The 453,502-nt window shown below is 41.0% G+C and overlaps 5 protein-coding genes and 1 non-coding gene across 16 annotated transcripts; 4 read left to right on the top strand and 2 right to left on the bottom strand.

Annotated features, from left to right (window-relative positions):
* Positions 1–6,882: 6,882 nt before the first annotated feature.
* On the bottom strand, positions 6,883–263,294 carry RGL1 (ral guanine nucleotide dissociation stimulator like 1). Of its 3 annotated transcripts, XM_019427176.2 has the most exons (19): positions 262,901–263,294; positions 168,063–168,226; positions 131,901–132,011; positions 93,311–93,519; positions 71,102–71,179; positions 53,913–54,097; positions 50,602–50,726; positions 48,981–49,196; positions 45,123–45,226; positions 41,598–41,682; positions 36,400–36,489; positions 33,938–34,024; positions 32,332–32,364; positions 29,965–30,086; positions 27,399–27,488; positions 20,928–21,114; positions 16,908–17,162; positions 12,589–12,703; positions 6,883–9,409 (listed from the first exon to the last, which is right to left on the bottom strand). In XM_019427176.2, exons 2-19 carry the CDS (start codon positions 168,192–168,194, stop codon positions 9,222–9,224), a joined length of 2,412 nt encoding a protein of 803 aa, XP_019282721.1. In that variant the 5' UTR covers positions 168,195–168,226; positions 262,901–263,294; the 3' UTR covers positions 6,883–9,221. The 3 variants fall into 3 exon arrangements, with proteins under 3 accessions (XP_019282721.1, XP_053765156.1, XP_019282715.1); XM_053909181.1 differs by lacking the exon at positions 131,901–132,011; XM_019427170.2 differs by lacking the exons at positions 168,063–168,226; positions 262,901–263,294 and adding an exon at positions 133,006–133,211.
* On the top strand, positions 245,944–252,712 carry APOBEC4 (apolipoprotein B mRNA editing enzyme catalytic polypeptide like 4). The gene is made up of 2 exons (XM_019427226.2): positions 245,944–246,184; positions 250,394–252,712. Exon 2 carries the CDS (start codon positions 250,424–250,426, stop codon positions 251,528–251,530), a length of 1,107 nt encoding a protein of 368 aa, XP_019282771.2. The 5' UTR covers positions 245,944–246,184; positions 250,394–250,423; the 3' UTR covers positions 251,531–252,712.
* LOC128778966 (U6 spliceosomal RNA) lies at positions 246,792–246,897 on the top strand. Its single transcript, XR_008424819.1, has one exon. It is a non-coding gene; the product is annotated as a U6 spliceosomal RNA (small nuclear RNA).
* Positions 263,295–263,555: 261 nt separating the features above from the next.
* ARPC5 (actin related protein 2/3 complex subunit 5) lies at positions 263,556–272,521 on the top strand. The gene is made up of 4 exons (XM_053909183.1): positions 263,556–263,902; positions 266,222–266,293; positions 268,332–268,508; positions 271,135–272,521. Exons 1-4 carry the CDS (start codon positions 263,759–263,761, stop codon positions 271,195–271,197), a joined length of 456 nt encoding a protein of 151 aa, XP_053765158.1. The 5' UTR covers positions 263,556–263,758; the 3' UTR covers positions 271,198–272,521.
* Positions 272,522–303,723: 31,202 nt separating this feature from the next.
* NCF2 (neutrophil cytosolic factor 2) lies at positions 303,724–336,831 on the top strand. Its single transcript, XM_019427380.2, has 15 exons — positions 303,724–304,109; positions 306,078–306,160; positions 313,715–313,823; positions 318,412–318,546; positions 319,433–319,540; positions 321,300–321,359; positions 322,763–322,806; positions 324,303–324,444; positions 324,667–324,735; positions 325,721–325,796; positions 327,685–327,710; positions 328,102–328,253; positions 328,364–328,475; positions 332,967–333,144; positions 336,315–336,831. The coding sequence occupies exons 1-15, from the start codon at positions 303,936–303,938 to the stop codon at positions 336,425–336,427; spliced, it is 1,581 nt and encodes a 526-aa protein (XP_019282925.1). The 5' UTR covers positions 303,724–303,935; the 3' UTR covers positions 336,428–336,831.
* A 1,873-nt stretch (positions 336,832–338,704) lies between these two features.
* SMG7 (SMG7 nonsense mediated mRNA decay factor) lies at positions 338,705–428,493 on the bottom strand. Of its 9 annotated transcripts, none has more exons than XM_019427337.2 (24): positions 428,121–428,493; positions 391,907–392,043; positions 376,630–376,661; positions 373,722–373,839; positions 371,841–371,973; positions 363,914–364,085; positions 362,638–362,709; positions 361,682–361,832; positions 361,164–361,299; positions 356,748–356,910; positions 355,900–356,056; positions 354,748–354,818; positions 353,609–353,669; positions 350,822–350,941; positions 349,553–349,979; positions 347,596–347,740; positions 346,732–347,111; positions 345,676–346,047; positions 344,760–344,909; positions 342,755–342,835; positions 341,870–342,029; positions 341,024–341,194; positions 340,762–340,907; positions 338,705–340,131 (listed from the first exon to the last, which is right to left on the bottom strand). In XM_019427337.2, exons 2-24 carry the CDS (start codon positions 392,008–392,010, stop codon positions 340,018–340,020), a joined length of 3,636 nt encoding a protein of 1,211 aa, XP_019282882.1. In that variant the 5' UTR covers positions 392,011–392,043; positions 428,121–428,493; the 3' UTR covers positions 338,705–340,017. The 9 variants fall into 9 exon arrangements, with proteins under 9 accessions (XP_019282882.1, XP_019282890.1, XP_053765153.1 ...); XM_019427345.2 differs by having other exon boundaries at positions 349,691–349,979; positions 428,121–428,490; XM_053909178.1 differs by having other exon boundaries at positions 338,705–340,179; positions 349,691–349,979; positions 428,121–428,228.
* Between the last annotated feature and the right edge of the window lie 25,009 nt (positions 428,494–453,502).

Here is a 453,502-nt window from a genome sequence, read left to right as displayed (position 1 = left end):
CTCGCCCCCATGGCAAACGTGGTCACTGACCTTCCTGTCCAGTGGGAGTTGTTTTAGACTCCTGGGTAGAGGTGGGTAAGCAGAAAATTTTTCTAGGCTCCAGAAAGACAGGCGTCCCCAGTGGGAGAGTGGTAAGGGAGGGTCCATCTTATATTTTTGTTCTATAGGTCAGTCTAAGCATTCATTGAAGATACTGGCTGGTTTAAGGCCAAAGAACTTTATCCCAGGGCAAGAAAGAAGAAAGAAAGAAAGAAAGAAAGAAAGAAAGAAAGGGAAAGGAAAGGAAGAAAAGAAAGAAAGAGAAAGAGAATCCATGCTGGTATCTCTGACCCCTTGAATTTCAGATCAAGCTTCCCCCAAACCAGGTATGAGCACTGCCTTGTTTCAGGCCCTGTGCTGGGAATCTCAGAGGACGAGGAAGGATCCCTACTGCTGGGAGGTCCGCAGTCCAGTGGAGCAGCCAGGGAAGCAGGAAGGCTTTATTTCAGTGACAGGAAAGAAATGGGCTGTAGGACCTCAGCCCAGTTCTGCCAAGGAAGGCTGTTGGGGCAGTTTTGCTGGGAAGATGGCTGGGGAGGTGACAGTCGTGTTGGCTTTGGGGGCCTGAATGGGCATTTGTACAGGGAGGAAGGTTGGGTGTGGTACATGGTTTCTAGGCACTGGTTTCAAAGCTTTCTAGGCTCTGGGAAGGTGTGCAACTGGGAAGAAGTCTGCTGGGGAGTGATGGGGGATGGGGATGTATTGGGGTTGGTGACGGGAGACGAGATTGAGACCTGATCACGATGGCAAGGTAAATCAGCTGCCCTCCCTCCCCAGTTATCATATGTCGTGAATGCAGAGGCCATTGTTTCTGGGGGAATTCTAGGTGTGGTTACTGACAGCAATGCAAAAGTTTGCAGTAAAACGTTGGTGTCTAAAGAGAAGTTCCCATTCGGTTACAAACTTGTGGGTCTTTTCCCTTTTGGTGAAATAAAGTGTAAAGTAAATGTGAGTCTTCCCAAGAGACGTCTACAATGTGCTTTTGAGACGTTCTCTCCAAGCAAACAGAGTGGGAGAGAGATAATCCAGAAGTTACATCCATTGGTGACAAGAAATCCATTCACTGAGGAGATAAATAACGACAAAGTGAGAATTAAAATGAGGCTGGTCATTCGATAAGAAGGTACCACGTCACAGTGACATAGGAAATGAAAAATAATAAGCCTGGGAAATAATCATTATGCCCATGTTTTATGTTCTGTGGTGAGGTTTATTATTTCAGAGAGAACGTTCCTCCCACAGGACATTCTGATTAAACGTGGCCGGGGGGGAGGGCCAGGCGGAGAGGGTTTGGCAGGTGAGCAGGCTGATGGCAGCCTTGAGTCAACCAGTGGCAAGGAGACAAGGATGAAGAGTCGGACTGGACTGGTGGCCACTGCATCCTTTTGGCCTGGTTGGAAAAGAGAGAAAATGATGGTGGTTTTAGCGCATTGCGTTATAGTAGATTACAAGAAAATGGTGCCTCCTCTTATCACGAGCATAGGACAAGAGGATGTGGCTTGAATCACAGCGTGAAGAGTTTAGGTTGAACATGCAGGAAGAATCTGACAGAATTATTAAACACCAAGTGGGATTCCAACGCAAGGCGCTCCATATTAAAATGTGCTGCTGGGCAGGAGAACGGTTTCCTTCTGCTGTGTGAATTTACCCAATCTAAAATGGCCTGTGTTTTTGCTTCCACCCATAGATGTATTAATACTTGGAGTGATCTTTGCTCAGGCCACTTAGGTGACACCAGCTGAGCTGCCCCAGCCCAAAGCCATCCTCCCACCTGCCCTCAAAAAGGGTGGAAAGAATGAAGAATCGCCTTTGAGTATCGGTTTGTCTTTATTTTTAATTTGCTGGGTTTATTTTTATGTCCCTCCCTGTAGTTTCCTCAGCATGAATGCCTCTGGAATGGGCGTTTTAATAAAATCTCACGTCCCAGGGCATGTAGAGCGCCAGGTTCGCAGCCCCCGTGAGTTCAGAGGGGGCTCCTCCGGTGTTTCTCCTTCCAGGGGAGGCTGGACAGACATCTGAGCTCTTGCTCATGGGCTAACTTGACTTTCAGAACATAGTGGACAGTGCTCTCTCACTCTCTCTCTCTCTCTCTGGTCCTCAGAAGAGCTTAGAAAATAATGACAAGGTGTCCTCTCCCAAAACAGAATTGGTGGTTTAGAGATTCCCCCAACCCCCCCATCCCCGCCATCCCCCGCCCCCAACTTCTGGAATTGAGATGTCTAAATGCTGATGGTGTGGCTGCTTTGAAAACCTCCCACACTGACTGAGAAGACTTGAAGGAGATATTATTGTTCAGACTGGGCCCAGGGAGGACACCACGCGGGGAGTGTGAGGGGACAGGGGATTTGACTGGAGAGAAGAGGTGTGGCTTCCAGGGCACAGCACACACAGCCCAGGCAAGGAAGTGCAAGGACAGAGGGATAAGAGACAAATGCAGGCCCTGCAGCAGGGAAAGTGGGGCTGGGGAACCTGCCAGAAAAAGAAGGGAGGGACCCAGAGGGGAAAACCCTACAGGGGAGGCTGAGAGCCAGGGTGGCAGTACCTGGGCTGAGTGACCCCCATGTTGCCTGGCGGCAGGGCCTGCTGAGGAACAGGTGGGATGCTGGCCTCCCCCCGCCCCAGTGCCCGTGGGACAGCAGCACCTCCACTAGTGTATCAAAATGGCCCCTGACCAGGGCCGGAGGCACAGAGAGCCCCTTGCCCAGAGTGAGCACAGAGGAGGGAGGATTGAGGAGCAGGGAGCAGGCCTTTTGGTGAGAAAACTGTCCGCTGACCTCAGAGGGAATGCAGTCAGGGCCCTCATGGGAATCTCCACCGGCTCCGTGTGGTGGCCACGGTGTTCGCTGGGAGGGACCCTCCAGTGAGTCAGGGTCACTTCACAGCGGCTGGGTGCGCCCACAGAAGCCTGCCGGCTGATCAGCCTGCGGCCGGCCTGGGGGCTGGGGTGATGGCTGCAGGATCCACCCGCCTCCGTGAACTCCTGGGCTGTGGCCATGGGGCCCTGGCAGCCCTCCAGCCTGAGTCAGCCTGTCCCCAGGGCAGGCCAGCGAGGTTTTCCCAGGGTGCCCTTGTGAGGGGGGGGGGGGGGTGGGAAGCATGGAGGGCTTCTGGGAAGAGGTGACTCCCTCAGGCCAGAAGCTTCCCACCAATACCGCAGCTAACTCAGAGTCTGTGACTCAGTGAAGAGTGCTTTCTCTGTGCGTGCGGGGTGATTTAATACTGCGTGAACCTCAAGATTAGGACCTATTACCAACCCCTGCTTTCACATGGGGCAACAGCTAAATTACGTGACTTGCCTAAGAAAGGTAGTGAGTGGCCTGGGACCCACTCTTTCCAGCTCCATGCAAAGTTCCTGATGGAAGTCTGTCTCTTTCTTTTCTTGCTCATATCTAATGTTTCCGTCTCTCTCTCTCTCTCTCTTACACACACACACAGAGCCCAATATACACTGAAGCTTGCAGCACTAACCCATGTTTACTTCCCAGCTTTGAAATCTCATATATCATTAGCTGATCAAACCGATTCCTTGATGACATTTTGCTGGAGGCTTGTGGGGCAGATATGGTATAAACGAGGATCACAAATATGTCTCGTGGCGAGCTAACAACGGTCTCATTTAGAATGCTTCTCCCATTTTGAAAACGATGCCTTGATTTCTTTTTAATGGCCGTAGCAATCCACAAAGTTTAAATCATTCATTTTTTAAAAAATTTTGATTTACTAGTGCCCTTTGTGCAAGAAATTGGGACTGTAGCACAAACTGTTACGTTGGGATTAAATAATGGCGGGAATAAAAATGATTGCTTCAGAGAAGCCTAAAATAAAGTACTTGGGTCCTGTTAACTGGCTTACTAGAGGCTACGCCCGGTTCTAGCGCTCTTGGACGGCATCCAAGCCCTGGTCACATCCACTCCTCACCCAGTTGGTGCTTTTTGCAGGAGACCCTTCCCTTGCACCCACCCCAACCCCCAGTTGAGGGGGATGGCGAGCTCATGGATCAGAAATGGATTCAAATCCTGGCTGGGATCTAACTCACAAAGTAATCCCGATCCTTTTGGCCTTGCTTCCTCATCTGTGAGATGGAATAATGCCCAGGAAGGTAGGTAGCAGTGTTCTGACCAGCAGCAGGACGTTCCCTGGAGACTTTAAGGAAACAACCAGACACCCACTTAACCAAGAGAGCTCATGTGAATTCTCTTCATCAGAAGGCTGGGGATGGAGCTAACAGACCCCAGGCATTGCCTTCAGCTCTGTAAGGCTGTGGAATATGTCAGGAGAGCCTCCTGGATCCAGGGCCCAGCCCAGTGTGACACACACATAGTGGGGCTCTGACAACTCAAAGCTTTGCCCCTATCTTTGGGCCACTGACTTGACTGCCCTGGGCCTCAGCCCCTGTATCTGTAATCGGAGGGGACTGACTACATCTGTAAGATGCCTTTCAACTCTTAAGGAAATGTTAAATACACTGCATTCCTCAGTGTGTTGGATAAGTGAATTGTTTCCACAGTCTTCTGGGTAGGGATGCTGAGCAATCACACCAAATACTTGTTTGCAAAATCTGAGTCTAAAATAATTGAATTTGCCTGGCTTCTGTTTCATCTCACGGTTTGTGTGTAAACACTTCACATTTCCTGGATTTTTCTTTTACCTGGACCTACAACTACATCTGTAAAGTAGCTCCTGGCTTAGTCGAAGCGGGGACCACAACAAGAAGCATATAAATTGGTGGCCACTGCATGCTAAAAGCTAAATATTAATTTTGTTCAGTCCAGTTCTAGACAAAATTAAATTACCCTCTGGTATTTTCTCCTTTGAGCACCTCTCTTTCATCAAGCCTTCCTTTGCTCTGTCCAGGCCCATCTCAAGTCCTCACCACCATGTGTTCCAGACACAGACTTGTTTGTTGACTGTGGAAAGAAGAACGAATCCGTGCACCCTGCTAAGAACACACAACTCCTTTGTGGCAGAGATGGTTCATGCCCACCAAGCCCGCCAGGTGTTCTCCCACATTTCCCCCTCCCTCTGCATTCAGATCAGGGCCACCGGCTGACCAACGGACTGTGAATGGACGCAGCACGGTCACCTCGGTCGGGTCAGTTAGGAACAGTGTGAGTTCTCTTCACCGTCACTGTGACTTGAGGTGGCAGGGCTGGCAAGATGGAAGCTGGGTCCTGGAGCCACTGTTAGGGGAAAGCCCCTAAGGAGAGCTGCCTGATTCGCATTATACCATGACGTAATGGAAAATAAAACTGCCTTAAGCTACTGAGATTTCGTGGTTTGTTACTTCAGCCTCGCCGAATCGAGCCCAACACATCCCTTCCAGAGGTATTTCCTGCTAAGAGAGGTTCTAGGGGAAATGACAATGCAAAACCCGAGGGAAAGGACTTCTCACAGTGGACCTAGGGATACTTGTCGTAATCAGTGCCACTGCAGCAGCATCCGTAGAAAAAGAGGATCAGCCTCAGCGAACCTTCTTGATACCACTGGTATTGGGGCATGAAGCGACACCGTATGCCTCCTTATGGTCTTGTGCTGCATGATGAATTTGGAAAGTCTCCGAAGAAGGGAGTTTTAAGACACTATTCCTTCAGGCAGAAAGTAACCAAGCCCAGCTTCTAGACAGAGGTAGAACGAGGGAACCAGTTTTCTAGAATGATCTTGAAAAAACAGTGACCTAGTGCCAGAGACAGAAATCCCTTTTCTTCTTCCTGTCCCACCTCATATTATCAGTTATTAAAACTGGGGCGCCTGGGTGGCTCAGTCAGTTAAGTAAGTGTCCAACTTCAGCTTGGGTGATGATCTCGCGGTTCGTGAGTTCGAGCCCCGCGTCGGGCTCTGTGCTGGCGGCTCGGAACCTGAACCCTGCTTCAGACTCTGTGTTTCCCTCTGTCTCTGCCCCGCCCACACTCTGTCTCAGTCTCAAAAATGAACATTAAAGAAAATTAAAGATAAATAAAGTAAAACACCTGGTTGGCTCTCTCCAAAATCCCACAAGCACCAGAAAATTTGATAATTTGGATCTATTTGAGAATCCAGCGGAAACTTTTTGGAAACAGGATGAAATGACCATAATGTGCATCTGTCGAGTGAAGCTGGCCTGGTTCTGATGGCCTTGTGGGAAAACCTTCCTTCCTCCCTCCATAGAGACCCTCCTGGGCTTCCAGAGCACTGTGGATGGGGTTTTAAGAATTATTCAGCTGGGAGCAACTGCGGCCTAGGGAAGACACTCAGAAAGGAGGCAAAGTACTACCTTGGATCCTAACTCTAAGTTGAGGTGGGTTTTTTTTGTTTTTTGTTTTAAATTTTTTTTTTTAACGTTTATTTATTTTTGAGACAGAGAGAGAGAGAACATGAATGGGGGAGGGGCAGAGAATGGACGCAGCACGGTCACCTCGGTCGGGTCAGTTAGGAACAGTGTGAGTTCCTGTCCAGAGAGTTCTGTCCAGAGAGACACAGAATCCGAAACAGGCTCCAGGCTCCGAGCTGTCAGCACAGAGCCCGACGCAGGGCTCGAACTCACGGACCGCGAGATCATGACCTGAGCCGAAGTCGGACGCTTAACCGACTGAGCCACCCAGGTGCCCTGAGGTGTTTTTTTTTTAAAGTGTCCCCCACCACATGACTCTTAAGAGTCGCAATCTGGCAAGGCATCATATCTGAGTGCAGCTTCCTGAGGATGTCACTCCCTCCCCCAAACGCTCGTGACACTCACCAGTGGAGAGGATCCCCTCCTACCTCTGCCACCGGCTTCCCCTCGGCTCCCTCCAACCGAGCCAGAGGGGGCTTCCAACAAGCCTACGGATACATCTAGGACCCAGAACCCACCTGATGAACCAAATACAGTCCCTTTGGGTCTGGCAGCACATGCCAGCCAAGTCCCAAACCAGTTTATTAGTTTAACCAAAAGGTAAACAGATGATGGAGCTGTAGAAAGACAAGCATGCGAGCAGCTGAAAGCATCACCCGGCTATCCACCGGGAAACAAATTTAAGACATTTCAAGTGGCATTAAATAAATGAGGCTATGTTTTATCTACTTGGAGTTTCCATCGTCTTTAAAAAAGGAAAAAATATATATATATATTTTTTTACATTGCAGTATATAAATCTAGACTCTACATATACAGTACAATACATAGGGCGAGCACACGGCACAACACGTATGTCTTCATAGCCGCACCCTAAACTAGGCCAACAGTTCTGTATTTTGTGACCTTCGAACCCAGAAATTCAGGCTGAGGCTACATGTTCTCCAGTCTCCATGATGTCTAGCACCCCGGCCGTCTCTCCTCCAAGCACAGAAGCGCAAATCGGGACGAGCCTTGCAAACAGAACAAAGTGCTTTTCGACTGGTTGAAACCGAGGCGCTCTTTATCATGCACAGTCTGCTCTCCTCGAAAGACCTAAGGGAAATTTGAGGCCTTCCCGGCTCATTCTTTGGTCCACTGCCACGAATCTCTAAACTTTCCCTGGTGTTTCTTGCAGATTTCATATGGCTATTTACATAACATAAATCTCACATAACCTTTGGGAGCTGTCTTTACAGGATTAGGACAAAGGAAAAGAAAAAGCTCCATTTTACAATCTATGCTTTATATCTGGGTTTGTTCTTTTTATTTTTAGAATAAAAACTGGAATTTTGAGAATTTTTTCTTAAAAAGGACATTCTGAAAGTGCTTCTTACACATGTTGATATCGCACATATGGCTTTTTGGTTCAAACCCCCAGCACAGCTCAGATTTGGAAGGGAGAGGATGATGGTGTTACTAGAGACAAAAATGTCACTTAACAGTAACACTGTGATAGCAAGTGTGGGGACCTGAAAAAAAAAATGTTATTGATTCCATCTGGAAGAATGTACCTCATTAAGAAATGATTCAGATCATATACGTAGCCCCATTTCTTTCCCCATGACTAGGCACAGTAATGCTATAAAAGTTAGTCAGTAAAACAGGACACTGCTATCAGCAGGGAACATCTTCTGAGGGGCTATTAACAGAGCAGTCGCTGTTCTGAAATCTTTCACAGGCTCAAAATGATCAAATATAGTCAATCGCAGTAGGAATTTCTACACCTGAGGAATAGATTGCACGTAATATAGAGGTACTACAATCCAGATGGCAAAAGACTCCAGACATATAGTGTTACATGCAAAAGAAGGCAATCAGAAATGGCAATGAAGAAGTGGCATTCCGAGACAGGTAAGAGTCCAAACGAGTCCCCATCCTTTTGTGCTTTCTTTTCTGGCTGGTAAGTTACCAAAGAGCATGGCTACTTGTACAGTAATGATTGTGATATGTTCTTGAGCAGGGGGAACGGACACACAAGGCAGTTGCCAGAAACCAAAATGGTCTTGCGTTGGCTCCAGAGGTGTCACGGGGGCTGGACCAGTGGGTCCGATGGGCCTCCGATGCTCCTCTCGCCCTCCCTGGGGTCGCAGAAAGCGGCAGATGCGGGCAGAGGTCAAAAGCCACTGGCTCATCCAAACCCTTTCCAAAGTGGCCTTTCATTCAGCCGTGGCAGTTCCAGCCTCTGCAGATCTCTTCTGGTGGCACTTGATGGAGAAAGTCATTCTCTCCCTTATAGAAACAGTTTGGACTTCTTATAATACTGGCACAAAGGACACTCTGTATTCCTAGGATTGATTCCATTTACATGGAAGGTATGACACTAGGTTTTCAGTTCTTTCTATTTCCCTGTAAAAAGTGACCTCAACTTCCCAGGCCATTGTGCAAATTCATTTTTCCATAGTCCAGAATATCCCTAAGTCCCATATATATATGTATATATATATATATATATATATATATATATATATATATACACACACATATATATATATATATACATATATATATATACACATATATGTGTATATATATATACACACACATACATACCAAATATGTGTACATATATATTTATTTATAAAAGTGGATAATTTTGCATTTCAGTCTCAAATAGGTCAAAGAGAATCAGTGAAACATTCATCCTTTTCATGTCAAACTCATCTCCGATTTCCCCCACGATGCCTGTCATAGTGCCTTCCACACCAGAGGTACTCAATAAATAGCTGTGGACTTCGCCAATGATCCTCTAACACTGGATGGTCGCTGCAATCACCACGGCCTGTTCTCAGCCCCGCTCCGCCTTTGGCGAGCAAGGGGCCATTGGTCCCTCGCTTCAGAGGGTGATTTTGCTGTGCCTATTGCTCCAGCAGCCCCGTTTAGCTGTCCTGGGCAATGTCAAGCTGGTCCGGCTACGCAATTTCACTTGTTCTTCCATGGAGTTCTTTTTGCGTAAAATGAAGTCAAAGTTCACTTGGCTGTTCATGGCATAAAAGACATTGGCTGAGTCTGGGATCACTAGTTCTAAAGGAGAGAAGGAGAGAGAAGGCAGTCAGCTGGTGTAGGTCAGCCCAAGCACTGACAGTGGCGGGGGGTGGATTTTGTCTGGCCACAAAGCAAGGACCATTGGTCCTTTGTCCTTGGAATGTGAACTGAACCAAACAATGACAACCACCCCCAAAATCAGTTCCAACCACTCCTCAATCCCAATTTCAAATTGAACTAAATGTTCAAATGCAGAATATTTTAGCTAGAAAAAAGTGCAGTAGAAAACAAAGGCGAAGAGACGTTAAATGACACTCCCAGGATCACAGCTGGTCAACAGCAGAACTGGGCTAGAACCCAGGTATCCTTCCTCCCATCGTCCATTTTACTACTCCAGCATGCAACTTTTCTGAGACTGAGAGAATCCAATGACACAGGGGAGAAAAAAAAAAAAATCTACAGCATTTTCCAGAACCTTCTACTTGGAATATTGAAATATTTTTTGAAGTAATCCCAAATCAAACCAGTTGAATACTAAACAGCATCTATATAAGATAGAGTACATCTGTAAACATTTAAACTGTTGTCTACTTCAATGATTCCCAAACAGACAGCTGCAATTTCTGAACAGGGACTATTCCAAGTATCATATGAAATTATCAAGCAAAGTTACTTTAATTTGTTTATATTTTTATTTTTTTATTTAAACAAATTTTTTTAATGTTTATTTTTGAGAGACAGAGAGACAAAGACAGAGTGTGAGCCAGGGAGGGGCAGAGAGAGAGGGAGACACAGGATCCGAAGCAGGCTCCAGGCTCTGAGCTGTCAGCACAGAGCCCGATGCGGGGCTCGAACTCACCAACCACGAGATCATGACCTGACCCAAAGTCAGATGCTTCACCGACTGAGCAACCCAGGCGACCCAAATTCATTTATATTTTTAGAAGAAGATATATACTATTTAGCACTCAGGGGTAATGGGTATGGGAATAAAAGAGGTAAAATGGGCAATAGTATTGGGGAGGCCATCACCAGAGGCATCTGATTGCAGAATGGATGCAGTCAAGCTTATGTTAACTTCAAACACCGAAATTTTATAGTGAGACCTATGCGATCAGGTTCTCAGTGACTCTAGTACATTTTGTACAAATGTCCCCATATTCCTGGGTCAGTAATAATTCACCTCACAACTACGGATCACTTAGCATACCTCCAAAAGTACTTTGGGGCACATATTTCTTGTCACCCTGATAACCGTCCTGTGACGTATGAAGAATTAGTAGGGTACTGCCTCCTTTTCACCAATTAAGAACCAAGGCCCGAGGAGGTCAAGCAGCCCCCCGAAGACCACACAAGTGGTGGACAAAACTGGGCCCAGGATTCCTGGTTCTTCAAACCAACTGGTCTCACCTTAGCCTTGGTTCGTGGGCAACATGGTAAAACTCAAGAGATCACCTTGTAGGCTTAGAATTTTAACTGTAACCACATTAAAAGATATAATTGACAAGGGTTTGCCCCACAACTTAGGGGTCCGCTGGATGACTGAGAAAACTCCCAAGAGGTAATTGAAAAAGAATTTTCTCAGAGGCTATATACTTCATCTCTAGGAAAAAGTACTACTCTAATTTCAGCCACTCTTCTCGGGGCCCAAGATACAGCCTAGAGGATTTGCTGGTCAAATGGAGTGTGAACAGCTGCTCCCTTCTCATATTCCCAACTTTTAAAATTCTTCTTTATGCTATACTTGGGGAACAAGTGTGAATTGGGGGCACCTCGGTGGCTCAGTCAGTTGAGCATCCGACTTTGGCTCAGGTCACGATGCCATGGTTTCTGAAATCGAGCCGCGCATCAGGATCTGTGCTGACAGCTGGGAGCCTGGAGCCGTCTTGGGATTCTGTCTCCCTCTCTCTCTGCCCCTCCCCCATTCATGCTCGCTCGCTCTCTCTCTCTCTCTCTGTCTCACAAATAAATAAACATTAAAAAAAATGTGTGAATTGGTTAGTGTTGGGTCTGCCAGTAGATAGGGTTAATTTCAGTCAATAACCACACTTGGAAAGAGACTTCTTATGACTGAGTTTCTCTGATGTGACAGAGTACAGACAACTTACCTACCAGCTTATTGTCTCCTCTCAACAAATACAACCCCAATTCAAACTGGCAAATAGATACATTCAGGGTAAGTATTTGCCCCCAGTTTTCCTAAAAGGAATTTCTGCCAACAATGGGTTCCTAGACATACTGAAGTATTTCACAGATCACCAGTTCTTTGCCTCAGTAAGTGTGAGATAAAGAGCCTTCAGATTCTGGAGTTAGAAGCTTTTGCTACTTGAACATCAGTCATGAATAAAGGTAAACTGAAAGAGGGGCACCTGGGTGGCTCAGTTCCAACACCCGCTCAGGTCACAACCACGCGGTTCATGAGTTCGAGCTCCACATCTGGCTCTGTGCTGACCGCTCAGAGCCTGGCGCCTGCTTCAGATTCTGTGTCTCCCTCTCTCTCTGCCCATCCCCCACTTGTGCTCTCTCTCTCTCTCTCTCTCTCTCTCTCTAAAAAAGCATCAAAAATCTTTTAATAAAAAAAGATTAAAAGATAAACTGAAAGATAAACCTATAAGCCTCCCATGCATGATTAACTGAAATGAGAAATTATTCCAAGGACCGCTACATTACAGGTTCATATACAACTTGAACACACATTATTGGGTAAAGGAGGTGCGTGACCATATCAAAGACCCAATAGGCCCCACCGCCCCTCACCTTCTGACACAGGGAGAGACCTCTTCCAAGAAGAATGCTTGATAAAAAGTTTATAGAGCATGCAGCGGCACCTGGGTGGCTCAGTTGTTAACGTTTCAGCTCAGGTCATAATCTCATGGTTTGTGAGTTCAAGCCTCGTGTCAGGCTCCGACTAACAGCATGGAGTCTCATGGGAATTCTCTCTCCTCCTCTCTGCCCCTCCCCCCTTCTCTCTCTCAAAATAAATAAGTAAACTTAAAAAAAAAAGTTTATAGAGAATGGGCATGAGAATGCACAGCAAAACTGTGGGCAAAACAGGGTTGTTGCGGGGGCGGCTTGAGATGCTTCAGTCTACAAGTGAGGTGACGTCAGGGTTCCCCACACAATTAAAAACCCCTATTTGATTCCATTAAAAAACCCCACCATATTCATTCTCTGACTTCTACACGGGTAACCTGCCACGAGAAGCGACGTGTGCCCACCTTTGTCCTCCGAGATGACCTGTACCAGCTCGTACTCCTCCGCTGGGTCCGAGTCCAGGTTGTGCTTCAGCATCGCCCTCTGGATCACGGCGGGGGTCTTATCCTGGCTCGTCAACTGAAAAGACAATGGATGGGTTTCTAAGTATTCGGCTTCACGAGAGCCCTCTTGACCCTCTTATTCTTGCTGCCTTGTGTCTTCCTGGGGGTAATGGCCCAGTGGAATGAGAACAGGACCAGGAGCCAGAAGCCCTGGGTTCTAGTTCCGGCCCCACCCTTAGTAGCCAAATGATGATGGGCCACTTACTCTCGCCATCACCTACTCCCTCAGTCAAGTGTCTTCCCTTAGTAAAACAGAACATGTTCCTTGCCTATCTCGTCCACGCTGGTTGAGGTTCCAGTGGGGGGCAGGGTGGAATAGGAGGGTACTGTGCAAAACGCATAGCATTTTTGGTTCTGGGCTAAAATCATCCTTACCTGTTGAGCTACTGCTATGGCACCAGGTTACAACCTGGAGGTTACAAATGACCGCAGTTCTGCACAAGGATCATTTCAAAAAGCACAAGAGACTCCATGACCCAGCAATTTCACATGATCTCACATGATCTCCCAGATCACGCCATGATCTCAGCAATCTAGGTATTGACCAGGAGAAATGAAAACCTATGTCTACAAAAGGACTTCTACACAAGTGTTCATAGCAGATTCACACCCGTAATAGCCCCCAGCTGGAATCAACCTGAACCGCCCTTGACAGGAGAGAACAGGGGAATGGACAGAGAGATTATAGTATATTTCTGCTAGAACACAACTTAGCAGTTATAAACTAAGAACTGACACATGCAACAATGTGGATGAATCTCAAAAGCATCATGTTGCGCAAAAAAAACCCAAACAAACAAAAAGCAAAAAAAAAAAAAAAACTAGACACAAAAGATTACGTGGTACAGGAGACAATTCTTTGAAAAACAGGCAAAACTAATCTATGGCTTTAGAAAATTAACAATAACGAACCTTAACCTTCACTAGGGTTAAGAAGGGGAACTGATTGGAAGGGACACAAGGGAATTTTGGTGGGGGGATGAAAAATGTTCTTTATCTAGATTTGGGGTGATGGTTATACAGATACAGGTAACTATTAAAACCCAAAGAACTGAACACTTAAGATCTGTGTATGTAATTGCACGTAAATTAGACTTCAATAAAAATCAGCTCCTAGGTGTTCAAAAATAATAAATCTACCATTTTTTAAGCCCAAGTAAAGCTTCTCCTCACCCCCAATTCTGACTTTCTCCCCTTTATCTCTGCACTTCAGCCAACTATTGGCAGGGTACTTGGCGCAAGAGGAAAAGAGGTCTGACTTTTGTAACATCCCTTGAGTGATTTCTTTACATCAGAAAGAATGCACACACACACACACACACACACACACACACACACACCACACAAATTATTGTTACTTAAAAATAAAAGCTGTTCTCACCAGGAGGTAAGAGGAGAGACAGCCAGTCAATCAATCAACCAATCAATTTAAAAAAATAAAAGAAGAAGAAGACAACTGATTTCCTCCAGGAAACTGTCTCTGAGAACTTGGAGATGGCAGGGCCTAGATGTCTCCCTCTGGTCCCGAAACAGCAGCTGGAACTTGTGATTCAATAAACAACATGCATTATAATGGGGTGCTTGTAAGCGACAAAGACCCTGTTCATTTGTCTATTACCAAAACATCCGGCATACTCCTTTACAAGGGAGAAATAGATGCACACAAAATTCTAAAAGCGGAAATATGTGTTTTGATAGCCTAAAAAAAATACTCCCACAGTTGGATAGAACTGGACCAGAAGCATGAAGTTAAAGAGAAAGGATCCCACTTTAACTGGGGGGTTGGGGTGGGGGGGAAAGTGGTGGATGTGGGGCTAAGGTGATTAACATTGGGTTAAGTTGTCAACTTTAAACCTACCTAAGGAGAGAGCCAGGCTATCCTTATTTTCTTGACCTTAAACTTCCCCAAGTGTGTCCACATGAGGATGGGATACGGCCAAGAGCTTTCCATGAGTGTTTATTACTCTGTCCCATCCAATGTACTGAGTGGAGTGAAGGGTCACAATCAGTATCAACAGCTCAGTCATGCAGCCTTTGGTTGACATACTGAACCAGCCCTGTCCAGTAGATCTACATAATCTAGCAGACATATTAAAACAAGTGTTTCAAAAGGGAAATTAATTTTAATAACATACTTTATTTAATCCCTCACATCCAAAGTATGATTTCAGTATATAATCCATACAAAAATTACTAATGAGAAATTCTTTCTTTCTTTTGTACTAAATCTTCAAAATCTGGTATATATTTTACACTCACAGTACATCTCCATTTGGACTATTCCCATTTTAAATGCTCAATCACCACATGTGGCTTGTGTACTAAATGGCACAGTATTGAATGACACTAGCGTGTCACCTTCATGTACCTTAAATAGAGAGTGCAAAGAATTCCCTGTGCCTCTTCCCTGAGGTTAGCTTCCAGTACCACAGGTTTGTTTGGACTATTTTTGAAAGAAAAGACTCCTGCAGCATGTAATCTTTTGTGTCTGGTTTCTTTAATGCAATGTGGCATTTTAGAGATCCATCCACGTGGTTGCATGTGTGTCGCTTCTTAGCTTTTACTTCAGAGTCACTGCAGAGTTTCGAGGGGGGACTTCTCTGTCAGCACGTATAAGAGAAGCCATGTGAAGAAGCCACACTGAAAATACGATACTAACACTGATGGCATGGCTTCTCGGTGGTTCTTTCACCATTCTCTCTCCCACTTGAGTTCTGTCTCCTCCTGCCCTCACTCCCTGTGTGACCCTGTCCACCCCGTGGGCTGGACGACTCCCAGAACCAGCCTGGCACCAGCCCAGGTTTCTGCCCATCTTCTAGACAACGTCAGCTGGATGTCCTACTGACCCCTCCAGTGTAAGCATTCCCCAAACCCTCCTCCTCCTCCAGTAGCTTGCATCTCACTTGGTAGGACCACCAACCACCAAGCTGCCTGGACAGCCTTTAGTTTTCCCTCTTCCTCATCCCCTCCAATGGTAACCCAAAGCTGATGACTAAACTAATGGATTCTATAATTCTACCTCGTAAAGTTCTTTCAAAAATCCACATGGTCTCCAGCCACATGACTGTCGTTCAAGCCCTCATCATCTTCTACATGGAATATGACAGCAGCTTCCTAACTCACTTCCTCACCTCCCACTACCCCCCACCAGAGCACTGTCTCCACAATGTCAGCTACTTTTCCAGTGAACAAATCTGATTGCTACTTAAAAGCCTTCAATGAGATGCTACTGCCTGTAGGACACAAACTCCCTCATGAGGGCTGGAGGCCCTTTACGACCTGGTCTGACCTCTATTAGAGAATGTGGTAGATGTTGAATACTGCTTTATGATCTCCCTTTTGATCATAAGGTCCTCAAAGACAGAAACACCTCACTCGTCTCCCCATCCACAAAGCCTGGCCCCGTGACAAGCACACATCCAACGTTCAAGAAATCTTTTGTTGATTCTATGACTGCTTTAGGAAAGTTTTTCCTTGGAATGTTAGAAGACAGCATACAGATCATGTTCAGAGCTGAGCTCATGAGCACTCCGTGTGCCCTCCAAGAAGGCAGGTGATAAAGATGGGAGATGGGACCCACTGCAAATGACAGCCTGCTCTTCAGTGCATGAAGTGGCCTATAAACGAAGAAGTCACTTCCGGGAAATACACACCCAAGGTCATTACCAGGAGACACCTGTATGTATTCCAAAAGCCTGCCATTAATTCAAGACAGTTTTGAGAGTGTGTCAGAAACACAATTTTTACAAGAGGCTCAAAAAGGTCCGTCTCATTTAATTTACAGAGTTCCTTGTGGACTCAAACTGTATTTTCAGCTTGATCATTCACTTTACTAAGTTTGATTCCACATGACTAAAGGAGAAAGATTTGCCACCACGGAGCACACGGCTGAGAATGCATGGGAATTCATTATAAATCCAGACATGTGGTTCCACGGGAAGACTTCCTAGAAGGCATGCAGGAGTGGCATCTTCCCTGGGATACAGTCATTCAGTTGTCCAAATTGAGAGTTTTGAAAAAAGTGACACTGACCGGGATAAGTTTTAGCAATTTTTAAGATGTGAAAACTCTATTTTATGGCCACTGCTGGTATGTACATTTTTATATAAATATATTACTGGTGCATACGCAGGGAGATTTTGGTACATACTCATTTTGGGCAGATGCCTACATGATGCTAATATTGTACACACTTAGGGGTGTCGGTCCGAGGGCCTTACCATGATGCTCTTGTACATGTTGCCATTGTTGTCCTCTATACTGATGCGGATTATGCAGGTGTCTTCGTTCTGTTGGTTGTAAATGGGAGGCAGCACTGTCGAGGTAATGGATGTCACAGAGACGGAGCGCTTGTGGATTTTGGGGTTGTTGTTGCAGGATGGAGGGGAGGAGAGGGGGTTTATTAAGGACGACATCCCTGAGGAAGTTGTGTCCATGGAATGGATAGAGGAACATGATGAGGAAGACTCAGAGAGCTGGAAGAGTAAACACACCCCAGAAGAACACAGATTAGAACCTTGGCCAATGGCGCGCTTCACAATCTTCAAAGCAGAGGTAGATGCTGAGATGAATAAACTTCAATTACTTCCTCCACAACAGCTCACAGCACACACACACACATCTTGTCACTGGGGTAAGTATCCTGTTGGCAGATGCCTATCAGTGACTCAGTACTTGCCCCCTACATCCAGGTGAGGACGGATGCAAGGCAGTTCTCAAAATTCCCGTTTGCAGCTGCTTTTAAGGAAGTGACCAGCAGATGGCAGCAAATACCAGAAACTAGAGGCAACATGGCCTCCAGCAGGAAGTCAGAAGCTTAACAAGGGCTGGAGGAAAGCCTTACTTACCAACAGCTTATCCAGTCCCATTGCCCTGAGTGGGAATGCTGCTTAACACACCCACCACGATCTGTTTTCTATCACAGATTTTGTAGCAGGAGAGAAAGGTCTATACTTGTCGAAGTTTCTAAGATAAGGACCACAGATTCTATAGCTCTGCGTGGAACATTAGGCCCCTGGAGATCACCGGGCCCCAATCACTTTCTGCTGTGAAGAACCTTAATCCAGAGAGAAAAGTACTGGCAGCACCATCATGACATACTCCCCAGTTACCTGACTCCCAAGACCAGGTTCACACGGCAAGCACATAGCCAAGGCCCAGTCTAAAGCTGATGAAAACGTGGTAAATGAACATAGTATAGCACTACCTCGGTGATGTTTAGCACTGTGATGTGATGAGTTTGCATATATCTTATCTCACGTGGCTCTCCCAACTATCTTGTGAACAAAATGCAGAGCATTATAAAGATAAGGGAAAAAAGATTCAGAGAGGGAACACAGCCTATGAGAAGCTCCATTACTTTCTACTTTTCTACTTTCTACTTTTAAGGAATGAGATGCTTTTCCAATTAACTACAGTTACCATAAACTATGCAAGACTAATTACCAAAGAAACAGGATGCCCAAATTCACTAGGTTGTGTTAAAAAACAAAAAAAAAAACCTAAATTGAATCATTTTAACTATCAATTCTTATTGTGGAAAATTACAAATAATTTCTCAGAATGAGTTAAGCTGAATTGTTATATATATTATATAACAAATATTTCAGAAGTCATTTAAAAAATAAGTAACCTACTTATATCTTTTATACCTGTCTACTTTTCCAAGGAAAAAGCATACAGAAACTTAGCATTCTGATTATCTAGCTTCCAAGTAAAATGGGGTTTATCCCAGTTTATTTCCTAAGGACTTCGTCTTCCTATAGCGTAACTTTACATTAAATTCTACTATATGATTAGTTTAATTAGAGCCAGCAAGCTGATTTGACAACTCGGATATGTAGAAGTCTAACTGTGGCTCTATAATATGGTTTAGTAACATTTTTTGTCTATTTTCCCAAGTGAATCAACTTTGTGACTCAGTGTGAGGGCGAACTGATGGTGCATAATTTCAACAGCATCACTTTGCTTGAAGGTGCACCACACACAGTAGCCAAGAGGGTCCACTGTCCAGTTACTGGTTCAATTTTTTCACCTCCCTTTTCCTCTGTATAAATCCCCTTTCCTTCTGTTAGACTTTCCATAATTTTAATGACACTTAGGATTAAGATAAAGCTTTGAAGACGCCTGAGTTGCAGAAGCTCTAAACGGACCACCTGATGACGCCCCTAAGGTCTTGCTGAGAATTTGCTCTGAGGAGCAAGTGTGAAAATAAATGTTTAAAAACCATGATTGGGGGATGAAGTGACAGGAATGCTAAGTACACTTCACTGAACAGAGCAATCTCATAGAGCGCCACTGTGGAAGGCACGCGGGACACCTGAGGCTCAGGATCTAGAGTAGGGAGAGGCTGTGGAGGTCATCCAGGACCCGCTGTGCAGGGAGCGGGGGCACCAAGGCCTTTCCAGGTGACATTCAAGGATACTACAGCCCAGCGTGTGCGTGCATCCAAGTCAATGATTCAGCTTTAAACCGACAGAAATTCGTGCCTCTGAGGACGGTTCACCTGAAGAATAAAAATTCCTGACTTGTGCAAGAAATTAAAGCACCCGTGTGATAAGAGAGGAGTCAAGGGGTGTGCAAATGATACACACTTGGGCTGGCTACCGTGTAGTTTTAAGAGGGATGATCTGGACCTTCGCACATGTCCAGTGCACCAACAGGCATAAAGGTGATTCCACCCCCTTCCTGAACAGCGTGTGATATACCTCTATTGTCATTTGTATGATGTCCACCATCAGGAAATGGGGCCACAAAGAATTAGAACGTGTCTAAAGGTGAAGAATGATACCTCACTCCAGATTTTGACAACTTCAAAGCTGTATCTCAAGCCATGGAGAATGATTACATCTCCGGTTTCAAAAATATGCATGGGAAAATGGAGAACAGACTCAAAGGTGTTTCCAGAGCTTTTCCTTCAATATCCAGAGGATGTGCCTCTGGATTTCAACATAGAAAGGTAAGATCCAGCTGGGGCAGCACCTGAGACATCTCAGCCTGATGAGTCCTGAGTATGATGTCCGTCCTAGATCGGCTACACTGTGACAAGGTCACTTGAGGGTTCCTCTATTGCTGTTGTTGTTGACAACACAATGTGAAACTGCACACTGATCCTCTTATAGAATGGCAGAAAAAAAACAAAATGGGGGGATTCTTACCAACACTCTACCTCACTTGCTTACGCTTAAGCTAAGGGGCTAACAGTCACTTACACAGCAAGTCTGGCTGGCCAAAAATCTCCCCCAAATGGTGCAAATGCTAGCCACATCACAGTTGATGTTTCTGATTCAAACTTCTTCACCAACAGATTAAAGCAGGTGTGTAGAGAAGATTACGACAAATCTTGTTCTTATCGTTGTTGTTGCTATTTTTATTTCTTTATGAAGCCATGGAAAATGGAAACTCTATGGGAATTCTTTTATCACCTCTCAAAGTATACAATGGTAGATTGTATACTTGCTACCAATTCCTTACGCCCCTCTGAATCCATGTCCTTTGCCCTGTGACTCCACAGTTCCTCCCATTAGAAGGAGTCCCCTGCCTCACTTATTTATGTGAGATTTGGCCACATGATTTGCTTTGGGCAATAAAATGTTGGTATTATGACCAAAGTAAAGGCTTGATACATACCTATGGGGCTGGACTTGCTCTCTTGCTCATTTGTCTTAGCTTACTAACAATATGCCCCGGATAGCCTCATTATGCCAAGAAGAATGAGAGGAGCAGACCTGGACCAAACCCATGACCTAGGGCCAAGCCCAATGCACATCAACCAACCAGCAGATACATGACAGAGAATAAATGGCTGTTGTTTTAAGTACTGAGTTTTGGAGCGGTTTGCTATGTAACATTATTGCGGTAAAAGCATGGCAAAGACAAAGTATGACACCAAGAGACAAGGCTGACACATCTCTGTCTCTTGACTTTGCGCTCCTTCTAAGAAAATCCTCTGAGTCCTAAATAAAGTATACCTCATGTTACAGGCCACAGTCCTTCAGTCACCTTTGGATCCAAGACAATATTTCAAAGGCCAGATGAATACACCAATATGCTCACTATTTTTGGACCAGTTTCTATGAGAAATGGGTCCCTAGATTGAACTCTACTTTGACAGCTCCTATAAACATGAATTTCAAACTACTGTACAGTGATACACTTGAAAACAGACATTCTCGTGTGGCAACCACTAAACTACGTCAGGTGTCTACATTAGGACTTATGGGAAAGGAATGAGGGAATACCTTTTTTTGAGGCTCATCCGGTGTGTCCATGGGGGTGATAGAGCCCTCCTCGGCCTCTGAGTGGTTTGACTCGCAGGACGACACGCTGACAGAGTCCATGCTTTCACCAGAGCTCCCACTGGCAGTGGACTTGGGCTGCTCTTTGGTGGGAGTGCTACTGGTAATCATGTCCGACCCCAGAAAGAGTCTGCAGAACACATAAGGCCAGGCAGTTGTTTACAAATATGGAATCCATGATTTAGCAATAGTTTGTGCTAATTAACCCCTTAATTGTTTTGCCAATCTTGCATGCCCTGGCATGACTGGAAAACATTTCCTATAAAGTGTCTAATAGATCACAGTAAACATCTCATCTGAATAGGTCATTTCCAACCTCAAAGAACACACAGATTGCTTAGCTGAATGAGAGGCCATATTAATCTGAGGTCTTTCACTTTTCCAAAGAAGACATCCAGATGGCCAACAGACACATGAAAAGATGCCTGATGTCACTCCTCATCAGAGAGATACAAATCAAAACCACACCGAGATACCACCTCACGCCAGTCAGAGTGGCTAAAATGAACAAATCAGGAGACTGTAGATGCTGGCGAGGATGTGGAGAAACAGGAACCCTCGTGCACTGTTGGTGGGAATGCAAACTGGTGCAGCTGCTCTGGAAAACAGTGAGGAAGTTCCTCAAAAAATTAAAAATAGGTCTACCCTATGACCCAGCAATAGCACTGCTAGGAATTTACCCAAGGAATACAAGAGTGCTGATGCATAGGGGCACTTGTACCACAATGTTTACAGCAGTACTTTCAACAATAGCCAAATTATGGAAAGAGCCTAAATGTCCATCAACTGATGAATGAATAAAAACTCTTTTTAAAGTTGAGCTTGCAATACAGTAAGGAAAATCCCTACAGGCCAGAAATGAATAGGGAACTGAAAACCAGAAGTATGTGAGCTAACTCTGCAGCTGCTCTGGGTGGGGAGCGGGAGGTACCAATCTGGGGGAGCTAGGGACATGGGTTTTAACACATATACAGACCCAAAGATGAGGGCCTCTGTTTATATAAGGTGGGGAGATGAAATTGAAATCCCTTATAGAGCCAAGACCCTCAAAGAGCTATACCCTTAGTAAAAAGATGGGCTAGAAAAATGTCTTCCTACTGGCACGGGAAGACAACAAGGAAGCTTATCGTCTTGGCCTGAGCTTGGGTGAAAGAAAAATGTCTCCCCTAAAATCATGTGTTATCTTGGCCAGCACCTCACTCAACTTTGCTACCTATGCTATACTTTGCTACTTATACTTCTGTGCAAACCAGAATTAAAAAACATTTCTGGAAGAATACATCTTCAACCCAGGATGTAGAGGATTTTCTGTTAAAGATGAGCTCATAATACAACATTACAAAAACATACAAGGAAATATCCCACCCAAAGGGAGTCAACAAACATTAGACTCTTGAGAGCTTCAGATACAAGAACTGACAGAAAGAAACTAATAATTTATTCATTCATTTGACAAATGTTTGAGTGTCTACCACAGACCAGGCTATAAAATATGTTTAAAATATTACAGACAGAAGAAAAAAGGTTGAAAACAGGAGAGAAGAACAGGACATCCTGACAAAAGAACAGGAAGGCAATTTGAAAAAAAATTCGCTTCTAGACTAAAAAATTCAGTGATTTAAAATAAAAACTCGGTGGAAGGATTAAATAACTGTTTAAGAGAAGCACTGAAAACAAGATGACAGATCTGAAGAAAATGTTAAGAAATCAGCATCAAAATCTAAAGACATGGAAAATAAGAAAGGTTAAAAGATGGAGACTGGAATAAGAAATGTTGACGTGTGTAAGAAGAATTCCAAGAGAAGACAATGAAGAGAATGGAAGAGTGACTTTATCTGAAGAGATGGTAGGTGAGAAGATTCCAGAACTAATGAACTGCATGAATCTTTAGATCCAGGAACTACATCTTGAATAGAATAAATAAGACTCAATCCTCACTTAAACTTTCTAATGGTATATCAAAGACAAAAGAAGTTCTTAAAAGCAATGGCGGCGGGGGGGGGGGGGGGGAGGGGGGAGGGGGGGAGGGGGGGAGGGGGGAGGGGATGGGCATAATACAAAGGAATGGTAAACAGATAGCAGACATCTCAAAAGCAAACAGCAGAAGTGAGAAGACCTGGAATACTGTCTTCAAAGTGCTGAGTGAAAATAACGGTCGCCCTTGAATTCCATACCCAGCTAACAGAATTCTGAGAGTGAGCACAAAATAAAGACTTTCTCAGACAAAGACGGAGAGGGTTCACATTAACAGACAACATGAAAAAGAGTAAAAGGAGGGAAGGGTAAGACGCAAGAAGGAAAGGCATGTAAAGAAACTAGCAAATGCAGCCAAGCCCAACAAGCACTGACTGGACAAAATAACAAGAGTAGAACCACTGAGCCTGATTTTTCATTAAATATTTCAGGAATTATAAGCTCAAATTCCAAGACCTGAAGCATGTCTTTGTTCTGTCTCATCTCTGACCCACCACCTCTTGCCCCATTTTCCATGTCACTTCCTTTCTTGGACCTCCAAGCCTTACTGGGGCTCCAGGGGAAAGCACTAAACTCTGACCACAATTTTCAGGGGAAAAAGCAATGCCACTGTCGTACACCCCTGTGATTACGAGGTAGACCTTTGAAGGCTGTGGACTAGTGGTCCGCAGCCCGTCATCTGAGACTCTAGCTTTGAACGACACTGTTCAAAGACTAAAGGTTCTTCCATTTGCACAATTCCATGAGGTCATTTCTGCTTTACAAAGGGTAATTCTAGCTCAATACTAGGCATCTCTGACCTTCAGAGCAAGCACACCTTCCCTTATGGCTTCAAAATTCTTTCCAACCTCTTTGGAAAATGGATCATTAAATGTGGGGAGAGCAAAGAGTACATTTTCCACATTTTAAAAAATGCTAAGATCATAAAATATTTTGGAAATCGATGGCACAGAATCACCCTTATACGTACAAGAAATACGAAGGGTGACCATGTGGCCTGTTTTATTCATGATAAATGTTCAAACTCAGATACCGAAGGTTTTAACTCAAGCATCTTGGCAAGATTTCACCAAGGAGAGAATGTACTCCGTGTCTACCACACTTCATGCACGGCACTGCACCCTCACAGTCCTCTTACATGAAACTTTAGATTTTCATGAAACTATCTCTGCAGAGTTTCTGCATGTGTCAGACTTGATGCAAAGAGAGGACCCAGGGGTGCTAGAGCACCCGGCACAGTAAATATGGATAGCTGGGTTGGAGAGAAGTAGTGGGAAGCAGTTATATCAAAATGCATCTACAGTGGCTACTGCCTGAGGACAGGGAAGGAAAAGCAAGGGGGTAAAGGCATTAGCACTTAGGGCTACCTGGGGTGCCTGGGTGGCTCAGTCAGTTAAGTGTCTGACATCAGCTCAGGTCATGATCTCACGGTTCATGAGTTTAAGCCCTGCATCGGGCTCTCTGCTGTCTACATGGAGCCTGCTTCAGATCCTCTGTCCCCCTCTCTCTATGCCTCTCCTCTGTTCATTATCTCTCTGTGTGTCTCAACATAAATGAATAAACTTCCAAAACAGAAAATAAAAAAAGGACTAGATGTACCTGTGCAGACCTCTGACTGCCATAGCAGGTCCAGAAATTTCCAATTATTTCTCATGCAGAAGACCATCAAGATGCCTGGCACCCCTGGCCTCACCTCCTGAGGAGTCTGATTCCCTGTGTAGGTGTCCATCTTACCAACTGACAAGGCTTGGTCAGGTCCTCGGGTTACCTCACGAGAGAGTTCATTCTCCTCCAGGATTGCAGCCATGAAAAGATAGCAAGACGCTATGGAAACTCTACAGGGGACAACCCACGAGCTCAGAAATCTAGTGTTCAGGAGGGCCAGGGGAGGCATCTGGACAGAGGTTTGGCAAGATATCAAGACTACCTTCAAAATGCTTTCAATAAAATCACATGTCCCAGTGTAATCTTCAGATGTCACCTGATATCAGGTGGAAGCCTGAGCAGCTTCATTAGTGGGACATCATGCCATCCACACCAGTAAGCACCTGCACATGTTTATTGGAAACATGACAATACCCAAGTTCGTGTGCCATCCTTGCCTCCATGTCTCACTGGGGATCACCGAGGTAGGTGGATAGACAGTGCTGGGAAGTAGCAAAAACCCACAGAAACAGTCAGAATCCTGACCCCCCAAAAAAAAAAAAAAAAAAAGACTAAAAAAGACAGTAACAGAAAGTTGTTTCATGAAAAAATAACGGTGGCTCTCCAGGTACCCTTTGAGAGTGAGGCAGTGTTTGAGAAGCGTTACAACCCCACCAGTCGTGCACCAACCCACTGAGATGAACATTACTATTCTGGTTTCACAAATGATGACACAGAAGTTCACACAACAGATAAGAGGTGGAAAGTTGGGATGTGTCAGGTCAGCATGGCTCCCAGGCCACCCTGCCACCAAAAAAAAAAAAAAAAAAAAAAAAAAACCCCAAAAAACTGTCCAATATGCCCTAGTCGTTGTTCTTGCTCGTCCCTGGCAATGCAGAGTGTGACACCCAGGGGATCAGACACAGGTATAGGTCTTCCAAGGCAAGAGCAAATTTATTAATCAAATGACAATCCTTGTTTCCTGGCACTGACCTCTTTGGCTTTCGTTTGATTCGTTAGCCTGACGTCTCTTGGAGTCTAACGTCTGAGAGATCAACTTGGTGACACAGACTAGATCCTCTATGGCTCTTCTGTAAAAATGGCTACCATCAAAGCACGGGGGCTAATTAAGCTAACAGTTTCTCATTCTTTCCTCCCACCCTCCGCACCCTTTCCCTCTGCCTTGTCCTCCTTCCCTCATCTTCTTCCTCCTCCACTTTTTACCTCCTGCCCCATCTTTCCTTCCTCTCTTCCTTCACGAAGTATTTTTCCCATGGGCAGTATAGTAAAAAGGTATCTTGGCTCTATGGCCAAATCTTGAGTTTGAATCCAGATCTTCCAATAACTAACACACTATTTACCCCGTCTGTGCCTTACTTTCCTGGTTTATAATGTTGGCATAACAATAGGACCTAGCACTTAGGTTATTTTGTGGGTTGGATGAAAAATACGTGTATTGTCCTTAAAACAGTGTTGGCCCATGGCTCAGTTTATTCATTCAATAAATATTTATTAATTATCTACTATGTGCCAGGCACCATTCTAGGTTCCGGGGAGACAGCAAGGAACAGAAACCAGACATACGTGCCTGCCTTCGTGGACTCTGCATTGGAGATAATCAACAGACACATACAGCAAACAGTATGTCACATGGAGGTAAAGGCAGTGGAGAAATTCAAAGCAGGTGAAGGTGACAGAGTGTGCCACGGGAGGTAAGGCAGATGGGGCATGGTATTAAGTAAGGTGGTTGGCAGAAGGCTGAGAAGGTGATGTTTCAGCAAGCATCTGAAAGGAGTGAGTGAGTGAGTCATTTGGCTATTTGGGGAGCAGTGTTCTGAGCAGAAGAAACGGCACGCCTAGCGTGTTCAGGGAGGTGTGGGTGGCTGGAAAGCAGAGGAGAGTGAGCAGAAAAAGATGAGGACAGACAGTTAAGGGACAGGCAGGGCTGGGATGACACGGCAGTCCCTGAAGGGTCGTGAGGGACACTGTAAGGACGCCTGACTTTCCTCAAAGGGAGACAGGAGTTATGAACTTGGCTATGGAGTGCCTCCTGCATGCGTGGCACTGAGCTGGGCAAATAGCCACGAGTGTGATGGACAAAGGTCCCGCTCTCCAGCGGCTTACGTTCCGCCACAGGAAGCAGCCAGTGTGACCGAGAGTGACGGGGGAAGGCGGCGGCATCAGAGAGGGCTGTCTCTCAGGAGCGAACGCTGTTGCCCGTATCTGAAGGGACCAGCCACAGAGAACGAGCATGCCAGGCCACGGGAACATCTGGTGCAAAGGCCCTGAAGCAAGAACGAGCCTGGTGTGGTTGGCAGATGGCTAGAAGCTGGGCATGGCTGGGTCTCAGCGAACAAGGGGGCAGGTCGGATGAGAGGAAGGTAGTCAAGAAGGTTGGGGGAAGATCACGAGAGTCTTCCTAAGCCACGATAAGGAGTCTGGGTGCTATCTTACAATAAAAGCATCAGAGGTTTTTAAGCAAGGAAGCGGTATAATCTGGTGTGTGTTTTATGCGAATACCAGACTATTTGGTGGAGAATGGACTGTTGAGGCAAGGCTGGGGCCAGAAGCCAGTAAGGATGTTGTGGGAGTGGTCCAGGTAAGAGATGATGGTCGCCCATACCAGAGAGAACAGTGGAGAAGAAGGAATCGATTCAGAACAGGTACTGGGTTCACGACAGAAAGATTAACAGGTGAGTGAACTGCTCTTCACTTCCGCCCTGGCTCAGGGCTGCGGTACTGAACATCCTGTCCCTTCTCTGATGAGACCCTCTGGGACCCGCGGGTGACACTCACAGGCTGAGCCTCTTCACCATGCTCTTCCGAGGCTTGGGAGAGGTGGCACTGGCGTCAGCAGCCGCTTCGATCTCGCAGGACAGGGCGTAGCTGGGGAAGAAGAAGGGAGCTTGTGAGGTCAGAGCCTGAGAACTGACGAAGCGGCGGAAGTGCACACGGTCTGCCCGTTTTGTTTTAGAGGAAGTCTCTGACCGTTCAAGGTAAAGATACACACCATGTTGTTCCCCCACCAATCTCAGAGGGTGTGGACTTCATGGCCAAGTTTTAAAAATTTATATGTGTGCTTCCTCCCCTCACCCCCACCCTGGCCTATGGACCGAGGCTGTTTAGTGCCGCATGCCTCGGAGAGGGACTGTGTGCTCTGGCAGCATTGAAGGCTGACTCCACTGCTTCCTGATCATTCTCATCCCGCTACTAAGCCAGGGGGAGAATTACTTCTTGTCTGGTACCCTCCCCTCATCACTTCGTGTGTGTGTGTGTGTGTGCACGTGCTCAACTTTTTGTCTATGAGAAATGAAAGAAGAGACTTTTGTAAACTATTTAATCTTTAACGAACAGAGGCAGTTATATTATTGGTAAAGATGTGTTAAATATGATTTTTAAGTGCTGAAACAGCCTAAATTAAAAACGCTCCAAATTTGGACATCTATATGCCAGGCAGATGTACGTAACTTCCATAAGCACAAGAGGAATTTATATATGACTTGAAATGTCTTTTATGAAAGCTTGTAGCTCTAAATAGTTGTACTTGGTTCTGGCTGGGTGAGGAAGGGTCAGTGTGGTAAATAGTAGCTCAGTAAGTCGTTAATTATGTGTACTTTTTTTAAACCTAAGGATGCATCCAGGTATTTGCTCATATGCAGGTATTCGTCGATAAAGGAATTTTGCAAATATTAGCTTAAGCTCTAGAGGTGGTTATAAATCTGACAGAAAAAAATAGGATATGTTTAGCAAGATTCTTCTAATCACTAAAAAGTCAATTATTACAATTAACAAAAAGTTAATTGTTAGAGCTGATATTGTGGGCCTAGACTTTCCGATCCAGACCACTAGCCATGATATGTACGTCCCCTATGTGAGAAGGACGTACACATAGAGAGAAAATTAATTCATACAAACTGATCATCAGAGCAGAAATGTAGAGAGAGGCAATAACTGCTTTATTTTCTACATGGCAAAGAAAAAAAATCTTCACCAACCAATGAGCACTGAATCATAGGTTTTAATGTAACAGGGATCACAAAGGACCTCAGAAATAATCGATCTTCCAAATGAGGGAACTGAGGCACACAGAGGTTATGTGATTTGCCCAACCATTATACAACCACCTGATGAGTCTAGGTTGGAGAGTCAAGAAGACTGGAGTTTAAGTCCAAACTCCATCACTGACTAGTTGAGTTATTCTCTGAATCTCAATGTCCTCTTTGGCCAAATACTTATTTTGCTGTCAGTTTTGCTCTCCCTGATGGTAAACTTTCAAGGATATCCCCCAGTCTACAGCAGGGGTCAGCAAATATTTTCTGTAAAAGACCAGATAGTAAGTGTTTTAGGCTTTGCGGGCTATACGGTCTCTCTCCCACCTAATTAGCTGCCTTTAAAGCATGAAAGCAACCATAAATAAGATGTCAATGAATGGGCTGTATTCCAATAAAACTTTATTTACGAATACTAAAACTTAGATGTCAAATAACTGTCCATGTTACAGTCTTCCCTTTTTTTTGAACTATTTAAAAATGTAAAAACATGTGGTGTGCCAAATATGGCCTGTAGATTCCAATCTGCTAGACTACAGGGTAAAGACTAACACCCTTGCTGGGCCAACAGTCAAAGCACTGGAGTTAATGTCCTTTTCCATGCATATCAACCAAGACTTTGAAAACTGTCCCTTGTGTCCCAGCCAACAGAATTCTCACTGTTCTTCCAAATGCCAACCATGTCAGGCCACCAAGCCTTTGCTCATGTTCTTCCCTCTGTACGGAATTTTCTTTCCCACTTCTCCTGGTGAAATCTTACCTTTTCCTTCACAGCCTAGCCCAAATATTTACACCTTTTCGATCATCTTCCCTACCTTCCCTCATCCTGAAGAAATGTTCCTGCCTCCAGATCCCGTAGCAGTTTAGTTACCCACCATATTTCAATTTTTCATGAATCTGTCTCTCCTTCCCAGTTGAAAGCTCCCTGGAAAGCCGGTACCAATGAACAAAAATGACAAACATGGTGACGGTGGTGGTGGTGACCTTCACTTTAACAATGCTTTTCCAAATATGATTTCACTTAATCCTCACAAGCATTTTATAGATGAGTATGCTGAAGATCAGGCAGAAAAAGTGACTTGTTCAAGGTTACAAAGATAAATAAATGGTGGAGCCAAGAATGTGAAAGCACATCTTCTGACACATCAGTTCAGCTTTTCCTGCTATACCATTACCCTTCGGAGACGGAGGATCTAGAATCTGGTAGCTGGTCAATAAATAGTTGCTGAATAAAGGGGCAAGTGAGGAACTGGATGTAGTATTCCTCTCGCCGACGCCTTAGCTCTATCCTGACAGGCAATACATGTACCTACCTTTCCTCCTCTGTTAGAAGCTGCTGTCTCTGGAACCACTGGATGAACTTTTGGTCTGGGGTCATACAATAGCTGTTGCAGGCAGACTGTAAGAGTTTTATTTGGGCAATCACTTCGAATTCCTACAGCAGACGGAACACCAAAAAGAAAGTAAATAAAAAGGCCAACCAAATAGTGTATACATCTTTCCAACACGAAAACACACCACATTAGGATAAACAATGGAGAAAAACATCGAGGAGAACTCTCAAGTACTGCCTTTCTTAGAAATAAAAGAATTGTGAATTTTAGGGGCGCCTGGGTGGCTCAGCTGGTTGAGCATCTGACTTTATTCAGCTCAGTTCATGACCTCACAGTTTGTGGATTCAAGCCCCGCAACGGGCTCTGTACTGACAGCTCAGAGCCTGGAGCCTGCTTCAGGTTCTGTGTCTCCCTCTCTCTCTCTCTGCCCCTCCACCATTCACACTCTTGTCTATCTCTCTAAAAAATAAACATAAAAAAATTAAAAAAGAATTGTTAATTTTAACTCTAAATCCCTGAAGTCTTTGTATGTTTATTTGTCAATCCTCCCTTCTCCTTGAAAAAGCAATTTATATGAATAAAACAAGCTAGCAGAGCAACCCAAACTAGTTATTACCTAAACCCACAGTGGCTTCCTTTTTCTCTTTTATGTTTTCATTCTAGGGATAGAAAAGTTATTTTTTAAAGTTGTGTACTTGCAAAGTACATTTCAAATTTCCATGACTATGTCCTAAAAGATAAAGGCAAAAATGAACTTTATGTCAGGAGGCTCCTAGGTTTCCCTTCCCCATCTTCTTCAACCCTTACCCCTCAGTAAATAAGTTTGGGTAGAGCTGAAAAGCTAAACAGTCTAGGGCCTCATAAACTCAAATGTTTGGATTTCCTGAATCCTTGGGTTTTTACTACTCCAGTAAATCCTTTAACTAAATCTTTTAAAGCTCAGAAGAGAAGCAAGTATATAATTATGTCCAGTATTATTTATACTTCTTCCGATGTTTCAATAAAGATTTTTTTTTAAGTCAACAAAGGGTATAAGCTTTAGCTTTAATACTCAAATTTTCCAAAGGTTTAACATGCTAGTCTTAAAAGGAAAGAGAGTACCATCCAGGGTTATTCCCAAGTTCAAGGACAAAGATGGGTAACTCTGGAGGGCAATAAGTAAATTTGTTTTATCATTCCAGGACATGACAGAAGAAATTCAACAATGAGCAGATTCTGTGGGCATCAACTTCCCATCCAATGACTTCAGCTCTTGGTCTCCATATCCTTAAGGAATATTTATCATCATGCTCTACTCTGCCAGGGACAGGAGACTTAAAGTTGCCTATGTTAGCGTATCTTGTTACCAGTGAGCTCAGCCTGGTTGGCTCCTGAAGTTTTGATTTTAACTCGATGTTATTTCCTCCTGGAAGTTTCTCTGGCTCCACAAGTTAGGGATAGATGCCCCTCCTACATATTCCTGTGATACCCGCTACTTCTCACAAGCCCTTACCTGCTGTATTATAACTTCCTTACTGTCTACCTTCCTCCTGGATTGTGAACTTTATGAGGGCAGGGGGCTCCGGGTTTTCTCTGCTGCAATCCCCAAACCTATCAGAGTGGTCCACTCATGTTAAGTAAAGTATGCCAGCAATATTTGTGGAATGAATGAATGAATGAATGAATGAGTAAAGAACAAGGAGTGCTGGGCGGGGGTGGGGGCGGTGAAGGCATTATTTTGCTCATTCTCCTTTGAATCATTTACATATCTCTTCAAACACACTATTTTAACTCTAAAACCATAGTAAATTTTCAAAGCTCTGTTCTATCTTTTTCAGAGCAGTGCAAAACTATCCACTATTCTATCCACAGAAACATTCAAGTTGACGTTGAACACCCCCTTCTCGTGTTGACAAGAAAGGAAAAGAATAACCATCCGCATGTAACAGTGAAGATCCTCTCCTTTCCTCCCTCAGACCAAGAGTTCATCATCTTTATTAACTCTTCTATGTCATTTACTCTTATGAAGGCCCTTCTCCTTCACAGGGTGAACCTGTTGTTGCCCAAGCTAATTAGAAACAATGAGATGGGCGGGGCAGGGGGTGGTAAGGAAAGAAATGTGGGTTCTGGAGCAGCAGGACAGGGCTTGTGTCCTGGGTCCACTACCAGGAGACCCTTGGTCAAGTTGAGGAAGATAAAACCTACTTCACAGCACTCTGGGGGAGTAATACATAGGAAGGCACAAGTCACAATGGTATATGATAAATGCTTGATAGATGCTAATTGAAAACTTAAGTCTCCTCTTCTTTTTTTTTTTTATGCCCAGACGAAGTAAAATGGAAAACTACAGCCAAGACCTCTACTTACCCTTCTCCTTTTCTCAAAGTTTATCAGCCCACCCTGAAAGAAATTAAATTAAAAAAATAGTGACAAACCAAGCTACTTTGAAACACAGCCCTACATTGTCCCATGTCTCATTAAAATATATCACAGGGATAATAAAGTCACAATTATTAACGACACTACAATTTTAGCTCCTATGTAGGAAGAGAAGCAGCATTTGCTTCAAGAAAAACATTCTTTTAATTATAATAGGACAGGATAGGCAGACAGCCTTCTTATAAAATGTCTGATACTGGGATGCCTGAGTGGCTGAGCTTCTGACTCTTGATTTAGGATCAGGTCATGATCCCAGGGTCATGGGATCAAGCCCCACATCCAGTTAAATGCTGAGCGTGGAGCCTGCTTAAAATTTTCTCTCTCTCTCTGCCCCTCTCCCCTGCCCACACATGTACTCTCTCTCTCTCAATATATATATATATATATATATATATATATATATATATATATATATATATATACACACACACACACACATGTAATATAAATTAAAAAGAGAAAGTCTGAAATGAGCTAAAGTAGTAATGATAAGGAAGTTACAATTCAGAATCCAAATATATTTGTAGAGCCAGTAAGGGCAAAAGCTTGAGTACATGTTCCATTACGCTTTATTTCTTGACCCAAAGCAACAAAAACAGACGGTCATTGACTCATACTGGAAACCAAATTGTCAATGGTTTATCAAAAGGGAAGTCCTTTCTACACAGCCTCACAAAAAACTTAAGTTTCAATTCTTCATCCTGCGGCTCCTGTTCTCAGTAGGCTGAATTTAACTTCGAGATCACTGGTCACTCCCCCAAAATTCCCCAATGCGAATGAGTGTTTCCTGAGATAAGCCGAGGCAGAGGACGGGAAGAGATAGAGCTCAGGAAATGCAAAATGAATGCACATGCCCACAACAGCACAAGGAACTCAGAAGTAGGTTTGTGCAAAACAACTGCCCCGCCTGCTAATTCTGATGGAGTGAAAGCAGGCTCATCTCATGAGATAACCAGGGAGGGGAGGTAAACAGATACACGAGCAATCCTTAAATCTCATTTCAAATGTCAAATTTCTTCTCCACTTAGTATTTTATTACAGCTACTAACAAGTGGCTTAAATTTCACTTCTCTTCCCACTGAAAGAGAGAGAGAGAGAGAGAGAGAGAGAGAGCGAGCATGCATGCACGCATGCAGGAGACAGTACCAGAGCGCCTCGGGGCATCTGACTGCCTCCCTACCCCACCAAGTGGAATATAAAGACAGATCACCCTTCAGGCCCATGTGCCAAAGTCCTACTCAACATAAGGTCTTTCTCACACCCGCTCCTTCATGAGGCCTTGCTGTCACCCCCGCGTGTGGAACTGACGGTGGCCTGCTTTCTTCTCTCACTGCATTTCTGTTGGAAATCTTACTACTTCCACAGTCACTGCCCGCTTTGATGTAGAGCTCGCACTGAACTGTGGGCCACTTACTCTTCTTTGTATTCTTCGTGGTACTGAACACAGTGCCAGATACATAATAGGCCCTCAACAGACACCAATTAAGTGAATTTCTCTCTTGGGTATCCGAGTCACCAGGTGCACACGACTCACCTCAATGTAGTCCTGAAGAGCAGTGTCAAGCATGGTGAGGTCAGTCAGGAAGGTGCCCAGGTAGGGCACAGTTCCCTGCATCACACCCTGAAGAACAAGCACACCAAAATGGTCTTTGTCGTGACTGAAAAGTTGAAGGGTTTCAACAGCCTCCGTGCGGAAGTGAATGAGCCTATTGTTGGCCAAATGGGCCAAGTGACCGTTCATAGATGAAAGCAGCAGTCTCTGAATGGCCAGGTGGGCTTTGACAACATCTGGAGAAAAGTTAAAGTCCATTCAAGACCTGACTTGGGGCCATTAGGGCTAACCTCCGTGAATGAAGTTTTTAAAACTTCTAAAAAAGACAGGCATTCTATCACCCAATCTCTAACTTTCAAAGTTATGAAAACAAACCTTACAGCCAGGAGATCATACAAGTACGTTCGAGGGTGTTCACGGAAGGATTCATATTGTGTGCACGCTGTTCAAGGGATGCCTTTTCTCTTTAAGAGTGTGTGGATACTCCTGGTGGTTTGGAATGGCCTCACCATCGGTAGGAGTGGAACGCCATACACTGAAGGAGACTGGATGCCACAAGACGGTGGAGTGTCACTATTAAAATGATCTCTTGGGCTAGACTTTGTGGCTCACTTCCAAAGTACAGAGGTGGCACAGGGAAAAATAATAACTTCAAAGTGGAAAATCTGGCAAAATACTACTTTAACCAAGTGACTAAGGCGAACATCACCGACGACACCACACGTCACACACTCCTTGATAGGATGTGATGAGAATGGCACTTTACTTCTGTGATAGTCCTCGCCCAAACCCATAACCTCAGCATATTCACTAGAAAACAGCACAGACACACTCTTACCGTGGGCCATCCTAAGGATAACAAGACAGTATTCCCTAAGACTGTCAAGGTCACGAGAAACTATCACAGAGCAGAGCAGACTGGGGAGACAGGACCGCTAAACGCGGTGTGGTTCCCTGGCCAGGCTCCCGGAGCAGAAAGAGCATACCAATGCAAAAGTGGTGAAGCCCGAACAGAGTCTGGATTTTAGTTCACAGTAGCATGCAGGTGTTAGTGCCTTAGTGTCGACAGATGTGCCACAGCGAGAGAGGGTGTTAACAATCGGGGAAACGGAGTGAGGGCTTCACAGAAACTCTATGCATTCTCTGGAACTTTTCTGTAAACTCCATAATAAAAAGTTCACTTAAAAAAAAATTGTCCCTTGGAAATGAAGGTAGAATCACTGTGACAGCAGGTGTACACAGTATTGATGTCACCAAATTTCCTTTGATATCATGTCAATTCTCCCTAAAGCCACTGAGGCACTAACCATTCTGGAGAGAAAATAAAAAGGGGCTTGCATGGACGCCTTCTCCTCACATCATTCAGGCACATATGGAAGTTCTGAAAGAAAACAATGTCTCAGCCAGGGCAAGACCAGGCTGCTCCATGTGAGGCTGGCTAGGAGATCATACAAGTATGTTCGAGAGTGTTCACAGAAGGATAAAACTCTAAGTAGGAGTTCTTGGCCAGAACTTCCGGCAGAGGTTCACCTTGAGGACTCATTCTCAGAGGCAGTTTTGTCCTTCCCTGTTATGAGCACAAGGTCTCAGCCTGAACTAAAATAATTTTTTTAATAGCTATTTTTAACTTATCTTTGGACAACCAAAAAAAAGTCTGAAACGCTGTGAAATGTTTTACCGGCTTTATGTTACAGAAGAGTCCTATCATTCAAACTCAACGTTTCTGATTTATGTCCAACCTTCCGAAGAGGAGAAAGGTTGTCAGTCTTTCATCTCCTCTCTCTGGTTTTCCCCCTTCCATGCTAAAAGAAGAGTTTTTAAAATAAGGCTAAAGATGGTAACTATCTCTCAGTCTTAAGGAGGAAGGTATGGTACTCCTTTCAGTACTGAAAAACTAGGGGAAAAAAAGGTCTGGTTAGTCCTTGGGATTAGTATGGAAAGTGGAAAATGGAGAGGGTTTCGAACAAACGAAAAGATCTGCCAGTGTGTGGACCAAGTCCTCCTGGGAGCAGACACTTTCCTCAGCACCCACGTCCTGGGTCACCGTGTGTCCAAAGTTGACTAGAGCAGGCATTCCTGTTGGGGAACTGAAGCCCAGGAGGTCTCAAGGCCAAGGTAGCAGCAGCTTCCAAGGGCAGAAGTGGATGGAGGAAGCCAGCAAGAGGGAAGGGAGCCTACCCGCGGCAGACTCTGCCTTACCTCTAGAAGAACAAACGCTCCAGAGAACGCTCAGATTTGTGACTCTCAGTGTTTATTTGCCACTGGGTCACATGGGAGCGGGAGTGACAATGTCTCTGCTACAGACCTCCCAGGGTTGCTGAGAGGTTGGAGACCATTCTTGAAAGCAGGGGCATCCTGTAGACGGGGTGCCAGGAAGGAGCCCCACCGCCCACATAGGGCTGCCTTCTGATGGACCCTCGGGGAAGACCGGGGGCCATACGTACCATGTCCTTCTGGAGCTGAAGCCTCCTCTGAGTCCGCTTCTGGTTTTCTTTCACACTGCTGTCCAGGTTTGCAAATTTTGAGGTTCCTTCCTACGACACAGAAGCACACACAGAGGAGAGTGATGGAGAAGGCCACTAGGAAGAAACACAGGGGCCTCTAGCTTCCGGTACAGAACCTCTGCACAGCCACCCAGTGCCACACAAAATGAAGAGGCCTCCAGCAGGCTCTGGGCTGAATTTATAGAAATGTTTGGCTGGCTTGTTGCAAGTGGTCTAATTGCAGTAAGGTCTGCTGGCCTCCGATTATCCTGTGTTCCCCCTGCTTTGTAAGAAGAACCCTGATTTCGGGGATAACATCAATGGTCAATAGAAGGCAGGCAATTCCCAAACGGGAGACAATTTTTACATATCCTGAATTTCACTCAGAGTAATCACATGTCCTGGAAATGAAGATCGCTTCCTCAGTACATTTTGTGATTTCTTGATCTGGGCCTGAAATACATGTGCCAGCATTCTGTGAAAGAAAAGGGATGATTTCTGTGGTATTTCTTAGCTAAAGGAAACTTTTGTACCGGAAGTTTTCTGAGGAAGTCCAGTATCATGGTGCGGCACTAACCTATGAAAGCCAGACCTTCACACATTTTTCCCCCCATTTTTCTCGGCCAATCCATCCTCGCAAGTTGCTCCTCAGGTTTGGAACTCTTACAAGTCAATCCTTCCTCCTGGCACCTGAGGACGGACAGCTACCCTTTCTCTCCTCCTGTCTGTTGTTACAACAAACTCTTCCACAATAGTGACTAAACTCCAGTTTGCTGACTGAACACAGTGTTTTGGTTTTGTGGTTTCAAGGTCTTGTTAAGTTCTCATTTTCCAGGAACTGTATGAATGGGGGGCAAATTTCACAATTCAGTTGGGTATAAGCTCTACAGTAGCTTTTCCTCGGTCAGTCTTCCTGGGGTTTATAATATCACCACAGCATGTGACCTTTCCCTGCCACATGCTGCAAAAGCATCTTTTGCAGTGACTTGGCCTCTCCGATGTCAGCGAGGCACCAATGGCCTCTATCATTCACCTGCCTTAACCTGGGTCCAGAACCTGCAGTGACTCATGATCTATTGCAATTCTCCCTATGACAAATAATAATGAGGAGCGGTATCATTTAACGAACTCCTACTTAAGAGTTTTATCCTGGGGAATGAATGAAAGCGGCCTAAAATGTGCCATTTCCCATGCTAGGTGGTGATGAGTGAGCCCTCCTGTCTTCTGAAGAATTTGCTTGGAGTGAGAAATCATTTCTGTCTGACTTGAAGGTAAGTGTCCCTTTCCTGTGTGAGTCCCTCTGGTTCCCTTCCAGTTTGTCAATTGTGTGCAGAAATTATTGAAGATATATCTAAAACTCTTAAGAAGGATTTCTGACAGGTTAAAAGGCTCCTGAGAGCCACAGAATAGCAGAGAGAAGGGAAGAGCGCTCAGGACAGGCTTGCTCATTTCATGACCTCGCGTTTCTCGACAGTGAGATTCCACTCCCGGCTGGGTAACTCAAGAGACCGACTGGTGCCAGCTCTCCCAGATGAGGCGCCAATTGAACACCTACACTTGCACCTCAAACGGTGTCAGTTTTCTCCTTCTTTGCCCCAAATCCTTCGCTCCGCAGCTCTTACACCACCAATCCCTTGAAACTCCCTGGAACTTTTCACAGGTTTGCTGATGGCCTCACTCTGGCTCCTTAGGCTCCTCTGCCGGCCATGCTCAGGCTCTTAGTGCCTCTTCGTTCTGCCAAAGTCACCTTCTTGTTTTGCACTACATTCATGTCTTTGGAAATGTTACCCTTAATGACTGCCCATGTTGGGATGAATTCCAGATCTCTCTTTCTTTCTCCATCAACCTCCTTCTTCCTTCTTACATTCCCTCCCTCTCTGTTTGGTATCTGTCCTCCTCCACCTCTCTCTCTTTCCCCTTCCCCTCCCTCTCCAGTGAAAATTTCTCACCTGAGTCCCACCTTCTCTCTACCTCTATCTTTGACAGAGATCGGCTGCCCTCAGCCATCCTGTTCCCGGGCCTCAGAGGGGTCTCTTCTACCAGGCTGTTCCACAGGCACTGGATTCTTCTCAATCAGTATTGCTTACGTGGTAGCCCAGAAATTAATGGTAACTACCTGAAAGGGCCTTCCCAGTCCTAACAGCCGCTGCTCCAACCCTGACTTCAGTATGTTTTGGAACTTCACTACATATCCATCTCTACCACAGCCAAATTCCTAGGCCTTTCTCGTGGTTGTTTATATCAGTTCAACCAGGGAGAGTTCTCACCAAGATTCCCAAGATCCAGGATGATTTGGTGGCATTCTGCTTTCCTACTGCTTTAAAATTCACGGACTCTACAATTTATCTGCTCAGAGTTATCAAAGTTCCATAAATCATAAGGTGGTAACAGGTTTAAGGTAATTTTTGAGGGGTGCCTGGGTGACTCAGTCAATTAAGCATCCGACTCTTGATTTCGGCTCAGGTCATGATCTCACGGTTCATGAGTTCAAACCCCGCATAGAGCCACACATCGGGCTCTGTGCTGACAGTGCAGAGCCTGCTTGGGATTCTCTCTCCCCCCCCCCCCCTGCCGCCTCTTCCCTATTCACACTCTCTCTCTTAAAATAAATAAATAAACTTTAAAAAAAAGATAACCTTTGAGAAAAATAAAAACACTTTTTCCAACAATTACAATGAAAACCTTAGCTTTTTGCTAATTATTATGATACCTCAGCCATAACAGCACAGAGGTGGACCATGACGTCCACCCAGAAGCAGAAGAGAAGACAGGTCTTTAAGACTAAGATTACCCAACTGTAAATCATATTAGAAACAGAGGCCAGCAGTTTTTCTCAGTGGTTCTTTTGAGAACCCAAGTACCTTGATTTCATTTTTTTTAACAACTGTGCTGAGAATTAACACTCAGAATTATAGACTTCATATGAAGAATGATCAACAAAGGTGACTGGAAAAGGACCTACATACACATATGGCCTGGCCAGAACATTACACTATCGTTAATGATAATGCACAGACCACATGAATTCATAGCCAAGTTTTTCATTTCCTTGGGATCTGAGCCATGTATAAGAAATTTAACTAAGAGCACTAGGGTAAAGTTCTACATTTAAGAAAGTTTACAGGACCTTTAATGTCTACACATAGCTTTGCTTCTAAGGTTTCAGCCAGAAGACTGCCACTAGGCAATCAGCTGCACGGCGTTCAATTTATCTACATTGGAAGGATGACTCAGAGCTATTGGGATTTGAATATGTGGCTCCAGTTAGTCTAGCTGTGTATTACTGACAGGGAGACCACTAAGCCTTCTCCTTCCAGCCAGATGAGTTTCCATCTAAAGTCTGCAAATCCAGGGGGATGTGAAGCAGGGAGTAACACGATCTCAGCAAGCACTGTTTAGTGTGCAGTTAATCAGGTAGGCCAAATCCAGAGTCAGCATCAGCAGAAACTGCCTTGCTCATATCACCTACTCCAAGAAGGGCTAAGAGTGGGCGGGTTCTTAAAGTCATGTGACTCATAAGGCCCACCAATTCATGCAGGTGAATGTAGTTTCTGAACACTTGCGGCGTGCCAGTCGCTGTGTTAGGCATTAGGGATGTAACAGTGAAAAAACAAACCCAGTCCCTGCCTGCAAGAGGCTTTCAGACTGGCAGGGAGACAGTCTGAGTACCCAGCAGAGTCCACAGTGAGACCTGAAGGAGGAGTAGCACTTAGAAGGACAACAGTCTAACAGACGCCCTTATAGGAATGACTAATGTTAACAGTCATCAACTGGATGCCTCTTCTCAGCAACCCCACCTCCGCTAGACTTGCATCCCTACTCCACGTGTCTGCTCTAAGCTTGCACGTGTAGCACGTACTTCATTCGCGTTCATTTGTTAGGCATACTTTGGCTTCATATTGTGCACAGAGCATGCCAAATACTAAAAACACATTTGCATAGTGCTTTCAAATATTTTCTCTTAGTGAATCTTCAAAAACAATTCTATGATGTCAGTGGACTAAATACTCTTATTGTCTCCAATTTACAGAAAAAGAGACCAAGGACAAGGATCATATCCTCTAATCGCCCAGTTCACAGCTTCCCCCTATGGTAATGCATGTTATACGATTTTATAATTGTCTACTTCTCTGCCTCCACCACGAGACTGTAATCTCTTTAAGATCAGAGACTGCCTTCAATGTGATGCCTAGTATATAATGAATGTTCAGTTAACAGTTGTTCAATGACTAATTTATCTTCTCTGTGAAGTTTTCTCTGATCTACCCTATCCCCTACTCCTAAGTGGTAGGAATTTACAATTTTATGGCTAAGTGATAAAAACACAGGTTTTAGAGTCTCACTAGGCAGGGTTCACATTCTAGCTCCACCACCTACCAGGTGTGTGATTTAAGAGGTATTATTTACCTCTCTGAGTCTTGGCTATCTGCAAAACAAGGATGATACAATCTACTGTAGATTTTTATCCACAGTAAATTTCTAGAAAGGCTGTGAAGATAGGATCTGGCCTATGTTCCCTTCTGATGATCCTTCACAACCTGTTATTTGTACCTTTACCTGACTGTTCTTGTTTAGTGCCAACATCCACCACCCAGAGGATGAATTCTTGAAAACAGGGTCTGTGTTGGTCACCTTCATATTCCTAGAGGCTGCTCCAATGTTTTATGAATATTGGACACTCAACAAATGTCTGGAGAAATAAAATAAACCAAGCTACACTTTTATCTGCCTGTAGTTCAGAAGTCAGCACTCACTTGGCGTTCAATAAATACTGCTGACAGACTGTGCAATTTAGTCCAGATAAAGGATGTGGAATTGCAGGCTTGGTCTCTGTCATTCTAGAAGATGTTTTGCTGAGAAGGGATACTCCAGGGCCTCTCACCCACCTATCTGCAGAGCAGCTCGAATAGATACACACTGGAGGACAAGTTTCACAATCTGGTTGTGTAACCGGGAAGCCAAGGACTGGACTTTCAGTTTTCTCAGCCCCAAGCTCCTTAGATTGGGCACCAAAAAAACCCACAAAATTTCTGCCTTCTAGTCCCTTCAGGCTTTCTCCTGGGACTGTAGGAATGTAAGGAGCCCTCAAGCCACTCCCGCCTTGAAGGGATTCCAGAGCTGGAGACAATGTGACCCAGCACTTCCACCTAGAGACCCACCTTCATTAGGAGTTCCCGGCTGGTCAAATGGTTATTATGGTCAGAGAAGATATCTGAAAGCTCTTCAAACATCAGCATCCGGTCCCTGTGAGAGGGGTTAAGAAAATATTCACAAATAAAGAGTCAGTGAAAGTCCCACACCTTGGGCCCTGCTGCTCTCAGTTACCTATGGCTCCAGAGGGATCACACTGATCTCAGGATCAGTGAGGGATGTGAGCGCAGATGAAGCCAATGGCTTTGTTCATGCAGGGTGTTTTTTTTTTTTTTTTAAGGTAGACATGGTCACCTATGTGAAGAAACGGATTTTTCTAACCATGTACATTATAATCATAAAAAAAGATCGTTAAATTGGGGTATCAAGTTGTTCCACTGGGACATGTTCTTAAAAAAAAAAGTCTCGGGCACCTGGGTGGCTCAGTCAGTTAAGTATCTGGCTCTTGATTTCAGCTCAGGTCATGATTTCAAGGTTGGTGAGCTCGAGCCCCGCACTGTACTCTGTGCTGACAGCACCGAGCCTGCTTGGGATTCTCTGCCTCCAATTCTCTCTCCTTTCAAAATAAATAAATAAACTTAAAAAACAATTTTTTAAAAAAATTTTGTCTCAGAATACACACAGAGCCCCGCAGGACCTGAGAAATCATGTTGGCCAAGGTCAGGGACTTGTCCACGTTGCCATTGCTAAGTGTTGAGACTAAATTTCCCGAATCACAGCCTGGTGCTCTCATCTCAGAGTCATAACAGATGGAAGCAGAACAGGCTGTGGTCAGGGGAGTGGGTTCAAATCCCCGCTCTGCCACTCACTCCCCAAGTGATTGTGGGCAATTCGCTTAACTTGCTTAGGCTTCCACTTTCTTACCTATACACTGAAAATTCTAGGAATCCCTCTGAAAGACTGCTGTGAAGTCAGCAGGATCACATATGCAAAGTGTCTACTCTGCCTCTGCCAGTCTACTACATGTCCACGGGCCTCATGCTTTACTCTGCACCCCTCCAGGGTTAGTAAGTGGAGGGCTCTGAAGGCAAAGAATTAACGGGGCAATATCACTCTATATGTAGCATTTCATTATCATGAGAAAGCCACCATTAACTTATTTGTTTTACAATGAGTGTAATATCACTGTTATAATAAAGAAAACCAGTAAAGCTATTTACATTTTGGAAAAAATAATTAAGAACTTAATTACATGTGGGCCTACATAAACAGAAATAAACAGACATCTTTTCTGTCCACTGAAAGTTATTAGCATAAAGGATTATAGGGAAAGTGATAACCAAATAAGGTATCTTAACCCTGTCCCTTGAATTTAGCAATGAAAAACATGGAAAGCTGGTATGAAAGTGTCTTCTCTAGAAACTGTGACACTACTGTAGCATCCCCACTAAAACATGAACCAACCAAGAAACAAACCAGACACCCACCCAACCAAGCCAGAATGTGGCTTTGAGGTTTGTTTTGTGGTGAAATAGTTTACAAGGCCAACTGAAAGAATGAACCTTCTCATATGGTAACCAAGAGATTAAGCTCCAGCTCCACTAACTTTTTTACTTGTGTTTTAGCCTCAAATTTGCTGTGCAGGAACTTTTGGCTAAGTGACTTTCCACAGCGTGCTATTTATCAACTACCAAAGAAAGATAGGATCACCTTTCACTGCAATCACAGAAGACTGCAACCAGGCACAGGTGGTATTTTAGCACCTGACTGTCCCTCTGGTTTTGTGTTTGACACCACAGTAAGGGAACGGTGATGAGGGCAAGGAGAGGGCTCTGGGGCTATTGAACATGAGGACTCTGCATGCATCTGATTTTCCCATTGTATTTTACGAACGCCTGTCATCTAATGACTTTATAATGCCCATATCTTTCATAAGATTTATATGCAAAGGAAAACCAATTAACTAATCTTTCACCTACAGAGTCAGCTTGACTAATCAAAGTAATGAAGAAGAGAAAGAGCCAAGAAATAAGTGGTAATCAAAAACATTGCATTGGACTTTGAAAAGCCTATCTGCCAGGTTTTCTTCTGGTAGATAACAGTATTATAAACAGAGAAGGAGCTCTGGAGTCTCCAAGTGGCTGTGGCTTCTACGGCTCTGAACCAGGCATTACAACCACCCACTTCAATTTTTTCTGCTGGCTCATCAAAGATTTATTTCATAAGTAATTTGACTTCCCCCAAGTAGACTCTCCTCTGACTGAGAATATGAGCCCACTGGTAAGCACTCATTTTTCAGCAAAAATTTATGAAATTCTGGTTTACCTATCTGGGTTTCTTGCAAGTTTGGATAGTGTCAGTCCCTTAGGGCTTAATCAGCTCTGAGTGAACTCATGAAACCGAGTACCTAGACTTTCCACTCTTAAGCACCAAACCCACCAATTCCACAGGGGCAGGCCTGCCTGGGAAGCCAGCTGGCCCCTCTCTTGGCTGCAACCGACCATACTACATACAGTATAGACTGTAAACAGTTTACACATTCTTTCCTGATATGCCTTCCTTCTTGATTAGTTCAAACCTAGGTAGACCTGTTGAATGTAATTGGCCTCGTTTGTAGCCATGACATATTCCCCAGCTTCTAAAGCTGTGTGGATAGGGAACCGGAGCTGCCTCCTCCTTCACCTTTCCCTCCTTTGCAAAAAGTTCTCTGGTCTCCAGGGGAAGCTCTGGAAATAGGGGAATGAAGATGGCGAAACAATAAGGACATTATATCGTTCATTGTCCCAAAGGTTACACCAAGAAATATGAAGAAAAACAATATAAAACGTGGCCAGTTAATAATGTTAGTCAGGTCCCTAGGCAGGAACATTTAGGGATTTTTAATATCACTAAGATAGCGTTTAACTCGGGGCGCCTGGGTGGCTCAGTCGGTTAAGCGTCCGACTTCGGCTCAGGTCATGATCTCGCGGTCCGTGAGTTCGAGCCCCGCGTCAGGCTCTGTGCTGACAGCTCAGAGCCTGGAGCCTGTTTCAGATTCTGTGTATCCCTCTCTCTCTGACCCTCCCCTGTTCATGCTGTCTCTCCCTGTCTCAAAAATAAACAAACGTTAAAAAAAATTAAAAACAAAAAACAAAAAAGATAGCGTTTAACATGCTGAAACAGAAGTTAAGCAATTAGATTCTTGCTAAACAGCAAGAGCTAGCGTCCTATCTACACACATGCTCCCTCACATCTTGGAACAGCTTAGGGCTTTGGAGCATGGCTGAGAAATAACCAGAAGGAATGGCCGCACTGCTGTAACTTCATCACTCCACACCCTTCCCCCTCAGACTCTAGATGACAAGCACATCCTTCAAATCATCCCAAAGCCAATACTCTTGATGTTGGTGCACTTCGCAGATGAGTCTGACTTCTCTGCCTAAAAACTCATTAATGTTTATGTGTCAAGTGCACCCTGCCTGGGACACACAGAGGCTTTCAAATACGTTTCTCTAGTTACAGAATATGGGCTTTGAAGGCAAGGACCCATACCATTTACACAGTGACTAAGTCACCCCAGCCAAAGAAAGCAGAGTGGACACTTGGGAACTTACTTTGGGACGACGGCCCAGGTCTTTTTTAACCTATAGATGGAATTGGACTGCAGTGCCGAAATGATGGCCCTCAAGGAAGAAAAATTCTTCAGGATTCTACATTCCTGTATGGAGGGTGATTAAAACATAAAAGGCATTTTAAATATCAATAATACTGCGAGTTGGTGGTTTCCTGTTTTAGAGGTATCACAGCTGCTATGAATTCTTACCACTAAATAGGCAGCTGTATAAATACTCAACATCAAAAAGCAGCTCCTTACTCCCACCCCAGTCACCGAAACACTTTATAGGTTTTGGCACTGTATGCTTGTTTTTCTCCCTTTAATATATTTTTTGCGTTGTTGTTATAGTTTTATGGTTTCCAGCTTTCCTCGTAAAAACACGAACGGAGGTGAGTCTGCAAGGCTATGCTAGGGAAAGCAAACTTTCTTCTGCTGAAAGCACACAGATGCCCTAAAAACACACATGAAAGGTCACTATATCCTTTAGACCCACAGTGTGAGCCGGGCAGCGGCCACCGGGAGGTCAGATGGTATCGAACATCTCATGACCAACCCTTGCCCAGAGAGGTGTATATAACTTGGCAATAAACATTCACCACAAGTTGAACTTTGGCTTTCATGCTCTTAGCCAAAAGGGAATATTTTTATACACACGCATTTCGTTTCAAATTGGCCTGTGCCACAGTCATAAACATTCAGAAACACCTTGGTACTTCGCTGTTTCCAAAATAAGCCAGAGCTTTTAAAATGAAATCCATTTTGGCAGCATTTTAGAACAAAATCAAGGAGGACAGGAAATAGTCTGGATGTCATTTTCTGGGTAAAGAGAAAGGCTCTCTGATCCTGAAACTTAAGCTACCGCACGGAGTGGATAGCCTCGGCAGCCAGTGACCCTGGAGTCAAAGTCCTGCAGCATGAATGGCGGGGACAGCAAAACAGTGAGGGAGGGAGAGAGTCCCATTCTTGGCACCATGGGGAGAGTGGATTATGTCTTATGTCAAAGGAGATGTTTCATATGCAGGCATTTGGGAGTGTAGTCTATCCACTGTTTACAATTGAGTACACCGTGTGGGCACGGGGTTGGCTTTGTGCAGAACATCTGAAGCAAGAAATTCCAAAATGGTTGGGCAGAACTGCACATTGCTTAGAAGGTCAATTCATGAAGTAATGCTAATCCCGAATAGGAAGGAAAACAGCATTCTCTAACTTAGCTTGTCAAAATCCGGCTACTTAAAACTATGCCCAACAAACAAACCTCCAAACATTATTTCCTTAGAGTATAGGCCAAAGTATTTTACAAAAGTCATGCCCACTCTTTTTAAATGTCTCAATGCCTTCCCCTTATTTGAAAAGAAAGAAAGAGAAAGAGAAAGAAAGAAAGAGAGAGAGAGAGAGAGAGAGAGAGAGAGCACACTCTGAATTACAGTCAGTCTGGAAACCCAAACCCATGAGAGCATGGTTCAACAAAGGTTCAGAATCCAAAAGTCATGCTCCAAAAATCAAGAAACTTGCAATAAATAAAGGAACTCAGGCACAGATATTTCATGCAAATTGTAATAAACATATGGAACACATTATTCAGAAAGAGGCTTAAGCTAAGGGTTTTAAAGGAGTACAAAAGACATTTGGCCCCGTTTCTAGAAAGGGAGGTATCTTCCAGGAGACGTGGTGCAAAAGTAAAAAGAAAACACAGCAGCAAGGCCAGCCCAAGAAAATATAATCGCATCAGGTCACAAATATTTTCTGTGTGTAAAATTATTATCGTTTTTTCAAATATCCTCTCGATAGAAACTGAGTATGATTAATGCAAGAAAAGTAAAATAAATCTTGGCAGGAAACCACCTATGAGTTTCATTATTTTATTAAATTACTCCACACAATTTCAAGGGACACAACGTGCTCAATATTAGGAAACTACACCACCAAGAACAAAGACCCCTGGCTTTTAAATATGTGCTATGGGATTTGGAATATACCTCAAATTGTTCAACTTGCATTTCTTATTAACACATATGTGCACAATTTATATTTAATTTGGACCAAAAGTCATTGTTTGAGCCACACTGTCATACACACAGATGCTATATTCTTGCTATAGACTTTCTAAGTAGTTGAATGGATTAAAAGATATGGCATTTATGGCCAAAACAAAAATATTTTCTTCTCATTCTGAGAAGGCAGAAATTCCATGCTTTATTCCACTCTATCAGAAATTCTTTTTATAGCTCTTGAGAAATTAGCTCAATTCAGAATAGGAGAAATCTAAGTTGTAAGACACTGTTCTCTTACTTTTTTCATATACTAAAAAGTCTGTGGTAATCGAGCACCTAAAAATTCAAAATAAGGCAAATCCTCTAGCACAATTATGGCCCTGCTCTTTGATCAAAGACAACAAAGAGAATGTAAAATACAAAGAGAGAGAGAGAGAGAGTGTGTGGGTGTGAAAATGTAAGCATTATGCCCTAAACAGGAGAGCTTAATGAAAAAAGTATATTAGGATAGAAAGCAAAATGGGTTTTGGTCGAGGGTTGACTCACATAACCCAGAACATGGACTAATAAGATATTTACATAATAATTATTTTTCAAAGTTGTTGTTAATTACATAGCTTTTGCTGATGTAATTTCTTCTGTCTAGGAAAAAAAAATCTAACTCAATCTTCAAATACCAAAAATTCTATCTAGTATTAAAGCTAAGTCCAAAAGTCATCCTATCCATGAAGCCCTCCTCAATCCCCCCAGAAGTGGTTTCTCCCTCCTCCACCACTGCAGCTTATCTCGGAGGGCCCCGCTCCTCTTCTGCCTCAGCTGAGATCATCCCAGTATATCTCAGAGTATCTTGGCTTCCTTGTGTGACTACAGGCTCCTGTAAGATTACATTAATTGTGCCTATCCTCACAATGTCCCCAAATTACATAATCTTGTAGCTTATGTGCATTTAGGAGCGCATGAGATGTCTGGTGACCAACTGACTGAATACTGTTCACGTTTCCACAGTCGTGAAGATACTGATCAGCGAAGGTCATGCAGTATGTAAGCAGCTGACCCAGAGCCCAGACTGACACTCAGCAGAATGTAATTCAGACCTAGGAATAAACTCTGCCCTTCTACCTTCAGATAGAAGGTCTTCAGAAAAGCCCCAGATGAATGTGAAATCTGGGCACCTCAGTCCTTCAGGAAAGAGATTCAGGATTCTGAGAAGGTACTGGCTCTTCAAGTCTGCAGAAGACATAATGTTTCCGGGTGCTGGAAGGGTGCCTAGGTAGGTCATCATTCTGCGGTGAAGAGTAGTCAGTTTGGCACTTAGACCACCAGGTTGTATTTACTGAACACGGGGCAGAACTGACACTCAGTTGGTGACTATAAGGGGAAAAGCAGGCATATGTCACCCTAGAGATGCAGCAGTGTGCAGGCCCATGAGCTGAAAGAAGTGAGCAAGGGACCGATTTTCTATAAAGAGGAAAAGTAGGAGCACCTGGGTGGCTTAGTGGGTTAAGTGTCCGGCTTCGGCTCAGGTCATGATCTCACGGTTCGTGGGTTCGAGCCCCGCATAGGAGCCTGCTTCAGATTCTGCGTCTCCTCTCTCTCTGCCCCTCCCCCTCCCCGCACGCTGCCTCTCAAAAATAAATAAATATTTTAAAAATTTTAAAAAAATAAAGAGGAAAAATAAGCTCCTATTTAAGAAAGACCATTTTTTCTTACTTTGGAAGAAGAATAACAGCAACAAAAACCCGGGGGGTCCTCACATATGTTGTTTGATTGCCTTTCAGCCAAATGGATAGACCCATTTAAACGGAGAGAAGGAATCGTCTCCAGTATCTACTAAATACAAAGAATATTTTTAAAAAGATAATTACATGAGCAATGTTAATCCACTTCTCGATGACTTTGGCTCTCTGTTGAGTTTTCAGTTCTCTGCCCCCCAGGATGGTGCTGACAACACATTTGGTGAGGGTGTTAAACTGAGAGATGGTGGCACGGATGGTAGGAGCCAAATGTTTGTTTTCCTTCTTATCCCTCTGAGACCAAATGCAGCCCAGGCAGTGGTGAGGCACTACTTTCTTGAATAGTTGCTAGAACAGAAGAGAAGCTGAGTTTAAGGACAACACAGACATTTCATATGGGAAAGCACATAGTCTGGGTCATCTGTGAATTGGTATTTTGTAAATGGACAAATAACCCTTTTCTACTTGACTTGCCTCGTGGTGTCTATTTCAATGGACAAAAGTAAATAATTAATATGTTAACTGGTCAGAAAAGCCCACATGTTCTTTCTCAATCTGCTCGACTGAACAAACAGAACACAACGGCCAAAAGAAAATTCAAGGGACCGACAACATTTTGACTTTCCTATCTTGAAGGATAGGTAAAAATCTATACTACTAATCAAAAAAAAGTGGTCGAGGTGGTTTTGAGCTCAAAATCATATACACGGTACGTTCTAGGCGCTCACGATCGTGAATTGTGTATAATGCATAGGGATGCCCAGTGACCACCTGACAAGTGATCCAAAGTACAGTGCATGCGATGCTGTCATCAATGTCACTATTTCACATGATGTTTTAAATAAAGAAAGTAAGCATATAGAAGGAAAAACTATCCAACGTCACACAGTAAAATAAAGACAGAGGAACATAAAGCCTGGTTTCCAGGCCTTTGCCTAAAAGTCATAACCAATGAAGTTTCCGGTCTTTCTTTTACGCTATCAACCGTGGAACAAAAACAAAGCCAAATTAGTCAACTAAACGGGATTCTCACCTGTAGGGCAATTCAAGGCAAGACACGTAAGGGTTTATATAAAAGAGAGAACACAGGGATTTACTTTACGTAGACTATCTGATTTGCTTCTGATACTTTATTTGCATGCTCACTAGATGGAAACTCTGTCACTTTATTTGCTGCTTTCTTCAAAGTAGTAAGTGTACAAGAGTTTAAACCGTCACGATAATTTATAATAGTCTATTTACCAGCTGACACTGAGCTAGGACATGTGACTGATGAGATCAAATATGTACGGCTAACAAACTTCGGGAAAGTACAGGAGACACACATGGAAATGAACTGCCAGATACAGTCACATTTGGATTCAGTGAACTTATTTTATCCTAATTTATACTTTGACCGCTTCACAATCCTCCAAATAAACAGTTCAGATCTTGAAATATTTATGAGTCTAGAGGGAGAGAATACCCACGGAACAGGACAGATTTTGTTTCCTGAGAGTTAGAATTCTTACTTCCATGTATCGAGTGCCAAGTAAAAAGCACCTTCACCCGGCTTTGCAAGAAGAGCTTAAGCCTGAATTATTCAGATGATTGATTCAAGTCCCATCTTCACTCCGCATTTACAGGCAGAGCCTCTCCTGGGGATTCGAAAAGACTTAAATCACATTACCCCACTGCCCTCCCCAGCCCACCAGTACTGTCACTCCCCACATTTTAAGTAGCAGCACATCGGAAGCACAAAGAGAAGACCTACGGCGTCCATGTAGGTCAGCTGCTCTGCCACAAGGTCTTCTGGGAAGCACGTGAATTCTGCAGGCCCTCCACCTTCCGGTTCCTCTTCCTCGTCCAGGCTGAAGAAGATGGTGTTGGGAAACCCATCTGTTCACAGATGGAAAAAAAAAGTCAGTCACCTGGTGCCACTATTTATGACCTTGTTAGTAGAGTCAAACTGAACTTCTTTCATTGAGAAAGAAGAGGGCTAATCCTTCGGAAAACCCACAGGGAGAAAATAGTAAGCACAATTAATCTGAGTGAAATGGAGGTCTTCTTAATCTGTTCTTAGATTCTTTATTAAGTTCAGAGGCCTCAAGTTACCCCTTTGTTAAACCACTGATAGCTAGGCCAGGGACACAGCCAGGTCAAGGAAAGTCTAGAGAAGCAAAGTTGGGCTACATTCTGGGGGTTTCCCTCATCTTGGCTCCCTCATACCTTCTGCTCAGCTTAAGGACCAATCAAACTGCTTCTTAAGCCCCAACTATGCAATTCTTAATCACTGGCCATTTATAACCAGAAGCCTGGAAGGAGTGGGCATGAAAGCAGGCCAGGCATCAGGTAGGAGAATGGGACATATGGTGTCAGAAATGCTGATGAAATCCTCAGAATTCTAAGAAAGTCCTTAGAATTCTCAAGATGTTTGGAGCAACTTTCAGCTTCCACCTAAAGTTATGTATGAAGCAGAAGAACCTGAAACTAAATTCACCTGAGCTTTATTTTGGATAAGATTATCAATTAGTAAATTACACAGAGCATAGACTGAAGAAGTGAGGGGGTGTGGAAATCACTATAATAACTACTTGGATCCCAAATCAGAAGCTGAAGGACTCAGCACATGGGATCAGAACTCCAGACTCCATTTTGAAAGAGTGTGGAATTGGATGAAGTTTCATTTGAACCCCAGCCCCCACTCCCCAGAACCTGTCCTAGGTTGTTTTCCAACCTCATCCCCCACACCTCCACCCCTTCGCACTCCTTGCTCTCCTGTTAAATCTGTTCTCAACAAAACAAAAACAAAAACAAAAAAAGCTAGTTGCATTCAGTTCTATGTTAGCAGAAATTTAAATCAGTGCATTACTACTCCCCCAGAATGTTTACATTTTAAGCTTTTTTCTCTTTTCCTTTGTAGAATAAGACTTTTATGCATCTCGGATCAAGTTGAGATGGCCTTTCCTTAGTTTTCCAGGGGAGAGGGGTGCTGAGAGTGGACCCCACATCACTCCCCCTGTCACAGTACCACAGGAGTATTTGATGACTCTGCTGAGAGGTATGCGATTTAAGGATGGACTCCTCCCCCTGGAGCCGAAAGGACTCATGTGAATGGGGCTGGGTTAGAAGTAGGAGGGGATCCATGCCTGCCTCCAAAGGCTGGAACACAAACAGGCATGAGCTTTAAAAAAAAAAAAAAAAAAAAGCAAAACCTAAAACCCTATGATTTCACCACTCTGCCTCCACAAAACTCTGGTACTCTCCAATTCAGCAAAGGAATAAAACATTTGAAATCGCAAAGGTTCAGAATGGGCCTCTCATCCCTTTTGCTAGCTACTCTATAAATCTATCCCAATCACTCTGCCGTGCAGAGGCTGACCCACGCCAGCCCAAGAGGATGTGTGGTAAGGTCAGACCCCCTCATTCATTCAACAAACACTCACGGCAACCTCTATGTGCCTTGGATGTTGCTGTGGGAGAAGATTACGTAGTCCTTTCTCTCTGGGGCCTAGGCCATGCCTTCACTGTTTCCGCTTTTGACTCTCTTCCAGAGGTAAGTAAGTAAAAACTTGAAGCAAAATTTTACTTTTAAAAAACAATGTAGGAAAACTTTTGCTTTTGCCAGCATGAAATTGGGCAAAATAAGCCCATGAGAACCAAGCTCCTAAAACTCCTTTTCCGTGATGACTGCTGTGCTTAATAAACAGAGAGTTTGGAGCTTTCTTGATTAAAATTTTCCAAACTCCAAAAAAATTCATTTTCGCGCATTGCATAAAAGCCTTTCCAAAGTCAGGCAGTCTCCCTCTCCCCTGCCTCAGCCTGCCAGTCTCCCTCTCCCCTGCCTCAGCCTGCCAAATGAGTTCTGCCTTCCAGTCCTGGGTCGGAAACAATGAACGACTGGTCCCACCGGTTCCCCAATTAGGCCCGGAGCCAGGGGCAGCCCCAGTGGGGAGAGAGCTGGCCTCTAACATAGCATTTTCCACTCTGGCTCAAAGACAGGCGGGGAGGCCTGAAGGGAGTTGAGGTCCGGCAGCTGGAGGAGTGCCCCTGGTATTCAAACATTCCCGGCAGATGAAGTCATCTTAGATACGGGTACTTGGCAGTCAGCTTCTAATGATGCGATTGTACCGCCCCCCTGCCGGCACCCACCGCTCTGATCCCCCTACATAAAACATTCAACAGGTACCGTTTGGAATTTAAGGTTATTTTCTTTGGCACTCAGGCAGCTTCCCTTATCGGTGATGAGGAACCGTTTCCTTTCCCTCACTGAGGAAATCGGGCGTCACTTCAGGGAAATGCCTGTCAAAAGCTCCAAGTGGGTCAGCCGCCATGGCAACCATCACCCGGCAGGCCAGTGGGGGGATAAATCGTCACACTGAAAGCCTGTCCTAACCTCTTTCCGACTTTCTTCAAAGCCTGATATTTCCAAGCTGCCCACGACCTGCAGCGGTGGCCCTTCCTTTGTCCTTGAAAACAGGCAGTCAATTCCTCCAATAGGAAAAAACAGCCACAGAAACTTCCTTTGATGAGGCCATCCGAGAAGCTCAATGACAGTGACGTTTTCTAGCTGACAGAGAAACACTTTTTTCAGGGCTTTTCGAACTTTCGTGAGGGCTGGAGCACAACTGCATTTAAATCCTCGCCCGCTGAATAGTGGTGGTTGTGATGGGTTTCCTCCATTAGATAGAAAGAGGAGCCACGAGGCAGATCATAAAAAGCAAATTCAAGTTCAGCATGGGACATGTTGACAAGAGAAGGTAAAGGACTATCAAGAGGACCATCCTCTTTATGGTATTAGAAGAAACCGGAGGAAATGCACTTCTCAGGGCCAGTTTCTTTATCTATAATGAGCATGCCACACCAGGTGGTCTTAAAAATCTCCTTCTTGGCTCTAAAACTCTTAGGCTCTGTAATTAGCACTGAGATAAACTTTAGAATTTTTACCCACCACCAATCCCCCAAGCAGCTTGTCTCTGTGAGACCAACCAAGGTCATTCATCAAGTACAGGGAGAACATTTCTTCAACAAGGGGACTGCAGAATCAGAATCTAACTTGTTCCCTGGAATCAAGTCAGTACTCACTGTCAGTTTCCACTTCTTGCTTGTGAAACTGCTCCAGAAGATTTTGCGCTCTTCTCTCCGGATCGGAGCCTGGCATCATCCGTTTGAGATAATCCAGCAGTTTCTGTAAGCAAGGGAAGTGAGGGGGTTCTCGGAAGTCCTCTGCACACTGGTCAAGCCAGGCCCTCAGGATCGAGGCGATTGCACTGAGAAAGAGAAATGGAGAGTCACTGCACCCAACTGAATGTGGGGACTCAAAACGAGACCCGGATACCATGTCCTCACCCAGAGATACCTCACAAAACCAGGGGTCAACAGAGAATTCACCCAAAAGTTCCTGGCAATGTCAATGAAGTTAAAGCACTTGAAGACAAGCTGACAATTATTATTATCTTATTTATCTTATTATTTTATAATAAATAAATATTATTTATCATATTATTTTAAGTGGTGGTTGTAGAGCTGGGGAAAGACTGATTAAGTTCCAAAAAAAGACAGGACCAAAAACTTTGGAAAAACTCATACGGGGTGGGGGGGGGGGGAAGACACGCAGAAGGAGATTTAGTGAGTCCTGAAGCAACTTCAAAGCAATCTGTGCACAAGGAGATTATGTGTTTCCAGTTCTGGATTCACTCATATCAGAAACCACAAAATCAACTGTACTAACATTTTAGGAAATAACTGACAGTAGGCCTGAAATCCGTCTAATGACAGGAAGTGCCTAGGTTTGGAAAAGATAACAGCATTAATTTAATTTTACAAAGATTACCAGGGTTTCAGCATAAGTACCCCAAAAATGTGCCCCCCCTAATTATCCTTTTGCTTTTCAAATTATAAGAGAAGAATATGTAGGAGAAAGAGTACCTAATAGAGAAGTAGGTCTTTGAAAGGTAAGGGACAAAACCTTGAGAAGCAAAGCCACTGTGAAGGCGATTTCCTCTGATGGTTCAGCAGAGAATATTTTAGGCAAGACAAGGGTCAGGGCACAAAAAGAGACAGGGCCGTGACGTGTGCACACCCCCTCCCCCACCCCCACCATGGTACTAAGAACACGCGTGTGCTGTCTTAGGTTAGGGGCAGCCCCACATCCACTGGAAAAGACAAACAGCTGACTGGCGAAAAGGATAAAAAGTTTTGAGTGCTATCGTTTTGCGCTTCATGTTCAAAGAGGACGTGCTGGGCTGGACGCACTCATGATGGCTGGAGATGACAGGGGCTATAAATTAATCAATCCATGTTTTATTGACAGTGATGTGATACTTCATTTTAGCTAACGACACAACTGACCAAAATTCTTCGGCTGATTAAAAAAAAAAAAAGGCTTAGCGCCTCTTTAAATTATCATCTAAGTATACTTCAAACAAATTGTTCACCTAGTTCACAACCTGTAAAGAGACTACCAGGATGGTAGTGAACCTGCAGGCTGGGCTTTCACTAAATGCCACACATCCCAAATTCCTACCATGAAGCCAGACTACAATACAGGCATACAGACAACCAAAGCCAATTCAATGCTTACCCTTTGGAGGTGAAGTGCAAACAGAAGAAAAATAAATTTACTAATTGTTTTCACTGCTGTGTATATCATTGCTTTACTAACAAGGACATGAGGGCCTTTGGAACTATAATATTTACATGCGTATGTTGGAAATAGGTAACATAAAACCACAGAAATAATTAAAATATTCTCTAAATCTTTAGTCCAGATTAAATAAAAAGCCGAACAAAAGTTTCACTCCCTCCCAAAAGATTCGAGGAAATTAATATGGGACCTGGGATTTAATGAAAACATAAGCAAAATGAAATTAATGGAGTCTCCTCAGTGGGCCTTCAATCCTCAGTTTACCTGCAAAATCACGTGTTATGTATGAATGCTTGTGTCCCCCCATTCATATGTTGAAACACTCACGCCCCCCAAAATTGATGGACTTCTACTTTTTAAGAGCCCACACATTGCATTATTTCTCCTTTCTTCACACACACACACACACACACACACACACACACACACACACACACAACCATATGATGAACTGAAGAAGAAAATGATGAAGTAGCATTCTAACACTTCCTTTTTATAAGGAACAAGATGTTTTCCATGAATAATTTCTCTTCTTCCCTGACAAGCGCTGAGCCCAGAACTGGGGTAGGCACACTGGTGGGGGAACAGGCTGGAACATAGGACAACCTGACATTTGCTTTCATCAGGTTGAGTCCTACATATAGTTTTGTAATTCTCAAAAGAAGCATGAATTGATCTGATTAGTATAACTACTCATTTAATATTTAATATTTCGGTGACAGAATACTCTTCCAATGACACTGATAGAAAAAACAGACATGGAGGGATGAGAATTCACATCAACCAATAAAAATGAAAAAGAACACCCACCCAACAACGAGACCAGCAACACAATGACCCTAGTGACTCCTCAGTTGCATAACTTAAAAGAAAAGCCAGGCAGAAATCCAGAATCACAGGGAAAAGACACATAGTAAAAGATATTAACTTTTACTCCTTGGCCTCCCATAAGTATTAGTTTTCAAGTTACAAAACTGATTATTTATTGCAAAAAAGTAAATATTACAAATGTATACAGACGAAAACAGCAAAATATCACTTCCCTTCGTTTTCCATTTCTGTGACCCATGCCACAATCCCATTTCCATGACCACCTATTAACAGTCTGGAGTATATCCTTCTAGTCTTTTCAGTGGATATGTATATATACTTAAATAGATATACTGTGCATAGACCAGCCAACATGGATTTTTGTTCCCACTGAATGGTATGAAACAGACACCACTCCATTCACTGCCTCCAGATCTACCTTACTGTTTCCCACTGCGTGGACACACCATAATTAATAGAAGGATTCTTCTACTAGTATACAAATGTTTATGTTATTTTCGTGTTCTCACAATCACAAACAATTACAAAAGGTGTATCCTTGTTCGCATCTCCGTGTACTTCTGCATCTCTACAGGACACATCATTTAGCGCTTACTTCCACGGAAAGTGCAGCCTCAGAAGGTCTGCAGGAGTCCTGAAAAGGGACCTGAATCCAGATTGGACTCGCCTTTAGGTGCACATTCTGTCCTCCTCAGTCTGACGTTTTTAACTAGCTCTGCTGAGCTATTCGTTGCACCCTTTGTGACAGTGCCCTTCCCACAGCTTAGCCTAAGAGGACTGTGGAAGTTACTACAAACCCAGACCCTGACTTGGCTAGAAAAAGTATTTTCACAGAAAAGAGGAGTGAAGGGGGAAGGAGGAAGAAGGAAGAGAAGAAGGGAAAGATACACACAAACAGCACAATACAACACGGGGCAGACCCCTGACCTCCTATCATCAGGCCAATTATCAGCATGCCAGAAAGGGAGGTTTTCTGGAAAGTCCTGGACATGTGCCCAAAGCTCACGGTAGCTTTATGTTTACTACTCCTGGGAAGAAAACTTCCCGCTCTTGATAGACTATAAAGCAGATAAAATGTGAAACATCTGAGATTTCAAAAAGGAAAGCAACATCACAAAATCATGGCAGCCAACAGGATTACTGGCCAATGCCTTTCCAACTTACCCTTCCTGGCTCCACTCCCAAAGTCTGGCTTACATAGCAACCAGAACTGATTACTGGGCAAAATGTAAAAAACCTCAATACTGAAGGGAAATCTAATTTAAAATCACAAACTTACAGGAAAGGTATGACTGTTAAGCTAGAGAAGCTACTTGGTTCTGTACCAGAACAAGAAAGAAGGCTGGAGAAGGAAAACCCAATTCCCATCCAGCTGTGCCACCTGTGAACAAAGGGAGGTGGGGAGTCACTCAACTCCACTGACCCCTACCTAGAGAAGAGATAGAATACCTGCCTTCATCTACCTGACACTGATCAGCTGTGACTTCACAGGACATAATGTCAAGAAGGACATTTCAAGAGACCCAAAGAGAAATGTAACTTTTAGGCGTCTTAAAACTACTTGCCATAAATCACAAAAGGAAGGGACTGAAAAAGGTAAAAATGGCTCAGTGAAAATCAGCACGTATGGAAATCCCTCAAAGAATCTGCCACCCAAACAGAAAGGATGACATGAAATACAAACTGTGCGACAACCCGTGTGGCTCCAGGCCTGCTATTGCAAACAGATACACACACAGGCCCGCACACACATGCACACACGCACACACACGTGCACCACCTAAGGCATTCTCCTCAGGACAAATCAATTCAGGGACATCAAACTCTAATACAAACTGCAAGACATGCTTCTTGAAAGACTTGTGAAGACTGAAGAAGTACTTTCTGAAACCAAACAGAAAGATATCGATTGTGACATAATGTAAACTCAGTAAGGAGGAAAGGCAGTACATGACCTCCTTCTCCAAAGTAATCTTTAATGGGTTACAGAGCAAAACCCCTCAGTCCCAAGTAAGCATGCTGGGTGGGTGGCCATGGGGCAAGGAGCCCAAACCTGACAGCTGAGGGGACAACCAGGATTGCCTTTTCTACCTCAGGCGTTCTTGGCAACCTTGTTCACCCTATCACAATGGTCTATAAGGAACAGGGAGACGTGCTCAGACATCAATGTGTGGAATGGACTGACACAGCTTCTAAGACTTGTACTCCTAAGGAAACAGGCCCTTGGGGAGAATTAATTCACTAATTAAATTAATATTTTTTGAGTGCCCTTTATCTTCCATACTCATAAAAACTGTGTATGTGATGAATGTCACAAGAGGGATTCCAAAGAAGGATTTAGGAAACAATGTTTAGCTGAGATCTTAGGTAAGAGTTAGTGGAGTAAAGACTCTGGGCCAATAGCATAAGCAAAGATCCTGAGGTAAGAGAGGGCAAAACACTTTCAAGGGATATAGAGTAGACCAATTTAAAGAATAGGAAGAGAAGAGAGGGTTCCTGGACTCTTGTTTGTTGGGAGATTTTTGATTCCTGATTCAATTTCTGGTTATGAGTCTGTTCAAATTTTCTATTTCCTCCTATTTTACTTTTGGTAGTTTATATGTTTCTAGGAATTTACCCATTTCTTCCAGATTGCCCAATTTGTTGGCGTATTACTGCTCAGACTATTCTCTTATTATTGTTATTTCTGCATTATTGGTTGTGATCTCTCCTCTTTCCTTCATGATTTTATTTATTTGGGTCCTTTCCTTTTTCTTTTCAATAAATCCGGCTAAGGGTTTATCAATTTTGTCAATTCTTTCAAAGAACCAACTCCTGGTTTCATTGATCTGTTCCACTGTTGTGGGGTTGTTTTTTTTTTTTTTTTTATATCATTGATTTCTGCTCTAATCTTTATTATTTCCCTTCTTCTGCTGGCTTTGGGCTTTATTTGCTGTTCTTTTTCCAGCTTCTTTAGGTGTAAGGTTCGATTGTATATTTGAGACATTTCTTCCTTCTTTGGGAAGGTCTGGAGCAATCTCTATACTTTCCTCTTACGACCACCTTTGCTGTATCCCAAAGGTTTTGGACTGTCGTGTTTTCATTTTCATTGGCTTCAATGCACTTTACTTCCTCTTTAATTTCTTGGTTAATCCATTCATTCTTTAGTAGGGTGTTCTCTAATCTCGAAGTGTTTGTGGAAGAGAGGGGAGGAATGGAACACTCATTTGATTTCTTAGCCAAACAGAAATCACACTTCGTAACACCTGGTTGGAAAATACTAGACAGATGCCTTAGCTGAGAGGTACAAGGAAAAAGTACAGAACTGACGGCCACCGTGGGGACCTTCAGGCATGCAATGCAGTAAGAGGGCTGACTGTCTAGGCTGCTAGTATGCTCAAACCACAGATATTTAAATACATATAGGGATTTGAATGCATATGTATTAAATCATATTAAAATCCCACTGGTAGTAAAATATTCTACAATTGGTAAAAGGCTTAATGAGAAATTTTCAAAATATGAAGTCATCTCTCCCATGATGTATAAGCTCCCAGCCAAGAAATAGGATTACTATGACAAAAAGAATAACTTTGTCCATTTAGAGTTCTTTCCTCTCCCCAGAAGTCTATTTGAGATCATAATTTATTGTTACTTAATAAGATATGGGACCATTTTTTCAAAAGCAGTGAAATGTTTTTCTATGTTAGGATATTCTCCAAAAACCGGATCTTTTCCTAACGCATAAAGAAAAGGTAAGAACATCCATGTGGAGGGTGGGCCTTTGGATCAATGTGGCAGGTGACACTGCAAAGCCCTGAGGGAGGGAGGCAATGCACTTTGCCCTTCAGGGGAAGAAAGCAAAGTGACCTTGGCACTGACTCTGAGCTAGACCCCTCCACCTTGTTCTCCTAGTCACAGAGCAGATTTTCCTTTTCAGAGAAGGCTGCCCTTTAGAGGCTGCCTCTGAGACCTCTGGCTAGAAGGTTTCCCTGATGAGAAAGAACAAAGGAGGCTACAGAAAATGTGTTTCTCTTTTTTTCTGAAAAAGCCTGGAAAAGATGGAAGCATTACTATCTGGACTTGTCAAGGTCATCTTGCGATGCTTTCTTGTACATTTCCAGCGTGCGTTTTGGTACAGAGGCTGAGCAGGGATTAGAACATGAGGAGGGTAAGCGAAAGAGGAATTAGGAGTGTCAGGAAAGTAAATGCAAACAGGGCCAGAGTCAGTGCTAAGCATCAGGCAAGCCCATGGCACAGAAACCAGTGAGGGGCCATGAGGCAGTTACAGAGAAAAAGCTCCAAGGCAAGGGGGAGGGGGAGGAAGACCGTGATAGAAAGGACACACAGAAATACACAGTAAATATGGGTGGGGAAGGACCAAGAATAGGAAGAGACAAGCCTGAAACCAATTAGCCAAAGTCAGGCGTGTTGGTCCACTCCTTTATTCCCAAACTAGATGTGTGGGCCCTGATATCTGAAGGCAAATTTATAGAAACTGAAGAGAATTATTGTGCACAGACCTAACTCCAGATCACCAAACCTTATCCAGTGTGTCAGTGACTGCACTCCACTAGAAAAGGAAAAAAACAAACAAACAAAACTAAACCGAAAGGGTTCTGAAGTGCCCGTTGTTCATGAGCAGTACAGCCAATGTGGTGAACAGTCTCTGGAGCGCCTAACTGGGATCCTGGTTCTGTGGCTTACTAGCTGTAACCTAGCCTCTTTGTGCCTCAGCTTCCTCATCTGTAAAATGGGAATAACACATGCCTCCTCGTAGAATTGTTGTGAGGCCAAGCAATAATACATGCAAAGTATTTAGAATAGTTCCTAGGACATAGTAAGTCCTCAAAAAATATTAGCTATTTTCATTATTTTAAAAAAGAAGAAGGGCAGTCTATAAGACCAAGGGCTAAAGCCAAAGGAACTATACATAAGCACCATGTTCTAGTTGATCAAGTTGTTTCCCGCTAGGGTATGAGTTAACAACTCCGATACTGCTATACATGTATAACCGAAAGTGAACAATTAAGTAAATATCTGGCAGATGGTGGAAGCCATTTTTCTCGCTGTCGCAGAGGAAATTTACAAATAAGCAAGGGGAGCAGACTAGAGCGATCTATGTGGTAGCAGGTTAGAACTGGAGGCATCAGCAAGAACTCATGTTAAACATAATATAGATACAAAATGTTACACATAAATATCTGTATTTACGTAACTGGTAATTTGTGGAAACATAAATCTAGCCCTGTCAGCTGCGAATCTTGGATTCTGATGCCATTCTCCAATGAAAAGAACCAGGGCTCCTTGAAGAAATGGCTGATTTTAGGTCGGGGGCAGGAAATCTAGAAGATGAGCCTAGGGCATCGTGTAGTGCCAGAAAGTAAGAAGGCCTCAAACAACCAAATAACCCCACAAATGCTACAGGTACATGTCAAAGTGCACGGGAGTCTACCAAAAGAGCTCCCAGTGGCCAAAACAGGAATAATCTGAGCAAGAAATAAACTAGCATCGTATTATAACCCAAAGCACAAAAAAAGTATCCACCTACTTCATACTGATCTAGATGATTAAATAAACTAATAAATGGGGGTAACAAACGTCCCACACAGAAGTTTTCCAAATACATTGATTAGATACTTCACCCTAACAGAGGAGGCGCAAAACTCCCCAGTCCTTAATTGAGGGTTGTGCATAGTGACTTCCTTCCAAATAACACAGTACGGGAAGGAAGAGTGTGGAGGGCAGATGCTCTCCATGGAGAAATCTGAGAACTACTACTGCAGCCAGGTAATCAAGGCCAACAACGGTCATAAATCATGCTGACAGTGTGTGTCCTTGACATCATGTGATGAGAATGGCATTTTACCTCTGTAAGATTCCTCTCGAAAACTCATAAATCCAGTCTAATTATGAGAAAAAAAAGTCCAATAAAGGGGCATCCTACAATACATCTGACCTCAAAACCGTTAAGGTCATCAAAACCCAGAAGAGTCTGAGAAACTGTCATGACCAAGAGGAGTAAGTCTATGGAGACAAGAGGAGTCTATGGGGATATGACAAACTAAATGGAATATGGTATCCTGAATGGGATCCTGGAACAGAAAGAGGACATCGGTAAAAAGTACGGAAATCTGAATAAACTATGGACTTCAGTTAACAATGTAGCAATACTGGTTCATTCGCTGTAACAAATGTGCTATATTCACGTGAGAATAGTAGGGGGAACTGAGGGAGGTGTATGGGAACTCTACTATCTGCTCGATTTTTACAGAAATCCAAAACTGTTGTGAAAAACATCTTAATTTTAAGAAAAAAACACAAACAGGAGAGTCTGACCTAAGTTCTTAAGAAAAACCCATCTCATTTTTATCAACGGGAAGGAAGTAGAGGCCATGGAATGTAGAGGGCAAGGCCGGGCTCTAAATCCCAGCTTTCACTTACTCCCTGTATGACCTTGGGTATGCTACTTAACCTCTCTCTGTCTCAGACTCCTCATCTGTGAGAGAGCGCTAGTAATACATGGAGTTATTATGTGAATATTAAAAGGATATACAGTACTTAACACAGGGACTATTCCTACTCAGCAGCCAATGATCTCTAGCTATTACTATTACAAAGGGACGCTGCCACTCGCCAAAATTGTTCTTCAGGGACCTCAGCAGCTCGTTATTCTCCCATCCCTCATAGTCCAAGAAGGGTGTTTTTATGTTATAGATAGGCCTCTAATGAAAACACTGCTGAGGCATTCTATACTTTTCACCATCAGGATGGCGTTTCCGTTGGTAATGAAAGATGCTACAAGGCCCTAAGAACAGGAAGCAGGCACTCAGATTGATGGGCCTGACCAATGTGATCTTCCTTCTTCTTTCCTCACATCCTGCAACCCATCTCCTTCCCCAGGAAGCAAGCCTGACTTCCACATTTCTAACAGCTGTCTGGGGACCTTGCTTAGGGTGTTCATTCAGTAATAAAGCCAGGCAAAACAACACAGGGTACATTATAGTAAATAATCCCAAATTAAGAGATCTTGGGATGCTAACAAGCTAAAACACTAGTCACAGTAGTGATAATATACCTTAGTTCTTCGTGTACTTCTGGCTGCAACCTGGTTACTGTGACAGAAGCATACATGGGGTGAAAAAGCACAAGCACCTGAGATCCTGATGTTCAGTTTGAAATGGCAAGCCCAAGAGCAAAAATGGTGAGCAGCCTAGGTCTTGGAGTCCATTGGGCCTGAGTTCAAATACCAGAGTTCATTTAACCAGCTGCTTGGTTTTAGTCAAAATATATAACTTTTTTTTCATGTTTATTTATATTTTGAGAGAGAGAGAGAGAGAGAGAGAGCCAGGAAGGGGCAGAGAGAGAGGGAGAGAGAAGTCCCAAGCAGGTTCCATGCTGTCAGTGCAGAGCCTGATGAGGGGCTCGAACTCACAAACTGTGAGATCACGACCTGAGCCAAAACCAAGAATCAGACGTCTAACCGACTGAGCCACCCAGATGCCCCAAACTTTTCTTTTTAAAAAAATTTTTTTAGAAGTTTTTTAAAAAAAATGTTTGTTTATTTTTGAGAGACAGGGAGAGATAGACAGTGAGCAGGAGAGGGGCAGATTGAGAGAGAGAGAGAGACAGGGAGACACAGAATCCAAAGCAGGCTCCACGCTCTGAGCTGTCAGCACAGAGCCCAATGCGGGGCTTGAACTCACAGACCATGAGATCATGACCTGAGCTGAAGTCAGACGCTTAACCAACTGAGCCACCCGGGCACCCCCCCAAACTTTTCTGAGGCTTCCACTGACACCTATAAAATGAAGACAACATCTCACAGCATATCTGTGATGGTAAAAGAAGATACAAAGCACCCAGAAGAAGGCCCCACACTAGTTAGCACACCACAAACTGCAGCCAGGGGTGGTGGCCAGGGTGATGAAGGGCAAATCAAGTGACAGAGGTGGCTGGGATGCCTGTTTGCCATTCTCCCACATTTGGAGAACCCCAGGAGATTCTTAGGTGGCTGATTTTTCTTCTTTCTGAACCACTGATTGCCAACGTTCTTTTTTACTCCTTAATTCTTAGAAAACTAGTTTCTACTCCCTTCCCTTAAATGCACAATTTGATTCAAGATTTCAATGACTTTTGAAAGTATGCTTTCTATTTTTCCTTGTCCACTATGGATGTTTTAAAGACAATACCAGGCTCTTTTATACAATATATTATTTCTCCATTCTTTCATTTTACTTTTTAAAAGTATCCCTTTCACATTAGAGCCTCTCATTCTTTTCAATTTCAAGTTTTAAATATTATTTTTGCTCTGTTCTTTACCTCTCTTTCTTTGCCCCATTGTTAAAATTGGCACATTAATTTTGGGACAACTGGGTGGCTCAGTTGGTTAAGCATCCAACTTCAGCTCACATCATGAGCTCATGGTTCGTGAGTTCGACCTCCGCCTTGAGCTCACTGCGGATCCTTTGTCTCCCTCTCTCCTTGCCCATCTCCCGCGTGCATGCGCACGCGTGTGCGTGCACACACACACACACACACACACACACACACACTGCACTCTTTCAAAAATACACATGAAAAAAATTATAATAAAAAATCACCATATTAATTTCAACTGCTTTCTTAGGGTACTTGAATTTACTGCAATGAATATTAGTCGCAAACTCTCTGGGAAGATTTTTTAATACTTTCCACTGTAAAGTTTCTCAGGCATTAAGGAATCACAGCCAGCCTTCTTTAACTCATCTCCCTTTTCTTTAAAGTGTTTCCAATATCTTGGATTGCTACTATTTATACGACTCTTCACTGGTGACTAAAATCTGGAGTCACTATTTACAACTTCTGGGAAAAGATTACAAGAATGACATTCACATCATCTGAATGTGCAGAGATGAGAGCAGAATGATTTCAACAGTTTAGAGCACTGCTGTGGTAAAGAGGTTGAGAAAACAAAACACAGCACTCCAGAAGGGAAGTGATGAGAGTCAATAAAAGAAAAGGAAACAGAACTATTTCTACATTACAATAGTCATTAAAGAAATTTAAAAAGTGTCATTTCCTAAGGAGTCTTAAACCTCTTTAAATTAAGTATTATAGATATAGATAGATAGATAGATAGATAGATAGATAGACAGACAGACAAAGATAGGTGACACATACCTACATACATATTCTGATTTTAGATCCATTTCAGAGAATGAAGATTCATGGTGTCGAGGTTCTGTAAGGCTAATACCCCTTCTTTACATTCTCTTCACTTCTGAATTCAATGCTGGTAATAAATCTGCACTAGGTAAAGTATCCTTTTCCATCTGGTTCTGATTTTATTATTCTAAATAGACAGCATTTTATTGTGTAAAAGTGTCAGCAGGAAGGAGGAAAAGGGCACAGGTGGGATGAATGTGGGCAGAGATGTTTTCTTCTGTCACAGGAAGTGAGTTTCCTGATTTCCAAATAGTTGCAAGCTTAGGGATTGTAGAAATAAACATGGTATGCTTATTACATACAACAGTCTGGCGCTAACATCAGAAATCACTGTGTGGCAGATTCCAACATCCAGAGGCCTTGGAAGTTGAATTCCTTGCAACTCAAGGAATTCTTGTTTTGGCTGGATAACTCTAAAGGTTCTCGATACTGCACAAAGCCTGAACTGGGCACACTCAGGACTGGAATTAACAAGTGGGAGTCACAGCACAATCTGATACTTTTTGAAATTCATGAAGAATACTACTCAATTGTGATCCAAGGCACTAGGAACCAATCTTTCATCTTGACTGTTCCATCTGTATGTCCACGTTTTCCTTCTTCTAAGTTCTTTTATCCTCCAAAAGGTTGATTTAGAAATACAGGGAAGATGGTTATCTTGGGATTTTGGGACACTGTATGAAACGTAAGCCTTGCTCTATGCTTTACATTAAAAATGGAAAACCAAATAATAGTTGAGGGTTTTTCAGTGGTGATTCCCCACCCATACTACACCCCATCTGCAGAACTGAAGGCATTGCCCAAAAACACAATGTTTACTTCTTAGAAAGTTACTGAATTCCCACTGTCTGTTTCCCACCTGAAATCACTAGAAGACAGATTCACAGCAAAGGAAAACAGTAGGCATTATGTCCTGCTCACTGTACCCCACAATACAGTGCTTGAGCTCATCTCTGTACTTAGTATCATCACGACCAGTTATGATGTCATGAGTCATAACAAGCAACTCAAAGAAGCTGTCTATTTTGTTTTTCTATTTCATCAAAGCTGGCTGCACAGCCTCTCTGATCGAAAAAAGCAGTCCGGGGTACCTCTCAAAAGCTCAATATTTGGGCCATATCTCTGTTTCTGATATTCATGTTCATTTTTGAAAAGATGAAGAGAAAGCTAAATAAGTTTTATCCTCGATGTCGTTACACTTGAAAGGGCCTCAGCTTACATTCCAAGCACTTCATTTTTCAGGTCAAGAAGCTGAAACCGAGGGAGGTGAGGTGGCTAGGTCATCTAGAGGGGAAGTGACAGTAATTGATGAGGGACTCAAACCTCAATTCTCCAGGCTTCTCACCCAAGGCCCTTCACCTCCTATGAGGCTGGCTTCTGGGCCACCTTGGCATTTGGTTCACCTCAGTACAAGACGGGACACGAATAAAGAAATCCCCAGATAAGCATGGTCCTATTTTCACCCAGATCTAGATACTCATAAATAAAGAGGGTTTTCACTTGAGGACTGCAGCCTCATCGCCATATAGCAGGGTTTCCTACCTACGCACTATGACACTTAGAGGCAGGGCATTCTTTGTTGGAGGGCGGTGCTGTCTTGTGCACCGTAGAACATTTCACAGAGATCCTGGCCTCTACCCGCCCGATGCCGATAGCATCCCCCACCCACCACCACGTTAAGACAACAAAAACGTCTCCAGATATTTCCAAATATCCTCTGGGGACAAAACCAGCCCACTGAGCATTGCCAGAGACCCAGGTCTTCTACACATGCATCCGGCATTAGGAAGCCTTGGGTCGTTGCTACATCTCAGGTGCCAGAGCTCTGTGATGATGGAGGAACTTTCAATATGTGACATATGGAAAGAAGGAGATGCCCCGATATTCTCTCAGAAAGACAAAGCAGTGACCCTCTCCAGCCACAGAAATGATTAGGAGAAGGGTAACTTTAGAAAAAGCAAAAAGACAACGGTGAAATGAGATGAAAAATAAAAAAAGGAGAAGTTGGGAGGGGGAGAGGAAGCAGCTGGGAAGCAGGAGAATGAAAGGAAGAAAGAGGTCAGCAGAGAGAAGGGATTTTAGCATTCCAGCATTTGTAGGACAGAGTGGTCCATTATAAGATAAAGTAGCATATTTTCATCAGGCATAATTTTTTTAAAAAGCAACTCAGTCTGAGGAAAAGGGTCAAGAACTTTCTACCAATTCATTGTGAGGCTTTAGGAAAGGACCATTGTCCCCAGATGATGGACCCCTCAGGGGAGTTCTATGTGAAGCTCTTTGTTAAGGACTCATATGCTTAAAACTGTAAAGCCCTTTAAAACAGCTTATCCTGGAGTCTCCCCCACATCACTGTTCCTGGCATACAATCAAGTTCAAGGAAGTTTTAGAATAGGACTTTAAAATAATGAGCAGAATTCTTCACATCCAGGGTACAAACCAATTTTCTTTAACTTGCTACTTCCCCAGAAACCTATTTAATCTCAAAACACTCCCTGGGAAACAGAAAAGCTCTGGATATTTTTCAGACTGTTACTCTCCTTGGTGGCTAGCTGAATGATAGCTCCAGATCTGACTCAACTCCAAAATCTGTGGATAACGACACACTTATTTCTACATGTGGTCACAGGTGGAGGGAACATTTGACAAGCTGGCCACTCAATTCTTACAGTATCCCTCCTTTGTTTATGCTTAAAAATATATATAAAAAGGTTCTTCTTTGGGGCGCCTGGATGGCTCAGTCAGTTAAGCAACCGACTTCGGCTCAGGTCATGATCTCGCGGTTCGTGAGTTTGAGCCCCACATCCGGCTCTGTGCTGACAGCTCGGAGCCTGGAGCCTGTTTCAGATTCTGTGTCTCCCTCTCTCTCTGCCCCTCCCCTGCTCAAACTTGCTCTCTCTCTCTCTCTCTCTCTCTCTCTCTCTCAAAAATAAAATAAACATTAATTTCTTTTTATTTGAAGAGGTTCTTTTAAAAAATTACTATTTCAGTTAAGTTTTCGTGAATAAACAAAATGTACAACGAAACCCCTAATCCTATGACTCTGAAACCTTAAAATGTGCAGAATCACTCAAGGATCTTCCTGAAATGCAGATTCTAATCCAGGTCTGCAGTAAGGCCAGAAATTCTGCATTTCTAGCAAGCTCCCAGGTGGTGCCAATGCTGCTGGCACATGGACCACACTCTAAGTAAGAAGTCTGTACGTCTAAGCCATGTCCCCAGATCACCTATTTGATTGTACTGGTTCCTTCCTACAAAAACTTTTCAGGGCTGTCTACTGCTTAGCAGGGATCGTCCCATTCTCTTGAGAAAATTAACCCCCTTCGCGATAGCTTTGGTTCTACAACTCCCCTCATCCTGGTACAGACAACATCATGAAGCAGCCACACCAGTTCTGTGTTGTTCCCAAAATGTCACATACACTGCGTGTCCCTGATTTGGTCCCGCTGTTCCCTCTGCCTAGATGGCCCTACCACCAAAATTTTCACCCTCCTTCAGAGCCTACCTCAAATTGTCACCTCCTCCAAGAAGCCTCCCCAAGCCCTCTAAGAATAAAAGTATGTGTTCCACTTACCACATCTTGCATTGGACGTTCAAAAAACTACACTGGTTTGTCTGGTTTTCTGGAAGGTTATGGCCCATCCAATAAAATAATAAAACTCCCTAACTCAGGACTTAAAAAGATACTCAATTTTCTAAGCTTCACATCTTTGGCTTCTGAAGAAAGGATTCCATCGGTCAATCCTCTGAGGAGTTAAAATATTCCATAGGATTAACCGCCCAAACTTTTGGCTCCAAGAATGAATACTTACTAAGAGTACTTTCAAGCACCCTGGCATACAGCCCATCTACTCAAGAACATCACTCCTATAGTGGCCTGCACCCCTGCATGTTTCTTCAGTGTCTCCCACACTATTCTCATCAGATTAAACTATCACCTAGTGCTAACACACACACACACACACACACACACACACACACACTGAAAAAAAACTCTCCTTTGCTCCAGATCATCCTCCTGCCCATTTCTCTTCTCTTATAGAAAAACTTCTCCGAACTTCTGTCCTCTCTTGACCCACACACACCTCCATCCACGACAGCTGCACTTGTCAAGGGGACCAAAGACCAACATGTTGCAAACACAGTAGTTGCTTCCCAGGCTCCTCTTGCTTGATATCTGAGCAGTAATGGATATAATTGGTCACAGCAGCACCCCCCCCCCCAAAACTCCTTCTTTGCTTGTCTTTTGGACACAACTTCTTCTTTCTTCTCCTTCCCCACTGGCTGCTCTGTTCCAGGCTCCTCTTACTGGACCCTCTACTTTCCTGACTCTAAATACTGGAGGAAACCAAGGCTCAGTCTCTGGACCTTCCTCTTCTCTATCTGCCCTTTGTTCCCAGGAGGGCACACCTGGCCTGCTAGCCTTAAACACCAGGTATAAACTGAGGATGCCCAGATTTGTACCTCCAGTCCAGACTTCTCCCAACCATCTAGACTCATCCAACGGTCTCAAAATTAGTATGTCTAAGACGAAATTCTTGACACATGCTCCCCACCATACTGCTCCTCTTTGCCAGTCTTTCTTCTCTCATAAAGCCAAGGTTCTGCTCTATCAGATGCTTACACCACAACCCTTGGAGGTGTCCTGGCCTCTTTTTCTCTCAGATGCCCCGTCCACTTCATCGGTACAACCTCCTAGAAACACCTTCAAGATCTCTGCAGAAGCTGTTCCTACAAGTCACTCCTGCTTTTACTACTACTATCACTACTAATAGCACCACCACCACCACCCCACTCCTCTTTCTCCGAAAGTCCATGCTACCAGCAGCCCTTGCTTGGACCCTTGTAAGTGTCCTAACCAGGCTCCTTGCTGCCGCTCTTGCCCCCGTCCACCGCCAGAGTCTATTTTCCACATAGATGCATAAAAACCTTCAGAAATATAAATCAGGCCATAGCCCTGCTCTTCGTAGAACCTCTAAATTCTTATGTTCCTTAGTTCCTTAGAATAAAATTGAACATCCTGCCCGAGGCCTTCAAGTCCCCATGTGGTCTGGGGCCCCCACTACCTTATAGATCTCATCCTCTGGCACCTGCTCTTGCCTCATTCATCTCCCTACCACTTCTCCAACACTGCTCCCGCCTCAGAGCATTTTCCATATTTTCCCTGCCTGGATATTCACAAAGCCGAGCCCGTACCCCATTCAGGACTCTGCTCCAATGCCACCGGATCAGAAAGTCCACTCCTGGCACCCTCTGTGAATCAAACTCTCCATCAGGATCTAGCCCCCTTTACCCTACTGCATTCTTTTTTGTGTGGATTCCTTGTCCCTCTGCTAAAATACCAACTTCATAAGAGCGGAGACTTACTTATTTTGTTCATAGCTGTTCCCCTTAGCACAGGGCCTGGCACATGGCAGATGCCTGATACATTTTTATTGGATGAATAAATGAATTATCACTGGATGGTCAAAATATAACTATATGATTTTACTCATTACAAGAAAATCCATGACAACATTAGAAAGGAATAAAAAAAAAAACTCTGCTGAATTACATTCTTTTAAGATAATAAGTCTTGACTAAGAGCTTGTAATGCAGAGAGAGGCATACTTACTTCCTGATCACCATCTTAGACTCTGATGAACTGGGGCTTTCATCCTCTTCACAGTTTGGGCTTGTCAGGTTTCCATACCTTACGGATCAAAACAAAAATACCCACTCAGTGGGGTTGGAAAGCAACTCTATTCCATTGCAAACACGAGATAAACGTCACACTTTTCAGGAGTAATTACGGAAAGAAATATTTATGCAATAGCATCAAAAACTGATGGTGCTGGGATTTACTTATTGGGCATATGGATACTCTAACCAAAAACAGTGATTTAACAAGGAATTGCACTACTTAAAACTTTCCCTTAATATTTGACATCTCTTTGAAATTCTTCGGAAGAACTTAGGCTTTTCCTCTCAGAGGGAGGGTCAGGTGTCACATTCAGCAAAGACGGTAGGTTCCTTGGGGGCTGGAGACACAGCCCTCTGCTCCATCTACTGAAGGACCTTGTGGCCCTGCCTGTGCCTTGTGCCACCTTCACACTCGTACCACCACACGTGCCCCGTAACGACTCCCTGCTATGCTCACGAGTCTGGTCTCCTCGAGGAGAAGTCCCTGAGGAGAAGGGTTACGGAAGTAATTCTGGACCCTCCAGGAAAGGCTGAGAGAAGGGCTGAAGAACAGAATTTTTATGCAACCAGGAGAAGAGCCAGGGAACCAAGGAAGGGGACCCAGGGGGACAACTTTTTAGAAAGTGACAGGTGCTTCACAATTTTTTAATTTGTCTCATTATAAACTCAAAATTTACTAAATAACGAATCAGTCCCTAATTACAGTTAGCTGTCCTTCCCACTCCATATGTAAGCAAGACTCTTTTGTATAAATATATCACATTTTGTTTGGTTCCAAATGTACACTTTAAATTCTTGAGGAGTAGGCTTTTCAGTAACTCACAACAAATGCCCTATTTCTGCAGTTCCTCTCTTCCTCTCAATGAAGAAGCCAGAGATTTCTTGGCATTTCACAAGCTGGTACTCTGTCCCAAAGTTTTGATAAGAGAAATTCTATAATTGGTAGGTTTACATTTTTAAAGAGAACACTTTTGTCCTCTACTAATGGGATTAAAGGCCCCAGTACCCTTATGTTCCTTGTTCCTAGGATTTACAAATCCTTTTAAAAATAAAAGCCCACCATCTGGTTTGACCGAATGCCAGCCCATCTGGTCTCCCTATCACCCTATCCTGGTAGGTTCCAGTCTGCACCCTTAGGCATTGGCCCCCCTCCCCTGCACCTGTTCCTTTCTCGAGCTCATCAGCCTTATGGACTTCTTGGCCTCCTGAACATATTTTCCACAGGCCTCCACCCTCCCTAGCCCTCTTCATTCTGTCTGCACCTGCTATTCAGAGGGCTTCCAGGGCCACCCTTCGCTTTTCCTGAGATAAGAACTTAGATTAAGATGTATTCAGCCCCGTATGAGCAAGGCAGGGATGGGAAATGAGATTTCTCCTAAACAAACAGATTTTTTGGCTCTCTCCGTGGCCACCATCAGAGTGAACCATGTACTCATCTTCTCTCACAACAGACTTTGTGGTTTATTGAAGTAGGAAAGATCAGGGCGGGTGAAGAGCAGGGCTCTGGGACGGCCACCGTAGCTTCCACCTATCTGAGGAGAGATCCACAAATTCTTCTCCCGCCAGCCCTCAGGGACTAAATGTGGGACTGAATCTTTGTTTTTGTCATATTCTATCTTAGTTCATTAATTCTCTCTGGTTATCTGTGAAATACCACACCTTTTATATTCCAACTGAAGCTACGAGAGACACAAAGGGAAAGATCCGCTCCTGGTATTTCTTTTTCGAGCTGTTTGTACCAAAAATGTCCTGATCTTCCTCTTCTTTGTCTTCACTGTAGCTTCTCATACTTCGCTGTTCTTTCTCTACATTTTTCAGACTCAGGGCCAAGCTGCCGGTTGGAATGACGTGAGGACCTATCACGGGTCCCCTTTGAGAATGTGATGCCACAGGTCCAGTCAGATGGTGTCAAGAAGGACTAAGCAACTCACACTGGTGAGTGATGGTAGCTCTTATTAATTAACCTGGTACCATCTGCTCAGAACGTGTGTGCAGAAGACCCCATGGATATTTCTCTCAGCCATCAGCGTGTCTACAGATTCCTTATCAGGACCAGAATGACTGGTTGACAATACTCTGGAGACCAATGAGGACCATCACTAAGAAGGCAAACCACGTGTGAAGCGTGCATAGTCCAGGGGCCCAGGCTGTTCTCCATCTCGTCCACCAGGAAATCCTTTGGGCTCTGCCTTTATAACGTACCCTGAATCCAAACACTTCTCATCACTTCCATCCTGGCTTTGGTCTAGATCACTTCCATCCACCACCTTTGGTCTAGATCAAGGCCAAAGCCACCTAACCAGTCTCTTGGATCCAGCCCAGCTGCCACAGCAATCCTGTTCAACATAAACCACATCCCATCACTGCTCTGCTCAGAACCCTCCTGTGGCTCCCGTCTTACTCTGAAGAAAGGCCAAAGTCACGCCTGCCTCACAGGGCCCAAAGGGACTTGCTCTGATTCCTCTGACCTTGCCTCCTACACCTGCTCACTTTTCCTCAGCCTCACTGGCCTCCCTGCTGCTCCACTCACACCAGGCATCCTCTTGCCTCAGAATCTCTGCGCTCACTGGGGCCCTTTCCCCCACCCCCCATGCCAACAGCTCCCTCCCTCAGCTCCTGCGGGTCTCTGCTCCAGTGTCACTTTATCAGTGAGGCTTCCCCTGCCCACCCCATAATACTGCTTTATTTTCTTTCACAGTCTTCTGTGGAGACTGTGTAACCTAGTTATTGTGTTAATTGTCCACTGGAACATAAACTCCAAGAGAACAGGATTTCTGTCTCTTTTGCTCACTGCTCTTTAGTGCTTCAAATGGTGCTGGGCTCCCATGAGGCAGGCTGATGGCTACTTGTTTGGGGGCAAATGAATGGTCTGGTGGGGCTCCCCAAGCAGACATGAAAACAGACCTCTCAACTACGAGGCTACTCAACTACTCTGTTGCTACAAAGGCACCATCTGGCTTTTTGTCTTAACCTGTCCATGCCTTCATTCCTAAAGGTCTAGGATCATAAAAAGCTTTAGGACAGCTGTGACCATTCCAAAAATCTAAAATTGAAATGCAAAAGAAATAAAGTTCTAAGATCTTAAAGGTATAAGCAGTACAAAAAGACAAGAGAAAAACGCATACACAGTTTTACAAAGGAGACCTTCAGAAGCGAGATAAAATTAAAGAGCCTATAACCCTCTGGAATTTTATGCGGAGGGGATGATTATTTGCCCCTGCACTTTTTTTTTTTATCATTAAAGGGAATTAACGCCTTACAGAAAAGAAACTAGACCTGCACTGGAATCAAGAACGCTTTAATGTTCAAGCTAGGTCATTTGAGAGTTAGTTTTACTAGATTAAGAGCATTTCTTTGATGTTTCCTGGACCCTCTCATAGCTTCCAATCAAAAACCAAAGTCAAGTTCAATTCATTTACTCCAGGGGAGTAAATAAAAGGGGTGTGTGTGTGTGTTTAATTAATGGCACTAGAATAGCTACAGACAAACCTGTCAACAATGTCACCTCCAATTTCTGCAAAGTCTCCCTAGGATTTAAGATCAAAGCTTCAACCTCTTAAGAAGGCTTGCCAATGAGAAACTGGCCTTCTTTAAATGGGAACTCATAAAACTTAAATTAAAATACAAATTGTCAGAACGACTTTTGACATGGTTTTCCCTGTATCACAAGGCGAAATAAAGATTTACAGATGCCTCTTAAAGTACAGTCTTAAACAATTATTTACTGCGGCCTAAAAATTACAAGAAAAAAAAAACCCATAATGTTTAACTGGTTGCTGACATTTAAACAGGAAACAGTTATTTCCAGAGGGGACAGATAGTATTATTTGGAGCCTATCTGAACAAATGAAATGTTTAATATGTGTTTGAAGAGGGGACAGAAGCATTTGTGGTTCAAAGAAATCCTACGATAAAAGTTGTCCTCAGGGACAGTCTTTCTGGTAGGAGGCACTTTCTAATTTTCGCTCCATAACAGAAAAGTCTCAGTAATACCAGACCAGGATGGGGATAATGCTGAAGAACTTTTCAGGCTCCACTGGATTCCAGCAAGTGACCCAATAATAATGGCAGATAATACTGGCTCCTTACCACACGCCAGGTACCGTGCTAAGCACTCTATATGGATTGTTTCATTTAATTCCCACAATAATCCTCCATGCTGCTATTATTATTATTATTATTATTATTATTATTATTATTATTATTCATACTTCGCAAATGAGAAAACCAGGCCCAGAGAGCTGAGGTAATTGGCCCTCGAAGACACAGCTACTAAGTGAAGCAGAGATGTGAACTGTGACAGACTCTAGAACCCAGTCCCTGAGTCACTACCAGAATACACAAGCTAGAGTTATCTTATTGATTTTATGTCTCCAGTGCACCATTCTTTGAGGTCAGAAACCTTGGGATTTTCATTCATTTCCCCAATCATTCATCTTTTTACTCATTCAGTCTTCATTCAATGACTATTTGTTAAGGCCTATGTTCAGACACTATTCTCAGCACTGGGGATACGGCCCCTGTTTTCATGGAGCATACCTGTAGTGAGGGGAGGTAGACAATAAAATAATAATTTGTTAATATATACTAAGTCAGAAAGTGAAAAGTACAGTGGAAAAAATTAAAGCAGGCAGGGGTGATCAGACATTAGAGGGTCAGAGGTGGCTACTTCACACAAGGTATTCAGAGAAGGCCCAATGTGAATTTGACAATGATGTGAAATCCTCCAGAAGGTGAGGGAATGAGCCCTACAGATTTCTAAGGAGTCTTCCAGGCAGAGTGGGGAGCCATGGCAGAATGGTGTGTTTGAGAAACATCAAGAAAGCCATGGAGTAAGGAACAAAGGGAGTAAGTAAGGGGAGAGAAGGAGATGAGGCACAGAGGTCATAGGGACAGATCATGAGGACTTGATAGGCCATGGTAGGGGATATACTCACTGCTCTGTCCCCTGAGCCAGGAATGGAGCCTGTTCTTAGCAGACACTCAACAAACATTTGCTAAATGAATGAATTAATACCATTGATTGCTGTAAATGAAGGAAAGGCTGGGGAGGAAAGAGAAGGGAAGAAGCAGCTTACTGGGGGTGGATGAAAGAACAGAGAGGAAGAAGGAAAGGGAAGAGACCTCACATGAAGCTGCTGACTCAAGGGCCTCTGGGAGTCTTTGCTCTTCTAATAAACCCCAGCCCATGAGCATCCAAGGCATTTTTCTTTAACTGACCCACAGGAACACAGGTCAGGTATGAGAAAAATGTTCAGAAGCTGACCTTGACTCAGGAGAATGATACGGGTGAAATAGCCAACAGATGTCTGGAACACCAAGGAAGCTTTGATTAAGACTGTGGACTGTATCCCATAGATCAGTAAGAGGGTTGTTTTTAATCACTCTAAATAATATCCTTCACTGTAGGCACTTCTCCACCCAAATCCGACCTCAAAAGTGGGTCACTGCCACCAAGCCTACCTTGGAAAGGTCTTGTTACCACCATGGAGCTGGTTATTCAAAGAGAAGATAAAGGTCAAAGACAACAAGGCAAAAACTCTGTTTTCTTACAAGGGACTAGTTATGCTGAGCAGAGAAGCCAGCAATGTGCTTTCCACTCATAAGATCTGGTTCTCCAGGCACTTTTACCATGATTAGAAAAAGCTAGGGGCACCTGGGGGTCTTAGTCGGTTGGGCATCAGTCATGATCTCTCGGTTTGTGAGTTCAAGCCCCACGTCTGGCTCTGTGCTGACAGCTCAGAGCCTGGAGCCTGCTTCAGATTCTGTGTCTCCCTCTCTCTCTGCCCCTCTCCCGCTCGTGCTCTTTCTCTCTCAAAAGTAAACATTAAAAAAAATTAAAAGAAAAAGCTAGAAGCCACAGAAAGAGCTGCTGTCCTCCCCTCTAGGCTTCTGCTGCCAAGGGCCCTCCATCCTCGTTACCCTTCAATTCTCCACGTTAGCTCCAGAGCAGTCCCTGGCAGTTAAGGCCACATTAACAGCAAAAAGTACTTAGCATTTCTGTTGCACTTCACAGTTACAAAATGCTCCACGGTTATAAAATTTTCCCCTAACCCCAACCCACAACTGTCTGAAGAGGGGACCAAAAGGACAAAGGTTTTATAATCCCTGTTCTTCCAGAGAAAGAAAACCAAAAGGTCTATAATTTGTTCCCATCCAAATTTAAGATTATTTCTTAAGTGTGATGGGTTTTACACCCTTGCTCTGTAAGGTGTCTTCTATTTTCCATTCCAAGACCTTGTCATCAATTTCTCCTCTCTCATCCATTTTCTGCCACCACAGCTTGGCGCCTCCTCAGTGTCTCCTCCCTCCACTTCTGGAAGGTAGCAGTTGTGAACAATCAACTGTGAATGCGTCTTGCTAGCACGCTGCCCGGGCCGTAGCCGCAATGAAGGACAGCAGAAGAAACAGGGTTGGGTCTGGGGTAGGGAACAGGCAACATTCTGACAACCACAGAGTCTGTAAAGCGGGTTGAGATTTGTCTTAGGTTCAAGATGAATTAATACATCCTTAACAAATCAGTACAAGGCTGTAGCTCACAACCCAACCACAAAAAGGTGCTATCGCGAAGCTCGTCAAGAACCTTACAAAATGTGCTGTGTAAAACCTCATACACTGAGTATGAGGGTAGGACTGTGGTATCCCATCATTTTTAGGACTACTTTTCTCCCCTATGCTTACAAAAACTCAATATAGCATTGATTTACATGTCATTCCCAAGAGCTAAGTTCTCTCCCACACACGCATGCATACACACACACACACACACACACACACACACACACGTAAAAAAAAAAAAGTCAAATAAGAGAAAAGTCATAAGAAAAACATGAAACTAATTCAAAAACACTCCTTTTTAGTTTTAAAGATTCAGATATACCTTTTTTAAACCATTAAATTTACTTTAATGAAATTAATGAATTTAATTTTCAGAACCATACTTCTCTGCCCCATCATGATATACGGTAGGAGCACTGCCCTCCTCTGACTCCTAATGGCCACCTACCTGTCATGTGTCATCACCCATGCTCAGGAGCATTTGCCTGGAGGGCCCCTTGATGAACTTATGGAAGTTTGGGAATCCCTAAACCATATGCAAAATTTGGTGATGTGCTTTTTTTCTAAATGGATGATGATCCATAGTTTCTAGCAGGTTCCTAAACAGGTTTGTGATCAATCACTCCCACCAACTGCTAGAAAATGGTCAAGACCACTGCTTTCAATTATCAAAGCCGGATTGAAAACCAGAATACATTCCAGTTACCACTCAGGATATATGTACCCTGCCTTTCAGGGGTTTTTTTTTGGCAGTTTTATTTTGTGGTTTCCAAACAAATGCACATAAAAAAATCTGCTGAGCAATTTGGCATCCTTTTCTACAAAAGAAAGATAACTGTGTGTCCTCCCTCTCTTGGCCAAGTGACATTAAAAAAAAAAAAAAAGGTATTTCATAGAAACATTTTGATCTCATTTCACGAAAAGAAAGCTAGCCTGGTTCAGTTATGACCTGAGGTGAAGTCTTTGACAGCATCCCTTCAGGGTCTACTTTAACAGAACCATCACTTCCAGCCCGTTAAGCTAGGGTTCTACAATCACCACACGTTCCCACAGAGAATTCCCACAGTGCTTCTGGGTGAAAGTTGGGCCCATTTGGCAAAAATAAATAAGGATTTACTAAAGACAACCAACCCAGCAAGGAAGAGAACTTATTTCCATTTTCCCTCAAGTGATTAGGGTTGGATGTAATTCTAAAACAATACCAAATGAAATTTTTCTGGTTAACATAATGCTAGGGCATAGCTACAGAGAGAAAAGAATAAGTGTTTGTCATGTTGAGGCTAAGCCCTGTCTTTTGTTTCCTGCCATGCTTCCCAGAGCTGAGCGGGTGAGCCATGGCTGATCAGGGCACGATGTCCTGAACAGAACAAAGCTGAAGGTGAATGAGCATGTGACCCTCACTTCCTTGAGCAGCCTGTGACCATTCGATGTCTGGAGTCAATCTCCCTGACAAGAACTCCTTATTTTTATCAAATTGTGAACAACTTCCCTACTAGACCAAAAAATTTTATTGATGTTGTATTAGTTTTCTATTGCTGCCACAACAAATTACTACAAACTCCGTGGCTTACACATAAATTGATTAGTTTATAATTACATAGATCAGAAATCCAACACACAGTGTCAGCAGGGCTGTGCTCCTTTCTGGAGGCTCTAGAAGACAATTCATTCAGTTGCCTTTTCTAGCTTCCAGAGGCTGCCTCAAGTCCTTGGCTCATTGTCCCCTTCTTCCACCTCCAAAGCCAGCAGCATGGCATCTATCTGACCCTGTTCCCATCCTCACATCTTTTTCTCTGATTCTCTCTTTTGCCTACCTTTCACTTTTAAGGACCGTTGTGATTACATTCGAGCCACCCAGATAATCCAAGATGATCTCTTTATTTGTAGGTCAGCTAATTAGCAATATTAATTCTGCTTTGCCTGGAACCCAACATATTCATATTTCAAGGATTAATCCTGGACATCTTGCGGGGTGGGGGGGGGGGGTCAGGCATCATTCTGCCTGCCATGGGCGGGTATGTAAATTATTACAAATGTTATATCTTCTATCATTTTATGAGCTAAATTGTTTTTCTCCACCTGATAAAGCATGAACCAGCAAGAGCACAGGACTTTTCAAGAAGGATGTTTTCAATGCTCTTTTCAATGTTAGAAGCATCGATACCCAGAGATTCTCAAAGCCCTTGTTATAATCCTCTTTTCTTCCATAAAATATTTGTATCTTCCTAATAGTCACAAGAAATAAGATCTAAGTCCAATCTACCTTCCAGAAAACTGTCTTTACTTTTTTAAACCCATGACATCTACACCATCCAAGAGTTTTCTTGCCTATGGGGTCATCAACATTCAAATCTAGAGAAAATCTGTTTAAACTCATGTGCTATAACACAAATCTTAGAAATGGCTTTCATTTTCTAAGAAATTCTCACCCTAGCAGGATATCCAGTATGTCTGTATTTTAAGCTGAGAAAGGAAACAAAGGAATGCTAGGATTTCCTGAAAGCTTTCCTACTATATGAATGGGATGAGCATGCCGCAGCCAACTGACCAATAAATCTCAACTTTTTCATGGATGGTAGGACAAAAGACTCAATAGGTGAGCCGCTGTATTTGTTTCCACTTGATTTTGTGGTGAGTTGGAGAGGGGAGTTACTAAAATAAATTAAGAGAATGGTACAGCCTATGTAAGTGGCAGAAGTTAGATTTAAATAACTTTCAGAAGAAACAAAAGTGTGGGAAAAATCATGCTATGAGTTTAAGAGTGACATTTAAGTGTTACTGCTGTAAGAGACCAGCACCTGGCATTGAGCTATGGTGACCACTGTTAAGATGCTGTGAGGCCCTCGTCTAAGGTTAGATTCTAGAATTTGCTCCTAAGAACTCTCTGCTCACAACCCTCTGTACTTGGACCTGAAAGAGCAGAGGGAAGATATTATAAAATTTGCCTCCCACTAAAAGAGAAGGAAGTAATGGAACCTCATGAGCACTGCATGCCAGTGAAATCTAGGAATCTTGGGCAAGTGCATAGTCTAATTCCAGAACTAAATTAAAAAATTATTTTTAAATGAGGTTTAACATCTCAAAATACTTACCCAGCTTCTCATGCTAAGAAAGCATTTGAGAGCTGAATGTATTGTGTTACGAGCTTTTGAAAGAAGGTTTACTATGACCATCTCACAGCTTCTAGGGGAAAAAAAGATTTTTCTTAAAAGTGTACATGCACTCAAGAAAATGAGAATAAAGCCACAAAGGCGAAGAAAATATTTTCAAAAGACATATATGATAAAGAACTATTATCCAAAATATACAAAAACTCTTAAAATTCAACAGTAAGAAATTGCACAACATGATTTAAAAATGGGCAAAAAGAACTTCCAGTTTCCAGTCCAGCATGTAAAGAGCTTACAAATAGCCACGCACCCTAACAAGCGAAAAGCTGACGAAACTGGAAAATGAACAACTATTCTCAGATCCATCAGAAAAGTAAGGCCACAGGGCAAACCACTGCTCCTTACTGAAGAGACAGACAGGCAGATACAATGAATCATAACTTATCGGAGCAGAAATCTCCATGGGAACCAGTCCCAAGGTAGGAAAACCTGAATTGTAATTGATGAATTGCTGGAGGCTCAGTGTGGACAAGACTAAGAGAGAGAAACTACAGGGGGACCCAGTCACAGAGAGGCTGCCACACTTTGGTGAGTTTTACCTCCATGAACTTGACCAGCTTCCCATGAAAATATCAGAGAAATGTCTCCTGGTACTTCTAACATGGAAAGGTGAAAAGGAACCATCTTGAAATACACCAGAGTACTTCATTCATAAGAACACCTGCTCTCAGGAAAACAATTTTACCAGAGCCTCATCTACCCAGGGAAAGGAAAATAGGCCTTCTCTAGCCTTAGTTGCTAGCTGATAAGTTGTTTAGTTGCTTTTTCTCATTCTACCTGAGGCAGGTACTAAGAGCCAAACAGCAAAAATCCATCCTGAGAAAACAAGGTCAGTAGAGAGCCAGGGGTCCAGCCACAGCATGGGTATATTTTTGGAGTCTAATTCACTTTCCTCTCTCTTTTCTTTCTTTCTTTTTTTTTTTTTTAAGGAAAACATTAGTTCAGTTCCAAGTCATGTGGGACAGAGGTGAGGGGGGACATTAGTCCAAGGGAGGAACTCCTGTAGGAACCCCTCCAGGTCCTAGGGGGGTCCTTGCTGAGGGAAATACCCATCTCCAGGTCCCTCCACATTAGTTATCCTTTCCCTAAGGGACAGGAGGAGAAAAAACAACAAAGCAACTAAGAAGCACTGGTGAAGTTCATGGTCCAGGGGCAGAGGCTCACGGTTAGACTGAACCTAATCATAAAACTGTAGAATGCTTCCCTTTCCCCCACATTACAAGTACATTATGAAAGATTGATTTCCTTTTACTGGGTACATCATATCCACCTCTCATCAAAATATTACAAGGCATGTTAAAAACAATAACAACAACAACAAAACCCCATCACGTTTTGCTGAACAAGCATCAGAACCAGAGTCAGATATAGCAGGAATGGTAGAATTATCAGATTAGGAATTTCTTTTAACTATGAACAACATGCTAAGGAATTGAATGGAAAAAATAGACAATATACAAGGACAGATGGATAATGCAAGCAGAGAAATGAAAATTTAACATTTTTTTAAAGAAATGCTAGAAATCAAAACATTGTAACAGAAATGAAGAATGCCTTTTACGGACCCATTAATAGATGGGCATGGCTGAAGAAAGACTCTCTACACTTGAGAATATAAAAATAGATACTTCTAAAACTGAAAAGCAAACCAACAAACAAAAACAAACAATACCCCCTCCCAAAAAAAACAGAGTATCAAGCACTATGGGACAATTACAAAAGGTATAATATATGTGTAATGGGAATACCAAGTGGAGAAGAAACAGAAATAATATTTGAAGGAATAATGAAGGAATAATAATGAATGCAAATTTCCCCAAATTAATGTCAGACACAAAACCACCAATCCAAGAAGCTCAGAAAACACCAAGAAGAATAAATGCCAAAAATACCACACCTAGGCATATCATATTCAAACTTCAGAAAATCAAGACAAAGAAAAATCTTGAAAAAAGCCACAGCAAACAAAATAAAACAAAAAACACTTTACCTATAAGGGAACAAAAATCAGAATTATATTCAATTCTTCTCAGAGGCTAAGCAAGAAGAAAGTGAATGGCAATATTTAACATGTTGAGAGAAAACCCCACCAACCTAGAATTCTGTACTCTTCAAAACTATCCTTCAAAAGTGAAGGAGAAATAAAACTTTCTCAAATGAACAAAAACAAAAATTGAGGGAATTTTTAGCCAGTAGACCTGCCTTGCAAGAAATGTTAAAAGAAGTTCCTCAGAGAGAAGGAACATGATATAGGTCAGAAATTCATATCTACATAAAATTCACACAAGAAAAAGCAGACACTCTGAATAGACCTATATTAAAGAAATTGAATCAATAATCAATATCCTTCCAAAACAGAAAGCATCAGGTCCAGATGGGTTCACTGGTAAAGTCTACCAACATTTAAGGAAGAAATTATATCAATCTCTAAAACATCTTCCAGAAACCAGGATCGGAGGGACTACTTCCTAACTCATTCTATAATGAGTTGGCCATTCTATAGGCCAGTATTAACCTAAAACCAAAACTAGACAAAGACGTTATATGAAAAGAAAACTACAGACCAGTATCTCTCATGAATACAGATACAAATATTCTCAAAAAATTAACAAATCAAATCCAACAGTGTAAAAAAGAATTATACACCATAACCAAATTGGATTTATTCCAAGTAGACAAAACTGGTTCACATTTGAAAACCAGTTAATGTAATCCATAACATCAATAGGTTAATAAAAAAAAATCACATGATCATATCAACAGATACAGAAAAAGTATATGACAAAATCAAACATTCATTTGTGATGAAACTCTCAACAGACTAGGAATAGGGAAAAATTTCCTCAACTTGATAAATAACATCTATAAACATCTACAGGTAACATATTTAACAATGAGAAACTCAAAGCTTTCCCACTAAGATCAGGAACAAGGGAAGATGTCATCTCTCACCACTGGTTTTAAACACTGTACTGGAAATTCTAGCTAATACAAAAAGCAAAAACAAAACCAAGAAAAGGAAGTAAAAGTATACACATTTGTAAGAAAAAAATAAAACTATCTTTCTTTGCACACTGACATGATTATCTATGTGGAAAATCTGAAAAAATCAACCAAAACCTCTGGGAATGAAAAAGTGATTATAGGGGCGCCTGGGTGGCTCAGTCGGTTAAGTGGCCGACTTCAGCTCAGGTCATGATTTCGCGGTCCGTGAGTTCAAGCCCCGTGTCAGGCTCTGTGCTGACAGGTCAGAGCCTGGAGCCTGTTTCGGATTCTGTGTCTCCCTCTCTCTGACCCTCCCCCGTTCATGCTCTGTCTCTCTCTGTCTCAAAAATAAAAATAAACGTTAAAAAAAATTAAAAAAAAAAAAAGAAAAAGTGATTATAGTAAGATTGCAGAATACAAGGTTAACGTGCAAGTTAATTGCTTTCCTATATACCAGCAATGAACAAGTGGAATTTGAAATTAAGAACACATTACATTAGCACTTCCCCCAAAATAAAATACCTGTGTATAAATCTTAAAAAAAATGCAAGGGATTTTACAATCCTTTACAATCCTAAACTACAAAACTCTTATGAAAGATATCATAGAAGAACTAAATAGAGAAATGTTCCATATTCATGGATAGGAAGACTCAATGTTGCCAAGATGTCAGTTCTTCCCAACTTGGATCTATAAATTTAACCCATTCTCAATCAAAATCCCAGCAAGTTAATTTGTGGATATTGAGAAATGGATTCTAAAGTTTATTTGGAGAGGCAAAAGACCCAGAACGACCAATTCAATATAGAAGGAGAATAAACAAAGTCTTAGGACTGATGCTACCTGACTTCAAGACTTACTGTATACGACTACAGTAATCAAGACGATATGGTACTGGTGAAAACAAATAGATCAGTGGAGCAGAAGAGAGAACCAGAAATAAACCCACACGAATACAGTCAACTCATCTTCAACAAAGGAGCAAAAGCAATACAATGGAACAAAGATAGTCTTTTCAACAAATGATGAGTGATAGAAGAACTGGATATCCACATGCAAAAAAAATTAATCTAGACAGACATTACACCTTTCATAAAAATCAACTCAAAGTGGATCACAGACCTAAATGTAAAACAAGCTATAAAACTTCTAGACAATTACTTAGGAGAAAACTCAGATGACCTTGGATATAACAATGTCCTTTTATTTCTTTTTTTTAATGTTTAATTTTTGAGAGAAAATGAATACAGGAGTCATGAGCAGTTTGTCCACCATTATATTCAGACCATGGAATGTTATTCAGCACTAAAAAGAAATGAGCTATTAAGCTGTGAAAAGACATGGAGAAGCTTAATTACATGCTACTAAGTGAAAGAAGTCAATCTCAGAAGGCTACATACCGTATGATTCCAACTATATTACATTCTGGAAAAGGCAAAACTATGGAGGTAGTGAAAAGATCAGTGATTATCAGGGACTGGGGTGGGGGAAGGGAGAGATGAACAGGCAGAACACTGAGGATTTTTAGGGCAGTGAAACTATTCTGTATGATACTATAATAATGGATACATGTCATTATACATTTGTTTAAACCCACAGAACATACAACACCAAGTGTGAACGCTAATGTAAACTATGGATTTTGGGCAATAATGATGTGTCAATGATTGTAACAAATGTACCACTCTAGTGGGGGATGTTGACAGTGGGGGTATGTGTGGGGGCAGGAAGTATGTGGAAAATCTCTAAACTTTCCACAATTTTTGCTATGAACTTTAAACTTCTATTAAAAATAGTCTTTTTAAAAAAATTTTTTTAATTTTGTTAAGGTTTCATTTTATATTTTTTGAGAGAGAAAGACAGAGAGAGAGAGAAGCAGAGCATGAGTAGTGGAGGGGCAGAGAGACGGAGACAGAATTTGAAGCAGGCTCCAGGCTCCGAGCTGTCAGCATAGAGCCTGATGCGGAGCTGAAACTCACAAGCAGTGAGATCATGACCTGAGCCTAAGTTGGACTTAACTGACTGAGCCACTCAGGTGCCCCTATTTTAGAAAAAAAATTTTTTAATATTTATTTATCTTTGAAGGAGAGAGAGAACGTGTGTGGGAGCAGGAAAGGGGCAGAGAGAGAGGGAGACAGAGGATACGAAGCGGGCCCTGCACTGACAGCAGAGAGCCCTATGTGGGGCTCGAACCCACAAATGGTGAGATCATGACCTGCGCCAAAGTCAGACACTTAACTGACCGACCTACCCAGGTGCCCGCCAAAATAGTCTTTCAAAGTACTGCGTTGACAATAATGGTACAAGTCTTTAGATTGTCTATCCCACTAAATGGGTGCAGATTCTGGGTAATGTTCACTATTGTACCTTCCAACGCAAGGGCTTATGACAGACATGAATAACATATAAAGCATTCTTTACTTGTTAGATGGTTCCTAAGTACCTACTGCCACAAACCATTCCTCTCTAAGGATTCAGCTGTGAACAAGACAGACATGGTCGCTAAGTAGGGAAGACAGTCAAGAAATGAGAAAGATAAATAAGAAAGATAATTTCAAAAGTATTAAGCTCCATGAAGAAATCAAAACTAACGGTAATCTCCTAAGCACTTAATATTTGCCAGCCACTATACTAAGAACTTCATATCATTGAGCTTAAGCCTCATAATAACCCTATATTAGGGTTATTGTTCATTCTAATGTTAGAGATAAGGAACCTGAAGCTACTAAGATAAAGTAACTTGTCCAATGTTGCAGAGCAAGTCAGGAGTGCAAAACTGGTATCAAATTCACTTTTGACTCCTGAACCCGTTACACTCTATGCTTAGCACATGAATCTCAAAACTAAAAGACGGGAAAATTGCTTTTCCCATAAAGTATCCTAAAACTCTGAAAGGAAATGGAAGCATATTTGGCATTACGACAAAATCTATGGAAACAAAATATTTTCAAGCTTCATATTTTTTTAATTTTTTATTTTAATTCCAGTTAGTTAACATACAGTGTTATATCAGTTTCCAGTGTACAATACAGTAATTTAACATTTCTATACATCACCCTTGCTCATCACAAGTGCCCTCCATAATTCCCATCATCTACTTAACCCATTCCCCTTCCCTCTCCCCTCTGGTAATCATCAATTTGTTCTCTACAGTTAAGAGTCTGTTTCTCATTCTCTCTCTCTCTCTCTCTCTCTCTCTCTCTCTCTCTCTCACTCTCTCATTTTTTATCTTTGCTTGTTTTGTTTCTTAAATTCCACATATGAGTGAAATCATATGGTATGTCTTCCTCTGAATAACTTATTTTGTCAAGCTTTATATTTGACTGACTCTTCTCTGTGCTGTGGAGAAACTGGCTTCACTTAGTAAGATCAGCTCCATTCTTGCTGGTTATTGGTACATCCTATTTTACATATGAAGGCGTTATTATTCCAGGCATCATAAAGTATGAATTTAAGATTACTATCTCCATAGTGATAATATATTTGCATAAATCCTCCAAAACTTTCTCATTTACTGTACTCTTGTCCTCCAAGAAGAGTCCTCTTTGGGAAGCAGCAGATTCAGGTTAGTGGATCTGGCCGGAGCACATCAAATAAACAGAAACACTCTAGACACACAGACCCAGCTGTGACCTTGATGGTCCATGACCTATTTAAACACCCCAAATCACTAGCCAACATCCAGTTTTGTTTGGGTAATATCCACCTCCCCAAATCCTCTCTTAATTGTCTCTGTCACAGAATCTAGTTCTTATGTCCCAAGGATTGTATCAATTTTAACTATACACATTGATTTGTATGGTGATTTAATGTTACTCTTCCCCACTAGCCATTAAGTATGAAGAATACAGGAGTCATGACCAGTTTGTCTACCATATACACAGCACCTTGTACAGTATAGGATGTGGTACATATTAAACATCTGGTAACTATCATTTGAATAGACGAATGAACAGGAACACTGATGTTCAAGTGAATTGCTCACAACTATGTGAAGAGAGTAATGTAGTTTCCAAGGAAAATCAATTGAGGATAGCTGAGGGGTATCCCCAAATCAGCCCTTCCTTTAAAATGGCATTAACAAATCAAGGGAAGTGATATGGTATGCTTAGAAAGAGATTCTAAATCAGAAAGAGGTAGCTTTTAATTCCAGCTCTGCCACTCACTGATTAAATGTTTCTGGGCCTCAATTTTCTCATCTGCAAACATGGGGGGGGGGGTAATATAATGATAAATAAACTGAGATAAAGCCTGTGAAAACGCATGGCCAGAAAACATGGATAGAGGAAGTAAGTTCAAAGAGCCACTGAGTTAGTCTCTTCTCTGTGACCTAAGCAAGCAAATTCAAGTCAGATTGGTCTGAAAGTACCATGTTTATGGATGCCTTCCACCTTTATCCTCTCCAAAGGTCCTCTACTGGAAGAATTCAGTTGCTACCAAGAGTCAGTTCAGATTTGCCCAGTCCTTCCCAAACTGTGAACTGAGCGCCAATAGTGACTTACCAAAAGTTTCTGGAGACCTATCCACCACTATTGTTTGTCTTTGGAAGTCTTCTTACTTCTGATATGAAAGTTACAGATCAAGGAGAATGATCAAGAATAGGCCAAAAGTAGCTAATGACAGCTGTCTGAAGAAAAATCTAGCTATGTGTATAAACATTTCATGGTCCTCAGTGAGGGTCACTAGCTGAGACAGGATTCTCCCTACATTTGAGGTTAAGTATTTTCAGTGGTACCTAACTCCCTTACTTTTTTTAAGGGTATGGTGGAAAGAATACATGTTTAAGTAGAATGTATGTGTGAAGTTAGAGAAAACAAAATCACAAAGGCCTAACACAAAGAGCTAAGCCATAATCCAAAACTTTCTCTTAGGTTAAAAATGAAGTCTGTGAGCCCTAGAATTAACTGAACCATGTGAGAAGCACAGAAAACTGGATTCTTGGTGAACTGCTGACAACTCCAAGTAAGAGATAAAGCAAACGCATGGAATTAGCCATATATGACTTCAAGCTGCTTTCTATTGGTCAATCACAAGGACTCATGTTAGCAGAATGAAAAAACGTATATAAAAGGACTTTTTTAATTACATAAAGCTCCATACAAGAAAAGCCACATGATTGGAAGTCTTAAGGAAAATCAAAGTTCGACTTCAAATAAGCTTTCCTCTGGGGGCACAAGAAAGACTACAGCACCTGCCTTCAATCCATTTTTGACTTGTTAGGATTAGCACATCCTATAGTAACTTCCCGGTGTTGATTTCACAAAAGATAAGCAATCTACTATTAAGAAACTAAGAGAAATCACAAAAAGTTATATCAGAGACTCACAAACAACTATACCACAATTTACTAACAAAAAATAGTATATCAAACTCATCTTTGGGGTAGGTAAGTTTGTGCAATTTAGTTGCTTACGTCCCAATTACAGACATGAAAACTCTCAACGGCCAATTTAAGAATCAAGTGTTTCACAGAATCTGTATTTTGGTTAAAACTGAACAAAGATGAACATCTGGTCACAAGATCTAAGTGAGTGGGAAATGGGAGAAATATTCATTTTGAAGTGCGTACATACATGGACAAATCCACATTTCCACGGAGGAAGCAAAATAAACAAGATTTATTTCTCTGAACTTCCGCAGAACATGTTACAGTTTCATTTTTTACACCACCTTAAGTGGTTGTCTACTTGTTTTATGAGTGTAAGCCTTATCTTTTGCAGTAAAATACTAAGTTCTCAGGGAGTGCAACCAGGTTTTGCACAGCATATGTAACTTGAAGGGTCCTCTCTGAGAAAAAGATTACAATATTGTGAATATAAGCGATGTAGATGGTATTGCAAGTAAGTGAGGGTCCCTGGAGGTTAAGTACCAACAGCTTCACAGTAAATTCACCACAAGGGTGAAAAACGACCAAGTCCTATATTTCTGTTTCACCCAAATAGTGTCTTGCTGAGTCCCGGGTATTTTATAGGCATTTGGCACTTGTTGATTCCATTCATTTCAGAGGCAAGCAAAGGACAGGAGTAGGAGATGAAATTTAAGGCCAAGCCTTGGCTCATCCAACAGGTCAAGATAAACCTTAACTCTTTTGTTCAGTTATACCTTAAATGATAGTTTGAACTGAATGTAATTTGAATTCATGTTGATTCCGTTATTTAATAACTGTCATCCAGTTAATCTTTTAAAAATAAAAAAATGTGTACCTCCTATAAAAGAACAAAGAGAAGATTTAAAAAATCATCAAATAAACGCTGGATGTACATGAGTCACAGACTAAACACTCTAGTTCCTGTGTGTATGTCCACTACATATGACAAACAGCTGGAATTCACGTGCGCTTCTTTACTGGCTGTGGACATCTGTGGCCTATTATCAGTAGAGCTACCCATAAGAAAAAGAGGTTGTCAATTCCAAAGAAAACTTGTAGGAGTTTTTGATGTGTTGACCTGTTTCCTCATACTGTCCGCATATACTGCATCCTTTCCATATATGTGACTAGAAGGAAAATTCATACACTTCTCCAAGCTCTATTTATAGGTGTTGATATTACACAAGCAAACAAACTATGAAAGAAATGACTTACTAATCCCACAAGTTTATACTCCAGGCTTAACATTTTTAAGAGCTTAACATTTAAAGCCCATACAAAAAAACTACAGAACTTCTTATCTATGCTGAAGTCCAGAGTTATGAGACCCAGATCAATGTATGATAAAGGATAGGCATTTTTCAATGTTCCTGAATATGAACATATGAATAAACGTTGGTCTAGATGATTTCACTCTACATTGCATCTATGAGGAAAATACCTTGAGAAAAACCCACTGTTATCAATAATCGTAAGCACATTGGAATAGAATTTTATTATTAGAGGCCTTATTTAAGACTGATAGAGATGACCACATAAAAATTATTTTAAATGTCTTCATGAAAAATATTAATGAACAACTTTTAAACCAAGGGACAAACTAGGAAAAATATTTTCAACACATGATAAGCAAAAAAATAATGTCATAATATTAAACAGTTGTAAGTAGATAATAAGAGTCCCAAATAAAAAGAAGTAAAGGATATGAAAAGATGTAAACAGAAAAGCATAAAAGCCCAGTAAATGTTTTAAAGATGCTAAACCTCACTCACAAATGTAAGAAACTTAAAAAAACAATAAGCTACTTTTCAATGGACAGACGACAGTAGAGGTGGTTTCAATGGCAGAGGTGAAAATATTCACAGGTCACAAGGGTGTGGGGAAAGCAAGGGAACAGGCCGCTCATTCTCTGTGAACAGAAATGTGGTTGGTGCAACTTTCTGAAGGACAATTTAGCAATATCTTTCACATTTTATTTTATTTTTTTAATGTTTATTTATTTTTGAGACAGAGAGACAGAGGTGAGTAGGGGAGGGACAGAGAGAGAGGGAGACACAGAATCCGAAGAAGGCTCCAGGCGCTGAGCTGTCAGCACGGAGCCCGACGCGGGACTCAAACCCATGAACTGTGAGATCATGACCTGAGCCGAAGTCGGACGCTTAACCGACTGAGCCATCCAGGTGCCCCAATATCTTTGACATTTTAAAATATTTATATATTTTGTCCTATCCACCACTCTTCTATGAAATGATCCTACAGAATTCTCACACAAGTACTTGGAAGGTTTATATTCAAAGATACTCTTTGCAGCATTGTTTAAACATTTTAAAAACAGGGGCACCCAGGTGGCTCAGTCGGTTAAGCATCTGGCTTCAGCTCATGTCATGTGATCTCAGGGCTCATGAGTTCAAGCCCCACATCAGGCTCTGTGCTGACAGCTCAGAGCCTGAAGCCTTCTTCAGATTCTGTGTCTCCCTCTCTCTCTGCACTCCTCCCCCTGCTCTTTCTCTCTCTCAAAAATAAACATTAAAAACATTTTAATACATAAAAATTTTAAAAACAAATTAAAAAACTGGAGTGAGCTTAACTGTCCACCCATAGAATAATCTACTCAATAAATACTACTAAAGCCACCAAAAAGAATATGGTAAATACATCTATATGTGATTTTGAAATGACAATAACTTACATTTCTTGAGCTTTCAATATGCCAGCCACTGTTCTAAGCCTTTCACATATGTTAATCCTCTTAATGAATAAAAAAATCTCCAAAACAGGTAAGTAAAAAACCAAAGTTGCAGAACAGACTGTACTATGATTCTATTTATGTCATATAAAAATATATTTTTGATAAATATCATATATGAATAAATATGATATATATTTATATAAATGTGTATTTATGTACATGTATATAAGCCCAGAAAATTTGGGGAAGAATACAAAAGGAATGGTTTACAGTGATTACCCAGGAGGAATGAAAAATGTTTACTTTTTATAATTTTCTGAATTGTTTGAACTTTTCTCTATATACACGGATACTTCTATTTTTAAAATGTTAATATGTGTTATCTGCCTAATTAGATTATGGTCCAATTTTCTTCTTCCCAGTTCTACAATTTTTTAAAAGCCTAATAAAAGATATTTGGGGAAATGTAGCAATATGAGAAAACATGAATGTTTCTTTTTATACCCTTCTATGGGCACATAACACTTCAAAATTTTTTAAAAACCTAGTTAAAAGTCAGTATTCAACTACTCCAACAAAAAAAGCCTATCTCATTTCCTTTCTTATGCAGGAAACTCCAAAAATATAAGGATATAAAATGGCAACTCTCATGTCTCTAAAACAATTGTTTGGCTGATGGTTTTTCTTCCTCCCAGTATCAAGTCAATTTAATAACAATTTATTAAAAGGTCAAGTTTAATTATAAATAAGGCAAGACCAAGGAGGGGAAACAGAATTATTGATGTGTAAAATATAATATACACTGCTCTGCTATCTGTAACATATGACCTAACAACATAAACCAAGGATAATATTCAGAGAGCAGTCACTGCATTGTGATTGCTAATAATATTATCATCATCATTATATTGAAGCTGCCATCCATTAGATTCTTCCTATGGATCTAATACTGAGCTCCATACTTCACACATATTAGCATATTTAATTCTTCCAACAACTCAGTAAGATTCCTAGTCAATTGCTTATTTACTAGAATAATATAGAACTATTAAAATATGGAGAAAATTTTAGGGGGGCAAACAGTAATTGCAATCTACACACAACGGAGTATACATTTATGGCAGGTACTCCCAAATATTTCATAGAGTTTTCTATAGATTCTTCTAAGGTATATCTACCAGAAATAAACCCTAATGTGGCTCTTGAAAAGTCTTTGTGCCACCTGTTCCAAAGTCTGTTTCTTCCAGTGGGTCCTTCCTCACACATCCCTCTCAGCATACCAAGTGCAGGTGAGTCTGAAACTCAGGTCTTCACCCTGCACAAGGCCTTTCTCACGTTTCTGTCATCTCTCAAACTCCTTTGGATTCTTACCTGTCCAGCAGCAGCTCCAGCACCTCTTTGGTGGAGGCAAAGCCTCTGTATGTTGACAGAAAGATGCTGATATAGGTGAAGTCATTGTCCCCAAACGCCGTCAGCAGGTTCTCCACAAGCTTCTCCAAGGTGCCAGCTTTTATGGTCCTGATCTTACAGGTCTCATATTGACTGACTGTGTGTCCTGGAGGCAGCTGGTCCCCTTCAACCTGTACAAGAAATTCATGATTATGATCAGGCGAAATGCTCCCTAAAGGAAAACCACAATCAGTGGACCAGTGGAAGCATAGACTATCGTGTTTTCCGTGCTCTTAATTCCCCTCAAGCCACGTAAAACAATCCTCTCACCCATGGGTGTAGTAGAGTGAGGAGGTGGTGATGATATTCATGCTGCTTTATTTCATAGTGCTTACACCTGCCTCTACTTAATCCCCTATAAAGAATTAGGTTGCTGGCCTATTTTATCAAGAATGTTTTCCATGACCCCAGGATCAAGTTTAGCAAAAGTTATCAATCATCCCCTTTGTACTGTTCCATGGTAAGTTGTCAAACTCATTCTTAAAGACAGCTCCTACAGTGGTGGAGCAGACTCCTACTGGCTTTGGAGAGCTGATTGTTAAATTTTTAGGATTTGTATGAGCCGGTTGACATCATACCGCTAGGCTGAAAAATCAGGAGTATATTCAGATATCTACGGAGATCTGACCATGATCCGGTGTTCTTCAGTCCACAAGAAGCAATATCCTTCCTGATTCAGTATCATCAGCAATCAACGTAACTGACCAAGAAGTGGCTTATACCAAGCGGCCCGGGCTAACCTCTGGGGAGTAATGGGAAGGGTGGATGGGTGTATGATCTCTGATTTCTGGAGACTTGCAACGAACAAGAAAAGACATGTGCTCATGAGAAGTAGCCATCACGTGAGAATGAAATTGCAAATAATATTGGCAGGTACAACTGCACAAAACATAAGAACTGACTATTGATAAAGATATGTAAAGCTTGAACACTGAGTATGAAGAAAAACAGGGGTGTGCCTTACATCCTACAATAAATCTGCACCTAACAAATGATACAAAGATGCAATTTTCAGCTTAACTTGTCCTTCATAAGCATGAAGATGACCTACTGAGAGGATCCTTTTCTAAAGCAAATAATCATTGTCAGTGATGCAAACAATAGCCAGGCAGGTTTTGTGAATTGGAAGTTTGAATTGTTGTATGTCAGCTTTTCCTCAATTGAAATAACCAGACATGTGAAAATTGAGGAAGAGGAGCAAAGAAGAGGGAACTGAATCTCTAAATGACGACACAGTGCTAAGTAGCATGTTTGCTTTCTCTTCACCTGGCCTGCCAGATGTTAAACCACTGGAAGGAAATTAGCTGGCAAGATTGCTTCCAGTAAGACCAAAATGGTGGCGATCGCTTTTAGAAAAGGGTTAGAATAGCTTAATGTCATTATGTCTAACTGCTAACAGGACTTAACATTAAGACTCAGGCTTCCACAGTGCATGACTTTATTTCTTTATTTCATTCTCGAAGGATACTTTCACTTTACTAAGGGAGGGATCTGGTTTGGGCAAAATACCAAATGTTTCTGCAGACCTCTTCTGCCCGTTGACTCCAATCACGGCCTGATAACTGTTCTTTATCACTGTATATGTAGTTTTAAAATAGGCCTAATAGTATCCACCTATCCTCCCGGGAGTGTCAATTCACTTTAAGCTGAAACAATAAATGAAAAGGATATATGGTTTCAAAGTCTAATTACTTGTTTTACCAGTTAGTACAGTGCTGCAGTGCTGCCCTACGTGGGTGTTGGTAAAACACTAGTTCTGAAACAAAAGGTCCTGTGGTCAAGTTTGGGAACTACAGAGCAAAACAAGGTCAAATACATTTCTTTACTACAGAATTTCTTAAAGTCTTCAATATGCTAACATGTTATGAAACTCTAAGAGAGGGATACACGATCATGATACATGATCCTTCCAAATGGAGTCCCTTTACTCTCCCAGCATCTTGCAGATCATCAGGATGAACATACTTTGGAAAATGTTAGCTTAGTAAGTCACTGCGATGTGTTTAAACCATAATTCACTTTTGCCACTTTTCACTAAAAAAAAAAAAAAAGACATTATAAAATACAATGTTAATTTTTATCTTCAAACATCTATACATCCCTTTGACGTCTTTCTTAATACCAAAATGTAGGGATGTTTTTTCTATGTTTTACTCAAAAGATCTGGTCCCAAACAAATGATCAGCCTGGTAATATTAAAAAGCAGCTTAAAAAATATGCTTCAGTGTCAAACGTTAACAATAATGAAAGGAATGGCTTCTCATTCTCCAGGGATATTCAAGCTCTAGTTCTAAATCAAGCTTCCTCACCTTGTGACAATGTTCCCTTACCAAACAATTTTGTAATTTGAGGATTCTCCTTTTACTCACAATGCAAATTCCACTTTACATATTTTCTTATGGAAAGTAAAAGCTATTTAAAAGAACTGATTTTTCCCTGAGCACCGATGTAGCCAAAATTTCACACACAGAGAAAAATGTTTGTCAAAGGGCCTGATGAAGTGGGTCCCCTTTCCTGCCAGAAAGCAGAGTTGGCAGGAAGCCAAGGCTCTCCCTTGGGAATGGAATCCTGTTACTCATTAACCCAGTCGCTTCCTTTTGGTCCTCCTTTTCCTCTGGAAAAAACTCTCAATATGCTTGCCTGATCCCCATACCTCCCCAATAACAGTTTTTGTCCCTCAGTGTTTGCATCTGTACATTAGGAAGAACCATGTTTGAGCTAACAGAATAGCTAATAAAATACTTTGACTTATTTAGATTTTAAAAATTATTGGGGCACATCGGTGGCTCAGTCAGTTAAGCATCCGACTTCAGCTCAGGTCATGATCCCGTGGTTTGTGAGTTCGAGCCCTGCGTTGAGCTCTGTGCTGACAGCTCAGAGCTGGAGCCTGCTTTGGATTCTGTGTCCACCCTCCCCCACTCATTTGCTCTCTTTCAAAAATAAATAAACATTTAAAAAAAAAAAGAAAAATATTATTCACTAAGTGCAATGAGTAAGCATGAGTGACAATATAAAATGAAGCACAGGAATTGCTCTGGTGCCTAGAATCATTCTCACAAAAAAATTAACAAGGCACGTTAAGGTGTCAGAACACTTGCTTAATGCCATTTTCTGCACATTTGCTAAGCACCCTAATATCAACTTGCTAGAACAGAGGGAAGATTTTGAAGACGAGTTCTAATTTACCAACACTCAAGTGGAGTGTTTCTTTGTGACACAAAAATTTGGAAATTATCTGCTTGTTACTGGAATTATTTTGAAATAAAATTATATAAAAGTGAAACAGAAAACATAACTCTGCCTTATGGTCAGACTAGAGGAAAATTTGCTAAATTTTAGTTTAGCAAATTTTTTTGCAGCAATATACTCGACAGCCATAGGACCCTTTTAAGAGTTTAGGGTCTCTTCTGTGTGTAATATCTCAATACCTTTGAATCCTAGTTTAAAAGAAAAGTGAGGGAGTCAGGGACCGAGCCTCGGCAGACAAGTGTTTAATAACCCAGACTCAGAGAGCAATACACGGAGGGCTGAGCCTGCCCTCTGGGTTAGCACGCTAACAGGAAACAGCTCAATCTGGATTTAATCAGAGACCATCGTCTTACTGACAAGATCATGATACCGAGGCCACAAAAATGTTTCAGGATTTTGGAGTGGGGTGGAGGGGCAATCTCTCTGCCATTAAAAGTCAGCTTTTCCTGAGAGAACATGCCTGACTCCTATGGGGTAAATATCTACAACTCTGCCCAACTGTCCTAGCTGAGGAATTTCCATAATTATTAATTCTGGCATGAGGGATGAGAGATGAAATGTGCCATATTTCAATTCTGTTGCCAGTCACGGAGAAATACACTCTTTCGCCTTCCAAAACATAAACTGTTAACAGCTTCAGTGTTTCTAACTTGAAAAAAAAAATTTCCTTCCATCAAAATAATACATCAGTCATCTGATACTTTAACAGGGGACATGCTACGTCCACAAGGTCGTTAGACTAGAGACAGTATGACGTCTTTGTCCAAGCCATGCTCAACCTTCAGAACGTCAGCTCTCAGGCATCCTGGCCTGAGCAGAAATGTAAACAGTGAGTAGTTTTCTAGTCATAACTCTCTGACAAAATCTAAAACCCACATCTAAGATTTTATAGCCTTTGGAAGGTGTGCTATACTCCTGGTTTCAAAAAACCCACCATCCAGCAACAAGAAACCACCATAGGTCAGGAAAGGCCATGACGGGATGCACGAAAGAGCTCTGCGTCTGTCTGTATTGTTGCCCGGATACGTATAGATGAAATGTTCTTACCACGCAGAGGAAACAAACGCATGTGTGTATGTTATGGCACATGGCAGACTGTATGGCAAGGCCAGTGCATCTGAGTATTGTGAGCTCTTTACACATAAGGCATGGAGAGATGCAAAGCACCGTGTACAAAACCCTAGGGCAAGTGATGTCAACTTCAGTGTGAGCTTCTGGGCAGGTGATGTCAAGTTGAGTGTGAGCTTCTGCACTGTGTGAACTTTCAGGTATGAACTCAATTTTTTTCTAGGTTAAGTTTGCCAGGATGCTTAAATTTTAATTTCAGGTAAATAATGAATAACAAAATAACTTGGGGGGCATAAGTATGTCCCGTGTAATATTTAGGACCTATTCATACTGAAACATTATTTGTTGTTTATGTGAATTTTAAACTTAACCTGGCACACTGTATTTTTATCTTTATTTGGTAGCACGATGTTAAATGCATACAAAGAGTATAGCATGGATCTCTCTTTTATTTATTTGGCCACACATTAACTAACAGTACTGTGTGTCAGGCACTGTATAAGATAGTAGAGACATAAAGGTAAATAGTATGTGGTTCTGACACCCAGGTTACTGGGTCTAGTGGAGGAAACAGACACAAAGAAACCATTATGATGTGAAATGAGGGGGAAAAAAAACAACCCCCAAAACAAAAAAGGAGAGATAGATAGGCAGATACCATGGAAGAACCAGGAGGGACCCAACATACAGATGGCATCAAAAAAGGCATCCTAAATAGGGGATTCCAACACCGGGTTTTAAGTTATGAGTTAACAACGGTGGGGAGGACACAGCAGACAGAGACACCAGCACAAACAAAGACATTAAGAAAAGAGGTGTGGGCGTCTGGGTGGCTCAGTCGGCTGAGCGTCCAACTTCGGCTCAGTCATGATCTCATGGCTCATGAGTTCGAGTCCCTCATCGGGCTCTGTGCTGACAGTTCAGAGCCTGGAGCCTGCTTCAGATTCTGTGACTTCCCCTCTCTCTGCTCCTCCCCCGCGCACACTCTGTCTCTCTCTCAAAAATAAATAAACATAAAAATTTTTAAAAATAAAAGAAAAGAGGTGTGGCAGGGCACCTGGGTGGCTCAGTCAGTTAAGTATCCGACTTCGGCTCAGGTCATGATCTCATGGCTCGTGGGTTCGAGCCCTGCATCGAGCTCCGTGCTGGCAGCTCAGAGCCTAGAGCCTGCTTCCGATTCTGTGTCTCCCTCTCTCTCTGCTCCTCCCCTCTCTCTGCCCCCCCCCTCAAAAAGAAATAAACATTAAAAAATTAAAAAAAAAAAAAAAAAAAAAGAGGTGTGATGGGAGGGAACATGGCTACGGGAGCAACATGGCAAAAGGAATGGACAGGTTGGCCAGAGAGTCAGCAGGGAGCTACCTGATCATGGAGGACTCAGGTCAAATCCTAAAAAGCTTAGAGTCCATTTCCTACAGTTTTAAGCATGGTCCAAGAATTCACAGTGTGGAGGAAACATGTGATGGGAAGTTTAAAGTTGAGAAAATCAGTGAGAAAGTTGTTAATACTCCAGATGAGCAATGGTAAGGGCCTTAACTTGTGTAACGACGATAAGAATAGAGAAAGTGCTGGGTGGAGGGACATATTTAGGGAATACTCAGGAATTGTCAAGACTTGGCGAAGAGCTGGATGCAGAGGATGAAGATCTGAAAAAGAATCTGGAACATTTACGTGAGTTTTAGTGTGAATGACTGGAACGATAATCATGCCACCTATAGGAAAGAAAGTTGAGGAAGCGAAGTCAGATTTTCGTGGGGCAGAGGTACGGAATTCCAATTTACAAATGTAGAACTTGAGGGGTGCCTGGGTGGCTCAGTTGGTTGAACGTGTCTGAGTCTTGAGTTTGGCTCAGGTCATGATCTCACGGTGGTGAGATTGAGCCCCATGCTGATGATGCAGAGCCTTCTTGGGATTCACTCATTCACTCTCTCCCTCTCTCTCTGCCCCTTCCTCTGTCAAAATAAAGAAATAAACTTAAAAAAAGAGAGAGAGAGAGAAATGTAGAAGTTGAAGTGTCTTCGGGATTTTCCAATATTACAGTCCAACAGGCAGTTACAAATCTAAAAGTTGGGGAGAGGAACCTAAGATGGAAGTATGTAGACATTACATCAAGTAAAGTGGCTTTCCTCTCCCAGGCAGACTGTGTGGAACAGGAAGAATAGAGGGCTGAGAATGGCATCTGGAAGAGTACCAAAATTAAGAAGGTTCCAGGAGCAAAGGAGCCAAAGCACTAGAAGAAGCATCTGCCCAGTGACAAACTGGCACGCCACTTGGTCTTTGGTAGCATCTCTGGGGTGAGAACTCAGAAGAAACCTCCGCTGTCAGGTTTATACACATGCCAACATAACCTTCCACCTAATGATGCAAACATACAAGGTCCAGTGAGCGCCTGCCAGAACAAGCATGTTCAACTTGCAAGAGCCAATTGTGCACACTCCTCCTCAATTCTACGTCCAATGACACCACGTTGGTATTGTGAGTTCAGTCATGGTGGAAATATTTACACCATAGAAACGGACTGGTTGCACACAAATTAGGGCTTTTGTTCTGGAGAGCTGATTTATTCAGCATACCGCTGCCCAGGAGTCCCTCTCCGATTATGTCAATGGTAAATTCAGGAGACACCTTCATTCTGGTTGAACATTTTTCTCTTTCTGTGTTCCCATCCAGTTAAGGCATTTGTGCTGTCATTGTGACCTCTGATCTCAAAGGAGATAGAAATACTGCCTCTGAACTAAGGAAAAGGTAGACATGTGAAAAGAGAAGAGGTAGAGAAGCATGTGCTTGACAAACAAACATGTTCTAAGATCCCCAAGAGCTGACTTGACTTGAAGCCGCATGTTCGAATGTGGTCAGGTTTCTATGACGAGTACCCTTCATCCTCAGGAAAATGCTAAGAGAACTGTAATAACAAAGGCTGTTGTTTTATCACACCGAAATCCCAGCTCCTCCACCATCCTGTCCCAGCAGGGTTCCTTAGATCACCCCTTCAGAGTCCAGGAACTCTCCTGGGGGAAACAGGAAGTTGTGTTTTCCATCTCCTAAAGACAGTAGTCCTCCTGGCTGTGAATCTGCTTGGTCCAATGTTAACCCATAACAGACTCCACCTTCCCTGACACAGATCCCTATTTCTGACATTCTGGTCCTCTTTGAAGGATTCCAAAGTCTTTATGGAGGCAGATCCAAAAATTGGGTGGATGTCAGGGAGTTTGCTACGTTTTCCAAATAAAATACTTTCACTTGTATGTGCTATTTTTCTGCCTGAAACAGAATGCTGATGACTGAGATGTTATGAATTAACCTGGGCTCCAGCCCCATTTCTGAGACTAAGCCACTATGAGCCTAGGACAATAAATTCAAGCCTCCATGTCTTGGTCATCTACTCTATGAAATACAGAAATCACATGTTATTTTGAGAAGTTCAGGGACTTAGAGCTGCATAAGGTGAGAGAAGTCTGAACTAAAAGAGTGTCTGCTGTATTTACCAAATAACAAATCATCACACAGAGTTTAGTATCCAGAATAAACTTGCAAAATTTATAACTTCCTCCTTTGCCTCTTGTTCAGAGCCCCAAATGCCCAAGGTCTTCACATCCTGAGGTCACAGGTTGACAGGTGCTCTGGCATTCTGGAACTCATTCTGTTTTTGAGCAGCCCAGCCAACCTGTCTGAAAAGGTCAGTAGAGGGTATGAGCTTCCACGTGACCTAATATTGTCTATGAATGAAGCCTGCTATGAATGGAAAAGCTTCCCCACAGCCCAGAAGCTTTCCCAGCCCACCATAAATCCCACAGACAGTTCCATGGGGCTTTATCTCCTTCTGAGATTTAAAGGGTTCCTTCACCAATCCTTGGGGCCTGCGGAGGGGGTGGATGGCAGGGGGTGCCAATTGCCTGAGTTTCCAAACTTAGTTTGATTCTTCTTCTCCATACCACATTAAGGAATCTCTGACCCTCCCCCACCTTCTTATGGGATTAGTTCAGTTTTAAGCCAAGTAAACATTTTGCTCCCACTATTATTGCCCCCTTTATAATGATAAAGCATAAAAATCAAAGCCCCATTATCAAAATGCCAGTAAATCACTATTCCCCTGGATTTCAGAATTCAAGTAATGACTGTCTAACATGCTTCTTTTCCCCTCCAAAACTAAATCTTTAAAGTCCATGTGGACTTATAAATTCAAATGTAAAATTTAACTTTACAGTTCCCGCAAAGCTCTGGAACATAGAGCCTCTGGCAAATACTCTAGTCCTCAGAGCTGCATTTGACACAAGTAATATTCCTAGGTCATGGGCTTGTAGAAATGGCTATCTACAGAGCAAGCAGGTATCTTTCAAGCCTACTTATCAGGTGATCCAATCTAGGGTGAGGTATGAAGAACAATTTAGTTTATCTTGAGTACATCTCTCCGAAAGATATACTGAAATAAACTGGCTTTTTTTTTCTCAGTAGATTTTACTCTTCATAATCTGTAAATCAATTCTAAGAAAACCATCCTCATGCCCTAAATGAAAAGGAAGAGAAGAGAGGGTTAATAGGTATTTACTGAGCAGTTATGGGGCAGATGGTCAATCTTTACAAAAATCTTCTGGTACGAATTATTCTCACTTTACTGTAGGAACCTGAGGTTTGGAGAAGTGAGGGATTTGGCCCAAAGTTACCCAGCCCATTAGCCTAATGTGAGAGAGTCAGGGTATAAAACCAGCCCTGTCTTTCTATTACAGTGTGTTGTGTTAAAACACAAAGCAACACAATAGTGGGTATTCAAACCCCAATTTGTATACCCAAGACTATTACAATTCAATAGCCCAGAATCTCCATACTTCATAGGATTGTTGTAAGAAAGAGACAAAATTAGATAACAGATCTGAAGGCATGTTGCACAGTTGCAAGAACTATTCAGGATCCTACAGATAAAAGAAACGAAGATATTGTGTGTTATACTAAAATCCTCTTTTCAATTTTTTCCCCTACCCCAGTAACTTTCACCAAAAGTTAGGACTGACTGCATCAAATGCTCTATGGTATTATGCCTCTTACCTCCTGACACGGACTGAAACCTTTAATAAGCACTATGGGGGAAAACGTTGGTTTAGTGCTAAACACCCTCTCTGGAGGAAAACAAAAATCCCCCTCATTGTTACAGTTTCTTAGATGAGTAAATTGAGCCTAAGAAGGACAAATGACTTCCCCCAAGGGCTCAAAAGGAGCCAGGAAAACAATGTCAGTAACCTGTATGAGAAGCTGCTGGATAAGACAGCCTAAGAACCCACGGGGAACACTGACGTTCTCCTCTGATTTCCAGATTATTAATTAATTTGCCTAACTGCTAGGTTTATAAACCTCTCTAGTCAAGAGATCATTTCCTTGTATCTTTAGAGAGAAAGGAAAACGCAAGTAGAATGGCAATATGATTGACTGTAGGATACAGCCAAAGTGGCAGGTTTGTAAATGCTGACACTCAGTAAAAATAAAGAAGGCAGAGCGTAGAAAGCACTGATAGCTGGCAAGAACACTGATCCAATTTCTCCAAACGAACAGAAACTGAAAGAGTAACCATTTTGTTTGATAGATTTAACGTGTCAAAAATATATGTAAAAATACAGGCGTGTCAGTTGCAAAGAAAATATTTGTCTTCTTAATAATATGCTCATCGGGGCGCCTGGGTGGCTCGGTCGGTTAAGCGTCTGACTTCGGCTCAGGTCATGATCTCACGGTCCGTGAGTTCGAGCCCCGCGTCGGGCTCTGTGCTGACAGCTCAGAGCCTGGAGCCTGTTTCAGATTCTGTGTCTCCCTCTCTCTCTGCCCCTCCCCTGTTCATGCTCTGCCTCTGTCTGTCTCAAAAATAAATAAACATTAAAAAAAAGAAGGATCAAGTAGCTGTCTCCACCTTACTGCAGTCTACTTAGAATTGTTTAAAAAAAAAAAAAAATGCTCATCATTCCCATCGCTCATGACCCACTCCTGAAATCAAGTCAGTAGAAACAGTATTAAAAGCACTTCCATCGTGCAAAGAACCTAAGTGAGGTGCTAAGGGAATCTATGAAGGAAATAAGGGACTGTATTCTTTAAAAACCTAACAGTGGAGATTATAAAATATAAATGCGAAATTTTTCACTTCATGGCTTGGAAGCAAAGAGATGTACAGAACTTAAGACTAGTGTGTATTTTTTATGAGATAATGCCAGGTAAATAGTAGGGGCCTCAGAGTGAGAATTTCAGAACCGGTGGGGGAAAAAAACCTCTTGCAACCCCAAGAGTCAAGAGAAGGAGGGAAAATCCCACAGAACTAGATTATGTTCCTAGTTCCCATTCGATTAATCATCAAGTACTTGTCAGTGCCTTCTATTTATCTAGCAGTAGGCTAGAATAATTCTTTTTAAGTTGGTTGTGTTTCATAGTTCCTAAATAAACTTGAGAGGATTCATTCATTCAACAAGTATTTGCTGAGTCCCTACTATGTAGCTGCTGGCAGCCATAGATAAAAACAGAGAACCAGACAGACAAGATGCCAACTCACAGAGAAAACTCCACCTCCTCTGCAACCAAAGGGGAAAAAAGTGGTTTTTGAGCCATCACTCACTGGCTATGGGCTTGCTCTAATGGAGTCCATTCCCTGGCATCAGAGTTGTCAAGTTACCGGATCCTGAGAGTTTTATGCTGCCCCACTAGAAATACCAGACAGAGACATGGCTGATTATCACATGCAAACAGAAGCCCAGATTATAGAGAAAGCAACTCTTTATAATCAATAATACACACACACATACACACACACACACACACACACACACACACACACACACATACACGGGCTTTCATTTACTAAAACAGTAATCACAGATGGACCCATTGACCAAACTGAAGTAACATATAGAGTCCTTGGCCATAGCTTCTCTGTGACACCCCCAGCAATGCTACAGTAACGCACCAATAAATTGTCCAATTCATTTACACCAATGCATAGGTCAAATCAGTTTTACTTTCAGGCCCAAAGATACTACTCAATTTCACAAAGGTAACAAATCAGACAATAGGTTGGGAAAAGGTTCTAAAGTTTTAGTTATAGTAGTAGTTTGTGTTTCTGAATGTAAAATACTTAAAGATTTCGTGTGTGTGAAAAATGTCACTAAACAATGTACACTCGGGGATTTATTGCTCTGTTTCCTTGAACACACTAAACAGTTTCAAAAGAATCACCTGGAGTGCTGGCAAAATCACTGATTCGTGAGCCCATGTCCCAGAGATTCTGATCAGTAAGCCCAGAATAAAGACAAAGGATCTGCATTTTAGCCAGCATCCCAAGTGATTCTAAATGCAGAAGATCCCTTGGTTACCCTGTGAAAAATATTGTGCTTGACAATGCTAACCCAGGGATGAGTAAATTTTATTGATGGGATAAAGGAGAAGCTGATTAATATAAGCTTAGGCAAAGCCATGTGACTTCTCTTAGTCTCAGTGTCCTCATCTGTAAATTGGGAAGAATGTCACCTTTACCTTCCTTAACTTACCTAGACGTTAAGAGGATGATTCAGAAAAATGAGGGATATGCTTTGAACTGCTTGAGATAAAAGAACTATACAATAAACCAAGCCATGAACACTCATGTCAATGACCTGAGATGCTTTCAAGAAAACCATGGGATCTTTCTGATGTGTTTGTATTACAAAACTCAGTGGGCTTTCCTATAAGAAGGAAACGTATTAAGACTAGCCTATAGATTTCACTTCTGCCCTCAGTACTCTTCTGCCTGGCTGTCAATCCTACGGAACCGCTTCGGCACTCACCTCCTGAGGTATCCCTAAAGAACTCGCACCACTGATTCCCTCTTGGAACTCTCTGCCCCTTTGGTTTACAAACATCACTTTTGAACAACCACAACCAATAACTCTATGCACTTTTATGTATCCCATAATAACCTCACAAAGCAGATAAATTTATTATCCCCATTTTACAGCTATTTTACAGAAAACTGAGGCTGAGAAAGGCTAAGTGACTTGGCTCAGGGCAAACAGCTAAACAGTGGCCAAAGCCAGGACTCAATTCTAGGTAGTCTGGACCCAGAGTCACACCTCACCAGAATTCTTATCTTATCTCCCTCGAGGCTCTCATTTGATAGTACAGGCTGATCACTGGTCCCTTGTCCTTCACTTACCAACAATATGGATACATTTCTAACACTGAACCTCTTCTTAGTCTATGTCCTCTTTCTAGCCATCCCACACATGCATCCCCACAGTTTCCCCTAACACAAATACATTTACTCCCAACTCCAACTTGAGTTCTTGCTATTTTTCTAACTTGTCTTCTTCTGGATCATCCATAAGGAACTCTAACTCAACATGTACAAAAAGAAATCTGTTTTAATTCCTCTAAAATCTCACCCCTTCTCTGGCCTCTGACTTAGTTAATACTGCAAATCAACCCCCGCCCACCCCCCCCCCCCCCCCGCTTCACCTTGTCTTCCCCTCAACTCCAACATCCAACCTGTCCCATTTCCTAAATAGCTCCCTATTCTATGCTACTTCTTCACGGTCCTGCCTTAATTCAGATCTCACTTCTTAACTGTGTAGGTGCAACAGGCACTGAACCACACTCACACTCTCTTGCCTCTAGTTTTGCCAAAATGTTCTTTCGAAAGTACAAATTCTACTTTTAGGATAAAGTCCAAGTATTCACTATAGCTAAACATGCCTATCCTATGATTCAGCAATTCCATTCCTAGGTACGTTCCCAACAGAAATGATTGCATATGTCCACCAAGAGACATAGATTGAAACACCTGTGGCCATTTTAGTTGTACTAGCCACACATTTTCTATAGTATGTTGTCAGCATCTGTTTACTTACAGGCATCCTCCAGTAGACTGTGAAATCTTTAAGGTCAAAGACTAGTCATATTTATATTTATATCTCCAGAAATTAGCCTATGACCACATCAATAAGCACTTCAGGAGTATTAAATGTTTTTAAGATAGAAATGAGTTTTTTTATCTAACAAATCTAACATTATGTTCCCTACACAAGCTTTACTTGATTATTCCAAATGCAGTCAAATAAAACAGTCTGTACATATAAACAAGAAAAGTCTGTATGTATATTATAAAAGCATGTAATGTTTGATCATCACCTCTTAGCTGGACTGCTAAAGCAAAAGCCTTTTTAAATTGTTCTTACGACATTCATGGTGACCTTTTGAAAACAAATCAGATCATGTCACTCCCCTGTTCTTAAAACCTCTCAGTGGCTAAAATGAACAAATCAGGAGACTATAGATGCTGGCGAGGATGTGGAGAAACGGGAACCCTCTTGCACTGCTGGTGGGAATGCAAACTGGTGTAGCTGCTCTGGAAAACAGTGTGAAGGTTTCTCAAAAAATTAAAAATAGATCTACCCTATGACCCAGTAATAGCACTGCTAGGAATTTACCCAAGGGTTACAGGAGGGCTGATGTATAGGGGCACTTGCACCCCAATGTTTATAGCAGCACTTTCAACAATAGCCAAATCATGGCAAGAGCCTAAATGTCCACCAACTGATGAATGGATAAAGAAGATGTGTTTATATATACAATGGAATACTACTTTGCAATGAGAAAGAATGAAATCTGGCCATTTGTAGCAACATGGATGGAACTGGGGGGTATTATGCTAAGTGAAATAAGTCAGGCAGAGAAAGACAGATACCATGTTTTCACTCATATGTGGATCCTGAGCAACTTAACAGAAGACCATGGGGGAGGGGAAGGGGGAAAAAACATTACAGAGAGGGAGGGAGGCAAACCATAAGAGACTCTTAAATATTGAGAACAAACTGAGGGTTGGTGGGGGGTGGGGGAGAGGGGAAAGTGGGTGATGGGCATTGAGGAGGGCACCTGTTGGGATGAGCAATGGGTGTTGTATGGAAACCAATTTGACAATAAATTATATTAAAAAAAAACCTCTCAGTGGCTTCCCATAACACTTGGAGTAATATGCCCTTTTCCACCAGGGCCCACGAGGCTCCTTCTGCCTACCTCCTTGACCTCACCACCAAAACCATCTCCTTCCCTCTCTAGGCCCAGCCACAAGGTATTTCAGGTCTCAAAACATAGGTACATTCGTTCACACTTAAGGGTCTTTGCATTTGCTCCTTCTGCCTGCCTTTCTCATGGGATCCTTCCCCTCATTCACTTCCTCTGATCAGGAGCATCTCCTCAGCTAATGCCTCACCCCCACCCCAGGACCATCCCCTGGTGTCACACAACAAATCTTCCTCTGCCAGGCCAGATCACGTGATCTAGGTTCATTTCTTAACAGCACTGACTTGTTTATGTGTTTGCTGCCTATCAACTCTACAACAGCAGAGCCCTTATCTGTCTTGTCCACTAATATATCCCTGGGGTACAGAATTCGGTCTAACAATGAATAATAGTACATGTCTGCAGGAACGAGTGAAAAGCAAATTAATGTAATTAAATTGCAAATTATTTAGAAATCTGAATTAAAGGCTTAGGCAACTCCTTAGATGTACTGAAAAATATAAAACTCTATCCTCTGAACTAAAAATCTTAGGTAAACAAAGCTCTCGTCATAGCAGGTAAGAACTGAATTTATCAAAATGATATTTCTGAGCTTTTTTGTGAATCCCAATTAATTCCATACTTGATCATCATGATTTTAAAAATTACTGAAGTCAGTGTGCCTGGGTGGCTCAGTCAGTTAAGCATCTGACTCTTGATTTCCGCTCAGGTCATGATCTCATGGTCGTAAGTTTGAGTGCCACATCAGGCTCTGTGCTGACCGTGCAGAGCCTGCTTGGAATTCTTTCTTTCTACCCCTCTCTCTCTGTCCCTCCCCCATCTCTCTCTCTCTCTCTCTCTCTCTCTCTCTCTCTCTCTCAAAATAAATAAATAAACTTAAAAAAAATTAAAAAATTACTGAAGTCATGGTTTTTTTTCTCCAGAATTCCTTCCTTTCTCATCAAGATTGAGATGCTGAATCAAACTACATGTAACAAGGATCTCTCATCATTCTCTGAGACTGACATTGCCTTCATTGTTCTATCAGATGTAAAAGCCGTTGAGCCGATTACTTGCTTTGAAAGCAGAGAGTGGGAATATGCACTTGTCCTCATTTCTTACAATTCCAAGTGGGAGTATCAGAGAAAATGAACACACAAGCTCATCACCCAGCTACGTGATATGAGGGTAAATACACTGTGAAAAGTTTATTTGTCAGGTGTTGTACTACTAAGAAGCTTCCAATGCTTCCTGCATGAAAGACATCATGTAAAGTAAGTACAGATTTCATCTGAAGTCTTTTAACTTCTCCTTTCTCCCATGCCAGGCTCTAAGCCTTAAACACCAAGACCACTGTTGGAGGTCTCTATTTATAATAATTTTTATTACTGACACAAAGAAGTGTTCTAAGATCTCATTCTAGAACTCTAGTGATGATGGATTCCACTTGATAACAAAGCCTACTTGCTACCTCAGTCATTAAACTTAACTGCAGGTCTAGGAAAGTGCTTCTTGACCACAAATCCCATTTTCATTCATTCTTTCAAAAATACTTGAGTTTGTAATATGTTCATAGTACTATTATAAGACACTGCAGATACAGAAATGAACACAGGTATGGTTCATAGCCTCACAGAGCCACCATTCAAGCAGAAAAGACAAATATTAAACACATAATTTATCAATTAGCTATCTAATGAAAGTAAAGATCATTGCTTTCTAAAAAATATGGTAAAAGAACACATGAGAAGAGGGTCAGGTTTTGTGTTGGTGATCAGGGAAAGTTTCACTGAGGAAACCAGAGACCAGGATAATCACTAGGGGGTCACCAAGTAGAGGGTGAGAGACAACATTTCAGGTGAGGGAACTGCATGTGCAAATGACACGAAGCAGGAAGAAACTGGGCACATCAGAAGGGCAGAGAGAAGTCCATGTGGTCAAAGGGGAGTGAGCCAGAGGAGAGTGGCAAGAGATAAGCTTAGCCAGAAGAATTTTGATCTTTAACCTATTTATTACCAGTGGAAAGTCACTGAAAGGTTTTAAGTGGTAAGTATACCATAATCAAATAGAGCATGGGTCTCCATGAAAAACGAACTGCAGGGAAGTAAAAATGGATTCAGTTGGAAAACTACTGGCGAAGGCAAGTTTCTCAAAATGTGGGCCATGCTCCACCTACACCAGAATCACCTGGGGTACTTCTTAAAAGCAGATTCATGGGCCCAACCTCCAAGCTATTAAATCCAAACCCTTGCAACTGGGGAACCTGTGGTAAGTCCCAGATTATTATAATAAAAATTAATGATTAAAAAGCACAGTAACAGGGGTGCCTGGGTGGTGCAGTCAGTTAAGTGTCTGACTCTTGATTTCAGCTCAGGTCATGAGCTGACAGTCGTGAGATCAAGCCCCATGTCAGGCTCTGTGCTGGGCGTAGAGCCTGCTTAAAATTCTCTCTCTCTCTCTCTCTCTCTCTCTCTCTCTCTCTCTCTCTCAGAAAAAAAAGGGGGGGGCACAGAAGCAATACTAGAGGAATTCCGATGATCATTAAATGAAATAAACCATGATTAGAGTAAAATACTCTTTTACTTGGGCAAGAATTCCCTCTTCTAAAATTTTGGTGTTACCACTCTTTTCTCTAACCCCCTTTCTTCCTTACCTGTAGCAAGGGACCAATTTTATTCTCTTCCCATGGTCATCGATTGATATTAATTTTACTCAGAGTAGAAGCATACACGGACTTTGAATTGTTCCTGACCGAAGCAGTTCAGACCAGGTGAACACCTACATTAATCAGTGTTACCATGCAAGTTGAATTCTGACTTGAAAAATCCGGACTGTGAAGACTGTTACCTTTGGTTTGTGTGGCCCTTTCCAGTATCAAAGCTCTTTTAGACACACAATCTCATTTGATCCCCACAACAAGGCCAATTTAAAGATGAGGGCACTAAGGCTCAAGGGGCTAAGTAACTTATCCAGTCACATTACTTGTAGCTGACAGAGGCCAGGGTCAAGCCCAGACCTCTACACTCCAAAGCCACACTGAAGGAGCAATGCCAGCCAGCTCGGTTAGGTAAGACCCCGCCCCCAGCTGCTCCCTGAAGGTCCCGCATGCACTCCTCAGTCCACTTGTGGCAAACAGGGAAGCCTACTCCATGCCAGGTGCTAGGAACGACCCACAGACTCTCAGGTCCTATACTCAAAAGCAAGGCAAAATTCCCTTGTGAGTTACTGGGAGGGGAAAGAACACCAGTGTAGGCAAATTAGGACCCAGCTGTTCCATGTCAGTACAACTATTGAAAGGCAAATATTTAGATTTCATTTTACCAGCAGAGTGGTCACTATGGGAGATTATATATAACTGTCCTAATCAAACAAAATATAAACCTCTCTTGTCAAAGAGGTGTAATGCTCATGTCACCAGTAGTAACTGTATGTTTGGATTTTCAAAAATGTATTCTCCTCTCCCATTAAAAAAAAAAAAAAAAGAAAAGAAAAAGAAAAAAAAAAGCTGCAACATTTCCCTTTCCAGGAATGTGATTTAACTTCATAGCTAAGCTAATAATCATTAGCTGCTTATTTGCACAAACAAAGGAGGTACTGTCTCTGTAAAAGGACACAATGGTCCTGAATGTGAGATGGGTTAAGTATCTGGCTGTGGGTGACCATTATATTATGTAACAAGCAGAGCTGTGTGAATACCTACCACAATGTCATACTGCCTTGTCATTTTAATTAAAGTGGGGGGGGGGGGCTTCCCCTTCACACTGAAAAGCTCTCGTCGGTCAGTGGCTTCCAGAGCTTGTTAAGGTTAAAAAACTTAAATTAGATTGACCCAGGGAAATCGTGTGCATGGTTACTGTGTCCAAAATAAATGCCAGAAAAGGGGAATCAGAAAAAAAAAAAAAAAAAATGCTTCGTCAAGGACCAGAAGGCAACTATGGAAGAGGGTATAATGTGTGGACGGCGGCCAGGTGAGACATGGACTGAGGAGCTATGCTCTGCAGCTATGTCTTAACTGGGGAGGAAATAATAGCACTTTTCAAACCTACTTATGTGATCTGATGGGCACCTAGCAATCCAAAGCACATACCGATGCATTTTGCCAAAAAAAGCATGAGAGGCACAACGAGGCCACTAATGTCACAAAATAAAGCAGCGGTCAGTGTGGAAGCAAAACCAGTGGGGAGAGTTTCTAGTTTGGTCATTTGGAAGCTTAGCCACCACTTATTCCTCTGTAGCCCCAACATCTCACTAAGGCCTCTGGGACTAGGAAGGAAGAAGGCACCACCTCGAACATTAACTTCCAGTGGATCTGGAAGGAAGTTGTTCAGGGTGTGAATGCGGAAAAGGGAAAATCAAATTTTTAAGAAAGTACAGTTGAACCTTGAACAACACAGGTTTCCACTTCTATGTGAATTTTTTTTATTAATACAGTACAGTACTGTTATGATTTTCTTAATAAGATTGCTTCTCTAGCTCACTTTATTATAAGAATATAATATACAATACAGATGGCATACGAAATATGTGTAATCAACTGTTTATGTTATCAGTAAGGCTTCCAGTCAACAGTAGGCTATAAGTAGTTAAGTGTTGGGAGAGTCAAAAGTTACACACAGATTTTTCACTGTGTGGGTGGTCAGTGCCCCTAACCTCTGTGTTGCTCAAGGGTCAACCGTACATTTAAATCACCTAATAGTGATCCTACACGGGGAAATTTAATGTTCAACACAGAAGGAATTGTTTTCCTGCTGAGGGACCTTTTAAACACTACTATTTAAAAATCTTTATTTATTTGATGGAAATGTTTCTGAAATGTGTTATTTTTCTGCCTTCAGAAGCAGAACATCCTGAGCATAATTTAACCTTACATTCATAGCTCAGTAGGCCACCAGTGTTGCAAGGGACTATGGTATCTGTCCCTAGAGACACTGACATAGTAGGACAAACTTAATGATTCCAAATACCTACAGCTTTCAAGTTCACATGCACATATAATCATCTTTACTTTCTTACCCTCATTTATTGAACAAATACGTCTTGTGTCTTCTATCTGCTAGGTGCTGTTCTAGACTCTGGGAAGACAGCAGGGGGCGGGGGGAAACCAACACCCAATGCATGGAACTTGCATTCCAGTGCAGGAGAGAGGCCATCAATCAATAACAGATGAAAGGGTATACTAGGCAGTTGTTAAGTGGTAAGAAGGGGTGCATGGCAGGGGTGGAGGGTGAGGGGGTACAATTTAAGTGGATAGTTACAGAAGGCCTCACTGAAAGGTGATGTGGGAACACAACCTTCCACTGGGCTTGCCAGTGTTATTATCATGAATGTGTCTGCCTCGCTCTTTTCAAATGTGCTACATCTATTCAACTATAAACAAAAAACTTCATCATGACTATATATAAATAGTCAACTTTGCAAAGGATTAGGAGTTAACATGGTATGTATTAAGAATGATGGTCTTTCCTAAAGAGTGAGAGCTAGTTCAGTTACGCAAAGAACTTTTTCATTAACTTTCAGTTTTTACATATGCTCTGGAAAGCTGAAATAACCAAAAGCAAGAGGGTGTTCCTCTTGTTTTTTAGAAGACATAAACCTCTAAACATCTTAAAACTCTAGCCTCCCCTGTATCCTATGATAATGAATTACTAGCTGTTTCTCCCCCTTACCTAACACTTCTTCTGACTCCTACGCTAACCACTCTCCACCTTCTTACCTTCTGAGCGTGACATTACGTAAGCTTGGCGCTCAGCCTTATTCCATGTTCTCTATTCTTCATTCTCACTGCTTCACTCAGCTACATGTGAATGGTACCCAAACGCACCCCTCTGATCCCGAATCTCTTCTAATCAGAAAACGGCCCCAGCATGCCATGTCTAAACTTGAAATAAGCATGCCCCACCTTCCCACCAGCACCACAAAGAAGCTCTTCTTTCCAGAATCCCTGTTTCTGCTAATGACATGACTGCTCTCTTAGGACCGCCTTTGACTCCCCCGCCCCTGACCCCCTCACTGTGCACGCAGGCACCACAGCTAGTGATACTTTCCTCTAGGTTTGTAACTACTCTGCTGATAGAAGGAAGTAAAAACAGACACACTTGTGATCGCTACTGAAAAGGGATTGCTGCAGAATTGATAGAAACCTTGGGAGAAAGTGACTATGTGTCCAACATCTAGCCCAGGCATTAGGAAAACAATGCTTTTTCAAAGTTAGTATAAACCTTCTCTAACAGGGAAGAGGATTCAAGAAAGGTAGGACCAATATTCCAGATATGAAATAAAAGAAAGCAAACAAGTAAAGAAATCAAGGTGGTTGTACAGGACTTCCAAATTATTGGTGGTAGAAAGAAGGCCCCATGATTAAGGCTGTATACTTAGGGTAGCACAGATAAAAAACCATGGTTACATGAAAGATAGCAATCCCAATGAACTGAGTCTTGTGAAAATGTCAAGGTCAAGTAAAAGAGCTTTTTTCAGCTGTATTAGGAGCAAGAATGAGGAAGGGAGCGGCTCATTGCTGATGGGGGGGGGGGGAAGGGCGTTATGGGTTATGTTAACTGATAACAGAGAAAAGAGAACTACTTCACTCCCCTTATGCTTCTATCTTCACTATCAAGGCAAATAATCTTCAAATTGGAAAGGGTAGGACCAGCACAGTAAAGAGGAAACTAGAGCCCAAGATGGAGAAGGCGATAATATGAAAGCACTTAGCCCTCTAAGTAATTTCATGTCTCCAGAGCCAGATAAATAACCTGAAAGGACTCTGAAAGAAACCAGGAGATGATCACGATATTGATGAATGGAATCTTCACAGAAGCACAGAATCATAAAAGTGTCTAAAGACTGGCAACAAGAAAACGTAACAATTTTCGGACAGAAATTAAGGTAGACTGAAAACAATGGACTGCTTTGCCTGCCAACCATTGTTGCCAATATCCCAGATGGTCTGTAAGCAACGATCACCAGGAGCAAACATGAATCACGAGAAAAAAAAATCATATCAAACTAACTTTCCATCTTATTCGGACCCCAGGCCAGTAACATGGAATGCTACAGACATGCTCACAGACTCGAAACACCATTCCATCAACTCTCTCCTCAGAACAGTGGGAACAAAAAGACTCTAGGTCAGGGAAGTAGCCTTGTTAGGTTAAAGTGGGGAGCGTGTAAAGGTGAGACACAGGAAATAACACTAGAGACTGGAAATGGACCTTAAAGGCCCTCAAATCCACTGTGATCAGTGCTCTAAAATTCTGTGAGTTTCCTACAAAGGCCAAGAGCAAATATTTGGCACGTAGTATGGGCTCAAATTTAAATGAATAATGAATGAATGAACAAACGAATGAAGGGTTTGTGATAAGTACAGAATGGTAAGAGGTCAACATAAACACACTTCCTTATTGCCAATTCGGTCCATTGCTGGAATCACAGTACTTTTCATCTTGAGGGCCATTTAATCTAACTCCCTCAAAATTTCTGGGTGACTAGCAACAGGACTGGAAATACTCAAGCAAAATAAAGGCAAAAGGCTGCCTGGCCCTCTGCCAGTTTCTACGATAATCTAATTCACTAGGGCAAAATCTCCAAAAAAGATTTCGGTTCAGTAACTCCTAAATATTGCACTTTTGGACTCTTTCCTGAAAATGATGCCATCTAAAGTCTACAAGTTTCAGAAACAAATGTTTGGTGGCTTTTGTGGGCAATTGTTTTTAAAACATCAAGCATATCTAAGGTATAATTTTAAAGATTCTGGCTCCAGGAGAAAAAGCTGAAGCATTAGTCACATGTTTTACATTTCTTACTCTTGCCTGCCAGATTTTTTTTTTTAATTAAGAAAGGAAAAATGGGTCAGCCCAAAAGAATTTTTACAACTTTCAGAATAAATACAAGGCCCATGCAACCCCATAAACTTCATTTCTGGAGCCTTCCCCCCACCACCCTCTGTGGCTTTCAGGGTCCTTTATTTATAACTCAGTCATAGGCAGAGCCCTGGTAACTGCCCCTACATCTTGTGTGTCATAAGGACATGTTTTCTCTCAGGAAGGAAAGGGACCAATGTGGTCCTGGAGTACAGCCTCTTCTGAGTTCAACAGGACATGGTGGGTGGAAGATCTAAGGGTCAAAAAGAACCTTGGCCGACCCAGCTTGGCTCCAAAGTCATTAAGAAACCACCCTGCTTCTTAGAAAGTATCACCACCCACGAGACAATTTTGAGGAAGTCCCAAGAAGAAACTAATCAGACAAAGTCACTCCGGGCTCAAGGAACACTTCAATGCTGGACACACAGGCCCAGACTTCAGATGGCGAATCTCAGCTATCCTCAGTTCATTTCCTCTGGGACGGTCCTAAGTAGCTACTGCTTTTAGGGTGAACACTCTAATGCTCATGTTTACTTTCACGCAGGGTCTGGTTTGGCTGAAGAGTTCCAGAAGAGCTTCTGCCAACCAGACCTAAAATCCATATGGTGTTCCAGGGACCAACCCGTCCTCGTATAGAGCAGACCAGGCTTCACGGTAATGCTCCAAATTAAGCTGGACCACCCTAGGACAGTGGTTTTCAACCTTTTTAATGATAATTCATAGCAAAAAGATACATTTTACAAGTGACACAGTATGCACACGTATTTAAAACAAAAAGTTTCATAATAATGCCATTCTAATATTTTCCTTTCCGTTCTGTTCCAATTTTAAAATACCACTTTTTGACCCACTGAATTGATTTCAGAACCCACTAATAAACTACATCCTGCCTTTTTAAATGCAAGGCCTTAGAACAACAGACCAATAGAAATAGAATACCAGTCACAACATGTAATTTTAAATTTGCTAATAGCCACATTTTAAAAACGTAAAAAGAGACAGATGAAATTAATTTTAATATATTTTATTTAGTGCATTATATCAAAATATCACCATTTCAACATGTGATCACTGGTGGAAACTCACTGAGCTATTTTACATGATTGTCTTCATACTAAGTCTTCAAAATCTGGTATGGGTTTTACATGTACAGAACATTTCAATTTGCACGAGCCACGTGTCCAATGTTCAACAGACGTGTGGCTAGTGGCTACCACACTGAATAGTGTAGCCCTGGAGAGTTGTGGTCCTCAGCGCCCCAGGACAGAACACACATCGTTGTTGAGCAGAAGAAAGGGGTGTGGTCCACTCCCCACATGCTCTCACCTCACTGTACTATCAGGCTCCCCATGAAAGCTCCAGAGCCCTGACAAAGGATAGGAGATTTCACAAGGAAAAAGAATAGGAATGAAGCCTATTAACCAATGATAAGGACTATCACCTTGATATTCTTCAAACACAAAGTCCACATGCATTCATCAGAAATATAACAAATGTCACAAAAGATTCAAACTAGAAAGTAACTTCCGGAGAATTTGTTCTGAAAAATGTATCTTGCTGATTACAAAACTGATAAATAGCATGACTGCAACCATGTGGACAAAGACAGGGGGATAAAAGCAAATGTATAAACAACTGTGTTAGAGCAATATAGGACTGATTGTTTCTCTTCTTTAAAAAAATACATATAATGTTGTGTCACTTTTTTTTTTTTTTAATTTTTTTTTTTCAACGTTTTTTATTTTTATTGTTGGGACAGAGAGAGACAGAGCATGAACGGGGGAGGGGCAGAGAGAGAGGGAGACACAGAATCGGAAACAGGCTCCAGGCTCCGAGCCATCAGCCCAGAGCCTGACGCGGGGCTCGAACTCACGGACCGCGAGATCGTGACCTGGCTGAAGTCGGACGCTTAACCGACTGCGCCACCCAGGCGCCCCTATTGTTTCACTTTTTTAATAACTTTATGGGGCACCTGGGTGGCTCAGTCAGTTAAGCGTCCGCTGTTCATGGGTTTGAGCCCCGTGTCGGGCGCTGGGCTGACAGCTCAGAGCCTGGAGCCTGCTTCAGATTCCATGTCTCCCTCTCTCTCTGCCCTTCCCTCTCTCACACTCTCTCTGTCTCTCAAAAATGAATAAACGTTAAAAAATTTTTTTTTTTAAGATTGACTTTAAGAATTGCTTTAAAAGATGCTTCCTTTGGGGTACATAGGTGGCTCAGTCAGTTAAGTATCTGACTCTTGAGTTTGACTCAGGTCATGATCTCAGGGTTCATGAGATCGAGCCCCACATCTGGCTCCATGCTAACAGCCTAGAGCCTGCTTGGACTTTTCTCTCTCCCCTTCTGCCCATCTTCCCCGCTTGTACTCTCTCTCTCAAATAATAAACACATAAACTTTAACCAATAATTAATTAATTAATTAATTTAAAAAAGGTGCTTCCTTCTGTCCAAAGCAAACATATATGCCACTGAATCCCTAGGCAAAGGAAAAGGTAAAGAAAGCACGCTCCATAAAAAGGCAAGAAGGATCAGAAGCAGTCAGAAAACTCCATCTTGCCAGACCCAATGACACTGGGACAGTCTGAATGAAAACACCTAACAACAGGTACAATTCTGAAAACTTTCACCATAGGCTTTGCATTTCATTTGAAGAAGAAACAGAAGAGTTAAGAATGCAAGACCACAGAGAAGAGGAAAATTGGAGGGTAAAAGAGAACAAAGGAAGTTGAGTTTTACTTGTGAAAATTGAAAAGTACACAGATAATATGTGTATATAATAACATATAATTTGTGTCACGTATTTTTTTAACATTTATTTATTTTTGAGAGACAGAGCATGAGCGGGGGAGGGGCAGAGAGAGAAGGAGACACCAAAACCGAAGCAGGCTCCAGGCTCTGAGCTGCCAGCACACAGCCCGACTCGGGGCTCGAACTCACAAACTGTGAGAACATGACCCGAGCCGAAGTTGGACGCCTCAACGACTGAGCCACCCAGACGCCCCTGTGTCACATATTTTTAAGTCCCTTTTGCCAATGATTCCTGGTAAGGAGAGCACACCCTGGGAAAGTGCCCTACACAACAAGCCTGCCACAAAAATCTCAGTGAGACTTCATCATCATGTGCATAACCTTAGTGCTTATGTGCATGGAGGGTGTCAGATCCTTTTACAAAAGTGTGTTGCACAGAGCACAGCCAAATTGGCTTGACACTGGGTCAATGCAAGCTTGAAACAAATTGGAACCAACAGATTAAGACACAAGATATATGAAAACCCTAAGTCAACTAACTTTGGAATTCAAAGCAGAATTGGGTTCCCAAAAGTCTATCTTCAACCCATGACTCAAACCTATATGTCACCACAAAACTTATGGATTAAAACTCTAAATACCACGTCATTCCATCTGTAGAGGTCACCATCACAGTTAAGTCAAGTTTCATAAGATCACGAAATGTGTAGTCAAAAAATGATAACAAGGGGTGCCAGTGTGGCTCAGTCGGTTAAGCATCTGACTCTTGATTTTAGCTCAGGTCATGATCTCACGGTTCATGAGATTGAGCCCCACATCTGGCTCTGTGCTAACAGTGTGGAGCCTGCTTGGGATTTTCTCTTCCCTTCTCTCTGTCTGCCCCTCCCCCACTCGGAGCTCACTCTCTGTCTCTTTCTATCTCTCTTCCTCTCCCTCTCTCTCTCTGCCCCTTCCCTGCTTGCTGTCTCCCTGTCTCTCAAAATAAATAAACTTAAAAAGATGACAATAAAAATGAGGCAAAAGCAGCACTTTCCTTTTTCATGGTGTCATTAGTTGAAGTTTAAAACAGAAATTGAATCTAGCTTATTCAATACTTTCCTTTTTGTTTCAGAAATGGGATTTACAACATTCCCAAATGGCCAAAAAAAAAAAAAAAGTCATAAAGATACACGTTTTATAATAGAGATAAGGTCAAACAATTTATGAGATGCTTACTGGGTACCAAGTGTGGCTCAGACATGGTCCCAGGTGATGAGAATACAAAGACTGGTTAAATACGGTCCCCACCCCTGAAGCCCACAAATGAACAGGGCAAAGAGAAAAAAATATATAAATAAAAGGACACGTTGTGTTAAGTGCTGTAATAGAGCTTTTGGTAAAGCACTAAGGAGACCCAGATGAAAGAAAGGGTAATTATTCTAGAAAAGGGATCAGGAAGGCTGGAAGAGTAAAGACGATATTTGAGCTGGGACTTGAAAGGTAATCAGGAGTTCATCAGTCAATCAGGGAACAGAAAAGCACTTCAGGCTGATGGTGGCATAAGCAGTGACAGGAGGAAGTCAGAGCTGCACGTAAACATGGCCGTCACTATTGATAATGAAATGTGTAACTCTGGATTCTCAAGTCAGAAGGCAGCTAGTTCTTTTCTTGAGACATAGCCACATAGGGAGCTGGAGGGACAGATGGAAGGAAACCTTTTAAACCTTCCTCAACCCTGTTGCTGTAACTCTCAGCAAAACAAGGAGTTCGGGTTAAGGTTTGGGGCTGAAATCAGAGCTGCGACCCGTCAGCACGTTTTGGTCCAGCCACCTGAAGTTGCACAAGCCTTTATCCCTCGGGCAGACACTCATTTGTGGACTGTCAACATTGGGTAGAAAATCATTTTTGTAAAGAATATCACAATCCTCTAACACCAATCAAAGAATGTTCATGAAGAAACATTTTAATCAACTTTAGCTCCTTAAGTAATATTTCTGTTTCTTAAGGAGCAAAATGGCAACAGGTCCCTCTGGGATGGCCACAGCAGCAAGTTGGATGAAAGCTGGTTCCTGGGGCTCAGCTGATCACAAAGTCACCGCTTTGCACATAGAGGAATGTTAAACATGTACCTTGAGTTAGGGCACAAGAGTCCCATCTCCTTTAGCAGGACAACAGAGTCAGCAGATGCGGAGAGGATTCAGTGTTTATCGGTAATGCTTAACATGAACAAGTTACTTGTTCAGCATCTTTGTGTAAGAGATTTAACTTTCATTTACAGCTCTGAGTACAAGGGTCAGTTAGCCCGTAAGTCATCTGGGAATATGTGCCAACAACAGGGAATGGATGCTGGGGTTCAAGTATCCTGAGAGAGGAGGAAAGGATCTTCAGATGCTCAGGGGGGTCCCTATATGAATAGAAGGAAGGTCAGGTTCATGGGCAAGCAGCCAGAGACCCTGTAGGCTATTTTTAATCCAGAAGAAGGACAGGAAGGGCAGGAACAACAACAAAAAAGGAACTCACACAGGAGAAATGGAAAGCAAGAAGGAAGCAACTGTAATAAGCAAATGGAAAGGCAGTGAGAAAAAAAGATCTTAAAACTAAAATTGTATTCCTAACAGGGAAGCCAGGAACACTGTAGGAAAAGGCTGAAAGAGAGGAGAAAACACAGAAAGCAACAATAGGACTACTCAAAGAAAGGATTTTAAATGCCTCCATCTTATGAGGGTCAGAGTGGGTCGGTTGGTAACATTCTTGCCTCTGGCATTAGGTCATGAGTTCAAGTCCCACATCAGTATTTGGCCTCAAATCAAGCTTTGATTTTCCAGCAGCTCTGGAGGGCTGGAAATGCGCATTTTCCATTCCTTGGTGCATTAACTTTACCACCCTTTGCTGCACCAAATTAAAAGTACCAGAAAGAAAGGGAGAATCAAAACCAGGAGGCATTATCTAAAAAAATAAAAAATTAATCATCTTGGAGAGAATAAGAATGAGAAAGAAGAAAGTTTTCATATGTAAAATATTCGCTGCATTTATCTTAGACTCCTGTGAATACGGGTATTTTTTTTCCCACATCCAATCTATAGAGAGAAGCCTTGTCTGCATTTTCAACGCACACAGAATATACTAGTAGTAACAATGGTAGTGGCAGAGGAAATGCTACTCCTTGCCGAACACGAAGATATCATCAAAGTAACAGCAACTGGAAAGAAAAAAATATGGAGAAGATTCTCTCTGGGATGAGTAGAAAGGGAAGACTAAGGAACAGACCATACATCCAACAAACACTTCGGCAGTGAGGAAATGACTTTAAGTTAAATGATGACAATGAGACCATCCTTATATTAGCATAGTAATTTACATATTAAAAAGTACCTTTATAGGGGCGCCTGGGTGGCTCAGTCGGTCAAGTGTCTGACTTTGGCTCAGGTCATGATCTCAGGGTTCATGACTTCAAGCCCTACATCGGGCTATCTGCTGTCAGCACAGAGCCCACTTCAGATCTTCTGTCCCCCTCTCTCCCTGCCCCTCCCCTGCTCTTTCACTCTCAAAAAAATGAGTAAACATTAAACAACACTTATTTTTTTAATATTTTTTAAAAAGCACTTTTATATACATTAACTCATATGATCCTCACAATATCCATAGGCAGAAGGGAAAGCAGGTATCTTCCCCACTTCACAGATGAGAAAACTGAAGATTTAAAAAAGACACGTGACCACCTTGGGAGCAATCCGGCTCATTCCTAGTTTGGGGGTCAAGTGACCGCATCAGCTAATCAATGTGTGGCATTGACTTATTTGCACTTACCAAGCTTAGTCCAAACGGTGCAAGCACAGTTTGCTAACATCCTAAAATTATGCCCAACAAAAAACGATTAGCATAATGCTGACCAATGCAGAAAAGTGGTTTCCTACCCTTCTATTTTTTGGTCAGAAATATCAAATATAATTGTTAAGTACTAAAATATTTTTAAAGCATTAAAAGAAGCACACCAATCAATTAACTATATAGGAAAACTGAAGGAATTTTAAATGTGAAATATTGGAGCCTAAACAATAATCGTCCTTCATGGTACAAGCAGCCGGACAGAGAAAACACAATAGATATTACTTTTAATAAGCAAGGATCACTAAATACTGCCATGGCCATTCCTCTCAGATGTGCAAAATGAGAGAGTGATGTCAGGAACATGCCTTGAAGCCTTCCTAATACTACTTCTTAAGCAATCTGGTTTATATACAACCCTAAGCTTCAGGGGACACAGAGAAGAAAGACTCCCGGGCTTCTGCAAGTTTTCATGGCGGGGTTCTAAAGACGGCTCTGACGGTGGGGTCCTGATGAGAGCCCCACACTCAGTGAATGAGTGCATGTTGTATCCTAGGCGCCACGCCAAGCACCTTACATACAAAACTCCTTCACTAATCACAGTAACCCCATCAGGAAGGAAGGTAGTGCTGGTGTCCTTCCAACAGGTAAGCAAGTCAGACTTAAAGAGGGTTGGTGACTTCATGGCTCAGGCCCACACAGCTCACATGTGGCAGGTATAAGTTCTGAATTCAGGTCTGCCTGGTTCCAGAGCACAGCTGCGTGCTCTCTCTCTCTCTTAGTTGAAGTATAGTTGACATACAATATTATGTTAGTTTCAGATGTACAGCATAGTGATTTGACAATTATATACACTATGAAATACTCACCATAATAAGCGTAGTTACCATCTGTCACCATACAAAGTTTTTACATTATCGACTAGTGGCCCTTCACCAGTGCTCTGGGACCTCCCTCAACCAGAGCTCCTGCTGAAAATATCTGCAGAAAGGAAGAGCAACCAGGAGGTGCCAGCTCCCGCCAAGGCTCCAACTGAGAAGAAAGAACCATGGGTGAATTCCCCATCCGGGCCTTGATGGCTCTGGGCCTTATTAAAACCTGGTTATGTCACGGGCGCCTGGGGGGGCTCAGTCGGTTAAGCATCTGACTTCAGTTCAGGTCATGATTTCATGGTTCGTGAGATGAGTCCCACACCAGGTGAGCTCGAGCGCTGCTTTGGGTAAAAAACACGAGCCCCACTTTGGTTGAGCCCTGCTTCTTTCTCTCTCCCCACCCCCTCCCCTTCATGGGATTCTCTCTCTCTGTTTCTGCCCCTCGCTCACTTGCGCCCTCTCACTCTGTCAAAACAAAACAAAACAAAACAAAACAAAACAAAACAAACTTGGCTAAGTCGTTTTTAAAATAGATATGCTCATTGTGTTGTGTCATTCGGGGGGGTCAACATGTGGATACAAAACAGCAAATGTCTTCCGTGTGCTTCACAAACTAACCAAATGCTTCCGGTTTCCTGAATTTTCTATTTAGGAGTCTCAGCTCAACAAACAATTTCAAGTGCTGCAGTCTTAATTGGAAATGTCACGAGTACAAAAGCATTTTATTTTAAGCCAATATCTAATCCAGTTTCGATTATTTTTACTTAAATCCATTAAATGGTCTTTTGTTAGATAAAAATTGCCCACATATTCTAGCTTCATCACCAGCAGCGACAGAAGTTACTGGCATGACAAGGGTACATAACTAGGGAAGAGTGTGAACAGGAAGGTTCTAGAGAGACTCCGCTGATATTACTGAGCAAAGACATCCTACTTTTAGCAGGAAAGTCTGGTTTTGGGTTTTCCAGTTTTCTTTAGAATTATGAAACTGGAAAGACTCGGCCTTAGCTTCACTTTTATAAAAGAGGAGAATGGATATTGAAATCAGCAGGAAACAGAATCAAGGAAAAAGCTGAACTGCTCAATTCTGTGGCGAAAGGATCAAACAGACAGAAAACGTCTGGGAAGGTTACGTGGGATAAGATTAACCGTGTGGAAATGAATTCCAATGAACGGACCCCACGTGGGCACAAGCAATGAAATGCTAGAAAGTGTAGGGTAAGGAGTCCGTGAGGATGAAAATACATTGAGAACCACCGACAACACAGCATCCCAGCCCCTTAGAAGTCACGCCCTGCAGGGCGGAAGGGAGAAGATGGCTTTGAGGAACCCCAACCACAGGGACACAAGCCACAGCCACATCGGTGGCAAGGCCCAGGTATTTCTACAATGTTAAGCCAAAAGGACCAGTGGTGAATGACGTGATTCTCTCTTCACAGGACTCACCAAGCCTCCTCCCAGGTGGCGTCTTTTATCTCATGCTGTAAGCTTGCCCTACCTTTTATTCCCTCCTTCCTCTGTTTTTACTCTTTTTTAAACCAAAGACGGTTCCTAAATGGTGCAAGTTAATCACAAAAATGACACAGTTGAGGGAAAAACAAGCAAAGACATGACAAAGTCAGGCTTTGAATAATTATATAAAAGAGGCCTTCCGAAGATGCAGGAGATCCTAAAAAATAAAATGTGAAAAGACATTTTAATTTAGGCCGTGTGTGTGTGTGTGTGTGTGTGTGTGTGTGTGTGTGTGTGAGATAGAGAGAGGGGGAGAGAGAGAGGTTAAAATTGTGGTAGTGGTAAACTAGGAAAACATTAGATCTTAACCAATTGTTTTCTTTTACATGAGTGGAACTAGCAACCAGACTGAGCCTCCGAGAGCAGTGATGCCAGCAACTGGGACAAACCGTGTCAAAGAGGGGTTAAAGGCAGTGAACAGGGACAGGGAAAAGGCCAAGACATCCAACCATAAAATTTCTTGTGTCTCTAACATGACAATTATAAGTTTTAACTGCTGTTGTCTAAAATATAGCTCTATAATCACAGGCCTGTGGGTTCCATGTTTATTCTCTCTCTCTGTGGCCTACAGATTTAATTTGTTTAGTTTGTAGGGAAACAGAAGACTTACAGAGAGAGAGAGAGAGAGACAGAGAGAAGAGAGAAACCACCCGCTCTTCAAAGTTCTCTGGAACCTGAGAACCAAGCTCGGCTTGCTGCCTTGTCCACAGTGAGCCTAACTGAGATTTCGTCTCTGGACAGGACATGGCAGGCACACCTGGGGCTGGTTAGGCTTCAGGGCCTTTCTGACAGGAAAGAAGGCATCTGTTAGCACATACACAGAGGAAGCCTGACTTGAAGTCTGCAGGACATTTCACCCAATGAGCAGAGGATGATGCAGACCCCAGAAAGCCCAGTTTTTGACAAGCTCTCTGAAGCCAGGGTGCCTAAGACCCATGCCTGCCAGGCCTCCCATCCCCCACTCCCGCCCTCCTCCTTCCTAGACTGTCCTCCCCTCACCCCACCCTGTGTCGTGCTGCCACCTTTCCATTCAGGTCCTCGTCCCTTTCCTCACTTCACCTCCAGTTTAGCCTCTTCCCTCTCCCACACCCCAGTCTGCTCCTTTCCAGAGCATTCACCCCTCAGCTGTCCATCATCTTGCTAAAGTATAGATCCGGCCCTGCCACTCTGCTTAAGGCCCTTCAACGACTATCCGGCATTCAGGGCTGAGCAAACTCCACAACATAGCATTCCAGGCTCTCAGTGACGTGGCTGAGCCTTTCTCTCTGGCCTCCTTTCCTGTCACCTTCCCAGAACCAGGCGTCCGTCCTTCCCTCTTCCCCATGCTGAGCCTCACACAGTGGTCTCCCTTCCAGCCTCTGTGCTTTCCTCCACCCTGTGCTCCCTGTCTCCAGCACCTACTCAGTTGTTAACTCTCCACTAAAGAGTCCTCTCTTCTATGCAGCCCTCCTGGAGTGCCCGCGCCCAACCTTCCACTTGACTTACATGATCCCCTCTGGGGTTCCCCTAACACACAGATCTTTTGCATGGCACTAATCATACTTACCTCAATATATTGTAATCAGTTTAAGTTTCTGTCTTCCCTACTACCTGTAAGTTCTTTTAGAACAAGGCTGGATTCCCAAGACTTAACATGGTGTTTGACATAACAAAGGTCTTTGATGAAAAAATGAATACTACTGAAGCCTAGTTTAGCTGACTCAAACAGATGACAGAATCATACAAACAAGCATACAACAACAGCAGCAAGGAAGTTCATACTGAATGTGTTTACTAGCAGAGGACCCAGAAACTGCCAAAAACTCCAGACTCCAAATCAACTCTGGAGATAGCCACACCCATCAGCAACCCAAACTTGAGCTAGCTGAGCTTTTCCAATGGAATGAGGCAACATTTGGTATCTTCCCTCCATTTAACCAATACTTTCCTTGCTCTGTTTACAGAAAAATTTTTTTTTCCATATCATGAGATAGGATATCATGGTATCCCATAGTGTAACATGGTAGAAAGGTTAATGTCTTGCTATGGCATATTTTAACATAAAATGTGTAAGACAGTCACTATGAGATTCTAACTATTTAGAAGGGGGAGGTGTAAAACGAACAGACGCCATGGACAAAGGAAACTAAAGTAAGACAGGGCAGTGACAAATTTCAGCGAAGCACGGAAGGAGAAAAGCACAGTATTTGCCATATTGCTCTCCATTTCTTTCTAAATTTAAAACTTCAAGAAACTTTCTCTTTATAATTTCACATAAATAATAAAATACATTTACAATATTGACTTAACAGAACGTATACTTTAAGTATCAGGAGTCAATGTCCCTCTTATATTTATACTATTATGTACTTGCTGCAGGTAGACACATTATTTGGAACCAGCTGAGTGTCCCCTGAATTGGTGAACTGAACTGGATATTTTAATTACATGCTAAATATCTCTGACGCAGATCCCAAGAGATTTGCAAAGCAGTGAAAGGATCCAGCGTTATAGCGCTATCTCAGGCAACTGAAATGGACTGTATTTTCTTGGTTGGGGTAGGCTGCCATATTAGTGGATTGTTTTAGAAACATGTTCCCAGGGTCAAAATGAAAAAGAGGAGTTGATTCACTTACAGATGGCTGCTAAATTTTGAAATTTACTTTCTAAAGCCTAAATTCAACATTCTGCTAGACAAAAATAATGCAACCCACGGGCCTGTTTTCCTAGATGGAAACATGGATGACCAACTGTAAACCAAGGGCTCCTCTACAGCTTATCTCCTTAAAATTCTAAAGTCCTGCCCCTGAGCTTCCCAACCACACACAGTTGTAACATTTGCCAATGCTTTATAACTTGTGCCTTGCCTTTCTTTCTTCACCATTCAGCAATGAGACAAGTATAATGGGGTCTACTCCTTTTAAAAGGCACTGGGGAATGGTCTAGTTAATTCACTACTGTGAGTTTTTTTCTTAAAATGAATAATCACTACCTTTGTTTGTGCCCTGCTTTGTTCCAGAAAGAATGTTAAGAGAGCTGTAATCATTACCTAATTGATTTTTCTCGCTCCCACACGCCCCTCCTCTTCTTTATAAGCTAACATCTTCGTGCTCATTGCATTTTAAATAAGGAGCAACCCATACATTCATATTTGTCAGGACAAAATTAGTCTCCCAAAAAGGGACGAAGCTTGATCCATTCATTCAACAAACATTTGTTGAGTTTCTGCCAACTAGATGGCCACGGTTCACACTTGGCCAACCTTTTTGTCCAGTGGGAGATACAAACAAGTAAACAGACCATTACAACAGAGTGAGGTGAATGCATGACAGAGAATTAGAGGATGCTCTGGAACGTGCAGAGGGAGTATCTCCTCCAAACGTGGGAGATCAGAGAAGCTGCCCATAAGTGAAGTTAGCTGAAAACTTGAGGAACTAATTGAAGGCAACATGGATAGCAATATCACCAAACCACCAGGTAGAGTCAAGCCAAACAGTGGATCCAAGTGAGAGATGACTTCTCGATTCAGATGTGACAAGTGCTTATCTTGCCACTGTGCCCATATTGGCCCACAGACTGGCCACAATTCATCCTAAACACTAGGTTCTATAACAGATTTCCGGTTCCCTTTTTTTCTAAATATATTCTGCTTTCTCCTGTCTTAATTTGTTATCTTAACCAGCCTCCCAGATACCAAGCATTTCAACTCAACCCAACAAGGGCCTATGTGGGAGGCACGGTGATAAATACAGGACATAAGGAAGGGAGGAACTGGGGCCCCGCCACAAGGACCGCATAACCACAGACGCATAAAACTGAGAAAAGTCATGTGACCACCCAGTGACCATTCCACACCCCACAAACCTTGCTGAGGTGACCTACCACTACCAATCCTGTTTATGAAACAAATATCCCCACTTTGAATTTATCCTAGGTTTGATGCATTTTCTGTGCCCTCCATCTGTCATATTGCAAAGACAGCAGACTACACTCCTGATGCCAAAGCCCCTTCCCTGAGAGTTGGATCCTTATCCTCTGTCCATTTGAGTATTCGTCCTAAAATGGTACATTTCCTGCTTCCAGAGAATACTGATCTTCTCTCCAATCATTTCTACATATCACTGTCCATATAAAACCGCAATACTGAGACCAAAGAAAAATAACCAGTTTTGACCATTTGCTCTTCCAAAAATCACTGAACATTCTACAAGCTAATTGAATGGTTGGATGAAATGACTTTTTAATGTCCCTTCCAATCCTGAGGTTTTATGATTCTATGACATAATTGGAGCCACTTCTCCTTGAGGGCTCTAGCTAAGAAAAGTTATCCTAGGCTAAGAAGTTATTGTAAAGGGAAAATGGGGTCAGTATTTCAATAATATTTGGTTTTTCAAAGTTTTCCAACATAACTTCACTGTCAACAGGCAAAGCTGCAGCCACATGTAGAAGTAAACCCGGCCCGGGCCATATTCTGTTGTATATTTTACAACCAAAGGCAGAGGGTTTTACTTCAAAAGATCAACGAAACATAAAATTTAACACACAAACCAAAAAAGAATGTTCTGAATGTTTTGGATTGTATGATACTTCCCATCTGAGGGTGCGGAATTATTTTTGCTATCCTTTCCAAATTGAATCTTAATTGTGTTTTGCGATCTGAGTACTAGAAAATACAAAAATTGTGCTCAGTCTTTTAGGCTTTTTGAATAATCTTTTTAGACATATAATGAGAGCTACGCCCACCCTCATGTGCTACATAATCTCATACGTATCTTTGGTGCACCATACTTCATACATCCAAAATGGAGAATTTATCAATCAGATACATATCTTCCCAACAAGTATGTCAATTTGTGGTTCAAATTATCATTCAGGATGTAAAGAAGAGAAAGTCCCATCACTCAAGTCCTGCACCACAGATAGTATCTAAGCAAAAAGCACACCATAAGCATAAGTACACCATAAGCATCTTTGGTCTTCTGAGCTGATGTTCTCTTCCACTATTATGGAAATGGTCTGAAAGTTCCAGGCAGCTCCTGACAGCAAGAGATTAACCAACTGGGTTCGAATCCAACCTCTACCACTTCCTAGCTATGTGACCCAAAAATCAATTTAACTTCTCTAGACATTAGTTTCCTTATGGGGGGAGGGGGAAAGATATCACAACACCACCTTCCTCATAAGATTATTGACATACTTCAGTAATACCCTCACCTCCATCTCTAGTTCACCCTAACACTGGTTGCTTTGGAGAATTTTGGAAGGGCTACTGGAATGTAGGAAAACAAATATGGAGAAGCCACTCAGTCCTCAAAAGAAGGGTTTGCAATTCCTATGGCTCAATTGGTTGAGTCGCATTTAATTAAGTCTGGAATTCCAAGGACAAAAACAGAGCTTCCCAACAGGACACCAAAGACAAGGAAACACGTGGGATCAGAGTTGGAAAGTTCCTAAGAACATGCTCTTGAGGTCTGGGAGGGTAGCCACAAATCACACTTTGTTGCAATGGAGAAGGGACAGATTCTTCTATCCACTCTAAGAAATCTTTTCACATTGTCTCCCTCTCGATATTTCAGCTCTACTGCTAAATCCATGGTGAACCAACTCTGAACTCTGTATACATTTGAGCACACTGAGAGCGAGGAGAGAAGAGAGGCAGAGTCTGGCAACAGAAAGTGAGTGAGAATCACGACATAACTATGAACATCTCAGCGAACCATACCTTGTGTGTCTGGGGCCTATAGAGTTAACCCCTCCATTTTCCCCTGACTTATTCATTCGTTGCTGTTGTGTTTGGCTGAAAACTAAAACTGTCACCCAAGTAACATTGGTCTCCTTAGAAAGACAGGAACAACACAGCATCAGGAAACATAATGACCCTGTGAAAGGCAGCTGGTTTAGAACTTGTGAATCATTTTGAAATACGCAGACAAGCCACACCACATCAATACCACATGTAAATAAGACGCACACAACCCCCCAAAATAAAGTGAAGACTTGCCAGAACTCTGGTTCTGCTTTCCCTGTCAGGTCTGCTGGGGAGGCACCGAGTGCTTTTGAAAATCATATTCCGAGTAAGGTGCCTGTTAGACAAGTGAAGACCTCTGGTCTTCAAACGGAAGATTCCTACCTTTCCAGGCCACACCCGCAGATGTGACTAACGGTTCACTGCCCTACTGGGAGGTACCTCGGTCCCAAGTACAGAGCAGGAAAGGCCCGAGTTGAGGTAGCTGGGGACGCCCGAAGCAATGAACACCCGTGTCAGCAGACTAGCGGACCCGGAGCAGAGGAAATCACGGCTGCTGGCCATTCTGCCTTAAACTCAGGGAGTTATAAGTTAACGTGTTGCCTCTGGTCTCGACGTGAGGCTCTGGGCACTTTGGTTTCCTGTCCTCCTTCACATCCCGCCTTTGCTGCTCAAACACTGAATTCTGTGAAACCCAAAGCCAGTAGAGATTGGATACAAGTGCCCAATCTTCATTGCTCTCAAGTCCATCCCCTATGAAGGCTGAGTGCAGCTGGCCTGAGGCCAGGTGAGACCATACTTCATCCCCTCTCTCCAGCCTACCGTGATCTTCTTTCTCAAGGCTTTTTGTATCACCTCTCACTGCTGTCTCTTGAGGATTACTTCTATCTCCAGATCAAGAATTCCTTCGTTCTTCCACATGTTGGTATTTGCTGGAGTAGCGATCCTTGTCGCCAAGCTTTCCATTTCTCACGGGGATGTGCCGAAGGAGCCATTAGGTGATAATAGATAACTCACATGATCTCAACCAAGATTTTAGAACCTTGGTGGAAAAAAGTCTTGTTTATGGAAGCAGTGACTCTCCAAAGAGCCAGCACTCTGTGCACGCTACATATGAAGTCGTGGACACTAAGTGTGCATTTGTCTCCTCGCGGGCTGCAGAAAGGAGGTAACAGTGGGAAATCTGCCACCACCTCCCCCCGTAGGCAGCAGATCAGGAATGGTCTGTGCCCTGAGCATCCTGGATACGTGGTAGAGGTACAGGAGGAGAGGGGCTCTCAGCATCAACAGGGAGAGGACAGGGAGAGAAAAAGGTGCCATATGGGCAAAACTGCTTATGGCTGTCTGCACAGAGTGCTGCTTTCTGGTCCTTGTTACTGCGTGTCACTTTCGGCCACTCCACCCCCACTCTCTTTGCCAAAAGCCTCAACATTTCTAAGAGGTTCTGAATTATTGACAAACCTAGGGAAGATGCTTTGGAAAACATTAAGTACAAAAACAGACCTGAACAGCTAGTGCAAACACTCGGTCATTGGCAGTTTCCTTTTGAAGGCCAAAAGAGAAGAAGACGACGAAGGAAAGAAAAAAAAAAAAAAAAAAAGGCTGCCTCTGCTAAATAATAATGATATTCACAGAACAAGAGACTCTGCAGCTCCAAAGTTCACAGTGTCTCCAGCTTTACTCACCCCTAGCCATCTTGCTCCTTTATTGGCAGCCTGTTGAATCTGGACTCTTTTGAGGGTGACATGGTAAACAGCTCCTTCCTCTACCTCTTCACCCCAGTCCTGAATCGAGCTCTGCCAGGGGATGGGATAAAGAGAAAGAAAAAGAGTATTTTTTTTTTCCTCTCTGCTAACCACAATCTATCCCAGCTGCTTTACTGCTTACACCAGCACTCAGGGCACAAGACGGGCTGTTCAAAATAAATATTACAATCAGAGCAATACAAGACACATTGCGATAGAAGGAATGCTGAAATTTTCTTGGACCCCAGCCCTTTCCTGTGGTATCAAGATCCCTGGACTTTTCCATGTAGTTATTTTTCCTACACTCACTCACACAACTTAGGGGGTTTTCTTAAGTCTTTTTCCCCCCCTCCTTCTTTAAGACACTATGATTTAATCCTGATTAACACCTCCCCCCACTTAAGTGAAAAGAAAAATAATTCGTTGGTACAAAGTCTGTACTACTTTTATAAGTGGCTCAGTTACTTGAGCATACTACATTTTAAACTCAGGCACAAACAAGTGTCTAAAACGCCAGGAGCCCTGACTCCCTTGGAAGTGAAACGCTCCCCGTGTCTTTTTCTCCTCTTGCTGTGCTGGGACCCAAAAAGTTAGCGGGGTTGGAGGTAAAAAGTGTTTATTTCCGGAAAAGAATCTGGCAAGTGCAGAAAAAGCAACACATCATCATGCAGCCGCAAGTGAAAGGCGTGCGCGACCCCCTGGACTTCCACGTCCCCAGCTACAGCCCGAGTGGTGTTAAAGAGCCGCCGGGGCGCGGGAGCGCTCCCGGGTTCACCCCGACTAACAGTCCTCTGTCCTTAAAAGTTTCCCTTTCCCGACAAACATCTGCCCCAGACACACCAGAGGCAACTGCCGACAAAGTAGGTGTCGTTGAAAAGAAGACACGCCGAGAGGAAAGCGTACAAAGCGGAGCGAGGCAGCCTCAGCTCCCAAGTAGGGGATCGGATGGCCCCGTCCGCTCCGAGAGAGTCCAAAACACACCCGGAGAAAGCGGCAGAAGATTCCCCACCAGAGAAGCCTCGGGAGAAGGCAGAGTTCTCTTTACCATTTTAGCTTGCCAAAGCAATTTCATTCTCAGTTTTCTCTTCGGTCCGCGGCCGCGGCATCCTGCGCCCCGCTCCGGGCCCAACGCGGTCTCGGCCGGCGCGCCCGCCGCGCCCCCAGCCCCACCGCCCGCGCGCCCGCCGCGCCCCGAGCGAGCACAGACCCGCGCGCTGCACCCGCCGCCGCCGCCGGTGCGCGCGACTCGGGCCACAAAGGGAGCGCGGCGAGCGAGGGCGCCGCAGACTCCTCCCCGCGCCGCTCCGCCGCTCCGTGATGTCAGGCTTTCCTGTTTGTGCTCCGAGCACACTCTCCCTTTCTCAAATCCCATGCATAAAGTTAGCATGCAGTAGTTTCTCCGGCCCCGAAGGCGATCGGGACACAAGCCTTTCAAGGTGCTCAGGTTTCCTAGACGGTCACCAGGTGCCAAGAAAGCACCGTGCGCTGTGTGTGTGGGGGGGGGGGGGGGGGGGGGCGGGGGGGTGTACGAGTGTGTGTCCTCTTCCTTTGCTAAGAGATAAAGGGGGAGCGGGCAGAGCCAAAAGGATGGGAGGAGAGGGTCGGGAAAACTTTTGTTACCTACTGAATTTAGGTTAAATCAGAGCTGCCCCCAAAGAGAGGGGCAGTACTAGAAGCCAGGAAGTTTTTCATTAGGGCAAAAAAGAAACGGTCAGAGGATATTCCAAAACCCATGCCCAGGGGCCCTACCCGGTCGCGCATCAGCACGCTGCCAACAGGAAATTGCTCTGGACTTCTTTCTGCCACCCATTATGATAAGGCTCATCCACAGTAACTGGCCATCGTGGGTGGGAAGGGGACAAAGCAGAATAGGGTTTTGCTGGGGCTGACAGCGCGGAAAGTGGGCCATCAGTGGCCCTGGAGGTTCTGTGAGTCTTTGTGAGACAGCCATCAGTTGAGTTGTCCCTACTGTAGGGACACAGCGGGATAGTAACAGCAAGGACAGAGCCCTTCACGAGGAGACTGTTAGAGGGAGTTTTGTCATAACAGAAAGATCTACTACCAGGACAAAAGATTATAACATCTCTTAGATCCAGTTTTAATAAATCAACAGCATAATACCAGATGATAATGTAATCAAAATGGCACGTGACAGAATTCCATGCCAATTCCAAAAAAAAAAAATCCTCAGAGCTCACATCTTATACTAGTTGAATTTAATCACCTTTCAATTTGTTTTTAAAGACCTCTCACTAATTGCCATGCTAAGGCATAAGGCTAGGATTTGGTTCATAATAAATATATCATGAACTGCAAAGCTAGAGAGTCATGTGTACCGATGTTCCCAGGAGAACAGAATAAACGACAGTGAAAACACATCAAGGAGAAACAAAAGGATTTGGGACATTCAAGAACATCTTGAAGTCACTCAGCCAAGTTCCTCTTATACAACGAGAACCTACCCAGCTCAGTAACTGTGGAGACAGTGAATGCTCTTTTTATGAAACTGAAGTGATTGTTTCTATAATTTAAAAAAAAAAAAAAAAAGGAACAGCACATAGACCAGATCCTCCTTGTGATCAGCAGGATAGAGTGTCCCCAGTGTCTAGAGGAAAATCATGTGGACGCCCTACCTGCCCCTCCTCCTTATGCCATCCTCAGGCCCCCGGTCCACCCTTAGAGGACCTACCTATTCCGTGATCTCAAAGACCTCAAGATGCACCTGAGGACAGTTAAGCCAGCCATTAGTTAATTTCACCACTACTGTAACCTGATTTGGGCTGTAAATTTGGAGATTACTGAAAAATTTTCACTTCAGGGACATCAAGCAGTTTCTCAGCCTTGCCTGTCCCGTGCAGCCTTCCCAGACAGGGCAGCTTATAATTCATAATGCTCCACTCCGGTTTCAGATCTTGTCACCCTCTTCTCCACCAATTCCCTGGCTGGCCACCTGGTGTATAGAGTGAAAACACAGGCTTCAAGGCAAGTGGATCCAGCTTCAAATCCACACTTACGTCGAGAGTGAAGTTGGAGGCACCTGGGTGGCTCAGTCGGCTAAGCATGCAACTCTTGACTTCAGCTCAGGTCATGATCTTACAGTTCGTGGGTTCGAGCCCTGCATCAGGCTCCTCACTGACAGTGCAGAGCCTGCTTGGGATTCTCCCTCTTCCTCTCTCCACCCCTTCCCTGCTTGTGCTCTCTCGGAAAAGAAACAAAAAGAAAAGAAAGAAAAAGAAAAAGAATGACCTTGGGCGCTACCTCCCTGAGCCTTAGTTTCCTCATCTGTAAAAAGGGACAAACATCTACCTCCTCACAGAGTTCGAAAAAGGATTAAATGAAATATGTATGCAAAATATCTAGCAAATGGTAAGTAATCAAAAAGTTCTATTCCCTTATTATTGCATTTCTTCCCAAACTGTATTTTTTTCCAGACTCACTGAAAAGTTATATATGTATGCAGTGTGGGGAACCCTGAAATCATGTCTTCTTACTAAATTGCATTATAATTTCAGAGAGGTTTTCCAAGAATAACTTTTTATTTATATCTGATAATGTATGTGATGTTGTTCAAATGCTTAACCACACACACACACACACACACACACACACACACACACACACAGGTCTGGTTATACTAGATAGTGCATTAAGTGTTGCATTTTACAATTTTCAAAATATTCATTTAAAAATATTTCACCTGTAGGCAGCTCAGACAGTATTACCTTATTACACATACCTTTGGGTTAAAATACTCCTGGCAAATATGTGGGAAGGATAAACCAGTAAGCCATTTATAATTAAGTTTGAATTTATTTACCAGATTAGCTTGCCCATGATCTGGCAGGGTCCTAGAGGACAGGTCAAGTTTTGTTAAAAGGAGATCAGCAATGTTCTGTAATTTTCAGTGTATGAGTCTTTCATCTCTTTGGCTTAGTTTATTCCTAAGTTTTTATTCTTTTCGATGCTATTGTGAATGGGATTATTTTCTTAATTTCATTTTTGGACTGTTGGTTGTTCTTATATAGAAATGCAATTGATTTTTATACACTAATCTGGCATCCTATAACCTTATTGAATTCATTTATTCTAAAAATTCACTTGTGGACACAAATAAACGAAAATACATCTTGTGTTCATAGATTTGAAAACTTAATTATTGTTAAAATATCCATACTACCCCAAGAAATCTACAAATTCAATGCAATCCCTAACAAAAATGCAATAGCATTTTTTACAGAAATAGAAAAAAAAAATCCTAAAATTCATATGGAACCAGAAAGGACACTGAAAAGCCAAAGCAATCTTGAAAACAAAGAACAAAGTTGGAGGTGTCACATTTTCCAGTTTCAAAACATATTAATAAGCTATAGTAATCAAAACAGTGTGGAACTGGTATACGACAGACAAATAATGGACCAATGGAATCTAACAGAGAGCCCAGAAATAAACCCACACATATACAGTCAAGTGATCTTTGAAAAGGGTGCCAAGAACAAACAATGGGGAAAGGACAGTCTCTTCAACAAATGGTTCTGGGTAAACTGGATATCCACTAAACTCCTAGAATGCATAGAGGAAAAGCTTCATGACATTGGTCATGGCAATGGTTTCATGGATATGACACCAAAAGCACAGGCAACAAAAATGAAAATAGATGAGCAAGACTAGATCAAACTAAAAAGTTTCTATACAGCAAAGGAAACAATCAACAGAATGAAAAGGCAACATATCATATAGAAGAAAATATCTGCAAACAACATAGCTGATAAGGAGTTAAAATCCACAAGAAATAAGAAACTTCTACAAATCAACAAAACAAACAAATAAAATAATCCAATTTAAAAATGGCCAAAGGACTTGAATAAACATTTCTCCAAAGAAGAGATACAAATGGCCAACAGACATATGAAAAGATGCTCAACATGACTAATCATCAGGGAGACGCAAGTCAAAACCACAATAAGATATCACCTCACACCTATTAGGTGGCCATTATTCAAACAAACAAGAAAAAAAACGTTGGCTGGGATGTGGAGAAAAGGGAAACTTTGTATACTGTTGGTAGGAATATAAATTGGTACAGCCATTATGGAAAACATTTCAGAGTTGACTCGATAAACTAAAAATAGAACTACCTCATGACCCAGCAATCCCACCCCTGGGTGTTCATCCTAAATAACTGAAACCAGGATCTCAAAGAGACATTTGCATTTCCACGTTCATTACAGCACTATTCATAATAGCTGAGACGTGGAAACAACCTAACCGTCCATCAATGGATGGATGAATGAAGAAAATGTGATATGTATATACCTACAACAGAATATTACTCAGCTGTAAAAAAGGAGGAAATCCTGTCATATGCCTACAACATGGATGGACCTTGAGAACATAATGCTAAGTGAAATAAGCCAGTCACAGAAGGACAAGTACTGCATGATTTCACTTACGTGAGCTATCAAAAATAGTCAGACTCCTAGAAGCAGAAAGTAACGGTGGTTCTTGTCACCGACTGGGGGAAGGGAGAAATAGGGAGTTGCTGTTCAATGTGTATAAAGTTTCAGATATTCAAGATGAAAAAGTTCTGGAGATCTACTGTATAACATTGTGCTTACAGTTAACATTATGTACACTTAAAAATTTGGTGTGTGATCTATCCTTAAAGCATAGGATACTGCTAGGAATAGTTGCCTATTTGGTTGCCTATTTCTGTTGCCATATTTGGTGGTCACTGATAAGTCCGTAGCAATACAAGGATTCTAGGATGTCACAGGAGAGAAGGAAGATATATAGAAGAACGCCAAATTGGAGGACGAAACTTGCTTACTTTACAGTTTCACCAGAGCCAATAGAGAGCCGGTTAAGAGCAAATATAAGCAGGGGCACCTGGGAGGCTCAGTCAGTTAAGCGTCCAACTTCAGCTCAGGTCATGATCTCATAGTTCATGGGTTTGAGCCCCCCATCAGGCTCTGTACTGGCAGCTCAGAACCTGGAGCCTGCTTCAGATGCGCTCTCTCTCTCTCTCTCTCTCTCTCAAAAATAAATAAACATTAAAAAAAGAGAGCAAATATAAGTAGCAGATTCTTTAAGAGAATGTATCTACAAGTGGAAATACGTAGTTTACATATTCTCTTCATTCATGTATCTATTCACTGGCCTCTCTGACACCACACTTTCCTAGATTTTATTCTACCTCTCTGGCTGCAAGAAAAAGTGAAAAATACAAAAGCTATGTATACTTACATAGGCAGCATGCCACAGAGTAATACTTATGTGCCTGGCTAAATGAGGGGGCATCTGAGAGTCAGAGTTTGAATCTGAGTTCTAGAAGCTTCCAACCAAGTGTCTGACCCTCACTTCTCACAGCATGAGTGTCCTCATCTGTCCCCTTCAAGCTCATCATGAGTGTTAAATAAACTATACTACGTAAAACACCTAACATAATAAACCATGCTGTATAAAACACCTAATCGAGTTCTTGGGATATAAGAGGCCTTGAATAAAAATGCATCTCCTTCCCTCCCTACCCCCCACATGTTCCTGGCATGTTCTTTACAAGTTTGCTTGTTTCCTTGTTTTCTTGGATAATAAGTTGTAATGCATGACAGAAAAATAAAGGCAGTGCAAGTATAATGGACATTGTACGTGGAAATAAGTACTGACACACTTGTCTTGAAACTGGCAATATCAGCATAAGATGGTAAGAAATGGGAAGGCCTTGGTTTTGTCCTCAAAGTCAATGCCAGACTATAATGTCCTATGACCAGTCAAAAGTTTAGGGGTGCCTGGGTGGCTCAGTCAGTTGAGCATCCGACTTCAGCTCAGGTCATGATCTCGCAGTTTGTGAGTTCGAGCCCCACGTCAGGCTCTGTGCTGACAGCTCAGAGCCTGGAGCCTGCTTCGGTTTCTGTGTCTCCCTCTCTCTCTGCCCCTCCCCCGCTCATGCTCTGTCTCTCTCTCTCTCTCTGTGTCAAAAATAAAAAATAATAATAAAACATTAACAAAATTTTTTTTTAAAGTTTAGAGGAAAAACGGTCCTAAGAAAACAATAACAACAACAACAAATATGGGAAGAAAACTAAAAAGTGAGAGGTCAGGATTCTCCTTCCACACCTTAGGAGTGCTGGGTGCTTATCACCTCTACTTGCCCACAGCCCTTACCTAAACAGATGAGTTTGAGAACCTTTCCCACTTTTGAGCAAAATCGATAATAGCCATTGTGCAATAGTTTATTTACAAACCATATCTTCCGCAATATGTAGTTCCCTAAAACTTTTTGGTAGGGGACATAAACACACGAATCTGCCAACTCTTGACTCCTTTCCTCCAACAACATCTATGTATTGTCAAACTGCAGACACCTTAATCCTTTCAACATCCCTATGAAATGCTTCTTCCTCTTCTCCAGTCTCGCAGGCTGTGTTGTTCATCAAAGAACTTTCCATAGTCATCTCCCCATAATCAGCAGGGTATCCTGCTACGGTTGTTCCTAGCTCTGCTAACCGGTGTTGCCCCATTCACCTACTCTTTGCTTGAGCTTTCAACCTTGCCTTGCAAAGGGTAAGAACCGGTCATGCTTGGTCAAAGATGATTTGCTTCCATTTTCTGAGGTCCCCAAGTAATTTTACTAATTATCATAGAGATACCATAAGTTAAAATTTTCAATGCTCTGTTATTAGGTTTTCTTATTTAGGCAAGTGAATTACAAGCTAGTTTTAGACAGACTCATTACAACTAAAGAAGAGGCTGCCATAGGAGGCAGAAAAGTGGAGACAGAAGAAACACAAACAAATAGCACAAGACAGATGGCAGGCCAAAGGCAAAGGACTCCTCTGACCATTACGGCAAACATTTTTCAACTAATAGTTTACCAATTGCTGGCAGTTACTCTTAATTGATGTTGATGATGCTTGCCTGAGGAAGAAGTTGGTTATTGGAATACTATTTGTAACTTGGGCTAATGAGCATGATTACCTCATCTAATTATAGATTTCTGTAAAAGAAAAAAGGACAACAGAGGTTTATTCACGTGGTTGAAAAGATCAAAACATGCAACAGTCAGCTCAGACATAATGCCCGGTCTGTGTGATATATAATCAAACATCCTGCAAAGTGGAGAATGGGGGACCTGATGCCATGTAGGGCTTTGACCAAGATTCTGGAAGGAGCTTCTGGTCAATTAGCCTAATCGTACCTTGTTTCAGAGCTAAAGGAACATCCTTTTTCTGTAATAAAGGTAATGGAATAGTACTGAAAGCTCGAATGAACTAGAACTGCTGTAACATAGTGGCTAAGAGTGAGGGCTGCAGTCAGAAACACCTAGATTTGAGTCCTAGATCCATCACTCCTCTCTGAAGCAAGGTCTTTAACATCTCTAAATCCATACAAAATAGGGATACAAAACACCTTCCTCACTGGCCCATACTGAGAAGTAAATGAGATAATACACATCAAGGCTTTAGCACAGTATCCAGCACGGAGGTAAATTCTGAGCTAACATCGTCTGTTGTTATTCATCAGATCAACAATTCGCAAAAGCTAAAGGAGACTGATTATATTACAATTCAGACCCATACATCAAGTAACTCAAGATTTTGCAGTTTGAAGCTAAAACTTCATGATGCAGTGAACCTAGAAAGAACTCAAAGCCTCCACAAACTGTTCAGTCATTGAGTACCATTTACTGAGCTGCTACACAGCACAGAAAGATACCGTGCCTGGTATTCTTGCCCACCTCCTTCTACCTCCACATAGTGATATTTTTGAATCGCCATAACATCCCCTCCTATTCTTAAGTCCCTCTGATAGCTCCCCATTGTTAAGGATAAAAACCGAAATCCTTTTCATATTCCACAGGGTCTTGCCTAGGCTGGCCCCTGCCTACCTCTCCTGACTCCTCCCATGTACTTTACATACATGCTCTGAGCTCCAGCAACCCAGCCATCTTTCAATATCTTGACTATATCTGGTCCCGGTCCATGACAGAGGCTTTACACATGTGATTCTCCTTTTGGGGACATCCCTCCCTCTTCTCAAAGCTCTCCCAACTGGGTTAAATTCCCCCTCTTATGTGCTCTGATGGCACCATGTTCCTCTCTCTGTCACCACAGCCGTAATTTTACATTTCATTGTATGATCTTTTGATAAATATCTGTTTCCCCCAAACTCCATGAAGGCAAAGGTAATTAAATTCTTTCTCATCATTGTTTTCTAGTACCTCCCACAGCACCTAGCACATGATAGGTAAATAGATGTAAATAACTATGATCGATTGCTAGATACAGACACATAAAGCCACGCTGTACGTTCAGTAAGTGCTTTGTAATTGCTGCTGAGTGATATAAATAAATCTCAGATATTGTCTCTACCTTAAGGTTGTTTATACTCTGAAAGCAGAGAAAAGACATAAAAGGATAAAATGAAAAATTACCCATAGAGCCACAGATCAGCAAGTACAGATTAAGAGAACAGGGTCCACTGAGCGATGTGTCACTGAGAGGACACCAACAACCTCGATCAGGAGGCACTCATTCATAAAGGACTCACAGATAATTACAGTTTTTATTGAGATTGTGTTAACCACCACTTTGAAGACAAAGAGAAACATGAACTAGGAGGAAGAAGTGGAGGACTTTCAGTAGGAGAGATGGCAGGTCAAAGGATGGTATTTGGTTGGAGAAGAGACCCAGACAGTCAAGAGACATGAGGTTTGGGTAAAGTACCCAGGTGGCAGAGATTCTTGCATTTTTTGTAAGAGAATATCGAAATGATACAACAGAGGGTGAACAAGGCGATTGTAATACTTGTCCACAGGTGAGTCGGGGATCGGTGGGGAGACAGCTCGGAGGTAGAGCGATCTGATAGGAAGCAATAAGGTAAAGTACATGCCAAACAGCTAACACCGAGGCTGAGGCCAGGGCTTTGAACTAAAGAAATGAATCAGGGTTGACGTTTTGGAAAAATGAATGTTGCAGCTTAATGATAAGCAGCGTGTTGCAATGAAATGAGAGGGGAAAGAACAGACCTGCAAGAATGCCTTTAAGAATGGCACACTGGGATTGTCGAGGGGACATTAAAATAGAGAGAAAATGGGAAGGACATTCTGCTTTGGGGAAAAAAAAATATTACCAGTTCAGATCTGGGGGGAAAGAAAAAAAAGATATTGAAGAGTGATAGGAAGGAAAGATAAAGACTAGAAATGAAGAAAGTAGTTGCAAGTTAGTAATGTATACAGGAAGTTGTCTGAAAGCATGAATTCACATGATTCCTCCTCAGTGGAGAAGCAGAATCTAAACAGTGTCAAGATGCACCCACAACTGAACACCAAACAAAAATAACCAGAGAGAAGAGCAAGAGGGAAAGAAAAAACAAGTAGAGCTTGAGTTATGGAAACTAACGCTGAAGGGAAGCTCATTGTGACTAAAACTTCTCAAATACATGAAAGTCAGACTTGGAATACAGTCAGTGGACTGTAGAATACTTCAAATGATAAGCAGTTTATCTTCTGTCATTATCGCAAGAAGCTATACATATTTTTAAGAGGGTTTTCCCTGTGTAAAAACATACAATTTTTTTTAAAAAAAACTTATCACCGGTTATTCTATTCTGTGACACTCTTCAATAAAATGTAACCAAAGTTAATTGAAAGTCTTACTGTGGTCAGTTACATAACACCAGGATTGCTGAATAGCTTAAATGCAGTGTTTTCCCAGAAATATTTGTCTTTTGGACGAAACCAAGAATGGAAAGTTTCTGCCTTAAAGGAGAACTTTTGAGAAGGTGGAAAGAAAAGAAAACCATACATAACAGACATATGACTTTTAACAACAATTAACCAATATGCTGCAAATAGAGGAACTACTCACACAGAAACACACAAAAACACAAAGAAAAGTGAATTTTACCGCTTTAGAGAGTTGATTGTGGATTGTATATCAATTAGATAATGTCTTTTTAAAAAATCAGAAAATATCTCATAGATTGCCTTTGCCAGGAACAAATGTAGGCACATCTTTGGTTCTTATTACTTTCATGTTAAGCCGGAAGAGTCAATTCAGGCTAACCCATACTGATTCTGCTTTGTGTAAGACATGAAGTGAGGTCTACAGGACGAAAATGTGTTTCATTTGGGGCAGGAGAGGGGGTGGAGTTATTACCTTGGTTTATTCAGGATCTTCTAGATAGGCGAATAGCTGCTGCTCTAGAAAGCTGCCCATAGCCCTCACTCCTACCCTGGTTTTCCCTCAAAGATAATGTGCATGCACGTGTACATGCCTGTGTGTGTTGCAGAATGAGGAGTTTGGGGTGGATGTAGGGCAAGGTGGAATATTAGGTGGTGTATGTGTGTTGTAGGAGGAAGAACTGGTAGGTTGGCCTTCATCTTGAACTTTAATCACAAAAGATGACTTCTCTCCGAAATAACAGAAGGGCACTGTAAAGAAATGATGGCACAATTGTCAGTTACGTAGCAACCTTATGACAAAACAAGTAAGACTTTGTTCCTGTAACCAAATAGGTCACATATTTTACATTATACAAAGGAACTTCTCTCCTGTGACTGGCCAGGACTCCCTCCTATGAAATTAGCACACCCTGTGTCTCAGGAAACCACACCACCCTTGGCTGAAGTCTGTATGATCTTAGCATGAAGACCAGCAGGTGTTCTTGGCATACGAGCCCAACTTGCGCTAAGTTTGCGGCCTTCCCCACCTGAAAAGGCTTGCAGGTAAAGTGGGGGTTGGGTGAGCAGTGAGAAATCCCTCAATCTGATTAGTTCTTAAATCTATACCAGACTCAAGCTGCCCTAAGAAGGTACAATATATTTAGCAGGTTAGCAATTGGGACATAGGCTTGGATGCTTGTAACAGAGTTTATAACGATTGATTGATTGATTGATTGATTGCAAAAAAAAAAAAAAAAAAGAAAAAAGAAGATGGTTTTATTAAAGCATGGGGACAGAGCCCATGGGCAGAAAGAGCTGCCAAATTTATAACATTTTAAACAAGAAGGACTTCTATTTCTCTCTTGTAAAACAGTCCGGAGATAGGCAGTCCAGGCCTGGTGTGGCAACTTTGCTCTGTGAGATCACAGTCAGAGCCAGGCTTTTTCTATCTTACCGTTTTACCGTCGAGGATGAGGCCCTGGTCCACATGGTTCACTGTCATGATGAAATTCTGGGAGGTCCAATTTTGTCCTGGAATCCTTGGAACCTACACCCACAGTGAATTTAATCTCTTTCCAGGACATAGAACTCATTGTAAGGCCTTCTGTACCTTCTTAGGCCTGTGCCTGTAGGACTCAGGGAATTGTGCCCAGAAAAAATGATCTCTAAGGTGAGACCTGAAAGCCGAGATAGAATTAGAAGTAGTAGAAGAATGGGGTGCAGGCAGAGGAGAGACCAATCCAGGCAGAAGGAACAGAATTGGGGAAGGCCCTAGACTTAGAGGAATCACAGATCAAACACTAGGTCGCAAAACATGCCAAATAAGCTGTTCGTTTTTCCTTATAAAGAAGTAGTGCCTGCTATATCTTCACTTTGTGAGCACTAATTCATCTTACTAGCATAATGTACCAACTGGATGCATGTCCCTTGGAAACACGAGGCATGCTTTTGTTTTATTTTATGTAATCCCATAATCCCTCAAATGATCCTCCGTGAAGGGTCAGGTAAATAAATAACTATTTTAATGACTTTAATAGAGCACATCCTATGTGTAAAGCCCTGAATTGCACATACTGGCCCTGGATCTAAAGTAAGGGAGGCAAACAAGCAAACAAACAAAGTAAGCAGGCGAGAGGGGAGGGTGTGATTACGGACTTCTGTGGAAACATCCAGACTAAATTCCAAGTCAGAATGCTAGCATTACAGTTTGTCCCACTTAGAACGGCCATCCTAGCACACCCCAGGTAAAAGTCTGGCACATATCTGGGGGCAAGAATACAGGCTGGATGGAAGGGCATCTTTCAAGCCCCACCTTGGAAATACTCAGTGTTAGCGCTATATCCGATCAGGGAATGGGAGAGAAGACCAAACAGTGGGCTCTCTTTTAAGGGAAGAAAGAGCAACTTTAGATACTAAAGACTGTGAGCCTCCTGAAAACTTTAAGTATGAATGAAATTCCCAGATGGCGGGGAAGGGGTTTAGGGAAGCAGGGCAGAAGCGAAGAGAACAATCCGAGCAGGGGGAAAGGTTTGACCCCAAGCTTAGAAGTCAAATGTGAGGTCATCACAGAGCAGGCAGAGAGAAGGAGGCCACCCAGCCCAGCCCAGCCACACCACCTGGGCACGTGTGCCCACTGCACCCCTTGCTCACTGTCTCCCCACAGCATTCCCTAAGTCGTACTGACAGAAATAGGCAACTTCATCTAGCGTAGACTATCCAAGCCTCTCTGTGCTAGGGTCGTTTATTTGAGGTTCACATGCCTTGGGGTAGGTCGAGATTATGGACGGTTTAGTCACCATGGCATGAGTATCACCAATTTGAAGGCATCAGTGTTTTGGTGTTGATAACTGGCTAGCGCTTTCCATCATTACAATTTGCAGAGTGATTTTACACGAATCAGTTCCCTTATCTTCACAACAACCCCAGAAGTAGAAGTACTATCGCCATTTTATAACCCAAGAAACTGAAATGTCAAGACTACGGAGACAATGGAAATGCAAGAGTCATGTCTTCGGCCCAAGTCTTTTGACTCCAAACATCATGCTATTTTCAGAAGAGTACACGTTACACTTACCGTGATGAGCACTGAATAACCTATAGAATTGATGAATCACTATGGTGCACACCTGAAACTCACACTATATGTTAACTACACTGGAATTAAAATTTTTTTAAATGACAGAAAATAACAAAATAACATAAAAATATACCTTTTTTCTTAGAACATTTGTTTGCCTCTTTGCTGTTGCTTCTATTATTTAGGACTTTTGGCACCTTATAAAGTACAATAGTTCCTCATACCCATTAGTAATCAGAGGTAGGTACATGCACACTGTTGCCGGTACTAAGAATTCTGTCCTTCCCGGCTCTTTCATGAGTGTCTAATCTTTTTCATTCCCAGTGCCACTATCCTGATTCAGGATTGTACTGCCTGGCATGATGGCCCCATTTGTTCATTCATACAACCATGCAGGCAGCCGCTATGCCCCAGGTACTGAGCTAAGTGTTGGACATGCCGTGGGGATCAACACAGAGTCTCTGCTTTCAAAGAACTTACAGTCTAGGGAGGAGAGAGACAGGTAAATAAGACCTTACCAAGAATGTGAGAAGGCTATAATGGAGCAGGCACATGGCAGGGCCCCTGGCATCAAGTAGAGGCGCCTGTTCTAGAGTCATGGAGTCAGGGATGTCTAAAACTGAGACTTTAATGGAAAGGAAGCAAAAGTCAGCTGATGAGAAAGGAGAAAAACGCTCAGTTCAGGAAGAAGAATGGCATGAATGTTGAGAATAACAAAGCAATTTCACAGACAAAACTGAGTATGGTTTGATCTGCTGGAAGGATGAGTACAGCGGAGAAGGGTAGTTAAGAGACAAGGTTGACGTCAGATTAGGAAAGCTTGGGAGCCATGTTTAAGTCTCTGGACTTGATCCTGGGGCAGTGGAGACCATCGAAGGGTTCCACACAGCAGCGTTACATGAGAGACTCATATTTTGTTTTTATTTTTTTTTAATGTTTTTGTTTATTTTTGACAGAGACAGAGCGTGAACGGGAGAGGGGCAGAGAATGAGAGACACGGAATCTAAAGCAGGCTCCAGGCTCCGAGCTGTCAGTACAGAACCCGATGCGGGGCTCAAACTCACCAACCGTGAGATCATGACCTGAGCCCAAGTTGGACCCTTAACCAACTGAGCCACGCAGGCGCCCCAAGAGATTTGTATTTTAAGAAGATCTGACTGTGATAGGGAGAAAGGATTCGAGGGACATCGCCCCCATAGAAATACAATGTGAGCCACTTACATAATTTTAACTTTTCTAGAGGCCACATTAAAAACATAAAAAGAAACAGGTGAAATTAGTATTTTATTAATTAACTTAATTATGCTAATTTTCACATTATAGTTTATTTAACCTACAGTGTTAGGGGTGTGGACAGAAGTGTATTTGGGAAGAGGAAGAGAAGAAATCTGTTACAGGTAAGGACTCACTTAACTTTAGTCCATTTTACACACTAGCATCAAACTAATCTTCCTCAAATACAGCTCTCATGAAGATACTCCCTTGTTTTAATTTTTCCCATTTTTTACCTTTTGCCTGCCAAATAAAGCCCCAACTCCTTAGCCAGCAAGGGACCCTAACCTCTCTCCAGCATCTCCATCCTCCCCTCTGCACAGCTGGGCCTCTTCACTCCCACCTGCAGACCCGACATCCAAGGGCAGTCGTGACCTTCTGCAGAAGGAACGAGAAGAGCTCCGCTCAGCGCTCTGGAATGGAGCAACTAGCCACTCCCACTGCTGGGAAGGCCCCGTGTTGCAGGTCTGACTCCCGGCTTGGAAATCTGCCCGGTCCCTTTGGGGTGGGGGCCCCGCTTCTTGCTTTCCATTCCATTCTTTCCTCTTTCCAGAGCTTGGAAGTCTGCCTGTAAACCTGAGTGTGGCAGCTGGAGCCTCCTAACTGCTGACACACTTTCTTATTCCCTCACTCCTGATCACATTTCTCAGTGCCACCTGTTGTATATGTCCCAGTACGAGTACCTCCCAACCTGGAGATTTGTCACCTACCTCGCAATACCAGCTCTCCTGCCTAGGTGACTGCCTGTCATCTGTTGTCGTATTCCCACGCCGATCCCTTCCAATGCCTTGTCTGTCAGCCCAGACTCCTTCTCCTCCTGCCCTGGCCCTGTGGGCAGGTCTAGCCTCTGCCAGTTCACCATCTTTGGCAGTGAGCCAGGCTATTTCTAGCAATGTCGTGAGCTGGACAATTGACTTTCAAGGCCTTGCAGATTAGCGCCCCACCTACCACTGAAGCATCTTTCTCGCTACCCTTCTGTACCCTTTACTCCAGTCAAAATAATTTAATCATTGTTTGTTATTCATGCCTCATGCTAAATACCTCCCTGATAGAGTCCTGCCAACCGCTCAGCCTGGAAAGGGCCTTCTCCCATTCCATCCCCATTGACTGAGGAATTCTTCATAAATACTGAGTCCAAAAATACGACAATCATAATCTCCTCCCCACCCTGACTGGAAATTACATTTCCCCCCTCTGAACTCCTGTGGCTCATTATCTGGGCTTCAATTATGGATTTTATTGCATTCCTACTTGTTTTAAATGTCTTATCTTTCTAAGACTATAAATAAACATCTTGGGAATAAGATCCATGTCTGATTACTTAGCAAAGCAAAATAGGAGAGAGGGAAAGCGGGAAAGAGAGATTTGGCTTAATTTTGCAAAATGAGTAATGGTCCATCAAGGATTATAACTGAAGAAGCTCACACTTTCAAGTGCCTGCTTAGCATCCTTAATCAAATCATTCCTGAAACATAGGGGATAAGGGCTCCTTGTCCCTGTAGACTTTAAGGAAATTCACTGAGAATCCCTTAGCTAATAATATTATTCTATATATATATATGTTCCTTATTTTCTTCCCTTTTGCCTCTCTTCTTGGAGTTATTACTTTTAATCTCCTCCCACCCTCCCTCCCTCTTTCTTTCTTGGTCTCCCCCTCCCTCACCCCAACGTCCCATGGCTCCCCAAAACAGAGCTGGGATAAATTCATTCACCCGGCTCAGATCCCTTCCGTCCTTCCTTCGGGCACTTACCAGGTCCACAAGTGCGATTAAGGGGGCACGGCAGCTTTCCCCACTGACACAAGGAAACTCAAGGACCCAGGGAATACAGCTACTCCCTCCACTGGCTATCTTTTAAAAATTCAATGGTAGTGGGGAAGGCATGGACTCACAAGTGTTTCTGTTTATGATTAAGGTGGGCAAAGTGACGTCTAGCACCCTGCAGAAAACTCAGCCTCTTGTACACCGTATGGCAGGTGCATCTAGACACGGAGACCTGACTGCATCCTCATTTTGCCAAGGTCTGTGCCACAGTGTGGTGGGAATGAGTTTAGCAGATTGTTCATCATTATTTGTACTCACTTCCCAGCTTTCTTCTTAGGAGCTCCAGACACTTTGGAAAACATGACAACAATCTCACCCAATCCCTGTACGGTAACGACAGCACACTATAAAATAAAATAATTATAATCCACCCACCAAATGTCTGTACTACCTGCAGTATTCTCTAATATTGGACATCTGAGTGGCTTTCATGTCTAATTTTCCTGTTCAACTGTAAAAATATAGTGTCAAATCCTAGGCCATGATCAGGAGTCCTATGATGCCAGCCAGACGTCAAAATACGGGATTTTATGAAGAAGCATTTAACAATGCTGAAACATGCTTCAAAGTGCTTTCAAGTGGTTAATCATTCCCCTCTGGTTCCGCATCTGGATGATGAGTTCCATTTCCCTGATGAAGCTATAGGTGCTGAGTTTCCATTAGAGGCATCAAAGCAGACTCTCTCTTGCCTCACAGATCTGATGGGGAACAGAGTTGGTGATTATCTCTTAAAATACCATGTGCCTGAGCTGGCATGAAATGGCCAAGCCTTATCTTCCAGATGCTTTGCAGGAACGGAAGCCCGGGTGTCCTTGTGGCACGTATATGGAGACATAGTGCCCCGGTGAACAGTCCTCATAATTAGAACCCACATCCTCTTCTAGCCCAGCACACTTTTAAAGTGTAGGACAAGAACTACTCAATTGATTGGCTTTGGAGCTGGATGGATCCGCTAGTAGATGACGTGAGCATCATTTCTTTATGTATCAGATGTCCAACAGCTAAAACCCAGAGAGCTCTTTAAGAATAGAAACAGAAACCAGCCACACAAGTCTGCAAAAACATTATTTTTCTTCCTAGCCAAAATAGATATTTATAATCTTGAGCGTTTAAGTGGGCATAACCTTTTTAAAGCACAATTTGGTAATACTTACCAATATTAAAAACATACATTCCCTTTGAACGAGTAATGTCACTGCTAGGAATTTATCCCGTGTATGTCCATGGACTATTTCAACAAAACATGTGTACAAGGATGGTCACTGACGTATTATTTGTCATGGTTTTAAAAATACATCAAAATGTCCATCAGTACAAGGACACATCCATATAATGGCTTACTATGGGCTGGTTAAAAGAATGAGATGGATCTGTGCGTGCCAATATGGAAAGATTTCTAAGATCCATCATAAGGAGCAAAGGCCAGCTATAGAACAGTGTGTGGACACAGTGTGATCCCTTATGTGTTAAAAAATGCACACATATGTGGAGATGGGCACATAATTACACTCAGTCACTCATTACACTCATTCTTGTGAAAGAATCTCAAGAAATGGTTAGCAGTGGTTAACTCCGGATAAAGGACTTCAGAAGGGGTGGAAAGGTGGCTTAACAGGGTAGGGTACATTTGGGAGAGAGATCAGGGACCAGTTTAGGTTTCTTATTTGTATTCCCCACTATTAAAAATATAACAAATACTCTATTATTATTCTACAGGGTTTCTAAGTTAGTGTCTTCAACAGCAATTGAGCGTGTGGCCAGCGAGGGAAGAAAAAGAGATTTTGGTAGAGCGATCAATAATACCCCTGGCCAGCTGAGCTGAAGAGGAAGCATTCTTGTCCACACAGAGGAGGAAGTTGGCCCCTGCAGAAAGTGTTTAACTGTGCTTTGGAGCGGAGGGGGAACTGGAAAGAAGAAGAGTCATAATTTCCTCATCCGGATTTTTAATTGAATTTCATTCTTTTCTACTTATTGTACTTTAGAAAAGGGACTTTGATAAGAGGAACTAGCCCTTGCCTGAGAATATGAGGGACGAAAGTGTCATCTCAGGTCCCCAGAAAGATTCAAAAGGCACGCTCCTAGCCATCCCCCACCCCGCTGGCCAATCAGAAGCCTAGAAGAGAGGTATTAGGAGGGAATATTGACAAAGCTACTTAGCAAGAGACCTCGAAGGATGAAAAATATAAACCAGCCTTAGAGAACAGATCTTCAAGAGCTGCTGTTGCCACTGAACAACATGACTCCTTTGTTTTCCCAGGCCTGGGGAGAAAAAGAAAACCTTACGCTTCTGCATACAGTCTTGAACTTGTATTCATCAATCCACTTCATGTTCCTGGTTGGCATGGCATATGCAATTGCTTATCCCAGCAGTGTGAAGAGATAAGGCAAGACTGAGACTCAAAAGAGTCTATCGTATGGTAAGTCTCACCTGTCACACAATGTTTGTTTGTGACGTACCTGGAGGTTTTCCATTGGCCCAAATCCACCTCCGGGGCTTTCATTATGGAGCAAGTTTGTCAACATTTACCTGAGTAAAATATCCACTGACACTGGCTTAGATACGAATCTGATAAAAGAGCATGACTTTAACATTATTTTCTACCTGAGGCTGATCCCAGGATCACCATTCCCAGGGTAAGCATGAAATTTTCCCCTCTTCTCTCTCAACCATCCAGTCATTCAATATTAGGGCAGAAAAGGGTGGGTCAGCAACTTTACAAGCATTGTTGGATAATTTCCAAATGCTGGAGCTTCTTCAGGGAAGCTCCCCCCCCCCCCCCCCCCCCCCAGGGCAAGTTACTTCAGCTAGTTACAGCACAGGGCTAAGGAGGCTGAGGTCATGAGCTTATTTACCCTGAGGGCCAATTAGTTTCGATCTGTTTCATGGCCACATCCTGCATCCCTCAACCCAAACATCTGTTTCAAAAATGGATGCCCTTGATGGCGAGGGGTACTGATCCAAAGTAAAATAGATGTGTTAGTTCAAATTTATCATGCTCCTGGAAAAATGACACAGAACATGTCAACAATGTTAAAATTAACACCCCCTAGTGTCTGTTCCAAAGAGATCAAGAACATTAACACCAAGCAGACTTCAATGACCCCACACAACTGCTAGACTGGTCATCAGACAGCAAATAGCTGCCTATTCAGAGAGATCCCATTTCTTCTTCAGAAAGCTGTCCTACTGACAACAAACCCATTTTCCCACTAAGATAATTCTTAAATAAAATTATTTCCTTTAGCACGTAAAGGCTGTCCTACTTGTTTACAGGTATTCCCCCGGGGAGGAAATCAGAACCAAATTCTATACCCTTTATATCTCACTAAGTATTTTACATAAAAACTAAACTGAATGAACATTTTAGTTCTGAGTATTTTTTGATCTGAGTATTTGATCTGAGTATTTTTCACACTAATTAGATACTGATCTTTTTCTTCTATTAATTGATAGTTCCTGGAATTGCCCCAGTTCTTCCCTTTCACCCACACACTATGCATTAAATACTTACCCCCCCCCCTCCCCAGTTGGGTCACAGAACCCAACAGTGATACCTTTCCAGCACTCATAAAAAGAAACAAATTTACAAACTCTTTCCTCAGGCTTTTATCTATCTCCTTGTTTTTGAAGTTTCTCCAATGTAACGTGCACACATAAACAGTATCTGAAATACCATATGCACCCATATCTGAAGCACATATAAAGACCTAGAATTAGCCTTGGGGGCTATCTGACACACTCCCCTTGACCTAGAATTAGCCTTGGGGGCCATCTTACATACTTTGAAATCTGAGTACATCTGCAACCTTAAGCTCTCTGATCTCAAGATAAGCAAAGTTTGCAATGCCACAAATAAGAATCACCACTTTTAATCCCTGATTCCAGAAAATGGGCAGCCACACTGCTCACTTAGAACATGAGTCTGTCCACTAGGGGAGGAGGGAGTCTTGCCTTCTCTGTTGCTTTCAATTACCTACAGGTGGTCCCTGAAAGACTGGCAAAAGAAGTCTACTGGAGGCTCCCAGATCCACAGTGCCAGGCATACAGTTCTGCCAGGGGGCTTTGCCCTCAAAGAAGCACTGAAGCCAGGCCTCAGGGAGAGCTATAACTAATAACTAATTCTCTGGAGGTTGAGCCTGTTTTTAATGATCTCAGAAAGTATGTCACCCTACCCAGAGAGACTTACGCTGACCATGTATATCTTTATTCAAAATCTAAGGCATGGTTGAACCATGAAAGCCATACATCAAATGAGACTGTGTACAGAGAATCTGAGCTATGGAGTCCACACCCTCTTCCCTTTCTAGAATTTCTATTCTTTCCAACATCTTTCAAGAATCTTACCTTACCCAGTTCTTCGTGGGCTATCAAGCTATCCACAGTTCTTCTGTTTACCCCCTAAAGACCTGGAACATACTCTCTAAAATAAGATGCCCCCAAATCTCTCCAAACCATGAAGCATTATATATGAACACCATTTTATTTAATATATCTTACATACTATGTGGTTCCTCTTCCTTACTACTTGTTTATGAGGTCACTAGGAAAACCCCCATTCTCTTGACGTCTTCCCTCTTTTATTTATTTTCGATATCCCCCCTTCTCCCTCCTTAGCTTTTCCCTTCTTCTCTATCCTATAGTACAGGGCCCCTTTTCTCCTTTACTATTTAATCCTAAACACAGGCTCTGCCAGAGCTATTGCTGCATCATGCTGATTTGCACCAGCTGTGCCTTATGGTGGTTAACCCCATGCTTATAACAGGGGCTCCTTAGATCTTCCTCTGAGAACAAGACTCCACATATACATCTAAAAGTCAAAACTAGTGGGGTGGAAACGGAGCCAAGAATAGATTCTGCTTTGAACTACTGATCACATTAAATAAGAAAAAAAAAAAAATGGAACTGGAGGAAAGAAAAATGCTACCCAGAGTTATAGCTTAAGGATTTTTTTCTTGGACACATATAACAAACTATAAAGATAATCTACTCCTTCAAACGTCCCACTTTTAAATTTGATGTTAATTCTTTCAATATTAATGAGGGAAAGAGGCAGGTCAAGGCAGGGAGTGAAGGAAGGGAACACTGTCATCATGAAAAATTCAAGTGACAATAAAAAGTATACTCCCAAATTAAAATAAAGCAGCCAGGAGCTTTATCATGCAACCAGAGTTGGCAAAGCTTAGGATGCTTGAGAATCTTACAAAATTGTGAAAAACCAAGTGCATGAAGCAACAGTTGGGAATTCAAGTTTAATGATGTTATTCTCCAACTTTGGGCAAATCATAATCTCAGATCATCAGTTTTCCTATCAACTCCCTCTCTGAGGAGTCACTGGCAAGGTCACCAGATGGTTTGTGTATACTGAATTGTCTGCCCCGTTTATTTTCCATTATGGAACCATGTGTAATGGTCCTGTGTTTGAACACGATCAGATATTGTGAATGACTGTCATTAGAATGTAATGACTCTTCTTCATTTCTGCCCCAGTGCAACTATATTCCAGAGTCTCCAAACCAAACGCTATTTGTGCTAGTTCCACAGGATAATGGACAAATGCCATTGGTTTTGTTAAAAGAAAAATCTTGCAGATTGTAAAAATTTTTATTACTTTCAAAAACTCTAGTTAACCTCAAGATCAGGGACACAAACATTAATCCATCTGATGCAAGAGGACACCAGCAGTCCAAGAAAAATATGACAGCGTTAACTTTTTATTACAAAGCTCATCTACTTACAAGTTAGGTTCCCAAAGGCTATCTTCAAGTCTGTTTTTCTGTTAAGGCCAGGAGGACATTAAACAACCCACTGCTAGTAATCTGTTGATGGCAGGCAGAAATGTACTGCAGCTCAGGATAGCTTCAATCCATCTGTGGACGTTCTTAAGTTGAAAATATGTAAGAAACAGAACTACTTCTTGTACTCATTTTATTCACCTGAAGCACTTAGAGTAAGTTTCTGTCCACTAAAAATAGCAGCGGCATGATTTCAGGCTCCCCAGAAAACACAGCATTCCATCACACTTCAAGCACTGAATTATCAGTTCCTAAGCACCAAGAACATCGGCACAAAAATGGAGACTGCCACCCACAGTGGCAGACAAAGGTCTGGATATTTTGGTGGGCAGACTTTCCCCAGGAAGCATGAAACTTCTATGGCCCTTCACAATCTGCCCCTGACCTCCTTTCAAGCCTCATCTCCCCCTACCACTTCTTCTTTGAAGCCTATCTTCCATCCGTATTGAAGCACTCTTCATCCCCCACCCCTTCTAGCCTCTATGCCCTTGCACATGCTTTTCCCTCTTCGTGTGCAAAGGACTTCCCTCCCCACCCGCAACTCTTGGTATAGTTCACCCTGTTCATTCTCCACATCTTGGTTTATACGTCACGTACTCGTACATATCATTAATTACTCTTAGCTTTCCCTAACCTCCCAAATTCAGGCAAAATAGGCCTCCTATGTGACCCCTTACAACCCTGTATCTCCCCTTTACTTTCCTGATCATGTGTATGATGCCTTTATGTTTGTTTTAATCTGTGTTCCCCCTGGACTGTAAACTCCGTAAGACATCAGTCCTGTTCATAGTATTTACTCAACAAATATTTATTGAACAACTGAACTATGAACAAATATTTACTGAGTAAATAATTCACTATTCTTTATTTACTAAGGTATAAATTAATTTATTTTAGATGTTTTATTTAATGATATCTGTCACTTTATTTTTTTACTTATTTACTTTTGCTTTAATTTTCAGAATTGTAAAACATACACAGAAATAGAAATAGATACAATCATGCTCATTATTACGACCATCTGTAATTGACAAATGTTAACAGTTTTGCATATTAATTTCACTCTATTCAAGACTTTCCAAAGGGCCAAAACTCAAATGGTTCTGTGATCGGTCCTGAGTTAACTACAGAGAGAAAAATGGAAATAATATTATCAAGCACTTGCTATGTGCTAATCATTGTCCTACATGGTTCATACATGTTGTATATTCAACCCCCTCCCAAAGAATATTATCCACACTTTATAGACGAAGAAACGGAAGCATAGGGGATTAACTACTGCCCAAGATAATACATCCAGTAAATGTTGCTCCCACATTCAAACCAAATGCTAGCTAAATCCAAAATCCAGGAGGTTTTCCTCTTTATTGCCTAAATCCTCAAATCCTATCATGTCTGGAAGGAGCTTGCACTTTTTGAGCAAGAAATAACACTTTCACATATGATAGGTACCCAATCATTTAAAAATGTCAATTAAGTGCTTACTATGGGTCATGTGCCACTATCTCATAAATGTGCAGAAAATTAAGTGAATCGGGGCACTGCATTCACTAGCATTCTGGGTAATTTAGCTAAAGAATAAGAATTAAGTGGTGGCATAATGCCACGGATGTTTCTTCACTGCAAAAGAAACATGCAACCATGGAAGCAGTGAGAAAATAGCATTAAGAGACTGAATAGGCCCCCGACTGGTTAAAGATGACTAACAGACACGCTACATTCTGACTAGATAGCCCCAGAAAGTTTCTCCTATTTCTACAATGACTGGTTGTGACATGAAAAGATTTTACAAGGTGACTAGATATTTAAGAGTCATATTTTAAAACTGGCTGTCACTTATGGTTTCTACAGTGTCCGGTGTTTTTGTGTTCACAATTGAAAAAAAATGAAACCTAGGGATGAATAGTGTGGCTCTTTTCTCCATATATCTTCTCAGCTCTCAGTTCAAATTTTTTTTTAAGTTTATTTATGTTGACTGGGGTGGGTAGGGGCAGAGAGAGACTCCCAACCAGGTTCTGCTCAGCGTAGAGCCGAACGCATAACTCAAACTCACAAACAGTGAGATCATGACCTGAGCTGAAATCAAGAGTTGGACACTTAACCCACTGAGCCACCCAGCCGCCCCTCAGTTCAAATTCTTACAGTTGCTTAACGGTCAGCACCTGCATGGCTCTATAGTTCCAGTGTGACCTAGTTAAGCCTCTGCATCTTCCTCCATGTGGTCCCTGCCTCCCTTCAGAAAAGGGGATGCCACCATCGGGCGCCTAGGTGGCTCAGTCAGTTAAGCGTCTGACTCTTGGTTTTGGCTCAGGTCATGATCTCACGGTTTCATGAGTTCAAGCCCCCTGACAGGCTCTGCACTGAGAGCATGAGCCTGCTTGGGATTCTCTCCCTCTCTCTTTCTCTCTCTGCCCCTCCCTCACTCGCTCTGTCTTGACCTCTCTCAAAATAAACAAACAAACAAACAAACAAACTTAAAAAAAAAAAAAGAAAGCAAAGGGATGACACCTTGCTCCCTGCCCAAAAGGGATGGTTTGTCCTTGTGTGTATACTTTGTATCAAGAGGCTTGCTACATTTCTGCCAGTAAGTCCTGCGCATGTGGGAATGGCTGGCCTTCTGTGTCAGTGTTGTCAGTACTTTGGACTTCTCTTAGCAAATTGTACTACTACTGGACTCCCAGTTGAAATCCTGGCTCCGGCTTTTGCTTTCACAGATCTACCACCCGCAACAACGCCTTAAAAATATCTCCTCCCACCTTGATATGGCATGATTCTTCCATCACAATGTTTCCAGTCTCTGCCATTTTTAGCTTCCCTGATCAACATTTTTACTCTGAAACAATTCAGATCTGTTCTTGGGCTGCATTCATCCTACTTAAGATGAAAGTTTTGAGGCAACAGTGAGTTCGTTTGTAAACACGATTTGACCATAGGGTGAACAAGAGTGGGTGGAGAGGGTATTCAGCTCACTGAGGACTCCTTTCATCAAGCTATTTGCTTTTATTGTCACTGTATTTTTACCAAACGCATATGTTGTTTATTTCTCAGAAATCCAATAAAATTGTAATGGGCTCTTCTTATTGGCAAGTACAAGCCACAGGATACCACATACAGTTCTGGGCCTTGGGTCTACCCTTTTATATCAGAGAAAATATCACCAACCAACCCCCACCCCCACCCCCCGCCCCTGCCAAATTCTGTCACTTGGGTGTTCTCAGGTGCTCTTATCAACATGTGAGATGGTGGTTTATCTGTCCGTTCCTTTGTTCATTCATTAGTTCATTCAACCAACATCTCAACACTGCAGTGATGTAATCTGAATAAGACAGACACAGTTCCTCCTGTTAGGAGCTCATTGTACACTAGAAAAGATTCTGAAATAAGCATTTGCCATATAATGTGACAAATGTATATAAAGAGGACACCAAGGGCTTTCTAAAAAAGAGTAAGGGGAAAATGACAAGGGCACACAACATGGTCTGTGGAGATGGAAGACAATTCCTAGAGTCTGAGGAATGAGTAAATGCCAGCTAGGAAAGGGGAAGGAAGGGCACTCTAAACAGACAGACCAGCACGATGTGTAAAGACATTGGGGCTACTGACATCGGAGTTAAATTCTTTAAAGGGTGCTCATCTTTTACAATCAGTAATGCCCCACCCCTCAATCTTTACCTCACTGAAATTTTCTTCATCTATAAAGTTTCCTGACAGTCCTAGATCAGGATTTCCATTAAGTAAATCAGGTGAATATCTCAGATTCCAGGTCACAGAAGAAGAGTTCATAGTGAAGGATTTCAACTGTTTCTTCTCCTGGGCCCCTGGGAAAGGATGGGCCTTTAAAATAGTCACTGCGGTGGGAAGACATGCAACCTCTCCCCAACACTCTACATTTATAATCCAAGAACAAATTTAAATAATGTCATTTCTTCCTCGTATTTGCGTCCTAAAAGGAGAAATGGGATTAAAGGACTGAAGACACTTCCTTTCCCTTTCATAGGAACAATTTCAGTTGGTAAGCTCTTCTCCCCCATCCCCTGCCTGTTTACTGCCTCATGCCAAGCTTCTCCTGACACAATGGGGTTTTCAAGGGAATAAAAAGAGATCCTGAAGTTTACAGTGAACAGATTGTGGAAAACAGTGGCCTGAAACAAAACTGCTTTGCAAACTTTTTCTTGGAGATTTAAGATCCCCATGAATGCAAGCCCCATGAATGAAAGACTTTGAGGCCCTCAAGAAACTGGTTTCCTTTCTTTCTTCCTTCCTTCCTTCCTTCCTTCCTTCCTTCCTTCCTTCCTTCCTAAATTTACCTAGAGTTTCCTGTACTCTCTGTATCAAAATGCAAAGAAATGTTCATGTCTGGTATAGTGAACGCAGGGTTTGTTCTAGAACTGGGAGCCAAACAGAGCAGGCTAAATTGGTTACAAAGTGTCTACGAGATTTTTACAGGAGAAAGCTATCTTCATATCAATCCTGTCTTATTTTATCATCTTAGAAGGGTTTGCTTTACCACTCAAATCATCACCTGAGCAACTTGAATCAGCAGCCAGTATAACACAAGTTTTAGAACCCAGCCTGTCCTCTCTGATTCTTGACCACTGCCCCTGAGGGGCACACCTCACACACAGGGTAAGGGGGGAGGAAGCTAAGTGGTTCTAAAACACACACATCTGACCACTACCCCAAAATTATTTGTATATCTCAACACAATGCTATTCAGTTGGGTTGACTGTCTTCCTGCCTGAAGGATCACTCTGTAGGAACTTTAGTGAGGGTAGCCTCATTAGAGTCAGGCAATTGTGTCCATCAGTTCAAGTTTCTATAGTCATTTAACCACATAGAAAGGCTCCTGGAGTGTGGGGACCTCCGAAATGCGGGGAACTCCTAAATTCTGATAGCGGGAGTAAAAGCAACTACTATACAACTGATAGGCCAATATAGTGTAACACTTTGTACTCCTCCCTCCTCACAGATTCATTCCCCAATAATAGAAGTCTACATCTATTGCTTATTATGTAGAAGACACTATTCTAAGCATTATACACATTATAATTCAATTCATTCTCACAACAATCTTATTAGAATATCATTTTTATAGATGAAGAAATTGAAGTACAGAGAGATTAAGAAATGTGACAAGTTCACATAGCAAGTCTGGTTCCAGAGTCCGCGTTCTTAGTCCCTCTGTATATTTTCTGTATTCAATATTTATTAAGTACCCGCTATGTGCCAAACACTGTAAATATTATTGGGCATATATAGGTGAATATGACAGAGGCTCTGGCCTTGAGGAGCTGACATTCTAGTTTGGGAGACAGCAATATATAAATACAAGTACCTTTCATTTGATAGGTCTTACAAGGTAGATAAGCAGAGGTGTTGTGAGACCACACAGCGGGGTCACTAACCCTGACCAGAGGGGTCAAGGATATCTTCTGTGAAGAGGTGATACATAAGCACCTTTTCACACCAACACTGAAATGTAACTACAATGAAAGTTTTGATATCCAGAATGTCCCCATCCCCCACCCCGTGGTTTAGACTGTGAAACTTATTCAAAATGTCATGTGCCGTAACTCAAATGGTCTTACACTGGGCAACGTGGGGCTCTGGCAACAAGAGCCGATGGATAAAAATAAGAAGCTACAAACTTGGTAGATTGGAGCTAGAGAGACCCCTTGATAAAAAGTGTGTGCCCCATGGTAATAACCTGTTTGGTGAGCAGTGTCTCAAGGGCATAGGAAAACACTGATGTGATTCTGACAGGTTTTAATGTCCAAGGAAGCAACAAGAGCTCAGGAAATGGGTGAAAAAATCCAGCTTCCAAACAATCGGACTGTTCACAATTGGGCCCCAATCAACAGCTTGGGGTATGTAAAGCAGAGCTCTGCTGTGCAGAAATGAGAGCTACAAAGAGTTTAGCAGAGTTTTAGGGCTCCATTTCAATAGGATGAGGTTAAGGGCCGGGTGCAGCCTCCATGAGACCCTGGGATATTATACGAGAGAACGGAGATGGAAGCCCAGGCACACACACGGGGACAGCACTCTGAGGAATGAAGAAAGCTATGACTCGTTGGGTACGTTGGTGTTTACTCCCACCAGACATTGCAGAGCCAAGCTCTATGAAAGCAAGCCTGGTAGCATTTATTGAGCTAAGGACGCTGTGTGCCCTGGCCAGGATGAGTTAAAGTCTGGGCAAGGAAACCAAATGTAGAATCAGATTGATTTAAACAACTTTGGTAACTGAGAACAAACTGAGGGCCGATGGGGGGTGGGAGGGAGGGGAGGGTGGGTGATGGGCATTGAAGAGGGCATCTTTTGGGATGAGCACTGGGTGTTGTATGGAAACCAATCTGACAATAAATTTCATATATTAAAAAGAAAAATAAACAACTTTGGTAGACAACTTCATGAGGAAATAAGAGTATACAAATGAAGAGAGACAAACTTGAGTTTGAATGTTACTCTGCCACTTACCATATGTATCTTTGAGCATATGCCTTAATCTCTAATCTTCAAAATCCTTATGAAATATACACCTTTGGCTGTGGCAATTAAATATATTAATGGATATGAAAGTGCCAACTATATCTAATTCTTGACCCAGGGAAGGTGCTCAATCAGTGATATTTTCCCTCCCCTCCAAACCCCAATTGAATATTATTCAGTCTCAAAATTCCATTTCCTGCTACTGATGATACATCTACTTTATTCATTCCAGCAAAAATACTTCAAGGCATTTTTATATATTAATAACTTCCTAAGCAGGACATTTCTATCCCATTGCCTCACACTAAAATTTGTGGCAGAGCTTAAAAGAAATTCATTCAGAATCCCAAAGAAGAACCCTAATTCTGTCATCGAACCATAGCCTTTAGGCTCAACAAAGAGCTGGCTCTAAAAAGATTACTGCAATGCACCCCTACTGCTCATCCAAATTGTCATCTACTTTTGTATTTTAATTCTCTCTCTTCCCGTCCCTCAGATGAGTGTGATTTAATCTCCAAAGCATGCATGATGAACACATTACTATTTCTTCCTCCAAGAATGTGATGTTACAATGTGGGGCCCCATTCCTGAGCTGGATAGAGAGGAAGAGGTCAGATGTCCAGTCTCCATACAGGCATTCACTAGTTTCATTTCACACAGAGAACATCTCTGTTCCACAGCCACAGATAACATTGCTTATCTTGGCAGCCTTCTCACAAATGTAAAACACTGGATACAGATAAGTCCAGTGGCATGGCAGATGACTCAATGAAAATTCAATCAGCAACGACCAAAAGAAAAAAAAAATCACCACTACTTAGTGCTATTTTATGGTGAATCAAATGAATCGCCTCTGTACTCACAGACGGCAATATTTTGGTGGATGTTACAATTTAGAGAAACAACATATTACCATATTACTGAGAAATAATGGTTATATGGTCACATAAATACTATGAAAACGATTCATCAATTAATCACGTTTTTATTTCAACCTGTGTCCAGCAGTATGCCAATGCTTTGGGTTTATAGCGCTGTAGAATTAAAACTAATGAACATGATCTTAAGGACAGACTGTTTAGTTGAAGTGAGAGAGTCCCCATCCTGAAAAAAGAACAACCCCACATAAGTCCCCCATTGAGCACAGATTAGCACAATGTAGATAAAAAAAGAAAGAGACCAAGGTGAACTAGAAGGTTTCAAAGTGTTCGAGCCATCCTTCACATGTCTGACAGAGTAACATTTCTAAATAACAGATCCTTTTTTTAAAACATTTTTTAATGTTTTTATTTATTTTTGAGACAGAGAGAGACAGAGCATGAGCAGAGAAGGGGCAGAGAGAGGGGGAGACACAGAATCTGAAGCAGGCTCCAGGCTCCGAGCTGTCAGCACAGAGCCCAAGTGAGGCTCAAACTCACAAACCACAAGATCATGACCTGAGCCAAAATCAGATGCTTAACTGACTGAGCCACCCAGGAACCCCCTAAAAAAACAAATCCAACCATGCCACTAGCGCCACCTAAAACCCTTCATTGACTTCCCAAGGCCCACAAGATAATTTCTGAATTTCTGAGAGCACATAAGACTTTTCATTACTTGGTCCCTCTCAGTTTCATCTCTTGCCATCCCTTTTGTGCTACAAATGCTCCAAACTGCAGTGCGTTCTCTCTAATACTGCCTTTTACACACTTTTCTGTCTTCCAGGAATATTTTCTCCCATTCTTCTAAAATCCCATTTGCTGGGATAATTTATGCTTTTCCTTTAAGAATGAACTCAAGTATTGGTCTATTATGTGATTAAGAAATAAACTTTTATTGTGTGAAGCCACTTAAAATTTTGACTGTGTTTGATACAGCATTAGTGTTCCTCTAACTAATACAGGTTTTATTACTTTAAACAACACACAGACTAACAGACAAAATCCAGGGCTGGCTCAAGAGAGAGAATCTACAGGAAATTCCACTGCATAAAACGAGGACCCCAAAATGTGATTCCCTCCACATTAAGGTGAACTAAGAAAGACATGCCCTCCATGACAGCACCAGGAAAATTACTTATCTTAAAATATGAATAGGGGCAGGGGTGGGTTGGGGAGGAGGGAATCATTTCCCCTTGGAACTAATACCACAAATATACTCATCCACAGGCTTCCAGCCTGTATTCACCTGGAGTAGTCTGAAAAACCTCAAGCTAAGAATTTACTTTAAAGTGACTTCTGGTTGGTAGTGTTCCCAGAAGTAAATGCAAATTCTCTATAGAGAAAATTCCCTTCATTCCAAGAAAAATGAATCCACAGTTGAAAATCATAAAACCCACAAAGAAACAAAACATCATGTGCAAAAGGCAACAGAAAGAACACATAGCATAACAAGACCCACATTTATCAGCATTGCCGACTCAGAATATTATATTTAATATTATTTTTATTATATTTAATATTGTTAAGAAACACTCCTCCATGAGTCTCTCATTTCTTCCTGGCTTGCTTTGTATGCCAAAAGATCAAGGCCTGGCTGATCTTTACCAGACCATTTTTCAGGCCTGTGTTTGCAGCCTACCGTCAACCTTAAAGGATAAGGTAATATCTCCCCCTCAGGAGAAACTGCAGGCTTATTCACTATCTACTATAAACTGGAAAGTTTCCCAAAGTCAGTGATCTTTTCCTAGAGAGGCAGTTACATAGGCCCTGCAGGAACGGCAACATAAGGAACCAAAACAAACATGCTGACATTCTGGCTACTGTTTCTTCTGTGCATAATAGTCTTTTGTCTCCGAGACAAGAGTCTCGTGTCTTTTTTCAGTATCTACACAACATTGGCAAGCTAACTTGCAAATACCATACAATTTCATAGCCTTTACAGTTCTTGACAAATAGTCTTTAAAAATAAAAAATATGAATAGAAAGCAAGACACTAAAAAAAATTACTAGAAAATTTTAAAAGAACAGAACAGAACTTCTAGAAGTAAAAAACAGAATAATTGAAATTTAAAATTCAGTGTTTGAGTTAAAGAGCAAATTAGATACAACTGAAAAAAGAATTAGTGCATTAAAAGAATTTAAAATTAATCAGAATACCACACAGAGAGAAAAAAAAGATAGCAACTCTAAGAGAGAGGTTAAGGGCCATAAGCAAAGAATGAGAAAAACAAACATAAATCTTGGAGTTACAGAAGTAGAATGAAGCAAAAACAATTGTTTATTTGAAAAGAAAATTACAGAGATCTTTTCAGACTGATGAAAGATAACAATCCACATATTTGGGAAGCCCTATGAATTCCAAGAAGTTAAATAAAAAGAAATTCTCACCTCAACACAGAAGAATGAAACTACAAAATAGCAAAAATGTGGAGAAGGTTTAGATAGCTATAAAAGACATTATATCCAAAGGAATAAAAATTAGACTTTTAGCTAGTTTGCAACAGAAACAATGGAAGGCAGAGGACAATGGATTATTTGTAATGTACTTAAAGAAAGTAACCTAGAATTCTATACCCACCGAAACTAGCATTCTAAGAGTAGACTCCAAATAAAGGCATCTTCAGACAAAAAGAAAAAAGAAAAGAAAGACTTTTGCTATAGTTAGATTCTCAGAAAAGTAAACTCTAAAAAAAAAAAGAGAGAGAGGAAAAGAAAAATTATCTAAGATGGAGTTGAGATATATCAAGAATTGATGAGTAAAAGAATGAGATTCTATTTTATAACAACTAGATTGAAAAAATTAAGAAATCTGACAATTGTAGAAGTTGGCAAGGATGTAGAATAAGATAAATGTTATACACTGCTCGTGGGAGTGTAAATTGGTACTTATTTGAAAGCAATATGGCAATAACTTGCAAAACAGAACTTGCACATACCCAACTACAAAATTCACCTAATAGGTAATAACCTAGAAAGATTCTTACACATAGGGCACTCTTATACCATGGAACAGACATGTATAAGGATCTTCATAGCAAATTGTTCATAATGCCAAAAAACTAAATAATTAAAATGTCCATGAATGTAACTGTGAATAAATAAACCATTGTATAACCACATAATGGAATATTATTCAACAGTGAAAATTAATGAATTACTACTAAAAATCTTAGAAACATGTGAGTGACAGAAGCGAGTCACCAAAGAAGTCAGATCTATATCATATATATAACACTATATAACTAGCTTACATAACTAAATAATATTATTTGGAGATACGTATATATTCAATAAAAACATTTAAACAGCTAAAGAACAATCAAACATAGATTTCAAGAAAATAGTTATCTTTGCAGGGAAAGGAATCAAGGGGACAGGATTGGAAGAATCCACATACGAGTTAGTTGTGACCTCACAAGTGTTTGTTTTAATATCATACTCTATAACTTACATGTATATTATTTTGTAGATATCAAATATTACAATGTAAATAAATTAACATTTAGCAAAAGAAGAAAGGAAAAGAAAAAAACTCCCTTAATATTAGTTATGAAAATCTTACAGCAAAGTGGTATAGGATAAAATACTGGAAGAGTGGAAGAGTCAGAGTGGAATATTGAAACATGCCCTTTAAAGCTGATAATTAGACAAGATATTCACTAAATATAAAAATGTTGATACTCCTAAATTAATCAACAAACTTATTTCAATCCCAATTGGGTTCCCAGCAGACTTTGCTTTTTCTTTATATTCTCAGAATTTGATAAGCTCATCCTAAATTCATATTGAAAATAGAAGTTCCAAAAACAGCCAACACAATTTTGAAGAGCAATAATTCAGTGGAGGGACATGTCCTATTAGATATCCATGTTTCCTTTAAAGCTAAAAGGCTGAGGCAGTATCACATCAGCAGAGAGAGAATGTAAAGAAACAGGATACATGAGAACATTACAAACTAAAGAAGATTATGGATGTTCAAAAATGGTACTAGGATAATTAATTATCCGCATGGAAAAATTCATATTAAAACAAGAAGGTCCCATTTCAAAACAATCAGATCAGCCAATATTTAAAGGTCTGATAATATCAGTAACTGGTGAGAATACGGAGCAAGGGGAATTCTCATATGCTGCTAGTGGGGATATAAACTCATGTCCTCGTCTTAGAAATCAATCTGATAATAACTAATAAAACTGAATATTTTCATACTTTATAATCCAGCAGCCCACTTGCAAATATCTATGCTAAATAAATGTATTCTACAACCCTGTATTGAAAAAAAATCCTAAAGATTAATAAGAGAATAAACAAACTTGATTCAATCAATAGAAAATAAAAAGCAGTAAAATGTGAATAAGTTAGAAATACATATATCAAGCACAGAAAACAGGTAAGACAGACACCAAATATTAAGTTTTTTAAAAAAAGCAAGCTATAAAAGTAGATACATAATATAAATCTTATACAAAACTTAAAAGATATAAATCAATACTACATATTGGATATGTGGATAACAGGTATAAATTATATATATTGAAATATGCATAAGAATGATGAAAGCTTAATTCAGGAGAGGGATTACCTTGGGGAAAGGGGGAGAAGGATAAAATTGGGGGGCAGAGCCAGCCTTAGGGTGAGGCAAGCAAGGCACGTCAAAATATAAGGACGCATCAATTTTCAAGTTTGCGCAAGTGCAGGACACAAACCTAAGAGTGAGTGCTTCCTTAAGTTTTGTGCCCTCAGCACCTCATTTATCTGACCATTGTCTTGGTCTTATTGGGTGGGATATGTAGAGACTTCAACTGCTCTCTGGGGAGTTTTATTCCTTAAAAAAAAAACACAAAACTTTTGGGCAGCTATCCCTACAGACAGGGTTTACATTTGCTTGGGCAGTATTCACATGCTTAAGACTGTAGTTGTTCTGTTACTTTCTTAAATTAGAACTGCCACAACATATGGATATTAAAGATGTGGATTCCAAACACACAAGTGCCGTGAGGACTTGCTATAATGATTTCTCATGGAAGTTTCTTTTCTCCTTTTCATAATAACCAGGAAAAAGACATGTGACTAAGCTTGGCAGTTGTAAGAATAAAGAGGGGGTGGGGAAAAGACTGGAATTTATACCAGGAATAGTACCCTGAGCAGCTCTTGCTGACTTGGCTCCTATCTTCTTTCCAAGCCTAGTTTCCTCCCTTCCTTCCTTCCTTCCTTCCTTCCTTCCTTCCTTCCTTCCTTCCTTTTTTTTCTTTCTTTCTTTCTTTTTCTTTCTTTCTTTCTTTCTTTCTTTCTTTCTTTCTTTCTTTCTTTCTTCTTCTCTTTCTTTCTTTCATGTTTTCTTTCCTTATTTTATTTTAATTGATTTTATTAAAGTTTATTTATTTATTTATGTTGAGAGAGAGACAGCACATGTCAGCAGGGGGAGGGGTAGAGAGAGGAGGAAAGAGAGAGAATCCCAAGCAGGCTCGACACGGTCAACACAGAACCTGACATGGGGCTTGATCTCATGAATTGTGAGATCATAACCTGAGCTGAAATCAAGAGTTGGATGCTCAACTGACTGAACCATACAGGCACAGCTCCAAGTCTAGTTTACATCAACCTCTCATCAATTCTTTGAGCCTCCCAATACCTTCCAATAATTTCTCATTTTCCTTAAATTAGAGTTAATTTCTGTTGCCTGCAACCAGAGAGCCTTAACTGATACACTTAGCCTCATGCTGCCAAACAATGAATTGATATGATTCCACACATTATGATTGATCCTTAGGAATTAACTTTCTCACTATGATTTGATTTCCAATTTATGATTGGTGGGATTCTACAAGGAAAATGTCTACTTGGGTATTTGAAGCCCTGTCAGGGCCATGTTTTGGCTAAATCACTGTGGAGTTATTAATGTCCAAGAGACACGCTCCTGACCTACCATTCACTGGGCATCAGTATGCCAATTGCCCCTGAATAAAACTTTGCCAAACTGGCCTGTGGTGTTGACTACATGAAGAATTAGAGTCTCAAGTCTAAGAAAATCCACCGTTGTACCAATTGAGTCATTTAGAGTTGCCTTACCTCCTCTGTCTTTAGAACTTCCCATATCCGCGCATGGTCCTCCACCAGCCAGTGTCCTGCACTCTCTCCCTTGGTGGAAAGTTTGAATTTAGACACCACTTGAGTAGGCTCTCCCACCGGTTTCTCCTCCATCTTGAAAGAGCCAGGCAGGAGGCATTACGGACCTGTGTGGAAGAATAAAGTGTGATCCAGGTTAAAGCATTAATTACCATAAAAGAAAGATACGAAGGCAGATTATCCTGCTTGATTTGTGGATAGCGAGACCACAGAAGACAGTGTCACAATAGGCATCAACTTTTACGGCCACTTTTCATATTTTAAATATTCATTATTGCTATTTTAAAGCAGGCTTCTTGGGGGAGGGATGCTTTTTGAGAAAGGATGAAGTGATAGAAATTTTAGAGAAAAGTACAAAGCTTCATCTGCCCAGTAAACCTATTTGTCACTTTGCTCTGGCCCCCTCAGGATGGGGGATGGAAATGGGCAGGTGTAAGACAAGCCTGAGTGGAGTCTTCGTGTTTCCATGTCATGTATTGCACGTGGAAGAGACTCTGGTGTCAGAACTTTTCCTCTTCAAACATCTACTGAGTACTTGTTGATACGAGGCTCCGTGCTAGGCATACACAAGTAATTTGGTAGTTTTGCTCTGAACCTTAAGAAGCTTAATGTTTCAGGGCAGAAGAAGCTATAAACAAGTAATCACAATATGGTGTCTTACATCATAGTGTGATAAATGCCATAATCATCATCTTTTCCAACTGCAGTGGAAGCACGGAGAAATATTCTCCTCAATATTTATTGACTACATCACCTTCCTGAGCCTCAGTTTCATCAGCAGTTGCTGTAAAGACAATATTTTAAAATTGACACCAATTCTATAAAGCCTAACTTCCTTGACCTCTTTCCACCCACCACTGGCTTGTTTGGAATCACATCATGCCTGCTGCGTGCCATCCTGTCCTAAGGAATCGCCTTGCCTCCATTCAAGTCCCACTGAATCTATCCTTCTCAGGATCCTTTTTTTTTTTTTTTTTTTTAAGTGTATCTGATAAGGATGTTCCACCCACCTAAAACTTTTCCTAGAGAATAAAATCCCAACTCCTTACAATGGCAACCACAGACCTTTATGTCTGGCTTCCCCACTTCCCTTCTTCCGCCACACTCAGCTGCATCCTCAGCCACTGTTCCAGCCATTTGAAGATATGTACGGATCTCAAATATATCTAGTACCCTTAGCCTTTGTTTGTGACATCTCCTCCCACCCCTGCTCCAAGAGAATAAAGACCTTTCCTCCTTGGTTAGTCTCCCTATATACTTTGGAGAGATTTCTATTGTGCCTCCTGTTACACTTTATTATATTTCTTTGCTTTCAACTCTATTTCTACCTTTTGGTCTTTTAAGCATCTTGACACTAGAGATGGTGTCATATATAAATACTAGACAGATGTTTGATGAATTCGCTAATTCAGTAAATCATGAGAATCCAGAGAAAATGAGGCAACAGATCCAATATATTCAAATAACAGATGTGAAAGTCAAATGGCCTCTTTTCTTTCACTTTTTTATGGATTTAGTGGGCTGTATGCTCTTCATAAGGAAGAGCCAAGTCTAACGTTCATCATGCATCCCCGAGCAGCTGATAGTGCAAGCTGAAATTGCTCATTAGTTAACGACAGACTAGTTTTCATGGAAATGTCTTCAAGGAATTAAGCATGTCTGCAAAAAGCAGGTCTTATGCTCACATAACCTACTGTCCAAATAAAAGTAAACAGAAATCGGCCTTGATAAGACGAGTAGGGTTGATTGACCAAGGATTTGAGAAAAGCATCTTCTGCAGTAGACTACTTCTCTGCCTCACATGCTCCACCTGGAAGCCATGGAAAGCAAGCCATCTGCTTGCAGAGAGCAGTGATGAGGAAACTGCTAACCAAAACCATCGTGTAATAACGTGGAAACACGGAGCACTGAATACAAACCTACTAGGAACCAGGAAACAAAAGCTTTGTAATTAATGAACAAAGTTCATCTGAGAGGATATGCTAATAAATGATGCTGACACATACATGCAAGGAAATAAACAAAGGAAAGTCATGTGGAGGTTTCAGTCCAAAAAAAGGAAATTAAAATAAACAAGCAAAATGGAAACAGGCCAGATAAGTAGGGAAGGAAATTCCATCATTGTTATTGGAGATAATACTGTAAACAACAAATAATAAATCAAAACAAAGTGGAAAAGCTACATAAAATGGCTTTGGCTGTATCCTTTGCATATCATGGAAACCTAAATGGACAAAACAGGCAAACTACAAAATCTCAGGGTGAACAATGGAACATCTGTAAGCGTAATGTATCCCAGTGACCCCATGGCTTTCACTCCACTGCTGCCCACAGCTGCTTTCTCATCGTTAGAGTGTGGGTGAGAGTTGGCAAATTTTCAGTGTCGGAGACTGAACTCTACTGTGTACTGACTTCCCACAGATTGTTTCTTGTCCTGTTTGGGAAGAAGATGCAATTCTGGGTTTTAAACCATTACAAAGCACTGGGTAACTAAGGATGGAAGCAGAGAGGCAGCCAGCTCCTAGGAGGCTCTTCAAGCATTTTGAGATCCTTCTGAGACTTGAGGTCTTTTCACCCATCCTCAGTATATCTCCTCACTCATTAAAAAAAAAAAAAAGACCATATATGCAACATATATTGAGCTCCCGTTGCACACCAGCCACTGTGCTAGGATTTTTTGCATTATCTCTACTCCATATAATAACCCTGTAAGATAGACTTCACCATTTTACGGCAATGAAAAATTAGATACAATGCATCTAATATACTGGTAGAAAGTCATAGAGTTCCTAAGTTTGTGCTTTCTCTCCTAGGCCACTTCAGCAGAACTTCAACCCTCACCCTCCACCCAACCATCACTGGTAGAATGAGACCTCCCTCTCCTGCCCTTTCCCCCACGGATTAGAGTTAAAGTGTCAGTGTCTTAGCTAACTGGTCCAATGGTAGCCACTTAAGAGATGGTCACATCTGATGAGTACCCAGGTAAAAGTGGAAAAGATACAGAGAGGAAAACATCCTGGAAAAAAACAGATCATTCCTTTTTCTTCTTACTCCCATCCCAACTTCTTTTTTTATGAACTAATCTCTAAATCCAACATGGGGCTCCAATTCACAACCCTGAGATTAAGAGTCACAAGCTCTACCAACTGAGCCATGGGCATCCCACCCCCATCTCAACTTCTGACCAGGGCAGGCTTTATAGGTGTGACCATGCTCAGAAGAACCCTAGGTTTGATTGAATGCTTTATCATTGCCTTGAACTTCTTAATTTTTGGACAAAGAGCCCTACATTTTCATTTTGCACTAGGCCCCCAAATTATATAGACAATCATGCTGCTGATCCACCTCTTTCCTCTTCAAATCTAAAGTTCCACTCCATACCTTCTTTAAACAATTCATACATTTATAGGTTTCCAATTTCCCTAAAGTGAGCTGGAAGTCTGTAGAGTGGGGCGTTTTTCATTAGAATTAAAACAAGAGGCATATGTAAACCCTCTACCTCTGACACGCTGCATATCTTAGAGTTGAACTCCTGCCTTCCTTTTAAAAACACATGGTCAAGGCTTACAAGCCACCTTCCATGCAAATACCGCTAATATAAGCCATTCAATGATTAAGATGAAATCACTATAAACCTAAAGGCAGAATCTTCAATTCCACTTAATAGTTGGTCGAAAATATCATAAGCCTATGAGCTTTTTTGGAACTCAGATTTGAAAAACTGTCATCCTAAAATACTTGATACCCAAAACAAACAAAAAAATCTTTAAACCACTGGATGATGACATCACTGTAAGTTTGAGATGGAGTGGAGAAAAGCAGCTGTATGTATCTAAAGGCAAATATCTGGTCAGAGAGCAGAGAGAAGCAAAACTGAGCTGAAATTTTTAAAAAGAAAATTGCTGGAGCAATGCCTTTTCTAATTGTAAAAGGGTCATGACGGTAAACTGCCTCTACTTCATGAAACAGGAAAGTGAAATAAGAAGAGGGAAGGCAAGTCTGGTGCAATGGAAGGCAGATGCTTTCACTTGGCGCTGAGAAACAATCTGCAGATGAGAAAAGCCATGTGAGGGTTCCACAGGTCACTTTGCTTCAAATCCTAGAGCCCTAATTTTCCCACCAAAGCCAAAACACGTTGCGTTGTGTTGTGTTTTGTTTCGTTTTGTTTCCGGTTTGGTTAAATTCAAAGATCATTCTAACCAATACTTACAAATCGTAGCTGTCTTATAAGAAATTGACAGCGGTTACAAGTTGGTGAAAATAACTTGTCATTATAATTATATAAATAATCAAAAAATAACCACATGATTATTATCAATGAGAAAGTAGGCATTTCCTTACATTAACTTCTTTACATTTTGTGCTTTTAAGGTCTGTATTTTTCCTTTAAAATATTTACTATACTATGCTTATGGTAAAATATAGATATAATATATAATACCACTTCTCCCATTCCTTCAAAAGTAATCACTGACTGGAGGTCACAACATTTTCTATGGTCATAACAAGGGACCCAGTTGATGGCTCCATATCCTAAACAGTCATTAAGTGCCAAAAGCAAATAAGCAGCCCCTCAGCGGCTAATCTTAAAAACATAAATACTAAATGACAATCTAAAAACATAAAAATTTGCCATTACTAGTGTCTGTTCTCGCCATTTGATAAAAATTATCCGTATTTCTCATGGATACAAACTTTCTGAAGCATGGCTTTAAAAATAAGGGCTAGGGCACAATTTCACTGAAAGCTGTATTTATTTTACTAATCCCCTTGCCAGACTTTGTTTGATAAGTCAATCTCTACTTTATTGAATTTGACTTTCCCTCCTATCTCAGTAAATAATATATGAGACATCCCTCTAAACCATTATCTTTTTCCTTCCCTCTCTTCCTTACATATTTTTGGAAGGGAATATTCAGAACCTATTTAATATTCAGAACCTTACTGGAATGGTTTGGTGTCTCTAGCCTTTATCTATTAGGGCCCTGCTTCTCTTCTGCCCCTACAGATTCCCTCATAGGCATTAATAATACAGTATCTCTACTTTATTCCCTTTACACACATAAACCCTTGCTCTGCCTGAAGAAATCTTTTGATTTTGTAACTTGATTCAGATTTCTTCTAATCTTGAAAATGTCTGGTATTTGCCCTGTTCCAGTCTTTTCCCATGATTACTTGAGTTTCTGCTCTTTCTTTCCTCCTACTTCTCCTTTCTCCCATCTTCATTCTTCTTCCTAATGAGCTCATGACCTATCCAGATAAGACAGGTTTCTTTATCTGTGATTATCACCAACTCTTCCAACTGAAAGTCTATGTATCAAGAACAGTCTTTGCATTTTAGTTTTATTTAAAGGGTTCAGAATGGCATAGTACCAAATACACTGGAATTCAAGTCAGAAGACTGTTGTTCAAATCATATGTAGTAAGTCTTACGTAGTAAGTAAGTACATAAGTAAGACTTACGTAGTAAGTCCTCTACGTAATCCTTGGGCAAACCATTTCACTGTTCTCAGCCTCAGTTTCCTCATCTTTAACATGAATAGACTATAAGACTGCTGAGACCTCCTACTGATATCAAATAAAGTACTCACCTCCCCCCAAATGTGGAAAACAAAACTAATATACATTGAAGTATTTTTCTAGAACTGAGGGATTTATACTACCAAACATAATGGTGGAAAGTTCTGATTTCTATGGGCCACTCACATATTATACTTATTCCTACATGATGCATGCATTCACCACTCAGAAGTCAAACAAACAGTATGATGTTATCATAGCCCCTTGGCATTCGTGGATTTAACACCTGAGGTGTGACTCTTTAAGAACAATTCGAAATCCTCTGACATGTAGTCAACTCTAAGTTTGCTGAGGCTTTGTAAGGTTGATGTTTGGGTGAGCTCAACAATGCTTAGCATTCAAATCCTGGCTCGGTGGCAGACTTCTCTAATCATGATTGCTGTTGTGGTATTCATAAACTGGGGCATCCAAGAAGGTCTTAAAGATACAGCCTTCCTAGTTGTGGGGTGCATCATAGTGGTCCTTTCCTTCTGAAAACACAGACAAAAGCATCTGTCTAGAATCTAGGATTTCCATGCAGAAATGGAAACTGGAGCACAGAGAGACACCAGACAGGAAGAACTCCAGGGAGCCATGGCATACAGAGATTTCTAGCGCTGAGCAGCATTCGTCCTGGGGAAGCAGGCACATCAGATTGCTTCAAAGGAATACTGAAGGTCGGTTGTGTTTGAAGGGACAGTTATGACAACGTATTAGAAGGGAAACAGGTCTTCGTTATCTCCTCCTCTCTGGAAAATCAAGAGCATTCTAGTCTCAATTAGGCAACTCACTTATATTCTGCATATTGCTTTCTTTTGCTCTTCTCAATTTACTCTGATCTCCCCTGCAGGACTGCCAGCTCTTTGAGAGAAAGACTGGCCATAAATGCATCAGATTCCTTCAATGTTTTAAAAAAGCTCAATCACCCTTGCAAAAAAAATTTTTTTTATTTTCCTTCCATTAAGAAAAAAACAACACTTCACTGGAATAACAGTTTAAGCATTTACTATTATGATGTATTTTGGAACAAATGTCAATCATTGGGCAACCATTTTCAAAGGAATTTTAATTATGTGCTGTCTTACTGAATACTGAGCAAGGTTGCACAACACTCTGTGGAATCAGACATGACTTTCTCTGAGAGCAACTGTCTCCTGTTAAATGTAGAAAATTGAAGAAGTGCAAGACATTCCTGCTTCATTCAAGTTGATAGTTTTTAAAGGCTGGTCCAACTGCGCTTCAGGCTTGGTGTGCTACCCTCCCCCCCGCCCCGCCCCGACACATACACACACTGATAGTACTTGGCAGAAGTTTTTAATAATAATTCAGAAAAAAGAAAAAAAGAAAAACCCCAGACAGGGTTTGTACTACCCTTGTGAACCTCCCTGGAGAAATGCTGCTCTTTGCTCAGCAATTCCTGCTCAGCACAGAAAGCCGACACAAGGAAAACAGCTGGGCTCCCTTCCTGGTCTCCATTCAGTGTGGGCAGTCTGGAAACAGATCTGCAGAGGCAGACGTGGGGGAGGGAGGGAGCATACCTAAACAGAATAGAGGCTGAGATCATGAAGAATCCCTCAGCATTGTAAGAGAGACAGAGAGAATTCTAAGAGACTGAGTTTTTTATGGCCCGCGTTTTTAGGACAATAAAAGCTCAGCAATTATGTTGCTTGAAAGTTTAAAATAAGATGAAATCGTAAATCACATGACGGTCCCAAGCTCCAACATTTCACAATTCTGTGGACTCCAGCTTCAACTGGCTGAATGCGGGCAAAATGCAAAAACCATCAGGGGAGCACCCCAGTCACAGGCTAATTTTTATCTTCGAGTCAAAGGAAGTCAGACTGATTCAGACCAGAGCCATCCTTTAGGTACCAATGGTACCAATAGCAATTCCACAGCAATGTGGCATTCACCATGCCGGGCACAGGGCTTGCACACAAGCATCTGTTCACCCTAAGAACAACGTAGGGAAAGCTCAGATGCCAAGAGTTTAAGGAACAAGCCCTAGAGTTTCTGTCAAGCTGTCCTGCTCCCAGAGCTGTGTCTTTACCGCCGTACAGACAGCCACACTTGAATCGTTAATATTCCACTTACAAAACCTTGTCAGGTAAATGGTGAAAAACCTGAATTCCCAGGAATCTGAGGTCTTGAAAGGATGCAGAGTAATGCAAAAATCTGAAGATACAACATTCAGGGAAGGAAGTCTGTTGAGTTTATCAGTTAACACACAAAATCATTTTAACTGACTTCCAAGTAGATTGGCCTTTCCACATCTCAGGTTAAAGAGCAGTCTGTTCTCAATCTTTTACTTTACCAAAAACAGAAGTCTAATCTATTTAATTACAGTCACTTTACTAGGCTATAGGATAATGGCAGGTCCCGATGGGGCAGGGGTGGGGGGGAGGGCGGGAAATCTCTTTCAAGAAAACACTTCTGGGAGAGGCATGCACAGTGAACTGGCACTAGGCCAATCCTTATTCTCTTTCTCAGTCTCTAAGCAGCAAGGACACCATGACTTTTACATATACCATATATTCTTTCTTTTTCCCATATATTCTTAATTACAACTTTTCTTTCATTAGATCAGATAACATCTTGCCCCACACAGATGACTCTGATTAGTTTCACATAGCAATAAATCTAGTTGGTACTGCTAAATACCCAGACACCAATTTGCTAGACTAACTAGGTACAAGAAGCTTTATCATCAGGGCAGCATCTTCATTTTCATCTATGTTGTTCCTTCCCTGATCTTGACCTCTTAAATTGGCATAAATACCCATAAGTGATGCTAAGACCAAAGGAATGGGTCCAATGTTCATCCAGCATGGGAGAGGGAGGGATCTGTGTGCCTTGTGTTAGGGAGAGTTCTCCCACTGGTTCGCATTTTTTACTTTCTTCCCAGCTTTTTTGATCTGTACCCACGATATAACATGGTAAACCTATCCCATGTGGGATCAAAAACTCAATGACCCAGATGTACACAGAAACATTAAAGAGACAATGGCATGGAGGAGAAACCACTAGAGATGTTGCTTCTTGAGTCTTGGCTCTTGCATAGATCTTGTGGGCTTATCCCCTGGTGACCCGTGTGCCTTGAGCAAACACAACAAAAAGTCAAAGCCATATCTTATAGAATTCTAAGAAACCTTCCCCAAAGGCTTGAGCTTGCCATGGCATAATGACATTTTCATCAGTAAATACAGCTACGTTGGTCATGGTTCATGCATATTGGAAAAGATGCCATCGTTACTTTCAATAATTTTCATTCAATATTTTCAACTGTTTTCAAATAGTCTTTTAGCAAACTCTATAAGGACACTCAACTTCTCTATTTCTTCCGTGGTGTATGTTGTGTGTGTGTGTGTGCTTGTTTGCTTTTGTTTTTTGTTTTTTGTTTCTGTCTCATGTCAAGCTCTGTAAATTTACACCATAGACAAATAGTCCTGCATTCGTGTGTGTATGTGTTGGCCGAGAGACATCTATTGAATTAAGTCATTAAGTCATTAAGGATAGAACCTTCACATTATTTTGCAGGGAAACAACAGATCTTAAGCCTAGATGAGACAACTGAAAACCAAATCCCAAACAAATTTCCAAACATAGTTGAAAACGGCTCTGCATAGCAACGAGTCAGGAGTATTTTCAACTCAGCCTGCAGAGAAGGCCTTGCTGGAATGGATTAAATAGTCACTGAATTCGAACCTACTTTTTCTTTAAAATTGCAAATATTCCTAGCACAGCCAAGCCTGGATTTCTCATCAGGCCTGCAGAATAGCACCAGCCACCCGTCACAGTCTTTTCAAAGGCTGCATGAAATGCCTTGTATACATCTGCAGGGTTTCTGTGTTTGATCCCAGATTACGTTTTCGCTGAGGTTAAGGGTTAGAGCCTTGACAGATGTGGCCGTGGTCTGATTGGCCCATTTTGTCAGCCCTTTTACATACACATACAGCATGTGATAGCCAAATTTGTGAAACGTCTCCGTTTTGATACCAACAAATGAGGGGTGGAAGGAATGTGGGGCTTGAGACCTCCGTCAGGTGTCGATTTTCATGTCAGAGCCACTATGAAATCCACGGCAGCACCTGTCTGAGGAAAAATAGGATCATTTCGTTCTGTGTCACCATTTCATTCCAACTGGATTGTAGTTTCTTTTTTTTTTTTCTTTTCTTTTTTCCTCCTTAAACTTTCACAGGACTTTTTTCTCATTGCCTTCCTCCATTTTTTTTTTCATTGCCACAGCTCGACCTTGCTATCTCCAATAAACCACAATAGGAACAGAATGAGATTGCATCTTGGATTCAGACCTCTTACCACAATAGCAATTGTGCAAATATACTTAGCATCCCTGGTGTCCTAGCTGAGGGGTCAATGGGCCAATGCGACTTACTGCAGTGAGATGGCAAACTTCCAGGGAATATGAGGGTCAAGTTGCTTCAACCCCACTTGGCATCATGCTACCCAAAGGAGGAGAAGGGAAGTTCCTAACATTTTATTTAGCTATAGACTAATCATTGTGCCAGGTGTGTATGAGGCAGGGACACAAAAGATAAATAAACATACGTGTTCCTTCTATCGGCCTACATGCTGGGACTTCTTAATCCAAACCACTGCAAAGTCTATAATCATATGAAGAGAAAAAGAAATATTTTAGGACACCTGCGTGGCTCAGTCAGTTAAGCATCTGACTCTTGATTTCAGCTCCACTGTTTGTGAGATGGACCCTGTGTCAGGCTCTGAACTGGCAGCCTGCTTAGGATTCTCTCTCTCTCTCTCTCTCTCTCTCTCTCTCAACCTCTCCCTCTCCCTCTGCCCCTCCCCTGCTCACATGTGTGCACCCATTCTCTCTTTTTCCCTCTCTCAAAATAAATAAATAAACATTGTTTTTAATATTTCAAAATGATAGGCTACATCTCACTGATACATTTCAAAATGAAAGGATAAGTGTCAGACATGCACAAGTGTGTTACAGCAAGAGCTCTGGGAGTTGAGTATTAATTCCCCATTAGAGGACACTGACACTCAGCAAAGTTGAGTGAACTGGCCAACATCACACAACAGAATGCAAATTTGAAAACAGATCTGTCTGACTCAGAACACAGCTTCCCTTTCCATTCTGTCATGGCCTTTCAAAAATTCCACAGAACTGTGGCCCTGTTAAATCTCGGCCTCGTGACTTCAATGCTTAAAGAGAAATACTAACTCTTTGCACTCAGGTAGCAGAGGAAGAGCTAAGAGGGGTCTCTGAAATTTATGTTTCCTTATCTACGCTTCCTTATCTACCAGGCCGAGAGTTAGCTTCTTCCTCCCTCCTTTTGTGTCCACTTTGCCAACTCTTCCACTTTCTCATGGGGCCCCAGCACTGCCCTTCCAGGGCTAACTAAACAATTATTTCCCTATATTTAAAAACTGGCAGTGCTTTGGACTCTGTGTCTCCCTCTCTCCCTGCCCCTCCCCTGCTCACGCTCTGTCACTGTCTCTCAAAAAAATAAAATAAAGCATTAAAAAAATTTTTTTAAAAAGTGGCAGAAAACAGAAGCAAAAAATTGACATTGTCAGTTCTTTCGCTTCTTATTCACATATGTAAATTCTTCTACAAATGTATGGTGATCTGTAAGTCTAAGGTTTTTTTTTGTTAAGACTCTCTTTAGAATAACATATGGAACCTATTACAGTTCCTCACTGTATGAAGGAACCTCACTGACTCCTTCATTTTTGCTTCTGCTCTGGAGGGTGATGGGTTTAGGATTTACAGCTCAAGTAAATGCCATTCTTGGGTTCATTGCCCCAATTTGATTGCGGTTGACATTGATTCTGGATACCAGAGAGATTTTAATGGCTAACTTTATTGTAGACTGAACAAATGATTTACATGCCAGTGAAGCTTAAGCTGGCTCAGAATCTCAACTTCTATATGCTCACTCCATATCTACACTTCAGTCTGGACCACAAGACAATCTGGCGTGTTCGTCTTTTATTCTTTTGTGTGGCCTACAAAGGAACCCCAAGCTAGTTACTTTAGAAGTATAACATCTTGAGAAGGCTGAAGTATAGTGAAATCAGTCCAAATAATTTTGAGGTCTTACTTAGGAAATCAGTGCACTGATCAAGTCAGTCTAGAAATCTGTCAACAGGCTGCCTGGGTGAAGGTTGATTAAATCTGTCTCCCTCTGTTTCCTTGCCACAGACCTCCAGAGTTGTTTAGATTCTACTCTAGTTCCTACTGGACCAATTCATCAAGAATAAGTGCTGTATTCCCTAAATTAAAATCTGGCAACACTAGCCTTCCACGTATAACAGGCTGTCATAGCTGGTCTCACATAACCAAAAAGGAAATTGAAATAGAAAGGCAGGACTTTAGATACACTCAAGGAACACATTAGTAGTGACATCAATTTTAAATATAAGAGTCCCTGAGGCTTTAGTTTGAGCCACTGAGCCAATCTAACACTCTCCTTTTTCCCACCCTTACCTCAGGGAGAAGTGGGAGTGAAGAAAATAAACTATACTCCTTCATGATCCTCTCTGCGGGGCCAGACCTTGTACACACTTTCCTCTGGGTCCAGCTTGGGACTTCTAGTAGACAGCCCCTGTCTCTCTGTCTCAGCCAGTTTGTAATGGGGAAGTTAATTTGCATCACAGGCAAATTTTGTGCTAAAACAGTTAAAATCTTGCTCTATTTGAATTATAATGACCTTCTAGGGCTATGCACACAGATATTGAGAAAGTTTCACAATGTTGCTCATAGCGAGTAATGAAACGACTTATATACCTGTTCCAAAAAGAAAAAAAAAAAGATCCAGAAAGAAAGAAGGAAAGAAGGATCAGTGAGATCCCCCAAGGTGAGAAAGATCCACCCCTTCTCTAGTCCACGATGCTCCTGGTGAGCCTGACAAGAGCAACTGCATGCACCCCACTTATTACCCAAGACTATGCACTGATGTGCAGAAAAAAAATTACAATTCGATTTATATGTTTATCTCATCTTGTCTTGTTTTTCCATTTTGCACATGTTCTATAATACATAGAAATGTTAGAATAGCAGTGCATACATACAATTTATAAGTAATTGTATACATACTGAAGGCTATTCAAAAATATTGCACTGAGAACATATTCGAAGTCACTGCCTTCCACAAATACAGCATCTGCTTCCATACCCTGAACTACTGTAATAGCCATTTAAGTTTTTTGTGTCCTAGGAAAGGTTTGCCTCTGCGAAGGTTACAAAATTTCTTTTAGAAGTTTTATAGTTTTAGCAATTACATTTCGGATTATGATCCAGTTGAAGTTAATCTTTGTGTGTGATAAACTAACAGTTGGCGTCTTTGTTGAAAATCAGTTGACCATACAGACAGGAGTCTACTTTTGGACCCTTTATTGTGTTTCATTGATCTATGTGCCTGAACTTACACCAATAACACACTGTCTTGATTAACCTTAGCTTTATAGTAGGTGTTGAAATGAGTAAGTGTAAATCCTCTAACTTTATTCTTCTTTTCCAAAATTGTTTTGGTTATTCTAGGCATTTAGATTTTCATATAAATTTTAGAATCAGCTTGGAAATTTCTACAAGAAAGCCTGCTGGGATTTTTATTGGGATTTCATTGAATCTATAACTCAATTTGGAGAGAAGTGACATTTTAATAATACCAACTCTATAGCAATATTGATTTTACTGGGATTTCATTGAATCTAAAATCAATTTGGAGAGAATTGAAAGTATAACAATACTAAGTCTTCCCAGCTATAAACATAGTAAATCAATCCATTTAGGTTTTAATTTCTCACAGAAATATTTCTAGGTTTTTTATTATTATTTTTTTGTTTGTTATTTATTTTTGAGAGAGAGACAGAATGAGGGCAGGGGAGGGGGAGAGAGAAGGGGAGACACAGAATCCGAAGCAGGCTCCAGGCTGTGAGCTGTCAGCACAGAGCCTGACACAGGGCTTGAACCCACGAACTGCGAGATCATGACCTGAGCTAAAGTCGGACATATAACCAACTGAGCCACCCAGGCGCCCCAGTATTTCTAGTTTTCAGGGTAGAGGTTTCACATATTTCATGTTTTTGGATGCTACTGCAAATGATACTGTCTTATTTTTTATTCCAATTTCTACTTGTTCATTGCTAATACACAGAAATGCAATTGATTTTATATCCTGAGATCCTGCTAAAATTACTTATTATTCTAGCAGGGTTTTTTTGCAGATTAGTGAGGATTTGCAGCATGCTTGATCATGTCATCCACGAACACAGATAGTTCTACTTGCTGCTTTCTAAATTATGTAGCTTTTATTTCTTTTCCTTGTCTTATTGCACTGGTAAGAATGCCCAGTACAATGTTGACTAGAAGTAAAGAGAGTGAATGAACATCCTTATCTTGTTCTTGATCTCAGGGACAATCATTCAGGTTCCACCAGTAATATGTTAGCAATAATTTGGGTTTTTTTTAACAGCTTTATTGAGATATAATTCACATCCCACAAAATTCAACCATTTAAAGTACACAATTCATGGGTGCCTGGGTGGCTCAGTCAGTTAAGCATCTGACTTCAGTTCAGGTCAAGATCTCATGGTTCGTGGGATCGAGCTCCATGTCAAGCTCTATGCTGACAGCTCAGAGCCTGGAGCCTGCTTCAGATTCTGTGTCTCCCTCTCTCTTTCTCTGCCCCTCTCCTGCTCATGCTCTCTCTCTCTCTCTGTCTCACAAAAATAAATAAAATGTTAAAAAATTAAATCAAAATAAAGTACACAATTCAACAGCTTTAGTATATTCATAGAGGTGTGCAATCATCAGACTTTCATCAGACTATGGAGGTTCCTTTTTATTCCTGGTTTGATGGGAATTTATTATTATGAATGGATGTTGAATTTTTTCAAATGCTTTTCTTGTATTGATTGAAATGACATAGAGTTTTTCTCCTCTGTTGTAGTAATAAGATGAGCTAAATTAATTTTTAATGTCAGTCAACCTTGTATTCCTGGGATAAATACCATTTAGTCATGATGTATTATGCTTTTTACATATTTCATTTTTGGTTTGCTAACATTTTGCTAAAGATTTGTGATTCATTTTCATGAGGGATATTGGTCAGTAGTTTTCTTGTAATGTTTTTGTCTGGCATTGATATCAGGATAATGCAAGCCCCATAAAATGAGATGAGAATTATTTCTCCTGCTATATTTTCAAGACAACTTTATGTATGATTGGTGGATTTTCTACATTGGAAGGTCGATGCAATTCACCAGTTAAGTCATCTGGGCCCACAAATTTCTTTCTGGGAAGGTTTCTGATTGTGAATTAATGTCTTTAATTGATACTCAGATTTCCTATTGGTTTCTGAAATAATTTTGCTTTTCAAAGAATTTGTCCATTTTATACAAGTTGTGCTCTCTGGCATCAAGTTGTTTATAATATCCCATTAGTTATCCTTTTAATGTGTGTCAAATCTTAGAGATACCCCCCTTTTCACTACTGATATTGGTAATATTGGTGTCCTTTTTGTTTCTTGATCAGTATAGCCAGAGGTTTACTCATTATGTTGATCTTTTCAAAGAATCAACTTTTGATTTCATTGATGTTCTTTATTATGTTTTTGTTTTCTATTTCATTGTATTATTATTTGTTTCCTGGTGATTTGGGGCTTAATTTGCTCCCATATCTCTATCTTTTTAAAATTTTTTTAATATTTATTTATTTTTGAGAGAGAGAGAGAGACAGAGTGTGAGCAAGGGAGGGGCAGAGAGAGAGGGAGACACAGAATCTGAAGCAGGCTTCAGGCTCCGAGCTGTCAGCACAGAGCCCAACATGGGCCTTGAACTCATAAAACATGAGATCATGACCTGAGCCAAAGTTGGACGCTTAACTGACTGAGCCACCCAGGCGCCCCTCCTATATTTCTATCTTAAGATGGAAGCTCAGACTATTGCTCTTAGAGTTCTATCCTTTTGTAATATAAGCTTTTAAATCTATAGATTTCCCTTTAAGATTCATTTCACTAGATAATGCAAGTTATCTTTACAGTTCAGCCCAAAATATCTTCCAGCTTTTGTGTAATTTCTTCTTTGAACTATGTATTATTTAAAATCATGCTGCTTAATTTCCAAATGTTTTGAGATTTTCCAGGTATCTTTCTATTACTTATTTCTAATTTAATTTATTGTGATCAGAGAACATACTACATACGATTTCAATCATTTAAAATTTCTGGAGACTTTTTAATGACTGAGGATATGGTCTATCTTGGTAAATGTTCCATGGGTATTAGAAAAGAATGTGTATTTTGTGTTTGCTGTGTGGAATGTTCTATAAATGTCAATTAGTCCACACTGATTAAAATGTCATTTAAATCTTCCATATCCCTGTTTGTTTTCCATCTGCTTTTTCTATCAATTACTGAAAAGAGTGCTGAAAACTGCAACTATAATTGTAGATTTGTCTTTTTCTTTTTTCAGACCTATTGGTGTTTCACACATTTTGAAGTCAGTTATTAGGTGGATAAACATTTAGAATTGTTATGCCTTCTTAACTGACCCCTTTATCATTGTGAAATATCCCTGGTAATATTCCTATTCTGAAGTCTATTTTTTCTATTAATGTAGCTAAAACACCTTTATCTTTTCCCAACTTTTCCTTTTAAATCTGTGTCTTTATATAGAGACAAATTTGTATAATTGGGGGTTTTACCATCTAATCTAACAATCTGGCTTTTTGTTGCAAAATTTACACCATTTACATTTAATGAAATTACTGATATGATTGTGTTTAAATCCACCATCTTGTTATTATTTAGCTATTTATCTCATACATTCTTTGTTTTTCTTCTCATCTTCCTGCTTTCTTTTTCTATCTTTTAATTCCATTTTATCACCACTGTTGGTTTGTTTAACTATATCTCTTTATTTTCTAAAAATTCATCCAGGATTTACAATATGCACCCTTATCTTATTTCTGTCTATCTTAAAATAATATCATACTGGCTCATATACAATGTAAGAATACTGTGAAAATATACCTCCATTTCCCTATCTTTCCCTATCTTCCCTTTATGCTACTGTCATACATTTTGCTTTTTCATGTTATAAATCCCAAATACATTATTATTATTGCTTGAGGCAGTTAATTATCTTTTAAGAAATTTTTAAATAATAAAAAAAACTTCTTGATATTTACCCCCACATTTTCATATTCCTTTATGTAGATTCACATTTTCTGCAGGTATCATTTTCCTTCTGCCTGAAGAACTATATACGGTATATTGTAGTGCAGATCTGCTGGCCACAAACTCCTATAGCTTCTTTTGTCTGAAAAAAGCTTTTATTTTATCTTCATGTTTTACAGGTATTTTCACTGGGTCTATAATTCTAGGTTGACAAAATTCTGTCCAGCACTTTAAGAATATACAGTATCTTCTGACTTGCATAATTTCTGAAGAAACGTCTATTAAAATTCTTTTTAAAATTTATTTATTTATTTATTGAGGTTGGGGGGAGAGAGAGCGCACATGAGCAGGGCACAGGTAAAGAAAGAGGGAAACAGAGATCCCAAAGAGACCCCATGCCACCAGCACAGAGCCTGATACAGGGCTCAAACCCACAAACTGTGAGATCATGACCTCAGCCAAAACCAAGAGTTGGTCGCTTAACTGACTGAGCCACCCAGGCTCCCCAAGTCTATTGTAATTCTTATCTTTTGTTTCTCTACATATAATGTCTCGTTTCCCTCTATCTACCTTTAAGATTCTTCTCAGAAACAGTAGTATGCTGTGGTTTGATTATGAGGTTCTTGGTGTGGTTTTTGTAGTATGTATTTTGCTTGTGTATGTTTGCTGAGTTCCTCTGATCTATTAGTTTATAATTTTCATAAAATTTAGAAAATATTTGGTAATTATTTCCTTAAATACTATTTCTGTTCTTTTTTTCTCCTCTCTTGCTTTCATAATTCTAGTTTACATGTTAATCAATTTGGTATTTCCCCACAGGTCTGTTTTTCTTAATCCTTTTTATCTCTGTATGTAAGTTTCATTTTGGATAAGTTCCATTGCTAGGTCTTAAAGAGGTTCTATTACTTTCTCTTCAACTTCATTTATCTTTTGTTTAATGTCATGTCTGTTCTACTGGTAATCCCTTTATCAAATAACATTTTCATTTCAGATAAAAGTCGCCTTTAGTTCCTTTTTATGTTTTCCTTCTTTCCGTATCATGTCTGTATTTTCAATTTAATCATTGATCCTATTGGGCGTATTTATAATACCTGTTTCATGTTTTTGTCTGCTAGTTTTATTATCCATCATTTTTAAGCTCGTTGATATTAACTGACTTTTCTCCTGCTTTTTTGTGTGTCTTGCAACTTTTTTTTTAGATGCTAAACATTACAAATTTTGCATTGTTGAGTGCTAGGTTTCGTTTAATTCCTTTTAAAAATGTTGGACACTGCTCTGTCAGGAAATTAAGTCTCTTGTGGATTAGTTTGATTCTTTTCATGCTCATTTTTAAGCTTTTTTAGTGTGAGTCTAGGTTATCCTTTATTCTGTGATATTTTAGCCTCCCAACTAACACTCAAGTTTTACAAGGTCTCTACTAAATGTTCTACATATGGAATAAGGTCTCTCTACTCGTGTTGATAAAAACTCAAATTATTCTTGGTCCTTTGTGACCTCTACAATTGTTCAGCTTACATATACCTAAAAATGTTTCATTGCCAAAAGTTTCACCCTACACTTATTCAGATTTCTGTTTAGTCAAAGACTCAAGGGGACCCATGTTTAGATTTCTGGTGCTCTTTCTTAACATAGCTCCCTCCCTTCCAATATTCTGCCTTAGAAATTCTGGGTGCTTCATCGCCTCTTAGCCTTTTGGCTAAGATCAAGTGTAGTACAAATTCTGGCTGCTTCAGCCCACCTGAAATCTCTGTCTTCTCAATTCAGCAAACTGCAGGATTCTGTTTGGTAGGTTTTTTTTAGCACTTCATCTGATAGTATTCAACAACCTAATGTTTTTGCTCTTGGGAAATTCGTCTGACCATCAGTCTCAGTTTCTCTAATATTTCATCATCATTGCTGATCTTTTCTCCTTGTACCATGCCCAATAACCTCTTCTCTTTCTGGCTCTTTCCACTTCTCTAAAATGTACAGATAGTTTTCATACTAGAGTACTACATAGAAGATTTCCAATGACACTAGATGTCTTTCTAAAAAATAGACTCCTCCTTCAAGATTCATCATAATTAGGAAAAAATATTCTACATTGTCTTTATTTTTATTGGAGATGGGCGATTCTTCTTCCCAATCCCCTATGCCCCACACTCCTTCAACAAGATCATCACCGCCACTACTATACAACTAGTCCCAGCCTGCACATAGGTTAATATACAAACTCTTTTCTATAACACCGGTTGCTTAGAACTTGAAATGCATTTTTTAGACATGTTAGAGACTTTTTTAAATGGTTTGTTATATGTTAGAAATTCTGTGCAGGATCTATACCAACTCAGGGAGAAATCTTTCTAAGAGAGAAAATAGCTAAGCATGTTCTGAGCACAACTTAATGACTATGGCTTCCACCTGTTCTCTTTTCCCACAAATATTGAGATGCTGCCTCATGAGCACAAAGACCATGGTGTCCTGACATACTTAAACATCATAAAAGCCATTTATGAAAAGCCCACAACTAACATCATCCTCAATGGGGAAAAACTGAGAGCTTTTTCCCTGAGATCAGAAACACGACAGGGATGTCCACTGTCACCGCTGTTGTTTAACATAGTGTTGGAAGTGCTAGCATCAGCAATCAGACAACAAAAGGAAATCAAAGGCATCAAAATTGGCAAAGGTGAAGTTAAGCTTTCACTTTTTGCAGATGACATGCTATTATACATGGAAAGTCAGATAGACTCCACCAGAAGTCTGCTAGAACTAATACATGAATTTAGCAAAGTTACAGGATACAAAATCAATGTACAGAAATCAGTTCCATTCTTATACACTAATAATGAAGCAACAGAAAAACAAATAAAGAAACTGATCCCATTCATAATTGCACCAAGAAGCATAAAATACCTAGGAATAAATCTAACCAAAGATGTAAAAGATCTGTATGCTGAAAACTATAGAAAGCTTATGAAGGAAATTGAAGAAGATATAAAGAAATGGAAAAACATTCCGTGCTCATGGATTGGAAGAATAAATATTGTCAAAATGTCAATACTACCCAAAGCTATCTACACATTCAATGCAATCCCAATCAAAATTGCACCAGCATTCTTCTCGAAGCTAGAACAAGCAATCCTAAAATTCATATGGAACCACAAAAGGCCCCGAATAGCCAAGGTAATTTTGAAGAAGAAGACCAAAGCAGGAAGCATCACAATCCCAAACTTTAGCCTCTACTACAAAGCTGTAATCATCAAGACAGCATGGTATTGGCACAAAAACAGACATAGACCAATGGAATAGAATAGAAACCCCAGAACTAGACCCACAAAAGTATGGCCAACTGATCTTTGACAAAGCAGGAAAGAATATCCAATGGAAAAAAGACAGTCTCTTTAACAAATGGTGCTGGGAGAACTGGACAGCAACATGCAGAAAGTTGAAACTAGACCACTTTCTCACACCATTCACAAAAATAAACTCAAAATGGATAAAGGACCTGAATGTGAGACCGGAAAGCATCAAAACCCTAGAGGAGAAAGCAGGAAAAGACCTCTCTGACCTCAGCCGTAGCAATTTCTTACTTGACACATCCCCAAAGGCAAGGGAATTAAAAGCAAAAATGAACTATTGGGACCTCATGAAGATAAAAAGCTCCTGCACAGCAAAGGAAACAGTCAACAAAATAAAAGGCAACCAATGGAATGGGAAAAGATATTTGCAAATGACATATCGGACAAAGGGCTAGTATCCAAAATCTATAAAGACCTCACCAAACTCCACACCCGAAAAACAAATAATCCAGTGAAGAAATGGGCAGAAAACATGAATAGACACTTCTCTAAGGAAGACATCCAGATGGCCAACAGGCACATGAAAAGATGCTCAATGTCGCTCCTCATCAGGGAAATACAAATCAAAACCACACTCAGATATCACCTCATGCCAGTCAGAGTGGCCAAAATGAACAAATCAGGAGACTATAGATGCTGGAGAGGATGTGGAGAAACGGGAACCCTCTTGCACTGTTGGTGGGAATGCAAATTGGTGCAGCCACTCTGGAAAACAGTGTGGAGGTTCCTCAAAAAATTAAAAATAGACCTACCCTATGACCCAGCAGTAACACTGCTAGGAATTTACCCAAGGGATACAGGAGTACTGATGCATAAGGGGCACTTGTACCCCAATGTTTATAGCAGCACTCTCAACAATAGCCAAATTATGGAAAGAGCCTAAATGTCCATCAACTGATGAATGGATAAATTGTGGTTTATATACACAATGGAGTACTATGTGGCAATAAGAAAGAATGAAATATGGCCCTTTGTAGCAATGTGGATGGAACTGGAGAGTGTGATGCTAAGTGAAATAAGCCATACAGAGAAAGACAGATACCATATGGTTTCACTCTTATGTGGATCCTGAGAAACTTAACAGAAACCCATGGGGGAGGGGAAGGAAAAAAAAAAAAAGAGGTTAGAGTGGGAGAGAGCCAAAGCATAAGAGACTGTTAAAAACTGAGAACAAACTGAGGGTTGATGGGGGGTGGGAGGGAGGGGAGGGTGGGTGATGGGTATTGAGGAGGGCACCTTTTGGGATGAGCACTGGGTGCTGTGTGGAAACCAATTTGACAATAAATTTCATATATTGAAAGAGAAAGAAAGAAAGAAAGAAAGAAAGAAAGAAAGAAAGAGAAAGAAAGAAACCAATTTGACAATAAATTTCATATATTTAAAAAAAAGAAACTTAAAAAAATAAAAATAAATAAAATAAATAAAAAATATTTTCAGGGGAATAAAAAACAAAACTGAGAACAAACTGAGGGCTGATGGGGGATGGGAGGGAGGGTGGGTGATGGGCATTGAGGAGGGCCTGTTGGATGAGCACTGGGTGTTGTATGGAAACCAATTTGACAATAAATTTCATATATTTTTTTAAAAATGTAAAAAAAAAAACCTCAAAAACCATGGTGTCCTGGACTTGGTACTAAAGGTTGGATTAAAAGTGGCATCTCAGTAAATTGCTAGCCAGTTGTTTCATTAGTTGACTGAAGGAAAAAAAGCACAAGCCAAATTTTCCACTGATTCTGTTCAACATCCCTGCCATATACTCAATGTCTGATTGCCCTGAGGATGCAGAGCTTATATATTGATTGTTGTCTCAGAAGCTTAAAAGAAATTCCTTGCCAGAATAATTGGGTATCAGGAGGGGGAAGAACCCCTTATCATGTTTCTAGTTTTAAAATCTCATTTTTGAGTACTGAACATGTGTTACCTCATACGATCCTCACAAATCTGCGAAGCAGGTATTTGTACTCCCACTTTTCATTAAGGAAAGTAAATGTCTGAAAGGTTAAGTCCGTGACTCAAGCTCACATAAAAGCTTGTAGTGATGGAACCAAAATTCAAACCCAGTTTCATATAACAGCCAAACGTGTTCTTAATCACGGGGTTAGTTTGCTAAGTCCACATTCAGCTTTCCACAGGTAGAACTCCAATATCCACAATCCTTTCAAGTTCAATTATAAATTCTCAAAAAAAAAAAAAAAAAAAACCATATCAGAGACTAGGTAAACCAGGAATAAAACTAACCCTGCAATTTATTTTTTTAATATGAAATTTATTGTCAAATTGGTCTCCATACAACACCCAGTGCTCATCCCAACAGGTGCCCTCCTCAGCACCCATCACCCACCCCCCATCAACCCTCAGTTTGTTCTCAGTTTTTAAGAGTCTCTTATGCTTTGGCTTTCTCCCACTCTAACTTTTTTTTCCCTTCCCCTCCCTCATGGTCTTCTGTTAAGTTTCTCAGGATCCACATAAGAGTGAAAACATATGGTATCTGTCTTTCTCTGTGCGACTTATCTCACTTAGCATAACACTCTCCAGTTCCATCCACGTTGCTACAAAGGGCCATATTTCATTCTTTCTCATTGCCATGTAGTATTCCATTGTATAAACACATTCCATTGTATATAAACCACAATTTCTTTATCCATTCATAGTTGATGGACATTTAGGCTCTTTCCATAACTTGGCTATTGTTGAAAGTGCTGCTATAAACATTGGGGTGCAAGTGCATCAGCACTCCTGTATCCCTTGGGTAAATTCCTAGCAGTGCTCTTGCTGCTAACCCTGCAATTTAAAAATTTTTTTTAATGTTTATTTATTTTTGAAAGAGAGAGAGACAGAGCGTGAGCATGGGAGGGGTAGAGAGAGAGGGAGACACAGAATCTGAAGCAGACTCCGGGCTCTGAGCTGTCAGCACAGAGCCCGATGCGGGACTCGAACTCACAAGCTGTGAGATCATAACCTGAGCTGAAGTCAGCCACCCAACTGACTGAGCCACCCAGGTGCCCCTGCTAACCCTGCAATTTAAAGTTCATTCTGGTCTCATAGTATCATCATCTTTCTTCTTTCATTTAATTGCGGAATAATTGACCTATAATGTTATATTAGTTTCCGGTGTGCAATGTAATGATTCAATATTTGCATATGTTGCAAAATGATCATCACAGTAAGTCTAATTAACATGTGTCACCATACATAGTCACAAAATATTTTCTTGTGATGAGAACTTTTAAGATCAACTCTCTTAGCCTCTTTCAAATATAAAATTCAGTATTATTAACAATAGTCATCATGCTGTTCACTACATCCCCATGACTTATTTATAACTGGAAGTCTGTAACTTTTGACCTCCTTTACCCATTTCACCCATTCCCGGCCCCCTGCCTCTGGCAACCACCAACCTGTTATCTGTATCTATGAACTTGGTTTTTGTTTTGTTTCGTATCTAGATCCCACATATAAGCAGAATCATATGGTATTTGTTTTTCTCTGTTTGACTTATTTCACTTAGCATAATGCCTTCAAGGTCCATCCATGTTGTTACAAATGGCAAGATCTCCTTCTTTCCATGACTAAGTAATATTCCATTCTCTCTCTCTCTCTCTCTCTCTCTCTCTCTCTCTCTCTCACACACACACACACACACACACACACACATTCTTTATTCATCCACCAATGATGAACACTTACATCATTTCCATATGTTGGCTATTGTAAATAATACTACAATGAACATAGGGGTACGTATATCTTTTTAAGTTTATGTTTTCATTTTCTTGAGATAAATATCCAGAAGTGGAATTGCTGGATCACATAGTAGTTCTATTTTTAATTATTCGAGGAACATCCCTACTGTTTTCCACAGTGGCTGTACCAATTTACATTCCCACTGGCAGTACAACAGGGTTCCCTTTTCACTACATCCTCCCCAGAATTTGTTATTTCTTGTCTTTTTGATAATAGCCATTCTAACAGGTGTGAATTGATATCTCATCATGGTTTTGATTTGCATTTCCCTGATGATTAGTGCTTTTCATGGGCTTGTTGACCATTTGTATGTCTTCTTTGGAAAATTGTCTGTTTAGATCCTCTGCCCATTTTTAAAAATCAGATTGTTTGAGATTTTTTGCTATTGAGTTGTATGAGTTCTTTATATATTTTGAATATTAATCTTTTATCAGATACATGATTTGCAAACATTATCTCCTATTCAGTATGTTATCTTTTCATTTCATTGATGGTTTCCTTTGCTGTGCAGAATCTCTTTAGTTTGATGTAGTCCCACTTGTTTATTTTTGCTTTTGTTGTGTGGTTTCAGATCCAAAAAATCATCACCAAGACCAATGTTAAGGATTACCACTTATGTTTTCTTCTAGGGGTTTTATGGTTTCAGGCATTACATCAAAGTCTTTAATTAATTTTGAGTTAATTTTTGTGAATGGTAAATATAGTGGTCCCATTTAATTCTTTTGCATGTGGTTGTCCAGTTTTCCCAACGCCATTTACTGAAGAGATTATCCTTTCCCCCACTGTATACAGCTTGCCTCCTTTGTCATAAGTTAGTTGACCACATATGTGTGGGTTTATTTCTGGGCTCTCTATTCTGCTTCATTGATCTATGTGTCTGTTTTAACGCCATTAAAATATTGTTTGGATTAGTATAGCTTTATAATATAGTTTGAAATCAGGGAGTTTGATTCCTCCAATTTCATTCTTTCTCAAGATTGCTTTGGCTATCTGGGCTCCATATAAATTTTAGGATTGTTTGTTCTATTTCTGTGAAAAATGCCGTCAGAATTTTGATAGGGATTGTACTCAATCTGTACATTGCTTTGGGTATTATGGACATTTTAAGAATGCTAATTATTCCAATCCACGAGAAGAATCTTTCCACTTATTTGTGTCTTCCTCAATTCCTTTCATGAATATCTTACAGATATCTATAATAACTTATGGATGCTATATAGTCTTTCATCTCCTTGATTAAACTTATTCCTAGGTATTTTATTCCTTTTTGATGAAACTGTAAATGAGATCATGTTCTTAATTTCTCTTTATGATAGTTTGTTATTAGTGTATAGAAACATAACAGATTTTCGTATATTGACTTTGGATCCTGCAAATTTACTGAATTTGTTTATTAGTTCTAACTGGTCTTTTTTGGGGGGAAGGTTTTTTTGGTGAAGTCTTTAGGATTTTCTAGTTATAATATCAGGTCATATGCAAATAGTGATAATTTTGCTTATTCCTTTATGATGTGGGTGTCTTTTATTTCTTCTTCTTGCCTAATTGTTCTGGCTAGGATTTCCCATATATTAAATAAAAGTGATAAGATTTTATATCCTTGTCTTTTTCCTGATTTTAGAGGAAAAGCTTTCACCTTTTGACCATTGAGCATGATATTAGCTGTGGGCTTGGCATATATTGCCTTTATTATGTTATGTTCCCTCTCTACTCACTTTGTTGAGATTTTTTCATCATAAATGGATATTGAATTTTGATGAATACTTTTTCTGCATCTATTGACATGATTGTATGATTTTAAGCCTTAATTTCCCTAATGTCATGTATCATATCAATTGGTTTGTAGGTGTTGAACCATCCTTACATCCTTGAAATAATCTCACTTGATCATGGCATCACCTTTCTATGTAACGAATGGCTGAGCATTCTTTTTTTTTTTTCTTTTTAGAGAGAGCAAGAGAGACCTTAAGTTGGGAAAGGAGAAGTGGGGGGAGAGAGAGAGAGAGAGAGAAAGAGAGAAAGAGAGGGAGAGAGAATCTTAAGCAGGATCCACACTCAACACAGAGCCCAATGTGCGGCTTGATCTCACAACCCTGGGATCGTGACCAGAGCTGAAATTAACTGCTGGATACGCAACTGACTGAGCCATCCAGGCGCCCTGCATTCATCTTCTTTCATAAAGTTATAGGAATCACAATGCAGAAATTCTCTTGGCATCAGATATGCTTCCTAACCTACAAATACATCTACATGCACATTATCCTTATTTTTTAAATTTTTTTCTTCATTTATTGCATATTCCACCCTCATAAGCAAGATTTTTCTCCTCTCACCCAAATCCTATTTCTGTACATGTGCTCTAAGCCCTCCATGATGTCTGAGACACTTTCTGTCGATTATCCTATCTCTAGCTTATATATTCAACTCAAACAACTTCACTTATTCCTTCCTATAATTTGCAAACATATTTTTCTCTTAAAAAAATCCACTTTCAAATTTGTATGCTCTTCTAACTACCTTCATGAATTTTTCTCCTTCAATTCAGAGGTAAATTTTTAAGAAACAACAATACACATTCATTGTCTCTACTTTTTACCTCTCATTAACTTGACTCCCAGAAATCTGGCTTCTAACCCCACCACTCTATGAAAATTACTTCCATTTTGATCTCCAATGGCCGTCTAAGATGACAAATCTCATGGCTACTCTTGAATATTTACTTTTGTGGATTTCTGCAACATTTTGTCCTATCCTATTAATTGTCCTCTCCATGAAACTTTCATCATCACCAGTTTCCATGACACTGTTCTGCCCTGGTCTCTTACCTTCTGCAGTGCTTTTTCTCAGACTTCTTCAAGGGATCTGCTTGCATGCCTGGCCCCTTAAATGCTGGTATTCCCCAGTGTCTGTCTTGGCTCTCTTTTCTCACTCTAAATTCTCTCTCTGAAGGATTTTATCTAAATCCATTCCTTCAACTGCTACCATAGATGCTGGAATCACAATGGCAAACAAAATGTTCACAGACCTACCCATAGGGGGCTTATGATCTAGTGAGAGAGACAGTCATTAAATGAATGAACACATAAGTAATATCACCATTGTGATAAGTGCTTGAAGAAAAAGAAATGGGCTCTTCAAGAGTGACCACAGGGGAGCTAAACTATACTACAGGCACAGTGGGTTTCTTTGAAAAGGTGACATTAAACTGACCAAAGAGTAGGGTGGGAGGGACATATTCCAAGCTAAGAAAATTGCAGGCAAGGTAGCCTGAGGTGGTGAAACACCTTTTCTCCTGTTACACAGGTAACAACATGTGTAAGGGTGCACACATTAAAGAGTAGCACACATTTGGATAACAGCAGGTTATCCAAGGTTTGGGTTGCTAAGTGGCAGAGGGAAGAAGATGAGATTGGTATATACAGATGTGCTGAGGCTAGAAGGGAAAGGACATTTGCTGACATTCAGTGGAGTTTGAAATTTATGCTTATTTAGTGTCAGGAGATAAATTTGAAGCTATTAAAATGGGCAGGGGTAAAATGAGCATTTGTAAAGCAGTGGAAATGGAAATGAGAGAACAGAGTCAAGAACTATACAAATCAAAGAGACTTACACAGCATGGGTGTTTTGGATTTGCAGGTCAGAAAGAGACAGAGGAAGCAGGAAAAGATAATTCCCATTGAGTAACTGCGATTATGGGAAGAGAAAAAGGCTTCAGAGGGAGATGACAAATTGACTTTGGACATGACAAGTGTGAGCAGCCTGTGGCTCTTCCAGGTGAAAATGTCCAGTAAGCAGTTGGAAATAGAGCTCTCCAATCAGGAAAGAAGTCAGGTCTAGAGGAGACATCAATTTCGTGTCCAACTCAACCTCTCCACTCAGGCATCTCAGGTTTTTTATCTCCCTCCTAAGCTTCCTCCTCTTCTTGTGACCTGTTGTAGACAAGTGCACCACCAGCCATCCAGAGCTCTGTCCAGATCATCCTTGACACCTCCACCTTGCTTGGTACCCACAGGCAATCCATGACAGAGTCCTGAACTCTCATTGCAGTGTGTCTCTTAAAAGTCTCCAGCAGACACTTTCCTATGCTGCAGCTTCCGACTCCCCAAATCAAGCCACTTTTATTTAACTCTTTATCAAGACTGTTTCTCCCTTAGTATCGCTACATAAACTCCTACTTCCTCCCTGTCCAATCCATTCCCCACACACTGGGTCCTGGGAATATTACATGAACAAAAAAGCCACAGTCCCTGACTTGAAGGGACTTCAACTGAATAAAGGGAGATGGCCAATTAAACATTCATAATATGGACAAGGTCAGTAGTATGATGAGCAAATGGACAGCTGAAGGAAACTGACCCTTTGCCAGGAGGAGGCAACCCAAGCAGGCAATCTTGCCACGTTGGCAATACCTCCAGGCCAGTTCTTAAGGGCAACTGGTCCTAAACCTATGGTTTGGGACCAATAGGAATGAGACAGAAGAACAGGAACAAAGCTAGTGGGAGTACTAGGGTGGCATGAAAGATTTCATTTCAGGGCACACATGCTTGTGTAGGTGCCAGAGGTAAAGGAGTTGGTTTTGCTGTGGTATTTTCTTAGGACCCACACACAGGCAAGCTCTGTCCTTGCAAGGTTTTTTTTAACTCTAATATTTTGGCATTAGGTTTTCCTTTAATGATCTTTAAGGGCCTTGCTAGATCTCCCTGGTGATTTATCAGCTCCATTTTCCCCCTTCACTTCACATTTTTCCTTCTGCTATATACCTTAGTGAATCCTTCCTTTTGCTTTTGGTAGATTCTATGTTTTTAAAGGCTACTTTTTCTACCACACTTCATAGTCATCCTCCAGTTTCTTTTCTCAGCCCCTCCCTGAGGCAATTCTAAATCCTCTCTTCTTCTAACACCATCTTCATTCAGCTTCTCCTCTCTTCACCCTGCCAGGTCCTGTGAGCTTGCTTCTAAGGTCTTCTGCCCTTTGCGAACATTTACTTCTTCCCTAATAACCTCAGGAATGTCGCATAAAGTCCCCAAGGGCTTTAAAACAGACAAACAAACAAACAAACAAACAAACAAACAAAAAAGATAAAGGCACATTGGGGCATCAGGAGATAAAGCCCTCAGCTTCTCCTCAGGGAGAGGCCACTCCCCTCATGATTTTATCGCACTGTACTCTAGAAAGGGATACATGTGCCCTGAAGAAGAGAGAAGGGAAAATCTCTAACTTCCTCAGACTTCTCTCCTCACTAAAAGAAGTAGAGACCACAGGAAGTCAGAGCAAGACCAGCAGAAGTGCACGCCTTCTCGCTAAGTGTCTCGACATGCGTTCTGCTTGGACTGGCAAACAATAAGGACTAACTACTGGGCCAGGAGCACTGGCATTTAGAAGAGAAACACAATACGGTCTTTGAGCTCAGAACTCGGGGTAAATATGAGAAGCACATATTATAATATTGGCAATACAGTATATCAACGAAAGAATACGTTTCGGAATTATAAAGACCCAATTATAATCGCAGCTCCATCATTATCAGCTCTACCTTTTCCAGCTGAGTGACCTTGGATATGTTACTCAACCCTTTGAGCATCGACCTCCATATCAGTAAAATAGGAAAAATAATCACTTACATTGGATTGTTACACATGAAGCAAGTAGGAAAGAATTACACGAATAGGATGGCTTGCCTCTAGGTGCTACCCCAGTTCAGCAAAGGACTAGATTTGATGATGTGCCTTTCAGCTTGCTCTGCAACCATATGAGACAATAGAGCTGAATCAGCCCTACAGAGTTGATAGTAAAGGTATATTATTGAGAATATAGATAGATAACATTTATTGAGTCCTCATTCTCAGGTAAACACTTTATATGCATTATTCACTTAAAACTTCAAACTTTCCTCTATGTAAAGAAGGGACTGTCTTATAGATGCAGACACTGTGGCTCACAGAACTGACTTTTCACTTACACAACCAGGAATAGTGGATCCACAATTCCAACCCCCAGTGGCCTAAACTCAAAGGCCATATTTTAAGCCACTACACAAAGGTCTTTAAAGTTCCTTGTTCATGTATCTGTCAAAGAATCTCAGTAATGTATTGCCACTCAAACATTTTCAATTGATATAAAAAATTTCATTGCAGGGGTCCCTGGGTGGCTCAGTCGGTTAAGCGTCCGACTTTGGCTCAAGTCATGATCTCATGGTTTGTGAGTTCGAGCCCTGCATCAAACTCTGCACGGACAGCTCAGAGCCTGGAGCCTGCTTCAGATTCTGTGTCTCATTGTCTCTCTGCCCCTCCCCAACTTGTGCTCTGTCTCTCTCTGTCAAAAATAAATAAATTTTTAAAAAAAAATTTAATTGTAAGTTTAAATGGCTGCAAATTACGGTGCCTGGATGGCTCAACTGGTTAAGTGTCAGACTTCAGCTCAGGTCATGATCTTTTGGTTCATGAGTTCGAGCCCCACATCAGGCTCTCTGCTGTCAGTGCAGCACCTGCTTTGGATCCTCTGTACCCCTCTCTCTCTCTGCCCCTCCCCCACTTGTGCTCATTCTCAAAAAAAATAAATAAATAAATAAGCCTTTAAAATAAAGTAAAATAAAATAAAATAAAAGGCTGCAAATGATGTAATATCTGCTATGTGGTAAGCTTAGAAATACTTGAAATATTTTAAAATAAACCTGAGATCACCCTTTTAAATGAGTCCAGTGGAATTTAAATACCACAGAAATTTGATTCTCAACAGCATCCATTTAAAATATATGTGCACAAGATCTTCTTTTACGTAAATGAGATGTGCTCTCCTTCCTACCCACTCCTTCCCCACAACTGGGAGGATGTATTTGTTCAAAAAAAGAGACACATCTCTTGTACATGTACCAAATGTAACCTCCTCTGATCAGCTTTCCTGGATGGACTAACCTGTTTACTTCTTCATAGTATCTATTGTGACCTGAAATTGTCTTGCACATTTACCAATTCATTTACATTTTGTCTCCCGCACTGGTATATATTCACCATGAAAGCAGACTCTGTCTCAATTATCACTATATTCTAAGCACACAACTGTTCCTTTAGCTCTTTGAAATTGTATTCCTGTCTCACATTTGCTATAGGGTTTTATCTTAATGTAAAATGGTTTTAAATTTTAAATTATTTTGTATATAAATAAAATATAAATTGTATTTCTGTGACTAGAAGTTAAATAATGTATTCTTAGTTTTATTCGCAATATTACTAGTATATCATTGATCAAGACAATGTAAGTACATGCACATTTTCATACATAATTATTAAACATATAAAGTAAAATATTTTTGGAAATGTATGTCTTTTTTTTTAATTTTTTAAAGTTTATTTTTTATTTGAGAGAGACAGAGACAGCGTGAGTGTAGGAGGGGCAGAGGGAAAGAAGGAGAGAGAGAATTCCAAGCAAGCCCTGCGTTGACAGAGTGCAGAGCCCAATGCAGGACTCGAACCCACAAACCGTGAGATCATGACCTGAGCCAAAACCCACAGTCGGACACTTAACCAACTGAGCCACCCAGGAGCCCCTGGAAATGTCTGTCTCAATGATATAGACGGAGGAAGAATGTTTAATATCTTGAACATAAGTGATGCCAATTATTTCAAAAAACTACTTTGGTACCCTACAGACTTTTACACTTGGAACAGTGAACTGTGTAAGAGTCAGAATGAGTAAGCAGTAGACCTTTCTTCGTAAGGGGGAGGAGGGAGAACTGATAAAACACCTAACTGTAGATATTCTTTGATCAGTTTTAGGAAACATAGAAACATTAAAAGTTATAGATAATTGATCCCTGAAAAGTCGGTAACACCTCACACCTTAGAAAATCTTCATGCACACTGGGGGCACAGTTAGAAGATCCCTGTAGTACAGCAAACTGCCCCCCATGAATCAATGCCTACTGTGCTCAATGAATCATATCCCAGTATGGGATCAAATGGGCCTCTAACCCTGGCTGCCAGCTTTGTCAGGATGAAGTTCAGCCTGAGAGAAGTTCTGCTGCATTAACCCAGGACCTTCACTGCATCCAGGCAAAGAACTAGCTGTCTTCTGTGGAATAAGATTTAAGAAAAAAAAAAAAAAAAAAAGCCATACAAAGTCACAGAATTCTAAAGCAAAAAGATATCTTGGATGTTAACTGTTTAATTCTCTCATGTTACAGATAAGAAAAGATAACCAGCCAGTTAACTGGAAAGCTAGTACCAGAATACAGATCTTCTGATCTTCGTACAGGGTGTGACAGAAGGCTAGCCATCCTCGAAAATGTGTGTCCCTCTGTCAACTGTGTGGGGTCGGTACTGGGAAGTGAGCTCTCCTGCCGGCGACTACATTTCCCAGCCCCTTAGCAGAGAGGTGCCGCCATGTGACTGAGTCCCAGGCAAAGGAATTTGATGAAAACGATGTGTGCCATCCCTAGCCTGACTTATAAAATCCTCCCATGTGGCACCTCCCCATGCTTTTTTTCTCCTCCAACTGGCTGCAATGGAGACAACCCCCAGGGTGACCTCAGGAGCTGAATATTGAAGATGAAAGAGCCTCTTTCAACTGGGACCCCTGCTGACTTGTTAATTTCCCTAGTACTTTCTTATGAGCAAGAACTAACCTTCTGTTATGCTGGTGCCATTATACATTTTGGAATCCATTTGTTAAAACAGCCTACACAAGGTTTTATATAGCACACCACCCTTCTTTTCCTTTGCTCTGATGAGTAACTTCAACCCATCTTAAAATGTGAAAACGTAAAAGTTCTAGTATATGGAGATAACAGTTTGGTCCATGGGCTAAAGGTTGCATGGACTAACTAGTAAAACAGTAGCAATTCCTGGCTTTGTGGTGTTGTTGTGTGAAAAGTGTCAATAGTGCCCATCCCCTAATCATGGAAGATGCTAGTGGTCATAGCTCCCCGAGAAACAAGGCTTACCCCTCAAGGAAAGACAGTTCTGCAAGGCTCCAGTGGTCCTCTTACCACACTATCCTGAGAAATGGACGAGTGAAAATCTCTGTATCAGTTCACAATCCAGGGCAGGTAGGGGCAAAGGGGATGGAAAGTGGATAAATTAAATCTTCAAAACCAAAAATTAGTAAAAAGAACAGGATAAAGAATAGAATCTCTGGAACTGGGGACCTAGAAGGAATCTAAGAAGTTGTACGATTATTTTTTCACAGTGAGGACTAGAAGGAGAAACTGACGGATAACTTTCAGGTAGTACAATACAGACCAGGGTTCAATGCACGCTTGCCAATTCTTAGCTGTATGACCTCAATTTAGGTTGGTTTCCTAACTTCTCTAAGCCTCATTCTTAAGTTTCCTCATTCTTAAGATAAGAATAACCATACCCACCTAGCAAAGTGGTAATTAGATGAAACAAGATAAAAAGTATATAGCAGTGGCCCAATAAATGTTGGTTTCTTTCCTGCAACAAGATCAGAATCAGAACCCCAGCTCCTCACCCCACCCCTGTTCAGCCCCTTCTCAGCCCCACCACACTGCCTCCAACTCCTAATCCCTAGCCTTAAGGCAGTGGCGGCCCATGAAGCTTTTTTGGGTGGCCTGGGGGCTATTTAGTAAAAAGATAAAAACTGTTAATGTCTGTACTTTTGTTTCTGGCTTTAATCATTTGATATATAGCTATTTAAAAAAAAAAAAATTAAACGACACTGGCTCCCTATGGCTGGCTGTAACAGTATCGTGGAACAAACTTACTGTGAGTCAGGCCTTCAGTCTTAACCCCAGTTCCTATACGTCCTTGCTCTGTGCCCCTTTGGGATTTGGCTTTCTCACCTGGAAACCAAGGGGCTTAAATTACATAACTAAGCTAGGATTATTACTATTGATCCTAAAATTTTATCTGTTCACTCATATGTCATCAAAAGCTTCACCTTCACTTAATTCTGGAGCGTAGTTCTTGTCCCTGTGATTTTGTGGCATTGAGTGTTTCCATGTCTGCTAGCAAAGCAGAAGTAGGTGGAATAGATTCTCTGTCTGATCTTTTATATTGAGGTGGTCATCAGTTTGAAAAAAAGTAAGACAAACCACCTTTCAAAAACTGTACACAGTCATCAGAAAGCTGAATTGCATTGTTCTCTGGCATAGGAGCGAATGTGACTCAGATACAAAAAAATGAAAAACCTGGTAGTTAGGTTAAGTTAAACATCACAGGGACATGAAATAATGAATGAAGCAATAACTGAAGCAAGGAAATAAATTAATGTCTTTCCAAAAAGAAGAAAAATCCCCACCCAAGATATGCATTCATTAAAGAAATATTTACAGAAAAGGGTGGAGAAACTTTCAGTAGTGTTTTCACAGAAAATCATTGTGGTGGAAATAAATGCCATATTTTTTGTGGCTAAAGATGTTAACACTTATGACACCTACACAGGTGACCCTAAAGGTCAAGAACTAACCAAGACCCAGAAGTCACTCCCAATGGCAGGCCATATACCCTTTTCTGACTGATTCATTCGTTAAACAAATATTTATTGGGGCGCCTCAGTGGCTCAGTGGGTTGAGCGTCCAACTCTTGATTTTGGCTCAGGTCATGATCTCGTGCGTTCAAGCCGCACACTGGGCTCTGCGCTGACAGTGCAGAGCCTGCTTGGGATTCTCTCTCTCCCTCTCTCTCTCTCTGCCCCTCCCCTGTTCGCACTTTCTTTCTCCCAAAATAAATAAATAAACATTTAAAATATATATTTAAAAAATATGTATATATTAAGTACCTTCCATGTACCAGGCTCAGATCCAGGGCCTGGGGATACATTGGTAAAGAAAATATACAAAATCCTGGCATTCATTTAAATCACATTCTAGTGACTAATTTACCTCTAGTCCTGGAATTTGTAAGATAATGCTTCAGTCAAAAGGGTCATTTAAAAATAGGGCCCTATACCTCTAGATTTAAAAAAGGGGGGGGGCGCCTGGGTGGCGCAGTCGGTTAAGCGTCCGACTTCAGCCAGGTCACGGTCTCGCGGTCTGTGGGTTCGAGCCCCGTGTCAGGCTCTGAGCTGATGGCTCGGAGCCTGGAGCCTGTTTCCGATTCTGTGTCTCCATCTCTCTCTGCCCCTCCCCCGTTCATGCTCTGTCTCTCTCTGTCCCAAAAATAAATAAAAAAATGTTGAAAAAAAAAAAAATTTAAAAAAAGGGGGGGGGGGGCAATAAACTGTCTTTTAAAAACCTCCATACATACCACTAGCATCCAGTCATTAAAGGTAAAGGAAGGCCACGTAGGTCATAGCTATGTGGCAGACTGTTCAATGTCAACTGATAAAAATTACCTCCTCACAGTTGGTTTGCTTAGCAGAGACAAACATCTCAAATGCTTGGAACCTGGGACTTTTTATAATTTGCAGTCCCAAAATTAAGATTCAACAGGTACTTCCCAATTTGTTTCTTTTATAAGAATTCCACAAAAAATTTCTTTATTAGCACCAGAAAACCTGATTTCCACACTAACGTGTGTTAGTTCTACTTTAGGAACTGGGATTAAGGTCCATGTCAGACCCCCATCCTCGATTGCCCTTGTTACCAGCCAACACTCACAACAATGAGACATAAACTAAACTATTAGAAGACTCACTGGGTTGGCTTCCTTGTCCAAAACACCAAGTCATCCTAGTAAAATTTGTTTTATACCAAGCCTCAGAAACCAGTGAAGAACGTGGCCCATTGGTAATCACAAAGCGAATGACTGAGAATTGTTCACATGAATGCATGTGTGTACACACACACTGACTTACTTAAAAACACAGGGAGAGCTCCAAAATCACAGCATTAAATCATTAGCAGGAGTTATTGCAGCTCAATGAAAAAAATGAACCACTTAAAACCCAAGGCTGTCCTTGTAGGCACTGACGTCTCCCTCCCAGTAAGAGTTGACAATGGCAGGCTGTCAAGTGAATACCTCACAGCCTCCTCCCGCTGTCTCAGGCCTCACGCTGCAGCTTTACAAAGATAAAATAATAAGTATGTGTCAATCAGGCCTTCTTCAACTAGCTCTGGGCAATGTCTGTCAAAGCCCCCCGCCTCCAGGCCAGTTCTGCCAGGAAATTACCACTGCCCAAGGAATGGCTGACAGCTCCTGACTTGGTCTCTTGGTAAGTAATTTTCTCATTTCCACAACTCTTCAAATTCGGAAAATACTTTCTGATCATTTTAATTACATGACTTAGGATACTTTAATCCTCAGAAAAGCCCTGCCAAGTAAATCTGAACTAATATTCTGGTTTTATAGATGGGAAAAATGAGAGGCTTACACAAGACCACACAGCATTTCACATCTGTGACTAACCATTTAGTTCTTGGATAGATAAAGTGACCTGTAACAGTATCTATTTGCTATCAGAGATGTCGATTGTGAATGTCTTCTGCTTCTTCTCTGCTCGCATCTCCCTCCTCCACCCACTCCCAGAGTTCTGGGAACACTGTAGATCCTTGAGAGATACCTAATGAATCACCTGACATAGCGCCCCAGGGCAAAGCTCAAGATGGTTGTTGAATCCACTGGGCCTCACAGGTTCAACTGAGTGTAGAACAGGAATCCCCAGATAATTATAAAAGAATGTGTAATGGGTTCCCTTCCATGGCTTGCCAAGGGAAAGTCTAAGGAGCCCCTAGACTTTCACCATTACACCTTAGTAACCATAAGAGGGAGTTGGAGAGACCCAGTAAGAGTGGTTTGTAATATTTCACTCCTCTCCGTGGTGTTGCTCTGTCATTCCTATATATACCCACCTACACACCCATTAAGTGCAATGGGGGATGAGGGTAGTTGGAAAGCTCCCAGAAAGCTACTCACCCAGGCTAGGAGTGGCTGCACACCCCCAATGACAAATGTTCACTGAACTGCATCCAGGGACAGTTCATGGGAGAAACTGATGACTGTTCCCTAGAATATCAGTGTCTTTGGACACAGAGCCTGGGCCTGCTTCTCCCTGAAGAGGTTGACAGGAGCCAAACTGCAAAAGCAGAGTGTAGAGGAAGGGCAGCAGGCTACACTCTCAACAGGAAGATTTGTGAGTTTCCTAGGATCCAAGTAGACATTGCAAAGGGTGCCCAGGCTTGAGACATACCGAAGGGACCCCTATCTAAAAGGGCTGACTCAGTAATAGATTTTATGAGGTAAGCCTCCAGGAAAAGAGCACAGAAGAGGGCCAAAGAACAATGAAGCAGAGAGGTGCTCAATGAAAGGCTTCCAAAGAACCCAGGAGAGTGACCCACAGAGAGAGAGCCCGTCATGCATGTAAGCCCGTCACACATGGAGAGAACATCAAGGACTAAGAAAGAGTTGGATAAGCAGCATCCAGATACACAAAAGGATTTTGTCCCTTTCCTTCTAGTTGTCCACCTCCACCAATGATCCTAGAAGAGACCCAGAAAAAAAAAACAGAAGGTAGAAAAATGAAAAGGAAGAGTGTAACATTATTGAAGGCCCTGGGGGTGGGAGAGGGGCAGGAAACTGTTCCCTGTCTTCATTCCCATTGACTTGTGTCCATTTAATAAACCTGGTTGCACAATAGGTTAAGGTAGATCTTGAGGCCTTTCCTGATAGCCCATGCCCCATCCTGCTCTGCTCTCCATTTCTTCCAATCACATGACACGGGGTGAGGAAGCAATGTAGGGATATGGAGTATACCTTCTATTCTCTGATGAACTTCATCAGCAGCACCTCAAAAATGAGGGTTTTACACCAATAACCAGGTAACCTCTAGGTTCAGTTCCAGGCCAGCTCTTATATTCAATTACTTTAAGTCTTCAGAGAACTGAAAATCCTTCTTTCTTCATCAAAAGGTTGGAAGCCCTTGGTTTAGTGAATTGACAGTCCCCAAAACTTAAGCCTAGAATCTGTTCAACAAATCCCTGTGTGATTTCAGGAGTAATACTTGATTATTCCAAGTCTCAATTTCCCCATCTGTTTGTTGCCTAAGATCCTTGAAACCTGCTTTCTGCCCATTTTCCTGGGACATGGTAAGACTTCATATGAGACCTGTGTTAATAATATTATACAGATGTTCCCAATTTAGTACTACAAAGTTGAAATCTGACCAGAATCCTCCCCTCAAGGGCTGGACACAGTGGTACTAACTTGACAAAGCCACCATCATAGGTCTGCAATTACTTTCTCCCCAAACAGCCACTCCTCATGACTGAGAAGGCCAGTGGTAAGTGGTGTCATTTGGTTTGTCACGGGACTTAATTGGGTAGGTAATCTCCTATTACTTTGTACAGGTCTGAGCAGGTTAGCGATGGGAGTGAGAAGAAGGGTCAGAACATAGAATTAGTCTGGCCACAGCCACTGAGAGAATTGGTATAGTCCCATGAATAAGTGGAGGTTCAGTGTGGCAGGCAAAGTGCCTCCAATCTATAATGGTCCAGATGGCAATGGCAAAGACAAACAGCATGAGGTGGCAATGTCTCAACAGGTGGGCATCAGAGAATTGGGAGGCAGACACCAGAAAAGGCCCAGAATGCAAACCATAAGCTTCAAGTAAGTCTCTCAACAGATGATGGAGCCCAGGCTTCAGGTTGGAATTTGGGACAGATCTTTAGGCTCTGGGAAAAGGATAATTAAGAACAAGGAAGGGGTGGGGGTGGAGGGGGTGCCAGAATGGCTCAGTCAGTTAAGCATCCAACTTCAGCTTAGGTCATGATCTCACTGTTCATAAGTTCAAGCCCCATGTCAGACTCTGTGCTGACAGCTCAGAGCCTGGAGCCTGCTTCAGATTCTGTGTCTCCCTCTCTCTCTGCTCCTCCCCTGTTTGCACTCTGTCTCTCTCTCTCTCAAAAATAAGTAACATTAAAAATTTAAAAAAAAAAAAAAAGGAAGAAACATGGGTGCCTGGGTGGCTCAGTCAGTTAAGTGTCTGACTCTTAGTTTTGGCTCAGGTCATGATCTCGCAGCCTTGTGGGTTCGAGCCCCACATCGGGCTCTGTGCTGACAGAGCCCTCTCTCTCTCTGCCCCTCCCCCACTCCCGCTGTCTCTGTCTCTTTCAAAATAAATAAATAAACTTAAAAAAAAAAAGAATCAAGGAAGGAGCAGATGAATAAACAGGTAAATAGGAACCAAGATAATCAGAAGGCCAGTTATAAAAAATAAAGGACAGGGATTGCATGTGAGAAGAAAGCAAACATTCAGGCACTCAGATGAAAGTTAAAGGGCAGAGGCAGACCATCAGCAGTGAGGGAAATGAAGCCAGGAGAGCCTGCACATCCAATCTAGTGGCCCCACCCAGGAAGAGGAGGAACTCTGGCTAGGAAAAACCAGGTTGGGCCTAAACAACTTATGTCAGGCTTGAGCTTAGTGTTCAGATGATGGGATCAATGTTAAAATCAGTGAATTTTTCTCATTATATTCCCTCATTGCTCCACTCAGAATAAAATATGTTGATCAATGCAGAAAGACGGGCTCTCTACAATCCTCCTCAGGGACTCGGTAAGGTGGGCACTGAGATAAAACATGGAATCACAGTCCAAGTCCATGGCCTGGGGCAATATTGGAACAGGCCCTAGATACAGTACCATAGATGAGGGTGCAAAGTCTGGAGCAGTAGCAAATAGTGAAAAATGAATTTTAACCTATCATTCAGGGCAAATCATATCAACACATGTGAAACCTATTAAATTCTGGGCTCCTGACCCTGCAGTGAGTGTATTAGACGACCAGGCCACCTTGCCTCAGAAATATTGGTACCATGGGCCAGATATCACAATTCATGGTATCCAAAAATGGGCACACAACATTTGTGAGGAAGAAGAAGGCTAAAATCTTTACAATTCAACTAAATGAGGGTATGGATATTATAGTTCTTCCTATTCCCAAGCGAGCCAACAGATAAGACAAATTGTGTGTGTGTGTGTGTGTGTGTGTGTGTGTTGCTACTAAAGATCCTCCCTGAGTTCACTCAAATCTAGCATTGTTGCTCTAGCATATGTATTGTATCAGTCAATTCACAGGAAAACAAAAAGAAGGAATTTAGCACAGAAAGTTCCTTACAAAAGTGATCAAGGAACTGTGTCCTAAGCAGTTCCTTACACAGGAGTAGAATCCAGAGATTAGCAACAGTTGGTAGCCACTATACACTCTTAGTCTGAAGAGATAAAAGGAGAAGGTACAGTATACCAGAACCCAGGAGCTGGGCCAACAGGGGTGTGCTGGTAAATGTTTAACCAAGGCTGTCTGTTGGAGGAAAGCCCCCATTTGTAAAGTCTGCAATCTCTGAGGTAAAGATACTCCCATCATGGCTTATTTTAAGGCATCAAAGTGCTATCACTAAACGTGAAGTTGGGAAAAAATGAACAGCATTTGCCCCTCCTGAGCTAGTATGAGCTGGTTCCTGCAAAACACCAGGCTGGGGTCGCATGATAGAAGTTGCAGCCACAGCAGTGGACTCAGCCGCCGCGCCAGTGGAGCTCACAGAAGCAGGGGAAGTGGGGGAGCCGGGGCGGGGGGGGGGGGGGGGGGTCGGAGGAATGCTGGTCTCTCCCTCCTGCCTCCTTCCATCATCTAGTGCCTCCTACTGGCCCAACCCAGACAGAAGGATCCCCAAGCAGGAAAACCACCCCCCCCAACCCCCCGCCAAACAACACAGAGCAGAGTGGGGAAAGGGAGAAAATGGACCTGAGACACTTGTGATCCTGATATTTTTTCATATGCTCGATTACATGAACTTGGAATGCAGGGTTGAAATGCATGTTGCTTACAACTGCAGATGAAGTATCAGCATGCAGTTAAAAGTTCAAATTTGGCCTCAACATACAAAACCAAAGACAGTTTTGGATCATTGAGTAATATTTAAAAGATGGGCATAGAGGTATTTGAGATTCTTTTAAGGACACTATTGAATATCTCGTAACATTATCAGATACTTTTGAGAGGTATTTTGTGCAATACAAGGAGAATTTAAATTCACCACTGAACGCTCACCATCATTCACTCAGCAACCATTTCTTGAGCACCCACTCTATGCAGACTCTGTTCCAGATATTTGGCATATAGCAGTGGACAAAACAGACAAAATCCATGCCCTCAAGGAGCCTATACACTAGTAGGGGAGCTAGACAATGAAATAAGTAAGCAAACCATATAGAATACTAGAAAGTGATAAGCACAATGGAGAGAAGAAACCAATGGAATAGGGATAAAGAGTGATGGGGGTGGGGAAGTTACGATTTTAAAAAAGATTGGTCACAAAAGGCCTCACCAAGAAGGTGTCATCTAAGCAAAGACTTGAAAGAAGAGAGGGAGTAATAAGCCAGGGGCATAGGGTAGGATAGGGAGAAGAACCTTCCAGGCAGAGGGAAGTTTCCTGGGTAGAAGTTACCTCACTATATTGTAGAAACAGCAAAAATGCTGGGGCAGTCAGGGAAGAGGCAGTACAGATCATGCATGCCACTGTAAGGTCTTCAGCTCTTGCCATGAGTGAAATGGCAAGCCCCTGAAGGGTCTGAACAGAGGACTGATTTCCCAAGGATCATTCTGGCTGCTGCTTTTAAAATAAACTGGAGGGGTCCAACAGTACATGCAGGGGGACCAGGTAGGAGACTACTGAAATATTCCAAGCTCTCAAGAGATGATGTGGCTTAGATCAAGGTCCCAGAAGTAAAAGTTGGAAGAGCTGGTCAGGTATGGAATGTATCTGCAAGGTAGATACAATAAAATTTGCAAAAGACTGGATGTAAGTTGTGACACAAAGAGAGAAGGTGAGAGAGGACTCTAAAATGTAGAGTCTGATGGATGACAACTATGAGTGGACCAGCTTTGGGGAGAAAGATACGTTTTGTATTTAAACATGTAAGTTAGGATGCCAGTTAGAAATTTAAAACAGGTTGAATAGATGTATAGAAGAGTCTACCTTGTGTTCTACCCAGTAGAAGACTGGGCTGGAGACATAAATTAGGGAGTGGTCAACATACAGATGGAATTTGAAGCCAGGAAAGTGCGTCAGATCCCTAACGACTGTGGACTGAGTATGACAACACTTCTTAACTGAGATTCTGTGAAAAACTTAAGACAATTTCCCAAGACACCCATTGTATGTAATGAATTAACTTCCCTCCTATGCATCTAGAAGAGTGCTAGTTATTTGCCTTGGGAAAACTGAGAAGACAGTCCTTCAAATGGTTACACATGTTATGTGGTTCAGATAAGAAACCGTGGTTGGGAAAGGCTGATTGAGGACTTCAAACTAGTCAGGACAATGAGGAGGGAGCAGAAAGAAAACTGACAAGTGGCCAGTGAGGTAGGAAGAAAGCCAGGAGGGAGAGGAGACCTGGAACTAAGTGATGGAGACAAGGATCCAGGGGATCGAATGCAGCTGATGGGTCCTTCGAGGTGGACACTAAGAACTTATGGACAGGCACGGAGGTCTAGGAACCTTTGACAAATGCAGTTTTAACAGATGGGATTGGACTGGGTTTAAGAGAGAATAGGAAGAGTGAGCCTTCTTAGGTTAGAGTTATATGGTGACTAAAATTGAACCAGAAACTTCCTATCAATAATTTTTCAAGCTTCTGGGTCAATCTGATTGAAGATTGTTCTGAGCAAGCTTAGCTGTCAGGAAAATTACATGGCAAGAACTTATCTCTTAGAATGTTTTTCAATATTGGGCAATCAACAAGACTTAAAAATATACCCAGATATCAAGGCTCCAACTGACTACATAAATCCAGATTTCAAATATTTGTGTTCATCATAAATAGTCTGTTGGTGTTACTAGTTAACTTGAAAATAGGTAGTTATTAGAAAACTGCACTGATAAATTTATGCTGAAAAAAATAGAACCTATGGCTTCACATATTGGGCCACATATGTGATTTGCCAAAAATACTTAAAATACCATACAATAAAATCATCCCTAGTTTTTTTTTAATTTTTTTTTAATGTTTATTTATTTTAGAGACAGAGAGACAGAGCACAAACAAGGGAGGGGCAGAGAGAGCCAGAGACAGAATCTGAAACAGGCTGAAAGCTCTGAACTGTCAGCACAGAGCCCGATGTGGGGCGTGAACCCACGAACCGTGAGATCATGACCTGAGCTGAAGTCAGACACTTAACCGACTGAGCCACCCAGGCGCCCCCTTTCATTCCTAGGTTTTCAAACTTCCTTATATACATTACATATATAGAGAGCTTCAACCACCTGAAAGCTAGAAGCTAATGATATAAAATTTACTGCTCTACAGTTCTTATGACCCAGTGGTCTGTTTATATGATTTGCACAAGTCACATAAATTCTCTGAACCCTCGTTTCTTTTCCTACAGACCAAGAATGGGATGCTGGAAGCAGTCATGTAAAATGCTTTAAAAGTACTAGCAATGGGGCTCCTGGGTGGCTCAGTCAGTTGAGCAATGGACTCTTGATTTCTGCTCAGGTCATGACCTCACGGTTTGTGAGTTTGAGCCCCGCATCGAGCTCTGCACTGACAGTGCAGAGCCTGCTTGGGATTCTCTCTCCCCCCTCTCTCTGTCCCTATTTCACTTGCACTCTCTCTCTCTCTCTCAAAATAAATAAATACACTTAAAAAAAAGTATTAGCAAATACAGTTTCTCAGTAGTGATAGTAAATGGCATATTAAGACTGGGCTGACTGGACCAATTGGGAAGCTTGAGATGTTTACTAACCTAGACAGATGGCCCAACTGACTCAAGTGAATGTAACGAGAAGGGCCTAAAATAATAGAAAGTAGACCTAGAATGTGCAGAGCTCCTATATAGGCGTTTCTGGTCTGCTTGCTGTTAAGCCAATGCTCCCTGCCCTGGAGGGGTTGGGGGTGCCATCAGCATGACATCATATCTGAAGGAGCGGCCTCCACACACGCACTATGTCACACACACCTTCATTTATGTGGCTTCAACTCTTTCCCGCTTAGATCATTCAAAAACGTTGGTGACGGGGGCATGGATATTTGAGATTCTGCGGACTACTTTGCTTTTCATTTTCAAGGCTTTCTGAAAACAGCTGCAGAAATACCAAGACCTTTGGAAAAAGGCTGATCTTACTACATTTTCAGCCAGACTGCAAGCTGAGAGAAGTGGAAATATTACAAGCCTATTTTCCTGAAATCCCTGTCAGAACTGCTCCAGCAATTTCTTGGCTTTACACATGACCTCAAAACAGGACAATCTCCTCTTCCAAATCCATCTGCATTTTTAGCTTTAGCTCTAGCCTTACATTTAAATATGCAGTTAAGTCAGGTACAATAGCCCCACAGGCCCAGTGGTACCCAGATTTGCAAATCTGAGTTATTATAGGACCCTAGGATATAAAAATCAGATGATGAATACAAATCACAAAAATCTTATACCCAAAGATTCAACTCCAAGAAATCTATTACCAGCAACACACTACAATATCTTTTCAGACCAGCTAAAAGATAAATGCTTTATTTCAAAATGATCGTAAGCAAGGGTTAAGTTAAGGTTGGCAGATGTCAAGAATTTTAGTTGACATTATCTCATAGCTAGCATTTTAAAATCCAGAACAACTTGGGGAAAGATTGAAAGAGAAAACAATTACCAATGTTCAATGTAAAGAATATGAATCAACAACTTCAAACTAACCTTTTATTCACTCAATCTGGAATTAGCAGACTTGGGAGGCTGTTGAAAACAGTCAGTACTGCACAGCTTACCCTTGCCTGTGTTCAGCTAAATGCACTAGCCACAGCTCGGCACATCACACTCTCCTGGGGACTGCTGCATCCAAGAATTCGTGCAGCCAGTGGTCTTGGAAATAAAAGTTAAAACTTTCCCTTCCCAAGAGATACAAAATTTTCTCCATTGGTCCCTCATCCAGAGCCATTTCCTGGGCAAATGACCAGAGGAACACCCATTCAGAAAATCAGAAATCATGTTGCCAACAAATTGAGAAGTTAAAGAGACAGTATTGAGGGAAGAGGCCACATGTTCTAAGCCTTGCCTTAATAGCCCTTCTAAATCTCTAGAAGACTGGTTCAAATTTGGTCTAGGCTGAACACACAAGTTTATTCTTTCAAAGGGACAGAAGGCTAAGTTTGGACAAGAGTCATCCTGGGAGGTCCAGCCCAAAGAACACTAAAAGGTCAAGATCGCTGTACTGCTACCCCAAGGGCCTTCTAGTCATTTCCGGCCTGCGCCCAACTTCTGGAGCCTGGTTCAGTTCTAACACAAACCACATGCTCAGCTCCAGAACAATGCATAATACTTTCAGAACTAGGAAGGCCTGCAGGTTGGGTTGGATATCACAGGTATGTTCTGGTGAGCAGCAGGGTTCTAACTTTGGTTTTATTCTGGCTCAGCTGTTCACAATTGGAGAACTAGACCAGCTTCTCACTCCCTTCATTTCATGTCCCTTCCATGTAATCTAGGATGCCACTTTATCATGTCAGATACCATGAATTTAACTTGAGAAATGGAGGAAGGAAGGAAGGAAGGAAGGAAGGAAGGAAGGAAGGAAGGAAGGAAGTGGGGGAGGGAGGAAAAGAGGGAGGAAAGAAGGGAGAAAAAAGATGTATTTTAAAAAACCAGAAAGATAAAAGAAAACTTAGTAAATCAAATAATTTTCAACTTCCATATAAAAACCTTGATGTGTGCACTCCTCCAACCTAAAGAAGCTAAGAAACATGCAAATCATGCACCTTTAAGACCCCTACTTTACTGTGGCTTTCTAGGACTATTTTGGTGTGCTTTGCACCATCATTTATCTCTTATATAATAAAAAGATCTTTCTATTTCACTGCAAGCATTTTGTGCTCTCTTCTGTATTCTCTTTAAATTTTTTAATGTTCTTTAATGTTTACTTATTTTTGAGAGAGAGAGCATGAGCAGGCAAGGGGCAGAAAAGAAGGAGGCACAGAATCTGAAACAGGCTCCAGGCTCTGAGCTGTCACAGAGCCCGACGCAGAGTCTGAACACACAAACTGCAAGATCATGACCAGAGCCAAAGTCGGACACTTAACCAACTCAGCTACCCAGGTGCCCCCTTAATATCTTTCTTAATACATAATTTTAAGGCTATTAAAATATAACGTTAAGTTAATATCAGCTATGCATTTTTTAGGTTAATAAATCTAAACCAACAAGTTTCCAGCATCATCAAATTGCTCAGTTATTCCAGTTAAACTGAATTCTATGTCAAATATGGCTTACTGATGTTTGATATAATTTTGGTTTATATGTGCTCTCCCTCTCTCAACATTATTATCTTCCTAAAATATTATCAAATTAATTGCCTAAAAAAAAATTATGGAAAAATCCCCTGTTGCATTATTTGTTTGCATAAATGTATAGCTTCTTTGCTTCTCAATTACTGAGCTCTTATCAGTCCCATAAATCAATAATATGAAATGCTTCTTCATTGCAATCCTTTTTGGAATAAGCCAAAAAACAAACTTATTTTCCTCATATATCTCTTTCCTTCCTCATTAACTCACACTTATGACATATAGAGCTATCACTTCAAAGCATGTTTGTAATGGTGAAATGCTCACTAAACCAGAAGTGGAAATCCATCACTCCCAGTGGTGAAATATTAGTATGCTAACCTCCAGTTGGCAATGGGGTGGGAAAGGACTTGAACCTGAATGTTTTCTATTTGTATTGAGTGTCCAATATTAAAAGAATATTGGCATCTATGGCAAATAATTAAGTTCATTATGTTTAATTTTTATTATGAAATACTGATTTTTAGACATGTCTTTACATTCAAAAGTTAAATAGAACAATTCTTTAAAAAAAATTGCTTGATTAAATTAAAGACACTGACAAATAAAAGAAAATAAATCCCAAGTCTATAGAATTGTCTGCCTTTGAATCTAGTATTTTTTCATGTGCACACCAATGGGATAAATTTTCACTCATGTCTAGTTGAGTGCAGTTGATGCTTGAACAACGTGGGGGCTGGGAGGCCAACCCTGCTCTGTGTATAATTTTGGGCTCCCCAAAACTTAACTACTAATAGCCTACAGCTAACCAGAAGCCTTAGCAATAAGATAAACAGCAAATTAATACATAGTTTGTAGGTGATTTGTATTATACACCATATTCTTACAATAAAGTAAGCTAGAGAAAAAAATGTTATCAAGAAAATCATAAGAAAGAGAAAATACATTTCTGGTACTGTACTATACAAATTCCCTATATAAGTGGACCCACACAGTGTTCAAATCCATGTTGTTCAAAGGCCAACTGTATTTTCTTTCTCTGAAATTGGTGGTATCGGCTCCAGAATTTTGGCCTTCATTGCTTAGATGATCTCTTTTGATAATAAGTTAAAGATGCCTCATGGTTACTGATTTACTTTCAGAAAAATATCATTAATAAGTATTAATACCTATATTGTTATTTTGCCTCTTCAAGCATTAGCCTGAATCTCCATCCTCTCTCTCTCTCTCTTTTCCCTGAATTCTTCCTTTTTCCCTCTCTTTAAGACCTCTTGAAAAGATAAGTGGTTAAAATGCTACCTATTCCTGATTAAAATGATAAAATTTAGCATTCTTTTAAAATTCTACATCTATATTTTTATTTTTTTATTTTTTTTTTATTTTTTTTTTAATTTTTTTTAACGTTTATTTATTTTTGAGACAGAGAGAGACAGAGCATGAACGGGGGAAGGTCAGAGAGAGGGAGACACAGAATCCGAAACAAGCTCCAGGCTCTGAGCTGTCAGCACAGAGCCCGACGCGGGGCTCGAACTCACGGACTGTGAGATCATGACCTGAGCCGAAGTCAGCCACTTAACCGACTGAGCCACCCAGGCGCCCCTCTACATCTATATTTTTAAAAGCCAAACTCTATCCATAGAAAACTGGCCATATCCATATACAAAAAAACAGTTTGCAAATAATCCCAAGGGTTCAAAGCCCCTCTAAAGCCTATCAGTGGGTGTACAAAGGGTCTGCGGTCCCCAGAGTAAACCCTGCTCCAAGTGGTTTCTCACAAGTCAGCCATCCAACTCTCCATTGGCCTAAGGCTTGCTACCTCCCCGGTCCTTCCTTTGGTCAATATTGCCAAGCCCAAATTAACTGTGCCTCTCCCATGAAGCCCTCCCCAACTCCTTCAATTCAACTCCACTTTCTACCTTTCCTTGCTTCCTAATACACATAGAGTCAAGTCTTAAAACTTTGCATTCAATTTCCCTCTAAGTAATTCAGATGGGCAACTTATACCTCAAACTCTAATTGGTAAAGCCCTGAAAGCAGATACAATATACCTTAGATCTCTGTAGTTCCTCCACGGCACTTGGCACAGGGCTAGTGAATATTTACTGAATGATCAACCCGCTCATCTACTTACCCTCTGGTAGCTGCTGTCCCATTACTGCTACTTTGCCCGAGGAGAAGGATGGGGCCAAGAGCATCTTTTTGAGCAAAATGTAGGTTATACAGAGCTCAGGGGCTATCACACACCATTTGGTTCATCACTTAGCCACCATTTATTAAGTTCCCACTATGTGTCAGGCAAGAAGCTAGGCACTGGGAATACAAAAGTGACCGAAATGTAAGCACATGAACCTTGCAGTAACAGGGGCACAGAAGGCAGCAGTAAAAAAGGAGCAGGCAATTCTCTCCCTAAAGAGGTTAGTAGAGTTGTCACTGAGAACAGGATGCTGGAAATGGATGGTGAAAGAATTAGTATGAATTTACCAGATGAACTAGGATGGGAAAGACATCCCAGGAGAGTAACAGCAAACAGAAAAGCCAAATGCACGGAAATAACATGTCTTTTACCCCCTGCTCACTTTCCCGAGTCAGCTCTGGGATGAGTCTCCATTTCAATAATGCCAACTCACCTCACCTTCTGGATTATTTACCTGAACTCAGTAACAGGGATTTGTTTTTAAGGATTGACTAAGGTACACTGCCTAGCAAATATGAATTTCATAATACTAAATAAATTTAGTAGTTTGGATTTGGAAATCCTACTCCAAGTCTAAATTATGGATTTGGATGGACATCCAATGACTGACTCAACATTCATTTTATTAGGTTACATATTTTTACAGAGAAGATTTTGAATACGATTTTAATTTTAATGATCTGTCTGCCTTCAAGGGATAAAATAAATCAAGAAAAAAATTGGTTTTAAAGCTATTTATTCAACTTTTCCATTCCTGTATCATTTACTTCTCCAAGTGAGTTTCAGTTTCTTTGTCTGCTGGCTTTATAAACCTCTCTTTGGGCTTTAACAACCATGGAATCACTTCTACTGTGAAGCTTAATATCCCACTTTAACATCCAAATATGATTCACATATTGCATCTTCAGTATTTCTAAAACAAAACAATCTGCTTGAACTTAAAAAAAAAAAAGTTACTTTTCTCCAGAACCCTTACAAACATGCCTTTCAATCTATGGAAATGGGACTCATTTAATAAAACATGCAATAATCTGCTTCAGGCTCACTTTCCTGCCTTGTCCTCTACAAAGAAAGATTAATAACACTGCTAAACTCATTTTATTTTAAAATACTAATGATATTAAAATGCATCAATAGTCTGGCTTAAAAAAAAAAAGTTGGAAAGAAAAAAGTCAAGAACTGGTTGCAGAGGTGCCGTTTCTGGCACTTACTACTTTTTCAGAGACTTTCGCCTATAATTGCTTTTAAAGACATGAAAGCCTTCACTCTCCCCAAATATATCCAAAGAACATTTCATATCTGAGATCTTAGAGGATGCTCACAAATTTATAATAAAGACACAAAGCCTCACGGATGGTGTTACACAAAAGGTGTTTTTATTGTTGTTACTAATCTCAGATACACAATTAACTGTCAACTAAAGAAGCAAGCAGAAATTTCCTAGGGGCGCCTGGGTGGCTCTGTTGGTTGAGCATCTGACTCTTGGTTTCGGCTCAGGTCATGATCTCACGGTTTCATGGGTATGAGCCCTGCATTGGGCTCTGCGCTGGCAGCGTGGAGCCTGCTTGGGATTCTCTCGCTCTCTATGCCCCTCCCTGGCTCACGCTGTCTCTGTCTCTCTCAAAAATAAGTAAATAAAACTTTACAAAAAAAAAAAAAAAAGAAAGAAAGAAATTTTCCTAGAAAATACATTTAAAATTATTTTGAGTTGTTTCACAAAACTCTGAGTTCAGATCTTCATTGGTCTCTTCATTATCATTTGAGTTCTAGGACCCCCAAAGCTAAAAACAGTACGAGAATGAAGATCCTCATACTAGAAGGGCAATTACCCTCATAATGATGACCAGGATGCTACAGTATATTTGTATCGTGATTTATACTTACAAGGATTCTTTCCCAAGACTCACCTCATGTAATCATCCTAAACCTCCAAGAGAGATAGCAAACCTAGATTCCAGAAGCAACACGCCCAAGGACATAAGGCCAGCTGGTGGCAAGAGTAGAATCAAAACCCAGATCTTACCAGTACAAAAAAATCTTTTCCATTGCACCAGATATAGAATGACCAATCAATCTCTGTCCCCATCTTTCTTTGCTTTGCATTTCTTAATACTCATTGATTTGTTTTAAATATAGTATTTCAGTATCCTTAGGCCATCATCTTAAGTTTCCAGTTTTAAAAATGTTTTAATCAGCCCAATATCAATTTCCTCTTTATTCACAGTTAACCTTACTGGAAGAAGGGCAGTCCAAAGCAAATCAAGATGTTCTGCATTCATTTCTATCTCTTCTCTTTACCACTGTTGGAGCGCATATTGAATGCCTCTCCCAACCAGAAAAATTGCTTCCCGTTCATTTACTGGGCCAGGCCTCTCCCAGAAAACACTGTAATTGGTTTCCTTTTCAGGTTTCCACAGAATCCCTCTCAGAAAGATCACAGGGAGCACAGGACGCAAGCAATAAGGCCCAAATGATACCATATGTTTAAGATTATAAGACTCTAATATCAATTTCAAAAACACATTATTACATAAAAGTCTTTCAGGGCACCTGGGAGGCTCAGTAGGTTGAGTGTCCAACTTCAGCTCAGGTCATGATATCATGGTTCGTGAGTTCAAGCTCCACGTCGGGCTCTGTGCTGATGGCTCAGAGCCTGGAGCCTGCTTCGGATCCTGTGTCTCCCTCTCTCTCTGTTCCTGCCCCACTTGCACTCTGTCTCTCTCTCTCAAAAATAAATAAATATTTAAAAAAATTTTTAAATAAAAGTCTTTGGATTCTTTCAACACTCTATCAAAGAACCCTAAGAAAATCGGCCAAGGTGTAATTTTGCCTGAATCCCCAACCACTGAAAGAAAACCAAATTTCTTTCATTCATTCATTTGTTCAGGAATTCATGTATTCATTCAACATGAAGTTCAGTATTGCCAGCAGTGTTCTAGGCCCCAGGATTTCAGTGGTAATAAGACAAGTTTCTCCCTTGTGGAGCTCACATTCTAGAGGTAGTAAGAAAGGCAACAAACCCATAAACAAATAATATCATGTATTGTTAACTTGTTAAGTATAATGAAAGAATAAAACAAGATGATGGGGAACAGAGTGGAAGCAGGGAAACCACTTGAGAAGTGATTATGGTAGACTAGGTAAGACAGGAAAGGAGGCTGCTGAAAAATAGTTAGATTTAGCACTTGTTGATAGATTTGATGTCAAGCTTGAGGAAGAGAGAAATTGAGGATTATGCCAAGATTTTTGCCTGAATAAATGAGTGGCTGGTCAGTGGTACCTTAGCTAAGATGGAAAAGACCTTGAGAGAAATAGGATAGCGGTAGGAACAGCAAGGATCCTCTTTATTGCCAACTCACATTTCAGGTGCCATCTAAGTGGAGATGTTCTTAAAAAAATAAAAAGACAGGGGCACCTGGGTGGCTCAGTGGGTTAAGCGTCCAACTTCGGCTCAGGTCATGATCTCACAGTTTGTGAGTTTGAGCCTCATATCAGCCTCCATGCTGACAGTGCAGAGCCTGCTTGGGACCTTCTCTCTCTCCCCCTCTTTCTGCCCCTCCCCCATTTGTGCACAAGGGTGCTCACACTCTCTCTCTCTCTCTCTCTCTCTCTCTCAGAATAATAAATAAATAAACTTTAAAAATAAATAAAAAATAAAAAGACAGTTGAATATACAAGTCTAAAGCTCAAGGGAGAAGTCAGGGCTAGAAATCCAAATTTGACAATCAAAGGAATTCAGATCAGATATAAAGTCATGGGACCAGATGGAGTTTACCTCGGGATATGTGTAACCAGAAGAGGTTCAAATCGTGGCTTTGCCACATATTAGCTAACTTGGGGAAAATCTTTAACTTGTCTATGTAGGGTCAATATATATCTGAACATGGTAGGAAATCTGCATAGCACTACACAAATACATGTTGTTGTCAAACTTCCTAGAAATTAACACCATAGGAAGACAGAAACGGTAAAACCAAGAATGAAAATGCATATTTCCTGACCATGGTAATAAATTACCAGTTACCTCAGCAGAGGAGCAAAACAAATTGCCAGCAAAATCCCTAAAGAAAGTGCCACCGAGGGGGCACCTGCGTGGCTGAGAGTTAAGCGTCCAACTCTTGGTTTCGACTCAGGTCATAATCTCACAGTTTCTGAGTTCAGGCCCCACGTCAGGCTCTGCACTGACAGTGCGGAGCCTGTTTGGGATTCTCTCTCTCCCTCTCTCTCTGCCCCTCCCCACTCACACTGTCTCTATCTCTCTCAAAATAAATAAATAAACTTAATTTAAAAAAGAAAAAACAGTGCCACTTAGGAAAATAAACATAAGATATCCCTACCTCTGGCCCATTGGAAAAAGAAAAGATTTTCATTAACAAATGCAGCAGTTGAAAATAGTATGCCACACTATTAACAGTGAATTTTTCCAGGGGCTGAGTTTATAGAGAATGATTAATTCTTAGAATTTTATCATTATTACTCTCATAATTAGAAAAAGAAGAACACAAAAGGATAATATAATAAATAATTATGATTTCTGAAAATAGTGTTGATTTGGCATGACAGATATAACTAATACGGAAAAAATAGAAACTCATGGACTATGTTCTAGAAGCTCCAATGTGGAACTTAGAATTGCCAAATGACTGATAAAAGTGATCTAGATGATGTTCTTGCTGAACTCTAATGCATGTTGGTAAAGTAAAAGGTAAAATAAGAATCAGCTGAATACCCTTACAAGTGCTGGGGTTTTAAAAATTTCAAAGATCCCATACATTTACCTAGCCGTTTATAAACTTGAAAAGGTAGACTTTTTTTCTGATTGAACCCATCAATGTGTGTTAACTGTTGGAAATAATTTTTTAAAATAGCAGACAAATTAAGGATCACAAAACTACTATACTGCCATATGATAAGTATAGAAGCAAGATTATTTTTTTAATGTTTATTTATTTTTGAGAGAGAGAGAGAGAGAGACAGAGTGTGAGCAGGGGAGGGGCAGAGAGAGAGGGAGACACAGAATCTGAAGCAGGCTCCAGGCTCTGAGCTGTGAGCAGAGCCCAACACGGGGCTCGAACTCACGAACCATGAGATCATGACCTGAGCTCAACTGACTGAGCCACCCAGGCACCCTTAGAAGCAAGATTATTATCTGATTATATTCTTGCCACATTTTTGCTTCTTTTGTCTAATTGCCCTATTTATGTTATAGATTCATCCAATTTAACCTATAATCCAAGGTTTTATTAGAATACCTAGGGAGTTGCTGCTATAGAAAAGATCTCATATAGTCTTTATGAAATTACAACTACTGTTTTTGATATTAGCGTATGTTTAAAAATTTTTAACACTAAGGAGACCTTGGAGGAAACTGTAGTCTTTGCCATGTTTGAACTAAAAAGAAAACTCCTTCTGATTATGTAAACTTAAAAGCTTAACAGGATGAGAAATAGTTTTTATGCTCTATGTAAGTCAATGAACATAGAGTAGAAGTTGGTCTCCCACGTCCCCTGCTGGTCCTTCCAATTCAAGGTAGCAAGCACTAGATGGCATTGCTGATTCATAACCAGGCAATTGACTGCTTTTCCGGGTTTTATGCTAAACTTGAAAATCTTTGTTATCAACGAAGTTAAAGTTCTTTAGTAACTAAAGAAATTTTAAACACTTCCAACAGGCAAAAAAATCTCTCAAGCCAATTTAGAGTGTTCTCTTCTTGACTACATAGCTTTCCCTAAATGATATGACTCTAAATCGAGTTCTCTGCATGAGGTTTTCAAATATATAACTACATATAAATGTAAATATGGTGCCTGGGTAGCTCAGTTGGTTAAGCATCCGACTTCAGTTCAGGTCATGATCTCACGGTTTGTGAGTTCAAACCCCACATCGGGCTCTCTGCTGTTGGCACAGAGCCCACTTTGGATCCTCTGTCTTCTCTGTGCCTCCCCCACTTGTGTTCTCTCTCTCTCCCTCTCTCTCTCCAAAAAAAATAAATAAATAAATAAACAAATAAATAAATAATGTAAATACAAAAATATTTGAATCAAACACTGGTGCACTTGCAGATGATAAGAATAATTTAAGTGGAAAGAAATAAGGTTCTCCAAAGGAAACACTCAGTCTTCAGTTCTGCTAAAGCAATCTGCCACCACTAACATCCTAAGGGCAGAGGGGCAAGGAGCAAATTATGGGTTTAGGCCTTCACCCCTGTGAAGATAAAGACTCTTCTGTCCACTTTGGGACTGAAGTCTCCTGTCTTCCCACATAAAAACTGGAAGCATCAACATGGCAAGTGCCCTGCCCCCCAGCAGCTTCTGTGACTACTTGGGCTTGGAAAGGGGGACTGACAGCAACACTGAGAAGTCTCTTGCCTCACCCTTGCAAATGCTCTCCTCTATTCCTCCTGTGCTTCACATAAACAGCCAGTCCCAGGACTGAAACTCACCAAGCTAATAAATCTTCTCCAAAATCAAGTCTTAAAAAATACTCTTGTTCTTTGAAAAATCCTAAAAAAGGGAAACAAAGTACCTTCTCAACTCACCAACAATAAAAGAATTACAAGTGATATAGAAAACTTCATTTTTTTTTTTTAAGGTTTATTCATTTTTCAGAGACAGAGCATGAGTGGGGGAAGGGCAAAGAGAGAGGGAGACATAGAACCTGAAGCAGGCTCCAGGCTCTAAGCTGTCAGCACAGAGCCGGATGCAGGGCTTGAACTCACGGAGATCATGACCTGAGCTGAAGTCGGAAGCTTAGCCGACTGAGCCACCCAGGCACCCCTAGAAAACATCTTAAAGCTAACAGGGAGCACCTGTTGGGATGAGCACTGGGTGTTGTATGGAAACCAATTTGACAATAAATTTCATATTAAAAACAAAAAGCTAACATGGAGACTGCCACGTGCCAATTCATTCATTTACTCAATTAAACATGGCAATGTGTCATGAATGGTACTCAGAGCTAATAATGTGGCAGTGAACAGAAGACAGTTCGGTCCCTGTCTTTATAGGAACTCCTGTTCAGTAATAGATAATGTTAGTAATATAGAAATAATTATTTTAATGTTGCTAATAAGTCAATCACCTCAAAACCTTTTAGAAAGTAAGCCTGATATGAGCTAATAAAAATTAAACTACTGAGCATGGCATCATGGCAGGGAAGAATGTGAATCTATGGAGCTTGAGAAAATAATTCAAAGGAATGTATTTTGGTCTTTGGTGCACCAGTCTATTTCACAGGGAAAACTGTGTTTTGCTGCCTGGGAGGTCACCCACAGCTGCATAATCTTTACTTCATTTTTATGAAGAAAAGCAAATGAACAGACATTGAGACTGCTTAGACAGGTTCCTTACATTACCTCTCCTTTCCCCCCACAAAGTTCCACCTCATCTACATCTGCTTTAATAACTTCATCTTTGTGGAAGTAAAATACTGTATTTTATTTGTTTTTAATGTTTATTTACTTATTTTTGAGAGAGAGATAGCGAGCAGGAGAAGGGCAGAGAGAGAGAGGACAGAATCCCAAGAAGGCTCCGCGCCTTCAGCACAGAGCCCCATGCAGGGCTCAAACTCATGAACTGTGAGATCATGACCTGAGCTGAAACCAAGACTCAGACACAACCAACTGAGCCACCCAGATGGCTCCTGAAAGTAAAATATTTTAAATAAGGACTATTTAGTCAACAACAAAATTATAAATTACAATGGCAAACTTAATTTTATCACACTAGAAGAAAGTTTTCCTGTCAGAATGGCTAACATTAACTCAGGCAACAACAGATGTTGGCAAGGATGCAGAGAAAGAGGATCTCTTTTGCACTGCTGGTGGGAATGCAAACTGGTGCAGCCACTCTGGAAAACAGTATGAAGGTTCCTCAAAAAATTGAAAATAGAACTACCTTACAACCCAGTAATTGCACTACTAGGTATTTATCCAAGGGATACAGGTGTGCTGTTTCAAAGGGACACACGCACCCCAAAGTTTATAGCAGCACTATCAATAATAGCCAAAGTATGGAAAGAGCCCAAATGTCCATCGATGGATGAATGGATAAAGAAGATGTGGTGTAAAGGCAAGGGAATTAAAAGCAAAAATGTACTGGGACCTTATGAAGATAAAAAGCTTCTGCACAGCAAAGGAAACAACCAACAAAACTAAAAGGCAACCAACGGAATGGGAAAAGATATTTGCAAATGACATATTGGACAAAGGGCTAGTATCCAAAATCTATAAAGACCTCACCAAACTCCACACCCGAAAAACAGATAATCCAGTGAAGAAATGGGCAGAAAACATGAATAGACACTTCTCGAAAGAAGACATCCAGATGGCCAACAGGCACATGAAAGAGGCTCAGTGTCGCTCCTCATCAGGGAAATACAAATCAAAACCACACTCAGATATCACCTCACACCAGTCAGAGTGGCCAAAATGAACAAATCAGGAGACTATAGATGCTGGAGAGGATGTGGAGAAACGGGAACCCTCTTGCTCTGTTGGTGGGAATGCAAACTGGTGCAGCCACTCTGGAAAACAGTATGGAGGTTCCTCAAAAAATTAAAAATAGACCTACCCTATGACCCAGCAGTAGCACTGCTAGGAATTTACCCAAGGGATACAGGAGTACTGATGCATAAGGGGCACTTGTACCCCCAATGTTTATAGCAGCACTCTCAACAATAGCCAAATTATGGAAAGAGCCTAAATGTCCATCAACTGATGAATGGATAAAGAAATTGTGGTTTATATACACAATGGAGTACTATGTGGCAATAAGAAAGAATGAAATATGGCCCTTTGTAGCAACGTGGATGGAACTGAAGAGTGTGATGCTAAGTGAAATAAGCCATACAGAGAAAGACAGATACCATATGGTTTCACTCTTATGTGGATCCTGAGAAACTTAACAGAAACCCATGGGGGAGGGGAAGGAAAAAAAAAAAAAGAGGTTAGAGTGGGAGAGAGCCAAAGCATAAGAGACTCTTAAAAACTGAGAACAAACTGAGGGTTGATGGAGGGTGGGAAGGAGGGGAGGGGAGGTGATGGGCATTGAAGAGGGCATCTTTTGGGATGAGCACTGGGTGTTGTATGGAAACCAATTTGACAATAAATTTCATTAAAAAAAAAAAAAAATATATATATATATATATATATATATATACACACCACATCTCTATACACACACACACACACACACACACACACACACTAGAGTATTACTCGGCAATCAAAAAGAATGAAATCTTGCCATTTGCAACTATGTGGATGGAACTAGAAGGTATTACGCTAAGCAAAATTGGTCAGTCAGAGAAAGACAAATATCATATGACTTCACTCATATGAGGACTTTAAGATACAAAACAGATGAACATAAGGGAAGGGAAACAAAAATAATATAACAACAGGGAGGGGGACAAAACAGAAGAAACTCATAAATATGGAGAACAAACAGAGGGTTACTGGAGGGGTTGTGGGAGGGGGCATGGGCTAAATGGATAAGGGGTAAGGGGCATTAAGGAATCTACTCCTGAAATCATTGTTGTACTATATGCTAACTAACTTGGATGTAAATTAAATAAAATTTTTTAATAAGAAGAAAGTGTTCCATCATAGAGAGTTGTTTGATCAAGGGCCTCCGTCCAAATTTTAGTCCTGAAGGTATCCTAGTCTCCAGTCATCCTGACATTATAGACTGGGTTCAAGTCCCTGCTCTACACCTGACTTCCTGTGTGACTTTGCTTTCCTCATTTCTCAAATAGAGATAATAGCTATGTCATAGTGACACAATACGACTAAGGGAGATACGTGTATAAAATGCTTACAAGAGTGCTTTGCACATAGTAAGGACTTGATAAACAGCAACTGTTATAATGTCTAAATTTCAGTAAAGAATTTCATTAATATAGTCACAAGAGAGATCTGAAAGCAAAGATGAGTCAGATTTTAAGAAAACATCATCCAGCTTCTCCAAAGAAAGTTTAATCTCCTGGCTTGGCAGACTACACTCTAGGACATGAAAAGAATTTAGCAAATGAGATCACTGAGCCAACAGTAGGTATCTTTAAGGAATCTTAGCAAATGAGAAGAAGCTGGTGAAGTGAAGGAAAGTCCCAATTTTCAAAATAACACAGAATGCACATTCTGTAAACTACAGAACTGTTGACCACAACAACACTGTAGAACAGACCGTTAAAATATATAGTCACTTAAGGAATGCTATGGGGCTACTACTAGGAATGAGTTAGTCCAAATAATTTCCTTGCTCTCACAGCAGACTAATAAATCTAGAAGATATGAGAGATATGGGATAGCAAGAAAAAAGCCTTTGACAGTAGGTTTATACTATCCTTTGGACAGAAGAAGAAATACAGATCGAGTGATAATACAAACAGATTCATTATCTGTTAAATGATTGCCAAATACTGCTTTTAAGGGATATATATTTTTAATCCAGAAGGAAGTATCTAGTGACTTGTCCCAGGGACTTATGTAAATCCTATTCTCGTAACCCTAATTTACTTGGATCAAGACACAAAGCAACCTTCGAAGAATGTCAATTCTCTAGGAGAAAGAACTTGTCGGCTGGTCCCCTACTCCATCCTTGGCTCCTAGAACAGGACCTGGCACCATGGAAGTTCATTAAATACTTGTTGAATGAACAAAAACTGTGTAAATAATATGAAGCTGAGAGAATTAATAAATACGCTGAATCACTTAATCAGAATCCAAAAGGTCTTCACAGAACAGAATAACGGGCCAAATGAAACCTAAGTAATTTCCCAGGGTGGGGAAAACCTGGCTTTTAGAGTCAGCTGGACTCTGCTTTCCAACTTGGTTCGGACACCTGCCAAAGAGGGAGAAGGGTTTGTGGGCAGAGAATTGAGGTGGTTTCCACAGGAAAAACAAAAACATAAAATCTTCCACATAAGTACAAAATTGATCAAGTACTTAGTGAGAGAAGATAAAAAGCAGGGTGCTGGGGGGTGGGAAGGGGCGCATATAACTACAGGAATTCTTAACTACAAAAATATAGTTCAGAATAATCAAACATGAGTTCCTATCTGGCCACGTTTGAGAGCAAAAGGAGGCACTGTTAATTATGCTAGGACAATGTACAAACTAGGGTTCCCCATGGCAAACTGGGGCATATGATCACACTCTTTATAGGACACATCTAAAGCTCTAGACATTTGAGTGAATGAAGAGTTAAACAGATCAACAATTTGCTGTTAATAGGTTTAAAAATATATTAGCTCACTAAGTGCTTACCATATGCCTGGCACTGTTCTAAATCCTTCACATGTATTAACTCACTTAATACTCACAAAAATATTCTAGAGTATTATTATCCTACATAGAGATGAAAAAACTGAGGCACAGAGAATTTAAATAACTTTCCCAAGGTTACTATTCAGCTTACCTTAAGGCTTACACTAACTGAACAGACTCCAAAACTAGTGGCCCCTGAGTCCACGTGTTTAACCACTACAACATGCAGTCTCGGGCTGCGCTGAAATGTACTGAAGTGCATTCTGCTAACCAGGAAGAGAATAGTCCTGCTTGCCTCTGTTCCAGTCACAGTACAGCTAGAAACATGGTTTTGATTTGAGGTCCACGTTTTTCATACCAGCTAGGTACACTAGGGTGTATTAAGGAAGGCAAGGAGACACGAGACCATAGTTCACACGGATGGGCAACAGGAGCAAAAGAAAGTGTTTAGCTTAGAGAAGAAAAGACTCGGGGTGGTGGGCATGAGAACAGCTCAACCACATGTATGGCCGTGGGGAAGAAAAGCCAGACTCTATTCAGTAGCTTTCAAACTTTTTTTAAGCATTGAAATTCAGTTCACACATGTAGTTAATTATATGGTTAAATAATTATGCAATCAAGACAAAGGTTTCATGAAAACCTTACTACTTAAGATACTCTCTGATATTTTTCTATTCTATTCTAATTCCATTCTACTCTATTTCCTCCTCCCCTTCTTCTTCTTCTTCTTCTTCTTCTTCTTCTTCTTCTTCTTCTTCTTCTTCTTCTTCTTCCTCTTCTTCCTCTTCTTCTTCTCCCTCTTCTTCTCGTTCTTCCTCTTCTTCCTCTTCCTTTTCTTCCTCTTTTCTTCTCTTCCTCTTCTTCCCCATCTCCCTCTTCCCCTTCTTCCTCCTCTCCTCCTCCTCCTCCTCCTCCTCCTCCTCCTCCTCCTCCTCCTCCTCCTTCTCTTTTAGTGCTGGTCATGTCCAACTAAAGTTATTTCACAACCCTGGATTTCAGCCTGAAACTTGAAACTTATTGCTTTATATGCTTCCAAAGAGAGAAACTAAAAAGAGGTGAATAGATATTACAGAAAAGTACATTTTAAGTTGACAGAACAATAACTAAGTAACAGTTAGGGCTGTTCAAAGTTGCAAGGGGCTACTTCAGAGCAAAGGGAGTTCCCTCTCACTGTTAGTAATGTAAGTATCCCATCATAGGCTGGGTATAGAATAGAAGGGATTCAAGTATTAGTTAAATGGGTAAAATAGAAGAACATTTGTTTTCTTTCCAAACCCAAGATCTCATTATTCTAAATCATATTTTTGTAATAAAAATAACACTTTCCCTTCAACAATGTCCATTTTCCAAAATATTCAGGTATGTTCCAAGCTACCAAGACATAAGTAAAAAAGGAAGTTTAGAAGGAAAACATGGAAAGAAAGAGGTTATGAGGGGAAAAAGAAGGGAGGAAAGGGGAAATTGGAGAAAAGAAAAAAGAGAACAAAGAGAGAAAAGGGAGAAATAAAACCATATAGAATTTAAGTGTTTCCTACATAAACTGAAGAATTTTGCCTTCAAAATAAAGTCTAAATCCCTACTTTCCCAGTTCCAACAAAATGTAAATTGGGTTCATCCAGAGTGCAAGATTCCTGAGTATGCTGCATGAGAAAAAGAAATAAAAAAGGCATCTGAAAATCACTCTATGCTCTATAATTAGCTCTGATGGTTTTCTTTTAGATCATTCTGGATGATCAGATCAGAACAGAAGAGCTGAGACTGGATCAGGACTTGATGTGTAAAATAGCTTTCAAAAGAATTTGGTCAATCCTTTTTGACAAGTATACACATTGCAACAATCTTCAAAGGCAACTCTGGAAGAGCCTCCTGACTCTTTTTGAAGATACTGCCAAGAAAGGCAAGAGAGCAAGTTTGAAGAAAAATCTAAATAAGGACAAAATGATTGAAAGAAGGACACCAACATGAACCCCAATTGATACAACTAATAAAGATTAAAAATTCCACTAGACTACTGACCAGCCATCCAACTCATAATTTCTGTGGGCTCATTATGAACACACAGTGCTGTCTTGCCACCAGACACCTTGTTTAACCTTCAAAGCCATTGTCAATAATCAAATGCTAACACCACTGGCACAGGGCTAGGGGTTGCTTTCTGAGTTAGACTGATGTCTTAGTGGTGATATTGGCAGGGCTCTCTAAAAAAAAAAAAGAAAGAAAATCCAAACTGGGGTAAATGATCCATCCAATACTGCCAAGAGTTCTCTGGATGCTTTTTGCCATACTCAATTTCCTTACAAGGTCTCAGAGTTAAAGAGTACATGGACTAGGACAGCCACAATCTAACCACAGCTGGTTGTGTTTGGTATACAAGGAGATGGTTACTCATGAATTAAACAAATAAAATTAAATCAAAGGGTATCCTCTACTGTAAATGCCTTCTTCTGACAAAATGAGTGATTCAGTATTTATCTTCAATTAATACTATAGGTATATATATAATCAACATGGAATAGAAAGTCTTTGGAATTTATATACTCAATAAATTAAGCGTTTTAAAAATGAAGTGGAAAGTTAGAAACTTTTTGTTAAGACCATCTGGACATCTTAGAAATCTGAATCCTGAGTTGGACCCATTCCCACATTGCTATAAACTATGCTACAAACTCTCAAATCAGAAATAGAGTCCTTTGTAGAAAGATAAGTCCAGGAAACAAACTGAAACCAGACTTAAGATTGGCAGGTCAGTGAAGACAGAGACTTGGAAACAGAAGAAAAAGAATAGAGGTTGACATAATTCAGGTAGGTTGAAATTCAAAACATTCTGGGACCTTGGCAACATAGACCAGCTGGAGCAAGATGAAGCCAAAACCAGGCCAGGAACAGTCTAGTGAAACACATACAAGCTCCAGAAGTCTGTCTGCCAGGTGGACACCCGATGTGCCTTGTCCAAAGACAGCAAATTCACACTTGATTCAGGCAGACATTGTGAACAGGAGGGGGAATTTAAGGGGCAAGGCCATGAAGGTATAGACTCCCAGTCACAGGAAAACTTCTATTTCTAGCAATACTGTGATCTAAGTACACAGAAAAATCTAGAGTTGTTGGAAAATATAACAAAGATCCTAAATGTATGGGTAAGTCACAAAGAAGGGAAATTATAGAACCGAGCAAGGGAAGAATATAAACATAAATATGTTACACAGACTGTCCAGAGACTATTTGTTGATACTGGTAAGCAAAAAGTCTGAGTTTTTATAGCCATATAGAAAGAGATGATAAAGCCTTGGGTTTGCTTAAAGGCAAACAGGGGGACAGAGACTCTCTCTGTAGTCCTCAAAGTGCTACTCCCTCAATAAAAATATATGACAAGGAACCTGTCTATCTCAACATAGACTCTTGGGGGGATGGAGGGGGGAAGCATCTTCAAACATAAGGTTCAAATTTATACTACCTAACTGAAGAGGAAGAAACACTTTTAGCACTACCCTGATACCAAAGCCAGACAAGGACACTATCAGAAAAGAAAATTATAATCCAATATCCCTGATGAATATAGATGTGAATATTCATAATAAAATACTAGCAAATTAGCACATTAAAAGGGTCATACCCCATGATCAACTGGGATTTATCCCTGGAATGCTAGGATAATTCAACATATATAGGTCAATGTCATATACCACATTAACAGAATGATGAATAAAAATCACATGATCATTTCAATAGATGCAGAAAGGCATTTGACAAAATTCAACATCTTTTCATAAGTCTTCAACAGATTAGGAATAGAAGGAACACACTTCAACAAAATAAAGGCCACATATGACAAATCGACATAATATCATACTCAATGGTAAAGTTAAAAGCTTTTCCTCTAAAATCAGGAGGAACACAAGACTGCCCACTCTCACCACTTCTATTCAACATAGTACTGCAAATCTTAGCCACAGCAATTAAGCAAGAAAAAGAAATAAAAGGCATCTAGATTGGAAATGAAGAAGTAAAATTATCTCTGTTTGCAGATGACATAGTGTTCTATGTAGAAAACCGTAAAAACTCCACACAAAAATACCTGTTAGAACTAATACATGAATTCAGTAAAGGAGCAGGATACAAAATCAACATACAAGTCATCTGCATTTCTATGCACTAACAACAATATATCTGAATAAAATTTAAAAAGCAATCCCATTTATAATAGCATCAGAAACAATAAAATACTTAGGAATAAATTTAACCAAAAAGGTGAAAGACATCTACACTGTAAACTACAAGACATTGATTAAAGAAACTGAAAAAAACACAAATAAATGGAAAGATATTCCATGTTCTTGCACTGGAAACATTAATATTCTTAAAAAAACATCCATACTACCCAAAGTGATCTACAAATTCAATGCAATCCCTATCAAAATTCCAATGGCATTTTTCACAGAAATAGAAAAATATCCTAAAATTTATATGAAACTACAAAGACCCAGAATAGCCAAAGCAATCTTGTGAAAGAAGAATAAAGCTGGAGGCATCATACTTCTTGATTTCAATTTATATTACAAAGCTACAGTAATCAAAAGAGTATGGTACTGGCACATAAACTAATGGAACAGAATAAAAAGCCTAGAAATAAGCCATGCATATACAGCCAACTAATTTTTGACAAGGGCACCAAAACACACACTGGGAAAGGGCAGTCTCTTAATGGTGTTGGGAAAACTAGACAGCCACATGAAAGACCTCTATCTTACTCTACTCATAAAAGTTAACTGGAAATGTATCAAAGACTTAAATGTAAACCTAAAACCATAAAATTCCTAAAAGAAAACATCGGGAAAAAACTCCCTGACATTGGTCTTAGCAATGAGTTTTTGGATAAGACACCAAAAACACAGGCAACAAAAACTAAAATAAACGAGACTACATTAAACTAAAAGCTTCTGCACAGTAAAAGCAACAATCAATAAGTTAAAAAAGTAACCCATAGAATGGGAGAAATTATTCACAAACCATATACCTGACAAGGAGTTAATATCCAAAATATATAAAGAACTCGGAATTCAATAGCATAAAAGCATATAATCCAGTTTAAAAATAGACAAAAGATCTGAAATGACATTTTTCCAAAGACAAACAAATGGCTAATAAGCACATGAAAAGGTGTTCAACACCACGAATCATCAGGGAAATGCAAATCAAAACCACAATAAGATATGACCTCACACCTGTTAAGATGGCTATTATGAAAAAGACAAAAGACAACAAATGTTGATGAGAATGTGGAGAAAAGGGAATCCTTATACACTGTTGGTGGAAATGCAAATTGATGCAGCCATTATGGAAAACAGTATAGCAGTTCCTCATGAAATTAAAAATAGAATTACCACATGATCCAGCAATCCCACTCCTGGGTATATATCCACAAAAACTGAAATCAGTATCTTGAAGAGATATCTGCCCTCCCATGTTCATTGCAGCATTACTTATAAGAGCCAAGATATAGAAACAACTTAATGTCCATCAATAGATAAATGGATAAAGAAAACGTGGAGTATATATTCAGTGCAATATTATTCAGCCATTAAAAAAAGGAAATCTTGCCATTTGCAACAATATGGATGGTCCTTGAGAGCATTATGCTAAGTGAAATAAGCCAAAGACCAACACTGTATGGTATTACTTATATGTGGAATCTTAAAGAAAAAAAAAAAAGAAGAAGAAAAAGGAAAGAAAGTAAAACCTTATTTCATAGAAACAGAATAAAATGGAGGTTACCAAGGGTTGGGGGGAGGGATAAATGGAAAGATGTAGGTCAAAGGGCACAAACTTTCAGTTATAAGTTGAATAAGTTCTGAGAATCTAATGTACAGCATGGTGACTATAGTTAATAATATGGTATTGTATACTTATGTTCTTGAAAGTTGCTGACATTAGACCTTAAGCATTCTCACCACAAAAATAAATAAACAAAACCCCAGAGTTAACTATGTGAGGTGATGAACGTGTTAATTAACTTGATCTTGGTAATCCCTCCATAATGCATATGTACATAAAATCATCACTTTTTACACTTTAAATATATACAATTATGTTTATCCATAAAGTTGGGGGAAAACCCCAAAAACAAATATCAAATTGGCTTTGTTGATACTCTACATTTAAAACGTTTTTCTACTGTTAAAAAAAAATGTATACTACTAACATAGTTCAGGAACCCAGAGATGAGAAATTGATATTAAGGCGATCCAGGGCTAGAAACACACTTGTAGTGCCTAAAAATTAAGGGCAAATTCTTCTAGAGCAGTGGTTCTCAACCATGACTGCAAAGTTTTTTGTTTGTTTACTTGTTCGTTTTTTATGACTATGGAGCTTTAAAAACGCTAATATGTAAGTCTCATACTCATAGTATTTGAGTTAACTGGTCTGGGGTTCAAGCTGCCATTCTAATTTTTAAAGGTTCACTAGGTGATTCTAATGTGCAGAAAAGATTAAGAACCACTGTTGTGGAGCATATCTTCATTGCAGACCACACAGGATCCCCACCAAGCATGACTTAAAAAACAAAATTTTACAACACCCAAAGGAACAATTCACCATGAGCGAGAGCAGGCAGAAATAACACAAAGCAGAGTTAAATTCCCAAGAACATTAAATAATAGAAGTATTTCTTACAAACTATATAATAAGAACATTTAAAATAATTAAAGATTAAAAAGGTAAAAAATATGAAAATGGAGAAAAATACAGGCACAAAATAAAGCTTCTAGAAATTATATACATACAATGTAATATATGTATATATTCAGTGGCTTTTCTTTTTTAAATCCAAGTGAGTTAACATATAGCGTAATAACGATTTCAGGAATAGAATTTAGTGATTCATTACTTATATATAACACCCAGTGCTCATCCCAATAAGTGCCCTCCTTAATGCCCATTTGCCCATTTAGCCCAAATCCCCTACCCAACACCCCACCAGCAACCCTCAGTTTGTTCTCTATTGTTTTTATTTATTTAAAAAATTTTTTGTAATGTTCATTTATTTATTTTGAGAGAAAGACAGCACATGAGCAGAGGAGGGGCAAAGAGAGAGGGAGAGAGAGAATCCCAAGCAGGCTCCATGCTGCCAGCCCTGAGCCCGATGTAGGGCCCGAACTCATGAACTGTGAGATCATGACCTGAGCCAAAACCAAGAGTCGGATGCTTAACTGACTGAGCCACCCAGGTGCCCCTATTCTCTGTATTTAAGAGTCTCTTATGGTTGGTCTCCCTCTCTCTTTTTATCTTATTTTTGCTTCCCTTTCCCTATGTTCATCTGTTTTGTTTCTTAAATTCCACATATGAATGAAATCATATCATATTTGTCTTCTCTGACTGACTTATTTCGCTTAGCATAATACACTCTAGTCCCATCCACGTTGTTGCAAATGGTAAGATTTCATTCTTTTTGATTGCTGAGTAATATTCCAGTGTGTGTATATATATATATATATATATATATATATATATATATATATATATATATATACCACATCTTTATCCACTCATCAGACAATGGACATTTGTGCTCTTTCCATACCTTGACTATTGTGGATAGTGCTGCTATAAACATTGGGGTATATGTGCCCCTTTGAATCAGCATTTTTGTATCTTTTGGATAAATACCTAGTAGTGCAATTGCTGGGTCGTAGGGTAGTTCTATTTTTAATTTTTTGAGGAACCTCCATACTGTTTTCCAGAGTGGCTGCACCAGTTTGCATTCCCACCAACAATCCAAAAGAGATCCTCTTTTTCCACAGCCTCACCAACATCTGTTGTTGCCTGAGTTGTTAATTTGAGTCATTCTATATTCAGTGACTTAAAAAAATAAACCAATAAATGGATTAAATTTAGGTGGGTTGTATATACTTTTTATGTTTATTTATTTATTTTGAGAGTGAGAGAGACAATGAGCTGGGGAGGGGCAGAGAGAGAGGGGGACAGAGGATCTAGAAGCAGGCTCTCCACTGACAGCAAAGGGCCAGACACAGAGCTCAAACTCATGAACCATGAGGTCATGACCTGAGCTGAAGTCAGATGCTTAACCGACTGAGCCACCCAGGCTCCCCAAATTTAAGTGGATTAAATAGCATATTAACAGACTTGTAGAGAAAAGCAGAAAACTAGATGATTGATCTGGAGAAAATACATAGAATGCAGTATTGACAGGTGAATAATAGGAATTACAGCAGAAAATTAAGAGTTCTGTAAGAAGTTTCCATATATAACTAATCGATGTTCCAAAAGAAGAGAAAAGAGACAATGGAGGATACAAATACTTCAAGAGATAATGGCTAAGTGTTTTCCAGAATTCATGAAAAATAAGAATCACCAAACTTGGATTTCAAGCAGGAGAAATAAAACTAAATCCATACTTAAACACATGTTAAAACTATAAAACATAAAAGGCAAGGAATTGTCTTAAAAGTCACCAGAGAACAGGTAATATCTACAAAGAAACAATTAGACTGACAACAGACTTCTTAACAGCAAGCACTTAAGAGGATTTTCAGAGCTCACCATATCCTCTACCTATTGTGCCCATGGCCATGATATTTTCTCTCCACTTCCACAGACTCTAGTACTAACTGAAGGATGAGATTGGACTGAGCTCAGCTCAGCACTATCAGTGACTTCACTTGGAAGAAACTGGCACAAGAGGAGCTGAAAGCAGTGAGAGGCCAAATATCAAATTTCTTGATAAGCATGGTGCCCTTGGAGATTTATTGGGGGTTAGTTATGCAAATGAAGAAACAGAAGTACTACAGAATCCCATCCACTGTGTACTCCCTTCCTGTCAAATGGCAAGCTAAAAAGAAACTAGTCTTTCTAAATTGATGTCAAATGCTTCCTTTCACTGACAATACCAAGTGTTGTCAAGGATGTAGAATAACTGGAATGCTCGTATGTTGCTACTGGGAATTTAAAACAATAAACTACTTTGGAAAACAGTTTGACAGTTTTTAGAAAGTCAAGATGCATTTATCTTGCAACCTAGCAATTCCACTCTTAGTATTTGTCTAAGAGGAATAGAAACATATGTCCACACAAAGACTTAGACATGAATGTTCGGAGCATCTTTTTCATAATAGCCCCAAATTAGAAACAATACAAATGTCCATCAACAAATGAACAGATAAATTATAGCATATCTATACAATGAAATATTACTCACTATTAAAAAGTAACAAGCTACTGATATACACAATCACGTGGGTGAATCTCAAAAATGTGCTGAGCAACAAGTGAAAGATGCCAGAATTCATACTTCATGATTTCATGTATGTGAAACTTGGGAAAAAAACATATCCACTTTGGGGCACCTTGGTGGCTCAGTCAGTTAAGCGTCCAACTTCAACTCAGGTCATGATCTCATGGCTTGTGGGTTCAAGACCTGTGTCAGGCTCTGTGTTGACAGCTCAGAGCCTGGAGCTGCTTCAGATTCTGTGTCTCCCTCTCTGCCTATCCCCCACTCACACTCTGTCTCTGTCTCTCAAAAATAAATAAACATTAAAAAAATTTATAAAAAATAAATTAAAAATATATTAAGTTAAAAATACTAAATCTATATTAACAGCAAAATGATAATACTTCCTTAGAGCCATTAGGAAGGGTGATTGATGGGGAAGAAAGGGACCCAAGGAAAATTGGGGCTTGATGGAACTGTTTTTTATTTTTATTGTAACGCTGGTAATATGAATATATACATATGTCAAAACTCATAGAACTGCACACTTAGAATGGGTGTAAATTATGCCTCAATGAACTTGGTTTAAAAAAAAATGTTCTTTTCTCCTGACAGAAACATTTTTCAGTTGTTTTTATCATCTCATCATGACACACTTTTACTATGTTTGCTTCTCTTTCTTGACTTTATCATTGTCTCACTTTTGAAATTTGATTTTTCCCATTTATCTTAAAGCTAGAACATAAATTTGACTTTTTTTTTTTTTGCTCAAAAAGTAGGACATGATCGAGGGGTTATGGAATAAAGAAGAGTTTTAGAGTGCTCTGGGTTCAAATCCCAGCTCTACCAATTATTAGCTATGTCATCTTGAGCAACACTTTGAACCTTAGTTTCCTTACCTGTAAAATGGAAATTGTAATAATATGCACCTCTCAGGGATGTAAGGCATGTAAAATTTTTGGCACAAAGTAGGCATTCAGTAAATGTTAATCTCTACTTAACAAATAATATTTTCATTTAAATTATTTATCATTTATTTATTTTCAATGTCTACTTATTCATTTTGAGAGAGAGAGAGAGAGAGAGAGAGAGAGAGAGAGAGAGAATCCCAAGCAGGCTCGGTGCTGCCAGCCCAGAGCCCAACGCAGGGATCTATTCACGGAACCATGAGACCATGGCCTGAGCCGAAATCAAGAGTGAGATGCTTAACCAACTGAGCCAACCAATCACCCCTTAAATTCTTTATCATTTATATTATAAGATAGCCAGAGGAATTAACTTAAATAAAATTTAGTGAACTTAGTTAAGTAGAGTCACTACCTAATAGTGACAAATCAAATGGAAGAAGTACATGAGAGCAATGTCACTCAAAGCTGAGTCTGTGACCTGTGCGCATTTATAAACTGTTACCAGGGTGAACGATGTAAGTACAGAAATTGAGAGTAAATATTTAGAAACTTTTAGAGATGACCCTGGATGATTTATATCAGAAAAGTGATTTAGAGTTTAAATCATGGGAGAAAGTTCTAGAATAATTGCTCAGATTAAGAAACTTGAGCCAGAATGCAAAGCAACACATTATTTCCTTCATCAAGAAAATCGTACTATGAAAAAAAAAAGTCGAAAAAGTTGAAATAATCAATGTGTTTTTACACAGTAAAAACTATGAATTACATAAAGGTTAATGTATTACATTTGAAATCATTCTGTTTATGTGATAATATGGAAGCCGATCACCAACAACTGCTTCCCATGCTAGGGACAATGGTTATCCAGGGGGAAAGTTGTGTAGAGAATGTTTGAATTATTGAATAAACTCTCAGAGCTACTTCGGGCAAGAAACTAGTTTGGGCCCAACTTTTTAAAGATAAAGTATATTAGACAGTCAGTTGCCTATTTGTCTGAAATCACATGTTAACAATCTCAATATTTTCAAACAAGGAAGAAATCCCAACATGTTTTTCAATAGCAGATGACTGAAAGTCAAAATAAGTATTACAAGTGTGGAACGACAGAGTTTCCAGAGATTGTTATATCATGTCTCATAATTTTCACGACTATCATCAATGCAACACATAATAATTTTGATAGAGTATCTATGCATAGGAAATTCATGGGACCATCAACTAGTCCTTTCATTGAAAGATAACTGAAATTTAATGTAACCTTATAGGATAAATTGTTGGAACTGGCTACTGATGAATTTTGAAAATACAGTACCACTCGCTTTGTTTTTTAAAACTGCTAAAAATGAATACCTTGAGCTTGTGAAATTGTTTTAAAATCTCTTCCTCTACTCCTACCAACATACCTCTTGAAACCGGCTGTCCCTATTATAATGCTACCAAAACAAACACAGAATCAGTTTGGATATATTTTATATCCTGCAAATAGTGTTATCATCGACTGGGCCTAGATTCAATAAAGTAACAAGCAAAAAGCCAGTTGGTTGGTCACAATAAAAATTTTATAAGTGGATCTATATGATTCTCATAAAATGTGTATATATAGGACACTGAAAACATATATGTATTATATCCCTCAAAATTTTTTTGTTTAATATAACTAGAGTATAATAACAGCAATAGTGATTCTCTATATTAGTCATCTGTACATATACTTTCAAGAAACAACATGTACAGTTTTGGTATTTTTTTCTTTTTTCCTATGTTATATTTGTTCTGTTTATATTTACATAAAGATAGACATATGGACAAATGGGACAACATAAAGAGCCCAGAAATAAACCCACACCCATACAGTCAAATGATCTTTGATGTGGGTGCCAAGACTACACAATGGGAAAAGGATGGTCTCTTCAACGAAAGGTGTTAGGAAAACTGAACACCCGTATGCACAAGAATGAGATTGGACCCTTATCCTATACTATGCACACACACACACACACACACACACACACACACACACCAAAATGTATTAAAGATTTAAACATAAGATCTGAAACCATAAAACCCCTAGAGGAAAATAGACAGGAAAAGCTTCAGAACATTGGTCTTAGCAATGATTTCTTGGATACGACATCAAAAGCATAAGCAACACAAGCAAAATTAGACAAGTGTTCCATTTCCATTTACTGAAATGTGATTTAAAACTTTTAGATCTTTTGATCTATTTATTTTTTAACGACTTCTTTTTAAAATGAGCTTATGATTTCTACATCTTTCTTGTTCATTTTTCTATAAAATCACTTTCATTGAATTTCACAAAATGATTAGTATATGATGGTGTGTCAACTTAAATTGGGCCTTCCCCACAGATAGTTTGAAAGCTTTTCTAGAGCATCTGTTCAGATTCTGGGAGTAAAGATGGTGCCTTTACCCTGTACTTTTCCTCAGCTTGAGTTTTAAGGATTACCTTTGATTCTAAACATTTGTTGGTGTTAGCTAGGATAAAGGGGGAAACCAACATGGAAGAATTCTGCAAGCATGTGGTTTTAGCAAATTAAGGGTTGTCCAAGAGACAGTTTCCCACTGTTAAGACTGTGCTGCCACCTTGTGGCCTTTCTGCTTCTAATCACAAGCTAGGACATTCATCCTTCGCTTTTTTTTTTTTTTTTTTTTTTTTTTTGTCTTTTCCTCTCAATTCTGACACTTGTCTTATCCCATTTTTCCTACCTAATTCCTTAGTGGGCCCCATGAAATCTACTGAATTCTCTGTTCTTCTTTATTTCATGCTTGCTTTCTTCCTTCAGTTTAGAGAATTTCTTACTGCTACATGAATGTGGGAATTATTATTCAGTGTCAACCAAACCACTATGAAAGCAGTGAATTATACAATTAATTGGGCACAGTACACTCAAATTAAAGAAAACGGGCAATAAAACAAATTATTAAAATCACTTTACAGACAGCAACTAGCAACATATAAGCCATCTTAGTGAGATGTATCCCAAGTTGGGATGCCAGAACATAGATTAGAAACAATTTTGGGATGTTAAACTGAGTAAAGCTCTTTTAAAAAATATATGTCCATGTAAGAGAGTTTTACCTTTGTAAAGTTTTTCATTATAATGGCATATTACTTTGATATAGATAATATACATCATAACTCATCTGAATGAAGATGAAAAATGGCAAGGTAACAAAGGAAGACAGAAGAAAGGAGTCTGTTTGGGGGAATCGATGTTTCTTCAAAGTTTTCCTTTCTTGTGCATGTCAACTTAGCAATAAGAATTGTGAGAAAGAACCCCATGTTCAAGGTCCTTCATTTCCTTGTGGTTAAATTCCGTTTTCAAAATCAATCTGTGCAATCCAAATGGAGTTTTGCAAAGTGGATCTTCCTTTGGAATTTTCCTATACCCAACAGATGTAGTAAAAATGGTGGCTCATGCATAAGAGTAAAACTGGACTCTTACATCACACCATATACAAAAACCAACACAAAATGGATTAAAGACAAATAAAAGCTGAAACTGTAAAACTACTAAAAAAGAAAACAGGAAAAAGGTTCTCGACATTGGTCTTGGTAATAAATTTTTGAATATGACACGAAAAGTGAAAGCATCAAAAGCAAAAGTAGACAAGTGGGACAACGTGATGCTTAAAAGCTTCTGCAAGGCTAAAGAAACTTAATCAGCAAAGTGAAAAGGCAACCTACAGAATGGCAGAAAGCATTTGCAAACAAGGTATGACCTACAGAATAGCAGAAAACATTTGCAGACAACATATGTGTAAGGGGCTAATAGCCAAAATATATAAGGAAGTATATAATAGCAAAAAGAAACCAAATAATCTAATCAGTAAGGAAATGTAAATCCAATCCACAACGAAATATCACCTCACACCTGTTCAGATGGCTATTATCAAAAAGACAAAAGAGAGGTGCCTGGGTGGTTCAGTTGGTTGAGCGTCTGACTTCAGCTCAAGTCATGATCTCGTGGTCTGTGGGTTTGAGCCCCACGTCGGGCTCTGTGCTGACAGCTCAGAGCCTGGAGCCTGGAGCCTGCTTCGGATTCTGTGTCTCCCTCTCTCTCTGCCCCTCCCCCGCTCATGCTCTGTCTCTCTCTCTGTCAAAAATAAATAAACATTAAAAACGTTAAAAAAAAAAAAAGACAAAAGATAACAAAGTGTTGGTGATGACATGGAAAAGGGAACCCTTCTATACTGTGAGAATGTAAGTTGGTAGAGCCATTATAGAAAACAATATGGCAGTTTTTCAAGAAATTAAAAATAAACTACCATGTGATCTGGCAATCCCACTTCTGGGTATTTATCCAAAAGAACGAATCAGTATCCCAAGGAAATATCTGCACTCCCATATTCATTGCAGTGTTATTCACAACAGTCAAAATATGGAAACAACCTAAATGTCCATAGACAGATGAATGAAAAAAGAAGATGTGGTATATACATACAATGGAATATTCAGATTTAAAAAAAAAATCCTGGCATTTGCCACAACGTGGATGAACCTGATGGACGTTATGTTTCATGAAATAAGCCAGAAACAGAAAGACGCACACTGTATAATGTCATTTATATGTGGAATCTAAAATACACTCATAGGAGTGCCTGGGTGGCCAATCGGTTGAGCGGCCAACTTCAGCTCACGTCATGATCTCGCAGTCTGTGAGTTCAAGCCCATGTCAGTCTCTGTGCTGACAGCTCAGAGACTGGAGCCTACTTTGGATTCTGTGTCTCCCTCTCTCTCTGCCCCTCCCCCACTCACACTCTGTCTCTCTCTTTCTCTCTCAGCAAATGAATAAACATTAAAAAAAATTTTTTTTCACAATCCCAGACTTAAGCTATACTACAAAACTGTAATCATCAAGACAGTATGGTACTAGCACAAGAACAGACACTCAGATCAATGGAACAGAATAGAGAACCCAGAAATGGACCCACAAATGTACGGCCAACTAATCTTTGACAAAGCAGGAAAGAATATCCAGTGGAATAAAGACAGTCTCTTCAGCAAGTGGTTCTGGGAAAACTGGACAGCCACATGCAGAAGAATGAACCTGGACCACTTTCTTACACCAGACACAAAAATAAACTCAAAATGGATGAAAGACCTAAATGTAAGACAAGAAGCCATCAAAATCCTCGAGGAGAAAGCAGGCAAAAACCTCTTTGATCTTGGCCACAGCAACTTCTTATTCAACACGTCTCCGGAGGAAAGGGAAACAAAAGCAAAAATGAACTACTGGGACCTCATGAAAATAAAAAGCTTCTGCACAGTGAAGGAAACAATCAGCAAAACTAAAAGGCAACTGACAGAATGGGAGAAGATATTTGCAAGTGACATATCAGATAAAGGGTTAGTATCCAAAATCTATAAAGAACTTATCAAACTCAACACCCAAAAAACAAATAATCCAGTGAAGAAATGGGCAAAAGACATGAATAGACACTCCTCCAAAGAAGAATCCAGATGGCTAACCAACACATGAAAAATGCTCACCATCACTCATCATCAGGGAACTACAAATCAAAACCACAATAAGATACCACCTCACACCTGTCAGAATGGCTACCATTAACAACTCAGGCAACAACAGATGTTGGTGAGGATGTGGAGAAAGAGGATCTCTTTGGCATTGTTGGTGGGAATGCAAGCTGGTGCAGTCACTCTGGAAAACAGTATGGAGGTTCCTCAAAAAACTAAAAATAGAACTACCCTACGACCCAGCAATTACACTGCTAGGCATTTATCCATGGGATACAGGTGTGCTGTTTCAAAGGGACACATGTACCCCCATGTTTATAGCAGCACTATCAACAATAGCCAAAGTATGGAAAGAGCCCAAATGTCCATTGTTGGATGAATGGATAAAGAAGATGTGGTATACATATACAATGGAGTATTACTCGGCAATCAAAAAGAATGAAGTCTTGCCATTTGCAACTACATGGATGGAACTGAAGGGTATTATGCTAAGTGAAATTAGTCAGTCAGAGAAAGACAAAAATCATATGACTTCACTCAGATGAGGACTTTAAGAGACAAAACAGATGAATATAAGGGAAGGGAAACAAAAATAATATAAAAACAGGGAGGGGGACAAAACAGAAGAGACTCACAAATATGGAGAACAAACTGAGGGTTATGGGAGGGGTTGTGGGAGGGGGGATGGGCTAAATGGGTAAGGGGCACTAAGGAATCTACTCCTGAAATCATTGTTGCACTATATGCCAACTAATTTGGATGTAAATTTTTAAAAATAAAAAATAAAATTAAAAAAAATTTTTAATAAAATAAAATAAAATACACTCAGAAGCTTAGTGTAAAGTGTTGATTGCCAGGGGCTGGGGCAAAGAGGATATGGAGTAATGTTGGTCAAAGGGTACAAAGTTTCAGTTATGCAAGATGACTCAATTCTAAAGATCTAACGTACAGCATGGTGACTACAGTTAATAATACAATAATACAATATTGCATACTTGAATTTGCTAAGAGGGTAGCTCTTAAATGCTCTCATACAGCACCCCCCACCAAAAGATAACTATATGATATGTTATTAGCTAGATTGTTATGATCATTTCACAATGTAGAAACACATCAAAAGATCAAGATGGGGCGCCTGGGTGGCTCAGTCAGTTAAGCATCTGACTTCCGCTCAAATCATGATCTCACGGTCAGTGGGTTCGAGCCCCGCATCGGGCTCTGTGCTGACAGCTCAGAGCCTGGAGCCTGTCTCAGATTCTGTGTCTCCCTCTTTCTCTGACCCTCCCCTGTTAATGCTCTCTCTCTGTCTCAAAAATAAATAAATGTTAAAAAAAATTTTTTTTTAAAAGATCAAGTTGTACGCCCTAAATTTAATACATAATTTTTATTTTTCAATTATCCCTCAATAGAGCTGTTTTTAAAAATGGTGGCTATGTAGGGATTACCCATCCCTAAAATTACCTAAAATGCAATTGGTAAATATACTAGTGGATAGAGGTTCATTTTTAAGGTAATATTTTTAAATGGGATGTCATTTATTAATGTTAAATAAAAGGTGAAATTTTGGTTTTATATTTACAAGTTTGCTGAGTTGTAAACTCAGGAGATACTATGAAAATGGAGGCAGGAGGTGAGAATGACAAAGGCATGATCAGCGGCCAGTCATGGGGAAGGAATGGGATACAACAGTGAGCACACACCAAGAAAAAAACATGGAAGACAATGTAACTGACAAATAACTAGCTGAGGAGTTAAGTGAATACACGTGAGACCCTTAAAAGGCAGAGATCAACATGAAACATCTAAACTAGAAGGAGCCCCCTAGAGGAGAAAGGACACTTGCTGTTGTGGAGACTGGGAGTTTGATGGAGGAACCAGTTAAGAGTGGTAACACTGCTGCAGGAAGCCTTCTAGGTGCTTCCATTATCGCTGATGGGCTATCTTCAGCATAGTATATATTTAAGAACTTTTTGGTGGTAGGTAATGGAAATACACAATAGTGATCACCACTGGTTCCTTCAAGTGGCCTGAGGAAGAGGAAAGAGGGAGTAATTGGGAGAGGCCATAGACAATGAATTATGACTACCAACAAGTTCAATGTCCTAGGAGATGGTGTGGAGTTGAAGGGAGGCAAGGGAACAGAGGGGAAAAGGCTGAGTGGCTCTTCCATTAACTATGGAGAAAGGGCCACAACTGATCTGGAGGCAAAGTTTGCCTTAAGCTGGAAGGACCCACCTACATACCAATAGGAAGGATCTCCCAGAGAATATGTAAGAGGAGAGAGACTACTAGCACATAATGACTCAGGTTTGGACAAACTGAAGAGCTTTCTCTTCAGGGACTGTGGACCTAGTAGTAAAAAGCGCCTCTTTTGGGGGAAATCAAGTCTCTGCTCCCTTTCATAGGTGCCTCCCTCTCCCAGAAGGGCAAGCCTCCTAAGAAAAGGCCCTTGTGCCTCCACAGGCAACACAACCAACAAACCGTATCCACACATGAGGCCTGGCACTTATTCTGGATCAGGACAAAGACTCTGAGAGGCATGACTTCAGAGCTTGATTCTTATAGCCAGAGGGAGAAAAAAAAAAAAAAAAAACCCAAGACGTTCACATAAATAGTCAGATAGTATGCTTTTATCCAGACTGGAATATGCATTCATGTATATTTTCATCTTTGGAACAGGTGGTTTGAAATGCAAATAAAGTAATAAGTGTCAGAGCCGTATCCTAGCAGTAGCTGCTTTGCAAACGTTACCATGGCACCAATTCAACAGTGTTCTTAGAGGCAGCCATACCTCAGAAAGGTCTTTCTAACTTGGGACAGCAAAGTTCAAAGGAACTACTAGGCACAAACTACGAAAGAGTCCTGAACAGATACAGGAGGTGAAGATTTACAGCACAATTGCCCTCTGAAGCCGCTTCAAACAGGGCATGGTACTTAAAAGAGAAAAGAAAGGAAACGGACTATCTTCTAGAACACCTGGAATGTGATCCAAGCCTGGAGACAAAATGATGGTAATTATAACTGCTAACATTTGTTTTTAGCTGCTAACAGATTGTGCACAGATTGGGAAGGGCAAACTCCATTCTCCAATTACTCCAGTGCAAACTGTGCTTTACCAGCACTCACTAAACCCTAGCTGGATGAAGAGAGAGCAGATTGTCCTCATGTATGTCTCATTTATGTTAAGTTAAGGAAGGCTGTCGTCCCAGGGCCGCAGTCCAGGGGCTACGCACAACCGGAAGCAAGGATCTGGGTTCTGCAGATCTCTGCCTCTTACTGCCCGTAGATCTGCTCTAAGAGGGTAGCACGCCTTTCCCAAGCACAGCCAACGTGGGGGAAATGGACCAGCTAGTGGGGACACAGGATGCTGGGAGACAAGTCTTAGCCAACCTGGCCTGTGAACCAACTAAGATTTCTAAGGTAGGCCCTGGGCTGAACAGGGCCCCTGCCTGGGTAGGGGGAGAATGAAAGGGCAGATACCAAAAGATAATAATACAAGATAGTCTGTGATCAGTGGCAAACTGATGACATACACCACAAAGTCTCTTAAGAGTTCAAAGGGGGCAGGTGTTCTTTCCCATTTCCCTTCAGATGAAGGTGATCAAAGAACAGTCTCTGGTGCTCACTTTGGCAGCACATATACTAAAATGGGAATGACACAGAGAAGATTAGCATGGCCCCTGTGCAAGGATAACACCAAATTCGTGAAGCATTCCATTGAAAGAAAGAAAGAAAGAAAGAAAGAAAGAAAGAAAGAAAGAAAGAAAGAAAGAAAGAAAGGAAGGAAGAAAGACCCTCTGAAAAATTGAAGACTTCACCAATAGAGAACCACAGTTGGTCAACACTAAAAAGCCATTTAGCAAGAATGAAACTCCAGAGCTCCCTCCATTACATATAAAGGCCACTAGTCCTCAAGATCTCCTTACAGTAATAATGCACCATTCCTGGCTAAAATGGGAGAGGGAGCAAAAAGAAAGGAGTGCTTAGAAAAGCAATCAGGACTTTCCATACTGCCTTTACTTTGAAACACGCACAGACTTATGCTTCCCATAAGAGTAATTCTGGGACCATTACATATAGTTAACTCCACCCATCCCACCCACCCCCAAAACACAAAGGCAGAAAAGGACCTCTTGATACTGCTTCTATAACATCTTACCCAAATCATGCATGACTTGAAATTGTCATTTGAGTAGTAACTTGAGTATCAGGTGTGCCACTGAACAGCAGACCACATCCAGGGCACCAGGAGCAAGTGAGACTTTGGGTTGGGTTTCAGCAAGGTTTAATATTCAGAGAGATATAGTCTGATGAGTAAGGCTGAAAGAGGAGGAGATCCAGGGAGAAAACAATGCTCAGGATCAAGCAGGAGATGATGTCAGGCTCCAGGTAATGGATTCATTGCCAAGGACAAAACAGGAAGAATGCAGGGCCCTGAGGAAAAGTTATGAGGTCTAGGAAGCCTCAGGGCAGGGATTCAGCTGCATCAGGAAAATATAGCACTGAGGAGGAAACTGAGGCAGATACCTGCTCTTATGGATTAAATTGACATGACAGATTAGGAGAAACCTGAATTTGATGGGTGTGTGGTGTCCAGAATTACTGCCGATACACGCCGTTAGGATAACGGTGACATGAGTGAAGTCACATTCCATCCACAGCAGGCCTGGGGCTCCTAAAATATTTTCTGCCCGGAACAGGGTTAGCAAAGGAACTCTGTAGGCTTCAGCTGTACCAGAAGAACAGGAACGGAGGTGATATGGGTTGAAAAAGAAAGAAGTTGATCAAAGTGCTTCCATATGAAAGACTGTAATAAGTACTTCTAAAATGACAAAATGTGTCATTTTGTTTGTTTTATAATGGTCAGTTTATCTCATTTAAATTTGCTACTTTGTCCATTTTGTTGCCTGGACAGAGAGTTAAATGTAAAAGATATATATTCTAGAAAAATATATGGGGATTTAACTCCTCTTTGATAGGGAAGTCTTTTCTAAGTACAATAGTAAAAACTAAATCTTAAGCCTAAAGATTAGACCTTATAAAAATGTAAAATTTGATATAATTAAAAATGCCACCAGCATAATTAAATGGCTCTATAAGCCAAGTGAAATACTTGCAAAAGTTATAACAGCTAATATTCTTAATACATAAAGAGTTCTTACAAACCAGTCAGGAACACCTCAAAAAAGGGGGGTTAGGAATGAAATGTATTTCACAGAAGAATAAATACTACAGACCAATAAGTGTGTGAAAAAGTGTTCAGCCTCACAACGAACTGAAAAGGTACAAATTATAACCACAAAGGGATACCGATGCTCACTTCTCAAATCGGCAAAGGAAGCGATAAATGATAAACATCGCAGGGAGGGAATGAAATAAAATTGGAACACCTTCCCAAGAATCAATCTGACAAAGCTTGAGCCGATACAACTTTTAGTAATCTACACTAGAGAAAAGAAAAATACAATTTATCTACAGAAATGTTCATCAAATCATTATTTATAATCATAAAAGAGGCAAACACCTGAATATTTGATTACATATTAGCTGTGTAATAAAATACTAACTAGCCATGAATACTGTTTTTTGAAGAATTTTTAAAAACACGGGGAAATGCTAATGACGTAATACTAAGTGGAAAAGCAAAGTATAAACATGATTTTATTTATGTTGTGCATAACGAACACATGTAGCAAAAAGATCAGAGGGAAGAGACACGTAAACAGTTATGGGAATGTAAACTGAGACACAACAGCATGAGTTTTTATTTTTCCCTTCAAGTATCAGTATTTTAAAAAATATTCTACAAGAAATATGTAATACTTGTATAACAAAAAGGTGGGGTTTTTTTAATGTTCTTAAAACTTGGTGCGCCTGGGTGGCTCAGTCGGTTCAGCATCCAACTTCAGCCCAGGTCATGATCTCATGGCTCGTGAGTTCAAGCCTCGCGTCAGTCTGTGTGCTGACAACTCAGAGCCTGGAGCCTGCTTCAGATTCTGTGTCTCCCTCTCTCTCTGCCCTTCTCCTGCTCACACTCTGTCTCTTTTCTCTCAAAAATAAGTAAACGTTAAAAAAAATGTTTTTAATGTTCTTAAAACTATACTATAATGCCCTAGGTTGCTCTTTGGGAATAATGGTAACAGAAATTTTTGTTTAAAGGAAAAACAAAACAAAACTTAAAAGAGCTTAAGTTTTGTGGTTTAACATACCAGAAACTATTTATTTGAAATATCCTAAAGGACCATATGTGCTTTCCAGAATGGTAAAGTTTCCAAAATGTTCTAACAAGACCCACCCACTGGAAATACAACTCTCAGATGGCAATGAGTAAGTGTCCACGACCCAAAGAATAATCATTCCTACAAGTCTCTACCATTAAGCAAAATAGACCCCATGATCCCATTCCCAAAATGATAGTTATCTCCCATTTACTGCCAATGATCTGAAGAAATAACTGATTTTAAATGCAGGTACACTCAAAACCCATGCAGATAATTAGATAATATCATTCAGAAAAGAGACAAAAGGAGAACATTATGAACAAATTGCAAAACCCTTGCTTGTTCCTTTAGACTTTCATAAATAAGAATCATCTAGATAATCCTGGGATTTGTACTACCACTACTCACAGCTCATATTTATTGAGTCCTTCATATAATAATATGATACATATGCACATAATAAAGCATTTTATATTGATTACATCATTCGGTCCTCGAGAAAACCTTAGGAGGTAGATACTACCCTTGCCCTCATTTTACAGACAAGGAAGCTGTGACTCCCAACTGTAAACAACTTGCAGAAAGTCACTAAGCTGTTAGGCGACAGAGCCCAGATTTGAAATAAGGCAGTGTGTCTCCAGAACTTGCGCTGTTAACCCATTTGCTCTATTGCCTCAGTCAGGTCTATGAAACAGATAAAGGTGTAATTTTGCCTTTCTTTTTTGTTTCCTCCCCACTCCTCAAGATTCTCAATGAAGAGAGACGAATCCCGAGCTTTCTAATCTCTGGATATACATCAGTACGTTCTAGAATCAAAGATTCTGTAGCTATTGCACTCTACCTCCTTTAGAGAAAAATAAGTTAATGGCTCAAAATAATAAATGGCTCAATAAGTTAATGCATTTAATGCATTAAAAATAATAATGGCTCAATAAGTTAATGCATTTTCTTTCGTTTTTCCTGCACTGCTTTTATATATAATTTCTCTTCCTTGTTTAGGGTTGCAGCTAGAAGACAATAAAACTAGCAATGGAGCCCTTATATGAAGAATACCTAGCAAATCATGGAACAATTGTAAAACCTTATTACTGGCTAAGCTTCTCTCTAGATTGCTCTAACTGTCCCTACCATATTCGGACAGGAGAAGAAGCAAGGGTTCCCTACACAGAATTTTATCAGATTTTTGGATTCCCTTATGGGCCAGCATATCCTCAAACAAAGCACCTCACGTTTTATGAACTAAAAACTTCCTCTGGAAGCCTGGTGCAAAAGGGCCATGCTAGCAGTTGCACCGGCAATAACACCCATCCAGAATCAATGTTATTTGAGATGAATGGTTATCTCGACTCAGCCATACGCAATAATGACGCCATCAGGCATATCATTCTGTACTCCAGCAACTCCCCTTGTAATGAAGCCGACCACTGCTGCATCAGCAAAATGTACAATTTCTTAATAATGTATCCAGATGTTACTCTTAGCATTTACTTTTCTCAGCTCTATCACACTGAGCCTGAATTTCCTGCCTCGGCCTGGAACCGCGAAGCTCTCCGGAGCCTGGCCAGTTTATGGCCACAGGTCATTCTGAGCCCAATAAGTGGTAGCATTTGGCATTCTCTCCTCAACAACTTTGTCAGTGGTGTCTCAGGATCAACTGTTTTCCAGCCCATTTTAACTGGGAGAGCACAGGCTGACAGGCACAACGCATATGAAATCAACGCCATAACAGGAGTGAGGCCGTATTTCACTGATGTTCTTCCCCAGACAAAAGAGAATCAGATCATAAAAGCTCAGGCAGCTTTAGACAGCTATCTCTTAAACAATGTCTTTCCTGGACAGTCTTTTCAAGTGGCTAATGGACAACCTCAACCCAATCTGACCCCAGACCTCAGGGTTCCTGTCGTTTTTGTGCTGGTGCCTTTCAGAGACCTACCACCGATCCACGTGGGTCAAAACCCACATAAACCCAGGAATGTCGTAAGGCACTTGAATATGCCTCAAATGTCATTCCAGGAAACCAAGGACCTCAGAAGGCGTCCCCTTGGAATGCCAGTGGAGAGAGGGGAAATCATGGAGAACTTAGCAAGTACCAAAGAGGCAGATGAAAAGAAGAAGAAGAAGAAAGGAAAAAAATAAAATCTGTATTTCTACCACATGAGACCAACTACCAGAGGCCTTATTAGATGGCAAACAAAAATCTGGAGACTTTCTCTCTTAGGTCTGATCCAAGATCGGAGATAAACTGATACTCTAAAAGCAAAACCTGCATTATTTACCAGCTCAACTATTATAAAGCTACACTACTTTTAACATAATCCAAAATGTTTCCATAAGCAACTTGATCTATTTTGAAAGTGACGGTATCAAAATGGAGCCATTAGTACCTTGCTGATATTCTGGTGTGGAAAAGGAAATGTCATCATTCTAGTCTACCCACATCATCTTTCCCCCAAAAAGAAAAGCCCATGGACTAAATAGCTTCCTAAACTGGTTTCGGTATAAAAATTTACTGTAAAATTGGAAAACAGCCTGAAGCTACTGACATTAAGTACTGTCTGCATAAGTAAACCAGTGATTTTCCATTAACTGTTAATCATGGATAGAAGACTTTAGGCAGCCCTTTTTTGTTTTTTTCCTAAAATGGTTCTAAAGAGTTTTGCGTCAGGGGGAAAAGTTCTTTTGCTAATTGATTATATATAGCGACAAAAATTGATTTTTGAAACCTAGTCACCTGCTCAATGTGATATTTCCCAGCTCAGACCTCTTCCTCCAGAGCAGATGACAGAGGCAGGATGATACATGAGAATCAGCAAAGGCTCCTTCCATCATACACCATATAAAATCCATGCTGCCCTTACCGGCTATCAAGGCTCCTTCTCTGCCTTCAGTTGCCTTGTCTCATCAGCAAGAATGTAAGTTCTGACAGGTTAAGCACTGTCTCTCTCGGCTCTTTGGTTTTCCCTTAGAATCTAGCCAACTATTCATGCAAAATGTGGGTAGCAAGATTGTGAATCTACATCTCAGTAACATTACCAATCATTGCTTCCCAACATTCCTTATCCATTCCAGTTAAGAGCTTGCTTAACCATCCTGCACTGGACATCTTGTTTTTATTAGTATCCATTCTCCCTTCTTCTGATATAGCTCCCCAATGCATAATTTGTTTCTTTTACTTCCCTTCTTTCTGAACCTTTCTTTTTCACCGGTGTATATCTATATATAAGATTCTCTTAAAATCTTGTTCAAAACACACTTCCAGGAAGTGCTCCTTGACTAACCATCTGAGCATGTACATTAAAGCATTTTGTGTTTAATTAATTCACATTTTCTGCCTCACTTTCCTCTTAGAAATATGTAAAGATGCATTATGAGAAAAAATGTATATCCATTTGTAAATTGCTACTCAATTTTTTCTTAATGTATGTAAAAAGTAATGCTAAGCTATAAGATAGTTTTGCCATTAACAGGGAGGGGGACAAAACATAAGAGACTCTTAAATATGGAGAACAAACAGAGGGTTACTGGGGGGGGGTTGTGGGAGGGGGGATGGGCTAAATGGGTAAGGGGCTCCTGAAATCATTGTTGCACTATATGCTAACTAATTTGGATGTAAATTAAAAAAATAAAATTTTAAAAAATGTAAAAAAACAGAGATAGTTTTGCCATTAGAAAAAGCTTAAAGGACACGTAGAAGGAGGAGGAGAAGGAGGCAAAGAAAGAAAAATATTTAGAATAGAGATTTCTATTGTGATTAAAATAAACATGACTAAATTTTTTAAAAAGAATATTCTAATGTTAATGTGAAAATTTTTATATTATAATTGGAATATAATAATGTAATTATTATTTTAAAAGGTACTATTGAAGTTTATTATTAGATCATGAAATCACATGTCTACAATTTGGGATGTAGAGTTAAAAAAAAAAAAAGACCCAACATGACAAATTCAGCATCTCTATCCACATGGGCAACTGAGGGGTGTGGGTGCCAGCTCTGAAGCCTCTTGCCAGGCTGGCTGATGAGGCCCTACAGCAGTTGGGAAGGACCTGCCCACCCTATAGGCTTCTTAAACACATACATACATACATACATCCAAGTAGTTGCCATGAAATCTACCTACAAAGTGGTCAAAAAGACACAATCAGGCTACAAAGGATTCACTTAAAGGCATAGCCTAAAATCTGATGAATTTGTATTTCAAATGCAAACCTGGATTTCAATGGTATATAACAAGGGGAGAAATGTTGCCTGAACTATAGGAAATAAAAGTGCCTTTTGGCAGTTAAATTTTTGTACTAGTTAGAGAAGTCTGGTGCTAGGAAGAATGTTACTGACAGGTCACAAGTCTCGGCCAATATAGTCAAGCCTTAGACACGAGACTGTTAAGAGAGCACAAAGACACATGGCCCTTGGCAAGTAGTCTCTATTTCCCCACTAATAAAACAAGAGATATAGACTAGCTCATATTTAAGGTTCCTTTCAGCCCTATCTGCCCTAAGATGGCTTGTCCTAAAACAATAGTTCCATGGAGTAAGCTTCTACAATCAGTGATTACACTTCTTGCTCACCACACAATGGGTTCTTGATCATGCCAGGCTGGCCCAGGGATTTAGGGGAGAGTAAAAGTTGGAATGTTCCACCTCTCTTCAGCGAACTGGCAATAAGGATAGTGAAGAATTGCCACTTCTGCCACACATATGGAAATTCCAGTAAAGAAAATGTAAGCCAGGGGTGCCTGGGTGGGCTCAGTCAGTTGAGCGGTTAAGCATCCAATTTCGGCTCAGGTCATGATCTCACAGCTTGTGAGTATGAGCCCCACATTGGGCTCTGTGCTGACAGCTCAGAGCCTACAGCATGCTTCAGATTCTCTCTCTCTCTCTCTCTCTCTCTGCACCTCCCCTGGTTGTGCTCTCTCTCTCTCTCAAAAATAAATTGTAAAAAAAATTTTTTAATTAAAAAAAAAATTCAAGTCAACAAATTAAAGCAGCTAGTGATGTGGTGATCTAAAAGAGGCAGGGGGTATATCCCAAGAAACTGATGAGGGGAACATTACCTTTATGAATCTATCATGATGCAGGATTTGACTCTCAGTTTTGTAGGCTCAGTTACCCACTTAGTCAAGACAGAGAATGGATCTATTAACCAGGGCAGACCTGGATTAATAAAGCTCCCAAGATTGACATGTAAAAACAGAAAGCTAATGTACTGATTTCCAGTGAGACTTACAACTGGATACGCAACCAGATAATTCAAGTTGTCTAGCCTATACAGCCTCTCCATTCAGAGAAGCTCCTGGGAAGCCAAATTATAATCAGAAGGTTGCTTTGTGGATTAGAGGACATCAGTATTCAAATCAAATGCTTAACGCTATCATACTCTGCTTACCAGGGAGACCATCCCTGAAGTGGTGGGATCTGCACAATAGCACCTGACCCCTGGACAGTGCTTAAGGGGGCCAAGACTGTAAGAGACAACATAAACTTCTATAACCAACTCCTGTCATGACTAGTATCGATTCTCTATAGATGTTCACGTTTTATCAAGCTACCACCTAATCCTGCTGACCTGGGAGCAAATCCCTTCTCTTTGAACTGCTGTTACATATCTTTTTTGATTCATAGTGCAGGAAATCCAAAAAGTTTAGCTCAAAGAATATCATGCTATTCATCTTATTTCCAAAGGTTTTAAGGAAAGCTACATGGTAACTTATACTAATTAAAAATAGTATTAGTAGTACCTAACATTTAGTGAAAACTCTATGTCAAGCACTTTTCTAAACAGTTACACATTAACTCATTAAATCCTCCCAATAATCCTATGAGGTAGGAATTATTATAACATCTATTCTCAAATAAGGAAATTGTGGCACAGAGAGCTCACATAGTAAAGGCTGAGCTGATATGAAACCCAGGAGCTCTAGCTGTAGAATCCCCTGTTCTTAATCACTATGCTCTAATGGCTCTCAAAATAGTAACAATATGGACTCACTACAACGCCTGGGAAAATCAATATCCATTTTTACCAGCACTGCAGTCTTTCTATAGTTCTGCTCAGACTATTGTTATCAATAGGCATCCTTTAGACTATGGGTGCTAGGGAGGCTGGGTGGGCTAGGCTGAAGAACTTAAGTAACCCTGGATCCCAGGGGTTTGGCTTTAAACTCTCCCCAACCCCCACTCCTTGTTACCCATGACCTGATACCAAACAGAAGGCCTGGATCACCTTACCTTGATGTCCTTGACTCTAAGGGATGTACCAAATCATAGGCCTGAGGCAATGGAACACTGCTTCCTTAGTCTATCTAGTTAATTAGGTGGAATTGGTGCCTTAAAACATTAAAAGAGAATTAGATGATCCAGCAACTCCACTTCTGAGAATATAACCAAAAGAATTACAAATGGGGTCTCAAGGGGCACCTGGGTGGCTCAGTCGGTTAAGTGTCCGACTTCGGCTCAGGTCATCATCTCACAGTTCACGAGTTCAAGCCCTGCATAGGGCTCTGTGCTGACAGTTCAGAGCCTGGAGCCTGCTTCACATTCTGTGTCTCCTCTCTCTGCTCCTCCCCCGTTCACACTCTCTCTCTCTCTCTCTCTCTCTCTCGCTCTCTCTTGAAAATAAATAAGATGTTAAAAAAAAACTTTTTTAAATGGGGTCTCAAATAGATGTTTGTATACCCATATTCATAGCACATTATTCATAAGAGCTATAAGTAATCCAAGTGTCTGTCAATAGATGAATGGGTAAAGAAAATGTGGAATATACATATAATGGAATGCTATTCCACCTTAAAAAGGAATGACATTCTGACATGTTACAATTGCAAACTGAGGAAATCAAACTAAGTGAAATAAGCCAGTCACAAAAAAACAAATACTGCATGATTCCACTAATATGAGGTACCTAGAGCTGTCAAATTTAGAGAGAGAGAATATAAAATGGACCTTATCAGGGGCTGGGGGTGGTGGAGAATAGGGAGTTATTGTTTAGTGGGTACAGAGTCTTAGCTCTTTTCTGTAGGATAAAAAAAAAAGAAAAAAGAAAAAAGGTCTGGATATGGATAGTAGTGATGGTTGTACAATAATAGGAATGTAATTAACAGTGCTTAAAGGTACACTTAAAATAGTTAAGATAGTAAATTTTATGTTATGTATATTTTGCTATAATTTTTTAAAAATTAAGTGGAATTATTAATCGACACCTACTGACCTCTTCATATACTAAAAAAAAGAAGTGACACCTTTTGTGATAGACTAAATATTAGGTAACAGGCTCTATGTCTAGCCTCAAAATACTGACATTAGGTGGGGGTAGCTCACAGAAATATGTGAAAAACAAATATCTTTTTAAAAAATCATTACAATAACAAGATTTTTTAAGTTCACGGCTTACATTTCATTTCAGGCTATTGAAAAGTTATGTGTGGGTTTATTTGGACCCTCATAGTTATATCCTTATTTTTAGCACAAAGGTAAGCAGTATAGTTGGGAATAATGAGAAAGACTTTCTGAAAGCAGAGAGTGGTGCTTAAAAGCACAAGCTTTGGAATGTGACACACCTAATTACCATTACCAGTCTGCTACTTGCTAGTTGAGTATCATTGGCTGAGTTATATAACCTCTCTTAGCCTTAGTTTCCTCATCCATAAAATGTAAACACTAATTCCTAGGCCCTAAAGCTACTCTGAGGATTAAATAATGTAAATAAAGAGACTGTTTACCAAGTCTAACACAAAATAAACACTCATCAAGCAGTTGTTACTATTAATAAAATTTTAATAGAATAAAAGTAGACAGTAGAAAAAATAGGAATTGTGGGATCTTTCAAATGCTATCAAAACTATAAATTTTATGGGGTGCCTGGGTGGCTCAGTTGGTTAAGCATCCAACCTTGGCTTGGGTCATGATCTCACTGTTTGTGGGTTCCAGCCCCACGTTGGGCTCTCTGCTGTCAGCACAAAGACCACTTCCGATCCTCAGTACCCCCCTCTCTCTGCCCCTCCCCCACTCACATGCTCTCTCAAAAATAAACATTTAAAAAAGAAAAACTATAATTTCTATTTTCTATAAGAAATAAAGATATGGGGCACCTGGGTGGCTCAGTCAGTTAAGCCTCCAACTTCGGCTCAGGTCATTATCAGGTCATTATTATCCTGGGTTCAAGCCCTGCACTGGGATAGGTGCTGATAGTTCAGAGCCTGGAGTCTGCTTAAGGTTCCGTGTCTCCTTCTCTCTCTGTCTTTCCCCTGCTTGTGTTCTCTCTCTCTCAAAAATAAATAAACTTTAAAAAAAAAAAAAAAAGAAGTAAAGATATACTACTAGCATTTGTAACAATCAGGTTGGGGAAAGGAAAAAATTCTGATTTTAATATTTTGCTTAAAGCAACAAGAGAAGAAATAAGTCCATGGTCATGAAAGATACGAAAATAATTGTAAGAAAATATTTTATGCAACTTTTTGCCAATAAATTGGTAATCTAGATGAAATGCATGATTATGAAAATATAAATTCTAAAATTGAGTCAAAAAGAAAAAGAAAACCAGTCAATAACCACAGAAGATAGATGATGAAAGATCTAACTCTAAAAATATAACCAAGTCCAGACAATTTTGCAAGCACATATTGTAACTTTCAACGAAAAAACAGCACAGTAATTTCCTACAGTTGCACCTCTCCAACTTCTCCAGAGCATAAAAAAGAAGGTGAAAATCTTCTCAATTCATCTACAAAGCTAGACTAATCCTAATATCAAAATTGAGGGGGCCCTGAGTGGCTCAGTTGGTTAAGCATCTGACTCTTGATTTCGGCTCAGGTCATGCTCTCATGGTCCTGGGATCAAGCCCCCAGGTTAAACTCTGCACTTAAGTACTTAAGGTTCTCTACCTCTCCCACTGTCCCTTCCCTGTTTGCACATGCACGTGCACTTACTCTCTCTCAAAAAAAAAAAAAAAAAAAAAATTAAATAGACATAGCACAAAGAAATACTATGGGCCCATATCACTTATACATACTGATTCTGAAATCATGTAAACAAAATATAAACTAATCAAATCTAGCAAGTAATTAAAATAGTAATCAGAATTTATTCTGGAAATGTGGAAATGGTTCAGTGTGAAAAAATATATAAATATAATTAATTACATTTATAAATTAAAAGATATAAAATAATATGCTTTTCTCATTAGACCTCTCAAAAAAAGCATTTGATCATTTCAACAGTCGTTCCTAAAGATCATAAAACAATAGGAAATAAAACTGGTAAAATACCAATGCCATTTCCAATAAAATTGAAACAAAGAGGAGATGCCTATTATCACCCAATTTTTCAACACTATTTTTGAGAGTCCAGCTAATGCAAAAGATAAGAAAAATAAATAAATAAGATATAAATATTAGAAAAGAAAATATAAATTATCATTATCTTAAGTATTATGATTGTATAGTATGACAAGAAATGTAACCTTAATTAAAACAACTGTTAGCATCAATAAGAGAGCCCATTAGTGGGAAAGAATATAGGATAAATAACTTTTAAAAATCCGCAGTCCACAGCTTCTCTTTATATTACCATAAGCAGATTAAAAAAATTAAATAGATAAAGAGTCCCATTCAAAACAATGTTTAACAAACAAGGTTTATTGTTTCATTTAGCACTAAACATTTTTCCTGAGACAAGAACACAGATTTAAAACTTTTTTAATTTTAGGGGTGCCTGGGTGGCTTGGTCAGTGAAGTGTCCAACTTCAGCTCAGGTCATGAACTCACAGCACATGTGTATGAGCCCCATGTCGTGTCAGGCTGTGTGCTGACAGCTCAGAGCCTGGAGCCTGCTTCCCATTCTGTGTCTCCCTCTCTCTCTGCCCCTCCCCCCACTTGCACTCATTCTGTCTCTTAAAAATAAATAAAACATAAAAAAAAAAGAAACTAAAAAAATTTTTTTTTAATCTTAGAAGTACTAATATATATTAATTAGTACTGGGGCATTGGGTGGCTCAATCAGTTAAGCATCTGACTCTTGATTTCAGCTCAGGTCATTATCTCACGGGTTTGTTGGATCGAGCCCCACATCAGGCTCTGCACTGACAGTGTGGGGTCTGCTTGGGATTCTCTCTCTCTCTCCCCCTCTCTCTTTGCCCCTCCCCCACTCATACTCACATGCTCTCTCGCTCTCTCTCTCTCTCTCAAAAATAAATAAATAAACTTTTTTAAAAAGTACTAATATATAAACAAATAAAGGTCCCATTATTAAATAGTTCACCCTATCTACTCTACCTGAGTATGTAATCATAGTTATGTAATGCTAAAATAAATCACAAAGCAAACATTCCAAGTTTGGGAGGTTGGTGGTTTCAAAACAGCACCACTTCATTTGATTATTATGTACAAGCATTAGACCATACTATAGTGTAGATAACATGCTAAAAAGTCTTTTTATATTGTATTATTGATGTTGCTAGAGAACAGTAGTATTACATCATTACCAAAATTGAAATTTACTTATTTTATATATATATTATATAAATATAAATATATATTTTATATATATTATATATATATATGTATATATAATACATGTTTGATATATTTGATTAACACTGACCTCACTTCCATTTCATTGCTATAAGATACAATGTCTTGGTTTGTTAAGTATTTAGTCCCAAGGCTGGGGAAAAGAAGCACATGGTAGGTAGAGTACTCAGCTGAAAATATTCGGGGGAAAAAAAAAGATGCGTTATAAGATAGTTTTATCAAAATCCTTTCTAATTAAAAAGATCCTTCATTCTTTGCATTATCACAGAAAATAAGAAGGAGCTACATAGTATCATGCAGCATTAACCTTGAGAAAATTCAGATTTAATCTTACTTTAGTATTGAACCAAACCAGGTTATTGGCACAATAAATAAGATGTCTTCAAATCTTTATTTCAGGGATCAACACTTATTTGTAAGATTAAAATAGGGAGAATAATATTACCTAAAATGAATTAAATACTATAATTAACATTAAAAATTATAATTTGCAAGAAAGTTGAATAATATGTATTACATAATTAAAAGATAATTAAGGACAGGTTCCTTCACACATACCCACACACACATTTCCCTAAAGCTTTATACATTTAATGGTTAGCTAATTGGGGTAAGGAGGAAATGAAAGTGTCCATTAAGAACTACTCAATCTCTTGGGGCACCTGGGTGGCTTAGTCGGTTAAGTGTCCAACTCCTGATTTCGGCTCAGGTCATGAGCTCTCCTCCTTGGGATTCTCTCTCTCTTTCTCTCTCTCTCTGCCCCTCCCCCACTCACATGTACTCCATCTCTCTCTCTCAAAATAAATAAACTTTAGGGGAAAAAAAGGAAATACTCGATCTCTAAATATGATTGCAAAATTGTCAGATTGTTCATTCATTAGATAAAAATGTGTTGCATGCCTACTATTTTCTAGGTACTTATCATTGTGAGACAGTAAAAAATACTGCACTGGAAAAGGACTTTTTGGATATTATTACATCTCAAATGTATTATGCAATATGCGGCTGAGAATTAATTATATTTAACACATTCAACATATAGAACAAGATTCTGAGTAATCAAATCAATTATACCCTTGAGCAACTCGATTCTTTAAATTCCTCTCACTATTCCCTTGAGTTAATTTCTACACCAGGATTCTTTTCCAGTTCTAAAATAAGAGAATAAAGACATTTCCTACAGAAGACCTAATATAAAAGAAGAGAAATGTAAGAGAGGGGATACATTAGCTCTTAAATTCTTGTTTCCATTTGCTCTCAATAGCACTTCTAATGTTTCATTTTCTCTTCAAAGAAAATCTTGATTTAGAAGAACAAAAAGTACAATCATCTTCAACATCAAAACAAGTATATTGTTTAGTTCTTACTAAAGTTAGCAATACATTGAAACTGAGGAAGAAATATTAAAACAAATCTTTATTCTAAGTTATATAATGCCACTCACCATAGTAATGGTCTGATACTTTGGTATATGACTTTGTAAAATAAATAGTACCAACAGGTAGAAAATTTTCCTTTGCTCTCTTAAGACAGTCCTTAGGGGAGTTTTTATCAGTGTTTGCTCATAACTTGAATGTTAATTTAAAGAAGTGTCACTTCTATCACCTAAATGATATATTTTCTAGAAAGGTGATTTAATTGGGAAGAGAAAAATGCCATATTGCTTCTTCCTCCCAAGAGGAAAGGATGCATTCCATTCCTGTGAACTCTCTTTGTCTCTCTCTGCCTCTGTCTCTTGGGTTCTGTGTCTCCATCTCTCTCTACCCTTCCCCTGCTCACGTCCTCTCTCTCTCCCTCTCTCTCTCTCTCTCTCTCTATATACACACACACACACACACACACACACACACACACACATATACATACGCATACATGTAGATGTAGATATACATATCCGTATATGCATATGTATGCATATCTGTCCAACAAATGCTTGATTTTGAGATCTCTCTTCCTCTTCTTACTGATTCATTATGCTCAGTGTGATGACTTTAAAACTACTGCCTTTCACATTTCATTCATTCATCAATAAATAATTGAGTACCTGAATGTATTGAGTACCTTCTGCATGCTTAGCATTATATCAAATGTAAAGGAAGATACAAAATAAATATAAGCCAAGACCTTGCCCTCCAGAATCTTTTGATCTCTTCCAGGAGCAAGATAAAATGTGATATATCATTAAGTAATTCATATGACTAGTGCCAAAATCAAAGGTACAGGTAACATGCATTTTACATTTATGTAGAATTTTAGAGCTTCAAAACACTTTCCTGTATTTAATCCTCAGAACAGTCTTGTGAAGTGTACATTATCAGCTCCACTTTAACAACAAGGAACCTGAAATTCATAATTTTAAGTGGCAGCCTTAATCAAATAGATTATGAGTGGAAGTCAAGACTTGAGCCAGGGTTTTCTTATTCTAAGTCCAGTGCTCTTTTCAATACAGCACAGGAAACCAAAGGCTGGGGTATTAACAGGAAAACAGCCAGCTTTCTGCTACAGATGGAATTGAACTAGATCTGATAGGATGTCAGGAAAACATAAAGCTATCTGAGCAGTGTCCAGCTAAATGTCCAGAATAATTTTATTCTGCAAATATTTGTACTTCAGTGTTATACACACACCACAACTACCATTTCCTTAGTTTTAGTGCCTTTACCTCCTCAGTAAGAGATTTGCTCTTGGAAATGAGGATGTCAAATGTAATTAAAAAGCTGGCCTAGCAGGATCATATAAATCTTAAATCACAAATATATATCTTAAAGGTCTGGCTTCTACTAATCCTTACACATTTTGTTTCCCCTCAGCACCGGAGAGTATATCTCGCCCCTATCCTTTTCTAGCATTCTTGCTCCCAACAACCACTTATTTTAAGATGTCAGTAGCTGACCCTACCCCAAATTCCACAGGTTCACCCCAGTTTTGTCACCCCAGCCCCTGCCCACAACATCCCCCTCCCTCGCAATGCATATAATACCTAGTTCCGGCTCTGCAGGTGCGGTCGGGATGCTGTACACAGCACTGACAGATAAGATATGACCTTTCGACTCCGTCCTTGGGGACCTCCTGCTGGCCGCGCAGCGTAGTTCCAACCCCGGCAAAGGGGCTCCCGGCTCGGGACCGCAGCCACCGGCAGCGCACGGTCCGAAGCGATGCCTCTGACAACTAGAACGACACTGGGCGCCGGGGCGTGCATCACTCCGCCCCATACTCCTGCCAACTGCAGGGGACTTGGTCCGGTAACCAGTCCATCCCACCCCACAGGCGAGTCCGGGCCAACCGGACCTCACGCAGGACCCCGACGACGGGTCGCTGGCAGCGGCGGCGGCAGCAAAAGCCACCCGCCCCCAGTGCCCATAGCCGCCAACCTAAGACCCCCTAGGCTGGACCGCAGAGAAGCGTTGCTATGGAAACCCCCTGAGGATCACGTGACGTCCTTGGACGACCAATCGCCTCTTAGCTCTGCCCGCGGCACCGCTTTCGGCCCTGCCTTCTGCCCCGCCCCCTCCCGCCCCCGCCTTCTTCGCCCAGCCCCGCCCCTTTCCTGCGGAGAGCCCGCGCCTGCGCACCGCATCAAGCGCGCTCCCTCCCTCGCGCGCGCTCCCCGGGGAAGCGTGGGGGCGGCGTAGGAGGCTAGAGAAGAGCATGAAGCTGAGGAGGAAGGAGCGCCGCCAGCGCGCAGGCCCAGAAGCGCCCGAGCCCCGGCTGCCGGCGACGCCCCAGAGCGGAAGAGGGAAGTGAAGGCGCCAGGCTGCGGGTTCCCGGTGGGTGGGCTACGCTTACCGAGGTAGAGGCAGCACCAACAAGAGGCTTTTGCCACCGGTCCGGATCGGGGATGTCGAAGAACACGGTGTCGTCGGCCCGGTTCCGGAAGGTGGACGTGGATGAGTACGACGAGAACAAGTTCGTGGACGAGGAAGACGGGGGCGACGGGCAGGCCGGGCCCGACGAAGGCGAGGTGGACTCCTGCCTGCGGCAATATCCTTGCGTTTGCCGGCCTCCGTACCCCACCGCGCCCCTCTCCCCGGACCCCGCCGCCGGCAGGGTCTGCGAAGCCGGGGCCGCTCCCGGGGCACGGGCGCGGAGCTCACCTGTCTCTTTGGGCTCCCCCACTCTGAGAGGGCAGGGGACGCTCCCATTTCTAACCGAGTCGCCCCGGGACCCCAGGGTCCTGCCTGGGAAACTTGCCCTTCCCGGCGCGCCTTCCCCGCCCCCGATTCCTCAGGTTGCGGCCGGAGTTGCTGCCTGCAGGGAACTGGCAGGGCGGCCGCGCCCTCGCGGCGCGGGGGGAGGCATCTGGTGCTGCTCTGTGGCCCTCGGAGGGCGCCTAAGTTGTCCTCCGCAGGACGGTGCCTGCCGGGGCCACGGTGGCTCCAGAAATTTCTGATTGGGAGGAGCGGGCTGCTTCTGTTCTGGTGGTTTGGTTTTGGCAGCGTTGGGAGAGTTTATTCCTTGCCGGCAGGGAAGGGGCGATTTGCAGAATTGAGGCCCTCTGTCCTTTTAGCCCGTGGGCTTTTTTGCTTTTCTTTCTTTTTTTTTTTTTTTTTTAAGAGAAAGGAATTTGGCAATATATAGGTTGCAAGATAAACAATTTGCTAACCCGGGGAGGGGGGGGGGTGAGTCCAAAGCAACCAACTCGGGCGAAGGAAGCTTGGAGCCTTTTACCTGCTAATAAGCAAGGGACAATAGAAAGAGCTTGCATGTGGAGAATCCCTGGAAATATTTAAAATAAACCCCAGCGAATAAAATAGATGAAGAATAAAATAGACGATGAGTCATTTGTACGAAGCAGAATGGTTTTTGTAATCCTGAAATCGTTTCCATTTCTGTTAAAATGTGGCTGTCAGTTCCTGGTTTTTGTTTTTGCATATTTGAATATTCATAGTTTGAACATTTGCACCAGATATTTTTTAGAAAAATGTAAATGTTGCAACAACTAAAGCTGTAGTTTTAGAGATTCTCAATTACTGAATTCATTCATTTCTGATTATTCTCTAATGTATTCATAAGATAAGACTTTTTAAAACCCTTTCCTCATCTATATCCTATTAAAGTATAATGGGGAAATATGAGTGAAAATATTTGGTTCTACTATATCTAGTCTTAAAGGCACCTAAAATACAGCATTAAACATTTATCAACATACAGATGTTTCTTTGATTTCCACAACCTTCATAGTCAGCTGTTGCTATTTTTCATTATTTAAATACTTAAATGTTTTGGGTCTTAAAAATGAGCCAATCTTGCAAAAGGCATGCTTTTTCTAGAAGTTCGTTAAGCCTTGAAAATAACAGCTTACCACCAACCCTAAGGCTTGTGTTTTTGGTTTTGGTTTTTTGGTTTTTTGTCAGACGATCCCCCCTCCCCGCAGAAGCAATGAACATTATTCTGTCTGAAAACATTCTTTGTGATGGATAAATAATGTTTTGTGAAACTAACTGTAGGCTGGTGGGTGATAACTCTTAACTGGTACTGCTGTATTCATATAATGGGTCTGCTTTGTATAAAATAAAAAGATACTGTCTCTTCTTCTCTTGTTACAACCGAGAGACAAGCTTTGGTCAGGCACTACAGATGGAGGAACAAGTGAACTCTGGTTTTCCTTTTAGGGGAATGATTGTAGATTCTGACAGTCTGATTGGCCTTCCGTGCCTCGTACTTGCTAACTCACTAGTGCTTCCAAAGACTAAATTTAATAGGTATGATATAAGACAGTTTTAATAACCTTTATGAAATATAAGAGAAAATATCCAAAACAGAAAAATTAAGCTGCTGCCTAAAAAGTCACTGAATTATTAGCTCTTTTGTGACGCCTCTTTTCATCAATATTGAGAGATTGCTAATGTATATCATTTCGATTGCTAGAATAATGGCCAGTATTTTCTACCAGCATTTCAGTTAATGTAGAATATAAGTCTAGCAAAAGTTTGGTCTTTCATTTTTCCAGTTAGAATCACATAAAAGACATTTTGGTTGAGGATAGGTGTTTCATGTTGGGACCTATTAATTCTTTTAATATAGCTTTGGATAATGTTTGCATGTGTCTTACTGGAAAATGAAAGGCTATCAAAGTGTTCATTTAGTAATTGGAGCCACGCAAGAACTGGTGGTTGCTTTATTACCTTCTCTAGTGTTTTCAGTATCATACCTTTGACTGACATCCTTGAAACCAACATGTTGAGTTTTACAATATTGAACGTAGTGACCATGGTAATTTTTCAATGTAAAAGTCAAGGCTTAAGAGCCAGTGCTTTCCTGAGGCCTGCCCTCTCCTGCTATGCCCTTAACCTCCATCACAGGAAACATGACCGCTGCCCTACAGGCAGCTCTGAAAAATCCCCCCATCAACACCAAGAGTCAGGCGGTGAAGGTGAGTCACAGACAACTCCGTGATCTCTGCTGATATCTTAGCATTCTTACCAAAATCCTGGAAATGTCTTGAAATCAACAAATCTTTTAACTATTTACTGTCTTTTACATACAAGAGCTCACAATGCAGCTTGATAGGTAAAAATTTACATATGAAAAGTTAGCACTCTGATATTGAGCTATGATAAGAGAGCATTTTGTATGTTCCGTGGAGGCCACTCAGGTTGAAGTTGAGCAAAGGCTTGAAGAATAAACAAAACTTTTACGAAGTAAAACGATTCTACTTGGTTGCTTTTTAACAATTTTTCTAAATTATATAAGAATTAAATGTTTATAGAAAACTAGTAATCTTCATCATCCTACTGTCCAGAGATAATTGGTTATTACTTTTTGGTGTTGCTATATATTTATAGAGCTTTTCTATTGGTATTTTTTTTTAATAAAAATGGAGTTTTATAACTGACTTTTTTCTTTTTGCAATATACATGAATATCTTATCTTGGCAATAAGTTTATTTCTATAAGCCTCTTTTTTAATGCCTGCATATAGATATGCTGCGGTTTACATATAACTAATCTCCCTTTGTCATATATTTAAAATATTGACCTTTTTTTCTTGTCAGCAGTACTGAAATGAACAATTTTGCATAAATTCTTATTTGTTTCCTTTGAATAAATTCCTAGAAGTGCATTGCTGAGTTTGAGAATGCACGTTTTTTAAGACTTTTGGTACAAGTGTTATTGCCAAACTGCCCTTCAGCAAAACCTGACTTACATTCCTGGGCAGCAGTCTTTCAGTGATTCTTAAGAACATTTACTTAGTGTTTAAAATGTGGCCCAGGGCTCTGAACCCATTGTCCATAGGAGCCCTAAGGATCTCTTTATTGAGTATTAGTAACAGTTTGGGCAAATGCATAATAATTATCTAGGCCACAATAAGAGGAAACATTTCTTTGGTTTTTGAAAATGGTGGGGAACGTCATTGAAATTTCAATTTTACCACCTTCTGCTTTTATGTGGCTGAGTTTTTATCACAGTTTGTGGGTGGAGAATTGTAAGAATGTTTTTCTAAATTGGGTAATTGCATAGTCTTTAAACTGAAAAGAGCAATAGGAGGTAGAAACATTCTGTAAAACCCTGATCAGTAGGAATGCCGAAGAGATCACTCTTTCTTGAATAGGAGAAGTGAACTGTTGGAAGGGTAAATTAAATGTTCTCTTTGCTTGGCTTCATGGGTGAAAAAATAACTTTGCTGTTGGAGCAGCCTTTTATCAAAGAAAAAAAAATTATAAATGAAGATCACTGTATCTTATATCTTGACTATAGATATGAAACTTAAAATTTAAGTTTTCTGAACGTATTGTTTTTGAAGGATGGTTCAAGGTAGAACTGCAGCTCATTTTGTCTTCAGATCTTTTTCTGAGTACAAGAAGTAAAACTGAAATGTGGGTTCAATGACATTGGCAAATTAGCACCTCTATCTGTAAGCAAATCCTCTCAGCGCCCCTTCAGATACATCAAGAATCTGACCCCCTCCACTGCTACCATGCTAGCCAAAACCAGCCTGTGTTATTGCCGTAACTTCCAAACTGGTCTCCCTCCTTCTGCCTTGTCCCCTGCCCCCCACCAGTCCCACCTCAGCTTATTCTCAGCATGGCGGACAAAGTGATCCTGTTGAAATACAAGTCAGGTTATATCGCTGTTCTCAAAACCTTCGGAACACCTTCTCATTTCTCTTAACGAAAGCCTAAGTCCTCACGGTGGCCTGCAGGGCTTACACAATCTGCCCTCCCACCACCGCTCTGACCCGTCCTACTCTTCCACTGTTATCACTCTGGCCACCAGGGATCTTCTTGCTGTTCGAACACCCGGAATACACTCTAACAGCAGTTCTTTCCTCTGACCGACATACTGTTCTCTGATACCCCCAAGGATTCTTCTTTCATGTCCTTCAGGTTTTAAATGTCACCGTCTCAGTGTGGCCTTTCTAGAGCAACCACTTGGCACGCATATGTCTAAATGTTCTGTTCTTATCCTCAGGATCGAGCAGGCAGCATCGTCTTGAAGGTGCTCATCTCTTTTAAAGCTAATGATATTGAAAAGGCAGTTCAGTCCCTGGACAAGAACGGTGTGGATCTTCTAATGAAGTATATTTATAAAGGCTTCGAGAGTCCCTCTGACAATAGCAGTGCTGTGTTATTGCAATGGCATGAAAAGGTGAGTTATGAATTATAAATCTCTGTGGCCGGCTCCTTTATAATAGTGACAATGACAACTCCTCTCATCTGGATAATTACTTTGACTTGGTTATACATCTTTGTCTTTACAAATAAATGTGTGAAAGTGAAAGTTAGATTTTATGCTTACTGCCTTGGTCCTAAGAGATTCTGATTTGCAACACATTTATTAGTAATGAGTATTGTTCATTTAACATAATCTTGAACTTTGAACTAAATCAAAACCTTGAAAATAAACAATAAAAAATCAAGAATTCTTGGACTGTGGCCAAAAGGTAGAAACAACCCAAGTGCCCATGGACAGATGAACAGGTAATCCATTTTATGCATACACCACATTTTGTTTATTGGACAACCAAATAAAGGAAATTATGACACATGACACAGCACTGATGAACCCCGAAAACATTACTCAAGGTGAAATAAGCCAGGTACGAAAAGACAAATACTGTGAGATTCCACTTCTATCAAATATCTAGACTAGGCAAATTCAGAGAAACAGAAAATAGATTAGAGGTTACCAGGGAGTGGGGAGGAGGGAGAATAGAGTTACTGCTTAATGGGAACAGCATTTCTTTTTAGGGTGATTAAAAAGTATTGGAAATAGACAGTGGTAGTGACTGTAGAATCCTGGGAATGTAATGAATGCCACTGAATTTTACACTGATGGATGGTTAAAGTAGCAAAGTGTATGTTATATATGTTACACAATTTAAAAAACTCGCGGGTGGGATGAAGAATTCCTGTATTTTTTATGCATTTCATTCTGCAGATAGTACACAGTCCATTAAAGAAATAGTTAAGGGGAATTTTTAGCTTTAGCTTAAAAGTTGATAAGGTAATTTTTAACACCCAACACTTAGGTAATATTAATATTAATGTAAGCAGTGTAACATTTAAATAGAACCAACCACAGAGAAGGGATATGTTCTCTAATATCTTACAGTTCCCGGCACTCAGGTTTTCAGAAGCTATTGTGTGTGTCTGAGTGAAAGCACATTCGGAAATACGAATAGGTAGTAAAACTTGTCCATTAGTCTTGGCCAAGTCACTTGGTCGCTCATGCACTGTCAAATAAAGAGAACTAACATTTACGGACACGGTAACCATACCTCCCGTTTGCCCCAGTTTATGCCTGTTTTCCCAACATAATTATGAATAGTTCCCTTTCACTCCCCAGTGTCCCACTTGGAGAATAACGTACATGGTCCTCCTGTTCAGGAACACGTTCCATTTGCCAGCCACTGTACCGTTAGTTTAGGTTTCATTCACTCCTTAAAACAGCGCTGTAAGGTATAAAACATCTTTATCATCCTCAATTTAGAGGTGAAGAGCCAGCTTAAAAACCTAAGCAACCTAGCTCCTATCTAGTCTCAGGATCATAGTAGACCCTGAGGGAGCACTTACTGTATTCCAAGCACCTTGTAAACATTAACTCATTTAACCCTCGTAAAAATACCAAGAGGGAGAGCTTGCTATTATTTGCCTTTTGGTGGGTGGGGAAGCAAACTGAGGCTCATATTAAGTTTTCGTTGCTTCCTAACATCACTCACCGGTTTTTGCCAATCTGTCTCCTAAACGCTTCTCCAACCATCTACTCAGATACACCTCTAATGCAACTCTTCATAGCATCTCTCCCAGTCTGTTGCCGTAGCTTCCTAAACAGGCCTCCGGCTACCAATTTCACCTCCCTCAAATCTCTTCTCCACCCGGTCGCCAGAGTGTCCTCTCGAAAACCCAGATCTACCCTGTCAGTCACCTGCAGAATAAAGCCCGAGTTCCCAGGTCCAGCCACTCCTCTTCATGTTATTCTCCCTGTGCTCCAGCAGCGAGCACAGTAGTATTGCTTCCCGGAACACCCCATACCGGTTCACACCTGCATACTTCTGCTCGTGATTTTCTCTACCTCAGTGGCTCCTTACACCCCAGTGCACACTTGTGTGTACAGAATGTTATACTATATTATAGTATAGTAACGATCTCTACATGTCTGTCCCTTCCCAATAGACCAGAAGATGCTATATCCCTAGCATCTAGCACAGTACCCAGTACATAAAAGTATTCAGTAAGTAAACCAGAGCTTCAAATTCCTGATGCTTAGTCATGACTTCCAGTTTTTTAAGGTAAAGTCAAAATTACAGTTCCTAAGTTCTTAGCTATTAAATAATATATTCTTAGCTCGGGAGAATAAAAAGAATCTGACAAACTGGCTAATCTAAAGGAACTTAGGACAGTTGATCTCGATTTCGATTTCTTCTTGCCCGTGCTAAGAAGAGAATAAAGTGAATATCCTAAATCTATACTTGAGCACCTGTTTTAGGCAAGAACATGCTGTAAACCTTTAAGAACATACTGTTATTCGAAAACAACATACTAGAATGTAAACTAGTATCTCACTAGCGTGTGGGTACATAAGGGCAGGGACTGTATCCCCAGTGCCAAGAACAGTGCCTGGGACATGACAGGAGTTCAAGAAGTGTTTATGAAAATTAAAGAATTCAAAATCGGTAGCGGCACACATTCCTTGTTAAAGAAAAATGTTCTACTTGGTATGAGGACTGACCCTTTATGATTCTGTCAACATTTACGTTTTGGTCTGTTTTTAGGCACTTGCTGCCGGAGGAGTGGGGTCCATTGTTCGAGTGCTGACTGCAAGGAAAACTGTGTAGCCCAGCAGGGTCTGGGTCTCTCCTCTGGGTGTGGGAGTTGCTGGTACAAAGACCAAAACAACCAAATGCCACCGCTGCCCTTGGGGGTAGCATCTGTTTCTCTCAGCTTTGCCTTCTTGCTTCCTTTTTCATATCTGTAAAGAAGGAGATTACATATCAATTTTCCTTTCATGAAAATTGGGATAATATAGAGGAAACGTTTCAACAGGAGTGTTTCACGCTCTCAAAACTATTACGGTTGTATGTGTATACCTGTCTGTATATAATATAATTTGCCTTCAAGTTTAAGTGTGCAATTTTAACCCCTATTGGCTGGTGGGGGTTTTTTTGTTTTGTTTGCATTTTTGTTTTTTTGAGGTGTTCTGTTTTGTTTTTGACTAATAGTGAAAAATTTGATCTGAATTTGAGGCCAGTTTCCTAACTCATTGCTAGCCAGGAAATGATCTTTACAAAAAATACCTTTGAGAAACTGGCAGCTATTAACATTGCAAAACTGGACCATAATTCCCGTATTTAAGCAAAATGTGTTTCTGGAACAGGTGGTGGGTGAACAGCACGACCGAATTCCACCTTTGTTTCTGCTTACCTCCAGATCATGTGAGCTTAAGTATGCCTCTTCCTCTCCGCACCCAGTAATCATGGCCTCTCGATTTCTCTGTGGTCTCCAGGGTCCAGAGCAAGAAGTCTTGCTCTATAAAAATGTATCTATGAAATGCCAGAGCCTGTTTGGCCTGAGCATAAAACTTTGTTCTAATAATATGACCCTATTTGGGGAAACTACTCCAAATCAGAAAAGACATGAAAACTTTGATGAAGTTCAAACTCTGGGCAGCCTGTGAATGAAATGCTGATTTATTTAGAACTCTAATAGCTGCCTTAGACATGATGAGGTATATAACTAGTATCTGATATGCCCTATAAATGTCTTCAGTGTTCTTCAGGGTAAATAGGATCTTAAAAACTTTGGTTCAGATCCAGACATCTACACATTCTGTATTTTAGCTTAGTGGTTCTTAAAAAAGGAAAACGCCGCATAGCAAAAAGTGTTTACTTGTTGGACAAACCAAATGGGTTCTCAAAAAATGACCGGTGCTTATAAAAAGTTATTATTCAGTGGCTCCAAAACAAACCACCCAAATGCATATGACCAAGAGGGAAATCAGCCTGTGTTTCGTATTTACATTGGGCGCCAGTTTCATAATCACTGTCTTATGTGAAAACTGGTGGGGAAATTCTATAACCTCTTTGCTGTTTTTGATACCTGCTTTTTGTTTTGTAAAAATGATAAAGTTCAGAAAATAAAATGTCAGTGTTGAATAATTTATTTTTCTAACTCCTATTTTAACACTTATGAATGTGTGATTAATTACGAGGGATTTCCTGTTTTACCAGAAGGTTGTGCTCTTGACAAGAAGTAATTTGGTACAGGTTTCTAAAACTACTTTATTCAAATACAAAGTAGTGGAGAAAAGGAGACAGTCGTCGATGATGTCAGAGCACCACCAGAGCCTTTGGAACGATTCCTCGCCTTCTGGGTGCTCGCTGAGCACCTGGAGTATCTGCCCAAAGACCCAAACCAGAGTGTGCTGTGCTCATTTCTTACCAGCTTCTGAGCCCTTTCTCGCACCGCTGCCCCTGACTAGACACCTGCTTAAAAGGTTGAGAAACTCAACAGGAGGCGCGCCTGCGTGGCTCAGTGGGTTGAGCATCCGACTTCGGCTCAGGTCATGATCTCACAGCTCCTGTGTTGGAGCCTCCCATCAGGCTCTGTGCTGACGGCTCAGAGCCTGGAGCCGCTTCAGATTCTGGGTCTCCCTCTCTGCCCCTGCCCCACTCACGCTGTCTCTCTCTCTCTCTTTCAAAAAGAAACATTTTTTTTTAAGGCAATTCATAGGGCTGTGAGTTAAGAGAAGTTAAATAATAGGTACAGTAGGCACAGCATAACTGTACAAACTTCAGATGAAAACAAGTGATACTGCAATACTGTTTTGTAAAATCCTTAACATCATTTTCATGACTATAGTGTTAGAGAAAATTCTGGAGCTCCATATTTTATAGTCCCAAAGGTGGGTGTGTTCAAAGACTGCCAGCCTATCAGCTTTGCTCAGAAAGACAGTAAATATATTTAACAATTAATACAGCATAGGGACTAAATCAGAATGGACTCCAGCTGGAAACAACCGTCTCCATGGAGTCCTCTCAGCTGAATGTCAGCCTAGGTCACAGCATGATGCAGGGCCGCCGTGGTGGAAAGGGGATAGGATGAATTGTAAAAGATACAAATGCTAAGGGGCACTTTGGGCACAAGAGTAGTTCTTTACCTTCCATTCTCTTCTACTTGAATCTCAGTGGTTTTATGGTCTCATTTGAGCCATTTTTCTTCGTTTTGCTTTTGCCATTTTTTAAAGGAGGAAAAATGGCACACACACACCCTTTTTGGGTCATTTGGTAACAGCACCATTTAGGTAACAAGTCTTAAGGAAACTCAGTAACATGCAATCAGTCCGTAGATGATACAAATTCACACATTTATAAGCATTTACTGTGTTCCCAAGGATCATGAAAGACATAATAGAAGGATAATACATAGTAACTAACTTATAAAAAACAGGTATGAATAATTTTACCCTCCCAAGTATTTTTGAACATTTCTTCAAATGCCAGTTGTGTTTAGAGCATGTAAAAGTAGTCTATTAACATGGAAACATCAATAATCCTGCCTAGGTCCATGTGGCCCAGTTACATGGGCTTATAAAATATATGAATTCCAACACCAATAGATATAACACAAATAGCAGGAAGCCAATGACACAGCACCCCCAGCATGTGGTAGTACCACGGCTTTTAGTTTCCAACGCAAGATTTGGTTGGAGTGAGAGTAAGTGGACTAAGACACGAAAGCCACCCTTGATCGAGTACTTCCTATGTGTCAGTCCCCTTCTATGTTTTATCTTCAGAACCAAAGCTTAGAAATACATATAAGATCACATGGTTTATAAGTGCCAGAACTAGAATTCCAACTCCTATCTGCCTGAGTCCAAGGTTATACCACACTATTTTCTCAAGTCCGATGTTTGGCGAATACAGATGTCTCCAGGACAAATGAGGATTGGGGTTTTCTCTAGAAATCTTAAACCTTCATGTGTGGGGGCTACTGTCGAGAGGTAAAATCCACTCAAGAGCCCTTCAGAGAGGTGAAAGGCGACAGGTGCCCAAGCCGGAAGCAGATTTGGAGAGACGCTACAACAACAAAGGACCTACTTGGAAGCACACAGAACATAGTTATTTTTTCGCTGTGAATTTTGCTTGCCTTTTGATGATTTATAAAGTTGTGAGGTTAGAGGTCAACAGCCATAACACCTAACTCCACTAGAAAAAAGTGGCTGAGGGCTTCTCAAAGCATGTGGTTGCTCTTGTGCCTTGCTCTTTGTGCAATATTTTTAATATGTTCTTGGTTTCCCACGTTTCCACAGATGATGTATTTTAACTAACAAACTTCTAATTCGTTTTGTCATAATTCCATTTAGCAAGAACCAGAACCTCAATCTCTCATTTCATTAGCCAAGCTCACTAGATTATTGGTCATAACTGAACATTATTTGCTTAATTGAATTCGTAAGAATCACTTTGGTCACCTCCACTATAATTGGTCAGTGCCCCATTTTGGAGGTACCCCAAATTGTCAGCTTATCTCAGACCACGATCCTGGCGTGTGTTCATTCTGGGTTCAAAGCCAATTGAGGATTAGAGTTTTTGCAGGAGAAATCCTAGGATGTGGGACATCTCTAAGATAACTCTGGGCTTGAGGAAATCAGAATCAAAAACAAACAAACAAAAAAACAGGCATGCGGATCAGGAAACGAGGCACCACTCACCAGGCATGACCCTAACAACAGCTGTGTTCTTTGTGCATAGCGCCACCACACATTGGCCACCCTCCAGCAGGATAGGTATGGGCCTGGATACATTCTAACCCGCTGTTGTCTATGCCTGCCTTCCCCTGTTTACATTTTCCTTGTCTGCTTTCCTTTCCCTAATTATTTCCTTCTGTCTTCAGTCCCTGCGGCCACTGCCTTCCTTCCCTGTCCTCTCTCTACTCCTCCTGCCACATTTCCTCATGCCCAGGCACTCAGAGTCATTTCTACTGATTAAATATGTGGTGCTCAGGCAGATCAGTTCAAGTAATGCCCTCCCACAATTCACCACCTACCCCAAATGTTTTGATCGCCTCTTCCTAAACTGCAGAAATGCCGGGTTTTATTTCCGTAGGTTGCTTTGGACAGCAATTGAGCAAATAACCCACAATCTCACAATTTCAGACCAAGTTTTAAATACACTTTTTCTTTTAGATTTACAAATAACTTCACCTTAGAGACAAAAAAAAAAAAATACAAAGGAGCACCAAAGTGACTGGGAATGGGAAGATGAGCCCAATGAAGAAATCGAATTGGCCCTGAACATTTTAGAAAGGGGTGCTCTACAACATGGCTTCTTCTATCCATAGTCCTTCCATGGGACTTCCCCCCACCCCATCTGCACCTCGGCCCAGTATCACCGATCGAATATGTGAAAACCCCCAGTTTCAAAACGTTCTGTGCACTACCATGCAGGTGCCTCTTGGACTCGTCTGGGACATCCAGAGGTACAGCATAGCATCTGCCTCAAGGTGGCGCTGCTTCCCCACGGTGATGAGCCAACCACAGGCAACATGGGACGCCGCTTCCACTCAACATTTGTTTTATTTCATCATTTATATTACTTGGATGTTTAAATAATAAGCGTAAATTATCTGTGTTTACATCTTCTTAGGAAGCAATTCCCTAAAGGCTGTATATATGAAAGACAAATTGAAGAGTATACGACTCACCTGAATCCCACCGCCCAGCGTTCTAAGACCCACAGTTTTCAGCCCAACATTTAGCTCAGGCTCTCGAGGACACACCCACTTGAACTTTCTGCCAGACTGTGCAACCTCTCTGAAGTCATAGCTGAGCCTTAGTCTTCTCAATCCCGCGACATAGTCAATGCTCACCAATTATATCTATTGGTTGTATCATATTGACTGAGTGGAATCGTCTAAGATATCCTGAGGTATATGCACAGGTCCTAGGGTGCCTGGTTAGGAGAACATATTAAAAGCACAAACTGAGAACCATGCAAAGAGTTCAGTAATCCTCCTTGGATTCAAGTAGCCTTTGAATTGAATCACAAATTCAATGTGGACATTTAGGCAGAAAATGTATCAGCCTTAAGCAGAAATTAGGCCATGATGCGTAGCTTGTGTGGCCTTTTTTGTGTGCGGTTTTGCAAAAGTCACCAGAGACAGTAGCTGAGGGTCAGAATTCCAGCTCAGCATCTGGCTGGCAGTGGCATCTAGGGAATTTACATGCAACAGCTTTCATTATTCTGTGGTATCACCCCTAAGGTCAGAGCTGCGCCCCAATCCTTTTTCTTTTCTTCCTTCAATGTAAAAATCATTAAATAGTATTCATTAACTTACACCACCTCTCTTGACTCTATTTATACTTAGAATTTTCTAATGTCAAGTCTTAGGGTAACGAATGCCATAAATGGACAATATCACTGAATAAAATCGTGCTTCCTTTTGTTTATCCAAAAATTGAACCAAGATTGCAGAAGTGCCTCTAAGTTAAGATTCTCTTCAATTTTGATGATTGAGTATTCATTGACCTATGATTTTGTAATTTTATTCATTTTCATTTTTATCCATTTATTTTCAAATAAGTAATTTGTTTATATGTTCAATATTCGAAAGGCAAAAAAGATGCACTATGGTTATTTTTCCTCCTACCCCAGATCCCCTTTCATAAATCAACTAATATTATGAAATTCTTGGACATCCTTCCAGATATAGCGTATGCAGTTACAAGCAAATACCTGCATACTATTTCCCCCTTTGTTCACATAAATACTAGCATAGTATACATAACGTTCTGTGCCTTGCTTTTTCATTACAGTATATTTTGTCAATAATTTCCTATCAGTACATAAAGAACTTCCTCATTTTTTTGTGATTGCATAATAGTCTACTGTATAAATACACGTATCACGAGTTACCTAACCATTTCGCTATTGATTTCGGTGGTTTCTGGTCTTTTGCAGTTACAAATGCTACAGTGAATATCATTGTACACACCAAAAGCCATTTCACATACGGTCAGGCCTATTTATAGATAATCTCTAAAAGTGGCATTTGTAGGTCAAAAGATGTGCATTTATAATTTTGATAGATATTGGAGGCTAGACTGCCTTCCTTACAAGTCCTATCCCTTACACTTCCTCTGGCCATGTAGGAGAATGCCTGTTTTTCGACCTCTTTACCTTGCCTATGTGTTTGTTATCAAACATTTTTGTTTTTGTAAATCTGTAGAATAAAAAAAATGGTATCACATATTTGTATTTCTCTTCATGTAAGTGGGGTTGAGCATCTTTTCATATATTTAAGAGCCAATATTGTTTTCTTTCCTTAAGTTTTATGTTTCTTTATTTCGTTGCCCATTTGATCATCCTTTTCTAATTGATGTGAAGGAGCTCTTTCTCACAAGGATATCAGCCTTTTATTTGTAATAGGAATGTTTAATATTTTCTCAGTTTGTGTCTTTATGATGCTTTTTGCTGTGAAGAAAAAAGTTATTTCTTTTTATATAATTGAGTTCGTTAATCTTTTCTTTTACGGATTTTAGAGTTCAAGTCGTACTTAAAGGTTTCTCAACTCTAAAATCAAAAGACAAAAATGTTCTAAACTTTCCTTTTTTGTTTCTATGATCTTAAATTTTAGATGTTTTTAGTTGCAAAACATTGATTTTTTTTCCATTTTCAACAACTAGTGTTCAAAATCGAAGTATCCTAATGATTAGGATCATTTGTCCTCATGCAGAAATCCCACATAGCTCCTAAGTGACTACTTCGGTTGCCTTTCTCAGGACTTGAACCCTCAAGTCCTTTTTCTTAAGATATATAGCTAGGGGTGCCTGAGTAGCTCAATGGGTTAAGCATCCTCTGACTTTGACTCCAGTCACGATCTCAGGATCTGTGAGTTCAAGCCCCGCTCCCACATCAGGGTGTCTGCTCTCAGCACAGAGCCTGCTTTGAATTCTCTGTCCCTCTCTCCCCACCCTCTCAAAAATAAATAAACTTAAAAAAAAAAAAAAAGATATACAGCTAAAACTACCCAGAGTATTTCACTGTCATTCAGTCAAATATCTACAGGCCAGGGGCTACTGAGAGTATATAAGATACAATCCTTATCTTTCAGAAGATAGATTCTAGGGAACAGACACACTAAAGCAACAACTGCAATTCTATAGGAAACAAGCTAGAATAGAGAAAGGAATGAAGTCAGGCAGAATATCCAATGGGGAGCAATTACCTCTCCAAGACTGAACGTTAGGGAAAAGCTGCAAGAATGTAACCATTTCACCCGACTTGCAGGCTATGTAAATGTAAGACTTTGCCAGCTAGACAGGAACAGAAAGGGAACACCAGGCAGAGGGAACAGCATGATGTCAGAAGTCACACGATTAGCATTCTGGAATCTTGTTCATTCTTGGTATTAAATCAAGTTAATTAACTGATACCATTGTACCACTAAGTGTTTGAGTAACGGTTCCAAATTTTCTTGGTCCTCAGATAAGAAGCAAAAGATTTCCTTAACATCTATGTAATCCCAGTGTTGATTCTAGCCAGAGGGAAAACATCTGCCGCTGAGACAAAGCCACTTATGAATGACATGGTACAGCTGTTGGGCCAGGAGGTATATACACAAGGCACATGCTGCTTGATGGTGACCCTGGAGTGCTGTGCTGAGTAGGACATGTCGGGGCCAGCAGGAAGGCAGACCATGATAATTAGTGATGTCTGCAGGGGGGTTGAGAGGGGTCCAATGACAGCACACATGCTATTCAATTATGTTCAATACCTGCCTTATTTGGCCTTGACCTTTATCCCCAACTAGAAGTAGGACTGTATTGGGGCACCTGGGTGGCTCAGTCAGTTGAGCACCTGGCTCTTGATTTTGGCTCAGGTCATGATCCCAGGGTGGTGGGATCGAGCCCCACATTGGGCTCCACCATGGGCATGGAACCTGCTTGAGGCTCTCTCTCCCTCTGTGCCTCTCCCCTACTTGCTCTCTCTTTCTCTCTCTCAAACAAATTTAAAAAAAATAAAAATTAAAAGTAGGACTGTCTCATAGCACAACTCCAGGGATCCCCATTCATGCCACACAGTCATGTTCTAAGGGGTGCTGCTCATAGGAAATCTGTGTAAATGGTGTCCCTCGATGCTGTACAATATAATACTGACTAAAGTTCTGCTTAACTTTACATACCAACCACCTAAACTCATATCTACTTTTCTCTGCAGGTCTGCTCCATTCTTCATTTTATTACCAACCAGATTCCTCTCCTTTACCAGTGACACAATAAAACATGTCCATCAGAAACCCCCTAGGTTTTCCATCTTAAAGTTCAGACATCCAGACAAAAACTGACTTCTCTTTTTCAGTTCCCCTTCCAAAGTCCCAGAGAAGGACTCTGATTGGCCCAGCTTGAGTCAAGAACCAATCAACTGTGAGGAGTGGTGTGGATCACACTTTCCTAATATGGAAACTTTTATTGTAACTCCGTGGACGGACATAAAGGAAGACAAGTTCTTAGAAACAGGAGATTCTTATTTCACAAACTAACAAATGTCAATTTCATATGTAGGTTCTTCTAGGGCAAGGTCCATGGATTATTTCTCTTTGGTCAGTTTATAAAACTTGTACATAATTGGGTCCCTCATATATTTCATTGAAGGACTGGGCACCTTTTGTTGAATGATGAATGAATGAGTGAATGAATGAATGAATGAATGAATATAGGTATTATTGTCTCCACTTTAATGAGGTTAGCTCAGAGAATTACATTGCCTGGAGAAGTATAAACATTTTAGTGATCAACTAGAATTTAGGTGTCTGGTTATAAACAAGACTTTCTCACTGAATGAACGACTACAAATGGAGTCTTATAAGAAATGTAGGTGATATATCATAATAAAACAAGCTTTTGCTTTGGAACAAACAGACCCAGCAAGCTTTGTCAAGTCGCTTTACCTTTATGAGCCTGTACATTCATCTATAAAGTGAATACAGTGCCATCTACAGCATAAAGTTGTTGTGGGACATAAATCCATAAAGAATGTCCAATGTCTGGCATATTGGATTTTCAAGAAATATTAGTTACATTTCCTTTTTGTACTAACTGACCGATTGAGCTGGGTCTTCGTTGGAGCTGTTTCTCGATTTTCCAGCCAACTTATATGTCTGCATGCCACCCTATTTGACCCTGCTATTGCTGATTTTTCAGCAGATAGACTCTGAGAGACCAAGAATTGTGTCTATATAACTTACTCTTTTTGAAGTATCCTAAGAAGGCTGACCGTGCTTGGGAACTGCAAACACGCCAGTTGATGGTAACAGTGCCTAGATTACTCAAGCAGCCCCCAACTGGTGCCACACAGACAACTTCCATTTCATCTCTACACAGCCAGAGTTTTTCAAATCAGAGATTTTACCATCAAAATCCCATTCTATTTCTCTACTTCTTAAAAGGCTTCAAATGCTTCCCCTTGCTGTTAGTGTAAAATCCAAACTCCTTAGCATGGCCACAAAACTCTATGTGGATTGGCCTCTGTCTCCTCAGTCTCCGGGCCTTAGCCACGGAGGCCTCCCCTCAGTTCCTCCGCCATGCTCCCTTGGCACAGAGCCTTTGCACACACTGTGTCCTCTGCCTGGATGCCCTTCCCCTCTCCCTCCCATCCACCTAACTCCTCATTCAATTTACTTCCTCAGGAAAATCTTTCCAAATCCTATCTGATCTAAATTAGGTCCGCCTCACAGCCATGAGTAGCTATATTCTTTTTCCTGTGTAAGAGCACTTGGCACTCTTGTAATTAACATTTATTTGTATGACTATTTGATTATCTGTATCACCACTAAATGACCCACTCCATGAAAACAGGCACCGTGTCGGTTTCTGCTTGCCATATTTCTTTCATAGTTAGCACAGTTACCGGATAACACAGCAGATGTACAGAAACTCTTGGCTGAATCCACGAATGTTGAACAATAAAAATGACCAAAAATGTATTGCTTATTGCTGTATAACAAATTACTCTAAAACATGGTAGCTTCAAACGACAAGAAGCATTTGTTACTCTCATAGTTTCTGTGGGTCAGGAATTTGATGGTGGCTTACTGAGTATCTTTTGCTTTGAGGCTTTCATAAGGTTTGTAGTCAGAGGTCAGCAGGGGCTACCGTCACCTGAAGGCTTGTCAGAGGCCACAGATCTGCTTCCAAAGTGGTTCCCCCACAAGGCTGGAAGTTTCTGCTGGCTCTTGGGAAGGAGCCTCAATTCTTCTCCACGTGGGCCTCCCCATAGGGTTTCTTGAGTGTCCTTATGACACGGCAGCTGGCTTCCACCAGAGAAAACTATTCACGTCTGCAATTTATGGCCTAATATTGGAAGTCACAAATGCTCATGTATGCTGTTTTCTGTAGGTCACACAGGTCAGCTCTGATTCGTTGTAGGACCACACGAAGGCACGAACAGCAGGAGGCAGGGCACCTGGGTGGCTCAGTCGGTTAAGCAACTGACTCTTGACGTTAGCTGAGCTCATGATCTCACAGTTTGTGAGTTCAAGCCCCATATCAGGCTCCACACTGAGGGTGTGGGATTCTCTCTCTCTCTCTCTCCATCTGCCCCTCCCCTGTTCTCTCTCTCTCTCAAAATAAATAAATAAACATAAAACAAATGACTAGCAGGAGGCATGGATGACTACAAGCCCTCTCAGAGGCTGGCTACCACAAACACCTGTTTAACTCCTGCATTTTCAGACCCTTGACATATGAAACATTTATACAAAGAAGGCAGGGCATCATTCCCTGAGGTTTCTCTCCCTCTCCTAGAAATACACTTTGTTTCCAAATTCAGAAATTCAAGTGAAAGTCTCAAAAAGTGACCTTCTCTTCAGACAGACTTGATTAACAAGTTACTGCTCCCCAAAGCCTCTGCCCCTTTCAGGTCACTAGGAGGTTACATTTGTTTTCCTACCTATCATCACTTATCTACTGCTTCATAACAAATTACCATAAACCTTAAAGGCCTAAAACAACACGCATTTGTCACCTCACAGCTGCTACGGGTCAAGAATCAGGCGCAACTCAGCTGTGCCCTCTGGCCCAGGGTCTCTCTCAGGGCTGTGATCAAGGTATGGGGCTTGGAGCCACCCTCCTCTCAAGGTTCAGGTAAGGCTGGATCACTTCTGCACTTCTGCACTGGTTGTTAGACTAAGGACCTCATGGTCTCACTGGCTTTTGCCCAGAGGCTGCCCTCTTGGCCACTTGGGCCTCTCCGTGGTGTATCTCACAACATGACCGCTGACCTCATCGAAGTGAGCAAGGGAGAGAAGGTGAGAGATTGTTAGTAAGACGGAAGTCAGCCTTTTGTTGCCTAATCTTGGAAGTAACATCCCATCACTTTTGAAGTAACATCCCCACTCCCTTTTTCTTTCCTCTTTTTAAGTGTTTTTAGTTTATTTATTCATTTAATTTTTTAATTTTTTATCTTTTTTCTTTTATTTTAGTTTTTTTCTTATTTTATTTGCTGGATTTTCTTCATTAGAAGTGAAGCAGTAGGTCCAGTCACATTCAAGGAGAAGAGATTACACAAGGGCATGAATACTAGGAAGCTGGGATCACCCAAGGCCATGGCCAGCCTCCTACACCCACTAATCTTCCTGAGGTAGGGAATGTCTCTCTGCTCAGCCAGAAACTTCCACTTTGCATTCTATCCCAGTTTTACTCTTTCCCTCCCCTTTGGGACCAACTCTATGGATAACTTAACCTAGAGTTTCTAGAAGCGTTCATGGGAAAAATTCTCTGTATTCTCACCAGTTTCAAGAATTTGCCCCTCTTTTTTTTTTTTCCAAAGGATAAACAAAAACTCTATAGTTCTTCTGATTTCAAAAGTAATATGGGGGCACCTGGGTGGCTCAGCCGGTTAAGCATCCCACTTCAGCTCAGGTCATAATCTCACAGTTCACGGGTTCAAGTCCCACGTGGGGGCTCTGTGCTGACAGCTCAGAGCCTGGAGCTTTGGATTCTGTGTCTCCTTCTCTCTCTCTCTCTGTTCCTCCTCTGCTCATGTTCTCTCTCTCTTAAAAAATACAATAAACATTAAAAATTTTAAAGAAAAAAGTAATATGTGCTTGGGGTGCCTGGCTGGTTCAGTCTGTAGAGCATGCAACTCTTGATCTTGGGGTTGTGAGTTCAAGCCCCATATGTGGTGTGGAGTCTACTTAGAATTAAAAATTAAAAACAATTGTTTTTAGTAATATAAGCTCATTGTAAGATTCCAACAATATCAAAATACAAAAACTATAAATAAAATTCCCTAGCATTCCTCCCACATCCCAGAGAAAAACTAATGTTAATACTGTGGTATACACTTCTTTCCCTTTTTCCGATACATGTGCTAATATCATATTTTTAAAGAATTTTTAAAGTGTATTTATTTTGAGAGAGAGAGAGCATGTGCATGAGCAGGGGAGGGGCAGAGAGAGAGAGGGAGAAGAAGAGAGAATACCAAGCTGGTTCCATGCTGTCAGCATGAAGCCAGGTGCAGGGCTTGAACTCACAAACCATGAGATCATGACCTGAGCCGAAATCAAGAGCCGGAATGCTCAACCCACTGAGCCACCAACACGCCCTGCTAATGTCATATTCTTACTAATTTTCCAAGGAGGTATCAAACTCTTCTTTAGGTTTTTGTTTTGCTTTGTGTTGTTTTACTTAACGGGGTAGCTTGGCCATCTTTTAGTGTCAGCACATATAGATCGACTTCATTCTATTCCTATACACATATAATCTATTTCATCATTTCCTTATTGGCGGTCACTTAGATTTTTTAAAAAATTCTTGGCTGTTATAAACTACTACAGTGTGCATATGTGTGTGTATGGTAAGGAGTGTATTTGCATGTTTGCATATTTCAGAACAGGTCTCTAGAAGCAGAATGCTGAATCAAAGGGTATTACAAGTGTGTTACAAATTGTTCTTCAGAAGGGTTGTGCCAATTCCAACTTTCCCAAAATTGATAGTACTTTTCTGACTAAAGTCCCTGGAAGAAGTGGTCAATGCCTTTTGAGAGGATCCAAGACCCTGTTAATTGTGAGAAGGGCTAAAAAGCAGTAGAGGGAAAAATTCTTCTGTGAAAGGCCGTGGCTGCAATCAAAAGACCTCAGATTCGTCATTCTCAGCTGATTCTGGTTCTGATTCTGCATCATATCTCTGTGCTAGCACTTGACCAAGAAATGAAACTGTGTGGGCCTCACCCACATAGCTGAGCCCACATTACAAGCAAGGTGATCCCGAGATGCTCTCACAAGAGCCAGCTCCTCGTCTGGAGCAGACACTCATGTGACTGATACATCCACCCACACTCCCATCTGAGACTTTGCACAAGAGAACTGGAAATGGAGGGCAGGCCGCTGAGCCTCTGAGTCTGGAAGATTCCTTGACAGAGCCTTTCTGGGCCAGCAATCCGAGCTGGGGTAGAAGGAGCAGAAGAATTCAAAAGCCAGAAACCCCTATACACAGCCAGCACCTAAAGTCAGACCATTTTGTGTGCAAATTCAGGCTCTATTTGTCCTAGTTATGAGGCTGCACTCCCGATCTCCCATAAAAGGAAGCCCCCTACTGGTGATGACATGTGTGTATGACACAGGTAACAATTCACTGAGCTCTACACTTGATATGTGTGCATTTTACTGCATGTAAATTATACTTCAAGAGAGAGAAAGGAGGGAAGGGGACATTATAAAAGAGAAAGAAAAAAAGGGAAGAGAAGGGAGCAACAGGGGACAGGGTCCCACAGTGTGTCCTGTCTGCCCGCCCAAGCACACCTCTCAGGATGCTGAGAGAACAAAGGACTTGTGGACCTCTGCCCCGCGTCCCAGCCTGTACCAAGTAAGCTGCCAGTGTTGGCCTCGAGCCCTTTGCCCAACAATGGTGCATCCATTGTTAATAGTCAATAGTATAAGAGACAGAGTAACAGAGAAAGAGCGTCTGCACAATAACAACATGTGCTGATGTAATATTGTGAAGCATTAATGGATGATTCCTCTCCTCACCCTCCCTTTTATTTGGTGACCTTTCCCTCATTCCTATGGAGAAACGAGAGGCTGCCATCTGTCTCATAGTGGGCTTATCATGGCAGAGCCAGAGAAGAGAGCACAGATTGTTGGCTTTTACATCCAAAAGGAATCACCCTTATGGATCGCTGAAAGGTGGATGGAGGGATGGGGGAATGTTGGCCAAGCCAGTCTCCTGGGCTCTCCACCCACTTGTTCCAACAGCCATCTTCCTTGTTGCCCCCTCCCCGCCCCTGAGAAGATATTCAAGGTAGAGCGACAGGCTGGATGGGGACTCATGGCAGAGGCTCTAAAGGCCATGGTCTCTCAGAAGCAGTTAACTTCAAAGGGAGAAAATAAATAAGTAACAGGCCCCCCAGAAAAGTTTGGGAATTTCAGAGGAGGAGGCTTGAGTGGGTTTAAATCTCAAGTGTCTGAGTATGCCTGGAACTCAGTAAGTCTGTTTTCTGATACCAGAAAAAAAAGAGAACTAAAAATAAAGAGTTTGAAAAAAAAATGGAGGCTTTTTTTTTTTTGTGCATCTGTATTAGTGGCAAAATGCACATTTGCCACAAAAGCACAATTGTCTGGAATGGATGTTTTTGCCTATGTTCTGTACCTCTCTTATCACAAAGATGCATTTTCCAAGCCTAGAAATCACATATGTGTCCTAACTAGGACAGTTAAGAAAAGAAAAAAAGAGAGAGAGAGAGAGAGAAAGTTATGGGTCAGCTCTTGTCGTCTGGAGATTTTCATCCAGAGTGTCAGCTCAGACAGGGAATGGGAAAATAGAAGGCACTAGATTTCCCCTCTACCCTTGCCAAGAAAGAAAACTGTTTCCCAGACCCATGTGCCCAGACCTGCCCTAATTTGTTTCCCAAATTAGGAAAAGAAAACCACATGATGAGGCTCATTTCACAGCCCCTTGTACTTCCTCACCCCTGAATGTGACTCAGCAGACACCCAGGGACTGGATGAGGGAGAGAAGGTCCAGTTTGTTTAACCAGTACCACCTGATGGCCTGCCATGGACGGGGCAAGAAAGAGATTCTATGAATAAAGGCTTCCTCAAGATAGGACCCACTACCTGGACCCCTGGACCCCATCTTTCCCTCCCCTCCTCGCTCCCAGCCTAACTACGGCTTCCCCCAGAAGGGGAAAAAAAGTTCCCCTTGTTCCCCCTGGACATACACGGTTCAGTTCTAACAGCTGAACTCTGGGATCAGTTGGCCAAAGGCAGTAAGTGGGTTGTTTGGTTGTTGTTGTGTTTTTTCAAGTTCACAGACAGCAAATGAATCTAAGATTCTATGGTTTTAGCTTCCCACGTGGGTGTTTGGGGAACGGAAGCATGGAGTAATCAGCTAAAGTGCAGAAACCCCAACTTGGGTGCTTAAATGGTTGGGAAATAGTTTCTAAAGCAAGAGCAATGATAACCAATCAAATTCTGGCTCCAGATTTAGCAAAGTGGGCCCAGAAGAGTGGTTTGAGGTCTAGACAGGTGTTGGAATTTCACTCGCTACAAGAGGCACTGAAAATCTTATTGAAAACCAGGTGGCTGAAAGACAGCCAAAAAAGAAAAAGGAATCCCTTTGCCTCACTGAAGATGGCAGATCGGAAGAGCCAATCTGCTGGAACACTTTAATTTGGAAAGAAGGTAGAATTAATTTGAATATATGTGTTCAAAGTCCTAAGAATTTATGCAGAAGCCTTTTTCATCTTCTGGAAATGGTGTCTGGCCCACACAATGTAGAGCTTACATTCCTATGGCCCGGGATTGGCCCTGATTGTCTTATCCTCGCTCTTCTTATTATCTCCAACCACATGTAATTTTCTTCACAGCAAAGATCTTGACCTGGCCTTTGTTTACGAGGCCACCAGAGTATGCAGACCGGAGCTTTGCAATTATGCGAGGACTTAACTAAGTTTGACACCAACCCTTCCTTTTCTCAGTTAAAACACCAGGCATGAAGACTGATAAGAAAATGATGATAATGTAGTTTAGAACACAAGGAGTTCTAAGATACAGCATTGTGACCTTTTGCCCTGACAAAATGAAAGGGAATTGCTGGACCCTGAATTGCCAGATTGAAAATACGAACATTTCACAATATCAAATGACAATAACAAGGAGCCAATTTATTTCAATCATTTTCCTAGAATTGAGCAGAAAGCCTCTGATTTTTAAAGCTACTTCATGGTCAACTAAACACATTTTTTTATTCCTCAGAACTCTGTTTTGGGCGAGGGGGATCCCCTCGACAAAATGACACTTCCTGTTTGTGGACTGTTTGTTGGGTGCTGTGCCTCAGGCCTGAGAAGCGGGGCCCTGCTGAGTTTCTGGATCTTCTGACTGGCACCCAGGTTGCTATAGAGATCTTAGAGCAGAATCCAGAGTGAGCAGGTGTCTGACAAGTCTCTGCTTCACACTGGAAAACAGCTCACTGGAGCATCGGCAGATAACATGGATTTTTCCAGAATTAAAATGAAAGCCCCAGGGAGCAAGAATTCACCTGCTTCTTCCCTGGGCATAGACGCTTCTTTGTTCTCCAAGTGACATTGGCTAATGACTTCAGCTGTCCTGTATTTGCAGTTTTGCAAATCGCCTCAGGAAAGCTAGGGCTTGCCAAATCCTGATCCCACCGGCAGGGGCTGTCTGCTTCCCTGCCCACCTTTCTGCCAAGGTGCCCCAGCCTGAGCCAGAGAAGAATTCTGGGACTTCTTGGGGTGGCCCTGTGGCATTGGAGAAGTTACCTGGGCCCAGGGCAATGATGAAGGGGATGAATGGAGCTGCAGCCAACATATGCTCCGGGCTGAGCTCGTGGGGAGACACCAGCTCCACAGCTGACAAAAAAACAACACAGGACTATGCCAGGGGTTCCAAATTCCAAATACCCAGACATTTTTTTTAAGTTTATTTATTTATTTTGAGAGAGAGAGAGAGTGAGCAGGGGAGGCAGAGAGAGAGAGGAAGAGAGAGAATCCCAAGGAGGCTCCATGCTCTCAGCACGGAGACCGACTTGGGGTTCAAACTCATGAACTGTGAGATCAGGACTGGAGCCAAAATCAAGAGTGGACGCTTAACCAACTGAGCCACCCAGGCACCCCTCAGACATTTTTTTAAGGTTCTGCCTATTTTTACATTTATTTTCATATTTATTTACTTTTATAGGAACTTGTTTGAGGTCACAGGATGAGGAAACATTTCCAGTTTATTTAAGCTTTTACAAAGTTAGGAGGGCAAGGCTGCGAGGCAGAAGGCCCTGGCCTACCCATGTGCTGATGGGAGCCCCCACCTCTCCAGCCCAGCCTCCTCTTCCCCCACTGCTGGGGTCAGGCCTTACTCCCCTCTGCCCTCAGTCCCTTCCGGACGAGCTGTTTCTTACAGAGCTTGCTTCTCCCATAATGATGAGTTTCATACCAGGGAGACTCCATTTTGGATGGCCTAACAGGTGATTTTAAAGCAGGAAGTGACAGCTTTTATACCTATGTCAGTGAAGGGCTTGAGTCTATCAGATCATGGGCCAGGATTTTAGGAGACCTCTAAAGGTCAAATCATTCCCTGTCTCAAAGGAGGATAGCACTGCTCCTAAAATCAAAGGGCCCTGCTTTTGTTTGTTTTCTAAAAAAAAAAAAAGTTTACACCTGAAATACCTTTGATGCCTTTTGGATTCTGGGAAAGAAAAAAAAAAATATTTGCCAAAGTGTCACCAGAATAGGTGAAATGCTTCCAAGGTGGCAATTTGCCCTTCCCTCTTCTTTATGAAGCATACATCGGCTTTGGAGTCAGCAGACACTGGGTTTAATCCTGATCATCTATGTGCTCTGTAACCTTGAACATGTCACCTAAGCTAAAACCCAGCTTCTTTTACTATCAGTGGGTATTTGTAAGGAGTAAATGAAATGATGTGCACCAAGTGCTTAAAGCTTCCTTGGTGCACAGAAAGAGCTCCGCAGAGAGGAGCTGATGTTACAGTTAGCGGCCAGTGCTCCTCCTATTCCCTCAAGGATCCCCAGCCTCTGCAGCTACAGCAGTGAGACACATAATTGTCCTCAGGGTGAAGCTTGCAAAATGCGGACTTGATCTCATCTTGGGAGAGCCACGGTGGCAAATAGACAGCAACACTGGGAAGGAGAGTTGGTAGGAGAAGGGGCTGGGTGGGTCCTGCTACTTTTGGATGAAGGTCTGAGAACTCGGTACTCCCAGTTGGTCATGGGTTTCAGCCCTCTGTTCCTGGACCTTCTCTAAGATACAGTGGGAACCCAGGTGGATCCCTTGTACTTCTCACTTATGTACACTTACTAGGGGAGGACTTTCGCTGGTTTGTTGCAGTCATTACTTCTCTTCCACATCCTTTGGGACCTGTCCACCATCCAAACTTTGTGTTCAGAGGAGAAGAATTGCATGTGGAAAATGTCTGGAAACCATTTGCCTCAGCCCTCAACCCCTGGCAACCCCTAGAAAAGATCTGAGTCCCTGCTCCCTGACACTGACCCCTTCTCTGGGACCCCAGCCATTTTGTGGCTTATTTGGTGAACATTGTGGAAATGAGTTGGGGTTTAGTCTAATTTAGCTGCCAGTTTTGTTCAGGAAGAGGGCAGCTAGAGCTTACACAGGAAGGAGAAGAAAAAGCATTTCATCAGTGGAAAGGTGTTACTACAGACTGGCCAAGGTTTCGGAAACACTACTGAACCTGCATGGGGTTCCAGACCAGTGCAAGGAAGACACAGAGGGGAAGGGAGGAGGGCTGCAGTCCAGGGACCCTCTCCCCTCTCCCTGTAACACCCCCACCTCTTCAGAACACTACGCCCACTACATGTGGGGCTCCCCTTCTTCCTTTTCTTTTCTTTTTTTTTTTTTTTCAATTTGAGAAAGAGAGAGAACAGGGGCAGAAAGACAGAAAGAATCCTAAGCAGACTATGCACTCAGCACAGAGCCCCACGTGGAGCTCGATCCCACAAACCATGAGATCATGACCTGAGCTAAAATCAAGAGTCAGATGCTCAACGACTGAGCCACCCAGGCACCCTCCCTTCTTCCTTTTCAAAGTGCCTGCCCTTTACTTCCTCATCTCTCACTGTGTCCTCAGCTCCTCACGACCTGACTTCTGCCTCCCCTGTGTCCTGCCTGGCTCTGCTGATACCCTAAGCTTGGCCTTCAGCCTCCATTGCCCCTCGGCAGCATCCACCCTGCTCACCTCCCCCCTTGAGGAGTTCCATCCCCTGACGTGTGTGTGGCCATCACCCTGCTCTTCTCTCTGAACACTTTCTTACTGGCCTTCCTCAGTTCCACCTGCCTTAACTAGGAATTCCCTAGAGTTCAGTCCTTGTTTTCTTACAGCCATAAGAGCCCATCTCAGATTTAGGCTCTGGAGAGACAATATGGTCAGAAGCATGATTTGACTTATTTGTACAAAGCAGTGGGGGTGCGTGAGATTGCCACTCCATTTCCTCCATTTCCTGTGGCGGCCACGGGCGTTGCAGCCGCCCAGCTTCTCTGGCTGGAGACACCAGGGACTTGTTTATCTGTGATCCCTCCTCAACTTGATCTCCATGTGCACGGCCACATCATCTTTGGCATTTCTTCACACCCTTCCTCTCTTCCTGCAGCTGCCTTAACGTGATTATTTCTGCCTGAAACATGGCAGTAACTTCTTAATACGTTTCCCTGCGCTGCTAGGAACCACGCCTCCAACCTACAAAACACCTTATTTCCCCATCTTCCTTCCAGAATTCTGTGCCCTAATGGATAGGGATGGAAGGATAGGGCAAGCCAGTCCGGAAGACCCATGGCTGTAAGGAACAGATGTCTCACCTACAGCTTGTAAACAGACAATCCAAAGAGGGAGATAAGGAAGTATGAAAAACTCCGTTTCATGGAAAATCGCAATAGATTCTAGAGCAGGAAGTTCTTTTACACAAAAGTGTAAAAGGGAACTGCCATAGCAATAACCCTGGACAGAGGGTCATGAATGCTATGGCTTTAATTGCATCTCAGCGTAATAAACCATTCTGCAGAGGTTTTATGCGCTAGCAGTTCTAAGAGGGAGGTGACTACAGAGCCAAGAGCAGGCAGATCAGCGGCTGAGAGAAAATCGCTCAGAGCTTGGGCAGAGGTGGAATTGAGTATCCAAGGGTCCGGCGGAGGAGGTGGTGCCCAGCACGCTATGAGACTTTTGCTCAGATCAGCCTGGAGTAGGAGGGTGGGAATGCCAGAACAGAGAGGAGCAGCACCCCACCAAGCAAACAAAGACTGTTCAGTCTTCTGTCATAAATTTGGAAATCCGAAAGCACCCACTGCATGCTGGCAGCTGCTTGGCACTTTCATAGGGCATTCCATTTCAGTCTTGGGACAAATAAGCAAGTTAGACACTGTTCTTATAACCATTGTGCAGAGGAGGAAGCAGAGACTCTTGAGAACTGGAGTGATTGGTGAAAGTTTGCTTAGGTGGTACCCGACAGACCCAGGATTTGATTCCAGGACTTCTGACTCCATAACGTCTTCTTGGTTAAAATATAGGGTGAGAGAGGGCCTCAGGTGGTTAAGTGTTTCCACGGAACTCAGGGGCACTTAAGCCCCTCCAAAGTCACTGAGCCACCTCCAAACCCTGACACTGACCAATCAAGGCTTCTTGGAAAACCGGAGAGAACTTGGAACGAGGCTCCCAAAGTCTCTCCCCCAGAGTGATGCTAGGAATGTCCTCAGTCCAAGGAAGTCCGTGATAGATATAGGACTGTGAGAGATGGGGTCCTCAGAGGGGCCCCAGGCCATAACAGGTGGCCCAGTTAGCCTCCTAGATGGTACCAACGGAGTGGGTCTTCAGGAGCAATAGAAGACAGTCTGTCAGGGTAACGGTAGGAGTGAGCAGACCATGCATGCCTGGCATTATATACAGGACTGGTTGTAGAATTTGCAGAGCCCTGTGCAAAATGAAAATGAGGGCTCTTTTTCAGTATTATTAAGAATTTCAAAATGGTAAGGGCACCTGGGTGGCTCAGTTGGTTGAGTGTCAGACTTTGGCTCAGATCATGATCTCATGGTTTGTAGGTTTGAGCCCCACATCGACCTCTCTGCTGTCAGCGCGGAGCCTGCTTCAGATCCTCTGCCCCCCTCTCTCCCTGCCCCTCCCCAGCTTGTACTCTCTCTCCCAAAAATAAATAAACATTAAAAAAAGAAGAAGAAAAAAGAATTTCAAAATGGTGACAGAGGGGAATGAAAATAAAAAAACGCTCCATCCTGCCTATTCCACCATGGCTATCAATTTATCTTATGAATATGTTCACAGAAGTGTGAAAGGACATATATATATAAGTAACATTCATTGTGACATGGTTATGATAGCATATAATTGCAAACAAGCTTCAACAGAAAATTGGTTATATGGAGAAAAAGTACACAGCCATAAACAAAGAAGGAGGAAGCTCTCCATGGCCTGATAAGGAACTGCTGTTAAGAGAAAGACCAAAGTGCAGGATTGCATATCAAATGGCATATGTGCATAAAAGGGGAGGCGATCTACATCTGCATATGCCTAAAATCTCTTCTGAGTCAAAGAATGCCAGTAAACTAATACAACTGGCTCCCGTTGGATAGGAAGAATTTGGCCGTGATGGGAAGAAAATTCTCCGCATTTATTCATTCTGAACATGCGAGTGTCTTATTTATCCTAAAAGTAAAATGAATTAAAATAATACAACAATTACTATGATAGAAATGTCCATCGACACACTGCCTAAAATCATCGTGTGAGCCATCGGTGGTATGTGTCCTTACTTGGCGAAACACTGTTCTGATGGGCTCCACTCTGCACCCGAGTGCTCACAGGCCTGGGTGTGCACTGTCAGACAGGTGAAAGCCCTGGACAAGGTAGGCCAACCCTAGTGCTAAGAAGGAAGTGGAAGAACCTTATCATTAAGAGAGGCTCTTTAGACTTATGATCTGTTAGCGAAGTCCGTGTTGCTACTGCCCTGAAGCCCAGAAGAGATTCTGAGGCCCAGAGAAAAGGGACTGTGTCCCTTTGTGAAGAATGAGCTATGTCTGCTTTGGTAGTTGAGTTGTGACCAGATGAGAAAAGGGACCGAAGTAAGGACCTTTCAGACAATCTTTCATTTCAGCCAAGGGTTCTGGGGAAAGAGATGCGAACACTAGCCAGATCAGGATGGGAGACCTGGATGACAGACAACGGGAACTGTGGACAGAAGAAGATGTACGCAAGTATGTTCTAAGTTGGAAGGTGGGTGCGCGTCTCCTGTGATGGTCAACAGAGAGATTACTCAGTGTGAGTGGTTAAGAGCCATCGGACTGCACTTGTGCATTTGGTTGCACTTCTGTTAATGCAGCCTACAATTGCACGTGATTCTGTTGACTGCTATCAAACTTAAAGTCAACCCAAATAGTTAGGCTTCTTCTAAGATATTGGGTTTTTTTTCTTAATTTTTTAAATGTTTGTTTATTTTTGAAAGAAAGAGAAACAGAACATGAGCAGGGGAGGGGCAAAGAGAGAGGGAGACACAGAACTCGCAGTGGGGTCCAGGCTCCGTGCTGTCAGCACAGAGCCCGATGCGGGGTTCGAACTCACAAACTGTGAGATCAGGACCTGAGCCGAAGTCAGATGCTTAGCCAACTGAGCCACCCAGGTGCCCCTCCAAGATATTGTGCTGAAGTGTTGTCTTCTTCCTATCTTAGGATGGTTAAGCTCGTAAAGTCAGGAGTAAATCTTTACATTGATCTCTATCAAATTTCAGCTTGGAGTTTTTGTGAACTAGTGTGAGTCAGGCAATATTTTAGTTCTGATTCTGTTATTGTACATGTTGACTCTCTCTCTCTCCAAGGTTTGAGTCATTTGCAAATCTGATCCAAGTTTATTAAAATCTTAAAGGCAAAAGTTGACACTGATGCTTCAAGAAGGGTCTATGGACATAACATTTAGCCAATTAAATCATGTAAATTGTTTGATCTTGGGAATATCTAGGCCAAATGTGTTTCTGATATTTATATATGGCCCTTTCCCACCAATCAGGAAAGTCTTCTCAAAAAAGGAAGAGTTTGCTTTCACCTGACTTGTTCTTAGTAAACTCAAGCTAGCTCCCAAAGGTCTCAGCTCCCTTTTTGTTTTTAAGTGCCTCTGTTTAATATTCTATATTTTAGAATTCTTTCTAGAAATCCACTGATAAATCTCTGACGTTATTTTTAGAATTAACGTCTTTTGGCAATCTAGAATCACACTTACCCATTCATCCTGACTTTGTAGCATCTATCCCAGTCTTCACCGTGCTTCAGTTAGTGACAAAATTTTAGGGATCATACTTGCAAAATCTTTCCGTTCCTGGGATTCAGTGAATCTGGGCTTGATTACAGGAGTTTCTTTAAAGCAGTTATCAGCTTTCTCACTATCCTCTGTCCGGGTCTTCATTCTCTGTGTAACTCAGGAACGAAGTAGGAGCTGAGGAGTTCTGCTTTCTCTGACATCTGCTAACGTGACGCCATCTGCACCAAGAAGTGATCCTGCCTGCTCTTCCTCAGACATGAAGGAGCCGTTTGTGTTGTCCCTAGTATTTTTTTGCAGCCTCAGCTCACCCTGGGTTTCGACTTCCCCTGTACTCTGCCTTTGATTTGTCTGCCCAGCATCAGATTCTTCCTTGGCCGAGAGCCATGTCCTCCATCACCTGTGCATGTCTGGCCTCTGAGAGAGTTCCCAGGGGAGTCCCAGTGCCTCTCCATTTCTCTCCTCACTGGGATCCCTGATTACTATGTGGTTATGTTTGTTGCTGAGAATCTTCCATCTCTCATTAGCAATTGATTGTTTTAGAGTCTTGGGCCAGTGGCGCACGTCTATTTTTCATTTTTTATTCACCAAATCTCCCCCCACCCCGGCTTTTTTTCCGGCATACCACAAAACTAGAGCAAACTTAAGCAAACACTGAAGTTTATTATAAGGGTGTATAAATGTCTCTTAGAGGCTAAGTGCAGGAATCTGAGTAGAGCTCAGGAAATCCTGGAATCAGGGGCTAGAAAGTCACTGGGCTTCACTATCTCTGCCTTTTGTCTCTGATGCTCACTGGGCATCTGCTTCAATCTGTTTCTGTGTAGACTGGCTTTCTTTGCTTTCCTGGACCTCATGCCAGAACATCATAGAACCACAGCTCCTAAGTTTACAAGTCATGTTTCCAGCTCCCCAAAGAGATGAGCCTGTTGTCTCTTGGTCATGAATACCAATTCAAGGAGACAAAACCTAAGGGGTCTAGCCTGTCAGCTGCCCACCACAATCCAACCAGCCAGTAATCATGCTATTCAGGGGTGCCTGCGTGGCTCAGTTGGTTGAGCATCTGACTCTTGATTTCAGCTCATGTCATGATCTTTGGGTCATGAGATCAAGCCCTGCATTGGACTCCAAGCTGGGGGCTCTGTGCTGGGGCCTCTGCACTGAGTGCTCTGAGCTGGGCTTGGAACCTGCTTGGGATTCTGTCTTTCCTTCCTTCCCTCTGCCCCATCTCCACCCACACTCTCTCAAAAGAAAGGAAGAAAGAAAGGAAGGAAGGAAGGAAGGAAGGAAGGAAGGAAGGAAGGAAGGAAGGAAGGGATCATGCTGTTCAAATGTGGCCACAGGACCTACTCTCTGCTATGGATTAGGTGGACAATTCTTAGAGAAGTAGAGGGAGGAACACAACCTAATAAGTATCTACTCTTTACTCACGCACTCATTCATTCAGCAAACATTTATCCTATGTCTAGATACTGTTTTAGCTGTTAGGGACACTATAGGGAAAGCAAAAGAGAATCTTTAGAAATTCTATCCCACTAAATGTGAGATAATTTCTAACTCTCTGCACACCCCCCTTTTTTGTATTATGAATGGTCCATTTCTACTCCTTCTATATCAGTAACTGTCTTGTTTGGAGCAGCATTTCCCTTAGGTACCCGCTGACTTAGAATCTGCATACTTGAGGAAATATGCTAAAGAAACACATGAATGAATTATGCAGATACCTGACCCTCCTAAAGAGAAAGACCCATGGAGTATTGAGCCTGTCCAAGGAGGATGCAAACTAGATCCCTGACTTTGTGGTTAGACCACACTTAGTGGATGGGTGCTATAGGGAGAAGACACAGGATCGAAAAGGCCAATTGCATTCAAAAAGAGAAAGTTACAAGATGTACAGAACCAGAATCAAACCAGATCAGCCATAATTTAAAAAAATATTTAGATCAACACTTACTAAGCTTTTAATGTAAGACATTAGGTTCTAGGAACCTACAGTAGGAAGATGTAATGAAATAGAAAACAAACTTCATGACTCAAAGAACTTAGAGTTGGTTGAATAGGTAAGGTAGAAAATAGATAATGTAGGGGCACCTGGGTGGCTCAGTCGGTTGAGTGTCTGACTTAGGCTCAGGTCATGATCTCACTATTCGTGAGTTGGAACTCTATGTCAGGCTCTGTGCTGACAGCTCAGAGCCTGGATCCTGCTTCTGATTCTGTGTCTCCCTCTCGCTCTGCCCCTCCTTTGCTCATGCTCTTTCTCTCTCTCTCAAAAAATAAACATTAAAAACATTTTTTAAAAAAGAAAATAGATAATGCAATAAGGAATGCTTATGTTTTGGAATTTGATTATATATACTATAGGAATTCAGAAAAAAAAAAAAAATGAAAACTGCCAGGACTAACTTAGGTCAGGGAAAGCTTCATGTAGGACAAGAATCTAAGCTGGGCCTTTAAGAATGGCAGGATTCATATGTGCAGAAAAAAGTCAAAGAACAATTTTATAGTGAGGATCCAATGTATTTACTTGTTCAACTCAGGGTTCAGAGCTTCAATTAGTATGTGTTCATTCACTAATTCATTCATCAAACTTTTACTCATTGCCTACTTAAGGAGGTGCTGAATACTATGTGTATAAAGGGTACAAAGATGAAAATCATTCTTATCTCTAGTGTGGTTAATGTGAAGTTTCTTTAAAAGAGTAGGCAGGGGCGCCTGAGTGGCTCAGTTAGTTAAGCGTCTGACTTCGGCTCACGGTTTGTGGGTTCAAGCCCCGTGTCGGGCTCTATGCTGACAGTTCAGAGACTGGAGCCTGCTTCGGATTCATGTCTCCCTCTCTCTCTGACCCTCCCCTGCTTGCACTCTGTCTCTCTCTCTCTCTTTCTCAGAAATAAATAAACATTAAAAATTTTTTTAAAAAATAAAAGAGTAGGCATTATACATGCCCTTATTTTGATGATAGGATGGATATATGTAACCAACCAAACTAAATTATTACAGTGACTTTAAAAGCACCTTCCACAGCATGGTATTTAGCATATATTTTAAGAATCTACCATGTGATAGTTACAAAAGATAGAGTGAAAAAATCAGACGTAGGTCCTGTGCTCCCAGAGCTTACAATCTGGTTGGAAGGCAGCCATTTAAACAAGAAATTACAATCATGCATGGTTTAATAAAGACAGAAGAGGTAGAGAATAACTAACCTAGCTGGTGAGTCAGGTAAGAAGACTGGCACTCTAAGATGATCCTCAGTGACCCCTGCCCTTGTGTAACTCCCTCCCCTTGAGTGGGCAGGACCTGTGACTTGCTTCTAACTCAAAGAATATGTCAAAGGTGAAGGGATTTTGAAGAGCTAATTAATATTCCCAAATAGCTGACTTTAAATTGATCAAAAGAGACAGCAAGAGAGAAAAAGACCCACGGACTACTGAGCCTGTCCAAGGAAGATGGAAACTGCATCCCTGGCTTTGTGGCTAGATTATACTTAGTGGATAAGTGCTATGGGGAGAAGACACAGGATCGAAAAGGCCAATTACATTCAGTTGGGCCTGTCCTAATCAGACAGGGAGGTCTAGTGGTCAGAGACTCAACGAAGTAGAGATTCTCTTTCCATTTCTACCTTGAAGAAGTAAGTGTCATGTGTTCCATAGCTGCAATCCTGCTAATAACATGTGGGAGTTTAGAAGAAGACGCTTCTCCAGTCAAGTCTTCAGATGATAATGCAGCCCAGCCCACACCCCAATCTCAGCTTTGTAAGACCCTAAGCAGAGGACCCAGCTAAGTCATGGTCACATTCCACATCCATGAAAACTCCACACCCATGAAAACACACAGAGTAAATGTGTATTATTTTAAGCTGCTAAATTTGTGATACTTTATTATGCAACAATAGAAAATTCATATGATGGTAGATTAGATAGGACAACTTATGATGTGTTCCTGGAGAAAGAAAACTTTTCACACTGAGGCTTTCAACTAGCATTTCTAAACAATGGGACCCATGCTGGGTTTTCTGTATGCTCCCTGTGAAATCCAGGCCAAGTTTATATATAATAGGTGAGGTCTCCCTGCCCACTACCTGAGGGTTTCCTGTGTGGAACTCAATGTAAATATTCACTTGCTGTTAGAGTTGAGGTCATAGAAAGAATATATTTTTCCCTACTGTTATGATTGTACCTCACTTTATACAAATAAGATGACACTGACAAACTCTATAAAATTATGTTTTTCAAATAGGATTCAATTTTTTTAGTTTTTGATTCATTTGCCCAATTAGCCAAAGTCTATACAGCACCTGCCACTTGCCTAGATCTATACTAAATGTGAACAGAGATGAAGGAAAATCGAGACATGGTTCTACCCTTTGAAGAGCTCGAGAGAGTCTAATGTAGTTTTTAAAAAGTTAAAGAACAATTAAACACTATATGGTAAAAGTGGGGATCAGGAGGTAACTGTTGAGTGACAAGGAATAATGGAAATAATAAGTTCGATTTCCCAGGATTCTCCCTCAGAGAGAAAGGAAAACACTGGGAATGTTCTTACCTTCCAGCTGAATGCAAGCATGCAACATGAGTTTTGTGACCTGTTAGCCACTGAGACGTAAACCCTGCTTATTCAGAATGTTGGAGTAATTTCAAAGGTACTGAGCTGCAACTTTGTTATCCAAACTATGTCTCAGCAAAATTTATTCAAGAAATAATGTTTACTGAACACCTACTATATCGAGTGCTATGCTAGGAATGCGAATACAGTGCTATATCTGTCAGAATGTGTTGTTGTTGTTGTTGTTGTTGTTTTTAAAGTTTTTACTTACTTAAGTAATCTATACACGCAACGTAGGGCTTAAACTCACAACCCTGAGATCACAAGCCACACGCTCCTCTGACTAAGCCAGCCAGGCTCCCCTCTGTCAAAATATTTTAAACTAACAGAAAACCCCATTAAAATGGCTCACACAACAAATATATTTATTATCTCGCCAAACAAGAAGTCCTGAGGTGGGTCAGCTCTAAGATGGATTAATTTAGGAACTCACTAACATCATTAGAAATCCAGTTTTTTATTTTCGTTTTCCATCCTCCTTTCCTTAAGACTTTGGCTTGAACAATCTTAGCTGGCTCTCCTCATGGTGACAAGAAAGCTGCCACTGTTCTAGGGACATCTTCACAACACTGTCTAGGGAAGAAACAGCTACTGTTTCTTCCCATGCGTCTTTCACTAATGGGGAAAAAAATCTCTCTCCCAGAAATCCTTAGCCGACTTCCCCTGATGTCTTATTAACCAGAATTAAATCTCAGACCTGTGTCTAAACCAGTCAGAACCCACTCCCTGGGGCAGCACCAGGGGTTTATCTTCCCTGGAGCACATGGCGTCAGGAGAGTGGAGACTTGAACAAAAGTGGGGTTCTACCAAATAGAGGAAGGGGAATGAAGAGTGGCTGAGAAGACCATCTCCTAACAGTATCAATAACTGCTGTAATTAAGGACGGTAGTAATGACAGTCTCTGCAAGGGCCACAGAAACAGTCTCACAGACAATATGCAGTTACAAACTGGGACAAACACTGATGAGGGGCACCTGGCTGGCTCAGTTGGTAGAGCGGGCGACTCTTGATCTCAGGGTCGTGAGTTCAGGCCCCGTGTTGGGTATAGAGCTTCCTTAAGAAACAAATAAACAGGGGCACCTGGGTGGTTCAGTTGGTTAAGCGTCTGACGGCTCAGGTCATGATCTCACGGTTTGCAGGGCTGAGCCTCACATCGGGCTCTGTGCTGACAGCTCAGAGCCTGGAGCCTGCTTCTGTGCCTCCCTCTCTCTCTGCCCCTCCCCAGATCATGCTTGCTCTCTCTCTCTCTTCCTCTCTCTCAAAAATAAATACAAATATTTTAAAAATGTAACAAAAAACAAAAACAAAAACAAGAAAAGCACCATGATCAGAGAGAACCGATGGCTGGGAGACACAGTAAGGTGACCACAGAGAGGTCACAGTCAAGAAGGGCCATTCAGAGGACATGAAAGATGAGTAGAAACGAGCAGGTAGAGGGCTGGGGGAAGAACATTGCAGGCAGACGGAACAGGTCTGTCTCTTTCGAGAACACGGGAAGGAGATGGGACTGGGAGAGGGGACTGGCAGGGGAAAATGGCACAGAAAGAGCATGGGGCAGCAGGCAGGGGTTCCTCTCTGCAGCAGGAAGAGTATGGATTGTGTTCTAAGAGCTATGTAAAGGCACTTGAAGGTTTCAACACAGGGGCAGGATGTGATCTGACTTGTCTTTTAAAACACCAATCTGGCTGCAGTGTGGAGAATGGATGGAGGGGATGAGGAGAGGTGAGGAGTGACAGAGGCTCTGCAACAGGAGGGATGGTGAGAATGTGGACAGAGTTGAGTATGAATAGTATTTCTGGTGCTCTGGGTATACAAGGATGGGGCTGTCCCGGGACTGCCCCCTGGATGTGTACGGTCTGTGTGAGGGGCCAAGATGCAGGTGCACACACATAACTCTTCTCTGGGGGGGAGAGTCATTAAGTGTCACATGGGAGAAGGTGAGATCACAGTTTGCGGGCTTCGGGGGAGCCTGATTATTTCCAGGTGGCTTCTGAAGGCAAGTGATCTTTGAGCAGGCGCTATGCAAGGTGGGTCTGAAGGTGCAGACATGAGATGAAGAGGCTTGGGCCAAAGCAGAGGCAGGAAATGCAGACCTAGAGGGACAGAAACAAGTGGGAGAGTTTGTAGGGCTTTGTGAAGGCACAGTCTGGAAAATAAGGCTAGAAAAGTCATGGGGGTCAGCTTAAGGGGAATTCTGTGTGGGAGGTGAGGATAATAAAATAAAAAATAAGGAACAACAAAAAAAAGTTTAAATAAAATCTAGCTTAGCTACAAAACCACTTGGTTTTCAGGGCTCCTGAGTGACTCAGTCGGTTGAGTGTCCAGTTTTGGCTCAGGTCATGATCTCACACTTCATGAGTTTGAGCCCCAGGTTGGGTTCTGTGCTGACAGCTCAGAGTCTGGAGCCTGCTTCCGATTCTGTCTTCCCCTCTCTGCCTCTGCCTCTCCCTCTCTCTCTCTCTCTCTCTCAACCCCTCTCTCAAAAATAAATAAACATTAAAAAAAATTTTTTAACGACTTGGTTTTCCTAGTAATAATCAACATACATGCTAATCAAGTTTTGATTATTCACTGGTTGGAGTCACAGTATCTCCTTCCAGTATCACTGCCACCTGCCAGTCATTTGCCAATGATTTCTAACTTCCTTTTGAGATATCCCTTCATCATTTAATTGAGCATTGGTTCTGGGGGTCCTAGCATGAGAAGCCATGGCCCAGCTCGCAGGCGTTGAGCAGATGCAGAAATAAATTGCAACAAATACAGCCTAAGTGTTAGGGACGAGGTGGTACAAAGGAGGGGAGGGGCGCCTGGGCGGTTCAGTCGGCAAAGCGTCCAACTTTGGCTCAGGTCATGATCTGCAGCCCCGAGTAGGCTCTGTGCTGACAGTTCAGAGCCTGGAGCCTGCTTTCGATTCTGTGTCTCCCTGTCTCTCTGGCTCTCCCTGCTCACACTCTATCTCTGTCTCTCTTAAAAATAAATAAACATTAAAAGAAATTCAAAGTAAGGGAAAACTCTCTCTACTTCCTGAATCGTGCGGCGAGATCTCAGAGAAGTGGGACGTTTAACTGGGCTTTTCCAGGCAAAGGAGTGAGGTGGGAAGGGCTTCCAAACACAGAGGATGCTTCATACAGACACACGCACACCTTCTCGATTCTCAGTCGGTCCTGCAAGCCCTATGGAAGGTACATTTTTAAAGTTTGTTTTCGGGCTGTTTGGGGAAGGTTAGTGATAACCTGTGAGTTCTTTTGGTTACTACAGAACAATAGTTGATCCTCGTAAACATGCATTTGAACCAATGTTAACAAGAAGTCAGGATCGAGCAAGTAAAATTAGTTATACTCTCTGCTCCCAATTACTCTCCAGGGAGGTTTCATTGATCCTTCCTTTTCCAGGACAGCAAGGAAAGGAATCTTAAACCCGTTTTTGTGGAGACTAGGAACGCATTAGTTATCAACGAGACTCCTCCTGTCTTCAGTTTTTCACAGAGGGATGAAAGAATTCATAATTCACTGTCATATCTGGCTCCTAATTTTTAATTTTTTTTAATGTTTATTTTTGAGAGAGAGAGAGAGACAGAGAACTGGGGAGGGAGAGAGAGAGAGAGAGAGAGACAGAGGATCCTGATCAGGCTCCTCACTTGTCAACACACAGCCCAATGTGGGGCTTGAACTCACAAACTGGGAGATCATGACCTTCATGGCCGGAGCCAAAGTCAGACACTTAACTGACTGATCCGGCTCCTTGTTGTTTCTTATTTTTTGATTTTATTATCCTCACCTGCCACACAGAATTCCTCCTTTGTGGGAAATTGATCCCCTCTGAGCTTCCTACGAGTTCATAACAGTTATCTCAGATCCAGGTGGACACCCAAGACCATCCTGTCTCAGTAGTTTGTTAATTGCTTGTTTTCGCTCAAGATCAAAAACAAATCTATCCAGACAGTCTATGAGGTTGTGAGAAAGTGAGCAAGGAATTCATTTAGGACTGAAGAGAACTATCCTATCATCCAACACCCTCAATTTTTTAAGTTTTTAAAAATTTATTATTTATTTTGAGAGAGAGAGAGAGAGAACCAGTTGGGGAGGGGCAGAGAGAGGCAGGGACAAAGAATCTGAAGCGGGCTCTGTGCTGACAGCAGAGAGCCCGACGAGGGGCTTGAACCCGTGAACTGTGAGATTATGACCTGAGCTGAAATCAAAGACTTAAAAGACTGAGCCATCCAGGCACCCCCAACACCCTCATTTAGTAACAATATGGAAACGGAGGCCCAAGCAGGTGCATCCACCTGTCGAGGTTGCCCTGAGCCTGGGGGCAGAGACCTGACCAGAACCTGCCCCGAAGCAAGGGGTGGAAGAGAGAAGCCAGCTGGGAGACAGAGCAGAAGCATTTTGGGGAAGTGACCCATGGCAGGCAGTATCTGATGTACTTCCTCTCCTCCACACTCCGCCCCTACTTGCCCTCCCTCTCTCTTTCCTTTTCTCTCATGTTAGGATTGTGCGTCAGTTGCCAAAAGGTGGGGACATTTCCTGAACCTTTGCAACACTGAGAGGTTGTCTTCAGGGAGCACATTCTGAGCACCGCAACAGGGAAGCGAGGGTCTGAGAGTGGCCCTGCTGAGGGAAACACCAGCTTGCCCTCTCCCTGTCCCCTGGCAGCCCCCCCAAGCCCCCTGGCCTGCGCCTGACCATGTCCCTGGCTGAGGCCATCAGCCTCTGGAATGAAGGGGTGCTGGCAGCTGACAAGAAGGATTGGAAGGGAGCCCTGGATGCCTTCACTGCAGTCCAGGACCCCCACTCCAGGATTTGCTTCAACATCGGCTGCATGCACACAATCCTGGAAAACATGCCCGAGGCGGAGAAGGTGAGTGGAGGCCCCTCTCCCCTCTCGCCGGGGGGCCTCCTCTGTGCCGTAATTAGTGGTTCTCAATCCGGGCTGCGCTTTAGAGCTTTAGAAACCTCTCGGGAGCTTTGAAAGAGCAAGAGCTGCACAGGCCCCACCCCCCGGGGATCTTGATTGAATTGGCCTGGGGAGGGGCCTGAGCAGCGTTAGTTTTTAAAAGCTCCCCAGGTGGTTCTATTGGGCTCTGGGCTGGGAACCACTCGCTGTGGGTTTTGCTCTCCTTTCTTGTCCGTCTATTAAATTCAAATCGCTCTGGAGTCATTCTTTAACACGTTTATGAAGACTCTCCTGGTTTTGTTTCCTTCTCTGAACTCCTGCTGGCCACAAGATTTCCACCTCACTGCTTCACACCTGGTTAAAAAGCCCCTTCGTGTGCCTGAGCTTTGCCAGCCTTGCGATCAAGAGGAGGGACTTAAGGAACATAGATTTCCTCTCAAGTGACAATTTTCATTAATCTTCCACTTTTTGGGGAGCTTCTGAGGCTGCCAGAAGGAAATCATACTGTGATTGATGAATGATGTCTGCCGAGGGCATGCTGTGGGTGTCATGGCATCTTTTTCAAATGTTTTTTTTCTCTTTCATATTCCCTAGTGTAGGGTTGAGCATTCTCAGTAATCACTCTTTGGGTTCGTCAGGGTAAGCTGGAGAGGGACTGGAATTTGGAAGCAGAAGATCTAGGTTCGATTGCCAGCTCTGCCTCTCTCTAGACCTTGGTCTCTGGCAAGTCACGTAGACTCCTGACTCTCAGTTTCCTGAGAGGGACAAAGATGAGGATTAGGTGAGGCAGCAACTATTCAATTCTGTGTCGCTTCACGCCACCGTGTAAATGCTATTTTCCCCGTTTATGGCCAGTCTTGGCAAGGGGGTATGGACAGACTCCCCAGCACCCTTAGAGCCAGAGCTCCTCCCACAGCCATCCTGGCCGTGACTGTGACCAGCCAGTGGGCAAAGGGAGAGGAGTGAAGACACTTGGAATACCCACACAGCCTGACAAGTTCATGTCAGGCCTAAGGGGGGCAGATGGGAGCAGAGGCGAGGACCTCACATCTGGCCAGGGGAGGATCTCAGTCCCCACCTCCTCTCAGGGGCTGAGTGAACAGCACCCCAGATTCCGGGGGCTGCTGGAGACAAAGAGCACATTGTCAGGGGAGAGGCTGGCTGAGCACAGCAGCCAGTCTGGGCACAGCTATGCCAGCGGGGTCTGTTTGCTCCCGCCTCGGCGGAGGGGCTCCTTGGTGAGGCTGTGCAGGGGTCGCCGGTCACCTCCCTGCTGGCTCACTGCCGGGCCTTCCTCTCGCTGCATAGATGCGTCCTCCAGTTCTTCAGCTTCTGGGCCCCTCATTCTCCGTGCCTTTACTTGGTTTCCTGCTTCCGTCCTTACTACTGGCATTTTACATGCATTCTTGTTATTATTTTGATTTCATAATTTTTATTTACTAAATAAGTATAATACTATATATATATAATACCATTTTAATTGTTTTCATATCTAATTGTCAGTAATCTTGATATTCAGTCAGTAATCTTGAAATTCAGATACTAGCATCTCCTTTTAAAAATTTTTTTGACGTTTTTTAATTTTATTTTTGGGAGAGAGAGATTGACAGAGCATGAGCCGGGGAGGGGCAGAGGGAGAGAGGGAGACACAGAATCCGAAGCAGGCTCCAGGCTCTGAGCTGTCAGCACAGAGCCTGACAAGGGGCTCGAATTCACGACCGCAAGATCACGACCTGACCCGAAGTGGGAGGCTTAACCAACTGAGCCACCCAGGTGCCCCTAACATCTCCATTTTACAGAGGTATCTGACCTCTTGTCACCTTCAAGATCCGGACCATTCTCATGACCCTTCTTGCCTCTCCCTTTGGGCTCATCTCACATTCCTCACCGCCTGAGTCCTTGGCCACCTACAGATCCTTTCTCTCTCCACAGGCCTTCACCAGAAGCATTAACCGAGACAAGCACTTGGCAGTGGCCTACTTCCAAAGAGGGATGCTCTATTACCGGATAGAGAAGTAAGTGGTTTGTGTTGCACAAGCTGGGGAAGTTTGCAGAGAAGCCCAGACAGGGTCTTGGTGCCGCTGGGCTTGGTGTTTGTGAAGTATCTTTCCAGCTTCTGTTGGGAAGTGTGACTGGAACTTCTCTGGCTGTTATGCAAAAGTCAGCATGAGGCAGAAGCCCTCCCCAAGGAAAGAGGGAGGGAACACAAGCCTGCCTCCCAGTTATAAATCTGCTGTGTCTTAGCGCACAACGAGCCTACGTAACGTAGGCCTTCCATTCAGCGGGTGTGATGCCCCGCCAGCATCCCTGATGGATCATAGCTTGGGCAGTGCTGGTGGCAAATATTTTGGTCATCAAGGGAATACCCGTGATGGTCTACTACTAGGAGGAGGTATTGAGTTATCACACAATGAGGATTACCATGAGACCACATCAAGGCCCTCCTGCATTTCCACAGAATGTGTTTACAAAAGCCTGGTTTAATCCATTCAATGAAATACAGTTTGGCCCCCAAAATGACAATGCAAACTATTAACATATGTATAAGGATATACTAATACAGATAAATAAGTAGCTTATATATTAATATGGGGAAAAGTTCACAGTAGACGTTAAATTTTAAAACACAGAGTTCAATATGTATAACACAATTCCATTTCTGTTTCACAGAATGGTCTGGAAGGCCATAGGCCAAAACATTGGCAGGAGTTCTTTCTGGGTTGGTGACATTTTAGGGATTTCCATTGTCTTCTATCAGCCTATCTGTATTTCTCCTATGTTTACAGTCAACACAAAATCATTAGTAAAACACTACATAAATGCAAAATGAAAGCTAATCTCAATTCCCACTCCTCACCTCCCAATACCCCCAAAACAGACATACAAATAGCAAAGGAAAAATATCCTAAGCATCAATTTAAAATGTCTTAGGGGATGGCAAACCTCCCTTTGTAGACATTGTTCTATTAATGGGCACAAGTTCTAGGGAAGGAGAGTTTGTCTCAGCCTAAGGAAGAACTTTCAAACAGTGAAAATGGTGAGGTCATGGTGTGGGTGGTGTGGTGTGTGTGTGTGTGTGTGTGTGTGTGTGGGTGTGAGAGAGAGAGAGAGAGAGAGAGAGAGAGAGAGAGAGAGAGAGAGAGAGAATGCTCAGCAGGTGAGGCAGGGCAATGGGGAAATAGCAGAGAACATCCAGGTATGGGGAACGGCTGGGCTCTCATCCTGGGCAATCTTGAAAGGCTTGGATCGTAGGATCTATCAGAAACAGAGCCTAGAAAGCTGCTGTGCTCAGCTGTTGCTAGGGGCAACCATTAGAGGCTCAGAGGACTTCCAAGATGTAGATACAATTACCTGAATGAGGAAGGGCCGGAGTGAAGTCTTCCCAGAAGAAAAACCACAGACACAGAGGCTATCTAGGGAGAGAAAGCCTGGGATTGAAGGAAGACATATACAAGCATTTAGCTTTTGGTGGCGTCCTGCCTCTGTCTCCCTTCTTATTCTCTCTCCTTATTCTCCTTGTCCCCCCACTCCCTCATCCCTATGTTCTCCAGATGGATGGAATGAGCAGGGAGGCTTGAGCACAAATCCTCCAGTTAGTCTGAAATCTCAAAAGACGAACTCTAAGGCCATCCTTTAATTAGCTCTAACAGCCATTAATGAGGGGAGACAACTGGCAATGAGGGAAGGCTCCCAGAAGAAATTTCTACACAAAAATACCCAGAAGTCCCAGAAAGGCTTGGATTTTGAGTGAAGCAGAGATCTTAGAAAGATACAGGAATGAGACCTAGGATTCAATTAGTCTGTGATTGATAATAGTTAAATCTGAGAGAAAAAAGTCTACCAAACTTTATCTTCAATTCAGCGACTATCTACTGAGGAAATAATATAAATAAGCCACTATTCTGGACTTCTGAGCTGTCTCTTCTGCTCGATCTATAGGCATTAGTGTCCCCACCTCCCAAGGCTCTGCCCTTGACACTTTCCCTTCTAGCACAAGTGCTATCTTTCCAGAAAAGCACACACAAGCACATACATAGTTCTACATACAATCTCAGGGGGTTCTGTGTCCCCTAAAAATCTGTACATGAACCGTTAGGAATCTCACCCTTTCCCACAGCATTGACCTCCACTTGTAGCCAGCCAGCTGCTAAATCTCTACCTGGGATCAACCCAGCATGTTTCTTTTCCCAAACCTTGTCAAGTTGACCTCTCAAATATCTCTTAAACCCACCCATTTTTCTCCATCAGCTTTAGACCCTCATTTTCACCAGAACTGTTGCAATCACTTCCAAACTGGTTTCTCATCCCTTGGTCTTGTCTTACTTATTCCAGAGTGATCTTTAAAAAATAAATGTGATCTGCTTAAGAACTTCCAGCAGGGGGCAACTAGGTGGCTCAGTTAGTTGAGTGTCTATGACTCTTGGTTTGGGCTCACGTCATGATCCCAGGGTCAGGGTCATGAGATCAAGCGCTGCGTCAGGTTCCACACAGAGCATGGTCTGCTTAAGATTCTCTCTCTCTCCCTCTGCCCCTCGCCTGTGGGCACACGTGCTTGCTCTCTATCAAAAATTTAAAAAAACACTTCCAGTGGATTCTAGTACTAAAGGATAAAGTTCCTTGGCCTGCTTCTATGTGGTCCCGCAGCTGCCCACCCACTCACTCACCCTGCAAGCATTCTCCCGAGTCTGCTCGACCACTACGGCAGTAACCACTCTCTTCTGTGCCTTTTTCTTTTTTTCTTTCTTTCTTTTTTTTTTTTTTTTTTTTTTTACCTTTTTTAAAGTTTATTTATTTTTTTAGAGAGAGAGAGAGAGTAGGGTGGGAGAGAGAATCCCAGGCAGGCTCCCCACTGTCAACATAGAGCCTGATGCAGAGCTCAGACCCACAAACTGTAAGATCATGACCTGAGCTGAAACCAAGAGTTGGATGCTTAAACTAGTGAGCCACCCAGGTGCCCCTCTTCTGTGCCTTTTAAAATAACATCTGTGGGGGTACCGACTCTTGGTTTTGGCTCAGGTCACAATCCTGAGGTTTGTGGGTTCGAGCCCCACATTGGCCTCTGTGCTGAGAGTGCAGAGCCTGCTTAGGATTCTCTCTCTCTCCCTCTGCCCCTCCCCTGCTCACTCTCCCTCCCTCTCTCTGAAAATAAATAAATTTTTAAAAAAAGAAGAAGAAAATAACATCGGTGACAGATATTGGCTTATATATTTATCTCCTTCACTACTCTTTGAGTTTCTCAAGAGAAATCTTTAGTTATTCACTCTTGTATTCCCGTGTCTAATATAGTAGTTAATAAATGTTTATGGAATTAATTAAAAGCAAGCAAAATATACCCTCTGCTTTAAGGAACTTAAAAATTAAAAGGGAGAAAGAGGTCATGAACACTAATACCTATAACACAAAGCAGAAAGGGGAAAGTGCTAGAAGAGATTATGTTGAAATGAGTGCCATGGCACATGAAAAGATGCTCAACGTCGCTCCTCATCAGGGAAATACAAATCAAAACCACACTCAGATATCACCTCATGCCAGTCAGAGTGGCCAAAATGAACAAATCAGGAGACTATAGATGCTGGAGAGGAGGTGGAGAAACGGGAACCCTCTTGCACTGTTGGTGGGAATGCACACTGGTGCAGCCACTCTGGAAAACAGTGTGGAGGTTCCTCAAAAAATTAAAAATACATGTACCCTATGTCCCAGCAATAGCACTGCTAGGAATTTACCCAAGGGATACAGGAGTACTGATGCATAGGGGCACTTGTACCCCAATGTTTATAGCAGCACTTTCAACAATAGCCAAATTATGGAAAGAGCCTAAATGTCCATCAACTGATGAATGGATAAAGAAATTGTGGTTTATATACACAATGGAGTACTACGTGGCAATGAGAAAGAATGAAATATGGCCCTTTGTAGCAACGTGGATGGAACTGGAGAGTGTGATGCTAAGTGAAATAAGCCATACAGAGAAAGACAGATACCAAAATGTTTCACTCTTATGTGGATCCTGAGAAACTTAACAGAAACCCATGGGGGAGGGGAAGGAAAAAAAAAAAGAGGTTAGAGTGGGAGAGAGCCAAAGCATAAGAGACTCTTAAAAACTGAGAAAAAACTGAGGGTTGATGGGGGGTGGGAGGGAGGGGGATGGGAGGGAGGGGAGGGTGGGTGATGGGTATTGAGGAGGGCACCTTTTGGGATGAGCACTGGGTGTTGTACGGAAACCAATTTGACAATGAATTTCATATATTAAAAAAAAAAATGAAATGAGTGCCATGGGGTCCAGGAAAATGACTTCTTAATGAGTAGGTTAGGAATTCTTCCAGATTACAATGGGACTTGTGTAGGGTGACAATGTTATGCGTGCTTCTTTCTCTCCATTTCCCCCACTTTTACGTGTTGTTGCATGGCTCTCCCATCATTATGAAATTGCAGAGAACGAAGTTTGAGTGCGTGTCCGAGAAGGCAGGCGGTGCCTCAGTGCTGACCAGGACCTTGTCCGACCCAGCCTTCTCCTTTGGAAGGGGAAGGAGCTCTAAGTTGCAGTTCAGACCCTGAGCCTTATGAATCTTAGGGCTGTGATAGGAACGGCGAACACTTTAGACGGAGCTGGCCCACAGACGCAGCACAACAGAGCCTCCCCCTGCATGGAGGTGTCTCACATTTTGACTTCAGCTTGCTAGAATTCTCCAGCATCCTGGATACAAGTGCAGGAGCTGCAGGATCCTGGGCTGCCTGGGCAGTGGTGGTGCAGGAACAATCAGGAACGTCAGTGGTCCCTGAGAAACCTTTACGGGGAGTACTACAAAAATGAGGATTGTAAACCCTCTCGGGCTCAGAGCTGGTGAAAAGCCACGCGAGGTTGCTGCTGTGCTGGTGAGCCCTCCCTGGGTGGGGATGGGGGCTCTGGGTCCAGGGCAGCCCGAGAGAGCATCTCTGGGTGGGTGTGGAGAAAGCCCTCCCGCCTGGCCCAGCAGAACCCGCAGGAAGCTGCCAGCACCCTGGCCTCCTAGGGGACGCTGTGGGTGCAGCAGGCAGTTAGGGTGATGCTTTGAAACCAGACATTTTTAGCACAAAGTGAGCACTTTGAGTAATCTGTCAGCTCTTTCTCTCTCCCTCCCACCGGGACCCGGATCTTTAGAACCTGTCGGACTGGACGGGAGAATTCTGAGGGTCGTGTGGAGCTCGTTCACTACCAGGTAGACACAGGCAGTGTTACGTCACAGCTGAAACCCGCCTGCGCGGCCAGCTGGCCAGGGAGGAAGGCACAGGTGCAGGTGGACGCTGGCAGCGCTCCAAGCATGCCCTCTGGGGCCCTTCCGCTACCTCACACACAGGCGCCTGGCAGGGTGCAAAGTGCATGTGCCCAAGGACCAGGACACCTGTGTTTCCGCCTGCCCTTCTTCTGGGCTCCGTGAATCCGAGCCAGTCACCCAGTCTCCCAGCTTAGAAAGAAGAAACAGGGATGCCCGCTCCCTCCCCCTTCTCCGCAACGTCTCCAAGAACATAGAAACGACCTGACGTGCTTCCTGCTTCTGAAGGAGTGGCTGTGTGCTTTTAACGGGTTTTACCATCATCTGTGTGAACACAGCAAGGATGTGAGAGAGAAAGCCATTCTCCTGGCTCAGATGCAGCCTTTCTTCCATTACTCCTATAGACGCCGCCGCTGTGGGAGTTACTTCAAAGCAAGGGTGACAGAATGTCTAGCTTCTGCCCCAGCCACCCGGGGCTCACGCAGCTTAGGCCTGTCAGGCCAGCCGGTCCTCCTGGTCAGCCCTGAAGCCTGCTGAGGTCACGGTTCCAGCTGCTACAGTCGTGGGGTTTTACCTCCGGATAATACCTCATTCGCCGTACCGTGTTCAGCACGTAATAATGGATGGGTGTATGAATTTAATTGCCAGAATTTTAGAGTTAAAATAATTAATAATAATAGCAGTAAACCTGCTGTGTGTGCCAAGCATGATCCTGAGCACATCTCACTTCGTTCCCACAACAACCCTGGGAGGCACATGCTACAATTATTCTCTGTGAAGAGGAGCAAACAGACTCAGACAAATTCAACAACTTTCTCTCCATCACCAGATCATAAGTGGCAGAGCTAGGACTCAGGTCCAAGTGGTTTTGACTCCAGAAATTAGATCTTGGACCACATCCTAGGAACTTCCTCCTATTATATGCTCCTCGAATACAATATGCTCCTATACATAATACACTCATGTTATTTTTAAGTATTTAAAAAAAATTTTTAAGTTCATTCATTCATTTTGAGAGAGAGAGAGAGAGAGAGAAAGCACAAGAGGGGGAGGGGCAGAGAGAGAGGGGGAGAGAGAAAATGCCAAGCAGGCTCTGAGTATGGAGCCTGATGCGGGGCTCAAACCCATAAACTGTGAGATCTTGACCTGAGCTGAAGTCAGAGGCTTAACAGACTGAGCCACCCAGGCGCCCCTATGCTCGTATTATTGGTGCAGAACCTGAGACCAGGGAAGTACTTTGCCAAGGTCTCCCGGTTAATAGCAGAACTGATGGGCCTTGTCCTGCTCTCATGGCCCCTGTCCTGGGGTGCCTGCCCTACACCACGCGACCAGCCCGTGACCTGATTCCAGGCTTGCCTCCAAGGGCAGCTGCTCACGGCAGCTCCAGGTCAGACAGTGGCCTCGGCACTGTTGTTTCTGTTGCCCACAACCAGCCAGGGAAATTTGTTCCTGCCGGGCCAGGGCGCTAGGGAGGTGGGGACGGCTTGATTTTCGTGCCTCCCACCCCCTGCCGCCCAGCAAGGGCTGCCTCTCACTGGGGCCTCTGTGGAGGTCAGGGGCAGGCCAAGGAGACTTGGTCTGGGTCCTGCCCACATTGAGGAAGGCACTGTTGATGTGGTCAGCCCTGTTCTCTGTCGCAAATCCAGCGACAGCAGCCCCGTACACCTTGAGCCAGTGAGCACGGTGCCAATGCAACAAAGCCAAAGGGCAGTGCCAGGAGCAGCATTAGAAAAGCCATCTGGCTTAATTGGTGGTTTCTTTCTTCTGTTTTCCAAAGTGTGTGGGGAGGGCAGCGGCCGGGGGAGACTAAGAAGGCCGCAAAACCAAGAGCTAAGTTGGACTCCAAAGAAGCTGAAGGAGAAAGCTCCGGGAAGGAGGGTGATGTCGTGGGCCGTGGAAGGGGTCCCGGGAGCTGTGCCCGGCCTGACGGTGGGGAGCGGGGAGGGAGCAGTGCTCCAAATCAGCTCCGGAGACTCAGGGGCAGCGAGGGTGAGGGCTCCGCTGTGACAAGCCGCTTGTCAGGAAGGTGGGAGTTGAATGCAGTTAACAGAGAAGAAAATCCCTGTGGCTTCCTGAGACTGTGGATTGGGGGAGGGGACAGGGGTGCTGGCATGCACACGCCACGGGGCGCCACTCACACTGAGCACTAGGAGATACTGGGGCTCGGGCTTGGCAAAGAACTAGAGCAGGCCAAAAGGGACCAGCAAGCCTTTTTGTCCCAGTGAGATGGGTCAGGAAAGGGAGGATGCAGACACCCATCCTGTCCCACATTTGCTCCTCTGTGCCCTGGACTGTGTTTCCTCTCTCTCTGTCCTGCAGATATGATTCAGCTATCAAAGACCTTAAAGAGGCCTTGACTCAGCTTCGAGGGAATCAGCTGATAGACTACAAGATTCTGGGGCTGCAGTTCAAGCTGTTTGCCTGTGAGGTAAGGAGGAAGGGCCCAGCCTGGGCAGGAGTGCACGGTGGCTGAGGGACAGCAGACAGTTCTGATGCACAGCGATCTGCTGAAACCCCTGGGGGCTTGGAAAAGCCTCCTGTGCCTCGGGACTCCGATTTCCCCTTAAGAAAAGACCCGCATTGGGGCATCTGGGGTGCTCAGTGGGTTAAGTGTCTGACTTCAGCTCAGGTCATGATCTCATGGTTTGCAGGTTTGAGCCCCCGAGTCGGGCTCTGTGCTGACAGCTCAGAGCCCGGAGCCTGCTTCGGATTCTGTGTCTCCCTCTCTCTCTGCCCCTCCCCACTCACACTCTGGTCTCTCTCTCAAAAATAAAATAAACATTAAAAAAAAAACAAGTAGAAGAAGAAAGAGAGAAAAGCCTCGGATTGATACCGTCAGGCTCATCCTGGAGTCTCTGATTATTGAAGCATGCATTTTCTTAACGAGGCTCAAAGGACCGTGCAGAAATGAGCCTGCTGGGCTCTCTGAAGGGAGGCTGGACCCGAGTGTGCTGGCCTGTGAAAGTATTCATAATAATTTTCATAATTCAGGTTGACAAGCTATTTGCTTAACATTATACTAACAAATCCAAAATCATGGGTTTGCTATCCACGCAGGACCTGCCGTAACCTCGCTCCGTTCAAGTTACAGACCACACTCTTTACTATTAATGGTTCAGGCCTCATGTACTTGGTCGATACCCAGAGAAAGAGTGAGGATAATTTGGCACAAATCTGTCCTCCCTAGTTCAAAGAACAGCTCAAAGCACAAATTGAGGGAAGGTTTCCATACAAGGAGAACTTATTTTCTGTGTTACCAGAAGGGAGAAACATCACTGGCTCTGACTTCACAGCCTCGTGTGCTTTCTCCAACCAACCCTCCCCACCCCCCTCCTAAACTCCAAATACACAGCACCAGCTTTAAAACCTAAAATCCCTGCACTTATCAGATCTTTATTTAGAAGAATTGCTGATAAAAAAAATCCCCTTGCTTTAGTCTCTTAGGCAGGAGAAGCCAAGCGTTCTCAGGGTTGCTCAGGGCTAATAATAGAGGCCACAGCTGCCCAGGCCCCTGGGGACATGTGCCCCCATCCTGCCCTGCAGCAGGCTAACAGCTTCTCATAGTCTCGGAAAACGAGGCTTTGGAAATTTCAGAGAACTGGTTCGAATTCGGCCAGCTTCTAGAGTCAGGTTTCTGAACCAGGCCACTACTGATGCCTTGGGGCAGGTACTGCTTTGTTGTAGGGGACTGTCCTGGGCACTGGGGTTGGTTTAGCAGTACACTAGCCTCTAGCCATCAGATCCCAGTAGCCCCACCCCTCCCGGCCACAGGACAACCTAAAATATCTCTAGACATTTCTAATCACCAGCCCCCCAAACCCCTGCCCAGGGAGAACCACTTGTACAGATTAAACGGTTGGAAGACCAAGTGGCTCTAGAAAAAGGGATCATAAAACATTGGCATCAAAGCAGAATTCTATGGGAGGAATGTTTCCCTGTAATTGGAGCTGAAATGACCAAGGGGCAGGAAATACTGGCTGTGGGGGCCTCTTTGCAGGTGAAGCTGGAGTTTTCAGGGTCTAAGGCCCTTATTTATGCCACAGGGGACCGTCCCGTCATTTTCCTACCTATAAGGCCACCCCTTCTCTTCCCACCAGGGTAGAATCCTGGCTTCTGCAAAATCACACCATTCTTTTTGAAGAGTCTCAGGTTTTTCCAGTCATGGAGTGACAAAAACCTGTTGTGGGAAAAGGTCTTAAGAAGAAGGTCGAAGAGAGACAAATAGGAATTTTTAAGCAGACTTGAGTTCTCCTTTCTTCCTGCGCACATGGCCAGCACTGGGCTGGGCCAACCGAGCGTGCATGAAGGCAACAGTTCATGGAGGCTGAGAAATAGCCTGGGAAGGGAATCTAAATCTTTGCTTCTGGGCTTACTCCTGGTCCCATCACCCCGCACCAGCCACTAACTCCATGGAAACACAATCCTGCCACCTGTCTGTACTTGCCTTGATAAACCGTTCTTTTTATCTGGATGAGGCCCTGCACCAAATTGGTGATGTGGGTGGCAGACTGTTACAGAGAGGAAGTACATTGGTTATCCATTGATGAATACCAAATTGCTCTGAAATGCAGTGGCTTGAAACAATACCATTTATTATCTCTCAATTTCTGGGGTTAGGAATCCAAGAGTGGTGTAACTGGATGGTTCTGGCTCAGAGGCTCTCAAGAGGTTGCAGTCAAGATGTTGGCTAACACTGCCATCATCTGAAAGCTTGACTGGGGCCCAAGGGTCTACCTTCTAAGCTGATTTATGTGTCTAGCAAGTTAGTGTTACTTGTCGGTAGGAGGCCTCAGGTCTTTGCTCATGAAACTCTCCATCACACTGTCTGAGTCTTGTCAGAACATGGCAGCTGGCTTCCCCCAGAGAAAGAAGTGATCCGAGAGAAATTAATATGGAGGGTCAATGTCTTTTACAACATAGCTTCAAATGCCACACCCCCTCGTTTCCATACTATCCTATTGGCTATACACGTCAGCTACATTGGTTGTGGGAGGAAACAAGAGGGTGAGGGCCAAGAAGTGAGAATCACTGGGGGCCATCTTGGAAGCTGGCTACCATTAAAAGCAAAGACTTTGGAATCAGGTAGATAGGGATCAAATCCCAGCCCAACACTTACTCATTGTACAATTTTAGGTTAAGTTATATGTCATTTCTGAGCCTCAGGCTCCTTATCATCTGTAAAGAAAGACTGAGTACTTACCTCATCCACATTCATTAATAAACCCGTGTATTTTTGTATACATTTCTAGTGCCTGCTAGTGTTGGGCATAGAGGTCCAGTGGTCCACAAGACAAGGTGTTAGCACCCAGGAGCTCATGGTCATGTGTAATCTGAGGTGGTGAGGTCGGGACAAGAGAATTGCAGTGGAAAAACTATAGACGCACAGAAGTGAGGCCACAGCTCGTATGGTGGTTTGTGTGGCTTAGAGATAATGTAGACAAAAAGGCCCACAATGGGTGGTCAGTAGGTGGCATCAGTGATGATGATGATGATGATGATGATGGCAAGGAGAATGACAGTGACACTGCCTCCAACAGGCAGCACCGATTTCCAGGAGCACAAAGTCTTTCCTAGTCTTAGCCTCTGATTACAAACACAAAGAATCCCCAGATGGCATCAGTCTGCAAAACTCAGCCCTGTGGTCTTCCCCTAAAGCATGCAGGCATTGTTACTTTCCCTGAGAAGGCAGGCAGGACTTGGGGGGATGAAGCCCCTCCTTTGCTCAGCCTTCCATCAAGCCCCAACATAGCATAGCAAACAGTAGTCATAGTAGGAGTAAATGTTTGTCAAATACCCACCATGCGCCAAGCAATTGCAGCAGCGCTTTCTATGAATTATTCATTTATTCCTTACAACAGTCTGGAAGCAGCCACAGTCACTGTCACCATTTTACAGTGAAGCTGAGGCCACATACCAGAAACAGCCCTGGGGTACCTGTGCCCTTAACCCCTGCACCTCACTGCCTCTACATGTTAGAGAAGGCCAGCCAACGCCTCTCTACTAGGCCTCAGTTGACCCACCGTACCTCTGCTCTGAGGCTCTGGCAAACCACCTCCACCCCACCCGGGGCATCAGGCTGTGACTCTTATAACTGACATCCGAACAAAGCTCCTGGCTGCTCAGCTCATTCTCCACACCTGGTGTCGGGTACCCTAAGACCTTGCTGCACCGTCCTGAAAATGAAGGAAAGTTAACCCGCTTTATTAGTTGCCATCTTGATCTTCTTCCGCTCCCTGTTGCTTTTCCAACTTTGCTTGAGGGTTTTTTCCCTTCATTCGTCAAGTGGTTGTGTTATCTTGCTGATGCATCCAAAAAAGATTTGATCGTGTGCGTAAGTTGAAGGCATAATAATAAAACAAACACTCTTGAACCTACCACCCAACTCAAGACCTGGGAAATCATGATTATTGGTGAATGTGTTGTTCCCGCTTGTCCCCAGTAAAGCGCTGCCTGGGGTTTGTGCTGGGTCTCTTTCCAGCTCTACTGCACTTTTGTCCATGGAGTTTCCTCCTGCCCCGATGACTATACCACAGTCTTGTTCTGTTTCAGGCAGTGTTCTGCTGGTGTCGGTGTAGGATGATGCATCTGGAAACTTCTCCCTCCCCACCCTGCACCTGTTCAGCCTTTTAGCCTAGGCTCAGAGGCAGGAGGAGCTGGACTGGGAGGCCACAGGCATGGATTTTATTCCCCACTCTTCAAAGGGCCTTGAGCACATCACTCTTCTCGCTACTAAAGAAACACCATAGTTTTTGTTCCCTCCTGACCTATTTGATTGTTGAAAGAACAATGCACATGATGTTGGATTTATGCATTAAGTGATGTTTTCTTAATACCGTCCTTGGACCGGGCATGACTTGGTAACAAGATTGATCGTGTTATACTTTAGATATTCCCAGGAAAGCTGAGAAAGGGAGGCATGCCTCCAGGCAACATTCCAGAAGCTACAGGCAAGCTCTTCCCTGGTGCCTAGATTTGGAGCAGCCTCAAGTTTTGTGTTATGGTCTGTGCTTTTCTAGGTGTTATATAATGTTGCTTTCATGTATGCCAAGAAGGAGGAGTGGAAAAAGGCTGAGGAACATTTAGCTTTGGCCATGAGCATGAAGTCTGAGCCGAGACATTCTAAAATTGACAAAGCCATGGAATGTGTTTGGGTAAGTATATGGATGATGCGGGATGGCAAGAGGATTTTCACTGGATTTGTATTTGTTTCAGTGGACACGTGGATTGAGGAACCATAGACGTGGTGCTTTTACCTTCTCTGAGCTCGGGGTTACACTGATCTTGGGGTACAATTCCATGTAGGATCTTGAACCTGGCACCAAGTGCTGAGGAGCTGAGGCTTAAAGCTGGGGATGGCAGAGCCCTGCCTCCAGCCACCCTCTGGGGGTGTGAGGGCTCTGGGGTGGCACCGGGGGGACTGGGGACTGGAGGCTGGATCCGAATGCAGGAGGCCAGAGGCTGTGCTCACCTCTGAGTCCTCACAGCCAGGCACACAATGGCCCTCAAAAAAACGCATTGATTCTGTGAACAAATAGTGAAAATGATCCATGGTTTGTCAGAGCACATTGGGATAAAACAAGTTTTAAACCAGATTTTTAAAAAACATCAAGGAGAAGGGGGCTCGAGTCAGTCTTTCTATGCCTGTCCAGGTCAGCAGCCACCAGTCCCAAGGGAGGCCTGTCATGGGCCTTGCTTGAGCCCTGGGCCACCTTGTGGTTGTGGCGTCCCCTGTGCTCAGTGACAGCCCCACCCGAGCCACAGAGAGTGGGAGAGGGGCAGCCCCCTAGGGAAAAAGCGTGCTGAGCAGATAACACAGCCAGATGTCCACACAGCCTCTCAGGGTAAGGCAATATAGAAACCAACTGTTCCTACCTTAGATACTCCGAAATAATAACAAGTTCAGTCTTGAGACATTAAAAAAAAAATACTTCTGTAAGGTTATCTCAGTGAATCTTTGCGTCTGTTCAGTGAGGGAGGCAGGACAAGCATCATTATCCCTGTTTCCCAGATAAGGAAATACCGTGCTGTGTGTTCTAGAAACAGAAGCTGTATGAGCCTGTGGTGATCCCTGTGGGCAGGCTGTTTCGACCAAACGAGAGGCAAGTGGCTCAGCTGGCCAAGAAGGATTACCTCGGCAAGGCGACAGTAAGTAGGCTCACTCAGCTTCCCCTGGGTCTTCTATGGGATGGGCCGTGCATGGACCAGGGTGGGACAGACTCCTGGGACGAGGGCACCCCCCTGGTGCTCTCCGCGGCCAGCAGGCAGCTAGAGACTGCTTCCGGTGTGGAGGTCTTGCAGAAAGGTGGGCAAACGCTTCTAGCTTCTTGTCTGCAAGCTCCTCTCATCCTGCCCTTCCAGCCTGACCCTGGGTGGGAGCCACAGGCTTAGTCACAGTGTGTGCGGCTTGGGGGCTGAGCCAGTGGAAAGAAAACACAGCTATGAGGCCCTCAGTCAATGTGGAGGGAACATGTTAGTGAAACGGACCAGCATGGCATCCTCTTGGCTTGGTGCTCTTGATATCCCCACTTCTACAGCTCTATGGTTATGCTCCTTTGTAAACTGGGCTCCTTTAAATCCAGGTCTTTAACATTTATTTATTTTTGGGACAGAGAGAGACAGAGCATGAACGGGGGAGGGGCAGAGAGAGAGGGAGACACAGAATCGGAAGCAGGCTCCAGGCTCTGAGCCATCAGCCCAGAGCCCGACGCGGGGCTCGAACTCACGGACCGCGAGATCGTGACCTGAGCTGAAGTTGGACGCTTAACCGACTGAGCCACCCAGGCGCCCCTAAATCCAGGTCTTAAATCCTCTCAGAAATGAGCCCGAGTGAGCCAGCAGTACCCTTCCAGACCTGTACTTGGCTTTGACTTATCTGTAGGGCTAACGCTGCCCGACTGGGTAGCTGGTTCTGGCAGAGCAGCAGAGCTCAGGAGCTCCTGGGTCAGTGGAACCACCCCTCAGCCCATCAGTGGATGAATGCATAGGCAACATGTGATGTAGATATACAATGGAATAGCCATAGAAAGGAATGAAGTACAGATATAAGTCATAGCATGGGTGAAACTTGAAAACATCACGCTATGTGAAAGAAACCAGACACAAAAGCCACATGTTGCATAATTACCCTTATATGAACCATCTAGAATGGGTAAACGTACACAAATAGAAAGCAATTTGGTGATTGCCAGGTGCTAGCTAGAGAGGGATGTGCACTAACCACTTTGTGGGTGTGGCATTTTTTGGGGGGTGAGGAAAATGACTGGGAACTAGGTAGAGGTGGTGGCTGTATAGGATTGTGAGTGTCCTAAATGCTACTGCATTGTCCACTTTAAAATGGTTCATTTTAGGGGCACCCGGGTGGCTCAGTTAGTTGAGTGTCCGACTTTGGCTCAGGTCATGATCTCACAGTTCACAAGTTCAAGTCCCGCATTGGGCTCTGTGCTGACAGCTCAGAGCCTGGAGCCTGCTTCAGATTCTGTCTGTCTGTCTGTCTGTCTCTCTCTCTGCCCCCTACCCCGCCTTGTTTGTGCTCTGTCTCTCTCTCTCTCTCTGTCTCTCTGTCTCTCTGTCAAAAATAAATAAACATTAACAAAATGATAAATAAATAAATAATAAAATAAATGGTCAATTTTATATTATGTGAATTTCACCTCGATTAAAAAAAAGAGAGAGCTAGAGTGAGAGCCTGTTGGGTTAGCAGGGCTGGAAAGGCACCAGTTACTTCAGTTTCTGGAACTTCTCACTCAGAAGGTCAACAATCCAACCCTTAGCCACCATCCACTCTGGGACCAGGCTCCAGTGAGAATGGACCCAGGGTGCGAGAAAGGAGGGATCTCGGGGAAAACCATGAGGCATGGGGAGACAGTGCTGGCAGGGCCCTTACACCTTCCTCCCTCGATTGCAGGTGGTGGCATCTGTGGTGGATCAAGACAGTTTCTCGGGGTTTGCCCCTCTGCAGCCACAGGTGAGGCAGCCCTGTCCTTCTCCCTGGATCCAGGTCTCCAGGACTCTCTGGAAACATCCAGCTGGGGACAGTATTTGTGCTGAACTGCCTCATGTTAAGGGCTCCTTCAACTGACCTTTCACTGCTGCTGACAGTGTCTGCCTGGCCATTCTCGGTCACAGGTTCCATGACTGTGAGGAGAATGAGGCAGTTTTAGGTTTAACCTCAAGTTCCCAGAAACCAAGCCTCCTGCTTCCCCCCAGTGCCAGTCTTCACTTCTCTGTGTTCTAAGAGAGCCTCTGTTGACAGTCTCTCCTGAAGCCTGGACTCTTCTCTCAGGAAATTGAAAGGCAGGCTATAGAAGGCTTTTTGACGATGCCTCTTCTCAGACGCAGGGCCTAGTAGGGGACTCGTGGGGCCTGGGGTCTGAGGCTGTGGGCTGGTCCCGCTCCATGCATCTGCCTATGTGCAGGGGATTCCCTCAGGAATGTGATGGGTGCCGGGAGGGAGCCGTTTTTCTGACCAATCTGGGCTCAGAGAGATGGTTCTGAGCGGACTGGATGACGTAAGGAGTCTAGAAATGTGAAGGCATTTCCATCCTTGTGAAGGGAAGAAGGGAAGACAGGCTGAGGAACACCTGAGCTGTTGCACTAGAGCCTGCTGGGCAGCACTAGCACAGGGAAGGGTTTCTGAGCGTGACAGCCACACTCCAGGCTTCACACACCTGGTCACTCGGACGGCAGCACCGACAGCCTACCGGGATCAGAATGACGGCCGCTAGCCCAGGATGTGACCAACGCTGGGGCTCTGGAGGGTGAGATGAGCAAAGGAGGCTAGAGAGATTCAGGATCCTTTGATTTGTTCCTTCACAAAAAAAGCCCCCGTGGAGGCCCCCTGGGCCTCAGAGCAGCAGAGACACCACAAGGAGGAAGAAGCCGGATCAGTGGGCTCCATGGTATTCAGTGTAGAACAGGGAACACGTTGAAAGGAGATTCCTGCCTGGTCAGTGGGTTCTGAGTTGATTTTAAATACCCACAAATGTCACGTGATATAGCAGGCATTAATTATAGAACAGAGCTTTTGGAAACTTTCCTAGGAAAGGGACCGAGCTCAAGGTCAAAAGCACCCCTCGTGACGCCATGTTGCTCTGGGACAGCTAAAATTCTCCAGAAACCAGGACTGGCTCAAGAGAAATTGCTGTGCTAGTGAAACTGTACCCAGGGGCTGGGGGGAGGGGTGATTTTCCAGTGTTTAGTCAAAGTACACTGTGCCCGTTCCCTAGACAGTGTTCTGAGCCAGCTAGAAATGCATTCTTTGATTTTCTGGTGTGGAAGAAGGCTCAAATTACCATTAACGGTCTGTTCTCACCCCCACTCCTTCCCTTACTATCCTTCCCTTCTTCATTTCTCCTGAATGTTCCACAGGCAGCTGAACCTCCACCCAGACCCAAAACCCCAGAGATCTTCAGGTAAGTTAGATTTAGATCAGTGTTCAGACTATCTGAGCTCCAAGCCTGAACTGATGGCAATGAAAAGAGTGAAGAAGATGAAGCCGGGGTCAGGGTCTAAATCCTGCAGAACTTAGCCTAATACGTGGACTCTTTCTGTTTTCCGGGTTAGAACGGAGTGATGTAGGGGGAATGGGAGTCTTGGATTGTGATAAGGTTGACCACAGGGGTCTGGCTATAGCTACATGGTGTCCCTGTGCCCCCAGGTCAACGTGCACAGCCACCCACATAGCGAGGGTCATTGCTGAAGGGTGGCAGTCTGTGGAACATGTCCCTCCGGGGCCAGAACACTGACCAAAGGTTGGGGAGCCATTTTGCACCGGCAGCAGCCTCCTCAGAAGAGGCGGAGGCCAGACCTTTTGGGAGTCGGGCGAGCAGAGCGGGAAGCTAGGTGGTGTGTCCTTTCCCGAGTGGGCGTTTTTCACTCCCTATGGGCACGTGGTCTCTGGAGAAGAGGAACAACTCAAGAAAAAGGAGCCATTCTTCTATAAGATGAGAAGCCAAGAATGACACAACTTACAGCTTTCTGAGGAATTTCCTCTAAGTAAGGAAGCAAGCCTGGCTCCCCTCCCCAATAAAGAAGGTGTTTTTGTTGTGTTTTTTTTTAAATGAAAAAAAGTACAACAGCAACTATAAAAGTGAGGGGGCTGATGAAGTCATTGCTAACTCTGCCTGCTGGAGGAGTCTGTCTCCCCTACATAAATAGCCCACTGTTTGGAAGCAGGAAACAGGGCTGAGGGGAAGGGGACAGAGGGGGAGCGAGAGGGAGCCACCAGCCAGAGCAGGTACATCACACAGCTCTGAAGCCAGTCCCGATGTCACACATTCCAAAGTGGCACAGACGGCACTCCCAGGGCCTCCGAGAGCAAAGTAGGTCTTGGGGAGATGGTAAAGGGACAGTGACATTGCCTAGCACACCACTGGGTGGTCTCGGGACACCTTTACACATTCCCCCCCCCCCCGCCCAGAGCTGGTTTCCTGCTCTTCATTTCCTTCCGGCTGTGTGCCTGGTCCGCTGGCTGTGGCTCCGGGGGACTTGGCCTCCCTCCTCCCCACCCCCCTTTCTCACCCAGCTAGCCCTCACCTGCCCTCTGACTTGTGTGCTCCCCTTGTCACACTAGCCCTGTCTACCCCAGCCCAGACCAGAGGGCTGGCCAAGCACACCCGGGAAGCTTCCTTCTCGGAAGGGAAGGGAGGGCAAGGAGAGCAATGCCTGGCTGTCTTGCGTTGTCTTTTGTCTTTCATTGCTGTCCCACTGCCTCTAGGGTTATGGAGCGGGTTCACATGCAGTTTCCTGCCTGGTCCTGCTCAGGGTCCCAGAGGCAATAGATGTGGAGCTCGAGGGTGCCTGGAGCATGTCTCCTGGCCCCATGTCCATTGTTGCTTGTCCCATAGAGCCGTGGTCGGGATGCAGTCCAGGCTGGATAGAGGACGGCATCTCACGTCTACTCCTGCAGGGCTCTGGAAGGGGAAGCCCACCGTGTGCTGTTTGGGTTTGTGCCTGAGACCGCAGAAGAGCTGCAGGTCATGCCGGGGAACATCGTTTTTGTCTTGAAGAAGGGCAATGATAACTGGGCTACGGTCATGTTCAACGGACAGGTATTCAGAGGACCCGGGGTGGTTCCTTTGGCCATGGGATCCTGGCAGCCGATGGCGGAGCTTTCTGAGGTGTCTGCTACCTCATTTGCCGACCAGCTACCTTCTTTTGCCCATATACCCATCCCTCCCCCGCATCTCTGGGCCCTGTGGTGGTATGGGTGCTATGGGTGCCGATGAGCACACCCTTTTCCCCCTTTCTGATTTTGTGATGTTGCACCACAGAAGGGGCTCGTTCCCTGCAACTACCTTGAACCACTTGAGCTGCGGATCCATGCTCAGCAGCAGCCCCAGGTAACGTAGTGCCAAGGCCAGATCTGTTTTCCACCCCCCACCCCCCCCCTCCCACCCCCGACCTCTGCCCCACGACTCACAGGCCTCTCTGTGGAGGGGGGGAAGGGCGGTGTGACAAAAGCGCTGTCCTTATTCACTCACTAGCACCGAGTCCACCTTGGGTTGGTGCCAGCGGCCCAGAGCTGGACCCTGGGGTGAAGGAAGGAAAACACCCAGATGTGCTAAGTGGAGACATCTGAGGGACCCGTTGTGCCCACCCACCTCTCTCCCCCTGGTCACGGGTGACTTGGGACCCAAAGCCTGTAGTATATGAAGGTTAGGTCTTCCCGGAAAAGTTCTCTTCACCTGGAGGAACAGTCAATGCGTTGGCTGGGGAAATCCCATTAAACAAGAGAAATCTGTTTTAGAGCATGACCTCATGGCATCAGAGATTGGGCCTTGCCAGCTTTCCCCTTCACTCCTCAAAGGCCTGCCCTTCTGCCAGGCCTGGTGAGTGGTCTTTGCTGGGCCTACTGTGCAGATGTCTGACAGCGGGGAACCTGTCTCTCTCTAGACTGTGCAACTGATTGTCCTCTGTGGGCGTGGCCCTCCCTGGTCAGAGTTACTATGCCTGGATGGCTTGAAATGTTTTAAATGCCCCACAAATGAGAAATGGACCTTCTCCTTTGAAGGAGCAAGATGTGGAGTGCGAGAGGGAGCTAACACAAGACTCGGGGGCCTCCCTCATCTCCAGCGGATTTCCAATGTGGTTGGGCAGTGAGGGCCTCTTAGGAGGGGGTCAGGGTTCTCCTTTCTACTGTTTCCACCAGGCCAACCCTGCCTCCCCTTTAACCAGCACTTTCCTTAGTCTCCCTGACTGTTACCACCCCTCCAACTTTTAGGAAGCCATTTACATCTGGCTCCTTTCCATTTGGCCTCTCTCTGCCCCACTCCTAACTAAGAACTTTGTCTGAATGAAGGCTCTCACCCTCTCTGTCACCTCCAGGAGGAAGCCTCCCCAGATTCTGATATCCCAGCTCCTCCCAGTTCTGATGCTCCCAGAAGACCCCAGTTGCCACCAGGTTAGTGTTCTTGGAACAACATCCTTGGCCTGGGTGCAGGAATGCTCCAGACTACTTCCTGACAGAGTTGCTCTCCCAGGCTTCTGGGAGATTCTGGTTTCTTCTCCTCCCAGCATGCCACTCAGCTTATGAACACATAGCCCCAGGGGCCCTCTCTCCTGCACCATCCACCCACCCAAAACATAGCAAACAGATGTCCTAGAACACCCATGGGGCTTGGGCAAATATAGCTGGTTTCTGGGGGGCAGTGGAGTGTCCAACTCAAATAGACACCGGACTCCTCAGTCATTAGGTACTGAAACCATGTCCCAAGAGAGAAGGTTGGAGTTATTACACGCATTTCCCTGGAAGGGGATGGAGAGGTTTTTTTCAAATGTCCAAGGAGGTCTATCTGGAAAAGAAACTGCTTTGCAGAGCCCTGAGGCATAGACAAAGAGCTAAGGGCAGATATGAAAGGGCCTTCTCCGGATGTATAGAGAATAGTGCCTGGGGAAGGAGCTTTTGGTCACTAATAGAGTTTAAGCATTAAGCATTCAGGAGAAGGGTTTGGTAGAGATGCATTGAATAGATGGTTTGTCCAGATCCTGGATGGATGAGTGTTATGCCTGCCAGATCACCAGGACCCTTTCGGGTGCTCCCCACACTTCCAACTTTATTTTGAAAAACGTCAAAGCTACACATCAAAAGTTGAAAAGTGTAGCACAATAAACACCAGAATACCTTTCACCTAAATTCACCAATTGTTAACGTTTTGTACCGTGTACTTGCTTCGCTCCCCACCCTCCCCTCTGAGACTCTTGAAAGGAAGTTACAGACTCATGGCATTTCACCCTACACTGGAGCATTAGCTCTACTCTTCTGCATAAGCGCAGCACAATCATTATGTCAAGGACATTGAACATTAACATAATATTATAGTGTATATTTTGTATTAAAATTTCTCTAATTACCCCTCAGATCACCCTCAGTTTTTTTGTTTTTATCTTTTCTGTCTAGGGGCCCAACAAGGATCACATATTAAGTTTTTTTTAATGTTTATTTTTGAGAGAGAGAGCGCGCGCGCGAGCGTGAGTGGGGGAGGGGCAGAGAGTGAGGGAGACCAAGAATCCAAAATAGCTCCAGGCTCTGAGCTGTCAGCACGTGGGACTCGAACTCACAAACCATGAAATCATGACCTAAGCCGAAGTTGGACACTTAACCAACTGAGCCACCCAGGCGCCCCAAGGATCACATATTAACCTAGAAAGATTTTATGAATATAGATTCCTAGGCCTTGGATTCTGATTTTTTAGGGCTGGAATTGGACCTGAGAATCTGTATTTCCAGAAAAAAAAACCTTCCAAGGAATTCTAGCGGTTAGCTGGGTTTGAGATCAGTGGTTTTGATCATGTGCTCTTTCTAGTGAGTATCTTCATGCAGATTTCTCTTGTATAAATTATGTGCATATTGCTTCATTAATATATTATGCACCTTAGGAAACATACACAAAAATAAAGGACAAGGTAAAAAAAAGTGGTTCTAACGTTCCTTCTCGTGGCCCCTGGCTCATCTTGCACTCCCTGCTTTCATGAGTCCAGAGCCCACTGGTTTAACTGGACTTTGGGTCCCTGCTAACCCCATGCATTGCTGGGGACGTGCTGGTCCTCCAACACTTGCCTGTATGCTTCCTGCGGGCAGGGACTGGGTTCCTTTGTGTGGGTTCACTTCGTCTTGCCCATTTCCCTGCAGTGGGATTCCCCCACCGTTTATTAGGGTGAAGAATCACCCTGGAGTTCAAGGTAAGAAGCTGGTGTCCTGTTCTAAGAGGGTTCCCTTCTGTGTAAGTCAGGGGCTGGCCCAGAGTGTTCATTCACCATCTTCTTTTGTTTTACTTACCTTCTCCGTTTAGGTCAAAAAGAAAAAGAACAGTCCAAGGTAACCGTTTCTCCTTGCACTATTTCAAATGCTAGAGAAAGAAAAAGCTTAAGCTATCCACCATAAGCCTGTCTCCCTGGATTATAGAAAGAGTCCCAAAGGAAAGGTGGGCGAGCTGACACCACACGCCATCCTTGGGCTAGGCACCCCTCGACAACCTTCCCCGCCCAGTGCACGCATTTCCTACTGGCCTTCAGCCCGTGGCCAGATCTTCTGGCCCGGAGGAATTCCCATCCAGGCCGGAGGGGTCTAGGGACTCTCTGAAAGTCCTCCCGCGGCTGTCGAGCCGGTGAGCTATTGGCCTCTCCCCACCACACCGAGTACTCCCCGTGAGCACACTCAGGACAGGCCTCGGACGCTCAGGAGTTCTCGTTGCTTCCTCTCCCCTCAGGAAGTAAAGCTCAGCATTCCCATGCCCTACACGCTCAAGGTGCACTTCAAGTACACGGTGGTCATGGAGACGCAGCCCGGGCTCCCCTACAGCCAGGTCCGGGACATGGTGTCCAAGAAACTGGAGCTCCTGCCGGAGCACACTCGGCTGAGGTGGGTCCACCCGCAGAGAGGGTGCAGCTGGGGGCCTGGCATGGGCCTGGAGGAGAGAAGAGAATTTGCACTGCTGTTCTCCGACGTGGTTCTCACTCCTGTCTCCCCAGCTACCGGCCTCGGGACAGCAATGAGCTGGTGCCCCTCTCGGAAGAGAACATGAAGGCTGCCTGGGCCGAGGCGAAAAACTACAGCCTGACTGTGTGGTGTGAGAACACAGTGGTGAGTGCGGCGAGCCCAAGGGCACCCGAGGTCGTGTCTGTACTGGGCCACTTCCTCAAGGACAGTCCACATTCCGACACTTACCGAGCGCTTCGGTGAGCCGGGCACTGTGCCTGGTGTTGAGGATAGGGTGGCTAACACCTCTGCCTCCCTTTCACCTGGGGCTAGGGGCCCCAGATGCAGCCAGGAGAGGGGTCCCTACAGGAGAAGAGCAGGCCCAAGAATGCCCAGGAAGCCTCTCAGTCCTCTCTGCCAGCACCTATAAATGAGCCAATGTTTAGGCCCATCACTCTCAAGCAAGGTGGGAATAAAATCCTAACTGAGGCTGAGCTCCTAGCCATTCTCCACTTCAAGTTTCCACGGGAAGAGCACTTGAGGCTGGAAGGTAATAGAGAGCATTTAGTTCACAAAGAGAGGACTTGGATAAACGTCCTACTAATAGGAAGCTTCTATTAGGAACTAACCACGTGCCATACGGTGTGCTAAGTGCACACTGCGTATCCATTCTTACAGTCCCCGAAACTCTCGGAGGAACCGTCACCCCATCTTATAATGGAGGAGACAAGGCAAAGAGAGGTAACCTTGACCAAGAGTACCGCCCATCAGTAGAGGAGCAAGGGCTCGGTGGGTGGTTTGACTCCAGGGCCTGCCTACATTCTTGGACACCTTTCTAGACCTCAGGGCCTAGAAAAGACTTAGCGGGAGTTAGGAGCAAAGTTAGAAGCTAGAAGTAGTGGCTGCAAGTTAACACTCTTGACCGCCCCGCCCCTTTGTCTCCGGGAGGGAAAAGTTGCCATTTCTTCTTGTTGTTGATGTTAATTCCTTCCCACAACCATGGCCCCTGAAAAGCATCCATCAACATACCTGTCAATATACCAACACACTTTTTTTTTGGTCTTTTATGTCATTTCATGTAAGTGGATGGTACAGTACATATATATTCCTATGAATATATATACTGTATGTATAAATTTTTGTTTTATCACCCATTTCAATATATACTCTTCCATTTATATATATACTTTTTTGTTTTAATAGTCCATTTTTTAAATGTTTGTTTTTGACAGAAAGAGTGTGTGTGTGTGTGTGAGTGCGTGCGCATGCACACAAGTAGGGTAGAGGCAGAGGAAGATGGGGGAAAGAGGATCCAAAGCGAACCTCAGTGCTGACAGCAGACAACCCGATGCAGGACTCGAACCCACAAACCATGAAATCATGACCCGAGCCGAAATCAGATGCTTAACCCACTGAGCCACCCAGACGCCCCATAATAGTCCCTTTCTTTTGATTGCTGATGGTATTGCTAAAAGGTATTCCATAGTATGAATACTACAATTTGTTCATTGATTCACCTCTTCGTGGATATTTGGATTGTTTCCAGCATTTGTCTATTTATTCTTCAACAAACATTTGCTGAACACTTCTGCTCTCCCTAGGCACTGGAGATATAAAAACTATTAAGGCATGGGATGCTTGGGTGGCTCAGCGGGTTAAGCATCTTACTCCTTGATTTCTGCTCAGGTCGTGATTTCACGATTCGTGAGTTACAGCCCTGGGTCGGGCTCTGTGCTGACAGCATGGAGCCTGCTTAGGATTCTCTCTCTCCCTCTCTCTGCCCCTCCCCTGCTTGCTCATGCACGCACACACACACACACACACACACACACTCTCTCTCTCTCTCAAAATAAATAGACTTAAAAAGAAAACTAGTAAGACATAGGCTCTTCTTGGGGGAAAACGCAGGGCATGTGTTAAGTAAACTGATGGAAACGCACGAATGGCGTACCGTTTTATAAGCACATGGGAGGCGCTCTCACCCAAACATGTTGAAGGAAGGTGGGACAAGTCAGTAGTCTTCCTAGAGAAAATGATGCTGAAATCATCTTGAGACTTAGCCTTAAAGTGGTAAATAGCAATTAGCAAAGTGGAGGAAGTTAGGGCGCCTTATACAGATGGAAGGGCAGAGGGAAGACCCTAAGAGTTGGCAGTGGGTGAAGGTGGGGTCGGTGTTACTGGACACGACAGGGCGAGTGCCGGGAGACAGGTTGGCAAGGCAACAGGGCCACGTGACGGAAAGCCTTGCACGCTGCTGCACTAGGATGAGGTTGTGAGCAGGGGAGAAAGCAGAATGACTGCTTGGGATGGAGGATTCTGGGGCATACGAGTAAAGCAGGGGGCTCTGTGAGGCTGGCCGGCCAGCGGACTTCCTCTGAGTACTCAGCTCCCCATGCATAGCCCTGACACTGGGGAGTCCTAACATAGTCAAGGAGACTCCCGTCTCCACTGACCAAAGCCATGGTCCTTCTGACACCTTCAGTTCTCCCCCCGCCCGCTGCCCCCACTAGCCCCGACTCCCCTGTTTCCTGCTTTAGCATTTTTTTTAAAGTTTATTTACTTTTTTATAGAGACAGAGAGCGCACAAGCGGGGCGGGTCAGAGAGAGAGGGAGAGAGAACCCCAAGCAGGCTCCACGCTGCCAGTGCGCAGAGCCCGGAGTGGGGCTTGAACCCACTAAACCGTGAGATCACGACCTGAGCCAAAATCAAGAGTCAGAAGCTTAACTGCCTGAGCCACCCAGGAGCTCCTGCTTTAGCATTTTTAGATGGCAGCATCTGCAGTTACAGCAGGAGGCAGTACAAAATTCAACAGGTCATGTGTGAACCCTTCGGAGAGCTACTGGTTTTCACCTACGATTGGATTTTGAGACTATGGAAATGACCACACTGGCCAAGCTATTCCAGACCACCCAGGCCTTGGGGCCCTGTGAGGGGAGTCCCTCCTCCACACCCTCATCCCCACAGCTGGGCAGGGGTTTCTGCTTAGTCATGGAAGGGTCTCTTTGGTAGGTTCTCACTGAAATCAAAGACACATGTTTGCTGAGAAAGAAAAATGAGTAGGAGAGGAGGAGGCAAAGAAGGTGTGCCTGGAGGAAAGCCCCGTAGCTCTAGCCCCAGGTTGGTGGTATCTAAGAGCTCAGAAAATTGCCTTCAGGAAGTAGGACCACTGGAGTGGCCTGGCTGGTGCCTCTGGCTGAGAGGCCGGGAGCCGGGACCCTGGGCAGGGGTGGGCGAGTGCTGGTGCAAGGGGTTCCCTTGGAAGTTTGAAAGGTCATCCTAGGTTTTCAATTGTCTGTCTTGGGACTAATCCCTTCGGTATCGTCTTGAAAGGATTCTGCCTAGGAGCTGTGTCCTAAATGTGGCTTACTCCACTTCAAAGGTTTAATTATTGTTGATTTTTGTCCTTTGAAGAGAGCTCCAGTCTCATTAGTGGCTGTCCGGGGCTAACCCTCCCCAAACTCCCAGCACAGAGTCTTGCTGGCCCTCAGTCCAGCTTCAGAGGTCATTGCTGAATGTTCTTCATCACTGCCCCTTACTCTTGTTGGTGGCAAGTCAGGATGTTCTCATTCACTTACTAGAAGAGCAGGAAAATGAACTATCATTTAAAAATCTACTCTGTGCAGGAACACTTACCATTAACCAAGCTTAAATACTGTGTATACACACACACACACACACACACACACACACACACACACTAATCCTCTCCCAGAGTGTTTAGTAACTGTCAGCTATTTCTATTCTACATCCTGTTGCTTCAGTCCTCTAGCCTCAATTTCAGGTAAGGAAACTGAAGTTCAGAGAGGTTACACTGCCTGCTCAGGGACACACAGCGGGAAAGCAGTGGAGCCAGGATACAAACCCAGGCCTTGGGACTCCGTAGGGCCATTTCTACCTTACTGTACTGCCTTTCTGTAAAAGGGATCTGCCAAGGCTGGAACAGGCAACATTAGGAAGTGAGATCTTTGAAAGGTCGGCACAGCATTTACCCTAGCAGGGTTTCTAATGTGGATTTGTTTGATTCTGATTCATTTCTTTAGAAACTACACCCCTCTTCTTTTCAACATTTGTGGCTCAAAAATGACCACAATGGTGACTAGGATATGTAGCTACACAGATCAGAAAGCAAAGCCTTTTTCATGGCTTTGGGAAGAAGCTCTGCAGGGATTCTCAAACTTTATCAAGTGTGAGAATTACCTAGAGGACTTGTTTAAATGCAGATTGCTGGGCCCCACAATTCCAGGAGTTTCTGATTTAATGATAGGTTTGGGACAGGACCAGAAATATACATTTCTAACAAAGTCCCTAGTGTTGTGGGTGCTGGGGAGAGGGTATTGGATTCAGAGTCAGACACCCAGGTTTGACTTTTGGTTCTGTCACTTGTGACTCAATCTCTGTTTTTCCATCTGCAAAGTAGTACCCTACTCTTTTCCAGAATTACTGTAAGGTTTCTGAAGATTTTAAGATTGTATAGGTTCCTCCAGACCTTTTGGGTTCATTTATCTGACCATCCAATGTTCATAAAGTGCATGTTAGGTCTATGCTAGGGACTGATCACAAATTTGCCTTTATAAGTTTATATCCCAGGTGCTACACTGACATCTCACCGATTTCTTTAGCGATGGCCAATGTTCACTGGCCTTTTATTATTTCAGGGTGACCAAGGCTTTCCCGACGAACCCAAGGAAAGTGAAAAATCTGAAGCTAATAACCAGACAACAGAACCTCAGCTTAAGGAAGGAGGCCAAGTGGTAGCACTCTTCAGTTATGAGGCTACCCAGCCAGAAGACCTGGAGTTTCAGGAAGGGGACATAATCCAGGTTATATCAATGGGTAAGTAGTACTTCTGGTTGACAGAAACTAATTTCTGTGTTGGCAGAAATAAATTCAAGGGAAGAGGGAAGTATTAACCATCTACAAACCAAACTTTAGCCAGTGCTTCCAATATCCTTCCTAGTTTTCAGCTGGAGGGAGCAAAATGGAATGTTCCATCTTTCTATCTGTTGCTCCATTGGGCAGGGAAGCAACAAATGGCAGACTTAGCTAACATTCTTCTTATTAAAGATGGCTATGTTTTGGAAGACATGTATTCTCATTCCCAGAGTTAACAAATTGGAAGGTGGCTGGGATCATTTTGCCTTTGCAACAAGCCCTAAGGATACTTTTCTGCAAACCATAGTTCTTTGAATTGATGTATTTTTTGAAGGAGGAGGAGGAAAGAAGGGGGTAAATCTTGCCTCAAAAGAAGCTATTTGGCATTGCTTTGTGTCTGGTGATTTTCCCGATTCTGTTAGCAATCAAACACACTCCAAATTGAAACAGTGTAAGTGGAGAGTTCTAACTTAGTGCTTCACAAACTTCAGTATGCCAAAACACCCTTGAAAGTTTGTTAAATACAATTCCTTGGCCCAGCAACTAGAGATTCTGATTCAGGTCTGGGCTGGGGCCCACAATTTTGAATTTCTAAGAAGTTTCCAGTGTGATGCTGGTCTACTGACCATGAGAAGCCCTTTTCTAACTCATGGTTTGACATAATCTTATTTCTCTACCTTGAAAGGTGTAAGAGTCCCATCAAAAGCTTTGTTCAAAAACCAGAAATCTGCATTAGCAATGCAGAGTAGTGAAACCAAATACTATTACCAATTATAACGGAAAAATCCAAAAGGTTTAAGAAATGAGATTTTAAAGTTAATGGGTAGTGAATATACAATTGTATGGCAATTAGCTCAAAATAGGAGTAATAAAAGAAAGAAACAGGGGGCACTGACAGTGCAGATATTCCAACAGGGGAGAATAGGGCTTAGTAACTCCCAGCACAATTTTTTAAAAGTTTATTTGAGAAAGCGAGAAAGAACAAGCCAGGGAAGCGTAGAGAGAGGGGGGACAGAGGATCCGAAGGTGGCTCTGTTCTGACAGCTGAGAGCCCGAAGCAGGGTTCGAACTCACGAACCATGAGATCATGATCTGACCTGAAGTCTGACGCTTAACTGACTGAGCCACCCAGGCACCCCCCATTCCAGCACCATTTTTTAAATGTCAGTATCAACCAACTAGCTACTTTGTCCAGTTTTTGTTGTTGTTGTTTGGTGGGGGATGGGGTAAGGAGATAAAAACTAGAGAACACACAGAAAAACCTTCTGGGTAGATAGGCTGAGAAAAAAGAAGGTGGCATATTCCTTATTGTGACATTGTAAATCAAAGCTGGTTTAATTCAGTTACGTACCCACAAAACAGTTTGAAACTTTATCAGACCACTTAAAGAGGAAACAATTCAGCATAAACAGTGGATTTACAGTGGGGTTGAGGGTGAGTTCAATCATATTCAACAGTTATGAAATGGCTTCATTCACAATGTTTCTCAAATTTTAATATGAACCACCTGGGAATCTTGTTAAAATGGATTCGATCAGGTTTTGGGTGGGCCCTGAGATTTTGCCTTTTTTTTTTTTTTTTTTTTTAACCCTAAGATTTTAAGTAATCTCTACACTCAACGCGGGACTCAAACTCACAAACCCGAGATCAAGAGTCATATGCTCTACTGACTGAGCCACCCAGGCACCCCTGAGATTTCTAGTATCCTCCTAGGATCCAAGACAAGCAAATACTCTAGTCCTTGAGTCACTCACATGCTAAGTGCAAAAGATCAAGGCAGTGGTTTGCAATTAGAATTACCTGGGGGGAACTTTAGAAAAAACTGATGCTCAGCCACACCCCACATTAATTAGAGTTTCTGGGGACAGGATCCACATAGCATCTGATCTAGATGTCTTACATTTAAAGATGAACTTCTGAACTAGTTTCATGTTCTAGGAGATGGGCTTTGGAGTAGGTCAAACCTAAGATACCTGGTATTTATTGGCAGAATTAACCCCGAACAAGCTATTAATCTCTCCAGGTCTCCTTTCCTGAATACTATCTACAATGGAGTTATTATGAAGTCTGAGTGTGTGTGCGTGTGTATCTAGAACAGTGCCTGTAACTTACTAAAGGCTCAAAACTGGAGCCATTAAGATCCATATGTTTTATAAACATGGACTAAACTCATGACTGGCTCTAACTCAATTCTTTGATTTCACTAGTGGACTTTCATTATTAATAAACATTTGACCCTTGAACAACGCAGGGTTAGAGGTGCCAACACGCACCCCCCCCCCCCAGGCGCAAAAATCTGAGTAGAACTTTTGACTCTCCAAAAGGTTAATTGCCAATAGTCTGCTGTTGACCAGAAGCCTTAACGATAAAATAAACAGTTGGTAAACATACATTTTATATATGTAGTATATACTGTATTCTTACAATAAAGCTAGAAAAAATGTTAAGAAAATCGTAAGGAAAATACATTTACAGCAGTGTACTTATCAAAAAATCTGTATAAGTGGACTCTCATAGTTCAAACTTGTTATTGTTCAAAGGTCAACTATTTAATTTATGGGACGTCCCTTTCTATGGACAAGGACATAAAGATTCCCAACAGGGATTGGACAAAACTCTTCCCTTGTTTAAAGAAAAATTGCATCTCAAGATTATTGTTCAACTTTTTTCATCTAACTTTTCTGACAACTTTTTGAAAAATCTAATGGATTCTTCTGCATGACTGCTCAATTATCCTATCTAAGGCAGAAACCAATAAGATGGTGAAGTCTTATGTTCACTCCTCCCTTAAATCACTAATACAGACTTCTTGATCTGGGTAGCATATCCAGAGAAGGTAATTTTCCTGTACTGGTTTCAGAAATCGATGCATACAGGGGTGCCTAGGTGGCTCAGTTGGTTGAGGGACAGACTTTGGCTCAGGTCATGATCTTGCGGTCTGTGAGTTTGAGCCCCGCGTCCAGCTCTGTGCTGACAGCTCAGAGCCTGAAGCCTGCTTCGGATTCTGTGTCTCTCTGTTTCTGCCCCTCCCCTGCTCATGCTCTGTGTCTCTCTCTCTCTCTCAATAATAAATGTAAAAAAAAATTTTTTTTAAAAAGAAAGAAATTGATGTATACATTTCCTTTTATCAGTGAATGAAGACTGGCTGGAAGGGGAGTGCAAAGGGAAGATTGGCATTTTCCCCAAAGCTTTTGTTGAAGAACACGCAACTACGGACATGGAAAGCTCTCCTAGAGGAGTCTAGGATGTTCTATAACCTACAAAGTTGGAGAAAAGGAACTACAGTTTGCAAAGTTTAGCATGCCTCTGTAGAACACTGAACTGAGACATTACTGTTTGGAAGTGTTAACTAGTCTACTTTTCCCACTGAAAATTTAACCTATTAGACAATGATGTGAGAACTTACCATGATGATAACCCAGGGGTGGGGGGTGGGCTGGGGTAGAGTGGGTAGAAACGTCTGGAAGGGTATGAGGTGTATGTGTGTGTGTGTGTGGGGGGGGGGCTTCTAGGGTGTTCGTAATGTTTCTTGCTTGGAGTGCTGACTACCCAGATGTGTTCACTTTGTAAAAGTTCACTGAATTGTACACTTGCTGTTGGTGCACTTCTGTATGTGATACCTCAATAAAAAAACTTGCAAACACAAGACTCAGAGCGCAGGCCCAAGGCCTACATACAACTACCCCTATTCCTATACCACTGTAGTCACGGACTCCTAGAGCCCGAGGTAAGTTTACAGGTAATTTAGATGGTACACATTTTCTTTTTTTTTTTTTTTTTTTACACATTTTCTTTATTACAAGTCTCACTGCTTCCCAAGGAATACAATTTTCAATTCCACAGAGAATTACAATACTAGAGTTATATCCCTTCACGCCTTCTCAGAGAGGGACACTTATTAAGAGTTCACTACTGAATATGTGCCACTAACATTTAAGCGATATAAAGAAGCCAGATTCAGGAAGCCAGCTGGTTAGGACTATCCTGTTAGTTAACATTTTGTATGTACTGTACTAATTTATATGATAAAATTCTATGTATGGTTTTATTTTGGTTATCATTTAACCAAAAGGCTTGATTTTTCAGGGTTAAGTTAGATGAATGATTCCACAAATACATAGAACTCCTCTCTCTCCAGGAGACCTGGAGTTCTCCACAAGAATTCTCCTTCTTTGTACAGCATGTGTGGCTTTGTAAACAGTGTTACTGTGGCTTTATTAATAGTAAAAACAGGGATAAAAATGGAGGGTTGTTAACTTCTTTGCATAAGCCAATCTTTATCAGAGAAAAGAACTGTGACCATCAGTTTCTTTCTACCCGCCCCTTTCCATAATAATGCACTTTGGTTTGGAATGCTGCTAAAAGCAAAAATAACCCTGAAACATATTCAATCTTTGGCCATCTCCGCTCTGCCCTAGGTGACTTGTGCGTAGTTTAAATACTTATTTTTTAAGTAGGATATTTTTAGGTTAGAAAAGAAACCATGTACACACAGATCTGGTTGGAGAGAACATGGTTTAATTAAAGGCAAAGCTGATTTCAGCAGCTGCAGGTCTTGCACAGACAGACCAAAACAAAAAACAAAAAAACAAAACAAAAAAACAAAAACAGAAGAGAAGGTTTACTACACAAAACCAGTTTCTGATGAAGATTCTCCTCTCCCTCCTCATTACTCCACGTTGAGGATGATTAGGCGAGAAACCCCGCCCCAAGAATCAGAAAACATTCCAAACACCAAATTCTCATGCAGAAACGGGGCTGCAGATGGGACCCGGGCAGGACTGGGAGTGAGAGAGTGAACCTGGCTAGCTCGTCTGGGGTGTGAGACTCAGGGACAGCTCGAACACTGGAATGTTACAGCTGCCTGAATGCAGAGCTCAAACACACAGAGTGGGTCAAGGTAGTGGGCAAGGAGGGACTGGGAGAGAGGTGGACCCAGGGAAGGAGCTGGGAAGGAGCTGGGTAGAAGCACAAAGGGTTTCATATTGCCATTGGGTGGGGGGCTTCACCCTTTCAGACCTTTCCAAAAACAACAAAAAACAAAAACAAAAATCCCCAAACACCACGTCAAACTTAAGGAGCAATACTGTGAGCCTACGGGGCTCCAACCACTCTCTGAAGAGCAACGAGCATTCACCTCACCCCTTTCATCACTGGGGTTGCCCAGAATCTAGCGACACCCGGGGCTCCTGGATGTGCTTTGCTCTGCAGCTGTTTTCCAGTTCGTGAGTCCCACGCTGACTCCATACACTCACACACACTCCCCTTCCCCCCAGGAGAGCAGATGGGCAGATGGGTGCACGCTGCGCGCACGGCGCGCGCACACATACGCACACGCACGCACGCACACACACACACACACACACACACACAGGAGAGACCTCCCAGAAACAGACCCTACCACTAGCACAGCAATTGGACATTTAGATTGTTTCCATAATTTCCCCTTAAAATATTACTCTTCCAGGAACTAACAGAAATGCTGTCCTTCTGTTTCTACACAAGAAAATGTTCAGTCCTCTTTTCTTCTAATAAATACCAAATAAAAGTTTATTTTCCTTTCTTTCGCCTTTTCCAGAATGGACTTTGTTGTGTTTTCTTCTGTGCATGGTGCACATGTGTCCATGTTGCCTTGAATTTCACTCTGACAGTGGAGGTCGGGGGACGCAGCTGGGCCGGGGCCTGGCCTGCGGTGCACGCACGCAGACGCCGCTGCTTCCTTCCTCCTTGGACTGTCTTTTGGGCCCCAACTGCTGGACCCCATGCTGTTGCTTCTCGGCGAGATGTCGTACACATTAGGAACAGAAACAATTACTAGCATACAGCACAGGGCAGAAAAGGGATGGAGGTAGGGACAGGAGGAGGTGGGTGGTAAGCAGGATGGGGTCACAAAAACCAATCGAACAAAAAATAACCACACTGAAAGCTTCTACCTATTAAAATGTGTCAGGCCACGAATGGACCAGCCTGCCTTCCGTGAGACTGCTCGCTATGCTACGGTAAAATGTACAGGAATCAAAAACATTAATTTAAAATCTTCCAGCAGTCATCTGCCAGTCCAGCCCAGCACCACCACCCATACTGCATCCTCGATCGGGGCTCGAGCACCTACAGAGTGAAGGGCATTTCCTGCCGGAGTCTCCAGGCCAGAGGAGGGCCGCCAGAACCTTCTGAGTGAAAGTTGAGGCCTTGGACTCTCCCTCGTGGAGCACTGCCACTGGCCGAAGAGGTCCGTTTCCCTCATCCTGTCACCACCAACCTCTCGCAGGAGCAGCGAGCGGGGCTTTTCCTTGCTACACACTGACTAGAAGAAGCACGTTGTGTATGGAAGAATTCAGTGTGACATTATACTACCGAGAGTAATAACAATAATAAAAGATGTTCAGGAATAATCTCAACTACATTCTCAGTCAGCAAAGCAATCATTAATGGATTCCTATTTTATTCCCCAGAGAGGAAAACAGGACCGAGAAGTTCCCGCCGGCTTCTCCCACCTGCCTCCCCTTCTCAGCTTTCACTTCCCTTGTGGCTGGGGGCATGCACGACGGGGAAGGTGAGAGGCGGTGACATCAGGTAACTGAGTGAAGACAAACAGCAGTTCCTCTCTCCCTCCGGAAGGCCCTGGGGGGACAGAGAGTTCCTGATGGTTTTTTCTTTTTGTTGCACTGCGGACATTTCGTGCACACTCAGCGCGCTGGTGGAACGCTTACACCCTCTCGACAGCAAGAGACAGAAGAGAGGGCTGCCACCTGCAGGGGACTGTACGGGCCAGTCCTGCAAACCCAACATGCCATGGTTTATGGAGCCTTCGTTCCCAGGGTTGCCACTCTGGCCTCAGTGTGGAGGGTTCATGGCGCCTTGTCCCCGCTGCTGTTTCTGTTTCTGCTGCATTAACAGCTGCTCCAGAGCGGAAGGTCCAGGATGCATCATGGAACTGGACCAGATAGACTGAAAAACAGCCCAGAGCTTGTCAGCAGAGGTCAAATGCCTGGATATCTGAAAGGGATTTGTTTTTCAATCCTCGCCAAATATAAAGGCATATAAGTCCCAAGATCCCCGCCCCCTAAAAAGATCCAGCCATTAGAAGAAGTTGTTCTAAGACTGTCTTTAAGATCAGTCAGTTCCTGTTATTTTTATAACCAGATGATTTTAAACCAGAAAAGGTGAAAGTAGTTTTCACTAAAACTCAGTGCCACGTGAGACCACAGAATATTTACTATAAAGATTTTAGGCAAACAAAACATTTCCAAAATTAGACACTCTTCTTTTACTTGTTCACAAAAGGCTTCAATCAAGCATTCCAAAATGAATCACAATTTTGACCTTAGAATGCAACTAAAACCTTTGTTTCTGTCCCCGCCCCTGTCCCCAGGATAACTGCTTTATCAGCAGAGAATGCACAAATTAAAAACAACTTCCTATTCAAGAATCTTCTAAGGCAGATCATGTTTCTAGGACTTAGCTAGATATGTGCTATAGATCAATCAGTTCTAAGGGCCTTAGGAATGAGCCTAGCTATTTACATGAACAAAAGCAGAAACAGCTCTGGTGGCTCTTGTTTTCCTAAAACTCACTCACCTTTAGGCTTTCCATGAGGACAGCAGAGGAATCCTCCATGGAGGGGCCGTGGCCTGTCCAGGTGCCACTTGGAGTGCTGGCCTGATGCCAACTGCTCTCAGAGGCTGATGTTGCTGAGAGATAATCAATGCCGAACCCACCCATGGCTGAGAGATGCAAAGAGATAAGAATTCAAGATGTTCTATCATTGCCAAACACCAAACACCAGAGAAGGGCAGAGTAAGTGACTTCACTTTCATTAGGCAAGAAGTCTGGACCTCACCTGGCTTATCAGTTTTCCACCGATCTGCAGTTCTCCTATCCCTGTTATCTGGAGTCCCGATAGGTCCAAAGTTGGAGAATGGAACAGAATTATGGTTATGTGTTGGAGGGGAGCTCGGCAGGCTGCTTGGGTTAGAGGAATGGGGAGACTGGCTGGCTGGTGTTGAATGATCTAGTAAATACCAACAATAAAACAACATAAGACATTAAATAGATGTTCCACAAACATACCAAGAACCTGAGTTTTCTGTAGATCTGATCACTTAAATTCTACTAAAAATAACCACAGGGCTTTGGGACAAAGGTAAAAATAAGGGCCCCCAAAGGGACTCTGCCAGATGCACTAATCCGTCTTAAGGCATACTCCTTGCTTTAGAAAAACAAAAAAAGCAAAACCAAGCAGACAATTTTGTGCATGCACTATTTTGGCATGTCTGTTTCAGATAAATTATCTACTGGTCTTCTCTAATTGCCTAACCTTAAGAATTACTATTAAATCAAACTCCAAGTATAAACTTGGGATTAAAAAAACCCTCTATTTTAAAAAGTTCAACTTTTCCTACAAAGAATGAGTATCTACAAACCAAACTAAAAAACAGCTGGAAACCTTAAGCTAAAACCCATATTTTTCTCCCTTACAACTCTGCTCATTATGGATGTAAGAAAAAGCTTTTTTTAGTGGCATTTATTTCATGAACTGGCTCATCAGGCTTTTTTCCTATTTTCGTTCAGAAATTACTTAAAAAACAGAACAGCTAATATATTTATAATGTAAAATCATACTGATTCACTATCAGTTTGAGGGTATTAGAAATGCAAGGTCTGTAATTTAAAGACTAGCCAATACCTGAACTGGCAGGAAGTGATGGAGACCATGGGGTCCCTTCAAAGAGGGAGTACAGTGATGTCTCCTGGGGGGCCAGCGAAGGATTAAGTTCTGTTTTGGAGCTGGTTGTCAGGTTTTTCCCATATACCTCATTGAACATACTGTTATTTGGGTATCTTTCCTGAAAGACAATGACAACCAAATTATAAACTCACTGCAAGGAAAGAGATTTCAGCAAATGCAATGTTCATGTTCATGAATGACTGATACACTTTAAGCTTTTCTTTTTTTAAAAAGTTTACTTGTTTATTTTGAGAGAGGGAGAAAGTGTGCATGTGCACCTGTGTGCACGCGTGCATGCGCAGACACAAGTGGGGGAGGGGCAGAGAGAGAGGGAAGGAGAACCCCAAGCAGGCTCCGTGCTGTCGGCCTGCAGCCTGAAGTGGGACTCAAACTCAGGTACCATGAGATCATGACCTGAGCCACAATCGAGTCAGACGCTTAACTGACTGAGCCACCCAGGTGCCCCACTTTAAGCTTTTCTTAGTAAGACAAACTTTTGAAGACTTTTGTTTCTTTTGGTTTCCCTGTTAAATTCATTTTCCCTCACCCTTTATTTTCTCTATCTATGTAAACAACCCAGATTAAAAAGTACAAATAATTCACTTGGCTGAACAACAGAGCCCTAAGGATTTCCATATTAATGAGAAGTTAAAGGGTTCAAATTTATAACAAACAAGTATCTCATATACCCAAATCAGAGAGAGACAGAGGATAAAAAATCTGGAAGGCAGCAATATATGGGAGAGAAAGGGAAGAGAAAAATAGGGGTACTGAAATAGAACGGGAAAGGAAGTTCCAGCCTACAATAAAAGCACAATGCAGGATTCTTCACTGTTGACCCACCTGATTGAGAGAGAATCCGGTGAGGGACAAGAAAGAGGATGAGTGTGACATGAGCTCCGAGGGCTTCTCCAACAAGGATTTCTTCACAGTGCCAGAAAGAAAAAAAGTAGTTACATTATGGCCTCCATTTCCTTAGTATCAATCTTAAGTTCCTACACAGAGTAGAGGACCACCAGTTAAGCATACTTGTACTTACCTGTCATGTACAATGTCGGGCTCAGAAGATGTGAATTACATATTCCTACCATGACACCAGCTACATGCCAGTTGCCACAGGTGAGTCAGAACCCTCCCGGATCAATACCTCTAATCTAGCACAGAGATCCTGGCAGGGACCAGGGATGCTGGAAAATGGCAGTTCTGAGTGTTTACTAGCAGGAACTTTCCCAAATCCCCTTGTTAAGAGGTGCATTTAAAATACTCTCAAAACAAGACGCTGAACTGATCTGGCAGTCTTTTTCCCCCAATTTTTAAAACCCTCACATTAATGACTTAAAGGCTTTCAAATCTATTTGACAACTGGTTTTGTCAACATGGTTCCTAAACAGCTATTTGTGGTATATGTTAAAATAGTTGCTGAAGTTGAGCTTACGGGTACTGGCTCTAACAAAACTACCAGGAGAAAAAAAAAAAGCTGAATCTCTGTCCTTGAACGGTAGGTCAGCAAAGCATTTATTAAATGTCTGCCACATGCAAGGCACTATCACACACATTGTATCATTAACAACATTAAATATAGAAAGTATTATATATATGTTTTGTAAACATGGGGAAAACAACTCTAAAACACTACCCTCCACGTCCACTTGCACCACCACCAGTTTCGTTGTGAATGGGGGGGGGGAGCATGGCGGGAACCAGGGAGCCGTTAATGAGTTGTCCGAGAGGCACCCCCCCTGGCCTTCAAGCCGCACGAGCAGAGAAGCAGCAAGAAAGGCAAACACACGGAGCCAACAGCTTAGCAGTTAGGTTTCCCACAAACCCCTAGGTGCCATCACTGCGCTCTCCTTCAGTTTCTAGGGGATCTCTTATTTCTCTCACTTGGGGGAAGAGTGGCGCTCTCTCTGCCCACTCACGAAATTCAAGCGCCAGGGATGGCAGCTTCTATCACGAGAGACGTGAAGCTTTTATTTCTCCTAATCCTAAAGTCAATGCATTTTAACCTTATGAACGTTTTCTGGCCTCATGTTTATGGGAAAGAAATAGCAAAAAAGTAGAACTCTGAATTGTTTTTGTGTTTTGCTAAGATGGAGTAGACAAAGGGAAAAACTTTCTAGCATACATCTTCCCAATTTTTTTACATGCTCCCCCACCTTCGCAGAATGCAACGTAAACATCAATGAGCATATACAAGGCCATCCTTTGAAATGCTAGAGGATTGTTTTAAAAAGATACCACTAATCAAAAAAAAAAAAAAAAAAAAAAAGATACCACTAATCAATACATAAGGCTTTATTTTATGTCATCCTAGTTATTTCTCTCTGTATTTACTCATTTATGGCACGCCGTTTCTAAATAGAATCGTCTTCATTTTTACTCATTCTGTTTATGAATCTCACTCTGAATTGAAGTCAGGGCTCTTAGTTAACCAAACAGAAAAGAGCTACATACTCTTCAATAATGTCACTAAAAAATCTAGAACATTTATATGAAGAAAAATCTCACTGCTCCTAAGCAAGATTAAACGATCCTTGAAACTGCTGGGTTTAGATGGAAGTACCACCTGCAAAGTAAGTTAATTTGCCAGCATCACATCCTATGACCAGCCCTGAATAACACTTACAACAAAGCTAGGACTCGGAGATTTAGAACCACGGAGTCAGAAAGGTTTTGCCATATTCTACTACCGTTTGAAGGTTAGCTTTGGCAGTGAGAAAATAAATTGTACAATTCTGTAAAGAAAGAAAGCTCAAAGCTCCAGAAAAAAAGAAACCATCTATTCCAAGGACTACAAAATCTCAGGAAAGAAGCTGGGGTTAGAGCAAGAATTACGTCAAATACATACAAAGAGGCTCCGTCCAGGAAGAGAGGCGAGAGGGCCCAGCAGAGCTGGGTAAAGATCAGGAGGGTTAGAAAAAATCAGCTCTTCCTCTTCCTCCAAGGCAGCCAGACTCTTTAACAGGTCCGGAGGAAGCAGAGGGGAGCCCTTGGGGTCCTAGTGACAGAAAGGATCACAGTGAGATGTAGTAAGGGATGACGAAAGCACAAAGGAGTAGCAGCACAGTTAGGGGGACAGAGGTAAGTACAGTCAAGCAAAAGAATCCCAGGGAGACGGTACTACGCAACGAAAAAGCTCTGAAACAAGCAAGGTGACACAGGACAGTGGTAGTGAAAGAGCAAGACGGTAGAAAGGAGCAAAAACCACTGACAAACAAGGAGCAGCACATCAAAGGTTAACGCAGCCAGTGAGGAAAACAATGCGTAGCAGGGTGATCAGCGTGATCTTGGGCTAACAGAGAAACAGCTCTTTTTAAAAGTTACACATGCACACCCATTTCTCGTGAATAAAGAGAGAAAGGAAGGAGAGCTCCACTATCGAAAATAACTGGCTGACTTCGTTCCTCTCAGAAAGCAATTTGTTTAAATACGCAGTAAACCTATTTTTAAACTCAGATGATTCAGCCCAACTGAGAGGAGCTTTGTTTCACAATTCCCCAATATGCCGCGTGCAAGATTTCTGCACATGATTTCTCTGCCAGACCACCACAGTCCGCATCGGTGACAGAGCCCCTCGCTCCTCCGAATCCAACAGACTGTGCCAGTGTGTGGAGGAGACCAGGAGCCACACCAGGTGCCGGGCAGCGTGCTGCAGCACTAACGAATCGGAGAGTGGCCTTTACAAGCATCTGCTTTAGAAATTCAAAAGATACGCAGCCCCACACCTATGTCCGCTGTGTCTGGTGATGGGAAAGGACACACACCTCAAATGGCATCCTGGGCACAGGATCCTGCTCTGGACGGAAGACTCCTGGTGACCGTTTGCCTCTGCGGTCCACACTTGCTTGCTGGGCCATGACAGCTCTGTTATCAGCCATGCTGTAGGAAGAATCCCAGTAGAACTCTGGGACCTTGACTTCTGAGGGATTATGGTTATATGGCTCCATGGGAAAAGGCTTCATTTTTTTCTCTAGAGGCTGCTGCTGCATTACAGGAGGTTGCAATGAAGGCTCAAACAGTTTTATGGGGTCTTGGGGCTGAAGGTAGTAGGGCTGTTTCACAGGCATGATTTTCCCTAATGGGCCTTGAACCTGAGGGGGATTCCACAGCTGTTTGGAGGCATCTGCCTGTTGATACTAAAAAAGAGATGCTTGTCATCAAGATGAGGATAAAATGCAATGTTACATTCAATACTCAGGAAATCACAAAATGAACTTGAGAAACTTAACTGACAAAACTCAGTTTCCTTTACCCTTTATGTTTTTCAATACGCAGAGCTTTCTCGGATGATGGGCACTGAACTCACCTCTTTCAATTCAATTATTTATGAGGTTTAATGAACAAATGAAAGCGTGTGTGCTATGTGTGTGTGTTCCCCCTTCCCAGCCCAAGTACTGCGGGGTTGATGATATTTAAGAATGGTGTCATAGCTTTCTTAACACCTCGTCAAGATTATGATTCTATTTCCCTCCTGTAGTTTATTTTCAAATAGGAGAATTATTTATACAAAGTTCTTTTCTACAAAGTTGACAAGCAGCAGCAGCAGCAGCAGCAGCAAAGAACAGTAGTTAAGATCTATTATCCTTTACAAAGGATAAAGGGAAACATCTGAACTTCCCTAAACAGCAGAGAGAGTGTATTCTTCTCCATAATCCTTCCATAGCAGAAGCATCTGGAAAGCTTAAGTAGTAAGCTTTGGTAATTTTGGTATTTCTAATTAACCAAAGTAAGTTTGGTATTTCTAATTAACCAAACACTGGCCCATTCCAGTCTCCCCTCCTCCTGATCTTGGCTGGACGGTACGCACAACTGTGACTCACCTGCTGGAACCCAGAGTGGTGAGGAGGGCTTTTCCCCAAAGCCGGCACGGCTTTTGTGGGGGATTGCTGCTGAGCTAGAGCTTGAACCTGCAACTGGCTTGTGGACTGTGCTGTCGGCTGAGCTGGTAAAGATGTAAGGGGTTGCTGGGAAGGTGGCTGTGGCTGTTGAGGTCCCTGGTTCATTGGCCCTGGTCCAGAGGGCCGTTGCTGGCTGTAAGGAATGTGGGACTGTTTCCCAGCTTGCACCTGGTTTCCTGCTGGAGAGTGAGCTGTAGGCTGAAGAAAGGTTCCTGGGACAGAAACACCAGCTGGGAAGGTGTAACCTGAGCCCATAGAAAATGCCACAGGAGGGGGAATAACATATGTTGGGGGCGGGAACCCTTCAAAATAGAAGAACATAGCAGCTTTAGTTCTAAAGACACTTAGCAAAAGAAAGGCAAAAATACGTCATTTGGGGGTAAGGTGGGGTAGGGTAGAAGAAGAGGTCTTCTAATAAATTATAAACGGCAGGAATCAGACATCAAGTAAGACTGACCAAGCATCAATCTTTAACTTGATTTCAAGAATTAAATACAGAGTATTGGCTGCTACTTCTATCCACTGAATCAAGTGGAGCATTCTAAAGGTGGTTTCTTAAATGCTATGTTTAGTGATAGGAATTCCTTCATGATAACAAACATGCATTTGTATATACACTACAGAGAAATGGTTCAAAAAGAACTTAGTAAGCATCAGAGAAAAGAGAACTTCCTTCTACCTTTTAACATTATGGTCTAGTAATGTAACTCTGACAGAATATAAATTATTCAATGAGGGAGCAGAAACTCCTATACAGATGAGATTAAGTAGAAAATGTGTATTTACCTGGCCGGCTAGGAAGAGGAGGGAAGGCTCCAGGGTGATGAATGGGGATGAACTGGGAGTTACTTGCTTGACTTGGGGTTTGAGTTACAGGTGTTTTCCTGGCTTCAGACACTGGAGTCTTTCTTAGTTCTGTCTGGGATTTCACCTATGACCAACAAAAGCAAAACCATCTATAATAATCTGAAACTCAAATGTATCACAAAGAAGCACCTCTAGGAAAGAATTTAAAACCCCATTATGTCAAAAAAAAAAAAAAAAAAAAAAAGGAAAAAAAAAGCATATGAAGGTATTTAATACCTAAATAAAAAGTGGGGGAAAAAAATCAAAACAAATTATTTGTCAATTAAAGATAGAAGGGTTTCGTTTAATTGGTGTGATGATTTTGCTTACACAAAATCATGAACATACTAAATACAGAAAGGACCTGAGAGCTCATTTGTTTGACAAATGAGACATCTGATACCAACAGGTTAAAAAACTTGCCTATAATCTTAAGCCACCTATTATGGGCTCCAGGGCCCTTTATACTCCAATTCATTAGACAACAAACGGATAATGAATTAATAATGATGAGTAACTCACAGGAGAGACACTTTGGCCCTCAGTTTAATTTCATCTGGGCAGCCTCAAGCATACCAGTCAGGCATCCACCGTCCACCCCCAATGCTACCACCCCTTTAGAATAAGGATACTGTCAGCAGTAAGAACAGGGCCCAACATCCTACACAATGAGCTACAGAGAGTAAGATGTCACATGCATTGCTCAAATTGAGTAAAATGAAGGAAAACAGGTACATTTACAGAGAACTTAGGATGAGGTACAGAGAGGTGATACACCGACTCCTGTCAAGCTTTCTTTCGTCTGGAGGCAGATTTAAGAGGGATGAGAGACCAGAAAGGAAATGCTCAGACTGGCCCTTGCTGGGAGGCAGCTGCAGAGAACGGAGGCAGAGCAGGCAGGACATACTAGACTCACCCCTCAAACACTGGTCCTCCAGCTTTCTACAGTTCATCTGGCTTATTCTCGGTCTTTCCCCAGCACCTCCCTCTCCCCATGCCTTTTCTCAATTTCTGCCCTGTTTTTCTCTGTTTCTCTATTAATCTTAAAATGCAACTATTATGTGCTTATTTCTCTCCTTCTCAAAAAAACTCTGTAGATGAAACAGGCTGAAGGCACTGTTTATATCTGCAAGCAGCCTTCAATAATGTAATGTTCCTCGTGCCTACTGCAAACAAATACATTTGCCAAAATATGCTAACAAATCACATGGCTATTTAGGTATTTGTTCAGATGTGAACGGTATCAATGAAATCAGCACAGAACAAAGATCATTTTTGTTTATATGAAATCATCTCTATCTCCTCTTTGGAAAGGTTTAAGAAAAAGTCACAAATAACTGAGTACTGTTTACCTTTTCCCAGCAAGAGACTTAAACTCTTGCTTTACAAACTCCCATGAGCCAGGATAACACTGAAGTGATACAATGCCACCGGCTGGGACAGGTATCAATGTCAAGAAAAAGTCTCATCTTTTTCCAAGAATATATTTTATCTTTTTTAGTGAATCTGAAAAAAAACCCTATAAGCCTTAATATACTCTTGGTCCTACTTACTGGCTCTGTACAAGACCCTACATTTCCCAATAGAACCCTAACAAATGGCAGTTACACCTTCTAAAGCAAACAGAATTCTTTGCGGAACTGACAGCTCTGGTCATTTCAAACTACCTAACTGAAAGGATTGACAGAAATGTCAAGACAGGTTGAGATTTTTTCACTCACATTACAATTTCTACAGGTTGATGGAGTAGCCACCTACCACAGCTCTTTACATGACCTTACTGTGCCGCATTCAAGCTTCCAGAAGAGCCAACTCTCAAGCTTTAGGAACAAAATGAAAAATCTTGCCTTTTGTGTGAGCCTTCCTCTACCTGCATTATAGTTCAAATACAGCTTACCTGCACTGCCACATTCTGCTTTCCTGTTTCCTGTAACTTTTCTAAGGTGCATTTCTTGGTTTCTGTTTTCCTCTTGTTGTTGTCCTTCTTTCCATCATTCTTAGTTACAGTTATTCCTTTGCTATAGTCCCTTCTCACCTCTTTGGGAGGAAAACTTCTTCCTTGGTCTCTGTTCACTTCGCGCGGCTTAATGTTCTCTTTGAAGGTGACCATTGGTTTCTCTCCTGTGTCACAGTTGTTGCTTAGATTACGGCCCGTGGACAGCACTGATTTCAGTCCTGGGTTCCCATCCGCAGCCAGTGACTCTATCATGGATGTTTCTTGCAGAATGAGGTTCTCTTTGGCTTCACTGGGGTCTTCCAGTATTAACTCAGGAATTTCTGTGATAAACAACAATTTCCCTACCTCATTTTCACACTGAATCAGCCTAAAAAAGTAAAAATAAATCCACATATGAAAACCATAAACTTAAAAAACAATAACAATGGGACTGTGCATGGACCCAACAGTCAAGTAAGTACATTCCCAGCCCTAAAGACTTAGAGACAGCAAGATATTACAGTGTAATATTTTTATATAGCATAAAAAGCAGTTACAGAAAAACTCCAATCCTCATTATCCCTTAGCATCACCACACATTCCCACGCCCCTTTAATGCTTTCTAGTAATGACAGCTATATTTACTGAGCATGTCTTAAGTACAAGGCCCTAGACCAGACCCTTGAAGTAGTGATCTGTAATTCCTGTTTTATAGGTGTGAAAACTAGAGCTCAGAGGGATTAAATTCATTCAAGCATGCAACCAGTTAAGTGCTTACAGTAGGACAGGAGCCTGCATATAAAAATTAATCTGAAATAGTTACTGACTTTGGAAAGGTTAGAATCACCTGGGGAGATCCTAAAGACACACACCTCGGGGAGTGGCAAAACTAGAAACCTATCTGACTCTAGTCTATCCTGACTGAAATGGACCGCCACGACCCTGTCAACACAAATCACCATCCCTGTGAACATACAATTTTGTTAGATTTACACAGATATTTACAAATGAGAGCAGAAGTTCATGATTAACAAGGGAGACAATGCTTATTTCTCTACACTAGGCAGTGTAATGGGGAGCACAGAGATTAAACAGAATATACTTATGATCACCAGGGTCATAATTTGATGATGTGTTACCAGCATCCTGACTTACGAGTTTATAATCAAGAGCATCATACCAGAGCCTAAAACACATGTGGGGTGTGTAAGTGTATCTGATAAGAAATACCTTGGCTGATTATCAGCAATCCATTTGCCTATAGAGATCAAGCGCTGCTGTCGTATTTGTCGTTGCTGACCTTCTTTGTCTCCTGTAATACCCTGGTGGCCTTTGGAGAAATCCAAGTTCCTAAAATCGAGATAAGCACAAATTACACAAAATTAAACTTCTAAAGGTATTTCCCAGGCAACCATGTTTACCGAATTTAAATGCAATGGTTTCAGATTTTTCCACACAGGCTAGCTACTAAATTCAATCGACTGCATTTTGAATGTATGTTGCTGAAGATTTTAAATACAGTGAAGCAAAACAAAAAAGACAATATGCATTTGCATATTTTTACTCAGATTTTACTTTCTAATTGAGCTAAAATAAGTCACAACTTTTATTTAAAAAGATACTTTTACTGTAAGAACAAAAGTTTTCATCAACACTTACCTTGCATTCTATATAATTTGCTTGAAATGACCACTGTAATGCTAATCTCCGAGTATGCCTCTTCTAATAAACAGTATTAATCTATCTACATTAGGTGGCCCTAAATCACAAAAATGTATTTATATCAAAAAATATATACAGCAAAAAGCTCATTGACATTAGAAAGGTAAATCAACCTGAAAAAAATAAGGATTTTCAGATTTTTCCTCATTAAACTCAGTATTATTTTTAAGTATCTAAGAATTGCCAGGCTGCAGGATAGATGCTGAAGACACAAAGATAAATGAGATAGAGAAACAGTATCTCCCTAAGGAAGAAATAATTATAAATCAATCTGATAAGTACTGTAAGAAAAAATACGCAAATAAGCATAGTTAACAGGAAGGCTAGTTCCTTCTGCTAAGCTCTGAAAAGACTTCACAGATTAAGTTATTACCTGAGCTGGACCTTGGCAGGTGTGTTAAGTGTTTACAGGCTAGTAAGAGAAGGGCAGAAGAGGAAATGGGGCTGCTCTAGGCATGGCATGAACAACGTCTCAGAGGAATAAAAACAAAGTTACTCAAGAAAAGGACCTAGCCAACGTATACTACGTTAAGGATTAGGGGGCAGGTGGCAGAAAATACCACTGAGAAACTAAGCACTTGGACATGAAGCTAAAAAAGATATTGGAACAATTGGGGATGAGCGAACTGAAGTCTTTGCGTTATTAATGGGACTTCAACAGGTCTGTATTTTTAAAAATATAATCGTGAAAGCAGGGCAGAAATGAGCTACAGGAGAGGGAATCTAAGTAGGGAGGTTGATTAGGAAGCTTTTTATACTGCAGGTTAATGGTGATAAAAGCCTGAACTATATAGGGAAATAAATGGGAGGAGGTGGGTCTAAAAGGCATTTTAGACACAAAATTACAAAGACTTGGTGAGAAAGATTAATAGAAATAAGGGTATTTTTTTAGAGTTCATGTAGGTGGATAATGGCACACAGATAAATATAGAAGGATTATTTTTTTGCTGACCTAATAGGAAAATACAAGCTCATTTTGGGTCATGTTAAAGTTTGAAATGCACAGGGAGATCAGATTGTTAAACTATGAGTCAGAAAAAAAGTCAGACACTGAAACTTTTGGGCTTAGTTACTATCCAAGAGATGAATGCTTCAGACGAAAGGATGGATTTGATCACCAGGGAGAATATAGAAAATGGGAAGGAAAGGGCAGGGAAGAACCCTGGAGGATAATATTCTGAGTGATGTGGTACAAGGGACTGAACTAAGAAAAACAGCTAAGAAAAAAGGAGGCTTCATATAGGAGTGGGATTAATAAACTCAATGCTAGAGAAAATTACACAGGATGAAAATTATAAAGAAGTCAATGGAGTTTGGTAACCAGAAACACACTGACAGTTTAAGTTGAATGAGGCTGAGAAATGACTGGGAGTGAAGTGGGGTCAATAAAGTTCTCACACTATGCTTTTAAGAAGTTTGATGATGGGGGTGCCTGAGTGGCTCAGTTGGTTAAGTGACCGAGTCTTGATTTTGGCTCAGGTCATGATCTCATGGTTTGTGGGTTTGAGCCCTGTGTTGGACTGTGCACTGACAGTGCAGGGCCTACTTGGAATTCTCCCTCTCTCCTTATCTTTCTGTCTTGCCCCTGCTCGTGCTCTCTCTCAAGAATAAAAAATAAACATTAAAAAAAAAAAGTTTGATGACGAAGAGAAAGATAGAGCAACATCATAGGAAGAAAGGGTTGTCAATTTTCCTTTTTAAAAAGAACAGGGTACACCTGAATGTTAGCAGGCCAAAAGGAAGTAACCAGCTGTTAAATAAATAAAAAGATACTGAACTACAACGCAGAGAGAGGGTAACAGGTGGGAAGGCAGGAAGAGATAGGATCAAGGACACAGACCAAAGAGTTCAACGTGAAAAGGAGTAAGAAGTTCTTCCTCTAAGAAGAGACAAAAATGACTAGAAAAACAAATTGCTTTGTCATTATTAATGATATGAAAAATGTCAAGCAATATCCTTTGGTTTGCATTTGGTTCCCATTTTTGAGATTTCCCCTCTAATTTCAACAAAGTATAAAAAAATCCAGTGAATAAACACCACTTGGGAGAAGCAATTTTCTTCTTTTCCTTTCCTTCCCCCCAAGTCTGTAAAAGCACTCAGTATTGGCATTACAGAGCAATTAAAGGCATGACATACACAAATCTACTTCATATTAAAAACACTTTCGCTTTTAGTTGTTAAGAAAATAAGACAAAGCTGGGATAGATCAAAGGTTCTTCTACACCCAAGCCTGATTCCTAATTTTAATACTATAACCACTGATAATAAAATAAAGCTCCTTCAGCTGCCACCCACCTGAAAGAAGGTCTCAAAGCCAAGAATCCTTGTAACTCAAACTCCTCTGGAAGTGGTGTAGCTACAGAGGGGTAGAAATCAAGATTTGTAAAACATTTTAATTTAAAAACAGGTTACGTCTGCGCACTAGACATTGTCCCCTAATACTTATCTACTACTCAGTGCCGAGGGGGATGGATACAATCGACTATTTTTTCCCTGGCAGCCTTAAAAATTCATAGCCCCACATTGGTAATCCCACTGTTTGGATTATCTCCTTGTTACTCAAAGTATTGAAAAACAACACCGACATCATCCAGGAGCTTGCAAGAAATGCAGAATCTTAGGCATTGTCCCAAACCTACTGAATCATAACTGCATTTTAACAAGACCCCAGGTGATTCATTTGCAAATTGCCTGAGAAGCACTGATTTGATGGAAGTAAAATCATCCGAAAGGAGTTAACTACAGATTGTTCAGTGCAGAATTATTTACAATGTGGAAAATTGTACAGCAAATGGACACTGATTAAATACATTATGGCATATCCACAGGATGGAATATTATGCGGCCAGTAAAAAAAAAAATCACACTTCAAATGTTTAAATGGCAAAGGGAAATGCTAACAATATAACATTAACTTTAAAAAGCAGGCACAAAGCTGTATCTGATATCAGTCACAGGCAGGTATGTATATGTACACTTAAGAAAAAGGTCCCAAGAAAATACACTATAATATGAACAATACAACGTATCTTTATAAGAGAGAACCATGAGTGACTTATGTACTTAATGTTTGTATGTCCCAGATGTTCTATAATAAGCAGGTATTACTTTAACAGAGTAACGCTGTTCAAATTAATTCTCTTAAAAAAAAAAAAATAGTAAAAATGAGGAGGGAGGGAAGAAGCCGGAAAGAATTTAAAGGTATTGTTCTCTCTGGACTCCTATTCAAACAGGAGCATATGCTGCTGAAAGAACTGGAAGAACATTACCTCTACTTCTATCCACTTATTCATGATAACTGCAGCATTGAAAGTCCCTTCTGAGTTACTGAACTTAAAGTCAAACGAAAACAAAACCATGTTTTTCTCTCGCCTTAAGCCTACTATCAGTGATGGGGAACGATGTTAACAACATCAAGTTAAGTTAGCCCTTACCATTAGTACTTGAAAGATCCTCTTCATGGGGATGGAAACTATTTAGAAGAGAAATTAGCCAGGGCCAAATGCTGTAAATTAAAAAGACAATTCAGACTTTGTCTAAAATGGAGATACTAGAACACTAACAAGCCAGGACAATGTTATCTATAGGGCCTAAACTTTATGTACTTTCCCCTCTCGCTTCAGCATTTTCAATGCTGTATGATTTCCTAAAACCTATTTTCAAAGATGTCTGTCTAGGTAAAAGATACACCAGAAGGGTCATATTTGCACAATAGACACCTACTACTGCAGGCCATTTCCCAGACTCCTAATTTAACAATTAGTGAAAATCGTTTGTCAGTTTTAAACACTGATAATTGGTACTTACTGGGAACACACTGACCAGAGAAACAACATATTATGTTTTGATAGAGCTGTCACACACATTATCAGTTGTGCAATCCACTGCTAGCTCTTAATCTGTGACAGGATTGGGGTACACCATAGTCAAATCACATCCTTTGTTCAAAGTAATGACTACACCTTTTTCTTTATCATGTGAGAAAGTCCACACATTGTTAAAATACCAAGGTAAACTGAAAGTTTTCATTTGTTACCATAAAATCAAAATCTCCTAAGAACCATCAGAATTCTTCTGAGTAGAGATTAGAGAGAAAACGGTGAGAGCCAAAATAACTCCCAATCCTCTATGCTCAAAACAAGCAAATGTAACTCAAACGCAGTGTTACTGTAAGGCAGTACCAAACAGCTTATGTATAGGAAATAATGGAAAAAGTAAAAAATCACTTCTCTTCAACTTCTCAACAGAAAATTGGAGCATACTGTAATGGGTAAGAAACAAACTGGTTTTTACTTCAATTTCATTTTGAAATGTGAAAAATGCTTTTTCCCCATGATTGCAGCCAGGAAAGGGGGGGGGGGGGGGACACACAGGGAGTCAGAAATCCTTAAGATTTTGCCTCACACAAGAAATTCAAACAAATAAATGAAAAACATACAAAGAGGTCTTCAGTTCAATTTCCAGAGAGTGGGTGGAAAACACAAAGTCTTCCATTGTTCAGATGTGTTTTAGAGGCGGTTTCTACATATCCATGTATATCAAATAAACAAAGCACACAAACTAACATGAAATTCTAAGACACTTACTACTGTCTTTCATCTACCACTGCCTCCTGAAAGACCCTGGGTCTGAGTCTCAGCCAGTCCATGGAGACCTTGACTGCAGGAAGGGGATAGGCATTGTAGGACTCCTCCTGAGACTTGTTCTGGAGAGGACACTTGCACAGGATGCCAAGAAAAGACACTTAAAGAAAAAAAATGTATTCAGAAAACATAAGATATTTGAAACAATGTACCAGTCCAAATTAAACTAGCATTGTAAGACTTCTGCTGTATCCCCCTTAATGCTTGAATACTTCACAGTTTTGTTTTGTTTTGTTTTTAACATTTATTTTTGAGAGAGAGAGAGACAGAGCAGGAGCAGGGGAGGGGCAGAGAGGGAGACACAGAATTGGAAGCAGGCTCCAGGCTCTGAGCCATGAGCACAGAGCCTGACATGGGGCTCGAACCCACAAACCGTGAGATCATGACCTGAGCTGAAGTTGGTGGTTTAACCGACTGAACCACCCAGGGGCCCCATCACAGCTTTTTACTAAAAAGGCTTTTATCCCCCAGGTTAAAAACTGTTACAGGGGTGTCTGGCTGGCTCAGTCGGGGGAGTGTACAGCTTTTGATCTCAGGGTTGTGAGTTCGAGCCCCATGTTAGGTGTAGAGATTACTTAAAAATGAAATCTTTAAAAAAATGTTACAGGTATATTTGATGAGGGGAGGGTATCAGAAGATAAAAGGACAGAACTTAGGGTTTAGGCCTATATAGGAGGCATTTTTGTTGTCGCTAACACTCTGACGATGAAAATGCCTACGATTATGCTTTCCAAAGAAGACAGCACAGAAAATTAAATTATTTGAATTAAAATTAAAAATTTAATACTCACTAAAGAGGGCCAGCAACTGTGTCCAACACAGCTGCTCATCTTGGCTATAACTATGCTGCTCTGTTTCATTGCTAAAGTCACGAAGGTGATGAAGTTGAAACAGGTTGATGACAGTGACGTGAACTAACTGCTGAGAGTTGAAAGCTTTTTGGAACAGCAGCCTCTGTAAAGTAAGACAGAAATACCGCAGATTATCGAGAATAGGAGCCACCTTCAACACAAGAACTAAACTGGCAGTCTGCATTTAGAACCAGATGGGTAACAGAGTCACAGATGAGTCAATGACTTCATTCACTCATTCATTCATTCATTTAAATTCAGTTAGTTAACATACAGTGTAGTTACTGGTTTCAGGAGTAGAACCTAGTGATTGATTCATTACTTACATATAACACCCAGTGCTCATATCCCAGCAAATGCCCTCCTTAATGCCCACCACCCATTTAGCCCATCCCCCCACCCACCTCCCCTCCAGCAACCCTCAGTTTGTTCTCTGTATTTGTCTCTTATGGTGTGCCTCCCTGTTTTTATCTTATTTTTCCTTCTATTCCTCTAGGTTCATCTGTTGTGTTTCTTACATTCCACATAGGAGTGAAATCATGTGATATTTGTCTTTCTCTAATTTATTTCGCCTAGCGTAATATACTCTAGTTCCATCCATGTTGTTGCAAACAGCAAGATTTCACTCTTTTTGATCAATGAGTAATATTCCATTGTGTGCGTGTGTACACACACACACACACACACACACATCTTCTTTATCCATTCATCAGTCAATGGACATTTGGGTTCTTTCCATAATTTGGCTATTATTGATAACTCTGCTGTAAATATTGGGTGCATGTGCCCCTTTGAATCAGCTCTTAATTGTAGGATTTTAATCAAGTCCGATGTGGTCTGATCTCTCTCATGCTGACTCTTTGCCTTGAAAGGAATTCTTGAAAGGAATGAGCCCCAACACCACAGAGTTCTTTCAGCTGTTTTTCACGATACTTTTTTTTTTTTTCCCCGAGAAACCGTGTATTTTTTAATATGATGCAAAAAAAAGTTTTGGGCATCAGTCAGTAAAAGTATACATCTTAGTCCATTAGAAGTGGTTTTATATGAGATGCACATATAGTAAAATATTAAATTAGAATCAATGACTAGAAAGTAGATGTACCCAGTAAAAAAGAAAAATTTCAAACCAGAAGACTAAACAATGTTTTTGAACTTTTGGTACACAAAGTATGACTTCCAAAATTTGTCATAAAATTTACTCTTTCAAAGGCTTGACACATTTAAAGACACTTATTTATAAATGAGGTACAGAGCAACAATATTGGAACACAGGGTAAATGATATACTAAAACAATTAATAATGTGGTACAGGCCCTTCTACAAATTATAACACTGACATGTTTCCCTATTAGAAAAGTACATGTATGATCTTCATCATCAAATTCCTTTACCTTAGTAACTAGTGTTTATAGCAACCTGCTAAACCAGGTTATTACAAGAAGAATTCACGACATGCTCTCAGCCAGTGGCCTCACCCTTCTACCTTAATATCTGCAGTAATTTTAGATTACTCCCATAGAAAATATTTTTCAAACACAAGTTCCTAACAAAGCTGACAGCTACAAGGGATGATATCCTGGCTTCACCCTACACTTTAGCTACAGCCAACCTCCCTCCCTCTCACTTGTCACTAGCCTTATAGTGGGAAACAGACAATCTTACTTACGATTCTACAAGCAGTGACAAGAGATCCTACCATCTCAGAAATTTAGAACTGCCTTTGTCCAGCAACTTCTGAGTTTTTATTCTATTTACATAAAGAACCTGAAACATCCAGAGTAAGTTTTAGGATCCTATTAGCAAGATCTCTCCCATTATCACGGCAGGAAAATACCATTCAATTCCACTTCAGCTACTCTCTCAGCTTCCTTGCCACCTACCATGCCAGTATATACATGGAGAATGCTCATTCCTTTTTCAAAGGCATCAAGCATTTTTCCTTTCTTTAAAATGTCCCCAAATCCTATCTCTTCTTCTGAATTCTCCCATAAAACTTCTCCTTCAGTCTCTATATCTAACCTTTTAGATAAACTGACCATTTATATAAACATATAATATTGGCAAAAGAATGAGAATATTAATTTGTATTTTTCAAAAAGCATTTTTTCTTATGAGTAAAACAGAACAACGTTTCTATTAATCCACTGGCATTTTATTTTAGGCAGCAATGTCCTATAGAAGACAATCACAGCCCTTTAAAGGATTTTCTAGTGTATGCACAGAAGAATTAATGCATGTGAGTCCATCCTAAGTACCAGCAAATGAGAATGTAAAATTTCACAAAGGCACAGACTGTGTCTTGCTCTCCCCTCCACCTCTAAAAGCCTAGAGAAGTATATAGTTCACAGTAGGTACTCAGTAAGTACTTGGTGAAGGAATAATTCACATCTTTAGAAGTAAAAGTGTAATTATGTAGTTATATTTTCATAAAATTTAGATTGTATTGTAGGAAGCAGAGGGCCTCACCAGGAACAAAATCAGATTGGAACGGACACACTGTTACTCAAAGGCACCTTCAACAGCAGTTGTGGAGTTTACTGAACTCAGTACCATGAAAAAAACAGCATGTATTTAACATATATAAAAAGGCTTACATCTCATTTCCTAAATGACAGGCCTTAAATCTTTTAATACACCTCAATTTGGTAAACATTTCTGCTTAGTAGCTAAAGATTACTAGTTAGATATGCTGAAGTTTACATGTAGATGACACTAATTATCTACATATGCTTTAGAAACACTTTTGAATATTTACTCAACTGTGCTAGAATTTCACTCCAACAATGTTCTTCTGGTATTTCAGTAATGAGTAAAGTTAAAAATAGATCTGCCTCATACTATGTTTAACTTTAGAGTGTTGGAATGATACTTCAAAGCATCTTTTAGGAATTGTCCACATAACCCCCCAAACTTTATATATGGAAATATATATTTCAATATTAATGTTTGAACTTGAATCAAATGCAAAACTGACTAGACTCTAGACCAGAGTAACTTCCATATAGAGAGGACCTAATTAAGGTAGGTTCCCCCCAATCCCTATTTCACAGAAACAGAGCCAGGAGCAATCTCAACAGGTCGTTGGATCCAATCCCCTGCTAGTTTACAGAACTGTACCTAAACCATCCAAGGAAGACAACTGTCAACCTGACTTTTAAGCTCTCAAAAGAGAGAATCCTTAGCAACCCCCTATAGATATCTTTTTAGGATTAATGATTTTAGTTCTGACCTCAGAAAAGACAAAGAAAGTGATTTTAAAATAATCCTTCATATATATCTGACCACTTATAATGAAACTATTCAGACTTGTTTGTTCTGTACAGGCAGAATAGCTTAGTTAGGGCATAAAAATTAGTTGTTCCTTGCTTGTACTTGATTCTGTAAATCATGGGCTAAAAGTTGAAATAGGCCCCTAAAAGCAGCAGAAAGCAGCAGGAGACTCTAAAAGATTATTCAAAAACAAACTATTTCTATTATAGTTATTTAGTACAATCTCTTGTACATAAAAAGTGTTAACTGCAAAATGATTATCTGTAAAACTACTTCACATTGACTACACTTGGCTAATTTATGTCTCTTAACTAAGTTTTACAATCTCTGGAACATGTTACTTTTATACTACTTACAAAACTGTAAGGCAGTTATAGACAACATCCCAAGTGCTTAGATACCCAGAAGCAACCAAGAAATATAAAGTGTTCTTTAAGACGGTCTTGTTCACTGTTGATCCTAGTGACTAAAACAGTGACTGACATTAACAGGCAGTCAAATATTTGTTGAATACATGAATTAAAGACAGAATTAATACTGCTAATTCAATATTCTAATAAAAGATCATTTTCATATATATAAATATAACAAAGGTTAATTTATTTCCTTACACAAATTAATAAAAGAATGAAATTCTCCTTCCTTTCCTTCAAACTACCACAAATCCTGATGGATCAAAGCACAATGAGAATAATGAGCCCGGGTTGCAAAATGGAAATATTATAAAGTAGGTACCAGAATTATATCTAAGAATAGAAAAACCATCAAAAGTAGTACTTTCAAAACTGAGAAAGAAAGGTGCTTGATCTGAGAAGAAGGAGGAGTTGGTTTTTTCTCCCCACTTTGGTAACTTTTTGCCAAACAGTAGCTACTTAGTGAAAACACCACTGCTATATTTCTTTATAGATGGTATCTCTGTTTAAATTGAGGGGATGCTGTATGCAAAAACTCCATATGCTTCAAATTTACTTTTAACCAAGAGTTCACAGCTAAGTAATGACATAAAAACTAGGAGTCAACTTCACCAATATCTTATGCTTCCTGATTTAGACAAGACAAAAAAATTCTCTATTTTTGAAATCTAACCTTAAACTGTTCTTCCAATTTCTCTCGAAGTGGGCTCAACTTTTCCAAGCTCTTACTCAGGTACACATGACCGTGGAATTTAATAAAGGCCTTGATGAAGTCAGAAACACTCCATTTGGTTTTCACCTCATCCCGGCTGAAATGGAAGAAAAATTTCCATGAATCTTAAGCAGCAAAATGGCTAACACCTCTTAAAAGAGGTTTCAGTCTGCAAAAACACATTATTTGAGCACCTGATACACAAGGAGAAGATTCTGCATGTAACTTTTTATCTGCAACACACTCAGAGGAGTTGTGAGAATTCAGCAGCCTGTACTCCTCTACTGGGAACAAATCAGAGGCTGACTGCTTGAAATTCAGCAATGACTACATGCAAAACTATTAAAACATTATCTACATGTTGAGAAATTAGGCAAATGGAAGAGAAGCACAGGTAACTATCAGTTCTTGTACGCTATCAGGTTGATAGGTGAAGACTACCAGGTTACACAAAGTCCTCTTGGAAAAGTCAGCCCTACCTTTCCAGTGCTTTAGAAAGTGCTTTTTGTAGATTAGTGGAGGCAGCTGGGAACGGGAACTTCACAGCGATGCTTCTGCAGTAGTAGAAAATTGTGGTCAGATGGTCTCCTTTGGAAGAAGCTAAGATAGCCAACTGATTGTAAGGCTGACCTAGAGGAGAAAGTTAAGATGCTAAAGTAACCCAAGATGCACAGTCTTGCTATCAGAATACAGGTGATCAGTTTTCAAACCTTTAAATTAATAATGGGGAGTATTTTATAAAGTAAATCTCATGAGTAACTCATTACAAATGGGCATAATTCAAAACAGCACACTCCCACAACAGAACATAGCATGTACAGGTTAAAAAGCACGTCATTGGGGTAGAGAGCACTAGAAGCATAGGTAAGACTTCACGTGGGCCTAGGAGACTCCATCACAACTACCACATCTGCCACCGTTGTGGGAAAGCAGCCAGAGACAAAATGAACAGTGTGCCCAACTGCCACCCCTGCTCGAAAGGAGCTCCTTTCAGAATCTAAAAGTATTTCAATTTGGCTTAACAAGAATGATGTATTTCACCAAACAAGAATCACTGCTAATGTTGATTCTGAGGCCATCAAAAGACATAAGCACTATCTCTTAGATAAATAAAAATTTTTCTAGTAAGGAAATGGTGGTATTAAGAGATAATTAAGGAAGCCAGAGTTATTGAAACAATTTTAGATCACATTAGGGGATATTCTTTTTATACTGGTTTACTGACAACAACAGTTTTATTTAAAAAATTCACTTCTGCTTATACAGAATATACAATGAAAAAATATGACCAAAACTCCAAGTCAATCAATACCAAATCTCCAAAACTCCAAAATCTTTTGCTTTCAAAAACTTGAAGATGAGCCTTATTTTCCATACTGCTATAGAGAATCAAGTATCCTAGTCAACCACGACTTGCTGTGAGAGGCCCACTCACCATTAGAGGGGACAAGCTGAGCTGCATGCCTATAGTAGGACTCTGCCTGGCTGGTCTGGTTTCTGTATCGAGCTGAGAAGAGGAAATAGAAACTTTAGTTTAAAAACAAACAATGAATAAAAAAACTAGTAGGGTACTATTTCAAAACAACTACAGATTTCAATTCTAAAGATAATAAACACATTAAAATTAATTTAAGATAATTAAAGACAGAAAATACTTTAAAACAAATTAACTATAGGATTATGTGTGAAGTGTCCATCTGGCCTTCCCTATTTGGGACATTCAGCATGGAACCAATTGTAAAGCTTACCTAGCCCCCATTTTCAGGTCCTCCAGTGTCATGCATCACCAGCTCCCCCTATGGACTATGCTGGTGACCTGGAGCCGGCCCACCAAGAAGGGGTGAGTTATATGGCACTTAAAAACAAAACAAAACAAAAAACACTATACAATATGATCTGAAAATTATGTATTTCTTCAATATCTTATAAAGTGACTTTGAAAAATGTCTCATACCTACTGCGATATTAAGTATGTGTGTGCATAGGATACACTGAAAGCAAAAACAACCTAAATGCGCTATTCACTGAGTCTCCATGCAGAACTTGGTGCTTACTTTGACATGACCCCACATGGAGTCAATGATTTATATGACATCTAGATATCTAAAATCTTCGAACTCAAAGGAATGTTCTCCATTCCTTGTTATTTGAGGACAGTTGAAACATAATCCTATAGTTAATTTATTTTACAACCCTTTTAGGTCACCTTAAAGGGACGAACAAGAATAAGTTACATAACACTCTCAGACAAACTACATTAAATAGAAAAACAAATTTAACTGCAAAAAGGAAACAATTAAAAATGAGGTTTTAATATACTGACGATAGGAAGGAAAGAAGACAATCTACCTTCAGAAGGAGTAACTTATAAACCCTGCAATTCCAAGAGTACAGACTTTTAATTTAAAAGACATTATGGCACCACTTTGAAAACTTTAGCTTTGATTACATTTTTGCTATTCATTTGCCTACATCTGCATGAAGTCCAAATAAAATTTACATCTTCATATGAAAGTTACTACCTTGAAAATCCTTTGCCAATCCCAAAATACTGAGAAAATGTAAATTCTTTAATATACAATTTATAATTTCCTCTTATGGCAAACGAAATTGTGTGTACATACTCAGTTTGAGGGAAAAGAACTTCTTTCTATGACTACTCCAAAGAAAAGGATGAATATATTAGCAATTCCTTCACACCAAAGACTCACCAATGTCTCCAAGGTGGACGAGGCAGTGCTGGCAGATATAGGAACAGGAGCTAGACTGTGGCTTCACTATGGCGCTGGTATGCGTCTGTTTATTGCTGATAATTCCCAATTGGGAAGACTTCACACGGCATGGTAAATCTACATTAAACACTGTACACAGTTCTTGTAATAACTAAAAGGAAAACATGAGCAAGATTTAGTGATAAGTCAGAACTGGTAAGTCAGCAGTGCTCTAACAGTAAAGTTTGTATACTTTAATATGTATACCTAATATCATATACTACTGAGACCGGAGCAAAGACTCTAAGAAAACAGGATAGGATAACAAGTAACATTTATTATAAATCATATCTTTTAAATTCTTAAGTATTAGAGCAATCTAAGATGTGCATCTAAAAGGAACAGAAACATTATTTAAAAAGACTTTTTTACCTGAATAGGGTATTCAGTCCCATTCAGCAAGCAACTCCAAGAAATTATCTATCTACTATTTCTCTTAGAAAGACACAAAAACCATTAAAGACTGAGTGGTTACAAATAGGACTTAAATGCAAGCCAACATATTTGTTCGATTTTAGGAGTTCCCTGAGATTTATTTTAAGTCCTATGTCAGTTCTTATCTTTGCATACACAACGGATCTGATACAGACCTGCAAGGGACTTTTGACATTTATGGAGACTACCCACTTCTTCCTCCTTTATCTCCTCTAGTCTTACTATTAGAGGTACCTACCTCCTCCTCGTCAGAACTAACTCCTCTGTCTGAGCATGCTTATTTCATTCTTGTCTGCCTCCTGCCTACCATCCCCTCACTCTTATATCTACTGTCAACTTCTCATGCTTCTTTGCTACGGCCTGCAAATATCAAGTGTCGCCCACAGAAAATATAATAATCCAAAACCAAAACACTCCCCTCCTTGATCCTAGATTCCTCCTCCAGTAACCTTTTAATGTCTCTTCCTCTTCTTAACCAAACTGCTTCAAAGGAATCCACATGTGTCCTATTTGCTTTCTCAATTCCTATTCACTTCTTAATCCATTATGATCTGCCTTCCACACAAACCCCTCTTCCCATCCTATCATCCACCACCACTCTACTGAAACTGTTGTCCATATGAGACCCAGTTATCTAATAAGCAAATACAATGGACACTTTTCAGTCATCATCCTATTGGACCTCTTTGCTGCATTTAAAACAGCTAACCTTAAGGCTGATCACTGAGCTTTGCTTTTTTGTTGTTGTTGTTGTCTTACCAATCATTCCTTTTCAGCCTCCTTTATTCAAAAGCATTTCTCCCCCCACCTTGTTCTCCAAGGGTTTCATTATTGGCCCCACACAGTTCTTTCCGTTCTATTCCATCCATTCAAATATTTACTTAAATATATTCATTCAAATATTTGGTTACTATATCAGACACCATGGTAAGCAACAGGGATAACAGAGATGAATAAGAAAATCTATGTTCTTAAAGAGCTCACAGTCAAATGAGCAAGACAGATAAATAACATGAGGGTGGGGAGGGGAAGGGGAAGGGAGCAAGGAAAACATGATAGCTAGCATAAGCCAAGAGAATAATCTATATCTGTAGCAAACTGCATTCCCTAGCTTACTCGATACATTTGTCTCACTTATCCTGGAGATAAACTAGCAGCAATATAGTATATATAGTGATGAAGCTCTATTTTTTCAGATGAGGATATGAAAGCAACAGAAATATCAAGTGATTTGACTAACGTTACAAAATTAGAAATACATTGATTCTATCACCACACTTTTTAACGTGCAGAATTCACAATATAAAATAAGACACCCTGAGGACCCAACTCATAATTTAAAATGTCCTACTTTTTTCTAAGATAAAAACCACTTCCATAACTGAATACAAATTCTGTGTACCCTTGTGTACCCTTTACTACTAAGCACAGGAATTATCTATTTCAGCTTTACTTATACCTGTACATTTGTAATGGGCAAGAATTTGCTGAGATAAAATTAGGTAAGCAAGTAAATGCTCAGAATGGCTAGAGTCAGCAAATAGAAAAGGCAAGAAATACAGGAAAGGAACAAAAAATGGGGGGAGAGGGAGACACCAAAAACAGACGAATGTAGAAGACAGCAAGAAGAAACATGGTGGATGGTAGAGAACGGAGTTTGGTAGGTACTGAAAGAACAGACTGGAACACAAGGCAAGGCTAAACATCTATCAAGAAGAAAAAAGAATGTTTGCACAAAAAAGTAAATCAAACGTGGCTGGAGCATCATATAGAATGTCTTGTAATAAAATTTTGCCTGAACCCAGGAGTTGTAGGTGAAGATATCAGAAAAGTTCCTGCTGATTCAAAGATTCTGGGTAAGAGAGCTCTGGTTGATTTAGATGCAGAAACAAGGTGGCACTAAAGAAGAAAAACAGATGTTTCATAAGTTGAACAAAACTATATTTGGCAATTATTCTGTGAAAACTCAGTATTACGTTATTCCACTGCTCCTTGGCTCTTCTATGCTAAAAATGGAGAACTAACTATGAAGGTATAGAACATCACCCCTCAAAAAAACTACAGAAACTTAATAATACTTTTTTTTGGCTCCCAGTTTCTTAGAGTAACAACTACTTGTTCAGTTCTTCGATGTTTTAAAAAAACCTACAGTAGAATGTTGTTACATCTTTACTTTGGGAATTCGGTTCTGGCTTGAATTTGGTACCATGCTTTAAATGGCTCACAAAATGACAGCTAAGAAGTAAAAACATCTTCACAGAAATATAAATGAGGATAATCATGTATTAATCTCTTCTCAATCCACTCCAATCAGATTTCTATTCCCACTTTACCGAAGTCACATTTCATTAAATCCAAGATACCATAAATTGTATGATGAACTATTATTTATTGTAACATTGAGAGAAAAAAATACTGCCAATTAAATAGTGCCTTATCATCTCTTGTGAACTTCTAATCAAGAGACGTTAAAATATGAAAAACATTTTTAAATTATTTTTTAAAGTTTATTTATTTATTTTGAGACAGAGTACGCACATGCACAGGAGGGGCAGACAGAGAAAAAAAATCCCAAGCTGACAGCACAGAGACATGGGGCTTGATTTCATGAATGGTGAGATCATGACCTGAGCTGAAATCAAGAGTTGGAAGATAACTGACTGAGCCACCCCAGGGGCCCCCAAAATATTTTAGAAATGAAGAAATACAGTATTTGTTAATGTCACCAGTGACTTCTATGCTGTCAAATCTAATCGGTCACTTTTCAATCATCTTATTTGACTTCTTAGCACCACTCAACAGGGATGACCACTCCTTCTTCTTACTGAAATGTTTTCTCCTGGCTTCCAAGTCACCGCTCTGATTTTCTACTACTGCAATGGTGGCTCCTCTTGTGCTGACCTGTTCTCACCTAGCTCTATGGTTTTAAATACCAAACACTAATGTCTGACTAAGGCAGGGTTCTTCATTGTAATCATAAAATTTACTCTGGCCCTGACCTTTTTACTGGGCTCCAAGCTTATTTATCCAATTACCTATTTGACATTTGCACTCAGATGTCAATTAGGCTATCTAATTTAACACGGACAGAGATGTTTTCTCTTCAGTATTCTCCATCTCGGTAAATGGTACAACTAGTCAACTAGCTGCTCAATCTGATAACTGAAGTCATCTTTGACTCCTCCCCTATCTTGATTCCACATATCCAGTCTAATCCATGATCAAGTCTATTGGTTAATCTTCAAAAATCCATCACTTTTTTTCTATTACCACAGTAGCATCCTAATTAGCTTCCATTCCTAACCCCCATACAACATTCTCCATACAACAGCCAGGATGATCTTTTTTTTTTTTTTTTATTACTTTTTTAAATGTTTATTTATTTTTGACAGAAAGAGAGAGAGCAAGAGCGAGAGAGAGCGAGCCTGAGCGGGGAAGGGGTAGACAGAGAGGGAGACACAGAATCTGAAGCAGGCTCCAGGCTCTGAGCTGTCAGCACAGAGCCCGAACAGGGCTCGAACTCACTAGCCGCAAGATCATGACCTAAGCTAGACTCAGACACTCAACCAACTGAGTCACCCAGGAGCCCCCTGCCAGGATAATCTTTTAAAAATGCGAACTTTATCATGTTACATCCCTGCCTCCTCTCCAACGGCTCGCAACTACACTTAAAGATTAAAATTCAAAACTCATCTTGGCCTAGAAGATTGTACGATGACGTGGATTTGGTCTACACCCTCAGTCTCATAGCTTAATCAGTACTATGTGTAATCAAGAAAGATGTATAAAACATTATTGTTAGCAACACCATTAACTGTTTCAATTATCAAACGAAGACAACATAAAAATGCAAGTAAAATATCCTATTAATGTTAATATATGAAAAAGTTTACTAACGCTCATTCTACAATTGTTTTAATTGTTCAACCACTGCCTAAGGAATGCTGGTGGAGAAAATCAATGCTTATTATAAAAACTGAAAAAATGTTTTTCAAAATTAGATTAGCCATATATTTTTCATTATAAAATAATTTGAATGATTTTATTTACCTGCCTATAAAATTTTGTTTACAATTACCATACTCCCTCAATAAAAATGATTCTTGTTTTCCTTCCTTGCAGATTTATCACGGTGCAATTAAAACTTTGGAAATGTGTTACATATATGCATCATAAAAAAGGTTAAAAATCATGTTTCTAGGTGATTAACCAATCTGTATAATAACTATAATAAAAATGTATTGTAGCATATGGACTCCTTCCCTCTCTTCCACCATGCCCAGCTGCTCGGGGTCCCTACTGCTCCCCCTACTTCAGCTGTGTTCATTCAAAATTCCACTTTCTACTACATAGGGAGAGAAAGGAATACAGATTTGAATCAGACTAGGGTTTTAAAACTAGATTATATTTCAAAAATCTAAAAGCAACCAGAATGTTATGAAATCTTTCTAAGAAGTTATGGTAGAAATCTGGAATTCAACAAAGCATAGTTGAAAGTAGTGATGGCGGGGTAGGGGATAACACTTTTGTTAATACTCTGAGCTGAGATTCCTCGATTAACATATCCAGTCAAACTGTAATTCAATAACACGATCTTTTCATCATCTTAAAAGATCTTCATAAACATCAACTTATAATAGTTTCATAAATTTGCATTTTACAGATATGTCATAATTTAATCATTATTATAAGATATTGGTGCTAATTTTCAAATATTGAGATTTGAATTATAATATCTATTTGTTCCTTTAAATATAAATATTATTGTCCTTACTAAATATCCACTGATCTGGGTGGCTTAGATGGTTAAGTGTCTGACTCTTGATTTTGGCCAAGGTCATGATCTCACAATTTTGAGTTCAAGCCCTGCGTTGAGCCTGCCTGGGATTTTCTCTCCCCCACCCTCTCAGCCCCTCCCCTGCTCACACTCCCTCCCTGACCTATGGACAAAACCAAAACAAAACAAAACAAACAAAAAAAGCCATATTCAAAAAAAAAAAAAAAAAAGAACCTGGTAACATTAGGAAACTCTGAATTAAATGAAAGAACAAAAGAAGAAACTTGAGAAAAAGATATCTGCCAAAAATAATGGAAAAAATTAGTATCTTTCAGTATAAATCAGACAAATCACCATGAAAACAATAGGATCCAAATGATGAGTAGGAAAAGTAAACAATGACTTATACAAAATACAAATACCTAATAAAATAGGAATGCAGTTCAATACTAATAACCCAAACATTAAATTTTAAAAGAAAAATTATTTTCCATCTAGTAAGTGTAAGTTACTCATTTAATCATGCATTCACTTTTACTGAAAACACTTAACACTGGCAAGCATGCATCAAGATAGATACTTTTGTAGGGGCGCCTGTGTGGCTCAGCCAGTTAAGTGTCCGACTTCAGCTCAGGTCATGATCTTGCAGCTTGTGAGTTCAAGCCCTGTGTTGGGCTTTGCGCGGACAGCGTGGAGCCTGGAGCCTGCTTCAGATTCTGTCTCTCCCTTTCTCTCTGCCCCTCCCCCACTTGCGCTCTGTCTCTCTCTCTCAAAAATAAATAAAAATTAAAAAAAAAAAAAAAAAAAAAGATGGACACTTACATACACTGCTGATGGAAATATAAAAACATAAATGATAATCTCCTGGGAAATAACAATGTATGTTAATAGTTTTATAACTTGATTATCCGATGATTTTATTCATCATCCAGTGAAGAATTGTCATCATCAAATAATCCAATATTAGAGAAAATGCTTATCAAACTGTATGACAATACAAGGGAAAACTTACATGTTTATAAAGTAGATATGATACTGGATATGTACAACTATGTACAAAATTATTAAAGCATCAGAAGAATATATATTAAAGTAGTAATTTATCCTGAACAGAATTAAATCTTTTTCTGTATAATTTCCAAATTTCTTAAAATTAGTATGCATTATTTTTATAATTAGAAAGCAAAAAGGAATATCTATTAATGTATCCATCTCTTCATTTAGACTAGATATTCCCTTAAAAAAAGGAAAAGACTATCTCTTTTCCCTTCATATCCTTAGTATCTGTAGTGTGCCTTAGAACAGTAAGCTTTTAAAAGCCAACTTGTGGAATGAATTAATCTTTAACATCTGCTTTAAGGACTAGTTAGTGGCACACTGCAATCCCTCTCTCCAGAAGTACCAACTTCTACTGCTAGAAGTTGGCATCCATTTAAAAATTAATTTTGAAAAGAAGAACCATACTTTAGTTCTTTCAATGATCAACTGTGAAGAATGTTTTAGTCTAAGTAAAACAAATAATCTCTGTAAGATGATGGCTAACTATGTGACAACTTCCAACACAGCCTTTCCTTTTCCTTCATTCCGAGACATGGTAAAACCAAAATGGAGCCAAAATACAGGTAGCAACGGTCAAGCAGCAAGCAAAGAGAGAATGGCCAAAGATTTCTTTTAGTCTAAGATCTTCAAAACTGTGTCTCGCCATTCTGAGAGTTTATACACATTTTATTAATTATGAATGCTACTACAAATGGATGAGATGAAGTTTTCTAAAATATTCTGTTTAAAGAAAATTCATTGTTCGGAAAGAAGATTTATGTATTGTTTAACCCGCCCGGTTTAGAAGTTTTATCAGCATGTAACCAAGCACAGGATAAGTCTCTGAGGATGATAAATCATTAAAATAATAAAGTAATCATTTTATTATTAAAATGGAGGAAAATTTACTTCATTTCTTAGGTAGCCTGACAGCATTTAAAGCTTCAGATAAATTCTACTAAACACATAATACTATGAAAATTCACTTGATATCACAAATTTTGACTATTTCTTACCTGGCACAACACAGCTGTTACTTTCACAATGAACTATACCCATACCCATAAATTCACATTTGCTCTAATACCACTTATAACAGACTACTTTTGCTGTTTCACTAAGATATGGCTCTCATGACCCTTTTTCTACTCACACAATTAGATCTCCAAACTTTAAGCCAAAACATAAACTTTAAAAAAAAATTTTTTTTTAATGTTCACTTATTTTTGAGAGAAAGAGAAACAGAGCATGAACAGACGAGGAGCAGAGAGATAGGGAGACAAAGAATCAGAAGCAGGCTCCAGGCTCCGAGCTGTCAGCACAGAGCCTGACGCGGCGCTCGAGCTCACAAACCGCAAGATCATGACCTGAGCCAAAGTAGGACACTTAACCGACTGAGCCACCCAGGAGCCCCATAAACCTTTTTTGATTGAATCTCTTTTGTTTTAAAGGTCTTATGGTCAACAATCTGGGATATTTTTATTCACTTGAGGGATTATAGGTGATCAACTCCTGGATGCCCCCATAATCATAACAAAAAGTACTTATTAAACAAGAGGTGTATAAAGAACATTCATGACTAATTCTAGGAGAACTGGTATACAATGCAGAACTCACCTGAGTATAGAAGCCACTAGCTGCCTCTAGGAACAGAGATAGGTTTGCCTGAACTTCACTCCGATTCGGGTTTGCTCGATTCTTTGCCTGGCCTTGTAGTGTTGTGATCTGATTCTTAAAGGCATGATTCCAGCTGAAAACAAAATGTAATTCTATTTGGTATAGCAGTGACTCACTGGGCAGACACTGGTCCCCCTGAGAACAAGAAAGAACTGTTTGTTATAATTATAACACACTAGACAGTAAACCTGCATTAAAGTTACTCACTTATTTAAATAACTTTATGCTCCTCTTTGAGCAAGACCAGACATGCAATAGAATCCAACTGACCTTAGTAAACACTTACCAAATGTTCGAATAATCAGACTGTGGCTTCAGTTATTAATCTTTTAGAACTACTATAGTTAAAGCCTATTTAGGAATCCCAGTACAAAACAAGAACTACAGTCGCAAGACCAAAGTAAAAGTAAGCTATCAACAAATTGCCATATACACTGTGCCAAGAAATGACTGAGTATATCCTTATTAAGTGACAGGTATAAGGGGAAAATTTCTTTTTCAATATTAAGCCATATCTCTTATTTCCATAAAATCTATTTCCCACAGCACTCTGTTCTAATTCTTTTTAATGCTTTCTTTATTTCTCTTGGGGTTAATGTTTTCTTCACAGCTTGAAATATAAGTTCATTTTTTGATATTTCAATGTTGGCTATTTAAAATAGGAAAAAACACAGTGCTGAAATATGGCATATCAAAATTCTATTATAAAATGTTTTTCTTGAATCAAGCTGTGTAAAGAATCATTTTAGATTCAGTTAGGGTGAAATACAGTCATTCCTTAACTTGGAAACCACAGTGGGGGGTGGGGAAAACAGAACTAGGATGGAGGGAGATTATTACTGGCTTGATTAAAGGAAGCAAACACAGATGAAAGGTCTACAACCTACCTGGAAAGTACCTAATTCTTTATCAATGTCAACTTTTGAGACACTAGAGCACTTGCGTTTTTAATGCTTCATGAGGACAATCGCTCCCTCAGTATTTTTGATGACATTTTATCCTTGCCTCTAATATCATAGATACGGATTCTGAGTGGCTGTGATTAAGCTTTTTTATTACTAGAACTCCTAAAAATATAAAGTATCTAAAAAAGGTGAACAATATAGGAAAAACTAATCTTCACCACAACTTAGGGTACTAGGCATTACTAAATAGAATATTCTTAACTGATTCTTAATATTTCATCAGGCTAATATCCTTGATCCAATTTATAAGGCAAGGCCCTCCACAAAAGGCATTTATTTACTCACTTGGGAATCTGGTCATCTGTCATTTCACCTCTCATAGAAAGAACAAGTGGAATAGCCTAAATATACAAAATCTTTCTTTAGTTTTATGGGGGGGGGGGGGGGGAAGGAAATACCTACTTATTTTATAAAAGGAAGAAGTTCCCTTACAATGCAAACACATTTTCCTTTGGGAGAAATTTATAGAATCACATTCACCAAAGAAGATTTATCTAAAGTTTACTGTTGAATTTCTTTTTTAGTCGTGGTTTAAATGCAGGACTGAACACGTACAGAGAATCCAAACACTGTCTCTTAGTACTTGAAATATACATAAATTTGTTTTTATGATATACCCCAAAGACCTGAATAAGACTCAACTTCAAGCATTCTCCTCTTGCTGCCTAAGACTATCTGAAGTAGTAACAATGGTCAAATATTCTGCTCAAAAAAATCACAAGTACTAGAATTTTTTGTTTTCATTGAAAGACCTTACTCTGAGACAGGTTAAGAAGAAACAACCAAATTGTTTTTTATTCTAAAGTCTTGGTGAGACTCTTGATCTTACAGGGACATCCCAAATGATAGTACTTACAGATCCTGTTCTACTTTCTTGTCTAAAGCGTATTCCAAATCAGTAACTAGCATTTTCTGGTACAGGTCCTGCAGAGCCTGCCTGGATGTCCAGACCTCAGCTGGACCCAGCTTAGAATCTGAGTAACAAAACAAACAAACAAACAAACAAACAAAAAAACAGCAGATATATAGAAAAACAGAGTTAAAACCATTGTACTACACCAATGACTCCTTCCCTCTCCACTCCCCAAAGCAAAAACCTGCTTCATACCATAGACTGCTGCAGAAGTTTTATACTACTACATTTTAAAACGACTTTCACCTTCAGGCTAATGACTAAATCTGGTTCAAAATGCTTGTGTATTTGTCTTTTAGCTTTGAAATAACACCATGAAAAAGGCTAAAAAACAAAAAAAAAAAACCCGAATGGTGCGCCCTTTGCTTTAGTTTGGATTTCTATGTATTCATATCACAGGAAGCCATATGCCACAAAAGTCCCCCCATTTGAAATGATGAACTGCCAAGATGGTCTGTTTACTCTCATAAGTGTATCTCTGTCCAGAGCAGCTTTTTTCTTTTTATTCCGAATCATTTTCAACTGTCCTTACAGAATCTTCACGTCTGTTCACAATCCAGCAGCTGTTTGCGCATTCTGCTGTTATTCCTACTCTATATAATGTCAACCCGATAAAGCCATAACAGTAAGGGTTATTTTAATGATTGATAAATTGCTTGCCAAGAAACTTTTGTGAGCAATCCATACTTGCCATTTAACATAAATAAGAATTTGCAGCACATGATGATTAAGCTGCTCAAGAGGCCAAATGAGAGATTGGGTGAAAGATGAAATCAGGAAGTCAGGCTATGACAAAATGTAATACTCAGTTGGGGCCGTACTGTCTGCCAGAGTCCTGAAAGACACATTAGCCTTTCCGATTACTAGGCTTATGAGTGCAATAACTGACAGTGATCTGCCCCAATAGAAGAACTTAATAAAAGACTTTTCAATTAAGCTTCTGATTACATTTGATATTTTACTGGGACACAATGGCATAATCTTTACTCTTCTCTAGGTCTGCAAATAAAATCTCCTGAGTTAATCCTCACAAGAGTTTGTGACTAAAAACAAAACAAAACAAAACAAAACAAAACAAGATGCAGTATCAGCTTCTTGGTCCCTTATTAGGTTTTAGGGCTAAATAGATTTATAGATTTATTCAGTCTTGTTTCAATTCATCGATGGCAAGGAAAGGATTATAAGGGATCACTAACTCTGTTTTATCAGACAGACTACCATTTAAATTACTTCATATCTTAATGTTTCTAGGCAGCCAATTGTCCCCTATAAAAGCCAAACCCTAAGCCTACTTCCTGAGGGTATTCAATACTTAAGAAAAAGTAAAAGGTATATTCAGCCTAACATCACTCCATGCACAATTTTGGTCACATAATGGAGATTATGTCTACCATGACAAAAGCATAATATAGTGCCTCAGAGCTGACACCAATATCCGTAGTAAGGAAAATGACGACAGTTATGTTAATAATGGGCAAGAACTGAGGTGCTATACTAAGTATACCCATAAAAAGTGTTTTTAGAATTTTTCTTTTTATCTTCTTAAGATGACAATGATATTACCACATTCTTAAAACATTAGCATCAACATTAACACTGGCCTGCAATGTTGAGAAAAAGACATCTAAAGAGTCTTAATTTCCTCTTGATTGTAAATTCTGGCCAGAATGCTGGTTGTTAGCAGTTTAACTCTTTGTGGATTTCACTGCAGAACTAAAGTCCTCAAAAATTAGAATGAGATTCATTATCACATTATCTCTTTTTATACTTTAGAACAGCATATGCTGCTATAGAGAGCATACTGATCACTACATAGTGCCATATATTTCCTAATTTTGGAGTTAAAATCATCGGCTCCTTCTAGGGACTTTCAGTTCTTCTTTTAAAAATACCCTGGCTAGGGGTGCCTGGGTGGCTCAGTCGGTTAAGCGTGCGACTTCGGCTCAGGTCACGATCTCGCAGTCTGTGAGTTCGAGCCCCGTGTCAGGCTCTGGGCTGATGGCTCAGAGCCTGGAGCCTGTTTCCGATTCTGTGTCTCCCTCTCTCTCTGACCCTCCCCCGTTCATGCTCTGTCTCTCTCTGTCTCAAAAATAAATAAACGTTAAAAAAAAAATTAAAAAAAAAAAATACCCTGGCTATTCAAAACAACAAAAGGGAGAAAAGAAAGGTGGCAAGGCAGTTCACTCAATTTCAAGGACTTTTAGTACAGTTTTCCTACAAATATTTTTTCTCAAGGTTTACTTACTATTCAAGTTTGGAGAATTATCAACAGGAAGACATGAACTTAATACCATAAGGTATTTTTATTTATATGGTATATGAATTCTTTCTTCTATGTCTTAAATTGATGACAAATAGTTCATAAAAATTAAATGGTTATATGCATTAAATTAGGTAATATTCAATACAATGTAGCACAGATTATATAAAATTCTTAACCATCTAAGTAAGAATTCAAAGTTCGGGGGCGCCTGGATGGCTCAGTTGGTCAAGTGTCTTGATTTCAGCTCAGGTCATGATCTCATGGTTCATGGGTTCAAGCCCCACACTGGGGGAGCTGTCAGCACAGAGCCTGCTTAAGATTCTCTCTCTTCTTCTCTCACTGCCCCTTTCCTGCTGGCTCACACGTGCGTGTTCTCTCCTTCTCTCAAAATAAATACATAAACATAAAAAAAAAAAAAAAAGAATTCAAAGTTCAAAAACAGTAATTATTTAAAGCATATTTTAAGTCATCATCCCTTTTGGCAACTAGGACAGTGCAACAAGTAATATAGGAAAGATGAGACCCTTCCTTTAATTCCGCTAATGGTATATAAAATAAGCTGTGAAAACCAAATGAGCCAGCCAGTACCTGTCATGTCAGCCTTCAGGACTTCTGCCTGCCTAAAAAAAAGGGAAAAAAGAACATCAGTTAGAAACAAACTAGGCCTACTCAACATAAGTAACACTAAAACCTAAAAGTTAGGTGAAATCATATACTACATCAAGATGTATAGCACCTCTATTTGTGACATTGCAAATAGTGTCCCTGCTTTAATATCCAGGGTAGCACTAGGTTTTGGCAAACTGATGCCATAACTTAAAAGTATACAGGGTCACCATGAATTCTATGAGCTCACATTCTTGTGGTTTTCCAAATGTATTTAAGGTAATATTAAATGATACTCATTAAACAAAAAATTTTCCCTCAATGCAGCCAGGAAATCCTATGTTTCTCAATTCACTAACCACTGTAACTATCTCAAAATTCCCACTTTCCTCAGACATGGATTTTGCCTCCTTCCTGAGGCCGACCCCCTTTCAGTAAAGGCCAGCAGCCCCATCTCAGGAAAAACAATGCCCAGTTACTAAACATTACTTTCACACAACCCTCTTCTTTCTCTCTCCTGTTAAAACACAAGAGGCGCTGCATCTCTTATTTAAGACCAGTAATTCCACTTGAGTAGGCTCTTTCTAGACTTTAATAAGAACTTCTGCTCCCTTAATTACCCCCTTCCTCCTTCAATAATTTTGAAACTTCTCTCTATATTGGATCCTTCCTTTTCTTCAGTATTTTAAACACGCCCAAGTCTGTCATAGTTCTAAAATCTTCTGTCCTGCATTCTCCTCCTCTGGCTGTGGCTTCTTTCCTCTCTCAAATTTTTCAAGAGTTGCCTGTAATCAAGAGGTCCAAAACTGAACTCATGACCCATTCCCACCCCCATTCCTGGTTCTCTTTCTAGTGTTTTTTGCCCTACCAAATGTACCACTGCTTTCCAATTGTGAAAGGCAGATACCTCAAAGTCACCTGTGACAACTTTCTCCCAAATCCCTGGTAATCTATCAACTCCAGAGAATTCTACCAACTAAATGTATCTTGAATGTGTGGATTTCTCTTTACTTCCTCTTCATCCACTCACATTCAAGTTATGAACCATCCCTTGCTGGGACTAATGCAAAGCCACCAAACTGTTTTCTCCATTTCACTCTTGCCCTATTTCATTCTGTTCTCCCACTGCTGTCTGGTGGATCTTGTCAAAATGCAAATTCTGACCATACCAACAGTCCCATTCAAAAGCTTTAATGATTTCCCCACTGCTCTTAGAGTAAAAACTAAAATCTTTACTAAAGTGTCCCACAAAGTTCTCTGTACTCCAAAAATTAGAGGCTGCACACTGCTTCTACCATTATTCCCTCTTTTCCTTGATCTCTGTGCTCTAGTTACCAGATTTCTGGTCTCTCCAATGTGCTCTGCTCCCTTCATACACGGCACCTTTGTAAAGAAGAGTCCCTTTGCTAGGAATACCTCTTCCCCTTTTGTCTGGTTAATTATTACTCATACTTTGTCTCAGAAACATAACTTTCTCAAGAAATCTTACTTAGATGAAGGATATTCCTATCTTATACTCTCAAAGCACTTATTTTTTTCTACATAGTAGATATCACAGATTTTAAGAATGCTCACTGTCACAACCCCTATGCCTATTAGCACAGCACCTAGCAATCAGTAGGCATTCAATAAAGATCTTTTAAGTGAAGAAAGGAAAAAGGATAAATCATGTTCATATATTCTAAAAAGTTATGTATATAAACTAATGAGATTTCCATTTCTAAAAACAAACTTGAACATAAAAGCTAGAGAATACACAGAGGTTCTAAAATTTTTACTGTAAATATTAGGTATTTAATACCAGTTGTGAGTTTTAGTTTCATCAAAACATAATGTGAATCTTTTCATTTTCTTAGCTTTTAAAAAATATTTTTCTAAATTAAGTTTTCAGACAGAATCATAACTGGGTGTTATACAGGTAACCACAAGCCATATAGGAACTATCAGTATAAATGAATAATAAAAATAAATAGCTAAACTTCATCCTCAACTGTAACATCACATCAAATCCCGTTATTCATATTACCTAGCTCCACTGTTTACTTTGGGTGTTAAACTTTTGCAACTAAAAAAACAAACTACGTTCACAAGGCTTGTTGGCTTATACCATTAAAACCTAAGATTATAAAATGTAATAAAAAATACCAAATATCCTGCAAACAATGTTATATACAAACCTAATGTCAACCACAAATCAAAAACCAGTAATAGATATGCAAGTAACAAAGAGAAAGGAATCTGAGTATATCACTAAAGAAAGCCAGCAAATCACGAAAGAGAACAAGAGAAGAAACAATCAGAGAACAACTACAAAACCACCGCAAAACAACCAACAAAATGGCAATAAATACTTACATAACAATAATTACTTTGAATGTAAACAAACTAAATGCTCCCATCAAAAGTCACAGGGTAACAGGGTGGATAAAAAAAAGCAAGGCCCGTCTATATGCTGCCTTTAAGAGACTAATTTCAGACCGAAAGACACCTGCAGATTGAAAGCACAGGGATGGAGAAACGTCATGCAAATGGCTGTCAAAAGAATGCCAGAGTAGCAATACTTAAAGCAGACAAAACAGACTTTAAAACAAAGACTGTAACAGGGAATGACACTATATAATAATAAAGGAGACAATCTAACAAGGTAACACAATTGTAAATATTTATGCACCCAACATGTAAGCACTCAAATACATAAAACAGTTAATACAATAATAGTAGGGGGCTTTAACACTTAACATCAGTGGACAGATCATCCAACCAAAAAATCAGCAAGGAAATAGTGGCTTTGAATGATACAGTGGACCAGATGGATTTAACAGATATATTCAGAATATTCCAGCCTAATATAGCAGAATACACATTTTTTTCACGGGCACATGGAACATTCTCCAGAGTAGATCACGTATTAGGCCACATAACAAATCTTAACAAATTCAAAAAGATCAAAGTCATACCATGCATCTTTTCTGATCATAACACTATGAAACTAGAAATCAACCACAAGAAAAAATCTGGAAAGAGCACAAATACATGGAAATTAAAAAACATGCTACTAAACAATAAATGGGTCAACCAAGAAAACAAAGAAATTAAAAATTTTCATGGAAACAAATGAAAATGAAAATACAATGATCCAAAATCTTTGGGATGCAGCAAAAGCAGTCCTAAGAGGGAAATTTATAGCAATACAGGCCTACCTCAAGAAACAAGAAAAGTCTCAAATAAGCAATCTAACTGTAAACCAAAAGGAACCAGAAAAAGTACAACAAAACCCAAAAGCATGAGAAGGAAGGAAATACTAAAGAGTAGATCAGAAATGATATGTAGAAACTAAAATAAACAACCTAGCCTTAAAGCTAAAGGAAGTAGAAAAAGAACAACAAAACCAGGAGAAGGAAAGAAATAATAAAGAGTAGAACAGAAATGATATAAACTAAAAAACAGAACAGACCAATGAAACCAGGAGATGGTTCTTTGAAAAGATCAACAAAATTGATACACCTCTAGCTAGACTCATTAAGAAAAGAAAGAAAGAAAGAAAGAAAGAAAGAAAGAAAGAAAGAAAGAAAGAACGAACCCAAATAAGCAAAATCACTAGTGAAAGAAGAGAATTAACCAATACCACAGAAATACAATTATATGCCAACAATATTGGACAACTGAGAAGAAACAGATATAATTCCCGGAAACATATAACCTACCAAAACTGAAGCAGGAAGAAATAGAAAATTTGAACAGACTGAGATTACCAGCAAAGAAACTGAATCAGTAATCAAAAAACTCCCAAAAAACAAAAGTCCAGGACCATAAGACTTCACAGGGGAATTCTACCAAACATTTAAAGAAGATCTAACACCTATTCTTCTCAAACCATTCCAAAAAGTACAAGAAGGAAAACTTCCAAAATCCACTCATTCTCTTCATTCCTGATACCAAAACCAGATAGACACCATAAAAAAAAAAAAAAAAAAAAAAAAAAAAGAGAGAGAGAGAGAGAGAGAGAGAGAGAGAGAGAGAGAACACTACAGGCCAGTATCTCTGATGAATATGATGCAAGAATCCTCAACAAAATACTAGCAAACCAACAACACATTAAAAAAATACATACAACAACACATTAAAAAAATCATTCATCATGATCAAGTAGGATTTATTCCCAGGATGCAAGGGTGGTTTGATATTTGCAAATCAATCTGATACATCACATCAATAAGAGAAAGGATACATACCATATGATCATCTCAACAGATAAAGAAAATGCATCTGACAAAGTACAATACCCATTCATGATAAAAACCCTCAACAAAAAAACAGGTTTTGAGGGAACATACCTCAACAAAGGCCGTAATAAAGGCCGAACATCATACTTAATGGGGAAAAAAATGAGAGCGTTTCCCCTAAGGTCAGGAACAAGACAAGGATGTCCACTCTCACCACTTCTATTCAACATAGTACTGGAAGACCTAGCCACAGCAATCAGACAATAAAAAGAAATAAAAGGCATCCAAATCAGTAAGGAAGAAGTAAAACTTGCACTATTACAGATGACATGATACTGTGTATAGAAACCTTAAAGGCTCCGCCAAAAACTACTAGAACTGATAAATGAATTCAGTAAAGTCACAGGATACAAAGTCACTAATACAGAAATCTGTTTTATTTCTGTACACTAATAATGAAGCAGCAGAAAGAGAAATTAAGAAAACAATCCATTTACAACTGCACCGAAAGCAACAAAATACCTATAAATAAACTTAACCACAGAGGTAAAAAACCTATACTCTGAAAACTATAAAACATTAATGAAAGAAATTGAAGATGACACAAAGAAATGGAAAGACACATGCTCATGGGTTGGAAGAACAAATATGTTAAAACATCTAAACTACCCAAAGCAATCTACAGATTTAATGCAGTCCCCACCAAAATACCAACAGTATTTTTCACAGAACTAGAACAATCCTAAAATGTATATGGAGCCACAAAAGACCCCAAGTAGCCAAAGCAATCTTGAAAAAGCAAAGTAAAATTCCAGATTTCAAGATATACTACAGAAAGTTGCAGTAATCAAAAAAGTATGGCACTGACACATAAACAGACACAGATCAATGGAGTAGAATAGAAAACCCAGAAATAAACCCACAATTATATGGTCAATTAATCTTCAACAAAGGAGGAAAAACTATACAATGGGGGGAAAAAAATGGTGTTGGGAAACACCAGCTCCAAAAAAATGGAGCTGGATCACTTTCTTACACCATACACAAAATAAGGTCAAAATTAGACTAAAGACCTAAATGTGAGACCTGAAACCATAAAAATCCTAGAAGACAGCACAAGTAGTCATTTCTCCAACATCGCCCATAGCAACATTTTCTAGATATAGCTCCTAAGGAAAGGGATATAAAAGCAAAAATAAACTATTGGGACACATCAAAACAAAAAGCTTCTGCACAGTGGAGGAAACAATACAAAAAAAAAAAACAAAAAAAAAAACCCTAAACTAAAAGACAAACTACCGATTGGGAGGAGATATTTCCAAATGTCATGTCTGATAAAGGGTTAGTATCCAAAATATAAAAAGAACATAAACAACTCAACACCAGAAACACAAATCATCCAATTTAAAAATGGACAGAAGGCATGAACAGACATTTCTCCAAAGAAGACATAGAGATGGACAAAAGACACATGAAAAGATGTCAACACTGGTGCATCTAGGTGGCTCAGTTGGTTAAGCGTCCGACTCTTGATTTTGGCTCAGGTCATGATCTCATGGTTCATGATTTCAAGTTCTGCACTGGGCTCTGTGCTGACAGTGCACAGCCTGCTTGGGATTCTCTCTTTCCCTTTCTCTGTTCCTCCCCAACTTGTATGCTCTCTCTCTCTTTCTCTGTCTCTCCCAAAATAAATAAACTCAAAAACAAAACAAAAAAAGATGTTCAACATTGATGCAAACCAAAACTACAATGAGGTTATTACCTCACACCTTTCAGAATGGCTAAGAGGGCACTTGTTGGGATGAGCACTGGGTGTTGTATGGAAGCCAATTTGACAAGAAATTACATTAAATAAATAAATAAATTTCTTAAAAAAAAAAAAAAAGAATGGCTAAAATGAAAAACACAAACTGGTGCACCTGGGTGGCTCAGTCAGTTAAGCATCCGACTCTTGGTTTCAGCTCAGGTCAAGAACTTGAAGTTTCGGGAGTTTGGGCCCTGTGTTGGGGTCTGTGCTGGCAGCATGGAGCTTGCTTGGGATTCTCTCTTTCCCCCTCCCTCACTCGTGTCTGTTTCTCTCAAAATAAATAAACTTTAAAAAAAAAACCACAAGAGGGGTGCCTGGGTGGCTCAGTCGGTTGAGCATCTGACTTTGGCTCAGGTCATGATCTCATGGTTCGTGAGTTTGAGCCCCGTGTCGGGCTCTGTGCTGACAGCTCAGAGCCTGGAGCCTGCTTCAGATTCTGCATACCTCCCCCACTCTCCGCCCCACCCGCTTGTGCTCTGTCTCTGTCTTTCAAAAATGAATAAACATAAAAAAAAAAAAAATTAAAAAAAACCCACAAGAAATAACAAGTGTTGGTGAGGATGTGGAGAAAAAGGAATCCTCTTGCACTGTTGGTGGGAATACAAACTGGTGCAGCCCCTGTGGAAAACAGTTTGTTGGTTCCTCCAAAAGTTAAAAAAAGAACTACCCTATGATCCAGTAATCACATTATTGGGTATTTACCCCCAAAATACAAAAACACAAATTCAAAGGGATACAATGCACCCCTCTGTTTACTGCAGCATTATTTACAATAGCCAAATTATGGAAGAAGTCCAAATGTCCACTGATAGATGAATGGAGAAAGAAAATGTGGTATAATATAATGTATAATGGAATAGTATTCAGCCATAAAAAGAATGAAATCATGCCATTTGCAAAAACATGGATGGAGCTAGAGAGTATAATGCTAAGAAAAGTAAGAAAGACAAATACCATATGAGTTCACTTATATGTAGAATTTAAAAAACAAAAACAAATGAGCAAAGAAAAAAGAGACAGACAAACCAAGAAACAGACTGGTAACTATAGAAAACAAACAGATAGTTACCAGAGGGAAGGTGGGTGGGGGGGAAGGGTAAAATAGGTGATTAAGAGAACACTTATCATGTTGAGCACTGAATAACGTATAGAATTATTGAATCACTATATGGTACACCTGAAACTAATATAACAATCTATAGATTGTTAACTATAGAATTAAAAACTTAAAAAAGAAGAATGCCATATATCCTATTCTACCCATGTCAAAAGAACACACTCTTCCAAAACAAACAAACAAACACACACACACACACACACACACACACACAAACAAAAAATACAACATCCTACCGGAGCACTAATTTATGAAACTTATACCGAGAAAGCCAGTGCTAATTATATGCATCTTTACTAGACTCAACAGTGTTTTCATTCTGTCCCTGCAAAGTTACAAATACATTTTACTATGCTTCCAGACATTAGCTAAAAAGTTTACACTCAAGTATACACAAGATATCTTATACTTAGAATCATGTGTCTAAAGGTTATTTTCTCATTCCAAGCAAGATCTGCTTGTAAGTATCATTTCAGTATGCTACCATCTGCCTAATGAGGACACCAACTTTCTTTCAAAGATTTTATTGAGCATATTACAGGAACTATTTACAAACAGCCTGTTTCTCTTAGAGGCTGTAAAATAAGATAATTAAGTCTAATAATGTCTAACGTAAAATCTAGCCATTCTGGTAGCAGGCTTCCACGGATAAACAAAGATCAAAATTTTACTTTATATTTTTATATACTACAATCTGTCCAAGAGAAACTGTAAAGCTAAAAATTCAAGCACTAACAAAAGTGCAAAAACGTGATAAAAATTGTCTGACAAAAATGTTAAAGCATCTTGAAATCCCAGGAGTTTTGGTTCCTCAGTATGACAAGAGTAAAGAGGTGCTCATTCTGTGCACAGTTCTCTATTAGTTCTGAAAGAGATACATTAATGACTAAAATAATCTTGCTATATTGAATGGATGAAAAGATAGCTAAATGGAAAATCTAATAACCTGAAGATGTCGAGTATTACTCCTCTTCTATAAACAAGGAAACTGAAGTTCTGAAATGTGAAACAATTTGCCCATAGTCACAAAGCAATTAGGTAGAATTAAGTACAAACTTAGTTCTGACTCTGAAGTCCAGTAATTTCTACTTCTTTCAAGTTAGAATTTAAAAATTCTGTGACATAAAAAGCTAACACAGACTCTGTCAACTAAACACTAACATGTAAGTCACCTAGCCTAAATTAAAAGATTTGTTAAAATAGAAAATAAAATTCTACCTGAGATTTTTAATAAAAAAGACCGCAAGAAGTAAAATTTATATTCCAGTACAGCAGTCAGACTATGGGTGAAATTCCTTCCTTTACTCTGAATCTCTTTTTGTAAATAAACTTTACTGGGACACAGTCATGCCCATTCATTTATGTACTGTCTATGGCTGCTTTCTGCTACAAGGGCAGAGCTGTGTAGTTGAGACAATGACCACATGGCCCACCAAGTCTCAAATATTTATTACCTGGCCCCTTTACAGTAAACTTTGCATCTCCTGCTCTGGGGAGTACCTGATCAAAAAATAAGAAGTAAAATATCTATTAAGTTCCCAAGCCAAATAGTTTTTCCCTATGAGGAATCATCAATAGTTTCCTTAAAGATCTATTTTTATTAATGTTGTAATCTTGCCACAAAGAGAACTACATTAAAAAATACAGTCTCATGTAACAAACAGTAAAGTTACTATGTGGAGGCCATGCTATATTTTTGATGGTCTTAATCTGCAAACTGTTTAAAACCCTGTTAGGTTTATATACTATTATCTACTAACTCTTCTTTTTTCCTGTGTACCAAAAGTACCCATTTAGACAGGAGAGAGGGTTAAACTGAGAATTATTATCTCACAAGAGGAATCCCTATCCTATCCTTACACAATTTTATTTTTTTCATATAGTATATAAGAAACCAAATCAATAGATGTGATCTTATACCAACTGCTTTCATAAAGACTGGTAACATAATTGGCCATTTGATTATTTTACTTCACTAGGGAAAGCTACTACACCTCAACTGACCTACTGGTTTTGCTAAAGACTAACAATGTTAAACATTAATATAGTTTATGGCCAATGCTTATACAAAGTGAGAGAGTGTTTAAATGTTTTCTCTTAGTAGAAGGCTCTGGCAACATGAGTTGCTTTTTATTCTTACTTTAAGCAGAAAGAATTAATGAAAACAAAGAACCAAAAATTCAAACATTAAAAATCATCATTCCTTCAATAATAAAATAACACCACTAAATACTTACAAAATACAAAGCTTTCAAAATACTGAACACATTGTGTCCGTTCTACTAAGAGAAAGTAAGCACTTCTACCAAGCAATAAGAAAAAGTCATTAAAAGGCTGAATAAAATCTGAAACATTCAATGATAAACAAATGCACTGAAAGCTAACAACCTGAAACAATATTCCTGGAGACTACATGATCATCAAGATCTATAAATACATTCAATGTATTCCAATGCACTAGGTACTGAAATAGCCAACGCTATATATAGCACTTATTATTGTCAGACAATGTTCTAAGGGCTTTATGTAAATTATTTAATCCATATTATGTACTATTACTGCCCCCACTTTATAGATGAAGAAGCCCACAGAAATAGAGGTTAAGTAACACGTCCAAGGTTAAGTCAGCATTTGAACTCAATCAGTTTGGTTCCACAGGATAACTCCTAACCATTACATCATAGTTCCTCCTATACAAGATTTCACGGAAAAAAAAAAAAAAAAGTAATATTTAATAGAAATAGCCCACAAAACTGGGGCTTTCAATACTTAAACATCTTACAATGTTTTTTATAATGTTGTTAGAGAAGAAAACTCTAAAAGTAATGGCCATCTTCTTTAACAAACACTTTGATTATACATAGTACTTACAATAACAATGCAAGGTAACATATATAATAAGATAATCTTTCTTAAGAACCGATATTAAAATTTGTGATTGAAAATATAAGATATCTCCAAATCAGGGGCAGACACAATGGAAGAGTCCTTCGACCTGAACTTCCAACCCCGTTTCTCTTATGAGCAGAACACAGGAAAATAAGCCAACGTCTTCTAAAACTCATCTTCAAATAAGCCAACATCTTCAAACCCAGTTGCTAAGGAAAAGTGAATCAGCTTCTTTTGTTTTGGGAGGGAAGGCTAAAATATTTTTTTTTTGAAATTTAAACAAAAGCCATGGTAGGTTTTATTTCAAGTTAATATATTTGCTTATCTTCATAGAGTACTAAGGAGTATTTGGAATAATAATAGTATTCATCAATTATAACCATCTACATAATTACATATATCATAATTATTTGTACAAAATAGGCCAGATACTGTAAGATGAGTGTGAGCCTACACATGCAAGCACACAAATACACAATCTACAGATCTCTAAGACATCACCAAGTCTCATAGGATTAATAAAAAGTAAATCATATTGCTCTACTTTTGAATTTCACATAGAAAAGGGTATCTAGGGAAGATGCTGCTCCTAGAGGGGCTTGTCTCAGTAAGGAACAAAAACACTAATTTGCTTTCTCTCTGTGGCACTTTACAGTTTGTCATGAATTTTCAAGCCTCCTGACATTATTCCAATGCTCTACATTACAACATTTATCCTAAAATTCTATTATTTGAAACTGTATCTAGTTTGATTAAGGGCCAGTCCTCTCTGGAAATATCAAAGGATAAGAAGTTCTTCCAGGCAGAGAAAATTACACAGTAAAGATAGCTAAGTCAGTGAAGGTGGGAGACTGGAACATGGAACATAAAATACACAGTAAGAAAATACAGGAGATGACTGGTGAACCAAAGCAGACAGCAGACTGTGAGACTTTACATGACACGTTAAGGAGCTCAGACCTCTGTCTTTTAAACAATAGGACACCAGTGCCAAGTTTTAAGCAGGAGCACACCACTGTCAGAACTTCATTTTTAAAAGATTACACAACATTCATGAAGATGGATTTTAAAAGGGCAAGTCTGGAAGGGAGGAAGTGACCATACAGATGGAACAGAAAAACCTAGACTCAAGAAATACCTGTTAATAAAGTCAGTAGAAGGAAAGACAAAGCTGAGAAAACAGTCCAAATCATTCCCAGATTGTCAGCTTGGACAGCTGGATATATGAGAAAGTAAGGGGTATAAGCAGGAACTTAGAGATTAAGTGTCAAGCATAGAGGAGCCATTAAGACTAGGGATATACTGCGGGAGTGACCAGCACACTGATGATAGTTAAACCTATAAGAAAAATGTAATTGCCCAGAATGGCAGAAGGGAGAATCTAGCTCTCAATCTTCATTTTTTAATTTGAGTATAGCTGACACACAAGGTTACATTAGTTTCAGGTTGTACAACGCAGTGATTCAACAACTCTATTTGTTACACTATACTCAGCACAACTGATCTATCACTATACAATGCTATTACAAAACCACTGACCGTATTCCCTATGCTATACCTTTTATTCCTGTGACTTACTCTTTCCCTAACTGGAAGCCTATATCTCCTTCTCCCCTTCACCCATTTATTTTGCCTGGCCCCCCACCCCCTTTTTTTCTGGCAACCAGTTTTTTTTCTGTATTGATAGGTCTGATTCTGCTTTTCGTTCATTTATGTGCTTGTTTTGTTTTTGTGGATTCCACATGTAAGTGAAATCATATGGATCCTCAAAAAATTAAAAATAGAAATACCATATAATCCAATAATGCCTACTGGGTATTTACACAAAGAAAATTAAAACACTAAACTGAAGGGGCGGGCGCCTGGGTGGCTCAGTCGGTTAAGCGGCCGACTTCGGCTCAGGTCATGATCTCACGGTCCGTGAGTTCGAGCCCCGCGTCGGGCTCTGTGCTGACAGCTCAGAGCCTGGAGCCTGCTTCAGATTCTGTGTCTCCATCTCTCTCTGACCCTCCCCTGTTCATGCTATCTCTCCCTGTCTCAAAAATAAATAAATGTTAAAAAAAATTTTTTTTTAAATAAAATAAAATAAAAAAATAAAACACTAAACTGAAAAGATGTATGTATCCTTATGTTTACTGAATCATTATTTACAATAGCCAAGATAAAGGAAGCAACCCAAGTGTCTATCAAGAGATGAATGGATAAAGAAGATGTAGCATGTATACACAATGGAGTATCATACAGCCACAAAAAAAGGATGAGATCTTGCCATCTGAGACAACATGGATAGACCTAGAGGTTATTATGCTAAGTGAAGTCAGAGAGAGAATGAGCTACACTCATTTTCAAGGGGCAGATTTACTGTAAGGACTAGAGAGTGGGTTGGATTTGGTGAAATAAAGGTCAATAACAGCCCTGTCAGAGAAGAGACTATGTCAAATTGCAGGGGGCTGAGGAAAAAATAAGAAGTAGTAGTTTAGGTCAGTTCTTAAAATGCTAAGCTGTGAAGAAAAAGGGAAGAGAGCCATGGTAAAGACAAGTTTCTTTTTTATAATAGTAGGGCCTTAAACATGTTTAAAATGAAAAAATGAAGCTAGGAGAATGGAATAGGTTGAAGACTTAAGAAAATGAGAACAAAACTGATAGAGGATAATTCTGGAAGAGATGGAAGGAAATGGTAATGTGAATAGTAAGACAGGAGGCCAGACTGGCTTTGAAAAGGAGGCAGGATGAAACTGGAGGAAGGTAAGGTTAGATAGAAATGTGCCAGAAGAATAAGGGAGTAGTGTGGGATGAGGCGATGTCAAGAGAATTCACAGCTACACACACTGCATCACTTTCAGAGATAAAGTAGGAGATGAGATCAGTGTCTGAACGTAAGTGGGAGATAAACTAAGGAGAATGGTGAATCTTTAGGATAATTACAAAATGAATAGGAAAGGGAGGCTTACCAAAGGCAAAGAAAAGAGTTGAGAAAAAGTGATGAGAGATATATGGATTAGACACAATGAAAAAAATTAATATGAAAACATATACAACTAGTAAACGCAAATGAAAACAGGTAAATATTTTTACTCTAAATAGTCAAAATGACAATAGCCTTAATGATAGCAGGTACTACTTCTAAGCAACTCAGTATAAAGTGGAAGATATGAGGACATATACAGATGATTTCAATACACTATGGTTGAGTACAGGGATAAAGATATATGCCTACAGTTCAACTACAGAAAGAGCCAGTGGGAGTGAGGAAGAAGATAAGTGTTCAGGGCTGTATCTCTAACACCTAAAATAATGCCTGTTATACAGTAGCTGTTCAACTACAGAAAGAGCCAGTGGGAGTGAGGAAGAAGATAAGTGTTCAGGGCCGTATCTCTAACACCTAAAATAATGCCTGTTATACAGTAGCTGTTCACTAAAATTTTGTTAAATTAACGAATGGTAAAATGTGCGTCATACAGGAAACAATTTTATGCAATGAAAAATGATACAGAATAAAAAGGACTTAGATCTGGAGCTTCTTTCCAAGAAACTTCAATTTCATCATCTGTAAAACAGGGAAACAAACTCCCTTTCAGAAATGAGAAGTAAATAAGACAACCAGTAAGTTACATAAAAGAACCTAAGTGAAAACTCTAAAGGGAGGACTGCACTCTGATTATAACACCAATACTTCGGGGCGCCTGGGTGGCTCAGTCAGTTAAGCGTCCAACTTCGGCTCAGGTCATGATCTCGCGGTCCGTGAGTTCGAGCCCCGCGTCGGGCTCTGTGCTGACCGCTCAGAGCCTGGAGCCTGTTTCAGATTCTGTGTCTCCCTCTCTCTCTGACCCTCCCCCGTTCATGCTCTGTCTCTCTCTGTCTCAAAAATAAATAAACGTTAAAAAAAAAATTTTTTTTTTTAAAAATAACACCAATACTTCAATGACCAAGTTAGTTTTGCTAATCTGGTTTCTGACATAGGATCCTTTCTGAAGCAGCACACAGGGTTGAAGAAGACAACATTCCAAGATGGGCGTCAAAAATCCTATGTTATCTACTACCATACAATGCTAAATGACAAAAGAAAGAGAAACTTTACATGTCATGAGGACCATATTCTTAGTATGTACAGAAAATGAAACCAGAGGTAGATACATCAAAGCTGCAAAATAATTTGTCATTTTCTTTTTTGCTTCTCTCCAAACATTAGTTTTGATCATATAACTTAAACAAATACATTTTAAATACTGGACCTAATAACACATCAAGCAACCTACAAAATACAGTAATATCATGGTAATTGATTATAGACTCTAAACTCATCCGTTAAGAATTAACAGCCTAATCATAGTACTTTGATCATTTAATATTTGCTAGGTCCTGTTTACATGCTTTCATATATTATTAAATCTTTAATTCACAAAACAAATCTATCAGGTTAAGTAGTAAGATTATCCTCATTTTGCTAATGAGGAAACAAGGACACAGAGTGGTTAAATAACTTGCTGAAAGTGACATAAACAGGAAGTGGCAGAGCTTAGCTTCCACCGCTAGTCTGGTTCCAGCAGGTCTTCTGGAATGGATTGGCTATAGGTGTCACCGTCAGGGTATCAACTTTTAGAGGCAACTATCACTTCTCGTTTAAAAGTCCCATCTCTGAGATCAGATACCTTCACACATTCTGTCACTATAACTGTCATTACAAGCTGCAGTGACAGTTTCTAATTCACCATGTGGTTAGAGAGGTCTTCCCTAGCATGCAATCATTTACCTATTTCTATACACATTGGGAGGCTGGACTGCAGACACAGAGAACTAAAAAGAGCTGATGATCCCCGCACTCAAATGAACTGCTATACATGCAACTCAAAACACAGGAAGTTTCATACTAAAGGAGAATCTAGAAAACGGATCACATGTACTACCTACACTTATCATAAATATTCAAAGACCTCATACATAAATATAAAAATGTCTTATATTTACGTTAGTAAATGTTTTAAAAGTTTCCTTCAACTACAATATATAAGTGCTCATGACAAAGTAAACATATGCCAAAGTTCTCGTGAAGCCACATAAGTTAAAAAAAAAAAAATTAGCACTCCCCACTCCCATCCTGGCCAATATCAAATGCTTCACAAAGTCTCTAACTCTTCTATTAGTGCTCACAGAATATGCATACTTTAACATACATCTCTAAAAGGAATACAAACATGAAGAAATCCCTTGTAATTTTTATCCTACCTAATATTACTTGATTTCAGATGCTCCTCTGATTTCAAGTTTCCGGTCCTCATCTGGGACTTAAATGAAACGTTTTCTCCCACAATGACTATCTGCAAGAACATCCAATTTCTTAAGGTAGAATGGTTTAAGACATTCTAGACAGAGGAGAGGAGGAAAATATGAGTTAACCCACAATAACAGAGAACTCCTTTGAAAAAAAATTATTTTCTCTTTATTTGAAATGATTTAATGTAAAGGCAAATGAAAAATACCAAAGCTTTTATCTTTCTATATTAAGTTTCTTAGAATACACATTTTAAAATTGTTTTGTATATTTCTAACATTTTAGTTTTAGATCTAAATGTTATTTAATTTCCCTCTCTCTCTGAAACCTGAGTGATCTCTATTAGGACAAACAAATACCAGTTACCCAGCAGGGTTTTTGTAGTTCCAAGGTGAGAGTGCCCTGTAGAACACAAGAGCAGATGGTTGGTCCAAACCAGACTGCTTACCAAAGGAAAAACATGTAAAGCAATTAAAGCACAATTACAGGTGGTATGAACGTTTAGATTCTAAGATCAGCTAAAAATGGCAGGTTTTTAGATCTTTATTAACTCACTGAACAAAGATTTAGTCATGTTCATGTACTAGATATAGTGTGAATAACTGGGTATACAATGATGAACAAAACAGATATGGTCCCTGCCATGGATTTAAAATTTAATGTGGAGACAGACCCACAAGGAAGGAGGAGGCAATAAAGGGTAGTGGTTAATAGCATGGGTGTGTAACATTGTCTGCATTTAACTGCAGGCTGGGAGTAAGTCAACCCACAGGAAAAACAGCAAAATTCCTTAAGGACGTCAATTTAACTCAAAGATTTGAACAAAGCAATTTAAGTAAATGTTACTGGCTACTGATAATTGCTTACATTTACAATTATTGTGTGGCAGATTCTGTGCTCAATGTTCCATAGGCATGATCTCAAAGAATGGGAGTATAACGGAATAGTCAGGTGTCTTGTATTCACAACTGTGTTCAAAGCAAGCTCTGCCACCAACTAGCCGTGTAACCTTAGGAAATTCACTTCTCTATGCCCCAGTTTTGTTAGAAGTAAGGAGATAATAAATGTACCTACCTTACTGAGATGTTTTGAGGATTAAATGAGATAACAGAAATAAAGCAGTTAGGCCTGCTATTTCGTAAGCCCTCAAAAAATATTAGCTATTATGGTCATTATTATTATCATTATAGTTATTATTAGCCCTCCCAACAATCCTAAGATAGAAGTGCCGTTATTCTCATTCTATAAATTAGGAATTTGAAGCTAAGAACTCACAAACTAATCAATTCTAGAATAGAAGACAAAGTTACTAATAATATTTTAACAATAAAACACCAGTCTTAAGAGAAATTTCAAACATGCAGGAAGTCTATGTGGACCTTGTCTCCTTACTTCCAAAGCATGTATTTAATTTCTGATGACTTTAGTGGTACTTTAGTGGAAAACCCTGAGAAAATACCCCATGCTAAAACCCAAGCTCCTTAGCATATCATGTGAGGTCCCAGAGTTCTCCATTTTATACTTTATGACCTAATAAAACTAAAATTACTTTTAGTTCATAGCTATTGTGCTCCTCAGTATCTTTATTCATGCTCTTTCACTCAACCTGGAATGCCCTCCTTCTTCCCTCCTTGTCTGGTTAACCCCTTATTTTTTTTTTTTAATTTTTTAAAATGTTTTTATTTATTTTTCAGAGAGAGAGAGAGAGAGAGAGAGAGAGAGAACGAGAGAACGAGAACGAGCAGGGGAGGGACACACACACACACACACACTCCAAAGCAGGCTCTAGGGTCTGAGTTGTCAGCACAGCCCCACACAGGCTTGAACTCGTGAACCACAATATCATGACCTGAGCCAAAGTCGGATGCTTAACCGACTGAGCCACCCAGTTGTCCCCACTCCTCTCATTTAAGACTCAGCAACTTCTATAGGAGGGCTTTGGCTTGGCCATGCACCCCCAGTACATCTTAATGCCCACTTCTATCTCAGCATTCGTAGCACTGTGACGAAGTATTTCTTCAACTACAGACTGTTCTGTGCAACTCTGTATATCCGGTGCCTAACAATGCCTGCCAAACTAAAGTGTATCAAATAAATTTATGTTAATTTGGGCTAAAATAGTCTCTCAAAAAGGCCAAGACTCTAAAAATTCAAAGTTTCTCAAAACTAACAGTAGTCTCAAAAGTCTCCCAGGAAAAGAGTTTGAAAGATTTTTTTTATCTGATAACCAGGAATAACATACTTCCAAGTTCAGAAAAATCTACCATTTTATATAGTCAATTAGAGAAGTTCATGGTCATTTACTTGGCTGTCTGAAATTCAGATTGTTTTCCACACACTGGGATCTATAAAGTACATACAATACACTAATATTTCTACAGAAATACAAAATCTGAAACCTCAACAGAACATGGATAAATCCAACAACCCAAATGAGTTAAATTTAGATTAAGCCGTTAACAACTGGAAGACTATTTCCCCTCATCTCAACTTTTACATTAGATGAAGTATGCCAAAACAATGGTTTTCAACTCTACTGGACAATGCGTTTGGAGGGATAAAAAAAAAAATGCATTCTATGTAACAACTCTGTACCTTCTGGAAATAAAATATAAGATAATATTAAACTATTTATATAATACATTAGAAATGAAAACTAAATGCCTTTTAAGTAAAAAAAAAAAAAAAAAAAAGAGGAAAAAACAATTTTTAATAAAATTAGCACCTGAATATGTAAATGAGCAGGTAAGACTATCTTTGAAGTTATTACGAAGTAAATGCTTGCACATACTTTTGATGGTAAGAGAAGGTTAAGAGAATTCCAAACAAAGGCAGAACAATGAAAGCCAAAATATGATTATACACTAGAATTAAAACAAGTATCAATGTAATAATAGATTTGCTGGAAATGGCAATAAGAGAAAAAAATGACATGGGGCAACATAACAAGACAAAATACAAAGAGGTGATTTGAAGAAAACAAGTATGTAACTATACCCTTTGACAGGTGACATGGAACAAAAACTAGATTTGAAAAAAAGAGCAAACAGCCTTTATATAATGTAAAACACCATATAAATTAAGGTTAAACAAAAATAAAGTACTACTTCCCAATGTGGAGTAGGGAAATAATATGTGAAATGGACAATGGACAAGTTAACTCAAATAGCTAGCAAAAAGATATGGTCTGATTTAATTAAATAAAAGAATCTATAAATTATTTTTTTTCACTTTTTATGTTTTTTATTTTTATTTATTTTTCAATATATGAAATTTATTGTCAAATTGGTTTCCATACAACAGCCAGTGCTCATCCCAAAAGGTGCCCTCCTCACTACCCATCACCCAACCTCCCCTCCCTCCCACCCCCCATCAGCCCTGTTTGTTCTCAGTTTTTAAGAGTCTCTTATGCTTTGGCTATCTCACACTCTAACCTAATTTTTTTTTTTTAAAGAATCTATAAATGATTATAGTACATATAGTATTCTCTACTTCTTGGTGGTCTCTGAAATTAAAAATATAAGATATACAAAAATCAAATCTGATTTTTCTACCAAAAAGCCATTATTTACTTCATATCTCCAGACATCAGTTTCACCTAGTCAGGTTCCTTCTTTATTATTTTCCTATCTGACTGAAGAAAAGGGTGGTATATTAAAATCAAATAATTTAACAAATAATAATTTAATAAATTAACAGGCCACAGAGCGCCTATGGATGATTGTTATGTTAATATTAATTAATGGCTCCCAATGAATCACACACCACTTGGCAACTGCACCTTATTAATTCCCTTCACACACTGATCCTGGACTGGCCATGTGACTTACTTTGGCCCATTGTATTTTACCAAATATGATACAAACAGGCTTGATAAACACCTGTGTGTTTGAGCCTGCCCTTTTGCTAACACCACCACTATGTTATGAAGTTAAGGATGACAGACCACTTGGAAAAAAGAAACCCAGTTTTCCTACCTATCACAGCCATCTCAGTTGAGGGTCCAGACATATGAGTGAGGTTGTCTTGGACCATTCAGGTCAGGCTGAGCCACAGCTGACTGAGTCATCCAACTTCATCTAGATGGTCTGAGACATGGGAAACCTTTAGAGACTTTGAGCAAAGAGGTGAAATGATCTAATCTAGATTTTAACAGGTTCCACCTGGCTGCTATATTGAGAATTAACTGATTTGAAGTAGTTGGCAGTAGTGAAGATGGTTGTGATCAGACTCTGACCAGCAACAGCATTTGCTGAATGAAAAACACAAGAGAAAGAATTAAAAGAAATAATTCATGGTTTTCAGCCTAAGTAGCTTGAATTATGGATCTGCCATTTGCTAACAAGAGGAAGATGATACAAGTAGGTATAGGAGGAAAGAAGAGTCCATTTTGGGACAACAGTGCCTCCCACATGGTATTATATAGATAAGCTCTTGCTATTGTTTTTGATAACAATGGTAACTCTGAGATGATTATTATACATCCAAGACAATGAACTGGTAGGTAGGTAGAGTCTGGGGTTTAAAGAAAAGGTTTGGACTACAGATATTCATTTGGGAGTCACCAGCATATAGGCATACTTCCATTTTATTGTGTTTTGCTTTACTGTACTTCACAGGTACTGTGTTTTTTACAAATAGAAGGTTTGTGACAACCCAGCATCAACCAAGTCTACTGACACCATTTTTCCAACAGCATTTGCTCCCTTTGTGTCTCTGTGTCACATTTTGGTAATTCTCACAATATTTCAAAACTTTTTCAATATTATTATACTTCTTATGATGATCTGTGATTAGTGATCTTAGATGTTATTATTGTAATTGTTTTGGGGCACCACAAACCATACCCATATAAGACAATGAACTTAATAAATGTTGTGTTCTGATGGCTTCATCAACTGGCCATTCCCCCATTTCTCTCTCTCTCTTTTGGCTTTCCTATTCTCTGAGACACAATACTGAAACTAGGCCAATTAATAACCCTACAATGTCATCTAAGTGTTCAAATGAAAAGGAAGAGTTGCACATCTCTCACTTTAAATCAAAAGCTAAAAATGATTAAGCTGAGTGAGGATGGCATGCTGAAAGCCAAGAAAGGCCAAAAGCTTGTACACACACACACACACACACACACACACACAGTTCTTGAAGGAAATTACAAGTGCTACTCCATTTGTAACACACAAATGATAAAGCAGAAGAGCCTTATTGTTGACGTGAGAAAGTCTGAGTGGTCTAAATATATCAAACCAGCCACAACCTTCCCTTAGGCCAAAGCCTAATCCAGAGCGAGGCCCTAACTCTCTTCAATTCTGTGCAGGCTGAGAGGTGAGGAAGCTGCAGAAGCAAAGTTGAAAACTCAGCAGAGTTTGGTTCATGAGGTTTAAGGAAAGAAGCCATCTCCATAACATAAAAGTGCAAGGTGAAGCAGCAGGTGCTGATACAGAAGCTGCAGCAAGTTATCCAGAAGACCTAGCTAAGATAATTCATGAAGATGACTACACTAAGGAAGACTTTCTATGTAGACAAAAGAGCCTTATATTGGAAAAAGATGCCATCTAGGACTTTCATAGCTAGAGAGGAGAAGTCAATGCCAGGTTTCAAAACTTCAGAAGACAGGCTGACTCTCTTGTTAGGGGCTAATGCAGCTGGTGCCTTGAAGTTGAAACCAATGCTCATTGACCATTCCAAAAATCCTAGGGCCCTTAAGAACTATGCCAAATCTACTCTGCCTGTGTGCTCTATAAATGGAACAACAAAGCCTGGATGACAGCATATCTGTTTATAACATGATTTACTGAATATTGAATTAAGTTTATTCATTTTTTTTTTGAGAGAATGAATGAATGAATGAATGAATATTTCAAGCGGGCTCCACAATGTCAGCACAGTGCCCAACACGGGGCTTGGTCTCACGAACCATGAGATCATGACGTAAGCCAAAAGTAAGGGTCAGACATTTAACCGACTGAGCCACCCCGGCATCCCTACTGAATATTTTAAACCCACTGTTGAGACCTATTGCTCAGAAAGAAAGAAGCCACTCAGAAAGAAAGATTCCTTTCAAAATATTACTGCTCACTGGCAACACACCTGGTCACTGAAGAACTCTTGTGGAGATGGACAACAAGATTAATGTTACTTTCATGCCTACTAACACAACATCTGTTCTGTAGCCCATGGATCAAAAAGTAATTTGGATTTAGGACTTTTTACTTGAAAAATGTATTTCATAAAACTATAGCTACCATTGATGGACTCCTCTGACGATCTGGGCAAAGTCAACTGAAAACCTTTTGGAAAAGATTCCCCATCCTAGATGCCATTAAGAGCATTCAAGAGTCACATGAGGAGGTCAAAATATCAACGTTAATAGGAGTCTGGAAGAAGCTGATTACAACCCTCATAGATGACTTTGAGGGGTTCAAGACTTTAGTTGAATAAATAACTGCAGATGTGGTGGAAAGAGCTAGAACACGAGATTTAAAAGTGGAGCCTGAAAATGGGACTGAATTGCTGCAAATCTCATGACAAAACTTGAATGGATGAGGAGCTGATTCTTATGGATGAGTGAAGAAAGTGATTTCTTGAGATGGAATCTACTCCTGGTGAAGATGCTGGGGAAACTGTTGAAATGACAACAAGGGATTTAGAATATTATACAAACATAGTTGCTAAAGCAGCAGCAAGGTTTGAAAGGACAGACTCCAATTTTGAAAGAAGTTCTACTGTGGGTAAAATGCCATCAAACAGCATCACATGATACAGAGAAATCATTTGTGAAAGGAAGGCTTAATCAACGTGGCAAATTTCATTGTCTTATTTTAAAAAACTGCCAACCCCAACCTTCAGCAACCACCACCGTGTCAGCCAGCAGCCGCCAATATCAAGGCAAGATACTCTACAAGATATTCTACCAGCAAAAAAATTACAACTCACTTGAAGTTCAGATGATGGTTAGCATTTTATAGCAATATTTTTCAACTAAAGTGTGTACATTGGTTTTTTAGACAAAATGCTATTGTACACTTAATAAACTATAGTATAGTGTATATATAACTTTTATATGCCTGGGAAACCAAAAAAATTCATTTGACTTACTTTACTGCAATATTCAATCTACTGTGGTGGTCTGGAACTGAACCTACAATATCTCCAAGGTATGATATTGTATGAGAAGGGAACAGAACAGTAAATAGACTGAGAACTAATAGCCAGAGAGTTAGGAGGAAAATTTGTTTAAGATTTTATTTCTAAGTAATCTCTATACCCCATGTGGAGCTCAAACTTACAACCCTAACATCAAGAGGTGCATGCTCTACTGAGTCAGCCAGGTGCCCCAGGAGGAAAATTTGTTGAACATGGTGTCCTAGAAGCCAAATGAAGAAAGAGCTTCAAGAAGGGGCACAGAATCAATAAGTGTTGTTGATGCATCAAGTACAACGAGGCCTGAGAGCTGACTATTGGACTTAGCAATGTGGAAGCCACTGAGGGTCTTGTTAAGAATGATTTTGGTGCAGAAGTAGAGGCATAAGCCTATGGTTTGACTTCAATAGAAAATAGGAAAGGAACTGAGACTAAAACTGAGTTTAGACATCTTTATAAAGGGAAGACAGGCAGAACTGGAGGGAGACATGAGGGTCAAAAGAGTTCTGAAGATGGGATACATAACCGGTTTTTAATGGGACAGAATGGGATAAACAACATGGGAAGGACTCAAGGGAGAAAATAAAAGGATGAAAACAGTTTCATAAATGTCATAGGGGTCTGTTTAAATACTGCACATGTTTAAAAGGGGAAAAAAAAAGTCCTTGAATAAAAAAAGAATAAAACATAAAGTGAATATATAAAGAAGGAAAGTCAACTAATAATTATTGAGGACCTACAAATTGGCAAGTAAATCACATAAACCATTCCCACTTTTTCATAGCAACCTAAAATAACTACTATTTTTCCAATGTATAAATAAGGCTCAGAGTTAGGAAACTTGCCCAAGATCACAAAGATAAGTATGTGCTATGACTAGGATTCAAATCCAGGTATATCAGAATTCCAGAGCCTAAACTTCTTCTATTCGTTATTCCATGATTCATGACAGATTTCAATTTTCAACAATTCACAAATTCAAAGCTAAATTGTGAATACTTTATTGTTTATGATTTATTCTGAGTTTCCCTTTTTAACAACATAATTCCCATCCATATCTTTTTTCCCTTAAACCTAAAAGACTTATCCAGGAAATGTTCCCGGTTTTATCCTCTAGTATAGTTTCTATTCCAGGAGGTCTCTCTAGATGTTCTGTCCACTCTCTCTTTTTCATCATAGAAAAATAAAAACCTCAATTTTTAGAGAATTCTGATCAGTAAGACAACTTCCAGATAACACAGGTTTACTATATTTTCTTGCATGAATTATACACGAGAAATGAATGCACACAGACTTCAGTGGCAACCGGAGAATGTTCCTGGGAGTGAGCCTAAGTCATCACTGCTAACAATATTCCTTATGCTTAGGGCCAAAGTTACTCATAGAACAAGTTTCTGAATATATGATTGAAAAAGAAGGGGAGGGGACAACTTCATGGACAAATCTTTGGTCCATACAATTTAGATAATATCAAACATAAAGTAAGATCAAACAAATTTTATTATACTCTCCTATCCTGCTCTTCTAAAATATAAAAATCAAGGATATGTCCTGGCCTCTCTATTATTCCTACATTACTCAAAATCTAGTTCTTAAGTTCTTTGCTAAACAAGTTGCTAAATGTACAGTAACATTTACAACTTGATTATATATATATATATACATATATATATATATATATTTTTTTTTTTTTTAACGTTTATTTATTTTTGAGACAGAGAGAGACAGAGCATGAACGGGGGAGGGTCAGAGAGAGAGAGAGGGAGACACAGAATCTGAAACAGCCTCCGGGCTCTGAGCTGTCAGCACAGAGCCTGACGCGGGGCTTCAACTCACGGACCGTGAGATCATGACCTGAGCCGAAGTCGGCCGCCCAACCGACTGAGCCACCCAGGCACCCCTACAACTTGATAATATATTAACAAAATCAGTTCACTGGACAACAGACCCCAAGAAATTAAGAGTTTATATCAAATCTGGCTCATATAAATTATATAAAAAATATTTGAAGAAATGACAGAATATTTTTCAAATTTGATTGAAGTTATAAACCCACAGATCTAAGAAGCTCAACAAACCTTAAGCATTTAAACACAAAAGAAGACCATACAAAAGCACTGTAATCAAATGGCTGAAATTCAATGATAAAGAGAAAATTTTCAGAGCAGGCAGAGAAAAAAATACATCATTTAAGGAGGAATAAGGATAAGAATAATGCCCAAATTCTTATCAGAAAAAAATGTAAGCCAGAAGATAATAGAATAACATCTTCAAAATATTGGGGAGGGGGGGTGGAGAAGGCCTGTCAAACCTGTAACTATCTATCTAGCACAAATATCCTTTGAAACTAAAGGTGAAATGATGTCATTTTCACAAACACAAAAGCCGAGGAAACTTGATGTCGGCAAATCAATTCTGTAAGGAATATTAAAAAGGAAGTTCTTGAAGCTGGAAAAAAAAGACAAAGGTAATACACAGAAAACTGGAACTACACAAAGAGATGAGGAATGCCAGAAAAGAAAAAAATTTAAGTAAATACAAAATAAATTTTTTCTCCTTGTTTTTAAATTTCCTTAAAGGTTGACTAACCTTTAAACAAAAATAACATGTGGTCTAGGGTTTAAAACAAATAAAGGGGAAAAAAAGGAGGGGGATGGCACTTAGCTGGTTCAGAACATGCAACTCTTGATCTTGGGGTCATGAGTTTGAGTCCCACATCGGGTGTAGAGATTACTAAAAAAGTAAACTTCACAACAAAATAAAACACAGAAAGTGTTTGACATTAACAGTATAAACGAAAGGAAAATGAAATTATACTGCTTAAAATTTTACATTAAATATAAAGTAGTACAATATAAAAAAGCATAACGTAAATCCCAATGCAACACAAAAGGGGGAGGATACCTAATAAACCAACAAAAGAGATAAAATAGAAACAGAAATAAAGAAAAATAGATAAATCTACATTTGGAGCTTTCAAAACTTCTCTCAGTAACTGATAGAACAAATAGGCAGAAAACTAGTAAAATGAAACCAATACTATCAACTAAACAGATCTAATTGGCATTTATGAAACATTCTACCCAACAGAAGAATACATGTTCTTTCAAGTGCACATGGAACATTCACCAAGATGGACCATATGCGAACCCCAAAATAAGTCTTCAAAAATTAGAATCACATAACTGTAAGTCAATATAGAAAGAGAGCTGGAAAAATCCTCAAGTTTGGAAATTAAATAATACATTTAAAAAAAAATTTTTAATGTTTATTTACTTTTGAGAGACACAGAGACAGAGTACCAGTCGGGGGAGAGCAGAGAGACACACACAGAATTAGAAGCAGGCTCCAGACTCCGAGCTGTTAGCACAGAGCCCTATGCGGGGCTCAAACTCATGAACCGTGAGATCATGACCTGAGCTGAAGTTGGACGCTCAACCGACTGAGCCACCCAGGCACCCCAATATTACGTTTCTTAATAATCATGGGGCAAAGAAGAAATCACAAAGGAAATTGGAAAATATTTAAAACTGAACGAAAATGGAAACACATGATGTATAGGATGGAATGAAGGCAGTGCTCAGAAAGCTTTTTATGGCTTTAGATGCTTACATTAAAATAAAAAAAAGGTCTAAAAGCATTAATCTAAGGTCTATCTTAAACTGTAAAAGAGTATATTCAACCAAAATTAAGTAGAAGAAAATAATGAAAAGTAAAAACAAAAACAGAAAACAAGTAAAAGCTAACTTTAAAAAGATCAATATAATTCTCCCCAAACTTATCTACAGTTACAAACAATTCCAGTCAAAACCCTAGCAGGCCGTTTTGGTAGAAACTGACAGACTGGCTTTAAAATTTATCTGGAAATGAAGAATCTAGAATAACCCAAACAATGTATTCAAAAAGAATAAAGTTGGGAGAACTTACACCACCCAATTTCAAAATTTACTTTAGAGCTGTGATAATATAAACAGTATAGTAATGGTATAAGAAGAGATACATAAATCAATGGAACAGAGTACAGAAACAAACTCATGTACTCATGTATGTAGGTACATGCATATGAATGTATCCGTGTGGATAGCCAAACGATTTTTAACAAAAGTGTCAAGGCAATGAAATGGGGGGAAAATGATGTTTTCAATGATAGTGCTGGAATAACTGGGTAAAAATTTAAAAACTGGAAAAAATTAACCTTAAAAAATACATCACAAGATACACAAAAATAACTCAAAATCATAGACCTAAGTCTATAAATTTCTAGGAGAAAATCTTCACTGCCCCAGAGCAAAAAAAGAGTTCAATAAAGGCAAGATTCAATAAACAAAAAGTAAACTGATAAATTAAATTCATTAAAATTTAAAATTTCTGTTCCTCAAAATCATTAAGTGAAAAGGCAAGCCAGACTCGGGTGTGTGAGTGTGTGTGTGTGTGTGTGTGTGTGTGTGTGTGAGTGTGTGTGTGTCTGTATGTGTGTACAAAGGATTTACATTCAAGAAATATAAAGAGAACTCAATAATAAAGCAATCCAATTTTTAAAATGGGCTAATGATCTAGACGCTATACAAGGAGATACATAAATGACCCATAAGCACAGGAAAAGCAGCTCAACATCTTCAGTCATCTGGGAAATGTGTATCTACAATAAAGTACCAATTCGTACTCAGTGGAATGATAAAAACCAAAGGACTACCAAAACCAAGTGTTGTAGTTGAGGATGTGGAAGAACTCGAACTCGTCTACAGTGCTAGTGGACGTATAAAACGTTAACTGCATTGGGAAAAAGTTTGGTAATTTCTTGGAAAGTTACATGTGTCCTCACTATATGACACAATGATTCCACTCCTAGGTATTTACCAAAAGAAATGAAAAATGTCCACAAAAAGACTTTCACAAAATGTTTCTAGAAGCTTTAGTCACAGTAGCAAAAAAACCAAAAAACCCAAAGGTTCATCAAAAGGTGAAGGGATAAAAAACTGTAGTATAACCACACAATGGAATATTACTCAGCAGCAACCAGAACACAACTAGTGATGCATGAAACAAAGTGGACTGATTTAAAAAATATTATGTCAAGCAAAAGATTTCAGACACAAATAGTACATACTGTATTATTCCACTTATTAAGTCCTAGAACAAGCAAAATTAATTTATAGTGATACAAATCAGAACAAGGATTGCCTGAGGCACAGAGGGACAAAAAGGGTAAGGACAGACTGCAAAGGAGTCTGAGAGAATTTTGGGGGGATTTGGAAATGTTCTATATCTTGATTAGAGCAGTGGTTAGAGGATATATGCTCATAAAACTTCATTAACTGTACACTTAAAATGAGTGCATTTTATTTCGATTACCTCCAGTAATGTGATTTAAAACAGCATACACCTTATGATCATAATCTGATTAAAATACATTACCTACACATTACATAAAATGCACACTCTATATTCATAAAAATGACTAAATAGCGTGAACAGTATTGGTGGCAATTTAATATTACAAACTTTCTCACAAGTTAACAGTAAGCGCCCCAATTAAGAGCTTTTTCTAAGTCCTCATACTTCCTTGAATAGTACTCAATACTATAGTGCATCTGCATTTTTTCAAACTTCAGCCTACATCAGAATCTCTGAATGCTTTTGAAAATAATACCTAAACTTAAGCCCCACAGTTTCTGATTCAGCAGGTCTGAGATGGGACACAGAATTTGTATTTCTAATAAGTTCCCTGGTGATGCTGATGCTGTTGGTCTGAGGACGACACTTTGAGAACTACTGCATTAGAACAACCCCTTGTCATTTCTTGCTTCTTTTTTCTGCTTCCACCTATATAGAGTGGCAGAGTCATTAAGAATGAAACACCTAATCATCAGGGAAATGCAAATCAAAAGCATGAGATATCACCTCACACTGTCAGAATGGCTAAACTCAAAAACACAAGAAACAGTAAGTATTGATGAGTATGTGGAGAAAAAGGAACTCTCATGCACTGTTGGTGGGAATGTAAACTGGTGCAGCTGCTAGAAGACAGTATGGATGTTCCTCAAAAAATTAAAAATAGAATTACCATAAAATATTTACCCAAAAAATACTTAAACACTAAATCAAAAAGATATATACACCCCTATGTTTACTGAAGCTTTATTTACAATAGGCAAATTATGGAAACAGCCCAAGTAGCCATGATAGATGAATGGAGAAGGAAGATGTAACATATATATTACGTATACATACAAACTATATGATGGAATACTCAGCCATAAAAAAGAATGAAACATGGATGGATCTAGAGAATATACTGCTAAATGAAATACGTCAGTCAGAGAAAAACAAGTATCAAGTGATTCCATTCTTATGTGGAATTTAAGAAAAACAAAAGGTGGTGTGATGTTACAGTTCATGGGTTGAAGTCCAGCATCAGGCTCTGCACTGATAGTGCAGAACCTGCTTGGGATTCTCTTTCCATCTCTCTCTGCCCCTACGCTGTTTGCAGGCGCTTGCTCTCTCTCTCTCAAAATAAATAACAAGAAGGAGGAGGAGGAGGAGAAACAAAACAAATGAAAAAATGAGACAAACCAAAGGAAAAAAAAGGGAGGCGCCTGGGTGGCTCAGTTGATTAACAGTCCAACTCTTGATCTCAACTCAGGTCTTTTTTTTTTCTAAGGTTTATTTATTTATTTTGGGAAAGAGAGGGAGGGGGAGGGAGAGAAAGAGGTGGGGGAGGGAGAGAAAGAGGTGGGGGAGGGACAGAAAAAGGGAGAGAGAATCCCAAGCAAGCTCCAAGCCATTGGCACAGAGCCTAACGCAGGGCTCAAACCCACAAACCATGATGAGATCATGACCAGAGCTGAGATCAAGAGCCAGATGCTTAACCAACTGAGACACCCAGGCGCCCCTCACAGGTCAGGTCTTCATCTCATGGTCATTCAAGACCTGCGTTGGGCTCTGCCCTGGGTGTGAACCCTACTTAAAAGAGAGAGAGAGAAGGAGAGAGACCAAAAAACAGACTCTTATCTATAGAGAACAAATTGATGGTTACCAGAGGGGAGGTGGGTGGAAGGATGGGGAAGAAAAAAAAAAAAAAAAAAAAGGAACTTGACCCTGTTACCATCTGGGACCTCTTCCCTAAGGATCTCACCCTGATACCCATACAGCTCTATCATTCCTTCCCAGCTTGTGGATTCAAGTGTCACCTTATTGAAGACAACTACAAAATCAATTATTTCCAACTCAGCTCATGGTATGTCTACATTCCAATTGCCTATTTGGCATCTCTGTATGGATATTCATTAAATACTCCCTCCCTTCAACACCCATACTTCTATTACCTATTTCCATGAAAAGTGCTACCATTTCACCACAACCAACTTCAATATCATCAATGACCTTCCCTCTCCCCCTTCATATGTAATCAGTTACTAATGCCCCATTGGTTACAACCATGTATTCTCTCCTAAGTATTTCTCAGTATCCTGATTCAAACTTTCATTGTCTCCTACGTGAATTTTGGCAGTTTCCTCAAATGGTTTCCATGACTTTACTTGCATAGAGTTCCCAAATATATGATACTAAACAATTTCAAACACATCAATTTCCAGACTGAAAACACTAAATCAATTTCCATTTAACCACAAAGCTCAAACTAAGTACACCGCCAGTCAGTATGCCCCTATTTAGATTCTGACCTTGTCTCTTACCCCTTCATGAACTATGCTCCCGATGCTTCTGACTCTTCTTGTGTTTGTTTGTTTATTTATTTTAGTAATAAACACTGTATTTTCTCTACCTGGAATATCCTTCTTCAGTTCCTAACAAAAGTCTTCCTATTTTCGGGAGATGATATACCCTTCATAAAACGTTCTAAGACATTTTTGTGAAGTCAACCCTCTGATTTGTACCTCTTAATCATGCATACTACATCCTAACTTGTTATTTCTTCAATTAATCTCTGAAAGTGTTACTCATACTATAACCCCAAAACTGCCTGGAAGAGTGCTTTATTATCTAGTCTTCCCTGAATAAATATGTTGAATGAATGTAGTTAACTAAGATATTATTTGTGTACTTTTATTTTTTTTAATTAATATTATTTTTGAGAGAGCTCAAGTGGGGCAGAGTGCTTAAGTTGCATTGAGAGGGGGACAGAGGATCGGGAGCAGGCTTCACGCTGACAGCAGAGAGCTCAGTGCAGGGCTTGAACTCACGAACCACAAGATCATGGCCTGAGCAGAGGCTGGATGTCCAACCGAATGAGCCACCCAGGTGCCCCTATTTGTGTATTTTTAAAGCACATATTAAGTAAAAACCTCAAGGTTACAAACATGATTTCACACATGAAATTTTTTAACAGTAAAAATCCTTTGATGGAAGCTCCTTATGGTCTATACTACTACTGGCCAATAGAAGGAAATATAATGTGAGTCACATATTTACCATATGTAACCTATTTCTTTTTACTTAAAAAAATAAGTAAAAAGAAAAAGAAGAAAATAATGTATTTTGTTTAACCTAACATACCCCAAACATTAGCATTTCAACATGTAGTCAATATAAAAATTATTAAAGATTTCAAATTCTTTTCATGCTAAGTTGTCAAAATGTTGTCGATATTTTACAATTAAAGCATCTGTCAACTAAGTAGCTAATTCTTTATAAGAAATATTTGATCAGTATTTAAATTCATAAAATTTATTGTTGAAAGGTAGATTTACATACTCAAATTGTTCTGACAACTCAATCAAGTATAAATTCTTAAAACTTAAATTAATTAAATAAACTTAATTACAATATAGTTCCTCAGTCACACCAGCCACATTTCAAATGCTCAATAACCATAGGTGGCCAGTAGTTACTATACTGGGCCATGCAGGTACAAACCACTCATGAAAGGATCAATTATTTTAGCAATATGAAAGAGAAATTACAAAAGACTTTTAACTCCTGAAACTATTAAGATTTTAGCTAGGAAAAAAATCCTCCAGATGGACCACTTTGCTTACTCATAGAAGCAGCTGTAGAACAGAATTCGTACTATTAATTTCTTAATATTTCAGACCTACTTAGACACTGTTCTAGGACCTGGGATATAGCAATGAAGTACATAAGGTTCCTGCTATCAAGGAATTTATGGATTAGGGATTGTGGGAGGAGACAAAAAGCAAACCCGTGTATCATCTAGCGGCATTACATCCTGAAACTGACTGGGGATCAGTCTCAGGAAGACTCCCTGGGAAAAGCTAGATCCATTCCTAGGAGTGTGAGGCCCCTTTTCCACATTGTTCCATTTGCCCTCCCTTGCCCAGCCCAAGTTGAGAAATTCAACAAGAACCAGAGAATAAGGCCCAGACCAGGGCAGAACAGCTAGCCTTTTTAGTATCCTACTCAGCACCTGAGGCACTTTAAATTGCATTGAGTAGAATTAAGTAATACAAGCCCCTTCTAATTCTGCTGCTTGACCTTTTGGTCTCTCTGGGCTTCAATTTCCTATATGAAACTATAGAGTTTCTAACAATAGTTAGAGTTAATTATGCGTATTTTGCAAAGTTTGCTTTATCAGTGAACATATAATACATGTGAATGAATGGATGCTATGAACTCAGATAAAGCATTATATGAAAAGGAAAACCATATCAGGGGTATTTTAAAATTTTTTTTTTTTTTTCAACGTTTTTTATTTATTTTTGGGACAGAGAGAGACAGAGCATGAACGGGGGAGGGGCAGAGAGAGAGGGAGACACAGAATCGGAAACAGGCTCCAGGCTCCGAGCCATCAGCCCAGAGCCTGACGCGGGGCTCGAACTCACGGACCGCGAGATCGTGACCTGGCTGAAGTCGGACGCTTAACCGACTGCGCCACCCAGGCGCCCCAAGGGGTATTTTAAAAAAGAGCTTATTAAACATTTCATTTTTCCTGACTGACTCTCAAAACAATAAGCATGCAACACCACCGGGATAGACGTGGGCTGTCTAATTCAGTAGCCACTAACTACATGAACATTTGACATGTGGTTACTATGACTCATTTAAATAAAATTAATTTAAACAGCTACATTTTCCTAGTAGCTACCATTCTGGACAGCACAGGCATTTATCAATACATTATTGATTAACCTACTGGAGTGAAAGAGGAAAACCTCAAAACCTGCCTACCTTCCTCCATGTCACCATTCAAAAGGCAAAGGTATATCTGACAGCAATTTCTGATAAGCAGGTGAGAGAATGAAATGGAAATGAAAATCCCAGTATGAGTGGTCCAGCATGTCAGGCATGGGTCAGGGACAGAAGTTATGGAGACAAAGTCCTGCACAGGAGTGTCTTCACAGGCTGAATTTAAGGTTGTATATATACTCCAGGCTATACAACAACTGTGGCCTCTCCAAAATGCCCATATCCTAATCCCCACAACCTGTGAATATGTTCCCTTACATTATTGTACAAGGGACTTATGTAAGTCAGAGGTGATTAAGGGTTTTGAGAAGAGATTATTCTGGATTAACTGGTTACGTCCAGTATAATCACAAGGATTCTTACAAGTAAAAGAAGCAGCAGGAGGGTCAGAAGTGATGCGATAAAGGAAGCAAAGGGTACAGTGATAGGATTACTGGTTTTGAAGATGGAAGGGGGCCATGAGCCAAAGAATGTGAGCAGCCTCAAAACCTAGAAAAGGCAAGGAAATGGATTTTCCTCTATAACCTCCAGAAGGAAAGACACCTAGATTTTAGCCTAGTGGAGCCCATTTCAAACTTCTGATCTCTAGAACTGTAAGATAATAATTTGTGTTGTTTTAAAAATTTTTTTTTTTTTTTAACGTTTATTTATTTTTGAGACAGAGACAGAGCATGAGCAGGGGAGGGTCAGAGAGAGAGGGAGACACAGAATCTGAAATGGGCTCCAGGCTCTGAGCTGTCAGCACAGAGCCCGATGTGGGGCTCAAACTCACGGACCGTGAGATCATGACCTGAGCCGAAGTCGGCCGCTTAACCGACTGAGCCACCCAGGCACCCCAATTTGTGTTGTTTTAAATCACCAAGTTCGTGGTAACGTGTCACAGCAGCTGTTGAACCTACGTCTCTAACTCTTTCATGCTTAAATGAGCCAGGTTGTTTCTCTTGCTCACATAACTGATATATTCCCCTAAGTCTCCCATCTTCAAACCTATATAATCTACTAGCATTTCTTAAAAAGACAATGACAAAGTTTTTGCTTCTTTTCATTGTCTAAGTATGCTTAGTTTTGTTTATATCACAATGGAGAATGATACTAATGATTCAGACTTGAGCATCTCTTGAAAACAAATATCAGCCATTCTGAGAAATTAATACATTTCAAAATGTTTGCAGTATGAGCTCACACACTACTGGTCAACATTTACTGATTGTCAGTATTGCTCTAAGTTGTACCAAGATAATCGAGAAAGGCCTCCCTTCCAAGGCTAACATGGAACAAAACAGTGAACAGACACAAAGTGATGTAACCAATGAAAGAGTACCGAGAATAAAGAGAAACATCTGCTCATTCACCTGACAAAATCTAAGATGATTCAAAGAAAGACTTTCTGGAAGAAGGAACTTTTCAAGGACAATGTGAAGTCACATGAAAAAAGTTAAGCCTGTGAGATAAGTAGAGGAAGGTTGTCCCTTTTCTAGAGTTAAAAACACAGTCTTACTCTTTCAGTCTCAGCTGACTACGTGTTTAAGCAGGAAAATGGTAAATTCAAAGATGTCAGGCCACATATGTAAGCTTTAGTAATTTGTTACTTTTAAAAAGTCACACTGAATTTTCCTTTTGAAGCAACTTATTATTTAAGATTTGAATTTCAAACATGTAAAATCATGTTCCTTAGTGTCAGAAGCTGACACCTGAACACTTCTGTGTAATAAATCAACCAAGACAATAAGGAAAAGGAAATCCCAATCTTCTGTACTTACGTTACAACACTGGCAAGTCATTGGGGTGCCTGGGTGGCTCAGCTGGTTGAGCGTCCGACTTTGGCTCAGGTCATGATCTCACGGTTCGTGAGTTTGAGCCCCATGTTGGGCTCTGTGCTGACAGCTTGGAGCTTGGAGCCTGCTTTGGATTCTGTGCCTCCTTCTCTCTGCCCCCACCCTGCTCACACTCTGTCTCTCTCAAAAAAGTGAATAAACGTTAAAAAACAAAAATACTGGAAAGTCATTCTGCACTTGTCCTATTAGCCCAGGTGGGTCAGGAGTGTTTTTACCCACAGTCTCCGGTTCTCAATATTCCCAAAGGTCCTGGGAAATACACTGCATTTAAGTAAACACTGAAGGCAGAGACTGTAAGAAGAACAGCTATGAGAAAACAGCAGGCCAACTAGTCAGTAAGAGTTCAAAGCAGTCTAAATTCATCTATTACAAATATAAAAGGTCTCCCCGTTCTGCTTCCCTTCTGGCAGAACTACCCTGCCCTCTCCCTTATTACTCTACAAAAAATAAATGCACTAGGAAGGTTGAGATTGAGAAGTCTGTTCATATTGTATATACTACATATACAATATACTTGTGCATATTAAATGTTTTATACAAATGCAGTAAAACCTTGGATTACGAGTAGCGTGTTCTGTGTTTTGCAAGACGAGCAACCATTTCTAATAAATTTTAACTTGATAAACGATAAACGAGCTATGTCTTGCAATACAAGTAGTACGTGATGCCAAATGTCACATGATCACAATGAGCCAATGGTTCCTCTCTCTCTCTCTCTCTCTTGTTCGCTCACTGTGGGATTGTGGGTGATCGTCTCTCATGTTCAGATGCTTAGTCTCAGGCTGTGGTGTTTGGCAGAAATCAGTGATTTCTCAGAACGTTGGAAGATGCCCACCACTGGCACGAGCGTATTTTTTGTCACTTTGAAGCGCCTCTGGACAGTCCTTTGCTTTTCCAGACAAGAATAAGCTTAGGAATGCTTTGCTTCTTCCCAGGTCAGGCTGCCTGCAGATAGAGACCCTTTCCTCTGCTGCCTTATTGCCAGTTACATTCAATACAGTAAATGACAAGAGTTTATTAATACTGCACTGTAGTCAACATCCATGAGCGTATACAATGCCCCCCCCCGCAGAAAAAGGGGGGTAACCCCCCCGTTGAAAAGAAGGGGGGTAAGAAGATATTACGAGGGAAGGAGCAAATCATCAAGAAGTATGAATGAGGTATACGAGTGGCCAAAATTACAAGATTTTATAAGAAGTCTACGTCTGCATCTCGTCTGCAGAAGAGAAGAAGCAAAAGGCAGAGGAATCCCTCACTTCAAATGAGATTGGGGAGATGTGTAAAATATGGGAAACAGTGCAAAATTTTGTAGAAAAGCACCACCTGAATAAGGCTGTAGCAGTGTGAGTGATGAATCTGTTTAACAACAATGCAATGTCACATTTCTGCAAAATCCTCAAAAGGAGGCAAAAGTTTCACTGGATAGGTTCCTTGTTAAAGTTGCATGAAAAGAAAAAGATTACACTGAGCCAACAAATAGTAGCAATTCCGTTAGTGATAGTGAAAGTCATTACACAATGACCCTCCTCTCTCTTGTCTCCCTCACACCAGCCATGAAGGTTTTCAAAGGTTAAGTCCAGGTTAATTTATTTTTCTTTATATTTTGTATTTTCTTTATTATCTTGTATTATATTACAGTATTATAATGATTTTTTATATGAATATTTTTGGGCTGTGGAACAAATCATCTCAGTTTCTATTATTTCTTATGAGGAAATTAGCTTTGATATAAAAGTGCTCTGGATTACAAGCATGTTTCCAGAATAAATTATGCTTGCAAACCAAGGTTTTACCGTATATTACCTAATAATAAATATATAAATAAAACAAAAATAAAATAAAAACAAAATCCTACAATCCTAAGCAAGTAACAACATAAAACTATAGAGGTATAGTCCATACGATGCATGGTTAAAGCACTGATTCCGGAGCCTGACTCCTGGCTCAGCTACTTTATACATGACCTTGGGCTAACTATTCTGCTTCTCTGCTCTTCTATAAAATGAAGTCAGTAGTATACCTCTCACAGGGTACTGTGAGGGTCCAGGTAATACACAATGTTTAGAATAGTGTCTGGCACAAAATAAAATTGTTGGCTTAGTCTTATTAATCATGTCAAATGCACAAACCAGCGGCCTTTCTCCGTAAGTTACCACACCTCATGGCTACTCTACGCAAGCTTCTATGTCAGAACTGAAAAAAGCGAAAAAGTTATGTTAGCACTGCCAAGTTACAGGTGACTGAAAGCTCATCGAGGACCCATGTGGCAGAGGGTCGAGAGCATAAATATTAAGAAGCCATTCAAACAATAAACAGATCAAATGATTCCTAAAAACATTCTTAACAAAATAATAACATACCAAAACAATTTAAAATAAAGAATATTAACTCAAGACTCCCTATCAAAGTTTCACAAAGATTTATATTAAAGGGTATACTTGTATGGCCACAAAAATCAGAACATCTCCCAAATACAACACAAAACCAAGTAAATCCTCACACAAAAGAAAGCAATTCCCTGTTAGCATTAAAAATGAGAGAAAATTACTCGTGGTTTTGAGTGCTGTCATCACTTGTAGCTTCATACCAGTTGCCACAAATAGTGGAAAGACTATCATTTCACATGTGAAGAAACAGTGGAGGTAACGACTAGAAGAGCAGAAAACTTGAAAGGTATTTTATTAGTTTGGTATCACACTGTCTCCCTTTCAAGCACACTTTACAGGGCTCGGCCCGGCTGCAATTCCTAGCTTCTAAACTGTTCTCTCATTTTCATCTTACCTCACTTGGGAAAGTGGGGATGTAAACTAATTAACATAAAAGAAAGAAATTACGTCCACATCTGGGTCTAAACCCAAAGAAAAGTAACTCCCCTCTTATCAAAAAAAGCACCTATTTTTTTTTTTAAGTTTTTATTTATTTTTGACAGAGAGACTCAGCATGAGTGGGGAAGGGGCAGAGAGAGGAAGACACAGAATCTGAAGCAGGCTCCAGGATCTGAGCTGTCAGCAGAGCCCGATGCAGGGCTCGAACTCACAGACCGCAAGATCATGACCTAAGCCGAAATCGGACACTTAACCAACAGAGCCACCCTGGCGCCCCTCACAGTGCTACTTTTAAAAGGAAAGTAACGCATCAATAAAGTAAATCCCATGAGATAACCATTTTCCATATAAAGAACCCAGTGTAACCCAATATTTCTAAATTTATTTTGCCTTGGAAATATTGAGAATCCTAATACCTATGAAGTTCCCAGAGAATTCATGTTCAGTGGAATACACTCTGGAAACAATAGAGGATTGGACAGATTTGCCCTTGTGTAATACAAATAAATACATCAAAGAGTCTGTTTAAAAAAAAAAAAAGTGAGATGCATGAGACCTTCAGTACTGGTGAGGATGTACTATGTATTACGAGTTCCCTTTTGTTGCTGTAACAGATTACCACAAATGTGGTGGATTTAAAATGACACAAAACATCTTACAGGTCTGAAAGTCAGAAGCCTAAGTGGGTCCAAGTAAGCTAAAAACCAAGGTGTCAATCAAGCACAGCTGTGTTGCTTTCTGGAGGCTCTATGATTCTGCCTTTACCTGGTTCTCAAGCTGCCTGTATTCCTTGGCTTGTGACCCCTTCCATTCCAGCAGAATGCTATCTCTATTTTCTATCTCCTTCTTCCATACTTAAAAGATCCTTGTGATTACATTGGTCCTACCAAATAAACCATGATAATCTCTTCATTTTAAACTTAGCTGATTAGCAACTTAATTCCCCCTTGCCAAGTAACAGAATATATTTACAGGTTCCGGGGATAAGGATGTAGACATATTGTAGGGAGTTAGGGGTGCTATTCTGCCCACTATACCTAATAAAGTATTTTTAAATGGGCACACCCTGTCACTCAGGATGGCATAAGTGTACACAAGGATATGGGTGTACAAGGATGTTCACTGTAGCACTTTTTAAAATAATAAAATATTGGAAATAACACAAATCTTCAGTTAGGAAATCAGTTTAGAAAACTATGGTATTTCCATACAAAACAGTATGCTGATGTTTCCAATGATGCTGTAAATATATAATTATAAACATGTCTTTAATAAAATGTTAAGTGAAAAAAAGCCAGATTACAAACCCAGATGATATAGCCCAATCTCAGTTATTAAAGAATATGCATGTGTACAAATATACAAGTATGTGAATATGTTACTATCCACATAAAAAAATAACTGGAAAGTGACACAACCCTGGATGGTAGAGAAACCATAAATTTCTGTGTGCCTGGAACAGTCCAGATTTATGCCTATTGTCCCAGATTTGATTTGCACTCTCTTGCATGATCATTATGATCACTCTTACAATTTTCTGGGGTTTGTTATGTTCTATTTCAAACAAGTATGTATTGCTTTTCTGGATGCCAAAAGTGGCAAAAATCACATCTATATTAGCACTTGAAATTTAAAAAAATTAAAGTAACTTAAGAAATATGCTTTTTAATATATGAATTTGCAACTCAATAGTTGTGAGCCATCTAAATTACATACAACATTTGACAGCATTAATGGCAAACACAGATACCAAAAGGGAAACTTTTCATTTTTAAGAGCACTGCCCAAGTATGTGCAGTGGACAAAGAGGAAGCAGACTAGGCCAACTGCAACTCTGCCACTAATTAGGTAACATAAGTCCTGTTTTCCTTCTCTACAATATGCCAATTGAATTATACAAAGTTACTGTACACAAAGGCTTAAGAAGATAATTATATAAAAGTATTTTGAGAAGTATAAAGCACTAATAAAATGTAAGACAGTACCCTTGAGGAATAAAGTAGCCCACTTCAGAGTAAAAGATCACTCAACCCACTCTATAGCCATTTAAGGCACAAAGAGCCTAAATGGCTCTTTACTATGTTGTTTTATATACACATCTTCTCATGTAATTCTCCCAAGAATTCTATCATTGTCATTTTATAGAAAGGAAAATACAAAATGGAAAACTAAAACTAGAGAGGTTCAAGGTTACATTGCCATGCACAGCAGAGCTGGCATCTGAACTCAGGACAATCTAAACACAAATTGGGCCAGTCTTAATCCAAAGGCCTTGCTCATTCAACTTCCTACACCACCCCGCTTTCTTAGGAAACCAAAAGACCCTTGAGTAGGAGTTACAAACAACCTAAGCAATAAATTTTTTTAATTAATCTATTCACATTTTATTTTCCTTTCCTATTATAAACCAGAATTTATGACCAGTATGCCTTAACATTTGAGTTATGCTTCCTTCTTAAAATGTTCTGACCCTTTTCCATTAAAAAACAAATCAAAGCAGAGGTGCCTGGGTGGCTCAGTCACTTGAGCGTCTGACTCTTGGTATTGGCTAAGGTCATGAGATTGAGCCCCCGCATCTCTCTCCCTCTCTCTCAAAATAAATAATTAATATTAAACAAAAAAACAAAAGTATTTCAGGCAAATAGTATTATTTTAATTATTTAAAATAAGCAGAGTTTGAGAAAAACGTATTTTACAGAAGTTAGATATTAAAATACAAAAATTTTGCTTTAAAATATCTCACACAAACTAGGGGTGCCTGGGTGGCACAGGTGATTAAGCGTCCACTCTTGATCTCGCCTCAGGTCATGATCTCACAGTTTCCTGAGTTTGAGCCCTACATCAGGCTCTGTGCTGAGAGCACAGAACCTGCTTGGGATTCTCTCTCTCCTCTCTCTCTCTCTCTGTCCCTCTCCCACTTGTGCTTTCTCGTGCTCTCAAAATAAATAAACATTAAAAAATAAAATAAATAAAATATCTTACACAAACTATAAGTATGCACATGCACAAAATTTTGTAGATGCCCTTTTTATATTCAAATTCATCCTATAGTGGTTCTCTGAACACGATGCTTTTTATTTTTTCCCACCAGCAATAAAAAAATTGTCAAGTAAGGGGTACCTGGGTGTCTGAGTCTCAGTTGAGTGTCCGACTTTGGCTCAAGTCACAATCTCATGATTCATGAGTTTAAGCCCCATGATGGGCTTGCTGCTGTCGGCACAGTCTGCTTCAGATCTTCTGTCTCCCTCTCTCTCTCTTCCCCTCTCCCCTCTCAAAAATAAACATTAAAAATATTTTTTTCAAGGAAGCAAACCTTTTTTTTTTTTTAATTAAATATTTTTGAGAGAGTGAGTGTGAGCAGGGAAGGGGCAAAGAGAGAGGGAGACCCAGAACCCAAAGTAGGCTCCAGGCTCCAAGCTATCAGCACAGAGCCCGATGCAGAGCCCCACGCAGAGCCCCACGTGAGGCTCAAACTCACAAACTGCGAGACCATGACCTGAGAGCCAAAGCCGGATGCTTAACTGACTTGACCCACCCAGTTGCCCCAAGTAAGCAAACACTTTAACTCATTTCTTCTTTGAATATCATCTTCCAATTGCATTTTACTTTGATTATCTTTCTACCTATATCTCATCAATGCACAGTATCTCACCTAATAAAAAACTAGGCAATAATTCATGACCTTTCTAAGAGACAGTACTAATAAAACACATTCTAATTCGCTCTATCCCAACTAACAGCACTGAAATACTAGGCTTCTGGGAAAAGAAGGGAATGAAAAAGCATTCAACTTATGTGTTCAGTAAACCCATGGAGTTTTAGGAAATAAACTGAGGATATTAACACATTAAATATAGCAGCTTTTTACATATAATAGATTTTAGAATCCTGCTTCTCACTTAAGACACTACAGAAAGAAAAATGCCAGCCTAAACCGTGAGAATAAAATGTTAATCATCAAAAAATGGTCTCTAATGTTTTGTTTCCCCCCCTAACAGTCTTTCTTCCCTCACCTCCACCTCTATTCCATGTCTAGATTCAAGACGTGAAGATTCTAGAAAGCAAGTCCTAGCAACCCAGTTATTTTCAGAATTACATATATTCACTAAAACTCTCATCTCCTACAAAACTCCAAAAAACTAATTTTTGCGAATAACTCCAAATAACTAATTTTTAACTAATTATTCCCATAAGATTAATGACCAAATTTGTTGAAAAAAGAACCTTAGACTCCCAAACAAAAAAGCTGAATGAGACAGGGTTAATAAAAATCTCTTTAACTTCTACACCATACCCTGAGTGGCAGTCTAATCTGATCACAATGTGTACATCAACCAAACTCTCAAACATTCCTAATACCAAACTTTTTAGAGTTCCTCAAACATACTGCTCCCAGGCATTTATTTACTCATTTTGTTCCTCTGCCCGCTATATCCTTCCCTTCTCTCTTCACCTCATTAATCCTACTCATCCTTTAAGACTGAGCTCAGAGATTCAACTCTGGAAGCTTTCTCTTAACTCCCCAGGCAATAAAAGTTCCTCAGTGTACTCTAGCACCCTTGAAAACATCTAACATAGAATTTACCACACTATATTGAAGTATCTGTGTAACACCCATCTCCTCCAGGAAACAATTATCCTAAGGAACAAAAACCAGTTCATTCGTTCTTCATTCTCAGAGCCTAGCACTGGCATTTGTAAATATTCCATAAATGTTTGGCAAAAACAAGAAAGCATGAAAACCTTATTGAACACCCATTATGGTACACTGTGTACTTAAAAATGTTGAGACATGGGGCTCCTGGGTGGCTCAGTCAGTTAAGCATCCGACTTCAGCTCAGGTCATGATCTCACATGTCGTGGGTTTGAGCCCCATGTCAGGCTCTGTGCTGACAACTCAGAGCCTGAAGCCTGCTTCAGATTCTGTGTCTTCCTCTCTCTTTCTGCCTCTTTCCCATTCACACTCTCTTTCTCTCAAAAATAAATATTGAAAAAAAAAATTTTTTTTAATGCTGAGACATGGTCTCTGTCATAGTCTAGCTGCAAAGATAATTCATTTCTAATAAAAAAGAGATAATTAGAAATTTAAGAAATTATACATACCAAATGACTAAGAGACAGGAAATACTACAAAGTTCAAGAATGCAGAAATCACCAGAACACAGAAGTCTTCAGAGAAGATGAAGCTTAAGTTAAGATAGTACAGGACGGTACTTTCTACCGGGAAAATGGCCTAGGAAAAGAGATTAAAGCAGGAATAGATAAACCATCTTTAGAAGCCAATGAGTAGATTACTCTGGCTAGCATAGTTGGTTCTTAGGAAAACATAACAAGATATCATTTGGCAGAGGTAGATGAGGGCCATTTTATGGAAGACCCAGAATGCCAGACTAAGGAGCTTAAGTAAGGAAAAGCAACATACAAATGCTTTGCAGGAATACTAATATAAAAGCAGTGCAATAGATTAGGGGGGACAGGCGAGGAATGTGAAAGAGAACCAGAATCTGCCAAACATGTATAAACTTTCATTATTTTAACACTGACAGCAATTTTATGAGATCAGTATTCCATTTTAATGAGAAAGAAATCAAGACTCAGAGATGTGAGTGGACAATGTTTAAAAACCCAAAGTCAGTGCTTTCTTTTCGCTACCTGTGAGAATTGCAGGCAAGGTATCAGTTGGAAGACTATTTCAACAGTACGTGCATAAAGTCGACAGTGCCAGACATAAAAAGAAGAGACAGCAGGAAGACAACATTTCCCAGAGCAGTTTATGTGTGGAACACTGGAGAACTGAAACATGACTGCAAGATTTTAAACCTGATGGGAGGATGCAAAGTGGCAGCACTAATGCCGAAAATGAGGAAACACGCAGGACATGGTGAGAAGAGAAGGGTAAGGGTTACGAGTTTACCTTTAAGAGAGTGGAGTTCGCTATGACAGAAAGACTTCTAAAATGAGGAATGTCCAGAAGGCAGAGATGCAAAATTATCAGATTAAGTTTTCAGGCATTGTTATCCACAGCTAAAGCTTACATAGTGTTTCCTATGCGCCTGAACCATACCAAGTACTTTGCCAGTTAACTCACTTGATCTTTATAACTTTATGAGATAAATACTATTACTATCACCATTTTTCAAATCTGGAACCCGAGGCACAGAAAGCTTAAGGATCTTGTCCAAGGTAATGCAGTCTGTAAGTGGTAGAGCTGTTGATCTGAATCCAAACAGTTCTGCCCCACAGACCATGCTCCAAACTACTATACTCAACTGTACTTTGTTATTATTGTATTATTGTATTATTTTACGCTTATGCTTATTTCATTAAATAGCTTATAAACTCTCTGAATGGTAGACTTGATATCTTATACCAGTGTGCCTCCCTAGGATCTAACACAATTATTTATACTAAACAGATTTTAAATAATGATGATGTGGTAACAGGAGTGGATGCGGTATCTGCAGAAAAGAAATGTTGAAAGAAAAGAAAAAAAGAGGAATAGGGCTATGCCATTTCTTTTTGCCACTGATTGGGCAAGGCTGACCAGGAAAACAAAATAAAATAAAAGGCAAGATATTCAGAATCATAGAATCCCAGTGCTAATAACAGACTTCCAAGAACTTTCCATAGGGCCCCTGTGTATATATCATAGCATCTATGAACTATGTGATAGTTGTGGGCCTGGTAAAATTACTTGACAACAGATTCTCTTTTTATCTCCCAGGACCTGGGGTATCTACCTTGGCCAAAAACTGGATGTTTACTTGTGGGAGGGATGGATGGATGTGTACGAGAGGGACACAGAGAGACAGAGAAAAACGGCAACAAAATTGTCAGTATTAAGTGAGAAAGAAAGGGAGCCTGGGTGGTTCAGTCGGTTAAGCGTCTGACTCCTGATTTTGGCTCAGGTCATGAACTCAAGGCTCTTGAGATCAAGCCCTGCATCAGGCTCAAACCTGCTTGGAATTCTCCCTCTGCCCCTCCCCTGCTTGTGCATGTGTGTTCTCTCTCAAAATAAATAAATACACTTTAAAAATAATTGGGGGGGGGGGGCACCTGGGTGGCTCAGTCGGTTAAGCATCTGACTTTGGCTCAGGTCATGATCTCATGATTCATGAGATCAAGCCTCATGCCAGGCTCTGCACTGACCCTGCAGAGCCTGCTTGAGATTTTCTATCCATCTCTCTCTGCCCCTCCTTTACTCATGCTCACCCTCTCTCTCAAAATAAATAAATAAACTATTAAAAATTATTTGGAGTAAAGAAACTATGAGATGTTCCTCCTGCCTGAAATGTCAATTTTCCTAATATCAACTTTTAAAAGTCTCATCCATCTTTCAAAACCTAGATCAAATCTCATCTCCAAGATAGCTTCCTGACCCCACCTCCACCTCTGCTGGAATAAAGTTCTCCCCTATACTTAATTGCACAGTACCTCTTTCTCCATCCTAGCACCTTGCAGTTTATCTGCTATTATAGTTACTTAAATGCCTTTTTCCAGTATCTTTGAGTTCCCACAGGCAAAGCTCCTATAATTGTGCTCTGCCAATAAAATAAAAGACTTTAAAAATACATTTAAAGTAAGTACAAGTGTTTTTATTTTGAGAGAGAGAAAGAATGAGTCGGAGAGGGGCAGAGAGAGGGAGGGAGGAGAAGGGCAGAGAGAAACCCAAGCAGGCTCTGCACTGTCAGCATGAGCCCAATGCAGGGCCAGAACCCACAAACCATGAGATCAAGATGTGAGCAAAGTCGGATGCTTAACCAACTGAGCCACCCAGGCACCCAATATGTACAAGTTTTTAAAAGTATGGTTTAAACATGGTAACTGGCCTATTACACCTAAAAGAAAAAAGTTCAGGGAAGCCTAAGAAGTAATCTATGGCTTGAAAAGGAGAAAACAAGAAAATGAATTGATGCTGTGCATATTTAATATATCCCTCCTATGTGTATTTTCTAAATCAGTGGTTCTCAGCTGGGAGAGAATATGCACTCAGAGGGAACATCTGACAACGTGTGGGAACATTTCCGGTTGTCACAAATGGGGGCAAATGATACTGGGATCCAGTGGGTAAAGGCCAAGTATGCTATGAAACATCCTATGATGCAGAGGACTAATCCCCACAACAAAGAATTGTCTGACCCAAAATGTCTGTGAAGTGCCATGGTTAGGAAACCTGTTCCAAATGAAGCAAAGAAGAAAACTAAAAACTGTTACTAGTCTACTAGTAGTCTAGTCTACTTGAGACTCCTAAAATTTTCTTAAACAATTTCTTAAACATCTACTCTTCCCACTGACTACAAAATGGGTCTAAGGGACAGTGAAAACAACCCTCCTAAGGAGCTCCACTTACATGTTAACAAGAAAGGAGTTGGTTACAAGTTCTCACTTACCATGGGACATGTTTGCCAAAGCTCCATCCCTGCATATCCCTGTAACTGCTGATTAGCCCCCCCTTAGTTACAATCTCCTAGACCATCGATAAATCTATCCACAACAATTCAACAACTAAAATGCAGCTTGATTACAAAACTTAAATGACAACGTATGACCATCTGCCAAAATACCCACATACAGATATATGACTAATCGACTATCCAAAACACATATGCTTAATAATCTATTCTCTGAACAAGATCAATCAGGAAAACAAACCCACCTGAATTTTCAGGTGCTCATTCACATCACTCATCTCTAATCCATGTTAGCCAGGGTTAGACACGTAGTTGGAGGCTGCAAACAATATTTCTCCACTGTAAAACAAACTAGCCCTTTTAAAGTCTGAACCACCCTCCACCCCAAAACTGCCTCAAGAGAAACTTGCTACACTAGTGAACAGCATCTTAAAAGACAAACAAAACAAAAACTCAGCAATTGCTTCGTCTTCCATGAAGGTAGAACATAGCAGCTGTTAGAAAGCAATGAAACATAGTCTAGGACAGGAAGTATACATTTTGAATCCAACTGAAACCGCAAGGGAAGCAGAAATTAACTGTCAAAACAATTTAGCCACTCAACATTCAAGCAGGTAAAATGCCATTAACACCATTGTAATAAAAAAGACAGTTATAAGCCTCAAGAGAGAGCAATTTTTTTCCAACAATTTTACCATGTTTGGTAAATCAGCCATATTTTTGGCTGGTAAATTTGGCTGATTTTCTGGGACCAGAGCTATTTTATTTTAAATCACATGCAGGGAAAACATGAATGGGTCTGGGGCAGGGGAAGACTTGTTGACCATGTGAATTAGGATCAGCATGTGCTATAGGATTTCTTGAAGCTTCCAGAGACAGTGAATACCCAGCCCAGAATTACCAGAAACTTCCAGAACCTACTTTGTACACATATTCCTCCCAAATTGCTCCCACTAACTTCCCTGCTCTTCTCCCCAGGCTAGGATAAGGCTCTGCTTGCTCCTGTATCTCCACCTTTTTTATTTCCCTATGTCCCAAGATTTACCGTGATATATTTTATCTTAACATATTGGATTATTTTAATTAGTACTTAAAATTTTTTAACTTATTTTATTTATTCATTTTGAGAGAGAGGCGGAGAGAAAATCCCAAGCAGGCTCCACACTGTCAGCCCAGAGCCCAATGTGGGGCTTGAACTCCCAAAACATGAGATCATGACCTGAGCTGAAATCAGGAGTCGAAGGTCAATCAACTGAGCCACGCAGGTGCCCCTGAATTTTAATGAGTACTTAAATGACAACACTTTTTCTGTTATCTCAGAAAACCACCTTGTGTCTGTTACATTATTTCTACCTCTGGCAACAAAGTTTCTGGCAAAGTGTGCCAGGGGAATGCAGCCTCTTTGCTAATAGAAGGACCATGCAAAAAAAAAAAAAAAAAAAAATTCTAACAAAGTAGACAATTTGTAGATGTTTCTTGTAAAGTGGTCTAATACCAGGGATCAACTTTAAGTGGATCTCCCTGGCAAACCTACAGCATAGAAAGAAAAAAAAAAAAAAAAAAAGACAAAAATAGGCAAGGAAGAGAAGGAAGGAAAGGAAGAGGCGGAGGGAGTACAGTGACAGAAGCAGATGTTGTTCAGTATCACCTATGCCACCTTTTATAATAGGATTTGACCTGTTTGGCTGGTATTCCCTCTGGCTATGATTATTCTACTTTCTCGACTTCCCAAACAACTTTGATGATGTCTTCCCTGTCTGGTACTTCAATACTTTCCCTATCTCTGCATTTCCAATTTTGATATGTTAATTTCCGTATTTCTATCCTTTAAAATACTATTCTTTTAAAGCATGATCTACATCACCTACTATCTCATCCATGGATTATCTTTACCCTTCTTCCACCCTTATTAGATGGACAATATTCAAAATTCCATTTTCTTTCACTCAACAGAGGTGTCAAAGTCTTTAAGATCTTTCTATTTTGCCATAAATCAAGAGAAAAGACTGAATTTTTCTTCGAGAAATAAATTTCCAATCATATTCTTTGTAGAACCTTATTTTAAGACCGGTTCTTATTTTTATAAAATGCAGAAAAGTACTCTTAATTTATTCACTTAGGAATCTTGTCAATCTGCTATTTAAAAAAAAAAAAAAATGACACTGCTTTAAAAAAAAAAAATTTCTCTTCCAACAACAAAAAAAATTTCCTCACAACATCACCTTCTTTCCCAAACAGAAGATAGGTTTTCTTTCCTATCATCTCTGCTCTATTTCTGCAACTCAAGACTAATTCAGTCCCCTTGATTTTGAACTCTCTATCTTCGTCTTACTGATGCTTCTTAACCTCATATCCTCCTATCTCACTCTTCTGAAACTGCCATCTTACTCCCTGGTTTGCCACCAACAATGCACCATTTCAATGCCAGACACCCCAGCTCATTTACTCCAACAAATGAATCTAGCTGATACAAAGCTAATTTTCATCTCCATGAGGAAAGATCTATAGCTATGCAGTTTAAAAATTGCCCAGTCATGGTCTTATACCACTGAGAAAGGTAGGCAACAAAATTCTCCCTAAAGTCAAGGGTCACAAAGAATAACTGTCATACCCCCAACCACACTTGTTCAGCAGTATCTAACATCCTCCCCAAGTTGTCTAAAAACCAAAAGGTTTGGTTTCCAGCAAAGAAAAGAAAGTGAACATGATGTTTCCCTGAAGACAGTCTCTAACCGCCTCACAGCAGACTTTAAATGGAATGATTATCCGAAGAAGAAGAAAAGAGAGGGAAATTTGGGCTGGTCCAAGTCTTTATTACCCTATCCCCTCTAAGTCCCAGACAACTGTTAGCCCTAAGATTTGCTTTATTTACTTAGAACAGACGTGCAAGACTGAGAAAACACTGGTGCCTGTTCAGTTTTGCTTATTCAACTTTAGCGGTTAAATATAAGTTATTCAAACAGTGTTCCTTCTTATTCTTTTCTCCCTTCTTCAAGGAACTAAACTCATCTCAAGTTGTCTACCACGGATTTCACAACCTAAAGATAAGTCTTCCCTACCATGATAATTTACAAAATATAAAACACATTAACAGAGAAGCCTCTCAACACCATCTGATCTTCCCATTAAAATTATCACCTCTCTCCCAGTCTGCTTTTACCTTTCTACTCTACCGCCTTATTTCTGGTCCTAACTGCCCATTATTACACTACACAGATTCATCTTCCTAATCCTATCTATGAGCATGTGAATGCTCTTCTAAACAAATCATCTCAGATTCTCCATGATCCATCCATTTTAACTATTAACTACAGATCACAATTCAAGACCCTCTCAAATATAGGCACCTTATTAAATAGGCTCTCCTTGATCACCCTGTCTGTATAAAAGAAGATATCCGTATCTTGCTTTTTCCTTCTAGTTCTTGTCACCACCTGACATAGTTATCTGTTCATGTTTACTGATTGCCTAATTCTACCAGAATATACCTTCCTATGTTTACTCTTTCATTCACCGTTGTATCCTCAGTGCCTAGAGGAGTGACTGGCATACAGTAAGCTCTCAATACATATTTGTGGTAAGAATGGATAAACCCAGACATGTCACACAGTATGGCTGATACAGAGTCAGAAGACCTACATGTGAGTTACAGAGCCTCCACGTTCCAGCTATATGGTCCTCAACAATTTTGACTTCATTATGCTATCTATACTTTCTTCATTTGTGAAAGGAAGGGATCAAACTTAATCTATAAAAAAGTCTATTAAAAGTTTTTCCAGCTACATCACCCTATATTCTTGTTTAGTCTGAATACCTTCCCCAGCTCCCAACCTCCCTTATCTGAGTATTCTGCTCAGTTTCCTTCCGTTTGGATTCTGTTCTCAGTCCACACCTGTCAGAATACTGCTTATACTTAAGGTCCATTTCCATTTTCTCCTTGAAACCTAACAAACTGTAAACTCTGTAAGAAGAGGGTGGAGTTCTTTTCTCAGCAGTTGGTACAATACCTCCCATATAGGTGATCAACAAAATGACTGATGAATCATGAGTGTATGAATGAGCAAATGAACAAAGGAAGGTTTTCCTGGTTCCCCCCAATTGCTTAAATAATCTCGTGCCTTTGAACTCTTAATGACACTGGCATCTTTTATGATACTTGCCTTATTTTACTCCATGCTATTATTAATAATAACTGCAAATTCCTTAAAATTAAGTACTGTCCTGATGGTTTCCACATCCGTCTACAACATCTACCATAGATCTTTCTCACAGTTATATTTATTAAGTTTATCTGACATGTTAATACAAGGATAATAGTGGAGAAAAAGGACTGTAATATTACAGATATCGTTCCAACTACCCAAAGCCAGTCATTGGGCACACTTGTGCGCACCCTGTCTCTGTTAAACTCAGGCATTCAACCACAATTCAAAGATCTCATCATTCTCTCCTTTCCACACTCTGCTTAAAGAAACTATTACCACTTTCATAAGTACAACAGCCACCTTCCTGTATCACTACCTACCTTCTCTTGTAATATGTGTTTAGGAAGCCAATCACACAACAATATTTTCACTAAACAGCTAAAGCGACTTTTCTGCTCATTTCAGACTTCTATCCCAACCAAGTCCCTCTTCTACAAGGTATGAAACCATTTTTTTAAACATCTTCCCATTAGCCTGCCTTTCTTAGTTCTGCTCCCAAAGGACAAAAAGGATCCGTTTTAAGGTCTTCCTTCCCCTTTTCTAAGAAGTAGCAACTCTCCAATTAATTTCAGACTCTAACCACCTTGTTTTTCTCTGTCATCAAAATTTTGATCCTCTTTTACCTCTATGTCCAAGCTCCTATTCTGCTTCCAAGGAACCTTCCTGGCTGCTGGTGTCTTTCCATTCAATATGCTCTCACTTGCGTGTACTTGGTTGCAATGTATCTATCTTCCCCTTCCTATAATGTTTATCAGTCGCTCCCTTCACACCACCCCAGACACCCATCACATACTCTCACACACTCTGTACCCATGCGTCAGTCTACCTCCGACATACAAGTTCCTTACAACACTCTTAATGAACGTACACAACTCTCAGTATGGTATCATCTGACTACACTAATTCTAACTCAGTTTCTTCTGGGGAACCCAACCCCGTCCATAGTACCTCCCTCTTTCCTCACTTCCTCATCCATTCCCCCTCTTTATGCTCCCACCCCCACCCCGCCAACTAACTACAGATGACATTATTCTTCAGTACTTCCAACCCGAGTATAAAGAACAAACTCGGGTTTCCAGAGGTCTCTCTCCCTCTCCGCACTCCCTCCACCACCACCCCAGGTGTGCGGACTTCCACCTCGTCCTCTCCCCAAGCAACGCTCCAGCCAATCCCACACCACACAACGTTACCCCCGCCACCAGGATCAGACTCCACACCCACCTCCACTCGGGGTCGCCGCTGCCCCCCCCCCCCCGCCCCCGCCTCGCCTGCGAGCCCGCGACCCCGAGGGCGCGCGCGCACACACATTCTCACGCTTTCCTAACCTCCTTCCCGGCACCGGGACGAGCTGGCTACGCTGGAACTCAGCCCGGCCCGCGGGGGCTAGGCACTCGTGAGTGTGCCCGCCCCGCCCCCTCCCGCGGATCCCCGAGGATCCCCTCGCAACCCCCGCCTCCCCGCCGGGGAAGGAGAGGACACAGCAACTCCCCCGCCGCGCCGACACACCACCTCTGTGTCTGTTACTCCCTGCCCGAACCTTCAACCCGCTCCCCCCACGTACGGGGCCGACCTCTGCACTCACCGGAGATACTGCGCGCTCTGCAGGCTCATCCTCCGCCGCCGCGTCTTCCCGCGAAGCCTCTGTGGGTCTCTCAGGCTCCTCGAAGCGGCCCCGCGGCACCGCGGGTGCTGGCGGCCGCCGCCATCTTCCTCTCCTCCGGCTCCTCCTCGCTCCGCGGGCGGGGGGGGGGGGGGGGAGTTGAGTGAGGCGAGGGGGAGGGAGCGGGGAAAGCTGCTCTCGCTGCTGCTCCGGCCCGTGGGGCGCAGGGACACTCCGACCCGGGAGGGGGGAAGGGGAGGGAGAAGGGAAGGGGGCGGGGAAAGAGGAAGAAGCAGAGGAAGGAAGTGGGGGGTGTCCTTCTCGCGAGATTTCAGTGGCGCCCGTCCCTCCGGGTGACTTCTCCCTCCCTGTAGCGCTCCTTCTCGGGATCCGCTAGCGGTGAGGTGTCTGTGCGGCTGCTGAGCGGCCGGCTGGAGGCGCTTGGCGGCTTCCGGCCAACCCACTCCTCTCCCGCGCGAGGGGGCAACCCCGGCCTCACCAGGAACATCGAGCCCAAATCAACCAGGAGTTACACTCAAAGTCTTCCCCCGTCTTTCCACTCCACCCGATTTCTCTTTTCCTTTTTCCACTCCTCCACTCTTTCCTACCGGAAACGCTACCCTTTCCTCCTACAGTTCCGCCCGCCAGTCCCTCAACTCTAGTCTTCCCTCGCGCCCCGGAGTGTGACGCTAAGAACCCCCTCCCTCTGTCTGCGGCCCCTCCCCCCGCACCCCAGGGGGCTGTTGGAGGGGATGGGGTGGAGCCCAGGGAGGAAGAGAAAGGAAACCAATCGGATTGGATAAGCAGCTGCCATGGCAACTGGAGGCTGTGGTTGTATTGTCATAGTAACCAATGTGTGCGGACTGGGTGACCCTCCCTTGGCGAATGGATTCCCGGGAAAGTGCCCAGGGTTCCCCCTTGGCTTCCCTTTCGTCTAAAGGCCTCCCCCAGGTTGGGAATCCGGGTGATCTACTGGGCGGTGAGGTTCATTTCCTCTTCCCTTTCCCCTTCCCGCAGCAATGAGGGGGGCCCCAAGGCATTCACCGTGGGCTTTTCCACCCGCCTGCGGGCTGGAACCACCTCCAGTTTCCTCTCAGTGCCGGGCGTGGAGAGGGCCGGGCCTGCGAGAAAGACGCCGGGCCTGAAGGCTAGCGAGCTGCGGACTGGAACGAGGAGGGCGAGGCGGCGGCGCAAAGCTTCGGGCGGGCGAGGGGTTTCCCCAGGACTGCCTCCGGCTCAGAGAGGCGGGATCCCGCCAGGACGGGGTCCCTAAGGGAGGAGAACGGCACACGACGACCCAGATTCCTCTCCTGCCGGGCAGGGACCTCCTTAGACTTTTCCTGGTGGGTCGACCCCTTACGGAAATCCCCCAAAGCTCACCCGATACACCCTCGGCAACCGAGCCACCTCCTGCCGCGGGGAAGCCAGAGTAAAAGTAGGAACATCCTAGAAGACTAATAAATGGTTTTCTAGCGTTTAGAGCCAGGGACGTGGTGAGACGCCCTCCCTCTCGGAGGCATCCCCCCAGTGGGGGTCCCACTTGATCAGCGAAGACCTTCCTGTGAGGTCCTCCCTCTGCAGACTTCTCTGATGGGTCCGCTCTGTTTTAGAACTTGTCACTGTATCTTTTGGGTCGGAGAGGGAAACGTTGGGTAAAAATATCGAGAACTTAGATACTGGCGCGGTGAAATAGTACAATGAAGAACCTAGATACTGGCGCGAAGTTCCGAGGAAAGGCATTGAGGAAGAGGATTTTCATTCTTAAAACAAATTTTTCTGAAAGTCTATTATGTGTATATTATGTTAGGTTTGGGGTTAAAAACCTGAAATAAGGAAATGGGGTCAATAATAACATGGAGTGTGAGAAGCAACTGGAGAAATGGTAATTCTAATGGCTTGAAGGACTTATTTGACATTTTACAAATCATTTCGATTCGTATTGTGGAGTCTTCTACGGAGCTGTTTCAAAGTACTTTGGACAGTGCAACTGTATAACCTCCCCCCACCCAACCAGGACTGTAGCCCTTACTAGCGAGTTTAAATCAGGATTTTAATGGGCTGTTTTAGTTTAGCTCGGTTTGAGTAACTGATTCCTGCTGCCTTCCATGCTAGGTGAGGAGGAACTTTCAAGATCCTTCCCTGAGACCACACCCTATTAAAAGACTAGACCAATGTTTTTTTGGAACATCATGTATGCGTTTAGAGAAAATGAAAGTACAGGCCACGCTGAAACAAATCGGAAGAATAGATTATCTTTAACGAAATAGAAACTAACCTATGCCCCTCCTGCCGTCAGCGCCTACTGTGCTGCCGTGTGAGGCATGGTGATTGCAGCTGTACAATGCCCCCTGTGATGCCTCACTGCACCAACGCGCCACCCACTCATGGAAAAGAGAGCCACCTAGTGAAATACTGTTCTCATCTCTGGTGTAGGTACTTCCTTTCCGTCAACTCTAGAGCCCAAGGATGGAGATTACTACCACATATTACCTAAAATACCCTACATGTCTTTCCTGAAATGCGCTGCTAATCATCACAGTTAACACCTTTTAAGTCTGTGGCTCATAATATCCAGTAAACAGTGTTCGAGCATGTGTCATGACACTTCTGATAAGCAATCTAGGAGATTATTACTATCTTCTCATTTTGGAAATAAGAAAACTGGGATCAGTAAGATGAATCCTTTTGTTGTGTTTTCTACAAACATTTACTGAGCATCTATTACTTTTCAGGTTCTGTCCAGGTTACTGTGGATATCATGGTAAAAGAGGCATTGTCCCTATCTTGGAGAAACCCACCTTCTGGTAGAGATACCAGAGAATGGAGAAGTGATAAGAATGCAAGATGATGGGTGCAGTAATTAAGGTCAGAACAAAGTACCCCAGGTACACAGATGAGGGTCAGAAATACAATCTTTGTATTTTATATCAGCTTTCCTAAGAATTTTGTAAGATTCTTCAACAGCTTTACAATGCCCCTACAAACTAGGTAGAATTGTAGCGTTTACGTCTTGTAGGTTGTAAGACACCAATGCCCATCTTGAAAATAACTTTTGAAAATCCATAAAACTCAGAAAAATTATGGCCCAGATATTATACATTGCTTAATGTACATTTTCTAATCTCGTCTCTTTCTACTGCTCTCCATCAAAACATATGTAGAATATAAGCTTCTGTAATAATAGCTTTTATTCATTTCTTTCCCCTGCAGATATAGATTACATCTAAACCAAAAGAAATTAAAGAGAAACTCTTAATCCTACCTGATTTAAGTTTTTCGTTTGTACCCAAGTGATTTTTTCAGAAAGATCAAAAGCTAGCAGACCTGAGTGTGCATTTCAGCTCTTCCCTCTCAGTCTCTAACCTTCGGTTTCTTCCTTGACCAAAATGGAAATAGGCTTCCTGTGAACTTTAATGATGATATATGTGACTGAGTATAACTGACATATAACATGGGCACTTGATAAATGTTAATTTTCTTTTTGCTCTCATATTCCTTTATATCAAGCTAAAAGGAATAATTTAGAACTACTGCAGCATAAAGTCATTTTTTTAAATGGTAGCTTCTCTAGTCTTTGTGATACTCATAGGTCTGACCACACACCCAAATCTTTTCTCATTCAGTGCCAAAAGACAGATTTCTTTACCCATGATTCTGATCACTAAGAGAATACAGTATCAGGACATTGTGAGTCAGATTCTACAGGGTTGAAACTTTTAAATAGCCTTTTGTTGCTAAAAATAGCTTGATATGACTGCATTTTGGCCCAAGTAAACAGTGTCCAGTTTTCAACCACACAGCAAGTACTTCCTGAGAAGCTACTCTTAACATTCCTGCCACATTTACCCAGAGCTTCAGTAACCTGATAATTAATACACAGCAAGCCTCCTCCCTTTTTTATAATAGACAATCTCACCTGATCCATGAAACCATAACAAGCACTAATTTATTTTCATCTTTAGCCTACATATTCTGCATGTTTCCAAATCATGTGCATAATTAGGTACTTAATAAATGTGTTTCTATTTTGATGAGTAGAATGACTTAACTACAGCAGTCAAGTACACAATGTATGTAAAGCAGGTCCATGCTGTCTTCAGTACCACACCTCAGACCATGGAACTAAGTGATTCAATCAAAAGAGTGATTCATTCTCTTCCAATAGTGAGTCAGACACAAAATGACATTTCAACTCAGGTCTCCTGTTGCTCAAGATTTCATAGACCAAAGGTTAGCAGCCTTTCTCAAACAGTTGGCCAAGTATTTATTTATTCATTCACTCCTTTCAGGGAGTCACGGAGCCTGAAAAACAATCAGGAAGACTTGCAGTCCAAGACCCTAGAGAAAAAACTTGTGGTTTTGGAGGCACTGAGGTACCAGAGAATGGTAGTCAGAGTGCATTCTCCTTCTCCATTCTCCTAATATTGACTTAGGGGAAACTTATTAATCTTCAAGAATTTCTCCCAATTCCCAATTAGAAAATACCTCTGGGAAAGAACCACACCTTAAAATCTTATCTGCTAATTTAATGGACACCAACCATCTGGAGAAGACAAGAAGAAATTCTCCTAGGGAAAATTGAAGAGTATTAAAAAAGAAAACTGAAGTTAGCCTCTTTAGTCTCTTATACTCTATATTGTCCAAAAGCTATAGTGTTCATGGATGTCTTTACTACTACAAGCACAGTACTTCAGAAGCCATCCTGGTATCCCTAGTTTGACATCAATGTGTTTCATGTCAAAATCTGTTATGTTACCCGGAAGCTGCCATTTTTTTCCTAAAACACTCAACTAAAAGAAAGAAAAAAAAAATCTCTTACTATTTTATAGTCTGTACCTCCTTAATTTCTGTAGGGCAGACTACTGTTCTTGAGAACAGAGAATGTGATACAGATATTCTTTGCCATAAATCTGCTCTTCTTCAAAACCATGGGAAACCACATGTGGCCACACATGTGCATGTACACATGCACACCTTCTTTTCCCTGTCTTTATTATTTTACCACCTCTATTTGCAATCCGAGTTAAGATATGATATAGATGGAAAGTAAAGAAACTCAGGATGTCATTTCAAGTCATGCTAAGGATACATGCCCAAGGATTGTTCTGCTTTGCTTAATTACTCTAGGGTCTTTGCCATCTCAGAAAAATTCTACATGTCAGAATCTAGATAGTTTGCCCCATATTAATAAAAATTCCTACTCTCATTGGATTGCTAGATGTAAGAGCACATTCCAGAACAAATTGAATAGTAAATTAATATATTTTTATATTCTACACATTTGCCATATTAAGCCTTAAAATTTTTTTTTATCTTCTGGCTTAAGTTCTCCATTCGTTTTCCATTACCCTTACAATAAAGTCCTCCATCATTAGGATGACCTACGTGGTCTGGCCCTTGCCTGCCTCTTCTCTGACACTTCCTGGTGTCACCACTCTAGCCACACTGACCTTCTCTCAGGTCTCTCAGTGGCAGCAGTCTTTTCTACTCAGAGACTTTACACAAGCTGTTCCCTTCTTTTCTCTTGGACCACTCTTCTTCCTTCTCATGCTTTAAGCCTAAACCTGAACGTCTTTGGAAAAACCATCTCTCCCCACCCAATCACAATGGATTAGCTACATCTCCTACATTGTCCCTCAGTACCCTTCCCTTCCTTCATGGCATTTTTCAGGATCGTAATTCTTTTTGTTCAATGTCTGTTCCCTCCAGTTGACTCTGTAAGTTCTGTGAGGGCAGACACCATGACTGTTTTGCTCACTCCCCTAACAGGATGCCTGATACAAAGGTGCTCAATAAATTGTTGTTAAATCAATTAATCTTGGGGGAAAAAATAGAAATTTAGACCATGACTTTCATATAAATGCTTAAAATTCCTGACCACCTAACTACAGAACATAGAAGCAATCCCTAAGCAATAAAAAAAAGAACTTCCCTGGGCCTTCAACCCACCTGGGGCACTGAAATCTGCTATATTTAACAAAATGAAAGTTTTAATTAAATGAAATTTACTTAGGCAATGAATAAAGAACACATTTACAATTATCTTGCAGCTCATCAATTATCTTGATGTAACTCATCAATTATCTTGCAGCAAAGTCCCATACTTCAGTGTAGAGAAAGAAGTCTTCAATATCCAAATCATTTTTATTTAACTTTTATGCTCTCAGATTTGGGAATAGGGAAAGCAGTCAACCCTTTTATTGTGTGACAAAATAAAAACACTCCTAGGGGAGGCTGGCAAGACAAAAAAGAGGATATCAGCTAATTGGTAAATAGGATAGAAAAATTAGATTTAAAAATTCAGAAAGAAAAGTGATTCAGAGAATAGAATGGAAAACTCAGTGATCTTTGTATCTCTCACCAGACAGAGAGAGACAGAGCATGAGCAGGGAAGGGGCAGAGAGCGAGGGAGACACAGAATCTGAAGCAGGCTCCAGACTGGGAGCTATCAGCGCAGAGCCCGTTGTGGGCCTTGAACGCGCTGACCACGAGATCATGACCTGAGCTGAGGTCGGACGCTCAACTGACTGAGCCACCCAGGTGCCCATTATTGTTTTGTTTTGTTTTGTTTTCTTGTGTGTTGGGATAAGGCTAAATAAATTGAATAAATTTGCTAAGGAAGGGGCCACGTGCCGTTTCACTGTAAGTGATATATTGAAATTGTTTCTGGTGGCAGACTGTCCAAGTTCAGTTAGATATTGTCTGTACCATACCTAGCAGTACAAGGCACTTCGTAGGCACTCAACAGGCGGTGCTGCTGTTATTACGCATATGGGGTGAATCAGAGCTTCACTCACTCAACTTCACACTCTGATGTAGGTTAAACTTATTTTTAAAAAACAAACACGAAATGTAGATTTGCTTTTGTAGAGAGAGAGGAACTAGCAAAATCATATGACCAGCTGTATTATATGACCAAGTATAAATTGCCAAGAGGGAAAACAGCTTTCATCTCCTTACAGAGGATGTCTCAGTTCATTAGCAGTTTTTTGTTGGAATGAGATGAGATCCAAGGTCCCTCAAAGCTGAAGAGGGTAAGGAGGCTCCTAGGGAGCAAAACCAGCTGCTTTTGCTTTCCCTGCCCTCTTAGAAACTAACATCCCTGCAATGGCTCTCAGGCTCACTCTCTCAACCAATGGCTGTAAGCTTTCTGTTATACTGCTCCCACCAAGTGATCCAGTCCTTTGTCCAAAAGGACATGCATGGTTTTAGCTCTTTAACAATGTCCCTGTGGTGGAACCAAGCCTATAGTACATGCCAAATGTTGGAATGCCAGTATTTCCAAAATGTAGGCAGCAGTGGCCTAGATGTTACAGGAGGTTATTAGCTGTAGAAAGAAGTTGAAATTAATTTTCTATAAGTATTCGTGGGACAGCCTGATTTTAGCATTAAAGCACAGTAGGAGTCTTAGGTTGAGTTATAAGTTTAGGGTCTATGAGGAACATTCAACCGATGATCAATTCTTAATCTTTCACTGTTATTTCAAGATAAATCTGAACTAGGGGCCCTTGAGTGGTTCAGTTGGTTGAGCGTCCGACTCTTGATTTTGGCTTAGGTCATAATCTCATGGTTCATGAGTTCGAGTCCCATGTCAGACCCTGCGCTGACAGCATGGGGCCTGCTTCTGATTCTCTCTCTACCCCTCCCCCACTCACATTTGGTCTCTCTCAAATAAACTTAAAAAAATATTAAAAAAAAAAAGACAAATCTGAACTAAATTTACTTCTGAGAACCTTAATCTGGATATATCCTGATACTAAGGAGAAAACTTGTGGAGTTGTGGATCCTCTAGAATTTTAGTATTTAGTTATTTATTCATTTAATCTTCAAAAATATATAGAGAATTTTCTGTTGGGTCATGGGCTCATCACTGGGGTAGAGATGGTGAACAGTACAGTCTTGCTCTCAGATTTTAAAGTTTAGAGCACAACTAAGTAAAGGGGTAGTTATATTACAGAGTAATAATCTGTGGTAGAGGTCTTTGGAATCATTCCGCCTTGAGATCAGGTGCAGGCATGAAATCAGATAACCCACTTACATGTCCCAGTCCACTACAAAGTCCTTGAGAATGAGATTTTGCAGAGTTAATTTTTTCAAATTCTATTACTTAGCAGGAAAAGGAATATATACAGTTCAACTATCCAGAAAAGTGATGGAAAACTATAGCCAAAAGTATTTTAGACTACAATATACCTGAGAGATACAAAAACACATATATGAAGTATGACTACAAAACAGAATTTGCATAGAAAATAGTCAGAAATACAATAAAATATTAATAGCAGTTATTTCTGTGAGGCAAACTATTTATGGGTGGCTTTTATTTCTCACATGTGCCAGTATCTCCCATCAACCAAAGAGTAATAAAGTAGATTAGATGGTTGTTGTTGCTATTATTGTCAGGAGTTTCATTTTTTGTCATTGTTTTTTAAAGAATGCCTGAGCTATCCACAACATTACAGGAGTTTAAAAGGAACATTAGAAATTGAAAAAAAGACAGATGAAAGATAAATGTAGTAGGTTCTCACATCCTGGTGATTGAAACAAAGATCTTATTATAAGCAATTCCTAAGGCATTTCCTAAGGCTTACCCCAATGCACTATCAGGTACTGATACTTTCATACAAACAAAAACTGATGGGGGTGGTCATGTTTGAAATGCATCATGACTGACCCTCTTTGGTAATTTTGAGTCCAGTGGGAACCATAACAGCCTGAGAAAGATGGAATTCCCTAGATGGGATTTACAAAAGAAACATTTTAAGTAAAAAATATCCAAAATTAAACCTTGGCTTAACCTTTCTGCCTTTTTACCTTTATATTACTCTTCTCTTCCATCAACTTTAGGTCACACCTCTGACCCCTCTAGTTATGTATAACCTGCATTTCCACATTTCTCTGGAATGTGACCAGTCAGGAACCTCAGCACTGTGCTTTTTTTTTTTTTTTTTTTTTTTTCTTTTCTATTTATGGGTGAGAAAGCAAAAGAGGCAAAAGAAGATCATCAAGTCTGGAGGAAGAGGAAGAATTGATGGATGAGCAAAGAAGTACACCCCCTGGTGGTAGTAATAGTTCTTAGATACCCACCTATTAGAATCTACTTTCCATGAGAGACATTAAGAAGAGATTAGATCCCCAATCTGATTAAAAACAAGAAAGGTGACCTCTAAAATATACTTCCAGGGGTACCTGGGTGGCACATTTGGTAAAACGTCCAACTCTTGATTTCAGCTCAGGTCATGATCTCATGGTTCGTGAAATTGAGCCCTATCTTGAGCTCCGTGCTGACAGGGCAGAGTCTGCTTGAGATTCATTCATTTTCTCTCTCTCAAAATAAATAAATAAACTTAAAATATATATAGACTTCCAAACTCAATAATCTCTGTCTTCTGCATGGGACATCTCTGGTCTTGCTGCCTATAATCTGTGACAGTTAGAGATGATTCCATATAATGATACAGATGAAGGAGGCTGGTATATACCAAAAGAAATTGTGTATTGCCATTTTAAATTGATATTCTCTAAAACAAAAGGTATCATCTGAATTTAGTCTGTCACTACAACGTGGAAATGTCACCCTACAACAAACAAACAGGGACACCTGGATGGCTCAGTCGGTTAAGCATCCTACCTTGGCCCAGGTCATGATCTCATGGTTAGTGGGTTTGAGCCCCATGTCGGGCTCAGTGCTGACAGCTCAGAGCCTGGAGGCTGCTTCGGATTCTGTGTCTCCCTTTCTCTCTGCCCCTACCCTGCTGGCTCACTGGCTCGCTTGCTCGCTCGCTCTCTCTCCCTCTCTCCCTCCCTCTCTCTTTCAAAAATAAACATTAATCAAATTTAATACTTTTTTTTAATTTTAAAACAAAAAATACAAAACATTACAATCCAGGCAGTTGCTAAATTGCTATCTACTCCACAGAAAGTCCTTTTTTACCTCTCAGGTAACTGAAATCACAAAGAACCAAATCTAAAAATCTCTTGTTTTTATTTTTTTCAAACTTTATGTTCCACTGGGCAATATAAATCCTATTTTCTTTACTGCAACTATTTTTACCTTGAATCTAGTGACATTTCAATTTAAAAAAAAATTTACCACCTAATCCCATCTTTAATTCATTTTATTGCTATGGCTCTAGTGATACCTAATAAATAACTGTAAAAATTCCTTAAATTAAAATAGAATGACAAGACTCAGCCACTTATTGGATGTGAGGGAAGGAGAGGAAGAAATCAAGGAGACTCCCAGGTTTCTGCTTGGGAAACTAAATGAAAATAGAAAACATAAGAAATCAGTTGGAGAGATGTATGGCTATGAAGATAAAAATTTGTTTTAGACATATTGAACTGCAGTTGTCTGGGGTTGAGAAAGTCTTGTGGATCTGGAGCATCTGAGAGAAATCTGAGCCAAAGTTGTAGATTTTGAGTCATTAGCATGAAGATGGTAAGAAAAGATACTTGAGGGATTTCAGAAAGCTTGCTTATGAAATGAGAGAGCTAGGAGAGGCTTTGTCTTATAAAGAGGGGAGAGACTTCAGCAAGAAAGGATCCAGAACAGAAAATAATAGATAAGAGATGCTAAGTAGACAGGAGCATGGCTTCTGAGGAAACAGAAGATAGATTCAGCACACAAGGGCAGAAAGGGGAAATCTCTTTTCTAGTAAAATAATAAGGAGATTGTAATTGTGGGGTTTTCCTCTCCATACTCTCACTCCTATTTCTTTTATCTCATGTCCTTATGGATTTTAAAACTTAAGGTTACAAGATCTCATAGACTAAAGAATCCAGGACAAAGACTGATGATATAAGGCTAAACCTTTCAGCACTGGAATATATAAACAATTCCTCTAATTGCATGCAGAAAATCAGAGATGAGAGCAAAACACAAGGAGACATTGTATTCTGCCTCCCACCTGAAACCAGAAGCCCTGAGGAGATTTATAGATATTCTAAATAGGTTTCTGGCATTTGAGAATAGAACAAAAACCTCAATCCCCATTACTACGCAAAGCCAAAGAAGGTAGCAAGACCACAGAGTTCCTCGCATCCACACTGGCACAGGAAAATAGTTAAAACAGTATTGTGAGCTCATGCTTTGAATTTCTACATCTTCAAGAACTGCAATCATAAAAACATTTTTTTTAATTAAAAGACATCTCTGGGTTCATTAGCAAGATTATTATCTCTGGACATCAGGATTGAATGAGCAACACAACTGAGTTAATGAGGATAGAGCTGTGGCCCTGATATTCCGGGTCTGAAAGCAGGTAGATGTAGGCTAGGAGTCTGAATCCTCAGAGTAATGGAGAGCAATGGCACCCCATACAGAATATGGCCCCTTTAGTCACACTCACTGTGAAACTGGGATTTGGGAAAAGCTATGACTTGTACCCTGAGCTGGAGTTTAAAAAACAAAATGAACAAATGAACGAACCAAACATTACTTGTGTCTGGTAGTGGAAGGAAGGAGAGAAATTTCAAGATTTGTGCCAGACTGCTTTCCAGTCCTCTTTGCCAATATCCCTGATGAGGAATAGGAGCCCTGAGACACGTACTTCTGGACTGGGGGCTGGGACAGGGTCTTAGGATCTACATGAGGGTTACATGGTGTAGGTAGAAAGATAAAGCTACCACTTAAGATGAGCTGCAAATTACAATTTGCACACAAGGCAAATTAACACTAAAAACATAGCCAACCCCTTAACTTAATTTTTGCTTTAATTCATCTGTTAGTTTCTAGTAAAGATACATTAAAAATTCCCAATACACTTGTTGATCTACTTATTTTTTTCCTGCAATTTTGTTACTTTTTAAAAATTTCATAGTTATAGGGTTAACTGGATGGAACTTCTTGGTGATTTTTTTCATTTTTTAATATAATGTAATTTTTATCAGTATGTAATGTCTCTATTAATAACCTACTTGCTTTAAACTATTTTGTCTGATACTGATATTCTATTCCAACTTTCTTTTAGTTAGCATTTGCTTATTATAACTTTTCCTTTTCTTTATATTCAAACTTGCTGTTATTTTATTATTGGCAGATCTTTTATAAACAGCATACACCCAGGTTTTTGTTTTTTAATCTTGACTGTCTCCTTATTAATTGGGAAGTTCAATTAATGTAAGTATGACCTAGTTGAAATTCTCTGGGTCATTGCTGGCATGTACTTTTGATTTTCTGTTTATAGCGCTTTCTCCTGTTTTGTTTGTTTTTGGGGTTTGTTTGTTTGTGGTTTTTTTTTTGTTTTTTTTTTTGTTGGTTGGTTTGTTTGCCTTTCCTGCCTTTCTTAAATTGAAAACCTCTTTTTATTCCTTTTCTTTTACTTCCACTGATTTGGAAACTACAGATTATATTTTGTCTGTGCTACAAGCAGCTACTTTTAAATTTATAAATGAATACCTAACCATTAATTTTCCTATTTATAATTTTTAATTTTTTAAGTTATTTATTTTGAGAGAGAGACAGAGACAGAGAGACCACAGGTGGAGGATGGGCAGAGAGACAGAGAGACAGAATCCCAAGCAGGCTCCACACTTTCAGAGCAGAGCCTGATGTGGGGTTCGAACTTACAAACTGTGAGATCATGACCTGAGCTGAGATCAAGAGTCAGATGGATGCTTAATCAACTGAGTTACCCAGGCACCTCAATTTCTAATTTTTTAAATACAACTGTCCTATTGTTCCAGTAAGACTGTGTTTTAGCTATCAAACATATTGGGCAGTTTTTGGTATCTAAAATTTTAGTTCCATATTTATTACAACATAACATAAAACAGGTACTATACAATCAATATATAATTAATCAGTCTAATTTCTCAGTTTTTGCATTTAACATATTTTTTAACACCACACTTTCATTGTTAATTCACTTTTCTTTTTGCTGAAATACATGCTTTATTAATTCATTCCATAAAAATTTGTGGTTGATAAACCCAACTTTAAAAGAAAAATTCTCTATTTCATCATTCTTAAATTATAGCTTAGCTAGGTATAGAAATCTGTGTTGCCAGTTATTTCCCCCTTAATGCTTTGGAGATATTAAACATTGGCCTCTGGTATTTGTTGTTATTGATGAGAATTCTGGCATCTAATTGTCATCCTTTTATGAGTAATCTATGTTTTCTTGATGGTGGTTTTTGAAATTTTCTCTTTGTTGTCAGTGTTAGGCATCTTCACTACAGCACATCTATGTATGAATTTATTTTTATTGTTCTGTACCTAATATACGCTTTCATTTCAAGAACTTCAGAAAATTCTCGGTATTAGCTCTCCAAATATTACTTCCACCATGTCTTTTATTCTCAGACACTGCTAATTAGTTGCATCCTTCATGTGTTCTAGGTATTGCTGTGTAACAAATCATCCCAGAACATAGTAGCATGAAACATGAACCATTTTATTATACTTACAGATTCTGTATGATAGGATTTCAGGCATAGCTTGACTCAGCTTCATGATGTTCAGAGTGTCAGATGAAAAGACTTGAACAGCTGGTAGTCACTTGAATGACTGGTTCTTTTTCACTCCTATGTCTAGGCTAGAGTGACAAAGGCTGGCCTCTACTGGAACTGGAGATTGGAGTACTTACATATGACTTCTCTATGTGGCTTGGGTTTTCTCACATCATAGTAGCCATCTTTCATCAGTATGAAAAATGAAAATATGTATATGCTTGTAAACACATAGAATATCATGGAAGGATATTTCAGAAATTAGTAATAAGAGAGGTGCCTGAGTGGCTCAGTCGGTTGGGTGTCCAACTTCAGCTGATCCTGCAGTCTGTGAGTTCAAGCCCCACGCTGGGTCCTGTGCTGACAGCACAGAGCCTGGAGCCTGCTTCGGATTCTGTGTCTCCATCTCTCTCTCTTCCTCCCCCACTCACACTTTGTCTCTGTTTAAGATAAAAATAAACGTTAAGAAAATATTTTTAATTAAAAAAAATAAATTAGTGGGGTGCCTGGGTGGCTCAGTTTGTTGAGCTTCCGACTTCGGCTCAGGTCATGATCTCACGGTCTGTGATTTCAAGTCCCGCGTCAGGCTCTGTGCTAACCGCTCAGAGCCTGGAGCCTGCTTTGGATTCTGTGTCTCCTTCTCTCTCTCTCTGCCCCTCCCCTGCTCATGCTCTGTCTCTCTCTGTCTCAAAAATAAATAAAAACATTATAAAAATTTTTTATAAAAAAAAATAAAAGAAAGAAATTAGTAATAATTGCCTTGGGGAAGAAAATGGAATCACAGAGGGAAAGAAAAAGGACAGAAATACATTTTAATGATATATTCTTTTGTGCCCTTTGCATGTTATGTGAGTGCATTATCTAATAAAAAATAAAAATTAAAAACAAAAAAATCCCCAGCCGTGCAGATAGCCATTTATTTATTCTTTAAACGTAAATAGACACTGCCCTACACTTGATATTACATTTGAAACACTGCACCAGCAATTCGAGGACTACTGAAAAGAAATATACCACACAGTCAAGTATGGCTCCTTCAAATAGAACATCGTACTACAGATTGAGTCCCCTTCATGTAAAGACACTAAGTGACTCTCAAGTGGTACAATCTACAGATCATTAAAAATCCATCTTACCCAAAACGTTTCCTCTTGTTAACCTGCTTCAGTTCTGAAAACCCCAATCTTGAACTTTCTTTGTTAGGGTAAAGGCAAATTTTCAGCAAGCCCCTATTATGCTGCAAATACATAACCTGGCTAACCTGGTAGCAAGATGGGGTTATTCATAGGTTCTCTCTAGTAGAAAGTTAACTGAGAAATGAGGTTGGTTTTGGTGGGAGGGAGTTAAAAGCCTCTGATGCATGCAACCCTGCAAAGGATTACACCCTCGAGATTTGCCAAATGAGAATTCCTGCATAGTTAAGAGGATAATGAAGGTACTGAGCATTTAGGAGAAATGGAGAGAAGTATGCATCTTACAAACCTCACCTAGTTTTTATGAAGCAGTGTCTGAGTGTATAGTAGAGTGAAGCCCTACACTGAAATTACAGGAAAGTCAAAAGTCACAATAATTGACTATAGGTTGACAATAGACTTATGTCCCTCAGTAGTTTTTTTAAGTCATTAGAGTAACATAACCTGTTATAGGGGCTCCTGGGTGGTTCAGTCAGTTGAGCATCTGGCTCTTGGTTTTTGCTGGGGTCACAATCTCACAGTTTGTGGGTTTGAGCCCTGCTTCAGGCTCTGTGCTGACAGCATGGAGCCTGCTTGGGATTTTCTCTCTCCCTCTCTCTCTCTGCCCGCCCCTGCTCATTCCCTCTCTCAAAATAAATAAATAAAACTTTTTAAAAAATTCTTAATTAAAAAATAAATAAAAAAGAGTAATATAACCTATTATAAAATGGTTTCATACACATCATCTATCCTAATATTAATCAATGTATGTTCTGGATAATACTAGCCTCTTTGGATGTTAATAGATATTGCTAACATAATGTATTTCATGATCAAATACATTTGAGCAACAGTAGTTTAAGAAGGATTTTTTTTTTCTTGGCGAGACTTCTTAGAGCTTATAACATGCAAGTGTATATTTCCCCAAACGAAAAAAAAAAAAAATGCAATGTGCACAAAATTATCTTCCCTCAGAACCCTTTTTTAAATCATAGCGCTTCTTATGGACTAATGTTATATAGGACACTTGGGAATAACTGATCCTTTCTACTCTTCTCCTGAGTAGAAATTTCTACTGATGGTCACCTTTGTCTTGTCTTATCTTACCCTCCCCTGAATCATTCCATATCCTCCATTATGATGTTCATACTTGGAAAATGTTGATGACATCAAAAGTAATGATGAACTTCATGCAAGGTCTTCCATACCGCTTGTTACCATATGCCTAGGCATGAGTACCAGCAGGAGGCTCTGCATTTTCTGAAGTAACTACAATCTGCAGCAAGACTCAGAGAGATCAGTGGCAGATAGGAGCAGACCTGAATGTAGTATCTCCTTGTCAGTGAGGCCTGTCCTTCAGGTGTCATGATGCTCTCTGTAATCTGGTCTTGCCTTCTTTTAGGCCTCAAAAACTGGGTCTAGGGCTTGGCCTTAGCCCTCCTTGAAGCAATAATAGTGACTTTTCTACCCTTACAACTAAATTCCAAATCCTTTAAAGCTAAAATTAAGTTTCCTTTGCTCTAGAAAGTCCAGGCCATAGAATGCTGCCCATCTCTGGCCAATGTATTCTCCAAAGGCAGGAGATAGCCATAGATGGTTGCACCACTGATTATGTTCCTCAAGAGAGTCTAGTAAAATATAGATGTATTAGTAAAACCGAACTAAGGCTTACTCCAGCCTTAATGTCCATCTGAATACTTCATTTCTTCCAAAAGAATCACAAATCCATCTTTAGAGAGCTTTGCAAGATAATTTATCTTCACTGAAGTCTTGAAGATGTAGCAAAGCAGTGAATCACACCATATACCTAAAATTTAGTTAACATCCTCCTTATTTATTTCCCCAAAGCCCCACGCCACAGAGCAGCTGCTGTCTAAATACCCCTTCTTTGCTTTTCAGTCACTCCCTCATCCCTCACTACCCTACTTTCTCTGTCCCTTTCCACTTACAGCTTCTCCACTGTGGGTAATCTCTTATCTTTTTAAAAATTAATGTAAATCACTTTAGCTTCTCCAGTTCTCTTATCACCCTTTCTTCCCATTACCTTCCCCAACTTACCTCATCAACTCAACAAGGAAGCTGGGGAGAACAGAAATGGAGAAAATATAGTCTGTTGTTATATGTTACACTTTTCCTTTGTTTTATACATATGTAATATGTAACATATATGTATATCGTGTATATAATATGTTATATAATATGTCCAGTAAATCTTCAATATAACAATCCTTGCCTGTTAGTCTGTCCTGTAAAATTGCTAGATTAATGAGCCAATCAGGTATTTGTTTCTGAAATCCAATAACTAGTTTAACTAGTTCTCTTTTTTTTTTTTTATGTTTATTTATTTTTGAGAGAGAGAGACAGAGAGACAGAGCATGAGCAGGGGAGGGGCAGAGAGAGAGGGAGACACAGAATCCGAAGCAGGCTCCAGGCTCTAAGCTGTCAGCACAGAGCCCGACATGGGGCTCAAACTCATGAAGCACGAGATCATGACCTGAGCTGAGGTTGGACGTTTAACCAACTGAGCCACCCAGGCCCCCACCCCCCCAATAACTAGTTCTCTTAAAAGTTCATACCCTTTAGTCAGTTCTACACATAGCCAATGGTGATCTAAGTTCTCTAAAGGTTGTATAACTGGGCTGTGTGAGATGAAAACAAATGGGCAAAATATCCAGGTACTGGTCATTCGTATGAATAAAGCTGCCTATCTATCACCCTCTGATCAGACAGTCTGAGCTCACATGGGAAGACCCTTTTATGTCTACTTGTGCTAAGCGAGATAAGGAAACCATTGAATAGGAACTAGGTCAGCTGCCTCCCACTGCTTATCACCAGTCATCAAAACAAATTTCTTAGCTTAGAAGTTTCATGTCTTTTAAATGGATTCCCTGTTCTCGTTTCTTCTCTACAAACCAGGACTTTGCTAAGCACCCCGCCTTCAGACAAGTTTATACATCATTGGGTATATAGGCTTGTCTGATATTTCTCAACTTATTATTTTTTGGCTTGCATGTCTAATCATTTACTGGACAAATGCTTCATACGTAAACTGCAAAAACACACATTCAGGCTGAATTTAAGATTTTAGAATCAGAAGTAAGAACTTCAGAGAAACTAGACTTGAAAAAGAATAGAAAATGTCAGCATATACTCCCCAGTCTCCCTGCTGCTTGATGTTGGTCAGAGTGAAATCAGGATTCAGTGGTGAAGACCACATCCTGTTACCATGGAAATTATTGTACTGTCACAAATTTAGTACTATGACTTCATGGTGAAGAGGAACAGATGGTCTGGAAAAGAATGGAGGCCTAGGGTTAACAAAATTGTTTGGTGAATAAGCCATCGTACATCCTTTCTGGAAGTGGGTAAGAACATAAATAATAAGAAAAAACGACTTTATCAGAGCCTTACAAAAGCCACTGAGGAAGGAGTTTAGCCAGGGTAAAACTACAAAGCTCTTTTCCAATGAGAGAAAAACAAGCATTTTACTGTAGGGTGAAGCACAGGGGGGAATACAATACAGCTTACAATAAGTCCATGTTCCACAGCTGCCCCTTCACTCCTTACCAGCCTCTCACTTAACCACCATTGAAGTAATATCTAGAGCCCTTAGGGCCAGCAATCAGGCCCGCACTTGCCACGCTTTCACACTGTCCCATTTTTAGGTATTTCTGACTCTAAGGTTTGATTCCTGCATCCTGGGTCACATGCTTCCAAACAGCCTGAAGAACGCAGGCCAGTAGGGGTGGGCAGTAGGGTTACAGCCTGGCATGGGGGTGGAGGTAGCTAGCTCATCTTGTCTGAGTGGTCGCAGTCCAGACTGAGTTCTTGTCCAGCCAAGCTGGCACTCTGGAAACCAGTCCCACAGATTGGGCAATGAAACCAAGGTATTGCCAGCAACTCAAAAATTGACCCAAAGCACTGATGTTTAGAACTGTCTGCCTAGCAACTTTCCATCGTGATAACTGTTCATTTAAAGGGCAGTGAAGTTTCCCAAGCTTATAAATGCCACTAAAATCAGTCATCCTTAGAAACACACTTTATTTGGAGTAGAGGCAATGAGAAATCCCAGCATCATCATCCTCCGGGGATGATTATCAAGTAAATTAACTAAAAGAAGCTAACATTAGCTAACAACTAGTGTGTGCTAACCTAAATGCTTAAAGACATTTTTTTGTTTGTTTTTTAAATAACTTTAGATTTTATTCACAGGAGAGTTGCAAATACAGTACAGAGAGCTCATGGGTATCCTTCATCCAGCTTCCCCTATGTTAACACGTTATGTAACCACAGTACAAGATTGACACTGTGAAGTTAATGTTGGTACAATACTGTCAACTAAACTACAGACTTCATTCCGGTTTCACCAGTTTTCCCATTAATGACCTTTTTTTGGTTCTGAGATCCAGTCCATGTTAACATTTAGTCATCTTATCTAAGTCCCCTTCAATCTGTCATAGTTTCCTGGGCTTTTTTTCATGGTCTTGACAATGTTGAAGACTATTGGTCAGGTATTTTGTAGAGCCTCCCCAAATTGAGGTTTCCCTGATGTTTTCTCATTACTAGACTGAACTTATGGATTTTTGGAAATGACATCACAGAGGAGAAGTGTCCTTTTCATCACATCATGTCAGGGGTACATGATATCAATATGACTTATTACTGATGATGTTAACTTTGGCCATTTGGTTAACATGGTGTATGCCAGGTTTCTAGTAGAGAAATTACTTTTTCCCTTTCCATACTCTGTTTGTTAGAACAAATCAATATGTCCAATACATATTCAAGAAGGCAAGGAGGCTCTACCTCCTAGAAAGGTGATTATCAAAGAATTTGTGGTCATATAAACATTTCATCCATCCCAATAACTAATAAATATTTTTGGTATAATAGTTTGAGGCTATGTAAATATTCTGTTTCTAATTTTAGGGGATCTTGACTGCAGCAATTATTACCATGGTACGTCAATGGTTATTTTAAATGTCCCTGAGGGTGCCTGGGTGGCTCAGTTGGTTAAGCCTCTGACTCTTGGTTTCAGCTCAGGTCATGATCTCACAGTCTCATGAGTTTGAGCCCCATATCAGGGTCTGTGCTGACAGTGTGGAGCCTGCTTGGGATTCTCTCTCTCTCCCTTTCTCTGCCCTTCCTCCACTCATGCTGTCTCTGTCTCTCTCAAAATAAATAAATAAACTTAAAAAAAAGTTTTTTTTAAATCCCTGATTCCTACTATATGTATTATTTGAAGTTCTTCTGTAAGAAAGATTTGCTTCCCTCACACACACGCTGCCACTACTAATGTATTTGTTTTCTTATTTATACCAGTATAGACTCATGGATACTTATTTTATTCTTTGAATTATAATCCAAAACTGTGACTCTTTATGTTGTTTTTTGGATTGTTCCAATTTTGGCTTTGGGGGCAGTTTTGGGTTGGCTCCCCTGTCTTCTTGATATGCCTCATACAGGAAAGAGCTAACATAGGTCAGAGGCTGCTATGTTCACTGCCTGCAAGGTTGTCCTTGGCTGGCATCTGGAAACCTGGCTTGTGAAAAAGTTCCCTGTACTGGTATGAAAAGCTCTATACCCTGCTGAACTTGTTCTACCCATTTAAGCCACTGAATACCTGCCTCCTTCTGAGAGACTGGGGTTGTCATAGTTGCCAGGCAGAGAATGCCAACACTACCAGCCCCCAAGTAAAACCCTCAACTCTGACTCTCCAATGGGCTTCCCTAGGAGAAACATTTAAGTACATGCCACTGCATTTTCACTACCAGAAAAGGGAGCACACCTAGTTTGCCCCCTCCTGGACTGGGAGGGAAAGCCTGTGGATAGATTTCTCCAGATTCTGCTTAATGCATCTTTCCCCCCTTAATGATCTGCTGTGTAAGCTTACTGTGTCATTGGAATGGATTTTAGCCATTAGTGCAACTGAATCCTGTGAGTCCTGCTACCAGAGCACTGCATTTGAGTGGCCTTGGATACCTCTAAACATGTCCTATCCCCCTTCCCTCCTTCCTTCCTCCTTCCTTCCTCCCTCCCTCTCTCCCTTCCTCCCCCCCCCTCATTTTCTCTATTTATTTATCAGCACTTCCTTACTTTGTAGCACTACAAGAAGCTCCAGACTTGTATTTTCCTTGTCCTAGTCCTAGTCCTAGAAGCAGTCATTTCTTCAAGGAGCCTTTTTTTTTTTTCTTTTTAGGAGAATGATATTTAGAAAGCAAGGTTTGTGGATCATTGCTAATATGCTATCATTGCTTCTAAGCCCTTTGGGCAGATAGACAAGGATGTGTATATGTGTGTTTACTAACTCATACACACACGCACACACACACACACACAACTTTTTTGAGGGGGAGGAGGGGCAGAGAGAAAGGGAGAGAGAGAATCGTAAGCAGGATCCATGCTCAGTGAGGAGCCTGATTCAGGGCTCGATCTCACGACCATGATATCATGACCTGAGTGGAAATCAAGAGTCGGAAGCTTAACTGACTGAGCCACCCAGCTCCCCCAACCAAATGCATTTAAGATACATCTATGTTGTGTGAATCCATAGTTTGCATTTTTTAATTGCTGAGTAGTATTTTACTGTATGGATGTATTACAGTTTGTTAATCTGTTCACCTCTTGAGGACATCTCATCTGCTTCCAGTTTCGGGTGATTATGAATATAGCTTCTATAAATAGTCATTTACAGGTTTCTGTATATACAAGTTTTCAATTCGCTTTTGTAATTACCTAGGATTCAGACTGCTGGGCCATATGATAAATGTATGTTCAGCTTTGTTGAGAACTGCCAAACTAGCTGCACCATTTTGCATTTCCACAACCAGTGACTCAGAGTGGTTGTTGTACCACATCTTGACCAGCACTGGGGGTTATCAATTTTTAAAAAAATGTACTTTTCTTTTTGCCATTGTAAAGGAGATATCTATTGTGGTTTTCATTTACATTTCCCTAATGACTAATGACAGAACATATTTTTATATGCTTATTCTCCATTTGTATGTTTTCTTAGAAAAGTATCTTTTGTCTTTTTTTTTTTTTTTAATTGGGTTATTTGTGTTATTGTTGAGAAATATAGCAATTCTTTATATTCTGGCTATAAGTCCTGTATTGTACATGTGATTTACAAATGTTTTTTCCAACTCTAGTCATTCTAACCATTTTTTTTTTCAAAATCAAAGTTTTTACTTTCTGTAAGTCCAATTTATCAATGTTTTCCTTTTATGGGTTGTGCTTTTGGTGTCATATCTAAAAACTAGTTACCAAACCCAAGATGATACAAATTTCAATATTTTCTTCTAAAAGCTTGATAGTTCCTACATTTTACATCCAGGTATATGATCCACTTTGAGTTGATTTTTGGATAAGGTGTGAAATATGTGTTAAGGTTATTTTTTTCCTTTCTGCATATGTACATTGAAATGTTTTAGCACCATTTGTTGGAAAGATTATACTTTCTCTATTGAATTGACTTTGCACCTTGTCAAAATCAGGTGACTATATTTTGGTGAATCTTTTTCAGGGTTTTTCTGCTTCATTGATCTATGTGTCTCTCCTACTGTCCATACTATAGCTTTATAGTAAATCTTAAAATTGCATTGTATGACTCTCCTCTCTGTGTCTCTATATACTTATATATAAACATATTTATATATTCATACATATATCTATTTTTATATTTATATATAATTATATAAACTATATTTGCTTCATATGTAAAGTGTATTTATATGTAGCATGCAAATATGAAATATAAATATATATATTTATATATAAAATATATAAGTAAATATATTTTTATATATTATGTATCATGTATATTAATTCCCTGGTCTAGCTCTAACATCTATATCCTGAGTTTACTTGTGATGATTGCTTTGTCTATTCATGCTGCCAGCTTAGATGTTTTAAATGAGTTATCTCAAAGTTTTCAAATGCATCTATGACTTCAAAGAGGATTTTTTAAATGTTGCATCTACATTTTATGATAATCTAATATGAGATTATTCTGGATCTTGTCATACAGTCTTAGTCTTCATGTTTGTTTCTAGCTGAGTTTGTACCAATGAATATCTAAAGTAACAGCATATAGTATTTAATTAGTGGAAAAGCATGTCAGACTGTTATTAATTTGCATGTCTTAAAGCCAAAATGACAATAATTTTCCTGCATATGGTGCTGTACTCATGTTAAGTTTACCTGTTATGTAGACAAAACTAAGCTTTTGCATTGATAATAATAATTGGAAAGATATTTTCATAGAAAAATGCTTTGGCTTAAGTTATTTAATAACTTGAAATTTTGGCTGATGAAAATGATATAGTGCCAGCTAATTAGTAGTGGCTGAGCTAGTATGTAAATTTCTTATTTGCATCAAGTGAAAGCTAAATTATGTCATGCTAGCTCTCTTTTCACACAAAAGAAGTCTCTAGTAGTTTAAATAAAGGAGTAGAATTAAATAATCTGCACCATAAGAGTTTCATACTGCAAGTGGATGTATTGCTTCAGTGTTGTCTCTGTCAGCCCAGTTTTGACAGAGTATTAGCATAACTGTTGGTAGTATAAACTTAAAAAAGAATTTTGTATTAACTAGTATTTTTCCCAGAATTACATTTTGGGGTACGCTGTTGAATCATGGACAATTTAATATTGGATTTGGAGTTAAAAACAAATTCATTGTTTAAAATGAAAAGTAGGGTATCTAGGTGGCTCAGTCAGTTAAGCCTATGACTCTTGATTCCGGCTCAGGTCATGGTCTCACAGTTTCGTGAATTTGAGACCCCAAGACAGGCTCCGTGCTCATGGTGTGGAGCCTGCTTAGGATTCTCTCTCTCTCTCTCTCTCTCTCTCCCCCTCCCCTACTTGCATTCTCTCTCAAAATAAATAAATAAACTTAAAAAATATATATGTGATTAAAATAAACAAAAATAAATAAATAAAATGAAAAGCAGTAACAATAACAACAGCCCGAATTTTAGCCCATTAAAAATCAAATTAAGTCCACAAGTGACAGAAAGCCCTCTCCCCCTTATTTGGACCTGGCAACTTCAACCTGAGTCCTTTGAAGAGAGGCAGCCCTCCCATGTATCTCATAAGGAGGTGACTTGGTGATCAACAATGGGACCAGGGCACGTGGCAAAGGAAGCGGGACCTGAAATCTATCTAGAGAAAGAAACAACTTTTCTAACTTACACGAAGGTGTCAAATGGGGGTAATGGTGCCCTAGTTGAAGAATCCTTCACCAAGTTTGTTGTATTAGTCAGGATACATACAGCTGCAAGTGACAGAGCACGTGACAAAGACTGCCTCAAGTAATGAACACATTTATCTGGAGATAGATGGTTCCAGGGTTGGGAAGTGGCTTGATGAGGCATTAAAGATTTTTCCTTTTTTTTTAATCTTTCCAAACTGACATTCTTGAGTGTTGAAGGTTGATCCTTGCATAGTCATCTCCTGGTAACAGAATTGCTGCTACAGCTCCAAGATCACATCTTCATGGAATAGTACTGGACCCCCATCTCTGTTTTCATCAGAAATAGAAATTACTTGCAGAAGTGGGGCTCCTGGGTGGCTCAGTTGGTTGAGTGTCTGACTCCAGCTCAGGTCACGATCTCACGGTTCATGAGTTCGAGCCCCGTGTTGGGCTCTGTGCTGACAGCTCAGAGCCTGGCGCCTGCTTCGGATTCTGTGTCTCCCTCTCTCTCTGCCCCTCTCCCACTCCTTCTCTGTCTCTGTTTCTGTCTCTCTTGAAAATAAAAATAAATAAACATTTAAAAAATTGTTTAAAAAGAAAAGAAATAAAAAAAAAAAAAAAGATTCACAGAAATAAATCCATCCTTCCACCCCAGCCAACTTCCCCTCATGTATCATTGGCCAGAACTGGGTCACGGAGCTACACTGGCTTCAAAGAGAGGTGGGAATGACTGCCTAAAAAGGAAGAAAATTGGCAACCAACAGTGTCTACCACACCCATAAAAGAAAAGGCTCTTTTTTTACTTTGTTTCAAAGGCAACCTCCTAGGGAGGTTGCTCCTAGGTAGCAAAAAGCATCTCCACCACCCTTTTCTTGGACTCTGGAATTTTTCTTGAATCACTTTGTAATGTTTATACTATCACATTCATTCATTCACTCATTCAGACTAATTGGAAAGAAGATAAATCTGAGTTAGTTTGAAATGAAAAAAATAATAGAACAATCTTAGGAACTTGTATGTCTATCACTTTTTTTTTTAATTTTTTTTAACGTTTATTTATTTTTGAGACAGAGAGAGACAGAGCATGAACGGGGGAGGGTCACAGAGAGAGGGAGACACAGAATCTGAAACAGGCTCCAGGCTCTGAGCTGTCAGCACAGAGCCCGACGCGGGGCTTGAACCCACGGACCGTGAGATCATGACCTGAGCCGAAGTCGGACGCTTAACCAAGCGAGCCACCCAGGCGCCCCTGTCTATCACTTTAAACTGCACATTATCAGTAAAAACTGGGCTAGCCAGAGAAATCCAAGAACAAATCCTTCGGAAGAAGCTTTAAGGAATGAACACGCATCACTGGGGATAAATATGTTCTTTGTACGCAAACGGACCAAGCTTCTTAAACATGTTTTTTTCTGCATTCCCCTTGCAACACTGTTTGGTGTGTGTATTTTTTTGTATGCAGGGTGGAGGAGTGGTTAATTAAGGGAGCAACCAGGGGCACCTGAGTGGCTCAGTGGGTTAAGTGTCAGACTTGGGCTCAGGTT

The sequence above is a fragment of the Panthera pardus genome, unplaced genomic scaffold (genome assembly GCF_024362965.1).
Source record: "Panthera pardus isolate Hobbes unplaced genomic scaffold, ASM2436296v1 HiC_scaffold_21, whole genome shotgun sequence".
Taxonomy (NCBI): Eukaryota; Metazoa; Chordata; class Mammalia; order Carnivora; family Felidae; genus Panthera; species Panthera pardus.
This window is presented reverse-complemented; position numbering and strand designations above follow the sequence as displayed.

Bases quoted from the DNA above. Each gene is read 5' to 3' on its own strand.
- NCF2 (XM_019427380.2), top strand. From the start codon at position 303,936: ATGTCCCTGGCTGAGGCCATCAGCCTCTGGAATGAAGGGGTGCTGGCA. The intron at 322,807-324,302 runs GTAAGTTAGATT...CTACTCCTGCAG, and splicing joins AAAACCCCAGAGATCTTCAG to GGCTCTGGAAGGGGAAGCCC. The intron at 324,445-324,666 runs GTATTCAGAGGA...GTTGCACCACAG, and splicing joins CGGTCATGTTCAACGGACAG to AAGGGGCTCGTTCCCTGCAA.
- SMG7 (XM_019427337.2), bottom strand. From the start codon at position 392,010: ATGTTCTTGCAGATAGTCATTGTGGGAGAAAACGTTTCATTTAAGTCC. The intron at 342,030-342,754 runs GTGGGTCAACAG...ATTGTCTTTCAG, and splicing joins CCGGATTCTCTCTCAATCAG to GAAAGATACCCAAATAACAG. The intron at 341,195-341,869 runs GTATTGGCTAGT...GGTATTTACTAG, and splicing joins ATCACTTCCTGCCAGTTCAG to ATCATTCAACACCAGCCAGC.
- APOBEC4 (XM_019427226.2), top strand. From the start codon at position 250,424: ATGGAGCCCTTATATGAAGAATACCTAGCAAATCATGGAACAATTGTA.
- RGL1 (XM_019427176.2), bottom strand. From the start codon at position 168,194: ATGGAGGAGAAACCGGTGGGAGAGCCTACTCAAGTGGTGTCTAAATTC. The intron at 34,025-36,399 runs GTACGTATGGCC...CTTGTTCTTCAG, and splicing joins TTCAGCTCCAGAAGGACATG to GGTGTGATGCAGGGAACTGT. The intron at 32,365-33,937 runs GTGAGTCGTGTG...AATTTCTTTCAG, and splicing joins CTCTTCAGGACTACATTGAG to GGTGGGCTGATAAACTTTGA.
- ARPC5 (XM_053909183.1), top strand. From the start codon at position 263,759: ATGTCGAAGAACACGGTGTCGTCGGCCCGGTTCCGGAAGGTGGACGTG. The intron at 266,294-268,331 runs GTGAGTCACAGA...TCTTATCCTCAG, and splicing joins CCAAGAGTCAGGCGGTGAAG to GATCGAGCAGGCAGCATCGT. The intron at 268,509-271,134 runs GTGAGTTATGAA...GTCTGTTTTTAG, and splicing joins TATTGCAATGGCATGAAAAG to GCACTTGCTGCCGGAGGAGT.